The 576716-nt window shown below is 36.3% G+C and overlaps 4 protein-coding genes, 2 long non-coding RNA genes, 2 other non-coding genes and 4 pseudogenes across 14 annotated transcripts; 7 read left to right on the top strand and 5 right to left on the bottom strand.

The window, feature by feature from the left end:
* Positions 1-31546: 31546 nt before the first annotated feature.
* On the top strand, positions 31547-31665 carry LOC118607399 (annotated as a pseudogene).
* Positions 31666-37611: 5946 nt separating this feature from the next.
* Positions 37612-229325, top strand: RASGRF2 (Ras protein specific guanine nucleotide releasing factor 2). Of its 3 annotated transcripts, none has more exons than XM_016123395.2 (27): positions 37612-38395; positions 91676-91782; positions 105741-105888; positions 108228-108317; positions 112001-112254; positions 114912-114991; positions 115384-115577; positions 120504-120613; positions 121262-121380; positions 127068-127228; positions 128095-128161; positions 128732-128868; positions 135325-135407; positions 143053-143301; positions 143926-144314; positions 150496-150714; positions 153281-153370; positions 189554-189660; positions 206337-206449; positions 213024-213084; positions 213394-213497; positions 215492-215576; positions 218256-218453; positions 219775-219854; positions 221403-221520; positions 222100-222168; positions 224953-229325. In XM_016123395.2, exons 1-27 carry the CDS (start codon positions 38108-38110, stop codon positions 225043-225045), a joined length of 3813 nt encoding a protein of 1270 aa, XP_015978881.2. In that variant the 5' UTR covers positions 37612-38107; the 3' UTR covers positions 225046-229325. The 3 variants fall into 3 exon arrangements, with proteins under 3 accessions (XP_015978881.2, XP_015978901.2, XP_015978892.2); XM_016123415.2 differs by having other exon boundaries at positions 38092-38395; positions 150583-150714; XM_016123406.2 differs by having other exon boundaries at positions 38108-38395; positions 150580-150714.
* Positions 97385-97491, top strand: LOC118607162. The gene has a single exon (XR_004952708.1). It is a non-coding gene; the product is annotated as a U6 spliceosomal RNA (small nuclear RNA).
* Positions 229326-231961: 2636 nt separating the features above from the next.
* CKMT2 (creatine kinase, mitochondrial 2) lies at positions 231962-246287 on the top strand. The gene is made up of 10 exons (XM_016123430.2): positions 231962-232024; positions 235454-235625; positions 237000-237198; positions 238575-238670; positions 239164-239385; positions 241074-241159; positions 242147-242270; positions 242897-243031; positions 244215-244340; positions 246029-246287. The coding sequence occupies exons 2-10, from the start codon at positions 235474-235476 to the stop codon at positions 246146-246148; spliced, it is 1260 nt and encodes a 419-aa protein (XP_015978916.1). The 5' UTR covers positions 231962-232024; positions 235454-235473; the 3' UTR covers positions 246149-246287.
* A 14441-nt stretch (positions 246288-260728) lies between these two features.
* On the top strand, positions 260729-268914 carry ZCCHC9 (zinc finger CCHC-type containing 9). Of its 2 annotated transcripts, none has more exons than XM_036225961.1 (6): positions 260729-260852; positions 261963-262366; positions 264889-265039; positions 265279-265371; positions 267023-267091; positions 268317-268914. In XM_036225961.1, exons 2-6 carry the CDS (start codon positions 261989-261991, stop codon positions 268433-268435), a joined length of 810 nt encoding a protein of 269 aa, XP_036081854.1. In that variant the 5' UTR covers positions 260729-260852; positions 261963-261988; the 3' UTR covers positions 268436-268914. The 2 variants fall into 2 exon arrangements, with proteins under 2 accessions (XP_036081854.1, XP_015978870.2); XM_016123384.2 differs by having other exon boundaries at positions 260776-260900.
* Positions 268915-330902: 61988 nt separating this feature from the next.
* Positions 330903-575501, bottom strand: SSBP2 (single stranded DNA binding protein 2). 4 transcript variants are annotated; one of them, XM_016123352.2, is made up of 17 exons: positions 575361-575422; positions 506708-506780; positions 498338-498399; positions 489545-489629; positions 404522-404611; positions 384784-384843; positions 375877-375943; positions 375500-375570; positions 370946-371037; positions 365558-365606; positions 354973-355008; positions 353192-353246; positions 349541-349611; positions 346624-346702; positions 344527-344555; positions 338300-338398; positions 330903-331564 (listed from the first exon to the last, which is right to left on the bottom strand). In XM_016123352.2, exons 1-17 carry the CDS (start codon positions 575420-575422, stop codon positions 331535-331537), a joined length of 1110 nt encoding a protein of 369 aa, XP_015978838.1. In that variant the 3' UTR covers positions 330903-331534. The 4 variants fall into 4 exon arrangements, with proteins under 4 accessions (XP_015978838.1, XP_015978845.1, XP_015978850.1 ...); XM_016123359.2 differs by having other exon boundaries at positions 330946-331564; positions 370946-371013; positions 575361-575500; XM_016123364.2 differs by lacking the exon at positions 404522-404611 and having other exon boundaries at positions 330946-331564; positions 575361-575501.
* Positions 373052-373170, top strand: LOC118607118 (annotated as a pseudogene).
* On the bottom strand, positions 429609-442561 carry LOC118606628. The gene is made up of 2 exons (XR_004952558.1): positions 439007-442561; positions 429609-433724 (listed from the first exon to the last, which is right to left on the bottom strand). It is a non-coding gene; the product is annotated as an uncharacterized LOC118606628 (long non-coding RNA).
* Positions 451445-469379, bottom strand: LOC118606627. The gene is made up of 3 exons (XR_004952557.1): positions 469366-469379; positions 458182-458186; positions 451445-452584 (listed from the first exon to the last, which is right to left on the bottom strand). It is a non-coding gene; the product is annotated as an uncharacterized LOC118606627 (long non-coding RNA).
* LOC118606667 lies at positions 518884-520693 on the bottom strand (annotated as a pseudogene).
* TRNAM-CAU lies at positions 529091-529163 on the bottom strand. Its single transcript has one exon. It is a non-coding gene; the product is annotated as a tRNA-Met (tRNA).
* On the top strand, positions 537286-537403 carry LOC118607415 (annotated as a pseudogene).
* Positions 575502-576716: the final 1215 nt, after the last annotated feature.

Genomic DNA, 576716 nt, shown 5'->3' with positions numbered 1-576716 from the left:
TAATAACATTTAATATTGTTTGAGTGATTACTATCTGCTAAGTGCTAAGCTTATTTCTTATTTAACCATCACAATAACCTTCAGAGGTGTTGTATCCATTTTTCAAAAAGGAAATACAGGCTTAGAGGGAAGCAAGTAACTTACTCATTAGTATACACAACTGGGCTCTGAGCACTAAGTAAGTCATTATTCAAACGAAGGCATTTTGACTCCAGAGTTCTCATGTTTAACAACTACACTTGTAAGTAAATATTTTTATGGCTTTGAATTTTCCTCTAAATACAGATGTGGGTATAACCTTATTAACTGTGATATTTTTATTGGACTTAATTTCCCAGCATGATACAATTGCAATTTTAATTTATTCTTTAATCTAAAGCTGAGACCGTTTTAAAACTGTTAGGTAGCTGGGGCTGTTTTGGCCAAGTTCTTAGTTGCAGGCAGTTTAGTTATCTTTCCTTTGCTATTCACAAAGCTAATAGCTTGATAGTTCACCACAGCTGCTTCAGAGAACCAGATTACGAGATGATTCCTAACAGAGAATCCACGTAGTCTTCACCTTACAAAGTTCAGTTCTGCCTTCCAAGACTCACACAGCTATGTCTTCTTGGTGGAAGGTGGGCCCATACAGACCTGTAGCTTCAAGGGAATGGGAGAAATGCAGATTTTGGCCTTTCAGCTCTTGTCTATAAGAGAGAATGCTACCAATGAGTTGGAGTCGTGTCGATGGAGCCAGTTTACAGTATCTACCACAGAAGTTATTCAGATGGTTTTGCAAATATTTACTATTTGTTTACCTCTCTACTAAAACCTGGATAAATTGATTAGTTATATTAATAATATCCTCCATATACTATTTTATAATTATTATTTTAATCAATTCTACTTAATCAATTCACAGATTCTTTATGTAATTTTCCTCAAATTTGTTCAATTTGTCTAGAACTGAGAAGCATATTGAATCAGTTGATACTTCCTTGTTAATTTATGAAGTTTTTGTTTTATATACTTTAATGCTATGTTTCTGTCACATAAACATTTTTGATAGTTATGTATCTTCATTGTAGATTATACCCTTCATCATTCTATAGTAATTCACATTATTCCCTTTAATGCTTTTTGTTTCGAATTCATCTTTGCCTAATACTAACTTGATGAGACCTATTTCCTTTGGATTTGCATTTGCCTGCTATATCCATGCCACTCCTTTTATTTTATGAGTCCTGGCGATTTAGATATGGCTCTTGAAAACAGCATATAGTCGTTTTATTCTTAGAGCTATTTTTTTAATAATAGATGAGTTTATCTCTTATACATATGATACATATTTAATCTTACTGTCTTTTTTGTTTTTTTTTCTTTTGCTGTACAGTAATCTTTGCCTTATTCATCATCCTTTTCCCAGTGGTTTAGTTCTGTTGAGATTGTCTTTATAACTGAAAATAATGTTTAAATTTTTATTTCTCAATATAATACTATAGAAAAAAATATTTGGTGCCAGTTCTCTTATACTACCTCCCACCTCCCTTCATCTCTTTTGCTTCCTTTCCTGTTGGTGTATTTTAGAATTTTTCTCAAAGTCTATTATCATTAAACTCATATCTTTTAAAAAAATATTATTTAGCTTTTCTTCAAAAATTACAACAATTAGAGTTTGATATCTACACTTACCACATGTATTTGCATTTATTTTGGTGTTTAACTGTAAGTGATGCTTATCTCCAGCTTCTTCATACCAATATTTTCCTGTGAGTTCTGCACTATGATGCATCAGCTCAGTTGGATTATATTTTTGACAGTATTGGATACAGGACAGGGAAGGGAGACCCCCTAGGGGTGGATAGAGTTGGAGAAATCCTCTGGGCTTGTTCTCTTAGGTCTGCCTCAAGTCAAACCTCAGTCCTGCAGCTTCACTCCTGCAGTGACAGCATCATCAGCAGATGCATAGACACCTAAAACTGAGGAGAAATCCCTCCTCTCTGACCATAGAAACTTGTAAAAGAGGCCCCATGACTTTTGCCTCTTTTTATTCTCAACAGTTTGCAGCAGAGGTAGACTTCAGCACAAGAAGTACACTACAGTGCAGAAGGGATAAAACCTTGGATTTCTAGTTTTCTAGCTAGACAACCAGGAAAAGAGGCCCTTGGTACTGCAGGAGAAATCAAAGAAAAAGAGAGCTTCAGGAAAATATCCTTACAAAGCTATGTATAGAGTCTTAGGCTCAACTCCAAGCTGCTCATGTATGGAACTGGCCCAAAACAACATACTAAAGGCTTTGAGAACTAGCTACTACGTAGACCACCACCAGGTCCAAATTTGACCACCTAAATAATGCATGTGTGAGACAGATCCAAATAACACTGCAAAGGCTTTGAAAATTGAAGTGATAAAACCACAGTGCAATGATTGTAGGTCACAACACACGGCCTGAATCAACTAGGTCGATCAGTTAAACCAGCAGAATAAACACTGACTGAAGGACTTTAATGGGACCCAGTGAATTATAGTATGTAAAACATTTAGGAATAATTCAAAAGTGCTCAGTATATGAAGAACCAGGAAAGTTTCAACAACTCTCAAGAAAAACCAACCTCAAGATGGCTTAAATGTTAAGACTTATTAGACAACGACTTTTAAGTATTACTACCCAGCTTCAAGAAGTAAGAGCGAGCACTCTCAAAATGAGTGGAAAAATAAAAATTATGGTTCTACAGAAAAATATAAGAAAGAACCATTGAGGTGGTGAGGGAATGGGAGTTGTTTAGTAGGCATAGAATTTTGGTTTTGAAAGATGAAAAGAGATCTGAAGATTGGTTGCACAGAATGAATGTACTTAACACTACTGAAATGGTCAAGATGGTAAATTTTATGTGTATTTTACCACAGTGTTTTTTGTTTGTTTGTTTTTAAGAATAAAGTAGATCGACAGGTACTTTGCTGTTTCTAAGTTGGGATAGGGGAGAATCAGATGGATATGTACAAACTGAAATCTATAATAATTGCAATAAAAAATTCACTAGATAGGATCAATTGCAGAATGGAAATGATAGAGGAAAGAGTCAGTGAACTCTAGATCAGTATCGATATATATTATCCAATCTGAATATCAGAGAGGAAAAAAGACTGAAAAAAAATCAGAGCCTCATGTACCTATGGGACAATATAAAAAGTTATACACGTGTTCGGAGTCCCAGAAAGAGAGGATAAAGAGATTAGTGCAGCTAAATATTGAAAAATAAGGATGAAGGCAAAACACATGACTATAAGGATCCAAGAAGCTCACTATATCCCAAAGTAAAATAAAAAACTGTCCAGATGTATCGTAACTAAACTGCTGAAAATTAAAAATTGTTGAAAGACTAGAGAGAGCAATGGTACATTACATATAATAGAGGCAAAATGATTCAAGTGACTATGGATTTCTTAACCGAAATCGTGGAAGCCAGAAAACAGTGGAACATTTTTTAAATGTTGAAAGAAAAGGAATGTCAACTGAAAATTTTATATTATGTGAAAATATCCTTCAGGAATGCAGGCAAAGAAAAGGAATTCTCTGAGGAAGGAAAAATGAGGAATTTGTTGTGAATACATCTGCTCTAAAAAAAGCTAAAAGAAGTTCTTCAGGCAGAAGGGAAATGAAAACAGAGGGAAACTTAAAACTTCAAGAAGGAAGGAAGAGCAACAGAAATAGCAAATATATGGGTAAATACGATGCTTTTTACTCCTCTCGAGTTCTTTAAAATATGTATGATAGATGCAGGCAAACAGTATGACATTCAATGGCAGGATGTTTTAGTGTATGTAGATGTAATAGATATATATACAACACATATTCTATATTCTGTGAAAACATTCTTCAGGAATGAAGGCAAAATAGATATATCTATATATACTATACAGTATATATAGATATATATGTACTGTATAGTATATATAGATATATCTATTTATACTATACATACAGTACATATATCCATATGTATTGCATAGTATATATAGATATATCTAGTATACATAGATATATCTATTTAGAGTGCATATAGAATATAAAGGAACATATATGGTCGAAAGCTGCCTACATTACACTTGGAGTGATAAAATATTAATAAGTAGAATTCAAATTTAAATATGCATATTTTAATCAGAACACTCATAAAAAATATTATACAAAGTGTATAGTTTAAAAAGCCAAGAGATAAATTAAAATAGAAAGCTAAGAGATTTTCAAATAATTCAAAAGAAACCAGAATAGGAGAAAAAGGCGAATGAAGAAAAACAGGGGATATAAACTGAAAACAAATAACAAAATGAAGGATCCAATTATATACATTAAATGTAAATGTTCTAGAAATATCAGTTAAAAGTCAGAGTTTGTTATGTTAGTTAAAGATACATGACTCAATTATATGCTATATAATAAGTCCATTTTAAGTAATATAAGTAAAAAATAGAAAAATGGAAAAAGATATATCATGGAAAGTCTAATCCAAAGAAGTCTAAAGTGGCTGTGTTAATCAGACAAGGAAGATTTCAGAAAAAGGAAAATTAACAAGCAAAAAGAAGTAATTTCATATAATAAAATCCTGAATATGCAGGTGACAACAAAGCTTCAAAGTACATAAAGAAAGAATGGATAGAACTGAAATAAAGTGGATAAATACAAAGTTATAGATGGAAACTTCAACACAGCTGTCAGTAATCAATAGAGCAAGCAAACAGAAAATTAGTAAGAATATAGAAGTCCTGAATGACACCATCGACCTACCTGATCTAATTTTGTAGATCATTCCTTAACAGTAGAATATACATTCTTTTCAAGTGCACATGTAATATTGACCATGATAAACCATATTCTGGTCATAAAACAAACTTTAACAAATTTAAAATAATTTAAATAATGCAAAATATATTTTGTCACTAAAATGGAATTGAACTAAAAATCAGTAACAGATATTTGAAAATCCTCACAAATAAAGTTAATGGACTTAAAAATGAAGGCGATTTTGACACATGCTACAACATGAATGAATCTTGAGTACATAATGCTAAGTGAAATAAGCTAGTAACAAGAAGACAAATACTGTATGATTCCACTTATATAATAGACCTGGAGTAGTAAAATTCATAGATACTGTCAGCGCCGAGCTGATTAAGTAGGGAATGCTTCGGTGATGAGATGCCCAGTTGAAAGAACACACGAGGAGCCGACATGAGAATGAAACAGCAGGCACCAACTTTATTGCGGGGAGCACACGCTTCTGGACCACATGAGCTTTATATACATAGAAGAACAATAGTGGCATTCTGCCACACGTGTAATAAACGATAAGCTGAGTCATACTTGCAAAAGTTAGGTGCCAGCGCCTTACTGCATTAATGTAACATTTTAAATCCAGAGTTCTACCCCTAGCTGTGAGCCTGAATCACAGCCAGACCTGGGACCCATAGAGACAGAAAGTAGAATGGTAGTTTAGAGAATGGAGTAATGGAGAATTATTGTTTAATAAGTAAAGAGCTCTTTGGGATGATGAAAAAGTTCTAGAAATGGGTGTTGGTGATGGTTGCACAATATGAATGTACTCACTGCTACTGAACTGTACATTTACAAATGATTAAAATGGTAAAATTTATATTTTACACAATAAAAAATTGAGATCACATAATGTCGCTTTACATTATGTTGATTTATAAACACTGGGAGAAAATGTCTGATATATTTCTTATTCATCTTGAGTTCATCTTAAGTTCTTTAAAGAAGTTAATCTATTACCGTTCAAAAAGTCATTTATGATTTTTGTATAATATCTTGCCATAGAACTTAACTATCCACAAATAAGTTATAATATGCTCTATGTGCAAAAAGCTTGCTTTGAATGCTTCTACCAAGCCTTAGACAGCAAGAAAAGCAGTGTTTCCTCCCATAATTAATTACAGAGAAATCACAGATAGTTAAGTAATTACTTTGATTCTCCTCCTGAGGACACAGGAGCTGAACGGGAAGGAAAGAAGGCCCTGGGAGAGAGCTGCTTCGCAGGGAGTTTAATAGCCTGAGTTCTGGGAAGACTTGAATAGCGTTTTAGAAGGTGTGGGATTCACCCACAGTATAAACAGGCTTCTCAGAAATAAAATATTATGCTTTTTCCAAGGAGGCCATATCTGAACTGTGAAAGATTAGGCTGTTGTGATTGTGTCAGAGCTATGCCTTGAGCCAGCCTAAGTCTAGATAAAAAGGAGAATCTGAAGTGTTAGGAGAACAGTTAAAAATCCTTTCTGCCCTCAGAAGGACTTAAAGCTGAGGAGGAAAAAAGGAGATGGAGCTCAGGAAATGGTATTTTTTAAATGGCTGTTTATATTTTTTCAATATGGTTGCATTGTTTATTTTTAAAATTTTAATATAAGAAAAATGCTGTTTTGTGTGTACATAGTTCTTCAGGTGGCTTATCAACATAGGGTAAATGATAAGGTCCAGCTGCCATGCTTTTAATGGAACAGAAAAACTCAAGCCCATAATTTTACAAAAGGTTAATGCTGAGTCACAAATGTATATGACCATACTGAAGTGATGGCTGAATGACACATCCATCTTTTTGATAGATTGCTTTATCACTCAAAATATTTGTTGTCCCTCCTTGAGCTCAACTTCTTGCGGGAGGATTTATCTCCCTGGCTGTTGAACTCAGACATCCCAAATGATTTGCTTTGAGCAATAAATTGTAAACAGAAGTGACATGTGTCACTTTGGAGCAGAAACATGAAGAACCAGCATCTGGTTTGCCATGTCTTTTATTCCTCTGCTGCAAGACCAGCAACATCCCATAGATGCTCTGTGAGCCTGGATCTATGAGTTGAGAAGAGTTGCAGTGGACCTGTGAGAAACATATAACATAAACAGGAAATAAACCATTTACTTGGGGCTGTTTGTTCCTTCAGTATTACTTAGCCTATCCTGACTATTGCATGTTTCCATCCACAAACAGCAATATCATAAATGTTTATGTAGTGCGTATAACATTTTGCTTAGCCTTCTTTTTTACCTAGTTACCCTTTTCTGAAGGCCAGGTTTACATGGTTTCCTTTTCTTTCCTTGAAAATAGAATCACAACTTCGTTCCTAGCTGCAGTGTGCTGAACTCCAATGATGTGCCCAAGAGTTTGATTAGTCTAAGCTAATCAGAGCAACTTGGTTCCTCCTTGGAGGAATTGGTTTAAGGGTGACTCAGTTTGGAACAATGAGATTTAAGGGGAAGCTGCTGGCGGATTCTGATAAGAGCAGCATGCAGAGAGTTGTTTTTGTCTACTTCCACTTTTAGCTCTGAAAGCTGTAATGTAACAATGTGATACTTGGAACTGTGACTATGAGGATTCACACCAATGTGCTGAGAGCTGTGGAGTCAAGGGCAGAAGGAGCTAGGGTTTTTGATGACATAATTGAATCACCAAATCAACCTTAGGTCTGCCTACCTGGGCTTCTTAGTGAACTATTAATGTCCTTGTAGTTTAAGTCTTAAGTCTGATTTTTCTCTTGCTTGCTGCCAAACGTATCCTGATAGAAGAGGTGTGGACAAAGCATTGTTCACTTGGCCAGTTTCACAAGGGATTTGTCTTTATGACTGTCCTAGATAGGCCTTAGGTTTACCAGTTTAAAAAAAAAAAAGAAATCTACAATGGAGGTCAAAGGAACTTAGGAGTTTTACTTAATTTGGCTACCTTAGCACAGCTCTAATGACATCCTCTTTGGTGTATGCACTGAATACAGCTCTTGGCTCCCTGTGGCCATTTGGTGTACAGTTCTGTATTTCTAGGTAGTCCTAGAAGCTACCTGGGCCTAGTTTTTTTCCCTAATGAAAAAATAAGGTTTTTGGAGACCAAATCCCAATATGAGATTTCTTCAGCAAAAGAAAGTCAAGCCTGAAGAACTGCCGGTGCCTTTGTCTTGAGTGCTTTCTGTTATATTGTATCCTAAAGCTGCCTGAAACTTTACTGGAAACAAAAGTAACAAAACCGAAGCTGTCCTACTTGGGGCATGTCATGAGAAGGCAGGGGTCTTTGGAAATGACAATAATGCTGGGAAAAGTAGCAAGCAGCAAGAAAAGGGTCAGACCAAATATGAGACGGATTGACTCCATACAAGAAGCCATAGGCCTGAGTCTACAGGAGCTGAGCAGGGCTGCTGAGGACAGGACATTTTGGGCATCACTCATTCACAGGGTTGCCAGGAGTCGGAGCTGACTCCATGGCATGTAACACAAAGCTGCAACACGAATAGTGCAGGGGACCTCACGGCTTAAGCCTCAAGGAGTAAAGTATTCTGGGTGTTAGTCCACTGAAGCAAGGATATTCCTCTGCTCCCAGTCACAGTTATGGGAAGCAGCAGCCATCACAGAGCAAAGCATGGATGTAGGTAGGTAGGCATCTAACATAAGGCAACATATGTTTGGTCTTTTCATCATTTCTTGGAACAGCCTCCATTTTGGCTTTCTGTTATCCATTATTTCCAGATGTTCCTTGTTTTTATTCCACAAACCATGTTTTGCTATTTTTAATCTTTTTCTTATGTCTGTTTGTGGATCCTAGAAAAGTTCTCAGAAATGTGATTATTCTTTAGTTTTCTAGGTCTTTTGCTGTTATCATAGCTGAGTATGGCTTCTGGACATCATGTAAAAGTGTTACTGTAATTTCAGACTTCTGGAAACGTTAATATCTCAACTGTTTTATCTCCACTTTACATATATTTCACTTTTGCTAAAAATGTTTTGATACTTGCTTGGTCTCTCTTTTGATTGTCAGTGTAACCATGTGCTTTGTTTCAACTTGTAAATGTCTTGTACAGATATTTACATCAAACCTGATAGCTGTTTTGAAAAGTTCACTAAAAACAAATAAATTGCTGTTAAGCTAATACAATTTTTTCCTGAATGGTCCAAATTTATATTTACTTTCTATTTTTAATATGTATTATCCAATTTTAATTTGCTTAGTATAAATTAGATAGTAATTGGCTACACTTTTTATATCCTCTATTTTATAGTTAGACTGCCCATAGGCCATGTTTGTTGCCACTCAGCATCTGTGAGTTCTTAGCATCCTTTCTTAGATTTATGCCTCAAATCAGAAAAGTTTTATAAAAAAATCTGTTTCTGCACATTGTCTCATAAAATTTTCTTTGGATGGACTAACACACTGAGCTCTTAAGGAGTTTAATAGTTATTTCACCTTGTTGATTTATTGTGGTCTTTTGTTGTTGGAGCATTTCATTCTTCCATCAGCTCAGAGAAACCTTGAAACATCTGTGCTTGGGAGAAGGATGGTTGCATGGAAAAGAAAAGCACATTTAAGTGCTTGGTAACTGCATTCTGTGTGACAAATAAAAGCGATAGGCCTCTAATGGTCCAGACAGCCATTGGTGTACAAAAGGCTTGGTTTCTAACAGTCTGTGTTTTAGTTGATTATTTGAGATGCATTTCCCCATGGAAACAAGGTGAAGCGGGGCACTTAGGTTTTTAGGTTCATTCATACAAGCCTGTTTTCCCCAGAATATAACCAAAGTTCTGTACATTGTAATGAGTAACAGCAGAATATTGCTATTCTTAAGTAGCCAGGAAAGAAATGCAATTGAATAAGAAAAAAGCTTTAAAAAAATTTAAATGGGGATGTAGAGAAATATCCTATGACAATTCCAGAAGGGACAGTGGAAGGACAAATGACACTTGTTTCTTTTATTATATCTGTTTCCCTTTAAAATAAACAGCTTGATGTAGTTTCAAAATATTCTTTAATAAGATTATTATTATTATTATTTTACGCTCAGGCCAAGATGCTAAATGTTAATTTAATAAAGTTTTAAGAAGCGAAAAACAGTAGCTTTCTTCTTGCTCGAGATAGTTATATCAGAGCCACTTTTGATTTAATCAAGTCAAGAGACTTTAGTCTCTCTTGGTCCTTTCATCAGTTGAACAGATAGATGATTATTGATTGTCTAATAAGTGACAGGTGCTGCTCCAGTAGCAAACAGGGGAGACAAAGGTCTGGTTGGTTGCTTTATAGAGAGAATGAAGAACATCTGTGGGAGAGATTTTCCTGTGGAAATGGGTGGGGAAGAAAAAAGGTGAAAGAAGAAGGGAATTACTGAAGGAGTAGATGGGAGACAGAGACTTCCTGAGAAGGAATTAATTCACCTGGAGATAGGAGAAGACAAGAGGGAAAAGTTAACCCCAAAATGTTGAACTCACTGGGGAGAAGAAAAGAAACTAGAGAGGCGAGAACTTAAATCAGACAGTGATCAGCCCCAGCCAGGGGTGACCCATCCACCCCAAACAGCTTGTGCGACCTACAGTGAGGAGGCAGGGAGCAAATTTCAGTACCAGCAGAGGGAAGGGGCCATTTTGCAGGATGGATGTTAGAAACTATAAGAAGTGAAGCACAGAGAAAGAAAAGGTAGACTGATTTGTCAGAGATTTTGCTCAAATAAATTCCATAGTTTCAAAAGAGTTAAATCATAAGGGATAATCTGAGAAATGTCCAGAAGTTTTAAGAAGTGGCTCCCCATGCAGAGTGGATTGAAACAGTCTCACAAACTGACAACTTGCTCTCCCTGTTTGCAGCTTCCTATGATTGCATATATATATTTTTTTTTTTGGTTAATATATCCTCATTTTCACTTTAAGGAGTCCTTGACATTGGTTTTAAATGTATTTAAAGTAAGGCAGATTCACCCAGTTCCTGTAGCTGCAGAAAGGTGGCCCCACCACACGTAGTCCCCTAAAAGGGTCAGGGGAGAACCAGGGTTAAGAGCACAGACTCTAGATTTAGAATATCTGGATGTGACTCAAAGGACACAGCCATTTACTCTGGTGTATGACTTTGGGCAAATTGCTTAACTTCTAAGCACCCCAATTCTTCACATATAAAATGGCTTAATAATAGCACCTAGATCATTGGGTTACTTTGGGGATTGATTGGATTAATGTATGTGAAGCTCTTAGAAAAAATGCCTGCTCCAAGTAGTGTTAACTTTAAAAAGCAAAACAAAATAAAACTTAAAAAATTCCCACACCAATTACTTATATTAATGAAAATGATAGTGAATAATGTTGCATGCATATTAATTTGCCTTTAAAAACATTTTATAAATGCTTGCAATCATGTAAATGATTAGAAGCAGGCTCAGCCCACCCCTCGTTCTAAGACCATCACATTTGAACCATCACATGGTTCACTTCAGGTCCTTGATTAGGACGTATTTGTTGACTGCACTTTGCTATAGCAATGTTAGGAACAGCATACATAAGTGCTCTTGATTTTTTACTCAAAGATGGTGATGACTTTTTATCTTTGGTGGACGTAGCTGAATTTCTTTTAAGTAGATCTGTGGAGAAAAAAAAAACCCTTCAGAACTCTCCCTTTCTTTGGATGCTTTTATTCTAGCAGTTTATCTGGAACAAAAAACTGTCTTTCTGGCCAGATCTGGTCCCACACAGGCCAGTGATATAACCAAAGTTCATCCTTGGGGCATTTCCCACCTGGGCTTTAACCCCCAGTCAGAGAGCCCTGTCTCCACAACATACCCCATAACTACCCTCATCCTCAGCTTTGATCTAAGGAAATCTATATTTGAACTTATTTTAAACAGGTAAATGTTAGAAGCCAAACTTACGACTACTCCCTAGTTCTGAAAAGCCTGCCTGTTTCTTGCTCTTCTCCCATGGAAGGCCTCTCCTACTTTCTCTCTCTCTCTCTCTCTCTCTCTCTCTCTCTTTCTCTCTCTCTCTCTCTTTCTCCATTTAGATAAAATATGCCACCAATTATAAAGGGATTTTCTTAGGGTGTGGGGTGGGAGGGGGGTCACTGATAATGAAGCAAACACAAAATGAAATTTTTTTCATTAGTTGGGGAAGGAAGAAAAGGTAGAAAAAACAAGAGCAACATGGTAGTGGAGAATTAGAGCATAAAACACATTAGAGAAAGAAGGGAAGTGACTGGGAATAGAGAAGAAAGTTAGCTGCTTTTGTGGTGGTGTCATGAGTAGCAAGTTGCACGGGGTCGGATTTAGGAAAGAGGGGTCCACTGGCAGATTTAGGAAGACAGCAGGGAGGGTTACTAAAATGCCTTAGTCATCAGCACGCTGAGGTGATGGCATGCTTATTCAGATTGGGGGTGCTGTAGAGATATTAGGTCAATAGAGGGTAGGGCTCAATTGTTGGGGCAGGCTTTGGTTACTTAAGCCAACTGGGCAAAGGTCAGCACCGTGGATAGTCCCAAAGAACGATTGGATGGATTCTGGAGGGACTCAAAAGGAACAGTAGGTATTGCAAGATAGACTAAAGTTTGTCGTTGTTGTTTAGCTTTGCCCCTGAAACAAAGCCTTCTTGGTCTCTCTATATTCAAAACCAACAAGACATTTGTTGAACCCCTGCTGTGTGCCAGGCACATGTACTAGTGCCGGACAAAGACAAAGGAATAAGAAAAAGCTCTCTGCCCTCAAGAAGCTTACTACCCCCTAGATAAACTAGAAATTAAAAAACAAAAGACAGTAATGATTGCTAATATTTATTGATCAATCACTATGTGCCAAACACATAATACTGCTATAGATAAATTATTTTATTTAATTCTCACGACGACCTTATGTAAGAGGTGTTATTATATTATGAATGAGGAAGCTGAAGCACACAGAATTTAAGAAACTTTTTTTAAGTCACATGGCTTATAAGAAGTCAAGGCAGAATTTAAACCCAATGTTATGACTCCAGTGTTCATACTATCAATCACTACGTTATATTGTCTACATGTCATAACAATACCATGTAATGAATGCCGCCTATGGCAGAGATGCACATAAAGTACAGGAGGACACATGGGAGATGCACTTGAATCAAAATGGGTTGGGAAGAGGGGGAGAAATTCAGGGACGTCATCTACCTAAGGTGACATGTTACTTAAGTTTTGAAGAACAAGGAACAATCAGTCATGGAGCATGTATAGCAGGAGGCACAGTATGGCTAATCTTGCAGTGCAAGGCCTGTTAGAGGTCTGAGGAGCCAATCAACTGTCCCCTTCATTTCTCAGATTCTAAGTGGTGGATAATGGATTCAAGGAACTAAATAAGGACCAAGATGTGAGGTTTGCCTAATTACTCTCAAAGTGCAGGACTCCTTGGTGGAGGTTTGGAAAATATAGATAGAAAAGAGAATGAGAGATAGACCATATTGCCTTTTTTCTTGTACCTCAGCAAAAAAGAATGGAAATTTCAATATAGTTTCTGCAAATAAGGTCGAATATATTCAATAAGAATTAAACTTTTATGCTAAAAAGTACTCCACAAAATATTAGCAAAATAAATCCAAAAATATAAGAATACATCATGACCAAGGGTGGTAATGAAGTAATGATGCTAAGTATCTTTTCGTGTGCTGATTGGCCATATGTATAAGTTCTTTGGAAAAATGTCTAAATCCTTTGTCCATTTTTTAATTGAGCTGCCTTTTTATTGTTCAGTTGTAAGTGTTCTCTATGTCTTCTGGACACTAGACCCTTATCAGATATGTAATTTTGTATAATAAAGAATTGGGCTGCCCTTTGTCCCTAGGTCCTGGGAGGTAACCTCCAGCCCTTTGGAATTTCCCAGGGATAGCTGTGTCTTTGTTATTCATGGTGGGCCCCTCAGACCTGACAGTTTGGGCTAATGAGATGATCATGATGGAGCTCCTTAAATTAAAATAAGCTGAATCACTTTGATAGGAACCATTGGATCACAAAAGACTATTATTAGCTTGATGGGATTATGTCCCCTTTCCAGTTACACATCCAAGTTTAGAGATATTATAAATTACATTTAAATAATAATCATTTGCAATTTATAAATATGGAAAGTTTACCATAGTCCTTCCAAGTAATGTTAAATAAAGAGGCCACAGGACTAAGGTAGATCTAATTAATACCCTTGCAGCCTATGTAAGCAAACCAAAACCTAAGCCTGGAAATGCCTCAAGATTAAGAAATCAAAACCCAAGGACAACCAGTCACAAACAGCCAACTAAGTTTTCCCAAATAAGGCAGATGCTTAAGCTATAGACAATCAGATGATTACCTTGTGTTGCTTCCATCTCTTCTCCAGAAAAGTCTTTCACTTAGCTTCTGTCTGTCGAGTACTCCTAGCCACTTCCAGTTTGGCACTACAGCTTAAAATAGAGTTTTTGCTCAAAATTTTAATATGCCTCAGCTTATCTTTTAACACTTGCCCTTTATATCTCAAAGACAGTTTTAGTCACCTCAGCCTTCTCAATCCAGGCACAATAACTCAAATTCTCAAGGCTTTTTTCCATTTCTTTAATAATTCTGCTGTATTTTTTTCAATGTTTAGGTCATCATGTCCTGTTAAATTATAAAGATGGGCCCTAAATTCACGTTATGTAGCAATTCCTTAGTATAGTATGTTATCAGAGGTTAAAATGTGCCTTTTTTTCAGATAAGTAAAATGTTGGCTGGAATATAGGTGCACTCAGCGTAAATAGAAAATATGTATACTTGACTTTTTTTTTTTTTTTTTTTTTTTTTGCTTCCTAGACTTAATATTGAACAGCAATCAGCTGTCTATAAAAATAAAACCTTTGTTTACATGGAGAGCCGGATGACTTCACTGGGTTTAGAAGGACTGCATTTTCCACCTTGCACTGACATTTAGAGTCATCCTCCTTGCCCTGAAGTGTCCCGTTTCTTCTGGTTACCTGATAGACATAAACATATTGTTTTGAACATTCAGTCTTCTGGGTATAAAGGGAGAAACTATTAGTTCAGGTATATATAGCAGTTTAGACCATAGATTGCAATAGATGTGTGTGAATTTGCCAATACTTTGACTTTAATCCTTCTTTCCTCTTAAAGATCAGTGAAACTAAAGTGAAAATATAGCAACAAATTCGCCAAAAGAAAAGCATGGCATTCAAGGTTAACATTCCCCAGAGATCACTACAGATCTATGACAATGCAGAGGAATTTAAATTTGTTAAAGAACACTTTATTGACAGAGCTAGAGGCTGCTGCAGCTCTCCTGTTTTCAGAGGCCTGGAAGATGACAGATTGTGCATGCCTGCAGAAAGCTGCCAGCCTTCTTTCAAAATAAGATGAGGATTCTGTTGGGAGAAACTGACAAGGAGATGTTCCCTTGATATTACGTCAGTCCGGGCTTCGAGACACCACGGAGGCCATCAAGGGCGCCTACACTGACACGAAAAGCCCCCTAACTGGTGATGTCTCTATCAGAGGACAGATCCTGTCAGGCATGGTAACTAAGTTGAAGATGCAAGAGGGCTGTTGTCATCCCCTGAGACTACGTCCACTACATTCAAAAGTACAAATGCTTCAAAAAGCTCTGCAAGAACATGTCCACGCACCTGTCCCCTTGATTCTGGACATCCAGACTGGCAACATCATCAAGGTGGGCGAGTGCCCATCCCTGAACAGACTGTATGCTTTTCAGTGGTCACCAAGGCCACCAGCACCGAGAAGCAATTACAGAAGGTCTGAGACTTGGATGTTTGCCCACTCCCACAAACGAAGTTATTTTCTCATTAAAAAAACAACCTTTTATTAATCAGTCATTCCTAAGTAGAAAAGAATTACTAGCAATTTTTCTTCAACTCATTATATTTGTGGTACTATTTTTGTTATGAGCATCTACTTCTTTGGTGATTTTTAAAAATTGTGGTAAAATAGACTCATCTACTCTTTTTTTTTTTTTAATAATTAGAAACATTAAGCTGCTTCCATTTCAGAATTGAAACCCATGTCAATGGAAGAATCTTTGCTGTGATTCGCATTACAACAAATCATGAGGGGCATAATGGAATAAACATACACATACTAGTGATGATATGATTAAATTACTGCAGTGTTTAAAAAATGGGTTCCAAGTTCCTGCTAAATGGCCATTTACCCTGACTCCCCATTTGTGTTATCCTGAGCTAGTATCTCAGCCTCTACGGGTGTCAGATCCCTAGTCTGTAAAATGGAGCATCCTTACTTTGTTAGGAGATTTAAAACATTCGGTAGGGTGTCTGACTTATAGGAGATACTCAAAAAATGGGGATCTTTCATTCTGACTGGGAAAGACCAAAAGTTTTGTTTACTTATATAGACTAATAGAATTGCATCCAGCATTTTGGATTCTGGACACCATTTCTTTCTATACTTAATGTTTCCTAATGGTCACAGCCTTCAGGTTTCCTAGACAGTATCTTTTTTTTTTTATGAGGTTCTTGGCAAAAAAGGAGTTGATGTAACTTTGATGACACTGCAGCTGTTTATTCAACAAAGATTTAGTGACATATCTAGGTTGCGCATCAGAGTTCAGATAGAGGGAACACCGAGTTCCCAAATGGCAGCTTATCTGTCACAGGGCTGCCAGGTGCCTGGGTTTTTCCCACTCCTGACTGATGCTGGAAGGCCTGAGCATCACTGGACTGGAGCTGGAGCAGGATACTTGGGCCACCCTGCTAAATAGCAAATAAGGTGAGAAGGCTACTGACTTTCTTGGAAAGAGCCAATAAGCAGCACATGTGACAGGAAGATGAATAACAGTAAAGTGTCAGCCCACACACATTAATTGTGTGTAAGGTGTTGGCGCTCACTGCTGTGGGAACTACAAAAGAAAAATAAAGAGAATTTCCTACCCTTTAAGAAATTTAGTCAAGATGGGCATCCAGGATCAGGTACATGCATCAAATAGGAGCCAGAGTTAAATATCGACACTAAAGATCCCAGTAGTCAGCCTGCGAATATAGCTGATTAATAGAGACACTGTTAAGGTAATCCAGAGGAAAGAGAGAAATATGGGCTAGGGAGATCTGCAAAAACTTCACGGAAGGGATGGAACTGGACAGATGAGAGAATTTAAAGCCAGAGGAGAGTGATGGCGTGAGAGCAGGAGGGTCAGGGTGTGATTTGGTCAGAAGCTTTATGAGAGGAAGCAGAAGGGTATACGCTAGAGAGGCATTGGGAACACTTGGCTTGTTTGTGTAAGTCACAGGACCTCAATTTCCGCATCTTCCTGAGAGGATAGAGCATATATTCTTCATACTCCTTCCGCTTCTGACCTTCTGTGATCCTGAACACTGACCTGACAATAACAACTTGCTCAACGAAAAGGAGATCTCTTGAGAGTGGATCTAGGGAGGCTTTGTCAGGACTCTTCTGCCTCCTGTCCCTTCACCTTGAAAAGCAGGTGTGATGCGGTGGCTAAGTGACCCTCCCAGACTGCCAGGGTGCACTCTTAGATCTTCCCATTAGCAGCTGTACCTCAGTTTTATCCTCTGACAAATGAGGATTCCAATAACAATGCCCGTCTCCCAGGGTTCTTGTGTGGAAGTGCTTAGAAGAGTGTCTGCTGCATAGTGAGGATGTAATACATGTCAGCCTTTAGTCTTATCTCTGTTTGGTTGACTCCCTCAGGCTCCAACTACATACAGGCCTTTGCTGTACAGAGGAGAAAGTGGCTGCTGGTTCCACACTCCACCTTTGCGACTCTGCCTTATAGCTAGGAGATGGGGACACTATTGGCTGCCTCAGAATCATGACAGGAGCTGGACCGTAGTCTGAGGTGGGAAAAAATAGAGTGCCTGGTAGACAAGGAGAGGTCCACTAAATGCACATCTGATCTTATAACCACATCCATGGAGAAGTAAAGCACATGTTATAGTTAACGTCTTTGGGAAGAGTTTCATGGGAAAGTGACAGAGCCAGGAATTCACCCAAACCTGTCACTCCACATCCCTTTTCATTCTATTTCACTGTTACAACCAAATATCAAAATGCTTTGTTACCACGAAATAAAGCATGCCTTCTGTTTCCCCTGGGGATATTTTCACTATGAATGGAGGGTGGTTTATAGTCAACACAGCAAACACTTATTGAGCACTTACTGTACACAAAGTGCCAGACATTGTCGAGGAAATTGAAGCGCAAAGACAAGAGAGGCATGGCTTCTGTACATGCAAGGTGCTTAAATACACTGGAGAAGACAGAACATCCAAGCTTACTTGGATACAGTGTAGCATGTGAAAAGAACAGATCAGTGGATTTTTTTTTTTTTTTTTGAGAGTAGAAGACAACTTGGATTGTCAATTATTTTGCTAAGGCTATTTTTTAAAAACCTATTTACAATCACTACCATTTAGTATAAAAATGGCAATTTTAATTTCTAATATAGAAAAGGCAAGAGTTTCAGAAGAAAAGATAAGCTTTTAAATTTTAATAAGTGCAATATATTGAAAATTTACTACATTGTCCTTATTTCTCTCATAGAAGACCAGTGAAACTTTTTATAAACCACTGCTTTGAGAACCATGTCTAAATGACTCCCTAAATGTCATTCCTACAAGATGACATATGGGCACACTTTGATATTCTTAAAATAAAAACCTGCTAAAAATACAGAGGAAAGCTATTGTATTATTCAATTACCTAAGTAGGGGCCCCAGCCAACGCTTTAATGGAAATATTCCAGTAGTCCAGGCCTGAGTAGGCAAGGCTTTTCAGGATGAGCTTAGAATGGTGCCACCAATGGAACTGGACGTGGCCCAGGAGAGGTCCAGCTGCTTCCTGTGAGGACAGGCCAAAGTTAACCAGAGAAGTGCTTTTGATAAAGGAATTTGAAAAACAGGAATTTTTTTCTTTTTCTTGACCACTGCAACAATTTAGGATGGTAAATGCTCAAGAGATAATGTTATTATGTCATACAGTAAAATTAGCAATTAATAAAGCTCTAAGAGGGTCTCAATAACTGGAAATCCAAAATTCTCCATAGTCTCAACATCTGTTGAACCATGCTGATTCTAATCAGCATAATTCCGTTCCCAAACATGCTGAAGTTATGTTGGTGGTACAGTGGGGAGCATGGCTGCCTTCTAAACACACTGAAGTCCACTCCGTGAGACCCTGCACTAGTGTAGTTTCTTCCACATCTTGATTTCTAAGCTATTTCAGTATTAATTTTTTTTCTTAAAAAAAAAAGCATATTCCTTGCTATTAAGACAACTGAATATATCTTAAAAGTTCACATGATCTTTTGAGTTTATTCCTTTTAAGTTTATTTCAGTAATCTGAAAAACTACATGTTTCTGAAAAAACTACAGTAACAACACAGGAAATAAAACTAAGAGATCATGAGCTTAAAGTCAACTCTTCAAATTGTAAAAAAAAAAAAAAAAAAAAAAAAAAGCACCATCAAAATCGAGGGTGGATGTTATTATTAGAATATCAGAGTTGGGGCAATTTCTCAGAATTTCTCAGTTTTCCTCAGATGTTGTTAAAAAATAAGGTTTAAACTGTCCTCAGGACATCTTGTCTTCCATAAAGGCAATTGATAATTCAGATTCCTTATTCTTTTCTACAATTACAGTGCTTGCCAATTTGTATTTGAGATTAAAATGGCACAAACATAGATGTACTCTGTGAGTGAAAACCTGCTACAGTTACCAACAGGAGCTAATTTTGTTATAAATAATAATTACAGCAATAGATACCAGCTACTACACATAAATAAACTCATTGACAGTTAACTTCACACAACTCATGCAAATAAAAATAAATAAAAGTAAATGAAATGCATATGCAACAAAGTGTAAAAACTCCCAAGCTTGAGTCTTCTTAAGTTATTTCTCTTACCAGCCAGGGCATATGGATTTCTGAGGTTTCCTTTCTAATCTCTCTGGTTCACATTGTCTCATTAATAGAAACATCACAGTTTATGGACTGGGTCAAGACCTAGAGATTGCTGCTACATAGAGACCACAACTTAATAAAAAGAATGTGTATTGCAGACTTAATTTTCACATTTGATTTTAGCACTAAATGAGAGAACTACAATGTGAACAAAACAGAATATGAAACATAATCTTATGCCAACTGCCAGGGAATTTTCCTGGCTCCAAAAGATAGCCTGGGGCAATGCCACATGACTCTTTCCAGGAAATTAAACTTGTCCCCAGCATAGGAAATCTCAATCGCTCTATCAAACAGAATATGCTTTATTGTCCATTATTATAAACTTGTGAACAATAAAAGAATGAGGGTGGCAACGGCTAAAGATTGATCGAAGGAAAGAGGCTGTTAAGTAATTGAGACTTCTGCTGATTTCTTGGTATTTTGGCTAAGACCAGGGAATAAGAGGGTAGAATTGTTATGTGGATAGAATAATAATACCTAACTAATGAAGACATATTATGTTCCAAGTAGAGTGCTAAACATTTAAATACATGAATCCTTGCGACAACACTGTGAGGTCAGTGTCATCATCATCATCATCATCATCATTCCTACTTACAGATGTGGAAATCAATGGACACACTTTCAGTGGATTTTGAGCTGCCCAGAGTCTTACTTTGATGAATTACAGAGCCAGGATTTGAACTCTGATTTCTTTGACCTCAGAGTTGGAGATTGATATCATTCCTAACGTTATTATGACCAGCCCCAGCCTTTATATAAAACAACGCTGCCTCAGCTGTGCCATCTCTGGAGGGTTAGGAGGCTCCATTGGGCTTTACTTTGCTGAAATGACATTTGTCAGGAGCATCTCTATCTTGCTTTTTGCTCCCCAGGTCCTTACTGAGGAATCTCACCCAGGCTTACCTTCTTCGGTTCAAATTACGTGGCTTTTATTTCTGCTGACAACAGGATTATGCCCATCAATCATTTTAAAAAATGGTTTCAGAGGTGACATTGCTCCTCTGCTGGAAGAGCCTTCTAATTTTCATGCTGCTGTAGACAGGCCACAGTTAAACTTGGTAAAAATTAAAACCTAAAGTCAGCCGAACTCTACAAATTTTAATATTATTTTGACAATTGAATTCCTACATAAATTCTGAAAGGTGACAGGCAGGGTCAGATTTATAATACTGCTCAATGTGGGGCCTGGAGCCCACAGGAGAGGTGCAAACAGGGATCCTTCAAGCCACGTCTCCTCTCCTTCGAGCCTTCCGCTAGCAAAGCTCCTTCTCCCATGTCCAAAGTCAGGCTCTTCATTTTTATGTTCAGAAAACTGCAGTTCATGGGGAACCTTTGAAAGTGCTCTTTTAAAAACAAGAACGAAAAGATATCCATTAATTATACTCAACATGCACGGTGCACTTACTCTGCCAGGCTAAGCGTAAGTTATCATTAACCACCCTTTCAAGGAAGTTCTGTGATCACGAGCAGTGATCTGAGTCACAGCCAGCAAGTGGCAGAGTTCAGATTTGAATGTTGAACTTTGAACCCTGAACGGCAGCTTTTTGCCAGAATCCATGTTTCTACAAGTTACCAAACACTGTCGGCCTGGGCCACGCCCTGTGCAACGCTTTGCAGGAAACATAGATCAATCAGTTATGATTGCTTTTCAAAAAGTCCACAATCTGGTTATTAAAATAAAATATAAGTATACAAAGGTTATTGATGCAAAAAAAATTAATTCATATTTTAAGAGAGGTCGCTTGGAGTACAACATTGGTCATCAGGTAGATCTTACTAATCTTAATTGCAGGAGGAGTTCAGAGGAGGTCGAGGGGGTCTTAGAGACAGGGTTAGTGGCCTCAGGGCACAGGTAAGGTACAGTCAGCCCTGCAGAGAAGATTGGGTTCCTCAGAGTTCCCAGAAGGGGCTCTCCAGGTGAAAGCAGGGGCAACCCTAGGGTTAGGACAGGTGAGAATAGACTTGGGCTGAGGCTAGACTGACAAGACTTGTGGGACAGGTTGAGGGGCTTAGATATTCTCCAGTCTGCAAGGGACCACCGAAGGTTCTGAGCAGGAGACGGATGCAAAAAAAAATGATTCACTTGCTCAATCACTTAGGATGGCAACAGGAAAATTTGTGTTTTATCATTTATGTAGCTACCTGACATATATTTGTAAGTAAATTTTTAAGGGAAATACAGCACACACAGAAAAGTGCAAACCTCATATAAGCAGGTAGCTCTATGAATTTTTATGATGTGGAAAAACTGTGTAACCAGTGACTATATCATGATTTAGAAAATTACCAGCACCCTAGATGGCTCTCATACACCCTTCCAGTTAGTAATATCCAAAGGTTACCACCACTATTCTATCACCATATGTTAGTTTTGCTTGCTTTTTCGTTTTGTACGAGTGGAATCATATACTACACATTCTTTGGTGTTGGGCTATTTTTCTCAACATAATGAGATTTGTGAGATTTATCCAGACTTTTTCCTGTAGTGTACTTCATTCATCTCACTGTTGTGTATTATTCCACTGTATGGATATACCACCATTGATATATCTATTCTAATGTCGGTGGGCATTTGGGTTGTTTTCAGCTTGGAGCAATCATGAATAAGCCTGGTGTGAACACTGTGTGCAGCATATTTTTCAGACCCTTCCACATCAAGAATTTATAACCCAGAGCTCAACTGCCCTGCTTTCAGCATCATTGGCATGTGACCGAAGCTCTGCCTATTAGATGTAACCACGCATCACTTCAATTTGAGGAGGAAAATCCAGAGGAAGCAGTTTGTAAGAGTGGTGAGGAATGGTGGCCAAGAGACTCTGAGCTTCCAGAGGCAGAGTAGTCATGCCCTGTGAATGATGCTGGCAATGCCAATGCCAGGTGTGGCTTCATGTCTCTAGGCAGTTTTGGGAGGTCCTCAGCTCTTGTTCCTGGACTCGTGTCCCAGAATTCAAAGTATGATATGATTCTCTCACCAGGATTCTTTTGGCCCCTTTAATAAATTTTTATTCTGCTTAAAGGAACTGGGGCGGATTCTGTTATTCCTGAAGAGAAGGAACAGTTAGGGCAAGACTAGATAAGCCTCATTTGACCAGTATGGGAATAGATGTAATGTCCCTTTTAGAAATGTGCACAAGTCCCATTTAATGCTTAAAAGCATGAATTCCAGAGCTAGACTTCTGGGTTCAAATGCTTTCTCTATAACTTATGAGATGTACAGCCTTGGGCAAGTTACTCGACCTTAGTTTCTGTGCCTTAGTTTCTTCATTATAAAATAGTGATAATAATCAAATTCAGGTCAAACAGTTGTGAAGATTAAGTGAGTTAATTTATGAAACAACATGGCCCAACAACTGGCACACAGTAAGTGCTATGTGTGCTTGCTGCTGTCACTATTATTGCCTGTGACACAGGCCCCTGGGCTTTTTTAGATGAAAACTTAGTCGGCGAAAAAATGCCAACCAGGACTAAGTGACTCACTTGAGCAGTGTTATTTGCACAGTGGGAATCTTCAGTGTATTTAGTTCAAAAGAATGGAGGAAGGGAACTGTAGTGGTTAAAGCGGCTGGACAGAGATGTCTTGACCAAGGCGTGCAAGCCTCACCTCCAGGGTGCTGAAGGCTCCCTCTGGTCCTTACTATTCCCTTTATTTCTTCTCTCCACAAACGTTAATATCTGTTTTCTCTCTATGAATCAAATGTGTGTGAGTATGTGTTGGGGGGTGGGAGGGAGGGGCGGGGGTGGGCTCCAGGCCCAGGGTCTTACATTACAATCTGGGGTCTGTACTTTTCCAATAAAGTTTGATTATTTTTAAATTTAATTTTTAAAATTGTTTATTGGAGTGACATTGGATAATATAATTATATAATTTCAGGTGTACATTATAATTTGATATCAATATATTCTATTGTGTGATTACCACCCAAAGTCCAGTTTCTTTCAGCTACCATATATTTCATCTCCTTAACTCACTTCACCCTCACCCTATCTCCCTATATTTGGCCCTCTTTACCTCGCCTACTTCTCCCCTCCTCCCCTACCCCCTACCCTCTGGTAACCACTAGCCCATTGTCCATGTCCCTGAGTCTCTGTTTATCCTGTTCATTTGTTGCTTTTAGGTTTACATCTGACATATAAGTGATATCATGTGAATTTCTACTTTTTCAGTCTGGCTTATTTTGCTTAGCATGATTATCTTGAGATCCATCCATATTGTTGCAAATGACAGTATTTCATCTCTTCTTATGGCTGAGTAATATTCCATTGTATATATGTACCACAGCTTCTTTAGCCAACCATCTAGTGTAGGACACTTTGGTTGCTCCCATGTCCTGGCCACTGTGAATAATGCTATGAACATCAGTGTGCAAATATCTTTTTGGATTTGGGTTTTCAAGTCTTTGGGGCAAATACCCAGTAGTGGGATTGCTGGATCATATGGTAAATCAATTCTTAGTGTTTTGAGGAACCTCTATACTGTTTTCCATAGTGGCTGTACCAATTTGCAGTCCCACCAGCATTGTATGAGGGTTCTTTTTCCTCTGCATCCTCTCCAACATTTGTTATTACTTGTTCTGTTGATTATAGCTATTATAACAGTTGTGAGATGGTATCTCATTATGGTTTTGATTTGCAGAAGCATGATTCTTTTTTGGTAGTTTTTAAATACACAGAGAGGCAACCTCTATGGGATCCAGAGGTTGGCTCAGTAGATTTTTACCTCTGAGGCAGGATGCCCCTCATTCTGTATGGTAGGTGGGGCATGCAGCCAGAGAAAATATCAGAGACCCCTTTCTGAGAGCCAGGGCACTGCATTGCAGAGATTGAGGCCATCAGGGCAAGTCTTACGTGGCAAATTTGAGCAAGGGTCCAGGCCTGGGAGTTGGGACAAGAGTGTGTGCTTCCTTCTCTGAGCTCCTCCCTCACTCTTAGATTCAGAGTAGCAATTGAACGATGAATATGACCCTCTGATGTGACTAAGACTGTCCCTTGTCTGGCTTCTTTCTCTACTAGGAAACTCTAATTTCTTAGCCTAGGTGCCCTGATTTCCACTTCAATAAATATGGTCAGCACAGGTGTGAGTTATCAGTCTGAGAGCAGAAAGAGAAGGCGGCCCTGTGAGCTTAATCTGGGTTGTGAGGTGCACCAAATTCTGTGGAATGAAAAGGGTAGAGCACATGTTTGGAGAAGCCCAAGGATGATCCCCACTGCCAGCCACATCAGTAGGTCTTATCTCTGTAAGTCCAGATGCTCCTTCAAATCTACTGAGCCACACATTCTTGAGGCCATGAGAACAGTTGTACTGGGTTCCGGGGTGTTAAAGATGAGTGCAGCTGAGGCCTTGTTTGAGGGGAACTTATTCTCTGAGGAAAGGGTTGGGCAAGCACACAAAGAACTATAACATGAAGTAGAAAACCAAAAGAGAAATACTCATAAATGCCTGGGTTACTGATTGGTGCATCTCTTATTTATGTATAAGAATCATGTTGTTTTCTCCAACACTGCCCTTCACTATAACCTGATTTTGTGTTTAACTCTGGAGGTACTAATCTTTTCTTCGTGTATCACTCAAACCTTGTAATACTGCACAGGACAGAAAACCCAACTGAGAATACAGACTTCAATGCTGGTTTGATCCATAGGGTCAACAATGTCATACATCCCCTCCCCTACTCCCTTCCTTTTTTAAACATGCCTTTCCATTCAGTCTTCTAAAGCATGGACTTCACCCAAGCTTGGCTCTCCTTATGGTTACAGGATGATTGCTAATTGTCCAGAGATCACTTGGTTCTTCACATCCAAGTAAAGAGAAAGCCTTAATCTTTGCCCTAGAATTTCAAGCAAGGTCCTGAGATTCACTCTGATGGCACTGGCATAGATCACATGCCCACCCCTAAACTAGTCACTCTAAGTGGAAGAGATGGAATATGCTGGTTGGCTTGAGTAGATTGGAGCCCACCTTAGAAATAGTCCCTCTTTTAGGATATTGTTAGGAAAGAGAAGTAGAAAGGGATTTGGGGGTAGCAATCACTAATATTGGTGATTTGGGGTAGCAATCACTAATATTGGTGATGGCTAGGTTCAATTCAGGGAGGCTTTTATAATGCCGAGGCCTCAGACCTCTGCTGAGGTCCCGAAATGAGTAAGACAGGGTCTCCTAAATCTAGCTGGGAGTCCAGTGATGCCTCCATGGAGGAATCATAACCAAGCTAGATCTTGTAGGATAAGCATTTACTGCCAAGTGAAGACAGAAGGCTCTACTCTTACAGAAAATAATCAAATAAAGAACTAGAAGTGTGAAACTGTCGAACATAGTAAAAGCTGAGGTTTATCAGAAATCTGGAGATTAATATTTGAAGTGCCTGGAGATTAAACTTTTTGAAGTTATCAGAGATTAATATTTGAAATTAATATTTGTAGTAGTAGAAAATAAGACAAATCTGGAATCAAGACCAGATCACAGAAGACCCAATGTGCCAGGGGAAGAAATTTACTTAGTGAGAGGTGGAATTGATGTAGACCGGTACTAAAGAATTTCACTTAATCAGTTTTAGCTAGTCTCTTTTCTTCCTCAGCCTTACTGTATCTTACCAGTTTGGGAAATACAAATTATGAACTATAATTTGTCATCTACTTTCACAAATCATCCAACTCAGTCATTTTGTTGTTCCTGTGGCTGTAGGGAAAATTCGTTAGGTCCTTTTTCTTGCATTTCATTTAAACAGTTGGATATTTGCTCGCCCTCTTGTATAAAATGGGGAACTCTTGAGGCTCTTGAGTCTTATATTTGTTTCCATCATCACCACCATAACTAGTTGGAATTTATAAATGTTTAATTGGCCTCTTAATATTCACAGAGTCAGTTAAGATGGTTAAGGAATAAACTTATTTCCAGTTTGGGAAAACAGAGTTGGGAGTTTTAGAGAGCTGACTTGTAAGGCTGCAGATTTTGGAGTGTTCCAATGCTGACCGCATGCCACTGGTGAGGCACAGCCATTCCTTGTCTAAATCATGAAGCAGAGAATATATATATCTGTCTGGTGTCTGCCCGTCTTGGGCTTGCTTGCTCTTAGATCTACTTCTTGCTCCGCTCTGCATCTGTCTCCCAGACTCAGAGTGAGTTCAGCCAACGGGAGGAGGGATTGGTGAATTTGGAAAGCAGGAGAGGAAGTGAATCTAGTTCTCTCCCTCTCAACTCCTCTCAACCCCAACTCTGCCTTTTGCTGCAGCAGTGGCTGAGTCTCCTCCATGGCTTCATCTCCTGCCAAACAAGCCCACCTGATGCTAGTTTCTGCCAGGTGACTCCAGGTGTCCTCCCATTGTCTCTCCAGCCCAGAAGTTGTAGTGGCTTCCTTCAGTTCTTAATCTCTGATTTTCCACCCTGAACCCTATTTGGCTCCTTTGGTCTTCTATTTCTAAATTAAGTTCTTTCTATTTAAAACGTTGAAAATTTCCTTACTGGACCCTGAATGATATAAGATCTTCCCACGTCCCTTCCCCCAATTCTTTTAAATATATTTTGCCCAGAATTTAATATCACACTCTACTGCCCCTTCCCTTCCCTCCCTTTGATTTTTTCTCCTTTTGATCCAGGGCTTTTGTGCTGCTCCATTTCTTTTGTTGGGAAGGAATACAAGCTGATAAATCCATTCACACAAAGATGTGTACCCCTACTGGGAGCATATGAATTTTTATTAAATGCACAGGGATGCAATAATGATAAACTCAAAGTGATGACTCACAGTTCATGGAATTTCTCTTTCTTAGTGTCCTACAGAGGCTTACCCTGTCTGTGCATACTGCCACTGGTGGGTTTTGTATAAAACAATGGCATTGGTCTGTAGCATTCTTTGGTCCAGACATCTATCTTTGGTCTCAACTGGGACTTAGCGAAGGAATATGGATGGAGCACCGAAGTCCATCTCTGACACTGGAAAATCAACTCAGAGCACATGCTTTGCTAGTGGTAAGTGAGTAATGTCTTTTTCAAATTTAATATACAAACAGTGATATTCTTTGTATATTTTTTATAATTTTTACCAAATCCTGCACAAGTAATAATCCAAATTTTAAAATTATATTCCGATACCACTTGAGAACTAAGAGTAGCAGTTATAGAATCTCATTTTATTTGCCTCAGGCAAACATATGCTACTCTATGTGTGTTTTTTAACTCTGACACATTTACTGCCTCAGAACATGACGATTTTACCATTTAAAATAAACTATGAAAATTTAACTGCATAAAGATTTGATAATAAGCTCCAGCATGGTAAGTAAGCATTGGGTCATCTGGGAACTTGCTTCTTCTACCCTCACTTACTCAGATGGACTTGAACCTTGAATGGGCTTGAAAACAGCCCTTGGGAACAAAGAAGTCACGCACTGGCACCAGGGTTAGGGAGATCACCATCCCATTTGTTAGGGACTGTGGGGTTTCTCAGGACGGAGGATTTTCAATACTAAAACCAGGAAAGTCCTGGGAAACCTGGGACAAGGTAGTCACCTATGAAGTCGGGATTGCATGGAAGAGGCAAAGCTCTGAATCTCACTGCCAGTATGCTGTCATGGACCAGGCTTCAGCTAGGAGGAAAGCATCTCTCAGGTTGTGAAGGATGACACCTCTCTGACTGGCTATCAATGGCTGTGTGAAGTTAGCCTTTTAGCCTACAGGGCTGTGGGTACAGGCGAAATAACTCCATAGAAGGGACAGAGCCAGGACAAATAGGAAAAGAGAGAGTAGTCAGGAGGTATGAGGGGAGCAGTGGTTACCAGGCAGCCTTCAGTGGACCCTGGCAGAGGAGGAGAGAAAATGAAAAGGAAGAGGAAAATACATTGTATTTTGCAGGCCTAGATAGATGAATGGTTTTGTACAGCTCAGGATGATATGTCTCAGAGGGTGTTCGCTGCTTCTTCATCTTAGTTGGCCATTAGAATTACTTTAACACTTTTGAAAATGCAGATGCCTGGGCTATATCTCAGACCAATTTGAATTAGAATTTCTGAAGTTGGGCACAGTCATTGGTCTTTTTTAAAAACTCCCAGGTGAACCTAATATGCAGCTAAGGTTGAAAACCACTGGCCCTGAGTATCTGAGTATGTTTGTGTGCATGCGTACTTTGTGTATTGCTGGAGGGCATTTTGATTTTAGCCAACCTAAAGGATATCCTTGTACACTTCCGATGGTACTCAGGCCAGTTGTGTGTGTGTGTGTGTGTGACAGTATATCTAAGCATAGTCAGAGATAGTAAATAAGGAAACATGTCCACTGATATCTAGATTAATTACCATGCCCCAATCTGGTTGACTGTAGAAACTTTACCATCTCAGAGTGTTTCCTCCTATGGCTATATTACCCTCAGTGTGCCTAATCTCGTTAAAGTGCTTCTTCATTATTGCCAGGAGGCCACTGGGATGCTTCTTTATGAGGGTTTGCAAAAAGGTCTGCTCACGGTCCCCTAGTCCACCCTCTTTATTGAGTTGCCAGCTGAAGAGGCCTTTGTCTATTATCCCTTTGAATCTGGAATCGTCTCAGGCCTGTGAGATGACAAGCATGGAATAGGTCCTTTTTTAATTTCCTTCATAACTACAGAGAACTGTGGGTTCAGAGAAAACAGAATGCCGATGTCAACATGGAGACTAACTCAGGAGTTCCCTACTAAAGAGCTTCTCTCTCCCTTCAGTCCAAGCCTTTCTCTCCAGTTCTCATTTCTTGTCACAGAATCACCCTCGTCTCAGGATGATTTTATGGAAAGAATATTCTCTCTTATTAGGGGAAAACAAATGCCCTCCCCTGAGGGTTTCCTGTAAGACTCTAATGGGACCTACTAGTCCAACATGAGCCATCTGTGATCTTCAGGGTTAAATAACACACACACACACACACACACACACACACACACACACACACACACACACACTGGGGAGGTAGGACCCCAGTAATTCAGGGCACAATGAGTGCTTGTGAGTTTGATGCAGCTCCTTTTCAGTCTCTCCTACATGAAGGTTAAAGCTCCTTCAGTGGTTTACTTTGATATCCCAGCAGCATTAACTCTTAATCATCTGTACCAATTGTCAAATAAATTCTTAAGAACAAAGACAGAACTTCTACTTCTTGTCTTAAACAACAAAAAATATATGATGCAGCAGTTTTCAGACATAGGACACTAGCAATAAAGGACTGTAATCCTTGACCAAAGGAAGCAAATGAGATGAGCCCTACAAGTGCTCCAGCTCACAGCCTGTAGAGAACTGCCCGGTGGCAGTGCTGAGTGGGGGAACCCAGAGAAGGCCTAGTAGTCTCACTGAGTTGAAGAGACAGATTTAGAGTTCAGGGAAGCCAGTGGTTAGAATATATAGGACAGGGTGCCAGAGAGGGCACAACTGCATAAAGGGAGAGCTCTGAATCTACAGAAGACTTGCCCTCAATCTTTAGCTGAGTCCCGATTAGCTCATGCATGTGAGAACACAAGTAAGGCCAGAAAAAGAATCTGCAGAAAGAAGCAGGAGGAAAAATCCATTGAGCTTATACTACGTCCTAGCAGTCAGAATGGAAGGGTCTCCTAACACATGGGGTATGATATAGTTCTTAGATGGGCCATATTAACCTGATTTGGACCTGCCTTAAAAAGCTTAAAAGCGAGTCTTACATAGATCAAACCATTTTCAAGTTACCCGAGTCCCAGAACAAATTCAAAAACATTTAAAAGGATATATTACAACAAACGAGTAAACAAACAAGCAACAGACCCCAAAAGGCAAAATTCATAATATCTGGCATTTAACCAAAAATAACAAAGAAGCAGCTACTGTGACTCATCGGAAGGAGAAAATGCAATCAATAAGACCAGACCCCAAATGACACAAATGACAAAATTAGTTGAAAAGCACATTAGAACAGATATCATAAACATAACCCATATGCTCAAGAAGGTGAAAGAAAGCATGAGCATGAGGGGGAGGAAAAAGATGCGAATCAAAATTGAGAGATGAAAAATATGTTTGAGACAAAAAATACACTGAATGGGATTAACAGCAGATAATACACCATGATGATGTAGTTTATCCCAGGAAAACAGGATTTATTTAACATCGAAAAATAAACTATTACTTCACCATATTGAATTACTAAAAAAGAAAACCCATATGAATATCAGGAAAAGCATCTGTCAAAATTCGACATCCAATCATGATTTAAAGAATCAGCAAACTAGGAACAGCTGAGAACTTCATCAACTTGATTACAGGCAGTTATGAAAAACCTCCAGCTAACATTATACGTGGTGAAAAGACTGAATTCTTATCTCCTAAGATCAGGAATAGGCAAGGATGTGCACTCTCACTACTTCTATTTAACATTTTTTTCCCCTCGAAGTCCTAGCCTTAGCAAAAGACAAGAAAGAGAAACAAAAGACACACTGATATAAAAAACAAAAAAATAAAACCATCTCTCTTGAGATATAAAGTGATTGTCTTTGGAGAAAATCTGAATCTATGAAAGGTTCCAATAATTTATAAGTGAATATAGAGCAAAGTTTCAGGGTGTAAGATCAGTATATCAATTTTATTTCTCTATACTATCAATGAACAACCAGAAAATAAATTAAAATGTATCATTTACTATTTGTTATAGACTGAATGTTTGTGTCCCCTCAAAATTCATATGTTAAAATCCAACCCCCAACATGACGGTATTTAAAAGTAGGGTCTTTGCGGGTAATTTGGTCTTGGGGCAGACGCCCTCCTGAGTGAGACTGGTACCCTTATAAGGTAATGAAGGGAATCAGCGCTCACTCTCTTTCTGCCATGTGAGTATAAAACGAGAGTTTGTCTATGGCCATGCCACCCTGAACAAACCCAATCCCATCTGATCTCGTAAGTTAAGCAGGGTTGTGCTTGGTTAGCACTTGGATGGGAGACTACCTCGGAAGACCAGGTGCTGTAGACGTAAAAATTAAAAAAAAAAAAAAATAAGGGATTGTAAGCTGACAAGGTCCTTGCAATCTGTGAGGTCAACCAAGGGTCGCCTCTCCTAAAAATAAAATAATAAAATAAAATAAAATAATAAAACAAGAATTCGGCCATCTGCAATCAGGACATTTCCCACCAGAACCCAATCATGTTGGCACTATGATTGTGGACTTAGAATAGCCAAAACAATTTGGAAAAAGAACCAAGCTAAAAATCACACTCTACTTAATTTTAAGAGTATTTAGAAAGTTAAAATAATTAAGACAGTGTGATGTTGGTGTAAAGATATACATTAATGTAAATGTGTGTGTATATGTGTGTGTGTGTGTGTGTGTGTATAAAGATACACATCATAGGATCAGAATAGAGCCCAGAAATAGACTCACACATGTATAGTTAATTGATGTTTGACAAGGGTACCAAGGCAATTCCACAAGTTGAGAACCTTTCATAATAATATGAATAATAATAATAAGGACCAATAATAATCTTTTCACCAAGTGGTGCTAGACTTGTTGAACAGCCATTGCAAAAATATGAAACTCAACTCATACTTTATACTATGGAATTATAGGGCTAAATGTAAGAGCTAACATCAGAACTTATAAAAAGAGAACATAGGCAGAAATATTAAGTTCCTTTGGGTTAATCCAAAAGACAACCCAAATGTGCATTGACAGATGAAGTATAAACATATGTGGTATATTCATAGAATAGAATGCTACTCAGCAATGAAAAGAAACAAAGTATAGATACATTCATCAAAATTGATGAATCTCAAAATTATTATGCTGTACGAAAGACAGCAGACAAAAAGAGTACATAATGTATCAGTCCATTTATATAAACTTCTAGGAAATGCAAACTAACAGTGACAAAATAGACAAGTGGTTGAATTGGGGTGGAAGGGAAGGAGAGATGGATAGGAATTTCAAAGAACGAGGAGAATCTTGAGAGTGATAGAAATGTGTTATTTTGATTGTGGCTATGGCTTCACAGGTATACAAATATGTCAAAACTTATTAAATAATATTCTTTAAATATGTGCAGTTAATCGTAAGTCAATTATATGATAAGCTTGTTTTTAAAAGGAACAAAGAATAGTTTGTAGTATAGTGTACTTTAAATTCATAGAGAAATATATCAGTCAGGGCAATTAACACTAGATGTTGTAACCAGAAACTCGATATCTCAGTGGCTTAATACCACAAAATTTTATGTTTGGCTATGTCACAATTTCATGTGAACTCACAGCCAGGCAGTGACTCAGGGACCTTGGGTCCTTCCATCCTGGGGTCCTGCTGACTTCAACATGTGGTCTCCACTCTTACCAGGGATAAAAAGAAAGAGTAGAGATGATCATGACCAGACCTACAAGGAGGTATCTATCTCAACTTCCCACATCCCTTAGGCCAAAACCCAATTACAAGGCAGAAAAGTTGGGAAATATAGTCCTTTCTGTGATGGGAAAGAGTAGTGCTTTCATTTATTTACCTAGCCAGTCTCTGCCAGAAGAAAAAGAAACATCTCTTCTGAGTGTAGCTATGCACACAGTAACACACATTACAAAAGAATACTGAGCTCCTGAGCCAAAATACCTTTATTCAGATTCCTTCGCCGTTTTCTCCCAGAATGATGAGAGGGCATTTGCTTTATATAGCTGAACAGCCTATTCCAGGAGTTCTTCTCGTGAAGGTTCAGTTTCCACACCAATGGGGAATACAAGTCTCTAATTCCTAGGAGACAGAAAATTGGTTTTCAAATCACTCCCATAGCCTTCCCCACTCCTTTTCCACATCTACCTCCAAGATTTCTAGACTTGCAAAGTTTAGTCTAAGCAAAGGCATGCAACTTGTGCCCCACACCATCTGCATCTGCACCAACAGCACAGGAAAAGCTGAACCCAGCATGAAGGCACAGAGCCACCAAGAAAATTTGCTCAGGGTCTTCAATGCTATATAGCAGGAAAAAGGGATTCTTTGCCTAAGCAGCCAGATAGGCTCATTGTATGACCATTCAGATAGGCAGTGACATTGAAAAGATGTGAATTCAAGGGCATATACCTAGCTGTGAGACCTTGATAAGGTCACTCCCTCTTTTTTGGAATGCTTTCTTAACTAAGCTTCTAGGACACCGCACTTTCCAGACCCGATCTGCCTCCCTGCTTCTTCACTGTCTCATCTGCTATCCTCTGTCTCTCCCTAACCTCTGAATAGTATTTGGCCTCAGGGCCCTCTCTTGGACCAGCTTCTCAGGTATAAGTTAGAGATTTTGAAAACCTATGGATTAGGTCCTACACTCCTGGAAACAGTTCCCCTCCCCCACTTCCCAACCTTAATAGCTTTGTACAACTTAGGTAAAATTTCCCTTTCCTTCCTTACTCATTACCTCCCCCCCCTTTTTTTTTTTGGTCAAATTATCTGGATAATGTCTCCCTCTACAAGTAGTAATTAGTGTTTCTAGATATGGCAATTAGTTGCTAACTTTTTTTTCTCTTAACTTGCCTAGGAAAAGACAAAGAGGACACTTTCACCGTTATCAGTGAAAAATGCTTTGTTGTCCTAGAAAATCAGCTTAAGCTGACCCTCTTGGGAAGGGGTCCATGAAATACAAGAGGAGAAAACAATGAATTCACAGAAGAGCTTGTTCCCACCCACTTGGAACAGAGTCTCTTTTACCAACCTGTTTGATCAGCTGGAGAAAAAGCATCCTCATTTACATAACCTCCTGGCCCTTTGTGTTTCAAGATGGCACCATTCCAGGAATGCAGTTTCTGTATGAATGAAGAAGGCTAAAGGCTCACAAATGCCCACCTAGGATATAGCTTCCCTGGATTGTCCAGGATTTTGGGTTGTTTCCATCTCTTACAATCAGTGTGGAAAGAACTAATATTTGCAAATACATATGTGCTCTTTAACAATTCAATGACCAAATATTAATTTAGGAAATAGCTATGCATCATTTGTGTGCCTATTGCATATAAACTCTCCTACTGGATGCTGCAGGGGTTAGGGAGGCAGCCCTGCCTTGGAGAAGTAGTACCTAAACATTAAACCCTATTCCTAATAGACTGAGCACACCAGGAGGAGAGGTGGTCTTTTCTCTATATTTTCTATATCACCTAAATATCGTGTTGAGGACATAAAGAGATGATCAATAAATAGTTCTCACAATGAATTTCTATAATTAACACCCACAATTATCACCAGCCAAATTTGGGAAGAAATCAGAGCTACCTTATATCACTGTCAGGGATATATGATGTCAGGGATCATATGATGGCCACAATACCTTACATGGTAGGGAGTGATGACAGATAAGAGGCTGAGAAGAATACTTACCATGATTTAAATCAAAAGGACATTTAAATAGACAGAAAAAATGAATCAGCACTGAATTTAGCCTTATTGGAGAAAAGAATGTTTCACATCTGAAAAAACAAAAGTGGTTAGACGGTCGGAATACTCATTACAAAATTGTTTTTGTACTGAATTCACACCCTTAATGGTTTCCTCTCAAAAATGGAACTCATCAACTATGCAGGTATCAACTTGCTTACCATTCTCAGAACTCAGATAGGACCACAGAGAAGGAAATAAAAGGTCTCCTGAGGCAACTGCCATCTCCTCTGCATCTAGAATCTGGTTCAAAAGCTTGTCTACATTTACTTATTGTCTTTATACTTGCATTGTCTCTAAAGAACAATCCAGCTGGGTTAAATCCAGGTTAGCACAGCACTATCTCTCAGACATTCTTAGACATTTAAAAATATGTAAAGAGAAATGACCATTATTCTCACACTAATTTCAAATGGCAAATTTCCTTATTATACTGTTTTTAATAGTGAAAGGTTTTTTTTTTTTTTTTTTTTTTTTTTTTTTTTTTTTTTTTTTTTTTTTAGGTAAAATGGAAAAAACACTCAGCTGCTCAGTGAGGCAGAGTTAAAATATTCTACAAAAACAGCACTTACGAAACAGGCAGAACCCCTGGGCAACCAATTTATGAACATACAGCTAGTGGTACAAGACAGGTGTATTGTCACAGATTCATGCCCCGGAAAAGGATTTTATTATTTCTTTATTTTTAAACAATAAACACTTTATGGCAAACCATTTTTATAAGCAACTAGGGGGAATAAAAAAATGTAGATAGCAGAATCAAATACCGGTATTCCCTGCAGCTTTCACTAGCTTTCTGTCACAGCTGCTGGGCACATCATTCCTTTTCCACTTACATTTTATAGTAAGGGTCTTGGTTTCCTGGTTGTACCTTCAAGATTTGTTAATCAAATGAATTCCAGTCCTAGCAAGGGTATCTAGTGAACCTATGACAGCATGGCCTCTGGGGATAGATTCTGCCAGAGGCAGCAAGTCTCATTTGTTTGGGTTTTTTTCCTGGTTGAAAACTCCATGCTTAAAATTTTGCTTCTTTTATCTTAATCCTAAGAAATCACTGTTGGTCGATGAGGGGGTACAGGGTTTGCCACCTCAAAATATGCCCTTTTAGGATATTAATTATTTTAAGCTCATTATTTTCAAGAAACAAAAGACTCAGGAAGAACTTTTGACCATCTCCCTAACTGTCTAAGAGAATTTAGACTGAGGACCTGCTTCAGGAAGGGAGCTTTATTATAGATAACTGTAGTGTAATATTAACCAAGTGTGATAGACAGGGAAGAACCTAGCAAAGCCCCTTTGATCAACTTTCTGTGTCCCATTGTTTCAAGATGACCCAACAAACATTTGTTTACTAAATATTAACTCTTTTCATCTCCCTGTGAATTGCTGTCCTGCGTTTTTGAAGTTCCAAACAGCCCCCTGACCTCCTTTCCTTAGCTCAAGATGGTATATAAGCCTTAACTGTTGGATTTTCCTTGGTCCCATTTTCTTGTGGAATCCCCATATATACATACTTAATAAATTGGGTTATTTTCTTCCATTAATCTGTCTCATGCCAATTTGACTATTAGACCAACCAAAAGAAGGGTAGATAAGTAGAGGAAAAATTTTTCTTCCCCTACAGGACCAAGAACATCTGATACCTTCCTGGGGTGAGGTGGGGGGGGGCGGTGTCATACTCATTAACCTTCACCCTCATTTTAAATACAGTGTAAGTTCACAGGGAAAAGTCAAGGTTACCCTATGCAAAGCCACCTTGTGACTCTAGCCACTGCAATGGATACACATTCATAGCTGAGTATGAGTGCATGGATGTGACAGGTGTTGTAGGTGTGAGTTTGTGAAAGTGTATACATTTGCATGAATGTGTATTTTTGGGTTTGTTATGCTTATGTGTATTTACATTTTTGAGTGAATATGCATCCGTATGTTCATGTACATGTTTACTATTTATTTGCCTGTGTGTGTGTATGACTGAGAAAAATGTGTTGTGTATGTGTGTAATTGTGTGTAAGTTGTATGAGTGTGTATATGAATGTGTTGAGTATACATATGCGCGTGTCTGTTGTGTGTTTGGGTGAGTGTGTGTGAATGTGGCTTGTGTGCGTACACGTGTGTTTGGGTGAGTGTATCAGTGTGTGTAGTCGCCTCTGTGTGTATTTGCACGAAGGAGTACATATTGCGGGTTTATTTGTATATAAATAATTTTCTGTGTGTTTAAGTATTTCGTTGTGTGTGTGTTTGTTTGAATGTATTTGTGCGTACGAGTGTGTTTGCGTATTCTTGTTTGTAGAAGTATGTAATTGTGCAGATGCGAGCATTTGTGTTGTGACTGTGGTGTGTGAGTTTGAATCTGTGTGGATGTGAGCATATATATTTGTGTGTGTGTGTGTGAGCGCGCGTGGGAGCGGGTGTGTTGTAGCCGCGCGCCGCCACCTCCCCGCGATCCGCCCCGTCGGCGCGGGAGCGGAGGCAGCGGGCCGGCCGGCTGGCCCGGGCGGGCGAGGGAGGGACCAGCGCCGGGGTGAGCCGTTTGCGCCACCGTCGCCGCCGCCGCGCCGACTTTGCCCTTTAAATCGGTCTCCAAGCCGATTACAGCTGATCTCCCACGTGACGTTTTACCTTCTGTCTCCCGGAGCGAGTTGCCCGAGGACAGTCCTCCTCAGGCAGCCGCGCGTCGCGCCGCCCAGACCGCCGCCCGGGCTCCGGCACCCGCAACTTTGGGCGAAGCAGCAGGCGGCTCGGGCGCCCTCACGGGGCGACTCTCCGCGTGGGCTTCTGGGGCTCCCGGGGGTTCGCTCGGCCAGGAGGGCGGCGGTCGGGACGGAGAACGTGCCCTGGCCGTAGTCGGGCGCCCCTCGGACCCGCGCGGCGCCGCGCCCCGGAGGCCGGCGGGGTGCCCTGTGCGCAGCGTCAGGATAGGGGGCGCCATTCGCCAGCCGGGACCCGAGCGGGCGCGTCCCGCGGGGAGCCGGGTAGGAGATGGCTGCGAGTCAGGGGTGAGCCCCCCGCGCCCGCACCATGCAGAAGAGCGTGCGCTACAACGAGGGGCACGCCCTGTACCTGGCCTTACTGGCCCGCAAGGAGGGCACCAAGCGCGGCTTCCTGAGCAAGAAGGCAGCCGAGGCGAGCCGCTGGCATGAGAAGTGGTTCGCCCTCTACCAGAATGTGCTCTTCTACTTCGAGGGCGAGCAAAGCGGCCGCCCGGCGGGCATGTACCTCCTGGAGGGCTGCAGCTGCGAGCGGGCGCCCGCGCCGCCCAGGGCCATTGTCGGGCCGGGAGGCGCCCGGGACGCGCTAGACAAGCAGGTACCACGCGCCCTCCTTCCCCGGTCTCCCTAACTCTTCAGCCCCAGAGGTCTAGAGCGCGTCTACACGGGGTCCATACTAGAGAGCCGAGATTCTTCTGCGGCATCAGTGGCAGGACGTCTCCACGCGCCTCCCCAGTTCTATCCCCTTTCTCCCCATCCCCATGTAATCGCTGGGTAGAGGGGCTCGGCTTTCTTTCGGAACGCTGACCGCGATCAGGTCTTTCAGCTTCATTGCTAATCATCTTGTTTCTCTAGACCTTGTTCGGAAGGATTCAGTGTGGTTACGGGTGTTGACACCTGTTGGATTTAGATCGGCGAAACGGCACTAACTTATTTGGGAAAGTTTGGTTTCTCCCTCATCTGGCTAGTGCGTTTAGGTTCTTTGCCTGCAAATGTTTGGTCGCTGGTTGTGCAGGACACAAGCGGGGCTCTCAGGTCGGACAGGCAGTTTCTGTTGGCCATTTTCAACCTGTCTGTGGTTTATGTCAGCTTACCTTGCTAACATTTGACCTGGTGGACTAATTACGAGGGAAAGTGTGCATCCATTTCCCTCAGGCTTAATATTTGGTAGCTACATTCCTGCTGTGTTTAAACATGAGACATTTAAAAAGACCGCCTCTGTGTACTTTTAAATGAATGCTTTGAAAACGAATGTGACCTCTTTATTCTGGGTCATAATTTTATTAGTTTTGTCATGTACATACTCAAAGAGGAAAAAAAAACCTCTCTAGATTTAGTAACTCCCGCACCCCATTCCTGCAAACGTGAAATTTGTGTGTGTGTTTTTCAATCACCATTTGGTTATTACAGTTAAAGCAGACCAGTTTTATGTTCCCAAATTTTCCCAGTTAACTTCTAGACTTCTACCTTGAAAAAAAGAAGCCGATTGTCTTTGCTATTGCATAAAAATATTTAGCAGCTGAATTTTCTGTGCAAGTCAGGCCAAACAACTTATACTGCAAACCTGGTAAGGTAGCTGTGGGAGGTGCTAGCGATGGAATGATGAATATAAGTTGCCTACCTAACCCCGTGGGGCTCATTAAAAAATGTGTAAAATTAAGAGCAGTTAAAACTAGATTGACCAGAAATTTGATTTTTTTTCACTTTGGTTTCACTATAAATCATTAACAGACTTAACTAATTAAAGTTGTTATAACACATATAAATCTGAAATTTAAAAAATATGTCCTTTGATTTTAAGGGCATGTTAAGGGTCATTGGAAAACTGATTTCCAGTTTTATAGATATTATAGATACCAGAAAATTTTAAGTTATGAATTTTAGAAGTTAAATTGTGAGTAGAAGGGTTTTTTTTTTTTTAGGTTCTGTTTTTTTTTTTCTCCAAGGCTCCACAAAAGCCAAAACTAAAAGGTTTTTAAGTGTTATTATGTCTAATATACAGTAAGATACTTGAAATTACTCTGAATGGAGATCGTTAACTTAATTACAAATTATCTTTTCTCTTTGTATTTATACTGGTATCAGGAGATAGTCACTTTTTTTTTTTTTGAGTTTAGAGTGAGGAGTTCATACTGTTGGAACTTATGTGGTTGTCTATCAGTTAATATATGAAAACCGATATTTTTCTACTTGCAAAATATCTGAACTCTCATCTTCAGGACGATTTTCTTCACACCACACTTTCATAAAGAATTGTAATCTCCAGATAGTTTGCTTTTATGCCATTTTCTAATGGAAGTTCAAAGAAACCATCTTATTAACAAATTTCTGTTTATCATGCAAATTGTGAGTCTTTCTCAATCATTTTATACATCTTTAAGAAGTTAGAAACTAGAATCTTGGCATTTGTAGAAAGACTGAAATGTGGAGAACAAGCCTTCCAAATGGATTAGGAATTGGATTGGGATATCTCAAATTTTGTCTTCTGTTAGGCATACTTCTGTGACTTGGGTTAGTTTAACAGATTGATGCTTTACTCTGACACTTCCTATCTGGATGTGTTTGAAGAATTAAGTAAAAATTGTAAAGATAAGAAATAAGAAGAAACAATTGTACTTTAAAGTTTACGCGTTTGGTTTCCTTTCAGTTAATTTGTGTCGATAATGTGCTCACATCATCTCAAGCACCTACCTTGCTGGACCTGTGAGACTGATGAGGTGGAGGGGTGGATGTGAGGCACTGAGCAGGGACCATCTCAACGTCCCCTTCTCCAAGTATGCCTCTGGAGCTTTCCACATAAATATCTCTACCAATCCCATAAACATAGTTGAAATTTAGAGTTTGAAACAAGACTTAGGGAAGTAGTGTGGGTTTCTTCCTCCAGGTTTCTGTGTGACTTCTTTAGGCAAATCTCTTAATGTTTCCCTTTTTTTCCCCTCTGTTGATGAAATCTGTTTCATAATATGTAAAAATTAAGGGTTTGGCTAAGATGATTTCCATGTTGACTTCCAATAATGGCATTTAAGGCTTAAAGATTACCAGTCTGTAATAAATACTGCATCTGAGAAGCTAAGGACAAGCATGTGATTGATGTGGACATTCTGATAAACCAGTTAGGTCAACAGATGTGCAAACCTGTAGTAACAACATTGCCTGAGAGACATCAGACATTCACATTGGAGAGAGATATGTTATAATGTTTGCAGTTACTACAGTTGATATAATTCTTGCTATAAAATATCTCTAATCAGTCTTGCCAGTTTAAATTCTATTACTTTAAATAATTTTTTAATTCTAATTAATTGTATTTTTAGTAAGTTATATGAAGAAAACACTCATTGATTTGTTTCATCTAAATAATTCAAATGTTAAAATTTTTTTAACCACTTCATTTTGATCTGTTTCCAGTTAAGAAAAAAGAAAGATGTTTTTCAGTTTCCAAATGTGTCTAGGTTGAAGGAATATTCATTTGCATTGTTCAATTTTTTTAGTAGTGTCCCAAGATTTCACTTTGGTAGGTCCTTGAGAGATTTCAAGGCTCTCATCAATTTGTGGCAACTTCTTAGTGATAGTAATGGTGATATAATCAAAATGAGTTTCGTTAAAAAATTTTAAGTGATGTTCCCTTTCTCAAAAAGTATGTGTTGTTGGTACTTCTTTCTAGGAAAGCTACATTTATGGAAAATGAAAAACTTTCAGGAGAAGGTGTTTGAGAAAGAAGAGAATTTGTATTTAGTAAATACCTTCTATGTGCCAGGCTTGGTGTTTCACTCCATTATTTCATCTAATTTGAACCTCACTTCAGCTCTTGTAGATGAGTAATCTTTTTTTATTTTTTATTTTTACCTATGCTAACACTGAGTCTCAAAGAGTTCTCAGGATATGATCAAAGTCCTATTCAGGTATGAAAGCAGTGATCTTGAAGAGTGCCTTACTAAGGAGACCATTTAAATCCACTGAGCTTCAAGAAATTTCCAATCTGAGTGGGATGAGGTTTGGGGTTGTAAACGAGTCACTGTTTTGTTTATTCTCATTTTCCCTTTAAAAACTGTTAAAAGGGGAGTTGCGATTGTCGAGAAATACAATTGCGGATCATTACATTCTCAAAGAAAAATGGGATTTTTGCTTAAACAAATAATTTCACGTATTTTTAATTTCCTTAAAAATATTTGCCCTTTGGGTGACAGTACACATCTCAGTCAGTCTCATCTGTTTAAGTGGCTGTACCTGTCTTGCCTGCTAGCAGGAGAGACATATAGGGATACAGCCATCTTTTTTCTTATTTTTCTGGTAATGTTAAGTGTTCTGTTCAGCCTGATAGCCATTGTTTTTTGGGGAACGTATCTCCTTAGTTCTGGAGATTTAGAGTAGTAGATACTTGTCACATTTGTGCTGAATTAAACATGTTGATTTAATTTTAAAGGGATTAAAGTTTATGTGATTTTCTCTGTCAATTCATCACTAGTCAGTCATTTTAGCCTTACTAAGTTGACCTCAAGCAGGGCATTTTAATCATTTTATCGAATTAGGCAGAGCTACATGTAAGCCTTGAAATATTTGTAGAGGGTGAGGAGTATGGATGGTGGATTTTCATTCAAGTTCATGTTGTTCAATTGATGAATAAGAACCAGTTCAATATTTTCTTTTCAATCATTGCTTATTGAACACAAATCAAGGGAAAATTAATAAATGTATTTACTAAATCTTATAAATAAAAAGTTTTAAAATATAATTTAGGGAAGAGAAATGATTTATTATTTAAACGTCATAATCATTCTTCCATTTAAACTTAAATAAAGAAAAATGGCTTATGGATTAGCAAAATTTAGTTATTTTAATTTTTCTACACTAAGCCTTACTATTTATATTATTGTATTTATCATTAAGAATTCAACACAGGAAAGTCCATCTTTGATGTGACAGATGTACATAAAAATGCATTTTTTATTGTGACAAGCATTTGTCCGTGGGTTTTAGTGAGAGCTAAGTGTTGGAAAATATTTGTAGTGTGATAACATAATTTTTTTCTTCTTTGGAGAATTAAAAAATGAGATATATTCCTTTTAGTGGGTGATGATGAATCCTAAAGCAAATGTGATAACCAGGTGTTTCTGGTTTTAGCGAGCAAATGTTAATAGTTTGTTAAAACAGTTGTTGATATTGCAGTTTGTATAATGCAGATTATATTTTAAAGGTAATTCTGTACATATTTTAAAATAAATATGCATTCTACAGTCCATATAATTTTAATTTTGTGGAATTCAAAATCTTAGTCTTTAAGATTACTTTGTAATGAAATAAGCCAGATTGATAAAATGGATTTCTTCAGTTCTTAAATCCTAATTTTCAAATTTTAAAGTAGCTTTGTGTTTTTATGCCTGTTCATTTGTCCTAGAAGAAAGAGATATGTGTGTATATGTGTGTTTATTGGGTTTGTTATCTTCTATAATTAAATATTAAATATTTGTCATGCAGTTATATATGTTGGAGTTCACAGATTTTTATTTGTATCATTAGCATTTTAAGACATGAGCTGTAAATCCAATCTGTCTACAATTTTGGTAGCTTTAGTTTTCAGGACTAAGGACCTGTAATGTTTCCATGAAATTAATCACAGTATAAATTCCTTTCTGAAGTTAGTTTCCCTTAATTTAAGACTGTAGATAGTAAAATCTTAGTTACTATTTAAATGAAGCTAGAAATGATGTTATGTGTCAATGTAACATGTGGTAAATTTTCTTTTTTTATGTATAACATTTGACCATTATTCTAAAAATTAAGCATTATTCCAAAATTATTCATTATTTTTCAATTGGCATAATTTTCAAATATTGCCTGACTCATAAGTTATACATTTTAGCTCTACCAAAGAACATATTTTAATATTTTTGCCCAAGGAATTCAAATTTTTGCCCAAGGAAATTTAAGAAAAAAATATTAGCAGGTTTTTCTTTTTCTTTTTTTTATTTGAGAAAACATTGGTACTAGTAGGTGGAATGGAGATACAGAAAGCACTTGTTCGCACAGTCTTGCTTTTTACTGGTACTTGAAAAATGTATGATTTAGTGAAAAATAGTGATTCAAATTATTTTTTCTAAACCTCCTTACAGTGAACTCAAAATGCCCCAAATATACTTTGAGGGAGAAGGCAGGCAAAAAAATAAAAAACAAACAAATTTGAGTTGATTGTGTTTATTTAAATAATATTTCTTTTCTTTTCCAACTGTAAAGAAAGAAATGAGAAAGTTGGAGAGATCTGTATAAGCATAACTTACAACATCAGAGTAGAGTAAGTTAAAGAAAGTTAGCATTCTCATAAGATTTGAGAAGATACAAATAAAATGAGGGCAACACAAAGCTATACTTAACAAGAAAATGTATTGATCCTTAAGTGCTTTGTTTTTTTAAATGCAGGCCACAATTTCTTTTATTATCTCTTTCCATACTTACCAATGTAACATTGCTGAGACCTGTGATGATGGAAAACAGCAGGGATCTGAGGGACTCTGGGTACTGGTACTTGCATTCTTTTCGGGTTCCTGAAATATTTTATTTTGGCATTGTCTGACTTGATTTAGACAATGCCTGATTCGCTTCCTGAAATGTATTTATGAGCCCATGCCATTTGTGTGACTAATTTAAACACTGGGCTTAGTGCTGTCAAATAGATGGACAATTGCAAAGGAGAAGGTGCCCCGAAGTTAGCAATGCGAGAATGGGGAGGTGGCAACCTGGCCTAAGGCTCATTATTTGACATTATATCTCATTACAGAAGTCATGATGAGATAATGTCAGTGATGCATAAGAATAGGAGGCTGTTCATAGCCAATACAAATTTTCTCTCTTTTAACTTTAAGAATGTCAGTTTCCAGGTCAGATGGTAGTATTGTGTATGGTTCAGTTCAGGAGTTAAACTGTGGAGGGGGTTTCAGTACTGACTCAGCTACTTACCAGATATATGATTTTGAGCAATTTCTCTTTCTAAACCTAGACCCTTGTCTATAAGATAGGGATCATGATAGTACCTACATTATTGGGTTGTTTCTAGGCTCATAGGCAAAGTCCACGCCAAACTCTTAACATAGGGCCTGCCAACGAATAGTCAGAACATTTGTCAGTTGGTGTTTTTATTACCTCCTTCCTAATATAATTCTTCTTTGACTTTCTTCTTTTTGTTTTAATTATTAGGGTCACCCAAGTATTTTCCTTCTTTCTTCTTTAAAAAATACTTTTAATTTCACACACAAAACAGAATAAATAGTTCAGGGAGTGCCAATATACCCATCACCCGGCTTCAGCAATCAACTGCTTTCTTATTATCTGTTTCCCTCCATAAGTTTTTTTTTTAAGATTATTTAAAGGCAAGTCCCAGATATTATATTGTTTTACTCATAAAAAGGACATTTTTCCTTCTTGATATAGCCCTTGTTTGGCACTGAAGATTGTATCAGATGTAGCTCTGAAAAGAATAATCTTGGAAAGAGTTCGTAATGTGTTTGTGTTTTAATGTGTATTATTATAATAGTTGTATCCTTTTTGTTTCTTTGACATTATTATAAAGGAAAAAAGGTAAGACAGTATTTGTGAAGGTGTAAAGGTAGTGGAATTTACTTTTAAATAAGTTCTGGCGTATTAAATCCTAAAGAAAAGAAATTTGAAATTGGTTGTTTAACAATGATTATGATGCAAAGGTATTTTCATGATGTGTCCTCACTTCAAGGAAGTTATCAGTGTTTCTCATGCTAAGTGATCTTTTTTCCTTTATTGAAGTCCATTTATCAAACTCAGCTGTGCAGCTGGAAGAGTCTTGTTTAGAGTCAAGAATAGGGCTTCCCACTCCAATGCCATTAATGGTTCTTCTCACTTGGGATTTTCCATAGTTTTGCAACAGTGAGGATGTCATCCATAAACGATATTTTATCCATCATTCAAAATCAATTCTGAGATGTCACAATTAGCCAGTTATTTTAAGGCAACTACTATGGTTTCATTAATTAAGTTCATAGTTTGCTTTTTCTAGTGTTGCTGAACTTTTCTCAGGTTAGTTGTTTCTGCCATAGGACTATTTGCTTTAGGCCCCCTTTGTTTGCAAGGAGATATATAAACTCAGTTGTCCTGAATAATGACTACGTCTGTATGTGATGGAGGGATAGTGGGAATATTGTAAGGCAATTTACAGGCGAGTCTCATTCCACCTTTATTGTGGTCTAGCTATTCTTTGGATGTTGGTACTGGCTTACCTGTTTTTCAACGTGTTTATGCCTTTTTGGTTCCTCACTGCTACTGTTTTCTCATAGCTTATGCTTCCCCTAACTTCAGGCTGCCATGCCCCTCATGGTACTGATGCAACGTGTCATGGCCCCTTTCTTTCTGCTCTTTTGGGTTTTAGTTCTCATTGCAGTATGTCTTATTCAGGCTCATAGTCTTGTGAACGAATCTGATTGGCTCAGTTCACATTGTTGGGCTAGACAATACTACTGGCCTCTGACCAGTCCATGGATTGGCTGTCAAGCAGCAGGGGCCATGATGAGGGAGTTTCATGGAAAGTTTGGAGAGTGTGATAGAGATGATTACTGGCATGTCTAGTGTGTTCATCAAGCTAGTTAATATTATCTTCACCAAACTAATTGCAAGCCACATTCTCTTCCTTCAGTAGTAGTTTTATACCCTCACTTTATTAACAAGATCTTTCCAGTAATGCTATTCCTTCTGGTCCTGATTGGCCTCCTGTATTGTTTAGGGTTTATGGTCATATTTTTCCTTACTTTTTAATATCATAATATTGAAATATTATTTGAACATTGTTCTTTTCACAACAAATTAAATGTAAACCTATTTTTCAAAGCATAGCATATATACAGAAAAGTACACAAATCACGAGTACACTACTTGATGAATTTTCACTAAGTAAATATATTTTTGTAAGCAGCACCCAGCTCAAGCAATTGGTGTGATTAGGTGTCTAGAAACTAACCTCATGTCTGTTCCTCTTCACTACTCCTAACCATAGCTAGCCACCAGCCAAACTTCTAACATTAGGGTTTGTTTTGGCTTGCTTTTGGACTGCATCATGGACTCATGCAGTAAGTGCTCTTTTGTGTCAGATTTCTTTCCCTTTACATCATATTTTTCAGATTCATCCATGTTGTTGGGTGTCGCGGTTCATTCCCTTTCATTTATTTCTTTGTAGTATTCCCCTGGATGAATTTACAACAGTTACCTTATCCATTGTTTATCTATCCTTGATGGACATTTGGATTGTTTCTAATTTGAGGCTATTACACATAGTATGGCTATGGAAATTCTTGTACAAATATTTTGTGAACATATGTGTACGTGTTCCTATTGGGTATATAACTGGAAATAAAATTGTTGGTTCATAGGACATATATATATACAACTTCAATAATTACTGCTAAAGTTTTCTAAAATAGTCATATCAATTTGTGTTCCCATCAGTAGTGTATAAGAACTCCGTTTGCTCTAAGTTCTTGCCAATACTTGGTATTATCAACATTTTTAGTTTTAAGCATTCTAATGTCTGTGTAGTAGTATTTTCTTTTGGCTTTCATTTTTATTTCTCTGACAATGACGTTGATCACCTTTTCAAGTATGTATTATCCATTTGACTGTTCTCTGTTTCAAGTGCTAGTTCAAACTTTTGCCCATTTATTGAGCTGTCTTACTGATCTGTAAGAGTTTTAAAATATTAAGTTAAACTATATGAATTGCCATTTTTGTACATAAAAAATTATTGAATATCAGAATTTCATGTTATTCATCCTAATATATGTGAAGACATGAATCCTTGTCAGTTAGTTATATGTAATGCAAATATGTTTTCCTACTCTGGTTTTCCTTTCTACTCTCTTGAAGATGTCTTTTGATAAACAGAAGTTTAAAACTTTAGTGTAGTGTAAGCTGCCTTTTTCCTTCTGGCAACTGTTTGCCCATGAAGTGGATGGGGATGGGGACAACATGGAGAGCTGCTTCTCATGGAAGGTGCAGGAGCTGGGGTGCTCCCCTGCTGTCCTGTGGTCAGAGCAATCAAGTGAATCACAAAAGATGCAGCCATAAGTAAAACAGTGTATGCTTGCAGCTGTCTTGGATTGCCACATGAGGATGTTTTCCCTTTGAAGGAAGGTAACGGGGGCAGTTCTGAAAGACAAAAAATCATTATGTTCTTTTCTTCCTCATACCTTCTGGAGTCTGAGATGTTCCATCCACAGGTGCTGGGTTGTTCCGCTTCCTCTAGAAAAACTTACATGTCTATGTATCAATAGACTTGTACAAAAATTTTTATAGCAGTATTATCCTCAAAATCTGGGTGTTCCCTTCCAGTAGCTCAAGCTTTACTTTTTTTTTTTTTTTTTTTTTCAATTATCCCTGATTCACACCTGTATCTCTCATCTGGAAGAGTCAGATGCAAGAGGGGCAAGGGCACTTTCATAAAACTTAGAATTAAGTTTGAATCTTTGACATGTCCTTTCAGCTATGCTGCTGCCTGGAGGGGATGCCAACCAGGCTGGCCTGGAGGTGCTATTAGAGAGAAAAATGCATCATAGCCAGCAATGGGCAATACAGAGGCCTCAGTTTTAAAATATGTCTATGTAATGCCCTGTAACCCTCCCCCACAGTGTCCTGATCATCACCCAGGAAGTGGTCAAGAAAGGATGACCCCTTTCAGGATCCTGCATTTGATGACCACACCACTTTATTAAAGTGTGTGGACCAGATGGGAATAATGAAGAGAGAGTTGGATAGTCAGTCCATTGTTGAATTCGCAGATTAGTTTCAAGGACCACACTGGTGTGGCTGGAAACAGCTAACCGGAAACTTGGAAAAGTGTAGACAGTGCTGAGGCAGCACTGATAACCCTGAGAGGGATTTAAAGGTTTGACATAGCCAATCTGCCGGGAGTGGGATGGGGCAGCACCCCTTGTGATGTGGCCTCTCTCGTAGTGAGACAAACAGGTCAACTTTCGGCAGGAGTTACAAGTCTTCCCTGCTGTGGTAGCCTCTGCATTAGAAACAGAGGTAGGCTCAATTAGCAGCTCGGGTTCCATCAGTCATGGCAGAAAACCCCCCGTTCTCACGGGCATCCACATGAATGTTCCAGATGTCAGTCAGCAGCCATGGTTGGTCCCCACGTTCATGTTTCCAGAGAAGGGCTTTTTAATGTGCCAGTCTATAGTTTTCCAAGGGGAAGATCAAACAGCTGTGCCATTGGCAACAGCCCCTAAGTCTCAGTTCTGCCTCCTGACTCGAGCAATGACACCTGCTTTTGCTTCTGCCTACCTGACACCGAGGCCGAATAGCCACAGCACCCCAGTGTACACCACTGGGTTTTTGCTGAGCCCAACTGTCAGTGAACGGGGCCCAGACATCTAGGGAGTCTCTGTGACTTGAGGGCCCTGTTGACTTGGTTGCTTTGCTTCAGGTAGCTGAGCAAATAGAAATCCCTCCAGAAGGATGCTTACTACTTTTTTTTTTTTTTTTTTTTTAATGTAAAGCTGAAATGTTGCTGGGGCCAGACCAGCGACATTCTTGAAACTTTGATAAACAAAGTTTGACCCATTCCACCTTGTTAGTTCTTTAGTCTGAGTTGATTCATACTAAAATGGGAATTTCTGGCTGGATAGTTACGAGACCTCTGGGTCAGTTTCGACAGGGACTCAACAGTAAGCTATAGCTGCCTGTATGTCTTGTGAGTTTGTTTGAACACTGAACATTGTGTATAATTTGAGGCTCTGTATGCTGTTTTTTCCTTCCGAATTTCCTTTGCTTTCTTGTAGGCATTAGTGTAGGGTTGTATTATATTAATCCATTCTGGGATTGAGCTGGCGAAAGCTACGTTTCAGAATTCGTGAGAATTAGTCTATTTCCAATTTGCCCTAATTTCTTGAGTACAGTTTTTCCAGGGTTTTATCTGGAATTCTGGGTGTTTACCAATCCCTATACCCCTTGGTCTCCTCCCAGCTCCATAAGACTGCTAAAAACTCAATGCTAATCAGTAAAATAACTCAACACACAGTCTTTTAGTTGCTGCTTTCTGCTTGGCCTCTTAGCCTCTTGGCTTTCTACCACTGAGAAATTGGCAAATTCCTTGAGAGTAACAGCTTTCAAGACTGTCAGAACTCACTAGTTTACTTTCCTTCTGTAAGTTGTCTTTACTTCTTAGGTCCTGTCTTGTTAGCTCACTGATACTTGCAGCAAAATGGATTATTTTTTTGTATATTGTGTCCAGCTTTTCTAATTGTTCTTAGTGTGAGCATGGTGGGGTTGGGCATTGAGGGTGGGGTGTGGCAAAGGTCCATAATAAGCTACTTGGTTATTATCACTTAGCAATGAATTTTAATAATAACTCTAAAAACAAGTGACACTCCTTTCAAACAGTAGAAGGGTTATGTTATTGTTTTTATGAAAATTTATCCGTTAATTACTTCTAATTCAGTAATGATAAAATACTAATGTCAAATCACAACTAATTCTTATTTTATCATTTTAATTCTGAACATCTTTAAATATGGCGGGTTTGAACAAAATAAAACAAAAATATTATTTTGTAGTCATAAGATTTTTGCATATGTTTATCTTTATCCCACTACTGAGTGATGAGGTATATTTTGAGGGTACTAAAGTATAAGTTCCAGTTTATTCCTTATGTAGTGAATTAGTTTAAACTTTCCTTTCAGATAGTTCTCACATATCTGATGTCTGTCTGTCTTCCTGTCTGTATCTATTTATCTATCTATCTATCCATCTCTCATCTTAGTTGATAAGCATTTAATTTAAAGCAATCATCTTTCTCCAGGCATAAGTCAGCCCTCTCTTCTTAGAAAGTAAAACAAAATAAAATTGGACTATTCCACTTAGGATACAAACTTGTTAGATTTTTATGAACATAGTTTCACATTATACAATTGTAAGATCTACTGTTGATTGAGTGCTAATTTAGGGTTAAAGAGCCAAGCACTTTCCATATATTATCTCATTTAATCCTCCTGAGCACCCTGAGATGGCAGTGTCCTCTTTGTTTTGCAGATAAGGATACTGAGGCTCAGAGTGCTTTACTAATTCACTTAGGGTAAATCTTTAGTAAGTGACAAACTTTGTTAATGGAGCCTAGTTTAGTAACTCAGCATTTGTTGAGCTTGACCCTTTCCTTACCTAGGAGCTCGAAATTCATAACCAAGAGGGAAAAGCTTTTTTGTCTTCAGTATCATTTTTTTCCATCTTGGTACATTTGCCGTTCGAGTGGAAAACTTCTCAGTCTGATCTGTCTGTCTTCAGAGAGCTCATAAGAAAAATTTTTGTTTCCACCCCGGATTTATGAAAGTAAGTCAACGAAGCAAAGCTATGGGCTGATATTTATGTAAAGGAAACATTAGAATCTACTTGTGTAACCTCCATTATCTCTATGTGCTTGACCCTGTGCTGAGTGAGGGCTTTGAGAGTTGGGACATGGTGGACAGTGGGGTATTGGGGAACAGGCCAGTCTGTCTCCAAAGCACCCCATCTTTCTCCTGTGCTGCTGACTTCCAGCACAGACTTACTTCCTGGTGTCTGCCCAGCACCATGAGTGGCCCAGCACTGAAGATGTAGAAGACACAGCACTCCCTGCCATCTCAGACCTTGCCTACAATGTCACTCTTGACTCTGAGAAAATTTCTTATTTTTTGATGTCGGTCCATATTCTCAGTCACTTGATTTATGTGTCCATTTTTTGGCCACTAAGTTGTAATCTTCCCTGATCCAGAGTAGCAAATACTATTTCTTGAGACATTGGGTGAACGGGAATGATACCTGCAAGTTGTTATCAAAGTAATGGTATCAAATGAGCAGGAGCATTTACATGCATGCAGTCTTTCTGTTCTAAAACAAAGTACCTTCTTGTATTTGTTTGGTTGACAAGTTTCACCTGTTGTCCTGCAACTATGGAGTCAAACTTGAACAGTAGCATCCTGTGATTGTAGTGCCTTAGTTGTAGTTTCCTCCTGTGAGCATTATTATAAATGTTCATTTTCAGCATGCCAGTCTGAGCCGAGACCATCCCCTTCCTGCTCACCTGCCATGTCCTTGTCTCCTCACGCTGAGGATGCAGTGACATTCCATCAGATGGAATGGTACAGGATGTCCAGTATATTGAAGCGATGTTCCTGAGTTTAAGTTCTGGATCCACCTTAACAAGCTGTGGATTCTCAAGCTTAGTCGTTTCCTTATCTGGAAAATGGGCATTTTTCTCCCTTTTGGTGTAGACTGCTATATTAACAGAACATCCTTTAGAGCAGTTTATATATATATATATATATATATATATATATATATATATATATATATATATATATATATATATATATATATGTAACTTTTGGAGGATCTAATTTACCTTGCATTTTACAATACCATCCAAGAAACAAAGAAAAGTAGTAGCTTCTAGACTAAGATACTAGCATTTGTGTTTTCAAAGCTCTTTGCTGTGTGTGTATTTTCAAGAGCGTAGAGGCATATGGATGTCTCTGTTGTATCATATCCTATGGTCTTTTGACCTTTGGAAATAATTAAATATCAAGATAGGGAATATCATGATCATGTGAGAAAGAGGGAAATTCAGTGCTTGGCTTTCAAAGTGTTTACTCTGAAAATCTACTTGAAAAGATAGCAGATGTTAGTACTAGCCCATTTTCACTATGATGGATTTTTATCTTTTCCTGCAGCCCCCTTGGGCCACGATATCTTTGGTCACTAAAATTCAAGATGCTGCTTCTTCATACAACTCCAATATTATCTACTTTTTTGGCAGTTGGTTTTCATTTTCATCTTCTTCCATTGTGGTTAGAGAATGGCAAATTTGACCGTTTGGTAATTTTAGCTCATCCTTATATTTGATTAGGTTACCTTTTGTGTTTTAAAAAGACCAAAACAAAAACAATGAAACTCTCCTGGGTTAGGATACTCATTTTTTCCTCCACTAATGTTGCTAACAGCTGGTTAGCCTCTTTGGATTTACTGTCATTCTTTCCATTGAAATTTTGGCCACAGACAGAACTGAAAGAATACCACTGCACTTCTTACCCACTGTGAATTTCAATAAATGGGCTTTCTAGTTTTGACATTTAGACAAAACATTTACCCGAAGATTAGTTTAGGGGCCTGGAAGGCAGGCTTGCTTGGAGATTATCTGTCACTTTCAATAAGGGAAGGTCTGTTGGCTTTTCACCTGGCAGCTTGTTGGCCGGCGAAACGGGTTGCTTCCACAAAGTTCATTGGCCACAACCCCTGTGAGCCCAGTTCCCAAATTCCTCGGGATTGCTGCTAATGACATCACAGTAAAATCCAGGCAGGCATTTTCTAGATACTTTGCAATCTCTCTAGCACATTTGTCTAAAAGTCACTTGAAGTGTTGGAACTGTTCATTTGTATAGTGCCCTTGTTACTACAGTTCCAAAGCACTAACACTAGTTATTTACGCAGTTGCTGTTAGGAAGTGAAAACCTTTCATTTTAGGTTTTATTAAGACGTGTTGTTCTTGTTAACAGTATTTGACTTCTCGCTGCTTAATTGGTACCACAGCATGGGTTCTAAGTTTTCCAAGACAATCTTGATTTAAAATATTCTATCTCTACAGTCTCATAAGAACATTTGGGTGCTCAGGCCATGGGGTGGTGATTTGCTTTGGAATTATGTTACCTGAACTTCCTGATAATTTTGAATCAATTTACAAAATGCTGGTTAGACTCTTAAATGGTGGGCTCAGTCGTTTATGTGGTACAACTGAGATAGAAAGAGACTCTCTAACAACAAGAGTTGTTTGTTGTTGCTGAGGCGTGTGTGTGTGTGTGTGTGTGTGTGTGTGTGTGTGTATTGTGGTACTTTAGCAACTAACCTCTTTAGGAGGGATCCTTTTACATACTAAAAAGTGCTTGTTTAAAGCAAAGCATCTAGTTTCAATGGGAGAATTGCAATGTATTAAATTTGTCTTTAGAGAACAATTATGTATTAATAATTATGAGTGTTATACAAGGAAACAGAAATTTGACCACAAATTAATTCACTAGCAATGGAACACTGCAGCGATGTGGCCTGTGCCCTACAATGATAGATCAGGACGGGTATTAGTTTGGCTTTTCTGCCTCTTAAGGCTTAAATGTACAACATCACCTCTGGTGGCTTTTAGGACGTCTAAATGTGCTCATGAGTCAGATTCCCTTTATCAGAGCCAGGGACACTTCATTCCCTCGTGGATTTGCCGCAAAGCACTGTACTGAGGCCAATGAACAAAGTTTAAGGCCTAGTGTCTGCTGTCCTGAAAATACCTGTCTGTGGAAGGGATGAGGTTGTGCATTTGAAGGAGTTCTCTGATGATGTGTGAGGCTTAGTAAGGGCAGTACGTGTTCAGGGGATGAGGATCTTTCTGACTTTGTGAGCGGGGAGGGTTGTAGGAACATCTGAGGTCCTTGGTCCTTAACAGAGGAACCAAGTAAAGCTGGTAGGAAGAAGAACTAAGCTCTTTTTGGTTTAAGTTAGGGACATTTAGGTTCAAAATGGAAGTAACATTTGGGCAAGACTGGAAAGGCAGATGAGGCGGACTACATCCATTGGCGTGTGAGTCGTGGAGTGTCTTGAAGGGACACCAGTGCAGCGAGCGGGGAGGCCAGGGGTGAGGTGAAAACGTGACCTGGCATGGTGTTTGGGGAAATTGGAATAAGGAAAGAATGGAACTTGACAAGGAACCTAGGACTTTGGCTCTGTTATTAATAAGGTTTACTGTGAGGAATTTTTCCTGATGTCAAACAGGGCTTTACAAAAAAAAAAAAAAAAATCAGCTTAGAGCAGGGTTTCTCAAAGTTATGAGGAATATCCATTTGTGTGCCTTGGTGTTTGTTACTTGTTAGAACAGATTTATACCAACCGGAGTGTTGGGAAAAACTCATTTACCCAAAGTGAAGCAGATTTCCTCTTGACAGGATTTCTCAGAACCTTTATTATGCAAATTACTTCGTTAATCTTCCTTTACTTGACAGTCTATTCTAGAACTGTGAAAAGCTGCTCACCACCGTGGCTAGGCCACTCAAGCAAAGGGTGCTATTTAAATACCTACACAATATCATCGATTTCGCTTCTCCGTCTACAAAGCCTAGAATACTTTCTATGTGGCCCTTTACAGAGAAAGTTTGCATATCTGTGCTTTAGTTCTGCACCGTCCAGCCGTATGTGACTTTTGAGCACATGCATCGTGGTTAGTCTGAATTGAGATGTGCTGTGTTTACACTTACCTATATTAGAATTTAAAGACTTGGTGTTAAAAATCTCATAAATAATATTTTATATTTGATTAGATGTTGAAAGGATATTTTGGATATACTGAGTCAAATCAAATGTATTATTAAAATGAATTTCACCTGTTTCTCGTTTCTTTTTTCCATGTGGCCACTAGCAAATGTAAAATGACGTGTGGCTCGTGTTTATGGTGCTCATTACATTTCTGTTGTATACTGCTGATATAGTATATCATCTATGTTTATTGCCCAAAAGTTTCCTGAATAAGCCTCGCTGGTTTTCCCTGGGGCACATGTTTAGCAACATGACAGCCCTACACATATTCTATTTTAAAGATGTGTGTTTTGTTGACAGCTAAGCTATAGTTTAATAGGTGTAAACTCTTACCTTAAAATAATGATGCATACTTTTCTTTGTGTTTTTCAAATATAAAATATATTTATTATTTTCCATTTTATTTTAAATCAAGTATTTTAAAATTATTCTCATTATGGAGGTTTTAAAATCTACGAGCTATATATTTCCGGTGATGTAAAAAATCATTACTTTATCATGTCTACTCTGATTCAGCAAGTCCACTCCTAGGATTCTGTCATGAGGAAATAGTTGGATGAGTGAGCAGCAATGTACATAGAAGGATGCCTTTAATAACAAACAATTGGAAACATCTTTGTTGCCCAACTATAATGATTGAGTACTTAAATTATAGAAGATATACATTATTATATTGCCAATATAAATGTTGACAATGAGTTATTAAAGAGTATAGATAATCAGTGTTTTAAAGAGAAATGTTAAACTTATACTTTAAAAATTCTGAAAGAAAACAGGTTCTAACTGTTTATGCTGATTCTTTTTGACTGGGGATTTAGGTTATTTAATTTCTTCATGCCTACTTATGTGGTCTAGTTTTCTTTGATTGCTATATCTTATACAATTAATTAAAACAATTACTTAACCATAGCTCCTTGGAAACAAGATAAGTTCAAAATCCTAAGTGAACATATTTATGTGGCATGGGAATTCATAAAAATAGATTTTATTGTCATATAATAAGAGATATTAGATAAAAAGTATTTTCCCCCCAGAACAGCCACATATTGTAAACAAACTGTTCTGATACTAAGATAAGTAGTCATTGGTAGGGCGTAAAGAAGTTTGTACTATCTAACAAATAGAGTTCTTATTTGAAAATCTTCTGAGATCTACGCACCAATTGTGATTTTTCTGATAAAACAATTTCCTGAAATTTTTAAATGCTTCATGGCTAGTTATTTTTAAGTGACTAGCACAGGAAGGATGTGGAGGGGGTGGAGTACTATGGGAGCTCCTGCCAGTTAACGGGAAAATTTTTGAAAGTGAACTAAGGCCACCAAAAGTAGTCTGAAGAAATTGTTATGTACAAAAAAGCAAAGGTTTTCATTGTGTCAGGTAAAACAAGAATGTGACCCCAGTAGGTCTTTGGGTATTTTTTTTTTTTTCGGCATATTTTTTTATTCCCCTGGTGAAATTTAATGCTAAGAATCAGTTTAACAGTTAAACTTGGAAAGGTAAGAAAATGACTTTTACCATAGTAGGTAATAGGTGAGCCCCAGCTAGCAAACAGAGCTCGACAAATGGGATTTCTCTTTAATATTTACAATATTAAATATTTTATAGACTCTACTACATATTCTATGTCTGAAAAGATATATTTTAGATAATTTATGTATAGTTTCAGCTATGTTAATGGGAAATGTCACTGGAAATATATATATCATTAAAAAATGGATGATAGGTCCTTTAATTATTTTTATATTTTTATTTTTTTCAATTATAGTTAACATACAATACTATACTAGTTTCAGGTGTACAACACCCGAACTTATGAAGTGATCACGCCAATAAATCCAGTACCCATCTGACACCATACACTACAATACTACTGACTATATTCCCCATGCTATACTCTACATCCCCATGACTATTTTGTAACTACCAATTTGTACCTCTTAATCCCCTCCCCTCTTCAACCATCTCTCATGCCCCAATCTGCCAATCATCAAATGATCTCTGTTATCTATGAGCTTGTTTCTGTTTGTTTGTTTATACTGTTCTCTAGATTCCATATATAAGTAAAATTATATGACGTTTGTCTCTCTATGTCTGCCTTACTCCACTCAGTGCAATACCCTCTAAATCTATTCATGTTGCTACACATGACAAGATTTCATTCTTTTTTATGGCAGAGTAATATTCTATTGTATATATGTATCACCTCTTTACTCATTCATCCACTGATGGACACCCAGGTTGCCTCCAAATCTTGGCTATTGTAAATAATGCTGAAATGAACATATGGATGCACATGTTCCTTCAAGGTAGTGTTTTGGGTTTCTTTGGATAAATACCCAGAAATGGGATTACTGGGTTCTTTTTTGTTTTGTGTTGTAGCCCTTGTTTTAAAGTCTATTTTGTCTATTTAACATTGTTATGCCAGCCCTCCCCCCCATTTTTGTAAAATATCTTTTCTCATCCCTTACTTTCAGTCTGTGTGTGTCTTTCAATCTGAAGTGAGTCTCTTGTAGGCAGCATATGTAAGGATTTTGTTTCCTTATCTATTCAGCCACCCTATCTTTTGTTTGGAGCATGTAATCCATTTACATTTAAAGTAATTATTGATAGATATGTAGTTTTTGCCATTTTATTATTTATATTTTTGATCTTTTTTTCTTTTCTTCTTCTTAAAGAAATCTCTCCAATATTTCCTTTAATACTGGTTTGGTATTGATGAACTCCTTTAGCTTTTTCCTGTCTGAGAAGCTCTTTTTCTGTTTTTCGATGCTAAATGATAGCTTTGCTGATTAATCTTGGTTGTAGGTCCTTGGTTTTTATCATTTTGAATATTGCCTGACAATCCCTTCTAACCTGCAAATTTTCTGTTGAGAAATCAGCTGCCAGTCTTATGGAGTTCCCTTGTAGGTAACTAACTGCTTTTTCTTGCTGCTTTTAAGGTTCTCTCTTTTCTTTAATCTTTGGTATTTTAGTTTTGATGTGGCTTGGTGTGGACCTCTTTGTGTTCATTTTATTTGTGACTCTCTGTGCTTCCTAAGATTGTATGTCTGTTTCCTTTGCCAGGTTAGGGAAGTTGTCCATCATTATTTCTTCAAGTAGGTTTTCAATTCCTTGCTCACTCTCTTCTCCTTCTGGTACTCCTATGATGCGAATGTTGGTATGTTGGTTGTTGTCCTAGAGAACCCTTAAACTATCTTCATTTTTTTGGATTTTTTTTTTTATCTTTTTGCTGTTCTGATGGGGGTATTTCTGCTACTTTATCTTTTAAATCACTGATTCGATCCTCTGCTACATCTTACCTACCGCTCATTCCTTCTAAGGTATTCTTCATTGCAGTTATTGTATTCTTCATTTCTGACTGTTTTTTTGTTTTCTATCTTCATTTTTATGTTTTCTGTCCCTTTTTTAAAGTTCTCACTAAGTTCATCTGCTCTTTCCTTAAGTTTATTGAGATCCTTATAACTAGTGTTTTGAACTCTGCATCTGGTAGATAGCTTGTCTCCATTTTGTTTAGTTCTTTTTCTGGAGCTTTGTTCTGTTCATTCATTTGGGACATGTTTCTTTGTCTCCCTATTTTGTCCGACTTATTTTGTTTCTGTGTATTAGGTAGAGCTGCTATGTCTCCTGGTTTTAGTTGAGTGGTCTTATGTAGTAGGTGTCCTATGGCGACCAGTAGCACAGTCTCCCTGGTCACCTGAGCTGGGTGCTCCAGGCGTGTGTTTCTTGTGTGGGTTGTGTGTGCCCTCCTGTTGTAGTTGAGCCTTGGTTGCTATTTGTATGTCAGTGGGAGGGATTGACCTTTAGGCTAATTAGTTGTGAGGACTGACCAGTGACTACAGTGGAGGAGCTATTGTGTAGGGGCTGACCCTGTAAAGTAGGATTCACTTTAGCAGAGCTTTGGTGCCCACCAAGTCTCCTCTTTGGATGTGTCATTTGTAGAGATGGCTGGGTGGTGTTCTGGTTCCTTACAAAGTGACCACTGGGGGGTACTGGACCCGGGGCCTCCTAGGAGAGGCCCCACTGCAGACCAAATTTAGCCACTGGCTGTGCCCTGTTCAGGGCCACCTGACATGAGCCACAAAGTGATACACAGGTGTCTTACACCCATGCTGGGCTTGGTGGTGCCTGGGAGGGATTAAATGTGAACTAAGTCTGGCTGCTGCTAGTGCCAGGATTGGGGCTGCTCAGCAAGAGGTACAGGGTGCACCAAGGCCAAATGTTATTTGTTTGGGGTTTGTGAACCTTTGAGAGATTTTAGGAAAGTCTGCTGCTTGAACTAAGACAGGCCATTTGTATGGCAAAGCCGCTGGAAGCAGCTTGGGTAGTCCTGCAAGTTGGGTGGGGCGTGGTCTCAGGCAATCACCAGGGTGGGGAAAAGGTGTTGCCAGGTTGATAGAGACTCAGATATGGCACACACCTAAGTCTGCATGCAGGGAGGGAGGAAGGATCAGTAAAGGAACAATGGCCTTACTAGCATTTCTTTCTGGGAGAAAGCTGTCTGTCCAGCTCTTGCCCTGAAGCCAGACAATTCGGTTTCTCCACTTATATCCCTGGCACCTTTCAAGCTGCTGCCCCGAGTTGCTAGAGCTCAGAGCAAATGAGTTCTTCATTGAGTAGATTCATGCATGGGCCCTTTAAGAAGAATGGCTAGGACTCCCCCACCCCCAGAGCCCTCCATCTCACACAACCACAATCTTCACTGATTTTCACAGCCAGAAGTTGTGGGGAAAGTTGTGGGGACTTCTCTTGTTGGCACTGACACTCCGAGTTGGGGATTCTGGTGTGGGGTTGGGACCCCTCACTCCTCTGGGGGGACTTCCATAGCCGAGTTACCTCTCCTGATTCTCAACGCCACACCTGGGTGTGGGCCAGCTTGTTTAGTACCTTTGCCCCTCCTATCAGTCTGTGGCTTCTTCTGAAGAGCCTTTGTGACAGGACTTTTGTTCAGCTAGACTTTAGGTGATTCTCATTGATGGTTGTTCTGTAGGTTGATTGTAATTTTAATGTGGTTGTGAGGGGACCCCAGCATAGCCACCTTGGCCAGAACTCTCGATGATAGGTCTTTCAGATTATTAAGACACTAATGGAGTCTAATGTTAATTCTCTGTGAACCTACCACCTCATACATACCTCTTATGGCTTTGAGATTATTGTGATTATTATCTGTATATCCATCTTCTACTAACCTCTGAGCTTCTTGACCACCAGAACTCTGTTTTACTAGCATATCTAACTACCAGTAGAAGACATGGAGTTAGTGCTTAGTAGATGTTTATTTAAAGAAAGAAAGTAGTGGAGGAGCACCCTGAGTAGTAGAATTGTTAATTAGTCCCTGTATTCAAAAGGCTGTAGTCTGAATTGCTCCATGAGGATGCTTTTGGGACACAGGAAAGATCCAACAATCTCTAATTTAGGAGTTTAAGCTACATTTTGCAGTGAGAAATCTGTTAGTGTTTATTAAAATCCATCCTTTTATCTGGCTCCTCACTACTTGAATTCAGACCATCTTACCTTAGTTGAACTTCTGGGTGACCTCTATGCCTCCTTTCTAATCCATCTTCTACATTGCCATCACATCTGTCTCTCTAAATTAGTATAATCATATTATTCTCCTGCTTAACGTCTGTTACTGGCTCCTTGTAACCGCTTGACATATTGATTGAGTGTAGATCTTTCCATTGTCATTTAAAATAATTAAGCAAGTAGCCTGAGTCATTTGAATTAATTCAACACTCATTTTATTTTGGCTTCATGCAAAGACAATTTTTAGAAATAAGAGAGTGATGGGTGATTGTATGGTGACATCACTTATTTACTCTGCTAGCTTGTTTTTGAGCAAATCATTGTGGGAGGCAGATCAGGGTACACAGGAAGACGGTTTCTACTTAACACTCTCAGAAGGTTGCCCCATAACACTTAAGAGGAAAGGAGAATTAAGCCAGAATAGTGACAGTTGTAAGGTAAAATATAAATTCTCGGTTAAAGGAAAACCACTGTGAAATAGCTCATCGATTTCACATGACTTGAAGTACTTTATGACATACATTCTGTTCTCCAACTACCACTTCCATCTCTTCTGTTACTTTTTACCTGTTTTTGATCATGGCGTGAAATCCCCTTCTCCCATCACTCTGCCAATCTGGGCAGTGTTTTCTTAGAAGTAGCTTCGGAATGAATGTACTTTATATATATTTGTCCCTTTAATTAGTCTGTAAAGTTCCTATAGCCATGGACCATATTTTATTTTTCTTTTAAATTACCTGGTGTTCTTAATAACACTATGAAAGTTGTTATTAAATGTTAGTGTTGCTGAATGAAATCGTTATTAAGTGTTTAAAATTTTAGTAAATGTATATGTAATCCAAGCCCTGATGGGTACTGTTTGCATTTACTTTGATAGCAAACTTGAGAGAGAAACATACCACCTGCCTTTAGATACTGGCTTTGCTATTTATTAGCATTCCAACCTTTCTATGCTTCAGTTTTTCATCTCTTAATGAGGCTAAAAGTAACATCTACCTGATAGGGTCGATGCAAAGGTAATGACGTTTAGAGAAGGTATATATAAAATGCTTGACAATGTCTGGCATATAAAATGTGTAGTTTGTACATTGAAATACAGAAAAATAAAACATAACAAAATATGTGTAGTTTGTGCATATATAATATACTTTAACAATTATAAAATTGTCTTATTGCAGGCATTGAAAAAATTGAGGTGACATTAATTGTAAATTAGGAAGTTGAGCATTATCACTCTTATTTTTTAAAAGAAACTCTCTTTTTATGTGTGATACTCAAAATCAGATTAAATTACTCAAAATGTCTGCTCTATAAAGTATAGCCTAAAGATACTGGGTATTAAGAAGAATTGAGCAAAACATACTTATTGAAATGTTTTTCATGATTTTGCTCATTTCTGTGCAACCATTTTTAGTTTAGACATCTACTATAGTGGGGGTTTCATAAAGACTCCTCTGTGTAAAATTCTGTGTTGTAGCAAACTTTATCATTGGAACAACTAATAACGTTGTTGCAGTTTGGAGCTGTTACTGTAGAGTGGTGAAAAAATGTTTTCATAAATTGCCTCCCCGTGTTAGCAAATGAGAACTGGAGGATGGAGTTGGACCATGAGGATAGCAGTTTTCCCACTCCCCTCACATGGGGAAATAAACAGCTCCATTTTCGAAGAATGGGCTTTATTATATTCTTGCGTTTGGAAATGTATTCCATTACTGCCAGCATATTACAGTGTAGTTATACCGTAGTCAATCATGTCATCAGTCAATTTATAAAACTCAATATAATCGTATTGTGGTAAAATAAAATTACAATAAGAGTTGTAATGAGATGAGAGGGATGGATATGTCCTCTGGTAACTATTCCTTCACTTCTAGAATACTGTTCTTCGTCTGGATTGTTTATTGGATTCTGAGGTTCTTAGGCTATGTATTCTCCCTTCCTCTTCTCTCCCACCCTACTTTAGAGGCTGCCATGGTGGGGAGGGAAGATGGCTTTGTAGATGAACATTGCATACATGTTTATGTTGGGGGAGAAGTGGGAGCTGTGTCCTTTGGAGAGAAGAGGGCCATATAGTTTTTAGCACATAAGTGCCTTCTATTTGCTAAATCTAGTGCTCCATAACTCAGAGGAAAGGCCCTTTACTAATGTGACTGCAAGAGGGTTTTATATTTTTTTTTGCCCAGCTAGAGCCCCATTTTTCAAGTTGCACAAAGGCACGCTGTGTTGTCGAGTAGTAGCTTGATTTCTAGGTTCTGTAGGAAGTAGGTGAGCTCCCTCATGACCACAGTTTCATGCCAACTTGGAGCCGATTCTTGGAGTCCTGAGAAACAAAAGAGTTCTGAGGCTGGGGCTTCTTGTCTGCTGGAGGCATTTTCTCTTTTTCACTTGGTTTGCACTAGGAGATCTTGATAGTAGTGGCTCTGCTTTATTAAGCAGGTCTGTGGGTCTAGATGAAAGGCTGGTGGGGGCTGAGTCTAGTCAGGGTGCTGGTAGCGCAGCAGCAGTCGTAGGGCCCACAACTGTCTCATCGCCCTCCCCTGCTCCCCCCAGCCTGAGCTCTGAGCTCCCAAGCACTCTGGGCCCCTGTTTGTTGTTGGCTCTTCCCACTCGCTGGCTAGGTTTTCTCTTCTCGTGGGTTGACGCGCTGGTGTGCTGGCTGGCTGGCATGCCCCTCACTCTGCTGGTTTCTAATCTCTATTCTGTGGGAATTTCTTGGTATGGGCCTGGGAAAGATCAGAGTGCAAACTGTCGTCTTGCATTAGAAGTGTTGTCTTCTCAGTACATGAAGGTTCACACAGGGTGAACTGCATACGCTTAGGTTGGTGATAGTGCTTTTGTGGGTCAGAGGGGTTTGTAAATCAGACCAAAGCAGGTCAGGGACCTTAGAGCATAGTCTCTTAAACCTTACAAAAGTTTGTAAATCCAGGAGGCCTTCGAAAATAAAAACTGTGATTCATTATGTCTGGGGCAAGGCCTGAGATTGTGCATTTCTAACAAGCTCAGGGAGACATCAGGCTTTCTCACTCAATAGGATGTTTTCCTCCTTTTCCAATTTTACCTCAAAGTCCCACCTTCACACCCCTTTATATTTGTTTTGTTGTATGTTATTAATAGAGCTATTCCTGCTGTGCCTGTTTGCTTTTATATCTCTGAGATGTTTATTGACATACATTTGAAAAACCTTCTCAACTATTGAATGTGTTCCCAAGATAACATTCAGAAAAGAAAAATAGTTGCTCTTATTTAAAAAATGGTTTTCTTTTTAAGATATGTAAACATGTTCAAATTTCACAGAAATATTTTGAATACCTTCAGTTTACATAGATACATTACTGGGGAGGTGTCTTTTAACCTGACTAACAGCATTGATACAAATTCTGGAGGCAGAAAGCCCTTAAAAAGTAAGTGCTGCTCTCGGTAAATTTAACAGGCTGGTGGACCCTATAGCCAAGGGAATGACTCTTTAGATGGATGTCCTGGGAGGGAGTTCCCATTAGGATGGTCATAATACAGACAGTCTTTCATATCAGTATCTGCCACATAGCTTCCCAACCTCTTCTGGCTCCATCGTATCCCCTTCTCAAACTATCTTCCTGGACCAGAGAAGTCCCGTTGTCTTTAACATAGAGACTAGCAGAGCACTCTTCACACACGTGCCCGCACGCACGCACGCAGAGAGAGATTGTCTGAACTTGAGAGCACGAGTCCGTCAGTGAAGGCAGTACCATCCTCCGTAGGACCCTACTTCTTAGATCTGAATGTCCTCTTGCTGTTGAGGCTGCAGGAGGAGTTGCCTCCTCCATTCTGCTTGGGAGTGCCAGTGGTCTTCATGTGCCTAACTAGAGGCATGTTGCAGGGAACTGACTTTCTTGAGAGTTTCTGCATGTTCACCCAATGTAGTCTAGTATTTGTTTCACTTTATTTTCTGGTTAATAAAGTAAAAATTAGTATTCAAATTTGCAGAAGAGTATATGAGGGAAGTACAGCCAGCGTCTTACTTGTGAAAGAGAAGAAATGCTTCAACAAATAAGAAGGAATTGATTCTAGGATAAGCTTTGGGGTAAATTAGAAAGATTATCATTCTAATGTAGGCTTTTTTATGATTTTGATGGTGTTTTGAAATACAGATTAAACTTCATAAGGAAAGATATAGGTCACTATTTTCAGCCTTTTTTGAAAGTTTGTTCTGAATTGTCCTCATCCTGCCTCATTTTGAAAAGGATTTGATGCAGCCTCTCTTAGTCTGTTTGGCTTCTAAATCAAAAATACTATAGGCTGGGTGGCTTATAAACAACAGATTTTACTTCTCATAGCTCTGGAAGCTGTAAGTCCAAGATAAAGGCATCGGTGGATTCGGTGTCTGGTGAGACCCACTTCCTGATTCACCGATGGCCATCTTCTTGCTGTAACCTCACTGTCAAAAGAGACAAGGGAGCCATCTGGGATCTCTTTTATAAGGCACTAATTCCATTTATGATGTTCCACCTTCGGGACCTAATCACCTCCCAAATACCCCATCTTCAAGTTCCATCACATTGGGGATTAGGTTTCAATGTAGGAACTTTTAGGGGGACATAAACATTGTATCTATAGCACAGCCCACAAAGATTAAAGAATATATGAGGAGATGGGATGGAAAGGAAAGAAGCTAGGGGGTAGGATCAGCACACAACACATTTTCTATAAGATGCCATTCACTTACCATTGTACTGTATATCTGAATATATATATATATACGTGTATATATATATTTGTGTGTGTGTATGTGTATATATGTGTATGTATGTGTGTGTGTGTGTATATATATATATATATATATGCCATTCACTTGTTAGAAGTGAGCTACACAATTGGCTGAGAGCTTCCAGGTTCCTGATCAGTGATAGGATCCATAGTGGCCCAAAGATTGAGGTGAAAAAGTCCTCCCTGTGCTTGAACTTGAAAGACACACTTTATAAAGAGAATACCATATGTATAGTGAACTACACTCTCAGCAACATTCAGCAAATAAATGGTAGAGTGTTTTGCGGGGCTGTTTTTCAAAAGGTCTTTCAATAAAGGCCGATGGCATATGCATGCATAATTTAGTGAAGACCTTTTTACAAGGGCCCCAAATAATGAAATCTAAGTGTACAGCTCTCTCACTGCCTCCAGGGATAAAATTACAACATCTAGAGAAATGGATGGACCCCATATCTATTATGCAGCCTTCTATGTGTATTATTTTGCTCAATTGAGCTGTATTTTGAAATACATTGCATTAAATTGCTTAAAAAAGGAAGAAAATTTGTGACTAAAGCTCTCTTTAGTAGAAAGTTATCAACTTTAATTTTAGGGAAAGTATATACAAAATAGATTAAATCCAGTGGCTGCTGCTGATTGCTCAGTTTCTTTACTTGTATAGTGAGAGGGTTTAAATATATCATCAAGGTTCCTTTTGTTGTTAGTCTTCTGTATTAGCCAAAGTCTTGGCAAGTAAGAACTGATATTCTCAAACTGAGTAATTGAGACGCCCTCAATAAAGAGACTGTTTACAACAGCGAGGGCAGAGTTTTAGGAACCAACAGAGCATAGTATGCTGCCCAAGGCTAGCTAGAGCAGAAAGCCGTTACCACATCTAGGCCTGAAGGAATGGTGGTGGGGACGTGGTTACAGAAATTGAAGAGATAAACTTTAGGGAACTGTCTGTTTTACAAAAGCTATAGAGGGATACAACCAACCCTGGTAGGTAGTTGAGCTGGAGGGGTGGCCCCCTCAACTGCACTCTTCCCCTCCTACCTCCTAATGGTGGCTTCCATGTGCCAAACCCAGTAGAAAGCCAGAGGGTTTGTATACACCTCAGCCTCCGGGAGCACAGAGCAGACTGAGTGAGAGTGAGAGTGAGAGTGAGAGAGAGAGAGAGAGAGAGAGAGAGAGACTGACTGAGAGAGACTGAGTGTCGGCTTTGAGGGTGGCAAATGGAAAACAAGCAGCACTTTACCTAACTTCATGTTTCTAGCAAATGCTTTGATTTTTCCTCAAGGTGAAGAAATTCTGTGTTCATTTTAGCTTCACTATTCAATGAACTGTACCATGGATCTGGTCCTATGTTAAGGCAGCAAAGGACTCCTTTCAAGACAGCAAACTGCACCTTAAGAAGGGGTAGTAAGTGGCAACAATCAAACAATCAAACAGAAATGGTGAGCTGATGGCTATGTCAGGTTTCTACAAATCTTTGTTGTCCTAGTCCTAATAAAATCTATAAGAGAATAGTTTTCAGACTGCAGGACAAAAATAAAACCTTCATAAATTTTTATTTGCTGCTTTCATCTTTGTAGTGTGGGAGAAAATGCATTTTCTCATCTATAAAACTCACAGATGAATGACAAGATGGTACTGTGGCCTTGCCTATGTGACAGCGGCTATTGTGAAGAACCACCCTCTTAACTTGTATTCATTGACATGATAGCTTGAAGCAAAATCAACTGTGCCACAAAAATGTTGTGATTTGAAATCAAGTTTGGGAATATACTCTCTTGAGGGCATTATAGTGGATTTTCCCCCAGCTTCCCAAACAATTAGTACATTTTCCAAAAAGTTCAATTTTTATTAGTTTATACTAATAAAAATCATTCATTTAAATTATACATTTTCATAAGTTTGGGCACATGTATGCAATTGTGTGATTATCACCATAATCAACATATAGACTATTTTTATTGCCCCCTTTTTGGTATCTCTGGGCCCTTTGTGATATCTCCTTCCTAAAATTCTGCCCCAGGCAATCTCTAATCTGATTATTGTCACTATAGCTTTGCCCATTGTAGGATTTTACATGAATAGAATGACATAGAATATTTAAATTTTTAGAATCAGCTTTTCAATTTTATTTAAATTTTAGAATCAGCTTTTTAATTTCTACAAAATCTTCTGGGGTTTTATTGTATGTTTGTGTTTGTATGCTTATACAAGTTAACAATATTTATCCAAATATATGCACATGGTAAAAATGACTCGGGTAGTGTAAAAGGGTTTAAAACAAAAAGACAAGCCTACTACCCACTCTTTCTCATTTCTAATCCCACTTTTCAGAGCTAGAAGCATTTAACAGTCTCTCCCTTTAGTTCTTCTGGAGATTTTAATTAATATACAAACCACTGTTTCTTGACAGTGTCTGTTGACATGGTGCAGTGAGAGGTGATGATTTTGCTCATTATATTATCTCCTTTACTCTTCCACCTCCATTCCCCTTCTCCCAATAGTTATTAGTCAAATTATTATTTTTATTTCCTCTATTGCTTACCTTTGAACCTCAAGTGCTTATTCTTGACTTTATACCTTAAATTAAACTAGCACTTTGAGGAAGAAAATAATTATAATTATTGGACTCAATAGGCTATCCTGTATGTAAAATAACTACATAAATCATCAATTTCAGGGACGAACAGATTGCAAAACAGCTAAATTAGACCTCATATTAAAAACATAATTTTTGTTAACATAATAAAGAAAATTCAGAAGGAAATTGCAGGAGACTTGAAAAAAGCTGTGTTCGTTTTCCTTCTTTGGTGCATATGAGTACTAAGAATGACATTTTTTCTAGCAAGAACATGAAATTTAAAAATTTGAAGCACATGATAAAAATTAGCTACCAATAAAGATTTTGCACTAAAAAGTCCTTGTACTGCCAATTAATTGAGTTAAAATATTCTTAAGCAATGTTACAAAAAAATCTTCCAGAGTGACATTTATGAACACAAGCATGCTTTCTTTATATTTCTATAAACAATCATCTTTAAGATGTTAAAAGTGGATTCCGACTGGTTTACCTCTAGTGTGAGGAGCTGCAGTTGTAGACCAAATGATTTAATTTACTTTCTCAAAGTCTTTGGAAGCCATCAGATATGACTTCCTCATTTGGCATCTGGCGTCCAGTTTGCAGGTTAGACTTCTGCATAGACTCTGCAAACTAGAATGTCTTCACCAAGCAGTGGGTCCTTTCTGTACTCATTTGCTGTTGACTTGCAAATGCTTGACAACTCACTTAAGTTGAAGTGTGAAGAGACTTCTCAATACAAGAACAGACCCCTCTTACAGCAACCGCGATCTCAAGAAATTCATTTAGTTAAATATAACAACAACAACAACAACAACAACAACAACAACAACAACAACAACAACAAAAAGTATGCATGGCTTTAATGGAACCCAAACAACCATTTTTCTTTCTTGGTGTATTTATCCAGGCAAAATAACTGAAGTGGGGATTCACTGAAACAGCAATAGCTTCTCAGTTCATATGATGAAACTCCTTGGTTTTATCACAAAACAAAACAATTTCTGTAATTTTTACACAAATGAAGTCCAAAGCATAGAAGAAAATCAGCAAGTATTTCCCTTTAAAATTGTCAAGGCTGTGATTTCTCCACTGAAAACAGCATCTTGAAAATAGGAAGATGACAGTGGGGACGTAGCATAAGGACCAGTGCTAAAGAGGAGTTTTGAATGACCAGAACAAGAAGATATTGTGTTTGACTCACAAATATGGAGGACAGTCTGGTGATGGCCAGAGGGGAGGGGCGTTTGGGGGCTGAAAGAAAGGGGCGAAGGGTTAAAGAAGTGCAAATTAATGGTTGGTGGTCATGGGGATGGGGAGCACAGCATAGAGAATGTAGTCAGCAGTAATGTAATGGCTACATGGAGAGCCAGAGGAGAGAAATAGCCGTTAGGTGAATTGCGTTATAAATTATATAAATGTCTAACTAATATACTGTATACTTGAAACTATAGTCAGATAAAATACAAAAATAAAAAATAATAAAAGAAGACATTATGTTTGCTGAACTCTTTCTTCCAGAAGCCGAAATGCCCTCAGGGGATGATGCTCACATATTGGGCAAATAAGGCCTGAAGTAACTTTTCCACATAATGATTACCGTATTCCCGTTTTATGTAATAATATTTATAAATTTCTATTTATTGTTTCATCAACTTTAAACAGTATCTTCTGATTCTCTACTTTCAGGCCTTCTTCCTCCTCTTCTCCTCATACCTTTTCTGTGAAATTGTTATGATTAAAACTATATACTCTGAAGTTTAAATAGTCATCTGTGCTTTATATATAGGTTGATTTTTGAAAGACAAAAGCTGGAAATAGGTTTTATTGTAGAATACAGGGGTATACTGTGATTAGATTTCTTTCTCTGTGGTTCCAATGCCCCAACTTCCTTGTCTTCAAGAAATGTTTAAATAAATTCTCTTTCCATTGTACTCACCATATTTGGCCTCATTTTAATGGATTTCATATCTGCACTGTGACTTTCTTCTGCATTTTCCTCTCCCTGGAATTTCGTATCGCCTTCTGTTTTTCTCATTGAGAGATGCGTAAAATGCCTTTTACTATGCCCCACATGCACCCACTCTCTACCCTTTACCCCTATGGATTGTATCAGCAGGTTCCCATGCCTGGTGGCTTCTAGTTGGGTTCAGCCAAAGGGAGTACAACAGAAGACGAGCAGGAGTGGAGAGAATGAGGTTAGAGTATTTACTCTGTTGGATCCTACTGGGCGAGATTGCCTCAGTCTTATCTATGTGCTTCTACCGAAGGTCGCTTTTCTTCTCAGGGTAGCATTCTTGCAGACCCTCGGACTTTTTGACTTGGATAAATACTCCTTTTGTCTCTTTGGGCTTGGAACACACTGTTGCTAGACTTCGAGTTACTGCATTCTCTTTTCTTCAGTTCTATAAGTAGAGCCTAAATTACCCTAATCTGAGGGCTCCACTGGTTTCCTGTTGGGATCTCATCTTTTGCAGTCGGGTTTCAGGAAGAAGCAAGATTTATCCACAGATTGGGGTTTGTTTACCCATTCCTATTGAACATGGAAGAACCAAGAAGTCTGACTGGGCTTAGGTCAGTCTTTGCTTTTCTTTCTGGTGATCAGGCAAGGAACTCACTACCACACACCACATAGCATCTTCATAGTTCCCTCCCTCTAAAAGACAAAATAAGTTTTCATTCCGAGAGTACCTCTATAGTCATATTAGCTGCTTCAGTTCTCCTCAGCTCCGTTTCTTTAGAGAACAGCCTTCTGTGTATTTATTTATTTATTTTTATTTGGGCCTGCTAATAAACTGTCTGAGCTCTTTGCCCTGAGGTAGGAAAAGCAGGGAGGGGTTGTTTCCTAACACTCTTCCTGCCCAAATCTTAGCAGCATAAAATATCACTCATTTTATTGTGTTCACAGATTCTTTGGAATTCAGAAAGGGCATAGGGGTGGGATGGGGGGGGGTATGGCTCTTCTCTGTGCCACGATGTCTGGGGCCTCTGTTGAGACAGCTTGGTGCTGGAACATCTGGGCCTAGAATGGTTAGGATAGTAACAGCTAGGCCTGGAGGAGCCATTTCCAAGAGGGTTTCTTGATTCATTTGTCTGCTGCCTGGGCTGAGGTGGCTGCAGGAGGACTTACTTTTGGAGCCTTGAGTTCTCATGTCAGAAATCTGCCTACCCTACTGATGCCATCCTGGAGAGGCTGTGTGCCCCCACGTTGCTTGAAAGTCGCAACTTAGCCATGCCCAAAGTTTATACTCACTTTTCTCTTATGGAAAAAGCAAGATCTAGCTCTTACTTTTGAATAACTTATTGAAAAACAATAATGTTAGTAAATTAGGTTCTCATATTAAATCATTAGCAATGGTTATGATTTTTTTACTAGAGAAGTTCAAATGTCAGGGGCATATCTGATTTGTCAAATCTATGCTGACAGCACTGATAGTGTGGGACTGGTGTTTGAATACAGCAAGTTTCATAGGGTATATTGTGTTGGTTGTGTTCTGTGTACCACTACATGCTAGTGAGTAGCACAAAAGGGCTTTGTTCAATTTGGATTTCTTCAACGTGGTACCCCAAAGCAACTGGTAATGTTGTTGGCCAAATTCAAACAATTGCAACCCTAATACCGTACTATCTGAACAAACACCAAGAAGATAATGGGCGAAGCCAGGACAGCATGCATCATTGTACATCAACCTCCATAGTTCTGCATCAGCCTTCATAAATCTGGAGTTAGGTGCTTTAAAAAGGGGAATCTATCAGCTGCAAGGGTGGTGGCTTGCTGCATAGTCCAGTTGTGTACCAGTGAGTGCTATCGCAGTTATTTCATATGTTTTCATTTTTCATTTACTATTTAAATAGATTAAGCATGTCTACCAGACTCAAGAACGCGTGCAGCCTTCGTTAAGAAGCACTTTTTAAAGAGATTGTTCTAAAGAGATTAAGATGATGTTTGTGATCCAATGGGCTTTTCCCCCCTTTCTCTGTCGTTGTTAGTGTGCCTTCAGTCTTGGGAAACGCAATTGTTACCCAGACAATAGGCTTCCAGCAGTAGTCTTTTTATTGAACTTATCCCATTCCTGAGGACTCTACCCATGACCTAATCACCTCTCAAAGGCCCCACCTCCTATCTTCTCCTTGAGCATTAAAATTTAACATCCAAATTTGGGAGCAACACAAACATTTAGTCTATAGCACCCTCAGACCTCATTGCTTTTCCCTTGGAACCATGAAGGTGCTCCTTGGCACTCTGAGAGTCAAGGATTCCCTCCTTTCTCAGCACAGATGCTACTCTGGGGCAAATATAGGCTATGATGTGATTGTATGATGCCCAGAGGGCTTTCTCACGGACATACACACATACTGTTCTCCTCTTTTGAAAACCCAGAGCAACTTCCTCATGACACCTAATTTTACCCTAACTTGTATTTATTTATTTATTTTCTTGCCTCTCTTTTACTATAGAAGTATAACTTCTTTGAGGGCTGAGAAGAGGAGTTTTTCATCTTGAAAGACCAATAGTGCCCATCTTAGTTTCGGCCTTGTGGTACACACTTAAAAATCTGGGTTTTGTAGAAGGGACATCTGGGCTTTCCCTCATCCACTGTTTTGAACAAGGTCTTTGTCTTCTGTGTCCTCCTGAACAATGACAGAATTGGCCGCTTCTAGGAAGTGGAAGAAAACTGGTCAAGTATTTCAGTTGGAAATGGATCCATTTATCTATGAAAAGATCTAACTGTAGCATTAGATAATTTGGTTATCACTGTAGTGTTTTAGCAAATGACTTTGCATCAATGGTCCAGTTAGAAACTTAAATATATTCACTAGAGAGTCTATATCTTTGAAAGGCATATCAACCAATCTTTCCTTCTAGTTTTGCTTTGCTGGAGGAGGTAAAGGCATGTGTAGCATTTAACATCCATTTCCATTTATGGAGTAGGTAGTTATCTAATCTGTCTACTTCATTTTCAGGGCATTTTTTCTTCCTCGAAATACATCTAATTATTCATTTGGTTTTCTTTCCTGCATCTGCATTCTGGATACTGGTTTAATGTTATGTTTTGATCACAGTATTTGCTAAAATAGGAGGAGACAGTGATTAAAATCTATTCATTTGCTACCAGTTTTAAATGATGGATGATGGAAAAAACTGTAACTGACGAATAGTTAAGAAGCATCTGGACAATAACTTGTGGTGACCTATCCTTAATATTTTCTGTGCCCCAGAAGATGCAATTTTGTCATTGTGAATAAGTGATTATATGATATCAAGTAAAGGGCCTTTGATTATTGCTGGGCAAATTTTCATCTGTGGAAGAAGTGAAAAAGAAAAAATCTTCCTCACCGAACCTTTACTTAGTAATGATCTAGATTTTAAAATGTATTTGTACTTGCAGAATACCAAAATCATATAAATAATAGTGTATATTGTGTAGATCTGGAAATTTTGAAATTAAGCCATAATTTTTCAGGATATTGTAATATGTTATCTCTCTGGACAGAGAAATGGAATTTTTGATAATAAGATTATCATTTTCCTTGACAATGAAATGTCAACATTATATTGCACTTACGACAGGTTTGGCAACCAGAATGGTAGAACTGGCTTTGGTCATTGAGCTACTTATGGAAAAATGCTTTTTAGATGTCTACAACCAAAGAGTCTCTTGAACTCCTTTGTCTGGGAGACATGAATTTAGTCAAAGTAATGATTATTTGCCAAATGAGAGAGGCTATCATAATTTTTTTTTAATATCACAAAGAGTCAGCTATTTTTAATAAAGGAAAAGCAAGTTGATTTGGACTTGAAGGTTTATTCATAAAAACAAGTTTACAGCTTTATTGAAGTATAAATGACAAATAAAATTATATAAAAACAATTTGTTTGGATTTCAGGGATCAGAATAGAAATCTATGTAACACAGGATCAGTGCTGAGGCTCAACTATATAGACCTACAAAGACAGAATGTCTACCTTTTCTGAGTTATTTTAGGAAGAAGAAGCCTATATTTTCCTACCCCAGCTGTGGTGAGCCCGGCCTTCTGATGTGTTTATCATTGTGTTAAGTCTTTGATGAGAGTCCTAGAGATAGCAATTATGGGGCTTTGCCTAAAGAGATGCTCATTTGTCTTTATATCAATGTTACTAACAAGGGCATTCAGTCAGTCATATACAGCCCCACCCTCTTGTTTAAGATCCTGGGCTGAAAGCAGGGTATCTGCTGCAGAGCTGTTGATGAGCCTAGAGTTGGAGAGTTGACTTATGTTTCTTATATCTGTGTTAATGTTGGCAGGCAGGCCTGGTCAGAGCCTAAGAGCAGTTAAGGTACTCGGGAATGATTTGAGGCCTGTAGCCAGAATAAAGTTTTCACGTGTTTCTGAACTGGAAACACAATAAGCAGTTTCCTGTTATTAAATGGGGATGGTGGGGGTGGGGGTGGAATAATGCTCAGCTAATGAGTTTTGGATGCACTTGGATTATAGTTCTCCTCCTTGATTTGAAAGGCGATGGGGTGTGGCCCACTACTTGTTGCATGCCTTTTTGTTTCTGGGCAGAGATCCATCTACTGATTACAGAGTGGTAGTTATCTACCAGTGAATTGTGGACTGTCTGTGGGTGAGAAATGGGGCTTGCTAAGAGGCTGTTTTGGTTGTGGTGTTAGGCCACGAGGCTACATGTCCAGTAGCAGCATTCCACCAACTAGCTTATGTGTGAGAACTACCAGACATCTAATTACTTGGTCCAGTCATTTAAAGCAGATTCATTTCTTATGTCTTAATAATGTACTATTCTTTAAATCAGGTGTCTCTCTTGACCTGACTTCTTCCATGAAATGGTATACTCAACTATTTAAAACTGGTTATTTCATGAGTAGAAATGGCACTGGAAAATTTGCCATCTTAACAGACAGAGGCAGGAGTCCCAGAGTCTGGGCAACGTAACCAATAGCAGTGCAGCAAATATGGAAAAGGTATAAATACCCTGTTTGAAATCATAATCTATGTAAATGATTGTTTTCTCCTCAGCGTTGCATCATTGGTGTTGTTCGTGACTTAACACAGAAGTGCAGTGGATACTGATTTTGTTTTCAGCTGCATTTTCACTACAGTCAATTTTAGAACATTTTCATTATTTCGAAAAGGAAGCCTCTCATCCCTTAGCTATCACCACCTAATTTCCCCAACCTCCCCATCCCTAGGCAACCACTAATTTACTTTCTGTCTCTGTGGATTCGCTTGTTCTGGAAATTTTAATTATTGGAATAATATAGTAGTAGTCTTTTGTGACTGGTTTCTTTCAGTTAGTATAATGTTTTCAAGGTTTATCCATGCCATAGCATGTGTCAGTACTTCATTCCTTTTTTTGACTGAATAATGTTCCATTTAATGGCTATATGACATTTGCTTATGTATTCATCAATTGATAGATATTTGAGTCATCTCCGCTTTTTATGCCTGTTATGAATAATGCTGCTGTACACATTAATGTACAAGTTTTTATGTGACATATGTTTTTATTTCTCTTGGCTATATACCTAGGACAGAGAGACATTGTATTTTGCATCGCTTTTTTCTTTCTATTTGGAAAATGGAAGGAGTGCTTTCCTTGGTGATATAGGCTCAGTGTTGGAGAGAGCATTGATTAAAAGGCAGGAATTGTGAATTGTGGGTCAGAGTTCCAGGTCTGCTCATGGCTGGCCTTGTATTAGGAAATTCAACATTTCCTCTGCTGTAGAATGAGGTAGTTTTTATCAGACAATCTTTCAGGTCTCTTCCAAGTTAAAAAATGTTCCTAAGTGATAATAAAAGGCTTTCAAAATGTGAAGGAAAATATTTCCAGTGAGGTCTAAATAACAGACCACACCCCACTCAAGTTCCTAGATGCTGTTTTTTGTTTCCTAGTTTGAAAACAACTTGACTTTAAATATGTATATAGTAAGTTAAATGTTTGTATTTTTTTAAATGAAAATAAATACTACTTCAAAAAATGGCATAAATGTAAAAACAAAATTACTCAAATATGTATTACCAAAAGAAATCTACTTTAACATTTTGATGTATTTCTTGTCTGTTTTTTTCCACTTTAGGTTGTTTTGTTGTTTATTGAGCTGTAGTCATACTCAGTTCACAATTTTCTGTTGGGATCCTGTTTTGATTGCCCTTCAGACTCATCTTGATTTCACTTAGATGCTTCTAATTCTGATTGAAGGACCTTTGACAGTGGAAAGTCTTTTGATTTAAATGGCTTTGAGAAAGCCACAATAGTTTTGAAGGTGTAAAGGTGTTTCCAAGAGGGTGTTTCAGTTAGAAAGATTTGTACACAGTAAATAGGGATGACGAGTTAAAACCAGTAGTTTTCATACCATGGAGCAGTTAATCCATTTCCTCCTCTTGTATTTTGACTGTTTTAAATGCCATAAAAATCATGCTCCTATTCTTTTTCACCATGTAATTTGTTCAGAAAGCTTCTGATTGTGGTTTCAAATTGACCAAGCTTTCCCAGAAAACACGTTCCCAAGATTCTTTCCCGTGTTGGAAGGAAGGGTAAACTTGAGTTACATTTTGCCTACTTGCTGATTTCAATCTAAACAGCTTGAAAATTTACATTAACACTTTCTGATTTCTGACAGCCCACTCTATGCAGCCAAGCAGGCCCTTCTTCCCTGGGTGGAGATAAGGCAGGGATGAAGAGGAATGCAGAGTCCACTTCTTCCTGAGACCTTTCCCAAGGTGGACTCTGAGGCTGAAACATCCCCTCCCGGCTACCACCAAGAGCCTTCGGAGAGCTCCGGTATCGGTTCCTCAGGACACCATCCCTTCCTGTTGCTGTGGGAGTTAGCTGAGCACATATTCCTTCACTTTTTTTTCCTATTTCTTTTTAGCTCATGACACCAAACTCAACTTTCTCATGGTGTCCTTTGGTTATAGTGAATATTGTTTTGTATTTATTCAACCAACATTTTGGAACGCCTACTATGTGGCAGGCCCTTGCAGGCACTAGGATTAAAGTGATCAAAGTCACATTTTTGTTTTGATGAAATTCTATACTACATTAAGCCCTTAAAACTCTGTCTAGAAAATGTGAAAAAAATCATGAGTGCTAGTTTTTTGTTTTTTTGTTTTTGCTTTTTTTACCTTGATTTGAATGAATGCAGAGATTTCTTGCCAGGTTAATCCTTGTAAAACACAATTTTAATTAGCTTATGGTTCCAGCTCAATAAAATATAATAAATCACTATTGCCTATAAACTAAAATTTATTTTATTTTTAAATTATTTCTGTGACTGTTTAAAACCAGATATATGAATTGAGTCATCCTTATGTTCCTTCCGTTAGAGATTTGTGTTCCTTTCTCCTTGAGGGCTCTCTTCAATAAACCATGTACAGAGGAATATTTAATCAAATGAGAAACAAAGGCTAATTTCTTAATCTGGGGACACCTCACCCCTCGACTATGTGGGACATTGTGGCTTGAGCTTGACGTTGAAAAATGAGCTTCCTATTTCCCTTGAGTCTGGGGCTTTGAACCTGTGTATTCAGGCCTTGCAAACAGAGTTAGGAAAACTGAAATTTGTTTGTGAAAATGGCTCCACATACTTACACATAAGTCTTTTACTTGTAAGAATGCATGTAATGCTCACAATAACTCTGTGAGGTAGGTATGACAATTACCCACACTTTTAAATGAGAAAACTGAAGCATAGAAAAATTAAGCAACTTGCCCAAAGATGATATGTAAGTTCATAAGGAACATTAATGGGATTTGAACCCAGGTAGGCTGGCCTTAGGACCAGCATAGTCAATCGTTAGGATCATTTGCTGCTCCATGATGACTTCTAGCTTTGTTCACCTAATTGTAGGTGCACCTAAGAGATGCATCCTGGAAAACTGATGCTGGAGCTCTCTAAAGGCACTTGGTAGCAGTGGGGAAGGGATACTTCAGCATTGGGGTCCAGCTTGGTAAAGGTCTCAGGGAGGAGTGGACCTTCCGCTCCCCAGGGAAGGAGGACCTGCTTCGTTGTATAGTGATCTCTCAGGCATCAGCGTGTTGTTCTTCAAAGCAATGACACATCCACAGGGGAAACCAATTATTTCACTGAACCAAACCAGTTCACTGAGCAAGCAGATCAGATGTGGCTCCTCATTTGGGAGAGCATGAATAGGGATTGGAGATGTGAGTGAGGAGGGGAACAGAAGTGTCCGTGTCCCTTGGCAAGGGCAGTAATGAAAAAGTTCTAAAGTCCCTGAACTTCCCCGTACCATCCAGCAAGAGACCTCTGTCTCATAGTCACCAGTCTGTTCACACTTCCTCTTTCTGTATTCTGGACTGTTATCTGGATACTTCAGTCCTCTGAGATTTAGCTTTAGGGAGCAACTCAAGTGTATTTTGATTCGTTTGTGCAATAATCTCTTATAGCATGTATTGTCTTTATCTATAGTAAACATTTTCTAATAGGCCTAAATCAGGATGTGTGGTGTAATATATAGGACTAACTATTTCAAATGTGTAATAATCTGAAAAAAAGAATGATGATGGTTACTATTTTTATATAGTTTATCACTTTGACACACCTTGCATTGTTATTTAATCTTACATTGTGGTTTAATTGCTTTGTGAGTCCTTGATTTAGCTCTTTAGCTAAATTATAATGTCCTTAAGACCAGAGAGTAATCTGTCTGTGTGTCTATCTATCATCTAGCATGCCATGCATTATATACATATTACATATAAGAATAACACTTTTTAAAATAAGGTGGTTGATAAATATTTAATGGATTTTTTTCTCCCTTCTTTTTTCTCTTTTTCCCTCACTCCCTCCTTTCCTTTTGTAGCATCTCCTACCTCTTAGGCTGTTGATGTAAAGATTAGAAATGAGGATGGAAATGGTTAAGGTAGCAGATAGGAGCACTATAAAATTCAAGGGCAGAATAGAACTGTGTAGACTTGATGATTTTGGGAGCTTTATTTTCTAGATGTACTTATTATCTGTTGGTTCCAGCCCAACTGTTTCTTCCTTTCTATATGGTCCATCCTTTTCTGTTAGGTTGGCTCAGCAAGTAGACTTCTGTGTCAGAGTCCTGGGTTTTGGACTTTATAACCTGGTTATCTTTGCCACATACAAAGCTTCACAACAGAGCATAGGCTGCAGAGTATGGATGGATGAGTGCGAGTACTCCTGGGCATTCAGCTAAGGGCACATGTCCTGGGGAACTGGAGATGACTGTCATACCATTTTAAGCCCATTTCCTCATCCGTGAAATGGAGCGAAGATCCCTAAAGAAACTCTAAAAACAAGTTTAGAAAAACAAACTATTCATAACTTGTGCCCACTCTTGAGAGTTCAACCAATGGCCTAACTCAAAATTCAAAATAAAAAAATTATATGTACAAGACGTTATGAGGAATAATTGAAGACCTACAAAATGTTTCAACAATAGGCACATAAATTTAAGTAAATGGAGGTATATCCTCTCTGTGTAATGTTATACAGGCTTTATAAATGTTTAGCACATTTTAAATAATGTGAAAAAATACTTAGGTTATCATATGACTTGAAAAACACTGGAATAACACTTCATGTGCAGCATGAGGTCACCTATATTAAAATGGCTTTAGAAAATAGACTGGATTTAAATATATCAAAATTTAACTACTTATCTTTGGATGATGTTGGGATTATGGATAAATTTCCCCCTCTAATTTTGCCTCTCTGTATTTATATGATATGTATTATTTCATGGGCCAAAAAATAAATTTTTTCATAAAGAGTAATATACTTAGCTGGTGGACCAAAATGATGGCGTTTGGTTTGTGTTTTCACAATAAAAAAAACCGAATGCGTAAGTCACCAACTAAATTTTTTGTTATGTATTCCTCAAAGACAAAAAAAGAGTGTGGCATAAGCTAAATGAAAGACACACTCTTTTGGAGAGTTTGAGACAGGTTTAGCTTTTTGAGAATTTTTGGAGAAGCAGCAAAAATATAAAGCTCTAGGTAAGGCAAGTGTGCGTGTGTCAATGTTCTTTTCCAGCACTGAAGTTTGATATTCTTAGCCGTTCTGGTTGTTGAAGATTTGACTGTAATTCTCTTCGAAATGTCTGAGAGCTATAAACGTTTAGCTATCAGCAAAGGAGGTGAAAATGTATTTTTAATATTAAACATCTTTTTAGGGAAAGAGGCCCAGCAAAACCATCACTTATAGTTCACATTCAGGCAACATTTTAAGCTCCCATTTTAATCCTGCTTCTGTGGTATTTAATAGCCAGGCATGTCCACCAGATGTGCTCTAAAGTCCTTTTATTTACATAGATGTTTCCAGCAATTCATTGTATGTTTTTCTATTTATAAATAAATGCATACCAAATAGCCCTCTTTTTCACATTGCCATGCTTCAGCCTATTTGTTTATTTTAAAGCAGGAAAATAGGACCTGCGTATTTTTCACATCTTTACCACACGTAAAGATTATTTATATTTCTGTCTTTGAAATGTAAATACTCATTATGGCTAAACTGAAAAATGCATGAAATGTATGAACAAGAAGTTAATTACTCAGGTAACTACTCTTAACATTTTGGTGTGTTTCCTTCCACTTATTTTTTATTGATACTTTTTCATAAGTGTTACCAATTCTTTCAAACTACTTACTCATGATATACTGTAGTATATTTTGCAATTTTTAAAAATGATATTTAGATTTTTGTCATTTTTTTTTTTGCTATTAAAACAATATTGTAATGAACATCCTGTATGTGCTCTTTGAGTGCATGAGTGTTTTTCTAGGAAGTAGAATTACTTGATGATAGGGTTTGATTTTATATTTTCTTTACTTAGAATGTGTTTTCAGTATATTTCTTTATCCACTTACAAATATATGCATTCTATATAAATAGATGTTACATATATCTATTTTCTTTTAGGGTAAAATGTTAGTTTTATTATCCCTAATGTTCTTAAATCTTGCATTTTTGATTTACTGACATAATATTAACCTCTTTTCATGTCATATATATAAAAGTAGAACACTGTTACAGGTAATCTGAACTTTTACAGGAGATACACAGATACCTGGAGAGATGACTATGAATTTGTTTTCTGGCAACCTAACTTTTAAAAAACTTTAAATTTGTTATTATTTTAAACTTTAGTACAATTGGAAGAGTAGTGCAGAGAACTCCTGTATGTCTGTTACCCACATTCTCTAATTATGAACATTTGGCCCCATTTGCTTTCCGTCCCCCTTCCTGCCTCCCTCCCTCTTTCCCTTCTTCCCTCCCTCCCTTCTCCCTATCTCTGTTTCTTTATGTATGAAGTCATAATTTTTCTTTACCTTGTTCACTTGGTTATGTTGGTATCTACCAGAGTTCCCCACTAAAAGTTATTTTTTTTCCTGTGTAATTATTAATAATTTATGGGACAATTCATCTATGTTGATGTATGTATCTGTAGTTATTTTTTACTTGCTGAATCGTTTTCCATTATATTAATATTCTACACATTGTTTTTCTATTCATCTGTGAGTGGACATTTGGGATTTTGCTAGACATGGTGTACCAACCAAACCCCCCTTTAAAGAAGGGGTTGCTGCCCAGCTATAGAGCGTGGTCAGCAGGCCGCCGCCCTTAGCTAAGTCTACTGCAGCTGCAGAGAGCTACCTTGTCCAAGGTTATGTCCTCCCTGAGGCAGCCCCCATTCAGTGACTGGGTGAGATGGTGGTATCAAGGTCCAGCCGTTTCGGTCTAAGGCAGGACACTGACGCATAGTGTTTACCCTTTGCTTCTGTGGCATCCACCGCTGTTATACTCGTACCCCCTTATCACTCAATGTGGCTGTATGGGGCCAGCTAAAGATTTGGGCAAAGTTTTTAATGCAGATTTTGGGACATCTCTCTTGTAGTTCCTCCTTTTCCCAGTGTTTTCTCCCTTAATTTCTGTAGTTCTGGACTTCTCATTTCTATCCTCTTACTCCTCAAGCCACTAAAAATGTGGCTTTCTCCTGGACTTATAGCTGCTCTGTATCATTTAGAGTGTGGTGTGCCCTCATGCAAAAGCTATATAGATGTGAATCTCATGTAGTGTAGTTCTCTTCTTTCAAGAATAAAATCCTCTCTTAAATTTTGTCGTCGAACAATTATTTATGTTATCCCAAATATATTTATGAGATATATATGTGTGTACATTTATATTTTTTTGTGATATATTTTGTGTTATCTGTGTTATGTATGTATATAATCCCAAATATATTCATGTAGTTTATGTTATTCCAAATTTAAAATTTTTTCTATGCTGGAGGGTTAGGTTGATAAAAGCTACTCTGCCAGTACTGGAACCAGAAAAACTCATTTAAAATTGTAATAGATGTTGTTAACAATGCTCCTAAGTCGATTTTAACAATGTTCTTTCACCAGTGTGTTGTATCAGTTCCCATAGCCCCGTATGATCAACAATTTTAATTGCTCAGAATGTTTCAGTTCAAATGTCCTATAATTTATTTAACTTGTCCCCATCATTGGACATTATTGTTGGACATTATTATTGTTACAGTCGTGCATGTAAATTTTTGTATATATTTCAAATTATTTCATTGGTATAGATTCCTCTATAGAAGCGGGATTATTTTAGAGTTTGTGATACAAATTGCCAGTCATCTCTACCAAAATTGTAATTGTTTTTATTTCAGTCAGCACATTACATTTTCCAACTCTAGATTTTATTATTTTTAAAAACTGCAATTTGAAAAATGGTCTTTATGTACTAACATGCACTGCTTGTTCATATTTTCATGTGTTTGTGTCACGTTTTTTGTTTTCGTGTGTGGGCATGTGAATATTCTGTTCCTTTTCTCACATTCCTATTTGGATAATGTCTTTTTCTTATTGATTTAGAAAACTTTATTATATATTAAGTACATTAGTTAACCTTTTTATGTTATCCAGTTTTTGCTTCATGAGCATATGCCATTTTGGATAAAATATGTATGATAATTTGATCATCATTATTAAGGCTTTCGTCTTGGAGGTTAGCTCAATGAGTTTAAGTGCTAATAATTGTTGCCAAGTAGTTAGCACTTAACATGTAAAAAACGAAACAATATTTCAAAGAATTCTTTCTGTCACTTTTGTGACAGAGCACCTCAAGAATTTGCTGGTAGCAGCAGAGGAACTCTTAACACTTGCTCAAGTCTCTGTGTAAAAGTATTTTCTTTGTTAAGTAGTACTAACTACCTGGGTGTTAACAGCGTACATTTTCATTGTACAGACTTTTTGCAAAAATAATAATATGGGTGGTAAATAAATAAAACCAATGGTTAAAATTAGAAAGTGATGAAATGGCATGAAGTAAAAAGGTTTTGGAGGTTTCATCCTTTAGAACCAGTGAAGTTAGAGGTTCTGAATTAGTTCAGGAGAGGCCAGGGTAGAGTGGACATTGAAGTTGTAATAAAGTTTAGTCGCCTTGCTATAAGAGAAGGCTGTGACAGTGATAACTGAATTCATAAGTGTGCTCAATCAATGGCTCTGAGGCTGACCAGAATTAGATGTCTATTTCTAAACAACAAGTAAATGGGAGGGCTGGAGGGGAGGTGGGGTGAAGCCAATGACGTAGGTCAGACGTTATCTTCAACAACATTCATCCCTGTCTAGAGTGGTAATACAAGAGAAAGACAGGAACTTGTGTGAGAATTTAACAAAACATGGAGAGGAATTGTTGCCTTTTCCTGCAAGATAGGGGTGATGACTTGAGCCACTGTGCTTCATGCTACCCTTTTCATAAACTTCAATATGTCTGGTGATTTATGGGAGCTCAGATCCCGTGGTCAATGAAAGGTTTTCTGTTTCAGTTTTTTTTGATAACTTCTCAAAGATATGAAGAACAACCCAATATATCAAGTTCTTTTAGCCATTCTTAAAGTGACAGGTTTTCTGACCCTTGTCCTTGTCAGTCTCTAATGAACACAGTTTAATCTCAATTCTTTGTGAAATTTGGAAGCCAGATACCATATATTTTTCCTGTTGTGGAAGAAAACCACAGCAGGAGACAGTTAATATCTTACTCTGTCAGCTGGATTCTAAATTAAACTCCTGCTGAATTAAAATAAAAAAAAAAGCATGCTTAATAGAAGGATATATCTGAGCCAATTCTTAAAAGCTGATATTATAATATACTGTGGATTTTATGCATGTTAATGCATTGCTTTATTCATAGTTTCAAATATAAAGTCTATTGGATTTTGTTGGGACAAATCATTCAGCAATCTCTTGCATGTCATTGAAGCTCCAAAATGCAACTCCTCTCTAAGCCTTTCAGAGAATTAAAAATCTTTTAATCAAACAACCACAGAAAAATCTACAAGAACAAAACAATCAACAAACAACCATCACAAGAAAAAATAATATGCATCCTTCTTAATTACCAAGCTCCTAATGTACTGGTTTATAATTTTAATACATCCTGTTCTTTTCCGATACACTTTTAGCTGAGAAAAGTGGGGGTGGGCATGGGGCTGGGTGGGTGGAGAAGGAACACTCCAATTACTCAGTTTTGCAGATCTGGAATCAGTTCAAGGTCCTAGGTAGACTCGAGGTGACTGGTTCTCAGGTGAGATCTGGCAATATCACCCCTATGACAATGCTTTTCAAAGCACTTTGAAGTGTATTATTGCATTTGATCTTCACTTTCGGGGGTTAGTAGGAGAGGTGGCCTTGTCTTCAGTTGGCCAAAGAGCAAACTGAATGCAAAAAAGACCTTGCCAGAGTTCACATTGCATCCCCAGCAGCAGGAGAATCCTAATGTCCTACCTGATAGCCTGGGGTTCCATCTGCTGAACCACACTGCTTGCTCAGGTGCTGCGTATAAATCTATGACATTGGCTGGTACTGAAGCAAATATGCTCGTGGCAAGACCTTTGAATCTTGGAGTTGAAAAAGAAGTGAAGCAGTAGGGGAGGGGAAAAGCCTTCAGCATCTTAGATCTTTGTTCCCTTAGGCTTGAAGGAGATTGTTGAACGATTTAACATATGTTTTAACAACAAAAAAATGAGCTTCAACATGTAACCATGATATGAAAAATGGGGTAGTTGTAAAATGTCTCCTTTAATTTACATAGAATCTTCTTTGGAGCTAAAAGTACTTATGAGAGAGGGATGTGGTAAAGAAATGATCTCAGTATATAAAAACAGTCACTGTAGCAGGAGAGTGGAATGTTTTCTCTTCTAAAGACCAAGGGAGCTGGGTCAAGGGTATAATGCTTTAGACTTTTCTTCTTCAGCTGGTGTCCCACCAGCTGGCACAATGGTGGCCAGATGCAGTGGTCAGAGAAGTCCCTTGCAAGGAAGATTTCAATGATAGGAAGTATAAAAGAGTAAGAATGTTAGGAAGAGAAGGGGAGGGAATGATATTAAGAAACAAAGTACTTCTTCCCTCTTTAAATGCCCGCCTTACTGTTATTTTCAGTCTGTCTTCTCTCATCTCTCTTACACCCTGCCAAGACAGTGACAGCAAATCAGATTTAAAGTGATCTGTCTGTGCCTTGAGGGCTCAGAGGTGGGATACTTTTCTCTTACCGAGGGCCGACCATGTGTCAACAAAACACTAATTGACATTCCCATGAATATTAAAGATAGCTCAGTCTTTAGTTTGGGTGACACTGAACTCCTCAGAGTCAAAATTAATATAAGGGCACATAAAACAGTTTCATCAGCATATTGAATGTTTAAAACATATTTCTTTCCCATTTTACAAGCAGTTACAGAAAGAAGAACAAAGGAAAAGAAAGAAAGAGGAGGTAATGACTCGTAGGAAGAATAAATGGCTACATACTTAATATTGCTTTGGAAATGCACCTGGACTGGAGAATTGCTGTCCATGGTTTTTATCCATCTCCACATAAAAGTCTTCCTTTTAATTGAGATGGATGGTCATGGTAACCTATGTTGGGGGAGGCATATGCTCTGGGCCAGTGAAGTTTATTCACATTGCTAGGGCCTAGGAAGGCCACACCCCAAGGCCCAGGTGGGGATGGAGAGCTCCACTGTCTTTAGAGCCCTGCTAAGGCACTGCCACCCAGGCTGCTGTGTTATCGTGATCACTAGCCTTATGTATGTAAGTCACCGAGCCAGGAACAGTTTAGGAGTCGTCCGTTTCTTTATTTAGCTAGTGTCTGATACATGAAGTCAGAAATCTGTCCACCCGAGAAGACCTCAGTGGGTTCCTGGGTGACACCCACCCCTCCCCCAGAGGCTGTGCTGGAAGAGCATTCGAAGATGATTTTCTGCCTCAATGGCTGCAGAAAGGATTGGTTTTAGTTCTCTTAATCTAAAACTGAAAAATTTTAAGAACATATGTAATAATTTAAAACTCTGCCATAGAATCCAAATAATAATATGCATGACACAGTAATTTTAAAAAGCATTTTTTTTTCTGATATATACTTTAAAGAAAACCCATGGTGGTTTTTAATCTTCCTTTGAACATCACTTATTTGACCAACATCATTTACAACATCATATATAAGTAGTGTTATAAAGACCTGGACATATGTTTGAAAATGCATAAATATATTCACTGTTGATTATATGCCTATATGTGTTTATTATGAATGGTTCAAACAACTTAAAAATAGAGTGCACATATTTTTGTTGGCTATATAGTAATATGTGTTTATCGTGATGATTTAAACAAGATGGAGAAAGTGGAAGTGGTCCTGTAATACCATCCATCAGCAATTTCCATTGTTAGCTGTAAATTCATTTGTAACTTGCAGAAATTTAAGGACAGAGTTTTAAATGAGCTTGTGTTCTCATATTGGGTTACATTTGTTCTCTCACAAAAGCACGTAGCATAAACAGCAGTCAACCCATTATAATAAAAACCAGAAAACTGAAAAATGAAAATTCATGTAAAGCTTCAATAGATACAATAAGACCCTAAACATTTACAATCCTAGATCTGTTTATTGTGTTGTCTTTCTTACATTTTGTGGTCATTGTAGGTGAAAGATAAGAATCTTTGGTGAATCTGCCAACCTACAGTAACTGTTGTGGTTTTTCTAGGGATTTGTGAGATCATCATAATGTTCTGGTTTTTCATCTTAACTTAAGAATATATATTTGGTAGCTTAAGTGGTCTTTGTTTAACCCTCTTCTGAGCGCCTACCTGAATGTGATTATATAGTCATGAAACTGATCATCGTGTGGCTATTCAAAGTAAATTTATTAGGTTAATCACAACTCACATTTCTTTGCTTGTGAGGATTTATTCACCAAACATTATTGAGGGCTTTGTGTGTGCCTGGCACAGTGTTAGGATCAAGTGTGTCAAAGGACAAGGCTGGCAGGGAAGAGAGACACATGCACGCGTGCACGGACAACACTAAGACAATGTGAGAAGAGTGTGCATGGGGTTATTGAAATCCAGAAGAGAGAGTGACTCCTTTTAGCGGGGGAAGGATATTCTTGGAGGGACATAGTCATGCAAGTTTAGTAAAAATTGATAGGTGGAGAATGGGGTGGAGATGAAGAAGGAATGTCAAGACAAAGAGATACACTGAGAGTGGAATTAACTTTCGCCAAGTGCCTACAGGATGGGATGCTGGGCACTGCCTGTCAGCTGATTCAATCCCATAAGGTTCATATATCATTGTCTTCATTTTGCCCGTGAGGAAACTTGGTATCAGAAATGTAACTTGAGTTACCGCTTGGAGGAGCCAGGACTCACACCCAGGCCTGACGACTCCACAGACAGTGCTGTGGGTAACATGAGGTTGAGGGAAGAGCTTGTCTTCTTGCGGCGAGTGGTAGGTCAGTGTGCCTGGAGTGCGGCTCGCATTCAAGGAAACAGAAGGAAACAAGACTAAAAATGGAAAACGAGGCCCATTCTTGGAGGGTGTTTCCAGCCTGCATAAAATTTGCTCTTAGAGTTTGAAAATACCAGTGAGAGTGTGTAAGCAGAAGTGAAAGCTCAGATTTATCTTTTAGAAAGAACTCTGGCCACCTAGTCTGGGTTGGAGGGAGTTGGGTAAGACTGCAAGGTAGGGTCACAGATTTATCCTCACTACACTTAAATGTGCAAAGAAACTATTTTTCTAAATTTGACCTGCCTTTTCCTTAAGACCCCCCCTCTCTCCACTTGTAAGTGGAGAGAGAGAGAGAAAAAAAAAAACTGCATTTAGCTGAGAGTGGTAAACTCAGTCCGCTTCGATAATGTAAAAGGTCTCTTGGTAATTCATTCTTCCCTCTGTATTTTACTAAAATGGTGCTTCAGTAAGCAGGGCTCACATGTCCTCAGGGTGTGTGTGTGTGTGTGTGTGTGTGTGTGTGTGTGTGTGTGTGCGCGTGCGTGTGCGTGTGTGTGTGCGCGCGCACGCGCGTGCTTCAGAGGTGGGCTGTCTTTGCTGGTGCCAGCCGTGGTCTGGTGGTGTTCTGGCTATGCCTCAGGCGTCCGTTAGCATCTGCCGCTGAAGTGTGTGGCTGCTGTAACTTGTGGCCCACACTATCGTTCAGGTCAGGACCTGGTTTTCTATTGCTTACGTGGTCCCACCTTAGCCCTTGCTGGGCTGCAAAGCTCCGCCCCATGAAGTCTGATGGTGTCCTTTTCCCCAAATCCTCCACGGTACACTCGGGAATGTCCACACCACTTAGATGCTAGGGAGGCTCTGGATAGCTAAACTCAAAACTTAGGCCCTTTCTTTATCTACCTGCTGTAACACCAATTTTACTGATTTATATGATATGGTCACCACCCATTGGGTCATCATTCCATGTTGTCATGAGGGTTGGGGTGGAGCAAGAGGATATTCTGTGGGGTGACATTCTCTAGCTCCTCAAAGGGAAAGTGATACTGAAGATCCTTGGCTTTTGGCTTTGCCATAAACCCTTTTAACTCCTTACCCTTTGCCCCGAGTGGGGAGAAGCTGTATCATATGGTTCTTTGCCTCCTTCTGTTTTCTCTATCTACATAGGCCACTTCTCTGTACACTTCCTGTGTTTCCAGCTCACTGGGACTTCTTTTGGTCATCCTGTCTTCCTTCAGGAGGGACCATTAACCTCCCACTTAGGGCTATCGTAACAGCCAGGATACTGGGAGGGAGAAAGACCAGCTATAAGATAAAGGAACCTCAATTGGACAGTAAGTCAAAGTTGTCATCCTGTGAGAAAGCTGTTACAGGAGTCTAGGTGAGAGATAATAAAAACCAGAAGAGAGTCCTAGGAAGGAGCATTGGCGAAACCACATGTGGGGCTGATGGGAGGGAGATGTCAACGGTGACTTTGAGGTTCCGAGTTGGGGCAACTGTTGGATGAAGGTGCACTTGACACAGAAGAGAGGAGGAGGAAGAATAGTTGTTAGAGCAGGGGGTAGAAGGAGAGGCATTAGGGGGTGGAGGGTAGTGAATTTGGTTTTCGACATGATTGAAATACTATCTAATGGGAGAAATATGGGGCTGGCACTTTAGAACTCCTCTTCATCCCTACAGTGGGACAGGTTGGTAGACACAGAGTACCATCAAGGGTGTCCGCTGCGACTTTCGATCCCCAAGGAGACCTCTAAAGCCCCAGGTCCAACACCTAGATTCATGGTATACAGTGTTCATATCAGAATGAGGCCAGAAGATACAAAGGAAACTTTGATGAGTGGCTAAAAATAAGTAATTTTCAGGTTCATGCAGAAGCAGTGTTTAATTTTTTGTGGTTGAGCTGAATTTGTTAATTAAAATCCTGGAAACGTAACATGTACTTCTCAAAATTCTTTCCATCATTGTTATGCCTGAGACGTGGCTTAACCTTTGGATGTACTCTGCTAATATAATTGCCTTGCTGTCTTTTAAAGGTAGCTTTTCATTGGGTTCCTGAGCAGCAGCTGCTGTTAAGGTGCCGGTTGCAGTCTTTCAGTAGGTTGGGCTGGTTCATTAATTGTTTCCTCTTCCTGGAATGAGCACTTGGGCTTGGATAGTAGCAAGCAGGTGCTGAAATGCCATCACTTATAGCAGTGGTCCTCAACCTTTTTGGCACCAGGCACCAGTGTGTCTATGAAAATCTAATGCCTAATGATCTGAGGCGAAGCTGAAGTGGTGATGCTAGTGCTGGAGAGCAGCTGCAAATACAGATGAAGTTTTGCTAGCTCGCTGGTGATCACCTGCTGCTGTGCGGCCTGGTTCCTAACAGGCCATGGACCAGTACTGGTCCACGGCCCAGGGGTTGGGGACCCCTGACTTATAGGATTGCCCTTTAAGACACTGATTTGTTATTTTATTGAGTTTTGACTCTTTTCCTCTCAAATTTAAATGGACCCTTATTGAATATGGTGCTAAACTTAATTATTCCCCTTCTCAGTGGCCTTTTCATCAGGTTTTTTCCCCTTAGTCCATAGCATTTAGTCATCTGGCTGGACAAGAGGCTTAAGAACTAAAGACAGCTTGTCATTTATGGGGCTCAGGATTGCCTGTGTGGAAGTGTAGTTGATTATCACAGGCATGACCAGGGTCCACAATTGGCCGATGATTTAAGTCTCTTAACTGTTAATTTCCTTTTTTGGTAAATTTTATCTCCAGAATTATTGTCCTGAAGGTTTTTTAATTTGCTTGAGTATGTAACTGTCACACCAAATACACAGAAATTTTGGGGTGGGATGGGAAGTTGGGACAACAGAAAGAACCCCGTTTATTTGTCTTTGGTTCTACCTCTTAGGGAAGTTCTATGGGGCTCGTTACTTTCGTTCCCCAGGATGAAGTCTGGGCAGGCCCAATGAATTTTCTGATCATTCGCATCATGAAAAGTTCTCCAGTCACGTTTCCTTCCCAGGCAGTCTCAGTTTGGTAATGAATATGTTCAGTCTCAAGCAGACTTGTTTAAAGTGAGAGCTTCTCCTGCCCCTGACTCGGACTACAGATTTAGTTTGTCAAATTTACCCATCCCCTGACCCCCGTACGACCTATTCCACAACAACAGCAAACCTATTTATTGAAATACATTGAGATTATAGATTTACTTTTTAGAGGTGATAAACATATTTTCTTGGATTTATCAGTTTTTTAAAAATATTTCTTTGCTATTGCAAATGCTGTGTTTTCAAGATTAATTTTCCTGTTCATTGCTATTATATCAAAGTGCAATCATTTTTTGTCTATTGATCTTATATCCAACAATTTGGCTTGATGTTCTTATTCTAATAATTTTCAATGAATTTTTAGGTAATTATATCATCTTTGAAAATTGATATTTTTCCTTGCTCTTCATTTCTTGTACCTTTTTTTCTTTATTTTTCTGTGTTGCCCTTCAGACAGAATTGGTAAATAGAAGTGATGATAATTGCTATCTTTTTCTTACTTTTGATTTTGAAGGAGTTGCTTGTAATAGTTCATCATTAGGTAAAATGTTTGTAGTGAGGTTTTGGTAAATATCATTTATCAGGGTCAAAAATTTTACTTTCTGGCTTGCAAGGAATTTTAATCTTGTATTTGTGCAAATTTTATCAAATAACCTTTTCTGCATCTAATGAGGTGCTGTGGGTTAACTCTTACTGAGTGTTAAGATGGAACCTATGATATCTTCTACATGCAAAGTCATTGTCAACTAGACTGGAAGTGATATTTCATTTTGAAATATGATTTAAATAATGATATCATGCACTTTGTAAACATATATGCTTTGTAGGGAAATACCATGTTGTTACGATGTCGTGCTTGAAAAATAAAACTCAACCTTGTTTGTTTTTCTCTCCAGTATTACTTTACCGTTCTTTTTGGCCATGAAGGTCAGAAACCACTGGAGCTTCGCTGTGAGGAGGAACAGGACGGTAAAGAGTGGATGGAGGCCATTCATCAAGCCAGGTATGAGCTCAAATCTTCTGTGTGACACTGGATTGCGGGGGTCTTGCATTGGGCGTTTCACCGTTGGCAGTAGTTTTGGAAGAACTTGTGATTACAAGATGGATACCTCCTCCTTAGTCATGTGTGAGATGATCCTTTGAGCTTTCTATGACTGTTTTCCAGTCAAGCTGAAAGGTAATAGATATAACAATAACAAGAGTATTAGGTCACTTTTGTGTATTTGTTCTTATGTGCCAGGCACTGTTCTACGTGCTTCTCAATTGAGGAATTTGTTAAATATATTGATTCACTTATCCTTTCAACAGTCTCCAAGAAGGGCATCATAATTACCCCCTTTAAAGATTAGGAGACCGAGGCCTGGAAGGGTAGTTTGCTTGCCTGAAGTCACAGAGCTAGGAAGTGGGAGAGCTGCGATGTGGACTCAGCTGAACTCGCATTTGTAAACCCTGCCCTATGCAGCCTGGTTATCAAGAAAGGCGATGCCAGCCTCTATCTAAGGAAATAGAAAACTGTGATTTTGCTTCCTCCTGAGAAATACCAATAAGTGAAAAGGAACGCACTTGGCCTCAAAAGGCATCTGGAAATCCAAAAGAGATGCAGGCAGACCTCTCTCCCTTATTTTTCATATTTGATTCCAAAGTCCCAGCCATTATGCTTCGAATGGCTCCCATACTTTTTGCCTGCCCCTTCTGTAATGTAGGCTCTCGTCACTCTGCAACCCCGTGCTTATCTCCCCAGGGTTTCGGTGGCAAAACTCAAGCTTGGATGTGTTTTTTTCCTTCATCTGACATGCCTTTCCTTCTAAATATCCATTCATGTCTCTACTACCCTTTCCCAGAACTATCTCTCACAAGTCAGTTCTCATTGGCCTTCTTCTCCAATATTCTACGACTTAGTACAATTTAGTTTGTTTTGTTTTATTTTTTACGTATTTCATGTGCGTGATTTCTGTTTTTTGAGCTGCACCTTGAGAACGAGGAGGAAGATGAGGACGTCTTCATTTCTGAATGAAGCACAGCCTACTTATAGAGTAGGTGATCAGGAAATATTTTCAGTTGGATTATAAGAGAATGAGAATGTTCTGAGTGAGTTTAGACAGTTCTTTGAACCCTTGAGACTTTTTCTCCGAAAGTCTCCCCGTCCCTTCCTCTAGCTTCTCCAGCTTTTCTTCAGTTACTTTTTATTCACCACCTCCTCTGTGCCAGGCAGCACACTAAGTGCTTCACATACTTGGTGTTTTTCATTCCTTACAACTCCCCAGGAGGAAATTATTAACCCTTTTTTGACAGATGAGAAAACAAAGGTTCATGATCATTAAGCAGACTGGCAAAATTTAACACACATTTGTTAAGCTACAGAGTTGGGATTCAAACCCAAGTCAGTCTGACTTCAGAACCTTTAATCAATGTTCTGTATTACGCCTCTCTTTGTTATTGTCTCTTTTTCTCTTTAGTTCTTCCCTCTTTATTTCTTTTCCTCTTTCTCCCTTCAGAGATGAAAGTGGATTTTTGTGAGGTCAGTGTTGAGAGTAGAAGATGTTATTTTCAAAACATTTTAGTTCCTTTTATTTCTTTTCCTTCAAAATATTTCTCAAGAATTCCTGGGATTGGTGACCAAATGTTGCTCTCCAAGTGGGCCCTGGGGCAGCTTGCTGACATTGAGATCCAGGCACACTGTTGAGTCGCCTTTGCTCTCAGTGGCTCTGTCTTAGGATTTTGCTCCAGACTTAAGACTAATGTAGAATAACTTGCTGTAGAAAGGTCAGGCCTTCAAAGCTGAATGAAGGATCAAGTTGGCAAGATAGAGCCCTTGAGTCATTTCTAGACACAGCCTTTGTCACCACTTCTATTCCTTTTCGCCTGGGAATTAAAGTGAAATAAATAATTAAAAACCTTTATTTGCTTTTTCATTCCAGAAAAGGCAAATACCATCAGTAGCCTAAATGCCTTTGTAGTTGCCATGCAGATATTGTGGTGAGTCAAATACAAAGTATAAGTTCATTTAAAAATGGTTAGATTTCAAATAACAGATTTTTTTTTATATCCTGAAAATTTTGTCATATATGTGGAAGTGAGTCTGTAACTATTTGGTATTGATTGACATGTGAGCAAAACCAGGGCATGTGTGATCTTGTCAGGAAACATAGACTTTAGAAACTACTTTAGTGATTCAGGGGATGGAATGATAAAAATTCTCTTCTCTTTTGGATTTGAAGATTTGGTTAATAATTGATCTTTGTTCCTGATGTCATGACTTTTTGATCCATTAGATTTGTTTTTCCTTTAACTTGAGGCCCAGGACTAGGTTCTCTGATGACTTCCTTTTAATCTGACTGCTTTATATCTGAGTTCTTGTATTTGACTTTTTTTTTTTTTACATTGAGATGCTTTTTAAATTTTTGTTTTTTAAATCAGGGAAGACAGTAACTTTTTCTTTTAGTTTCATTATGTTGAGTTTTTGGTGTAAACTTGGATCTGTGAAATTCATCTTGACTTCATTTATACATGAGCAGAGCCAGAAAGTTAATGAAGCTGATTCAGAGAAAGGATTTGTGAGCCATATTTGCTTGGCATTGTGCTAATTAAAACACTGATTGGTTGACTAAACATTTCACCTTTAGAGGACAGATTGATGGCATTAATTTGATACTGCCGCCTTTTTAATAGAAAATGTTCAATATTTATGTTTTTATTGATCCCTGTTTTTCAAACTTTGAGCTTTTGATTAGCTGATGACGATTTTAGCTTGAGATGAGTTCTTTTCTGAGCTACAAACCTCCTGCAGATACTACATAGAAACAAGGACTGCTCAGAATTCCCCTGTTGGTCACTGCTATTTTCCTGGGATGGCTTCTCAGTACCAGCCTGGAGGTACTGTCTTGGTGTGCCGTGAAAGTCGCATTCTTGCTGCTGGCTTTTGTACTTTATTGCTGAATCTATGTGGCCGAATTTGCCTTTGGAGGATCTTTGAATCATTTTCTGAGATGTAGAGTTGCACTCACCCTTGGACCTAGTCCAGGGAAAAATCTTTTTTGGAAATGAAATTCTCATTTGATGCTTTGACCTGGTCCAGGAAGCTTGTTTTACAGTTTTGCTTGAAGTTGGCCAATATTACATTTCAAGAACACTGACACATTTAAAGATCATTTCATCACATATTACTGGCACCAGTTCATGGGAAGCTGCTAGCAAGACTCAGCCTTGTTTTTGTCTGGATGAGGTGAAGCCAGAGCATTTTAATAGCAATGAAGTCTATGCTTATTCCAGAAATGGTATGCTAATTGAATTTGGAACTTTGGACATTCCCAGTAACCTGATATTTTGTCTTTGATCTCTTAGCCATACCTATTCACCATGGTTAATTTAGTTGTAGACATTAAGACAATCAAAAACACTAACCCAGATGATCGTAGGTCCTTAGGGCTCATTGGTTGAAAGACAATATCCATCGCACTTTGTCTCCATGTTTCACCTACTGGAACACTGACCAAGTGAATGAAGTCTTGGCAATTAAAAGGTAATCATGATCTGAAATTGGATCCAGGTGTACCTCTTCCAAGGCTCTTCCCATTCTGACCTGGAGGACCTGGGAAGTTGGGAAGAGAGGTGGATGGTGTTCCAGAGATTTAGGGGTAGACTTAAAGGATTTTGTGACCCCCTGGAAGTGTATAGCATAGACCAGGGAGGCATCTCACACACCTCTCGGGTCCCTAGCTTGAATGTTGTCAACCTTCTCTCTGTCATCATTTCTTGCTGAGAGGAGAAATGCTGACATGATGAATGGGAGCTGGTCTATGGGGCACTGATGATGAGTGCTGGCCAGGGAGGGATTCTGCAGGGAACTGGAGGGTGTGGTCGCTTGGAAGCGATAGTAGGACCCATGCGATACTGATGGATCTCCCTGCCCCTTGGTATATAAGGTGCGAGAAAATAACTGTTGGGGGTCTCTGCAGAAGTAAGGTGTGTCCTGAGGGAAGAGATGCTTTGGGTTTCTACCAAGGTTGAGGTCAGGGGAGGGCTTGTGAAAAGTTGGAGACATAGAGAATATTGTACCTGGTACCGGGTACCATGGAATATGCATCACGTTCTTTTTCCCTGCAAAGGTATGGATTATGCTTTCAGTTTTTAAGACTGCCCCACTATCTTTCTAATTTCTCCAGCTGACACTATGTTCAAACCCCTGCCTTGATTCTCTTTCCTCCCCTCAGTGTGTACCTGTGGCAGGTGGATTTTAGTCTTGCCTTTATGGGCAGGGCATTCTCAAGGGGAAAAGGAATTGGACATATGCTTCCATTCCATAATGCTCATGTCAGATCTAGTTTGGCAAGGGCTCGACATGGCCCTTTTCTTCACGCCGCCTGTCTGGAGCTTGATGAGCAGGGAGACTTAATCCTCCAGTTAAGTCTTTCAATTAAACCTTGTCCTCTTGTCCACTAGAGAAAGCTCTAATCCAGCCTCTTGGATTTGTCTTTTTGATTACGTATGCCCAGGGCAGCCTCTTGTTCTCTCTGTCTCTCTGTCTCTCTGTCTCTGTCTCTGTCTGTCTGTCTGTCTCTTTCTCTCTCACTCACTCTCCCTAACACACACACACACACACACACACACACACACACACACACACGCACGCACCCCCATGGTAATTGTACCACTCATTCTTTTTACTTGAATATAAGCTTAATTTAGAGGCAAGTGTACAGTATAAAATTTGTCCAGCACTAAAGGCCACTGTGTATATCATATAATCTCCATCAAATCAGCACTTCATGGAAAGTACATGGAGAAATACCTTACAAATCAGAAAAGAACAATTACATAGAAAAGCTGGAAATGCCTCATATATCACGGCAAAACCACAGGACTATAAAATCAGAAATGGGTAGTGAAGTTGTAGCCTAAAGCAATCCTGCAGCCATATTTTGTATTCCTCTTGTAACAGTAAGAGTATCACTACTATCAAGTTGAAAGTTTGGATTTTGTTCACTTGAGATATTACATTGTTTTACTAAGAACTTCTGCCAGGACTTTGCCTTCAGATTTGCCACAATGAAAGAGAATTCCACATTTTCTTGCCTTAGAGCCTGCACAGTGCAATACGAAAGAAAAGGGCTGCTATGTTTTTGGACTACGAAAGATTTCATTTGATTGGATAGTAGACTTTGTTTTCTGTAGGGAAAAGTTTTGGCTTAAATTTTCTTACTTCCAGCCCTTTGTTATTACTTTTACCTATCAGTTATCTTCCTTATTCCTCAATCTTTCTGCTTCAAATGCTTGTCTACCTTTTGAAGTGTCCAGCTTACGCAGCAGTACGACCTTGTGTCCACATTCACAGAGCAGGTGCTCTGTCCTCACCTCCACACCAGCTCATCTGCCAGGGCGGGGTGGGGGGCACCCTCATGGACTCTTTGCCACCCCCAGGAGAACCACCTCTGGTTCAAAGCAAATCTCTAACCTGAGCCTCTTCTCACTGATTTTATTTGCTCCAGTAATTGTTCCATTTCTCTCTTATATTTCCAGTCTGCTTACCCTCCTTCCACAACCTTGGCTTTTTTCCCTATATTCTTTGATTCTCCTTCCATCTCTTCCACCTTAAAACAAAAAATTAAGTGCTTGCTTTGGCAGCACATATACTAAAATTGAAACAATACAGAGAAGATCACCATGGCCCTTGTGCAAGAAAGACATGCAAATCTGCGAACCGTTCCATATTTTTCTGGACATGTGGTGATCCCTTCTTTAGGTATATAAATGTTGAATAACTGTGGTGTATATTTGAAACTCATATGGTATTGTACGTTGACTATATTTTAATAAAAATCTTTAAAAGAATTAGAAATCCTCCTTTGGCTCTGAACCCTCCTCCAGCTGCTGTCCTCTCCTGGAGAAATGGTTTGGTGGTTCGCCCTCTGTTCATCGCTCCTTCTCTTTTCAGCCTTTTGCGATGGGTTTCTGTCCCTTCTCCACTGAGAGTGTTGTCACCTGGGTCAATGACTTCCAAGTTTTTTTTCCCTATACAAATTCAACTTTCTGTTTATATTTAATACTTATTTTTGAATTATACAAGTAATACATAAATGCAAGCTCTCTCTCAAAAAAAAAAAAGAGAAAATTCAAACAATATTTTATAGAGTAAAAAGTTATGGTCTCTATTCGTATCCACCCCAACCTCTCTACCCAGGGCCTTTTATTTCCTCAAAGGTATTTATAGGTAACAATCCGGTGTTTAGTTTTTCTATACATTTGAATATGGATAAATAGATAATATAATTACATGTTTTTTTTCTTTACTATTCATTTAATTCTCAACTTTCCTTTTACATTAATTTGGATGTTTTTCTTTTTAAATATCAGTATATAGAGACCTAAATCTTCTCTTAAAATTCTCTTTCCTTTCTCTTCTACATCACTCCTGGTTCTCCTACTACTTTGGTAAATTCTTCTCATGCTCTTTCACGGCCCCTTGTGTTCTGTCCTCTTCTGCAGGGTTCTGTCCTTGTGCCTCTTCTCTCCCCACTTGGCACCCACTCCCAGGGCTCTGCTGCATGGATAGAATCACCCCTTCTCCATGCTTTTGTTATGCTGGTTACTGTGCTACACGCGCCATGTACTCGGCGTTTAATAGTCACAAGAGCTCAGGAAGCAGGCGGTGCTGTCCTCATCGACTCTGAGATCTTGCAGTGGTCACACAACCCCTGAAAGCCATCAGTCTAGTAACTGGCAGAGCTGGAATTCACATCCAAGTCAGGTCTGTACACTTAACCACCAAGATATATTGCCTCCAGCATGGGGAGAAGCTGACAAATATGCAAATATGCATTTTTCTATCTTAAACTATTCATTTATCACATACATTTATCATGTGCTCAGAGTTTCTTGATACTAAGTGAGTCCAAAACCAAATTCATATTTTTCTCCAAGTGGCTACTTGTCCCCTTCTTCCAACCGAGGGAATAGTTTCCTATACACCCAGTCACTGGAGCTAGCAGATGTCATCCTGTACCCCCTGTCCTCACTGCTCACATCCAATCAGCTGCCACTTGTGGATTCATCCTTCCTTCATATGCTATCATTAGAACAGGGAGTTTTACTCTTTACATTTTATTCCTCTTGTTAATCTCTCCTAACAGAGATACTCGAGTTTTCATTCATTGTAAAGGTGACAGCTTAGGAGAGCACAACTTGGCTATAGAGAGAGAAGAGATTAATGGGGGCGATGCAGTGATACCTCACATGAATGTGATACCTGAAAAACATTGATATTATCATACCTCTGATATGAGAATGCTGATTATCAAGACTTTTCTCAATAAAATTGAGCATGGTCCTGGGGCTAGTAGCAGTTTTTCTTCAGTTACTTGTTGTATGACTTCAGTTTGAGTTTTTTTATAGTTCTTATGTATATTTCATTAGCATATGTATATCTAGCATATTATATAGAATATGTTTATCATATATGTCTTTCATATATGTATCATATATATCTATTAGTAAGTATGTCTTCAAGCAAAGTAACTAGGATGAGGTTCTGGCCCATGTAATAATTCTTTGCTTAGCTAAAAAATTTTTTACCCTTTTTAAAAAATAATTAAGGTTTATGGTTTTATATTGTGTCTTTTCTCTAGACTCTTCAGGATTTTATTTGAATGTTTCCATTTCTCCTGTATGGAATAGAGGAATAGTGGTGATTTGATTTTGATTATAAATATTATATATGTGTGTATACATATATGTTTGTGTGTGTGTGTGTGTGTGTGTGTGTGTGTGGACTTGCCATCTATTGGTGCTCAATAGAGAGCTGGTTTTCATCATGTTGATTTATATGGTTTAATGTTCTTATTTCCCTCAGCAGTGAGAAACCATTTTTTCCCCTGGTGGCCATTAAACTAAGTGAAAAACCAATAGAACAGAAATAATGAATAGATTAGGCAAAAAAATCTTAAACTTGAGCATCATCTAGCAACTGGAAAATTTCATCAGATAAAACATGTATTGGGAATACAGTAGAATAGAAACACCAGTGCTCTGAAAATTCTTCCGTTGAAGGGAAGCCATGCGTGCGTGTTCAGTCGATTTGGCACAGTCCTGGAGTAGACATTCATTTACTAGTGAGGAGGACATAAAGGAAGCTTTGTGAGATAGAGTCGAGAGGATAGCTCAGTAAGAGTAGTAATCTAAGGACACCCAATGAAATAAGTTGAAAAACTTTAAAATTGTAAGAAATGAAAACTAAGTGAAGAAAAATAAACCTTGCAGAATAAATCATAGTAGATGACTTTTTTTCATTTGACAGTGACCTTTCACTTGAATGACTGTTTTGTGCCAGGTCCCATGTCAGCTGGACCAATCTTTAACACTTTTGCTTGGATTATTGTGGAGCCTCCAATGCTTTTCCTCACTGTAACCCACACTTTTGTCTTTTTCCATAAGAGTGGCCAATGGGATCCAGATCTTGCCACACCTCTGATCACAGCTCAGCATCTTACGCAGGGTGAAAACCTGAGACTTTATATTGGTCCACAGAGCCCTTTGTGGTTTAGAATCATGTTCCCTCTTCTACCATTATTATTATTACTTTTTATTGATAAAATTTAAACATTTACATCTGTGCTCTAAGTTTAATTCAGTCTCTGATGATTCTGAAAATTACAAAACAATAAGGGGCATTTACATCACAGTTATACAAATATTATGCGTTAAAGTGTCAAGGTTGGCGTTTGGTTCCATGAAGAAAAAAAGGTAATCATGTGCAATTGAGGTTTTGCTCCTTGAAGGAGAATCTTGCCTGTTTGTTAACTTTTAATTTCTTTCTAGCTTTCTTGACTTCATCTGGCTTGTATTCTTCCATTCCAAGTTATCTCATGTCTTTGTTTTTGTTTTGTTGGTTGAAAAACCTCATAATTTTTCTCCTATATCAAGTGTGGAGGTTAGTAAACTGCTTTCACTTGGAACCGGCACTTGATCAGTTGATCAGTTGCCTGGGGTAGGAATTTTTTTTTTCCTCCTTCTTTAATTCCCCCTTTCCCACTACTTCCACCCCTGACCTATGGGTGTTGCCATTTCCCCTAAAGAACTGGATCTCTGAAGGCGGGGTCATCTCCCACAAGCTCGTGGTGTGGCGTACCTGGCTCACCTGGCGCACCTGGGATATGGTCCAGGGCTCCACCTGGGGCACGAACCCAGAACCTTCTGTGTGTAAAGCAGACATGCTAACCACTACACTATGGAGCCGACCCTGGGGTAGAAATTTAAAAATATTTTTCCTTCAACTTTCTATTGTGATCTAGCATTCCAGGTTATCGATTGGGAAGTATGTCAGCTTGATTCTCGTTTTCTTTAGATAACTATGGTTTTTCTTTGGAAGCTTTTATAATTTTTCTCTACCCTTAGAGCTCTGATATTTCACTAGGATATGTCAGGATGTGAAATGTTTTCATTTACACCGTCTGGCATGTGGATTATCTTTCCTCTTTGAACTATACCATGTTCAGTTCAGGGAAGATTTCTCCTATTTCTCGATTATTTCTTTCTTATCACAACCTAAGTTTCTCTCCCTTCAGGAATTCTCATAAGATAGATGTTAGACCTCTTGAATTTATACTCCATATTGCTCAGTTTTTCTTTCATATTTTTAATCTCTTTGTATTTTTCTTTGTATCTCTCCAACCACCCAGCTTAGTTTTTGGGCATACCTGGTTTATTGATTAGCACATTCATTGACTTGTAAAATTTTAATAATCTTTTTTTTGTTTTCAAGGGCTTTTCTTGTTATCCAATTAATTCTTTTCCAGGGAAGTCCCTTTTTGCCTCAGGGCTCCGATATAATTCCATCTCTCTCTGAAGATAATAAATCTCTGTTGCCTGAATTAGCTTTGTTTTCTCTAGTGTCTTTCTGTTTGTTCATTTGGGGCTATATTTATTATCTATTGCTGCTTAACCATTTGATTCACAATGCTTGAAACAATAAATAATTTATTATCTCCCTACAGTTTCTGTGGGTCAGGAATCCGTGGATGATTGAGCTGGGTACCTCTGCCTGAAGGTCTCTCACAAGGCAAGAATAAAAATGTCAGCTAGATCTGCAGTCTTATCTGAAGGTTAAACTGGGACAGAATACACTTCCAAGTTCATTCATGCAGTTGTTGGCCAGATTCAGTTCCTTAGCATGTTAGACTGAGACCCCAGTTCCTCATCAGCTGTTGGCCAGAGGTCTCTGTCAGTTTCTTTCTCTGTGAACCTGGCCACAGAGCAGCTCACAACATAGTACTGGCTTCTGCCAGAGCAAACCAGTAAGATAGTAGCCAGGGATGGCAAGCAAGATGGAAGCCAGAGTCTTCCTATAAACTAATCCTGGAAGTACCATTCCATCACTTCTGCCATAATTCTTCATTAGAAGTGAGTTACATAGGTCCAGCTCACACTCAAGAGGAAGGGATGGAATGAGGACATAAATATGACCAGGGATCACTAAAGACCATCCTATGTGCTGTCTACTGAAAAAAACTCTTTTTGAGGGAAAGAGGGTTGGTTTTCTCAAGTGTCTAGTGATTTTTGTTCTAATGAAGGACCTTGTGGGTTATTACAGGTAGCTGGCCTGGGTTTACTCTGTGGCTGTGAATGCAGGGTCTGTATCACATATGTAGGCTTTCTTTTTGGGTAGACAGCAGGAAGGTAGGCTGGGACTTCCCCTTGTATGATTCTGTACTTGTTAGTATGCATGGGTGAAATCTGTGACTTGTTACCAGCCACCAGTATATGGCAAACTTGCTGGGATGGTCTCTCCCTTGATTTAGTTACCTTATATAACAACGGAAAAGGGATTTTGCAGATGTAATTATGGTCCTAAACCGGTTGATTTTGAATTAATTAAAAGGCAGATTTTCCTGAGTGGGTCTGACTTCATCACATAAAAAGCCTACAGAGAGGGACTGGGGCCTTCCTAAAGTCAGAGACGTTCTCCTGCTGGCCTTGAAGAAGGAAACCACATGAGTTCTACAGCTGCAAGAAAATGATTTTTTCTAATAACCTGAATGAACTTGAAAGTGGGTTCTTCCTTATTCAAGGCTCTAGGTGAGAAGGCACCTTGGCCAAGACCTTGATCGCAGTCTTGCAAGACCCTGAGCTGAGAATTCAGGTAAACTGAGCCTGGACTCCTGACTCATGGAAACTCTGCGTAGTACATATGTGTTTTAAACCACTAAGTTTGTGCTAATTTGTAACACAGTAGAAAATTAATGCAGTGTACTTCTCTTCTAACTCTTCTCAGTACCTTTCCTTTTTTGGTTCTCCCTTGTGCCTGCAGTGGATGCCTGGAGTAAAGTCAAGCTCTGTTTTCTCCGAGTCCAGCTTCCTCAGTTAGGAGCCTTTTTTAGGAAGGTGGACCTTTCCTACAGAGAGCAGAGCTTCAGTTGTGACTTGAGGGCATATCACTGCTGCCAGTTGTATCTTTTTTCATTTTGGGTGTTGGGAAAAAGAGAAGCCTAATTTCCAGATGTACCAAAAGCACTTTAATGAAATGCCCAAATGATCAGCCCCTCACCTGCAGTCCTGTTCTTCGTATTTGTAGATTTGAACTTGAGGCTTCTCTGGCCACTCCTGGTGGGAACCATGTTTATATGCAAGGTGTCTGCTGTGTGGTTTCCTCTAATCTTCCCACCTCTCTGATGCCACTTTTTTTTTTTTCTTCATGGAACTTCATGGTCTGTTGATGGCATATTTTCCTGTTTTATAATGCCGTTATGGTTTCATTCACACAGAAAACAATTTTCACAGCATTTCGATGGGACCTTGCAATTGAGAGGCTAATGTCAGTAATGAGTCTGCATGAACTCAGCTGCACATCCTGGTTGGATTTTTTTCATTTTATAAGAGAAAATAAAATAAAAATACTGTTTTTATACCTAATGCTGATCTAATATACTTATAATAAATTTGGCATATTTCTAGTAAAATTGATGAGGAAAGGCAAAATTTATATTATAAAACTACCTTTCTCATGTTCTATTAATACTTCTTCCCTTAAAAATTCTCAAAAGCACATTTCTGTGAAGACTCAGCTCTTTTTTTCTTCTTTTCCCTTCCTCTCACTTAAACTTACACAGCTTTTCTTTCTATTCTCTTAAGATAATTTAATGACTTAAAAATATTGCTGACATAATGTTTTTTTTCCCCTAACACTAATAGCACATATGATGTAAGTGCTGAGGATGTTGAGATAATTGAACTAAAATTGTGATTTAAGAATTATCTTAAGACTCCTTTACTTCCAAGTAACAGAGGCTTATTTCAAATTTCAAATTAGGTTAAAAAGATAATTTATTAGTTGGAAACTGTAATATCTTATTGAACCTAAGGATAAAAATTATATTCAGATGTTATGAGAGTCTGGAACCAAAACTAGAAAGCCGACAGGAACCAGGTAGTCATTACTTTTCTGTCTCAGACTTTGTTTCTTTTTCTCTGCTGTTCTGAACATGTGCTATTCTTTTCTCTCTTGGCAGACTCACTTTGTTTTGGCCCAAAGGTGGCCAAATATAGCGACCCAACAGTGGCAACCTGAGTTTCCAAGTTGATATCATTCCAGTTCAAGTAAATAGATCAGAAGCACAATCCCAGATTCTAAGGAAAAAATCTAATTGGTTTAGCTTGGGCCAGTTATCTCTTTTTAGACCAGTTTAATGTGGTCACGAGGGCAGGCTTTGTGGTGCAAACATGGCTGCCAGGGCCCAAGTTCCCAAAAAAGTAAATGAGTGGAAGATGGAGCAGACATCTTAAAACATGTCTGCTGCAACATTCTCACTTATATCCAGTGTGCTATTTCTCATTAGAGATATGGTTTAGCTTGTGATTAAGAACATGGGCTTAGGGTCAGACAGACCTTGATTTGAATCCCAGCTCTGCCCCCTACTAGTTGTGTGACTTCTTTGAGGACCAAAGTCTTTCTCTACACAATTATGATGATAAAACCTACCCTCTCAGGTTGCTGGGTAGATAAGATGAGAATGTATATGATACATCTTACAAACTCAATAAATAAAAACTATTGTTAATTATCGCTATTATCATACCATTTGGGAACAGTTATGTGACTGGAGGAACATACATTTTACCACCCTGAATAGTGCAAGAAGATCTGGAGACAAAATTTTAGATGCCACAGAATGACATAATCAATAAAACTCTGAGAGAGTTTGCCTTTACTACATTTGGTAAAAAAAAAAAAAAAAAGGACATAGGTTGGATTGCTGGAGTTACAGCCCAAAGAATCTATACTTTTTTTTCCAGAATGAGAACTTTTCTTCTGTTACTTTTGGAAAGAACACATTCACAATGTCCTTTTGTTGCCTTCTAGATAATTTATTTTGCAACACATTACTGCACAGTTGTAAATAACTTATGTATTGTAACATCACTTCAGTTATGTGTAAAGAAATAAATCAATTAATTTTTTAAAAAAAGGTAGTCAGTGGTCTTGAACTGTAAAGAGAGCCAAGCAGGGCTGGTGGTTTCTGGTACAGTCATTAAAGTTGATGGTTGCTACATTTATTCTTAGTGGCAAGTCTATCCTGATTGGCTAGTGCCTTACCTTGTGAAATATTTTGAATATCATTCATGGAAACCAAGTATGTGCCATCAATTCAGAGACTTCAGTTTCTTTGTTAAAAAAAAAAAAAAAAGATGTATTATTTTCTTTATAAAACAATAGATTTCCTTGGCACTTCTCTCACTTATATGATAAAATTGTGGTGGCAGCCATCATTAAATAACCTTTAGGAAAAAATATGTAAAATGATAATCATTCAAATTCTGTATAGTTAAAGGATGCCAAATGTAAGCCAAAAGTTAATGTGTATGTAAAGTAGAGTTAGCCAAATAAACTATGTTCATGGCTTCTTTTTAAAATGTCGTGTGTGCTTTTCTATAGCTGAACAATATCTCAATGACTAACTATAATTTTCTCTCAAGTTATGCAGATATTTTGATTGAGAGGGAAGTATTAATGCAGAAGTACATTCATCTAGTCCAGATCGTAGAGACAGAAAAAATTGCAGCTAACCAACTACGGCATCAACTTGAAGATCAAGATACAGAAATTGAAAGACTTAAATCAGAGGTATTTCCCAGTTGGTGGATTCTTTCTAATTTTTTCATGTTTATTGTCATGCCTTCATGATTACTTAAGGCTGATCAGAGAAAAATTTTAATCCCAAACTTAGTTCCTCTGCCATCAACACATGTTGATGTTAGACATGATTCATGTTAGACATGAATCTAATGTCTATTTAGGATTAGGTAAGTATACTTCAATAAAATATCAAGATTATCGGCTATTTTTTTATTATTTGTGTTCCTGATGTCCTTCATTTGATCAGGTATTCAAGAATTGACTATAATATTTAATCGTTTCCAGATTGATGCTTATAGTAATAGTAATTGTGAGTCTGTCATAGATTCAATTAATTGTCATTGTCCTTGTCCCAATGACAATTAAGGAATGACCAAAAATGAATTCAGAACAACTTAACTTTTTCTAGATCTAGGGAGCCCAACTGTCTTGCCTCTAGAATTTTGAAAATCATGTTTGTGTAAAGTATAAAGCATTTAGCTTGTGATTTGCTAGGGTGCATTTTTTCCTGAAGTTCGAATCCTGCTTCCTTCCACTTCTTCCCCTACCTCTTTGAGGTATGAACTTCTCAGGCCCTGCACCACAGTTAGTGAACTTGATGCCAGGTGAGAGTAGAAGGTTGTCATGGAGTCTGTGCCATGGCATTGTGCCTGGGTCCTGCCTCTCTCTGAGGTGCCTCTGTCTGTATGCAGAAAGGTATATACATATCTTTCCTTGCTGTTCTGTTATTCCTCGTGGGAAGTGATCAAGAACTAAAGAATTGAAGAGGAATGTAGAAAACACAGTTTTCCCCTTTTTTCTAACCAGCAGTAGGGTTAGTATCCTCTTAGATTCAAAGAGAATTACAGGACAAATGAAACTACTAATTATATTCTTATTGGCAGACACAATTCAGGCTTCTCAGCCTTGGCAACTTTCTTGTCACTTTCCCAACATTCGACATTTTCTCCTTCATTTCTCATAGCTTCCACGAAGACATACACTGAATCCTGTGAGGGGTTTTCACTGCCCCCTGCCTGTGTACATGACCTCCACTGGACAGAGCATGGGTAGAAACTGGTTCCATCTGGGATGTGCTTGCTTCTCTGGTGGTGATAAGTTGCAGACCGTATTCACCATATCATTAGTGTTGTTAACTTCCCGATTCAACCCTGAAATCTGATATAGTGAAAACAACAACAGAAAACTTAACAAACCTGCATTTTGAAAGACTATATCAGGCACTGTAATTTAAAACAAAATTATTATGTTCTTTCTGTGCCACAGCTAGCTAGAGCAGATGCTTGTCTGCTAAGTGAAAGAGGTTGGTATTTACTCCGCAAGAGAAACTCAGCACCAAGCGATGCTCCCCAGTATTTATTTGTGTGTGCTTATCTGTCTTCTTTTTAGTCTAAATATAGATGGCAGCTAAAAATGGTCAGTAGCAGGTATGACTTGTATGGTCATTTGACAGGAGCCATAATTTATTTCCTCCTTTTATTTTCCCACGTCCCTGCCAGAAGATGGCAGAGATGTGTATTTGGTATTGGAGACAAAATGTAAAGACAGGTCAGAGAGGGCAGTTACGATCTCTTAACTTTGTGTTTGCTTGTTAGTAAATCTATATAGGATCTTATGGTTGTTAAGAGCCTGGAACTGAGTGGTAGTATATAGAACTTAATTACTAAGTGGAGTTGAGAGGCCATCTGGTCTTGAGTTGCCCCTCACAGGTCACAGATCTGAGCGGGAGATATAAAGAGACCTCAGAGATCTCAGGTTGTTTTAATTCTTTTTAGCTGTTTTTCCTTTTCTTAGCTGTTTGGGACCAGAGCAGAACTCTGAAGTTCCCTTTGCAGTTACTGTTTTCCAAGTTGATCTGTGAGTCTGCTATACTGTGTGAACTCAGAAGGCCATAGGCTGATTATTCCCACAGGAGAATCAAGAGCTGTGAGCTGAGCGTCACTGCATTTGGAAACCAGAGGGCGGTCAGTATAGGCAGCTGCCTTCAGATGGCTGACATGTCACTGAGCTCCTGAGAAGGCCTTGGCCTGGTCATCACTCACAATCTGGGCCAAATTTGGGCTAACATTTCTCCCAAACCAGATCTCATTTCATGCTTTCTCCAGTCTCTTCTTGTACGCACTTTTGTTGGTTGAACAAAACTAAATAAAACAGACTGGGGGTGAAGTTCATGCTTCTCCCACCTGGGCAGCAAAGGCAGAGAAAGTGCCTAAAAAGTGACTGATTTTAAGGATCTCATAATTGACCTTGTAGGCATAACTTCCTGTGGGTTATGGCTATAACCCAGTATTTTCCAAATTATGAAATAGATCTATTCTGTGTTATAGATTATCGCTCTTAATAAAACCAAGGAACGAATGAGGCCTTACCAGAGCAATCAAGAAGATGAGGATCCAGACATCAAGAAGATTAAAAAGGTAGGACATTGTGGGTTTCTGGCTTTGGAGGAGCATCGTGAGCAGTTGTCTGTTCTGTAATGATGTCTGCCACCCAGTCCCTGAGCTGAGAACAACCTTGGTGTTTTTGTTCTAATTGCTACCAGACTTGCCCTTCAGAGTGATCCAGACATGGCTACTTCTCTGAAAAAGTTTCAGAGATTTCTTTCCAGTTTTGGGAATCCCCTTTTAGACTCAGTGGGAAGGATGCCCAAACCAGACCTCAAAGTATCAGTGTTCTTCAGTTGGGTTAATTAAGTGCTATTTAGCCTCCTGATTTTGTGGTGTTTTCATATATTGGGGAAGTATTTTTTTAAATTACATTTCAAAAACATTTCTTTTAGCCATAGTCTTTAGTGCTTATTTAGAAATTTTTTTTTGAACATATGAGAAGATTGAGTAAATCACTACATCTGCTCAGATTTTTGGTTTATTATTGTTTCTTTCTTGTTTAACAGCTACGTAATCAGCAGATCTTTGTATCTTACTGTTATTTATAACTGTACAACTTTTGCAATTAACCAGACACTGGCACTCAGTCTAGTTTGCTGCGTTTGCTTTATGTCATCCAGGTTTTGAGTTTCATAATCTTAATCATTCTGTGATTACTCAGCTTTGTTAACATTGTGTGCAAAACCTCACCATTAATGAATGACCTTTTCTTGGACACACATTTTTGAATCTTTATTTGTTCTTAACTTTTAGCTTTGCTCAGTGGCAGTATTTTAGCCAGGGAGGTTTATCCAAGGCACGGTTATTGTTAATTGTTCTTAACTCTTTCTTAATCCTGTTTTTCTATGCTAAATAATTCTTCCCCTTCAGTTGTAACGAAATTTTACCAAGTATTGCTCAGAATTTGAAATGATGCAATGTTTTCAGTTTTTGAAATATGAAAAAGCAAATAATAATAATAATAGTAACAATAATAATAATAATTGCTTTCTTAGATCTTAAAACTTTTTAAATTGAATTTGGTTTATGTTATTAGATTATTATGTTACAAGATGAATACCGTTGCCTTTTTTTAAATAGTGTGCAGGTGCATACTATTAAAGATATCAGTAAAATACAATTCTCACTCCAGATGTAGAAACTGGTCTGTTAGGAAGTGAGTGAACCAGCTTTGGCTTTTGCTCAGTGGGCAACACCTGTCCAAGTAAATGGAAAAGTAGTGTTTAACATAAAATTCAATTACGTTGATTTTTGAAAATATTTCTGTTAAATAGAAGAATAATGATCAGTACTTTTACATTTTCTATCTTCCTATTAATAGAAGTAATTAAAAAGAACTATTTTAAAACTCATTAAATAGGTTTTCAAATTAATTCTTTTTCTTTCTCACCCAAACCAAACTAATGTGTGTGTGGAAAGGGGCACTTGCAGATGAATTAGTTTCTCTACTCTGATCTTGGCAAATATTAACATAATTTTTTAATTTCAAGAGATTAAAAATAAAAATTGGTTAAAATTCACAGAATTTTCCCACTAGATTTCTTCAAATAATATACATATAATTTCCCCACATGAGTCTATTAAAATATGGTTAATTTTTATTTTGGGGGGTACACCAACTGTATGAATGTCTGTATGAAAATTGACAGTATGCTGACAATATTGGTAGGTAAATGAGAAAATTTTAAACATTGCAAATGAAGAGTAGTTGTTTAAATATATGATAATTTAGACTATGTGGGTGAAATAGTATGAAAAAAAGTGTAAGAATGTGTTGAATAAATAACCATGATACTAAAAAAAGATTGGGTAGTGACTTAATGCTTTTAATTATTTAGGAATTTGCAATCTGCTTTGTTGCTGACCCTGCCACTTAAATATAACAAATCCTAATTATAATATAATTTTTTTATATTTAGAGAGGACTTCAGATTTTTTTGGTTGATTATTTTAAAGATGAGGAAATGGAGAACCAGAGTTTGAGGTCACCCACCAGTTTAATGGCAGAGCCTTTGGCTTAAGTGTTATGACATAGACCTGTCTGCTTAGCAGCAGGCATTTACCTGGGCACTGAAACAATGGTCAGTGGATATTTGTTGGCTAAAATGCACAGGCCAGTGCACTTTTTCAGTTTTGCCTATTATTTTTCAAACCATACCTAGGGAATTCAGATCAATTTACAGGCTATCATATTTTCTACAAAGTTGATTTTTATATTTCATGTTTCTTTTTACAAAATAATCACCATTGCCAATCGTTAATGTGTGTTTCGCCCATCTGGGTGTGAAAGAGAGCCCTTACGGTTAACAAAAGGCACGTAAAAGAGCACCAAGTCTGACTGTAGCCTTCCTATCTGTGTGATTTACCATGACATTTCGTTTACTCACATATAAAAGGAAGAAGTCAGATGAGCTAATCTCTAACACTTATTTTTTAAACTTAAAAAACAAAACAACAGTGAACAATAACAAAAGTTGAATGACATGATTTAAAAATGGACAAAGGAGTTGAATAGACATTTCTTCAAAGCTAATATACAATTGACCATTTGTAGATCCTCTTTGGAGATGTTATATACACATGAAAAGATGCTCAACATCACTAAGTATCAGAAATACAAGTTAAAACCACAATGTGATATCATCCCATGCCCATTAGGATGACTGTTCTCAAATAAGAAAAAAATTAATACATATTAACGAAGATGTAGAGAAATTGGAACTCTTGTGCACTGTTGCTAGGATTATAAAATGATTCAACTGCTGCTTGATTTTTTTGTGGCTCCTCAAAAAATCAAAAATAAAACTACCATGTGATCCAGCAATCCCACTTCTGGGTATATATCCAAAAGAATTGAAAGCAGGATCTTGAAGAGATATTTTCACTCCCATATTTATTGCACCATTATTCACAGTAGGCAAAAGATGGAAGCAATCCAAATTGTCCACTGAAAGATGAATGGATAAAAAATGTAGTACATATGTACAATAGAATATTATTCAACCTTAAAAAGGAAGGAAATCCTGGCAAATGTTACAACATGGAAGAACTTTGAGGATATCATACTAAGTAAAATAAGCTGGACACAAAAAGACAGACACTGTGTGATTCTATTTATATGAGGAATTTAAAGTAGTCAAATTCGCAGAAACAGAAAGTAGAATGGTGGTTATCAGAAGCCAGAGAGAAGGGGAAAATGGAGAATTGTTGTGTAATAGGTATATGGTTTCAGTTTTGCAAGATGTAAAAGTTCTTGAGATCTGTTGTACAACAATGTGAATATACTTAACACTACTGAACTGTATACTTAACATGTATATTAAATTTTATAACAATTAAAATTTTTTAAAATCTGATTTTTTATTGTTAAAGAATAAACTTTCAATTCATTCCCTTCTTGAAATGTTAATGACTAAATATGTAATATTATTATATTCTGGTGTCCATATAGGTAGGTCTAAACACCATAAGCTTATGAAAGAAACTCGTGGACCTGATAAAAAATGTTTTTTAAATCATGTTTTTTTCCTGCTCTTCAGAAAGCCTAATGTTATGTATTCATAGTCAGACTATTAGTGCACCAATGAAGAAGCAGTGTTTTATGTGGCCCAGGATGGACAGACACCCTTACTGACAGACTTTTAAGAAAGCCAGTCTCACAGCTCCTCGAGGTTCTTTTTATTTATTTTTTCTTATTTTTTTTTTTCCTGTAGGTTCAGAGCTTCATGCGAGGGTGGTTGTGTAGAAGGAAATGGAAGACCATAGTGCAGGATTATATTTGTTCTCCTCATGCTGAAAGTATGAGGAAGAGAAATCAGATTGTGTTCACCATGGTTGAGGCCGAGTCGGAGTATGTTCACCAGCTGTACATCCTGGTCAATGGCTTCCTCCGGCCCCTGCGAATGGCTGCCAGCTCCAAGAAGCCCCCCATCAGCCATGACGACGTCAGCAGTATTTTTCTCAACAGGTTTGTGTTGGCATAAATTGAAGAGTCATGTGAAAAACTCATTTGTTTTTGTTAAAAGGAATTTTACTCTACTCTTAAAAGAATAGATATCATAAATACGCTTTATGAGTTCATGATATTGAAAATAAGAAAGGTATCATTTGTGTTTCTTTATTAGTCCAAATTAGCATATTTTTACCTTGAATCTTGACATCTAGTTTTCAGTTTTTCTTTTCTATTTGGCATATTTTTCTTGGCATTGTGTGTGTGGAGGGTATGTGTGTGTACTGGGGAAACTATCTTCACAAACTGAGGGAAATGGAGTGGTTAATGGGTCTCTACATGTAATTTATACAAAAGTACTTTAGTAAGAACAAAAAGTAACAGAGGGCCCGAGACTCTCTAGTAAATTTATTCACTCAATATTTATAGTGTCCTTACTGCTGAGGATTTATTAGCGAATGAAGCAAAAAAAAAAAAAAAAAAAAAAAAAAAAAAACCAACCAAACAAAAAAAAACCCTGCCTCATGGAACTTAAATTTTGATTTGAGAATACAGACAATTAATAGTGAATAAGTTAAATATATAGTATATTATGTGGTGATGAGTGTTGTGGAAAAAATAAAGTGAAAAAGTTAAGGGGAGAAAAAGAGTGGGTGTTTTACTTAAAATTTTAGTTATTTGTTTTTGAGTAGATAATTAATTTACATGCTCAGAGGTCAAAACATTGAAACCTCAAACAATAGTTAGAAATCCCACTCTTAGCCATCTCTGCTCACCGCATTTCTTCCACTTTCTATATGTAACCATTGACATTAATTTCTTATATATTCTCCCAGTGTTTCTTGATGTAGATCCAATCAAATATGGATTTTGAGTCTTATTTTTCCCCTTCTTAGCAGAAGTGATATACTTTAATATATACTTACTTTTTTCACTTAACTATATATCTGGGACATCTTTCCATACTGATAGCTGAAGAACATTCTATTTTTTAAAATTACTACGTGACATTATATTACGTGAATGTGCCATAGTTTTTGTTTGTTTGTTTGTTTTTAATATAACTAGTCTTCAGAAAGGCCTCAAAGTTAACATGTGCGCAAAGACTTGAGCTGGTGAGGAAGTAAGCCATGTGGCTATCTGGGGAAAAGTGATAGAATCAGAGGAGACTGCCGGTGCAAAGGGCCCATGGCCGGAGCAGGCCTGGCTTGCTTATTTGAGAAACTGCCAAGGTCAGCATGGATGAAGAGGGGAAGTCAGAGCACTAACAGTAAGACATTATAAACACATTTGCTTTTACTCTAAGTGAGATGGGGAGACATTGCTGGGGTTTTGAGCAGAGAAGACATGACTTATGTTTAGAAAGGCTCACTCTGGCTTCTCTGTTGAGAATAGACATTAGGGAAATCAGTTTGGTGGCTATTTCAATAAGCTAGGTGAAAGATGATTATAGCAGAGAGGCTTGTTAGGTGGTTATTATAATAATCCAACCAAGAGATGATTGTAATGGAGAAAATAATATGTGGCTGGATTCTGGGTATATTTTTAACATAGAGCCAGTAAGATTCGTGGATGAGTTTAATGTGGATTTTGAGAGAAAAGAGAAAGCAGGTAAGAGTCCAAGATTTTTTGTGTGAACAACTAGAAGTATGGGGTTGCTTTTTACTAAATGGGGGAAGATTGAGGTACAAACAGATTTTAAGGAAAAGATGAAGAGTTTTTATCTCAGACCTGTCAAACCTGAGACTCTATTAGCCATCTAAATTGAGAAATCAAGTGATTGGGAATTGGATATTGGTCTGTAGGTCAAGGTAGGGATCTGGGTTGGAGATATAAATCTGGGAGTCCAGAAGCATGTGGATACTATTTAAAGTTCTTAGTCTGAATGAGATTTCAGGGAGTGAGTACAGATGAATGAGAGGAGAGGAACAAGGACTGAGCCCTATTCTTCTTCCAACACTTAGAGGTTAGGAAGATGAAGAGGAGCTATAATATAATAGTAAAGAGGATCAATTAAAGTTGCAGAATGAAAACTAGAAGAATGAGTGGTCCTGGAGACCAAGGTAGAGAGGGAATAAACAAATGTCACAAAAGTCAAATAGAATGATAACTGAGAAATGATTGTGGGTTTAACAACTTGGAGCTTATTGGTAGTTTTAATGAGGGGTCAATGCCAGATTAGAGGAAACTAAGAAGAGGATGAAGGAATTGGAATTGGAGAGAATGGATGTGGAAAACTCTTTCAGAGGAGGGCTGCTATAAAAAGGAGCAGAGAAACAGGGTGGTACCTGGAAGTAAATTTTTTTAAAAAGTGTGAAAGTGTGTGTGTGTGTGTGTGTGTATTGTAAGATGGGTTAAGATCTTTGGAGGAGAGAAGTTTAGAAGTCTGAGAGGCCAGGATATTAGAATATTGTTTGTGTGAATATTGGAGTCAGCAAGAATTATGATGGCAGTTTTGGAAAAAAGACAGGCAGTGAGCTGGGAGCTGAGAGTTCAAGGTGTTAGAAGAGTGTCTGGGGGTCTGTAGATGATTGCAAAAAGGGAGGTAACAAGTAGAAGTCAGATAACATGAAATTCTATCTAGTGTTTTCTGTTGTGAGGAAGGAGATTTCCCCATGTTGGGTGGCAATGGCTCCACTCAGGACTGAATTATATAATTTTTGAATTTTTTATAGTGAAACAATCATGTTTCTTCATGAAATATTTCATCAAGGACTGAAGGCAAGGATAGCAAACTGGCCTACTTTAATTTTAGGTAAGTACATGCTTTAGCGATATAAGATTTTCTCTTAATATGGCTACAGTTAGAGTAAAATAACTTCAACATTATTCAGTTAAGTCTGTTGAGTTTTCCTGTTGATCTGTCAGCTTCTTTAACTATGGAGAATATGTCTCATTGGCCTTTGGCCCTGCCATAGTGGTTGCCTTTCCCCTAGCCTGTCATAGTCATCTGGACTAGAGTCAGTCTCTACTCCGGGGAGCATTCTGTCAGATCATTCATTCAGGCATCTGGACTGAGGACCCACGCAAGCATGACATCTGGTTCTGGGAGCCACTCTCTGCCATTCCCATTGAGTGATCACCTCTGTACCTTAGATAATTTACTGAGCGCCAAAAGAAACTGCCATGTTTACTTCTTCTTTCCAGCTGATCTGTTTGATATTTTGCTCCCCATGCTGAACATTTATCAAGAATTTGTGCGTAATCATCAGTACAGCCTCCAAGTGCTTGCCAATTGTAAGCAAAACAGAGATTTTGACAAACTCTTAAAGCAGTATGAAGCCAACCCTGCCTGTGAAGGGAGGATGCTGGAAACGTTCTTGACCTATCCGATGTTTCAGGTAAGGCACCTGGGATGCATTTTCTAAGTCGCTGGTTCCAGCTTGATGTTTCTGATATCTAGTGTGACTATAGTGAGATGTGCAAGGACACCTTGTGAGGAATTACGGTACATATGCAGCATCTATCATCTTGACTTGATTCTGAGATAAAGAAATTTATACCATACATTCTGCCTCTGTCTAGTATATGTGAGGCAACCAGGCATTTTTGAGACAATTAAATCAAGAATGATTTTTTGAAAAGCAGCACAATTTTCGTGTTACAGAAAGATTCCACACAGACCTCTTCCATGAAGTCTCCTCCTCCAGCATGTTTAAAAATATTACTAGGTTTACAGAAATAGGATGCTGTGCAAAATGTTCCAGTGTATGCTAGTTGCATAAAAGGTTCCTGAGGAGTAGAGTGGACTGCTAAGAAAGCCTTTGTTTTCCTACCCATCCTCCCCACCACGTTGTGATTGATGTTGAGTCTCCTTTGGCTGGAGCTCTGGAGAGTAAAAGGAGGACCCAGCCACAGAGACCATGGAGACTTAGGAGTCAGAGGCACTGGCTGGACCTGGGGACTCTTGGCCCCCGTTGGGATGCTGCGAGGAGGCTGCGGCTTGCTCTGACATTCACTTCTTGGGAGTAGAGCAACCCAAAGGACCAAGTACACTTGTGTTCTTTCCTGTATCCAGGGCTTTACTATTTAGAGCTCTTGAGTGAGAAGTGCAAAGGCCAAAATATAAATTGAATTGTCTGTTCTTTTGAAAGTGTTGATTTTGTTCTTTTGGAAAAGCATTGAGTGTTCCCATTGTGGAATTTGTGGGGCTTCTGGCCAGCCCTGCAGATTGTCGTGTGGTAAACAAATTCCGCTAATGTGTGTTAAGGTTTCTGTGGAGAGCTTTGTGCCCCTGGACAGCCATCTCTGACCCTGGCCAGTCATTTTGTAGCTTCAGAAAGAAATGTTGCTCTGGTTTGTAATTGTTTGTCTTAAAGTTTGTCAATCCTGCTTGAAATCCTGGAAGTTACCATAGAAGATTTTTATAAACCAAAAGGATACATTTGAAACAACTTAAGTATAGTGAAACTTTATAATGTTATTGTGTTTTTTCATTGGAACTGAATTATTTGAACCCTTTGCCTCTCTGAGGAAATATTTTACAAGGAAAACTTCAAAACAAAAAACAAGTTTTATTTTTTGGTAACCTTATATAAAATTGTAACTGAAGATTCTGTTTAAAGTGAAACAAACTATTTTACATAGCGTAATGTTCTTCCGGATTCTATTTGAATCTTTGGCAGTTATCTCTAGAATATGATGAAAATACCTTAAATTGTGTCTGTTCAGCAGCCCCAACTCAGGTGAACATACAAAGATAGAGTCATGAAAGACACATGGAGCATTCAGAGAGGTTCCTAGCTCCCTTTCTGACAGCCCACAGATGTCATTCCAAGTGCTGTTTATATCTCCCTGGTGTGACTCTCTCAGTGTTTTAAACGGCAGAAGTACACTTGCACTTTAGGCAGTGTGTCCAAACACAGGTGAATGTAGGGCCTTGGAAAGGCCTTTGAATTTCTTAAAAAATGCTGAGATATTTTCCCACCACTCTGCTCTCCCTCCCTCTGGAGTTTAAACCCAATAACAAAGACTTGGAGTCTTAATTGTGTCAAAAAAGGACCGTTGGACTAGGAATCCTGAGAGAGCTAGATATATTGCTCACCCTTCAGTCATAGTATTGGGAAAACTAATTGGACCAATCTAAATCTCTTTTTCTTAATCTTGAAATTGAGGCAGCTGAGTTCTAGTTGTCTCCCAGAGTACTAACTCTCTGACTCTGTGATCCTATGCAGACTAGGCTGGTTCTAAAAGTTTGGGTTGGATAACTACGTGATGGTGCAAGGAGCCTGGCGTTAGTCTAGTGCCTACCCTGCCCTCCACCAAGACCGTGGTGGCCCTCGATTCTGGAATTGAGCTTTAGAATGGTCAGTTGTTGAGATTCTCTGGCTTCTTTCAAATCAGGGTACCCAGAAGACTCAGCTTATGAGAGCCATTGTTCTGGGAAAAGCCTCAAACTTAAAGAATTTAAGGATCGGTCCAACTGGAAGAAATTTGCAAATTGAAAGAGCACTGAATTTTGCTCTTTATTTATGTGCTTACCCATAACTTATAACTCTTTGGAATAGACCAAGAGGGGAAATCATCAGAATTTGCTGCCCAAGGGCCTCATCCTCCTTCGCGTCTCACCTCTGTCTTGCTCACTTGGTGTCTCTCCCTCCTACCCTCTCTCTGGAATGACCATATGAAACATTTGGGGGGAAACTGCCCTTTCTAGAAGTCTGTCGTTTGCTTACTGGGTCCATGTTCCCTTTATGTCCTTTCACTAATGAAATAAAATAGTCTTGAAGGCATTTGTTCCCTCAGGTGGTCCAGGTACAGCCGCTTCCCTCCGCATGCATTGAATTAGCAGTGGTCCTTGCACTTCTTCTGCCTTGCTGTAGGCCAGACACCTTGGCGAGGGGCTGGGATGCTGCACTTTTTTTTTTTTTTGCATAGCACCAATGGAAGAGAAGACCCTAGTTCATACTGCCAAGGGGCCTCTGCCCAGACTTTTTTTTTGAGCCTAGATAGGGGGCAGAGGTTGGTGTGCAGGCGGAGGGAGAAGGTGAGGTGATCAGCAGCTTTTAGCTTGTGTATGTGTAGAAGAAAAAGGTGTTATATTCCACCTGTTCCGGGCCCTTTGTCCAGTAAGTCCGTTGCTGCTGTTAATGAACTATGTCAGACTATGGAAACAGGAAGGGATTGTAGAATTTGGATGGTGCAATGAATTTATCCTTAACTAAACTGTCAGACAATTAAGTCCAAGTGTTCCCGAGAAATTTGTTATGGGAAATAATGGAGTCATTAGCATAATTTTTATTTAGCAAAGATAGTGGCTTGGCTGGTACTGTTTCAGTTGCCTTCAGCTGCTCATAAGTCGATAGGTAAGCCGATCACAAAATGCTCCTGACAAAAACAGTGCTGTTAGATGTTCTCCAGAAAGTAGCCACCTATTTACTATAATTGGAGAGCAAGCTAATTAATGTCTATAAAGTGACAAGTATTGTTCCATAATTGAAAGCAGAATTACGATTCATCTAGACAGTACTTTCTATGATTCTTGGTTTTTTTTTTTTTTTTTTTGAGAATAGATTTATAATCAGCTCTTGAATATACAGATGAGCTTTGGAGGAGCTGTCCACTTGTCTGCAGAACACCCTTTGCTTCTTGGCAGTTTCAGTCTTGTTTGTGCCTGCACTAGAAAGTAGAAAGGGCCAGTTCCTAAATTTTAAATCTAGCCTCTTGAATCTTAGCCAAGGAGCTCTCTAAAATAGCTTTAATTAATGGGGGAGGATCCTGAAGCTATTGACTAAACTTAGTTTTGTGGGTTTTCAGTGCGTTATAAGTAGCAGGCTCTCCCACTCCTGCCCTCTTCGTTACAAAAATTGAATACATTAGCTGTTGATTGCCTTAATTTTCTTGTAAAACTACTAACTTAGAGGCAAACTTTTATCAGCCATGGGATTATACAAAAGGGATATCTAAAAGCATACTTATCCCAGGAGCCTTCACCAAGTGGGATAACCTTACAGGCAGTTTTAGTGAGAAGCTTATAGGAGGGAGGGAGAGAGAAAGCATCCTGTACATGTGCTTCGGAGGGAGAGGTCTCATGTGCCCTGCCCTCCTACAGCTAAGGAATCTTTATAAACTTCCGAAACTTCAATTTGATGACATTTCCTGGAGCGATTCCAGAGCAGGAGCTGCAGATTGATTTCTGCACTGATGGTGCTGCCCTCTGTGCCTTGTGCCTAAATGTGGACACTCAGTAAATTCTAGTAAATAACCCAGCGGAGGGCACCACCTGCATGGGAGCAAAAGCGGATCTGTGGACAGCGCCTCAGGTCAGAATGGAAGGAGCTACCTACCCAAAGGGCCCTGGGAAGCTTTTGCTTTCCTCATTCTCAAGGTCCTTTTAAGTGCTGACTGAGACCTCAGTTCCATAGAAGAGACACAGAGGCGACTCATGACTGGCTCTGCCATTCTTCATGAGCCCACCTTGGATAAGTTACTGGACATCTCCATAGTTTGCTTCCCTATCTGTAAAATGGGAAATAATCCTTATGTTGCTGACAGGTTGATGTATATGCAAACCTCAAGTACCTGATGTGGCCCGTAGTGGGCAGTGTTATAGTAATTATTGTTCATGTATGTTATTACTAAAATTAAACCCACTTCCCCTGCTTTCTAAAAAATGTTAGTTTCTAAGCCAATAAAAAATAAATATATCGAATCACTATAATTTGAGTTAAATGTCTGCTGTCTATTAAAACCTTCATGGGATTTGGTAGAATTTCTGTCTTTGACAGAATTCTGATAATCTGTTAACAAACAAAAATACAAGTACGTAATCTAATTAAATAATAATTTTTACTGCTAGAAGGATGAGTTGAGGTTAAACAGGATCAGGTAAATGTATCTTTTCTCAAGTTTTAATTCTTAAGGAGAACATTGTAGTAGGATTCAATTTTTTAAAAAAATTGTAAAAAGGCAAATAAGTATAAAATACAGACTCAAATAACCTGATGATAGCTATATCTGTTTCCCTATGAACCAATTTTCAAAAATTATGATTAAGAAATGTGTGATTATATTAAAAATCTAAAGAAATAATTGTTTCTTGGTAACAATACCTTATTACCCTTTTTATGTGTTCTTGATGAAGTTTGTGTGTGTGTGTGTGTGAAGTTTGAAGCATAGTTTATTTTAAATGTATTTCTTTAAAAATATATTTGTAAAACAAAACTATAAGAGTAGAGATGAGCTTCTTGGAGGTGATGATGGCGCAGTAGAGAATGTCCCAGTGTTCCTCATCCCCACCTCTTGCTCACACTGGCCTTTGCATTTAGATCCCCAGGTATATCATCACGCTTCATGAACTCCTGGCTCATACACCCCATGAGCATGTGGAGAGGAAAAGTCTAGAGTTTGCTAAATCAAAATTGGAGGAACTGTCCAGGTATGTGGAAAATTTATAATAAAGTCTTGATATTGGAAAGAGCAGCTTAGTCTTTCATGGAAGCCTAATCTGTCTGGAGAGCAAGAAACAAGACGCAGTCTCACTTCTTAGATTTACCTGAACGTTTCCTGCTAGTTCTTGAGGTTTAAGTTAGAGAAGTTTCACATTTCTTCTAGGGTAATAGAAAAATGATTTTTTGTTGTATTTTTGTATTCATATTTGGCAAGAAGTTGGAAAATATATGTTTTGGATTTATCAGTGCCTTTTCAGTGTTTTTGGCAGTTATTTATTTCTGTGTTCCTTTACCTTATTATATAGGATACATGGTGTACAGGTCTCTATTTTGCCTCTAAGAAATAGCATCCTAATTTTAATGAAGGTAGCTGTTCATAAAAAATATGTTGCTCTCCTGTTGCATTTACAAGCATCATTCCCAGGATACTCATTTATCGCTGGCCAACTTATCATACAGAGTCATAAAGTACTTTGCTTTGGGTAATGACTTGTTGAAGCCTGCATGTTCAGGCTGCTTCCCGCATAGCCCCTGCTGCATTCATGCAAGTTCCCAGGTGGAGCACTTCTTTGCTTACCTGCAAGGGCAATAGAAAGTATCTCTTGCTGTGATCCTGTATTTGTTGTGTCTGACAGGGTAATGCATGATGAAGTGAGTGACACTGAAAACATAAGGAAGAACCTTGCCATAGAAAGAATGATTGTAGAAGGCTGTGATATTTTGCTGGACACCAGCCAAACTTTCATCCGCCAAGGTAAGTCCCCATTCAGCAGACCCACAGTCTAAATGATGTCTGCTACTGGCACATCATCACTGGCAGATCCAGGAAAGCATGTTGGAGCAGGCTTGATTGAGCTGTGCCATTAATGCTATTTGTGCAGGACATCCCCCTGGCCTTGACCAAGGCTGTGGTTGAGGCCTACCTTTGTAGTGTTTCTTTTCAGGGGCCATGAAAAACAGTAACACAATAATAGAAAAAGCACAAGTGGGACAGTAAATCACATTCTGACTGGAGTCTTGTCCTCAGTGGACAGGACATTCTCTACAGCTCCAAGGAGGACAGATCAGTCCAGCTGATAGGAATGTCAGTGCCAGGTGGTGAGGACATCCAGGCAAAAGCTCAGAGAAACTTGCAATACTCAGAGATCTTCCACCTAGTAGTGGAGACAATGTCTGAAGTGAAAACAGCTGTCTGTTGTTCCCATTTTTCATTAGCACTTCTGGAGGCCCCACATTATATGATTTGATTCAATTGATAACTCCAGTTGCCATGAACTGTCTCACTTTTGATCCTTGCCACACTTTGGTAATGGTGAAGATACCTTATATGTGGGGTGTGCTTTGGAAGTATCACCCAGTAAATTAAGCCTTTGAAGAGCTGAAAATATTTATGCCAGAAACTGTGGAGAAGCAATAGCCTAATGGTGCATGTTCCTCTATGGCTCTCATCCCAAAGTGCAGGAAGTAAACCACATCCCAAGTTCTTTTTAAGTGCTTATGCGTTCTGCAGGAGGGGAACATGCCCATGAAATTGATTTGAGACAATATATTGCACACACTTATAATTTTGAACATGGTGAGGAGTGGCACATGAATTTGGAACTAGAATTAACCTTTTATGTAGTTTCTTTTTATAAGATGCCAATATTATTTAATAAGATAATTTGCGTTTCTGTCACCTACCAAAATGTGCTGCTGAAAATATTTTTTACCTCATCAAACAAGACATTATTTGTGCTGTGCACATTAATTTTTGCATAGAATATGTTAAAAAATTAACACATGCTGTTCTATTTTGGAAGTATATTTTAGGAAATTATACTTTTCCTCGTTTTTTGGCTTTTCATATTAATTTTTCTTTAAATAATAGTGTAATATAATGCTAACAATGCCAGGCCCTCCTAATTTCCCCCCTATTGCTCCGTACTGACTCCTGCCTTCCTGGCATTTGTCTGTCTCTGTGCCTTTACATGTGCTGTTCCCAACCTGGGGACCCGAATACCCTTACCCTTCTCTTTAATGCCTCTCAAAAATTCTACTTGTACTACCAGGCTCAGGTCAGACACCTCTAAGGAGCCTTTAAAAAATTTCCCCTCAACTTCCCCTTCCCTGCCCTCCCCTCCTTTCCAGTTAGAATGAATTTACCTTCCACCTCATTTCCAAGGCCCTTTGCTTCTGGTGCATGAATTTCATCTTCTTATGTATGATATGTACATGTTTGCATGCCTGTCTCTCCCAGTAATTATAACTCTGAAGAGCAATGTTTATGAATTCCCTCTTGCCTAGTACTGTGCTTTCCATGATAGATACTTGGAAGATGTGCTTTGGATTAAATTGAATTGCAGTTTTGGTAGTAAGGTGTCTTATTTTGTATTTTTCTTGTGTTCAGAGTTTACTGAAAAATACTAATTGACTTGAGCTTTATGTGAAAATGGGAAAAAAGTTTCTATTACTAGTATTCAATTTCTGAAAGGACTTTTGATAGATAAGGATTATTACACATAAACATTTAATATATTTCTGCAAACTTATACTGTTTTGATTTAAGTTTGTAAAACCATCTATAATGAAAAATGCTGGATGTTTGAAAATCTTGAATAAGTCATATTTTTTAATTGCCCTGGAAGAAAATCGATCTCGAGCCACCTCTCCCTTTGATTCGAGTCAAGTGTTTATTTATTGCTTGTTCTGTATCACGCGTTTAAAGCACTCCTGTCAGTTATTAATATATCCGATGTTGTTTTTATATTGATGTTGATGCGATGATTTGCCTTTCAGCAGTATTCTTCTGTGTTGTTTGATTTGGTTGGTCTGTTTAGGAATTACTCAATCAAAGTGGTTTTAAAAAATCAGACCTTAATCTGAAAGCAGAAAGTTATCCAATTATGGACAGTTTGGGTGGAAAGTTTGCATTGTTTTGCTTTGATTACCCCTATTATCATTTTTACTAAATGCCCTTAATGTGCTTTAAAACCCACTGAGGTGCTTTTTTTATTCCTTTAAACTTTGAGGGATTCTATTTTCTATGAAATGGACTACAATTTATATCTAACTGAGAGCTACTATTTGTGGTATTTACTTCTAGGGCTGATATAAGGTCTGTTTCATTGCGTGTGTGTCAGCATGCACAAATGCATATGTGCACATATATTGCATGGTTTTAAATTTAAATGAAATTTTATTCTGAGGACTAGAAAAATAAGTCATTTGAAAGGCCGCCTCAGACTGGGGCATCAGCTAATCTTGAATGTTGGCCCATGGTAATTTAGTGATTCAAACAACAGAAGTTTAATTATAAATCGATTCCAATTATTAGACAGTTGATGAGTAGGATGCAAAGTACTATAACATATCGATGGTTTGATATTGTCATTTATTTCCCAAAGTATTCAAAGTTTGTCGAATAAATGTTTAAGTGTCTGGAGCAATAATAGCCATATCATTGGAGGTCAAATTCTGTCTCCTTCACGTTTTTGTTGTGTGATATTGGGCAATTTACTTAACCTCTCTTTGTCATAGTTTTCTCTTCTTAAGTTGTAGTACCTATAATTTAGGGTTCTTGTGAAGATTAAATAAGTAGTTCATGCTAACCAAAGCATCTAGACTAGGGCCCTGTGAGGTTATGACATCAACTTTAAAAACCAAGATCCAAATTTTGGAATGAGTTTCTATTTTCAATAACACAGAATATATATGAGTATTTAGTAGAAGAAAAAAGGCACTTTAAATGGACATTTTGTACAAAATCCATCATACATAGTTAACATTGTCTTATGGAAATGTGAATCAGGAAAATTAAATAAAGGTGACTGAATTCAGAGCAAAATGCACTGAAATGAGAGATGGACATCTCTGATATCTTGATCATTCCCATGCTCAAAATCATGTACTTTTTCAGTGTACTGGTGGTCTTTGAACTTGTAACATGGGGTCTAGCAATAGTTAATACCTTCTCAAAAGCCTAACCCAGTAATCTGGATATTGGTCTTCATGCTTTTTCACTACTGAGCGGAATTAAGAATAAGTGGATTACAGCATCAAGCAAACAAACAAACAAACAAATAAAAAAGAGAGAGAGATAATATATATTGACAAGGATGTGGAGAAAAGGGAACCCTTGTGCACTGCTGGTGGGATTATAAATGGGTGCATCCACTATGGAAAAAAGTATGGCTGTTCCTCAAAAAATTAAAAATAAAACTACCATATGATTCAGCAATTCGACTTCTGGGAATATATCCAAAGGAAACAAAAACACTAACTAGAAAAAACATCATAGCAGCATTATTTACAATAGCCACGACATGGAAACAACCTAAGTGCTCATTGATGGTGAATGGCTAAAGACATTGTGATATATATATTATATGATGAAATCCTATCATTTTTGACAGCGTGGATGGATCTTGAAGGCACTGTGCTAATAAGTCAGTCGGAGAAAGACAAATATTTATAGTTTTATTTATATGTGGCATCTAAAAATAGAACAGAACAAAATAAAACAAAAACATACCAAACTCATAGAAAAAGAGATCAAATTTATGCTTATCAGAGGCAGGGGTGGAGGAACGGGGAATTGGAGGAAGGTAGTCAGAAGGCACAAACTTACAGCTACTAGGGATGTAATGTATAACGTGATTACTATAATTACACTGCTGCATGATATATAGGAAAGTTGTAAAGAGAACAAATCTTGAGAGTTCTCATCAGAAGGGGAATTCTTTTTTTATTGTATCTATATGTGATGATAGATGTTAACTAACGTTATTGTGGTAATTTTACAATGTATATAAATCAAACCATCATATTATGCACCTTAACTTATACAATGATGTACATTAATTATTTCTCAATAAAACTGGGGGTAGGGGGGAAGGTAAAATTGAAAAGAAAAAAGAAAAAAGAGAATAAGGGCAGTAGCTGGTCTTGAATGCCACTCTATGGGAATTTAGTAATAGAAATAAATTGTGTTGTAATTTGCCCCAATTATTAGATAGACTAATGAAAGAGACACAGAGCACCATATCATATCAATGGTCTGATAGGAATTACTAATTTAATACTAATTATTTCTATAATTTGTAGAGAGGACTCTTTAAGTCTCATGGTTGTTAAAATGCCATGTCAAACATAAGATGAAATGTGAAAAAATACACTTAACGTGTTTTTTTCCAATATAATGTTTTTCTAAACCAAATGATTACAATTACTCATTTTTAATTCAGTGGTATGGATTTCTGTATATAGCTAAAATACAGTTTCCTGGTTGGATATGAGGGAAACAGTTATAGATTAAGCATATTAGTGTGTAGTTGCCAAGGAAACATCTATTTTTTTACCTCAAAGCTGAAATTCATAGTAATTACTAATATATGACTCAACAGTGTATTCTATAATTTCTGATTTACAAAATAATTAAGTGCTAGAAACATTTACCAATGACCATATTATTATTGAGTGTTCATAGCCTTGTTAATATTCTTTCTGAAACTGACTCCCAAACCCACTTGTACACCAAGATATCTTAAGAGGCTGATATGAGCCTTCATAAGGCTGCATTTGGGGTGGGTGGTAGGTTAAACAAATAGAAACAATACTGGCTCAGGCCTTTTCAGAAGTCAGAGGCAAGGTATTTACAAGAATCTTTCTTAGTACTCTTTGGTTTGATATTTAGCTTGTATTGGAATTTTATTTTGAAGGGAGAGGGAGGTCATTATTAGAGGGAAACTATATAAAGTCTATGCAGAGCTTCTCACATTGATTGGAAGGCAGTTTTTTTCACAGGAATGCCCTAGGTATGTACTTTATGTGGTTTCTTTTCCATTTAGAGTCCACAAAGAATTTTTATCACACATAATTTAAATGTAACTTGAAATAGCTGCCCTTTTAAAATAGCCCTTAACTAAATTGTGTTGAATTGTATAATCTGTTTATTTTTATAATATACATATATTGCACATTCTATTTTTTAAATACAAAGTAAGCTCTAATAATATACTATTTACCTTTAGTGCTGTGAGAAGAATAAATTCTACTTGCTTTTTATTATTTTATTATAATAAGTAATTATACAATATATACCTTATTGTGAAGTAAATAAATTGATTGAGATCAGATCACGAAGGACAGATGGCAGAAGTGCCTTATTCTTTGTATCCAATTTGGCTATCTTTCAAACTTATTTTCTTTCCAGCATATAGACGAGTAATCAAATCAAAAGTGTTTTACAAAAAAAAAAAAATATGTAGGAATTACCGTGACCCTTAAAATACAATGTACTGCTGCTTCTGCTTAGAGTATAGGGGATTTACTTGTCCCAATGGTGCATTCAGTAAATCCTTGGTTTATTGGGAAACAGGTCCTGGTGTTTATTGCATCAGGAACAGCTCTCACTTGACGGAACTTTAATTGCTGTTTATTCTTCACTTTTATGATCACCAGGTTCTCTTATTCAAGTACCTTCTGTTGAGAAGGGGAAACTTAGTAAAGTTCGCCTGGGTTCGTTATCTTTGAAAAAGGAAGGAGAAAGGCAATGCTTCTTATTTACAAAACACTTTTTAATTTGTACAAGAAGTTCAGGAGGAAAGCTTCATCTGCTCAAGGTACTGGTTTTACATTACTATTCCATTTATGTTTCATGAAATTAAGATGCATTGAGGTTAATTTAATTATGACTTTCCCATGCCTGATATTATAAAACATTGTCACAATTGTATGATGAGGTAATGTATAGTTACCAACCTTGGCATTTACTTTGTTTTCACTTGGATCCCAAGTAATAGATATTTAAGTGTGCATTACTATGTAGAAGTGTCATTAAAATTATAATCTGGACAAAATTATTACTAGTTGATGACTACTGAGCTATAAAAATCTTGTCAAATTACTACAGTGTACTATTGTAATATTTGCTAAATGCTCTTTTATCTTGCTCTATACCAAGTGTCAGCAAACTATGGCCCACAGACTGATTGATGTCTGTTTTTGTTAATAAAGTTTTATTGGAACACAGCCATGGTCTTTGGTTTAATTTCATCTGTGGTTGCTTTCATGCTTTTTAAAATGGCAGATTTGAGTAGATGTGATAGAAATCATATGGCTTGCAAAGCCTAAAAGATTTAACATCTAGCCCTTTACAGGAGAAGTTTGCCTGTCTATACCTTCTATTATTTTGCCTAAAAATATTGTCCAACGCCATGATGGCTTTCTATTGCTTCAGTCACTGCCTGGTTGGTAAGCTCAGCCTTTGCTGAGTGGGGTTTGCTTTCAAGGGCCTCTAAGGTACCATCTAGTCTCCCATAGACTCATTTTCAAAATTTTATTAACACTGGGAGTAAGAGTGGGCTGGAGGAGAAGAATCATGAAGTTAAATGAGTTCAATTACTTTTATACATAAGATTTATAAATCATTGCTTCCCAACCTATGCCAGATTCTCAGCTTCTTAATGAAAAATTGGTTTGTTTCCAGACAGGTGGGGTTCTCTCTCTAATAGAATGTACCTTGATTGAGGAGCCCGATGCGAGTGATGATGACTGTAAGTCACTTTCTATCACTTAGAAATATATTATAATTAAAAAATCCTGTAGTTTTTGTTTCTAGCTAAGAAAAGCTGCTTAAGGAGGCAGTAGAGATACTGAGAATAAACTCCCTGAAGTCATTTATATAGGAAAAGTTTTGTTGAACCTTTTAACCTGTGAACCTTGTTAAACCATCTTTGGGAACTCACATTTGCTGAATTTGGCTCATGATAGTAATTTTTCAGTGTCAGGAAGAGAAGAGAGAACTTGAATTAGAGCATTAGAACTCTGTAGATCATGAAAATTAAAAAAACAAAAAACAAAAAACGTGAAATGAGAAGGAGACCAGGATCCTAGTCCTGAGTCACCTACTGACTTCAGCTTCTTCATCTGCTTATGAGCTTAATAAAGCACCCTACCCACCCCCCCCCCCACCCCGACCCCCACCCTATGTGCTGGAGAAGTACCACATTGCCGAAATGAGATTCTGGGCTCGAACATCAATTGTATCTCTAGAACTACATGATAGCTGCTGTCACTCTTATTTTTGTATTCACACCTGATTATTTGATTTATGTGTATTGAAGCCAAAGGTTCTGGGCAAGTGTTTGGACACCTGGACTTTAAAATAGTGGTGGAGCCTCCAGACGCTGCCCCTTTCACTGTAGTCTTGTTAGCACCTTCACGCCAGGAGAAAGCCGCCTGGACAAGTGATATAAGTCAGGTAAGCAAATGGCTTTTACCTCAAGGTTTTTTGTTTGTTGTTTGTTTGTTTTCTCACGACATTAACTTTTGAGGAGGATTTTTGGAGTTAATTTATTTTTATTGAAAAATTACATCTGGTTGTTGTGGTCACTGTCATCATCACTGTGTATCTTGATATACTGGAATCAATTGTTGCTGTTTGTTTGTCTTTTTATGGTTAAAATTTGTGTGAAATATAGCAATTGCATATTATTTCCTTGGTATTTTTGTATAGTCTGGAAATGTAATCACTAGTTTTGAATAGTCTTAAAATTTCCCTATTAGTAATAAATCAATTGTATCTCTAGAACTACATGATAGCTGCTGTCACTCTTATTTTTGTATTCACACCTGATTATTTGATTTATGTGTATTGAAGCCATTCTCCAGTGACCTCACCATTTTGTTTTTGTTTTTGTTTTGTTTTGTTTTATGTTTTTGTTTATTGGTTTCTGAGGTAAGAAATAGTGAGAGATATACAGAAAGAGCTAACAAGGGCTATGGCAATTTAAGGCATTGCATCAGATAAGAGATACTGTCTGTAGTATGAAATTTAAAAATGAGCTCTTGTGTTTTATAGAGAAAAAAATAGGAAACAGATTTTTTTACCTTTTCCTGGTCAGCAATGTCCAATTAGGGAATTGTTGCATTTATTTGGATTTGGAAATATGTCAAAGTTAATCATAATTGGACTTGAGAGTTTTTAAATCCATGCTCCATGTTAATTTTGGCCAATATAGGAGAAAAATGTTCATGTGAGAAAAATATTAAAAGAAGGCTTGATAATTATCCTCAAAGTTGTTAAGGAAGATTGGGCAGATGGAAAAAGCATCTAATGTGGATTCTACTGACTTTTTTTTTTTTTTCTGAAAAGCTCATAGTAATTTATATATAAGACAGGTAAAAATCTGAACTATATCATTGTTCTTTAGATGCTTAATGTTTTTCTGAGTGACCGAAAACTGAGGGAAAATAGGAAGAATATGTCATAAATAATTATTTTTTGTCAAAGAAATTGTACAGAGTTAGTCTCATTTTACCCTTACAACAGTGTTCTGAAGGTAAAGAGAAATATTAGCCCCATTTCATAGGTGAAAGACCTGAGATTTGGAAGGCAAAGTGTTTGTTCAAAGTTACACAACTATGATGAGTCAGGACTCAAACCTAATCCATGTCTTTTAGCACTCTAAATGTCCTTTACAGGAATGCTAGATTTTTACTCACATACTCCGACAACTGCTTTAATGGTGAATAAATCACTTGAAGTGAAGGCACTTCTTTCCTGGCTAACAAGGGAATGAAAAGAAGGGATCTTCTATATTTGCATGATCATATCCTTGTGGTGATTTATTAATACTTTCATTAACTCAATGCTGTCTGAATTAATACTTTAGTTCTATTGGTTATGCATGTCTTACCTTATGAAACTCGAAATCATTCACTGATTCTATGAATGCTTAATGAGCAATCACCATGTGCTGCCAGGTATTGTGTAGGTACCAGCAATATGGCAATAGCCTCTGCTCTCAAGGAGACAGGCAGGCTAGTAGGGAAGAAAGGGAAGTAGACAACTTAATGCAACAGAATTTTGTAAGCATCGTGAAGCCAAGATAAGTCGAAAGAATGGGGAGACTAGGAGTAGGCAGAAGTGTTTTTCTAGCTGCTTCTAGGTTCTAGCTCATGATGTACCTGGGGCTCCTAAGATACACAGTTAAAAGCTTTAAGTGACTTTCCTTAGGGCATCTGGTGAGGTACTGCTAAGAAAGACCCTTGAGATACATCAATGATTCTATGACTGGTTCTTTAAAGAAAGGTACCAAATACTTTGCCTGTCACAAGCATTCAAGTGAGACTTTCCACTTAGACTACATTTTGCCGTAGGAACTTCTTCCTATTTCTCCAATTATGTTAAATTATATAAGGTTATATCTACAATTTAATCTGAGAAGGACACTAACAGGAAGTTATAGTTTTTTTTTGAGTGATGATGATATCATTACATGAAATTACTATGTTCAATTAAACCTTGATACTATGTGGCTTTGACATTTATGATTTTAGTCATTCAACACATATATTTATGCAGTGATAATATATGCCAGTCACTGTTTAGGCACTTGTGATATATCATGAGCAGAAGAGGCAACTATAACAAAAACTTCCCTGGCTTTGTGTAGCTTACAGTCTAGTGAAGGGAAGACTTAAAATTAACAGTAAACGTTATAAATAAGTACATATTATTTTAAGTTAGAAGGTGATTGGGCGAGAAGGGCAAGAAGGATGGGGCTACTGGAGGTAGGTATGGGTCAGTACAGTTCTTAAAAGGTGGTCATCTTATTCTGAAGGAGACATCTAAACAAAAACTGGAGCAGGTGGTGGAAATAACATGTAGATACGTGATGAAGGGAAAGTCATTTCCAACAGAGGAAACAGCCATTGCAAAGACACTAGAGCAGGAGGACACTGCGTATTTTGAAGGTCAGTAGGGCTTAAGTAGAGTGTAAGAGAGGGGGAAATAGAAAGTGAGGAAGTCATTTAAGTGGTGTTAAGTCTCCAGTGGGTGATAGAAGTTCAGCATTTAGGACAGAGGGCCAGGTGGAAGACTCTATGCTATTTATGTGGTGTTTAAGACTATAAAACTGTTGAGGCCACCCAGGGAGTTACTGTAGATAGAAATGAGAAGAGGGCCATGGCCTGAGTGAGGAGTGGGGGAGAACAGCAAAGAGGACCAAGAAGGAACCACCAGTGCAATTAGAAGATAGCCAAGAGAGCATGGTGTTCTGAAAGTCATGTGAAGAAAATGTATCACGGAGGAGGGAGTGGTCGCTCGTCAACTGCTACTAAAGGCTGAGTACCGTACTGAGTATTTGGGATACTCAGTGATTTTCCTGATGTGCGGTTTGAATGCTGAGTGGTAGGGATGGAGTGTTGAACTGTTGAGTGGGCCTAGCATACTGCCCAGCAGCCGGCATCTGAACTGGCTTTGTTTCCCCCTTAAAGCAGAGAACATTTTATGGGGAAAATTATGTGCTGAATGAACATACATTGATGGAATTTGTCAGTCTTCCAAGTATATTTCTGGACATAATTCATTTTCAATAAGATGAGCCTACCGAATGCTTAAAAATATACTGTTTAATATTTTATGATATTTTTATATGTAAAAGATGGACACTAAAAGGAACTAAAAATGCTCCTAACCCCAGCATATAAATAATTTTTTATCAAAGTGTTTTCCACAGGTAACTATAATTAGAATTACCTAAGGGTTTAAAAAATGCAGATTCCTGAACCCGTATTCCAGACACCCCCAAGTTTTAACAAGCTCCATGGATTACTTTTGTGCAATTAAATTAGAGAACCTCTGCCCTGAAAATCAGCTATTATTTTCATCTCTAAAACCCCCAGAATCCTACCATACAGAAAGAATTTTATAGTTTGGCTCTCAGTGTATGTATGCATTGTTTTTGCTTTTTACTTCATTTACATCTTTCTACATTTCTGTAAATTCTTCATATTGAGGTATGTATGTGTATGTATACATACTACCACATTAACTTACCACTTTTCTAGCTTTTTCTGAATAATTAGGTATATCAAAAAGCAATTTCCCAGGTTTAGCATTAAGATATGCTGTGGTGCTAACCATCTTCATGCAGGAATTTTTTTCCCCTTTCAAGGTCTTTGGCTAGTATATCTTCCCTACAGTGGTCAAGGTTGGTACAGAGGGCCTGATCACTTTCATGATTTCATAATTCATGACAGACTGCTAAAATGCTTCCAGAAATGTGTAACTCATCATTTCACTACATTATCAGCAAGATAGCCATGCAGCTTTCTTCAAAGTCCTGCCAGTGTTGATTTTTAGCACATTTATCACATTTTTCTATTTAATGAAAAAGTGGTATTGCTTTCTAGTGTTTTCAGTTTACACTTCTGTAATTATCAATGAGATTAACATTTTTCACTATTTCTATTTTTTGTCAGTTCATGCCGGATGGACATTTATTCATTGTAGCTATCCTTATAGACCAGTGAAATGAACATTTTCTTCAATTTTTATTACGACTACATTCTTCATTATTTTGTCTTTTTATTTCTTACCCTTTTATTTAGCTAACTATTGATATTTTTGTAATTTGATTTGAAGTCACCTTGCTAAGCCACTGTACCCTGTTGCACTAATCACATATGGCTTTTATTTAAACTGGTTTCTAGGTATTGCCACATTCTCAGTTTCTCATAAAGCATTCTGTGCAAAAATTAAAATTTTGGCCTTGCCAGGTCTCTGTCTCTAAAGCTGTAATTTTTAGAAGTAACAATTGCTTGAATGATTAATTACACTTTTAGTTATACCAGTAAGGCCATTATTAACCATTGGCGTCTCCAACAAAACATTCAAATAGGTAATGGTCTTGACCAATAATTCTTCCTTTTTTCATCTATTTATAGAAAAAAATGTGAGGCTGAAGGTTTGACCATTCATTTCAATATTGTGCATTCATTTGTGCTAGTCTTACTGTCATGCATAATGGTATATTAAACAGATTGTTCTATAATTATGGGCATTACCTTAAATGCAGAATTAAAATTCACCTCTGAGCTTCTTGGTTTGGGCAGATGTGTCAAAATATAGACCTTGTAGAGACGAAGGTGTAGCATGCTGACATGCTTTATTCTTAAAATAGCCTCTCTGGAATCAATAGGGAATTTTCTAATTTTAACATAAAAAAGTGAATTAAAAGAGAAAAATTGAATCTCATCTTCTTCCCCACTACTTAGAAGTATTAAGAAGGTAAAAAACATGGTGACACGGTAGACCACTGACCTTTGAACAGGTATTGCCTTAAATAAAACCCTTAGAAAACCCTGCTGGAGAAGTAATTCTCAACATTTGTCCAAGGACCAGCTGCATCAAAATTACCTTAGGCTTTTGTGAACATATATATTCCCAGGCCCAACCTGTCATAGTCATCACAAACCGAACTAGAATATCCATGGCTGCTTTTGTTATCCTAGTAATTTCAAGGTTTACTGTAGTTCACATAATTTTAATGTGCCCTTAAAGATGTGTAACACCTTGCTTATTTTCATGTATTTCTTCTGGAATGAATGAACTGAATTCTTTTCCCCAGGGCTCAAACCCTTCTCCTCAACACAACCAAGATACATGCTTATGTGATCATGGGTATATACCACACCTTCCAATATAAATATATTCATATACACATTCATATACAGATATTCCTGGCTTTATAAAGTTTGTGACAACTCTTGGCTTTTACAAAAAAACCTATGTTATTTTTAGATGCTGTAGTTTAAGGAAATGAATTGAAGAGGACATTAAAATATTCCATTTCATTCTCAGAGTTTGGAATTCTTTATACCTGGTCATTTAAATAATGGCATAAGACATGAGGAAACAAATTTTAAAGGAAAAACAAGTTTGAAAATAGCTAATTTTCTAAGTGGACTGATTGGTCAGGGGATGCTAACAATCTGGTTTCTGACTTGCATATTTACTCCTCCATTAGACTTTGGGGTTTAGGGTAAATCCCTGAGTTCAGTCACTTGGTAATTAGATTCTTCACACCATTTAATTGCAGTCATAAAGCACTGCATGGTATCCTAGTAACTAGAAGTAATTTCTGATTTTAAAAATTGTTTAAATCTTTTTTTTTTTAATTTTCTGTTTTGTTTAAAGAGAATGTGTATAATTCAAAATAAACCTTTCTCTAACCCAAAATAATTGCAAAGGGAAATTTTAAAATGGTATAGCATAAATATAAATTAAAAAGGCAGAGAATATTAGCAAAAGTTCTCTTGGAAGACAACAAGATGAACAGGGTTTTATGCGTGTCAGAAACAGGAAAAATTACACAATGCATCCTCACCAAACCAACATGGTACCAATAGTAACTGCTAGAGAAATTAGTAAAATGTGGGAATTTATTGGCCAAAAAAACAAAAATAAAAAACAAAAACAACAACAAACACCTTAGAAGCGGGCACAGAGCTGACTAGTGAGACAGAAGATGAACTTCATCCAGGATAACCAGCATTTCCCCTCTGCCTGCCCCATACCATCCCCTAGGGCAGAGAATGAATATAGCAGAGGCAGTCACCATCAGAAGGTCATAAACCTTTCAAGCAGCACTACATCTGCCAGAGTTGTGACAGTGACATTGTGGTCAGAATCCTTGGGAAACACATTGCAGGAAAATATAGACTTTGTATCTATCCTCAGACGTTTTTCAGGTACATGGTTTTGGTCTAGACATTGAATCTGTTCATCAATTATAATGTTTGCCTCGTGTGTGTGTATGTGTATGTGTGATGAGAAGCTACATTATTTTTGTGGCTGTAAACAATTATGGGAATATATGATCTGCCTAAGTTTTCGTGTGGGTTGTAATTGTTTTTTTTAATTTCACAGTGTGTGGACAATATACGGTGTAATGGTTTAATGACTATAGTGTTTGAAGAGAATTCCAAAGTTACTGTGCCACATATGATTAAGTAAGTGCAATAATTCTTTCTCTTATATTTTAATCAAGATCAAACTGGTAGAGAATGTAAAACCCTGGATAAAGTATTGCTTCAGTAGCATTCTGCTTCATATTGTGCATATGTTTTTTGACAGTAATATGATAATTTGATATGTCATTGTACACAAGACTATCAAAATAGTTTTCAGATTCATAGTTTATTGACTCACAGCATAGAAAAATCATTTTTCAGATTGTTATATATGCCTTTACTCAGGACAAAAAGCCTATTGAGATTTTCAAGTTCAATATAAAGAGTTGTGACAGCCAGATGTGTCCAAAGTCAGAGGGTAGATCAAGGCATGGCAGATTCTTTTGCTATTTTCCCAGTGGGTATGAATCTTATTACTCAGATTTGTCTGTAGAGATACATTTAGATTTTCAAGATACTTAATATGAATCATCTGGCTTTTCAATGGTACCATCTACCCACTGCCTATATGTGGATTTTCCCTAAAAACTATTGCTCAGGGCTGCCATCTGGCTCTCTGTATGTTTTGTTAATAAAGTAAATTTTATAATTTAAAGTCATCAATAAGGAAACTGTAGTTTAAAATGAGAAGTTATATCAACTATGTGTCATAACTCTCTGTATTAATGCTTTTGTCTCTATATACTTTTTTCTTTCCAAATTCAGAAATTATTTGGAGAGTGTTTTGAAGTTGACCAAATTGTTCCCTAGTCTCATTTTCTTGGTTATTTGCATTCCAAATTCTAATAATAAAATGTATTTTAAAAAGCAGTCTATTATATCTTTCAAAAAAAGTTCCACAAAGCTAAGAAATGTTTATCTTCTCTGCCTTTTTATGGGATTTTAAATGATCTGAGCTGTTTATGCTACGGCAATAAATAACATTAACATTTCTCTTCCGATAGGTGTTAACTACAATTAGATTATCCCAATGGTACAATTTTGAAAGTTATTATTATATCAGATGAAAGCAGAAGTACATTATACTAGCGCCATAATTGCTACAGAAAAATCCATGATAAAAGAATGATAGTATTTCAAATTGCTAGTCAGATTTAAAAATATTTTGGATAGGATCATTTCAAAACTCTAGGGGAAGGATTCCTATAGCATTCAGTTTTCTAGTTTTTTAATTTAGTATGGTTTTATTTAAAATCTGATTAGTTAAATAGATTATGCTAAGATTAGAACCAAGTATGGAATATTAAGTCAAAGGTCCAAATATGATTTAATTTTAAAATTCATATCATTTGTTTATAGTTTTCTTATAAATTTTCTACCATAGGATTCTTTTTAATACTTCACAAAAGAGTACATATCAGTTTTATTCATTTTAAAAGTACTTTCTTCAAGTTTAGATAGCCATAACAGTCTAAACTACTTTCGAATGAGAGTTTGCTAAGCTGGATATTGCAGCCAAGTGAGTTACAAGCTCCTAAACTCCTAAACCCTTGGGCAGCTGCACACTCACTGTACAGTGGTGCTTTGTATCCATGGGTTCAGCATCCATGGATTCAACTAACCACGAATCAAAAATATTTGAAAAAAAGTTATGTAGTTGCTGAGGTGTACCTTGTAGTTAGGCCTACCATGGTTGTGTCTGTATGAACATGTGTGGAATTTTTCTTGTCATTCCCTAAACAGTACAGTGTAGCAACTATTTAGATAGCATTTATGTTGTATTAGACATTACAAGTAATCTAGAGATGATTTAAAAAATATGGGTAGATGCGTGTAGAGTATATGAAAATATAACACCATTTTATATAAGAGACTTGAGCACACTCAGATTTTGGTATCAACAGGCATCTTGGATCCAATCCCCTGTGGATCCCAAGGGAGGATTGTACATACATTTTGTTGACTTTAAGAATTAATGTGGATAAAAACTTTAATTTTGTACCTTATCAGTTTTGGCTGGTGTCCAAATGCATCTTTCTCTTATGGCCATTTCCCAGTGTCCATGTCCAATTTCATTTGTGTAACTACCTCCCATACAGACCAAGACTGTCCTTCTTTAGGGCACACAGAGGTGACACTTGAGTGAGTAGGAACTGTTTTCCAATCAGGAAAGAAACCTGTATCTCAGGCTATAAAGATTTTCTATCATACATTTTGATATCTATCTATACTATACTAGATGTATTCCCAAAGAAGACTTTCATATATTTTATAGATTTCTTCCTTATATTTTTCCCTACCTCACTGAACCTGATTCTCCTTAAAGAAAAATGAATGATTTTGCAATCTCTGTTCCTATTCTATGTAAATTCTGCATTCTTGCCTCTCTGTGCATCTATCTCCCTATCTATATATCGTGAAGAAAAAAAAGATATTTTGGAGAGTTAAAAAGTTAGCTTATCTTAATTGTGTCTTATTACTAACATGGCAACACTTTTCGGGCACTCACCTCCTTTTAAAACTTACTAATTATAATAGGTAATATGGGTTTGATGTCTCAAGATTGCTTTTTAAAGTGTTTACCAAAAAGAAATTATTATCATAAGAATCTGAAATAACATATTAAATCTTTCTTGAGAGTCCCTTAAGAAATAAAGTAAGATCTTGTTCAGTGTAATAAAAGATAATTAAATAATTTTATATTTCTTTTCTTTACTTAAAATGAAAATGTAATAAAAAATTTGAAGGACAGTGGTGTAATTAGTCAATTTTATTTTTTTAAATAATTCTTTTATTTTTCAATTACAGTTGACATACACTATTATATTAGTTAGAGGTATACAACATTTATATAACTTAAGAAGTGATCACTGATAAATCTAGTAACAATCTGACACCATATGTAGTTATTACAATATTATCAATTATATTCTCTATGTTGTACTTTATAGCCCCATGACTATTTCGGAATTACCAATTTTTACTTTTTAATCCCTTCACCTTTTTTCACCCATTTCTCTCACCTCCCTCCCATCTGGCAATCATCAGTTTGGTCTCTGTATCTGTGAGTTTCTTTCTGTTTTACTTGTTCATTTATGTTTTTCTTTAGATTCCACCACTGGTGGAATCAGGTAGCATTTATCTTTCTCTGTCTGATTTGCTCCACTCAGCACAATATCCTTGAGATCTAGATGGCAAAATTTCATTTTTTAGATGGCAAGATTTCATTTTTTTTTTATGGCTGAGTAATATTCCATTGTATATATATGTATCACCTCTTCTTTATCCATTCCTTCATTGATGGACACCCAGGTTGCCTCCATATCTTGACTATTGTAAATAATGCTGAATTCCTTTTTTCTTATTGCTGTTATGATTGAGTGTTTTCTGCTAACTTATCTTCTAAATCTGATTCGGATCTCTGCTTTATTTAATGTATCTTTCATTTCTGTTATTGTATTTTTCATTTCTGACTTTTATTTTTTTTATGTTTTCTAACTCCATGTTTTGAACTCTTCATCTGGTAGATTATTGGTTTCCATTTTGTTTAGTTCTTTTTCCTGGAATTTTGGTCTGTTCTTTCATTTGGAACATGTTTCTTTGTCTCTCCGTCTTGGCTGCCTCCATGTATTAGGTAGAGCTGCTATGTCTCCTGGTCTTAGTAGTGTGGCCTTACATAGTAGGTGTCCCGTAGGGCCCAATGGCACAGTCTCCCTGGTCACTTGAGACAGGTGCTACAGGTGTGTCCCTTGTGTGGGTTTTGTTTGCCCTCCTGTTGCATTGAGCCTCGGTTGCTGTGAGAGGGTCAATGAGAGGGATTGACCCTCAGGCTGATTAGTTGTGAGGACTGGCTGTGAATACAGTGGAGTGTCTGTTGTGCACGGGCTCACTTTATGGAGTAGGATTCACTTTAGCAGGGCTATAGTGCCTCCTCAGTCAATCCTTGGGTATGTTGTCTGTGGGGGCAGCTGGGTGATGTTTAGGTGTAGTCTGAAGCTGGCCACTGGGCATGCCAGCCTGGGAGCCTCAGACAGGAGCACCACAGCATCCAAGTTCAGCTGCTGACTTTGCCCTGCCCTGGAACACCTGGCATGAGCCACAAAGTGATCCACAAGTGTCTTCTGTCCATACTGGCCTTAGAGTTGCCCGGGAGAGGCTACTCTGTGAACTGAGGCTTGCTGCTGCTAGTGTTGGGCTTGGGGAGTCTTAGCAAGAGGTGGGGGGCATGCCAAGGCCAGATGCTAGGTTTGTTTGGAGTTTGTGAACACCGAGAGATTTTAGGAAAATCGGCAGCATTAGCCAAGGCAGGCCATTTGTATGGAAAAACCACCGGAAGTGTCTTGGATGGGCCTGCAGGTTTGGTGGGTGGGTCTCAGGGAATTACCAGGTCAGGGTAAATGGTGTTAGCCAGGATGATGGAGACTCAGATTTGATGGCTGCCAGCATCTGCGGATTGTTCAACAAAGGAACGATGGATTCTGCCAGCACCTCTATTTGGGGAAGGCTGCCTCTCCAGCCTTTGCTCTGAAGCCAGACAATTCAATTTCTCCCTGTATGGCCCTGGTGCCTTTTGAGCCACTGCCCCAGGACCGGAGCTCAGAGTGAATGAGTTCCTCAGTGAGTAAGTCCATATGCAGGCCCTTTAAGAGGAATGCCTGGAACTCCCACAGCCTTCCATCTCACTCAGCCACAATCTCCACTGGTTTTCACAGCCAGAAGTTATGGAGACTTCTCTTTCTGGAACTGGACCCCTGAGCTGGGAAGCCTGGTGTAGGGCTGGGACTCCTCATTTCCTCAGGAAGAACCTCCAGAGCTGTCATATTCCTCCTGACTTATAACTGCCATGGGTGGGTATGGGGAACAGCCTGTTCTGCATCTCTATCCTTTCTTCCAGTCTCGATGTGGCTTCTTCCGTATATCCTTAGTTATAAGACTTCTGTTCAGCTAGACTTCATACTATTCTCAGTGATGGTTCTATAGTTTAGTTTTAATTTTGGTGTGGTTGTGAGAGGAGCCAAGCACAGCGTTTACCTGCTCCACCATCTTGACTTCCAATCCCAGTCAGTTTTAATCTCATGTTGGCTACAACATATTTCTTCCTCTTAAATCTTTTGATTAAAGGAATTATAGTCAAAAAATGCAAATCTCAAGCTACAATTAGAATGCAAAATTATGACATGATGTTTGACATTTTATGTATACAGGTTAAGGCTTGGTTTCTTAGAATAATAACTAACCACACCTTTCTTAGAAAATAAAGATTTTTGGTGGGAAATGGTAGAGAAAAAGTTATCTTGGTTAGCCATTTTCTAGACAAACTGATTGATTCTAAAAAGTTTTAAAGTTCTTTTTAGAAATGAGAAGATTAAGAACTAGAAAAGTAATGTTGGTTGAGGGTCATGTAGTGAGTGGAGAAAGGGCCGTGCTATTTTCAGAATCTCAAAAGACATACTTGTGTGTTTTCAAGATCAGTAATGTAACTAAAACTAGCAGGCCACCCTTAGTCAATTCCTCGGCAGGGGTTCATGGCTCATTTAAAATGCCCTTTCAGGTTCACAAATGGAATACTTCTGCTTGCACTGAGCATACTTAGGGGTGGGAAGTTTCTAAGAGCAAGCTAAGAAAGCCATTGATTTCTTCTTACCCCAAAGAAAATAAATATATAATTTAAAACTGCTCGAAGTGCTGAAAAGGATAATTAAGGGCACTCACAACAAGCCTACTGATTCTTAGCATGGAGTTGCATCACATGACTAGCCCTGTAGTATATCCATTAATCAAGTGGTGAAATCCAGGACTTCATCAATTGTGTGTTCTGAGATGCTGCAATGAAAGGGAAGAAGGGATCTCAGAAGGGAATGCAAAGGCTTTGGGCAGTCCTAGAGAAGATGTGCATTCTTGGAGCCCCACTTGGATTCAGCCGCTGCTTCCAAGCTCTTCCTCTTATAGACTTTGCCTCTACCTAGACCTTTTTTGCGCTTTTAAAAAATGCACACCAGTGGCCGAGGACTCTGAACACGGCCAAGGATCTTGAGAGCTGCTGTGTGACTTTTCCTTAGTTTGCTCATCCACCTGGAGAGGCTGCTCAGATGGGAAGGAGTAGCCAGATGGGAAGTTTTACAGAATTACAAAAAGCAGAACATTGCAGGAAGCAGTCATGGATATGTTTACAAGAATCTCTAGAAAGGTTTGCAGCCCATATTTCACCCATTACAAGTTTTTTAATTAAAGTAAAATTGGTATATAACATTATATTAGTTTCAGGTGTACATTATAATTTGATATTAGTATACACTATAAAGCGATTACCACCATAAGTCTAGTTATCATCTGTTGCCATACAATTGACCCCCTTTGCCCATTTTACTTTTTTTAAATGAAGACATTTTTAATATTGCAGGATATTGAAACACAATGAAAATGAAACATTTTATACAACTGATGGATTAAACTGTACTCATAAAATGGACAGCCTTAAATGTATTAGTAAACTAGGAAGAATGAAATGAATTAAGTATTCAATTCAAGATGCTAGAAACAGAAAGACAAAAGAAACTGTAGGAAAGTATAGGAGAGAAATGAGGTAAGAATAGGCATTAATAAATTAAAATATGGAAAAACCATAGAATTGATAAAAGGCCAGTTCTAGAGAGAAAAACACCTAATAATATAATCTATTAGTCGGTTTAGTTAAGAGAAAAGAGGGAAGCATAAATGCACAAAATTAGAAGTGAGAAAAAGAAATAACTACGGATATAGTAGTGATATCTGTGTCTCCCCCTTCCCTTATCCCTCTGTGGGGAGAATGTCACCCACTACCTTTTAAGGGCATTTTCGTTATTCTGATTTAAGGACATAAGCAACATATCTCCTAAATAGGGCTTTTGGCCTCATTTTCCTAATAAAACATGATTAGAGAAGGAAGTGAAGGGTAGCAGAATATGATACCTGAAAATATGTCACTTTGGCATATTATTTTGAGCTATGGAAACTTGAAAAACAGCAAATGTAGGAAGAGGTTTTCTCTAAACCCCCTTTCTCTACCTAAAGACAGATCCTCCAGAAGGAACTTGGTTATCAAAAATCGCTTATTCCAAGGAGTTTCATCAACCAGGGAGTTCTGACTCTTATTGCAGGAGAGGAGAGGAGAAGTCGACATGACACCTGGACAAACTGTGTCACAAATTATTCCATCTCACATCTGTTCTTCTAAGGACCCATTTATCTTCCCGAAAAATCATTTACTCTCCCCTAAGAGGCATAAATCCCACTCTCTTTCCTTGTTATGATGGTATTTAATCCTGAATTCCAGGTCACCTCACTTTTTCCTGGGTCTCTCCCATGTATGCATGAAGTATCCATGTTAATAAACTAATGTTAGTTTTTCTCTTGCTAATCTATCTTTTATTACAGGAGCCTCAGCCAAGAACTCAGAAGGGTAAAGAAAAGAGTAAGGGGTAAAGAACTACAGAAGGGTAAAGGGTAAAGGGTAGAGAACTATAGAAGGAATCCATAGAGTGAAATGAATTATTATTACCTTCTCCACGATTTTAATTCTGGCTCTTCTAAATTATAATTTTATGTTTATGTAACTCTACCTTGTTGTATGTAATGTCATATCAACAAGTTTCCTCAAATGCAATGGTAAACCTGCATGTGAATGTGTTTACCAAAACTGAAATACTCAGTGACCGAGAGGAAGCCACGCTCTGGTTTTGTTCTCATGTTCCTGCTTTGTGCGTAGGTCTGATGCCCGTCTTCATAAAGATGACACTGACATCTGCTTCAGTAAAACACTCAACTCCTGCAAAGTGCCCCAGATTCGTTATGCCAGCGTGGAGCGCCTCCTGGAGCGGCTGACAGACTTGAGGTTTCTTAGTATCGATTTCCTCAACACCTTTCTGCACACCTACCGTATTTTTACGACAGCAGCTGTGGTGCTGGCAAAGCTTTCTGACATCTACAAGAGGCCTTTTACCTCCATCCCCGTCAGGTAGGCCCAGGATTTGCCTGTTAGGAAAGTGTGGCCCTTCTGATTTTTGGGTCTTCCTGCAGAAGAGCAGCTCTGAGGATATTGCCTTGCCTTTGACCTTCCCAAGCCCCACCAGTAGAAGGGATTGAGTAGAACTCAGAGGTAGTTCCTGAGGAGAGAAATCGAGAACCCAGTTTCTGAAGTCTGCAAGTGGTCTTTGCTTGCTTTGTGATTATTTGGACACTAACTATTGTTTTAGGCTTTCTTATTTTATTTTTTTTTACAGTTATGCTTTTCAAACTTTAATGTGTATAAGAATCCCCTAAGGGTCTTGTTAAATTGCAGTCTCTGATTCAGTAAGTCTGAGTGGAGCTAGAGTTCCGCATTTCTAAGAAGCTGCCAAAAGATACCAGTGCTAGTCTTTGGACCACAGTTTAGTAGCAAGGGATTAGACATGGCTTGGAAAGCGTCTGTGTTCCTTTGGCAAGTGCGTGGAATACAAGCAGCATTGAAATGAAGAAAGTCCAGCAGCAGAAATGCGATGATATTGTGGCCTTTTAATATGGGGAGCATGTTCTTGAAGGACATCAGGGGAATCATTTTCACTTGCTACAATCTGTTAATAGCTTTTGCTCTTATTTTTAGGTCACTGGAATTGTTTTTTGCTACTAGCCAGAACAACAGAGGTGAACATTTGGTGGATGGCAAATCCCCACGCTTGTGTCGCAAATTCTCTTCCCCACCGCCACTGGCTGTGTCCAGAACGTCCTCCCCGGTGAGGGCCAGAAAGCTGTCCTTGACTTCTCCCTTGAACTCAAGGATAGGAGCGTTGGACCTGACCACCTCCCCGGGGTCCAGTGGTCCTACCGCCACCCAGAGTCCCGCTGCGTCCCCACCGCCACACACTGGTAAAGCACCGTTGGATCTTAGCAGAAGCCTTTCTTCTCCAGAACAAAGCCCGGGACCTGTAGAAGAGCATGTAGATAACCCACGCGTGGACCTGTGTAACAAGCTAAAACGAAGTATTCAGAGAGGTATCATCCAGCTGCCACACCCCATGTTTGCTGGCCACCTGCTTCCTCACCATTTCTCCTGGAACCCTAGATCCCTTTCTTTACAACTTTCCTTTTTCTGCGTAGAAAGTGGAATGAATACAATAGCTAGTTAGAAGAAAAAAAGGCCCATAGTTCCATCTAACCTTGTGGAAAAGAGCAAGTTTAGCTGTCCTAATGTCTTCTGCAGTAAAGTCTGATTGCAGTCAGTTGTCTATGGAAGAATAGCATTATCTGAACTATATTACTGGAAGGTTCTTCATGGAGTTTGATTAAGGCTGGTTGGGTTAAGAACCTGGCATGATACTCTGCATTGAGGTAGGCTGTGGGCCCCCTCATCCATGAGCCTGGGCCTCAGAGCTACCTCTTCCTCCTTCAGTGTCTGCCTTAAGCACCTATACTACTCCCAGCCTCCCCTGCTAAGGATGACCTAGCCTGTTAGCATTAACATGGCTTTTTCAGTTTAGTTGCCAAGGCAACACTTCATAATACAACAGTGATATAGGGAGAAAAAATAAAATCTGACACTGTGTTTACTGTCTATGACAGCCAAAATGATTTCTAAAAAGGTAGATTAGATAATTTGGTTTTCTGATTAAATTCTCTAATGACTTCTCATCACAGTTAAATTCTCCCTGCCAAGGTCTTCAGATCCTGGGAGGCTTAGATGCCGTCTTCCTCTCCAACCCCTGCTCCTGCCATGCTTCCTTTTTGGGTCTCAGAAACACCTCAGTCATTTCCGCCTCAGGGCTTTTGCACTTGTTCTTCCCTCTGCCTGGACAGTCTTTCTCCATATAAGCTCCATGGGCTCAGCAACCCTATCTATCTTGTTTACCTCTATACCCTCAGTGCCTTGGGCAGTGCCTGGCAGGTAGTACATTTTTGTTAGATGAATGAATCAAGGAAAACAGCAGACTAATCGAAGGTCTTGTGACATGGCACCTTACCTTCCTCAGCTTGGGACAATGTTGCTGCTTTTAGAATCCAGTGTTTCCAATCCAGTGATGAAAACAAAAAAGATTTTACAGGCAAATTAGTAAACAACTTATTTTTTCTGTATAATAATCTTGAAGCGTCTATGTACTTTCTAGCTCATATCATTTAAATAAGCTTCCTGAGCAAAATACTTAATGGAATTTTAACTGGAGTGGTTGTCATCATCAAAAGTAGTACTCTTTTAAGCAAGAAATTCTTTAAATTGACAAGTTAGCAACTAAGGAGGAGGAAAGGAGGAAGATAATTAAAAAGTCATTAGAACAACAAGCTTCCGCAGAATCGTGATGGATTCCTCTTGGGAATAATGAGGCAGCTCAGAAGCTGACAAGTGCATCTGGGGTTTGCTCCAGTACCAGTGCTTGGGCCCCTCCACAGAGGGAATGACTTAGGGAGGCTAATCTCAGATGTCCCCTCTGAGGCAGGGTACCCTGAGAAGTACAGGAGTTTCCCAGAGTATGGGGAGTCCTTTCGCCTCTTTTATTGGATTGCAGAAAATAGGAAAGGAAAAGTCTGGGGATAAGTCTGGATTCCTGTGTTATTTTGAGTCAGGAGAGCTTTAGTAATAAGCATGTTAGTGTCAGGCATTTGTAGCTCTGAGGTTTTGGTTTGGTTGCCCATGCGGCTGGAATGAGAACACAGTAAAGTCTGTTCAGGAGTCATTGCATGATCTTCTCTATGCAGGTTGCTTTGCTACAGAGTGTATAATGGTACATAAGATGGTGCCCTGGCCCCCTGTACTGTAGTTCCGTGGAGAAGATAGACACCACATATCTGTAAAGGCAGGTAGTACAAGAGGTATAGACAGAGTGCTCTGGAGGGTGACAAGCACAGGAGGTCACGTCTGGTTGAGCAAAATCAGGACGTGTCAGTGACATGAGCCTAGAAGAAGGAAGAAGTAGGTTGGAGGTAGGTGAACAAGTGAGCAAAGGGCTTGTGTTAAGCCTCAGTGGTGAAGGCCATTTCTGAGAGTAGAAGACATTATTGCTTTTAAAGGGATAGCTTTTGCTCAGTTCTAATGTCATATGCAGTCCTGCAGAGCAGACCCTGTCTGTCACTAGTCTTTCTAGGGCTTTCTAACATCGAGGAAACTTAAAAAAAAAAAAAAACTCTTGAAGAATTTCTCCTTCTCTACCTTTTTCTTCTTTATTATCTTAATTACTTTTAAGTGTACAGTTCATTAGTGTTAAGTGTTTTCACATTGCCATGCAACTGATCTCCAGAACTTTTTCATCTTGTAAAATTGAAACTCTGTACCCATTGACCCCCATTTCTCTCTTCCCCCAGCCCTTGGCAACCACCATCTGCTTTCTGTTATTATAGTTTGACTACTTTATGTACCTCATCTAAATGGAATCATGGAATCCTAGAGTATTTGTCTTTTTGTGGCAGGCTTGTTTCACTTAGCATAATAGCTCAAGGTTCCTCCCTGTTGTAGCATGTGCCAGTATTTCCCTTTATTTTAAGATCAAATAATATTTCATTATAAATATACATTCCATATATATATATATTTTTTTTTTTTTACCCATCCATCATCTGACAGACATTGGATTGCTTCCATCACTTAGCTATTGTGAATAATGCTACAATGAACAAGGGAGTGCAAATATCTATTTGAGAACCTGTTTTCAATTCTTTTGGGTATAAACCCAGAAGGGAGATTGCTGGATCATATGGTAATTCAATTTTTAATGTTTTGAGGAACCTCTATGTGTTTTCCATAGTGGCTGCACCATTTTACATTCCAATTTCTCGGCATCCTTGCCAACACTTATTATTTTCTGTTCTTTTGATAGTGTCCATTCTAATGAGTGTGCAGTGAGAATCTTTTTTTGTAATTTTTTTAGTATTCACTTTAATTTGGCTAATCCCTACTGGTATGGATATTATTTTTTTCTTTAATGAAGAAGCAAAAGAAAAACCATTTTCTTTCTGCATCGTGGTCTAAATACATGTCATAGTTCTAGAAGCCCTCTATTAAGCTACCCATTACCCGCCATAGTTAATTATGCCACTTTAATTTGTAACATACAAATTAAAGTGGCATTTAAGCACTTTGTTACTGGCCGCTTCCTTATTCCTTTCTTTTTAGTTTCTGTAGCTGTCATCTGACTACTTTTAGTGTATTTACTTCCCATTTTTTTCTTAAAAATATTTAAGGTGGCATTCAAACAGACCCCTGGTGTGACTGGATCAAAAATAAAACAGATTAAGAAATCAGGCAATGAAGAAAAGTTGTGAGAGGCTGAGGGTATGGTTAGTGAGCAAAGGAACACTGTGAGTGTGGCCCTCTGCAGTTCCCAGAGTTGCTCTGATTTTGGTCCTGAGTATAATCAATTACGTGATTTATGTTGAAACCTAAGATAGATGGTGTGTAGCCACATCTTTTCTAGCTACTGAGACTTGAGGACAAGTTGTCCTGTGGATCCTTGTCAAGGAAACACTGTGAATAGAAAGCTTAGAATTAATACTGGGGGCTAGGGAGCTGTTTGGCATATTTCTGAATAGCTGAAACAAAGGAATCATACTTCCTATTTTCTTTTATTTTGCATTGGCATACGGGCAAGTTTGGTCATGGATAGTCCTAGGAAGGTCAGGGATGAAATATTTTACTTCAGTGTCAGTCTGACAAATACAGTGTGTGTGTGTGTGTGTGTGTGTGTGTGTGTGTGTGTGCGCGCGCGCGCGCGCGCATGCACGTGCACATGCATGCACGCCTATGTGCATACATGCAATGTCTGTAGAAGCCATGAGTGCTGCTGTGTTAACTCTGCTGTCTAGTTCTTGAAAATTCCAGTTGGCAAAGAAAAGGGAGACGCTGATCTGTCTTTAATTTGAAAGATGTTTGCATGTGCTTTGCATAATGTTAACACTTAAAACAGTTGGTAAACTTGAATAAAAATCCTGTGCCAACAGTTTATACATTTTCTGCTTTTCACTTCAGGATGTAGCTCCACACAACCTCAGTGCCTAATACCAGCTTCGTCTATTAGGTGCATCCTGAGGCCAGGGCTCTCTCACTACACTCTAGCTAAACAGCTTCAGGGTAAACTCTTTGAAAAATGATCGTGACCTTTGTCCAGTTTTGTCCAGTTTTATTGTCATTGCAGTCATGATGCTGGCCTTGCAATATTTCCTGTCAAGAAAACTTCAAATGACATGAAGGGAAGGAAGAGAAATAGAAAATATCCCTCAAAAATGAGTGAGACTATGAACTTCTGAGGGAAAAAAATGCAATGTATTTCCCTTCTCCTAGTCCCTAGATGTGTTCCATTCTCACTCAGTATTCATTAGTGCCCTTCTTTCTTGCTACGAGGGAGTCCCACCTTCTAGCCTGCATTCTTCTAAAAAGCACAAATATCAGCCCACTCACATCCAGATTCCACCCAGTGGTGGATTCTTAGTAAAGTTCAAACCAATGGTGGGCAAGAAAGGAGAGGCCCAGGGCAGGAGATTCACTGTATTTGGGCCCCTTACCCAACCAGTGTTTACCTGAGCATTGGCTATGCAACCGACCCCAAGCATTGCTGCACAGCCCACATCACTAGTGTCTGTTTCTGTGTTCTTAGTTTGAACATTGCCTGCCTGTGGGCTGAAAGTGCTCCCAATTTTAGCATTTGTTTTGAGCCCACATCTGCCCACTCATCCTGTAGGCAAAGCTGTTTGCATGGAACTTGATTAAAAGTGAACAAGCCAGAAGGAAATGCTTCTTTCCCCCCACCATCTCTTTATAGGTGCCTATTTGCTTGCAGTGTTATTCTTAACTTGTTCTTTCAGTGGACATTTGGGGGCCTGTCCAGCTCTCTCACTGTGAAGTTTTTTGGGTTCAATGTAATTGCTGACTAAATGATTTTCTCATTCGCCTCAGAGGAATGAATGGATGAATCAGACCAAGGACATGTATTTGATATTCTGCTTGTTCTTGCAGAGCAGATGCCTTCCATTACTGAATTTTGAGGGAGTTATTTAGAAAATAATAAAACTAACAGCTAAGCACTGATTTTTTTTTGTCCGTATCATTGCCAGCTTTACTGTAATTATGTCATTCAAAGAAAGATTCTAACCGTTTCCCTTTCCTGGCATTTCTGTATCAAAAAGGCAAAATTGTGGCCATATTTCTAAAGGAGTAAATCACATGCAAAGTGTAAAAATGCTTTATGTAATGTCTTATGGATTTCGTAAAATTTGGGACATGAGTTGAGAGTAGTTCTGCTGACAGAGGTAATATAAAATTAGTAGAGGTGACACAGCCTTTATTGGTTAATGAAAAGTCCCAGGGAAAAGAAATGGAAGAATTGTTGGAAATTTACGAAAATTTTATAGTGCTTTTCCTTGAAAGAACGCATACAAAGTTGTAATTTTACCCAGTTAATAAGCCGGTGGAACGGGCATAGAAACATCAGTAATAACCTAGTTGTGACTGTAGAATGATGTGTCTTTTTTTCATGGGATGTTAACTACAGTGAAGAGGCTAGATTATCTTAAAGCCTCTCAACTGCTCACTGTAAGAACTTCCTCTTGCCTCCTGCTGATCTGTAGCTCTAGGTCCGGGCTATCCAATGGAACTTTCTGGGAGGATGGGAGTGTTCTATATTTGTGCCGTCCAATAGTGAGGCCCTAGGCACATGTGACTGCTGAGCACTTAAAATGTGGCTAGTTACAGTGAGGACCTGAAATATTAATTTAATTTTAGTTAATTTTCATTTAAATTTATGTAACCATATTTGGCTAGTGCTGCCATTTTGGACAGGGCAGTTCCAGGTCCTTAGGAGTCCCCAAGAGCTTCTTAGGGGTCCACATTGGTAGAGATTCAAACTTAAGTTGACTTAAGGGAGCTACCCAAGCAAAAAAATAGTGTAGTCCAAATTGTGATCCCAGGTCTGATTTACACTCTGGAAAGGTCTCTTTTTTCCCCTCTCCAAGATGGCAGAGAAATTCTCAGGGGCAGGAGACCGTCTCCACACTCCTTTTGTTTTTAACATCAGCTGTTGTGTCGGACAGATGGGGCTGCTTGGAGTAGGCCAGGCTCGCCAGGGTAAGACAGACATGGGTAGAGAAGATCCATATTTACTTTTAGTGTCATTAGCGTTCTACCAGAAGGAATGACTAGATTTCATATTAAAACCCTCCGAAATGTAAACTAATACGAAATGCTTATTATCCATAGCGAACTTTTGTGTTTGTGTGCATCATACTGACAAGAAGCTCTTCAATCCGTGGCCTGGTTGTTTAAATTCGCCATGTTTTAAAGCAGCAGTCCTGGAGTCTGTGCCGGTGGACCGGGCAGGAGCAGGAGCGGAAATCTCCTCCTCGGCGGACGCCACAGAACTCTCACCTTGCAGGTCACCCTCGACGCCTCGGCACCTCCGCTACCGCCAGCCCGGAGGTGAGCGCTTGGAAAGGGACTTAGAAATCTAAAATTAAAAGATGATTTCCAGCTTCCAAATCTTTCATTTACCTTACTGTTGCACTCCCAAAATATTTTTTGGTTTATGAAAGTTAGTGTAAAGCAAATAATGTTACTGTAGAACCAAGCAGTGAAAAAATAAATGATTAGAGAGTATGCCATTAGGATCACCAACGTTTGTTTGACCTCATTATTACATTGCACCTTGTGAGGAAAGACGTGAATCAAGAGGCCTGTGCTAATTGATTGCTAGTTGAAGAATCTCAGTGCTTGGTTTACTAAAATGTTCCCAGATTCTGATACCTTACCATGAATCTCAGTGTAGTCTGCATTAAATAGGCTTATCTGGGACACCACAATTTGGCGATAACCTTATTAAGAACATTATTTCATTTAAAGTAAGGTCCAGTTGCATGGGACCCTGGTCATTATTGCTGCTAGTGGCAAAAACTGATGTAGTTTCCATAGTTATGAAAATTATAAAGTATTACCCCATAATTTGTCCTCTAATTGGAGAAAAAGCCACCACCAGAACAAAAGGTAGAAATCTTTTATCTCCCCATTTTCCCTATTACTAATATAAATACATTCAAATAATAGTTGTTTTTTGAAATGCTTCAATTTTTTTTCCTCCTAAAGCCAATTATTTCAAGTTGGAAGGGGAAAAAAAATACAATTATAAAGCCAGATTCACTCCAAGTAACTGAAGTAGAATATAAAGACATTTTTTTGGCTAAACTACTTGTGCTTCAAGTAGGACAGTTTAGCAAAAGATAGAGTGGGTGGCCCCAAATCGTTATTTCATTTGTAGACTTAGCCACATGGTAGAAGCTGTCATCACTGCCATCAGCTCCGAGGGAAGGTAGCCTGGGTCAGGCTGTTGTCAGGTTTTCCATGATGCATGTTAATCCTTGGAGAATGCACTGATTTTAGGCTCCTGGTCAATTAATTCTGGGTCACCCTGATGTTCGGGTGTTTTTGGTAAATGAAGGAGACAAACTAGATTTTCCTGGCTTGTCATATGACTTCTGTGGAATTAGCCAAATCTCTTACTGTTCTTAGAACCTTGGTCAGTCCAGGCCTTGTCCACCTCCTTGTCCATCGCCACATGGCATGGATGCCCTTGAGTTCATTGCAAATTTTAAGAGTTTGAGGTTAAAGCACGTGGAAGCAAAACTCTCCCAAGGCATGTGTTAAATGCTTTCACTTGGTTACTATTATTAGGGATCTATTTTATAGTCTCTTTTTATATATTTATATTCATATATAAAATTTTTAATTTATATAAACATTTTTTTTTTTTTTTTGAAATCTACATCCTGTTTATGGATGAACTAAGTTCTTTGTTTCTTCTCGATATGACTAAATCATAGAGATGTAGGAAGGAAGCTGAACTCTGTGATTATATGGAAGATCCAAATGGGGACGTATCACTCATTTTCTCACTGGGTAGCTGAAATTTTGTGTGTTCATTTGTCTACTTTCTACCTTGTTCCACAGATGTTTTAAGGCTACTGCTGAAAGAGAGAGGAGAGCTGTTCTGTGTTTTCATGTGTGGGCACATTAACCAGCAATTTGCTTCCTGTCTTATTTTAATTATTACTGTGTAACTTCAGGGCAAACTAATAAAAAAAATCCTTCAGGGTCACAATCACAGTGAACTAGTTTAAGTAAAAACCTAAGTGAGGAAAAACAATGAGGTTCATATCAACACTATCAAACGCTGTGTATAAAACACCTGAGGGGTGAGAGGGATGCAAACATACGCCGAGCACACGTTTCTGATTTTGGAATGCCGCTCTACTTTCAAAGGTGTTTTGAGAAGAAAATTCTATTGGTCACATGATATAGAATGTAAAAAAAAAAAATTCATATTGAAATACAATTCATATGCCAACAAACTCACCCTTCTAAGCATATGCTTCAGTGGTTTTTAATATATTCGCAAGTTTGGGCAGCCATAACCACTATCGTATTTCAGAATATTTTCGTGGCCCCCCAAAAGAAATCCTGTACCCACTGGTCATTCCTCATTTTTATTTCCCCCCAGTCTCTGGCAACCACTAATCTATTCTCCATCTCTATGGATTTGCCTATTCTGGCTGTTTAATATAAATGGAATTATACAATATCAAACTTTTGTGACTTTCACTTAACATAAGTTTTATAGGTTCATTCATGTTGCATTATATATCTACTTCATTGCTTTTTGTGGCTAAATAATATTCTCTCGTATGGATACACTATTTTGGTTTACCCATTCATCAGTTGATGGACACTTGGTTGTTACTACTTTTTGGCTATTATGGATAATGCTGCTATGGATGGTCACATTCATGTTTTTGTGTGGATGTATGTTTTCATTTCTCTTGGGTATATATCTAGAATGGACTTACTGTCACAAAATCTTGTGAGTTGCCTATGAACAAGAAAACTAGAGCATTTAGCCCAACACTTCTAGTGCAGGAATGAAAATGAGAATTTTTATTACAGAATATTATCTATCTGCCTCACCATGCCATTTCCATTCTTTTTCAATAACCAGGACAGACGGTTGACAGCTCCCACTGCTCTGTTTCGCCTGCTTCTGCTTTTGCAATTGCCACAGCTGCAGCAGGACACGGGAGTCCACCGGGTGAGTAGGGGCCAGCGACTAAGTACAGACACATGGCAGCCTTTATTAAATCAATGGTCTTTGCCTGCCAGTGTAATGATACACACTGGGCAACTTGTTATGGATGCAGATTTCCATATTGCAATAACTATGTATGGTGCCAGATGGATATTGGACTTATTGGGGTGAAGATCACTTTGTAAGGCATACAAAGGTCTAATCCCTATGTTATATAATATAATATCGTTTGTCAACTATAATTGAAAAATACATTTAAAAAAAGAGTGCAGATTCCCAGCTGCCATTCTAAGTCAGAGTGTCTGGGATGAGACTGTCATAAATAAGCACCGTGAGGTGAGTCTCACACAAGTGGTCTGGGGGTGACACTTTTGAGAACTTCTGTATCAGAGAAGGATGTGTTGTTTCTCTCATGGTGTTTTATGGAGTTCTATAATCTTCTTAGCCATATTACGAGTATTTCCCTTTTAATTGAGTACGATTCTCAAAGCATATGCAAGGTGGGAGGGAAGGATTGTGGAGGGAGGAGGGGGGAGGGAACAATTGCTTTAACTGACTCATAATTTATTTCCAGTAGCCCCACAATGGTGTCTGAGTTGCTGTCAGTTAATTTTTAGGGTAGAGCAGAAATGCTTAAAAGCACAGTATTTTAATAGTTGAAAATCATATTCTTTATCTCTGTCTTCTTCTTCTACACGCAAAAAGGACATTAAGTTAAAATAAATCTATATGTGATTTAAATAGCCTTGTGGCTGTGAATGTCTTCACCTAAGCTAACCCTGTGGATGCAGATCATCATCCTTCGTAGAACCCGAGTGATGGTGTTTTTTGTCAATTAGCTATTGTTCACCTCCCACAAAGGAGTCCATTTCCAACAATAGTAACTGGTAGCTACTATCTGTGTGAATTCTTTGTACACTGAAGTAAGAACAGAGAGAGATGTTCTGTAATGAACATGAACTACTATGGCAATTATATACATTTCATCTGACTGGAATATATGTAGATTGATCGCATTCCACTTCTTCAGTTTTTTGCCACACTCACTGCATTGGATGTGGTCAGGCAAATTGGGGCCAGGCAGATGTTTTCTGCCCTAAATATTGCCAAAACCTTCCCCACAAAGTCCCATCAGCATAACACAAAATAGCCTGTAAAGGTAATAGTATTGATGTCTCAGTTGATTTCTATTGACTGAATTCATTAATAACAAACATTTCTTTGGTGAAAGAATAAGGATTTTTCACTATGCTTTCAGCGGAGTTGGTTATCAACTGTGATTTTCTAAGACCCTCTCTTTTCTTCCATTCTCACAACTTAGTCTGTCTCTGGAAAAAGTAAAGTATAGAGGTTCCTCACAGGTTTCATAATTTAAGTATGGTTTGTGAGGGGAAAATAGTGTTTCGGTTAGTTCAGGATGAGCCCATTTCCCCATTTGCTGGAGGGGAAGGTTCCCCCCCCTTTTTTTTTTTTTACCTGAGATTACAGCAAAGTTCTAATGAGCTTTAGAGAATGGCTTTCTGACTTTGGCTTGAATCTGGCACAATGGATGAGAAGGTAAAGTAACCTAGACAGCCAAATCTTCCACACTATCTGAACAGGCTGCGTCTGCTGCTCTGCTTCCTACTTCTCCCCTGCAGCTGAAATAGCCTTAGGAAGAAAGCTTTCTTCAGTGAGCTGGCTGAGGAAGGGCGGACTGCTGACTGACCACAGCCCATGGTGCTAGGTGCAGGGCAGCCTGATCCTGTTCTTGCACCAAAGTGCTGTTGATGTTACCTATAATGTGGTCTGGAGCCAGATCAGTCAGTTTTGGAAATAAAGGATTGGATTTGGCAGGGTCTGTGGCTCTACTGTAAAGGCAACGAGTTGCACATGGGTCAGTTTCACTGGCAGATAATGGTAAAAGGAAAGGAGGAAGGTCTCTCTTGGAGTAGGGACCAGTGCATTCCTGTGGCTTAGCCACTCAAGTGGAGTTGGCCCCTCAGGGGATTCCATTCACCCTGGAGAACTCGACAAAAGAACTTAGGTACATAGGTTGCGGAGGAAGGTGGACTTAGAGCAGAAACAGGAAAGTGCTAAGGTGATGCAGATTTATTGGCTAGTCAGGGAGAGTGTGGTGCTGCCCTGGGAACGGCTAGACCCAATGGACGGATGCTCAAAGGAAGGGAGTGCTAGATAGTGGTAAACTCCCAAACTGGACTTTGTATCCACTCTTTGATCAGAGGAGTCACTGACCTGAACTGTTGCAAAGGAGAGCAGGAAGGAAGGTTGTGTGAACACCTCATGCTTCCGTCAGTCTTTGCAGGCCTCCTGTGTGCCTGCGTGACTGCAGGTAGTGCGGCTGTGCTAAATGTCCTGGCCCATAACGGGAAGCAAGTAACCATCCAGGCAAGCTGTGTGGTCTGCAGAGTGGGTTTCTATGTTTCAGGCTTCTCTTCAGGTTCTCTCCTTCTTTAATCCTCTCCCATCTCCACCCACCTACCTGTACTCCCATCAAATACCACAGGAATCTGGCAACCCTGGGTTAGAACTGTCAGTGATTATACTTTCAAATATTCACTCCAGGCATTTATATGTTAAGCCTTTTCTCTTTAATTATTGCTTGGAAGGGTTTCTTACTGTATTAAAAGGACTTTCAAATTTAGCAAGAGTGTGGACAGAAATTTTTCTTTGCAAAGAGGCCAGACAAGATGTTCATGGTTGGCCCTGAAGGCAGAGAAAGCTAATTTTGTGTGGAAGGTGAACTGGGATTGCCACAGGATCGTCAGCCCTGCCCTGGGGGCTGTGCCTAATTTCTACACACTGGAAAAGCTGGATCTTTTTCTAGATTCTTTTAGGACCCAGAGCCTGCCCTTTCCAAAAGCAGATGAATCTCTTTCATATCATGCCACTTTTGCTTACAGACCAATAATAGTACCTCTGCTGGCAAGGAAGGAAAGCCTGATTCATTGGGTACAATTGCAACCCCAAACCAATTCTTGTTAGCTTTATATTAGAAAGATTTCAGAGTTTATTTAGTGTTTGCCTTCTGATTGGCAGCTATGTTATATTAGTCTTACTTATGGATGGATCCAGAATTTGCAGAGTCTAATTCTTATCCAATTTTCCTTAAGGAAAATAATATAAAATTACAAATCAAGCAGTTAGGGTACTTCCCAGGACTTTGGAACAGCTTCACACACATTGAGAGGCCCTGAAGCTTAAGCCTTAATGGCTTCCTGGTAAATCTGCTTATGAGTCCAGTCCAGATCATTCTCGGAATCACAGCAGCTATAGGAAAATTTTCTGATGGGCAGTGGGACAGGGGCGTGTCAGGAAACGTGTCCTTTTCTGTGGTGGGAGCTTTAGTGCAAGGCAAGATTGAGATAAAGGACAATCAACGGGACCTTGTGTGTCACCACACTGACTGCAATGTATTTTCAAGCTTCTGCTCAAATGTAAGAGATCTGCATTAAAGTAGAAATTAAAACATGTGCATTTCAGGTGGCTGCTGATATGGGGAATCTGCAGGTGCAGTTTAGGTATAGTTATTAAATGAATAGAAATGCAAATCCAGTGAATACACATATCAGGGTACATGATGCGCTTACTATATACCTGAAGTTCTAGGATTAATTATACAGTTTATGAAATGATCTAAAATGAAATATAAGGTGAGTTATTTTTATGAAAGTAGGAACAATGGCAGTGGAGGTACGACAAGTAACTCTTGATTATCTGTGAGCCCATTATATGTTTCACCATTCTGTGCAAGGCAAAGTAAATTAACGAAGTAGAGGAATGGTTGAATGCACTTATAGGAAAATTAATGGCGCAGTCACAATCGATTAGAGAAATAGTGATTTCTTTATTGCTGATTATTTGGTACTTATAGATAATTCATAATCCATGTTCTCTTTTGTTAAACCACTTAGGGCTGTGTAGTCAACAGTAGATCTGAGCTTGGAATGAATTGGGCTTGGACTTATTTTTAAAAATCCTGATACCTGGTCCCACCCCCAGAGATCGTGACTTGATTTTTCTGGGTGGATGCTGTACATCGAGATTTTTAAAAGTTCTTCAGGTGATAGTAAGGTAGAGAATGACTGGACTAGATGGAGGGGGTGTAGGTGTTCCTTCTCTGGTTGCAGCATTCCCAATTTATTTCCTTGAAGCCCTGACCCCAGTAGACTGTTATTCTCTCCTGAAGTAAGACAGGACGACTAGAGGGGGCTGGAATGGGAGGATGCCTTTATGCAAGCTGGGTAAGGCTCAGACAGTCCTCTTTCCCCCCAGTCCAGCCAGTAGATCTTTGTCATGCTGAAGGCAGCTCTGGGCGTATTTCACAATGGCGCCTTTCCCCTTCCTTGCAAGAACCTTTCCCTCTACTCTTTACTGTGTGAACCTAGAGTGGTTCCTGGAGATAAAGTTCACAAAAGTGAGTGTGGGGTCTTTCTAAGAATGCGGACCTCAGCAGTTGCTTGCTTTCACACTAGTTCGCATTCAGCCTCTAGCAATTTTTCAAAAGTGACCTGTCGCTACTAGTTTATGGCTGCAGCGACTTCTGCTCCTGGTAAGCAGATCTTAGCTGTGTCTCTCTGGTTGTGCCTCGTTCTCCAGATTGGGGCATGGTCATTTTCCCTGCAACCTCAATGCTTTGATGTATCCAAGAAAAGACGTTGATTTTTGGTTTGTCCAACTTTTTCTTATTGTAAGGACAGAGGTGCCAACTGCCAAGTTCTTTATATGTCAGAACTAAAACTGAAAGTCTCACTTAGTGGGTTTGTATAGTGATTCTATTGATTCTGCTGATTAATTTGGGGAAAATTGACCATCTTAACAATTGTCAGTCTTTCAATCCATTAACTTGCAATATCTGTTCATTTCTCAGCAGTTTTGTGCTTTCCAGCATTTGAATTTTGCATTTATTTTGTTGCAAAAATTGCTATGTATTTGACCTTTTTGTTTATTAGTTTCTTTTTCTACTGCAGGTATCCTACTTTGGGACATATTTTCTTTTGGTTTTTTCAAAATATCTAAAAACCATTTTTTTTAAATTTCATCAAAAATAGCTAGTTGAAATTTTGGGGGAAGGATATATCTAATTTAGGTTTTAAAATAAAAACATTATTATCACCGTTATTAATGAAAAATAATAGCTTTGGCAAACCAAATTTTAATTAACAATAATTTCAAATCTTGTTTTAAACACACACACTTCCTGGAGTTTGAATTTTGTAACTGGTGTGAGTCTGCAAAGCAGCTAGGGATGCTCATGTCAGGTGTTTGTTGCATTCTCTTCCTGGGAAGGTGCTCCACCTCCTTTGCTCATCAGGTCTTTGATAGAGCTTCCAATCAGACCCAGATCCTTGTTCCAGCCGGCCTGGTGTCCTCCTTCCTGCCCGTGTTACACTGCCAAGTTCTCTTTCTTTGCACTGCCCTTCCCTGGGCTCCACACAGGTTATTCTCCTCTATTATCGTCTCTCCTCAGCGCAGGTACAATACGGTTGATTGTTTCTATTCACTTCTTTGATTCATTCACATTGCTTAATTGCTGCTTGATTGCATTATAGTTTCATCCATTTCAGGGCCAGACAGGTAACTGAAGTAGGGGCTGGAGAGCTGATTCCATGGGTAAAGGGGACAACTACTGTTCAGCTCTCTCAGATTTTTGCTATGACAGAGTACAGATTACGGCTCTCCAATCTGTTTTTCTTTTCTTAAATCAAATTCAGAAATCTGGATATTTATGTGTAATCTCCTGTTTTTAAATGTTGCAAATGAATTCATACTCTTTAAAACATACTGTCCAAACCAAACAAAATACTTCCATGGGCCATATTTGGTTGAGAGCCACATGTATGTGACCTCAATTTTACTGTAATCACTTATAGTTGGAGTATAGGTTGACACAGATAAGATTTCCTGAGACATGCCTAAATCCTAGCAATGGACTCCTGAATTTTCTCAGTACCTCCCACCCCCACTATTTCTTATTCCTTTTATGGGGCTGTTTTACAAGAAGTCTGTCTTTTCCCATCCACATGGCTTGACCACTTTTACTTTCGCAGGGTATACTTATCTCGGACCTGGAGGATGCCTTATTATTAGCCCCTTGCCATGGACAGGATAGCGGGGACCATCTTTATCTTATTTTATGGATTCTGAGGCAAGTGTGAGACCCAGAGTGGTAGAGGGCCTTGCCCACATTCTCATAGTTACTGAGAATGAGGCTCAGATCTGTCTACTACCAAATTACTGCTTTCTTTGCCCTGATATTACCTCTAAATGCCACATTTACTTCAAAAAGAACAGCAGCATGGTAACTCAGAAAGAAGAGCTCCTAGTGAAATTAGTAATTTGTGCATATTTTCTTACTTGGCTAGTGTTAGCCTTAAGGGATACGTGATTTCTTTCACAGAACTGCAGAAACTAGGGCCTTGGTATAATGATATAATCTGGTCAGAGGAAACATTTACCTCTGTATTGAGAATTGGATTAAATTTTCAGTAAGATATTGATTACCATGAATTAAGTTAATGTCACATTTGTACCCTGCTGTCTGCAGTCTCTTTCAGGATTTGTGAGAACACTCAGCTCTGTTTAAATAGCTTATCTATTTATTGAATGAACTCATAAGAAAGGCACAGAATATGGGCTTTTTCCTATGTCTATCTTACAAGCTAAAATTGTAACTTCAGGCAGGAATCACAAATTGATTTTCTGTTTCAAACTCTAAAGGTTAATATCATGTAGGTATTTGATTCTCAATGGGGGATCAGTAGGGTGGAATGAGAACAGCCAGGAATTTCTTCAAAATATACATGTCCCCCTGGGGATTCTGAGCGGCCTCCTCTCAGAGGTAGGCACTCCAAAGAGAGAGATGTTGTTGATGGAAGTGAACAGTATATGTGAATGGTGTGAAAACAGAACTAAGGCTTAGAATCATTACTCTGCTATCTGCTACAGTCTTGGAAAGACTGTGCTCACTTTCTCGATTCATTCTCTATTTCCTAGTTAGTAGGGGCATAGCAGGAAACCAGATGATAATATCACCCGAATTAGCAATAACATTGAGAAGTGTAAGGCCAAAATATTGGCTGCATATAGCGTTTCTCATGTGGACCCCTACCATCTTTTCATTTTATGTGCAATCCACCCGTCTTAGTTCTTATTCGTCTCCCCTTTCCCTGTGTCCTGTTGTCTTTTTTTTTTTGGTATGTTCTCACCTTTGGATTTCAATACTTATTTCGTAGAGATATATCCTCTTGCCAGGAATGGCTGCATCCTTTGTAGGGCCCAGTGCAATAAGTAAATGCAGGTCCTCTTGTTTAAAAAATTATAAAGACTTTCAAGACAGGGACAGCTGAGCATTAAACCAAGTGTGGGCCCTTCGAAGCATGGGGCACTGTGCAACATGAGTACACACCATGAAACTCACCCTGCTTCTTGCAGTCTAGTCAGGAGTCCAATAGTTTCCAAATGCTGAGGCTGTGCCCTTCAGTGCATTTGCAAGATTTTATCCTGGCTCTGTACAAATATATGCTAATGGTGAAAAATACACTAATAGAAAACAAGCTTCTTATTTTAAAGATGAAAATCTTAGGGAGACTGATTAGAAAGAGAAAACAGTATCTAAACCCAGGATTCTTGATTTCTCTGAAGAGACTACAAATTTAAAAAAATTCACACACAATAAATTACTTTTAATGATGAGAGAACATCATCCTTGATGAGTCAGAAAGATTCTCACTATCTAATGATGACTCAGTAATCATAAAACAAAAATAATCATCATAAAGACTAAAATGGTTTCCTGGACTTTTTGGTTATTTAGACTTTTATAATAAATACAATAAGTTAGATAAACAATAGGTATGCCAACACTACGAAAACCTGAAAATCATTTTTCTGGAGTGGTTACTCCAAAATAGTGAAATAGTGGGCCGCCACAACAATGTGTAATGAAAAATGAAATATCTCAGTGAATTTTTTATTGAGAGAAACAATTCATGATTATGTTGGGATTATGTAACATTGATTCAGCTGCATGTATGAACAAGGATGAGATAAGCTTTTAGTTATAACATCTTTCAAAGGAGTCAAGTATGGCAGTATTGAGTATGGCAGTCCGAGTAACCTGCAGAAATGTACTGCTTTTGCATAGTTAGTGGTGCAAGTCAGCTCTGGTAAACTGATTCTTACACTTCTGAAGTCTATAATAAGGGAGGAATGTGCTTTTCATCTGACAGGAAATATCCCCTTAGAGTATAGGTCCTGTATATGTTACTTACTTTATATAATCAAGCAGCATTTGATATCGATTGTTTTTCTTACCTGCATTTGTAGCTTGTGGCTTCACAAATGCTAGGAAGACCTGCAGAGGCAACTTGATAACATGCAATTAGCCTGTTTTATAGATTGTAAATACATTTTAATTGCATAAATTTTCATGTAGAAGCCCTAACAAAGTCACATCCACATCTTGCAAACATCTGTCCTTTGCTGCCCTCTTGGGCATTTTTATATACAAATTGAGCGGTAGCACTTATTACCAGTATGGCAATAACAATGGTAAAGTTACATATTTCTGTAAGGTTAACTGTATACATACAGTGCACTATAGGATCTATTACCAATCCCAATTCGTGTCTTACATATATAGGGAAGAGCTGGAACTTTATTATTTGGATTTCTGCAGTGCCACCATTTTATTCAGAAAAGGACATGATCATTTCTGTTGGGCAGTCTGGCGATTTTAAAAATATGCCTATAAATTATTTCATACTCCTTTTTTCAAGAGGTGGAGCTTCATTTTCCCTTCCTTGTGTATGAGCATGACTTAGTAACTTGCTTCTAACAAATAAAATTAGGCAGAAGTGATCATGTGTGACTTTGGAGCCTAGGTCATCAAAAGGCACAGTGGCCTCTGTCTTGGTCATTCTCTCTCTTGGATCACCTGTTCTGGGGAAAGCAAGCTTGCATGTCCTGAGGAGAGGTGCAGGATGCCAGCAAGATCTAGGAAGCTGGATTTTTGCCAGCAGCTTTGAATGAGCTAGAAGTAGATCCTCCAGCCCTAGCTGAGAATTCAGATGATTGCTGCCCTGGTGGACATCTAGACTGCAGCCTCATGAGAAACCCTGAGCCAGAGGCCACCCAGCTAAGCTACTTCCAAAATCTTGTCCCAGAGAAACTGTGCAATAATAAATGTTCGTTGTTTTAAGTTGCTGTGTTTTAGGGTAATTTGTTATGCAGGAGTAAAGAACTACTATAGGTGGTATCATGGTAACCAGTAAACCTTGGCCAGATATTCATAATCAAACTGAGTTTCAGGAACATACTTTCATTTCGGAAAGAGAAGCATGTCTGAGCTGTTCCCTGTAGGGCAGAGAAAGCACCCTGGGCTTATTCCCTACCAAATATTTTGAAATCAGGGGACTATATCCTAAATTAACACGTGGCTTAAATCTACCTGATATTTCAAGATCTCTGAACAGTCTTTCTCTTTTCCCTTCACCTGTATTGCTCTGAATTGAATAGAATGATTTTCCTGCTATTTGAAAGCTGAGAGCAGTTTGATTTTAACACAACTGTTGCTTAGCAATAAGAAGGAACTTAATGGCTCTACTCTCTTCTGCAAACTGAGAAGAGCCTCCCTGTGTAGCTATTGTCTGTCTGTAATGCTGAATTTAAAATTGTAATGATCATTTTAGGATACAATTGAAGCTGGCCTATGTGACACATTATACTTATCCTAGCATCTCAGCTACCCAGGGTGTTGCACCATCCTAGCTTGAGGCCCCTTTGCAGGAAAGCTGGTCTCCTGGAATTATGAGGCATTTAGAAGTGAAGACAAAGCTCTAAGAAGTGAGGGAATTCTTTACTGTAGGTGGTTCGCACTCCCTATATACTGACTTTGTGATTCTGGGACCAAAAACTTGGCTCTTGAAATGTTATGACTAGAAACATGGCTCGTGATGTTAGAGAAGGGGCTATGAGGAGTGGGGAGTCCAAAGAAATTTGAGGGAGTCAGGGAGCTGCTGCTGACCTCAATACCCAGCTCTTTTGGAAAGGCTCTTAGAAATGTTAACTGTTCAGAATTTTTAAAGGCAAGGTCTAAATTCGATTATTCATCAGAGAGGTTGGTTTAGAGATGTAGAAATCTCTTCCTGGATTAAAAGTATTATTCTTTCCCACTCTTCAGATTAAACAATGCATGGATTTATATGATTTTGTTTAATCTTCAATCATTTGCATATGTCTTTTCCTGTGCACCCAGTGCCATACCAGATACTGTGGAAAGATAAAAATGAAATAGGAAGCATTGCCTCCACCCTCTAAGAACTGACAGTCCAGTTGAGGAGATTAGATGAACAGGCATAAAGTACACCTTAAATGATCAAGATGAAAACTCCAGGATACTGATAATGATCAGTATAATTATTGGCCATGTTGTTAAACTTTGGACTTGAAAACCAAAAGAAAATGTCATATTAGCAAAATAACAAGGCTTCAGTGTATGACCCTGAAAGAGAAGGTTAATATAGTTTCAAAGAATTTCATACACTCTTCCAATTAGTCAACTTTCTCTAGAAGCAGGTTTTTTTGTGTTTTTTTTTTTTAACTGAGAATTTTTTCCTCTGGATCTGCAAATTATTCTTTATGGGTACATACTTCCTGATGTATATAATAGTCTTTGGAATTTAGCTGGCATTAGATCTAATAGCGGTAGCATCCGTCATATTGGACTAAATTAATATTGCCAAGATTTCTATACATGCATCATAATGAGAAGTGATGCAAAATTTATACTGAAGCAAATTATATTTCAATGGCTCCAAAAATGAGGAGCCATAAAACCACAGAAAACCTAAAATAGACTACTTGAAATAGAATAAAATGATAGTATTATGATGTGTGGTTTTTAAAAAATAAATGTGACAAATAGTCATGGAGAGCCAAGCATCTCCTTTTTCAGATATTATTGGATCATCAACTGTAAAGACTCAGGCTAGATATTTAATTGTGTGTAGCATTCGAGTGACAACAGCCCAGATGTTACCTGCCCATCATCATCCTCCTCTTTATAGATTTTTCTTTACTCTTGTTTCTAATTTCCAAGATTTTGTACACAATTCAGAATTCATTCAAAACAGTAGAGCATCTTAGGATAAACCTTCTGGCAAATCAAGTCACACTACTTGTCAGTTTTCTTAATTTCAGTGGACTGTGCATAAAACAAGCCACAGTCCCCTTTAAAGTCAGGCACCCAAATGCCAATGGTTTTAGCAAAGGCTAGAGTCTCCTGCCTCCAGGTTACTTGCCTTCCTCACTGCTGTGTTAAAGATTTGTAAGTGATCTTTTCATTCACGTTCTTCTATTTTAGCATTATAGACACCTAATTCTATGCTTATGTTTATATACTGCCTTAAAAGTTCAAAGTCCTTTAAGAAGAAACAGCATGTGTGTCCATCACAACAAGTCTAGAAAGTGAGAAGGCAGATAGTATTGTCTTCTTTTAATAAGTAAAAAAAACAATCTCTGAGGTGAAGTGACTTATTCATGGGCAGTTATAAATTGCAAGAATAGAACTTGGGTCCAGTGCTCATTGTATTAAACCAGGTTACTTTGGTAAAGTGCTATTTCAGAGTCATATACCTCTGCTATTTCAAGGGACAATTGAATAATTAATTGGTATCAAATTAATTGGTCTCCAGTGATTGTAATTTTTGACCATCCTCAAACATGAATCTCAACGTCCTTCCCTCTCAGATTCAGTTACTTCCTATACATAAGGAAGCTTCAAGAACTGCCTTTTATTCCCGGTTTCCTTTTTGTGTTTTATAATTTATATTGCATTTCCTAGGTAGGCTCAGGGCTCAGCACCAAAACATTCTTTAGTAGGGTACTTGGATACTAATTGACACCCAGAAAGACATTTTTAGGGATTTGAACATTTTTCCTTATTCTCCTAAACATTTCATGGCAAGTAGAAGAAACCCCTGAACTCACCACAAAAGATTTTACTTATTTACTTTTCCATTTTAAAATCTACCCACCATGCGTTTCTTTGAAATGCATTCTGTCATTCAACTTTCTTTGATGATGACTCAGAAGCTTCTCATTTTCAAAGATTAACTTCCCTGTTTTATTTTAAAATTTTAAGTGACTTTATTGAGATGTAGTTCATGTACCATACAACTCATGCATTTAAGGCATACAATTTAATGGGTTGTAGTATTGCCCTGCCGTCTCTCATGGGCTTCCAATCTTGGTTTGGAAAACCTTTGAGCTGCCTGCTGTGGAGAAGAATTCAGTTGGGAACTATGAGTGTCTGATCTTGCTCGGCTTTATGGGGTGGATGGAGGATACAATTAAAAACCCCCTTGCCTTCTTGCAAGTGAACGATTAGTCCTGAAATTTGAACTTCTGTTCTTATTACTCTGAGAGTGGGAAGAGAGACCATGTGCCTCTTTCTGGGGAAGATGCTTGTTGAAGAAAAGGCCTCTGATTGCTGATGTCTGGTGATGTGACAGTAGTAAAAGAAATTATTCAGAAGACAGGGTCCATGAGGGCCTTAGAGAGAATAGGGTGTTGGTGAGGACTGTTAAGAATGATTCTCCAAGACAATCTGGTGACAGCTAGAGGGCAGGGCGGTGGGGGGCTGGGGCTGGGAGAAAGTGGTGAAGGGTTTAAGAAATACAAATTAGTAGTTGATAGAGGATCATGGGGATGGGGAGCATGGCATAGGCAATGCAGTTAGCAGTAATGTAGTGGCTAGGTGGAGAGCTAAAGAGTTGATAGAGTAATCAGGGGGATCATTTCATAAACTGTATAAATGTCTACCCAATGTACTATATACTTGAAACTAATAATAAAATTAAGTTAAAAAGAAAATAAGAGAAGAATCACTCTCCAAGGAGTCAAAGTTAAAAAGTGGTCAAGAATGTGGATTTGGTGTCAAATCTACATTGGAGTTCTGCTACTTGTCTAAGCTGTGTGATCTAGGGCAGCCTCTCTGAGTCTCGTTTTTCTTATCTGTAAAGGGAGAGTAATAATTATACTTCCTTCATAGAGTTATGAGGGTTAAATGTGATGATCCTTGTGCAGTTCTTAGCTCAGCATTTAAAGCCCATTAAGCACCCTGTGAATATTTCCTGCTGTTATTATTGGCTGTTTCCTTCCTATGATTTATAAGCTTCTTGAGAACAGGGATTGTTGTGTTTACCATTAGATCTCCAGCCCCTATCATCATGACAGACCAGAGTGTTGAATTGAAATGAATGTATTCCCTTGTTACCCATTTATTACCTTTATCTGGTCCTGCCTCACTTATATGCACACACGTGTGTGTGTGTGCCTACAGACGTACATACTACTCCCCTCCACTGACTGTTATATGGGCAAGAAGTAGTAAAATAATTGCAAAAGAGTATCGTGCATCATCCTAAGGTCATTTGATAAAAGGAGTGTAGTTTCTGTGTATTATCAAGAGACCTAGAAATAACTTTGTTAAGTGAATCCATGCTAACTACTAGTATTCACTACAGTAGACTCTTGTATATAATGACATATAATTTGGGAGAGAAGAGGCTAGTGACTTACCAGTGTGTTTTTATAGTAGTAATGGTATGAGATGCTTAGGACTTACACTGGACTGTTCTGGAAGGGGAAGAAGTCTGAGAAATGTTAATATAAACATTTTTGGCAGACTATATATAGGACATGGTGGAAAGGAAAGAAGTAATGCAGATGATTAAATTGCAAGTCCAAGGCCTGAAAGACTAAGTTAACAATACGATAATGATCTCAGTTCACAATTAGCTAAGTGTTAAGTGTCAGCAAGAAATCTAAGTGGGGAGAATGAAAGAGAGAGAACTAGATGCACTTCCATGATGTGCTTGTCCAGCCTCTCTCAGCCCTAGAGCAGCATCCCCCAAGCTTGTTTATTTGTGCCTCACGGTCACTTTGGAAAGGGTTTGAGGAAGAAACCTGGTTGCATTCCATTATCAGAGACATGGGTCATCTGACATGGCTTTTGCTTTTGTGCCCTGGCTATACCTTCAGTGGATCAAGGGGGTCAGTGCCCCAAATGCCTGTTGTGTACAGCCTCAAGTTACAGGTTAAGGCACTGGCTCTTATTGACATCAGTTTCCTCCTCACCAAAAAAGGAATAATCATATCTAATTTACTAAAGATTTTGAGAATTAACTTTTTTTTTTTTTTTTAGCACAGTAATAATCAGAAGGAAATGAGCACAAATTTCTAAGAGTTGCAGGATGACAAATGAATGAAACCCAATTTCTTGGTACCCAGGACTGACTTATGGTTGTTTCCTGCCCATTGGCACTTTCCTACTACCAGGTTGACTTGTTCCAGAAAGAGATGGTTCTATTGGATATGGAGCATTCAGAGACTGGAGAGGCAAGAAATCTAGGATTAAGGATAACATCTCCAATATGATTCGATATCTCCCAGTAGCTTTATTTCACCTACTGTTGTTCTGGTATTTTCTTATGCAGGGGTTTGTGACCTTGCCCCAATCATGCTAGTATATCATGGGTTCAGCCGCTGGTATTGACATTCCCATGGACGATTTTCATAGGAGCATATTTAGGGTTGAGCTTAGTCATACTGATGCTGTAGTAATGTATATGTGTGGTAAAGTTTCCAATGTGGTTTGATTCAGTTCATAATTTTTTTATTCATAATGATTTTAATACTTTATTCATTTATGTTGCAGTACTGGACACACTGTTTTGTTTTCATGGTCAGAAGGATCTTAAGAAGTAATGTTAAATTTATGGAACAAAAAGATATTTTTGTTCAAATTCAAAAACAGATTATGAGTACTAAACTCAGCCTTCTGACAATTATTGCTAACAATATGAAACTGTCACCAAAAACCTTAAAACTCTTTTGTCAACCTATAAAATGGTTTAACATATCTAAAAACAGAAAAGGATATCAAATTTAAGTTATCCTTTTTCCCTTCAAATATAGTTTTGTCTTATGGTGGTATACAACTCCCTTTCACTACAAAGCTATTAGATTCAGAAACAGGTGACTTTATCTACTACAGAAGAAGATTTTATGATGTATTATTTGCCAAAATTTATATGCTTAAAGTAATATGGGATTGGTGGAGTGAAGAGCTTGGCAAATTTTCTTCTTATAAAGCAGTGATAAAATTGGATAAAATTATTGAAAACAAGCATTGATGGACTCTTGAAATCAATCACAGGCATACAACAAACTGATAAACTTTTACTCCAGAAAAACTGTTCAACCTCAGATAAGAACAGTGGGACACTATGGCATTTTAGCCTGGAGGTGCTCTCATCCCCTCGTTTCCAGCTCCTGCAGTTTGAGGCAAGCTGTAAAAAATGAGCAGCTTCGTTGTCAGAGAATGATGACTTGATTTAGAGTAGAGAAGAATATGAAAAAAACTATGATGTTGGGTGTTGTCAGAAATATTTAGTGTTCTCGATCTTAGTGGCAAACAGGCAGGAAACACCAGCATTGCAGCCAGCCTGATCCTGGTTGGGACATAGAAGAAAAAAAAAATTAGAATCAAAATGATACATTGTAAAGTATTTATCCAACCCAAGAGAAGGCAGTAAAGTATTAACAAGGAACAAAATCAATAGACATTGTGGTAGGCAGAATAATGTCCCCCCAAGTATATCTACATCTTAATTACTATTATCAGTATGTTACCTTACATGGCAAAGGGAATTCAGATTGCAGTTGAAACTAAGATTGGTAAATCAACTGAACTTTCAGATAGGAAGATTACCTGAATTATCCAGGTAGGTCCAATTTAATCATAAGTGTCTCTGAAAGTGGAAGAATGAGGCAGAAGAATTAGTGTCAGAGAGATGCAATGTAAGAAAGTCTTAACTGACCATAGTTGGCTTTGACAATGTAAGAGAGCTGTGAACATGGAATGCAGGCAACTTCTAGAAGGAAAAAAAGGCAAGAAAATGGATTCTCCTTTAGAATCTGCAAAAAGGAACACAGCCTTGACAACACCTTGCTCTACGCCCAGTGAAACGTCCATTAAACTTTGACTTCTAGAACTGATGGATAATAAACTTTATGTTGTTGTAAGCCTCTAAGTTTGTGATAATTTGTTATAACAGCAACAGAGAACTAATATAGAATAAATGGAAAATAGACAGCAAAATGAAAGATGTAAATCCAACCATATTGAATTCCATTAAATATGAATTGATGAAACATGCAAATTAAACCATATATAATAAGATCTAGCCATATGCTATATATGAGACACATTTTATGTAAAAACCACACATAAGTTGAAAGTTAAAGAAAAGGAAAATATATTCCATGCTAATAGTAATCATGAGACTGCAGTGGTCCCACTACTATTAGGCAAAATAGAATATTAGGTAAAAAAAAATGTTACTAGAGGCAAAAAATAAAAACGTGATCAGTTTTTAGTTATACATAATACACGAAGCAAAAACTGACAGAAAGGAAAGAAGTAGACAGTTCGACAATATTAACTTCAATACTCCATTCTAATTGATGAAATAACTATACAGGAAATAAAAAGGCTATAAAACTTGAACAATACTATCAACTAACTTAACCTAATAGACATGTTAGAACACTATATCCAATGAAAGCAGAATATACATTCTTTAAAGCAGACAAATATATTTCTAGGATAGACTGTACATTAAGCTATAAAACAAGTCTTAGATTTTTAAAAGACTAAAATTACAAAAGATATGTTTTGAGAACACAATGGTATTGATTTAGAAGTCAACAACAGATAAATTTGGAAAATCTCAAATATTTGGAAATTAAGCAACATTTTACTAAGTAACTCATAAGTCAGAGAAGAAATTACAAGAGAAATTAGAAAATATTTTGAAATGAATGAAAACAAAAACACATATCAAAATTCACAGCCTGAAGATAAGCGGTCTTTAGAGGGAAATTTATAGCTTCGATACCTATATTAGAAAATAAAAATGATCTCAAATCAACAATCAAAACTTACACCTTAACAAATTCTTAAAAGAAAAGCAGACTAAACCCAAAGCAAACAGAAGAAAGAAATTAGAGCATAAATGAAAACAAAACAAAAAAATTAGAAGAAATCAATAAGGCCAAAGTTATTTTTTTGAAAATCGACAAACCTTGAAATCAATGAAAGGATATAAGACAAATGGCCAAAATAAGGGATGAAAGAAGGGGTACTGCAACCAATCCTATAGAAATTTTAAAAATTATAAGGAAATACTATGAACAACTTTATACCAAAAAAATGAGATGAGATAGATACTCTTATAAGACACAAATGACCAAAGCTTACTAAAAAAAGAAAGAATAGCTGAACAGATCCCTAACAAATGAAGAAATTGAATTAGTAATTGAAAATATTCCCCCAAAGAAAATCCTAGACTTAGATGGTTTCACAGGTAATTTCTACCAAACATTTAAAGAATAAATAATGGTAATCCTTCACACACAAAAAAAATGAGGAAACACTTTTTAACACAGTTTATGAGACCAGTATGACCATGACACCATAACCAGACAAATAAGAAGAAAACTACAAATTAATAGCCCTCATGAATATAAATGCAGAAATTCTCAATAAAACATTAGCAAACCAAATCTAGCAACTTATAAAGAGGATTAAACACTGTGACCAAGTGTATTTTCTCCCAGGAATGCAAGATTGGTTTAACATCAGAAAATTGATTAATAGAATACATACGAATATAATAAAGTATAAAATTACATGATTACCTCAAAGAAACAGATAAAACATTCTATAAAATCCAACCAAGAAAGTAGGACTAGAACGGGAATTTCTTAATCTGGCAAAAGGCATCATGAAAAATAACAGGCTAACATACTCATTGGTGAAAGACTGAATACTTTCCTTTTAATATCAAGAATGATATCAAGGATATCTTGCCACTGCTATTCAACATTGCACTGGAATACCTTTCTAGTGGAATAGGAAAAAAAAAAAAGATAATATAAAGGCATCCTGATTGGAAGAACGGAAAGAGGTAAAATTGTCATTATTCACAGATGACATGATCCTGTATATAGAAAACCATAAGGAATCCACAAAAAAACCTACTAGAACTAATAAACAAGTTCAGCAAGGTTGCTGGATATGAGATCAATATATAAAAATTAATTGTATTTTATATAATAAGAGTGAACGATCCAAAAATAAAATTAAGAAGACAGTTCTATTAAAAAGAGCACCCCCCCCAAATCAAATACTTCATAACACACTGAACAAAAGAATAAAAGACTTATATACTATAAAGTAGAAAAGATTGCTGAGAGAAATTAAATTAATAGAGAGCTATATCAAGTTAATTGACTGGAAGATTCAATATTTGTCAAGATGGTAATTTTCCCAAAAGTGGTATACAGAGACAACATAATTTCTATCAAAATACCAATAGACATGTTCACAGAAATTGACAAGCTGTCCTACATATATGTATAACTTTAAATGTATATATTAAAAATCTCAGCAAGGTTTTTGTTCTCCCTTCCCTTCCCTTCCCTTCCCTTCCCTTCCCTTCCCTTCCCTTCCGTTCCCTTCCCTCCCCTTCCCTCCCCTTCCCTCCTTCTTCCTTCTTTAGTAAGGTGCTAATGTTTCTATGAAAATGCAAAGGACTCAGAATGCCCAAGAAAATTTTGAAAATTAAGAACTAAGTTGGAGGACTTCTACATCCTGATTTCAAAACTTTATAGAAGGCCATAAAGATAGCAAGATAGTATGATACTAGCATAAGGATATTCATATATATCAATGGAACAGAAGTATGAGTCTAGAAATAAATTCTTACATTTATGGTCCATTGATTTTCTATAAAGGTAACAAAGCAATTTAATAGGAAAAGGATAATCTTTTCAACAAATGGTGCTGGAGCAATTGGCTGCCTACAAGCAAAGAGATTAATTTACTACTAAATGTAAGGGCTAAAATTATGAACTTCAGTAAGAAACAGGAGAAAACCTTAGTGCATTGGATTGGGCAAAGAATTTTTAGATACAATGAAAGCAAGATACATAAAAGAAAAAAATTGGTAAGTTGGACCATCAAAATTGAAAACCTTTGAGCTTCAAAGGATACCATCAAGAAAGTGAAAAAGACCACACATAGAGAACTGGGAGAAAATGTTTACAAATCATCATATTTCTGACAAAGGACTTCTATCCAGGTTATATAAAGAACTCCTGCAGCTTAATAATATGAAGGCAAACAATCAAAGTGAAAATAGGTGCAAGATTTGAATAGATAGCTCACCAAAGAAGATAAATAGCTAAAAAGCACATGAAAAGATGAGTCATTAAGGGAAATACAAATTAAAACCACAATGAGCTACTACTTCATACAATTAGGATAGCTATAGTTGACAGAAAATAACAAGTGGCAGTGAGAATGTGGCGAAACAGGAACCCTCATACCTTGTTGGTGGAAATGTTAAACAGTACGGCCACCTTGGAAAGCAGTATGCCACTTTCATAAAATGTTCAACATTAGCTTATCATAGGACCCAGCAATTCCACTCCTGGGTACTAAGCATCTACGTAAGAGAAATGAAGCCATATGTTCACACAGACTCATGCATAACTTTCTATAGCATCATTAGTCATATTAGCCCCAAATTAGAAACAGTCCAAATGTTCGTCAACTAGTGAATGGATGAACAAATGTGATACAACAGAATATTATTCCAAAATAAAATCGAAAGAGTGATTGACAACATGCTACAACACAATGAACCTCAAAAATATTATGCTAAGTCAGAATCCACAATTTCTTAAGAAGGTCAGATAGTAAATATTTTAGGCTTGTGGACCATATGGTTTTTGTGGCAGCTTCTCAACTTCGCCCTCATAGTGCTAAAGCAGCAATAGACAATAGGTAAATGACTAGATGTGATTGTGTTCCAATAAAACTTTATTTTTATCACACAGTATGATTTCATACATCTGAAATGTCTAGAAAAAGTAAATCTGTAAAGACGACAAACATTCATGATTGCCTGGCTTGGGGTTGGGAATAGGGATTGGCTGTAGAGCAACACTATGGATATTTGGGAGGTGATGGAAATGCTCTATAATTGGATTGTGATTATTGTGGCACAACCCTATAAATGTGCTACATATCAGTGAATTACACACTTAAAATGAGTGAATGATGGCATGTAAGTTATCTTTCAATAAACCTGTTAAAATTATTGTATTTTCATTTGTTCTAATTTCTGTTATTTTACTAGCTTAGCCATTTTATCCTCATATTTTTTCATCTTCAGTGAAAAATGTATTTTATTAGTGACAGTAGTGTGTTCAAGCTAAGAGCAGTGCTTAGAGAGTTTTAAAAGAGCGTTGTAACTTTGAACTCTCTTCTCTAGAGCAAAAGTTGATAGGAGTTATGTGAGTTCTTTTTAAACTCTCTCCCAGGGATTTTATCATAAGGAAAATCATAGTTAGAACTCTGAAGGAAGCTTTCTAGCCTCATTAATGCCAATGGAACCAAATGTCAGAGACTGGTTTTTGAAGGTGGATGAGAAAGAAGCTTTTAATTGTATGTATTGTCTTCTGCCTTCTTTAAAAGTTCTTACAATAGCTAACCTAGAGTAGAGAAGGTTAATTCATGTGATGCTTAAGGAATTGTCCATGCCTTTTGAAGATTATTTTACATTAAGAAGAGAACATTGGTGTGTGCCAGTTGTCTGGTGTGATCATTACATTCTTGTCATGAGTCTCAGATAATTTAAGGACTCAACTCAAATTCCATCCTGGGATCATCACATAATTGCCTACTGCATCTTACCAAGAGAGTGAGTTAATAAAGTATAGAACTGTTGGCATTTCTGATTCATAGGTAAGTTCTCATAGAACTAAAAATTATGTTGCTGGTGACAGAATTAATTGGTCATACTGTGAGAAAGAGGGCCATGTGCTGGCTGGTGTGGTGGCCTGCTGATTTGGTTTCATTTCTCTCATCAGAGAGCATTCCGAGCTGTTATCTTGAAAGAACACAGCCTTTTCTCTGGCCAATAGTAGAGAATAACCTCTAATGAATCACCTCATTGTATGATTGAGGTGCTCGTAAATCCTCGCCCGTAGACCTGAGTATAAGAGCTGGCTCTTAGGTTCTCCAGGAGCAAGAGGCAAAAATGCACCTCAAGGACGATGTGCTATTTACCAGTCATGGGCTCTTATAATTGGAAGAACTTACTGAACATTATATAGCTGGAAAGGAACTCTTAGACAAAATATAAATATTGTTTTGTCCCTGCTGTAGACTCTCTGCACCTTGTATACAAAGATTTCTATATATGAATTGTGCGCAAATGATTTGATGCCTTATGTAAATCCTTGTAATGAAGATCTTACTATGAACATTATTGGCACCAGTGAACTCATTGTTACTATGTTATTTCAATATGCATCATCATCTATTTAACTTCTTTCATTTTGTCAGTCAGGCTTTTTCTCTGAATCTATAGAATGATCTTTTGCAGTGGTTTGGTTTTCATTTAAATGAGAGGTCAGGTTTTGCCAGACAAACATTGACAGAGACAGGCTTTTCAAAATTTGCACCGGCACAGGCTAATTGTCTTCTAAACGTGGGCCGTGAGAGCCTAATTTACCCAGGACCGACCTCGAGTGAGAGAGAAGCTCGTGTGTGAAGTCTTCCTTACTCCTACTGGGATTCCTTCCTTCCTTCCTTTCTTTTTTTTTCTTTTGTTTTCTTCTGTTTTGTTTTGTTTTGTTTTGTTTGCTTTGCTTTTCGTTTCACTTTTTCTTTTCTTTTCTCTTTTCTTTTCTTTTCTTCTTTTCTATTCCCCTTCCCTTCCCTTCCCTCCCCTCCCCTCCCCTCCCCTTCCCTTCTCTTCCCTCTCTCTGTCCATCCATCTGCCTGTCTGTCTGTCTCTCTTAGGGGGCAGAAGTACAAAGCAATTGTGATAACATTTTATTATGCAGGTTTGTTAGAAGCAGGCTTCATCATAACAACACTAAAGAGCTTCCAGGTGTAGTGCCTCCGAATACGGAATGTGCTGTTTTAAATAAATGCCAAGATTTGCTCCACTGTACCTCTCATCTGCCTCTGTCATCTGATGGGAAAGGTAGCTCCTTGTTTCTAATTGCAAATATTGAGTGTCATGGGCTAATTCCTGGACATCTAGCATCAGGCACTTGCTATCTGTTATCCATGAAAATTTGGTTGTGGGGAACAAATTTGCTAATTTTTCTTGGGAGAGATTTATTATAGGCACCTGTGTACATGGTCTTGAGGCTGGGCTTCCAAGAATCGCTTCTGGAGCACCATCGAGAACTGACCCACCAGGGGGCTGCTGCCTCTGCTGTCCTTGGGTGGAGAGCAAGCAGGAGATGGCTGCAGAAAAGGCTGCCCTAAGAAGACATCCACTTCTGGCTTGAGATAACCATACTAAGCAAAATAAGCCAGACACAAAAAAATTGAAAGCCACATGATATCACTTATATGTGGGATACAGACCTAAAAGCAATAAATGAATAGGACAAATAGAGATTCATGGACATGCACAATAGACTAGTGGTTACCAGAAGGTAGGGGAGAGGGGGAGGGAGGAAGTAGATGGGGTAAAGGGGTCAAATATGTGGTGACATATTACAAATTAAAGAATTTAAAAATTTTAAAAAAGACATCCACTTCTGTATCAGTGATCAGGACACTGCCGCCGCCCCTGTGGAGGGTGCCTCTGTGGGCCGGGGCAATGCGATGCCATGGTCATGCCTGCCAGGCGACGTGGCTGCTGCCATGGCAGAGAGCCTCTGTCTTCCACCTTCCAGGCCCCGAGCAGCGGCGCTAATTTGTGTTGAGAACCTGACTTGCAGTAGTATCTGGGAAAGGCAAGTTTTAACTTTCGAACCTTCCAGTCCCAGAGTACAGGTAGGAACCCGCTCCATCTTAGTCTTTTACATGTAATCAGTTATGCTTAGGAAAGAAAATGTACATTTTTTAACTATCTCAATCCAAAACAGATACGAGTATATTGGAAGAACGTGCAAAACGAGATGGTCAAATAGGCACATAAAGTGCTGTCACAAACTTAAATGAATCTTTGTTGACCCCCAGACTCGCTGATTTAAAATATCTTCAGGCAAAGTAATTTTTATGCAATATGTGGTAGAGGGTTCTTGTGGGATCCCAGTTTCTGTGCCTATGAGTGAACATCAAGTCCTGTGCTTAGATTAAGTGGCACTTTTTTATTTTTTCTGACCTGGGAAAAGTACAGAGGTGATGTGTGTCCCAGCATGAGATGCTGTATAATGAGAGAGCGAGGCTGGCCGACAGTACCAGGAGGTGTTTGCTCCTTCTAGAACTCTTACGAGATGGTGGAAATGAGAGCCTATGACTGCTAGTCACATCGGGAGTTGATGCAAATGGTACCTGATGACGTTGTGCAGTGCAAAAACTCTGCTATTTTGTAAGGTTACTGTGAGGTTAAATAAGTTCATTTGTGTAAAGTACTTAGAACAGTGTCAGGTATATAATAACCACTATATAAGTGATTCTTATTAATATTGTATTATTATTAATATTTGCTATAAAATGGGGATCATTCTGACTTATAGGATTGTTGTAAATCTTCAGTGACATTAGTCTCAGGCTTAAATAAGCACTGAATGAGTCTCAGATATAATTAATGATGATAATGTTTTAATTCTTAGCATGATGCTTTCACTGTAGTATATTTCCTTAGGCCTTTTGACCCAGAGGCCTCCTACTCTGAAGAGTAAGACGGACTTGCTGGCTTGAGTTTGAGAGGCACACAAGGGCCATCTTCATTTCTCCAGGACAGGGTGTTTCCATGGCTACGTGCACAGTTATCCTAGGGGTTTACAGGGTACTTTATAGTCTTTCAGGAGAACCTCACATCCAAGGAGTTCGTTTACTTTTGGAAAACTGTTTTCCTAACCAACATGACTTCACACCACACTTATTCACTGTGTGAATTAAGTTCTCTGCCCTTAAAATTGGGCTAAGTTTGATGAAAAAAAAAAATAGGTCAACCTTCATGAAGGTTAGGAATCAATATGGTTCATTAATTCATGTTTGTATTAACCAAATGCATGTGCCTGATTTGGTAGAAAATGTTTTTCTATGAGTATCTGGTAGACTGTTGGATTATTTCTAGACCGTTGAATCATTCTTAGGAAGATAAATAGAAAATATGTTCAGAATATGTGGTTTTAAAATAAGACTTTTTCAGCCTGATAAATAGCGACAGTAACACAGACTTAGGGAGTGGAATTCTTGGGAGTTTCTGGTACCCTCTGGCGGTTGCATACCAATCGGCAAGTGTTGGCCCGATCTGCAAAGTATGGGTTCTGGAGGGAAGGATGAAATTCTTACATGGGGGGGTAAAGGCCTGTGGAGATGAGGCGAGGGTGTCTGGGTAAGGCGAAGAGCCAGTTTGCAGCTCTCAAACATGTTTTAAGTATTGTTAGTAACCTATTTGAAAATTTTCAACATTGAACACTGAGCAGCCATCTTTCATTGAAGCAATACAAATAGACTTTGTCTGAAATACACTGTGGAGACATACAAGATGGGTGGAGTTGATTTTCAGCCAAGGTGGAGGGTGCCCCAAGGACGGGGCCCAGTGTAACCCTGCCTTCCCATGTAAGACGTTCTCCTGGGGCTGCAGTTCCCACAACGGTGTACAAGCCTCTCTTCTCAGTCCTCAGCTGCTAAATTGAAAGTAGTTTAACGATACTTCAAGTCTTGTGGTTACAGACCCTGGGGAAGATGGGATGGGAGGAGAAGAGTGGTAAATTCCAAGGCAGGGAGGCTCAGGAACCTCCTGACTCAGGAAATACCAGTTTTCCAATAAACGGAACCAGTTTGGGTTGGTCTATTTATCCACAAATGATAAAATAAATAAACAATCTTGGATTTTAAAAAATAAAAACACTTGAAAAGCTTGACTGAGCCCATTGTGTGTAAGATCCTTCATATGAGTGGAGATATAAACATAACCCAGTGTTTTAGGCCTTTCACATAGAACCTCAAAGTGGGGCCCAATTTCTTCTGATACTTGAGTTACAATAATTTAAGAACTGCCTCAACCACTCTGCATCCAATATGGATCATTATTGGAATGTCCATCTTTTAAAGAATTCCTTGGGAATCTTGCCAAGAACTCCCAGTGCTGTTCTTCTCTGTTCTTGCTTGCCCACTAGTACTCCTCTGGTCCAGATGTCATGCCCTAATGACGTCAAAGCCATTTGCTGGTCCCGGGAGCCTCTGCTTCTGATACAGAAGCTTTGGCCAATCCACAGAGATTCTTTTGTGAAGCCCATTGTCTTCACAGCCACCACTGGGGCAGGTACAGATCAATAACTTGTCTAGACCACCAGCTTCCATTTTCCCTAAGCCCTAGGACTTATTCCGGGGCACCAGTTCAGCCTCCTCTTTGCTTCTGCTTCTTGACTCTTAAGAGCCCCCATCATGCTTTCCTACAGTCCTAGCTGGTTATATCTGTGCTACTCAGGTCTACCTGATGCATCTGGGTGTCATTGAACATTCAAGAAAAAAAGGTTATCTCATGGATGCAATAAGATGCATGGAATTGGTGTTGCTCAACTTTCCCAAGTCCTCCTACTGAAAGCTCTTGCCTGTTTACATATACTCTAGGGATACTTAGGATAAGCAAGAAAGACACCACCTCAATTGTCACATGTAAGGGAGTGGCAGCAGTAAGGAAAGGCCTTTGTAAGCAGAGGAGAGGGATCTTAGAGATTGGGGTGCTAGAGGAAAGATGGAAGAAGAGATGGTGGGCAAGTAACTGATGATGCCAGGGAAGCAAGGGTATCAGGTGCACGGTGGGAGAACTGAGCTTTGTTCAAGGACACACTGAGGAAGGGACGTTAGAGGCATCTAGGTAAGCACCTCTTATTACCAAAGAGAAAAACTGAGACCCCGAGAGATGAAGGGACTTTTCCAAGGTCATTCAGTAAGATAAGCCTATTAAATAATCTCAGGTCCATTATTTCCTCAATTACATCTTGCTGCTCTCTCCAGTGATGAAGGTAGAAAAGGAGGATGAGATTGCAGAGAGATTTTGAAGAAAAGGGGAGTTAAGGTGTCTCCTGATCTCCCTCATGAGGTGATGGCAATCTTAAAGTCACAGGTGTAGTAGCAAGGTGTGCTGAGAGTGAAGGAATGGGACAGTCCCCGCAGTGTGCACTTAGAGTATTGTCATATTGCGCTGCTGTCAGCATTGTGAGTTATTTGACGTTGCCTTCAGTGGATAAGGCAATGGATCCAAAGCTGTTGGCATAGGGACCGGGGGCGAATCATTGATCAGTTGGCATTGTTTAGCTAATTCAGTGAAGAATTATACAGGATGCTGCTCAGAATCTCTCTGAAATCCTGGAGAGTCTTTAAACCACACACTTCAGTATGCAATAGGACGGCTGTAATATTCTCCCCACTGCACTTTCTGTAAATTTCAAAGCAGAATTTAAAATGAAAGACTACAGAGCAGCTGGCCAGACACGAAGGCCTACATTCTGACCCTTCACCTCTCTGTGGCCACCTCCAGGGGATACAAGGAGAAGCAGAAGGCAGCCTGGCAAATTCTGATGGTGTGATCAAAGACACAGTATGGTGCAACCAACACAGTAACTGCGCATTGACAGACTTGGGCAGACTTGGCATTCAGACGGAGTGTAGCCGTTCTCTGGAGAGGCTCCCAGGGTTGTGCTGCCTGAACCCACTTTACGACTTTGGATGTCAAATCTTCTTCTGTCATCATACTTCCCTCCAAGTGTGTCAGTGTCCAGATTCCCCTCTTCTTATAAGCACATCAGTCACTGGATTTAGGACCCACTGTAATCCAATTTGTCATCTTAACGTGGTTACATTTGCAAAGACCCTTTTCTCAAACAAATAAAGTAACACTGAGAGGTTCTGAGTGGACCTGAATTTGGGGGACACTATTCAGATCAGCACAGACCTACACATCTGATCCCTCAGCAACACTTAGCCCCTGTACCTTCAATAATTCTTACCACTCCTGCCACTGCCTTTGTCCAAACCTGTCTTACCTTGATCACCTGGGTTACTGCTTCATACCCAGTCTGTCAGTCCACTTTCGCCCCATCCAGTCTACACTCCACAAAGCAGCCAGAGTAACCTTTCCAAAGTATAAATCAGATTATACGATTCCCCTGCACAAAATCCTCTGGTGACCTCCTGATACCAGAGACTAAAATCCAGCTCCTTACAGCATCCGGATTGGGGGACACACCCTTTCCCCACACACTGCTCTATACATCTCTTCTATCTGGATATTCCTTTTATAATGAACCAGTTATAACACTGAAAAAAGAAAGAAAAATAATCCAGCTCTTTAACTTGGCTTGAAAGATGCTTGTTGATCTTGCTCACTATGTAACTTCATCTGCCTTCTCCTGCCCCCTTAGTTACTGGGCTCCAGCCCTACTGGGCTGCTTTCTGTACCCAGTATTGCTGAGCTGTCTCAGGCCTTTTCATTAACTCTTCTACTGGAACACTCTGTCTCCAGATCTTCAGATAACCACCTCCTTTTCAATGCTGAAGTCCCAATTCACATGTCCTCTACTTAGAAAGGCCTTCTCCAGCCCAACCTAATGAATGTGTCTATTTACCTTCCGCATAGCTCTTTTCAGTGTCTGAATTTACCTTATTTGTGCAAAGATATTAAGAGCACTGACATTATATATTCATTGTTTGTCTCCCCCAGAAGAAGGCCAGTTTCTGTGAGCAGCTAATTAGTTTTCCTTGTCCATAACTGTACCCCAGCTCCTACAAAAATAATTGACACAAACACACTTGCTAATTAGCTTGTGTCTATTAATATGGGCTGTCTTGGTGTTTTGTGCATTCTACCCTCCCTCCAAAAGTAATGTTTAATTTTTTAATGGTAAAATCTACCATTTTTATACCTTAAAAAAAAACTTTTTGTGTAAATACTTATATGTTAATAGTTGAGAAGGAGAAAGTAACTTGTTTCTTACCCTCTTCTGAGCCATTTCTAAAATTCTTTGCTTTGATTTCTTCAGAATATCTCAAATAATTTTGTGGCCATTCCCCCACCTCCATCCCCACACCTGAATTCACAAGTGCATGCTTCTTCACAACTTTGGACACATCCTCCTTTAATATAAGAAGCTATCATTTATTTCTCACACTGCACCCCTATGGAAAAGCATTTCTGGATGTGTGTGGAGGATTCTGTAAATTATACATAGAAGGATTTTGAAAATTATTATTATTTTGGTTTATGGGGAAAATTTACTTAATGCCAAGGATGGGAATATTGTTCCACCTCAGATTGAGTCACATCTTACCCAGAGAGGTAGTGCGTGCCCATCAAGGAATTCGAACTAAAGTGCACAAAAATATTTCTCTCTTCCTTTTTCAAATAGTTGGTTATGAGGTTGGGTAGGCAAGAAAACTATCAGGAAATTTTTGTTAATTTATTTATTTATTCGTTAGTCTTCATATTAACCATTTCTAGAGGATTCTTCTGTTTTCAAAGGCCTCTTTAGGTAATACTGGTTTTGCTGTCAAGAAACTCTGACCAAGAGTAATATATCTTGATTTTTTTTGTTATAGATTGCTATATTTTAGTTTTCAAACTGGTTCAAGTTATTGTCTCCCACAAACCTTTGTCACCTTTAAGTTTCTGGCCTATCTCTTTTCTTTTTGCCTCAGCAATTTTCTTGAACAGTCATTTAAACTTGCTTACACTGTAGTTCCACTTCTCACCAACTCCTCAGATGCCCCCGTTCTGCTTTGGCAGAAGTCACCATAGCCCTCTGTACTGGCAGTATGTCCTCGTTATGTTTCTACAGCAGCACAAAACCTGATGACAGCAGTGATGAGAAGGCTGAAAATTATACAGCAATAAATTGGGGCAACTTACACTCCTTGTGAACAGCCTCTCAAGCAGTGTGTTTAGTGGGAAGAGCCTGAATTTTAGAACCAGACAGTCTGGCCATAAATTCTGGCTCTGCTTTTACTTTCTGTGATCTTTCTTAGGTGGCTATTGATTTTCTCTAAGCCTGTTTTCTCATCTGTAAAAGCAAAATCTACCTTTTATGGAATTGTGAGAATTAAAAGAAAAGAAATACACAAATGTTCTCAATAAGTTTTATTTTAAAGTCAGTATACAGTCAGTTACTCCTTTAAGAATCTAAACAGCACACATTTTAAAAAATCTGTAAGAACAATTCAGTTGGGAGTTACTGATTTCCTTGAAAGATGAAAGAAAAGATACTGATTTTGCCATTCTTTATGTATTTTTCATCACAAATAATGATAGTCATGCCGAGCTTCTTTTCCTCAGACCAGAAGGATGTTTTTTTCCCCCCATTGTGACAGTTAATTACATGTAAGGAAAATCTCAGGTTGACCTGAGTAAGGAGAAGAACTTAAAAACCGAAAGATAAGGACACCTTCATAAAAAAGTTTTTTAAAAAGCAAAGAAAACAAAAAACAAAAAAACACACACAAGAGCAATGCTTTTGTTCATTGCCTCATTAGTATTTTCCCTGCCACTGTGCAATATTTTTTCATCATATTATTTGAAGAATAAAATGAAAATGTCTCCCCTTTTTTTCTCTTAATTTTCAACTTCCCTGCCTCTCTCCACACTAGCACGTGTTCTGCTTGTGATAGATTTCATAAACGTAGTCATCATAGTAATATGGTAAAAGAATGACCTTAATTCAGTTATAGAGCATCTGCAGACATTTCCAAATAGTTTCCATTGGAAGTGATGCAATTTTTGTTAAGAAAAACACCTGCTGGGTGCCTATGTACAAAGCCGAAGGGCCTACAAAGATACTTGAGATAAATCCTTTCACCAAAGGGTGTACAGTCCAGTGAGAGAGATGGCTCATCTGCCATTTGCTATAAGGGATAGAATGACTCACAAGGTCTGGAGGTAGGACCATCAAGTCAAACCTCATTCTTAAATTCACCTGTATGATGATTTGGTTCTTATCACTTTCCCAGATGGCTTTTGTTACCCAAATTAGCCAGTTTGACCAGTATTTACAACTAAAAAAAGAATATGCATAAATTTGAAAGACAGGAATCTTGGGGTGACCTACTCCAGATATGTGATATTAGTAAAATAAACTCTCCTGGTATGTGTAGTGTTTAGTTGTGCTGTCACACTTGACAAGTGAAAGATGCTTAAAGCCAAATCAAAATTTGCTATTTGCTATTCCTAAAATGGCACAGGTACTCCTTGAGGGTAGGTCTATGATTCTAGGGCAAAATGGCTCCACTTGGATAGTGCCACCAATTAGCTGTGTAATTCGTGTTTAACTTCGGAAATAAATATTACCTAAGCAATATTTAGATGGTAGCTTACAGTTAGGAGGAAATCTGGTGAGTTGCAGAAAATTTTGGCTCTGATCACATAACTTTAAAGACCAAAAAATGAGGAGCCAGGCCTGATCAGGAGCCCGGACTTTTGTGCTACATTACCTCAGGGCCACAGCATCAGCTTAGCACCTGGGAGTCCAGGTAAGGCAACTTCAATTCAAGGGTAAGCAGCAGCCCCTTTTATAAAACTTGACCTATCAGGATTTTCTACACGTGTGCCCCTCAGATAGATGGTGTGCGTATCTGGTTAAATTGTTGGTGGTTTAAATAGAGCTGAGAGAATATTATTTTTTCCCCTAAGATCAACGGCCTCCATTTGTTGATCAAACAGTGAAAAAGGTCCTTCAGGAAGGAAATGAACAGCTTGATGTCCATCAGTTCTTTACTATTTTCACATATCCTTATAACCGTCATACTGTTGAAAGTAAGGGCTATTTGGCCAAAGGGATGGATGGTTGAAGCCAGCTATAGGTGAGAACATAATTGTAATGACTATATATTCTTATTTACAACTTTATATGGCAACAATTGTAAACACTATTTTCCTTATTCTACAAGTAAGCAAACTGACGTACAGGTGAAATAATTTACCCTGGATTTTACTTCTGGTTCATTCTGGAGCTGTATCGGGTGGCTTGCCCTGTGAAGTATGTGGTGGAAGGTGTGTCTTTGGAGCCTTCCTTCCCTGGGTCTTGGGGTTCCTACAACACTTAGAAGGCTGATCTTATCTGTGGCTGATCCTTCTACTCTGGCCGTCTTTACCAGTAGCTGTGGACTGTTGCAGCTGGGCTGACTGAATGGGCATTGTTGAAGATCACTTAAGTGAGTGCCTGGTCAGTTTCCAAGAGAATTTTTTGCATTCTGCCATTGGCAGAAGGTGATGAGCTCTGGAGAACAAAGAGATATTTCTGAACTTAACAAGCTGTGATCTACACAAAAAAGTTCAAGAACGTGATTATTAGAAGTAGTTTGGAAGAACATACAAACAGTATAATCAAATTCTAACCTAAATTGGTAATAGAGATTGGGATTTGAATTTATGTAAATATTGGATAGTTTAAAAAAAAAAAAAACCTGTTAATTGATCTTTGTGTGATACTAAATCATTTGGACAGCAGAACGAAGTTCCTTACCCTTCTTGCCTGTTTCTCAAAGTAAACTCCCCTCTCCACCTACCCCTGACACAGACACGAAGGGACCAGTGATGGTAAATGCTTTTTCTAAAATACTTTAAGGCAATGGCAGCCCTCTTGAAATGGCTTTTCTCTTTTAACATTTTGCTTTGCTTTCCATCCTTCTGTCCCTTCCTCATTCCCATTTACCCTTCCTGTTCTCGTCTTACTGACTAGCCATCTTTATACTTATACATGTGGATGGGGAGCTGCCTCGTTCCACTTTCTCTGGGTTTCAAGAGCTTTTGACTTTTATCCTCCAGCAAAATGCTGGCTCCTTGTTATTCCCCAGCTCTCAATCCAGTTGGGGCCTCTATTCTAATTCGATTAATCTGAGCCTTCTAATATACTTACCCCATTTCCCATACTAGTTCCCATCTTCTTCCTCTGCCTGTCTTATATATAGTCCCACCAATTGCTTCAAAGATATCTTTGTCTTGGAGTTCTGCCATCTAACAGTTTGTCTAGGTGTGGTTTTCATTTTATTTTTCCTGCTTGGGATTCATTGCAATTCCTGAACCTGGAGATTTATGTCTTTCGTAAAGTCTGAAAAACCCCTTTCCTACATGGCTTCTCTCTGTTTTTTTTTTTTTTTTTTCTCTTCTTCTGACACATTACTAGACGTATGTTGAGAATTCTAATTTTTCCCTGCATGTCTTTTGTTTTCCACCTGTTTAACTCTTTGTAGTACATTTGGGTAATTTTCTCAGCTCTATGTTTCAGATCTCTTTCCAGTTGTCTCTTTATTCAAGTGTGCCTAACCTGTATTTATCTATTTATTGGGTTTCAATTTCAAGTTGTCTGTTTTTCAACAGCAATTGAAATAATAATTGTATTAGCTTGAAGAAGTTTTAAATGGTTTTTGTAAAATCTGACTTTTAAAATACATTTTAATTCTTTTTCTCATGTTTGCAATTCCAGCTTTTATATTTTTAGTTTTTGTAAACATCCTAATGTTAGGAAGTGTAAACTAGAATTATCTAATAGTACTTGATAATACCAATAGTGCTAATAATTTATAGTACCCAAAATGCATGATAGTGGTATAAGGGTGGCATGAGGAGTTCCTGATCCCAGTATCTATTGATCCATGTTCATAGTGTTGTGGCGCATTCAATTCCAAGACCCATGGAGCCAACTGAGATTAATTATGAGCCTTTATTAGCTGGCCGGCGACCGACTCTCTCCACCATGCAGGGTCAGAGAATCAGCCCCGAGCTTCCAGAGGAGGCAGCTTATAAAGCCTGAAATTATGTCCTGGTGGCCTTGATCAAGCAAGCAAGCAGATTACAAAAGCAGAATTTGGCTGTTAGTGTCTAGTACAAAGATATATTGTTTCTGGGGGACTCCTAATCTTAAAGCAAATGGGGCCTGATAGACAGTTTTGTTTTCTGCACCCCGGCGGAAATGTTGTTTTTTCTTGGGAGCTGGCGCCTGAAGATATCACTCCCTGTCTTGTCCTTGAGACTAGCTTACTGGAGAATTTTTCACTTTTATAATAGCAGATGGTTTGTGTGTTTTATAATTTTCCTTTAGGGGTTTTCTCAGTAGTAATCCAGTATAAACTGAGTGGTGTGTGTGTCCCTCCAGAGAGATTTTTTTTAATGTATACTTTTGTCAGGGACCCCAGGGTTGTCACTGGCCTGGGCCACTTTCTATTTTAAGTTCTCATCTAGAGAGGCAGACCACACAAGAATGGTTCAATCTGAGCGTCAAACTGACATGAAGTGGGCAAGTGGTTATCAGTTCTCAGGGAGGATTTTTTCTACCCCCATTGAGATCAAGGCTGAAGCAGATGAGTTTTCATAACTGTTTGTTTGTGCAGATTGGAGGTTTTTTTTCTAGCCCACTCTTTTACAGAGGGGATGGTCTTTTGAGAGTTCTAGCTTTATTTGAATCTCAGCCCCGAGTCCCTTACCTGCACTTCATGAAGGCCCTGGGGCTTCTTTGCCCAAAACATGTGCATGTTACAACCCAAATCCTGTGTGCCAAAACTAGTGCCTATCCCTTTCTCAGGATAGCCAACATCAGTTCAGAGACTTGATTTTAGTTTTCTGATCTCTCTGTGTATTTGATTCTGGAAAATTCCTCTTTTTCTTGAGAACTCAGCTATGCATTTAAAAATATATTGATTATGTTTTACCCAGAATTTCTAAGTTTTTTAATAACAATGAAGAGGAATTTTCCACTCAAAAGGCTAATCTTATAATCAGCTCTTTGTTCTGCTTCTGTAGATATACTTGCCGCATAGGCCAAAGGGCAAGGTGACCTTGAAATTAATTAAAGACTCATCCTCCCTTTTGCTTGTTCTGTCTATATAACAAATGTAACTGCCTGCAACCCATAGCAAATCACGCACTTTGTAACTGCCTGAGGACAAATTAACCAATTGGCCCCTGCCAACTAAGCCCTATAAAAGTAAAATTGCCCCTGAGCTGGGGGCCCAGATTTTTAGAGTGCTAGCTCTTCTGGGATTGCTGGCATAATAAACCTGAGTTCGCCAACTCTGTGAGTGGTGCTTGGTTTCTCACCAGTCTGATTTTTGCAACATTTCTGCAACAGCAGAAGATTTTTTAAAGGTATCTAGTCTGTCAAGAGCACTAGTCATCATCCTCTGACAATATCACTAGTGGGTAGAAGATGTCAGTCTACTTTCAAACAGGAGTGTGGAAAAGAGGCCTCTGCCCTTTAGAAGCTCATAGATTTTGTCTTGCTCATTCATAAGCTCTGAGAACTGTTCATTTAGTCCTTCACTCAATCATCCTCGCATTTATATCACATTCAATAAATACTTAGTAATTTCTACTATCCAGGCTTTCATTCATTTATTTGGCAAATATATATTGTGTACAGATCTGCTACATGTCAGATATGTGCTCATGCTCAGCAAAAACATGCCTGATCTCTGTCTTTGTGGAGGACAGAAATAGTGATCAGGTAATCACATAGATAAATGTAAGATTGCAAATGTGCCAGAAAATAAATGCGCGTGGTGCTATGAGACGTGTTATGGGGCATTTGTCCAAGTCAGGCAAGTAAGGGCTTATTTGGGGAAACGAAATAAGAAGCATGAGTGGCTTTCACAGAGAACAGATTTGAGAAGGCAAGCTTTGACGAGTGACATTGGAGACCAGTTGGGAGCCTATCGCAGTAGACCAGCTGAAAGTTGCTGGTAGCTCACCTCCAGTTTTGGCTTTGTAGATAGGATGACATGGACAAATTTCAGATTTATTTAGGGGGTAAGAGTATCAGGAAGGAGCAGAGAGGTGGGCCATGAACAATTCCAAGGTCTCAGACTTATATTCTGGAAGGCTAGTGGTATATTCCTTTACTGAGGTAGGAATCGATGGAAAAGGACAAGGTTTGATAGAAAGGCCTTAAATTTTTCTTTTAGACCTTTTGAGTTTCAGGTATTTGAAATATCTAAGAGGAAAATTCCAAGAGGAAGTTGGATATGTGTATCTGGAGCTTAGACAATAGGTCTAGGGATAAAATTTGTGAGTGATTTGTTTATAGGTGATCATGAGATGAGATTTCTATGAGAGATGATAGATATCTCTTGGATGTAGGGACATGCGGGTTACTGGTGACTTTAATGTCAGCTGTTCTGGTGAGATGGGGCGAGAGGCTTGGAGTAGAAGATCAGGAAATGAAATTAGTGAGCATAGCCAACTTTCAAGAAGTTTGCCAGTGAAGTTATATAACGCTTGAATTAATTTTTAAAGGAAATGTATAATTTAATTATGATTAATTATGATTGGAAGCTTTTAATATAGTCAGCAGAAGATTGTTAAAATAGTTTCTCGATATTAAAAAGGTGGCTAATATGGAGACATAGGCTGACTCAGAGAGGAGTCAAAAGGCACCAAACCAATATTGTTTTGTAATAATAGCTAACGTTTATCGAGCTGTTACTATTGACCCAGGTGCCATTCTGAATGCTTAACATGTAATCTCCACAGTAACTTTGTGAGGTAAGCACACTTATTTCATGCAGGACATGAGGAAACTGGTCACTAGAAAGGTGATGTAACTTGCATGGTAGAAGAACAGGGATTTAATCTACATTATCTGTGGAGTTCATATTATTAACTACTATGCAATACTACTTCTCACTATATGAATGCCCATGAAGTATTTGCATCACCTACAAGCCAAAAGATGGTTTCATCCATCTACAAGTATTGAAAGTGTTATTGGTTATATAATCACATCGGGGCAAAAGTATAAACTAATGCTGATTCAAGTGCTTATTAAAACTCCTTGTTGGCTTTATATTATAAAACAAGACAGTCATAAGTGAAAGTGTCATTAAGCCAGCTTTAGCTTTAATCAGGGCCCTTTAATGATTATGTCCACATGATATATTTAATTGCACCTGTACCTATATGGCAGACTCACTGCTGAGGGTCTATAGGTAAGTAAGAAGAGTTTGTGACCTCTAAAGCCACTTGCACCTCTCTGCTAAAATGTCATTTGTGAGTTTCATTAACCAATGTCCTAAAATAAATGACTTTTTCCAGGTCCCTGGGGACTGGTTTTAACTAGAACATGCATGTTTCTTTTCCTCCTAAGGATTTAACAACACCGAGAGAATATGCGACAAAGAGTTTATTATACGTAGAACGGCCACCAATCGAGTACTGAATGTCCTCCGTCACTGGGTCTCAAAGCATGCACAGGTAATTAATTCAGTGGCCTCATTAATTATTTTCAAGGATTTTTTAAAAAATCAACATTCTAAGTCATCATACATGTAAAATGCCTCCTGATCCTTTGGAGTTAAGAGTTTGAAACTTTGAAGATAGGAAGGGTAGATATAGGATACACATATAGATCAAAGCAAACACAACGGAGATGGCCAGCGTCCACTGTTCCAGATCTACAAATGACGTGACCTGTGAGTGCTACTGCCAAGGCAAGGGCACTTGCTCTGCCACCCTGGGAGCGTGGTTCATAGAGCCTTCTCTGCAGGTAGGGTTATGTCACCTGCAGTGGTGTCCACTGGAGGTAGACAGCAAGTGCTCTCTGGAGGTAAAGAGAGGATATCCCCTGGAGGTATACAGCAGGTGCTCTCCTAAGGTAAAAAGAGGATACCCCTCGAAGTAAACAGCAGGTGTTCCCCTGAGGTAAACAGCAGGTGCTCCCCTGAGGTAAACAGTAGATACACCCTGGAGGTAAATGGCAGGTGCTCCATTGAGGTAAAGAGAGGATGTCCCCTGGAGGTAAACAGCAGATACTGCCTGAGGTAAACAGCAGGTACTCCTCTGAGATAAACAGCAGATACCCCCTGGAGGTAAACAGCAGGTGCCTTGGAAGTAAACAATACCCTAGTACCAGACACTCTGGTATCTGGTCAGGGAGTGTTTTTCTCAGCCTGATCCAGGAGATATTCTGCCTCATGCTCTTTGATGTTCTGGTTCCTAGCACTGTTTTTAAATTGGGTCACACTGACAGGATATCTATTTGGTAACTGTTTGTGTGTTTTCAGTGCAAGTTTGTAGAATTTATACCCATTTCATAAAATAAAGCACAGCCCCCTTTGCCTCATTAATTCAAGTCATGCATTGTACTTTTCTCACCCACTGCCAAAGAATGGGTGAGCCTCCTGGACACTGGCTAGCACCTACAAGGAGAGTTTTGGAGAGTGAGAAAGGAGATGGTCCTGAATAGCTCAGATCAGACCGTGTAAAACATATGAATTAGTTAATAGGAAGAGAAAAAGGCAAGGAGTTTAGGTTTCACTTCTTATGTTCTGAGGCCATTTGGTCCTTGGTAATGACGGTCCATCAGACAGGGTCACGTGAAGGCCAGGCTCCTGAAATCCCTGTAGTAGAAGAATTCACTCTTTGGGAAAAGCCCATACAAATTCTTCAATATTAATTAAAATTAAAACAAAGCGCATTAAACAAAGGATGTAAAAATTTCATCTTATACATCTTAAATAAAAATGGATCTTAGGCGACTCAAGTTCTGAGACTCATCCTCAGCTCAGTGAAAATGTCTCCTCTCTCTTCTCCATGATCTCAGTGAGCTTCTTATAAATCCCTTTTGTGCACTGCAGAGAAGACACGATAGTGAGGTTTCTACCATATCTGATCATCCATCCCATTCCTCTCTAGTTTTTTGACTCAGGGTCTTGACTTATTGGCTTCAGAAATGCAAAGTAGCTTCTCTAGACAAAGCTGAGTAATTACTGTTCGGTTCTTTTTCTCAGTCTAAACTCAGCCTGTGCAAGTTCACACCAAGACTCTCACTGTCACCGTACAAATCAAAGCCCAGGTTTTCCTCGCCCCAGTTCCCCTTCTCTGTTCCAAATCTTACCTCAAAAAACTCTAACCTGTTTCCCTATCACTTTCCTTTTCTCAATTCCCAACGCTCTTTTTCTCTAATCATCTCAAACAGGAATCCCTTGCAATTTACATATAACTCTTATAATAGCTAGAAAAGTACCACAAAACAAATTATTATATTTTGGGGCTATTATATTTTTGGTAAAGAGAATTCATAGAGGGGAAGAGATTGGTGTACTGAATGCCTCACTTGTAATAATGAGGTTTTCAGTAAGGTGTTATCCTCTGATTTGGTAGCAGCATTATATATCATATATGCATGCATACTTGCATCTAAGGCAATATTAGATGAATAGCACGAAGTTATTGGACTAGAAAACAGGAGTCCTTATATTCAGATTGTGTCCTGGTGGTCTAATCCAGAAAGCACCCTAAGTGTTAGTGCTCTGTTGGATGGTTCAGATACTTTGCAGGCTGTTAACTGCAGATGTGCTCATACATCGGGTAGCACTTCATCCTGATTTCCAGTTAGAGGGGCCACACTGGGAATCCCAGCTTCTCAGGTTCTCCTTCCATCAGGGGCACATGTGGATAGCACAAATTGCTCGGGCTTTTCTGCTGACACGATTACATATAAAATTTAGACTCTGGTGTGCTGAAGGAAGTTCTTAACATTCACTCATCTGTCTCTTCTTACCTTCCCTGCATGTGTGAGTGGATTTGGAGGCTCTGTGGATGGTTTCCGGTTGTCCTGCTGTAACGTCATCATGCGCACATTCTGTCATCTTCCTCATCCCAGTGAGTTCTCCATCACCAGCCCTGTATAACCACTCAATGTGCAGGATGTTTCTGTAACACTTCCACTTACTGGAAATTGCTTTAGGACAATTTTTTTTGCTGGCTTTAGTGTCCAGGTTTCTCCTCTTTCCTTTACTGACTTGATTTTGGCCTCTTGTGATTATTATTTGGGTTCCAGGGAGGGTAGCTTGAACAAGTCAAGGCAGACTCTTGGTAATGGACCGGTAAACAGTTTGAACCCACAATGTGGTTTCAGCTCATGGTCTTGGAGGCCACATTGTACTCTCACTGCCTCTTCTCACTGACCGTGGGCACAGACTGAGTCTGTGGCCCCTGACTGCATGGACCCTAAGCAAGCTGGCCACTGTGGTGTTTAAAGAAAGAATGACAACTCAGCGTTATCTAAGTCTACGTGAAGGTCTTTACTCTCTTAAAGGCAGTGAGTGTCTAGCCATGAGGTAAGACTGCCGATCCACAAGCTTGGCCTATAATCTGACTCTGCCAATTAACCTTGACCTTTGCCATCTTTGGTTTTCACAGCACAAAATGAAGGACTTGTTCAAGAGGATTTTTCATTATCTGAGTAACTATATTAGTTGAGCTCATTTAAGGAACAGCATTATAGTGGCAACCTGATTATTTTGAATTAGTAGCTTTTAAAAAATGAGTAGGAAGTTGTACTCATTTCAAAAATACAGCCCGACGTGGGAACAATTACATTTTTCCTCAGATGGTTAGATGAACCAGGGAGGGACACCACTTCAATTCATAAAAAACAGAAAAGCCACAGTGAAGCAACAGATATAGATTCATCCCCAAATAATCCAGAGAATCGAGTCTGCCACAAAGTATTAGATATCATGGGTTCATTTATCATTTCTCATCCGAGGTGACTAATATTGGCAGATACTACCCTGAACTCAATTTGTGAGAAATAAAAAGTTGCAGAGGTATAGGCGTTGGTTCTCCAGAGAAATAAAACATCCTTAGGATGTCACACTCAACTTCCTCCACCCAAATGTGGTGCTATAGTGCCATTTCTTTTTTGAGAACCTTCTAGCTTTTTCTTTAGTAAGTACTTGGTAAAGCTGGAATGTTCCATTTTTTTTCTGAGTTTAAACATTTTCACCTATTAATATATTCTGTCCTAGTTTCTCCTCATTTTGTATTTTTTCACTCATTTGTTACCTTTTATGTTGAAAGCGAAGCCACAAGGCCAAGCTGGGTTTCCCCCATCTGCCTTGTCTATGGATTAGCCGAAGGAACCACAGCCCAGAGTTGGGGGACCTGCGTGCTCCTTCATGCTCTGCCCCTGCAGCGTGTCTGAGGTGCTGAGCCAGTCACTTGGCCTCTCTGGGTATTAATTTCCTCTTCCGAAATTAAGAACAGTCTCCCTGTTTACCTCCCCCAAGGATGTGGTGAGAATCAAAAGCTATGTTAATTAAAAAGCATGAAAGACATAAAGTGCACTGTAGATATGTGTGACTAATCCCTTCCAGCTTCCACATTTCGTCTCCCTGTAACTAGCCCTGAAGCCCCTTGCAGACAAGGCTGACCAGGCTTGTCCCGTTGATGCTTGCATCTCCCTTCGCAGGGCTCTGAAAGGCCAGGCGCATGGTAATTGCCTGATCAGTTTTAAAAACAAATTTACATTTTAATGCTGTTGATCGGTCTCTTAGGAAGGTCATTTTCTAGGCTTTGAAGTTTCCAAGTCAGCCAAGACAGAAACACAATCACCAATGTACTAGAAACCAGGGCTGTGTGTGGAGAATCTAAGTAAAGGAAGTGTTTTCACAGTCCACATACTTCTCGGTGTCTCCTGCTGGGAGGCCTTACATGTCATTTGCATGATTCTAAGGTGTCAAGGTATCTGAGGTTCCAGAGCTGCTGAGATTGTAACCAGATCCTTCTGTGTCTACTTCTGTCCTTTATGTACAGACAAGTGGGTAAGGGATTGGAGGCCGGCTACAGACAATTCAGATCTGTGCTCGAGTCTCTGTCAAAGGCCCTGTACGTATCATCTACAGCAATTTTGTTTTTCCTAAATTGTCTTGTTGACCAAGTAATTCTGAAAAGATACTCTGTCCATTATCTAAGGAATTTTACAGACCACAGAATGGCACTTAAAGAGGAGCCTGCAGCTGCGTCCACAGGTTACTCCTGACTTCATCGGACTCTGGGTACCATCTGAATGGCAAGCGGCTGAGATCGAAACAGTCATGCATTTTCATAATTGAAGGCTAAGGGGAATATTTTAAAAGTGTGCCAATGACAAAAATGACCTACTTACATGATAAAAATCTCTTTACCAAAGAGCTTATAGAGGGAACGTTTTCTCACCTCCTTCATTCATTCACCAATAAGAACTGAGATCTGGAGTGTGCTCACTGGGTGAATGTGAGCACAAGTAAAATCCAAGCAACTTCTGACCTCATGGATCCTCCAGCCATGGGAAAAGATGCCCACTAACAGCCTTTGTACTTAGCAGAATTACTTGTATGACAGGCTCTTCAATCTGCTTCTTCCGGTGATCTCAGATTTTTAGGCAGAGGACCAAAGGTGTTAGGAGGAGGTACTGTCAGTGGTAAAAACCTGAACATCTTTACAGGGGTTGTTAGGCCACTAAGCAAGACAAGCTAAGGACCAACGAAACCAACTGTGCCAGTGGTTGTGATCACCCACCTGTAGGTGAGGCAGGAGAGCTCAACGAGAGGGCGATTTCTGGAGAGAGCTGTCAGTATAAGTTCCCAGCTACTCTGGGGAAGGGGAGGAGGTTCTTCATTCTCACTTGAAACCTTGTGAGAGAAGTTTCAAGGAAACTGTCCTCCCCTCCCCTGTGCAAAGGTCAAAGGTGCTTGCTGGGGCAAAGTGAAGAGAGATCGATCGTTGGGAGTGAGCGACATTCATTATTCATTAGTGTTTCAGTGGAACAGGTGGATCCGTGTGGAATCTGGTCTGGGTTGCCCTAGATTCTGCCCAAGATGACAGCCTGGAAGGGTGATACGACCCCAGTAGAAAGATTCTTGGCGAAGCAGACCACTGGCAGCCAAGAGCCTAAGGGGAATTGAAAGTGACCCATGGGAGATCAGACGTTGCCTGAGCCAGGGTAGCAGGCTTTAAGTCTCCAGTAGAGAGGGCTCCAAAAGTCTCACCAAGTGCTCCGTAAGAGAGAGAACTAGTCACTGTACATCTTCCACATTCAGAGAGAACCAAGGCCAATACCTGCACCAGCCCGTCAGGCTACGTTCTTTTCCTTGGACCCGAGCCTGGAAGGTCAGAAGTGATAGCAGCAGGTGGAGAAGAGGTGGTGGAGAGAGAAGGGGCTAGGCTTGATCTGTCTTATTCTGGACCATATTGGAATTTTAAGTAATATGTTGGACCGGTCATTTTGACTGAAGAAACAAGATCATTCTTGTAACTAAAAGATTCTGGAGGATTTCGGCATCTACCCCAAACTACATGCAGGGTAGGGAAGGATGTCCTACAGAACAGTTTTATGGAACCCGTGAAAAGTAGCATTGCTGCTTGATGATTTCATCATTGTTTCTGATACAGGAAGTATAGGTGAACTTGGGAGAGAATCAGGGTCAAAGGTACCTGGATTGAAATCCTGCTTTGTCATTTATTAGCGATGTGGCTGAGCAAACTATCTAGCTCCCTCCAGTCTCCATTTCTTCTGTTTAAGTGGAGATGATATCACTTATTCTGTCTAATGATTGTGAGGATTACATGAGATAATACCTATTGGAGTAACTATTATAGATGGATGCTCAAAACACTATGGATGGCTCGTTTGAGCAGAGCCCTGTAAGGGTAGAATCTGGCCTAAACCCAGGCCTCTGGCTGGCAAATGTTGTTATCCTTATTTGACCGGTGAAATAACTAAGTCTCAGGTTCAATCAGCACTGCCCGGTGAAGTTTTTGTAGTGGTGGAAACGTTGGATATCTATGGTGTTGTATAGTAGTCTATAGCCACATGTAGCTGATTGAGCACTTGAAATGTAGCTACTAGTTGAAAAACTGAAGTTTTAATAATACTTACTTTAATGTATTTAATTTAATGTATATAAAATAGCCACATATGACTAATGGCTACAGTATAACTGTACAGTGCTAGGCCACTCAGAAATACAGCAGCGAGCCAGACCCAGCTCTCTAATGTCCAGCTCAGAATCCCCTCCTCTCTCCTTCAGTGCCCCATTCCTCTGACTCAGGAACCTGACGGGGTGCTCTTCACGCTGCCCCCAGCAATAGGCCTGCTGAAGAGGGATGTACCGATGAGCATCCCTATGTGTAGGCTTTGGGCCTGCAGGCCCAGCTCAGTTGTACTGGGGGAACAGGCCCCATTGACTAATTGAGGTGGAAAAATGCGTACCGCAGTGATGGCCTGCACCAGGGTGTCCTGTATTGAGAGTTTATGAAGTCTGTCTCTTGTTTGTTATCTTGACAGATGACAGAGTCCTTATAAACTTTTTTAATGTTTTTGGCATTGCTTAGTAAAACACAAAATTCGGCATCGAATTAGAGCACTAAGTTCAGATTTATTCTTTGTTCCAAATCTGAAAAGGAAGCTGGGCCAGGATGAGCATGGTACAGATTTTTGACGTGGGTGGGAGAATAAAACGTGTAAGAAAACCAGCTACCGAACAGGCAGCTCCTGTTGCCTCTACTGACAGCTCTTGGCTCTGTCCTCAGGTTCGGCCCCCTGCTTGTCTGTACCCACTCCTACCAGTCTGCCGTGGGCACTTTCCTGTCCACACTCACTGCCCTGTCTCTGCTCTTGAGCTGTGGATTTTCTTTTCCACTTGCGAGGCTGTCTTCAGAGTATGGACGCCCGATCTTTGAGCTCTTTGCAGGAGGAAGAATGCCTGCCTGGGTGTCAGCACTCTCTGCTGTGTGCGGGTGCTTCCTGTTCTCGCTCTCCTGATGATGCCCAGGACATTACAACCCCCCACCCCACACACCACCACCCTTCCTCAAACGTTCACCACAGTCGGATGAGATTTCCCAGTGTCCACTTCCAGAGGACGTGTGTCACCGGTACTGAGCTAGGAAGAGGAGCCATTGGCTTCCATAGACATGATCTCTGAGCTAGCCTGAGGTTTGAAATTGTCTTAGTTATGATGTGGGGCACATGTGGGGTAAATTAAAGACTCAACCTCCCCACTTAGATGGCAGTTTCCTCTGTGAGGATGCATTGTGAATGACAGACTCTCCGTGTTTTCAGAAAATTCTTTAACAAATACTTTATCGCTTAGTATGTATGAGTCAGGCACTGTTCTAAGCAGTTTTCAAATATTAAGTCATTTACTTCTCACTCCAGCCTTTTGAGGGTAAGAAGGTAGATATTATTATCCCTGTTTCACAGAGAGGGAAATCGAAGCCTAGAGAGCTGACACAGAGAGCAAGTGGCAGAACCAGGTTTCACACCCAGGCTGCGAGCAGCCCAGCTCATGCCCTTAACCCCTGAGTTCACAGCCTCTCCATCTCGTCGGCCAACTCTGGGATGCAGATGACTCAAAATGCACAATATAAGAAGCCACTTCTGACTCAAAACAGTGAGAATATCATATGCTAGCACTGACAATGCTCTCTCCCTTTCCTTAGAAAAGTTACTTTCGTCCCAGGGTCTGTTTTGTGTCACTTAAACAATGGCTTTGTATTTGCTAAAGGTCGAGGTGGGGAGAGCACGCCCTGCCTTCTGAGAGCCCCCACAGGAGGGCCCCGCTGTGTTCAGAAGGTGATGAGCCGGCTCCGGTGCCAGCCTCTGTGGCCGCCGGCCGTGGCAGACATTGGAGCTAGTGCTGCCCAAAGTACAAGTTAGCTCCTGGGGCCTGTCCCATGACAGTGGGTGCTGATGGGGTGCCAGGAATGAGGAGAGAAATTACGAGGAGAGAAATTAGTTGCAGTGTAAGATGCTGGCAGCTATGAAATATTTCTTTCTAATGACAAATTAGTTGCCTACTGCTTCAGCCTTGCAAGTGGTTTTATAAAATCACCAGATGGGAAGACAATCAATAGGCCGCACACTTTGCTATGTTAGTCTCATCTGTATCATTCAGTGCCCATTTGCTTCTAGCTGTCCACACCACTCCCCGTTGATCACATATCTAAGCTAAGAAATCCCAGATATCCACTAGATAGAAACCAGTGTTTGTTCACAAACTCAGATTGCCCATGAAGGCAGCCAAAATGAAATAGAAACTGCTCCAATTTAATGAGGCCACATCTTAAGTTCCATTTGGCTCCCCTTGATTTCCTGGACACACAGACTGGTGCTTTTGTTCACACTATCATATTCGATCCTGCCTTATTATTTTACCACCGTTTGTCCTCACCTTCTCAGCTCAGAACAGAGCGCCTTGGACATCACATTTCACTTTAGTTCCTGGTGAAGACTAAGGTGAGGAGAGAAATCTGGAAGCTTGAATTCTATCTGGATCCCAATGTTAGCTTGCTGTCTTCCTCATTTGTAAAATTAGCAAAATGATCTATCTGGGGTTCTTGTGCACAAGTTCATGATGTGTCACAGTGCTATAGAAAATATAAAATGTCGGAAACTATTATCTGATAAGTATGAATTTTCTTTTGTTTCTCTTAATCCTGAAAGTAGATTTTCACTTTTTAACTCTTCTTCTCTGGCTCACGCAAACAACCAAGTAAGAAGACCTTAGTTCCTTTACTTATCCAAGTATTTTCTTAGCTTTTATACATCCCCACGGTTATCTTTTAAACTCTCCTTAAGCTTTCCGTACTTATCTTTAAAAAATGTGAAGCAAGACATTTACGACAGGATTTATTTAAGTCAGTGTGAAAGAGAATTAAGAGTTTAAGAAGCCAGTGTCTTAAATGGAACTTATTTTCAGTTTCCATTAGTTGCCATGACAGAAATTTAGCTTTCTCTGTAGAATTAGTGAGATTCCTTACCCTCTGTGGATGGATTTCGTTGAGAAACAACCACCTGGGATTTTATGTACATCGATCACTTCCTACCTCTGTTGTAAGAGCTCTCTGGTGCGAGTGCTGTGTAGAGCCCTTATTTTCCCTAATTCACATTCTGTACACTGATCATCACTCTGGGACCTCGGCAGCGTTCCTGCAGGACTGAGTCCTCAGACTGCCCTGGGCCAGTGGCCTTCCATCACTTCCGGCTACCTCAGGACTCCAGAGAGCCAGCTTCACACTGGGGCAGTGACTGCTTTGTTCAGGCGCCAAGGTTTTGCTTCATCGTGGCCTTTTCTTTGTGTTCCTCTCCTGCGCGCTCTGCTCCCAGATGTTATCAACCTCTGTCTCCTGATATCTCTGCGCAGAACTTCTCCCTGAGTGAACGTCAGATATTCTACTTCTACCCCATTCCCGTGACTCCGAGTCTCCCTTCTCCATGGGGAAAGGGATGATGTACAGTTTGCCTGTCACCTTTCTTATCTGTCTTTTTCTCTCTTGTGGATCAGGGCGTGGAGAACAAAGTATAACTTATAGACAACTTTCTAGTCATCTCCTAAGGCTTATATTTGAGTTGAACTCAAAGATGATGGTGATGATGACGACAACAACAATGATGATGATTTTGCCATATGGCATTCATTAACTAGGAAAAAAAATTGGGATTAAAAGCAAACTCTTCCAAACTTTTTTCTTTTGCCCTCCAATCTTTGTCATTGTCTTGAAAGGTATAATCCATATCAATTAACCGCCTATCTAGAAACCAATGGAAAGCACAGCATCTGGAAAAAATTATCTTTTTTTCTGAGAAATGCTTCTTAAACTGGCTTTACTCTTTTGAGGCTTAAAGATGTAAGCATGGGAGCTATCTGATTTCGTGGTTGTGGGGCAGTATTTAAAATTCTTATAAGCACAGCTGTTCAGGTCTAGAGGCTGAATTTTAGCAAGTCATTCAAATGCAGAGTCATTTGCTAGAGAAGGATCGGATAAATGATCTGCATGGTTTTTCCCTTCTTGCTGAGTTGGTGTCATTCATTGCCATTTGCCTCTTCCCAGTTATTTTTGTTCTAGCATATCTTCCACATTTTGCATTGAGCCTTCTCCTGGTAGCCTCCCACTTCACATCTGCTAAAATAATTTCCCAAACTAAGAACAGTTAGGTCGCTTATTGCCACTTGTCACAAAGTCAAGTACCCTACCCACAAACTTCTGTCCATTCAGTCAACAAATATTTGAGAGCCCACCAGGATCACCTGTGCTTACCAAATTTGAGGGTTAATTATATCTGGTACATAAGCTCTTACATGATAGTCAGGTACACATTTCCTATATACTCTGTTTCTCTTTGAAGATTCTAGAACCTTATGAATAATTAATAACTATTAAGTGTTGAACAGGTATTAGAAAGTTAAGAATTACTATCCTATTGCTTTGTAGGGTTTCATTCCAAACTTAATTCCTTTCCTTGTTTTTCAATTAGGCTGTTCTTTCAGTAGTGGCAAACAAAGAGGCTTTTAACATATTTGTGTAGTTAGGTGATGGGAAATGCTGGAAAACCCTGCCTTTCACTCTCCCAATGAGAAACCCTGATTCAGAGTCAAGGTTGTCCAGAGGTGATGAGAAGGCCGGCATTACAGGAGTGGTGGTGGGTAGACGAGGCCGAGCAGGTGCTATGCGGGGTCTCCTTTGCCAGATTTTAGCCAGCACAATCTCCCCTGTGATTGGGTTGTGCTATTAAAGTTCTGAATAAGGTTCCCCTCCTCAAAAGAGCTGAAACCCACACTGGAATTGAGGCTTGTTATCTCTATAGTTTATTAAAATGAGGATTCCAGAGGAATGTTTCCTGGAGCTGTCAGGATTGATTTGCATAGATCTTGGGAGGATCACTCAGCATCTTTGCCCAGTTTCCCAGTTGATAAAATAGCCCCAGATCTAACCTAAATCTACACCATAATTTATATTAAATTCTTCTTCTTCTGTAGTCAAAGAAGACAGAAAACAGTAGCATGCTTTTCATTTTCTTGAAAATTATTAAGTCAAATCCCAGGCTCTTATTTTTGAGCCTAAGTCCCTTCTTTATGAGCCCAGATTTTAAAATTATTTATATGGTTTTACTCTCCTCTGCAGTATCTCCGCTTTCCTTTTAAAAACTCTGGCCATTGCTAGGAATACACTGTACTGATTACACTGAGAAAATTACTTTCATAATTCTCTTTACCCTCAAACTGCATTTATTGAATCAGATTTTCCCACTGTCCTAGAATTCCCTTGGCCATACATAGTGTATTACTAATGATTACTCTGCTTTCCTGAAAGAATGAATGTAATTTCCAAGACACCTAAACTATCATCAGGGATTAGTTTTAAAGTGCTGGAGAATCTGATTTATTGCCTCACAGATTATTTTTCTGTTGCAGGATTTAGTCTTATTAATACAGACCTAAGCATCAAGATCTCTATCTCAAATGGTTGTCAGTATAGGTGAGAAATAGTTCTAGGCAGCATAGTAACCAGCTACTGTCTGATGTGTCTTTCAGTCCAAGACACCAGCACTAAATCGCTGATAGCCGTTTTTTTCTGGAGAATCTATGTGGTATAGCATCAACACTCAGGCTTCAGCCAACACCGCCCTGGTTTGAGTCCTGAGCCTGCCACTTGCTACAACTTAGGACAAGATACTTAAGATTCTTTGTACCTTGACTTCCTTGCATGTAAAATGGGAACAATGACTGTAACTATGTTGCTCTTGAGAGTTGAATTAGATAATAAAGTTATTAAAGTATCACCTAGCATGTGGCAAATTCTCAATAAATCTTAGTTATGATGATTGCCCTAGGAGTTGTTCTAACCTAGGGGAAATACTGACTTTCTAATCATTGATGAATGTGTTTGAGTAGCATCGATAAAATCTTGGTAAAATATCCTCATCTCACAATATCTTATCTCTTGAGGAGGATTCTAATATCATCACTGGGTAACTTGTTCCTAAGCATTTGCTATGTGCCACACCTCATTTTTTGGCACTTCCTTGAGTTGTCCCCTCTTGGTTAAGGGTTCCCATACCTCTATTTCCAGGCTCAGCCCCCCTCCCCCACCACTCCTCTCCCCCCCCCACCCACCCCCGCCCCGCCCCATGACTCAGTGAGGCACTACCATGCTTTTTCTTGCATTTAGATGCCTCTGTCTAAAGCTTCTCTCCCTGGATTTCATTGGTTAATCTTTCATTTCTCTACCTATCTGCTCAGACTTCCGTTTGCTGCTCTGCCTCTCCCCCCAAAGCCTTATACATTGAAGTGCTTGGTTAATTACAGAAAGAGTAAGGGTTACAGTCTCCTTTTAAAGATTGAAATGTGAAAGTCCCACATTTTCTGCACTCTCTGCCTTTGTCAGGCAAGGTGGTTTCTTTTTTCTAATCCCCGGTCTCTTTATCCCTGCTTCATAAATTGGAAAACAAAAACTAACCTAAATGAACTGCTGCTGTGATAAATTCACTGTATGCCTCAGGTCCTCTTAGTGCCACGGGGTTCGCTCCTCTGGAGCAGGAAGCTTTGTGAGATAACCTCAGCAGGCAGTTTCCCTATTCAGGGCCCTGCTCCCTCTGCACACAGCCAGAAAGGTGACGCCGGCTCCCGAATGGCCATGTGCCCCAGGAGCGCCATCTTGTGGGAGCCCTGAGTGCTGCCTCTCAGAAGGGGCCTGGCGAAGATGTACTACAGTAAAAATCTCATTTCCTATTTCAGGGCCTGGACAAATGTAGTCAAACATTAGATTCTAGATAGTTACAAAACGGCTTTCAGGCAGGCTTATTACAAATAACCTACCTCCGGATTTTAAAGGGCAAGTGACTTTTAGCTGCTTCAGATTTCATTTTATTGGGCAGTAGCTAGTATGTTTTTAACAGAGACTTTTAAATGACCAATTCTGTGTTTTACATTCATTAGTAAAAGAGAAAATTCTACATTTTAGGTACTACATCAGAGGATTCAGATGACTTAGTCAGTTTTTGAGGAGTTGTGTTTTGTATGATTTTTTTTTTTTTTTTTTTTAAAGACAAAGCCTTACTACTCCAAGTGTGATCAGCATCACTCAGGAGCTCGTTAGAAAAGTAGAATGTCAATCCCCATTCCAAACCTGCTGGCTTGGAATCCGTGGTGATTCATGGGCACCTGATGGTTTGATGAGGGCAGGTGTAAAAGACTCTTCCCGAGTCACCTGGAAGACCTGTGTTCTCATCCCCACATCACCACCCCCTTACATGTTTCCTCTCAGCCCAGTGGTCCCTGGTGAGACGAGATCATGGTTTCTGCCTGGTCTGTCCCTGGGTCAGCGGAAGAAGAACTGAAATCCTATTCAGGAAGTTACTTTGGACATGATAAAAACCTGTACATATGTAAGGGAAAGCTAGAGTGAGAATTTTTACATTTCATACTCAGCCAACATTAGGTAATCTGCTTTATATTAGATATGTCATCAGCAGAGCAAATATTCACCTGTAACCATTTATCATGCTTCAATTCTGGGCAGATTTCACCAATTTTTCAAAGATGTCTCTCAAGTTAGTCTTCCCAGAGTTCAGAATTATAAAATTATATTCTGTTTTCCTTAACCAGACCTTCCACACAACTTACCTTCCTAGGGTCTCAGAAGCAGTCCCCCTGTTGAGCCCAGGATGAGGCACTGTAAGTACTTAATAGTGCTTGTTGATTAAACCACTAATTAGCCCTCAGCAAGGTCCAAACACTGGCCCGATGTCCTTCACACTAATCCATTTATGCTAATCAGATTATTTACATCATTAGAGACTCCTAAAGGAGGACACAGGTCATCTCAGTAATAAATATAAAATATTCATTAAGAAAACAGACTCCTGGTGGCTGATATAAATCCTTTTGTAGTGCACAAAGATTGAAATATAGGTGGTATCATTAACTGTTTACAAACATTATTCCGTTCACCTCAAAATAGGGGAGAGCGTGGGACAAAGTGAAAACCAGCAAGATATTGCTATCTTCTTGCATACATTTTAAAAGAAAAGTGAACAGATAAGAAGCTGTTAGTTAATATGGGCGAAATTTTAGGAAAACATATTTTGAGGCCTAAGATTGATAAGTGATATTAATAGCTGTGTTGCCCTGGGGCCCAGTGCCTCCCATTCCCAAAGAAATGGTACCGATTTTCAAACGGTGAGAGTGAAATAGTAAGGAAAATTGATTACATAGTTCTGACAAAAATATTCAGTCCAAATTAGGTTAGACTTCTGCACTGTCTACAATTTGTGAAATTATAGGCCTTTTTGCCCCTAGCTTACTAGATATAATAAAAGCATGTTTTTTTTTTTTAAATTGGATTTGTTGCAATTAGTAATGTTCTCTCTAATCATTTAAAAGAATCGAGGATCAGTGCTTCAAGATAACTTAAAGTGAAAATGCAGGAGGAGAAACACACACTCACAACTGCACTTACTGAGTAAGATCCTTGAAAACAGCGTTTGCGGCGTTCAGTTCATCTCTGAATACCTGACAATCCCAGCTCGCTGCCTGTTGGTGTTTTATAAAAATGCATTTAATAAAGAGTGCAAGAACTACAACTTCTTAATTTTCTTTAACTTCTTACCTTAAAAATGTTCGAATCAAGAGGAAAATGCCAGGATATTAATAAAAGTACCCTGATGCACACCTGGAGTCGCTAGTAGTTAACATATTGACCACATTCGTGTTCTCCCTCCCTTTCTCGTACATTCTCGCTCTCTGTGCTCCTTCCAGCCCCAAACCCCTGCCCCCCAAAACCAAGGACCTGCTCTTAAATAGCCTCACTAAGTGATCAAATGTAGGAAAATTTTAACATCGATAGAATGCTCTCAGCTAGTACTTGGTCCACACTCGATTTTTGCCAGTCGTCCCAGTAATGCCCTGTGTGGCATTTCCCCCTTGGTCCCGGATCAAATACAGGTTCACAAGTTATGATTAGCTCTGGTCCCGCCGGTGTCCTTCAAACTGGGACAGTGCCTCAGGTTTTTATTGTCTTTCATGACATTAACATTCCTGAAGAATACAGGTCAGTGCTTCCTCAAAAGACAAATGTGAAATTATGCATTTTGGGCAAAAATACTAGGTGATGATTTTTCACAGAATATCTCATTGGTAGGTACATGGTGTTGGTTAGTTCCATGGTCGGGGATGGTAACTCTGATGACAAGGTTAAGGTGGTGCCTCCAGAGTCTCCCTTCGTAATTAATAAATAATTTCTGGGGTGTGTGTGTGGCGGGGGGGGGGGGGGGGTAGGTACTCTAACACTATTAATTGCTTCCCAATAAATTTCAGCATTTTTATTCATGACCCTTGCCTGATCAGTTAATACTGCTTTGGTTGAAAACAGTGACTTTCTAACTTTCTTATTCCTTTGCATTTACTAGTTGGAATTCCACTATACAAAACAGTTTTCTCTTCCACCGTCTTTATGTATTTACCGATTTATATGTTTGTGAGCATCAGTAGGGACTTGTAGGTAGTTTGGATTTGGTTGGCTATTATTTATTATTCTAATTTTCATTTTTATGCTGATCTTGTTCACACTTTGCCCAGTGGGTTCCACTTCAGTCTCCTTTGTTGGTTTGATACAGCCCCATCAGTTCGTGAGGTTCATTTATTTTTTTTTATTAATTAATTTACTTTTTAATTGAAGAAATGATTTAAATATTTTTTTGCCCTCGTCTACCTCCTCCCTCCCCCGTCCCTCTGGTAACTACTAATCTATTGTCCATGTCCTTGAGAGGTTCATTTATTCTTCAGTCCTTAGCATATCTATACTGAAGTTCTGCATTCAAGTCACTGCCCAAATGACAGATTTTATTTGCAACTTTTTTTTTTTTTTTTTTAGCTATTGCTATGCCCCAGTTATTGATCTTACTCATGGTCCAGTGGTCTAGATAATTAAATCAGCCCTTACAATGTGGTAAATTATGATAGAGGGCACTGTGAAGCACAAAAAAGTGTCAGCCAAAGAAGGCCTCTGAGAAAGAGTATATCACCTCCTGGACCTGAAAGACGAATACAAATAAAAGTGGAGAGAAAGCATAGTGTTCCAGGCTAAGGAAAGCACATATCTCTTTAAGGAATTCCCACTCCCTGGAAAGCCTGTCAGAAACACCAATGACAGGTTCCCATCTGAAACCAGTTAAATCAGAATCTCTGGGGGCATGTCTAGGGTCCACACATTTTATTCACCATACATAGCCTCTAGAGAATTTATCACAAGGAACGTTGTCACACATCATGGAGCCAAACACTTCAAAATTAAAATTGAAAAAGAGCCATTTTATCTTACAGGATTTTGAACTCAACAATGAACTAAAGATGAATGTCCTAAATTTGCTAGAAGAAGTTTTGCGAGACCCAGACCTCCTTCCCCAAGAAAGGAAAGCCACAGCGAATATCCTGAGGTAAAGGCAATTGCAGGTGCCTATTAATTACACTGTTTGATTTGTGCTGTGTTCATAGAAAATAAGATCCTATCAAACCCGAGGGATATATCTCAGACTCCTGTGGGTAGCAAGGGTTCCGTTCTCACTGGTAGAGTGTTTACCTGTCACCTTCGTTTTCCTGCTGCCTCAGGAAGACGTTGCGCTGGGGAGCGCAACTTGCGTGATATGCCGTTGCTCCTGTCCGTGTGCTCAGACAGTGCTTTACTGTAGAACCAAAAGCAGAAAGGGAAGAAGCCTTGAGAATCCTCCCAGGGAGACTAGCAAGCATTGGCAGATAGAGTTTTTTTCCTCACGTGGGTTCTAATTGTTTATCATAAGCTGTGTTTAATGAGCAGGGTGGTAGCGTTTTTGTGGGAGTCTTGTGCACCTGGCTTGTGGTACCCTAGACTAGTTATGCATTTTCTTTGGCTTGTTTCACTGGTCCTAGAGCAATTATTGTCACCATCCCTGGTTGGAATTTTCACATCATTGAGTGGTATAAATTTAGACTCCCCCTCCTCTGCCCCCTGCCACACACACATTTCCCGTTAGAGACTTGTTTGTGTCTGCCCACTCAACATCCAAGCAGGTAACAAGCTTTCTTGTAGCTTCTTGAACTGATGGGTGAATCTTTTTCTAGTTCACTCTACATAAGGAGGGCAGTCATCAGTGCAGACATTTTAGTGATAGCTTTCCACCTCACTCATGGCTCTGTGGTGCGTCTCTGCTTGGTGATGGGAAGCCCAGCGTCTGTCTGCTGGGACATGGTACTCCTTCACTATTTTGACTTCTAGTTCCCTCTTCATTTGCAACCTCTAGAAAGAGTCTTTCTTCTAAGCTCCACTGTATTGTTGTTTTTTTTTTTCCAGATGTTTGTGTGTGGAGGGGAGTACACTTTAGCTCAGTCTACCATCTTTTTTGGAAGTCCCTTTCTGATTCAGTAATGCCAGATGTGGATCTGTAATGTTTTAACAACTGGTCCATAAGGCATTCCTTGCAACATTGGCTCAAGATCTCATAGCTAGTCCCTTTTTTGATCTAGGAACTGTAACAGTTGAATCCTGTCCCAAACCCCCACTCCAAAAATATGTCAAAGTCCTACTACCAAGCACCTCAGAATGCGACCTAATTTGGAAATGGGGCCATCACAGATGTAATTAGTTCAGTCAAGGTCATTCTGGAGTAGGGTGGGCCCCTAATCCAACATGGCTGGTGTTCTTATGTGAAGACAGAGAGACACAGAGAGAATGCCATGTGAATATCAAGCAGAGATTGGAGTTACCTAGCTGCAAACCAAGGAATGCCAGTGATTGCAGGCAAACCACCGAAAGCTAGGAAGAGGCAAGAAGGGATTCCTCCACAGGTTTCAAGGAGCATCAATCACCCTGTTGACCTTTAGTTTTGGACATCTAGCCTCCCAAACTCTAAAACAATAAATTTCTGTTGTTTTAAGCCACCTAATTAATGGTTCTTTGTTAGTGCAACCTTGGGAAACTATGAAGGGCCTTCTTCACTTTTTCCATTCTATAAAAACATTTGAGTAAGCTCAGGGACTCTGTTACTATGTCTATTTTCAGATTTTAAAAATTACAAATACATTGTTAGGTAAAACCTGGTTTCATTGGTTTTTTACCTGTGAGCAATTACTGTTCCTTTTCTGTTCATATTAATACTTTATTATGCTCCTCATATTTAAAATACTTACATTTTAAAACTTTGTTCTAGGAGTTTGTGCCCTCAGACATTTGACTGGATAGCTGTCAGGGAAATGAGGCTGTTCAGACTGGGAAAGACTGTCAGGATTGGCAGATATAAAGCCCTCATGTTGCCCAGCCCGTCACAACACCCGTGCCAGACATTACCAATCAATCCCTAAAGCTTCCTGCCTGTGCCAATAAATGCAGAATTCAGTTGACTGACGCTATCAGTTAATTGAAATTGACACTTAAAGTGATTCCTATTTATCATCCCAGATTTTTATTATTAATCAGGCTTAAGATGTGCAAATTCTTTGTAGAAAAAAATGACCTAAGACTTAGAGGTGTCAGATCAATAAGAAATAGAAATTTCAGTAGATGACACAACCTGGTAGTATATCACTGAGAGCAGACCCAGATTCTAACTTTTGCAGAGTGTCCCAGCTTTAAGTCTTGGCTCAGCCACTTGCAGCTATCAAGTTTCTAAACCCACTCTAAACCTCAGTTTCTTTGTTATAAAATAGGGCTAATAGTACCTATGTCATTGGGTTGTTGTGAAGATTACATGATATAATACATGTAAAGAGGTTAACACAATGCCTGAAACATAATAACCACTCATATTACAGCTACACTTGTTATTACTATTACTAATTCTATTATTGTTATTGTTATTAGAAAGCACTGAGAGTAGCTCTTGGGAAAAAGTTTCTGCCATCAAGGTGATTTGGCCTAAGTAAAAGCAGACTAGATCTTAGTTGAACTCAACTTTCCTTGGGCTTCATCACCTTGTCTATACAAAAGAGATTATAGTAACATTAAAACCCAATTTAATATTGCACAACAATAAAAAAATCACTTGTGTATACTTTAAGTGGATGAATGGTTTGTTATGTGATTTATATCTCAATATAGTTGTTACAATAAAAAAATAAACCTACAGTCATAACCCACTTACTGCTTTTTGTAAAAGAAAAAAAGTCAAGAAACAAAACAAAAAAAGCAATTTCACTGATGAATTACCCCCAGCTGTGCACCCAGAATTCTAGTCCCTTGTAAAGTCTTCCTGAAGCATTCTAACTAAGAGTCCCAAGAAATCTGCTCAGTCTGCTCAGGAACAAACCCAAGCATTTTTCAAGTTCACCATCCCAGGGCACTTGAAGGAAAGACCTTTTCAGTGCCGCCATAATTTCTGTCGAGAATGCTGCCTGATGATTTTCTGAAACCACCATTTCCCTACCAAAAAGCTGAGAAAGAAGCTACTTGCCCCCATCTCTGTGCCAACTGGGCCCCCGAGCAGTCTCACTCAACCCAGAGCCTTAGTCTGTGATGAAAACAGCTCCTTCGGCTCCTGGTTCCACATCTCTCGCTATAAGAATTCAAAACCTACCCAGCAGATCCAAGCAGGCGTTGGCAGCATAGTGTTACACCACCTTATCCATTCTCACAATCTCTGACCATCTTTCCTCTTGTGAAGCCAAACCAAAACAAAAGCTTTTGTTTAGCCCTAAGCATACCAGCTAAAGCAGACATATATCAGTGAGGTCGCCAGCCCATTAGCTGAGCAGACAGCTGAATCCTGAGTCCCAGTTTGGGTCAGTTAGGTCTCTGGGGCACTAACTCACCTTCCCAACAAGACAGTAAGTACATTTGTGCAAAAAATTCCAGGTGCAAGGAAATTACTGATTCTTGATTGAATTTCCCCTGCCAGGTAATTCATTCTATCTGTGCTCTGTTTAGGGATCTCGTTCTCGGCATGTAAGATTATGATTGTAGGAGGAATAAGTGATACATTAAGTTTTTAGGGTTTTCGATAACTTGCAATATCAGATATTTATGTTTATATGTATGAAATACATATATTTATATTTTTAAAAATCATGTTAGAATGATTGGAAAGTAGAGGAGGAAGTAAGACTTAGCTATAACCAACAACTAAAGGAATGGGAAAAAAAATCATAGAGTATATGGGAAAGAAATAGAAATTGAAAGTATTATTTAACAACTCTGAAAATTATAATGATTTCCTTGTTAGTTCATTTCTTAATTTGTAAATAAACAAGAAATGATTTCCAGTCAAGGCCAGGAGATTTTAGTGTTAAAGGTTTCTATGCATTTATGGACATCTGCCTTTTTTTTTTTTTTTTTCTATGTGGCAGAGCATAGGTAGTAATGGGCTCAAGTAAGCCTAGAGAGAATAAAAGCCATGCTTGGTGGGTCCCAGAAGGTGAAGCGACAGAAGGTTAAACCATTCACAAGGCGAGAAAGAGCAGAGTCTGGGGCAGGCCACGCCACGGGCAGAGCCAGCCAGTTGCAGCAGCATGCAAGCCGCCCAGAGAGTGCCGACCAGTCCAGGGACAGAGGCTGGCTGCTCCTGGCTGCTTTGAAGACTGCCTGATTTCTATATTTAAAGGAGGTATTTTCCAGTCACAGAACTTGAATAATCCCATTTCCTTTTGAGTTTTTTTAATCTGGTGTTTGATTATAAATGCATGAATATTAAACTAATCATACTGACTGATAGATGTGCAGGAAACTCTGGATCCTGGAGTATTCATCAAAGCATTAAGGCAGTCAGAACACTAGAAGCAAATCCATCCTCTCTTGGAACTGGACCAGAGGTAGAAGAGACTTCACATCTATGGGGAACATTTCTGGATATACCTCCCAGTGAATCTGAGTTATGATTGTAAGAGATAAAAACATCATGTGATTAAACATAGTCCTGACATTAGAGATTTTTATGCATTCAAGTCATATAACAGCGAGATGCAAACATAAAATGTGTATTTAAACATATATTACATGAATATAGAAAGCTTTCTGTGATAAACCATCCCTGCCACACAGTCTCATATGGGATTACTTTAAGCTTAATTGGCATAGGTAGTTTGTTGCCTTGTTTGTGAATAAAGACCTCTGCTCAAAATTTTTATACTTCTCAAATACTAACCCCCTCTAACATTGTCTGACCAGCTGGCTTCTGAATCTATGCAGTGTAGTTTCGTTAGACAACTAACATGCCACAAAATGAAAAGAAACAGTGACTTCTTGGAATGTCAACTGGAATGATTTCAGGTTATAAAAAGAGGACCTCCCCTCAAACCTCACAAAGCTGCAAACAGCATGAGTAGGCTCTAATGAAGAGAGAAAATGTTAAATAACAGTGGGACCAGTTTGTATCTTGGAACATTAGGGTAAGATCATTGAGGAGAGGAACATTTGATAGGAGCTAACTAATTTCTTGACCATTTCTTTCCAAGGGAATGATATTGTCCAACCCCATAAAAAAAATCTCTTTTTTGTGGGTACACATAGTTTTGTGGCCACTGATCTCTCTCCAGCAATCTGGACTACAGTGGAAAGAATGACAAACACTTTAGGAAAGAGTTACTTTTATCCCGTGTGTAATCCAGAAGTGTGATTTAACAGTCTTTGGAGAAAGAGTTGTGTTTACGTAGTTTTTCCTCACCTTACTCTGCCTTGCAACCATATGAAGACAATTTCTTTCTGCTCACAAATTATAGGGCTAATTGTTGACAAGAGGGCTGCCCCTCCTATAATCTAAAAGGACTCTGTTTCCTGTTAAACAGCAGAGAGCCTTTGTAACAGAGGAGGAAGATAGAGGAAAAGGAATTGACTTGTGTTCTATGCTGGACCCTTGAAAAGCTGCCTCCCATAAGTCTGCTTAAGACAAACAGGAGTAACAGGAGAGTACAGTCGGGTCAAACTCTGGGCAAGTTAGTCGATTTCTTTGAGCTTTTGTTTCCTTGTCTGTAATACAGAGATGATAATGCTAACTTCGAAGGGACTTTTTATGATCGAAGAGCTAACGTATGTCAGATGTGTAATACATGCCTAGCATGTCATGGGCATACAGTAACCCATCTCTGTTGATTTTGTGTTTTGGATGGTGGTAGTTTTGTTTTAATCCATTCAAAACACAACAGAACATCACATCATTATTTCTTTTAAACCCAGCTTCCTCCAGCAAACAGGCTACATGGTTTGGAACCGTTTAAATATTTTAACATTTTAATATGTGGTTGTGCTTTCATTTTGGAAAACTTAAAATGCTTGCCTCAGATGGCAAGTTATATAATCGGTATAATTCTGGATTCTGGACTTCTGTTGGACATGACGTATCACTCCCACTCTGAAACCAGTACCCACTTCAGTATTAATTATCTTATGTATTCATTCATCCATCACTTACCAAAAAAAAATTTACTGAGAGCTGAATAATGCCATACGTGGGGATGCAGCACCAAATCTCAGGAAAATCCATCTGGGAAGCAAGGGGGAAGAGTTTACCTGCTGTGTCTTCTGCCTCATGTTGTTCAAATTCTTGCCACCTAGGAGTTCCCCTGAGCTTCTGGCCTACGTATGAATGGGGGAAGGGGTGACTCTGCATCTTCTATTTCAGCATCAGCAAGGGAGGGCCAGGGTAGGAAACAGAGGAGCACGGATGGGGCACTCAGGCCTGCCAGAATCTCTGATTGACAATACCGCAGGATGCCCGAATTCATGGCACCTTTCCTCTTGGTAACATGGAGCGCACCAGATCACCCTCAGGTTCACTTCAGTGATATGTGTTTTGTTTACAACCTGTACATAACAAATTGGCTCCTTGTTATAAGTCAGCTCTCTTGATGATCCTCCTGTGCCTTTACCATATGTGATTTTGTTTCCTTGACCACCTGTCTGCAGCCCATGGCTCCACAGCCTCCAGCACAGCCTCACAGACCCAAACCCTCTGACTTTTCACCCAGGGAACACTAAATTGCATTTTGTCATTTTATTCTTGGCATATCTTTTTTTTTTTTTTTCATGGACAATATTTTGATTTTTTTTAGGGCTCTTTCACAAGATGATCAAGATGACATCCACCTAAAATTAGAGGATATAATTCAATTGGTAAGTTCAGCCATGGTCTTACCCAGCACAGTTATGTGCAAACTACCTCTCAAAGGCAAGCAACATGCCCACGACTGATAACTGGGTGCTTGGCCATATGTTCGTTCTATCAACGAAGCTCTGTAGGATGAACCAAATTTGGCATGGGGTTTGACAGTTGGGCCATGATATTAATGTTGGCCAATAGTCCTGAGCTTTCCACCATTTTCTTCATAACTAGAATCTTTGATGGACTTTGCACCTCAGCAGCTGCAGTGAGCAGACAGGAGCCTCCCTCCCATGTTTCATTTCCCCCCTCATCTCTTGCAGATGGACTGTTCGAAGGCCGAGTGCTTCGAGACCTTGTCAGCCATGGAGCTGGCTGAGCAGATCACCCTCCTGGATCACATCATTTTCAGAAGCATTCCCTACGAGTGAGTGCTACCCTCACAGCTGTAGACCCCTCTCAGGCAGGAATAGCCGGCTTAGAGTTGACATTATTCCTAAGGCAGATGTGTGTGCAGAGGTGTGAGTCTTAATCTTAAAATGATTTTCTTCCACTGAATGTCTTTTGGTTCCAGTTTATGCTGGAAATATTGATTTGGGAGTATTGAGGGCTCTCAAGATGGTCACTCTTGTTTTTCTATATGTACCACGATTACCAGAGGTAGGAAATTTCTCTTTACTTTCATATATTTGCATTACAGAAACCTCAGTACAGCTGTAACTGGGGCCCTCAAATTTCATTGTGCCTAAAACCATTTGGGAAATGTGTTAAAATTTTTCATTCTCAGATACCTCCCTCAAAGATTCTGATTCCAACAGGTTTGAGGCCCAGGAAACTGTATTTTCAGTGAGGTAATTCAGGTGGTCCAAAACTTCAAGAAAAGCTGATCTTCAGTAAATTCTGTAAATTCTCCTCTGCACTTGCATAAATCAAGTATTGCTGAGCTTCGAGATGACAGACTCCTCATACAGCCTTTTAATTTTCTCTGCATAGAGTAAGGGAAGGCTCTTTAAGGCCCTGCCCAGCTGTCATATTTGGAAGCCCACAAACAAGGCCTTTGTTTGGACAAATGGCAACTGTTGGCATATGTCCTCTATGAACTAAAAACTCAATTGAAGATAAGGGAGGGGCTGGGCAAGGGACATGAACATGTCATCTATAGAGAAGAGGACATCCATGGGGATGGAGGCTCAGGCATGGAAGGATGCCCCTGCAGACTTTTATGTATTTTATCTTCTCTCCCTTCTCCTCTTTCAGCACTCATAGACTAATCCATGAACATGAAAGAAATGAAATAAAATAGGAATGTGGCCCATTGGCCATATATCAGCAAACCCAGTGACTGTTCAGAGTCTTGAGTTAGGAAGCACAGCACCTCTTCCCCCCACCTCCTAACTACCCTTCAGTGCAGTGAGGATTTGGGAGGGGGATGAGTGTGACCTCTGTGGAGGAGGAGAAAGAGCAAAGCCTGAACCTTCGTGGTGGCCTTTGGTGTGGTCTCTTCCTGGGACCCTCCCCACCTCTCCTCCCTGCCCCCTTTGTGCTGGTGTGAACATCTACCAATCGTTTTCACCCATGGAACTGGCGCGCCTTTATGTCCAACAGCCTCGCAGGATGGGAGCAGTACCGCCAACAGTAAGGGACAAAGAAACTTGCACAGGGACTCAGTCAACATTTCTGGATTAAGAATAGTCAGAGTAATTTTATTTCAAGTCATTTTTTGTAATGGCTACATAAAATAATTCCTGTATGCTCCGTCTTGATTGTCCATCACTTGCTGTTATCTGGTGATCTGCTCATGGATGAGGTGAAGGAGCAGAGGGATGTTATTTGGAAGACAGACTTTCAGCCAGGCAGAGGTCTCACCACTGGAACCGCCTTCGTTGCGTGCTGGTCTGTAAAGTGCTAACAAGGAGTGTGCGTTTATTCAGCCCTTACCACAGTGCACTGTTCTGGGCTCTGGGGTGAATAAAGGAGAGCCACGGCCCACGGACATTTGCCCAGAGAACGTCAGAACATAGAAGGGGAAAACAACGCTGCTCTTGGTAGTGATGGATTTTTTGCACCTTCTGCTAAGGCTTATATTTTTTAAAAAAAGCTGCTCCAGGGAAAATCATCTTGGTTTCTGAGTTAGTGTTTAACCTCTTTATTCCTCTCGTGTTGGTCATTGTTTTTCAACTTCAGAGAAGCTTTTATAACGATCCTAACAGGGACAAAGTTGGAAACTGAAAAATCTTTTAATCTTTTGTATGAAGTGGTGAATTGCTAGAGTTGAGCTAAAATTCATTTGAGATTATCAGCAGCAGCAAGTGTTGGGCAATGTTAAGTTTAATGTATGTGATATTAATAATAATTATTCACACCAATAGTTGACCATTTAAAATAATTTAAGTGGATTTATATTTTGCTTTGTACTTTCAGAGAGTTTCTTGGGCAGGGGTGGATGAAGTTGGATAAAAATGAAAGAACACCTTACATTATGAAAACCAGCCAACACTTCAATGATGTGAGTAACTATAAAAACCTCGGGTGTGCTATGGGAAGATGAATATCAGGGTCTCAAGACTCCTACTCTAAAGTAAAGCTACTCACATTTAAGACAGAACTGATGGAATGTTAAAGACATGTTTAAATCTCCTCTAAGAGCTCACAGTGATGTCATAATTTCCAGTTAACTTCCAGATGCAGGAGGTTCACTTTTGATGGTACTCAGGTCTGGTAAGTGCTCAGTAACGCATAGGTTCTGTAATTATTTTCATCGAAAGCATCGTTACTTTGTGGTCATAGATTGTCTAATTCTAACAGAATAAATAGCACCTGTGTCGCTGGCCCCAGGTGGTGCTGGTGACTGTAACGTTGGGTTGATGCAGCTCCTCCTTGTCATTACTGAACGTTCAGCTCAAATTACATCCCAGGGTTGGAAGGGACCTCTTTGAACATAGTTACAGTGCTGCTGTGTGCAGTGGTGACCGGCTGTCAGTCCATCTCTCCACTCTACTTTTCTTCAGCAGTGAGATGGAGCTGCTTTATACCCACCACCTCCTACTTTGTTCTATTCTGATGGTCTTCGTCTTGTAATAGATCCACGGATGTGGGAGTGTCTTCAGGCCTTTTCAGGCAACAGGAAGGCTTCCTTTGCAGTTCCACTAAACTACAATAAAAGGAATAATGATTTAAAAAAAAAAAAAAAGACTACCAGGAATCCCTAAGGTAAATTAATAAGTCATTTAGAATTAAAATACAAAACAGCGTAGATTCCCTAGACGGTGCTTTTGTACAGGGTACCTGCAGAGTTCTTATGTGCTGACTGAATGTTATCACATAGTGATCATCAATGCCACTGCTGCCGAAAAGACAGGACACATGACCCGCGTAGGCCACTCTCTGAGAAGCAGAGCCCCTGCTGTGGAAAACAAACCTGTGTTGCCCGCACCGTACATACACTTGGGGTGTAATGGACACTCAAATCAGAGGTTCAGTCCCAGGCTCCAGACCCACATGTCTCCACTTGGATGGCCACGTGCATTGTGCCCTGAACAGGCTGCAGATGAACTGTCATCAGCACCCCAGCCCTGCCCAGCCTGCTTCCTCATCTTATTCTCTGTTCTGAGTCTCAGGTCATAGCCTCCCCACACACTCACCCAAGCACAGAATCCCTGACCTCCCTTTGCCCCACCAGCATATGAGTGAACTCTAAATCTACGTCTGTCTCCCTCCACTCCCACCCCCACCCCACTGCCATAACTTGGACTTGGCTGTCCAACCTTTCCCTCCAGGAACTCCTAACTCGCCAGCCCCTGCCCTCTCATGCCCTCCAACCTACTCCTGCAGGGGCACAGGAATAGCTTCTCTGAAAGGCTAATCTAATTATATCACTTTCTTTGACAAAAATCTGTCAGAGTGGCTTTTTCTCACCTTCTACATACAGTTCCAACTGCTCAACCCAGCCTCGTCATTCACGACCCCCTGGGCTTCTCAGATGGCTGCCAGTTCCTCCATTATGCCGTGCCTTCCACCTCTGCCCCTGTGAAAATGCTCTTCTATCTTGATGGAAAGCTGTAGCTAACTCTGACTCATTCTTTAGAACTTGGTGCAGCCACAACCTCATTCCAGAAGCCTTCTTTGTACTAGGCCAGATGCTGCATGCTGCTTGCATGGTCTCAGCTCCCCTCCTCCATGCAAACTTTGCATTTCACTGTGTGGTATTTACTTTTTTATGTTTTCCCGCCCCCCCACCCCACACACACACCACACCTTCCCACCTAGCTAGGCTCAGTGCCTTGAGGTCAGGGATGCTGATTTCTCTTTCTGTTCCCAACATCTAAAAGAATGCCTAGTTTATAGTAGATGCACAATACAGAATTTTTAAAACAAATATGCAGAATGATAATTCTGAGGCACTGGCAAGTTTTAAGTACCTAAGGAATCATCAAAGAATGCTTATACCCATCAGATTTAGTGTACAGATATAAGATTAGGCCCCATATTCCCTTTGTCAGCAATCAATCCTATTTACCCTTTTCCTTTCCATAATCTAAATATTAAGCTTCTTAAGCCGCCTTTTTTTTCCTCAACTTTAACTAGTAGAATTACGGTACTTAGCCTCGAAACTATAGGTCCTTTTAACTACTGGTAGAAAAAAAAATCAGCAAGATAAAAAGGGGAAAATACTCTCTTCCCCTGTGCCAAAGTGTTTCCGGGTCGAGAGTTGATCAGGTTAGAAATGATTTGATTGAGGGAAATAGAGTGTTTTCTTTCTCTGTGGTCAGTGAGGCTCCTCTGAGCAAATATCCCACACAGTTAGGGGGCGAGGGGCAAGGGGCATGTGGAAAGGCCCCCAGAAGTGAAACCCATTATCTGCAAAGACTTCCGTTCCTCCAGAGTTACCTCATTCTATTCCATTTCCTCAGTAATTGTTGGAAATAACCCCATCAAAATGAATGATTAATGAAGTCACTTCTTCCCCCAAAAAGCTGATTCGAAACAATGCGTCTCTTCACTCTGAGGATAAACGAGTGCTCATTAGTTTATTATTGTTACAGACTTTAGTCTCTTCAGAAAGTTGTCTAAATATGGACCATGCCATCCACATCCCTTCACAGCCTACTTTCTTGACATCGTGTAGGTAACTCAGGTGTTCGGCCTTGTATCTTAGCTGCCTGTCTTGGCTTTCTCGTTGTCTCAGATGAGTAACCTGGTGGCTTCCCAGATAATGAATTATGCCGATGTCACCTCCCGTGCCAATGCAATTGAGAAGTGGGTGGCGGTGGCGGACATTTGCCGATGCCTGCACAACTACAACGGGGTGCTGGAGATCACCTCGGCCTTAAACAGAAGTGCCATCTACAGGCTGAAGAAAACCTGGGCCAAGGTGTCCAAGCAGGTGAGCATCAGTGTGCAGCCCACCCCACTGCAGAGAGGAGGAGAAGCTGGGAGACATGAGCCAAGATAAATATTACTAATTAGGAAATAATTAACTGAAATGAGCAGCTCGGTTGCCAAAGAAAGGTGCCAACGTAAGTGATTACTGTGTTCTTATCACTTAATTGATTCTACTCATGTGCATTTCTAAATAGTTAATTTAGAAGAGAAAATACAACCCAAAACATTGATTATAGCATATATGAGGACAACCTCAAACAATGTGGTTGACAGTCAGGAGTTGTTTTCCGAATTAGAGCACAGTGATTCCAAATGGACACAGTGATGTCTAGTGAATCCATTCTTTCTCCCACAAAGTAAAGGTGCAAATGCCTTAGGGCTAAACCCTAGGGACAAATGGCCTCAATATTGACCCCTTTCTTTGTCATTTATGTAGTAGATTTAAAGTTTTGGCATGATAACTTAGATGTGCAGAAATAGAACTTTCTTCATTTTCTTTTCATTAGATTCAGCTTGCTCATGACTATCATTTTCATTCGGATAACTTCAAGATTCAAATTAAATCACAATTTTTTCCATGCTTTTTCTCCTGGCTTTCTCCATGGGTGTCAGTGGGTATTGGGGAGGGCCCCTCCATACTTGTGGTACAAGATAGTCTGAAGCATTTGAAGTGCTTCTCCTGGCCATACTGCCTGGGTTGGGTGTTACCAAGAATGGGTCATCATCATCCCATTCTCCCATGCCCATGGAAGAAAGTCCAGACCAATGTCAACAATTTTATTTCTCGGTAAGTATCAGTTATACCTTTTTCACAAGTCGATAAAGATGATCACAAAAGAAAGGAGTTGGAGTAGAGGAATTAGGTGGTCAATAGCCAAACAATTAAATGTGTGCTTTGATAATCTGGAAATTAACGCTCAAAAATATTGATCATGAAACTGTCCTGACGGGAGACTTCTCTTTCAAGAATGTGCCCTTATTTAAAACACGCTTTTCAGTTATTTAAAAGTCTGAGTTTCTCATGCTTTGCAATTTTTCTTTTCTACACATTTTCCTATCTTTTTGGCTAAATGAGTAAGCGTAGTCACTTTCTCTTATCCACGTATTCTTCTTTCTTCTCCTCCTCCTCCTATTTAAACATAATGCCCCATCTCTGTACTTGGAAACTCATATATCACACAAATCATATCACATCACAACAGTCTGGCAAAGGTACCAACACCTCCACTATGGAAGAGAATTGAGCATTTTTTGGTAGCTCATTGATTTATCAAACCATAGGAGTATTTTCATGGCATACTCAGTCATTTGTTTCTTCCTAGACAAAAGCTCTAATGGATAAGCTTCAGAAGACTGTTTCATCTGAAGGAAGATTTAAAAATCTCAGAGAAACCCTCAAAAAGTATGTCTGTCTTAATTATTAAATTAGCTATAATTCAGAAATATAATTAAATAATTTATATAGTATATAAATAATGGCCTACCTCCTACTTTAATTTGAAAAGAAACAAATGGGAAACAACTTTCGAAATCTAGGTATTTTTTTATTTTCCTTTTCATTTGGAATACTGTGCTTATAGTAAATGTCTTATGGAGATACTCATGGTATGCAGAGTTTTCCAAATAACAAGAAAACATCACCATAGTAAATCATAGTAAATCAAGCCATCTTTTATTAATCTAAGCACAATATTATTCTGTGATTTCTAAAATGTGAATATTACAGTACCTATTTATTATTGTTATCTATTTTTTGTCTTTATTTGCTTAATCATTCTCTGCATGTGTGAGAAAGAGAGAATAGAATAGAATAGAATAGAATAGAATAGAATAGAATAGAATAGAATAGAATAGAATAATATATTCTCCTGCTGCTGGTTTTCTTATGATCTACTACACATACTTGACTTACTCTGGGAAAAATGTTAGTCCTGTGATGCCATGAGTGAAAGACAGACTCATAGCGATAACAACAATAGTACAGTTAACTATTCACTGAATACTTATTAAATGACAGACTCTATGCTAAGTACTTGATGTGTTTTATTAAACCTCACAACTAACTAGAGGGATAAATTTTACTGTCTCCGTTTCACACATGAGGAAACTGCAGTTAAGAGAATTGGCTCAGCATCACTTAGTATGTGGTCAAGCTGGGACTCAAACCCAGTTCTCTCTGGATGAAAGGTCTGTGTTTTTAGCTCTGGACTCTGAGAAGACCCAGAGTACCCCACCTCAAAAAATCAAAAATGTAAAGAAGGTCTCACTTTATTGTGCAGTTGTGATACTAATTAGAATAAAAAACACTTAAATGCTAATTAAAACAGAAAACAAGTTTTACAAGCTCTAATCACATTGATTTTCCCACCCAGTTCTTTAAGGTTAAATGTTTGCACTTTAATGAGGTGAGGGCATAGGGATTTCTACATGGTTTGACCCTTCTCTGGCCCACAAGCCCTGCTAGGAAATATTTTGTATACAGCGGCCCCCAACCTTTTTAGCACCAGAGACCGGTGCTCCTCTGAGAATCTAATGCCTGAGGATCTGAGGTGGAGCTGAGGCAGTAATGCTAAACTGGGGAGCCGTTGCAAATACGGATGAAGGTTCCCTTGCTTATCTGCTGCTCACCTGCTGTGTGGCCTGGTTCCTAACATGCCATGAACTAGTACTGGTCCACAGCCTGGAGGGATGGAGCCCTCTTGTCTATAAGATATCCTGTTGTTTGAACATATATTGTCTTAAACAGATATAAAGCACGAGTGTAATTTTATATTAAATTCTATTGTGAGATGTATTTAAAACTCTGCATATTATAAGTATGCTTTTGAAAATGAAATTTAAAAACTTTATTATTTAAGACTGAAACAGCATAATTGCTTTCTATTAAACTGGGAAGGGAAGTGAACATTTGCATAAACAAGCATGAAAACAGTACCTCTTGGTCTTGCAGCTGTAACCCCCCAGCTGTTCCTTATCTGGGAATGTACCTGACAGACTTGGCATTTATTGAAGAAGGAACACCGAACTTTACTGAGGAAGGCCTTGTCAATTTCTCCAAAATGAGAATGGTAGGTCATAATTTCATAATCAGCCTGTTTCAATGACTTCACTGGCTTACAGAGAAGAGGCGAAGTTATAAAAGTCACTCTTTGCTTTTTAATCTTGAGGTGGGAAAGATGGTGGACACTAGGTCTAATACCTGCCGTTGGCTGATTGAGATTTTCGGTGGAGCCATTTCAGCTGGGCAAATGGTGGGGGGAATAAAGCTCTAGAGATGACAGTCTAAGACTGACCACTGATAGATGCTGAAGGCTTCTCGCTGGACCCCTGGGTTCTGAGCACCAAGTTAGAAGCAAGGAGTCCATGGACAATAACAGCATCCAGAGCTTGACACTCCCTGCCTGAGGCCACCCAGTACCAGCTGTTCCCCTGACTGTGAATTCAGTGTTTTCTTGCTGTTAGCATTTTGTATGGCTCACTGAATGGCTAGAAAGGCCTCGGCATAAAGAATGATCAGGCAGGGCTCCAGACCCCTCACTGAAGGAAGTAATTGTCTACTCTGGCACAGCCCCCTGGAAGAATGTGCTGCAATAAAGGGAAATACTTTTGCTTTGTTTTTCTTTTTGTTGTCGTCCTTTCTCTGTTAGATATCACACATCGTCAGAGAAATACGCCAGTTCCAGCAGACTTCTTATCGAATAGACCATCAACCAAAGGTAATATTGTGCAGTTGTAAGGAAATATAAGAAATAAGAAATTAATGCATTAAAAACAGTAGTAGAGTTGACCAGTTGTACCAAAAGCTGACTCACAGCAAAGACCAATAAAATAGACAAATCTTTGGCAACTCTGATTGAGAAAAAAAAAAAAAAGCAAAAACATTCATTCATCATCAAGTTGTCTTAATTTTACATCCTACATTCCTCTTGCATCTGTCTACACCACCACCGCCCTTGGTCTAAGCTACTTATACCTATTACCTGGTCTACTTGCATTCACTCTAGAATACAAAATACATTTTACAAATTATAGCCAGATGGAACTCTTTGAAGCACAAAGGAGAATATGTCTGCAACTTGCATAAAACATTTTATTGGTTTTCCATTGCTCTTAGAACAAAGAAAAAAAAAATCTTGTCATGTCCAACAAGTCTTACATTCTGTGGCCTCTGCTCATCTTTTGAGATTTATCTCACATCACATGCCCCCTTCCTCCTCCTCCCTCCATCCCGGCCGCAAGTGGTTTCCCTCCCTCCCTCCCTCCCTCCCTCCCTCCCTTCTTCCTTCCTTCCTTCCTTCCTTCCTTCCTTCCTTCCTTCCTTCCTTCCTTCCTTCCTTCCTTCTTCTCATTTTTAAATAGATGTTATTAGAGTCATTTCAGCTTTACAGAAAATTTGAGAAGGTAATGCAGAAAAGTCCCATATAACTTACACCCAGTTTTCCCTACTATTTCATGGAACTTGACAACTTATCCTAAAACTCATAAGGAAGCTTAGGTAGGCAAAAAACAGACAAGAACATTGTAAAAATAAGAAGAGTAAGGGAGGGCTCTCCCTACTAGATACAGACATATATCCTAAACTATAATGAATAAAACAGGACCGTTCAGATGCAGGAATACGAGTTAAATGGTGCAGAATAAAGTCCAGATGCAGATTTTACCTATTTGAAAATCTAATATGGGATAAAGGAGGAATTTTTAAAAAGTGCCAGAAAGAAATTGATTATTCAGTAAATGAAATAGGAATTTTGGCTCTCCGTCTTATACCATTCATGAAAATAAATTCCAGATGAATTCATTACCTAAATATAAAAAAAAGTTAATTTGAATAAAATATTGGACAAAATAGTCATGATCTTTAGATTTAAAAGATCTTCTTAAGCATAGAATGCAAAGCTGCAAAAGACAAGTCTGATAAGTCAAAACTTCTGCATGACAAATGACAATTGTTTAAAAAGTCAAAATATAAGCAATAGACTAGGAGACAATATTTGTAGCATGTGGAACAAAGAGATGGAATAAGAGTATTCCTAGAAATCTACAAGTAAGTATAAACAGCTCAATAGAAAAATGGGCAAAGCAATGAACATTTAACTCACAGTAGAAGAAACAAAAATGTCCAATATATATTTTAAAAATGTTCAATTTCACTAGTAAGAAGAAAAAGTGCAAATTTAATGAGGCATTATTTTTACCTGTCAGACAAGATTTTTAAACATTGGTAATATCAAACATTAGTTGTGTAACAGGTGCGCTCATATACTATAGGTATGACAGTCTTGAAGGTCATTTTATACCTTTTAAAATTAAAAATTGATACACACAGTAACCAAAACTCTTAACATATTGCTGGTGAGCATTACATGGTACAACTGCTTTGGAAAACTGTACATTTGTGTATTTCTGAAAAGGTTAAATGTGCATCTGCTTAATGGGCCAGCAACATGTAAGGGGGAAGTGAAAACATACCCAATAAAAGTGTAGTATAAAATGTTCACGACATTTCTTAATGACAGCCAGAAGTGGGAAACAATCAGGTGTCTATAAATAGGTCGATGGAAAAACAGATGTGGTGTGTCCAGACAACGGAATGCCATTCGGGAATGAAGGAGGACAGACTACTGATACACGCCACAAATAAAGGAATCTCAAAACATCACGCTGAGTGAAAGAAGCTAGACACAGAGGAGCACATACTGTGTGCTTCCATTTACATGAAGTTCTAGAGCAGACAAAACCAATACGTGGTGATAGAAATCAGAGCAGCAGTTGCTTCCGGGGGCAGCCTGACTGGGAAGCTGCGTACAGGAACTTTCGAGGTGGTAGAACTGTTCTGTATCATGACAGGCACGGAAGTCACAGAGTGTGGCCATTTGTTAAAGCTGATCAAACTATTAATTTTGCTTCTCTAAGTTATATCTCAACAGAAACAGAGTACCACTTTCATGGAAATACCTCATGCTCCCACATTGTCGTTTCAGCGTCTTTTTGTTTCGTTTCATTTCATTTCTAGTCTCTGCCTGAGAGGAACACTCACATTCACCACGAAGCATGCTGACGAGGACTTCACTGTAACTTTGTGTACTAGTGAAATAATCACAGCAACTAAACATGTATCAACATGAGATTATTAAACTCTAATATATCACACTATTAATACTATACAGCAGGTAGAGCTCTATATACTGGCATGTACAGTATGATACCACTTATGATTACAAGAGGGAAATAGATTTCTATAAGTACATGTAATATCTAGAAACATGGCAAAACATTTGGAAGAATACAAACCAAATGATAACACTCTGCCTCTCGAGGAAAGTGCCCGGAGAGTTGGGAGAGGACTAGAGGTGTTTGATTTTATTTTCACACTGAGAATATATTCATAAATATTTTTAGTTATATAAAATTTTTAAAATTTTTAAATATTTAAGAGAAAATGTTGAATTGTGTCAGATTCCATTCAGAAACTGAAAGCTAGGACTTCTCTCTTTCTCCAGGTCACTCAGTACTTGCTTGACAAAGCCCTCATCATAGATGAAGATACGCTGTATGAGCTATCGCTAAAAATTGAACCTCGGCTCCCTGCTTGAAGATTTGGCCTTGCCCCTGAGTCTGTGGAATTTTCATGGAAAGCAGGATGGACAGAACTGTGCATGTCATGCCTCCCACGGTGCAGTGAGAACAGTGGGGAGGGAGACAAAGCCAGGTCTCCTTTGTCCATGGAAAAAGATGGAACAAATTGGAATTCTGTCTCCAGCCAGGGAAACTCAGCTGTTTGAGGGTCAAAGACAGGTGCTTCGGACGTGGGTGGGAAGGTGAAAAGAATGGTATTTGGCAAAGCTGATGATGGCACATTTTGCATAAGAGAATGTAAGATGGGAGATGTGGTAGCCATTTTAATGAAGCAGGGAAGGTCAATTTCAGGCTCCACCCCATGTTCTAAACTTGGGGACGAGGATTCATGAAAAAGGCCTGTGGTGTTTCCTTGGCACTTTATTGGTCCGGGTATACCTAGCAGTCTTCTCCTAGGATTTAACTGCTTCCGTTACATTTATTTTGTTACAAGCTTCCAGCAAAGCCGAGGCTTCCTTCTTAGGGATGTGCCAACACATAAGCAATTTCAGTCTAGAGCATGTGCATGGTTTTCGGTGCATGGAGAAGTAATGGCATGTTCTGAAACTGCTTTTTCAGTCTTTAGGCAACAGGATAAAAAAGACATAATGAAAGTCAAGTGGATTTGTACATGAGATTTCTTTAATTAAAAACTCAGTAGGCTGTGCCCCAAAGGATTCCAGCCAGTGGCTGCACGAGGTAAGGTGCGGGCTTCTTCCTGAAGCCAGTACCCTCAGAGGGGTGGGTACTGAGTTTGCAAAAAGGTGCTCATGCACCTCACAGACAAAACTGTGGAATAAGACTGAAGGCCACAAAGTGCTATGGGAAAGAGTGGGTTTCAATAAGTGGAAAGATGCAGTATTTATAAATCATCTCTGTACTTTGCTGTATTTATTTTTATTTTTTTACCCCTCAAAGCAATGTGGGAATCTATTCTGATTTACACAAACCATTTTTAGGCTCACTATGACCATTGGCTGTATTTTTTTAAAAAGTTGTTTAGTGTGTTTTTCCTTATGAAACCCACACTTTTGTGTGCTATTGGTAGGCAGTTCTTCCCCAACCACTTTTGTTTTTAATTTTGAGATATTTCTGTGTGAAAATATTGTACATGTATGAGAAACGGGTCCAACAACTCAACAGCTCTTATATCAGAAAATCAAATGCAGGGGTTAGTCCCGCTACCCTAGATGGGGGAAGTGACTTTGCTTTTTTCACGATTGTCGGTTGTTGAAGAAATGGGGCTCTCTTGTCTTTACCTCCCTCTTCTCTTCTCAGGGAGAGCTCTACTTTAAAAGAAGGAAGAGAAAACATACAGTTATTGTTGCCTGAGCCTATTGCACCTGACATTTTCACTTAGAGGCATGAATATGTTGATGCTGACAGTGAAAAAAATTGATCCATCTGGCTGTTTCCCCTCTTTCTTTGCACTTTAATTATGTTGTTAGAGCTAACAGCTGACTAATAAACTCAACTTGCTGGCTCATAAGACCAAGTAGAAGCACCAGCTTTGTAACATATTATAGAGATGGAGAATGTACATTTTTTCTGCATGGTAAAGGCCATCTCTGTATATAACTATATAGTGAAATATCAAATAAGTAAAAGAAAATATTTGTAATATTTGAAGCATTCCAAAAATATTTTCAATAGTTCATATTGGCCAACTTTTATACACAAAGTTGCTTGTTTGTTCTCTTTAGTTTCAAATAAGAGGCTGATACATCTTGATGCATGATAAGAAGCATGGGTTTTCTGAGGTTCTGACAATGCATAACTTGCAATTTATTTCTGTGTTCAGAAACTGAGGGCTTGAAGTAATACACGTCAGTTGCACCAAGCACCTCAACATCTTGCAGAAGCAAAGGAGGGTAAAGGTTAACTTTCTTGGTTCAAAACCAGCCTTGGAAGATGAGTTAAAACCAGGACAAATCAGTAAAAGGACCATACACATAGTATTTCCAGGCAAAACAACACGTGGAAAGGTCAATGCATTGGATCTGCCTTGGAATCCCCAAAGCCTTACAGAGAGGAGGGGATGGTTCTGCGTGAGCTTTACTTGGAAGTTCGGACCCTTATTTCTGTGGCCCAAATGTTCTAGAGCCATTCCTATTAAAGAAAAATAGGAGGTAGACTAATTTCCAGCAGCTTCTTCCCTTTTGGAATGCAGGTTTTCCTCAAGCAATGACAAAGCATTCACATGTATGTCCCACAGAGTGATAGAAGCGCCCCCCCAGTGGTCAGCTTTGGACACTGTCAATTGCTATGAGAACCTTTAACGTTTTATTGAGCTTTACAAGACCCTCCTACTTCCTAGAGTCTGAAACCTTGCTGGAACTGCCAGAGGGAGAACTCCACCTCCAAGGGAGTTCCTTTTGATGAACTGCACCATTTCTGGGCCAGCAAGCATAGGAACACGCATTTTAAAAACCTAAATTTGGTCACATTTAAAATCCCCAAAAGCAATTGTGATGTCCTCTTGTTAAAGCACCTGTCCTCTTCTGCTTTGCAAGCTTGTATGTATTATTGGAGCATGCTGTGTCTACCTATATTCCATTATATGAGACCTATTTCTAAGAGTAGATAAGAGGTCAGCCTCTAACAGCCAAATAGCAAACACTTAATTATTGCAAAATTAACCTAGAAAATCAGAAGTAAAATCCAATTTCATGCTTGCAGATGAATATCCACATTTCGTACTGTTGTTGAAATTATCCTGGGGCTTTTAGGGGATGCCACTGGTTATTAACTAAGACATCTAGTTTTGCTACAGGGACAGATCTCTCACTTAGGCCAATATCTTATGTGACAGATACAGGCATGAAGAAGAATATTGTCACTTTTTCTTAGTGTTTCTCTGAAGGACTTTAAAGAGGGAATTTTAAACTACTGTTGTGATATTGTCAAGTGGCTCTCACATAAAGTCTCCACTACTGTTTGTTAAATTTCAGTACATCTTAAGGTATTACATAAAAACAAATGAAACTCATAGATATTAAATAACTTGAAAGAGAAAATTCCATTATGTTCCAATTTGGAGTGTGGCGATGGACCAGCACGTCTTCTTCTCTCACGGTATTATACAAGATAAGACCTCGGGTCAGCAGTGATTGGGCCATTTTAAATTGTTAAGTAAAAAGAGTAATGCAATAAGACGGGTTATTCTCAATAAAATTAATTTTTATTTTAAAACAAAGGATTTTATTTAGCTTTTCTTTTGAAAGTTTGATTTCATTCTTCCTGAAAAATCTTCCCTTTTGCTTTAAAGTATAAAATTTTTTTCAAAAAAAAATACAACCTATAAAGTTTGTCAGTTTTACTACTATTGATCTGGTATAAAATGATCACTATTATTTATGGCTAAAGAATAGAGGCAGGCCACAGCCAGAAGGAATAAATGAATAAGATTCATTTATGTTTCAGTAAGACAAGAGATTGTAAGTTTAAATAATGACGTGATTATTGATGCCACTCTCTGAATCCTGGTAATAAGACTTGAGTTGATGAAATCTAATCAGAGCGTCATTTCTTCATTTTTGTTAGCGACTTAAAATTAAGGCAGGACAGAGCTAAACAGAAAACAGTGGAAAACAACCATTTTGTTGTAGGTATAAACATGAATGATTCAGAAAATTCTTCTTCTTGTCTGCCTCACAGCATGACCTCAACATGAGGGTTGATTGTGCTTGATCTCATCTACTCAAGAAAAATAATAGTTCTGCTTAATGATGCTGAGCCACTATATTTTACACAACCCTCTTCATTTTCCCCTAGAAAAGCAGTTATGAAGGAGCACCGGCATAGGTTTCCTAGCCCTGAGTTCTAGGCCCAGTTCTATACCAACAAGCTGGGAAACCTTAGGCCAGTGCTGAAACCTCTCTGAGCTTCAGTTTCCTCACCCGCAAAATGAATAGTAATTTCTGTGCTGCCTACCTCACTCTGCTGTCATGAGGACAAGATGGGTTAGACTGTAAAGTTCAAATGTGAGGTAAAGTAATTTGCCATCCTCGTCTCTCTTTTGCAGAGGATTTAAATGTATTTCTTTGTTATTTGTGTGTGTGTGTGTGTGTGCGCGCGCACGCGTGCGCATGCACGTGCGTGTATGTCTGTAATGGACAAGCCTATGTGTTACTTGAGAAATCTACTGTTTATGTCCAGTCGCTTTGCAAATCTAACAGAGGGGTTTGTGCTGTTTGCAGGGTGAGGTGTGGGCTGTGCCTATATGCAAATTAAACTTCACCTTTCTTGACTTCTCAAACATCTCGGTCTCTTCATTGAATTCTTTTCATATTTTCCTACATTGTCTTCTTCAAAGCAATGAGTTCCTTTGGACATTTTTTTACTTGTGCAGTTCAGGGGGAAAAAATGTTTAGATGTCCATGTTGCAAGCACTCAAATCTCAGAGAATTTGAGGGACCTCAAAAGAGACGTTAAGGGCCATCTAGTCCTCCTGTCTTTCTAGTGCTTAAGTCTTTCCTGTGACATCCTCGGCCCTTGTTTGACTATCTCCAGGCACACAGAACTCAGTTTCTTGAACAGCTTTGTTCATCTAATGACAACTCAACACTTGGGAAGAGGCTGTAAAGAGAAGCAGAGCTGCCGAGGTGGAGCCCCAGCGTGCACCAGCTCTGATTGTGGACGGGCTCTCGAGCCTTCCAAGGCCAAGTTCTTCATCTATAAGATAAGACTCATATCTGCCCCTAGAATTCCTGCAGCTTTTACATGAAATAATACATATGAATATACTTTAAGTTCTTTCAAGGAGATGAAGTTGCCCTAACATTTAGAGCTGAAGAGATCGTGAGGCAGCTGTTGAGCATACAAAAGCATGAAGAAAGGAAGAATGTGGCTCCTTCCTATCCCACTGGCTTTTTTTCCCAGTTCTGAAATGAGCAATCAGGCTGATGGGGATTCAGGAAGCCCGGTTCCTTTCACCTTATTCCTTGGCTACCCCAGAAGACTTGCCCTCGCCTGTCAGTCGAGTCCGGGTCGTCATGCTACATCCAGGTGCCAGCTGAATTCAGGGACAGAAAAGAGAACAAGCCCAGAGCAGATTTCCTTTAAAGCAAGTGATATGGCAGTTGTGCGCCTCATGTCTGTTCCTGTCCCTATGGCAAGAGTCAGCCACATGGCCACACTGGCTGCTAGGGATGGGTAGAGCCCCCAAACTCTGAAGGAAGTTGTCAACAATGAGAGAGAAATAAATGGCATATGACTGGGATCGCGTTTGAAGGATTGTTGGAAATCTAGAATCTCTGCTATGAGTCATGTGTAGCGGCTGCCCCGCCATTAACCACCTTTGTGATATGCTTGGCGGTGACCAAACCCCCAATGGGTGGCACCCCCTTTTCTCAACCAAGCTCCCAACTTTTCTTCTTCTGACCTTACTCACTTGTATAAAATCACACTGTAAGATGAAGTGCTGAGGCGTATGGATGGGCACCCTAAATGAGCCCGGTCTACTCAGCAGCTCATCAGCCCCACAGACCTCCAGTTCACTGCTTGTTCTGCCAGGGGAGGCCCCCAGGGGCCAGAGGGACCTGGTCTGTTACAACAGAGCGCGCAGACTGGAAACTGACTTTTTAGGGGAACATGCAATCAATTTGGTTGGTCCTAATTTACAATTGTTTTAATGAAATAGAAGAGCCTAGAAAATATCTCAGTATGTCATAAGTAGAAAAAGTAAGTATCAGTTTGTAAAATTTTTGATGCAATGTGAGCTAGGTCATTATGATAACATATGTATTCACCGAGGTTATGACTAATACACAGCAAAGTGCTTAAAATTTAAGTGTACAGTTTAAGGACTTTTCACACCTGTATACACCCATACAATACTCCCAAAGCAGGAAACTTTCCACCCCCAGAAGCTCCCTTCATATGCTCTCCCAGTCAGTTCCCCACTGTAAAGGGGAAAAAATACATTTTTACTATGGGTTATATTTAAAAGAATTGGAAACTCTGAAAGAGGGTCAGTCTAGGTGGAAGGTTATTCCTGGGCTCCGCCCCCTGCTCCATCATCCCCTCTGATCATGGGTTGGGCCCTGAGAAGGAAGGGAAAGGAACCAGCTAGTGGTGTGCACGTGGCTGCAAAAGCTGGGTACGTGACAGTCACCAGGGGCCTAGGCAGCTTCCTCTGCAGGGGCAGGGCTGCTGTCCAAAGTCCTGGTGGGTCATTGCTATTTACAGTCAACCTTTCCGGTGTGTGGTGGATGTCCCAAGGAGGACTATTTTTAAGCAGGAATATGGCCTGCTGGGTTTTCTGGGGAGCATATTAAGCTGGTGTGGACAGCAAGTGAGATTGTCTAGCAATCTGGTTCAGAAGAGAAACGAGATTGTTGTTGTTCCAGTATCTGAGCCCCAGAGAGGTTGGAAGACGGTCCCTGGTCCCTGGCTCAGAGCCCATTCGCAGCATGACAGAGGGAGCTTCAGACACCTTCTCTCTCTCAGGCCTTGGATGGGGTGGGGGGTGGGGGAGAGTGGGCAGTCATCCTCCAGAGCTTACTTAAGCCTCAGGAAATAGTGCTCCTGAGGGAAGCTAGAAACAAGTCCCCCAACAGACGTGACAGTTTCCCCAGCATGTCCTTGTACCCTGATGCACAGGCCTGCAGGACTGGACAGCCAGTGAGCCAGGCTGCAGGCGTGAGAACCCCCAGCAAAGCCCTGGGACAGGCAGCTTCCAGGACCCAACTTGGCGGAGGGCAGGGTAGGAGGGGGACATTTCAGAGAAAGGGCAGGTGCTAGAAAGATCCCAGGGATGGGTGGCAGAGAAGTCAGTGGCCGGCCTTCAAGGGCACAGCTGCAGGATCAAGTGTGTCCTAGAGGTCCTAAACGGGATTGGCCGGTGGGGCCCCAGCCCCGCCCAGCCTGGGAGCCTTTTCCAGGCTGGTCGACCAGCTCGCATTACACTTCTTGGCTGTGTGCTTGCAGCAGGACGCGGGCGACTCCGGCTCCAAGGTCAGTGAGACCATGAAACTTGGTTTTATTCTTCCCAAGTGGGGGCATTGCTGAATTAAGTGTGAGGGGCATTGTGAACAGTGGACCGAGGCTCTGGGCCCGGACCACAAGTAGGACAGTTCTCTGGGGCACTGCTCCTGTGTGTGGCATGCGTGGTAACTAAAGGGCAGCCTGCAGAGTGCTGCCCTGACTGAAGCCTGTCCCTGTCCCCTGCACGCAGGCACAGGTGACCAGTCCATGGGTCAGCTGCGCACGCGGTGCGAGAACCGTATCAGCACCCTGCTGCAATGTCTGATTTTGGAAGAGAATCAGGATATTTCCTTTGGAAAACAATCTAAGTGCCACTAAGTTTGAGACTTTGACCTTCGACTTTCTTTCCCTTGTAATTTCGAGACCAATCGATTTGTTTCTTGAAATACTTTCCCTCAGCAAATCAGTGACATACGATACACCAACTAAAATATTAACATTTTGAGGTCCTCAAAAGGTAGCTAATTACTAATAGGGTCAATAGCTGGATCCAGGTTAACCTGATTCATGTTATTACTAAAGATTCATTTTTGAAATTATTAACACATTAATAAGGAGCCAAGTAACTGTTTTCTCCGCACCCGAGGTAAAAATGCTGCAACATTGGCTTAAATGTGTTCATCTCCAACAAAAGCCTCTTCTTTGCTTGTTTGGTTGGTTGGCTCTCAGTGAGTTACGGTTAGCCCTGTTCTCGTTTCTCGAGTGGGTGACATCTCTGCGTTCGAAAGCTCTGGTGGGTGTGGAGAGTGGCATTTGCCAGGAGAAGCTGAAACCCTCTGGCTCTTCAAACGCTGCACTTTAGACCTTCCTGCTCTTCGACGCCCCCAGAGAGTCACCTGGAAGCACGTGAGGTGGCAGTTAAAGCCCTCACAAGGCCACGCTATTTTGACCATTGTGCTGTTTCCAGCAGTGCCTCTTTCCCTGTCCGCAGCTCTCACACTCTCCATTTCTGGCGTCTTTGGTATGTTCTCTCTGTTTTCACAGAGAAGAACTCCCCTGCCACCACCAGAACTTGACGAGGGAGCTTCCTGACCAAGCAGGCTCTTAGAGGAGATCAGGGCATTATCAGGATGTGTGTGCACTCCGCTTCCTCCTCTGCATGTAGAGGTGCCTTTTCAAAAGGCCCCAGCCTGTAGACTGAAGCCTTCTTGTGGGTTAAGGCACCAGTCCATCAAAGCACATGAGTGCCACATGCTCCTACAGACTCTGCCAGCTTCATGATCACATCACATCCTTAGAGAATGGGCCAGGTCAGCTTTCCTACAGAGGTGGCTGAGGAAGGCCCAGGAAACTGGGTCGGGGGGAAGAATAAAGAATGGGGTGTCCTGGGTGTTTAAAGGCAGGGGAAAGATTGGTTCTGCGACAGATTTTGCCATGGCTCAGAGGCCCTGGGTCTCTATCTCTGCCACAGCTTAGAGAAGATCCATTTGCCTTCTCAGAAGAAACCAGCCACACAGAACCTTGTGTCAAGCATTCTTGGAGTTCCTGCCCACTGAGTCAGGAATCCCACAGGGAGCCAGTCATGAAGGTGACCGTTGGCGGTCACGTCACTCCTGCCTGAGAAGCTGCAGAGACTCTTTACTATGGGTAGGGAAGGAGGCACCCACTCCTTTCCAGCATTTCAAAGGACTAGATGGTTCCAACTTCCTTTTTTCTTGAAAACAATTTACTCTCAGAGATGAGTCTGGTAATGGTTCTATGTTTTCATCGCAAGGAGTCCTAGGAAACACCTGTGTTACAGGGAAAGACTGTAAACATCTCCTGCCTATGACTTTCTACCTGCTGAATAAAACAGAGATGCCCGCGGGTGCCCAATTAGGGTGACAGTATATCCAGTGGTAATGAAGTAACTTGAACCCTTTGCTCTTTTAGAACTGGGAGGAGACAGCCATTTTCTGCTGGCCTAGGAGACTAACATCAGGGGAATTTGTTCAGAGTGTTCTGTGGAGCTGGTTCAACCCCAGATGTCCACTGTTTTGGGGTGACTCTCTCTGGATGGAAAGCTGACATGCGGTCCTCCCTCTGGCTTGCCACTGTCCTCTGGCCCCAAGGAGCTCAGACACATGGGCACTGTGTACAGCTGGAACTGAAATAACACTGAGTCAGCAGGAAGGCACCTGTGGCGTCTCCATCCAGGATATTCAGGACGACCTGGAGGCTCAGAATTGAGGCAGTGACAGAACCAAAGGCCTCCACACTTCAGGATATTACAAAACCAGACAAAACCCTTTCACCAGGACTCAGACTCCCAGTACACTTGCCTGGGACAGATACACACACACACACACACACACACACACACATCTTGGGCACTCTGACGAAAGGGTTTAATGTGGTGGTTCTTATTTTTCAATGGAGAGAACAAGGACAGGAATAAAACAAATATTGCCTTTGGCCGTGATCTTGCACCCCATATAGAAATCTCCCTGGCTTGGAGGCCAGGAATGCTGTCAGATATTAGCCCCGCTGCTGTAAACAATGACTTTCCTCCTCCCCTCTGCAATCACGACTTCTGTATAAAGGAGGAGAAAGAAAGAAAGGAGAGAGAAGACAAGCCCCATCTCCGCAGCATGGCTGGTGGCACATTGGGAACCTGGCATCAGAGTGGAGTAGGCAGAGGTGCCCTTGGCATCTAGGCAACTTCAGCAGAAGTCTAAGGACAAGGAAAAAGAACAGGCTTATAATATTCTGGGACTCTGGGGGAGCCACATGCTCTGAGGGGACAATCCTGTGACCAGGGGCTACTGTGTTTTTGGGGGTCAAACTGAGCAAGAGGTTCCCCTCCAGTTGCTGGTCAGCGTGGGGCTGTCTGTGAGGTGCTGGGGTCTGCAAGAGGCCTGTATCCAGGGACAAAGAGAAGCCTGGGTTCAAATCCAAGGACAATCCTGAGTTCGGTGTGTTGGCCCTGAGATCTGGAGCTGGTCGCTTAACCTCTCTTGAGCCTCAGTTTCCCCATCTGCAAAATAATGCCTACTTGGCAGGATTGTTCCAAAGACTGAAGACAATGTTCATAAGGCCCCTTGCATGGTACATAACTCACGGTAGGAGCTCAATAAATATTAGTTTAAAAAAATAAAAAAGACAATAAGGTTTGGCTGGGCACTCAGGGATGGAAAGGACCTTCCAGGTAGCCAGAAAGTAGAAATCCTGTTTTTGTTTATTTTTCTTATAACAGATAAGTGGACAAAAAGGTCATGGACCTCAGGCAGCTTGATATTCACAATGTCTAAACCTACCCAGATTTCCCCAAGCAGTGTGGGGATAAAGGGAAAAAGAGAAAAACAACAAACCCAAAGAGGGGCTGTGGCGTTCGCGGTTCTTTCTCTTGCTCGTTGAACTCTGCGCTGTGGTTCAGGGCCATCCTCTGAGGCTGTCTAATCTAGTTTCCCTGCTTTCCAGACACTCATCCAAGAGGAAGGATGGCCAGCATCTTCTCCAAGTTGCTAACTGGCCGCAATGCTTCTCTGTTATTTGCCACCATGGGCACCAGTGCCCTGACCACTGGATACCTGCTGAACCGGCAGAAGGTGAATGCGGAGGCCCGGGACCAGCACAGGCTATTCCCTGCAAGGTAAGTCCTCTAAGCTTTAAAGTAACTCCAAGTGCCAGGCAGAAATATGCTGTCCTCTGCTGGAAACTGTCAGCAAGTGTCCCTCTTTTTGCCTTAGAGGATGACGAAGTCAGACTGACAATCATTTTTGAGACTCATTAAACACAGTGACCTGTAGTGAATACAAGGAAGTGTAGTGTCATCATTCCTGCCTGGAGCTTGCCATCTAGTTGGATAGTAATAATAGTAATAGTTAACGTTTATCGAGCACTTTTATGTGTGTTAAGTACTTTATACGGAGTATCTATTTCATTCATCTTAGCATCCCTTTGTGATGAAATGGGGATTCAGAAAAATTAGATAGTGTCCAAGTTCACACAACTAGTCCAGCCAAACGCAAATCCAAGGACTCTGATTATAGACACATGCCTTACTCGCTGCTATAACGCCTTCTGGAAAATGCGATGTTATCATGCTGATTTTAAGTATAAGCTTTAAAGGACACTGCGGATTGGAAGTGGAGGCATGGCATAAGATGCATATGTTTTCTCAGCCCTCGGGACCTGGCCATGGATGAGACAGCACACACACTGAATAGAGTTGGCCGGCAGTGCTGACTTTAAGGGATTCTACATAGGCAGATGTGGGTGGGAGAGACAAGGAAAACTCGAAGTGTTTCTCGGAGGCATTCACTGGCTCTTGTGGAAATCGGGGTCCCTGAGGGAATTACTGGCTCCCACCATATACCTCAGGAGCTCCTGGGGTGAGTCTGCCTGTGTTTGAGCCCGTGGTGATCCTAAATTCTCTATTCTGCAACCAATTCTTATCCCAGAGTAAGATAGCACCCCATTTCATTCCTTTCCATGTATTATTCCAACAAATATTTACTGAACGCCTGTTTCAACAGCCAGACACTGTTCCCAACAAAGCAGATAGTCATGAAGCTTGCATCATACACAAAGGACAGAAAAATAACTGAATTCCTATATTGTCCCACTTGCAGAATTTCTAGCCTCTTCACCACAAGACTTAAGGGACCAAAATGTGGCTGTTGTATTTTTACCAAAACTTCTAGGTTAAAAAAAAAATCTGCATATGATTTTAATTTAATTTCTAATTCTTGTCATTCTATCTCCTCTTCACATGAACATGAGCCACAGTCTGTGGGCTGCTGCAGCCAGCATCATGGAATACAGGCCCCTTTCTCTGGCACTTCAGGGGACTTTTTTTTCCTTTTTCTTTTAATCTGTCTTACTTCAGTCATGACTCCAAGTCAAATGTCCCTGTGCCAACTGGCTAACGAGAGCCTGGTGGAAGGATGGGCAGAAACGAAGCCCAGTCCTAGGCCCCTTCCTTCAGGGGCTGTCGCTGAAAGCCTCTCCTCTCCGCACGCAGTGCAGACTACCCTGACCTGCGCAAGCACAACAACTGCATGGCCGAGTGCCTCACGCCTGCCATCTACGCCAAGCTCCGCAACAAGGTGACCCCCAATGGCTACACCCTGGACCAGTGTATCCAGACTGGAGTGGACAACCCTGGCCACCCCTTCATAAAGACTGTGGGCATGGTGGCTGGTGACGAGGAGTCCTATCAGGTAAAACCATCAGCTGCTCATTCCAGAGTGGAGGGAAGGGGGTGCCCTGGGACCCAGAGGCCTTCCCTTCTCTATGGGGCCAGCTTTCTGCCTTCTCGGGCACAGCTCCCTTAAAGGGAAACCAGCTTCAGCAGAACATCTGGAACGCTTTCTGGAACAATGAGGTCTACAGCTTCCCAGGGATGGGGTTTCCTTTGCTGCTGCTCTAGTATCCCTCCCCACGGAGGAATGAGTTGCATGACAGAGCTCTCTGGGCTTGTCAAGGAAATGAATAGGTACAGAAAAAAATAAAATAAAACCTTTCAATTTATTTTATTGGTGATGTGTATCCACCAATAAGACAGTAGGAGATGATGTGTTTGTGGCTGGGCTTTAGTGCGGGGAGAGGATGGTTCGATGTGTCTTTAACTTTAAGAATTATTAATAGTAGCCCAGAATACTGAGTTCAAATCTCTCAGAAAAATCTTATGATTTTCACATCCTCATCCATGGTGTAGAAGCACAGGATGGTCTTCTGTTAGGGGAGCTCAGCCACCACGTGGCCTTCTCCACGGAGCAGCCTCTGGTCATGGCAAATGCCTCCAGCCTGCGCCCTGAGGTCCATTCATTCTGCACCTTCTGTTGCAGGGAGCTGAAAACAGTTCCCTGGGAAGGCAACCATCAAGAGCATGGCAGGATCCATCTTGAATAAACAAGACTGCTTCCTTCATGCACAGGAGTGCACGACTATGGGCTCCCTGAGTCTCCAAGTAGAGCTAGCCCCCTGCGCCTACACATAGCCCCACGCTTTCCCACAGCGCCCGAAGCCTGCAGGGTGCTCTCTTATGTCTTCTCTTAATGTTCTTTTTACCTAAAAGATGTTCCTGAAGGTTTCGTTTTTAAAAAATAGTTTTCCCTGAGATATTTTGGGCTGGAAAGGTCCTCAAGGGGTGAAAGGTCCCTGCTTTTCCCTAACTACTGCTGTGTACTGTTATTCTAGTGCAGCTGGGTGTCTGCAATTTTATTATGTTGCTTACATTCTAGAACCTCACCTTTGCTTTTGACCACAAAACTACTTAGAGTTTGATTTGGCAGCTTCTTTAGTTCTACAAAGGCAAGAACTTCTGGGGAAAACATTTGAATTCTTAAATGCAAGATTTTCTTGTTCAGTCTGGTGGCAGTGAGCTTGGCATAATCACTTGGGTGAAGGCTACCATGATGTTCTGCAGCCCTGCCCCCTCCTGAGGGGCAAGGTACCTCGAAGAATTTTTTTTCTGATATAAGCCCATCATCATCATCAACCACCAATCCACTCTCACACCCATTTCCTGCATGGTAGTCTTTTAATAGTAGACAAACCAATTAAAGAGGAGACAGGAGCCTCTTTCCTCCTGCAGGTGTTTGCCGACCTTTTTGACCCTGTCATCAAACTCAGGCACAATGGCTATGACCCCAGGGTGATGAAGCATCCCACGGATCTGGATGCATCCAAGGTAGGCTCGCCCTCTATGCTCCCACCTATGAAGCTGGCACTCCAGAGCCCAAAGTCAGGAGCACCTGAGAGAAGGGTCCCTGGGACAGATGCCCCTTAAAAGCTCTGTGGCCACCTTAGCCTTAGCACTGCATGCTTCCTGGAGGGCTGCCAAGCGGGTCAGGAAGATCCCAAAGTCTTCGTTTTCCTTAATAAGTACCATTGGGGTGGTGTGGTCACTCAGAACTTTAAGCTTTTTCTAAAGCAATTCCTTATTTCATCCACCACGTAGGGGCCAAGGCCTTCAGGCGTCGCTGTACAAAGTAGCCCTGCCTTATTGTTCTTACTTCTAAAGCCCCTGTCCCCCAGTTCCAGAATGTGTCCAACATGGTGGTTGTGCAGTGTCTGAGGGTCCCCTGCAGGGAATATTGCCAGTCAGCAGGCTGGAACCTACTGTGGTTGTGGCAGGACTGTGGTGTGAGATGGTCGTAGTGACCCCAAGCTCTGCTCGTCAGGTCACCCATGGGCAGTTTGACGAGCGCTACGTGCTGTCATCTCGGGTGCGCACAGGCCGCAGCATCCGCGGGCTGAGCCTGCCGCCTGCCTGCAGCCGGGCGGAGCGGAGAGAGGTGGAGAACGTGGCCATCACGGCCCTGGAGGGCCTCAAGGGGGACCTGGCTGGTCGCTACTACAAGCTGTCTGAGATGACGGAGCAAGACCAGCAACGGCTCATTGACGTGAGTGGCCCTTAAACCATTCGGAGCTGCCTGGGGTGGGGCTGAGCCAAGAGCTCTGACCCGCGCAGTGCGGCCTCTCCCCGAGCTCAGGGCCCTGCCCTTGCTGAGAGGGCTTCTGCCTGTTTACAATAGTGAAGAAGATGAGGCCTTAAAACCTTAGGCCAAGCCACGGAAATACTCTAAGGATAAAAACCTGCAGAGGAATCTCCTATATGGAATTGGTGGTTTGGACATCCATGTGTGGGGGTGAATGGAGGATTCCTTTGCTGGTCTGTTAGATAGGAACAACTGGGTGTGGAAATCCTGTCTGTGCCCTGAGGATGGTCCCTGTTACCACACCCGCATTTAGTCCTGGAAACTAGGGAAATCTGGAAAGTAAATTATCCAGGTGGAAGGCCTGCCCTGGCTGGCGCCCTGGCCAGCCTCTGGGATTCCTGCTGCCTCCACATCCTCCACAGCTTCACTCCAACAGTAGGGTGGGCGACACTCCAGTCTTATTTATTTCCCCTGTAACACAGCTAAAATAAGATGGCAGTTTCAAAAGTAACCTTTACCTAAACTCCAAGAAGCAGCAGAAACAACTTTCTGTCATTTCAGAGGATGCAATGCCACAAAATATAGCCCATTTCCAAACCTGACAGGCCAGCTTTATGGTCTGTGGGCCTCAGTCTCCTGCAGCTATCAGGCCAATCTTCTCTGTCCTGTTACAGAACAAGCCCTCTTCTGCCTCAAGTAGCCTCTTCTGGTTTCCAGCTTAAAGGACAGGCTGTTTCCTGGGCAGTGACAGTCCACAAGCCTGTCCTGGCTCAAGTCTCTGACCTCTTCCACTTCTCAGAGATTGTAGAAAGACTTCGCTCCCCATATCTCCTTGATTTCTTATTTCAGTGTAATATTCTTACTGTGTACATACAGAAAGAAAAATGTCAGTCACTTGACATTGACTTTGATATGTAGAGTAGTATCATGTAGTTAAAGACATAAGCTTGGGAATCATACAGGTCTAGGTTTGAACTGAGGCTCTGCCACTTCCTAGCTGTGTGATATTGGTTTGGTTGTTTTCTCTTTCTGAATCTCAGTTTTCTTCCCCTATAAAATAGAATGATTACACTTCCTCATAGTATCGCTCTGGGGATTAAAGGAAATAAAAGCACATAGCATAGAACCTGACACATACTGAACATTAAATTAATGGTGGCTATTTTTATTTATAGATCATTATTTTACATCTCTAATATTTTTTAATGAAAGGAATGATGACAAATGAATCAATAATGTTAGAAACATAGAGAGTGGTGGCTGTATAGAACCAACTTTTCAGGATAGCTTCCCTCACTCACTGGCCATTCAACCATCGCATAGGGTTGGAGCGATGAAGTATTTTCATCTGGGCTAAGCCAGTGGTTCTCAACCTTAGTCGTACACTAGAATCACCTGAAGAGCTTTTAAAATTCCCCATGACCAGGCCATACTCCAAAACAATTACATCAGACTCTCTGGGGGATGGAAACTGGGTATTAGTATTTTTTTTTTTAAGTTCCCAGGTCATTCCAGTGGGCAGCCAAGGCCGAGAACTACTGCCTGAGAGACTTGAGCCACTATTAATGAGTCGAAACTTGAACACCTGGCACTTGCAGTCATGTCTGATCTCATTAGTTTCTCTTTTCTGCTTTGTCCCTTTTGACCTGCAGGACCACTTTCTGTTTGATAAACCAGTATCCCCTTTACTAACATGTGCTGGGATGGCCCGTGACTGGCCAGATGCCAGGGGAATCTGGTATGGACATAGCATTTCACATTTGCAGTGTGTGCGGAGGATTTCCTTCAGATCACCTGCTTGTCCTAACCTGAAGTTGCTGTGACTTGCACTTGACAGCATGACAGCCTGAGCTAAATGGTGAAGATAGTACTTAGAAATTGTGTGTGTGTGTGTGTGTGTGTGTGTGAGAGAGAGAGAGAGAGAGAGAGAGAGAGAGAGAGAGACCTAAGTATTGAGATGTTGCTAAGATGTACAGGAATGTTCGCTGGTTTGCATGAATTATGCATGAGAAAAAGACTATATTTTTAAGAAAAAATTAGCTTCATATTATTTGACCTCACAGAGAATCTGTTTCATGACATTAAAACAAAAGAGCAGAAAATGAAAAATAAATATTGAGGATTTAAGCAAAACCCTACAAGGAAGAATGGATATCGAGTGTATATATATTTTATCTTGGCCAACAGTCCTCAGTCCACTTTGATTCCTGTACCTTGGTAGGTTATTATGACACAACCCAAAAGAGCTGAGATAAAAGTGTTCACGAGCAGCTGCTCAGTGGGGGTGCATAGGCAGGCTCTGTCTATTCAGCAAACATAGGTGAAATCTTCTGCACCCCAAACACCTGGGCTGCAGGTAAAATCTTTTTTTCTCTTTTAAGCACCACAGATTTTGGTTGAATATATTAGGATACAAAATACTCTTGTAAGTGTCAAAGCCGAATGTTACTATAGTTGAATTATTGTCATCTGAGTCTGAGGAATGAGGGCGATTATGTTCTTGTTGGGCAAAAACATGACATCTTTAAGGGTGGAGTTGGTCTTATTCTTCATTCTGTCATGTAACATTATTTTGTAGTACTTGTTCAGGCACAATTAAGAGATTAGGGCTATCTAGGAAATAAGAAAGGTAAAATGAAGCAATCAAGTTACCGAGGTAATGAGAATTTTCATGTGTTGAAACAAATGTAATTAACACTCGACACCATATTTCTCTCTTCATTAGGCATAATTATGATAAGACATTTCTCATCTGGATTAATGAGGAAGACCACACCAGGGTAATCTCTATGGAAAAAGGAGGCAATATGAAAAGAGTATTTGAGCGATTCTGTCGTGGACTAAAAGAAGTAAGATGTTATCAGAGATTTCTTTACAAAATAAAGTATCTTTACCTTTGATTTTTGAAAGAAGAAACTACGGTGAATTCCAAGATAGGGCTAATTTTCTTTTAGAGATCATGGCACTTTGGGGGGTGGGTCTTCAGGGCAGTGCTTCAACAAGTGAATGATTTTCTTTCGTCATTAGCAAGCTGCCATGCTTCCCTCAAAGCCGGAATGGTTTGGGAGAAGTGTGTGGGTCGTTAGTTATTTTCCGATTTCTTTAACAGTGTTCTTGGCTGAATTTTAAGCAGAGAGACAATATAGGATATAACTATGTTCATAAGTAACCTGACCATGGTCTTACTTGCTGAGAAGTCTTACATTCTCCTACTATCCTCACATGAAAAATGTCAGCAGTTGACATTTATTGAGTGGTTGGTATGTGCTGGGTACTGTGTTCAGTGCTTTACGTCTAATTTAATTCAACCATTTTAATATTCTGATAGGAGAGAGATCATTTTCTATTGAGGAAATACTATGTTTACGTACATTTCATTCATGATAAACATATAATACACACATTTCTCCCTAATGTTTGGGGTTTGCTGAATGAATAGATATTTGAGAACTCTATCATTTGTTCACTATTGTAGGTAGAACGCTTAATCCAAGAACGAGGCTGGGAATTCATGTGGAATGAACGCCTAGGATACATTCTGACCTGCCCTTCGAACCTGGGCACCGGATTACGGGCCGGTGTCCATGTTAGGATTCCAAAGCTCAGCAAGGTAATATAATGTACCTGTTGGGTTCCACCAGGTTCAGCTTAGATGGGACTGCTTCATGAAGAGAGAAAATGTCACTGCCCATTCCTTTACCCTTACTTTCTGCACCTACAACCGAAAATGACAAGAAAGTGTTAAGTTTATCTCAAAAGACATTTGTATCAGCAGCACAGATGGTTACGGGGCTATGAGAAAGGACTGCAGCTTCTAGAACAAGAAGTTTAAATTCTCCCTCATCTAACAAGCCCGGATAGGTAGGCAGGCTGCTCTGCTCTGCTCCTGCGGCCCCTTCCCTCTCTTTCTCCATCTCTGTGAGTGCAGAGGTTCTCAGACTTGAGCCTGCATCAGAATCACCTGGAGGCTGGTAAAAACACAGATTCCCAGGCCCACCTGCAGAATTTGCATTTCTAACAAGGTTCCAGGTAATGCTGCTGGGCAGGGAACTACCCTTGGAAGCCCACTGTCTCAAGGCATTGTCCCCATGCGGAGTTACTATAAGGCCTCTCATTCTAGCTCATGGGGAGAGAGCATGCAGGTGTTTTCATGCAAAAATTTATGGTCTAGGCCTAGAAGTGGCACACGTCATTCTGCTAAAACTCAGCAAGAACTTAGCCGGTGGTCACTTTCTTAGGTCCGCTTATGGAAGAAATGGAAAAAGGATCCTAGCGGACAACTAGTCATTTCTGCCACAGCACACCAAGTGAATCAAATACTTTACCACAATTTTAGAACATGTGCTTCCTGCCAAAAAAAATATGGAATTTTTCTTATTCAGAATTTCAGTGCTAAAAAGTTATTTGATGATTTAGCTTCATCATTTTAATTATATCAGTGATCACTGTTATATAGATAAATAATAAAAATTTGCCAATGCTGGCATCCAGATGCCAAAAAAGCAGTTTAGAAGGCAATAACGGTTCTGCAACCTTCTAGATATGTGACCTTGGGCAAGTTAATTCCTTTGAGCCTTAGTTTCCTCATCTGTGAAGTAGGGATGAAAGCAATACCTACTTCATGGGGTTGTTGTAAGGTTTAAAAGATTTAGCCGAGGGGACTGGTATATAGTAAATACATGCTCAATATTAACTGTTATTATCTCCCATTGTACATCTTTTCTAAGTGAATGTGGCAATGACAGCAAATGGATTTTGCCTCATGCAACACTAAGTATTATCCCTTGTCCCAGGATCCCCGTTTTTCGAAGATCCTGGAGAACCTAAGACTGCAGAAGCGTGGCACAGGCGGGGTGGACACTGCGGCAGTGGCAGATGTGTACGACATTTCTAACATCGATCGGATTGGTCGGTCAGAGGTAACGACTCTTTCGGTTTCTGAACGTGCACTACCACAACCAACCTGCGGAAAAGAGAAGTAGCCTAAAAGCCTTACCTTATTCACAAAATGTGAGGCCGCCGCTTTCCCCATTGAGTCCCGAGTCATGTTAGCGTTTCATTCTGTAGCGTTCTTCTTCCACAGGGAATAACAGCGTAAAGGTAAACACAGTGTAAGCTGAGGATGTTCAGGCGAGTAAAGGAAGTCACAGGGGGTACTGTTGTCACCAGCTTGCCCCCGGGAGCAATTCCAGCGATTTTCAGCGGCAGGAGCTTAGTGTGTGGAAGGACAGCAGTACTTTATCCCCGTGGAGTCAGAGAACATGCGTGCTATCTCTCTGAGGGTGGTAAAATAGTGGGATTTTCTCTCGATTCTGAATTTCCTTTGGTGAAGGCCACACTCTGTCATCTTCGCTTTGGTCTTTTTAGGTACTCGATACTTTCTAAAATTATATTTTCAGAGCTAAAGAAGGCAAATAATGTATGCACTAGGTATACATGATTGTGCTCATAAAAGAATCCTTAGGATTCTGTGAATACACTGGATGAAAAGGATTCATAAATTATATGTAGGCCTGAAGCGATGTGTGAGGCCAAGCATAAAGAATGCACTTAAGGAACATGCAGCTGAATCCTAAGCGAATACTGATCTCAGTAAGTTGTACCAACTTATGTGGATGCGGTCCCATTGAACATATTATGCCCATCATTAATTTAAAAGTATCTTTTTATTATTACGTGAAACTCCTAATAACTCAGTGGCTGGTTATTAAATCTGTGGATTATTGATGCCCTTTCTTCTTTCTTGCCAACTTTTGAATATTTCATTGCCTACTGGTATCCCTACTAGTAAACTGAGGGGGAAAAAACGAGAAAATACTCAAACACTTAAATCAGCCTATGTGCTGCCAGCTCTAGTAAAGTACTTAAGGAAGAAGTAGTATAAATACTACAACTTCTGAAACTTGCTGAATAATGTGTGGTGTACTTACTAAAGAAAATCTGGGGCCCAGCCCTGCATGCTTCTAATAATAACTAGATTTTTATTACTGGAAAGCAAAGTAGCATTACTTTTAAAAAAAAATTTTACATCTAACTATAAGTTAATAGATGATTATTATAGAAGTTAGAAAAATGTCAAAAAGTATTAGAAAACAAAGCCACTTACTTATTTAACCTAACAACCCTGAGAAAACTATTGTGAACATTATTCTAAATCGCTTTCCATTTTTACAATTATTCAAAAGGTTGTTTAAACAAAATTTAGTATTATAACATATATTTGATAACACAACTTTTTCCCAATGTATTATATCATGAATATTTTCCTATTATATTAAGTAGTCTTAAAAAACATGTTTAATGATAGCACAGTAAAGATAGTCCATTATCTAATACCTCGATGATTATTTAGTGTTTTGTTTCACCATCTCTATATATAACCCTAATAAAATTCTGATTATTTGGGATATATTTCTGCTTCCTATTTCTGACAGTGACCATCAGACACCTCTCCCCCTACAACCCTATAGAGAAATAATAAGGAAGAAGTGTCTATAAAGCCCATCTAACGCAGCAAGTTCTCATTGTTCCAGTGTTGTTCCTGCCGACCAAAGCCTTGCTTGTGTCTTCTGTGCAAATTAATCATTCATCTTTTTCACTATCAAAGGTTGAGCTTGTTCAGATAGTCATCGATGGAGTCAATTACCTGGTGGATTGTGAAAAGAAGTTGGAGAGAGGTCAAGATATTAAAGTGCCACCACCTTTGCCTCAGTTTGGCAGGAAGTGAACTTTCTCTTTACTAATTTATAAATAATCTGTCTGCTGGTATGACAGATCTAAAGAAATTTCTACTCTGAGAGTTTTTGTAGACTTGGAAAATGTAAAACTGTATAACCTATCTTTACAATAAAACTCTCCTTAACTTCTTTGGTTTCTCTGATTTTTTAAAATGCTGCTAACAAGGGCAAACATCCAATTATACATAGCAGGAAACAAAAATATTTTAAGGCAATGATTAAATGAATATTTGTAAGACTACTTACATGCAAATCTAGAAACTCTCCAACTATCTAGATGCTACTGTAGTCAACCCTTTAACAAATTCCTATGGACACACACCATTGGAAAACAGTGAACTAATATAATAATTTTCTGGCAAATAGAGAAAAAGGAGATTCATTTCTCTTTAAAGTGTAGAAATAACAGAGGCTATTTATTCAGGGCTTGCTAAAGCAAGGGAATTAGCAACCATTTTTGAATTTGGCAGAAACTCGAAGGCAGGCAATAGGAAAGCTTACTGTGAAAAAAAAGGAAAGGCTTCAGATATGCTGAGTGGGATTGTAGGCATGGAAAAATTAGAGGTAAGCTAACTAGAAGCAAGTTACAAAGCAATCCTATGTAATTGCTTTGGGGAGCATATTTGGTGTTCTCCGGTTGGTCCTGAGTTGGAAGCAGGATCAAAAATTAGGGAAGCTGAAAGTCACCCACCAAGCCCAATCTCTGCAGAGATTGTGGTTTGGCTTCCTGAAGTGGTTGCTGCAGAACTTGAGGGTCAGAGTTCTAGTGTCATATATGATCTGACCATTGTCTGTTTGTACATTCGGTCTCCAAAAGCAATCCAAATTTTGATGCCTTAAAAACTGAAAATGTATTATAGTATAATTGGAAGGCAAACTCTTCCCTCAGTATGCAGACTCTTATCTCAATCTTTTTATTCTTTTCTATTCATCCTATGATGTCTGTAACCTGAAGGGGCATGAAAGAAGAGGTGAGAGCAACTAATTCTGTAACAAGCTATGAAATTGCTTCACATACAAAAGAAAAACCTTGTTAGCTTGGATAACAGGAATGAGATCAAGTTCTGAATTCTGTAGGTGTTCCAGTTAAAATAAATCTCTGCTATAATGTAAGCATTTGTCTTCCCTCCTGCCATATTGAGAAAAATAAAGTATAAAAAAAAGTGCTTGTGCTGGTGCTAATAGGCAGTACACTAACTTTTGAGTGACAAATTGATGTGTGGTAGAAATTTAGAAGTGGAAACCACACCCACTATAATTCAGGACTTGTGGAAATGCCCTGAATGGGGTGAGGTGGAGGGCTATTCTACAAACAATGCCTATAGACAAAAGAGGGATCATAACTTCAGGCAGAAGACTGATGTCCTGGCTAGCCAGGTTGACTCTACAGCCACATTGCTTGGATACAAGTCTCAAGTCTCCCACTATATAACATTAAATGATTTTCTTAGTCTCCTCTAGGTTCTTCAGTTGCCTCTGTATAAAATGGGAACAATGATAATGCTTGTCCTATAGGGTTGTTGGGAGGATGAAAGTAATTAATATTCATAAAGTTCACTTAGAAGTGTTCAGCACATTATAAGTACTATGTAAGGGTTTGCTGAGTAATAAAAACAAAGGTATATTATAATCTATCTCTGAACATCCATTAAAAACGTCTTTTAGGGCAAACCAACAGGCCTGTGGTCCCTATTCTAAAAGGTCTTACTCATTAGAGTAAGTGGTAAAGGAAGGCAAATTCATAAAGCTAAAGTAACAAGCATAAATAAGTTGAAGAGACTAGATAGAGGCATATACCAATATTTTATTTTTTTAGAAGCTGAAAAACAAGCACTGGCTTAAAAATATATGGCTACTGATATAGAAAGAAAGCAAGCCTTGTCCTCTATATCAGTGGCCCCCAACCCCTTGGGCTGTGGACCAGGCTGCACAGCAGAAGGTGAGCAACAGGTGAGCAAGTGAAGCTTCATCTGTATTTGCAGCACTAGCATCGCCGCCTCAGCTCCACTTCAGATCATTAGGCACTGGATTCTCATAGGAGCACCAGTACCTGGTGCCAAAAAGCTTGGGGACTGCTGCTCTATATCATAATATCCCAAGGAACAGTATCAACATCATTAACAAGAATTAACTGAATATCCAAGCTACAGAGTACAGCTAATGTCTATCTCCTTTTTTGTTGCATTTTTATCTAATTCTTTCTCATCTTTAATCATTAAATTCACTCATCAATAACTATACTAGCTTTTGCATTCAATTTTGGCTTGCATATGGACTGTTAGTACTTAATCTTTAAATTATCTTACCTACATTTGAAACTCTTGAGTTGTGGGGCTGTTTGACCTTTATTTTATCACCAGAAATGTACTCATGTGTGACTTTACTCTTTCAGACAATATATTCATAACTAAAGACAGTCATTTAAACCAAGTCTAAAATGGATTCCTAAACACTCAATCTGGCACCTCACTTTTTGTTGAAATCTTCCATATTCATCAAATATCTTTCCCTGACAGCTCGTTAGACAATTTTCAGATCATATAATAGCACTTAAATTGGATACTAAAATATCGTTTCTCCTCAAGCATTGCCAAGCATTTGAATATGATCCTGTTTGCAGAAGTTGTGATAAGTTATACTTTGCCACAAGAAACAAGCACATTGGCAGTGTTACAGTGAAAATAAAAGATTTTGTTTTATGTGAAAGATGAGTCAATTAGGTAGAGACTTTTAATTATTAATTAAAATTCTAATCAAATGCCATATCTTTCAGCCAAGGTAGTCATAGCATGCAAATAGTTCCTGTTTACTAAGGTCTAGTTCAATCAATATTCAAGAAGCAATGATGTGAACAGAGCATAGTTCTGAGTCCCGAGACCTTTTTAATTTGCTGTATTCCTTGCATTGGAGGCAGATTGTAGCTAGAGTAGGTTTTGACAACTGGGAAATCATCCCAGCTCTCTCCCATGGGGGAACAGAAACATGGTCCTTCTCCTTGACTTCTGCACTTATAAAGAACTGGCCAAAATTCATAAAAAGCATGGTTTGAGAGCAGCCAAAGAAACTGTTTTGAAGTCAAAAGATTTGCCTAAAATTCAGGTTCGGCCACTAAACACCTATAAGACCAAGGGAAGGTTATTCAGTGAAATCTTGGTTACATTGGAAAAAGGGAAATAATTCCTGCCTTACAAAGTTTTATGGTGATTAAATAATATAAGGCAGTGACTCACATTTTTTTCTTTTATCGTAACCTCGGGGAAGAAATATATTTTATAATAGAACCCAATACGCACATAGGATTGTGGGAGTGTGCACGTGATGTACGTAAAACTCAAATTTCACATAGTGATATTTATCCTTATTATTTGAGATTCGCTCTGATATTTTTCTATTATGTACTATTTTATTCTCTTTCAGTTTTAAAAAATGCTGATAATGACCCAATAAATTGATTTCACAACACATTAATAGGATGAAATTCACATTTTGGGAGACACGAATTTATTTACCTGGCTTGATAAACATCAAATACTCTTTCTTCTTTTTTCCCTTCTTTCAACTCTTCAAATATTTTTACTGTCATCTGATTTCTGTAGTTTTTGATGAAAAGTCCATAGTCATGCAAATATTTGTTCTTCTATATATAATGTGTCATTTTTCTCTGACTTAGATGATTTTTTAGCAGTTTGCCTATGATCTGCCTAAGCGGTTTTCTTCATATTTATCCAATTCAGAGGCATCATCATGTAGGCATGATTAATCATTAACTCAATCTATAGCCTCTTTCCCCTTCCTAGAGGATGGAGTGTGGGTGGAAAGTTCCAAGCTTCTAATCATGGCTTGGTCTTCTGACGACCAGCTCCCATCCTGAAACTATCTAGGAGCCCACTAAAAGTCTCATTAGAACAAAAGACACTCCTATCACCTAGAACATTCTAAGGAATTTAGGAGCTGTGTCAGGAACTGAAGTCAAAGACCAAATATTAGAACAAAAGATGCTCCTAGTACTCTTGTCACTTAGAAAATTACAAAGATTTTAGGAGTTCTGTGCCAGGAACTAGGGGTAGCGATATAGATAGATACTTATGTTTTCCCTATTATTTCTCAGGCTTTATTCAATTATTAAAGTTGATTTCAGGGATAAAAAGAACAAAGAAGGACATCTCATATGTAGGTACATATAAATTCATTAAGAAGACATACGAGTTTATCTAATAACAAGTTTCAAAATACATGAAGCCCAAACTGACAGAACTGAACAAGGAAACAGACAAATACCCAAATTCCTCCTTCAGTATTCCATAAAACAAGTAGAAAATGTATCAGGAAGAATTCAAAGGACTTAAGAGTATCAACTGTGTTTGAATGTACCAAGAAGCAGATACCAAGACAGGATTCAACATGAAAGTGATTTTTGTGGAAAGGGAACAGGAGAAGGCTGATGCATTCAAACCATGGTGCCAGACTAAGAGAGAAGAAAAGAAGGTTGGGGAGGAAATGTCCCTGACTACAAAACAGTTCCAAGAGAGTTTCATCTAGACTAGTGGGGAGCCTTTTGGAAGAGTCTTGTATCTCCTAAGGCAAGAATGGGCCTTGCTCATTTATAAGCTGAAAGCAAACTACAGGAAGCCTGGCCTTAGTATGAACATGAGGTTAATGCATTGGGACAGTAACTGAAGTTGTCAGCTCAGTTATGCAAGAAGAAATCTCAATGATTCATTTTCATGGCCACTAGAGTCCACTCTTTGCATCGCAGACTCACTTCTGTGAGAAGCTTCCTTATGGCTCTCATGAATCTCACTTCCTAAGGGAGATCTTAGAAAAGAGAGGTTAGTGAGATGAACTAAAATTCCATTGCTACAACTGGTACTCCTCCTCAACCTTCTCCATTCTGAATTTCCCTTATCTTCATCTATCACTTTGACAGACTTGGGTGGCTTACTTTGTCGTATTAGCCAAACCTTTAGTCCTGACCTTGTTGGGCCTGGGTTGTTTGACATCTGGTTATAATAGTACGAATGAGTACTAGGAGATGTCCAAGTGTGTCACTTGGTTTTCACACCTATTCCTCTCAGTCCCACTGTGTAAAAGCAGCTTTCTCTCCTCTGTTGTCAGGATTGATCACCCTTTTCACAATGATGAGTCCTTTTCTCACCTGCTGTTCCCCAGACATCAGAAGTCTATTATTCCTTTTTGAATGTCAAAAGTATTTCATAACAACTTTTTATAATTTAAAATGGAATCAAGCCTAATTTTTCAATGTGAAGCGATACATAGCTGCTGTTAATCTTAATGGAGGAAAACTTTGGCAGAAATCATAGCATATCTACTGTATTTAGTCCTATAATCAAGGTAGAAATGATTGCTATCTTTCTACATTAGAAATACTTATTCTTTTTTCTCGTATATGTAGGGAGCTATACAGTGGCTTAAAATTTTATTGGGAAACAGAAAATATATGACGGAGCCTCAAAATCCTCAAAAAAAAAAAAGGTAAATAAAACTGCCATCTGAGATTTAAACTAGAAAAATCTGCACATTTGGAGATTAGCCAAAAAACTAAATCAAAGAAATGCCTTGAGTCTCAGACTAAACTCAGACAAGACTGGAACCAAATGATTTAAAAAAGGAAGCCAAATAAACTACATTTAACCCTTTTTGTAAAAAACCCATATGAAGAGAAGGTGAATGGTTATCACAGAACCTAGAAAAAGAAAATGGAGAGATCACATGTGGTGGATGGGCCTTTGGCATCATTGGAGAGAGCTCTGCCCAGCTGCTATCAAGAACCACTCGTTTGTTCCTATGGTAGGGATGGGGTTAGATAGTTTGACCTTCTTGCTTTGGGCCCATATGTTCAACGAGTTACTTAACCTAGTGTTGTGAAATTACCCACGCCAGATCAAGGGTTAAAGTGGTATACAATAATTAATCATGCATTCATGCTGTAAGCATTACCTATATTTGATAATGAGTAAATCTAGTTTGAGAGATGTAATTATGGACTTATAAAAGCAGGATTTAAGAAGAGTTTTTTTTTAAATATTAGTTTTATGAAACATAGAGTCATGGTGGAAATGCAATGAACTGATACTGTCACTTACTTTTTAACATATACATCAGACTCTCTACTTTTCAAAAATTCATTTGATTCATATAGGCTATATCTATAGTCAATCTTAAGGTTCAAGGAAGAAATGTCATATTTTTGCATCTCCACAAACTCTTTTGTTTGCATAAAACTCAGTTGTTAGTATGAAGGCATTTCTGAAAATAGAAACGTCTTTTAAATAATATAGGTGAGGCTTCAAAAAAGACACTGGGCTCCTGGAATGTAAAAGCTGTGCTGCTGAAGACATGGGCAAACATGCATAGAGTAGATGTAAATAGAGACATGTAATTGGTGATCACTCTGCAGTTATGGCCTGAATTACTTGGAACTCATCAGTACTGATGAGGCACTAACTGCATTCAGGTGCACTTCAATCAGAACTAGATTATACCATTAAAATTAATGAAGCACTAGAAGACTCTAATGAGTAAAAGAGGGTTGGTTTTAAAGTCTGTTATGCATTTTATTCATTTGACAACAATTTGGTTGACAGTGCAATTACACCTTTCTCTAACAGGTAGGTAAAAAGTTTTGGTTATTATAGGTTTTAAGTAACATATTATATTCAACACACTCCATGGCACATCTCTTTAACACTTAAATGGCCAAATGGTTTAGCTTAGTTCAAACAAAGATCCATTTATCTGTCTTTTGTCATCCTGTTTTTTATTTTAAATAAAAATTAAACAATTGTTCTCTCTCAGATCCAAAGTTTTCTCATTGTACTGTTGAGATGTTTTCCTCTTTTAAGCTGCTAGCACTTTCAAAGCCAAATAGGGCCCTGTTTTTCATCTTTTCTGGTATATATATTCATCATGAATACGTGTGGGGAGGAGTCTAACCACCTCCAAATAAGGCTTTCCTATGAGATTCAGTAGAATATGAAATTGGGAAGGAAAAATAAATATTTGCCAGGTATCAATGTGTATTTTAATATTAGCCTAGCAAATAATAGAATGAAATATGGTAGTCCCCCTTAACCATGGGGAATACATTCTAAGACCCCCCAGTGGATGCCTGAAACCTATATATACTGTTTTTTCCTATACATACATATTTATGATAAAGTCTAATTTATAAATTAGGCACAGTAAGAGGATAACAACAATAACTAATAATAAAATTGAACAATTACAATATACTTGAATGAAAGTTATGTGAATGCGGTCACTCGTTTTGGGTGTCCGTTGCTGAAGTCTTCATACAGGCTTTTTGTTAATGTCTTCCACCCACAAATTTAATGACTTATGCACTGTGGCCAACAGCAAAACTAGCTTGAATTTCTTTTTCTTTCTTCGCAATTTCAAAGACAGAAGATTCATTCTTAATGTAGATCTTAGAAATTTCATCATACAATTTTTTTTTCTGTGCTTATTAAATTGAGAACTTTCACCCTTTCACTTAAAGGAAGCACTTCATGGCTTTTCTTTGGCATGTCCGAATTGCCAGCAGCCCTGCTCTTACAGTTGGTCTGATAACCAAGACAGCTCCTAAGTGACTAGCTGCTGGGAAACATCTACAGAGTGGATACGCTGCATGAAAGGAGGATTCCCGCACCGGGTGGGATGGTGAGAGATTTCATCATGATGCTCAGAAGGCTGTGCAATTTAAAACTTATAAATTCTTTAATAAATTTATTTCTGGAATTTTCCATTTAATACTTTCAGACCAAGGTTGACTGTAGGTAATTGAAACTTCAGAGAGCAAAACCACAGATAAAGGGGGACTACAGTATTATATAACCACAGGAAGATAATGTGACCAATAATCTGAGCACAGCAAAGGGATCAGACATTTTAAGTTCTCCAGTTTTGATTAATTTAATGTCCGTTAAGCTCTCTGTATCTTAGTTTTCTCTAATTGTAAATGAGTATTACTGTTCACAGTTAACAAATAGTGGTTATTATTATTATTTTAAATGCTTCATATTCCACAAATAGCACTTTCTAAACTTAAACTGATAAATGACATTGTGAAAAGACAAATTATATATAGATAACTTGTTTCTTATATTTCAGGACAGCTTCTTAAATAGTAAATAAAGACGTGAAAAGTGAGCTTCAAGAGAATCAAGATGAAAATGCTACTGGTGAAAAAGTTAATTATCAGTTTGTCTATTTTTAAAATTGTGGTAAACAAATAAAATTTACCATTTCAATAATTTTTAAATGTACAGGTCAGTGGCACTAAGCATCCTTATATTATTGTGTAACCATCACCACCATCCTAAATGTTTTTAAACAAATAGCCAGTACAGGAAGAGCAACAATGCATATAGACTGAAGATTACATTCAGATTAGCTCTTAAAAGAAGTTCCTCTATCTGGTTTGGTCACCTGCTTCACAATACAGTTTAAATATCTAAAGCATCATACACCCAATATAGTTAATGTACTATTTGAAAACTTGCTAGTGATTCCTATATTGAGCTGCCTCGTGCACAACCAGTCACAATTCCAAATTTGCCCTCCTTCATTTATTCTTTGGGGTATTATTGGCATAACTGTCTATCTCTGCCTCTGGATTACTGATTATTCTGGGGTATAGATTGTGTGCAATTCATCTTCATAGGGCTCACCATCATATATATTCCAGAATACATACAATATGGCTTTGTATATTTTCCTGGTCCATTAATGTTTCTTAAAATATTTGTGGAACCTGTTTGCCAAGATCATTTAATTTCTATACCTTATTTTTTGGAGGGTTTTTTTTCCCTACTATGTGGTGCTCTTAAATTAGTTCATCCTAAGTCATTAATTATATATTTTTTCCCCCAGAGACTTATAGGTAGATTATTTCTTACAGTTACTAAATCTGTACTAAAAATTTTAGCCACTTGATTATGTGTATTTTCAGCTCTTATTAAGTATTAGCTTACATTCTCTCTCAATCTCTCTCTCTCCTCTCTCTCAATCTCTCTCTCTCCTCTCTCTCTCTCTCTCTCTCTCTCTCTCTCTCTCTCTCTCTCTCTCTCTCCTTTCTCTCTCTCTCTATGCACGCCTGCACCTCATTTACACAAAGTATTTTAGCTTATTGGATGCTTATATAGTTAGATTCTTTCCTTTTTATTGACTCCTTCCCACCACCTTCCTTATTGTCTGTAACAGTCTATTGTGAGGTTTTCCAAAATCTCCCAGAAGAAATGAGTTTATCTGTAATTTGTATATCACTGTAATTCCTTTACTTAGTACCTTACTAGTCATTTACCAGTCTGCATGTCTCATCCTCACAGGCTGTTGGCTGGTTGCTTAAAGGCAAGGACTCTGTCATTTTTATATAGCTAGCATTTAACAAGGTACTGGCAAGTAGTAGATATCAAAAAAATGCTTTTTCCTCACCTATTCTATTTCACAGAATTCTATTTGTAACTACAGACTTCCTATTATTCCCTTTGAAGAGACAGTCTAAGGCCCGTATCAGATAGCATTTCCTCAGACATGAGGAGGGAAAGAAGTACTCGTTTCAGAGAAGAAAGCTTGCAAATCTTACCACTTACATGTAATTTGGGTGTAGGTACTCATTTGAAGCACTTGACACTCTAACCACTAAAAAGCATGATTAGAAATTTGAACTCATGAGACAAACCAGAAGTGGGTGAGATGAGAGTAAGAAGGCCACATCATTTTTGTCAGGAGTCCCTAACCCCTGGGGCCACAAACCAGTACCGCTCCATGGTCTGTTAGGAACGGGTCTGCAGAGGAGAAAGTGAGTGGCAGGCACGCAAGAGAAGCTTCACCTGTATTTGCAGTCACTCCTCAGCAATAGCATTACTGCCTCAGCTCCACCTCAGATCATCAGGCATTAGATTCTCATCGGAGCACCAGTCCATGGTGCCAAAATGTTAGGGGTCACTGATTTTTATGATTAATATTTCCAATGCTATTGTTTCTCATGTTTAAGAGAAGAACATGAAAAAAGATTCAAGCTTTTCCAGGAGGGAACACAAACTTCTTCTTATTCCTATTTCTTACTGCTTAGCAACCTCAAACAACTTCCACTAATAGGATTCTCCTGTTAGAGACTTTGGATGCCATTTTCTTTCACTCCTGAAATAAAGTAATTCAGGCATACCTCAAAGATATTGTGGGTACAATTTCAGACCACCGTAATAAAGCAAGTATTGCAATAAAGCAAGTCATAATCTTTTGCTGGTGGAGGGTCTTGCCTTCGGTTTGTAAAAGATGCAATACCTGTGAAGCACAATAAAGTGAAGCACAATAAAACGAAGTATCCTGCACTGCTTATAATTTTGTTACTGAGAAAACCAACAATACAAATGAAAAAATAAAAATACGAGGCCATCTCTATGTGCATGACAGTTAATAAAACTGTCACTAGCAGTGTGTCCTATGGTAATCGCTTCTCTGACACTTTGTTTACTGACCTGTAAAATGATAACATAGGATTTTAAAGGTATGTATTTCTGTGATTCTATATGTAATTGGAAATTCTCATGGATTAAAAAATTCTTTAATAATAATGATTCTAAATGTAACACATACTCATTAAATATTTATAAAAATGATGTTTAAAGGAGAAAAAAGGAACTCAGTATTCTATTACCCATGGTCTTATTGTAAGGGTTCATATAAAACAGCTAAACAAAACAAAACAAAACAAAACAAAAAAATGCTGCCAGATTTTTAAGAAAGAAGCTGTTAGAATGTAACTGGTCTGGATCTCATTTTTATTTCCAACAGTAGAGTCTCTCTCCTGCTTTATTTTTCCGTATATGTAAATGAAGTTCAGTAGGTGTCCAGATGGTTCTGAGTACCGCATTAGGTACATTTTTCTATACATGACCTCTTCTCTAGATCTATTTCATGAACCCTATTGTATGTTCTAAAAACCTATGTATAGTTCTTCATTGCTCAAGCTCTTAAGGATAAAATGCACTTTCATTTGGCATTAAAAATAACACTTTAATTTGGCAAAATCTGGTCCTAGCCTTCCTTTCTAGATTCACTGTCCTCCCTCCCAAATAACTCTACAGCTAAATAAGTTGTTTTGAAGCACATGCTAGTGTGAAACTTAGCTTGGGGGCTGGCTCACCCAGGCCTGGCCTTGGACACTTCTAGTTCTGCAGCACCTACTACTGGTCTCTTTAGTCAGGTCAAGCACATCTTACTCTGAGAATCTAGGCAAGAATAATTTAAATTCTAACAGTGGTGGTTCTAGTTCCAGATAAGATGGAATGAGCACACTCCCCTATGTGTCCCACTGAATGCAGCTATAACACATAATGCATAGATCAACTATTTTAAGGACTCTGAAAAATAGTAGCAGGCAAATTAGGGAGGAATGCAAGAATAATTCTTGAAGACCCGAATTCAAAATATCACTGAACCATTGGTAAGTTTACAGTCTGAATTTTATCCTGGACATTATGAACATTATTCTGAATATACTCTGAGTTTTGTTCCTGGAAAAAAAAAGTTAGGCAGGCAGTTAAGTTTAGACTTGTTATAGGTTTTGTCTTTTTGTGTCAGCAATTCAAATCTCATGTCAATTCTTTAAGCCTCTGTTTGTCTTATGCATGTAGGTTCAGGGACCAGCTCAAGACAAGTAAGGGATTCATATACATAAATAGAGGAATACTTTTTGTGGCTCTCTTCCGTCCCTCACTATTCAGGGATGGCTGTCAACATGCTTTTTTCCTCTGATTTCTTTAGCCAGAAAAATGGCGGTGGGTTTTCTAATGCCGTTTTAGTGACTTATGTACTTTGTGACTGTGGCCCACTCCCAGGGCAAAGACACACACACACACACACACACACACACACACACACACACACACTCGCCCATGTGCTAGTTGCTTCTTCAAATTTTGACTCCCTTTCTCAAGTGTGCTTTTATTACTCTTCAGACTGCTCAGGTAGCAGTTATTATTTTGTCTAAAATTTACAGTTACCAGAATAAGAGATGGTTTGTAGAAATATCATCATAACAAACTATTTTTGTTTTAAACATAAAAATGTATTGCCCATGCAAAAAAATTACATTAATAACTCAAAACACTATCTGGCATTGGTCAGCTTCTTAAACTGGGTAGTATTTATGTTAACATTTGTTTTATTATTACTTCATGTTTTATATTCTTTTCTGTATGCATAATACACTTCATAATTTTCTAAAAATGAGGTACCTCAGTGGTTCATAACCAAAACTTTAGTTCCTCACTAAACATTTAACCCATGGATAATATTGTTATGAAATTGTTTTTTACAGTTATGAAATAGATTTATAGTATTTCAATGACATCCGAATGGAAAAATTTAATAAAAAATAATCTTTTTAATTGTAAAAGTGCATAAATTCTAAAAAAAATAAAGTCTCACATGGGCAAGGATAACTTAGTAAAGTCCCTTTTAAGTCAAGAAGGCAAACAATCCCCTGTACTATTTCAAGGTAGTAAAGCCCACACCTTTGCTGAGATCTTGGTTCAAATCCTGACTCTGCCTCCTATTAGATGTATAACCTCGGATAAGTTACTTCAACTCTTTAAGCTTGTTTCCTAATTGTAAAATGGAGAAAATAATAGTACCTACCTCTCAGGATATTGGATAGATTAATGAGTTAATGAATGCAAAGCATTCAGCACACAGTGCTAGGTACCCACAAAATGTTCAAAATTAGGTATGCTTAGTTGTAACAGTAGTATTTTCTTCTGATTGGTCAAGAATTTCTATGACTTATTTAGTCAACTACTAATCTTTACTTGATGTAATTCCACAAAAACAAATTGAAATCATGTTCCTTCACTTCCAGAAATGAATGATCTTCTACAGTTTAGCATAACACAGAAAGACAAGTTTTAGTTAAATGCACCCTCTAGTGGTGTACATTATGTGCAAGTACTTGGCTTCTATGAAGAAAATTCCTTTATGGAAATAACAGTAGGTTAGTGCTTAGAACTTGAAGCCAGCTAGTTGAGAATAATATGGTATGAATAGCACTATCCTACATCTTTTAGAAAGCTCTCTCTCTTTAGGAGCTGGCAGATTTATCTTTTACAAAATTTCCTCATCTTAAGATCTAGGATATTTATGATACTTACCATAGCAAACCCCAATATTTCCACAGTATTAACTTTAATCTTTCCTTTTAAAGAAAATCAGTTCACTTTCTAGTTTTCTTTAACAAACATGCAAAGTGCCTATTCTTCATTTAGTTAACAAAAATGAACTGAGCACCAACTATATACCAGCTAATGGGGATACAATAAACAACTTATTACATAATTCCTTTTTGCCATTACAAATTCAAAATGCTGTAAGAAAGTACAGACTACCATGAGCCACCATAGGAGATTGACCTAGTTGGGGGATTGGGAGGGGTATTGGAAGGTTTATTAGTGAATAAAACATTAAAAGCCTTGAAGGGTGAGTAGAAACAAAAAAAGAAGTACCATACAAAGAGTGTGTATAAAGGCCTGGAGATGAGGTACATGTGCCATTTGAGAAACTAAGGGAAGGTTCCTATGCAAGGAGCTCAAAGAAGGGAGAGATTGTACAAGGCGAAGCTAGTGAAATAAGCAGGGACTTAATACTATGTTAAGGAGTTAGAACTTCATCCTAAGAACAACAAAAAACTATGGTTCAAATCCTGACTCTGCCTCCTACTAGATGGATGGTATTAAAGCAGAAGCAATAATATGATTTGTTTTCAAAAGTTCACTTGACTAAGGTATAGGAAACAAATTTGAGGTAGTAGAGCAAGAACGAATGCCCAGACTAGCTGCCAGAAATCCAGGTGAGACATGGTGAAACTTGGGTCAAGGAAGGCAGCAGTAGAGACAGAGTGGACGGATATTTAAGCGGGAAAATGAATAGAACATAGTGATGGGGGTGTGAGTTGCAGTCCTGGTGAACTGAGTGTATGTCGATAATGCCATTTTTCCTGTTGGGTACAACTGGTGGTGGTAATAATGGCTTGGGAGTGCTTGGTGGTTGGGAGTTGTTTCAGAGACTACGGTTTCCTTTTTAAAAAGAGGACTTCTTTGGCTACCAAGTGTAATATTTCAATTGAATGCTTAACTAGCATTGGGTAGGTCAATGAGGCACCGCCTTCTACCCACTAGTGCCCCCAATATTTTTTAAATAGATTCCTATCACAGAGATCTACTCCCACAGCGCTAATGCTTTGACCATACATCTGCCTGGAAAGTCCTTAATTCCTTCCCGCAGCCAAGTTGACCAGATTCGACGTCCAGTTCAAAGGTCACCTTCTCAAGGAAACCTTTCCGGTGTCTACCACCCCACCGATCCGTCCCTCCCGGCCACTAAACAGTGAGTTCCAGACAGCACAGACGAGGCGCTCTTCAGCTTTGTGTCCCTGGCGTCCAGCGCAGCACCCTTCAAACACTGGGTGCTCCGCAAACATTTACTCAGCCACATTTATACTCCCGGGTTGAGTCCCTCGCGTGACTAGGAGACAGGTCGCGCCTGCAGGGTTTGGACCGCCGGAAATGACGCGCTCTTAAGGACGACGTGATTCCGGTCCGTGAGCCGCCGCCGCCGCCGCCGGGGGGTCGGGCTCCGCTGGCCGCCAACTCCGCTGCTCTGGAGGATTCACGCGTGGTAAGGAGCTACGCGCGGCAGAGCCAGACGGTGCCCCGGGACCCCCAGGTGCCGTGGAGTGCCCTCCTTCGTTTCCTGGGACCTCAGAGGGACTGGCTGCTAGGTCCCCGAGAGCCTCCAGCGCCAGGGGGCGTGTGGGGGGGCGCGGAGTGCCGAGCCACCGGCCTGCAGAGGACGCCGGCTCAGGAACCGGCCTCAGCTGTAGAGCGCTGGCTACTCGGGCGGGCGCGTCGGGTCCCACATGCGAGTGGCCCTGGCCGACCGGAGCTTGACACCCAGAGCTTCCCACTTTCCACTTCTCGCGTGCTCAGGGGAAGGGTAATCCAAATCCTCTTGAAGAGCTCCGGTCCTCACTATGATAGCCACAGGGTCTGCAGTGATGAGTGTGCGCGTGTGGTGTAAAGTGGTGTGCAACGTCTCTCACTTATATATTGACTCCTCTCCTCACCTTGTGTCGAAGGGATGTTTCCGACGTCGGGAGCTGGGGTTTTAACACTGGTTGGTGCACGGGGCCCTGCCTTGCGAGGGGTGCGGTTTAATAATTGATATTCGAAACCACTTGGGCAGGAATTACCTTATCTCTTATTAGTATCATTACATGACTGTAAACATTTTTATATATTTTACTAGTCATTCCGCGGGAAAGAGTTGTAATGACAAACTTCACGCCAAAGGACAGAATTTCTGTATACAATTTGCTATGCAAATTGCTTTAAAAGGGCAGACTAAGCAAGAAGATTGGGAGAATAAACCCCCCAAAAATAAACCTCTAGGAAAACTGTAGAATTTGGGAAAGATAACTGCATTCACTGTATTACTATGTGATTTAGATTTGGTGAAATAACTTGGTTTCTTGTTTTCCAGTTTTAAGCAAATACGTGTGTGTGTGTGTGTGTTGTTTTTTTACTTGTGTGTAGCTTCTCTGGTAAGAGCTAGATTTACTCACAACCATATCTATGCAGATTATAAAATTATATAGATATATAAATGAAGTAAAAAATGTTTTAACAAAACTTATAACATGGGCATATGTGATATAATGATATAGCCTGTATCTTTAGTTTTTTTCTTCCTTTTAAATGATGACTAACCACCATGCTTATCTTAAAGATTGATACAGCATCTCTGATGAAACCATGACCAGGTGGGCACGAGTTACTACCACACATAACAAAAGACCCTTGCAGGCAACTTCATGGGAGGATATGAAGAAGGAGTCTTTTGAGGAAAAAAGCCAAAACCGACCAAAGAGTAAACAACTTGAAGCCAATAGGCTGTCCCTTAAAAATGATGCACCCCAAGCAAAACACAAAAAGAACAAAAAGAAAAAGGAATACTTAAATGAAGATGTGAATGGATTCATGGAGTATCTAAGACAAAACTCACAGATGGTTCACAATGGGGACATGACAGACAGTCAGGAAATAAGGGAAGAAATTGCAGATGCTTTGAAGAAAGATAGTCGTAGGGAAGGAAGACGATTAAAACGACAAGCAGCAAAGAAAAATGCAATGGTAAGATTATCACTTCTACCACAATATTACTTTATATGGCTAGAAAATATTATACACACATATATTTTAGCAATCTGATTACTGCTACGTACTAAATTTATAAAGTATTTTGAGGGCTAGTAATAACATTAAGACTTTTTTTTTTTTTTTTTTAGCACTTCCTATATGCAAGGCTCTTAAGGTACTGTTGTAATTTTTACAATAACACTACAAATGTGACGGCATTGTTCCTGTATCATAGGTAGAAATTACTGACATGCAGACAAATTATCTTGCTGAAAACCACTTAGCTAGTAGAAGAGGCGAAATTCAAACACAGAAAAAGGTGTTAATATTTGATTACTTAGAATAGTGCCTGCAACTATGTGAGTATATGTGTTATTAAACGTGTACCTAAATGGACTGCTAACTATGCAGTCCAACCCAAAATTATTTTTTTTCAACTCCACAGTTTGACTTCAAAACCTATGGTCTCACTTCTGCCTGCCATTTTAAAAAGAGATCAAAATAAGGAGGAAGGTTAAATATGTGTGGTTCCTATTACTTAAAAAGATGTTCTTTTGTCTTTATGAAAAAGACGCAAGAAGGAGCTCTAATAAGAATCACACTAGTTAGTAACAGAGCAGAGTGATAGAGTTAACACTCCTTGAGACTCTCCCTAGGCATTGCTCCTCACATCCCCATATTACTTACACTCAGCAGAATGCTGGCGGTTAAAAGTTTATTTCTATGGTGCTTAGCCCTAGATTTTAATTGATGTCAGACATTTAAAATGAAATATTTTGGTATAACTTTTTCCCATCTCTAAGTGGATTTACTGTTTTCTAGCAGTATACTACATAAGAATCAGGATTTGTTATCAAATTTACACTTTCATTTTTTTATTAGAATTACTAAGTGTAGAACACTGTACCAATGTGGGCTTGAAATGTCATAGGCGCCATAAATGTAGCTTCTGACTATTGGTTCTATATAGTGTCATATTTAAAGATAATTATTTAGAGAATGATGAAGCATTTCTTATGGATAAATTGGGATAGAAAGATAATCATTTATGTTTAGATCAGGATAGTTTTGTTTAAATTGTACAATTATTTAAAAATATTTTTAAGTCGAGTTAATTTAACTCAAAGATAATTTCATTGACATAAGCATTATGGTGAATTGCATACTATTTGAAAAAGTTTACTACTGTGATCTTTTAAAAGTAGTTTTGTTTGTAATTATGGGGAAACATTCTTTTTCAGAAATAAAAGGAATGCTTTAAAGTACATACTTTAAATAGTATTGCTTATTTTGACCTACTTTCAACTCGTTTTCATAGAACTTTTTTAATACCTCATATTAAGCATCAGTTCTTAATTGCTAATAAATTAAGATATGGAAATTTATTAGTCCACTCTCCATAATCCCATCTACATTAAATTTAAGGATCATTCAAAAAACTTGTATTTGGTGAAGTTTAAGTAAAAACCTGTCAGGTTATATTAGTGACCACCTTGACTTCACCAAGAATCCAATACTTATTTATGTTGGTGATTCATTTTTTAGCATTAGCTTTTCCTCCAATTGTAGAATAAATGCATTTTCTTTGTTTGGAACTAGCTTATTCTAAATGTAAAAGTCACTGAAGAGTAAAGGACCTCATTCTTTTCCAGTGTTATAAAACAGGAAAAAAAGAGTAAAGACAATTGCAAAATGTTATGTTTTATTTTGGATTTGCTTGTTGAATTTGCTTTTTAAAAACACCTATGCTTCTTTGGGAAAAAGACTTATTAAATGATGAATGATTTGTTATCCAAATACTATACATACATTTTTCTAGTTTAAATAAAATAATTTAAATATCTAGCATCTTTGATTATGACTGATATTCTCATTCACTGCAGCAAAAAATATCCTCCAAATTGTGAAGTAGTATATAAAGCAACCAAACCATTGTTCAGTGTTATGTTGGAGCGAAATAATTTATCTTAGAATTATTCCTTTAAAATAAATTGTGTATACATCTATTTTTTGAATATTAAAGAATATGTATTGAGTACACAAAAACTGTAAGTTATAATTTTAGGTATGAAATATATTTTATGACTTGAATCATAATTTAAATGGAATCATTCGACCCCTATTCATTCAAGTATGTAAACTTTAAAAGTGCAAGTATTAATTTTGAGTGATAATTTTTATGGCCATTCTCTACTCCAGAAAACTCAGTTTTTGTAGTGCAGACATCCCCATTAATGAAATGTATAGTCCATATTTGCTTAACTCATTTAAGCAGTTATCTCCTACAAAGCCATTTATAACTTTGTGTTTTGAGATTGATGGATTGGTTTTCAAAAACACTGAGACACCAATGGATATGAAATTTCTTATTGTTTAGGATTGTGTGAACCACTTTTTTCCTACAGAAAAATGTTGAGATATCAAAAAAAGAGCTAGAAAACCTTAAAATGAGAAATACTTTAAAGATACTTTTGATAGCAAGAATTGATAAAGTAAACTCACATTTTGTTTTCTAGGTCTGTTTCCATTGCAGACAACCTGGCCATGGGGTTGCAGATTGCCTGGCTGCTCTTGAGAATCAAGATATGGGCACTGGAATATGTTACCGGTGTGGATCCACAGAGCACGAAATAACCAAGTGCAAAGCTAAAGTAGACCCAGCTCTTGGTGTGTATGTGTGTGTGTGTATGTGTATGTTTTCTATCAGTTGTTGATTTGGGGAAAGTAGCCAGTAAGTTGCCAACTGGGTATTTTTGGTGACTAGGTTTGTTATGAGTATGCCATTTTTTGAAATCATGAGATAAAATTTTAAATTATGTAAAAACATATGTTTTCTCAGAGCGCTTTAAAATAATATGAATGATGTAACTTATACACAACCATCTTAAACTGTTTGATCTTTACAGGTGAATTTCCTTTTGCGAAATGTTTTGTTTGTGGGGAAATGGGGCACCTGTCCAGAGCTTGTCCTGATAATCCCAAAGGACTCTATGCTGATGGTAAGTACTATTACCCTTATGTGTCAGAAATGGTGAGTCATCATGCAGAGTGGTGATTTAATTTAAACTCTTACAGTTCTTTTATAGTATAGTAGCAAAACCTTGAGAATTTCATTATTTTTATCTAGTGCTATTCTATATACTGGACTTTTTGTATACTATGATTTGATATATTAATAAACCAAATCAGAAATAACTAGGGTATATATTTCAAACTGTGCTTGCTTCAACATAATTTATGAGAATATGGTATAACTATCTACTTTAAACATAACAGAAGCAAAAGGATTATATCAAACTAATGTAAGATTTTAAATATAATATTTTAAAAATAGTTGTGAATTTAATCTCAGCCTAGCATATCATTTTGTGAAGAGCTGGTACACACTATTCATATTTGGAGTAATTTTTGTTTCTGAACGTTTTCCTTAATTGTCTGGCATAGGATCACGTAACTTTCTTGTCTTTAGCTCAGCTAACGTCTAAAGGTCCCCATAATAAAATCTGTGGTGTCTAAAGCATTAAGGAGATTATCATTTGGTAATGTGATAGCTGGTACCATCAGGGTCTAGACACCTCTTATGACATGTGGTGGGTTCCACTGGAGAACTTCAGTGAAAAAGCATAGCTTTTGGAGTTAATCAGATCAATTATAGCCTCGGCACTACATATAAAATGAAGATGAACAAACTGAACATATTTCATTTATTCTAAGATACACTTCTTTTTTACATTTTAATATCTCTGAACTCAGGATGTATCTGAACCATTGGTGGATCCCACATAATTGTCAGGTTTTCTTTTTTCTGTGAGGTATGTTAAAGAATGACACATCATATCATGGGATCTTAGATTTGATTAATTATGATATTTATCTTGAGTTATGAGGATTAAAATATATTATTTTACTATGTTTTTCAAACAGTAAAGAGTCCTGGGCCTAGAAAATGCTCAGGAGTGCCTTTCAATTTTGAACTTATGAAACAGGTCTTATAACATGACTCATGAGCAAAGATGGCTTTGGATGGGCAACCAGAATGACTAGATGTAAAAAAAGCATGCCGCAAGGGGAGTATATTAATAGAAGTGAGAGTTGAACCAGATTTATAGCCTGTAGGGTCATTTTCTGAGCAAGTCACTTAACATTATGAGCGTGATCATGATGATGCTTGACCATTACACAAAAGACTAATTTTAGAAACCATATGTGTCTTTATTCACAATCCTGGAATGTTGCTTAAACTAGGCAAATGGGCATTTTCAATAGGTTAGGGTCCCTGGCAGAAGGCACTGAAACAAACATTAATTTTCATTTCTTACATTTCCTATTTAACCACAGTTAAGATCTAGTCTTCTGTACAGTGACTCTTGCATACTCCAGAGGACAAGTGCCTTCCATTATATCTTTTTTCTCTTTCTCACTCTCTCTCCTCCCTCTTCACCCTCAAAGGCAGGAAATGGTTAGTAGTACAGTTTAGAGCTCTATGAGGTCAAGAGGAATAGGAGTGGTGGTACCTACCTACGTTCTTGCCTCTAACTACCTTGACAACTGAGAAGGTTGTAAAGGCCAAATAAGAGATGAAAGTGCTTTGAGACATTAAGAGCCTTGTGTAAGTATAAGAGGTTTTCGTTGACTTTGTTCTTTTAACAGGTGGTTCCTGTAGACTTTGTGGTTCTGTGGAACATTTTAAGAAAGATTGTCCTCAGAGTCTGAGTTCAGGTGAGATCTCTGGGCTTCCATTTGGAAGGGGTGAGATTAATATTCCTCTATGTTTTTGCTGCATTTTGTTATTGGTAATTCATTGAGGTACTAATTTTAAGGCAACCTGGTTTCCTGCTGCAGTGATAATCATGCTTCTGTCAGCAATAGACACAGTAATAACTGAGCATTAGCTGCTGTTCTCAGGTGAAAACAAAAAAGTGACCAGTAAGCCCTAAAGGACCCCGATTGATCAAATATCTTACTGATAAACATTTATATTTGCTAATTTAATAACAGAGCCAGTTCTTTTACTTAAAGTATGGATTCACTAAGTGAAGATAAGAAAGATGAAAATTTCTTTCATGAGTATCCTCATACATGCTTTGCTTTGTGTGTATTTGACGGATAAAGAGTTGGTTGCAAAAACTGCTGGAAATGTCAAAATTATGTTATCCACACAGCATCTGATTAGTAGTATATTCTGCTTAATGAAGTACTACATTTGGTCATCAAAAGTTTCATAAATCTTCACTATGTTTATGGCAGTTTGGGGGGATGCGAAGACCATTAGTACATTAGTTTACCTACATTAGAATGATAATCCTGTGTGAAAGAAAGCAAGACAGTAGGATAGCCCAGTAGTGCTTCTTAGGGAAAAGGCACATTTCTTTTTATTTCAGATAGTCACAGTACTACACAAATAAGTCTGTCCATTCTTGCTTCTTAACCCTAACATTTAAATTTGAAAACCAAGAGTTCTTGTCTTTATTACATTGTAGTCAGTGAGATTGAAATGATGAAGTAGAATTTGAATTCTCCCTCCTGGGAGGATTGCCACTTCCCAAATGACAAGACTGACAAGCAGATGTTGTATAATTTCACAGGTGGAATCGTGTGCATTTAAAACTGATGCTTCATAAGTCTTGCTGTTTACAGACTCTTGGAATTCATTGACTCTATAATGATGAACTCTGGGAAAGAATGAAAGTGCTTTCTCATCAATTTGTGCATTGCAAAGCAGTCGCTGCGTTTCCCTAATTGGGATGAGAAATTGCCTGTGGTACTCCGAAATCAAGGGTTATAATCAATTACAGAATTGCTCACTTTCCTTTAGTGATGGAGAGTATTTCCTCCTTATGATTATTCATGTCAAAACTAGTTCCTTTGCTAAACCAGTACCTATCTAGGTGGATGTATTTGATTACTGTTTTTCTTATATTCTGACTTTTCTGTTCGTTTACAGATCGAATGGTTACAGTTGGTCGCTGGGCAAAGGGAATGAGTGCGGACTATGAAGAAATTTTGGATGTGCCTAAACCACAGCAACCCAAAACAAAGATACCTAAAGTTGTTAATTTTTGATAATGATTAGTATGATCATAAGTTACCACCTCATTGTTAAATTCTGAACTGGACATTCTTCACAAGTTGGAGCTGGTCTCCCTTGGAGAAGCCTAGATTGTAGATATCTGTGTGATCTGGGTGTGGTCAGTTTCCTGAGTACTGTCCATCAAAGAGTACTTCTTCCACAGAGAAAATCACTAAAGAAAAGCATAAGATATTTAAACTGAATTCTTTAAAAGAACCTATTTTTAACAGATAGAACAGGTGTAAGTGGTTATATACCTAATTGAAACACTCATCTTTTTCTTAAAAACAAAATTATGCATTAATCTGAACACTTCTAAATGAAGAGTAAACTGCTTTGCTTTTGGAAATGAGTTTTTGGTTGTATTTTTTCTAGATTCAAGGTATCAATTTATTATTATAGTAGAAATGTATAAGTTGCCACAAAACCTGCTGTATTTTTAAAATATTTAATAAAAACTCATTTGCTATTATTTTTCTGAATATTTAATTTTGTATTGAATTAGCCATTGTCCATTAATGTAACAATCCCATTGAAATCACAATCTCTTATGAGTTCTAAATGAGGTTAATTTTGGTTAATTTGTTTTAGTTTTGACATAAAGAATTACATATTGAAGTAAAAATTGAAAAGTACCTCATGTTGATCGCAGCTCGCTCTTTGCCCTTGATTTTCAGGAAAGAAATTCTAGCCAAAATTCAGTTTGGAGCATTTAACCAGAATGATGGCACATAACAGATTGTATGTCAAATTTAATAACATTTTGTTCACATGTTTTAGAGGAGTGAGGGTGGGATGCCAGTATCACCATAATAGAGTTAGAACACTAATCAGAGGCCCATTAGCTTCTTTGTTTGATTTGCTGAATACATGCATACTTAATACATATATTTCATGAGGCTTAAGGCTCCCATTGTACTGTGTAATGGAATGACTCTGGTGGATTGTGTTTCATTTGGAATGTTACCTGATTGGATCCATTTGTAACTAAAGGAAACAGCTGTGATTAGTTAGGGATGATTCAAAAGCAAAATATTTACCAAATAAGAAAAGAAACACTTTTCTCTTTTAATGTCTGCACAACTCAACACTTTTAGTCTTAATAGGAACTGTCTTTTATTTTCAGTGAGAGAGGAAAACATGACATAGTAGGGCTCAGAAAATGGGTGTCCTTTAACAGGAATTGTGTAAGTCATGCAGCTGGACAAGGACAGCAATGCTGCCTTAGTCATTTAGTCCAAACGCACCAGATTTTTTTCACTTGCTCGATTGGGAGCCAAAGAAAACCTTCAGCTGTAAGTTAAGTCTGTTTTTTATACTTTCCAATGCAGATATCTTAATGTACATTTTGTCTTCCTTGGTTTACTGTTTACATTGTAATTATCTATAAATTAGATCATTAGAAATAAATTGCAGGTACTGAATATAACATTTAAGAAAGTGCATGGATACTTTTTCAAAGAAATTCACCAGAAACGGAAATTCTGACATCCCGAGAGATTGTTTCTTCAGAGGAATAATGTTCATTTTCTTAGCTAAAAATGCCTAAAGAGGAAGGCAAACTTTTATGTATTCATTATGTTTCCTGAGCACCTGCTATGTTCCTCATACTCAGGCACTTGGGATTGTGGCAGTGATTAAGATGGACAAAGCCACTTGCATTCTAATGGGACTGAAGAATGAAGAGGTGACAGGAAAAAAAATATGTCAGAAATGTCGTAATATAAGAAAGGAATATTTTATTACATTTAAAAAAAGTGTCGAATCCCCTAAAACTTAGTTGTTAGCATTCTTTTCTTCCTTGAGTCCTTTGAAAATGTCATCCCTTGTTAAAAGCTTATCTTTTACTTTTTTATGGCTGGTAAAATCCAGCCCTAATATCCTGGTTCAATCCCATCTTCTCACCTGCCTGCTGGACATTCCTATTTGGATGTCACACTTACAAATTCATTGTGGCTTTAAACAATCTTATCTCCATGGGGGGGTGGGGGGGGAACACTCAGGCTAATTTCCCTTCTTGTCTTCGTTTTTTTGTTTGTTTGTTTTTTGTTTTTGTTTTTTTTTCCACTACAATTATATTCCAAGCCACTAGGCTTGAATCTCAGATTGCTCTTTTCTCGAGGGTCCCTCCTCCCAACCCCATGTCCAACCTTCCCTTACTTCCCTCAGGCTTCTGCTTTACAGTCAGTTCAGTAGTCTTTCTATAACCAGCCTTATAGGAGATAACTCCTTCCTGTCCCAATAACTTTTCATTCTCTTACTCTCTAAATTTTCTCCATAATATATACCCTTACTTAACACTATTTGTCCCCTCACCACCAGATTATAGGTTACATGAGGGCAGGAATTTTGACACTTGCTCATTACTCTTTCCCAAGAAGTACTCAGCATATAAGAAGCATTCACTTTTGTTGAGTAAATGAGTAAACTAAGTGATATAAAGGGAATTATCAGAAATGATACAAATGACTATCTACTTTAGATTGGTAATCAAGGGAAGGCCTCTGAGGGGCAGATTTTTTAGCTGAAATCTAAATGACAAGAAGGAATCAGTTGTAAAGATAGTGGGAAAAAGCATTTAGGGAGAGAGAATAGTCAAAGCTCCTAAAGAGGGAACAGTCTTGCCATAATTGAAGGGCAAAAAAAGGTGGTCTTTTGCAACTGGCTTCCTTTACTTAGTATCGTGTTTTCAAAGTTCATCCTTAATATTCCACTGTATAGGTATACAGGGAGTAAGCCTTGGATATCCTGACATGAGATAAATGCAATTATACTGAGGGAGGACTATGCCCAGGTAGTTGAAAAACAGCAAAGGGCCAATGTGACGAAAAGAGTGAGGGATAAACTAGTAGAAGAAGATCAGATAGTTAATAGGGTCACAGTTTATAGGTTCTACCAGTTAGTTTCTGTTGCATAACCACAAAATCTCAGAAGAATACAAAAATAATCATTTACGTAGCTCATGCCTGTGAGTCAGATCTAGGCTAGGCTTACCAGGGCAGCTCTGCTGATACCAGCTGGGCTTGCTCACATCTATATGAAGTTTGCTTTTGGGTCAGCTGATCTAAGCCAGGCTCAGATGAAGCGTCTCTGTTCCACATGTCTCTCTTGCTTTTCCTGGAACCAGCAGGCCAGCCCTGACATGTTTTTCTCATGACAGTGACAGAGATGGGAGAGGGCAAGTCCATGCACAAAAACACTTGTCAAGCCTTTGGTTATATTATGTCTGTTAATGGTCCATTGACGAGTCACATACCAAGCTCAGAAACAATAGGTAGAATAGTGCACTCCATTCATGGAGGTGGGGATGATGGTAATGGAGTGAACATTTCTGAAAAATAATCTAATATACTATAAAGGGCCTTATAGACCATTATTGGGTGTTGGCTTTTACTCTCTGATATGCAGAATTGTTCATGAGTTTTGAGAAGAAATCCGACTGCTGAGTTGAGAGCTCAGTGAAGGGAGAAGCAATAACTGAAACAAAAAGGTGTAGATTCGGTTGTAGTGGTGTTGATTAGAAGGGCTCAGGTACTAGTTACATTTTTCACATAGAGCTGTAAGATTTGCTGTGCAGAGGTAGAGATTTGACAAACAGTAGGATGTATCTAACCTCTTAAGTGCTCTAAACTCTAATGGAGAAGTCCTTCAGCTTTTAAAAGTTATCCTGTAGAGCAGGCTAACTTGACATACGCTGGTTTGTCTTATGGGTTAAGACAAATCACAGAGTAGAATAATGAATGTTGGAAGTCTAGGGAATAAAGTGCTAATGTAATAGTTATGAAAGAAGAGCTCGGTTAATATTCTCTTTCTCTGCAATATCACATTTTGCAGGTACTTTCTGTGTGTATATATAGCAATAGATACGAAATTGGTTAGCCACCTTGAATATATGTTAAATGACACTAGTAAAGTAGTTCCTATTACTAAAATTGATCGGATTCTATTACGTTTTAATGTCTTCCTAATTTAAAGCTCTAAAACATGTAATATATCTTGTCAGATGCTCCTGACATACAGATACCTGCTGTAATGGAACAATTCCACACTATTAATCAACTCGCCAATTTATCATTTTTGACTATATAAAATTTCATAAAATCGCAAACAGAATATATTTCACCTCTGTAGTCTAAAACTGTTTGTGATCATTTAAACCAAATATGTACCATTTTACAGAACACACAATATTGCATATGGGCAGTTTTCTATAGCTTGTGCCCCTGGAAGGGAGCTGAGCTGCAGATCATCTAAAACACTTTTAAGGCTCTTTAAATGCTAATCCAAATCAATGGTATTTGACCTGATTATTTATTTTGACCTGATTATTTATATGTGTGTGTGTGTGTATGTATGTGTGTATGTATATATATATATACATACACACATACATACACACACACATATATATATTAACATATATATATTAAAATATATATATATATTTTTTAATTTCTTCCTAACTGCATTTTTCTTAGGCTGATATTAAATTATTTTGTGGCCCAAAATCTGGTCAAGTGTCAGGGCTAAGGGTGCTTGGAATTAAAAGTGGGAAATCAAATTACAGATAATTGAAAGTTTGCTGTTTAACATGCTTACCAGCCCATCCTAAGTAGCATTCTCTATGAATTACATAGAGAAGGCTGCTGTCTCCTTCAGTGGATTTTGACAGCCATCGAGATTTCCAGCAAAGTATGGCAAGATGCTAGTGGAAATCTGGTTAAAAGAAGATACCTGTTTCAAAAAGAAAATATAATATTTTAATTTCTGATTGACTTGGAGCTTTTTCAAGCAGAGAACTGAATCTTGTTGACACAGGGGAAGCTATATCCCTACTCTCCTGGGGACCTTCTGAAACAGATCTGAAAGGACGACCTTATTTTCCAAGTGTGGACACACAATGTAGAATTACAGTCAATTAGGAAATATGAGTAAACAATTTCTCATATCTGTAGGAGCAAAATAATCCACAGATGTTTCATCAAACTTAACGATGCACGAACTGCCGTCAATAGCATGGATGAGAAAATCCAGCACATACGATTTCACTTCTAACATACTGTGGAGAAGGTGGGTCTGATGGCAGAATAACCGACTTCACTGCCACTGCGTAAGTGTTACAGAAAGACCACTTGTGAGAAACAAAGAATAGTTGTTAGAAAATAAATTCATATAGTTAATTTAATTTATTTATATAGGTAGAAGTGAAATTATGAAGAGACCCAGATCTTCTAGAAAACATTCTCTAATGGCTACGTTCAAGCACAGGAAATAGTATAAGGGCCACAGGTATTTTCTGCCTAAGAATTATATATTCTTTGTATAACTCTACAAAGCTGGAATCAACCTCCAAACTTATTTTATTGTGCCCTAATGGGTTGTAATTTCAGTCTCTTTCTTTTTAAGGAAAAAGCAATACCCATTGTTTTAAAGAGCCCTCAAACAATAGGGAACCCTATAGGCTAGAATATAGAAGTTTTACTTCAGTCTACCCTAGTCACAATGCACTTCCATCCTAGAAAAGATCCCTTTTAACATTTTGCATATCTCTCTAGACCTTTTTATAAATATATAACATTTATAAGCAAATATACGTATATATTTTTACATAAGTATAATAATTTTACAAAAATTGGTCTATAATTTGATTTTTCATTTAACAATAAGTCTTTGGAGATTTTTTTCTGAATAAGTACCACTATAATTACTTCATCCTTTTTAATGCTAGCACAGTACTCTGTAGATGGAGCTTCAGTTAATTTCTAATATCTTTTGTCATAAAAAATGATACTACACTGAACATCCATGTGCATTAATATTTATCCATGTGTGGGATTATTTCTATAGACCAACTTTGACTTTAGAAATGATGCTAGCCAGTCCAGGGGTAGACCTTAACTGTACTGGCAGCTTCTACTTCCTGTCTCTGAACACTTGCTCTTGGGACCCTTCCTCTTAGAACCTATACAGTATGCTCTGAGAAGTTCAATACCCATGGAGAACCCATGGAGAGACACTGATTGACAGCCTTAACTGGCAGCTGCCATTTTGGATGTATAGCACAATCAAGCCTTTGTAAATTCTAAACCAATTCCAGGTATTTTATTTGATTTTTACTGATAGTGGAATGTTCCAAAGTTTTGCTAAATATCAGTTTTTTGCAAAGAGCAAAAGGAAAGGGAACTGCTTTAGAAATCTTTCATGGTGCTTTGCACATGTCTAGCACTTAATAGAAGATTGGTTTTTTGTTGTTGTGTTTGTTTGTTTTAGTGATAACTAAAGGTACATCTAGAAAAAATTCAGATGAACATCATTTGAGACCAGAAATGCTTACACTGACTTCCTTATTTTCATATCAATTTTTTCTTTCTACTCCATACTATAAAACATTGGCATAACACTTGAATTTCATATACTCACCCATCTTTGTGAGACCTTCTTCATGATAAAAGTACTACCAAGTCTTTGAGTTTGTCACCATTCACTACAGGATCATCTTTATCCACCCAGTCGGTGACTTCACAAGTCCTTTATAAATAGAACAATAAAAGAGAGGTTGTACTTTTCTATCTGATAGAATAAGGCATTCAATTCTTTTGTTTGCTTGAATAAATTCATTACTGATGTCTATAATCCCCCTTCTACTCACATAATCATCCTTCCAAAGCCAGGACCATTTCTCAAAGTCTGTCATTAGAAAGCTGTTTAGTCAGCAGGAATAATTCTGCATGTGGTAGAGAGACCGGTGGCCATCTGATTCTAAGGTCACTACCTTTAGTACTTAGAAAAGGCATTTAGCTATTTTCCACAAAATTATTTTTCTCTAGGGTCAAACAATATGTTAAAGACTAGCGAATTATATGGGCAGTCCGAGAAGGACTCTTAGGTAAAGGAATATGGTATAGTGAAAAAGCACTAAGTTTGTAAGCAAATAACTTGCCTTTGAATCCCAGATTGCCACTTAGTAGCTATGTTATATCAGAAAAATCACTTTATTTTCTCATCTGTAAAATACTTATGGGGTTATTGTGAAAATTAAATGAAAATACCTGGCACTATACACGAATCTTAGTAAGTGCATAAAAAAAGTAAGTTGAATTAGAATTCTTTCATTCATTCCTTCATTCATTCAAGTTCAATTTGGCTAAGATTTCAGGTGGCATAGAAAATAATGGGAGAAACAACTGAAAAGACCACCAAGGATTAGGCATTGTTTTGCTAAATCTCTGTACTTACAGAAGAGTATCTACAAATTTTCATGTAAGAAAATTGTGTGAAGTGTTTCTTCTTCTCTCAGAGTGTTTCATTATGAGAGTGTTAACCATGATGTATCATTCTGGTATTTATGCAAATGTAACATATGACCCCAGAGATATTTCACTTTAGTAGTATTAAATTGTCCATTACATGGTATTAATCATAGTGAGGTTTAACCATTTTAAAGATGAACTTCTAGCTCATCAAGATTAAGATGTAAAGTGTAACATTAAATATAATAGGAAGCCCTTCTCACTATTCCTTTCTTTTCAGCCAGGTGTCTGTGAGGGTCTGGGTGCTGTAGCCCAAGAGCTGGAACTCCTTGGAGAAGGGATGCGGCCTCAGTGCAACCAGTCCCTGTCAGTGCAGTGGACAAAGTGCACAGCTCCATGTTCCAGAAAAGGAAGGAGAGTAGAGGAGACTGAATTAGGGATGCAGGAAACAGGAAAGTAACAGAAGAGATGCAGACTGGCAGGAGTGAGCCCTGATCAGACAGGGAGAGCGGGAAGGAATGCCTTTCACCTCAGTTCTCACACAATTTACTTTCAGTTTCTCACCAGGGAGTGCTGGATCACAGAAAGAAGAAAAAAAGGAAGCACCAATTAAATATCAAGAGTGGTAAGTGAGAAGAACAATTTGATAATCACTTCCTCAAAAGCAATGAGGTTGTGTATTCAAGTACAGGAGTGTAGATTTCAGAGCCTGACAGACCTGGATTCCAATTTGGATTCTGTCATGTTATTGCTTGTTAAATGGAAATAATATCAAACTTGAAGAGTTATTGGTAGGATTACAATAGATGTGGGTAAAGGATGTCAACTCAATATAGATGATTAATAAGTGATTATAATAATTTTGGTTTTGTGTCTCTCGACAGCACTTGATGCAGTTTTCTCTGCACAGCAAGCTTTAAAAAATACACTTTAATTAATAAAACAATAGGTCACATGTCAGGCAACAGAGATGTACTACAATATAGAGGTCATCTTTTCCATGATGTCAGGGTTGATAAAATATTTTAAATTTATTCTTACACAGAATGGAAGTCCCACAAAGTGCTTAGTAAAGTTGGACAAGAGCTGATAAGCCATGAGTGCCGGTATTTCCACATGCTTTTCAACCCAAACAGATAAAATATCATGCTCTTTTAGAGTATATATTTTTATCTAAAAGATAAGATAAATTACAAAAGAAATATGGATGTTTTTATTTTAAAAACTACAAACGTATGTAGTCATAGGTTGATGGTACTAGCTTAGGCATCTTGGACCCAGATAACAATGAAGTCAAATGATGGCACGCTCACTTCAAATACTCAGATGTCTAGAGCCCTGACCAGGATACTACACTCTGCATCCTCCAAACAATAAATAACTTGAGGGTGGGTTATTTAATTTTGTGCAACAAGTTTTCTCATGTACACCTTTCTCTGTTTATCTTTTTGCGATGTTTCCCTGCCTCTGCTCAGGAACAACAGGAAATATCAGACTGCTAGGCAAGTCAGTGCCTCATCTCCCCACTAAGACTCTGGAGCCAAGGCTGCAGCCTCGGCCACTTTGCCAGGATGTCGGGTGTGCCTCCAAGTAGGCCAAGGCAACCCAAGGAGGGAAGCCGAGCACCCCTGGAGCCAACTCCATCTCTCGGCGGCGCCGTGGAAGCACCATGCTTCTTCAGCGTGAAGCATTCTTCCCCTTGTGAATCACAAGGGCACATCCTGCTGGCGGGCCGATTCCCGGGTTTCCGTCTATGCTTAGTATTCCTTAGATAAGAAGAGGCCTGTCTTGGAGAGCCATTTGACATATGTATCCCTTGCTATTCTGAACTTTCCTTCCATTGTGCTTTTGCCAATAATCAGATATATGTGTTCAACTAAGAGCACATTTCTATTCTGTCCATTTTTTCTGTCTCTTTCAGGATGCTTTAAAGTTAGTGTTGAAATTTGCCATCTTATAACAATTCCCATGGCAACAAGCTGTGAGAAGACAGACAAACATAGGGTTAAGACTTCACTGCAGGAATCAAGCAGATGGAAAAATCAGGCTGTGAGGGAGAAAAAAAAAAAACCTTTATTTAAATATAAATATCTTCAAAAAGAGAATGGAAAAATGAGAAACCAACTGAAAGCAGCTTAGAAAGGAAAGAAGTGACTATTTGCTTATGTCATTTTACCTTTCCAATTGACCTCAGTGCCAAGCTTGCCTTTAAATAGAGTCCACAAAGGAGGACATGACATCAGCTCTGAGCACTTATCAAACAGAAAGATTATGGATGGGGCTCCAGTTGGCGGCTAAAGCTCACCCACCACAGACATGCCAAACTTTGCCTCCTGTATAGTAGGAGTAGAAGGAGGCTCATTGGTGTAAATTCAGAGAAAAGTCACCTTGTCAAAGCTGGGTGGCTATGTGGCTCTAAGCCAGGCTGATGGGTGCTTTACGATATTAATTGAGGTGATGACAGGTGGCCGGGGTGCATTCCACAACCTCGGTTAGATTCTGGCCTTGGGGCAGACATGGTCCACCCCGGTGGACTCAGGGTGGAGTGGGATGTAATACTGAGCTGAGCACTGGTTAAGGGTTGAATGGCACCCCCATCCTCTCCAATTCATATGTTAAAGTCCTCACTCCCATTACCCCAGAATGTCACCTTATTTGGAAATAGGGTCACTGTAGACATAATTAGTTAATATGAGGTCGCACTGCAGTAGGATGCGCCCCTAACTCAATATAGCCAGCATCCTTATAAAAAGGAGAAACTTGGACACAGGCATGCACTGTGGGAGAATGCCACATGAAGATGAAGGCAGAGATCAGGTAATACATCTATAAGCCAAGGAACAACAAAGATTGCCAGCAAACCACCAGAATCTAGGGGAGAGGCCTGGAAAAGATTTACCTCACTCCCTCAGAAGGAATCAACCCTGCCACTGCCTTGATCAGACATCCAGCTTCCACAACTGTGAGACAATACATTTCTGTTGATTAAGCCACTCAGTTTGTGGTACCGTTATGGCAGTTCTAGGAAAACGTCAGAACAGTTTTCCAGGAAACTGCTCCACACGTTGCAGACACAGGCTGCTGCTTCCTATCCTGGACCCAGAGCAAACATCAGGCTAAATAGCCACCACTGAATTCTGCACTTATAGATATCCCTAGACTTATCTGGTGCAAAGTACAGCACTGGATGTGTAAATGATATCTTGATCCTTTCCCAGAAGGTGAAGGTAGCGGAAAGTCCTTCTCATGGCTCTGCTATCAGGATCAGTGACATTGATGCGGACAAAGCAGACAAAGAAAGGCAGCTCTCTTTAAACCCTGCTATTTTAGAAAACCTAACTTTTGTCTAGTGAAAAAATTCTCCAAGACCAAGTCTTCAAGAAAATGAATTCCCTTTCATGTTCAGAAGAACACAGGTTAAATTCCATTTATAACCAATTCAAACATTGTACCAGTTGGTACGTGGAGAATTTTATTCTATGAAATGAAGCTAAAAGTAAGTAGGCTCAAAATCTGCCAGAGTTTGCTAACATTTTATGAATATGTATATATATTTTTCATACTAATATGATTATGTTTAATGGGTTTAGATGTCATATAAGTATTATAAAAAGAAATAACTCAAAATTATAGAATTTTATGCTATCTGTTGACAAATATATTATTGAGACTAAATTATGAGGAACACAAAACTGGTTTTTACAGGGGTCTGGGAGGGGGGTAGCTAACTTTCCTTGGAGGTGCCTGGGGGTTAAGGGAAGGAGATTTGGTCAGAGAGAGCTCTGGGACCAACTCCTCCCGAGCTTTAACGAGAATAACTCCCTTTGGTCTCTTTCCTGTATTGGGTTCTGTCCGATATAAAAGTTTTCAAGTGGTCCCTGCCATTCTGACTTTCACCATAACTTTTACACCATACCCTCAGCTACTCCCTAAATAAAAAGCTACCCTTGTCAGGCCAGTCTCCTACCCATGTTAATGTCCACCATGAGGATTTGGCTCAAGCTACTCCCTGCCTAGAAAGCTCTCTTTACCCCTCCAGCAATTTACTTCTTATACTACCTTCAAAGTGAAAAGAATCACTCCCTCCCCCCCATAGTTCTAAGTAAATGTCCTCCCTTACTTTAAATCGTCTAAGAGCTGATCTTTATGGTTTAAACACTATAAACAGTTTATAAACTCACTTGTTTATAAACTACCTTAAAATTATTCTTCAGTTGTTTCACGTATATGTGTGATTTTTCCAAAATAAACTATAAGCTCCTTTAAGATGAGAGTATACCTTTTGCTCCTTGTATTACAACTATTATTAATTCCATCGTTATACACTGAAAATGAAATAAAGGTTAAAATAGCAAGTACTGCCCAATTTCATTACAAATACCAGAAACCTTAAACTTTTGCCATCTAATTTATATCAAAAATAAGTATAAATTTAAAAAATAACTTAAATATAGATTTTAAACTGTGAAATATGATTCTTGACAGTTATCCTGTAAGAATTACTCAACTAAAAGGTAACAGAAATAAGAGAACTGTATTCTCAAATTAAAAGAATATAAAAGCATTAAAAAGTAGAGAAAAGAAAATTCAGAAAAAGTCATATTTTTATCATAATATAATCTTCAAGTTAAAAAGAGATAACATAAGAATGTTCCTTTAATTATACAATATCCTTTAGTAAGTATCTCTACAAAAATTAAAAATTAAGTATTGATGGCTCTCCTTAGACACTAGTAAATATACCATTTATTTGTTTAGGTTTGTTTCTGGCCCCAACTCCCAAAGAACTGAAGTTTTAATGTTTTTTGACTTCAGTAAATATGCTCTCTTCCTCCATTCTAGACAAGTTAGTGTGTCCTTCCCCGGGCTGCTCATGTGTGACACAAGAAGCATATTTCATTTTACTAAAAGAGAACAGCCTTCTAGCATTTTTCATGACAGATAAAGAGAAAGAAAGAACTGTCGTGTTAAACCTGTGTTTTTGCATCACTTAACCAAGCATAGCCAGAAACCTAATAGGATCCAAAGAGGGTAGAGAAGACCCTGAAAGGATTCGGAAGCAAGTACAAAGACATAATAAGAACCAACACAGAGAGGAGGTCAGAGTCAGAGTTGAAAAGAATCAATGAAGTAACATCTGAGTTTGCTTCAATTTCAGGGTAAGTGACCATATAATTTATTACCCAAAATGGAACACTGACGCGCTTTAATTATGATAGGACAACCCAGGAACTGTCCTAGGAAAATCAGAAAATATGGTTACCCTATTTTAGAGGCTACTGCTTCCTTGACGATGTAAAACAGTACACACTGAAACGGGAGCACAAGAAGCCAGCATCTCCTGAGTGCCAGCCACTGCTACGTCCTGGGACTGTAAGTGGGGAGCAAAGCGGTCCTCGGAGAGCTTACACTCTAGTTGGTGTGGGCAACAACTTCAAAGGGTCTCCTAATTTGCCTCTGAAATTCAAAGGGTCTCCTAATTTGCCTCTGAAATTAGATACATTTAAAACTCAAATGATATATATTTATTCAAATTTGATGACACACAAAACATTGTAAAAGGTGCTAAAAGAGATACAAAGAATTCAAGACAAGTCTTCTTTCTTAAGAAGTTTATAATCTAGTATATAACTGCAACCATGTATAAAAAGTTAAATTATTATGTAAGACTTTTTTTTTTTATCAATTCAATGTAGCTGTAGAAGAAATGTCACAAGATAGTGCATAATTAATTGACAAATTAATTTTAGAGGAGTAATTGCTAACGGAATTCCTAGAGGGAGAAGTTCCTTCAGTCAGTGGTGATAGGAGTAGCACTTATGGAGTAGCATTTGTCCTGGGTCTTGAAGATCAGGTAGGATTTGGGCAGGTGGAGTGGAAATGAGAGGTGGAATACGAGAACTAATCTCAGAGGTTGGAATGTGGAGGGTGTACTTGAAGGACCATAAATCGGCCAGCACGGAGTAGCAGACAGAGCTGGAAAGGTGTGTGACGTTTTAAAATAGTTTTCTAGAAGATTTTTACCTTCTTAAAAGCAGTGGTACAAGCAGAATAACCACTGCCACCATGACAACTTTCATTTGTGATGGACAATGAGTTGTGCATCTACCTGGATGCCTCCTACCTTTTCCACAGCACTGGTGACCTCCCAACCACCAGCTTTTTGAGAGCCTCCTTATTGCCATCACTCAGGGATACCTAAAATGCAAATATTTTGAAAGCACAGATATGTGACCAAATATTTTCTACTTAGAAAATGGGCACTGTTAGAGCCAACGTAATTATGTTGAGCTTAGAATCATGTTATAAGTAACATAATTTGTCTCGAATCTTAATTCGGAATTCAGATAAGGTAACAGTAGACCTGTAAGCTTAGCAAAGTAGTATCATCTTAATTGGTGTTGCAAAAAAAGACAAGATTACCCTTTAGTATGACTTATAAATTTGGATTTCCCTTTACATTTGATGGTCAAAAACATTAAAACAACTAATACTTTACTGTTGTGTTATAACAATGCAAGCTGGTGGGCATGTCATTCAGCAGAAATCATGTTAAGACACCAGACCTCAATGACCTGTGCTACGTGAATGCATTTGACGGCAGAGCATCTTGAGTCTGTAATTTTGGAACCGTAAGTATAATTCAAACCAGGCAATGAAGCAACTGGTTGGTAACCAGTTATTGATAGCTGGGTTTTGTTTCATTTTGACATGACTGGTTGCTATAATTCATCTTTTCATGTAACCTGTGTAGGTGCAACCTGAATCACTTAAACAAGGATGTTTGCATTTTTGTAAGGATGTGATTTTTACATGAAGAGCTCCAAATCATAACTGTCACCTGGTTGCTAATATCCCAGTGTACACGAAGTAGAATCTCTTCTTTGTGAGAAATAACATTTTCTGGAAAAAAATTAAAAAGTTAAATAACAGTTTTCTTCTTGCATTTAGCATACAACAGTAACTATGACATTTTCTTGAACTGAAAATCAGCACTTTTAAAAAGCTCCTTTTCCTGGTAGAACAATCAGGAAGAACAAGTTCCATCACAGTAGCCTTCACAGTCAGAAAGCATTAGACCTTCTCTTTTTATATTATGTGGGAGCAGAGACCCAGGGAAGGGCACCTGGTTACATATGAAAACTATTCCATATAATCTTTACACCTATATCCCTCACCTGCCTAGGTGAATTCTCTTGGGTGCACTATCTCCATGATATTGTCTAAAATCACCCTTTAATAAAAAACAAATATGATCAATATATTTCTAATATTTTATTGCCAGAATCCTTAAGTGTCTCTCTCCTAAGTCAGTTGAAGAGGCTAACTGGGACACGGTGTCTCTGTGTGAACTCTCCCTGGGTGAGAGTTGGCAATGAGGCAACTGTAGGCTGACAGAAAGACATAGTTCCGATGAACGTGAAGCAGCACCGAGACTGGATGCAAGGGGAGAGAAGAGTCAGAAATGGGACACATAAGACCACACGCTTCCAGCAGTAGCACGTGGTCAACTAGAGGTGAGGTCTTTAGAGCCCCACCATTTCCATGAATGATTAGAGTGACTTGGGAAAAAGTCCATTTTACTTCGTGATGCAGAAAAGAAAGAAAACCAAAGGAAAACAGTCAACGGAGGTTGTTGCTGGTGAGAGGAGAGATTCTCGGCAGAGCTCTGTACCCATAGCACCCCCCGGAAAAGTAGTCTAATTACTGAACCTCATGAGCTAATAATTGACCTCTGATATGGGTTCGATTCTTGGAAATGTGATCGGTTCTTCCTTATCATCAACAGTATTATAAATGAGAAAAGCACTGTTGATATGATGCCCCAGCCCTACCATCACTCCTGGCAGTCAGAGGCCTCCTCACGCACTCCCAATTTGACACTGCAGAAGGGCAGTGGGCAGAGGGCCAGAGCATGCTAGGCCTCCTCTGCCCACTGCCGCCACCACCTCCTCCTCCAAGCAAGGAAGAGAAAGAGGATCCTGGGTTTTTTTCTTTGTTGTCTGCAAATTTATGCAACTGTTAAAATCCATTTTCCCAGGTTGATGGGTCTAATATACAAGCTCCTGTGAGCATTTCCACTTTACTTTCCCACTTTTAAGTAGGAAAAAGGCCAGCTGGAACTCTGTATACACTCGTAAATATGTTTCGGTAATGGGGGGGGCATTAAATTGTGCCTAAGTCAATTTTTCTCCCCTAAAAAACAATAGTTCAATAATTAAAAAGCATCAAACACTAAAATTGGACATAAAATATATTTTTTTTTTACATTTAAAAAGAAAAAAATACTAAATTAAGTCTTTTCATTGTATATTAAGAATAAAAATAATTGGGAAGTGGTTTGGATAAATGACAGATCCATTATGAATTTGTTGACTATACAATCACTGGGATTCTTCTGAGAGTGAAAGGAAGAGTTAATAATTATGACAGGTATAAACCAGGACTGTCCTGGATCAACAGAGACATACAGTCACCGTATTATGAGAGATAAAAACCAACCTATCACAATTACTAAGTGTAAGGGGGCCTCAAGCAGAACATAGGGTTAAAATGTGTGTCTACAAATTTTGAAGATTGAATGAAGTTTCAAAAAAAAATAGAAAGAACTTGATTATTTTAAAGTAGTCCATATACTTACCTCCAAATTGAAATAAAAATTTTTAAAAATATTTATGTGCAAGTTTGAATTCATTTATAGCAGCCTAGACACACTTTACCAGGTCTGAAATGTATTGTTGACAGTGATATTGAAGACAAGATAATCTCCAACTGTAGATGGTCCCCAGAACTTAAACATGTCCATGGACTTCAGAAATGGGTGAACTTCACACAGGTAGCTGATGAAACAAAGGGAAGGGGAGAGAGAAGAAATCCATCATTTTCCAAAATATTTTCAGGAACTGTTGATTAGCTTAATGGGTTCAAAAGGCCAGGGTTCAGTGTGCTTTTTAAATAAACATCTCTTTTAACTCTAGTAATATAACTGGATTGTGTGTGTTGAGAGTGGTTCTGTATACTACCTGCAAATATTTTTGGAAATACCATGTTCCTAAGCTGTGGGATCTTTGCCAAGATGCTGGTGCTTCTGCTCTTGTGGTGAGAATCGTGATCTTGTTTCTTCCCCCATGGAAGTTTCTACAAAAAACAAACCTATGTCTTTTGTTCTAATCTGAGGGTTTTGTTCACTCTAACAGATCATGATTACAATCACCAGAAGCTGTGGCTTGAATTGCCAGCTGGTGCCATTCACACCAGTTCCTTAGCTTTACAGTTAGCTGATTCACCCACAAATCAACAGACTAACTTTTCCCACCCACAGAAAAATTACCCGGATTGCTGCACAAATCCTGAAAGGCTATGAGTTACACATTTTATAATACTTGTGTGTGCAAAATTTTGAAATATCTACAAAGAATATTTAATCTCAGAAAGTTACTTCTATAATTTTCTACATTTTAGATTCCTACTGCAGTCATTCAATGGCTCTAAAGAATTGTACAAACACTAAGTGAACAGACTCTGCCACAGTTAATTATATTGTAAGCTTTACAATAAAATAGGTTTGAATGCTTTATTGTCATTAAGAATGACAATCTCATTTTAAAAACAAGCTGTCTTATATTTGTGTATAATTTATAGGAAGGATAACTACAGGTTTCTAAGTACAGTCATAACTACAGACATATTAATAATAAATTTAGTTTTCAGAAAATAAAACTTTAATTTTCAGTGGTTACAAAAGTTGTCAGAAGGACAGATCTTGTTTAAATGTATTTTCAGAGTACACATGTCCTTTATAGCTGCCCAATTACCTATGTAGTTCTACTAAGAATAAAATAACCTTTTTAAAACTGAGGAACATTTAAAAAGGTATACTTCCAAGCTCTTCCCTCTTCTTATTTTTCAGTTAATTCTTTGGCCATAATGATTCTAACTAGCACCTTCAAAGGTCAGACATAATTGTAAATTGCCTTTGAAAAAAGTTTATAACAACTATTTTTAAGTATAAAGGCTCTCTTCTACTTCTATTCTATTAAAAGGAGTTGCGGTGTCACAAGATCAACAGTTATAATTCAGAATAAAGTATTAAAACTATCATTTCATTTTTATTTTTGAACCAAGAATTTAAACATTCACCTTCAAACAAAAGGACAGATTAACCCTAAGGTAAATAGTAAATGACTTACTGTTTTCCCATTTTGATAAATGCAACATTGTCCTCTTCTTGTCTCCTTGACTTGCCTAATAACTGGGTCTCAGACCCTTTCTATTCTCTCCTCACTGGTCCCAACATCACACACTGAAGGTCAAAACTAAGAACCTTGCAGAAACAGTAACCACCATCTCCATCCAAGCCATAATCTGGCCATCAAATGTATTTCCATGATGGTTTGCATGGGGTGGGAAGACAAGTTCAATGCTCTAAACAGAGGTGCCCCTCGAGGAAACTATTCCTTCCTCCGCATTACAAATGTAGACCTGAAAGGTGGATGTAAACGTTAATGATGGTGGAGTTAACCACAGGACTTGAGGCTACAGCCCTTCCTTCCCAGAAGCACCCGCAACTCAGGATTTTTAGAAAAATTTAATTACTCCTAACGACTTAAAACTCCTGAGGAAATAAATAGGTTTTATTCTACAGAGTGACTTTAATCTGCATGGTGGATATGTACAGTGAATTGGATAACAGATCTGAAAGAGCCTTTTAGAGATTGTGTTCCAATCGATCTTACAAATTTACTGCAATTTTGATTAAAAAAATGATTATTTTAAACTTGAGTTGCTTGAGGTAGAGGAGGGACAGGACAAGGTAGGAAGAGGCAAAAAGAAATTTGGGAATTAATGGATATGTCATTATCTTGATCGTGGTGATGATTTCATAGGTGTATACATGTCTCGAAACTTATCTAATTGTATTGGGGTGATCACTTTGTAAGGTATATAAATGTGTAATCGCTATGTTATACACCTAAAACTAATATATGTCAACTGTAACTGAAAAATAAATTTAAAACAATAACAAAAAACACTTACATTGTACTTTAAATATGGACCATTTATGGTATGTCAATAAAGTTGTTAAAACGAAAGGAGTTGGAGCTGTCAAGGGCCATAGGCATTGAGAATCTGGAATAGTTTGCTGTAGTGTAAACTTCAGAATGGGAATGTGGCCTCCAATGGTTGCTGTTTTGTAACGAACAGAATCATGAACAAAAAAGACACAATACATTTTACTTCTCAGTGTCCTTCTGCTGCTTTTGAATCATATCTGTTTCATTTACTGACGAATTGATTTTTACTCTCAACAATGGAGAAATCATTTACTTTGGCTGCAAAGCAGTAAATGTGTTCAGTTACGCTTCCTGCATGATTAAGTGCATCTCCAGCTAGGCTTAAATTTCACGTGCTATTGCTGAGGAAGTCGGGGAAGACTTACCAATCAGGGGTACCATCCCGATTGTAGTGTCACAGGCAGAGCTTAGCTTGTAGTGTGAGAGCACAGAAGTACCTAGCTGCTATTGGTAACTGGGAATGGGGCCATTCTTGGCACTATCACATACAAGAGAGCAGAGAAGCGTGGTTACAGAGACTTTTAACTCTATTTCCTAACGGAGATTTTAGATTTATAATTAATTGATGGTCTTTTTATTTTACTTTTACCCCCTTTGTTCCACTGATCATTTCAGCCACCTGCTTAAAAACAGGTCAGTAACTTCTCATTGTCTTAGTATAAAAGCCCAAATCCTCCCCATGGCACCAAGTCCTTCCTTGCTTCTCTAGCCTATGCCTACTCTACTTCTGCAGCCCCAGCTGGTCTGACCGCCACTAGCACTCCCTCCTTCCCCATTGTATTCTCCATCAATCTCTCCTTCCCCTTTTTCCAGCCAAAATGGCCTTTTTTTCAGTTCATGCAACTAAATGTTGTCTTCAACATCAGGGCATCTGCATATGTTTTCTCTTTCAGCAGCAATTCCCCTAGCCACCACCGGCACCTTCTTCCACTTACCCTCTATTCTCTCTTGGCTCATCCCAGTCATCATTCTCTTTGAAACGCTTTCCTCGACCTTTGTACAGGGGTCTTATGCATCCCTGCCCCTTTTTTTTTTCACAGTTGTAGTTTTACCTTTATTTGTGTGATCTTTGATTATCTGACCCACTACAATAATAAAGAAAAGGAAGCTCCTTTGGGCAAAGACTGATTTTTTAATTCTAATTCCTGAATATGGGTGCTCAGTAAATATTAATCGACTAAATGAAGAGATGAATAAACTTAATTTGGCTGATTTATTCCACATTCACAGCCATTATTATCAACAGAATATTTTTAGGTAACAAAACGACTGTCCTGTTTATACTTTCCGCTGCTATTTATTAGCATTTCACTGCTCCCCATTTTCATTTAAACAGTATTGTAGACTATTTTGTGGGTATGAAATAGTGTTTCATGTTGGTTATAATTTGCATTTCCCTGATCAATAATGAAGTCCAACATTTTCCATATGTATATTAAACATTCTTGTTACTTCTTAATGAAATGTTTATGGTATTTGCTTCAAGTGTTACTTCTCTGGCATTCTTTTTACCCTTTCCTTCTGGAACTTTGACTATGCTTATTAGGTTTCTTACTCCATTCTCTATGTCTTCTAATCTCTCTTATACAGTTGCCATTCCTTTGCCTATCCATATGCATTCTTGGTAACTCCCCCAGATCTATATTTCATTTCACTGTCTCATTTGCTGTTTAATTTATTCATTGTTTTAAATTTTAAATTAATTATATTTTCTTTTTGTTTAGAAATTCTTTGTCAAATTTCTTGGTCAGATCTTCGAGGTCATTTTCTTGTTCCTGCAAAATACTTTTGATACTATTAATAAATTTATCTCTTAAAATGTATTAACATTCTTACTTCATATTCTTTATATAATAAATCCAATTTCTGTAGTCTTCGTGGACCTCATCCTATTGCTTGGTGCTTCTTCTGGATTTTGGTGACTGATTAATTTTTATCTTTTGTAATTTTTGACTAGGAGCTCATATTCCTTGGTTCTTCGTGGGAATTCTTGAGGCTGGGTTTAAAGTCATCTGTGCACAGAAGATGTGCGTTTGTAGCTGTAGATCATGGTGGGGGGTGGGTACTAAAACAGAACACCATTTCATACTTGTTCTACTTCAGGCCAAACAAGTAATGTGAATTCTGACACCAAATCTGCATGAGAATGTGCTTCTGACTGAATTCTCAAAGGGAACTAGTTTTTTTTTTTTCATTTCACCTACTGTGAAGGCTAAGACAGAAAAGCATCCCTTCCGATGCTTTTCAAGGGTTGGCATTTCCCCAGTTGACTCACTTTGTGTATCATCTTTGGGAGGTTGCTCCTCCAGGTAAGGTTCTCTGGTCCAGCTTTCTAGTTAACATGGGCTTGGCCTCCTGAGGCACATTTTTGCAGGCGCATTAAAACATAAGCTGAAGGTCTTTTAAGCGCTAACAGGGGTCTCCCAAGCAAATGCCAGCTCTTGTGTCTCCTTGCACTGCTACACTTGTATTTTCTAATTATTTCTAGACTTCAAAATTTTCTCTTATTTTTCTGCCTGCTGAGATGTGTTTGCAAAGATGTTTGTCAATATTTTATCTAGAAAGTTAGTTTAATCCAGACACTGAGTCCACCATATTGCTGTAATCAGAACTGGATTGTTTCCTAAAGTGATCTTTAAAAAGCATATGAAATTGTAAATTCCTTCTAACTTCTCTCTTTTTAATCATAGATTTTGTTAGCTGATGTTCTATAAACATCCAAAACTAGTATTGATTGAGGTATTTTTAGGTGAATTTTTCTTATTCAAATGGTACTTTTTTTGTTCCAAATAAATTAATATAAACTACCTTTAAAATATATTGTTAAGTGAAAAAAAAGAAAGCTGAGTAATTGTTTAAATGTTGTGCTACCAGTATGAGCAATGTGTGTGTGTGCGCGTGTGTATGTAACAGTGGTTGTCTCTGAGAATGGGAACTGGGTAACTGGAAGACACAGATGGAAAGACTTACCTTTTAACTTAGTGCTCTCTTATACCATTTGAAATTTTCGCCCTGAATTTTTCACACTATTTATTTTTAAATCATTTTTTAAAAACTATAAAATAAAAAATTAAGAGAGGGCCTTATAACATTAGAGACATTGTAAACACTCATATGCCTTGTTTGTGAGGGATAACTTAAAAGAAAAATCTATTCAATTCCTATGAAAACATACATTGCATACACCAGGACACATAGAGATGGGTGCTAGGGCAGGTCATGTGTATGTAAGCATTAGCCATGACATGTATGCAGAAATATACTGATTATAGGGGACTCTGGTGTAGAAGCCTGCCCATTTGCAGGGAACTGTCAGTCAGTGGAGAAAGAGGGCTCTCCCACATTCAGAGACCAATTCAGGCTCACCATTTTGGCTATGAATACAAGCTAGGTAGAATAAACAGGCCTCGTCCTCTCTTCAGGCTTCCAAATGAGGCCATACCCATCTAGTGGTCAATTTCAATCCTGTACTTTGGATGTTCATTAAGTATTGTGTCATCATTCTGCTCAGACAATTTTATATTCATTCTACATTTTCAGGTCATTCTCGCCCTAGTTGTTGTTGTTGTTGCTGTTTTTTTTCTCATAACAAAAAAGGATCAACACAAGATCAATAATGCTTATAATATTTGATTTCTAAATTAAAAAATATAATTAAAATGCTCCATATCTTAAGAAAGAAGTTTTTCCCTACATGCCAAGTTTTCACATAATAAGAACACATTCCAAAAAAGTCTTGCTTTTTCATAATCGAATCTCATCTTCCTTTTTCTTCTGAAATAGCATCATTTGGATTCAACTTTCTCACTGTTCTAATGATATGGCTTTCAATCATATACCGTCTTGAAAAAGATTCCAATCTTTTATGTCTGATACTACAACCAATATAGAACCCTTTATTTTTTTCTAAAAACACAGTTCAATAATAAAGATGATCTAGCTGTCTTCCTTTAGAACATACTATCCCATCCAAAACAAATTCCATCAGATCCATGGGTGGACAAACCACCTACTCTACAGCAACTTCAAGTTTCAGCACCTTGCTCTTACATGCTTAAGAAAAATTGTTTTTATGTTCTGTAGTACCTTTGGTAGCATGAAAGCTACTAAAATTTCTAAAAAGGAGATCAAATCAATAAAGTTAGGTTGAAAAGCTGTTTTGTGCAAAGGAATGTAGAATAATTTATTTTAGAGCAGACTAGATCAAACATGATAAAAACAGACCTAAAAAAATCTACAATTCTAAACTGAAACAGACATATGTATCTGATCTGCCCAACTTCCTAACAAACTGAAACTGAAGTCAATAGCAATCATTCTACCTCTGTATTTGAATGACTGTAGCATGTGCCTGTTACTAATTAATTCAGAATACCTCCAGTATGCAAAGTACTATGTGTTGTGAAGATGAGTACAGCTAATTATTTGCTACTTTCACAACACCAAAAAAAAAAAGCCAATGCAGCCAAGTTCACCTGGCTCACGTGGGGAGTGAAGGAGGCTTAGATAACCAGGCCTAGCGACACTTCCCAGTGGACTGACACTCGTGAGAAAGGCTAGAGTTAACAGAGAACACTGTAAATTTCCTCCTAGACAAAGAAATAACAATTTTTTTCTTAAGTACAAGTTTAATACCAATTATCTCTTTCTCTTTTAATCAACCTCTCCCTCTAATGATTTTTATTGCTCAAACTTGATCAGCCTGCAACCATGACCAATATTTTCTATCCTGAAAAATATGCCCCCTTGGATCTTGAGGGTCCCTTCTAGCTCCAGACTTCCTTCTCCCCTTCACAGCCAAGTTCCTTCAAAGGACGTCTTCACTGTTGCTCTAATCCTTCTTATGAATGGGAACCTCTCAAATAACAATAGCACTTTCTGCATGCCCGACACTGTTCTCAGTGATCTATGTTAACTCATTTAATCTTCACAAAAACCTATCAAATAAGTACCTTTATTAGTCCCATTTAATAGTTTGTTTTGTTTGTTTTTAACCTTGCCTTAGGGATCTGAGAAAAACAGAGCAAGGTCAGTGGTTTGAGTATGAGAAACAAGAACTAGGATAAAAAGATAAAAGGAGCAACTTTCTGCTGGCCAGGGACCACAGGGACAAGAGAAAGTAGATGACCCAATGAGTAGGCCAACCTCTAGCGATCCAGCCTTAGGTGTAAGTAAGCAGCTATAGAAGGTATAGAAGGAGGCAGCTATCTTGCTATGGGCACCCTAGGGGTGAGTGGAAAGACAGAAAGGCCCCTGCTTCCCATGAAAAGAGGCAGGCCCCACCTGTGATGGCTCATGTGCAGAAAAACACTCCTGTGTCAAATGCCAGTGCTATGTGGGACATTGCCCATTGGTTTGAATGACACTTAGAGATATAATTTGATGCCTTAGTTCCCCCCCAAAAGAAAAGGTTTCGAAATAGCCAAGTTGTTCTGAGAGCTTTGATGTCCATCACCATCTGCATCTACTGCAAAGGATGACATTCAGACTGCCAGGGACTAGGAGGCTGGTGGCTCTGCTTCATTCATCATCCACTGCATCCTAATAAACATGCTTTAACAAAGCCTAGTGTCAAAAGTGTTTAATTTAGTAGGTAAATATAACACAGAGATGATAGTAAGCTCTTGCCTATCCCATTATTCCTCTAATATGGAGTCATCAGAATCTCTTTCTATACCCTATTTATTGCACTCATGCTTCCACTAACCACACTCTTGCCAAAGTCACCAGTGACTTCCCTATTCCCAATTCAGTGGACAGTTTTTATTCCTCATGTCCTGGAACATAGCTGACAACTCATTTCTTCGTGTAACTCTACTCCCTTGACTTATGACACCACTCTTTCCGGTTCTCCCTTACTCCTCTGACCAGTGCCTCCAGGTCTCCTTTGTAGATTCATCCTCCTCCCCTGATTATCTCTTAGACAGCCAAGTTCTGCAGGTTCTGTCCTTGACCTACCACCTTTGTGTCCCCAAGAGCCCTCCCTGGGTGACTGCAGGTACTATGTGCATTTGAATTACCATATGTAAACTGTTGTCTCTCAAACTTAATCTCCCCAGCCCTGGTCTCATTCTTTTGGTTGCTCCACAGGCTGGTCAGATGAAACTGAACTCATCATCTACCTCACCAAAAGTGCCCCACCCCGCCCTTCATACTCTATATGTAAGTGCATAATACAACCATTAATTAATTGCTCAAACCAGAAACCTGAGCGGTATCCTAGACTCCTTCCTCACCCATCTCCCCATGTCAGTGACCCTATTCTGATGATTTTAACTCTTATAGATATATTTTTTACTCTTTCCCTCCTCTCTCTCCCCACTATCATTGCCTGGTGCAGCTAACCCTCATCTCTTGCCTGGTCTCTGTCCCTCTAGTCTCACCCAGGGTGACCATATTAAATACAAGCCTAATCATGCATGGACCCTGCTCAAAATCCTTCACTAGCTCTCATCAAGAACAGAAAAAGTCAAGTTTCTTAGCATGGCCTAAGGGAGCCTCCATGATACAGTTCTATCTTTTCATGTCTTGCCTCCTTCTACCTTGAATTTTCTCTCTAGTAACACTCTAGTTCTCATGGGCTAACTATTTGATTACTTTAGCAAAAAGCATCTAAAATATATTTTAGTACTCAGACCATCGTTATCTGTTTATTTTTTTTTAAATTCTTACAAGATATTATTTGAGCCAAACTAATGACATATGCCAGGGAGCAAGATCTCAAATGTTCCCTAGGCCATCTTTACAAAAGGAGACTCACTCTTCTTAGCATAGTGAATAAATAATAAAGTCTTCATTTCCTTAAAAATAACTTGGTAATGAGTATTGTCTTTAAAGGTCAGCAATGAGTAGAAGCCTTTGAGAAACTCTTTTCCAACCCAGAGGTTGTCTGTGGGGTGGTCCCAGGGCTGTGATGATGCCACATGGACAGGATAACAAAGCCCACAGGTGTTAGTCACCCCTGCCTCTGCCTTTCCTCTTGCCTCTGGCGTTTGCATACACTCTTCCTCCTCCTCCTCTTTTCTCTTTCTTATCCTGAACCTATGTCTTCTCCTTTCCTTCCTCTTTTTCCTGTGTCTGCCTTGGAGCCACGGGCAGGGGCTGGATTTTCTGTGAGCCTCCTTGTCCTCCTGTCAGTGGTGAGCGGGATAGGCTGGGGCTGGATGGCTCTATCTCCTCCCCTCGCCCACTTTGCTCTCCACCACAGGTCATCTCTGCTGGGGCTGCAGGAGGTGGAGTCAAACAGGAAGTGAGGGTCAAGGTGGGCCTCCTTTGCCTGCCCTTATGGCCACAAGAGGCCATAAGGAGCCCTCTGGAATTTTCTGCCAGAGAATCAAGAAACTTTGGCTCATCAAAACACACTATTACTGTGGAAAAGCTTGGAAACAGGAATAGAAACTTATTGCTTCCATTCACATCCTCTGTGATCTTTAGCAAGGCTCTTCACTATTCAGTTTCAGTTTCCTCTGCTGTAGAGATTATATGCAGCTCATATGAAATAACAGACAAGCAAGTGCTTAGTAAACTAACTGTGAAGCACCAGATCTATGTACGGCATTGTCATTCCTTCGTTCGTCTATTATCATTGAGGGCACACTTACTAGAAGTGTGGTCCCTGTCGCCCTTCTTTCACATCTCCTCCCCTGGAGATCCTCCGATTTAAAGAGGTCTCAGGTGTCAGCAGTTATATTCTGAATGGCTGGCCCCCTCCTTCTCCGGCCAGTGGGTTTATTGGAAAAGATATCTAGTGTCACCAGGACCGAACTATAATAAGGTAAAAATAAGGAGCATTCCTTCACTTATCACAGTCATATAATTAAAGTTCCTGTAAGTAGATTTACTGACCATCAAACTTGCTACTTTCCTTCATCAGGTTTTTAATGGTATCTTCATGTTGTAATCGAACTTTTTTCTTTCAGAAGCCAGACTAAGTTCCACATGATCTCGTTCAGTTAGAAGTGTGACTGGTTTTAAATGAACCTAGAGAACCTATCTTTCATTGTCTTCTTAAAATATAAAAGCACACATGAGTTTTGCAAAAACAAATGATATGCTACATTGTTTTCTAACTCAAATAAATAAAATATTTATGGTAAATTTTTTTCTTAAAATATTTTTAAACTAAAAAAATCAATACAGACAATTGTTTCTGCAAAAAACAAAATATGTCCTTTAATAATGTTCCAACTATTAATTTTCTCTGATTTTTAAAATTTTCAAAAGAACTACAAAATAAGATTTTCTTCAAATTAATGAGTGCAGAGATAGATTTTGATGCCACTGAATTCTTATCAAGAAATGTTTTTTACCGTTTGCAAAATTAAGACGCCAAAGAAAGGGAATAGAGTTGTTCTGGAGAAAGCTAGCAAGTACTAAAAGATAGTCCCAATTTGAAACTTTCATTATATGGTGAAAATATCTAATAAGCGAACAGAAAGAATCAACATGTCAGAATTAAGCTTTTTTTTTTTTTTTTTTTTTTTTTTTTGAGTCTACCGCTTTCTTTTATTATCCTAGCTATGGTTTTAGCTTGTTTTTTTTTTTTTATTATTATTTCATTATTATTTTCTCAAATTTTATTTTATTCGTTTCAAGTATATAGTACATTGCTTAGACATTTATATAGTTTATAAAATGATCCCCCTAATTGCTTTTTCTCTCCTCTGGCTCTCCATCTAGCCATTACATTAATGCTGACTGCATTCCCTGTCCTGTGACCATCTATCAACTACTAATTTGTACTTCTTTAACCTGTCACCCCATTCTCCCAGCCCTCCAACACCCTTCCCCTCTGGCCACCACCAGATTACCCTGGCCACCACCAGATTGTCCTCTATATTTGTGAGTCTGCTTTTGATTAGTGTGTTCTTTTTGCTGCACTTCTGGATATTTATCCAAAGAAAATCAAAACAATAATTCGTAAAGATCTATGCACCCTATGTTCAAGGCAGCACAATTCACAATAGCCAAGCTATGGAAGCAACCTAAGTATCCATCAACAAACAATTGGATAAAGAAGTTGTGGTTCATATATACAATGGAATATTACTCAGCCATTAAAAAAAATGAAATCCTACCATTTGTAATGGCATGGATGGATCTAGAGGTTATGATGCTGAGTGAAATAAGTCAGACAGAGAAAGATAAATACAATGTTATTTTACTTATATGTGGAATCTAAGGAACAAAATGAACAAACTAATCAGAATCAAGCTTTAACTGACCTCCAGAAACTTGGAAATATGATGCAATAGAACCAAGGGCTCAAGCTCCTCCAGAAATGCCTACCTGCTAACCTGTGTGGATAAGGAAGATACACCTTGCAGCTGCAGTGGAGTAGTTCCATGCTTTCTTCCAGGACACCTAAAGACTGGTGCTAACCCTTGGCAAAGATAAGGATGAGATAGCGAATGCTTTATAATATGCTTGCTGGTCATGGCACATACGAAGGACAAAATATCAAGGACCTTTTCGGCATGGACCAAATGTTTCAGTGGACATTTTGGAAAGGACCAAATGTCCTGCAAGATGTTTTTCCAGCTGTACCATTCCCTTTAGCTTGATCGGGCTTTGCAGAAGCATACTCTATGGAGTCTTGTGAGTCCTTCAGTGATCTGGCCTGCGCCACGACTGAACTAAAGCCTAGTTAATCATTGTTTGTCTTGTCCTGGAACAAATTCACTTTGGACCTGGAGATTCAGGTAGACCTGTCGCTTCAAACCAAACCACAGATATTTTATGGTTCCCTTCATGATGTGTTGAACAAGCATGTTCAGCTGAATGAGCTTGTTCAACTGAACAAGAATGTTACCAACTGGAAAATAAATTAGTCTGGGAAACATGCTTTACAACAAAGGTTACCTAAGCCGAGCAATTATAGCAGCACAGTAAGGCCCCTGGCTTCCTAGAAGTGCTTTCAGGAAAACATTCTTCAGTCTCAGCAGAGACTGAAGTGTGACTATGATATTCTTACAGGAGTGAGAAGTCTAACGCTGGAGGCGGAAAATGATGGCCCTCATTTTCCCCTTTAAGTGAAGGAACAGGATGGTGAGGTGAACCCCTTTCTGTCACTTGCTCTCAGATACGGAAACTCTGTATCTACCCCTACATTTTCTCATTCCCAAAAGCTTGGAGATTTCTGAGGACTCCAGGAAAAACAGAATAGTTGACAAACCTCTCAACGTCTTAAATTTCAGTGAACATAGGATCTCTGGGATGCTTTATCAGAGGACAGATTCCAAGTTCTTATACTAGCATTGCTAATGTAGTAAGTCTGGGCTACAGCCCAGAAACCAGCATCTTAAATAATAAAATAGTTTATGTGTATTTTGGCTTGAAAAACAATGCCTTTGGGCAATGTAATTTGCCTGTGGCCTGTTTAATCTTGGGCAGAAAGTGGGAGAAATGTCTCAGTATACAAAACTCTGCAGGGACACCTGCCACCAGACACCATGGTCGGTGAACTTAGCCCATCTCTGTGTCTCCTTACCCAAGTAAGGCATAGCTAGTGAGTGGCACTGTTGTCATCTCTGTTGGATACAGTGAACACATTGCTTTGTCCTGCCTCCAAAGTTTGAGGCCGTCTCAGGAAGAACATTTCGCAGAGTGAGAAGCACTTCTTGTTGCTTCAAAGTGGAGCTAGAAGAAGTCACTGTGCCCATCTCTGGAGCAATCTTTCCAGTGAAAGATTTAAATTCTAAATTGAATTATTACACTAAAAAATACTTAGACTAAATGGGGACCCTCCCTCTCTCAGGCAACCTGACTCTAAAAAGGAAAGCCAAGAAATTATAATAAATAAATCTCCAGAAGACTACAAAGAAGCTGCCCTGGGCCAAGGGTCAGGCAACCCCACAGGGCATGCACATTGAGCCCACACATTTCTTTTAAGGGTGTTTTTACCTTATATGCCCTGAAGCTCATTGTCAAACTTCAATAGCTCAGCGACTTTGACATTCTTCTTCAGGTATAAAATAATAATTGAACCATAACATGAAACTGTTTAACTGCTCTTGCTTTTAAAAAAATTAACTCAATTTGGAGTTATATAACCACAAAAGAACTAACTCAGTAAGCAATATATTTTTCAAAAGTGATATGACCTTCAGATCATTTAAAACACTATTTTTTCCTTTTTCACAAACTGGCTACATCTCCTTTTCTCTAAAATACTTAATGTTATGATATTATCAGAATTGTAACTTTTATGACAAATATTGGTAAAAAACAAATCTTGGGAAAGCATAACTCATGGTAAGATTAATGTCCTTTTTTCAATAATAATTCTGATGCAGTTATTAATATGTCCTTGAATTACATGCTAGATGCCTTGTCACACAGACAATTTACCTTTTCTTCTCCAACAGGTTTGGCTACAAATGTAGAGAAGGCCACACTAACAAGTTTCCCAATGCCAGTGAATATGTCGTGTCCTATGACTTTGATGCTGATCTAAAATGAAAAGAAAATAAACTTTCAACCTCAGATAACATAAGATTGAAGCATTCAAAATTCAGTTATGCATTTCACCATTCTTTGCGTTTTGAATGAAACTAGCATTTTAAATTTATTTTAAATACTGTTAATACTGTTCTTTTAATAATGTTCTATAAAATTGGAAAAATAACTTTTTCTGATTATAAAAAATATACACTTAGGATGGAAAAGTTGGTAAGTATAAAAATAAATAATAAAAATGGAATCTCACTATGCAGAGTATATATTATCAGTTATCCCACAACCCAGATTAATAATTACTAACATTCAGTGAATTTTTTCTAGTTATGTGTATATCATATATAAATATGAAATCTATATTATTTATTCATATATAAAATATGAAACATGTACATGTGTACATGCACATAAAATTGTACTGTATTTACAGTTTTATAATTTTTTTAAAATTTGGCATTATGTCATAAGCATTTTCTAATTTCATTATGAGCACCAAGAGGCAGAAGTAAGGAAACGGGCCTCTTACCTCCATGTTTATGTTGAATGCTCTAGTAACTTTCATTTTGATGGTTATAACTCATCCAACTCTAGTAAAAAAAAAAAAAAAACTTGGTAATCCTAGAACATCTCATTTTATACTTGAAGATTTAAACACGTGTACAATAGCACACTTTCACCTTATCGTGTTGATAACATTTGTGTGTGAAAAATTCAGGTTGATGATAACAGGAAAAGACAGCACTAAAAACAGATGCCAATCATTGTGAACCACACATATGTTAACTGACAACCTCTATTTAAACAGAAAAGAGCCTTGGCAAACACTGCATGCAAAACGACTTCCAAATCTGCAACAGATACTTTGACTGTCGCAAATGCTTCCTTAAGGAATGTTAAAACAAACCTATACAATTGGTATTTATTTTTAAATGTTAGTTAACAAATAAATGAATAGATATACAAACAATCAAGTCCTAAAATCGATCAGCTTCACCAGATTTACACAGGCTCTCAGTGCTGCTTGATGATCCATTACTGAGTCATGACCAGTCTGGCATTAAGCTAAGACTTGAGGTTACAATGATGAACAAGACATGGTTGATGATATCTAGGAGTTTTCACTTGGGACACCAAGATGTCAACAGATGAAGTGCAACATTATACAATTTTCTGAAAAGAAGGATCAAATATTGTAAAGGCACCCAGAAGAAATGACTAATTGGAAAAGTCAAGAAAGGGGTCACAGAAGAAATGATATTTGACATGGGTCTTCAAGGATTAGAATTTTGCGAGCCATAGAAGTTTGGGGGTTTCATCCCTCATTTGCTTCGCAGCCACTCCCATCTAGCTGTTGCCTCCACATTTTACTCTGATCTCTCCCGTCACTTCCTCATAACCAAATCCAACATCTCATTTCTTTAACAGCACCAACCTCTTTCTTCAGGAAAATTTCTCTCCCTTTGGTTTCCAAACTACTGTTCTCCCTTCATTCTCAGTTTCCTTCACTGATTTCTCTTCTTTAATCTATTCCTTAAATGTAGACAACTCCTAAATTTATGCCCTTTGTCCTATTCTTTTCTCATTTTACCCTCTTCCTGGAAAACTTAGTTTTCTTCCACGATTCTATCATCTTTAGAGAGATGACTCTCAAATCTACTAGGCTCTATTAGCTGCTTCTACATACATTACTTAATTTAACTTAATCCCCAAGTTTAGCACATGCAAGCCCAAACTAATTTTTTTCCCTTATATTTGCTCCTCCTAGACTTCTTAAGTCTGCTTAGTAAGGTTTCTAGCCAAGATTTACAGTAACAACACTAGCCAGAGATAGTACTTTGTACTCCGATACTACCAAAAGTTTCTGCTTCTCTGCCTGTCAGAGGAGGGGAAGCCTCTGTCACTTTTCTTTGTCTCTTTGTGAACCCTGCCATGCCTTTAAAAGTAGGGGAATTCTCTACCAAACCAAACTCCTGCCACTGAATTGTCAAATGAATGAAATGACCAATCCCGATTAAATAAAACCAATTTCACAGCATGACAATAAAGCCCTATCGTTACTCAACCAAAGTCTCCAGATGGGGCATCATCTCTCTGCAAACCAGGTTTTTCCTGAGCACTCTCTGCTCCTTCCCACCTTGTTACTGAGGCTCTTACCTGCATCTTGTCTTGTGAAGTCCTTTTCCTATTCACCAGATGAAAATCTATATCTCATTTAAGGCCCACATTAAATGCTACCTCTATCATAAAACTATCACTGATTCTCCAGTTGAAATGTACATTTTAACTACCTCATAGAACTAAGTTTAATATCTCATCCTAAGCATGCATGCTATCATACTTTCTATTCTGATGATTGTGTATTTGTTTGACTTCTCATCAGATTGAGCAACTGTCACACTCTGGAAGTGTGCCATAATCATTCACATATCTTATTAAACCTAGAAGACTGCCTTTTGTGTAAGCAATAAATATTTGTAAAGTAAAAAATATCTAATATGGTTTATAATCAAATTATATGGCTTTCTATATGTAACTTTCATTTTTTTTTTCATGGTACAGGTTGCATACAAAAAAATACAAAGGACAAGTGAACATGCTAAATAGGGATACAATGAACAAATACATATGTGGTAAATTCTGTAGGGTAAATGACCACGTTTGTTTAAAAAATAAATTGTAAGAGAAAAGGAAGGGAAAATTATGTTAAAAGACATTTCAATCACACTGGATCCAGATTCAATAAAACAATTGTTTAAATGAAAAAAACATATTTTGAGACATTGGGAATGATAATTTCTGTTAATGGTATTGAGATTAAGTTTTATGTTTTCTAAAAGAGCCCTTATCTTTTAGAAGTACATGCTGAAATAGTCACAGATAATGGCTGAGATTGGCATCAAAATACTCCAGGTGTCTGTGGGAGTCTAGAGGGGTATTGCTAAAACAAAAGTGTCCATGAGTTAATTGTTGTCATAGGTGATAGGTCCTTGGGGATACACAGTACCATTCTCTCATCTTCTGTGTATGTTTGAAATATTTGTGTATCTTGAAATTTTCTACAATAAGAGTGGTAAAGCACATGCACACTCCTATACATAAAAAGTTTTTAATAATTTAACATCTCTCCTCAGATGAATTAATGTTTACCCAACAACCTAATGATGAAATTCAACATCACAGAGATACTTATTATTATTAATTATTCTACTAATAGAGGAAGAAACCATTAAGAATTAGCTTTAAGAAATCCTGCTATGCCTTACACATCTAAGAATGCATCTAATGCTCAGAGCCATTTCTCAACAAAATCAGGACTGAATTTACAGTTAACAACATTTACTAGAAGTAGGTCTTGGCAAATTATTTTTATTACTGATTTATATTGGGTGAAATGTTATTTATTTTATTAATGAATTGGTTACTGACTTTAAATGAATAAGCCTACATGTTGCAAATGAACCTATACACCTAGGAGAAAGGCATGATAGATCAATGCCACTTACTTAGCTGTCTCCTCAAATTGTATGTCATCCACTGAGGCTACAATACAGGAAATCCCAGTATGTTTTCAGCTTCAAAAAATAGATAAAAATGTGCTGCATTAGTAATGTTTAAATATTTTGATATATGGGAGAAGGAATGAAACTTAAGTGGATTTATTTTAATAACTCATCCTCTCATTCACTGTTAAGACCACTGTACTCACACTTCTGGATAATTTGAATCATAACAGTTCCTTGGCTCTATAAGTTATAGTTCTGCTGCATGGGAATTACAGTACCTTCTTCTAAGTTTTAATTTACATTATCCTTGATTTGAAGTTCAATACCAATACCCAGCATATCTTGTTATTTAAATAGCAATTTTAGTAAGTTAATAACAACTTTAAATTTTTGTCAGGTACTGCCTTCCTTTTGCTTTAAAAACAAAGCATCACAGCTGTATCCATTATCTCACATAACTAGTAGCTGAATGTTTGTAAACCAATTAACCAATGTAAGCACTGAACGGTGTGTGACGCCCTGAGATCACACATCAAATCAGAGAGGAACTTCTCTGGACATCAGAGAAACAGAGATGAGCACATAGTAGGTATTTGGTCAATGTCTATTATTTATTATTACCAAATTCACTATGCATTAATTATGTTGGAGGGGGAGAGTATTACTTGAGTATAGTAGGGAGAGATTAGGGAGGAGTTCCAGCTATTTCCATGTTCTATGTCTACATTTAATTTGTTGAGACATTTATTTTGATTGTTTATATAAAAATATCAGAATTTACTCTTTTTCGGAAACATTTTTATATGTGCTTCTGCCAGAAATTGCTTTTGGGGAACAGCCAATTGATTTTGGGGAATCACAAATAGATTTCATTGATTTTTAAAGAACTTTAAACATCATTTTAATTTTTGAGACTTCACTACTGGTTCCGCATTATGAAAAAAAGAGAAATAGTGAATTATACTGAATTTGTATTCTTTGTGTGTAGTGGATTACTTTAACTGCAACAGGTACTGATAGTTCCAGGTAAAGAGATGTAAGAAAATATTCCAGAGAACATTTAAAACACTCCTATGATCTAATTCTGTAGAAAATTGGACATTCTGGTTTTATTAGTTGGAAGTAACTATTCTTCCAAACATGCATATATTTTAAACTGAGTTACCAGAAAGCTAACTATAGCAGAACTCTGTGTGTGAATGGAGTGGGAAGGATGCCCTTCCCAGCGATAAAGTTCAGCAAGAGGATGGGTATGTAAAGGTATCAGATTCTAGAAATACTCAAAGTGGGCTCAATTTAATTTAGTATATCAGACATATGTTAAGTTCTCACTGATTTCCAGTGATTGTGCTGAATCGGTCCTATCTTTTAACACTAACATCTTTTAACAAGTCTACTCAATGGTAGAGACCCAGACATAATCAGTGCCTTTTTGGAGCTTAAGATTGCCGGAGAACTACTGGACCTTGCAGATATATCCTGTTGAACACTTACTAAAGGGTACCTAAATGAACATTCATTCCAGTTACCTGACATGAGGGAATGGGCTATTGAGCTTATTGAATTACTCTTGTTAATAAAGTGTTAAATCATGTACACCAACACGAGTTACCAATTTTAAGATTTAAATGATAACTAAATTGCAATAACCAATAAAAGACTAAGTTTTTATTGTATATATCTGGTATCTATTATGTATATATAGCACTATAGTAGATTGCATTTGGGATCAAGGAGAAAATAATCATAATAACAGTTACCATTTATTAAGCATTTATTATTGGCTAGGCGCTGAGCTAAGTATTTATGTATGTCCATTACATGAGGTTGGTACTATTATTAGTTCCATTTTTCAAATGAGGAAATTTAGTCTTAGAAAGATTAAATACATTGTTCTAAATAGTGATTTTGATTATGGAAGCAATAGGAGCTCTCAGAGAAGACTACCCAAGGAATGCTCTCTAAAGAAGTCCTTGACTACATACGGGCTTCAGAGGCTCAACAGCCACAGTTTACATTAGAGATTTTCAAGGGCTATTAAATTGAAAAGAAAAAAATAAAAAATACAGGGTATCAACATAGGGCCACAATTTTAACATGTGATTATGCTTTTATTTTTACAAGTATGTCTGATATGAATTCAATAGGACCAACTTGTCCTGGCTCTTGATTTTGATTATTGTTCATGCAGTATGGTAATAAAAGTGGATAAACCCTAAAGCTATTTCTGATTCCCTGGGAAAAACGAGAGAAGCTGAGAAATAGTAGCAGACTAGCTAAGTGATTGTGATCTTCCGTTCACTCATTCCTTTAATTAACCTTGATTGAACAGCTGTGCTATACTAGCTTCTATGTAAGGTGCTGAAAATATAAACTGCTACGATCTCCATTCTCATGAAGTCTAGTGGAGAAGCCGGGGTTAAATGAATAAATAACAAAATGAATTAAATGCTCTAAAGAAAATATGGATTTTATGAGGGTAACTAAGGCACCAGATCTAGGTGGCTTGGCCTAGATAATGGCAGTGGAGGCACAACAAAGTGGCTGCGTTTGAGAGATTTCTTTGGGGTCACATTGTAGGCCTTGGTCCATAGATTGAATCAGTGGAGGGGGAGGCAAGGTAGAGAGCAGTATCAAAGATGGAAGATTCCTAGATTTCTAACTTGTAGAATAGGATGGACTGGGCACCATTCCTGAGAGAGTAAACCCTGGAAAAGATTCATGACTAGAGAGGGAAATGTGAATCTGGGATATTTTAAAATAAAAAATGGATACAGAGGATGGAGAATGACTCAGGAATGGCTTCAAGCCCTTAGGCTTAAGGGGCTAAAAGTACAGTGGGGGTACTGGAAGAATGAGGTCTAATGCCAAAACGATAGTGAATCTATTTAACTTTTTTTAAATGTTGAGAAGACATTTTGGAATTTAGCAGTGCCTGGGAGTCATGGAAGTGCCTTAAGGCTATGACTGTGATCACTATTTATCATAGTAATGTGGCTGTAAAGAAGTGCTGGTCAATAGGAACTTTGGCAAAATGCCAGAAAACCCAGTTTTTGTATTATTTTTATTATATAAACTAAAGTACTATATTGGAGCATTTCTCTGCAGAAGATTTAGTTACACCTTGGCTAAATAATGTCCCTTTGCTTATGAGGTGCCTTTTCTTACCATGGAGTGCTTATTACAGGCATTATCCATTATTCCAAGCCAACTTCATCATAAAGCTTTAATATTGCATTACTAGTAATATAAGTATTCGGGTCCAGGGTAATTGGTTATCAATTGAATCATTGTATGGATTGAGTTTCCAAAATGTAAAACCATAGAAATTTTTATGACAATTGCAGGAGGGCAATTATTTCTCCATTACAGGAAAGAGGCACTAAGTGAGGTAACTGTAAAAGTCATTTCAAAATTCATGTAATGTGTTCAACTGCCTTGGCAATAGGCATCATTATTATTAATGACCTCAGTGATTTCTGTACTTGTTCTCCTACATGTGGATTAATTTTGTATTTATGTTACCATTATCATGGTATAATAACCTACCTCAAATCCTCATAAAACCTATTAAAACAGAAACCAAACAGACCTGACAACAAACAGAAAACAAACAAACAGACTGGCGTCTGATATATGACTGAATTTTGCATGTGGTTAACACACAGGGGATTAGAAACTCTATCAAAACTCATAGAGAAAAGCAGGGTTCTGCAATCATCTGAGCTTAACTTTTGTCCTCTGTAAAGAGTCCTGGGATACATGATCTTTAAAGCTCCTTCCAGCTCTAATGTTCTTATCTTAACATATTTTACTTTAAATGTATATTTGCAGAATCTATGAAGTGTCTTATGCAAAACCTAGCTTTTTAGAAATGAGATTTCAAGTTTGGGATCCATACATCTACCCATCCATCTTATCAGGAGGTTTTTATTTAGTGCTTACTAAACTTTAGTTTACATGCGAATTAGCCAGGCAAGAAATAAAGATGTGAGAACAAATTAATATACAGAGTAATTAGCGATTGTGCTAAGTAGTATCAAGGAAATTGAAAAGGTATGGTGATGAAGGTGATGATGAAAGGCTGCAAATGTAAACAGGTGGTTGGAAAACATTTCTTTGAGGAAACCATATTTAAGCTGAGTTGTGATGCATCGAAAAGGCCAAGAGAAGGTATAACGGCTAAAAGCATGTGCAAATATCCTGAGCAGAGACTAAATAAGTGTGCGGTAGGCAACAAACTGAATGCAGAAGCAGATATGAGCAGTGAGTAAGCTTCTGTTAAACCAGATATTAAAGAGATTTGCAGAAATGTAAACCAATACCACTCCTCTAAGTACGGTTTTGTTATGTAGTGGGTTCATTCTTGTTCTTTTTAAATGAATTGAAAAAAAATTTTTTTGAATATGGTAAATATGGATAAAAATAATCCACATAACAAGAAGCTCCAGGGGATTCTCATTTATTTAATGAAGTAAAGGAACCTCCAAGATTAAAACGTTTGAGAACCACTGGACTAGGTCATCCCCAGTGCTGGATGAACTAGTTCAGTAATTACGGTCCTGGCTGCATAGGGCTCACAATTCTAAATAGTCTCCTCGCCTCACTCACTCCAAGTCCAGGTCCTGGAGTGGCGCGAGGTGGAGAGCCAGGCGTCGGCTTCCGCACTGGGTGGGTCATCCCGGACGCTCCCAAGTCCCGCCATCCGGAACCCTCACCGTCCCTCATCCTCACATCCCAACCCACCTCCTAGTTCCCAGACACCCCTGCCATCCCGGACACCCTCTTCCTCCAGTCTGGACCCCCACATTCCAGACCCCAGGCACCCGACCTACCCTATTCTGTGCCCTCTTCGGGGCCCCACAGTGCCCCTCCCCGGCCACCCCGGCCCGCGTCACTTTTACCCGCAAGGCAGGCGGTGGTGTCAATCCACAAGAGCAGCAGCCCCGCGCCCAGCTCGCCGCGGGAGTTGTTGTGCACCGGCTGGACGGCCTGACTCACCTGCGTCCGCCGCTCCGCGGCTGGGCTGTGAGAAGGCCGCCCGGCTCTAAAGGGCACCTGCGGCGCCGCGGTCCCGGCCCGGAATCCCGCCCCTGCCGGCCGTCCGGGCCGCCGGGTGCACCTGGGGATGAGATTCAGGTACCGGGAATATCGCGAGGAGAGCGGAGGCGCTCTCGCCTTTGTTTCAGAAGTCAAATCTGGGGTGACCGAAAAGGGAGGATAGCAGTCAGTACTCATCTTAGAGGACTGTACAGATATTAAAAGAGATAATGTATGAAACTCATAGCATGTCCCTGGCTAAGATGACATAGGTGTTTAGTAAGTAAGTAGTGAAGGCTGAAGAACTTTACAGGTGATGGGGAGTCAAGAACTAGTTAGTTAAATGCTGTCCAGAGAATGGTGAACTTTTGCTTTAGAAAACGATTTTAGAGTATTTGATTATTTTCTTTTTCCTGACTGTTGACTGCAAATAGAACCAAAAAAAAAAAAAAAAAAAAAAAGTGCTGATGTTTGCAGGCACATCAGAGTCATCTAACAAAGGAAGGGAACCTTTTAGTTTTATTGTAGAGAATTTAAGATTAGAAACTGTCAGCTCATTACTAATGAGCCCAGCAGATCCCAAGGGAATCTCTTTTTTATGGGAGACAAAATCTAGAACATTAAATGAGAGTTTTCATTCTCAGCCTTTAACACATAAAAGCTGCTACACTTTCTAGAGCTGAAATCAGTGACTTTACAAAGTAGTTCTCATGAAGGAAAGGGTGACACCAGAAAACCTCCAGCATATAATAGATTCACAGATATTGTATTGTTAGGGCTCGCTGCACCTGGGAGAGCTTTTAAGGGTGAAGAAATGGAAGCCTGGAGAGCCCAAGCACAGTGCCAGGCATGCAGCTGACTTAATACGGAGCTAAGGTAGCAGAGCACCTGGCTTACCTCAGATTCCAGACTGTCCAAAGCAGCAACCACAAAACCTAACTGACTACAACAAATTGGTGATGCTTTTTCATCCCTGTGCAGATGGCTTTGATGCATCAGAATAGAGATTCTGATAATTTTGCTTCTCCTTTCAAAGATTTTTTTTTTTTTCATGAAAGAAAAGAACTAAGAAAATATGGACTTGATAACCTTCAGGATCCTCTCTAGGTAGGTTTTCATCCCATATAAGCGTAAATAAAAATTGAATGCATTCAGTTAGGCAAGTATAAAGTTTGACTTTTATAAAAAGCAGAAAAATAACCTTTTAGACAATCAAATTAAAATACCTCCAAGATGATCCTCTTATGTATTTATATACTTATTCCAATGACAATGTTATTATTATTATCACTTTTAGTACTCCTCTTTGGAAAATGCCTCTAGAGTTCTTAGCCCCATTCTGGAAGATTAGATGATTGTTCATCAGATATCACTCCATCTGCTAACTCCATGGGAGGGACTTCTTGATGCTGTGCATGGGCATGTGACTTGCTTTAGAGTGTAGCAGTTCCAAGCCTAGACCTTCATATCTGACCCCTGCCATGAGAAGATTATATGGCTGAATAAGCTGCCACATCAGCATCTGGGAGCCAGACTGAATTCGCATATTGCAGAGCAATTCTAGGCAACCTGCAGACTTGGAACTTGAAGCTGAGCCACCCAGTAGATATACAGACTCGTAAATGAGATATGATTACTTAATGTTGTATGTCACTGTGATTTGGGGATTGATTGTTATTCAGCAATAACTGATGGTTACATGCATGAATTCATTTAGTAATATTTTAGGAAATTTAAGTTATTGGAAATAGAGTTTGCGTTTGGGTTGGGTTGTATTATTTTGGGCAAAAATGGTGACTAAAGTGGTAATATTATGTATATGCTCATATACATGGTTTCTTGTAAACCTGAGGAATTTTGAAAATGTTTTAAGCATAGGTGTGAGAGGTTAGATTTCCAAAGTGATTATCTGGAAGCGGATAGCTTATATCTGTATATGTATGTCTAGGGATGTTTGATCAAAAAGCAGACACAGTACACAAACTTACTACTGTGTTTTCTCTTATGTATTACCTCCTGTTTAGATATCTTTTGATTATGGTTTCCTATCGTTTGTTGGTTTCACACTGATTTTCATTTTAATAGCCTCAGCCTAAAACTACTATTCTTATGTTTTTCTGAATGGTCTCTTTTTCTTTTGCACAATGAAAATGTCATCTGCATGTGTGAACATGTGCTATATCTTTTATTTGTCAAGGATTTTCGTTATGTTTGAAGAAAAGGCTTTCATTTTTCATTTCTGTTTAGAGACATCTTTTGAAGAGCAGAATGTGAAGCCAGCTTGATTTCAAAAGGTCATGCACAAAAGCAGGAAAGCTGATTGGGAAGAGTGTGGAAAGTATGATAATGAGAAAATCTTTAGAATGTTAAAGTGGGAAGGAAACTAGACAGTCTAACCCTCTCATTCTGGAGATGAGGAAAAAAGTGTTTGCCCTGGGTCACATTGCAAGGTAGTGGTCAAACTCTGAGAAAACTGAAAACAAGAAGCATGAAATATAAGAAGAGAGAAAAAGTACTTCCCCTAGAAACAGACCCTCCAACGTGAATTTGAGAACAAGCAGTTTATTTGGGAGGAAACTGCAGAAAGCGCTTGTATGGGAGTTAAAGTATAATCCTCAGATCAGTACAATAGGCTTCACCTGGGAGCTCGTCAGAAATGCAGAATCTCAGGCCCCAGCTAGACTTGCTGCATGAGAATCTGAGTTTCATTAAGATTCCCAGGTGAGTCAGATAAGCACATTAAAGTTTGTGAAAAATGGCCTAAGTTATCCCTCTCAGTGACATGGAAGCTGGTGTTTTTATTCTCTAATTCCCATCCTTCATTGACTAAAGGCTGCTTCCGGGTGTATTAACTCCCAGCATAAGTGAGAGCAGGCTCTCAGGTAGAACTTCACCCTAGTGGGAGCTCAAGAAGGAAGCCAGAATGACGAGTGCCGAGGGAATGTAGGCAAGGTAGAGAGCCTTGATACTTCATTATTCTGAATATCAGAGGCAGCTGGGAGCCTTTCCATTTTAGGAGATGAATCCCAGGAACAGTGTTTGGCAATTCAAAGTATTTCATACACAGATGAACTTTATCAGCTATCAGACTCTATCTCAAATTTTGGTGTAGGTGTCAGGTCAATGTCTTTAAATTCAAAATTTTAAGCCTCAAGGTTTAAATACAGAGTTACTAGGCAAATACTCCAGAATGGGCTTTTTTATATTTTGGTTGCCAACTTCTTGCCAGGGTCTCTTGCTCTTCTTTTATTTTTTTTTTCTATTTTTTTAAATTAAATTTATTCGGGGTAATATCGGTTAATACAATTATATACTTTTAAGGTGTGCATTATATTTTGACATTATATATATATAATGTATATATATGTGTGTATATATATATATACATATATATATATATATATAGAAAGAGAGAGAGAGAGTGTGTCTATTATGTGATTACCACCCAAAATCCGGTTTCCTTCAGCTACTATATATTTGACTCCCTTTACCCACTTCACCCTCCGCCTACCCACCTATATTTAACCCCCTTTACCCCACGTACCTCTCCTCTCCTCCCCCACCCCCTACTCTCTGGTAACCACTAGTCCATTTTCTATGTCCCTGAGTCTCTGTCTTGTTCATTTGTTGTTTTTAGGTTTATATCCCACATATAAGTGATATCATGTGGTTTTCTACTTTTTCTGTCTGGCTTATTTCGCTTAGCATGATTATGTTGAGGTCCATCCATGTTGTCACAGATGACAGTATTTCATCTCTTCTTATGGCTGAGTAATATTCCATTGTATATATGTACCACAGCTTCTTTAGCCAATTGTCTATCGTAGGACACTTCAGTTGCTTCCATGCCCTGGCCACCATGAATAATGCTGCTATGAACATCGGTGTGCAAATATCTTTTTGGATATGGGTTTTCAAGTCTTTGGGGTAAATATTGAGTAGTGGGATTGCTGGATCATATGGTAGATCAATTCTTAGTTTTTTGAGGAACCTCCATATTGTTTTCCATCTTGCTCTCCTTTGTTCCTGGACCCTACTCGCAAGATCACTCTGATCTTGGGGAATTGGACACTTGGCACCTGGAGCCTCAAGCCAATCTTCCTCCTCTTTCCCCCATGCTTCCAGTGGCCCCAGCACTCAGACAACAAGTATTAGGTGTATAACCTAGGAGTCATCTAATGTGTATGGAGTGCAGCACTTTATTTTGTTTGAACAAAAGCCGTGTGTATAGAGTCCAACTTTTTCACTTCCCCAGCTTTGCTTGGCCCCAACTTCATGCCAGGCACTGCTCAATGGAGTCCCCTGGCTGCCACCACCACTATTTGTCAATATGCTGAAGTACACTGACTGTTTTCAAATGTTGAACCAGACTTGCATTCCCTAGAATAAACCCCTCTTGGTCATGGTATATAATCCTTTTTTTATATTGCTGAATTCTATTTGCTAATATTTTGTTAAGGATTTTTACATCTTCATGTTTGAGAGACACTTCATTTTTGAGAGAAACTTTTGAAGGAAGTTTCCTTCCTTCTTTCCTTCCTTCCTTCCTTCCTTCCTTCCTTCCTTCCTTCCTTCCTTCCTTCCTTCTTTTGTTTCTTTCTTCCCTCCCTACTTCTCTCCTTCCTTCTCTTCTTTCTTTCTTACTTTCTTCTGTCTTCGTAAGTCTGGAACAAGACTTCACTTTCATGACCTTGCCAGTTTTGAAGGTTATAGGCCAGTTATTTTTTTGTAATGACCCTCAATTTGGGTTTGCCTGCTGTCTCTTCATAACTAGATTGAGTTCATGCATCTTCAGCAAGGATGTGAAGGAGCGATGCTATATTCTTCGTGCGTCTTATCAGGTGGTGCACGAATTTAATCTGTCCATTTTTGATGATGTTCATCTTGGTCAGTTGATAATACAGTGTCCCCAGGCTTTTCTCCTCAAAATTTCTTCTCTGTAATTAATAAGCATTTTGCGTGACAGTACTTTGAAACTATGTAAATATCTTATTCCTCATTAAACTTTTGATTTATTTGTTAATTTATTTTTATCTCTACGGAGTCATATTTTATTTAATGGACTATTCTGTTATTACCATTATTCATTTTGATGTTCGAATTGTCCTCAGTTGGGTGAGAGAGCCCTCTCAAGCTGACTTGCTGTTCTTTTGACATGTCTTTATCATTCTTTTGTGAATCCTCATTTTCCAGTGCAACCAGATGTTTCAACCAGATGTTTCAGGCTCACCTTGTATTTTTTGTTTCTCCTTCCTTGGAACCAAACATTCTAATCACCAGAATGTATGAATGAATATTACCTTAAGTGGCAAAATAATGTGATTTAGGGTCTGAGAGGAGCTTATCCTGGATTATCCAGGTGTACCCTAAACACAATCACATGTATCCTTATAGACACACAGAGGAGAAAACACACAAGAGATTGGAGGGATGTGGTTACAGGCTAAGGAACACATGGAACCCCTAGAAGGTGGAAGGGGTCAAGGAAAGGATCTCCCCCAGAGCCTCTGGACGGGATGTGTCTCTCCCCCCACCTTGATTTAAGACTTCGGGCCTCTAGAATTGTGAGAGGATAAATATCTGTTGTTTTAAGCTACCTAGTTTGTAGTAATTTGTTATATCAGCCCTGGAAATCTAATACACTATGTATAAAACCACAAGTTCGTGCTGATGCATCGATCCCCATTTACTACTGCAGGGTTCATTCTGTTTCTCTTTCACCGTATTTCTAATTCCATTTTCTGACAGAAGCCTGGCTCACATCGTGCCTAATAGATTGCCTTATTTAATCAGTCTCCCTGTCTGTACCGAATCTTCTACCTCTTCGGCACCCTTGCACCTAAGGGGCACCCCCCTCACAGGCTCAAGCTTTGGCACCCAGCAGGGCTGGGTCCTGGAGCCCACCTCCCCACTCAGTGGTGCCTCCCGCTGGGGTACTCCCACATACACATACCTTGCTTCACCTCCACTAGTGGTCTTAGGCCTGCATGGCTCAAAAAGACAGGGAGAGGGAAGGGCAAGGGGGAGAGGAACAGCGAGGCCTTGCCTGGTTATGTGTTCCCCTCTTCTCCCCTTCCTAAGTGCCCTGATGCCCACCAAACTGCCCTGCCCTCCCTGAGAAATGTGTGTGATCACTCAAGGCTGTGCTGGACTTGGCTGTGACCCCACAGCGAGGCCAAGCCTATGACTTATGTGAAAGGCACAGACCTAACGTGGGCGAGCAGCAAGAGCGGGTACCCACAGAGCAGTGCAGCACCCCAGTAGGCCTTTTCACACACATGGAGTCCTCAGCCAGGGTATGGTTCCTGGGAGGGCTGTTGGGAGGCTAAAACCAACTTGGGGAGTAGATTATAGGGGAAAAGGTAGAAGGAACAAAGTTGGGAGACCATTGCAGATCATAATATGTGTCCCTGTACTGTGTCCTTAATAGAACACAAAGGGCTAGGAAGTAAGGGATGGAAGTAGAAATGAACCCACTTATTATCATTTCCGGTGACCCACTTTGGAAATGTGTGATTCTAGTTTTTGTAACTTCAGTTTTTGTGAATCTAGAGCTCCCAATGCCCAAAGGGGAAACACCTGCTGGGGTTCCAGCAAGAGTCCTAGTCACTTCAGGCTCCTTGGGCCAAGAGACTAGCAGAAAAAAGGTGTCACCATCCTGGCAAGGGTAACTGACCCTGAACTCCAGGAGGAGGTTGCTCTTCTGAGGAAAGGCAAAAATACTTTGGCATGCTGTGATTCTTGGATCATCTCTTCATTCTCCCTTGCCCAGTTTTGGTGATAAAAGACCAATGCAGCAGCCATGGCCTGGGAATGGCAAGGTGATCAAGGATAAACCAGATCCTTCCGGGATGAGGGTCTGGTTTTCTCACGTAAACCAGTAGTGATGCTAGCCAAAGGTAATCTGGAATAGGTAGTTGAGGAGGTGATTATTAGTATCATTCACAGTTCCGAAACCAGCTGCAGAAGTGAGAGCTATAGTTTGTCCCACTTAGCTTCCTCTTATAAATTTTCTCTAGGGAAAGAGACCAGCCAGAGTTGGGGAGCAGCTATTCCAAAATGGTACAACTTACTACTGTACAAAGCAGGTGGATCTGAGCAGTGCAAAGGGTGGACTTTAGTGGATTTTGTGGTATGCTGCACAGATACTATCTTTAGGACCCAAAGATTCATTTTATTCAACTGCCAAGAGGATCGTTACTCTTGGGTTATATCTGGGCATGTCCCCCACGCCAAGAATTGCCTCAAGTGGAAGAGAACTTTAGCTTTTGTTCCCTCTCTGGGGCAGCAGTATTCATTGACAGCTTAATTTGGGGAGTACAAAGACCTAGACTCTTGCCTCGATCTGGTACATCTCTGAAGAACATGCCTGGTTTAGACTCTCCATGGGATTGTATGAGGTCTCTGTTCCATCTACATCACAGTTTAGCTTCTCTCTCTGCCCAGTCCTGCTCTTTTCTCTTCTGTGATCAGTAGAATAATGGCCCCTCAGAGATGTGTACATCTACTCCCTAAACCTGTAAATATGTTACCTTACATGGCAAAAGGAACTTTGCAGATGCGATTAAGTTAAATATCTGGAGATAATCTTTGGTGGGTCAAATGTAATCACAAGGGTCCTTACAGAGAAAATTAGAGGTCAGAGAAAAGAGAAGATGTTATGTTGCTGGTTTTGAAAATGAAGGAAGGAATGTAGGTGACCTCTAGAAGATGCAAGTCAAGAAAACAGATTATCCTTAAGAACCCCAGAAGGAATGCAACCCTGCCAACCCATTTTGAACTTCTGATGTCTAGAACTGTAAAATGACAAACTATGCTGTTATGCCACTAAGTTTGTGTAATTTGTTACATCAACAATAGAAAACTAATACCTTCTCTTAGAGATATTGTTTGGGAATGTACTCCCTAAATAACTTCCAGCATGTAAATCTTTGTTCTGAATCTGTTCCCCAAAGAATACCCCATTTGTAGACAGATTTGATTAGGGTAGAGTCTTGTGGGGGATCAAATCAACTTTGTGGACAAGAGTCTTAAAACTGGACAATAACCCAAACATGACCGTCCCCACTGAGTTTGAGGGTAATCTGTTATGCAGTAATAGTAACCCGTACAGCCCAGGACACATTCTCTTCATCACAAGCCTGTCCCTGAAAACTGTGGATCTTAGAGCAAGAGTCCAAATAATGGCCCACACACCATATGTCTAAATATTTAAGATTATAAGTAAGTGAGCAAATTGTTAAATGAAATATATCCTATCCTTCTATCCTAAAAATATATTCATGATGAAAAATTAGAAAGTTCGCAAAATAGAAGACAACTGAATTTTTGTTACACACATCTGTTGACTGGCTGGTGATGTTTGCATGAATAACTTTCAAATTGTAGAAAGTCACACAGCTGCTGTGTGCCACTGTTGCAAATACTGCCCTAATTCCGAAGCATCTCCTGTATCGGTAATTGGAACATGAAAAAAAGAAAAAAAAAAGAAGAAAGAAGATAGCAATCCAGAATGTCTCGGCATGCAATAGAATCTATTTTATACAAGATTATCCTACAGTAAAGTTTTGTTAAGTGAATTAATTTTTCTTTTCACCTGAGAAATTCTCCCATTCAGATTCTCCAGCACTCTAAAGCAGTGTTCCTCATGGACAATGGAACATCACAAACCTATACTGAATTCAGACATGCTTCCCCTTGATTGAGAACATAGGGCAAGCAAGATGGGGAGGCATTTCCCTTGGGCCTGGAAAGTGTTACCTGTCAGAGTAGATAGATACTTAGGGTTAGGGATGGTGTCATGTCAGTGCTGAGTGCCAGATTTCTTATCTTATGTATGGTTTAATAAAAATTTGGGTGACTGTGCTTATGACACTCAGAGCCCTTTAAAGTACGGGACAAGGGTGAGGGTCTCGTTTGCTGTAAAAGCATTGCCTCTTCATTTTTCCATGATGTAGAGGCAGGTGCCTGTGAAACAATGGTAGGAATCTAACTATGCAGTTTTGCCACCTCCAACCCCCACACCCTCAACAGAGAACAGTGATGAGGCTGCAAACCTACTGTTTAGTGATTCACATTCAGCCATTGTATACATTCCTTCATTGATGTGTCAGATGCTGTTCCAGGCACAGCAATGAGTGAAGCAGAGTTCTTACTCTCACAGAGCTCACATTCTAATGGGAAAAGGCCAAAGATCAACACATAAACTAATAAGTAAGATAATTTAGCATAGAAATAAGTTCTATGAAGAAAATAATGCACGAAATGGGGTGGGGGCAGGCAACTTTAGCTAAGGGGTCAGGGAAGAACTCTGTAGGGGTGACATCTGGGCTGAGATCCAGAATGAGAGTAGCAAGCAATAATGCAAACATCAGGCAGATTAGCTAACTGGATTTCCTGATATCAGAGGGTTATGAAGAACCACTTTTTAAAATGGCTATTTAATTTCAATTTTTTTTATTAAAGTATAGTTGGTATACAATATAGTATTAGTTTCAGATATACAAACTAGTAATTCGATATTTGTATACCTAATGGTGTGATTACCACACTAAGTCTGTCACTGTGCAGTTATCACGGTATTACTGACTGTATTTCCCTTCACCTTTTTCATCCATCCTCCTAATCCCGACTGTGAATGGTGCAGCCATTATGAAAACCAGTATGGAGATTCCTGAAAAAAACTAAAAATTGAACTGCCATATGACCCAGCAATTCTACTTCTGGGTATTTAACTGAAGAAAACAAAACACTAATTTAAAAAGATATATGCACCCCTATGTTCATTGCGGCATTATTGACAATAGCCAAAATATGAAAGCAAACTAGGCGTCCATCGATAGATGAATGGATGAAAAATATGTGGTACATATATACATTAGACTATTACTCATCAATAAAAAACACTTTTTAAACTTCAATACTTGATGAACATTTTTCTCAAGTACTGTGGGCCACATTCTCGATGCAGGCTATAATGTAACAAAATCTTCCTTATTTCTGGATCTTCCCTCGCATCTGTTTAGTGCACAGAATACAGATGTTGAATATATTGTGATTAGATCAAATCTAACCTGAATCCAGAATATACCCAACAAAACATGTCATTTTAATACACTTTTTATATCAGCTACTTTTCTGCTTTCTCGAATTGCAGTAAAGTAATAAAAAAATTAAAAATCTTTCATATTTCTATAACTGACGTTAACAGATTTTAAAAGACTTAATTTATTATCTAGGTAAGTTTTTTAAAAGCTAAATCAACCAAGAATGTGATTTTCGGAAAATTTAGTCTTATATACGTCATGAGATTTTTAATGAATGAATACTTAAAATTGTAAATTCTTAGTCAATGTACATCATTGACTGAAACAGAGCAATACTTTAACTGTTTTCAGTTTAAAAAAGGCAATTTACCAGTTTGCTTTAAGAGAAATATGATAACTAATTTTGGATTTTTATTCATAAATAGAAGAAATCTAAGAATTGTTTTTGCTTCCACTATTTTCTAATTATAATAATCATTAGATTTTATTAGTAGTAATTATAGCAACATTTATTGTTATGTGTGCTAGACAATATACAAAGTGATTTATATGCATCATTTCATGTAATTGTCAGAAAACCCTGCATGGATTGGTAGAGGGTATTATTAATAATATCTCTTTTATATTTGAAAACATAAGCACAAATTAAGCACCTGTCCAAAGTAACATAGTGGGAAATGGTGGAACCAGGAATTGAACCTGAGAATTCTAACTTGAGAGTCAATTTAATACTTGAGATTATGACAATACTTTTCTGGATATTTTGGACTGTTTTGTTATGTTTTATAATGTCATAATTACATTCTTATTTTCATAATTAATCTGAAATTAATTTAATTCTTAGAGTTTTAAAATAATTTTAACTTCAGAAATTCAGCATAATCAAAATCTTTTTTGTAAAATGAAACTTTATTCTAAAATGTATCTCAAATTGCAAGATATGGTACCATTGAAACAGGTAAATGTATATGTATAGAGAACAGTGAAATGTAAAGAATATAATTTCAGCCTTTTTAAGAAGTCTTCATCAATAAAACCCAACCTAAAGATATTTTTGTTTCAAAACAATTTAAATTATATACATGAACTATAGCATAATTCTAAAAACATAGTCAAAGTAAAATACAAAACCACACAAAACTGAATTCAAGTACAAAAACAACACATATATGTACATTTGTTGATTCTGTGCAGATGTAGAGTGTATCAGATTAATTGCAGTCTAATCCAGGACAAATTGTACAACCAAGTAAAAAAAAATGTTCACAACAAATCATAGAGCGATGAATGAAGATTTTATAAAATGACTGTCAAAGGATTTATTTCCAAAATCTCCTGTATGATCTGGCAACTGTCTCCTTTTCTTCTTTCCCTTCCTCCAAAGTATATCAGGTTCTGTCAAGTCTGATGTCGACCACTGCATGGCTTCTTAAGACTTTGGGTGTTTTAATTAAGACATTTTCATTAAATTTGCTTTCCTGTGACATTTTTTTCATCAGTATGTCTTCTAAATTCATGTTCTAAACAAATATTTCAGTCACCATAATCTCATTACTAATCAACAAAATATTATAGTAACTTCCTCCCCTCAAATGGATATTTAGAGTTCTCTTCAAATGAATGGAAAAATGTAATACACAATCTCCACAAGAACAAGATGACTTCATAAAAATATATTTTTATGCTTGATAATACTTCAGTTCTTGAAATATTATTACTTAATCACCAGGTCAGATTTTTAGAGCTTGGACATAATAAAAGTTCAGAATGTAGTTGAGGGGACAGAGTTAGTCCTATGGAGATGTAGGCATATTTTTAAAATTCTTGTTAAATATGTGAATGGGCTTAATGCTTGGGCAGAGCACATATTTAGTCATTTCACTTCTGACTCTTGACATCTCTTACTTGCTTCTTTCTTTAGGAACCTGAAGTTATCTAAGAAGATTAATATTAATTATTAGACTTTTCCTGGAATTTTTTTTCTTTCCTTTTCCTTCCTTCCTTCCTTCCTTCCTTCCTTCCTTCCTTCCTTCCTTCCTTCCTTCCTTCCTTCCTTCCTTCCTTCCTTCTTTTCCTTCCTTCTTTCCTTTTTCCTTCCTTCTCATTCTTTGTTTCTTTTTTTGTTTCTTCTTTTTCTTCTCTCTTTTTTGAATTTTTATAGTAGTTTATTTAAGCCAAACTGACAACATATGCAAGGGAGCAAGATCTCAAATGCTCTTGCTGGCATTTCAATGAGAATTGACTGTTAACATAGGAAAGCGAACTCGAAAATAGAGGTAAATTTTCAGAAAAATCAGGTCCCCAAACTTGTTCTATTAGAAAAAAAAAGATTTAAAAACTATTTTTCAGGTTGTTTCTTTACATCACGATTCACGTTATTTCTCTATATTACCTTATATCAGTATAACTTTATATTTATAGTATATCACCTTGACATTAATCATGTTAGATATTGCATTATTATTACTATCATCAAAATGTAATAACATTAAGAAGAGATATTTTGTCATTGTTACTTCCTTGAGAAGTTTATGGCATTTAGACATTTTTCAAATCAATATTCTTATTTTAGAGCTGAACAAACAGGTTCAGAGAGAACATAAATCAACTGTTTAAAGTCATATAGTGACAGCCAGATTATAACCCACATTTTCTGTCTGCCAATATTGTGGTCTGTCACTCTGTGACATGATTTAAACTGTTTCTAATAAAGTTTTTTGTTTCTTAATTTTTTAATATTAAAAAATACCATAATAAGCAAAAATAACAAAACTTTGAAAGTCGCTATCTGAGGTACTTTTTTTTGTTTTTGCTAGAGGTTATATATGTTCCTTATTAAAAATATATCTCCATTTTTCTGTTTGGGGTGAGTCAAATTTTAATGTTTTGTTTCACTTAAATGTAAAACCTGAAACCATAACACTCCTGGAAGAAGATATAAGAGAAAAAGGTCCTTGACATTGGTCTTGGTAATGATTTTTTATTATGACACTGGTAACAAAAGCAAAATAACTGAGCTTATATCAAACTAAAGAGCTTCTGCACAGCAAAAGAAATAATCAACAAAATTATAAAGCATCCTATAGAATGGGAAACATTATTTTTCAAACCATATATCTGATAGGGGTTAATATCTAAAATATAAAAGGAACTCCTACAACTCAATAGCAAACAAACAAAAACCTGATAACCTGTTTAAAAAAGGGGCAAAAGATCTGAATAAACATGTTTCCAAAGAGAAGTGGGCAATAGGTATATGAAAAGGTGCTCAACATTACTGATCATCAGGGAAATACAAATCAAAACTACAATGAGATAGTAAGATCAGTTAGGATGTCACCCATGAAAAAATAAAAGTTAAGTTTTGAAAAGGATGTGGAGAGAAGGGAACCCTTGTACACTGTTGGTGGGAATGTAAATTGGAAGAGCCATTATGGAAAGCAGTAATTAAGTTCCTTAAAAAATTAATAGTAGAACTACCGCATGGTCCAGATATCCCACTTCTGAGTTTTTATCCAAAGGAATTAAAATCAGGATCTCAAAGAGATACTCGCATTCTCCTGTTCACTCCAGCATTATTCACAACAGCCAAGCTATGGAAACAGCCTACGTGTCTATCTACCAGAAGAATAGATAGGAAAATGTGGTATTTACATATAATGGACCATAATTTGGTCTGAAAAAAGAAGGAAATCCTACTATTTGCAACAACATGGATGGACATGGAGGACATTACATTAAGTGAAATTAGCTAGACACTGAAAGACAAATATTTATCATTTTAATTATGTGTAGAATCTAAAATAGTCAAACCCATAGAAACAGAGAATAGAATGTTGATTACCAGGGGTAGGGGAAGGGAAAATGAGAAGATGATGTTTGAAGAGTAGAAAGTTTTGGTGACCAAAGATAAAATTCTGGAGATCTAATTACAATATGGTGTCTATAGCTAATGATACTGTATTATATGTTAAAAATTTTCTAAAAGGGTAGATCTTATGTTAAGTGCTCTTAACACCAATAACATTACACATTTAAAATACTGGAGTAAAGCTCATATATAAAATATTAATAGACATTTGTTTCAGTGTTATAACATGCTTCGTAACATAAAAAAGTAGAGCAAACAGGATCTTTAAGCATCATATGCCTACTTAATATGACACGCTTAACATTTATAAGTAGAACCCAGTAATCGTGTTTTATAAAAACAAAATACAATCAGCTCATTGCTGAGTTCTCTTTTTCTACCAGTCATGAAACATTTTTTTTTACTCCTTAAAAACAGCTAAAACACAGATAGTGAAGTTAAAAAAAAAATCCCCTAAACAAAACCAAGCTGATACAATGCAAACTATACATTCCTAAATATATCTTAATAAAGAATTAGAAGTTGGAAATAAAATTTACAATAGCTAAAAGTTTTGTGGTTCTCTATGGGAAATGATGGGGTGGGAGGAAGAAAGGGGGTATGGTGCAAGGGACACCGTGATGTCATTCATTCTAAGGAGCTGCTAAGTGTACCGTATTGACTGGAGAGATCTCCTGCTGATACTAACATCGCTCATATAATAGGACTCTAGGGACTGCTGAGGAGGGATACAAGTAGGAACCAACTGAGAAAGATTATTGTCGACAGGTTTGAATGTAACAATGGATCTTGTGGTAGAGATGACCAGCACAGTTAGCCCCAAAGCAAAACACCTTGAAAGACTGCTTAATGAATAAATGAATTTTTTTTTATCAAAATGTAATGATTCACTACGGGGTGAAGGGGGGGAGGGATTACAGAAATTGTGATATGTCATTACCACTTGTCACAGAAGCTTAAGATCTGTATCGACTTGAGTTTTAGTTGACTATGTTTTCCTGGAGGTTTTTTTTTGGTCTTAATAATGTTCCAAAGAAGGTTGGACTCTGTTTTTCCCAGTGCCTAAGCCACTCCTTGAGAAATAAAGTAGATGTTTCAAAAGCCACATTAATCTTTCTGTGCTACTTATAAAGGCACATTAACTTTTTAATAACTCTAAGTAGTACCTTAACTACAAAGACTAACTGTAAGTACTAGAGATAACAGGACTCCCAAATTCTCTCTAGAGAAGGGGGGAGGGTGTGGGAAGAGAGCGGAAATTTAATGCAATTCAACTTACAGAAATTGTGTATTTCTTGTTAAGCAAGTTAGTTTTTAATTGATCAAGACAATGTATGATTAGAAAACTAATTTCTTCATAGACCTGTAAGAGTGTTTTTTCTACGTACTCTCCTATTGTAAAAGGAAAATAGGCTTTTTTTTAAAGCCCCTTTTTGAAGTTTCCATCCCATCTCCCCACCTTAATTCACGCTTGCCTTAAATATGGTTTGAGAAATAAGGGTGCCTGTGATGCGGGCAGAAGCTGTCAAACTTTCAGCCACAGGAAAAAGAGTGTTGTGCTCAGGTCAGGTAAGCAAATGGAATTCATTCAAAGGAAGACAGAGGAACCAATCCTGCAAATAAATGTCCAAGTTCTTTGGAATAAGACTCCTCCTGTGGCCACATCTCTTCTGGAATGTAAACATCACAGGAAACTTCCCACATCCACCTTCACATCTCAGTGCACTAGCTAAATATTTCAGGATAATAAAGATTTCCTAATGGGAAACTAATCTTATAATTCTGTGTTTGCATTCTGCAATTTTGCAGACTATACTTCCCAGTTGAAATAGTTCTACGTACAAACATTCTCAGAAACCAATTCTTTTACATCTGATTGATGTCTTATAATTGAGTCTGAAAAAAATTTCCATATAATGTTTTAACATAATCACTGAAAATAAAAATTAGTAGGCAAGTAACTAAATAAGGAATGTCTTAAACTCTAAGCATATTCTAAATATTTAAGTTGATTTTCATCTTTTAAACAAATGGTAAAATAAAAATTCAATTAATGAAATAAGAAAGCATTTACTCTGAAGAATTTGAAAGTTAAAATATATTAATAAATCACTATTTGCACATATATACTCTCTCCCCCCATGGCCAAAATTACTTATATTTTTCACAACTCTCTTTTGGTTAAGTCCATAGTTTCCCAGTTCTATAGATCTTCTGTTAAGGTTTTTATGCTAAAAATAGATCTGAAGTTTTTTAGATGTTGGCATTTACATCTGAAAACAGTTGGAATCATGTAGCTTATTTTTGGCAAGCAGAATAAAGATCACCACAAAGAGATGTATGATATTAAGCCTATCATATATATTTTCATCTTCAGCAGGAAGAAACTCCTCCCACAATAGGTTAGGAAATAACTGTATGTTTTTAATTTCTGAACTGAAGTTTATGTGGCAGTTCAGTGGTCAAATGGAAGATGATTTAATCATTTGCCAGCTCCCAAAGTCCTCTTCAGTTGGATAAACTTATACATTTCCAGTGCCACTTCTTGCATAAATGAGATTAACAGAATTTTTTTTTTTTGAGGCCCAATGCAAGAGCTCAAGTCATGACAAATTGGATGAGAAGCAATACTGCCAAGTAAACCAGAAAGATATTTTTATTTTAAAAAGATTTCAAATGAACATCAAAATTTTCTGGAACATATTTTTTTCCCATCCGTATTTTATGTTTTCTAAAGTGCCTACTGCCAGAGCAAAACAAAATATTTCTAGTTACTTGAAAGAAAAAAATTTTGATATTAATTACTCATTTTTTGCAAATCACAGTTAAGTAACTCTCTTTTACACAGAAACATTATGCCAGTCTTTCTAGAACTTGAAAATAAAGTAATGAATACCTCCCCAAACAAGGTTTTAAGTCATCTGGGAAATGAAGTAACCAAAGACGACTTGCCAGACCATTTCCCCCCTGAGGTGATTTAAGAGGCTCATTTTAGAGATAGTCACATCATACAAATGCCACAGAGATTTGGTCTTGAATGCTTTACATTCTAACGAGAGCTTCACTGAGCCATGTAATTTTGCACCCAGAAATCTTTCAGCAAGATTACTATTTTTGAGAAATGCCTGAGGTTATCGTGCTTCCCGTTTCACATGGTACTTTTTGCTAAATATCCTGAATTTTAAAATCAGATGACTCACATTGAGAATTTGGTTATTGTCTGATTTTCTTTCTCTGAAATAATGTTTACATAAATAAGCAATATTGAATTCTTTTATACAACCTATACTAATTTGTCCTATATGATAACTGGGATTATATTATAGCACATTTAAAAGCGAATTTTTTCTTGTGACACGACTAGATATCAAGAGTTTCCTCCCTATGACCATTAAGAATTATGAGTTGTAAGATTCAAAGACACAATCTTGTGAGAAAAATTTGAGATGGTTGGATACTGAGAAATGCAGCTATAGCCAAGCAGAGTCCAACATATACTTTAAGGGAAGCTTTGTGAACTGAGAAAGAAGCTAAATATTTATACGTACAGTGTGTACTGGCACTAGCTCTTTCCAAAAAGTGACACCATATTTCTCATTAGACAATTTGTGCAGGGAATAAAACTTCTGGAATTTCTTTTAATTTTTATGCCTCTTTTGACATAAAGCAGAGGTCCCCAAACCCCAGGCAGTGGACCGATACCGGTCCAAGGCCTGTTAGGAAGCTGGCTGCATAGCAGGAGATGAGTGGTGGGCGAGTGAGTGAAACTGCATCTGTATCTGCAGCCACTCCCAGCGCCAGCATCACCGCCTCAGCTCCACCTCAGATCATCAGGCATTAGATTCTCACGGGAGCACTGATCCCTGGTGCCAAAAAGGTTGGGGAAAGGGTTTCTTTACTTTTAAAAATACACTGAGCTATGAGAACAGACACTTGATTGTTTAGGGCTAGGTATGCAGACAAATGAATCTCTTTCCCCTCATTTTTGACTCCTTCCCTGTTATCTCATTCGCCAAGAGGAGCTAGGGATAATTCGACTAATTCTGCTGGTTTTTATTCATCTATACCACTCTTATCCCAAATCTATGTAATGCTACTACCACTAATAACCATTTTTGCACAGTTAGAAATAGTTCTAGAAAAGTTCTCAGTTATATGACTTCTTGTTTTAAATTCAGGGACCCTTCAGTTGCCCTGCTGGTACCCACCTTCATTTCCCATAAATCCAGACACCTTGCTAAAATTGCCTGAAAAGCTACTTGAGGTAATCTTTGGCTCAGTAAGGTATCTAGTTATTGGGATTTGTAACATTTTTCTTTCTAATCACTATGTATAAATGTGCTGCATCACTGAACTAGAATGCTTTACATTTGGATCAAAACCATAATACTAGAAATAATACTTAAATACTCTTAAATACTATGGAATCAGCATTTAATAATTCATTGAAAAAATGATTTATATATTAATGTCTAGGATGAATTCTTAAATTATTGTAGACTGTTCTCCTTCTTTATTCATTAACTTTTTCAATTTATTTAAACAACAAAAAAAGTTTACCCATTTCTCTCACCCCTGCCCCTTACTTCTTGAAACCACCAATCTGTTCTCTGTATCTATGAGTTTTTTAAAGGTTCTACATATAAGAGAGATCATATGGTATTTACTTTTCTCTGTCTGACTTATTTTACTTATATTCTTATTTATCCATAGAGTAGTGTGCAGAACTTACTTCAGAATCTTTATTTGGGCAACCATCTGTACAAATCATCAGAAAGATGAATGTACTTGAGGAAAAGCAGAGTTTTGCATGAATTACCTGCATAATTGCTTTAGTTTTCCACATTATATGTAATCCTATTTGTAATAAAATACCAGACTTCTATCCATTAACAGATACCTATTGATAATATTAGTTATTTCTTGGTATTCAACGTATAGTTATCTGACCGCACAGAGCCAATCATTCATTATAGCCTTTTCTTAAACGCATACAATTTTTTTTGATATTACAGACTCCTGCTTTTTCTATAAGGCATAATGTCTAATGCAATTATATATACAGATGCCATATTAGTAATATTTTGATTTACCATTCAGAAAACATTTATGCTAGCTTCATATGAACAATTTCCTCTTCTTTTTCAATAACAAAGCAGAGGCTAGAAATGAAAAGGTAGACACTAAATGAAAAGTTGTATTTTAAAAATTAAATGTGAAAATGTGCCAAATTAAGGGACATTTATGTACATATTTCTGGCAACTTTTCCCATCATATGAATAGCTCAGATATTTGTACAAAAACATTAAGTTATAAATCCATTTGAGAATAAACGTAATCATGACATGTAGTACAAGTGCACATGCACACACACACATACTAAATTTACAAAATGTGTCAGGTCGCTGGTGGCCATGGTTGAATTAAGAATAGTAGATTACTAATGGTCATCTCAGATTCCAATTACATTTGTGCATACATTGTGCATTTATAAAAAACTGACAATTCTATTTTCCCAGGAAGACATTATAGGTAACAATCTAACACATATAGAAAGAAAACATCTTAAGTTCTTAAACTCACAATGAGATAAATTAAACAATTCAATAAGCTGATGGCTATTATGGATAAAGGATTCTTTAATAAAGACTTTTCCATTTTTCATATTTGAAATAATAGCATGTCCTTTATTCATTCATGTAGTTTCTGTTGTTTTTAATTGTCTTAATATAAGGAAAGTTAAAACATTTTGAAATATGAGCTAATAGAAAACCATATACGCATTTTAATCAGTAGTTTATATTAAGAAAATGTTGCTAAATTTAAAGTAGATTTGTTTTCAAATTATGTAAACTGGACAGATTATTTGAATTGTTGTTTCCTAATAAATGAATGGTTAATCACATTTTACTGAGCAATTTTACCAGGACATGATGAAAATTTAGCTGACAACATATTGTGTTGTTCTAAGACACTGTGAAGAATCCAAATTTCACTTTTTTGGCAATGTATTGAGGTCATTTGGTGCAAAAGAAAAGGATAAAGTTTTAAAGTTAACTGGGAACAAACAGCTTACATCATTTTTTTCTAGGAATATACTCACCTTTGTTGCGTTAAGTGCATATTGCATTTTAAAAATAAAATGCTAAATATTCCTAGGAACAGATCATTACATTTCAATAACCACCAAAATGAGTCCAGTTTATCTTGAGGATAGTAAATCCACAAAAAAGGAAGACACAAACCGTAATTCTATACATGAAAACAGTCCCACTTTAATATTTACATATCTATAGATAGTGCTGTATTTCATTTTTAAAGATGTAGACAGTGAATATATTCACATTAAACTACCTACAGAAATTATTTTTCTTCTGTTCAGGAAGACCAATTGTAGTCAGTTAACAGGGGAAACTTAACAGAAGGAATTCTCCTTAGGTGATTTATTCAACTGAAAATTTCTCTTTAGAATATAGTTTAGAAGAGTAATTAAAGAGGTCTCAGGTGTTTTTCATCTGTAGATTATCTCTTTCAATTTGAATTGCAGTTCCAGGGGTAATGGTGAAATAAATCAATAATGTCAATTCTATTTATTATAAACAAATGTCAACATCACAAAACTACATGTAATTATTGCACAAGGCTTGGCAGTGAAGTGACCAATGATTAATTGATTACTTATGTTCTTACCTTTAGATGCAGTGCTTTCATAAGAAGGCCTAATGTGATGAGCTAACATGGGTATGTTAAAGGTGAGCATAGGAGATACATCAGCTTATGTCTTATACTACTCTCTTTTCACCTCAAATCACTTTCAACACCTACTTTACCAATGAAATAAAAAGCAATGAAAGGAAAGGATTATGTTTCATAGTAACCAGCTGTGCTATCACATAATATAAATCATAGTGGGAGTGTTTTGTGAGCAAACTTCATACTACCACCCCCAACACGTGTGCGCGTGCGCGCGCGCGCACACACACGTTTCATATGCAAAAAAAAGTTTCATATGGTTTGCTATTCTTTCTTTTACTTTTCCAGTATTTCTCAAGGTTCACAGACTGGGAGAGCCTCTTACACGTGCTTAGGACTCGGTACCATTCTTTTAAGCAAACACAGGCTCCTGCTCCTCATAGCAAGTAAGAAACTTATTCCACATAGAGGGGGTTAAAAAAAAAAAAAGGACTTATTTACTTGTTAGTGTTTTCAAAGAAAGAGGATTACAGTACACGGGACGTAAAGATGATGGAAAAACCAGAGTCAACATAGTATAATGCCTTCTAAAGTCAAGTATCTATGATTTGTGCCACAGTTTCTAATTAACAATGACAATCAAGAAATGGAAATTGCAATGATTTCTTTCCCCTAGGAAAACTATATACTATATGAAACAAAAAACTGTAAGGATTGGGGATGTAAAAATGTTCAGTCTGTGTGTTATTTCTCCTGCAGGATGCAGGGATTGAGAGGAAGGTATAGAGAAAGCCACGGAAGAAGCCAATGAAGACATCAGAGTATTAAGGACTGTGGCAAACTTTCTACCAAGGGAGCAGTTTTGGACGCTTTGTTGCATCTTCCCAGAATGACAATGTAAAGAAGTGCTGTGGACAGATGTAGGGCTTCCTCATGTCCCAAACTGAACTCATTTATTTCATTGGCTGTCTTTTAAACTACAGGAAGAATGGTAATTGTGTGATCCTATGAAATGCAACAGAGTGCAGATATCTTGGAGAATCGTAAAAATAGAAATGGAAGTTTTCTTTATTCCTAGAAGGAAATAGGTATTTTGGGCACTCTCTGTGGCTCAGGGAGCAGAATTAATTTGTTAATCTTTGGCAAGAGAAAAACCTTGATTTCAGATTCTTGGCTGTATACCGTAATCATCAGCAACTGAGTCCAAACTGGAACACTTGTAAAGCAGCTCTAAGATTTGCCTATTGACTATATGGTGTATTACCAGATCGATGGCCCTCCACAGCCTTTGTTCCCATGGGCGACTTTGCTGAAAGATAGCTGGTTAAGATTATACATACCTTAGAAAGAATTTAACGTGTATTTTCAACTGTAGTGAGTTAGGCAGAATGCAAAGCAGAGTAATGAGAATTAATGTTTTCATCTGCTACTTATTTTTACATTTCATATGTGTATATGTTTCATGTAAGGAAGAACTGTTGATATTATTACTGTGAGGTGAATGTGTAAAAATAACTCAGGAACAGGAAGTATATATAAAGACCAACACAAATGCATGAATGGAGATAGAAAGCATGAGAGAAAAAGGTTAAGTGGTCTTATTACAAAGGGATAAGGTTTAAATGATTCAAACCTCAATAAAAATTAATACACAGACATACTATCTTCCACTTGGTACATGAAAAAAATATTTGACATAAAAGTGTCCTTATTTTCTGATTTTCTTGAATATAATTTTTGCCTCAAAAATAAATTTTCAACTATTTCAGGTATTAAAATAATTAAAGTAGCTATTGTTAATCTGGGTTCCAAAAGAGAAAAATAAATAAATACTTATGATGAGTTGACTATTATACCTTGAAAAAAATCCGATTTTTATTTTTTTGACCAAATAGGCTAGAAATAACAGGGCCTATGTTGCCATTCACATTCTAATATTACCCCTAAAATAAGGGTGAATAAAGTCAGGTTCATGATTCTTTGTGATAATAAGAAACAATGCCTTCTTAGAAGGAAAACAAAAGAAATTCAAAATCAGGAACAATGGAGAAAAGAGTCAACAAAATGTTTAAAAATGGTAGAGTAAGCTTAATCACAGGACTGTCATTGTTCACACAATTATCACAAATAATGAAAGTTAAATTTTTTTTTGGTAAATTTATGTGTCTGTACAAAGTGTCGTCTTCAGGTTACCTTGGCTTGAATTAAAGACTTTTTCATGAAAAATCCAAACAGCTTGAAAGCTTGAAGCTGTTCTTCAGTATGCAGTCCTAGGTTCCCACACATTGTGATTAATGGCAATTCATTTCATTAGAGTTTAGATCCACAACATAAATTTAATTCAGCTTCTTTTTTTTCTCCTCAACAGTTCTGCCCAGCATCCCTGTGATGCACAGGCAAAACCTTTATTTTCTGGAGGAATAAATCATTATGTATTTGAGAAAAATAAGTCATCTGGGACCAGGAACCAGCAAATATACTGCCAAATTTTCAATTAGAGACCATAAGCCTAAAGAAAGAAGGATTCCTCTTACCTGAAATTAAACAACGCTTTTCCAAGTCTCTGGAATTTGGAAATATAGTTGATGTTTATCAATGGTTATTTGTATCACAATTTTAACAGAAATGATCACCAACTTATCATTTAGAGTCTACAACTGAAACCTTCACTCATTTCTACTAAATGATTTTCGCATTTGTACATATGATTAAACACAGAAAAGCTTAAAGATTGGGAAAGTGCCACAGAGCAAGGTGCTTTCATAAGAAAAGTGTTTTTTTCTTTTTAAATTTTCTAACATTTACTCATTTTTTCCCCAAACAGTTAGTTACACAAGGTAGATTTAGCCTGCTGAAGTCAATAGCCAGATGAAATATAGTTACTATAAATGATTTCCCTCTAAATAAAAGTCCTATATCCTGGGATGAGAGCAGAAAGGTGAGAACGTATGTACAGGAGGGACTATTAGCAGTCAATTCTGCTGCTCATAAGCAAGATATCTGGATAGAAAAGCAGCCCTTTCGAGCCCCATGGGTACAGTAAAAACTCTTTTCCCCTTGTGTTCAAAGTCTCAGTCATTTGAATGCATCTTCTTTGCAATGTCTATGTGGAAATGTTTACAAGAAGGCAGAATGAAAATCAGATAGCATTTCACGTTACAATGTTATTAAAAATTTAGCTCTGGTATTTTTGGTGAGAAGTGACGAATTCAAACAAATATTTTTGTTATCATTTCTGGGCTTTATAATGTTAAAAAGAAAATATGTGGTTAAAATTATGACAGCCCCGGTCACTTTACTGCTATGTTCTAAGCAACTGGGGCTAATGAATGATTTTCTGTATCATCTAAGATAAATAAATCAAGAATTCCATCTAAAGTAGTTATTGCAGAAATATACTGTGCCAGGCCCTGGTTAAGCTTTCACTGATTTGAAGGACTTTCCCTAAAAAAAAAGGTACAAAAATACTTTTTACTGAAAGTAACTGAGAAATTGTTTGATATGACATAAAGATAATGACACACTTTTTTTTTTTTTTTGAGACAGTACACTTTGTGATTCACAGGATAACTTGCATCGGACGCAATTTAATGAAAGCTCTCAAATAAGCGATTTTATTCCTATCCATGATTGCAGACATTTACAAAACCATAACATCTGAGTTCACCTTAAAAAATAACTTATATAAAGCAGTGATATACACAGCACAAAATTGTTCGGGGAGGGGCAGGAGCAACTTTTAATAATTAAAATGTAAACGTGAAAAAAAGGATGGAATAAAAGTCCCTACTTATTTCTACTTAAGATGTCATGTGATAATATTTTACAATGTCCTGTGGGTCAATGTATGTTTGTGTATATGTCCATACAACATACACATATACAATACATTCTCTTTCCCACACATATACATACACAGATAATTATTTGAAGTTCATTTTAGGGCAATTCTAATATGCCACTCCGTACAGTTGTTTGAATCGTGTTTGAACCCGCTTTCTTCACAAAATAGGGGAGAAGCAGGAAATAAAAAGGTTGGTTTGGTGTGACTGAGATTCTTTTGTTTAACTGTACACTGTGATGAATAATTTTCTTCCGTAGTAGTTCTGTGAAGGGCTGACTCACTGTGGTTTTCATGAGGAGACTTGGTAATGGATCACACACTCATTGTCATGCTAGGGGAATACTAGAAAGAAAGAAGAATCCATATTTTAACAATTGTTTCACAGACTACTAATGTTCTTCTTGGTAAACAACAGTAACTGAATTTTAATGTCTTATAATGCTTTATGTGCAAGCTTTTAACCTCATACAACATAAAAGAATCTATAAATAGAGTAAGTTTATATAGAATTGAAATTTTTAACACTTCCTCTGGAAAGCAACCAATCACATTCTCTCCCTGGACTTAAGTGGTTGATAATTACCCAGTCTTTTAGCCTTCTCCTGCTGTCCAGATTCTTGTTTTGTGGGCACTTGTAACAATTTGGGTAAATTCAGTCCATGGCTGAATCATAAGAGGGACAGCCTTGCTATTTACTAGCTATGTAAACGTAAGAGGTTACCTATCTCCCTGTACTTCAGTTCCCTTACCTGTAAAATGGGTTTAATAATAGCATCTACCTTAAAGTAGAGGATTAAATATATAACTCTTAAAGCCATTTATTTAATAATCAGAAAGTGCTCGGTAAATATTTGATTAACAGTGTAAGAGAAACGAAATAAAAAACAACTCCCAACTACCCTAAGAAGTCCTCATTACAGCATTTAGAATACTTAGGAATCTGATTTATACTTTAGCATGTAAACCTCTCCCCCTAATCCAGTCTCAATCCACAATCATCCTGGGTACAAGTAGGGGCATTACTATTACATGTTACTTGTCAGTTTGATGAGAGTGACAATTGGAAAGAGGTGAAGCTTTCAGAAATTTGGAAAAATGGTCTCAAAAATGATTGAGAGAGAAACCAAGAAGAATTATTTTGATAATTATGCCAATCTACTCTCATATTCTTGAGAAACAGATGGTGATAGAAAGTTCCAGGGCTGCACTGTCCAATAGAACTTTCTTCAATGATGGACATGTTTTACGGACTGTGCTGTTCAACACAAAAGCTACTAGTCACAAGTGGTTTCTGAGCACATGATACGTTGCTAGTGCCACTGAGAAACTAAAATTTTAATGTTATTTGATTTATTTAAGTTTAAATATCCCCATGTTGCTAGTGGTCACCATTTTGGACATGTGGTGAGGGGCATCTACTCCTAAAGAGTAATGGTCTCCAGATGAAGAGGGTTTCCAGACTAAAATATAAATGTGGACCCTTAAAATACTATAAATGTTTTATTAGAAACCTATGAAGAGCAGGGCAAAGGGGAATTACTTTTAACATGCTAACAACGATCGTGCCTCACAGAAGGAGGCAGATAGAAGGGGATTGGTCTTAGGCTGGATCAGTGATGACTCTAGAGAGGGAGCAGGAACTTTATAAAAACAGAGCAGGCAGGGCAGAAAGAAGTAAGTTCCATGTAAGATGAGGTACTACAGGAACCAGAAATGAGGTAAGAGGTGTGTACTAAGATGTGGATTTATTAATATAGAGAAAGCAAGGTTCCCCATGGAAGAGCACAGGACGACAACGGTTCAGGGGGCAGAAGTCTGGAAAGTCACGAGGAGTAAATCCAGGGCTCAGATAAAAAAATCACGTTGATTCTGAGTAATGGTGGATGACTAGGCCTAAAAAAGGGTTGCTGGACCTCAGGGGAGGATTGTTAACCCTTGAAACACAGGTCAAAATCAAGAAAAATCTACTTGTTAATCACTTACCAGCTTCGCATTTCCTTTCAGTTATAAGAAAGTTAAATTACATATGTTACTGAATTGTAGTACTCTGAGTAAGGTGATTAAAAAAAAAAAAGAAAGAAAGAAAGAAAGAAAAATAGGAGACTGCCAGAGAAGAGAAAGGGGATTTAGTATGACAGAAAAACCTCTCCTTCTTCACCCTTGATAGTTACGACAAAAAAGCGAAGCAAAACAAATTAAAAACTCAAAACAACCATGGACAAGGACAGATGAAATGGAGCCCACCCCAACTCTGTGCTGGAAGGGATATATATTTACATTTCATCAGAAGATACCGTCCAAATCGCCCATTACAAATAATGACTGCAATCTTCAATGAACTAGTCACAACTTTTGATGATTCAGAATTACGTTGTGGTATTTGACTTTTGGGGTTACAAATAAAAAACAGGAAAATAAATGGATACTGAGGTTTTATTTAAAGTAGAAAAATTTAGAGAATAAGGCCAAGTGGGCAAGGAAAAATTTAATTTATGTTTTCTATAGCTACTGTTATTTACAGTAAGAATCAGTGATCCAGCCAGTGCTGTCCAATAGAACTTTCTGTGATGATGGATACATTCTATTCCGTGCTGTCCAATGCAATAAGCATTAGCCACACATGGCTACTGAACTTTTACAGTGTAGCTAGTACAATTCAGGAACTGAAAATTTAACTGTATTTAATTACAATTAATTTAAATTTAAATAGCACAGCTAGATCATCAATCATTATTTCAAGGCAAAGATTTTATTGAGTATATTGTGCCAATATCTAAAAACAGTAAAATATACTAAAGGGTTTCAGAAAGAATGTCAAAGGAAATGTCTGAAAAAAATTTTATAGGTAAGTCAGAATTAATTCTAGAGAACATTTCATTTAATGCAGATCCTGAATAATCGGGATTTTAAAATTTCTTAAATCCTTTTTTCATAAGGATTATTCCAGTTCATTTGCATGTAATGTATGCCATGTAACATTAGGCAATACAGTTAAAATTACATGACAGACTTCATTCTAATATATATTGTTAAAAATATGGGCATATATAAACAAATATATATGTCTATTCTCTGCTATCAAGCACATTGCTTGCTACTATCTCTTTATGCTGGTGATTGTTAAAATTTTTAATCAGTGATATTTCAAACGTCTTAAACAAATCTTACAGAAAAATAAAAACGTGTTACAGATTCATTGGGAAGTTAAGAGAGCTAGGCTTGTCCAGAGAGGAAACTAAGTGGAAAAATAAGGTACAACAAGAGAAAATAAGGGCTAGATTCAGTCAAAAAAGACGAGAACAGCAGTTCCTAGCAATACAACTCAGAAATATTAGCAAGCATCTAATAAAATTTAATTTTTGAATGGTATAAGTAACTGTAAAATTATGTCTGAAGTGTATTTGGTACAGTAAAATAGATTGTATTGACGTGTGTCTACATAAGTGATATGCTATCTACACTGCTAAGGTTGTAAACTGCTTATCTACTGCTGTCTTCATTGAAACCGCTTGCTTTAACTAAGTAAAATTAAGGGACATCACAAAATTTCTAGAAAAACTCACAGAATGGGCAAGTAAAAAGAAATTTTACAACTGTTCACTACTCTTAAGTAAAAGAGTTTTCCAGAAGGAAGAGTAGGTGTTAAATAGGCTATCCGATTTAGAGACGTAAAATAGTCATTTGTACTCTCCTGAGACCTCACTGCAATGTTTCTAGCGTACTGCTGCATCAATATGTGATGACATATTGGAATGCTTGTGCCAGGATGCTGCAATACCAGGTTGCCCTGTTTTGAGACTATTCTGTGAGTCTGCTTCTCCTCAAGCAGATGATAAAATAGGTCTTATAAAGCTGTTGACAGCATTAGTGTTTAGCTTGGGGGTGGGAGGAACAACCTAAAGGTATAATCTTAAACATATACTAGCTTACTTTATCTTTTTATGTAAAATATATTTTAAAACAACATGCCTTGGTATGAACTAGAGAATTTGTGATTTTCCTTTTATTATGCCCAGTTCATGTAGCATGGAATCCATCAGACATATTCATTAAATCTTTGAACAATGTGCATAAGTTCCCGTTTATACATTTTGAGAATACTTCAGATCTCACTACATTTCTACTTTGAAGTATCTATGTAAAATTTTATTTTCTTAAAGAGATAAGTAAAGAATAGTGCAGCTACCTTGAGCTAAGCTAAAGTGAAATAAATTTAGTGTGTATGTGACCATTTAAAAAGAATTTGGACATATGTGATTTCTTTACAACAGCAGAAATGACAGAGGGCAGGAAGGGTCATAGGAGATGATCTATCACCTTGTTTATAATTCCTATTTGATACTATGATTTCAATATCACGTTTGCTCAGTTGGTTATAGTTCAATGCCATAGAGAAAATATTTTGCTAAATTAATTCAAGAAATAAGACTAATTGATCTCCTTGAGAAACATGAAGTATCATTTTTTGATGTAAGTCTTTTTGTATTCTGTACTTTCAAAACCAAACATTTTATAGAATTTACACTAGGGGGCATCTTTGTTTATTGAAATAAAGGTCTTGTTTATCGTCCTCCCCTTCCCAAAAGAGGCTGATTAGTGGAACATTTTTTGATTCACATTTTTATGTGTAAAGCATGTTAAAATTGCAAGGTTTCTGACTTTGGGTTGGGCATTTTTGTTTCTATATTAATTAAATGAAGCAGCAGGGGTGAAGTGACTAGGATAGTGCCTACACAGTAAGCCTCCCTTCCCCCACCTCGTTTTATGGTTTAATTTCAAGATAATGACTGACAAATCCTCGAAAGGCAGACTGCTCAACAATATGTGCTTTTCTGAGTTATGTGCATTAAGAAATACTAGAATTTTCCATGTTTATTCATTGGAAAATGTTTTCTTTTGGAATTCATTAAATAGGTCTGCATCGCAGTCTGGCAGTTTACCTTCTTCTTGGCCTCAAAGGTAGTGAGGCTGGGCCTGGAGTCAGGGCCGGGAGAAGCCCTGCTCAAGCGGCTGTTTTCTATGCACAAATTCACAAAAGGATCTGCTGTTTGACGTGTGCATACTCCAGCTGGGGTTAAAGGGTAAGGCTGGTATTTACTCTGCACAAAGAAGTTTTTAAAGTCCTGTTATATGTGATTCTCTGATCCCCATGAAGAGCTTACTGATGATGCCAACTCTGAAATGGCTCTCCTCTTCCGACTGTTAAACAAGGCAGCAGTTGGTAATGACAAATTTGGGGAGGAAGGAGAGTGGAGAGTTCCTCTGAAGTTAAAGTCATGTGGAACCTTTTTAAAAGTTTTCTTCTCCAAGCCAAAATTAATAATTTCCTGTGCTTTTAAAACACCTGGTTTATACCTATTGTAATACTTATTATCTGAAATATGGTTTAGTTAGTTGTATAAACTTGTTCTCCCCATCTGACTTTACTCTTTGAGGTCAGGGATGTGTTATATTTATCTCCTTATACTCTGTCTTTAACCTAGTGCTTTGCATAAAGCAGGCTCAATAAATGTTGACTTGAACTGAATTAATTTTCACATACCTCACCAAACTATACCATTTTATTGCTGAATTAGCAGAAAAGGGAATAAGTCTATCTAATTAGATAATGTGAACATTTACTAATTTATTAAAAGTAACTAATTTGTCCATAGTCTTGCAGGAAACTAGTGAAAGAACCAATATCTAAAAAATAATTTTCATAATCATAAGCATTTTGACCGATTATATAGTTTCTCATGTTTTTCTTATTTCCATATCACTGATGGGCTAAACTTTTGATTTTTTTTTTTTTTGCATGATTTTTTATGTATACCTTTTCTTTGGTCCTCACTAATCATATACATCCTGTAAATAAAATGGACACACTAAAGATCAGCATAATTTTATTTCTAGTTTTAACACGAGAAAACTCTAAACTCAGGGGAAGTCTGATCCTATGCAGGGGTGTGAGGCCAATACCGAGAAGTAAAAGAATCCACAGAACACTCAAGTCTTGGGTTCCATTTTGGAAAGTAGCTATTTTGTGCAAAATGAGATATGTTAGTAGCCACTACTTCACATTCTGATGGTATCATGCCTCTGGTACAGGTTGAGTTAGGGCAAAATGAGGGTAGTTTTCTCTTCTGAATCTGTTTATAGTTTGGTAGGTCCTCTATAATCAATTTTAATGATGACAATGAATGTGTAGAGGCCCTGATCCTATTAGTAAGAAATCAGTTTGGGTTTTGAAACTCTTTATGCTGTATTACAATGAGTGCTTCTTAGCAAACAATGTGCATCAGCATCACTGACAAAGCTTTTCCACATTCAAGTTTGCCAGGCTCCGCTCCTAGAAATGCTGATTCGCTTGGTCTAGGGAGTGTTCTTGGAAATTCTATTTAAAAAAATTCTATAGAAATATTAGCTTAAAAATCATTGTCCCATATAATAACTCATTGAGAAAAGACACCACATTGTCTTTTGGGTCTCCTCAGTTCTTAGCATATTGCTTTGGTCCACGGTTAAGTGCTCAGTAATTGTTAAATGAATGAATGAATTTTATTGCTTTTTTTTTCTTTCTATTTCTCTGGAGATACGGAATAATACCATCTTTGCTTAACGCTATAATCAGACTCAAAAATGACTTGGGTATCCAGTTCAGGTTAAATGTAAATAGCAGGTTAACAGAGCAGGCAGTGAGATCTAGTGGAAGTAAAGACACCTTATGGATAATTTTCAAAGCCTTAAGTATATCACTGAAAAAAGGCCTGGTTTCGCAGTGATCCAAGATGTTTTAGTAATGTGAAAACTTATAAAAACTACCGAATATGCAATATGTGTCTAGTGTGTTCTTTAAAGTGGATGTTCTCTATAAGAAAATTAGTGTTGTAGTTTTTGTTTTTGTAACGATGTATATAGGATTACAAAGAAAAAGTTTTTCATTTTTTTCAAAGAAATTCCACTTAATTTCTAACTTTTAAAAGATCAATCGATTGAACTTTAAACAGTTATAATAATGTCTTTATGCATTTATTCTAGTAGAAAAGCTTCAGAAGTGAACTCTGGATATAATAATGTGGTCAAGGGAATACTTACACTCTCACTCTGAAAAGGATTTAAGAAATTTCCCCCCATTTCGCCATCATCCCTTGGAGTGCCCGGTTGATTACTGAGGCTCATATTATTGGGAGAATTCTGTAAACAAGATTTAGAAAACAAGGCATTGTTGAAGATTTTAATTTCCCTCTTGCATTGTACTATTTCAAAAATGGAATCCATAGCAGTATCTCTAAGGACAAAGTAGACTTATGAGTCTAATCTTAGACAGCTACCATGTATTCTAGTTTATTCTTTGAACCTTGACAAGTACTAATGCTTTCCCAAATGAAAATGAAAAAACAAACAGAAAACCCCAAATTACCCACCACAACTCTTTTTCTTAGCCTCAGAATCAATATTTATTCAATTTCCCACCCTCAGCATGTAGAGTTCCTAGAACACTGGAGAGTTTAAAAAACATTCCCAGCAGGGGTATGATGAAGAGAGCCCACCCGCTGATCAGGCATGATGGAACAACAACTTCCTCTGGTCTTTGTACTAATCAAACTTCAAAAGGTCACCATTTTCATAAACATTTCCCTTTATTTCTACATGCGGTTTACATAGTAACATTACTTTAACCATTATTTTTTCATGAACCATAAGGAAAAAAGGGAGATAGTGAATGACTATAGTTAAGAACAAGAGAAATAGCACAGGGCTTGAGAATTCAACATGCATTTTTAGAGGAAAAGAAGGCTCAAAGGTAAACCTGCTTTAGAACCTTTTTCCATCATTAGTTGAAAAGTAGGTTTACTTTGAAACTTTCCTTTAAGATAAAAGGACTGATAATAGCAATCTAAGAATACATAAGTTAACTATATATTGCTTCATATTCTATTGAAATTTACTAGTCTCATTATTATTGTGCAATATTGTCTGATGCTCCACATCTATGTGTCTGAAGAACTCTTTTGAGGTCCAATTTATTCACTTGTAAAAACAAACTTTGAGGTTAAAAGTTTCTGTTTGTTATTTCAAGTGGAAGAAAGATTTTAGATTTTTTTCCCTGAGCCATTGTCACTGTATGTTGTTTCTGAATACGTTTTTAGCTTTTTGAAAGACAATTGCTCTGAGGATTTGACTGAACTAAAACAAAGTTACATCATAAAAATTAAAATTTCATAAATAAGAATGTACTTTTTGAGAATATGGTTCAATTGTAAAGCAGAGACAGGTAGATGAACTAGAGGAAATGTGATCTGTATGTTGTCCCACTATGTGCCCCACAGGGAGGATCTGAGAACAAGGATCCTCTGTAGTCCACAGGGGTTCAATTTATCAATGAACCCCACAGGCTGGGGAACCATAGTTTAATAGCATAAAAAAGACTTTTGTTTTGGATAATTTTTTCTCTGAAAATGTTAGTTTCTCAAGTATATAGAAAAGCAAATGTACTTTGAAATGAACATGGATAACTGGATTTCCTGAAAAAAAAAACTGTAAATAAAATTTAGCTAAGTGCAACTAAGCTATAGCTCATTCATCATTAAAGTCATTAATTCAACACCTATGTTTTAAAAATAGGAATGATAATGCTGACATAGCTAAAAAGTAAAAAATTTTTACAAATATTATAAGATTTACCCCAAATCTGTATGTCTTTTTGGTGAAGGCAGATTTCTGTCATTTCATATATAATGGAGAAATATTTACCAGACACTTCCAGTGTTAGCATTTTTGTTTTGCATACATTCTTTTCATAGCATGGTGGCTCAGCATCATATTCTTTTTTTTTTTTTTTTTTTTTTGGAGGGGGGAGGTGGTATATAAGAACGGTGAGAGGAAGATTGAAGGTCACGTTCAACACACAAAATTGAACTAATATCAGATCTCTGTAACCTATTCCTATTCAGTTCATGGGGCACATTTGAAAACCTTGAAATGACAGGATAGTTTTTTAAAAATCTGGAGTAATTGCTGCAAAACGTTGTGAAAAACAACAAAAGTTTCTCGATGGGCAGACTTACAGTGGTTGTGCTTCCCATGATCACTGAGTGACGTGATGAAGATGTGAGCTAAAGTTACACTAACATTGGCATTTGAGAAACAACTAAGACAGTGGTTCCAAACACCAGCCCAAAGCCGGTTATGAGGGTCGGCGGCCATGAACCACGTGTATATTGCCTTTAACTGTAGGTATGTTTGTGTTCAGTGTCTCCGGGAGATTTCACCATCAAGGCAAGAATAAAATACACACAAAGGGCTTAAGTTGGTCAGAAAGGCACTCCAATTGCTTGAGAACATGATTAGGGAGTAGGGAGCTCAAAAGAATACAAGATTACTTTTAGCTACATTAGGCATTTTGGTTGCATTTTTTACTTCAGTTAATGTGTACTTTATTCCTTACTTATACTGTAAGAATGTAAGAATTTAGCTTGGAAAAGTATAGTAGGATTATACTGATCCCATTTTCAAGGGATTTTATTACATTCTCATTCACCCTTTCTTCAAACTGCAATGCTTCCCTTACATAAGCTAGGATATCACCTACAAATATGCATCCACATGTGCCCACATACACATACATGCACACATGTACACAACTTCTTTTGGCTAACATATTTAATTCTCTTAGGTGGTCTACTCTCTGATTTAATTTTGCAAGTATTCTTTCATATCATCTCTTAATTAGTAAGTTATTGTCCCTTCTTCTATCCATCCCCACAAATTTTTCCAAACCTTTTCAAACTGTGATTAAAAAAGTGAACACTTGTAGAAATTTTGGCTCCGCCTATAACTGGAAAAAAATTATACTGACATTATTCTAAGCTCTTTGGAAGAAAATTTTGAGTTGATTTTTCACAGGCTGCCAATAACAAGTTTTACAGAGTGTTGTTTTGACACTGTCATTACCTAAAAAAACAAACTGCCACTTCTGGTTCTCCCAAGGGGTAAAGGAGCTAGAACTTAGGCTCATAACAGAGATGATGGCAGAGATCTGTAGTTGTCAGATCAGCTCCCTTGTGAATGATGTGGAATATTTAACTGGAACTAAAGTTCATGAGGTTAGAAAGCTTCAGGTTGAAAGAACTGCTTTGATAATGTATTAAGCATGGCATGATCAGAACTTGCTTGCTCTGATATGGTTCTTTTCAAACTCAAAAATATAAATGTTAAGTACCTTAATGTGAACTGCAGAATTTTTTTAAGTGAGCTCCTTCTAAGAAAACAAACCATATGCTACTCTCTACCTCAAAGTCCTAAAACAACTCCAAGGCAAAACATTTTTGTTCCACTGATTAAATGGATGACTTATTAGTTATAAAAGGGACGGCAAGAACTTCACATTTCATTAAAAAAAAAAAAGCTGCTAAAGTAAAGGTCAATTCTGCATATGAGATTTACTAGGTTATACTCAACTGAGCAAGGAATAATTTTAAAACTCTTCATTTGGAGCTTTGAGCTCACTTTGTCACGGAAATAGTACTATCTAAGTGTAGCTGATGGTGTGAGTTCCTTGCCTTGCCCCCAAAATATAGTATAATGCAAAGGAAGATCTTTAGTATCTGTGCAGCACTTCATAGCTCTTTGCATATATTCACACTTGAATCTCAACAATTTTATGAACTAGGTAATGAATGAACTACAAGCTCCAGTAATATGTTGCCTCGGCTTGTAAGTAGTAGAACCAGGCTTTCTGATTCTCAATGTGGCACTCTATCTTACATATAAAATGCATAAGATAAGTATGTATTTACAACAACAAAAACAAAAGAAGAATTTAAGTAGTACTAATACATAATATTTAAAAATGGAGTAAGAAATGTAAAACTATGTAATACTGATGCTTGACAAAGTACAGGTGTAATTGGTGAACTAGGGAGATGTAGCTAGAGACCAAAGAGGGATTTTGAACAAAATTTCTGAGCAGTAGTGGTCAAGATTATCTTTTGAGTCACAAACAAGGATAACTAGAAAAAGAATAGGATGGAAAGAAATAAACCCAAGAAACAAGATAAAAAGGAGGAGGGAATTTCTTTAGATAGCTGGGCATGTGTTGGAAAAGGAGGCGGGGAAATGGGATTAGTGACAATGTGCATAGCTTGGAGTAAAAGACTGAAATAATGTTGCTGTGATTAGAAAGAGGGAGGGAGAAAAATAATCGGGGAAGGGGGAAAGACAATAACACACATGATGCTGCTGATTAGAGAAAAAGCAACTATAGTACAGTGGAGATGCCACAGACACTAGTGGGTACCATCACCCAGGCAGACCGTTTAGAGGGCGAAGCCAATGAACCCGTGGTGGGGGCAGTGCAGACACAAGCTGTTTAGCTCATTTGAAGGCTGATGCAACTAGTTATTTCTAGTACATTGTTGAGTAGCATGTTTATTACTTGAGGGTAATTCTTATGTTAGTTGAAATGTATTTAAACTTCTCTGTAAAAGTTTTTCCTTACTGTTTTTGTTGGGTCTCCTTAGTTACACTGAGTTTCTTGAGGGCAGAGGCCATATCTCGTTTAACTTGGAATTTTCGGAGCCCAGAGCCATGCTTTGGTACATTAATATTTACTGAACGATCGAACTCCTGCCTAAGTATAAACCACTTGAGGGTAAAGATTATGTCTGTATTTTAAGAAGTTTTCTGTATCTTCCCATAGTATATGAGGCAATACCCAGTACACAAAAGTACACAATAGGTGGTCGATTAATGCTTAAAAAGAATAAGCAACATATCATTAGGCAAGAGAATGTTATCAGCAGTAGGCACGGTATAGTGGAAAAACTTGTCCCTGGGAATAGAAATGGAAAAATAAGCATAGAAGGAATAGCAATAGACCTGATATGAAAGCAGATTAGAAGATGGTATTTAATTTGTCCTTATGACACTATTTAAAAATTTTAAAGTGCTTTATAAACTACCAAGTACTCTCCCATATAAAATTGTGTTTACATCTACCTAATGTACCAGGTTACTGGCTGTTAGAAGAAATTTAAAGGATGATGGCCTCAACCAATCTGGATGATCCACCTTTGTTTGTGTAATGAAAAATCTTTAGATACTAGACCATGCTACTCAAATATAACATTCAAAATTTTACTGGGGACTACAAAGCATGATTCAGCTAATATCAATTGTCAGAAACCTAAGATAGCTGATACAATCACAGCCATCTGCCTTGCAAAGGCGTTTCCTAGAGAAAAGGCTCTAATGGTATTATACAGTGAATTTGATTGTGAAAACAGGCTTTTTGAGGGGGTAGCTAATACTATTTCTCACAGAGGTAAGCTAGTGTCTTATAAATTTATTTAATTTATATAATTTATAAAATTATAAATTGTAAAAAAAGAAAAAGACCTTCCTGACTGTTCCTAGACATAGATATCCGAAGTACATGTAAAACTTGTGAGGCTAGGGAGCCAGGTGATATAGATTTAAGGTCAGAATGCCAATTATATTGCTTCCCTCTTTATTTTTTAGCTTGCAGTCTTAATTTAAAAGGTTTTGTATCTCAATCTTGTTTTCTTTGGATCAGGAATTTTACATGACTATACATGAATATAAAATAGAAGTAGAATTAAAAATAAAGTAATCTTTTAATGAATTTCTGTATTTATTGATATAAAGCAGATTTCTAAGAGAGTCATTCCAGTGGGAGTTAATAATTAGTTCTTATCAGCCATTCTAAATATATTTTTGACCCACAGAAAACTATTTTAAGTTCATGATGATCTAAAAAGTATTTAGGTACACTTCTTCAAAAAATAAAAGCTGTCTTGGCAAAGGATTAATTTTAGATGCTCAAACTATTGAAACCTCAGACACATGCTATTGGAAAGCCTACTTTCCTACTTATATTAATATAATTTTCTTCTAATTATTTTCTTACTCTATTTTGGGGAACTAAAGATTGAGGATATCAGCATTGCCAGATGAAGGTTTGAAAGACAAATGGGCTCTATAAATGCAATGCCATTATAACATACAACAATCACTTTTTAAAATTTATCTCTTCTCATGTTGCTCTAAACTTCTTTACTTCTTTAAAAGATTATCTAAATTATGTGAGTTTGCTTTACAAATATGTAACATAACATGATTAATTGGTTATCACATGGGTATCAATCAATTATGTACAGTACATCCTGTAAATGAAGCTAGCATGTTTAGGAAAATTCTTAAAAGATGCATTTTACCCTTTCTCACTCTAATAATCTTAATGAGCATTTTTTGTGTCATAAAATATAAACAAAAAAACATAGAAAATACAAAGTACTTACCTTGGAAATACTGTCCATATCTCCTGAGCCTGAAATAAAACATGAAAAGAAAGCCTATATTAGGTAATGACTTCATTTATAAAATAAGTATTTCTTTAACATCAATGCAGTATACTGTACATATTTTCCAGTGCACATCTCCTGAATTTGTTTGTTTATAGTTATTTTTTATTAAATTTATTGGAGTGACATTGGTTAATTAAATTACATAGGTTTCAAGTATACAATTCAATATACTTCATTTGTATATTACATCCTGAATTCTTTAATCTTAAAAGATTCCCTTTCTTTTACACTGTATGGTAAATAAGTATTATACAATGGCAAATGCAGTGAAGAGTTGTACCTCTAGTTTCCAATCATCCACATTTTTTTGTAATGGCAAAATGAAGAAAACCTGTTATCAAAAATTCCTGAGAGTAAAATATTAGAGATATTTATCCTACTCAGTTCAAATTTTTAAAGTGTATGCATATGTGTGTAACTAGAGAGCAAGAAAGAGATCTCGCTATATGTTTTCTGAAATGATGCTTTTAAATCTGATAAAATATAAAATGGACATTTGCAACAATACCTGACCATATGCTGAACTACATCTTTGCCCCAATATTAGCTTTATTTTGAATTATTTTGACAATTAATTTTCCTAGTATAAAAATATTATAATGTTTTAATGACATGACATTCAGTCAACAGTCAAAAATAAAGTTTGGGCTTATTAACATAATTAATTTTAAACAAGCAGGCATAAAATTCTTAAATACTGAATGTATATGTATACTTATGGACAGTATAGAAAAAAATAAGCTACATGCTAAGCGTATGTTAACTCTTCTGCAAGTTCTATTCTAGGGCATAATATAATGAGAATCTTCTATAACCAAATGTCACCTTTTTATGAATAATTTTACAAAGTAAAAAGTTGGAAAGTATATTATTCTTTAATACTTGAAAAATAAAATTCTAGGATGATGCTGTCCAGTAGAACCTTCTGTGAGGATAGAAGTAGTTCTCTGTGTTGTCCATCATGGTAGCCATTAGCTACATGTGGTTCTGTGCATTTGATATGCAGCAGTGCAACTGAGGAACTGAACTTTAAACTGCAAATTAAGACCTTGCAATTTAGGCAAAATAACTATAGATCCTTAAAAGGACAAAGTCTATTAATGTGTTGCAAATCGTTTCTTGATATGGAGGTTACATAGCTTTTCAGAGTTTCAGAGGATAGCATTTCCTTCGGTGGGGTTGTGAAATCTGTTCATAAGCTGTGACTCATGGGCATAATTCTTCCTACCTAAATAAAAGGTGGTCCCTTTCCAAAAGAAAGAAATTATCACAAACCTCAACCCCATTTTCAACTCTTAAATTAGTTTTGGATAAGGTTACTTAAACATATATAAATATAAAATAAATGTCTTTTTTTTGGGGGGGGGGGACAAGGGGGAAGGGAGTTGCATTTGGCCTGACCTAGTCAGTTTTGTCTGTTTCTCACTATTGTGAAACCTTTTGTTCACTTTGTAGATACCTGGCTTCATTTGGCAAGAGGGTGTCATTTATGAAGTATGTTTTCAACCATTAGTCACAGTATTTGAAATCAGCTTTATCATAAACACGATGTGGTCAGTGTTCTCTCTTAAGAGAATCATTTAGATTGCCCAGAATGTAATATCAATTTTATTTAAAATAGAAACAAATATTAAAATACAGAAAAAAATTAAATTTGTGCCGAGAACTAAAGTTCCTCTGAGACTCTTCCTATAGTCCTTCGGAGACAAAGAAACCGTAGTCCTCCAGGCAAGGCATGTATACAAAGCAGCAATGTCTCCTTTTATCATAAAACACCCGATTTTGATAGGTTAAGGTAATACCTGTGAATAGGAGCTAGGTTAGAATAAATCTCATGTTTCTGATTTTCACATGATCTCCAGTCATCATAACCAATACACTGTAGATTAAGCTATCGATGGGAAGTAGAAGTTGAAGCATTTCAAAATTAGTTCCTATATATGGAAGAACTTTGCAAACCATAATATCCTCTATGTAGAATTAAGGTTTTGTTTTGAATTTATTTCTAAACATCAAATTTAATATCCTTACCTAAAGAGCCATTCATGTGATGTGACTCCATTCCTCCTAATCCACCCATGGGTCCATCTGACCCAGGGCCCATGGGAAACTATTTAAAAAATGAAGAAAAGGACTATGATCACAATGAAAATAATTGTTTATATCACTGTTACAATATCTGTCTTTAACATTATAAGACCATTCCACAAATTATTTTCATTTTCAAGTTATGAAGATTATTTTCCTGGATTTTGTTCAGCCTAATAGATTCCCTATATGGACTGCCCTACCTCCCTCATCCCATACTCTACATGTTTTGGATCTTCAGGCTAATTTTCATTCATAACCAAATTTTCCTTCTTCAGATATCCTCAACTAGAAAGCACATACATTCCAGGGCAAATGAGAAGATAAGCATTTTCTTTTATGCTACTGACAAGTTGTTATATTATAAACAAGAGGTGATTCTTAAGAAGCTGCTAAAGTTGCTGGCTAATTAATAAGAATGATTAAACACTATTATGCCAACATTAACTTTTTTTTTAGCAGACGATCTATCATTGTTCAAATGGATATACATAATTTCATTTTACAGGTTAAATACATTTAGTTCCTTGAGAATAGCTGAATACAGCTAACTCTTCTGGCAGTCTCAACTATGTCAGTTCAACAATAATCAGTCATTCTATAGCACTTATACTTAAATTTTTTAAAATTAGTGGTATTTTATTTTCAAGTGCAGTCTTACATTAGAAGCCTGGTACAAAATAGCTGTAAACAGATGTGCTATGGTAGAGTTGGTGAAGAGTTCATGGCCTCCCACTCTGTCTTTTGCTCATCTCCCTGGAACACGTCCAAGGAAACCCAGACCCCAGTTTGAAGACAAGTTATCCATAATTATCTTATGTTTACAGTTAAGACAGCTATGGAAATCACTTGCTCTTATAATTTCCCAGGTCCAAAGTATTATTTCAATGTAGTATGGTACAGAATATTGAATGAGGTATGTGTATGTGTACATGTATTTATGTTTATAGACAAGGTGGTGGTGATAACTAATCACGTAGGCTTTTGGGGGAAAAACAGTTGCCCTCATCAGACAACCTATACACCAACCGACTCAGTGTGGAATTAAGATGGCTTTCCATCAACTACGATCATGCAAACCACAGGCTTATATTATACTACATCTTCCTAGAATAATACCAATTCTGCTGCCTAAAATTTTATTGTCTAAAAGCATGTGGATTGATTTACAGTAAATAACTTGGAATAAATGATAGGTTAGAGAAATAAACTGTGAACTTAATGCTGTTATTCAGCTTTTGCCAAAAGTATAGCTTAGATCTGGGCTGAGAAACTGGTGCCTGTGGAGGCAACAGCCTGTGAACTTTTTTAGTTTGTTCCTTTTATCTGACCCCCCAGAGTGTTTTTAAAAGATCCTAAGACTATAGGTATATATGCCTGAAGCACAGAAAATTCCAGTTCTAGCCCTCAGCAGGCATTTGCTTTTATTACCTCTGGTTGAGATGAGAGACTTTTGAAAAAGTGACATGTTCACCTACTTTTCTTGGGTCTCTTATCTTTGTATCAAGTTAGAGAACCAGAGTGGAACAGGCTTGTATGATGTCAGCTCAGTTGCCCACAGAAGTACCTTCAGTTCCATAATCTCTTGGTTTCCTCCCTTGCTCCCTCCCTTTCAAATATCAAGTTTTAAGATATGAAATTGCAGTATGAAGAGCTTTTCTATTTTTTTGCTGAATTTCTAAAATAAACATGGTTCATTATCATACTCAATGTTCTTTAAGATTTCTGTGAAGACACCATTTAGACCTCATTGATAGAAAATTGTTTCTTTTTCCTGAAAAGCAATTTATTTGCTTATCTAAAGAGAATAGTAATAACTGAAGGCAGTGCTCTTAACAGAAATAATATGCAAGCCACAAATGCGAACTTATATATATAAGTTTAGATTTACTAGCAGCCATGTTTAAAAAGTAAAAAGAAAAAGGTAAAGTTAATTTTAATAATATATTTTATTTATCCAACACAAATTGTTATTTCAATGTCAGTATAAAAATTTTAATGAGATATTTTACATTATTTTTTCATACTGAATTCTCAAAATCCACGGTGTATTTTATACTTATAGCACATCTCAATTTGGACAAGCTATATATTTCAAGTACCATACCATATTGGACAGATTTAGTTTCCCTTTATTGTCTTTACTGCTCAGAAACTTAATTATAATAATTATTTCATTCTCAGTTTTCATGAAAATTCTTTTACGTCTTCTGATTTTTCTTTAATTTGAACTAGCCTGTATTTAGATATAGCTATGTATTAACGATACTCTGTTACAAATATTTGTTGTTAACACATAGGTCTTATGTCATAGACAAATAAAATATTTTTCTGTAAGCTTTTGTGAAAAAATCATAGTCATATGCTTTATTTAAACACTCAAATTATTTCTGTAGAACTGTCTCAGTTCTATATTTAAACTCCAGATTTCAAAAATCTCAATAAAAATAAGCATATCCAACTTCTTAATTTATTTTCAAGTTTATCAGGATAAAAAAAAAAAAAAACCACGATGAGGAAATTAGTGATGGTAAAATGAGGTGAACACAAATGATTATATACTACCTGTCATTTTCAAATAATATTAGTTTTAAGCTTTTGGGATAAAATAAGACTACACACCAACATTTTATAATTGATAAGGTTCAGTTTTACATTTAATTTATGTTGATATAAAATCCTTTGTTATATTTGTTATATATTATGTTTTTTAACCGAGAGCATAGAAATAATTTGAGTTTTTTTTTTATATCTAATAAGCTCCTGGATTATAAAATATAAAACTTCAACAGTCTGAAATGCACTTAAGAGTCTGTGTCTTCAAATACATTCCAAAAAATTTTTTAAAAGTCATATTTACATTCGGTCTGTTAGGTCCAGGAGGTACTGCATTCATTAAAGTATACATGTTGTCTCCAGAGTTGGTTGAATCTGAAACAAAATATTACTTAATTAACATATTTTTATTATTTTATATTAGTTTTAGGTATTCAGTACCATGGTTAGACATTTATATAATTTATGAAGTGATATCCCCGACTACTTTAGCTCCTATGTGGCACTACACACAACCATTACAATATTAATTATATATCCTATGCTCTACTATAAATCCCAGTGACTAATTAACATCTTTTTTATAATCTACACCTAAGTCATCACAAAGCAATAATTAAAGAGGATCTGGACACACACAGACACATGAATAGCTGCTGCACTTGAAAGAGTCATTACTAATGTTCAGAAATGAATAAATATCTGTAAGTCACTCTCTCACCCAGAATAATCATTCTGAGTGTAAAACAGAAATATTTACTGAATATGTGAGGCGCAATCACTTGTATGATTCAGGTCAAAAGAAATTACCTTAGAAATCTAACAGGTTAAAGTTTTTCTTTTTAAAAAATCATGTATATTTTTTGACTTCTCTACGCAATTCATATGTATACATATTTAAAAATCTCTCAAAAATTCAGATTCAGTAGGTTTTCAGTTTTCATTGTTTTCTTAGACATGTCAATACCAATTTAAAAATATTTTATTTAGCTAATAATTAGTAAAAACTGGTGGGATATCCTGGCATATTCCAACAGAAAGAGATTAGAATAAAACTATGAAATCGGAATGAAAAATTCTCTTAACTGAATTCAGCTTCCTCAGCTTCCTACAGTACAACTTTTGATAATTTTTTTACTCGTTATATTCTTGATTCATTATAACAAAAGTAACTGTAGTGTATATTGATATAAATATATGTAACATTTTATAGTATTTAAAAAAATTTACATTTCACATCTATTACTTAACTCTAATTAAGTCTCTAAATACATGGGTTTTTAAAATGTATAACCTAAACAGCTAAATAGTTTATATTTAGGAAACATTAATTATGAAATGTTTTTCTATTTTTCCACAATTGCACAGTTGTCTTAAATAAGCAGGCCTCTCTTAAATAGGCCTCTCTATTTTGAAAAGGATGTGTTTCAAATTTTTTGTACTGATTCCAGGCAGAAGATAAAAATCAATGGTTTTCTCGCGGCAATAACCAGAGTGGGAAATGGGCAATGACATTTCCTCTGATTTTGTGATTACTTATTAGATATTAATAAGTTTATCATTTTAGTGTGCACCACTTACACTCTAGGTTAGATATCATTTATTGGTTGTTTGTAAACAATAACTGATAAATCTAAATATTATTGTTCACTTCTAGATTAATACATAGCGCTGTTGGAAAAGTTGAAATGCACACCTCAGGTTGATCTATGGTGTTAACTATTTTGACATACTTATGTATGCTATACTCCTATCTACCCACGGTACTTGTTTTTTCTGGCATATGATCCAACTTTTCCATCTCCACATTTTTGCTTTCCTCCTCCAAACATATTCTACCCAATCCCCACCTACTGAAATTCTATTCACCATTCAAACACATTGAAAATGCTATAAAGTTTTTTTTCTGATACTTCTAAGTCCTTGAATTCTGCTTTGCATTATAGTTAATATTTTATTTGTTTTATTCTTCCCTCTTGCTTCCAACTAGGTCATAAGTTCATTGAGAGAAGGAAAGGGACCATGTCTAACTCATGTTGTGTGCTAAAGGCAATAAATATCTGCTAATTTAACTAACAGAATAAATTCTATACCATAAAGACTTATCTTTCAGAAAATCTTATTTTTAAATATAGAAAAACTTCGGATGGTTTTTCATCTTTATTAGCCTTCCTAATTTTACTAATTTTAGTAATTAGTTTGAAAGGAAAATAGGCTGTATATTTTAAATATGCAGAAAGAAGAAGAAATTTATTGTTTTTAAGACCAATCAAGAATATAATTTCATTTGAAAAAGAAAAATACTAAGAGGAATAAAATTGGTATTTTCTAGGAAATGTCTGACTTTTTATATACAGAAACACTTTACAATGAAGTTGACCTTCTGGCATTTATTTTTTGCAGAAGTGGGTGTTGGCTTCATATTAGAAGAATGACTATGATAAAGGACAAGTGCACAGAAGAGTATGCAAAAGGGACAGAAAGATACACTGGTGGCAATTTCTAGCTTGAAAGGAAAGAGCGATCAGATTATTTATCACCATAAAGTTTAGTGTTTCTCCAAAAAATTTCTTTTAGTCTTGTAGTAAAGTGTTATTAATCACATGCTACCTTCATAAATAAAATTCACCATAGAGAAATGGCAAATGTGGGCAATATATTCAATTCACATAATTCTGTTTTCACTTCAATAAAGATGCTTTGAAGACAGAGATCTATGAAATATTTATGATCTATTACAAAGGATTAGTGGAGCAAAGTAAAATTTTGCATTGATTATCAAATTTATGCCTTTTCTAAAGATTCAAAACTTAAAAATTATTATTTATTGGTATAATTAATGATATTTAATATCAAGCTTCCATATATCTTAGATTTTAACCAGTTAAGAACATATGAATTTAACAGAATGATATAATTAAAACCTTTTTCTAATTATAAAAATTTCCCATCTAGTTCATTACCCAGAGGTTATCACTGATAAAGTCTTAGCCTAGTTGTTTGTCTTCTACTTTCTAGATTTCTGTACCATGTATATTTAAAATAAAATTGTAATCATATTGTATTGAATCATGAACAATTTATTCTCCATGTCATTAAAAATTCTTTGATAATAATTTTAATGTCCACATTATACTGCACTAAAATTTATTGATTTTACTAACTTAGATGTGATATGAAGGGTGTGTCCTATCTCACTATTGACTATAACAAATGAGTATCCTTTTACACAACTCTTGGATTGTATCTCTAATCATTTGCAGTAGTAGAAATATAGAGGCAAGTGGTATGAACTTTTTCATGGCTCTTGATACATGTTGCCAGGGCGCTATCTAGAAGGGCTGTGCCACAGTTAGAGGCCTCAAGACATAGCACATTTAATAGTCTGTATTAAAGTCTCAAAAAGAAAGGATAAAGCTATTTAAAGTAATTATATTAAGTAATTATAAAAATATTGAGGTACTTTAATTTAGAAGATGAAAAAACCTTTCCACACTATATAGCGTATTTATTAGCTAACTAATAAATACCTATAGATATGTAGGGTAAATAATATTGTAGGTACATCTACATCTATCTTACCAAGATAATAGATTTGCTATATTAAAGCTGTATTTCATGCGTTACTTATGCAAAATTTTTCTAAGTTATAAGATCTGGATCTTCTCTAAAGGCTCAAAAAATCTTTTAGTGAGATAAATTATTGGGCAACTCATACAGATCAACACAATTTACATCTTAATTATATGTTACCTGCACAACAGGAATTTTCTAAATGCTTAAGGTAATTAGACAATAGTTATTTAAGAACACTTTTTCCTCCTACTTGCTATCTTTACTCTACTTCCGTATGCATTAGTGAGACAATGAATACTACTAACTTTCAGAACAATTTCTCTATTTGTGACTTTATTCTAATAATCAAATGCCAATGTGGCTAGTTTGATTACAATACCTGCTGGACTAGGCATGATGGGTGTTCCTGGTGGCCCTCCACCTCCTGGAGGACCCTAAATAATTATACAAAATTTCAGTAAAAATAAAGCATTTCATTAAACAATATAAGGAAAAACAGAAGAAAAATTAGACTTATCTCTCTAATAATCCAATTTGAAAATAACAGAGGAAATGCATTTTCTCCATAATTTCTTTTCTTTAAATGTATAATTATTTCATTCTTATGCAAAATATAATTTAGCTTAAATATGTTAAAATTGTTTTGACAAATTTCTCAAAACAATGAGCCTGTAACACTGATTTATTATTTATGACAATCACATCAGGTATAAAGAGGTTAATGAGAAACCTTTAATACTGCTGTTACAAATCTATAAGATAGAAATAATTCATGTGTATATTTTCTTGTATTTTGAATCAGTGGATTTTATAGGAAGCTAAATACCAAAACATACTTTTATGTTTAAAAACACATTGATTCTATTTCTTTCTTCTAGCAGTATTAATTAGAAATGAGAGGCAAGACTGCCTAATGCTGTGGGTTACTAAGGCTGCAGCTACACATTCGCCCTGAAATGAAGATTAGGTTTTTCTAACTTTAATTCAGTAATTTCAGGCAACCAAAATGGGTAATTCTGACAATGGGTTTTAGAATTTTTCAGATGTACACTGAAATAAATATTATCTAAATTTTCACTTCATTTTGAGTGTGTAGTCATAGCCCATAAATCACTCCAAATGACATATGTTTTCTATTTAAAAGCAACTTACATTTCCATTCACATAAATGTCTACAATGTCATAAAATTATATTTGGGTTTATTCTTAAATGACTTTAAGAAAAAATTGGTTTTACCAAAATTTTCTTATTTTTGTTTCATAGGAAATGTATAAAAAAAAGTGACTTTTTTAGTTTGTATACCTTAAGGTGAATCAAATACTAAGTTTACAGGTCCAAAGCAGTGTGTGCTTTTCACTGTTAATAAAACACTGTTTCTATGGAGGTAAAAATGCTTAATGATATCTTTTTTTCTACTTCAGTTAGTCACCACTTCTGAAAATTTCTTTAGAAAAGATTTTTCCTTTTACCATTTTATTCTTGCTTCTCTGTTAGGCATTTCCCTTTAAATATTGTAATAAATTATCCTCTATGATGGCCTTGAGGTGTAGCAAGAATTATAATGTCATAATGGTTAAAAGGTCATTTATAAATTCAAGAGCTCTTGTAAAACCTGCTAATTGGACTTCAGGTGTGTATGAATTCTTGAAAAATTTTAATATGTACTAAATAATAATAAGTAGAAAAAATAAGTGTTTGCTATTTCTAAGAATGAAAACATAACTAAAAAATCCCCCTAAATTACTAGGCATTATTCTGTTCTCTGATTCCCTTTGTGACTGGGAGAATTTAATGTGTGCAGTGAATGGGGAAATGAGTGTATAGATTATTCTCCTGGAGAACTGCAAATTCAAACATATCATTGTGTAAGTCCGGATGGCTTTCTTCATGATTGGACAGAGTGTACTGTACCAGTTTACAGGAACATATGCTGAAGTAAGACACAGTACTCAGGGTGATCTTGGCCAGATTGATAATTGTTTCACTAATGAACATCAACATATGTACTGAGGTTGGCAGACAAAACAACTCAATACAAATCAGATGTTCACTTCTTGGCCAATATACAAAGGCTCTTCTTAACATCTGGACAACTATTTCATTGCCCAAATAAAATGTAACATCAATTCTTATGAGCAAACAAACCCAAAAGTACTTACTACATAATTCCCAGGAGATGCTGAGGAGTATGGTATCTGGAATATGAACAGGACAAAAATAAATAAATATTTTGATTCATGTGGCAGTATGGAAAATGACCTAAAATGATTCTATTTTCTAACTTTTTCAAGTTTTAAAATGTAACACAAAGGATAGTAAAGGATAAATCCTTTATAACTGTCTGAGGGCTAGAAAACTGAATAAATGCAATGTCATCTTGAATTTACAAAAAGAGTAGACTTTAGTCAAGAGGAATTTAGAATTACAGCTTCAAGTTACATTGGTTTCGGGTCAGTTGTACTCACTGCTTGATACTAATGACACTTATTCTGTAATTAGAAAGATATATTTGTGCAGCTAAAATCCAGAAACCAGGGTTTTTCAAATTAGCAGTCTTTATAGAGGCAACTTCTAATTTATGTGTATTCTGGGATGCATTAGTATTTTTGTTTAAAGACAGCTTTCAGCCTAGTACGGTATGGGTCAATACTTGATATATAGACCTCACCTTTCCCCTTTCCCTTTCTAATTAGCTATAAAAAGAAAAATAATACAATAAATGCAAAAGATTTTATTAATGTAAGTCTCCAAAGACTACTAATTTGTGGGGATCGGATATAGGTAACAAATTTCCTCTTTTCCTTCAAATCAAGCTCTTAACCAAGCTCTTTTCTAGTGATTAGAAAGTATAAATACAACTTTGCTATGGTAATTCAAAATCTAAAAAATAGAAAACAGATAAAAAAAATTAAGCCTTTGAGTGTGAATATTAATAGAAAAAATTAAACCCAAACATTTCTTTCTTCACACAAGCTCACTAGCTCACTTCATGAAGATTCTGTACATCCAGAAGAAGTGTTTTTGGCTTATTCTGAAAAAAGCCAACAAATTACTATCTTCTTGGAGTCAGACTGCCAGGGCCAGAAGAAGACCTGGGAAGTACTGAAAAGATTATAATGCTTGTACCTGAAACTCTCCTTCCTCCCCAATACCTTCCATATAATTAAACATAAGAATAATATGAAAACATAAAGTAGAAGGAAGTAGAACAAAATCATGATTTTCCATTGGTGAATAATTCTTTGATTGATTTAGGGGGAAAAAATTAATATTAAGTTATCTGAAAATTCTCTCATTATTTGGTGTTCTTTGTCTTAAGCACAGACCATATGTCTCTGAGGCCCTTGGCTGGTCTGCCTATGAGTGACTCAGCACTGCAGATGGCCATTAGCAGAGTGCCCAACATCACTAGTGATGAGGATAACTTCTACTATGAGCACTAGCCAGAAAACATTTACTCAATTCGGTGAATGAATACAACATTGCTCTCTTGGTCCCCTTCGAATTCACTGATCCTTTATGTCTTATTTTAAACGTGCACTCCAAATGACCAACTTATCTATTGGTGCCAATTTTTATCTCTCTTTAACTTTAGCACCTGGCTCATCGTCTTCCATTCTCTCTACTACCTACAATCATTCTTAAGCAACTTCAAGATACGCTCTAACCACCTTTTAGATTTTTGGAGTATATACTTCAGTATCTTCGTTTAATTTATAATATACTCTCCTCTCTTCCATTTATGAAAATGACCACAACTTGAAATCTTAATACAGAGATCTAAATAGCTTCCTTGCCTGATCTCTTTCTCATTCTTCATGATGCTCACAAAAATGATTCTGTATCTCACCCAGAATCTTTTCCCATCACAGTTCTTCCATGTTTACTAAGGCCATTATTTACCTATTGTTTTCCTACTAAATTGTCTCTTCCCCTTCCCATGCCATTGTCAGCATTTTATTTCTCTATTATCTTAAATTTATTATCCTAAAGCTTACTTTGTTAATTTCCACCTCTTTGGTCACTTCCTAGGTAACTTTTCTGTTTTACAGTAAAGATTTCCTGGAGAGAAACACAAAACAAGCTTGACAAGGTCCAAAATATAATGTTCTCCAACTTCAACCTGGTCTTCACTAATATGTGGCAGCATTTGGGCTCAGTCTTTATGGAATCCTGGACGCATTCTTTTAGTGTGCCAGTAAATTCAGCAAAGTCAGGGGAAAGAAGCCCCAGTGTGTAGCCAGTTTCTGTGGTGTGTTCTCATGTGGCAGATTTAAGCTACCAATGATTTAATGATCAGCTCACAAAATTCTTCAATATTTTCCAACTGACACTTGTGAGCTGATTTTCATGATGGTTATACGATCCTGAGTCAGTATTTTGCCCTCCTGTCATACATTAAAAGCATCAAATTGTTGCTACGCTTTCATATTTACCTCAATATTCCATTATTTATAGGAAAAAAAAAATCTTTGTTTCTAAAGCTAGCCCTTCCTGATGATTCCATTTCTCCTAAGTTTTTGATCTTTTTATATTTTTAATTTCTTCCTCTTCATGGCTCCTTCACAGTTAGATAATACAAACATTTAAAAAATTTATCTCATCTAGTTCATTTTCTTTCCATTTTGCCCTGTCAAGCTCTTTAATTTTGTCTTATATTCACTGTTTCCACTTCATATTCTTTGATGCCCTCTTTAAAAGAAAAGAAGCATTTGGACTTCCTACCCAGCACTTTACTGAATATGCACTCTTGAAAGTTACCAGCAATATCTGATAGCCTAGTGTGAGAGACATAAAATATAACAATGTAAGTGGAAGTGTTAAGTATATACAGAAGATATATTTGAGCTGGGACTTACAGACAGTGGGTACCCACTAAAAAACAAAAAGAAGGAACAGCATTTGCAAGAGAAAGAGAGAAAGAGAGGAAAAGAGGAGGAGGAAAAGAAGGAGGAGGAAGGAAGGAAGGAAAGAAATGTCAAAGTTTATTAGGAAAATGGTTATGTAATTTTATACAGCTGCTACAGTATGAAACTTATGTGGCTGCAATAAATGATAAGGCTATATGATCAGGCTGTGAATGAATTTATGCTGTAGGAAATAGGGAGTCACGGGCTTTAAAGAAACATGTTTCAATTTATGTTTTAGTCAGATAGCTCTAGAGGCATCATGTAATATAAATACGAGTTAGGAGACTACTGTAAAAAGTTAGGCAGGAGATGATAAAGAGGCATTTAGGCAGTGCTGATTAAGAAAAGTAGGAGTATGAAAATTTGAGAGACTTCTCCCAAATGTACACAGCAGGACTTGGTGCCTACTGGGTGAGGTGAACAAGAGAAGGAAGAAGTTAAGGTAATTCCTAGGTTTCCAACTTGGTAACTAGGTGGATGATAGTCCTTCTAATTTATTATATACAGGGAATTCAGGAAGGGGGAGAAGTCTGGGGAAGTGTCTGGCATGTTGAACTCGAAGGCACTAGTAGACATTGAGGCAGAGTTGATCAACAGATATTTAGAAATATAGGTCTAAAACTTATTAGAGATCAGCTTCATTTGAATACATTTCGATTTTGTGCTGGGCACAGTACTTGACCCGGGATGTCAGTAGATTTTGTAATAGTTGAAACCACATGAAAACATTAAAAAAAAAAAGTCCAGGATTGGAATTAGAGAACATTATCACCGAGAAGGGTGAATAATGTGACTGGAGGAAAATCAAGAGAAAATATCTTACAAAAGCCAAGCAAATTAGACTTTTAAGGCACAGGAAGTAAGTGTAGCTTAGCTAGAAATATCTAAACTGGGCTTATTTTTGAGCACTGTCGGGTTCAAGCCTTTCAATCTTTTTGCGACACATATAAGAATAAACAATAGGAAGACATATATTAACGCAAACATGGAAAAATAAAGAAACATTATTAAAATGAAGAAAAAATAAACTAAGACAAAACCAAGGTGTCAAATATTTCAGAAGACAGGTATGATAAGGACGGAAAATAAGTCATTGTATTTGGGTGGTAACCTTCAGAATAGAACTTTCACAGGAAATGACACTTAGGCATTTCCTGCTACGTTTTAGGCACTGTGTCACTCACTACATATAATGAAAAAGACAACAAGGTCAAGGGATTCATTGTCCAGTAGAATGCTGGTGAGGGAGTGAAAGTGTGAGAGACATGGGATGGTGTTTTGAGACTCAGGAAAGGCTGAGAGTAGTTTTTTGTTGTTGTTTTTTTGTTTTTGTTTTTTGTTTGTTTGTTTTTTAAAAATCACCTACCACCTCCCAACTCTGGAGGAATGAAAAGTTAGAGGTTTAAGGTTGTTTTGGGATTTTGTTTATTGGCATAGCATACGAGGAACGTGCCAGTCAATGGAAAGGTATAGACTTAAGACTGCTTTGGAAGCAAGATATGGAAAGCAACAAGAGGTGGAATAAAGACAATAAAAGGATTAGCATTGAAAAAAAAAGAACATTTTTTTTTTTTCTGAGATAAGAGAAAAAAAGATGACTGAAGGTCTGATAACATTGGAGGTGAAGGATAGAATCTGAAGAAATTTGAGTCTGATGGTCTTTTTTTCTTTTTTCTCTGTAAAGTTGAAAACGATTTTAGCTGAGAGAGAAGGGGCTAAAGATAGTGAGAACAGAAAAGGTAGCTGACTAAGGAAGAGTAAGAAACTGCAGGCCAAGCATCTGTGAGGATCAGCAGAGGTTGAATGTTATAGATCTAAATCATAACATAACGTGTTAAGTACCATTACAGAAATATGCTTTTAGGCACTGTGGAAGAATTGGAGGTGGTATTCTACAAATACTTCAAATTTAACATTCCATAAACAAAGCTCACTGTTCACCCTCTAAACATGTTTCTTCTATGTTCCTACTCAGTTTTCATTATTCCTAGTTTCCTTGAGACCTGGATTCAGACATTTGAAATTACTTTCAACCTTTCCTTCTCTTCATCCCCAAATCTAACAGGTCACCAAGTGTTTTGGATTCTGTTTGTGAAATGTATCTGCACTATTCCTTTCACCACCACTTTACCTGAGGCTCCAATAACATTTTATAAAGCCTATCACTATAATCTTCTAATTTTTTTCCCTACTGTATCCATGTTATATACTATCTTCCTAAACTATAGTTCTCTTCTGCATAGAAGATAAATTCCAGATTTCTCAACATTCAAAGCCCTGTATATGTCGTGGTCCCCTTTTACTTTTTTCAGCTTTATAACACTTTAATAATCCCAAATAATTCACATATACTCTATCCTCCCTAATACTCTGATAATTTTTCTTCTAGTGTTTTTTTGCATCTCCCCTTCTCTTTATTTTTGTCCAAGCTTTTCTCTAACTCTAGTGTCCAGATTCTTCCCAATGTAATTAATCTCCTCCCTCTACTCCTCCCCCAAATTCCATATAAAATAGCTATTAACATAAAATAAAAGATAAAAATGCAGATGTAGAAGCTAAACAAAATCAGAGAGCTGGAGATCAGAATCACGGAACTAAAAGAATCCTTTATTTAACTTATGAGAAAATTAAGGGCTATATATATTGTCTGGTTAAGATAGACAGATAATTCGAGTTTTGATGAGAATCCAAATATTCTGAAATATTATGACTTCTAATCTATAAGACTGTGTTGCTGTGATAGGGGGAAGAGGAGAGTCACTAGAAGTTTTTGGTCTTGTTTTTATAAAATGATTACTAATATTTTACCTAAGTAGCTTTCTTCAAGAGTGATGTTTAAAACTACTTTATAAGCATAGATTTACTAGAAATCAGGATGGGAACATCAAGACATTAGCTGTGTCGGTGCAAAGTTGAAAATATTCTATTATCTTTCAGTGCTTTTTTAATTTTTAATGAGCATTATTTGTATAGAACAGAGCTTATGTGGAGTAAGGTATTTGTATTTATTTGCTTAGGCTCGATCACTATAATAGATGCTCATTTTTTTTTTCCTTAAATGAGTTTCCTCTTTTCCTGTCAAGCTAGTGAGTTGATGAATATAATGCTATGTTGAATATGTGCTAATCCTATGTTGTTTTTGCTTATTCTTTCTTTTGACAACAATTCTTAGATTTTTTATTTTTTTGTAAACCACACCTCCCTTATTTTCTCATGTAGCTTGGGTAGGGCTCAAGGAGAGGGCATGTGATCTTGGTCTGGCCAAAAGAGCATGTATCCTCTGGTCATAACTGCTCCATGAATGAGCATATGATTGAGCTAAGCAAATCCAGTTCAGTTAGTTACTCCCACTACTGGTGCTTAACCGATAAAGAGTTGTGCTCTTTTGTGCCCATCTGGGAGCTGTGAGGAGATAAATCTGGAGCTTTATGCAGCCTTCTTGCCTTGATGAGGGGAACAAAGGTAAGCAGTGAATAGGGTTCTGACGATATTATTTGAATTCTGAGAACCAAATGTGCCAACAAGCAAATGATAATCTGGACTTTTCATATACATGATCCAGTAATATTCTCTTTTAATATGAGCTTAGTTTGGTTGTTTTCTGTACCTTCTAATTAAAAGTGGCTCCAAACAAAGAAAATAGGATTTTTTCAACAAAAGTGTTTATTACTTAATGATCAGAACTTGCTGTAAACTCAAGTGCACAGTTTCCTGTGAAAAATATTAAACAAAATAGCTGGTAGATTTGTAAATAAACTTCCAAATAAGAATAAGGCCAATATCATAATGCTCAGGTTGAAGGAAATTAAAAAGTAAACATCATACTTCTATTTTAAATAAAAAATATGAGTTTGTCCTTAAAATGCTTCCCCTACTGCCATGTAAAAGGGTAGTTTTTTGATAATTTTTGATCAAAAACACTTTTATATGACAAAACTCTGGATAAAGAGTAAGCAAATAAATAACTTCAGATAATGGTAGGCAGATTTCTCACTTTCAAAGGAGTTGCAAACAGAAAAAACAGAAAGCAGAAAGACTAGAATAAACTCTATTGTGTTGGATTGAAATTGAGGCATTCATATGTAGTCATGATTTTAATATACATAGATAGATATAGAAAGATATAGATGTGTGGGGGTGTGTATATATACATACATCTATATTCTACTTCTATTGGTTTAGAAGGTCTACAAGTTATATTACTTTGATAGGTTCTAAATATCACTCTCCACTAAAAGGAACCAAGACTCCTCAAAGAATGGCTGTTTCTAAGGCTAAGTAAGCTTCAAAGTCCTCAAAGAATAATGGAGACAGGTCAAAAGGATAAGTGATGCAGACTGAAGGAGTTCCTATTGGCCAAATCTGGAATGATTTTAGCATCAAAAAACATATTGAATAAAATATGAATCGACAAGTACATCTGATATCCATGAATGAATGATGAATGAATGAATAGAGAAGAAAGAAAAACTTATTAATGTAGTAGAAAGTGAACTAATAAATGGTGAAGAAAATGCAGAATTAGAAAACAGCCATTTGGCAACTATATAGTAAAAAAATAATTTGAGCAAGAATCATCACTGGATACAAAAGGTAGCAGATGAAAAGTATGAGGAGAAAGAGGATACCTGTAGTTTGAAAGCATGTGTCTACGATCTAATAATTACAAAAGAAAAACAGTAATTTTACCATAGAGAAACCTGACAAGCACCACCTGAACTAAGTAATCAAAATTAAAATTACAAGTAATGGCACAGATCACCATCATATGCCTCCTGAAATGAGGCATTGAGAAAAACACAAAATTACTTCTGTGCTATCCCTGCCAAATATGCATAACCTGACTCAAATTATGAGGAGACATCAGACGAAATCAAATTATGGGACATTCTACAAAATGACTGTCTTGCATTCAACAAAACTGCAAGGTCAAGAAAGACAAAGAAAATTTGAGGAACTGTTCCAGATTAAAGGAGACAAAGAGACATGACAGATGGATGCAAGAGAACACTAAGTTACAAAAGACGTTGCTGGGACACTTGGTGAGATCTGAATAAGGTCTGCAGATTAGAAGGTAGCATTACATCTAAACTAATTTTATTTTGATCCTTACACTATGGTTATGAAAGATAATGTCTTTGGTTTTAGGAAACAAACGCTGAAGAGTATGGGGATAAAGGCCCACGATTTAAATAAAACTTAAATAATTTAGGAAAAAAATATATATGTATATGAAGAAAGAGGAAATCCTAAAACAAACGTGGAAGGAGGTTAACACTTGAGAATCTAGGTGAAGGCTGTATGAGAATTCTTTGTACTATTCTTGCAACTTTTCTGTAAATCTGAAGTCAAATCAATACAAACATTTAAAGGAAAAAAATTGGTATATAAAAGATATTTGAAAACAGCAAAAACAGAACAACCACTTAATACACTGCCCTGAGGAGCCAGAGACTTACAGTATTGATACAAAATGAAACGTGTTTCTAATTTTAAGGAACTTGGAATTCAAACTATTACAGATGATTTGTCACTACAATGTAATCAATGGTATTTAGGGAAAAAATGCTCTTTAATACTTTTTGCTTGGTTTCATGAAAACCCTATGTTTTTGATAAGAAGTCATCAGTTTTCTATTATTTTTTTCTTGTTCTCATAATAAATCTTTTTCAGAGGAATGCTTTTCCTTTCTGTGCTCAGGATAATGACTGCTTTCTGTTTCTGAAGAGAAAATTATAGGCCTTCCCCCACTTCTTTTTTATTCATATTCTTTAAGCTAGGGGAGATGTACCCATATGTAGTATATATTACAGATGGGACTGCTTTCAACTCCATTACTTGCCCACATGTGTACTGGTCAAACGCCCATTTTCAGATTGACCACTGGACAAGAGTTTGATGTGCACAGCTCCTATTGTATTTCCTCATGTTTTTCCAAAATAAAGCAGAGCTGCTGACCTGACACAGTGCATTCTCCTATCCACGGTGTTTGGCTCTATAAAATCCTGAAGAGATGGAGTGCCCAAAACTAAAAATCATCAGAATGCAAAACTCTCCTGTCATCTCTGCCTCTATCTAATGTTCCTAGTTGGATAGTATACCCACTAGGTACACAATGCACCAACCTCAGTAGCAAATTCTGCCCATACCCCTAAGTGGTTTCTGGGGGAGAGTCTCCAGGTGAGTGTATAAAAAGAGGTACTGCAGGAGGTGGGCAGTGGCAGGTGTGAATTGCACTCCGGTTGCCTGCAATAGGCCGCTGGCTGAACAACAGGGAGAAAAGAGAATCTTCATGCTCCTACATGGGAAGGCTTACATAGGTAAGGTGAGCAATCAATTGTGCTTTTTAAATTGTTTCATCAATCATGCAGATAATAGAAATTCTTTCCAGATTCTGGTAATAGATTGTCAGAATTTTCAGTGTTATAAAAACATTTTTTTCCTGTATCTTTACGGATACTTTAATAGGGAGTTGAAAGAAATGTATTTTGAGCTTAGGCAGATGACTTTTTAAAATGAAATCCTGAATGAATTTGAAAGGCATATAGCAAAAAGCAAATAGAAATGCAATAAGCAATAAACAAACTAAAAAAATTTTAGAGGAATGAATATATTCACATTATAACATAATCTGACAAAACAGTATTTCAGAAAGATTTGCTGAGATTAAATAGTACATTGAAGACCCAAAGAGAAACAACATCCTCAATTTCTCCACGCCATATAATTTAATCAGCCAGTGTCATAGCTATTGAAACTAAGAGAGAGGTGGGAAATATAAACTAATTTTTTCCCCTAGAAATATGACTATTGCTTGATTGAGAAGAAAGTAAATTTCTGCTTTATAATAGATGTATTTAGGATGATTCTTCCTATATCACACATAAACTCACTTTAAATCATGAAGCTTAAATTAACCCTAAACACTGGGTAATTTCATGTTTATTTAGCATTAAGGTCACTACTAGCCAATGAAAGTATCTTTGTGTATATTAGGAAAAGGCATCCCTTCTGGGCAGATATTCATACACCTCACAAGTGGAACACAAGCTGTATTTCAACTCCCTACTGTCTCCCTTGACGAAGGCACCTTTGTGCATGCATACACTACACATATGTACACAGCAGACCTCTCCCACACATTGAAGAATTCGAGATTTCAAAGTCAAGAAGAAAAAACATCTCCAAGACCATCAAATGAAAATACTATTAATTTTAAGATTGTAAGCTTAATTTTTAACCTGTGCATATATTTATGTGACACTAGTGAAGAATAAAAATATTTGTGCAGTCAAATCACTGTCACAAGACACGTAAGAAAACTTCTCAGGATGTCAAATACATAGATAGATGTGTTAAGACTGGCAATTCAGCCCACAGGCACAAGGCAAATATATACTTGCTTCTTGCGGCAAAGAGAGAGGAAATCTAGGTGTAGCTAGTACAGAAAAATAATAACCCTGACTGAGATTGATCTTATCTGGCAATTTAGCAATTATTATAGCTATTTTAGAAAATCAAATCTTTTTTTAAATAAATACATTTTATGAAAAATATAGGTTACTGTATTCTTAAATCATATTCTTAAATCATTTTTTATTTTCAAAGTCTGTTAATCTATACAGAATGCATGTTTACATTAAACATTGATATGAAAAGAATTACATAATTTCAAAAATTATGCATGTTTAAAATATATATACAAAATACATTTGTGAATGATTACTTTTTATAAAGGTTAATATAACTAACTGCAGGGCTTTCAAAAGCAACAGATTTTTGTTGTTAAATGCTCAAAAGTACTAAGAAAATTTTAAAAAATACATATACTCACAGAATTGGCATTTGTTGGATTTGGCCAAGGTCTACCACCACCTGGACCCCTACAAGAAATACAGTAAATGAAATTTTAACCTATGCTTTTAATATTTCACAATAAGTAATAACAAATCATAAAATAGTAACATAATTAAGTTACCACGCAGTTCTAGTTCAACAATAGAATTATACTCTTTATAATTTTTTATAGCTTTGTATTTCTTAAACCAAAAAATTTTATCATTTCGTGAAGTAGTTTTCTTTCCAAATTAAACTAGTTTTAGTAAGCCTAGTTTTATTTTAATATTAAGTTCAATTATTGTAATAAACACTAAAAGTAGTAAGCACTTTTAGCAGTAAATATATATATACCTAAATTATTATGAAAACAATTTTAGAATAAAAATTAATTACAAAATAAGTACTCTAAACCATAATCTTGAGGCATCAATATAAGTGCCACCTGTATCTAATTCAAAATGAAAATATATTATTTATAAAATATCAATATACAAAAAAGTGATTGCTCTTTTTAAGACACAAACAAATGTACATAGAATGTACCTAACTTTGCCCCTTTTCAAAAAATCACAGATGATCACACATTACATTATACATTTATATATCAATCTGTCTTTTAGTGCTATTGACAGCTTAGTTACTGTTAAACAAGGAAGTCATAATTTGTTTTCATAATTGTAGTTCAATACAGTAGCCTTAGTAAATCTTGGAAAAAATAGCAGGTAACCCAATGCCAATGTATGTCAATACATTACTTCATTTTAGGGCGGAGGAGAATCATTTGTGTTCCACAGCTTAAAAAGACATAAAGCTTTTAAAACAAAATCAATACCTAATTAATTAAGTCAAAAAGGTCTCTTGTCCTCATGCTAGTATACTCGAATAAATACTGCCTGATAAAACGTAGACTACTGTCAGCTAGTCCTCTGTAATTAAAGCCACTCAAATTTGAGCAGGGACTCATGGACACAGACTGTGGATTAGTGGTTACCAGAGGGAAGCGGGGAAGGGAGGAGTGGATAGGGGTAAAAGGGATCAAATATTTGGTGATGGAAGGAAATCTAACTTTGAGTGGTAAACACACAATGCAAAATATATATGGCATACTGTGGAATTGTACACTTGAAACTTAATTGATTTTATTAATCAATGTTGCCCCAATAATATTTAATAAAATAAATAAATAAAATGAAAAATATTCTCTTTTCCCTTTAATCACAGTGAAAAAAATTGATCATTTTAAATTAAAAAAAATAAACAAAAACAAGAACAACAACAAAAAAAACATGTCCCATGATTTTTATTCTAGGAAAACCTTAAACCTTAGGTTCTAAATGTTAAGTAGAGGCTGTCCAAATTATCTGTATTACCCATGTTTGCTTGAAATATTTAGAACTGTTTTTAATTTTATTTTAGGATATCCCAGGAATGTAAACAGCAGGGAAGAGCATGGAAATTCTGTCCTTGGGCTCTATTAGAATACACAAGTACAAGTTTTCCCAGTTATGCTTAAGGAAAGAAAGGGGGAAATAAGATGTCAGAGGGAACCTGGCTGAAATATTGTGCATAGGCAAAAAGGTGAAGGAGCACTTGTATAGTCTGGAAATTATTGCTTCTCTAAGACGATGATAGTGATGATGATGATGATTTTACAATTAATTACTGTAACACTTTAGAAAGATGATTTTACATAGAGGAATCAATGTCCTAATGAACAGACACTGAGGTAAAACAGGATACTTGTTGATCAGGTAAAACATTTGACTCGTTTTATGTTAATCCACATGACTTGTTTGATGTCAAATAAAACACGGTAAAGAAATTGAGAAACATTTATCTTAAAACAACATAAAAATATACTATATTCAAATCAGGCAAAAATTTGTATACAATGATGTTATATAATAATTGCATAATTTACAAATATTCTGTTTAAATAAAAACTGTATTAATAAGATATATTAAAATATTTTGTCATTTTAAAATTTGTTCGGTGTTAAATTAACATGCTAAATTAAATTAAACACTTCTTGAATTAAATAAGTAAATAACAATTAAATAACATTAAATTAAATGTTGAATTTATAAGTAACATAAATTCCCTTTTATGCATTTCAATTATTTGACAAATTGCCATATTTCACATTAAATTACATTGTAATATAATAAGTTTAGTATTCATATGGATAAGTTAAATTTTCCCCAATATAACCACTGTGTTTTAAAACATTTTATGTTCCAGAATAAATGCTAAATAAAGTGGAGGTTATAGTACTGAGTAGTTCTATTAGAACTACTTAAGCTCAGTAATTCCTACTACATTTGAGGTTTATTAGTATTATCAAAAAAATTATCTACAAACTATAACACAGGCATTAGCTTGAGTGAAAATTTCTATACTAGATTAGTTTGAAATAGAATAAGGTTAGTCTCATTTAAAAATAAAGAGGAAAATGGAATTTAAGAGAAGTCTGTATTTCTTTGTAAGGGTATGTGGATGTGATGAAATCAAGGCAACCATAATTACCACAGAGAAAAATTATCTTTTCTTCTGTAATTTATGGTCATTTTATTTCAAGATAATAAATATACAAACTTTAAAATTATAAGATATAATCTAAAATAAAAAAGTCTTGATCCTTTGAAATCCTTTGTCCTCTTAGTTTCTATAAAATACCAATGTATACAATGTTGCATTAGAAGTGCTTTAATTTTAAATTCTAAATTCTTTGGAAATGTGTAAAAATGTAGTTAATTTAAAAATACAGTTTCCTTTAAAAAATAATCTATAATGCACTTGAAAATATTTATTTTGTAACTGTTGTTGTAAATTCTACTTTAAATTACTAAACTTGATATTAAGTTTTTACTTCTAAAGATATACTAATTATAGAAACAATAAAAGTAACCTATTATTTAACTTTAGATGACACTAAGTATAATTTATCTTGAGTTTACAGCATGAAAATGTAAAATTATATCAAATAACCAGTGTTTTGGAGGTGACCAATGTTTTTTAACAACAAAATTATTAAAATTTTGTTCCAAATGGTTTATTCTTCAATAAAGAGATACAGTTGCTAGTTAGAATTCAGTATTTAATTACTTTAGTGACCAGGGTTTGGTATTTTTCCTTGTCATTATGCTTTCATTGAAAACAAACAAAAAAAAAGTGATAAGCTAAAAAAATACTCATCCAGATAATGATTCTTTGGCAGGTCCCTCCTGATCCAATACGTAAGTATCTTAGACTGTTAAAAACATAGCTTAAGATACCACTACTATAATGCCTTTTCCTTTCATTTTTAAGTTACCTAACACATACAAAAGTGACATGAAGAAAATGACAAATACCAGTTAGAAATAATTGCCACAACACAGTAATATTTACTTTGTTTTAAAGATAAATTTTGAAATGAATTTCAATAAAGCTTAGTCTATTGAGTTATACTTATGCCTCTTTAAATTATGTCACTTTTGCTTTGTTCAGGCCAATATCAATACAAGAATGATTCTCTCTAATTGGATTATCCATAGATCAGAGGGAAATATTTAAAATGTAAATAAGTAAATATTTACAGTTTCAATGTCCTTGAAGGAATCCAAATTTATAGAAACTGAAAATGATTTATAACCCCAAATAAAAGTCAATAGTAACAAATAATGGAAATCTGAGTCTGTAAGGCTTAAAGGTTCCTTAGAAACCAGAAACTACATAAGTAGAAAAATATTATATAATAAAAACATTTTAAAGTATCTGTATATATTTAAATGAGAAACCCAAATTCAAATAAAAATGATCATATTAAAATTTCAGCCATATTTTTAGTTTCCATAGATTACGGAATTAAATATATCCGCATTTAATTCTAATTAAGTGTATGTAAAAAAAAAAGTAGATAATTTAAAGCAGCTGAGTCTCATGATTTTACATAGACTCTAATTATAATTATAAGTGATAATACAAAATGATATTAGATACAGTCTTAACATTTAATGATAATTCTGGGCTGTTCATAGTATTCAAAATGTACACTCCTTACACGTATACGCAGTATTCAAAATTATATTTCTTAAAAACTACTGCATTTTAAAGCCAGAATCTAAGGTAGGCAAATTTTATATATATCTAAATCCTATTGGTAAGATTTCCAGCTTTTGATATAAGCACAAAATGTCACTCACTTTTTTTTGTAGTAACCATTAATAAAGGTAAGCCTTTGAGGAATTTAAGAAAAGTCAGATTTCATGTCTATCCATTTTTACTTTAAAAGTGCAAAGACGTGATAGGAAAATTTGACCTACTTTTTCCCCGTGTTCTGTTAGTTTTGAGTCTGGCTGATACCCACCTATTAACCTATTTTCTATTTCAGACAAAATTGCTTTCCATGAAAATGGTTTTAGAAACTTAAAAAAAAATCCCTGTGTACATCAAATGAGCTTATCTCACAGTATTAAATGCCATTATGTGATGGCAGAGTTGTTTAACTTGATATGTAAGTGACCAAAACATGGACTGATGGGAAATACATTAGAGGAGACTACCCACAACCCTATATTAAACATTTTCATCATTTCTGGTAAGCTTTCTTTAAGCCACATCATGGAACTGATTCTCTAGTGAATTAATCACTATAAGCACCTGGTATATATGAAACTTTGAGGGCAAGTTTTATTAAATAATGAAAACAAATAAAAATTTCTTAACAAACTGTAGTATATTGGCTAAAAGAAACAACCTACTTTCTATGGGCTTGAAAGGCCTTTTCAGAAAAATAAAACAAAACTGTTACTTTACACCTTATCTAAACACATCTTGAATTTTCAAAAGGAAATTCATCCTCTACCACAGAAAGTTCTTTAATATAGATGATACTACCACAGTGAATTCTTCCTGTGTTGACAGTAGCCCCCAAAAGGAAAAACAAAGACACACATATATTTATAATTTAGAAAAATTCCACTCTTAGGAATCACTGTGTATCTGTTAAAATGCAGTTACCAATGTTCATTCGTTCACTTCTATAGAGTTAAATCATGGTGCTGATGTCAGCCACCTCTTCATACTTTTGTATAGGCTATATGGAGACTAGTTGTTTATTTACAAAAGGCTCATTTTTATGATAAATAAAACATGAAAATAAAAAAGAAAGAGGCTAAAAGTTGGCATTTATGGCACCTGAAAATGGAAAAAAAGTTTGCAAGGGAAGGAAAAACATAATGTGTTCTGAAAATGAAGAAAACACTACAGCTCATGTTTAGTCCATTTTTAGAACATTTATACAGACATCGAGGAGCATAAATTGTTTTACAAATTAGTGTGACTTTCGAAGACCAAAAATAGGACACTTTACTAAACAGGATAATATAGCATTTTGCTTACATGTTCATTCCAGGCATTCCAGGGCCACCTAAAGCATTCAGTGGGGGTCTCATTGCACCTCCATAGTTCTGTAATGATAACCAAGGGTCAGACTACCACAAAACAAAAAAACAAAACCAAAGAGGAGGGGGGAAAGAAAGGAGAGCAGGTTAATGATTTCCCTACATAACTCCAGATTGGATAAGGCCTGTGCAATTCATTCTCTGAAGGGTCCACTCTTGTACTTTTGTTTCTATTTTAACAATTACTTTCCTTTGTGTCTTTTAAAAACTATGTGAATATGTAAGATCACTGGACATGTTAAAAGATTAAGGTATATAGTTGCAATAATATTTAATTTATTTTTATTAATTTCCTAAAATCTATACAACAGTGAGCTTTTAAAAATAAAACATTGCACAAATTTAAAGAAAAAACAGTCAACATGTTTGAAACATGTTTGAACAATTACAATCTGAAAAAAAAAAACACCAACTCAGGTGAACCCAATATAAGAAAGTTTAATGCAAACTTCTGTTTCTAAAATAATATACCAAACAAAGAAATGCACTTATAGAAATGTAGAAAAATATATGAAAACTAAAGTATACTCAGAATATGTATGAATGAATTATATGGTTTAATAGGTTTCTGTCAATATCTATTACATGCATTAAAATGATAAAAAACATTTTAATGTTTTAACATACATATCATATTAGCTTACTTTAGTTTTCATAAGGGCCAAAAGATTAAATTTAACATTATCATGTTGATATATTGTGTCGTTATGAACTACTTGAATACTTGACTTTCTTGCACCGGTATTCCTTTAACTTTTCTGACTACTCATTTTCAGTTCCCTTTGCTGGCTCCTTTTACTTTGCTAACTCTGTAATGTTGCTTTCTCCCATGTTCTAGCCACAGCATTCTTTAAATAGTCTAATAATAATAATTCTTATTATTTCAATAAATGCACATTTGTGGGTCATTTTAGCTGCTACCATTAGTTCAACAACTATTTATATGTTAGGACTCCCAAATCTTTTATATTTTGTCATGATAGATCTCCTAAGCTCCTAGATAACTTATATGCTGAACTTCGCATGAGTTATTTCCACCTGGATACTACTTCGTGCTCAACATAACTAAAAGTAAACTGAATGTTATCTTCTCATGAGTGTACTTTATACTGCCTTCCTCAGTCAGTTCTGTGGCATCAGCTTCACATACCAGTCCAGGCTAAGAACCTCCAGGAGCTTTGATATCTCTTCCTTTTCTTTTGGTTTCCATATCCAGTCAGTTATCTTAAAGGCTATTGATTCTATCTGTGAAATAGCTCTGGAAATATGCTCCCTTTCATATTACTACTCTTTGTCATTTACTAAGACTAGTGTACTGTCTTAACTGGTCTCTCTGACGCAGCCTCTCCCGGTCCCAATCTATTCTCCAAACTGCCTCCAGAACTACATACACTAACAGTCCTCTTTATGACACTTAAAAGCCATGACAACACACACTGCCTATCCAATGAAGACTAGACTCCCCAGCATGGCTCAATGAGGTTAGTCACAGATCAGCTCAGCCTACATTTCCTTCCCTTATTTCCTATAATTTTTTTAGCTTCTTCCCTTTCTCCCAAATACAGCCTACCGCCTACTGAATTTATTGTGGTTCAAAAACAAGCAATACACATTTACACTCATGTTAACTCATTTGCTGTGGCTTCTGTGTAGTAGGTGCTAAGATGACAAGGGGGATATTCAGAGTGAAAAAGTCTTTTACAGAGAATAAGCCACAGTTCATAAATAAATTACCTAGTTACATGCTATATATTGTTTATTTCTTTTACTTTAAGGAAATCTTATTTGAACATCCAAATTTGGTTTGCTATGAAGAGAGTGGAATGGTTTAGCCACACTTGACTCACTAGTTAAAGCAATCGCCATTACCCTTAACCTCTGGGTCAAGCACGGTGGGGACAGCAGTAGCATTAGCAGGGAATCTCTGAGAGGAAAGTCATTGGGAAGAAAGTCTGAACGGTATAGCATAACAGAAACGCTTCATAAAGAAGCTGCTCCTCAGTATTGGTCTTAGAAAATCTGTGTTTTATTTTATCAAGGAATGGTCTATAGCCATGCCATCCTAAACAAGCCTGATCCCGTCCGATCTCAGAAGCTAAGCAGGGTTGGGGCTGGTCAGTACTTGGATGGGAGACCACCTAGGAAGACCAGGTGCTGTAGGCATAAAAAATAAAAAATAAAAAAATAAGGGACTGTAAGCTGATAAGGTCCTTGCAATCTGTGAGGTCAACCAAGGGTTGCCTCACCTAAAAAGAAAAAAAAAAAAGGAGGAAAGCAATTATCCAATACATAGTTTAACAGATTTACAAAATATTTTCATTTTGTGAATAATCTGAAGCAAAAAGAAAACAGAAAGGTAAGAAAGAACAACAACTGGCTTTCCAAGTGGTATCAACAAAGGCAGAAGAGCAAGAGCTAATTTAGAATCACTGAATTTTAAAGCTGATGGCAGCTATACAATTCCATCTGGTTTAATCTCTCTCCCAATGCAATGTTCCTGACAAAATGGTTGTTCAGACTCTGTTTGGAAAGTTTATAAAGAGTTTTTCCATGATTGGGTAGTTTAATTTCTGGAAAGTTCTTGAACTAAATTTTACCTCTCATCTTAGATTTGAAAATACAGAAATCATTTTATTCTCTCTTCCCAGAGAGCCTGTCACATCTCATCATTTCTCTCCCTCACGTATTTGATCTGGAAATATTGGTATGTTTTTACTTGTAAATAACTCATTTGTCCTTTAGATTGCTAGAGGAACCAGAATTAGTTGGGTGGTATTGGTGAATTTTCCTGTTAGTCATATGACACCCACTAAGCCTAAGAACACAGGCAAGCTAAGCATATCTTAGCACAAAAGCAAGTAGAAAAATGAATTCAAATCTAGTATTAGTGAAGATATTTTTCTTGACTAAATAGACAATTTTGCTTTTCTATTAAAAGGATACTGATATATATGTAAAAAATCATGTATTACCACTGAAGTTAAAATTAAAAGAGATTAAGGGGTGGGAAAAATGGCTGAGATTTGGAGCAAACTTTTATTTCTTCATCCATGAAGTAAGCACTAATCACATGTTTACCAGGTTCTAGGTGTACTTTGCCTAAACTGGCATTATCTAAGAACCATTAGGTAATATATATATTTTTTGTTTTTCAATTGTTCAATAGATAACTTCAGTAATTCAATTGTTCCAAAAGATAGCTAATGTCTCTCTTTACTACAATGATATTAAACTAAAAAAAAAATGGAAATAATATCTATGATAAGAAAGAGATGTGTATTTCATTTGTGCACAAAGCTAAAGACAATATTCCAGAGACTGTTTCTATAATCCTACTACAAAAACATGGATGCAATCTGCTCTTGGGTGGCATCTGTATGATTTATTTTCTTCTGACTTTAATAATCTCACATATATTTATACAGTAGATTTTTTCCATGTAATATTCCAAAAATTTGGTGTTCTAAAAATTTGGTTATATGCACTTTGTGTTTCAATATAGTTGATATATATATTATTGTGCATTGGTTAGAAACTCCTAACTCTAAGTTATATTATCTGGGGGTTAGATTCTTAATTCTCTAACTCCTTTGGGAACACAATAAAATATTAACTTATTTTTTTTAAGTAGATACATGAAACAGACTCCAAAAATGGTCATTTATAATGCTGTTCTTGGAAAGGATAAAGAAAATGAATTAATTCATTCTTTTAACCAGTGTTATGACATGCTAACCTCTGACCTATGAGGTGGAAATTTTAAATTCTGGATTTTGGATTAGTTTCTTTGAAGTATGACATTATATAATAATTTCTACCCCGCACAGCTTTCTCAAGAGAGACAAAAGGATGTTTTAGCTAAAATAAGTGACATCCTGGAGCAGAATACTTAAAAAAAGATGTCACTGACCTCGGTATATACTTCTGGGAAATAGTCATAGAGAAGTAGGCTAACATAAGAAGTATATCTATAGCATTATGCTTGCCCAATATGACCTATTTAATGTTTATTTCTAAATGGTTCTCTATTGTTTTCATATTTTATAAAGAAATATGGTTGTATAAAATAAATTGTCAATGGCATTTTCTAAAAGACTTACAGAAATATATTTTATGTTGCTTATTCTATTTAATATTTTCAATGAACTAAGTTTCATCTAACTTATTTAAGTGGTTATCTTTTAAAATAATTTTATTTGTTTCCTCAATATAACTAAAAGGGTAACAGTTTTTTTAAAATAATAATTACTATAATGTATTTCTATGCAATGTATTTTTTCAAATGTACTGAATGCATGTGTGATAGCTTGTGTTAAAATATGGTTTGTTGTTATATCAATTTGGACATGTCACAGATGTTATGTTCGTAAGAGCCTAACAATCCTTATATCAAGACTTTAATATATATAACAAAAACTAATAGATAACATAGTTTGTTTACATAAAATAAAGACAAAAAACCCAGCCTCTACTTTCTGCATTGTTTATTTACCTGTGGTCCTAAGGGCACCATTCCTCTTGGAGGAGTCATTCTCTGCATTGGTCCACCCATATTTGGATGTCCTAAAACAAAAAAGCATGAAGATAATCAGCAATATAATAAATATGAGTGCTAGCCCAGAGGCTAGTAGTCTCCTCTATGCTTGGTGTTTATTCCATTTTTTTTGTTGTTGTTGTTGTTATCACCTGCCCTCACTATCATGTATAATTAAGAGTTAACTGAAAATATAAATCACTTGGCATCGTTATCTGCAAAAATGCAATTGCTATAATTATGGAAGACTTATTCCAATAAAAACTTCCTTAAAAAATAAAGGAATTTCTTTGTGATTCTGCATATCCATTTCACTTTTACTTTAAAGTAGTCACCTTGTTGTCGAGTTGGGTCCATTCCACTGGGAAGTAATGGCTGACTTCCTGGGACACCTCCAAGTGCCTAGCATATTTAGTAAAACAAAATTAAAAGCAATATTATAAATATTTATAAAATAAGTGCTTTAACAATTCTCTTTTAAAATTCTTATAATTACAGAACGGATTTGAGTATTTCACAAGATTTCTTATATTTGACATTCATTTACAAATTTTATAGCTCTATATACCTACTATGAGTTCTTAGTTCTAAGAAGATTCTATTTTGCCCATTTTGTGTCAAGCAAAATATGTACTTTGGTGAGGAAATCTAGCCAAAAATTGTTCTATATTTTTCCGAGAAGTATAATGCCTGCCTCTTAAATTAATTTACTAAGGGTACTAAAATAACTAATTTTGCTTCTTAAATGTAAGCTTTCTGTTTCTACAGATTATTTTACTCATTTGGGACTGCAAGAGCAGCAGGGCTAAAATGCCAAGGGACCAATGAATATTTTTTGTAGTCACATTTTCCCTAAGAAACTATTTGGAAAAATAATACTCCAATTAAGTTCAAACAATTGGGCTATATAAAAAAAGAAAATTAGGACTGAAAAAGATGGAGATTAACAGAGTTTATATATGTAGGGTGTAATACTGGAGACATACTGAATTGTAACTTCTTATAGTTGTCTGAGCAGCACTTAGAGCTGAACAAAGCTGTAAGCAATTTCAATCTGTTCATCCTATGAAGTACATAGGTACGCAATATACACATAATCCTGACAATAGGCAAAATTTCTATAAAGAATCACTAATTTAAGGATAAATCTTGTTTAGTTAAAAATTTTGACTATTAAAAAAATAATATTAAAGAATTTATATACCCAGATCAGACATGTTTCCTTGTTACTTGGGATACAGTAGAGAGCTGCCATTTTTCATGTCCCTTTTATAATTATTTGAATTTTTTTTTTTTTTGCTTACAAACACACTCAATACATATTTATTGAGTTCCTACTATATAATCTGTTCCTTGCTTACCTTTCCAACCTCATTTCTTGCCACTGCCACAGTGACATTCTAATGTTCAGCCATACCAAACTTCTTTCAGTTTTTTTCAATTCATGTAATCAATCCACAATATCTAAATGTCAACCATTAAAAACAAAATAAAATAAAACCTGAAACTAAATGATCTCTCCTCTTAAGGAGCTCACAGACCCTGAAGTACCTATGGCTGGCATATTTTAGATCTCAGTTTAGAAATCACTTCCTTAAAAATTCTTCCCAGCAACGTTTGTCTGGGACAAGTTTTCCTTTTATTTATTTTAAAATATGTATAATTTTTTTAAGTTATGGAAAAATTGCACAAACAGTACAAAGAATTCCCATATACCCTGACACAGACTGCCCAACTGTTAACATTCTACCACATTTGCCTCATCACTTTCTCCTGCTCTCTATGTACTTTTATCCTGCCTTTTTCAGAACCATGTGACAGCAAGTTGCAGACATTATGCCTCCATCACCCCTAAGTACTGCAGAATATAAAGTATTCTCCTACATAATCGCAGCACAACTTTCATGTCAGGAAATGAGCAAAGATACAATACTACCACCCAAGCCACAGACATCATTCAAAATATAACATTTGTCTCAATTAGTTTATTTTTCTTTCTGGGACTAGGACCTCATGGAACACGTTTCACCTAGTTGCCATGTTTCCTCATGCTCTTCCAAGCAATAAAAATAATTCCTTAGCCTTTCCCTATCATGTCCTCAACAGTTTTAAAGAGAATGAGTGTTAACTTCTGCAGATGATATTCTGATGTCTTTTTACGGCCCAGACTCATGTCATATTTTCTTAGCAGGAATACCACAGAAATGATGTTGTGCTATTCTCAGTGATCACATTAGAGGGCACATCATTTTGATTCATACCACTATTGGTGATGTTAACTTTTATCATCTGATCATGTTTGCGTATGCCAGGTTTCTACACCATAAAATCATTATGTTTCCCATTTGTAACTGATTACTTTCAGTATTAGAGCTATTCCCAGAATGTCACTATCTCATTCCTCATCAATCCTTTATCAACCCACCCATTGGATGTTGTTAGCATCTACTGATAACTCTTAAGCACTATGGTCATTGCCAAATGGACATATCCCATGTCCATCACGCTTTCTATGTTTATTAGCTAGCGTTCCACTATAAGAAAGAGCTTATTTATTTATTATTTAATTATGTAAGTATAAACTATGGATTCCTATTATATTTAATGGGTTGTAATCTACTACTATTGTCTGAGATTTGGCCAGTGGGAAGCTCTTCAAGCTGGCTCTTGTGTTCTTACTAGCAAAACATGTTCCAGGTTCATCCCATACTTTTTCTGGCCTAGCAGTGGAATCAGTCTTTTCTCTAAATGGCTCTGATTTTTTCCAGTGGAGAAAAGTATTTAGGCATCAAGATATGGTTTCTCACAGTGTTCACTATTAGGTGAATATATTGCTTCTACGCCCTCTCAGAAGATTCTGAGCTTGAAACACTATGTATGTGTTTATGCACACACACATATGACTAATTAATATTCTCTCTCTCCCTTCCTCCCCCTCTGCCACACACATAAACATACCATAAATTCATACTCTCTAAACTCTCCAACACCACCTTAGCATCTCCAGTTTCAATCCAAAATCTCAGGGTTATTTTTATCCTTCTCCCTTTCAATGTTTGTATTTTCTCCAACACGGAGAAACCTTTTATTACCTTCAATATCTTTTACTTACTTGTTCAATCAATGTATTTATTTGCTCAATATTGCCAATCTTCCAACCACAAAGGCCATTGCTTCTTTTGTTATCTCTGTGTGACTCCTCCCTGCCTCCTTGAATGTCTTAGCATGCAAGGAAGGTAAGGGCATTTTATGTGTTTTTATAGGATCTTGTAATCCACTTTCATAAAACTTAAATATGATTATGGCTTGCTTTTTTCTCTGTATTCCTGACAGACTATAAGTTCTGAGAGAGAGTATGGACCTTATTTATGTCTATTGGCTCAGAATAATAAATATTTCTTGAAGGAATAAAAGAAATAGGGTTTATATTAGACAATTTTAGGAATCATCAGTGTTAAATTCATAAAAATGGAATAGACTTCAGAGAGTACAAAGAAAACAGATCAAATATATAATTATTTAGAAATATCAAGAATAGGTAGGAAAGAAAACAAACTAAGTAAATGTGAAATCAAGGCATGGGGGGAACTTAGACCAACAGTACAGAAAGTACAAGGAGAGTTTCAAAAAGGAAGTGTCAAAGTTACAAAGAAAAAGATTAGAAAGAAAACTAAAAATATGTGACTAATCAATATTATCTTCAATTGCAAGTTTGCTTAAAAAGTTCTTATTTTTAAAGTCTCCAAGTGGTTAGTTTTATACTCTAGACTTTGATTCCAAATTTCTATATCTAACTGGAGAAATAATATTTTATCACTGAAAATCATTTTCAAAATTTTCAAAACCACTTTCAAAACCAGATTCAAAATTTTGCTTTTTCTTGTTTATCCTGGAATATAAGTATAATTGATATATTTCTGTTTTTAGTCATCATTTTAAAGTATAGCAAAATCCTACAGAAATCTTGGTCAATGCCAAGTTGTCTTTCAAAATAAGTGTCTTTATCTAAATTTAACTTTTTAGTCACCAGCAGTTTTCTTTTAGAAGTCAACTCTCTAACTCTTAAAAATTTTTGTCAGTTCTGAGATGACCACATTATGGTTTTGAGCATTAACAAGAGCATCACCACTGCATTCTTTAAACCTTCAATGTCAAGGGGAAAAATTTATATATTTTATAGTTGATATTATTTTCACATTTTTAACATGTTACAGGTGTTCTATTCAGACTTATATTACTGGTCAAAATTTCAGCACACATTTTTTGTTCTATAAGAAATCTTCACTTCGACAGAAAATAAGTAATGATGAAGGTACTTAATAATAACAAACATAATAACAATAATATATACTTGAGAACAAGTATATTTGTGCTAGGGCTTGTGCAAAGCTCTTTATATTTATTATTTCACTCAATGCTTACAACAATTAGGTTACTATTGATCCTTTTTGCTAATGAGAAACTGAGATTTAATACATAAGTAATTTGTTCATTCATCCATGGTTATACTTTCAGCATGTAGCAAAGCCAGGGCTTCAAATCATACTCTAAAAGTTCTAAAAGATAAGTTTTACATTCTAGAATTTAAAATAGATGAGATACAAAATTTTATTAAAATAGAAATAATTAAATGGAGAAATGTCTTGCTTCATAAAAGAATTACTTAGTTTACAAAGGATTCATCATATGATTCCAATGCTAAGCCCCTCTGGCAACTAAAGATTCTGATGTATATTTCCTTGAATACCATAATATATATTTATAGAGACCAAATGTTCATTGATGATGAAAAACTAGTGAATTTACCAATGTTTTCATGATATAATTCAGTTAATCATTTTGATCTATCCAAATTTTTAATGGGCCTCTTCAATTATATGAAGTGAAGTAGAATAATATAATCAATAAAATTTAAAACTAGAAAACATTTTAGAAATATCTGGGTACATTCTAATTTCACTTGTTAAAAAAAAATAGATGCCCAGAAAGGTTAAGTAACTTGCTCAGTCACCCATTACTTGGCATTGCTGGCATTTGAACCTTAGATGCTTTGAGATCCTTTTAACAATATCGCTTTCATTTTTTTTTTCTGTGAAAAGGCAGTATTAACAGAAAATTTATTAAAACACAGAAATGTTACCTTCAGTGTAGGAAAACTTGGTTCCAAAGCACAACTCACTATTTGTTATATAAATTTACTTATTTATTATATGTATTGTATGTCATATATATTTACTTATCATTACTTATTTAATACATGTGGCTATTTAAATTTGGATTAACAAAGTAAAATTTTGGTTCCTCAGTCACCCTAGCCACATTTCAGGTACTGAAAGGTGTTTCAAGTACCAGAAAGCTACTGCACATAACAGTGCAATAAGAGAATATTTCTACCATTCCAGAAAGTTCTCCTGGGCAGTGCTGAGTTGCAATGCCAGATCCTCAAGGTTTTCTTTAGTTTGTTTATTGATGCAGCTCCACATTTAGAATGGGGTTTGGTACTTAGTAAACCTCAACACATACTTTTTGAATAGTTTAAAAAGAGATTTTGTATAGTTCTATGACATTTCCAGTCAAGCAGATGTAAATGCATTTTTTTTGTATTAGCTTATTTCCCCAAACGGTATATCTGTGACAAAATGGCTGTAATGATAATGAGATGCTTTGGCAAAAGTAGTAAATATTATACCAAAAAGGTTTGTGTAACTATAACTTAAATTGCGTGAGAGTGCGCAGAATTCACTACGGAACCTTTCTCTAGTTGGAGAGGAGAATGAATTTCTTTTTTGTCAGACATTGAATTGTTAATTTCCTTTCTACAATTGTAGAAAATAATTTAAAAAGATATATATTCCAGGATACACTTATAATTCAAATTCATAAAGAAATACATTTTAATTGTTTCATCAGATATCAAATAGTAATTTAAATACATTAATAGAGAAATTATCAATAAGAAACAAAGAAATAGGGAGATCCCAGTTGATAGAAAGGAATATTTTGAACTGGCAAAAAAAGCTACTTTATGCTTTCATCATTACCCACTAATTTACATTAACCAAGGGCAAAATATCTAGTTTTTAAAGCTAGAGATTTGGATATAGTCATTCTCCTTACAATTTTAGTGAAGATTCCTACTATTTACTTAATGTAAAACATATTTCTCTTTATGCAGCTGAAGTCTTTCTTTTGTTTTCATATTGATATCATTAAATAAGTCAATCTCTACATTTGAAAATTTTTACAAAGACAGAAAATATTGGTAAAAGACATGCTAAACAGCATTTATCCTGAATAAGAGAACATGGAAAAAAGAGTTAAGCATGGGGTTTGTTTAAAGTACCTTGGTTATTTGAGGATATAGTAAGTTTATTTCAGTATACAACATTTTTTTTCCTGCTCAAAAGTCTATTGATTTTTTTCCTATCTGAAAAGTGATGAAGAAAAATCTTTTTAAGATTTTCCTGTCCTCAGTATCCATTGTTTTCCTTCTATCATGTAAAAACTATAGTCAATATGCATAAAGGAAAACTTTCTATATTAAATAACTAGAGAATAAAATATTTATACTTTTTTTCTCTATATATATAACTAATAATACTATTTTCTAATCACAAATGAAATCACTGCTCAGTGCAAACTTTAGAAATACAGAATAAAAAAAAATTCACTCATAATCCTACCACCCAGAAAAAAAGGCCGTGGTCCTGACAGTGTTCCTGACGAGTGTGTGTCATGGAGGTGGGGCACGCGAGAGGGGGAAATCCTCTGAGTATGTACAGTGACATAGCATAGATGATGCACTAAATATGTTTTGTGCCTTCTTTTTTCACATTTGGTAATATAACGTAAACATTTTATCATATCAATACATTTAATTCTATAACATGACTTTTAATAGCTGCGTACCATCTCACCATTTAGATATGTCATAATTTATTTAGCCACTCATCTGTTATTGGACAAATATCTTTGAGAGTTTCAGTAAAATAGTTAGGTGTAATGTCCTTTTAGAATACCAAAATCAGCTTTAGAATACAAAATGGTACTATGTATTATCTCAGTTCATATACCTGTTGACAAAGTTTTAAGAATGGTCAGAAATAGAGTATAAATTCTCAAAATTCTATAGGATTGATAAATCAATAGTTTATTCTTGGTGTTAGTTAACAGTCTGTATTTCTGGCTGTATTGGTTTCCTTACCATAGTGTTGAATGATTATTATGAATTTTTCTGATTAGACATTTTATTTAGGAGAAAGATAAAGATCTGTTACACTGCAAGTTATTATGGATGCTTCAACACCAATGACCCATTTCAACAGTTAAACAAATTCCAATATAAAACTGTAGTCAAAAATATTTTCTAGACTTCACTTTTGTGTCATATGTTCTTTCATATATATTTATTCTTCGCCATATTGTATAGTTTTGTAATTTGACTTTTCTTTCATCATTTAGAAGCTATTACTATTTCATATATTTCTTGGCATAGTGATATTATATCATATACTAAACATCCAATCTTATGAACAAACAGTATAAACCATGGTGAATTTAGCCCAGAACCATGAAAACAAGTTCAGGAGAACTACAGATATGAAACGTATAGTATCTTATACACAGCAGGGATGCCAACAATGTCAAATGGATGTAGCTCCAATAATTCCACCAGTCAGTCATCACTAATATGGAATATATGAAGTCATAAAAATTCTAAAAACACACTTATACAAGAAATTCACATTTCCCTAATTGATATTTTCGGGAATCTCTTAGATCTGAGTAATACACAAAACTCTGAATGGGATATCTGAAACATCAAGAAGACTCCAATAAAAGATGTAACTTTCTGTCCTTTGAAAAGAAATGTAAAAGACTCAGACACCTATGTAAGTAGATCTTGCTTAATATATACAGGTTTACCCACAGAGAAAATAAAATTCCCAAATGTTCAAACGCTTGGCATCTGTGTTCTTCCCTTTCCTATTTCATGCAATGTTCCCATGGCCCTATGTACTGAATGCAGATTCAGTCTGCAGGAGAAAACTCCTCCAGCTGCTAATACAGGGCTTCCAACACTGCTTCTTGCTTGAAGTCCTCCCCTGGGGGTGAATGTGGGGGTGCTGGCACTCCTTGCTGAGCACTTGAACAAGAGAACACTAGCAAACTGGGACACTTCGAGGACACTGCATAATTTCAGCAAGAGTTGTAAAGGAGAAGGAGACTCTACTGCTATCAAATTTATTAGTAAGCCCAACTTTCTTGCATTTTTGGTCAGGAAAAGAGTGGAAATAAAGAAAGGAAAAGAATTTATTGTGATGACAGGTTTACTTTAGATATGGGAAAATGCTGAGGTATATAAATGACAGAATTAAAGTGACAAAAGAATGATTTTGATATAAATATTCCATCAATTAAGCATTTAACTTCTTTTTGTTATATACGTGCATGTTGTCTGTACCCTAAAACTAAACTGTAAACTCCTTGAAAACAAAAATTGTTCTTTCTTCACTTTAGCAATAAATATTTATGATATTGCTTAAAAAATATCTGAGGGCAAAAGTTTATGAAATCTTAGAGCTCTTGTAGGTAAAAAATGTTGGAAGATCTATTGTTAATAATTGTTATTGTTAATAATTTGTTATTTATTAATAGATTTAAACCTTTTAGAAGCAGCTAATTATATCCTTAAAATGTCAATACAATTGGGCAAAATTGATATGTTACAGCCATGATATTGAAAATATATAAAACTAAAAAACTATGTTCATAGAAAATTTTATTGCCATCTTTTAAATGAGGGTATAATTAACCAAAATTATGCATATTTAAAACTTAGTTTCAAAGTACATGGTAGACTTCAAGGGTCAGCAGACTTATTTCTATAAAGATCCAGATAGTAAATACTTTAGGGTTGCAGGCCATATATAGTCTCTATCATGACTGCTCAAATCTTCTATTGCAGTATAAAAAAAGCCAAAGACAATACATAGATGAATTGAGTGTGGCTGTGTTCCAATAAAACTTTATTTACAAAAACAGTCAGCCAACCTATGGGACATAGTTTGCCAACACCTGAAGTAGATTATATATTACTAGAAGCAGCATTAACTGGAATAGAAAAGGATAACTTCATATTTTTATAGGTAAATATTTGTGACATTTTCAAGACCTTTATTGATTCTTTAAAAAGCACAACAACAACAACAACAACAACAACTTTAGCACATAAATCTTACCTGGTTAGGTATCCTCAATGGGGGCCTTGGACCTCCAGGGTACCGAGGTGACATAAAAGGCTAGTAAAATAAAACAAACAAATAAACAAAACATAACAAAACAAAAACGGCACAATGTAAAATACACTGAAAATAAACTGCTTTAAAATTTTTTAGAATTATAGAAAACATAAATCAATTTACTGTCTGTTTTCAAATGACTAATTGCTTTTAAGAAGAGTCACCACTAAATTTTATTTTTTGTAGACTATCTGGAAAATTTTCCAAAGAAAATGTATAAACATCAAAGATGACTAAAGTAATTATAGTAATTTCTTTAAAATGTTGAATTATTTTTAAGAGAATAATGCCTAATTGGCAAAAAGGAGTAAGAAATTTAGGCAGTTGAATCTCAGGACTAAGACTTCAGGAAAAGCCTTACTGGCTATATCATTACACAAATTGTGTCCTGAGTATATACTTTTGGCCAACTTATCAGCTTTGGCTATCAATTTCCTTCAATAATTTTAAAGTTCCCAAATTTCTTCACCTTTTCTTTCATAGCTCTGTTTAAAATGGTAAAGAAAATTTTTTGCCAAGAGTCACTGTGGCTAAAGAGGTTTGGTTTTCCTTGAATGAGGGTTTGGTGTGATTCAAAACTGATTATAAATTTTAAAGATGAAATTTCTTTGCATAGTTTGAGCCTAACAGTTTATGATGTATGTACTTTTAACGAAAGAAAAAATGGTCTTATATTAAAACTCAATTCAATTTATCTTATTAAATGAATCAGAAGCTAAGATACGTTGACTCAAAAGATAACTATTTGAAGAATATCCTAAAAATATCATTTTAGTGATAGTCCAAGTTTGAATAGAAGAAGAATATTTTTGATCACTCAGATTTAGGCATCAAATTTTTTGAAGTTATTCCTAAAATCATTCAAAATTTCATTTTTATATTTTACTATAAACTATATTAAAATAATATAATTTTGTTTAATTACCTCACGATACATAATTTACTTAAATACAAGATTATTCCTTTCATGAAACATAAGCGAATTATTAACTCAAAAGAGCTGAATGTTATAAAGTAAAATATTAAGAATAAATATAAATGAAGAATCAATTTAACTAAGGTTTGGGCAAGCCAAATCTATAATACTTTACATAATTAAATTCCACATTTATAATGTATTTTTTACAAATATTTTTTAGAAATTAGGCCTGCAGCATCTGAAACATAAAATCCTAACAAATTTAAGACATTTCCCATAATACCTTTTGGAAGGTCTGGACCAACTAAAAAGAACTTTAGTATTAAGCAAGCAATACGGCCTTCTGCTCACTGTGGTCTTATATGTTAATGTATTCCCAGGAGATCATTTTAAATGAACAGAAACAGCGGATCATTCAGGTAATATTGTCACCTCCAGCTGATATAACTTAAGTGGATTTTCCAAGCTTAACATTTAAATAATGCTTAGTTTACACAAAACTGATCAAAGTCATCTCTCTTTTATCATGTCTGAAACGCCAAACTGGATTAATTAGTTTAATATACTATCAACTAGTATATCCCAATATTCACACTCCCTCTGCTATTTTCCTAATCACCTAATTTTATTTCTGCAACTGTCTATTTAAATTCTGGACTCATTTAAAAATGTTTAATAATTAAATATTGTGTCATTGGTTTTAGAATGGTTGCCTTTCTTTCACAAAGTGATGTTTTATGACATATTCACTAATCTGAAGTATAATTTCAATTTAGTTTTTGAAACATGGGGGAAAAAAGAGGTTACTAATAATTCTTGTCTATAATAAATTCATTTTGAAATGAAATACAAGGTAGAAATTATGTTAAAAATATTACTAAATAGCAAATACTGAGATAAACATTGAGATGTGCCTTATTTGAAACAGAGTATTTGAGCTTTGCATGTTCATCTGAATGTAAAGTGATGCTATAGAATTAATTTAATGAACTATTTGAAAAGAGAAGAATTTTTCTGCAATCAATGGCATTGTGAGTAAATACGTTTTAATGAGATTGTCATCATACTCTCTTATTTGACTGTGAGGCTTCATCAAGGGAATGCTGAGAGGAAGAAGCAGTGTGCGTAGCAGCTGGGACCCTGCAGGTCCTGACAGAATAAGATTGGGAGAGAGACAGAATCTCTCTTTAGCTATCTCCTCTTGTATGTCCTCCTCTAAGAAGTTCGAATTTGTGTTTTTTTGGCAAAAAAGAAAAGAAAAATCACTTACTAATAAGTAAAGCAAAAAGTGACAAAAATCTGGTTAATTTAGACAAAAATCTACTACTTTTACCTAAAATATAAAGATTGCTATGAGTAAAGTATTTTCAATATCAAATTTGTGCTGTTATAACATAAGCTCATAATATCCAGGTTGATCCTTACCTTACTCCATGTGGTTAACCACACGGGTCCTCAACTACCTACTTGTTGAGGTACAGGTACAGCAACAAAACCCAAAAGTTTGTAATACTAGCGAATGAAAATATTCTGTACAAATGTTTGTACTTCACTATTCAGAAGTCGATTTGTTCTCAAATGTAATTTAAGACATTAAAACAAATTTAAATTCTTTTATGGCAAATTACTAATCTAAGAGATTACCTACTAATACTATAAAGTACTTCTATTGACAGACAGACGTGTGAGTACTCTGCATTAATAACATCAGAAGAACAGGTTCTCCAACAGTCCTTGACTATGAAATGTTCTTATACATTATATTTGGGGCAAAAAGTATATTTTTTTAATAGTTTGGGCATCACAATATTCGCCTGAAGGTGTCACGATGGTGAATCAATATATTAACTGGAAAAACCCTTTCCTGGAAAAAATTTTTTATAAGAGTGTGCAGAAAAACATTTGACTAGGAGTCAAAGGCCTAGATTCTATAGGCCTTTTGTACCACCAATAATCAGCAAATGGGCCCTGAGCAAATATCCTTTCAGGGATTTAGTTTTCTTAACCTTAAAATGAGGAAGTTAGACTAGATGTTCTCTAAAGTCCCCCAGGAAAATCAATGAAATAAAAACCCATGATTCTGTGTTAATTATTCCCAGCATTACCATTAAGTATAAATATTAGTATATTATAAATATCTATAAATATTTGAAATGTGTGAGGTTGGGGATGGTGACATGAGCACATGCTCCTAAGGCACACACCATCTTTATCAAAGAGTTGGAGAAACTTATTTCCATGCGTTCCAGAGAAAAAAAAGAAAAACTAATTAAAGAAAAAAAATACTCCAACAATTATGCTCTGTTCAGATCAAAGGGCAATTGGGAGAATAAAAAAGCTGCACTTACTGATTAAAAGTATGCTAGAGTCAGTCCTTCATTCAACAACTATTTATTAAACACCTACAATGGCATTGTTCTAGTGGTTGGACATATCAGTGAATAAGACCAATAAAGATCACTGTCCTCTGCTTAGGATTTTTCAAGGACTGCAGTCTGGTAATAAATAGGAGAAACAATTTTCTAGAAAAAACTGTTTTCTACTATCAGTCCACTGATCTGGAACAAATATAATGTTCTCTTCACCAAATGGCAAGTATCAATGAAAACCCGAAGAAAATAATATTTCAATCTGGTGCCTTCCATCAAAAGTCATATTACATATCCTTATTTGTTAGAGCATGTAGTGTTATGAATGACTGAAAATCAAAGTTATGTTATTTAAAAAAGTTTTCAAAATTAGACAAAACTCAAGGAGGAAGATTCTTTATAAGTTGAGTAGCACAGTTGGCACTGTTACATATGGAAAATAGATTTATCGACATAAATTCTTGTTTCTATATGTTTCAGTTGTCTGCCCAGAATGAATGGGATAACCCAAAGTGAAAGGAATAAAAATACATACAAAGCCAGAATATCAATAAATATTTGCTCACTAAATGAAAGAAAAAAAAAACTCACAGAAATACAAATCAAGTATCCAGCTCATTTCCTCCAAGTAGTCTTTTAGAGAAATTATTATACCATTTAGAATCATAATTTATTTCAGTATAAATTTCATTCAATTTTAAAAGATTGCTATTTTCCATTATATCAAGAATTATTCATGGAATTTTAAACTTCTGCTTTGGTTAATTTCTCTTTTCTAAAGAGAGATTTCCTTTTTTTCTTTGCCCTTTCTGCTAGTGGAAAGTAGTAGTTTCCCTCTTCTTATTTGGTCTTTCATAAACCCCTTATCGATTTATCTCAATTCCCGAAGAATTAAAAGCAACCAGCTCTCTTTCTTCACTCTAATTGAAGGTGGATTGCTCAGTCCAATTCTTTCTCTCTGAAGATTTCAACTCCTTCCCTCCTATGGTAAATTTTAGATACTGGTAAATTGTTTTAGAAATAATTTATCAGTACTGAAATTATAGGTGATTAAACCCATTTTAAGCACTAACTTCTTCTAATATCTACAAGATCAAAGTGTGCATCATAAATGATTTTGCTCAAATTTTTTTTTGCTTAAAACATTGCTCAAATGTTATTAGCTCTGTTAATATTTTCTAACAATAATAGTTTCTTAAAAACCTACAAATATGACTTATCATCATCAGAATATTTTCTACTTGAGATTACTCTGTATTCTCTTTCAGCCAAATAAGTTTCTATCAATCCTCCAAGAGCCAGTTTAAGTGTCATTTCCTCTTTAAAGAACCCCTCTAGGCTCCTTTCCTTCTACTTTCTTAGTACTCGCTCAAACTATTATCATAGAAGATTTACTGCACTACAGTATAATGTGTGCCTTGATAGGTAGAAAACTCACTTCAGAAGAAAGAACACAAAACTGTCCTAGAGCAAGCAATTACCTTCCTGTGAGGCTTCAAAATGTAATAAATCCATAAAGTAAAATTGGTATTGATTGATTAGAATCATTTAAATTGATGTAGCAATGTATAAATCAGCTTATATCTTATGTTAAATATTTCAACGTGGCTTTAGAAACTCTTTAAATTTAATCTTTAAGAACAAATTGATAAGAAAATTTTAAATCATTAAAAATAAAAGTTTCTTTAAAATGCCAAACATCTAAGCATTTTCTGTATACTATATTTTATTTTGTGAGCATAATTTAGAGTGGATCAATAATGAAGAGAAGGATAACACCAACTTCTTTAGAGCAGGCAATTATAGCAATTAGTTTATACTTCTAATTGAGAAGTCTGAGGTATATTCTGGAATATATAATTATACAGGACTTATGTAATTCAAAGTAACTTTGAACTTTTTTGAGGACAAAATTATTCATGTGAAATCTGCTTCTATTTAAAAAAAAATATTTCTAAGTGACTGAAATACTACACAATTACCAAGTCTAAGTAAACATGAACTTACAAAAACAATTTAGCAAGTGAACACTCTCTTAAAAAATGACTTACTTCCAAAAATCATTTGAAGTTTTATAAGTTCTATATTGTACAATTATAGTAAAATCTGACTTCTAAAATTTTATTTGAATATATTTTTGACATATTTTTAAAGTAGAAAGTTTACCTTTTTAGAGTTTATTATTTCAATCTCATTTTATGTAAAAAAAAAACAAACCAAATTTCTTAATTACCACTTTACTTTTCTTACTGCTGTAATGTCCTACTACAGTAATAGATTTATAGAATAAAGGCAGGCATGCACATTTCATTCTCATGACCAACTGACCATAAATAAACTGCCTGCCTAGGCACTTCCTCCTATGCCACCCAACGGCTGGGCAACCATTCACTTAAAGAATTCTTTACCCTTCCTACCGCTCAACCATGAAAAGCTGAAAAGGCAGTAGTATTTCATGTAAGCAAGTTAATTTGCTTAAAAAGCACTAATTAGCATGTTATCTTGATTCGCTGGAATAAAAGAAATGTGACAACTGAAATAAAAATAAATTTAATAAGCTTTATCTCTCTTTTCTTGCATTTTTGGTGGAGTTTTGATAATACATGTAGTCATTAGTCTATTTACTTGTGGTTTTAATGTCAGATGCCAACAGGGAATTATAGAAGTGTGGGGAATGGTGGTAAATAGATGTGGTATTATTAGAAGAGAACCTTCATTATAATTAAACTGTTCATTATAACGTGATAACTTTATAATGAGGTTCATGAGAAAGTGAAAGAAGCATATCTGAGAGAGAGTACACAGAGTAGCATTCGATAAATATTTGGTTGGTTCTGTAGCTGGCTCAGTGACTGAGTGAATGAACAATAATGATGAAAAACTCTCAGAACCAGCAAAAGATATAATAAAGCTTGGTTCTCTCGTATAAAATCTCACCTGACCAATTTATTGTTGAAATACTGTTTTGGTAAAATTAGGTTGTATCTATTGATACTGTGAAGACTAAGCCACAGTATTGGCATAGTATATCTGGTTTTCTAATGGGAAAATGGTGATAAAATATGTATAGAGGGGGAAATTCTACTTGGTTAAATAGGATAAATGATACCTTCCAGAGGACCTAATAAAACTAGGCAATGAACAAAGTGTTGGAGACCCCAAGAAGATACTAAATTATGATTAAAATATCCATATCAACAACATATAAGAGAACTTACAATTCAGATGATAATAAGGCCTTTTATCCTCTTCTACTGCTTTCAGGTTTCTCTTACTATTCCTGGGGTGTCAGAGTTAAAAATAATAATTCTTAGGCAGCTTTACAGAGTAGTAGTATTTAGTAACCACTCTTTGTTATAAAAGAATGTCAAGTTAATTTATGCATGATTTGGCAAAGAAACTGTGGTAACTTACTGATCTTTTTCTGAAGCACAGACCAGCCATGAGAAATGCTAACAATTCCATACAGTGTCTCATCTCTCAGTTGTTTGTTTCATAAAGTGCCATGTTTATACATGGGACACTAGTTGTTTTGGATTGAAATATATTCAAAAAGCTATAATTCTTAGGTTTCATAGATAACATATAGCTGAAGGTGAGCGAATTTTGCCATCCCAAAATATGCCTCTTTGAGCATGATTATTTGAAGCTGGTTATTTATAAGAAACCAAAGACTCAGGAAGAACCTTTGACCTTCTCCCTAACTACCTAAAAAAATTAGAGGATCTCCTCCAGGAAGGAAATTATCATAGGTAACCATAGTTTAACATGAACTAGTGTGTGGCAGACAGAGAAGAACTTAGCAAGGCCCCTTTGATCAAAGTTCTATCTGTGTTAGTGTTAAAGATGGCCCAGCAAACATTTGTTACCAAATATTTGCTTTTGTATCTCTATGTGAATTGCCTTCCTCCACTTTGAAGTCTCAAACCTCTACCTACCCCACCCTTTATCCTTAGCTCAAGATGACATATAAGCTTCAAGGTCCTGATTTGTCTCTGGGTTGCATATTCTTATGGAAATTCCCCATATGTACATATGTAGTAAATTTGGTTATTTTTACCTGTTAATCTGTCTTATGTCAATTTGATTATTAGACCAGCCAGAACTAACAGGAAAAAGAGGGGACATTTTCCCTTCCCCCACAAAACTTACATATTTTCTTTCCATTAATAAAAAGTTCACCATTTGAGTAAGAACATGAAACATTCTTTCTTAATCAAATTGTCTTTAGCACATAACCATCTTCAGTCCAAAAATCTGTTACAAAATGATTATTTGCCAAAAAATAATCTGCTTCCACCAACATTTAGGCAAAAACACAAAGTAAAAAGTGATGTACAGCCTGAAAAAAATGTGGATTATCTTTAGTAATTATATTAATTACATAAAAATCAAATATCTACCTTATTTGGTCTTATACAGGCATAGCTTTAGGTAGACTTAATCTTTGTTTCGATATTTTCAATATACTGTTTTAAGCAGACAAAGGGAAGACACACTCTCTGACAAAAAATAAAATAATTATTCTAGACTCTTTCAAAGGAAAAACTTCTCCCAAACATAATTTTAGAAAATGACAAATACGGCAGGTTACGATTATTTATTTATAGTCCTAGAAAGATAACAGACATATTCATTGTAAGATTTAACCAAAAGCATAAACATTCTTTTAAAAACTAAATATTACTTTTTTACTTATTCTGCATCCAGTTTTTAGTTAATTTATTCACTTTACTGTACATCACTTTCCTATATAGATTTCTAGTCTCAATTTTGCTATTCTATATTTCACTTAGAAAAACTATCTTTTTTTCTTAAATGTGTTGAGTTTCTTATAGTCACATGCTACTGAGAATATTACTTTGAAAAATCATTACAAAATATTGTGACTTCAGCATTTCATTTTAGCCATGTTATATATAATAACATTTACATATATTTATATTTATAATTCTATGAAATGCTTCATGAGTTTTCTTCATGAGGTTTTTTTTTTTGTAGAAAAGTAATGAAGCATAAATTATACATCAAATGGATTTCGCCAAAGTTACTTTACAATTCATATATTTTAATTGGTTTAGTTTCTTTTCTGTTTTTCATGAAAATCTCCATCAGACATTACTGACACCCCAGTGGATAAGACACTCTTGATTAACACATTTTAATTCCAACTAGTATTAAACTAATTTAGCTCACAAAATGACATACTTGTGCTGGCATATTTTGCTAATAAGCATAAATATGGCATTTATCTCTCATACATCTTAGCTATTCCATCATCATCAACACTTAATTAAAATAACTTATAAAAAAAAACTGTAAAGTATTAACAGACCCAGTTTCCTAGATGTTATTTTGGCAAGGCTAATCCAATCCAGCACACAGCTATAAGCAGGTTGATTCTTTTAACATGAATTTAGTCTAAGCATCAAAATTGCTCACTTACATTGTGGGCCTTTTCAAGAAGATTCTATTTCTCAAGTCTTCATTACTATATATTAAAAATAGGTGAGTGGCAATGGACTTGTAGATTGTGAATGGGGACTATCTGGCTGCTGGTCTAATAGAAAATAAAAGTTTGAATAACATAAAAAGACTTTAATAATTTTACTTCGATCAATTTATATTCACAAATACAAACAAACAGATTTTTTTTTTGTTTATTTGTTTTTTTGGTGTCTGTAAGACACATAGCTGGAATCCTACATAAGCTGACTCTGGCTCTGAGCTGCCTCCTGCCTCTTACTGAAGTTACAAGGACAAACTAACCTACATTAAGTTATTAAAACACAATGAGTATGAAAATATTGAAATTTATGTTAAGATATATTATCAGCTGACTCAACCAAAAAAGAAGCTAAAACAATAATTTTTATAAGCCACTCTTAATTTTTCATTAAAGATTGTAAAAGTATTCCCTTCTTTGTTTCTCCTATTTTATATTCATACTTCCATATAAAATGGTTCCAAATTAGAGTGTGTGAGACAGGTACTTAAATTTACCTAAATGTACCATTGCAAAAAAAAAGAAAAAAGAAAAGAAAAAAGAAAAAAAAAAGCTATTGTTTTCTGATGCTTCAAATATCTTTATGTGCTAGGAAAGTTTCTACTGGCAGATTATATACATTTTTACTTTCTTTAGAAATGAAATGATACTCTCATATTTACTTGGTCACTTACCTGTAACCATTAAGTCTATACTTAAAATTACTAAACTTCATTTCTAAAGTGTATAAAAGTGATTCTACAAAACGAATTTTTACATAAATTATTAATGCACCAAAGTCTTTTGAAACTAGAGCTTACTAATTTGACTGATGCTAAAAAGTATAAAAATAAGAAAGATAAGAGAAATCAAACTGCATAAACTGAGGTTATTTCTCTATCTCTAATTTAAAATATGTATTTTGGAAAAACATGCCTCTAATAGACACACGTATAAAGTAAAATTTATGAGAAATTCAAGTGGAAAAATACTTATAGATGTCTAAGGTATTTGTAATCTCGGAGATCATTTATAGAATATAAAAATGACAAAACAGGTAGTATTTACATTTGCAGGCATTCTAAGGAATTAATTCTATTCTGTTCTCTTGATAAACATCCTATTGTGCACAAAGGCTATCTGATTACTCTATTCCCTGGCATTATAACTTCTACTCAAGATTATACCTGATTACCGGGTAGAATGGAGGATACCTGGCAATAGCCTACATACATACTCTCTTCCCACAGGTGCCTGCAGAGCTGTTTTCTGAATTGTCCCTTGGCAGGGATGGACAGTTTATAATAGCCAACGTTTCACTCCCAGAAGCATTTCTTTGATCTCCTTCCCTTTTCCCTCCAGCTACTGATTCATTTTTCTTTCTCTTTAAAGCAGGGGTCCCCAAACCCCTGGCCACAGACCAGTACCAGTCCTGGCCTGTTAGGAACAGGCCTGCACAGCAGGTGAGTGGCAGGCTAGCGAAAGAAGTTTCACCTATATTTGCAGCCATTCCCCAGGGCTAACGTCACCACCTCAGCTCCACATCAATCATCAGGCACGATATTCTCATAAGAGCACCAGCGCCAAAAAGGTTGGGGATTGCTGCTTCAGAGCAAAACTCTGAAAGAGTTGCACATACTCATTAACTTCAATTTTTTTTCTTCCTGGGTTAACCCGAATCCACTTTTATGAGCTTTTCTCTCCCAGTGCTCCACTGAAGCTGCTTTATCAAAGCTGCCAATGACTTTCTCATTAGATCCAATGGTCAGTTGTCAGTCCTCAACCAATTTGAAACAGCTGATCATTTCTCTCCTCAAGATATTTTCTTCATTTGGTTTCTAGGATACCACATTGCCTGTTTTTTTTCCCCCTATCTTGTGGGCTGCTCCTTCTCATTCTTCTTTGTTGGTTTCTCCTCATCTCCCTGACTTTTTAACATTAGAGTCCCCTTACAGAGATTCTCATCTCTATACTATCTTGGTGACATCGTCCAGGCTCATAGCTTTAAGTATTATCAACAAGCTAATGACTTCCAAAATCATAGCTTTAGGAGCCCAAGCCATAACCATAAAACTCCAGATTCTGAAAACTTGTTCTCTATTCAACATCTTGTGAATATCTAATAACCATTTTAATCTTAAGTTTAAAATTATGCTTCTGATATTTCCCCTCATACTGCCTCTTAAAGTTTTACCTAATTCAGTAAATGTCAACTCCATTCTTCCAGTTGAATAGGCCAAAAGCCTTGCAGTCACTCCTGATTTATCTTTTTCTCCTACAACACATATCCAAACCACCACCAAAATCTGTTGGCTCCAGCTTCATAATATAGCTAGAACCGAATCATTCCTTACCACTTCTACTACCACCTTAGTCCAGGCCATAATAATCTCTGGTCAAAATTTCGCAATGACATCCAAACTGTTCTCAGTTTCCACCTTTCCCTTCTACAGACACAGCAGCCAGAATGACCCTGTTAAAACCCTCTATTCAGAGTAAAAGTCCAAATCCCAATAATGATGTACAAAGTTCTACTTTATATGGCTTCCTGTTACCTATGACTTGATATTTAACTCTTGTCCCCAGGTGACACTCCATTTGAGCTACCCAGACCTTCTCGTCCCTTGAAAAACTCAATCATGCTTTGAACATTATGCTTTCTTGTCCCAGATGTGAGTGTTTCCTCATTTCTTTCAGTCTTTACTCAAATGACATCTTGTTGAGTCCTTCTCTGGACACTCTACCCAAAACTTCTGCAATGCTACCTACTTTCCTTTTCTGTTTCATTTTTTTTCTCAGCCCTTAGCACTATCTAACATATCATATGCTTTAAAATAATTATTTATTTTGTTTGTTGACTGTCTCCCTTAGTAAACTCTAAGTTCCATACAAGCAAGGATTTCTATTTAGCTTGTTTACTGCAGTACTAACTCTAGCATGTGGCGGTGGGGATGGCATTCAATACATATTTGTTGCTGATTGTTGTCAGCAATCTTAGCCAGAGGTTCTCAAATTTTAGTTTGTAAATTTCATCTGTTAAAAAGAAAACATGCAACAAAACACAAAGAATTTCTAGCCCCACACCCCCAACTCCTGAGAATTTGGATACACTAGCAGTGGGTGATTCCCAGGACTCTCATGTCAGTAATGCACAGAACACACGTGGAGAAACATTGCCCTTGGTCTACCCTTTAGATCTCTTACAGGCTACCTAGTGGTAACCTTGTTCATATAGAACAGGAGGAGGCAAATAACGGCTCATGGGCTAAATCTGGCCCACTAATTGTTTTTATAAATAAAGTTTTACTGGAATAGCCATGTCCATTAGTTTATACAGTGGCTGCTTTTACACTGCAGCAACAAATGTGAGGAGTTGTGACTTCAAAACCTTCAAAGCCTAAAATGTTTACTCTCTGGCTTTTCACAGGAAAAGTCTGTCAATTTCTGATACAGACTATAAGATAAATTATTCCTGAATACCACCTAGTGATAAGCCATTTAAAAAATGTTCTTTATTAAATTTATTGGAGCGATATTGGCTAATAAAATTATATATAGGTTTCAAGTGTACAGTTCTGTAATACATCATCTATATATTGCACTGTGTGTTCACCACTCAAAATCAAATCTCCTTCCATCATCACATGTTTGACTCCTTTTCCCCTTTGCTGAAGGCATCCTAACATATACTTAAGACAAATTTATCCCTTCTGTATGAGGAATTTGTAATATTTCTTATCTTTAATTTCCCAAAGAATGGTGATCATTTTTATTTCTGTAATCGACATTAAATAAAAAATTAAAACTGTGTTATAAATAGCCTTTGCATAGTTGCAATTTGCTATACATATTTTTCCCCAAGGGGCTTTAATAAAAACTGCAGCCCTCTGAAAAGAATTTTCAATAAGATTTTTTCAAATGAAAACTGTAATTCAAAATTATTTTAAAAAATAGATAAGCTCTTATCACCAATATAATTTTAAAATATAGTATTTTATTAAATATCTTGACACCTTTAGTTTATAGAAACAACATGAAAGTAAAAGGAAAACCAACACTGGTCTACGATGGCCAAGCTAACTTTTTTCTAAATACTCATTATAACAAACAAATAAACAAAAACAAAGAGAGAGAGAGAGAGAGAGAGAGAGAGAGAGAGAGAGAGAGAGAGAGAGAAAGTTTCTAAGAGGAAACTATTTCATTCCATTTTAACTAGAAAACCCACGTAAAGACTCTGAAGCCCTGACACTACCTTCTTTGCGCTCTGTCCATCTCGTTGCCGCTGTAAGGTTTTTAGTGTTTGAAACTGCAATTTTTAAAAAAGCTCACTTACTCAAGCTGAGCAGTTTTAATTTGTTCTAATAGTTGAGGCCAGAAAAACTATTACCATGACTGCAGGAAAGCATTATCAAAGCCAGCAGCTGTCAGGCACCTTTATTTTTTTAGGCTGCTTTTATCTTATACTAGAGGAAGGCTTGTTCTATTCTTAATATTTAGAATCTGTTTTTAAAGATTAAAAATCACATTTTTAAGAAAATTAAACTGAATTTTCATTTCTTGAACTTTGATAAATAAGCAGCCTTTCCTACTTCCATTCTCTAAACTTTGGTATATTTAGTTGAGAAATACTATTTTAATGCTTGAGTTTTTAAACTACATTATTGATAATGTTAGATGCGGTAGTCCAGTAAGTTAATTCTACTTGAGATTTTTAGTACCTACTTAGTCAAACTAAGAAAGGTATACTAACGAATCTTTTAGTTCATCATCAAAGATTAAAGACGGCATCTGCAACTTCTGGAGAGAGGGAAAGAGAGTTTCTTCTGGTTTAGAGTATTTCCTACAACTAATTTCTGAAATAGCCATGGTTAGAAAGGATATAAAGAAAGGAAACCATCAGGAGTTAAGACAATATAAAGATTAATAACAGAAGGGATGAGAAGACATGTAAACTATATGTATGTATAAATAATAGGGTAAAACAGGTAATACTGATAATAAAAGTTGCTCTCTGAAAGTCTGAATAACAGCAGAGCAGAGTATACTGATTAGGAAGTTATGTCAAAATGTAGGATTTATTTCCAGATAAATAAGTTAAATAAATATCTACCTCCAGAAATATTTAACCTGGGCTTGCAAAACATTTCTTCTTGTTCTTTTTCAGTTTCAAGTGTTAAATTAAATAACTATTTTTCTCATTTTTGATTCATTTTGATTCTTTTTCTTTCAAAATATCAAGAATATTTAATACCCTGAGATTTGTTTTCATCTTCATTTCTTTATGAAAGTCATTTCTATTGAGCTTTTTCTAGTCAAAAATAACACCATGAAGAAAAGTGGACATTTCTTTTTCTTTCCCTTCCCTCCCCTCCCCTCCCCTCCCCTCCCCTCCCCTCCCCTCCCTTCCTTTCCCTTCCTTCTTTCCTTCTTTCCTTCTTTCCTTTTGTCCTTATTGTGTTATTACTATGTCAAAGCATTAGGTCAGCTTGCTACAGTGCAGTCTTACTAAAAATAGATCCTCTGGAAAATACACCCTGAACAAGTAGAGACATCCACAAACCACCACTAGATGGCAAAGCAGCTTTAGCATTACCAACACTAAGCCTGGAAACAAAGTGCAGCTTGTAAACCTGCTGCAACATATTTTCTTCCACACCAGAGTCATGATCAATTTCAGATTTTAAAATATAAATGACCACCTTAGTCTGAAACTAAATTACTTGGTATACTTTGTCTTCAACAAGTATTTATAATCTTATTCATGTCAAAGCCTTAAATTTACAACTTAACATCAATATATTTTTAGTTTTCAACAGTTTCAGTTAAGAAAACAAAAAGATCCAGTAATTAGAATAGTAACTGTATCAAGATAAAAATAAAAACAAAATATAAGGTCATAAAGATAAACAAAAGTCTATATAGAGTTCAAAATGATATATTTACAAGTATATTCTATATTATACACTCAAAGATATCAATATTCGCATGTATTAAAAGATATTGTTTTTATATAAAAGATATGTGTATATTTAGTAGAGTGATAAAAATAAAACTTTTTTTCTTCTTAAAGATTTTCTTGTGATAAAGGAGGAACAAATAAAGTATTTTCACACTCCACTCAGATTTGTTTTTGATTAAAATAAAAAAATGTCCATTTCTTTAATGTGGTATCTTATAGTAAATTCACAAGAGAAGCTTTCTTGTTACTACTCGAATCTACAAAATTATAGAACTTGCTAAGGTAAGACACTTAATAGTCTTAATTTTTTAAAAACACAAAAGAATGAGAACTTTGTTTTATTTTATGCATTTTACTAAACTATTGGATTATTATGCATAAGTAAGAAGAAAATCTAATTGGTTCAAGGAACACTGCCTGCTGCCTATTCAATTAAATTACACGAATCAAACTTTGCTTGTCTTTTAGTAAGAATGCTATGAGAATGAATAAACTCCAGATTTTAAGGCTTTTACTATAGTATTTAATTTTTTTAGTATACAGTGAAAGTTTTGAATAAGACCAGCACAGGGACAGGAAAGTCAAAGTATAGACTCAGTTCTGAGTGTACCGGGTCTACTCTGTATTCTCGCACCACACAACACTGTATTTTCTTCCACTAAAACCGCCAAATGAGCATACAGGCCAATCAACACACAGGTTTGAAGCTGAGCAGCAAGTCCTCAAACTGAGGACAGTAGCAAGACCTCCTCATTTAAGAAAGCTGCTCTAAAGTCATTCACCAGTTTCATGGTAGGTCATTTTGTGAATTTATAGAGTTTCATATATGAATTACTCCTTTGATAAAAGACTTCTAGTAAATAAACATATGTGGCTTACTTTAGACAAGTTTACTAAATTTTGCATGTCCAACTGTTCCCGTGGATTTTACTTAATTGGGCTCCTTACTCAACGACAGAAGCTCTCCCATTTCAATGAAAACGTCAAAGTGTATGACCAATGTTAGCATCTGTCACAAATAGAAAGACACTAATCTAAACCTGCCTTCCAGAACGGACTTGTTAAATGTATAAGGTATTAATCATAATTATTTATTTTAGAGTTTAAATTAAATGCTATTATTTAAATGCAGTTGTTATGAATTTACAAATTTAGTTTGTGATAATTCTATTTGGTAATGTATTTAAATCTATACTTATAATGGAAAAAGGGTGCTTTTCCTGCAATGTAAACAGAAATAAAAAGAGTATGTTTATTTAGGAGAATTAATATACTTCTTATCGTATGATCACATAATGAGTAGAGCACAGAACTACTGAAGCCAGTGTTTTATGTGCTAATTACAAATTTTTTCTTTACGTTCATTTATTCATTAGATTCTAATAGGCTCAGTCCTTTCCTGGCCTAATCCCATTCAGACTAGCTCCAAATAAGCTTTGCATTTCCTCACTAAGAACGGGGATTCAAAACTGTTCTTATACTCTAGATAATTCTTGGAGGTCAGTATCTCTTTGGAACTGGATTAGAAACTGGGGTTAAAACTTGAATTATGATTTTCTGCTGCTTTCCTACTTATAAAAGACAACTACTCTTTAATAACCACTGTTATTATGGACAGAATTACTATAGGAAACCAATGCTGGTTTTTAGGAAATACTTGAGTAGCCTGATCCCATATTAACCAAAAGATAATAACATCCTATTTCTCTTTTAAAAATTTGATAGTTTTGAGTTTTTCAATATTTCAGAGAGGCATTTCTAGGGAAACTGGGCATATTTCAGCCTGTTGAAGAGGCGAAAAGAGTACTTGGGATTAGCTGGAATTGTCTCCCTGAATAAAGAGGAATGATGTGTCTAAAAGTAAAATTTATATCTAAAACTTTTTCTATCTCCTATCTTCTCAAAGGCAGATGACGACATTAAAATTTCCCAGAGGTCCAAAGTAAGAACCTCAGATTCATTCTCAATTCCACCAAATCCTTCTCTTCTACTCCTTATTTGATTAATCAACTGTCTATCAAACATAACTATGAATTGCTTCTTGCTTTCGAATCCTATACTGCCACTGCTCTTAAACATGTCCACAAACTCTGTTCCTTGAGCTACTGTAACAGCCAACAAACTGATATCTATCCATGCATCCAGTTTCTTTAATGGGTTCTATTGCCCATGTTCATCTTTTATCAGAGTTTTTGGAGTTGTATTGTATACCCGCTTACTCTCTCATTCTATACTTTCTCCCTGGACAATTAACCTACCCCTGTGGATTCAAGTGCCTTTAATGTGATTATGATCTCAAAATTTTTATCTCTGGTCTAGATTACTGTCTTAGGTGTCAAACCTGTAAGTTCACTGGCCTAACAGATATCTCTAATTGGAGATCCTACGGGAACCTCATCTGTCCCACCTCAAATCTACCTCTCATTTGTGGTCCCCATAGCAGAAAATGAAATCTCCATCTCAACCCATCTAGCCTCAGTGAGAGCTAGAAACCAGAATATTATTGTTGAATTCTTTTATTTGTAACTGCCCCCACCCTTGCCTCCGGCATTTATTTGTCTCTCAAATCTGGTCATCTCTTTCCATACCCACCACCACTGTCTTATTTCAGGCCATCATCAAGTCTCCTCTGAATTACTGTAACGGCCTTCTAAATAGTCTCCCTACGTTGAGACTTGTCCCTCTATAATCCTGGCTACACAATATAACTGGAATAATTTTTCTAAAAATGCAAACATGAACATGTCTCTCTCCTGCTTAAAATTCCTCAATAGCTTATCACTGCCCTTAAGATCAAGTTCAAACTCTTAACTAACCTATGGGGCTCTTCAAGTTTCCTTTGGAACCTCAACACCACTGTCCCTTTAGCTAATAAAGCTCTGGTTTTATATTTGGTCTCTTTGCTTTCCCTCTGGGTCTTAATACAATACATCTTTTCCCCTCTTTCTGGAATATTCTTTCCCTCTCTCCCTGCCTCCCTTGCCTAACTCATCTTTAGAGGCTGATTTGTATTTCCTTTACTACTTTAACAATATTTCCCTGAAATGCCCCTCCCAAGATTGGGTTTGGTGGCCTTCTGGTTTGCTCTAAGAGTATATTCTACTCATTTAATATAGCCATTTTCTTTCTGTACTCTAATTGCATTTTCTCTTATTAACGATAGCTTGAGTTTTTTGAGGGCATGAGTCTTGTACCCAATTGTGTCATAGGTGCCTAACAAAGCCTGGATCCACTCTATAGTTTGAATTCAGGTCACCGCCCATTTAAAAGATCTGACAGCTCTGGTATGCCTACTGAATAAAGACTTACGTTCTTAACATGGCATATAAAGCCCTTCTCAATATGCTAGAGCATACCTTCCCAATTTCATGTCCAGGAATTTCTGTCAACTTCCTCTCTACTTTCTGTATGTATTACTCTGAATACCTCTGCACAGGGTCATTCTGATGCTTCCTCACTTGACATTCAATATTTTAGTAGTTTTAAGTGTACAGCATACTTATTTTTAGATGCCTACCACAGTGCCTGGCACCTAGTAGTATTCAACTACTTATCACATTAGAATAAATAAAATAAATTTAACTCTGTTTCAACTACTTTTACCAACATTCAAACAGAAGACAGGTAAGGGGAGAATGGTTCATTCTACAAAAAGTAAAAATGAAAATGTATAAGTTTATACAGCTTTGCTTAACCCTAGAAAGAATATGGCTTCCTTCCAAAACCAACCCCTTTTTAAAAAGTGTCACTAAGAGAGGTTCTACTAACTCGTAAATAGATAAACTCTTCTGATTTATTCCCTAATCCCAATGTATCCTTGGCAAGAGAAATAAAAGCATGAGGGAAAAAATAAAATGAGCTAGAAATATTTTATGAATAATGATCAACTATGAGCTTTAAAAGGTGAATTCAATGACACAGGTCCAGAAAGCCTTGATTTGAATCCCAGCCCTGTAAGTTTCTGGCTGTGAAAACTGCTCTCTATCAAGCTGTGGTTTTTTTCATCTGTGCAATGGGAATGATAATAATAATATGTACTTCACAACTAGGGTTATTGTGAGGATTAAGAGTTTATATGTGTAAAACATTTAGAACAAAGCATGGTATACAGTAAGCAGTTATTAATTGTTAACTTATTATCATTATTATTATAGCACATTACATTAATTTCTGTAATGTCTTCCAACTCTAGTTTTTAACTTCTAAATTCTTTCTAATTTTCTCAAAGGGTGTTACAAAATTAACCATGTAGTAAGAAAAGTAAGCTTCAGAATCTATTGTAGGTTTGGGTTAGGAAACTGTCAGATTTAAGATGTGGATAGCACTAAGGTTAAAAAAGGGATATACTGTAATTTTAAAATCATCATCATCATTGCTAAAATAAATGGTTTTGTTGAAATTTTAAAATACTAACATGTATTTTTAAACCTGATTTTAAAACATTATGTAATGATATTAATAAAAATTCCAGCTTAAAAGCCACAAAGATGATTCTCAAATATTTTGATATAGCCTATAATCTGGATAAGTGAATAGGTTATGATTTAGCCATATTTTGAAAGTACAGCCAAATCTTGATTATCTTTAGTCTCTGGAGATATGGATAGCTTAGATGCTATTATTCCAGAACCTTATCTTTAGCCTCTTCTCCCACCAAATCTTTACCACAATTAACTTAATGGCCTAATTTGCATTTCAATTGTTTCTTTTTTACATGAACAATAAAACAGCAAAATAAAAACACAAATAAAAACTGGACAATAATACAGGAAGAAAGGGCTAATCTATGTACTATATAACCAGGCTCTGAATAATCAAGAGTTGGCTGCACAGCATTTATATTTAACTTAAGAATAAAAATAGCCTCATTCCCCTGCATAACTTTAAGTAAAATTGAAAAGGAGTTCCTACGCCTTAACATTCCTAGTCGGAGTTTCTCTGAGTACCTGAAAGAACCCTGGTGGTACAGGACCTACTGGCATGCCATCTCCTGGGGGAATGTTTCCTAGCACTGGACTGGGAGCTGCTGCAGCACTCTGAAAAGAATAAAGGAGAAACAAACCTATATCATTACAGAGAAGGCACAAAACCAAAGACGGATGATATTAGATTGTAGGAAGGGAAGCTTTTCATTCCCAAGAACAAATATTGGTAACTTCCCCCACTACAGAGGTAAACTAAGATACAACAGTTCGTTTAATATATGATTAAGTTATTTGGTTTAAAAAGGTCTCTTTAAACTCTTTGAAGGCATAGAACTTTAGTTAAATGGTATATTTGAATGATATATAAAAGGCAACTAATAATATGACAAAATGATAAAAGTTTAAGTAAATGATTTTAGGCACAGACATCTGAAATGGCAACATCAATAACAATAAGTAAATATGTAGGTAATAAGTTTGAAAATGGTGGTTGTAGGAGTTGGAAAAATAACCTTTTTTTTTAGATTATGCTTTTCTATGTGTCATAAACAAGTGATTTATTTTCTGCCTATATGTGGCAACACACATTATTTATTCACTTTGTGATAGGCAGTAACTGTAGCTAAAATATAACTGATAGCAAAAATAGGGTGGTGAGGGTGAAAAAGTAATTAGGAGATTGAATAAGAGAAAGGAATTAGATTTGGAGAGATGAGTCTCATGTAAACAGATTATGAAAAAAAATCAGATTGAAAAATTCAAACTCTACTTCACTCGTAAATTATTTCATGGAAACCTAGGGCTTCATGACAAAGGAATATAAAAAACTTTGGATTACACTCTTTGTAATCAAATCAAAGTTTTAGATGTAATTCTTATAGAGCAATAATATATACAACTCTTCTACAACCATGGATTTCAGCCCTCGACCTGATTAGACATATTACAAACACTAAGAACAGTCAAGAAGGAACCAGAAATACACAAAGACAGATCAGTATAAGTAAAACAGTTCTGCTGTGAAAAGAACTCGACTCAAATTCCAGCTCTATTGTATCTCGTGCTGTCCTCGCCTATATATCTGTATTCATTCATGTACTATAATATTCTATTAGATGAAATATCTCAACATAGTCATAGCAAGTATTTTTCAGTATATAAACCGATAAAAATAATAATGTTTATTCTATAGCACTGGCGGTTATTAATAATGAGGCCAATGATTTTCGTACTTCCTGAGGACATCTAGATTTCAATGAGGCCATCTAAAATATTGCTTACCTATGAATGCTAAAATTCTAAACTTCTGATAAAGCATAATGTATAAAAGGAGAAATAATTTTTTTTAGCTATTAAGATGAAACATTAATCTATTATTCTAGTTTGAGCAAAACATGCATTTTCATTTAGGGTACATTAATTGAATATCTACCATTTGCCAGATATTGTTCTATTTCACTTTATATGTCAACACTCATGTTTTTGAAAAATGAAAGGAAAATTGCTTCTTTTTTCCATTTTAACTAAATGCATAAAAATTGAATATAGAGTGTTGGAGTCTCTAAGAGGAAAATTTACCACCAAACATTTATTCTCTTTTAGTTTAAATATATATGATTAAGCCAGATCTAGAAAGAAAGATTTGATCTATATCCTTTGACAATTACTGTCATTAGCTCTTAGAACTAAAAGCTAGACAAAAGATATCACTATTCTAATTGATTACAGAATAGAAACTTGTTTTTACAATACAAGGACATAAAAAGAGACAAGTTTGTGAACCACACTCACCCATACTTTTATAGAAATGTATACAACACTATAATATTGAGCAGGTTTATTAAAACAAAACAATTCAGTGAATTGCAGCAATTTCTTAGCGCAATTCAAAGATGCTATTTCTACTTCCATTCTAATTGCCTAGAAAGTACATAAAAGAAGATTTTGCCTACCTGAAGGAAAAAAAAAATTTGTTTACATCTAAAATAAAATTTAACAAGTAATGATGCTGGGTCACCATTGGTTCCATTACTTTTTTTATTTGGAGGGACTACATTGTTTAAAGTTATATAATGTGCTAGGGTTTTTTCTTCTAAGTTCTTTATATATGTTTCCTATTTTTCAGCTATTATTTAAAAGTAAAACAATAAATTATTCAGATGAAGATTTAAGGAAGTTAAATCTTTGAAGTGTCTTTGAATTTTAATTTTATACTTCAAAATTATTTAATAAATTTAATCAAAATGTATTGTCAAGTACTCTTTTAAGCTGTACAATATAGCAGTTAATATAATAATAATAATAATAAAATCCTTGCTCTTTTGAAGTTAACATTCTAGGTAGGGAAGAGAGACAGAAATAAGTGCTATGGAGGAAAAAAAGAGCAGGGAATAGAGAGTTCCCAGTAAAAGGGGTAGGATTATAATTTTAAATAGCATAGTCATGAATGAATGAATGAATGAATGAACGAATCAATCAATCAATCAAATAAACTAATGGATCAGGTTGCAGTGACTAAATACGCCCTTTACTCTGTTGTTGAGACTGTCTATCTTCATTTCAAGATGTACTAAAATTCTTATAGTTTGCACCTATTCCTTCACAATGGCACAAGAATTTTATTGAAAATTTTCTTTCTTAATAATCATACTTTGGGCATAATGATAAAGATGTCTCTGGTACAATAGTAATTTCTAGCCTTGGCCTAAGAACACAAAGTGAACAGAATACCAGTAATCATCTTGTTTGTATACCCAGTATAGAACACTAGTTTAGAGTATTTCAGCCCAAACTACACTTTGTGGGCCACATATTTGAGCTAAATTATCCATGCAACCCCAATCATCCACCGGGATTTATTGGCAAAGGATAATTCTCCCTTGTACTGTACTGTGTGGACTCAGCTTAGAGTACCATTTGGTACACCACGATCATTAATAAATACTAGTCTGATAATAAACTAATAAACATTATAGAGGTACGCTAAATGGTACTTTAAGCATTATAAAAGAGTGTATTTCTCAAACTGCCTAACTTGTTCATTTATATACAGTAGCAATAGAAATAATACATGCTTTGAAACTGTAAGCTAAATAAGAATCGAATTTTGGGGATCAGAGTTTTGGGTAGAAGAAATACCGAATTTCTTTTTCATTGCTGGAATTTCTGACACTTGTCTCAATTTTCTACTTATAAGACAAAGTTTGTCATGACCTGTGAATCCACAGGAAGTTGTTGTTGGCTCTAACTCATAAAGTATGAGTTATAAACTCATAAAATTTAATTATATGAAGAACTGTTACAAAGCATTAGTTGCACTTGATTTGAGTGAATTACACTAGAATACCACAGAAAATCCTGTATTATGTAATATATCTATGATTATTTAGGGTTGACTCTTAATCTCTCTTACAAAAAAAAAAAGACATACAAATGATATGGCTTTAAAGTATTTCTTCTAAGTAAACTGAATATACAGAATTTCAGGGCAAATGTAAAAATATTAATTATCATTAAAAGTGTTTTGTCTCTTTAGTGAATTACTTTGTGTGCTTTTAATATATACTTTCAGATATACATTTTCTAACTGCTCTTAAATCATTTACTTTGTCATGTGAACTAATTCAAGGTTTTTTTGAGTGACTTTTTCATTTCTTTTGTATTTTCCCAAATCACTAATATAACTTTACTGACTTTTTATAAATTCAATGTATTAAATTTGGTGTTTTCAAATGAACTAAATCAGGGAATAATCATTTGCTTTTCCAAGGATATATTAAAATATATTTAAGAGTCACCATGAACTCTTTCTTCGTATTGCTGTATATTTATCTTTGTTTAAATCTGTGTGGTCATTTTCCTCTCTTGGACTTTCTGTGCTTATATTATTCTACCCTCTAAGAAGGCATACGTCAACCGTGCGCCTTCCTCTTTTTGTGCTATTTATTTTTTCCCTTGCATATATGTCTAGCATCATTTCCCATTTTCCCCTTTCTTCTGTTATTATATAATTAATTTAATTTTTTTTTATTTTCTAACTTCCTACTTTAAGAGGAGGAAGTATTAGAATAGAGAAGTATACTGTTATTTTATATTTTCTCTTAAATAAAAATCTGAAAAGCTAAAAGAGTTCTTGTTTTAACCTTATTTATTATCATTAGTGGCCTCTGGTAGCAAAAAGAAAAGTTGTGCATACATTTGTATGGAGGCTTCAAACCAACAGGCATATAATAAAATTTTGCTCAAAATAAAATTAGGATACAATTAATTACTAAACAAAATTAGCATTTATCAAGATTTTATACATTAAATAACTACCTGTTTTACTTATTAAGAATTTTAGAGAACTGGTTGCCTTATTATACACTGGAGAATCAAGATATAAAGTGTATATTGGTGGAATAGGAAAAATATTTTAAGTATATGTAAAATTGTGAAGGTAATAATAGAGGAACTAAAATAGTGGCCCAATTATTAGAAATCAAAAGGTTGATTAAAGGGAGGGTTGAGCAAGGAGAGACTGAGCATAGAATTATTGATTTTTATTTTTAAGCTATCTGTACTATTTTAAAGGCATACACGGGCTCTTTTTTTTTTTTTTTTTGAGAAACATTCAAAATAATGATAGTAGGTGTCTCGTCTTCACAATTTTAATGCAAAGGACAGTTAAACATTTTGGCTGTTGATTGAAAACATTCTTTATCATACTAAGAAATCTTTCTCTGCCTAGTATTCTAAAAACAATTTTCAAAGAAGAGTCAGGAACAAAAAAGGATGTTTTTGCCTTTTCATATTTGATTAGTATTATTTGGTTTTTCTTTTGGAAAGCATGATATAAGTAATCATATACTGATAGTGTTCTTAAATCTAAACCGTCATTGTATTTCTGAGATAAGCCATGCTTGATCATCATGGGTGATTCTTTTAATAAGTTAATAAATTATATTTGCCAATATTTTATTTAGGACCTCTACAGCTATATTCTAAATGAGAATGTTCCTTACTACACTCTATTTTTCAAGCTTGAACATCAGGATTATTCTATCTTCTCAAAATGAATTGGATGCCAAACTCTTTTATAATGCTCTGAAGAAGTTTACATAATATGGCATTTATCTGTTTTTGAAAGTTAAAAAGCATACAGCAGTAATACTGCCTGAATACAAAGGCAATTTTGGAAATAATTATGATCATTATTTACATTTTTCCCTGAGGACTCCATTTCATTGACATATTTAGTTTTAATCATATACATACTACTTTCACATACTTTCAAAGGGTTGTCTGTAGCAGCTATGAGAGAATCTGCTAGCAGATCTCAAACATCTGTTTTTCCCTTCTTCCTTCCTGGCTACAGAAGTGTAGCCAGGCACACAGCTGTCCAGCTATATTATACTTCAGTCTTGCTTGTTCTCACCAAAAATTATGTTCTTATTAATAAAATATGAGCAGAAGAGGTATGCACCACTTCCAGGCCTTGTTTGTAAGTATGAAATTCCTCCTACTTATTTCTGTCAGGCCAACACAACAATGTCCTGTACTATGTACAGCAAAGCACCCATTAACCTGAGTCTCTGGATGGCTTTGTGGAGCAGAACCTACCCACCTGCCCTGGACTGCCTTACTGAGCTGTTGGCCCTAACACAGGTGATAATTTGTTTCCTCTATGCTAAATCGAATTAGCATTCTTATCATTATCCTTGCCAGGAATTGTTCTATTAGTTACTTTTTCTTTCTGCTTTATTAACGTTTATTCCTTTAAAAAAAGTATTTCTATTCTCCTGTTTTTAGGTTTTATTGTTTATTTTCAAACTTCTTAATTAAATTAGTAACTATTTTTTTTGTCTTAAATACAAAGAATATAAAATTATAAATTTGGTTCTAAATTTGCCTTTGTGTATGCAAGGTTCGATGTTAGTGTTCACAATATTTTTCCTAACTCATATTCGGTATAATTTTGATTTCTCAAAGTTATTGGACGTAACTGGAAGTCAAAATTATGCTGATTAGATGACAGAAAAAATGGGAACATCAATATCAAACCTTAGAGATGTAACCAAAGATATATTTTAATTTACAAATGGTAACCAAAGATATACTTTAATTTACAAATGGTTAGAAGTTTTAATTTCTAGTTTTCCCATTTGTGTTTAGGTAAAATGCACTATACAGTTTTTGTATTCAGGAATTTATAGAGCAATTATTTTTTGTTGTCTAAACAATGATCAGTTTTCATAATTTCTCATGGATATTTAATAAAATATCCACATTCTTATTCTACTTTTTTATCCATTTGCCTAATATCTTCATATTATCTCTAATTTTTATTCTCTTGCTCTTTCAAACATATATATTACCCTATACTGTTATATGTCCATTTCTCCTCTCTTTTATATGTTTAATAATCACGGCTTAGAATCTATTTTGTCTGAAATTAATATTATAAGCTTAGCTTTCCTTTTGTGTTTGTATATTAAATCACCACACATCTATTTATTTTTAAACTTTGTGCCATATTTAATTGTTTAACTTGTTAGCAGAAATGTCATCTAATATATATCTAACAAGATATCCTTTAAAACTAAAAAAGCAAAATAAGTTTTCTTTATCCTAACTTTTAAAGGTAGTAAGTTATGACAAACAATATTGTTTACCTCTCTCTATAAAAAATGCAGCAGTTAGTTTACTTTTCTTATTCTACATCTCCTTCTTCCACTTCCTAGTCCTTGCTATAAACATCTGGTGTTTTAGGCATAAACATTTTGTTTTCATCATCTCTTCTTTCAGAAATAATTTTTGACCTCTACTTTCAGTATCAAAAATAAAATACTCCAAATTTTATCTAGCTTTATTTTCCCTCAGTTTTTTAAAAAGTAACATAATTTTGCTACTCATGAATTTCAGTTTTAATACATTTCTCAGTTGGCTAGAGGATATGTAAACTTCATGTTCAAAATCCTTATATATGCAAATGTTTTTGTTGACTCTCATCAAAACTATAGATACCACTGGTTTTGGGCATTTAATGTTGTAGGAAAGTCTTGATTTTGTCCTGATTTTTGTTTCTTGGGATGTAATTTGCTTTTTTCTTCTAAAGATCTGAGGGATGCTTTTTTGATATTTATCATTCCCAAATGTTTCAGTTCCATATCTAGGTATTGATCTCTAAATTACTTGCCTAGAATGATGTGAACCTTTTCAATTTTCACAGTTGGATTATTTTTCTTTTTCATGCTACAGAGTTAGGGGGAAATCTTTTCAGTTAGGTATGAAGATCTGGCAAAAACCTCAAAAGATCATTCTTTGCAAATGTTATTAACAACGAAGAAAACAGTTACAATATTATTGATAACTAGGGAAATATGCTTAGAAATCTTGCCAGGACAGGATTTTCATAGGTTATTGGTGGCAAAGGAAACTGGTACATCTATAGAAAGCACTTTACTTGTATATATGATGTGCTATAAAAATTAATCAATTTTGAATAAGTGATCCTTCTTTCAGATACCATCCAAATGTAAATTATGAGCTATGAGAAAAATAGTATGCATAAAATATGTTCACTGTCATATATTTATAGTTAGAAATATTCTAAGTAACCCAAAAATTCAGCCATAATGTAATGCTTCAATAAACTGTAGTACATCTAAGTGACAGAATATGATTTAACTATTAAAAATAATGTTTACAAATGGAATTATTTATGAAACAATTCATTAACGATATAATGTTGTGTGAAACATGCCAAATAGAGAATTTAATTTAACATAATTATAATTGTGTTAAGGGTAAAATTAATCTAAAAAAGAAGGTAAATATATGAAACAATTGTTAAATAGTTTTTAAATAAAATGTTTATAAACTCTGTGAAATATACTATTTCTACATATAAATACAAATTATTATAGGTTAAACATACACAACAGCAGTTTTGTTAATAGCTACAAAATTTGACCAAATGCTAACTTCAGACAAATGTAATGCTATATCTTAAGGTTAAATAAAATGCAGATATTATTAACTTTAAAAATGAATCTTATTTCAATGAAAAATAATATGAAACATTTTAATTTTTAGACTTTGAAAAACCAGTTTTTCTTTTCAGAAAGTTAGATCCTAGAAATAATCTAAAAAACCACTTACTTTATTCCTGGTCATTCGTTTGCATTGACTACACGAGTTCATTTTTTAGCATCACATACTCTACCCCCAGGCCACTCCTCAGTCACTCTCTTAGAGTCTGGAGAAGCAGCAACATTGAACGTTGTGCTACTTTTTAGGCCTCTTTTTAGGTCATAAAAATATTTTATATGTTGCTTTCATAAAGTCTTAATTATTCAGAGAATAGTATTCAAGTCCTTAGGCTTCCAAAAGAGGAACAGACCCAGAAATAGAATTAAAAACAAAATCAAATACGCAGAAACAAAATATCAGTGAAGAGAAAGCCTACAAGCACCTAGAAACATAAAGAGTGGCGTAGACTTGGTGATCTAAATATTACAGCTGATGTTTGCCATAAAAATTTTAAGAAGTGCTTTGATTGGCTGGTAATTTCTACAAAATGCTAACTTTTTCATATGAAAGCCAAGAAGCAAAGGAAATATTATAGGCAACAGAAGGGAAGCAGTTACTGGTGCTAAAAAATGTTTTAAGTGCAAGAAAAATGCAAAAAGACCCTGATAAATGCAATGATGATTTCATTCCTAAGAATATTTTAGGAAGCAGCCTTTGATTTAGTTATTTGTCAGAACAGCAACCATATTTCTTGGTTCAGAATTCAGATTCCTTGAAGTCTGCATTCAGCTTTAATCAGAAAAGGTAGATTATAAGAAAAAGGGCTATCATAAGGGATTTGCTTTGAGACTATTAACTTTTAAGTGATATCTTTGCATTTGTATATGCATCCCAAATAATAGGTGCTTTCTATGTGCTTGGGGCTATTCTTAGTTGCATAGATTAATTTTGATCACACAAAATTTTGAACTTAGTAGGAATTCTTAAAATGATGATTATGAATTATTAAGAAAATTTATATAGCATATAAAATTTTCTGTTTAAAAATGACAAAATGGGGATATTTACATCATTTTTAGCATTCATATATTTTACTAATAAGTTCAGCCCTCAAGAAGCAAATTGTTATTAGAGCAATAAGCCTGCATTATGGCCACACGACCAAACTATAGACTTATCTGTGAAAGCTTTTCCATTAAACACCCCAGCCTCCTACCCACAAACTAACATCGTAGTCAAACACTTAGTAAAATAACCTTCAACAGTATTTCAAAATTCCATAATTTAAATAGAAGCACAAGGAAGGTGTGTTAGGAACATGAATGCTGTAACCTCTTTCACAAGTTTTTAAGTGTGACAGGTTCTGGTCATTGGTCTACTTTTTTATTTTTGAACTCAAAGATGGGACTCTTGTCTCTTTTCTATACCACTGAGTGAATTTAAAAATTCCTGGGCTTCTACTTGTTTAAAGTCTAGGTATTTTAATTACTCCTATTGGCACCTTGTAAGAGAAATAGAACAATTGGAGTCATCCTTTTGGGAAAAATAATTTCCCTTTATGGTAAACAGAATGACATCCAAAGATATCCATGCCTTACCCCGGGGCCTGTAAATGTGGTGGCCTCTAAAAGCTGAGAGCAACCCCTGGCTGACACCTATAACCATAGAGAACTGAATTCTACCAACAACCTACATAAAGGTGAAAGTGGATTGCTTGAGGGTCTCCTGAAAAAAACCTGACCCACTCACACACTTTGATTTCAGACTTGTCAGACCAGGAGTAGAGAAACCAGCCCAGTCAAACCAGACTCTGACCTATAGAACTGTGAGATAATAATCTAATGTTGTTTTAAGCTGCTAAATTTGTGGCAATTCGTTATGTCAGCAGTGGAAAACTAATACACCTTTTCCCCAAAGAGACTATTTCATTTTGAAGAATATTTTTCATGAGGTATCTAGAAACTAAGAAACTCTATGGATCCTTAGAGGTAATTGTACTTGCTAATATGTATTTGCTAATAATATCATTTTGATTAAATCAAACTGTCCTGATTAAAAATAAATATCTCTCAGGTTTAACAAACCTTAATTTTGTAGTCTCCTAGTCTCAGAGTTCTTTCAGTGGCTTTGAATCATGCTTCATACAAATCAATTTCTTCCCTTCCACAGTGAAGTGGGGAAGCTTGGCAAGAATGGCACATGCAGCATCTCTCTTTCAGTTATAATTGCCTTCTAGGTCTCTAACTCTGCTTTCCTCTTACCCACAAAGGAATGGCTCCTTGGCTGTTAACTGAAGGTTTCACCAATCTCATCCAGACTCTAGCCAAGCTAGCTCCTAGGGTAGGTAAAAGATAAAGCTTTGCTAATGTTCTGACTCCGCACACTGATTCAAAGTAACTAGGGTGCAGCCTCAACCCTTGTGCCCAAAGAAAGCCTATTTTTTACTTCCATTTGCTGGGCTTCCAGCCTCAGTTCTATCTAAGTAGCATCTCAATGTCTCAGAAACTAGAGCAAAACATTCTACTGAGTTCCTTCCTCATATTAATTCTGAGAGTACGTTCTGCCAATGGACTTCTATTTCTGCAGCTGAGTCTTCATTACTTGCATTTGGGTTCCCTTTATGCCATTAGTTTCCCTGCATTGATCTCCACCCATTACACCTTGCCATGTCTCCTCGGTGCACAGCATTTTCCTACTGCAGAGCGTTTCCATTACTCATTGTGTACTATCCTAATGATGACCATTCACACACATTCTGCTTGTTGCCTGCTACAGTCTCCAAGATCTCCACGGCACATCTACTAAACCTGTCTTGCCTTCCTCTCAACGGTCTGCTATGGGACCTCTCTCAATTGCTTACTCTGTCATCCTAGAATGGCTTTGTCTTAGAATCCAAGGCACACACATTTGGATTGCACAATCACAGAACTTCTATTTAAGTTGTTTTTTAAACCTTTGTCACAGAACAGGTTACAGTCATGAAGGTACAGTTCCATATCAATAGCATGAATCATTGCAATTTTTGTTTGTGACTTTGATTTTTCCAGGAAGAAGGTAATGATTATATACTAATTTTTTAAAAAGTCATATCCTTCAAGTATAGTGCTCTATAGTTATCACTGATATTCACTGCTATAAATCTGCAAGAGATTTAGTGATCAGAGAAAGATAGGTAACTACAATTTTAATATAGAAAGGTAGCGTGACTGTTTTTTTTTTAAAAAAAAAAACAAAAAAACAAAAAACAAATGTACCAAATCTTGTATTACAAAGGGGTACGGGGCTCTAAAGCATACTGTCACTCCTCAAAACTCCTGAAATTCCTCTTCTGCAACTATCTACCTTCAGATGCTATATCACATTCTTTTGGATATTCTCAAGATAAGAAATCCTTAAACAGTTTTTCAGAAGAAGGCAAATTTCATTTTGCATAGGGTCTTGTAGATAGTGGTAACAGGAAGGATAAAAAGATTCTGAATTCAAAATTTTTAAAAATATAACATATTTTTCATATAAAATGGCATTGATTTAATTGCAAAAATTTAAAGTCATTTATTTATAATTAGAGTTGACATACAATATTAGTTTCAAGTGTACAACATTATGATTGGACATTTATATGCCTTAAGAAGTGATTACCACAATAAAACTAGTAATCATCTGCCACCATACAAAGCTGTTAAAATATTATTAACTATATTCCCTATACTGTACATTATATCTCTGTGACTTATTTTGTACCTCTTAATCCCCTTCACCTTTTTTGCCCAATCCCCAAACCTCTCCCCTCAGGCAACCATCAGTTTGTTCTCTGTACCTGTGGTCTATTTCTGTTTTGCTTTGTCTGTTCATTTGTTTTGTTTTTTAGATTTCACATATAAGTGAAATCATATGTCATTTGTCTTTCTCTGTCCAAATTATTTCATTTAGGTCCATCCATGTTGTTGAAGTGTTTAAAGTGACCACATGATTGAGATAGTTTAGGTGTTTATATTTTTTAAATCAATCTTTGACTTCACAATTTTCATTCAATAGTACACTTTTTATCTAACAAGGATTTGTACCTACTATATATCTGATATAATAAGCAGACCTTATTCTTGTTCTTAGGAGTGATAATCATAGAAGGGGAAACCAACAATGACACCATATTTATTTACCACTGTGATACATGCTAACTAAAGAAAGGGAAGATGGACTTTGGAGGGTTATGGAATGTTTCCTAGAAGTAACGTTTAAGCTGAAAGCTGAAGAAAGAGTTGGTGATAAAGGGGCAAAAAATAATTAAAGAGTAAGGTAACAAAATTAAATTGTACAAATTAAAAGTATTAACAAGTAAAGATCCTAGGATGGGTAGCATAGTGGCAAAGTATAAGCAATATTAAGAAAAGTCAGTGTGGCATCACAGTGATTCCAATTTGTGGCATGAGAGATGATTTTAACTTTATCGTAGGATCAATATGAAGTCATCAAAGCGTTTTGAGGAAGCAGCGCATGGTCATCAAATCTATTGTTTTAAATAACTAATTCTGATAGCTCCCTTGAGAAAATGAAAAAGAGGGGGCAAGAGAAGCCTCCTTCAGAAGTAGCACAGTGATAGGTTCAGCTGCTTGGCCAAATGTGGAGAAGAAATGTAGGTGGATTCAAAACATGCTTCAAAGTTAAAAACTTTGAAAGTAAAACAAAAAAAGGTAAAGCAAAAGATATATCAAGGATGATTCCTAGACTTCTGGCATACGCACTGCTACGATGCAAGGAGACCGGTAACATTGGATGTGCCAATTTGGAGGGAAGAGTGCAAGACAGGCAGGGCAGAAGCATAGTTCTATGTATGTATGTGTGTGTGTATGCATGTATGTGTATGTATGTATGTGTATATATGTATGCACATATGTATGTAATCAAGGTGACACTGGCTAATAAAATTATATAGGTTTCAAGTGTACAATTCGATGATACATCATCCATATACTGCATTGTGTGTTCACCACCTGAAGTCAAATCTCCTTTTGTCACCCACCATATATTTGATTTCCTTTTGCCCTTATCTACCTCTCCCTCCCCCTTTTCCCTCTGGTAATCACAAGTTGTCTGTGTCTATGAGGTTTTGTTGTCTCGTTCATTTGTTGCTTTGTTTTCTATCCCACATATAAGTGAAATTCATATGGTTCTCAACTTTTTTTGTCTGGCTTCAATTTAAAATGTGTAAAACATTCAGCAAGAACGTTTACTTACTAAACTCTGTTCTTAGAGAGTATATTAAGTCCTTCTATTATATTTTTCCTATATTACAAAGAAAACAATTGACCACTACATTAAATATAATCAATTATAGCAATATATACCTTCATCAGCAAACAAATAAAAATGTATGGTTTCTGAAATTCTTGCATAAATTCTATTACAGCACTAACCATAGTATGTTGATATTTTCTCTGTTCATTCTAAAAATACTCAGCCCTAAAGGGCTAGGTCTGTTTTCCTCCTTTGGATATGTAGTGCTTAGCCATGTGCCTGCTGTGTGGTCAATAAAATTGAATGAAATGAACCCATGCTATTATGATAACATATTTTGTCTCTGGGTAAAATAAATGTTAGGTCACTTATAGAATTTATAAGTATCTTAAATCTAAAGTGGACTGTGCTATTTTATGTCAAATAAGAATATCAAGTTCCTGGAAGACAAACTGACAGAAATCAATGTAGCTGATATTTGCTTCGCTATTATCTAAATAGTCTTGGATAGTTTTAAAGCATACCACAGTGGAATAAATTATACAATCTTCATGTTAGTATTCACTGTAAGTGATGGGCATAAATCAATGGTGCTATTACATAGGAAATGTCAACTTATTTTTAGTATCATTTCATCCACACAGTAATTTGACTACTGTAAGATGACCACATAATTCATGTTCAAGATCAAGTTCTAATATATGATTGCCAATCACATATAGCCATTAAGTTAACTTCATTTTAAACATCATTTTGAAAATGGAGCCATAAAATAATCATTTCTTTTATTGTGAAATCACTATTGGTTATAACTCAACAACAAAAAAAAAACTAAATGTTTTATCCAACAAAATAAAATTTAAGGCAAAAAGCATCAGTGGATACAAAGAGGGCCATTACTTAAAATAAAAGGAACAATTTATAAGCAAGAAAGGAAACTTCCCTTTTTGGCCAGCAGGAGAAAACAAGAGTTATATACATGAGATGAGATCAGTTGATGGGAATTCTTAAATATGAAGATATATTTGATTCAGTGAGTAATAAAGTTATTATATGTTTCTAAGATATGAAGCAACTTAACATGATGATAGTAATAATGAGCTTCAAGGTACTCACTTATAACATGTTATCTGACTATAATAAAATTAGTAAATAAAAATCTTGATACATTTGGAAATTAAACAATATTCTAATAATATGTGCATAAAAGAAAACATTGCATGCGAAGTTAAAAAATGTTTTATACCAAATAATGAAAATACAATATATCAAAATTTGTAGGATGTAGCTAAAGCAGTGCTATAGAGAAAATGTATAGCATTAAATCTTACATAAGAAAGGAAGGTTTAAAATTAATGACCAAAACTTCCACATTAAAAAGCAAGAAAAAGAAGAGCAGTTAATGACAAAGTGAGCAGAAGAAAGGAAACTGTAAAGATAAAAGCAGAAATCAATAAAGTAGAAAAAGAACAAAAGAAAATTAATGTAATGAAAAAAGCAGGGTCTTAGAAAATTCAATAAAATTGACAAACCAAACCCCCAAAAAGAGAGAATACATAATTTATCTTTATCAGGAGATAGCAATAGTTATCCTACTGACATGAAAAGGGAATATTGTGAACAACTGCACAGCAATAAATTTTATTACATAGAAGAAATAAAGATATACCATGAGAGAAAAAACAATGACAATAGCTGGCCTTAAAAAAATTTTTTAAAAATCTAAATATCTCTACATTTAATAAATTAATTGAATTCTTAATAGAAATTTTCCTACCAACAAAATTCCAAGCCTGAATAAAAATCTGCAATTCATTTTGAGGCCAATATTACTTTGACACCAAAACCAGAAAAAGAAAATATCATGAAACACAGATCAAAAGCTTTCAAAAATGTACACAAATTATTTCTAACATGTTAGAAAATTTAGAACACACTAACATATAAAAAGGATAATCATCACCATATCACATCATGACTATGTGAGATTATTTTCTAGAAGCGCAAGTTAAATATTTAAAAATTAATATTAACAAATGTATAAAACCACATGATTAATTTGATAGGCATAGAAAAAGTATTTGCATTTGACAAAATCCAAGACCTATCCATGATTTAAAAAAAGAAAAAACTCTCTCAGCAAAATAAAGACAGAAAGGAGCTTTCTAGATCTGATGAAGTCATATTTAGCGATGAAAGACTGGATGTTTTCCTCTTAAGGTCAAGAATAAAACAAAGATATCCATCGTTACTGTTTCTATTTAACATTTTATTGGTGTGCTTACTCAGCGCAATAATTCAAGAAATAAAAGGCATAGAGATTGGAAAAAATTAAATAAGCTGTCTTTATTCACAAACAACATGATTACGTATATGGGACGCTTCAAAAAAGCGCCTAGAAATAATAAGTGAATTTAGCGTGATCAAAGGATACAAGGTCAATATACAGAAATTTATTAAACTTCACTATGTTATGAACAAATAATTGCAATACAAAATTAAAAAATGCATTAATAATCACATCAAAAATTATATACTTAGGATAAACTTAACAAAATACTGCTCAGAGAAACTGAAGATGACTTAAGTTAAAGGAGAGATATAACATGTTCATGGAAGAGAAGATTCAATATTTTCAAGATATCGATTCGCTCCAATTCAGCTACAGATGCATACAATCACAATTAAAACCCCAGCAGATTTTTACATAGAAATTGATGGGTTAATTCTAAAACTTGTATGGAAATGTAAAGAACACAGAATAGTTAACACAATCTTAAAAAAAAATGTTGAAGACTCATACTAACTGATTTCAAGTCTTTCTATATAGCAATGGTAATTAAGATGGTGTGGCATTGGCTTAAGAACTGATATTTAGATCAATGAAACAAAACAGAGTCTAGAAATAGCTTCATACTTGCATGGTCATTTGAGTTTTGGCAAAAGTGCCAAAGTAACTCAACAGAGAAAGGACAGGCTTTGACAAATTTTGAATAATTAATGTTAAACTTTCCTTGCCTGTTTCTTCTTGAAAAATGTGAATGACCAAGATTATCTACCTCAATCAGGCTGACTGCTATGAAAATTAAATGAGTTAATACATGGAAAGTACTTGGAATATTGGGCCTGGCATATATTAAATACTCAGCTTTTCAATAACTTTATACTTTTAAGTGAAAAGTAGGTCAGAAAACTAGAGAAATTATCTAGAAAAAAAGATTCTAAGACAACAGATTTATATGAAATAAAAATTAAGACAAAAGTGTTTCCTTGTATGCTTTAGAAAATAATCCTATTTTTAAAACTTCACCTTATGTGCTTAATTCTAACAGGACAGAATAAAACTACCTTAGTTTTAGAATTGTGGTTCATTGTAGCACTTGTATCTATTCTAGGAAATATTAGATTCATTTTCTGAAAGAAATTTTGAAATATGTTAAAATTTCATTTGTCACTTTTCCCTAAATAAACGATGGGTTTTGATTAATATCCTTAACATGTTTCAGTCTCACTGGGCTTTTCTGGCTTGTTGTTTAATAAATGTAACAAAACAATATTATGATATTTCTATGATTAACACCTAAAAGTTAATTTATCTAAAAAATTTCTTAACTATCAATGTATTTCTCCTTTCACTGGGGGTTTATTATTGGGTAGAAGATATTGCTGATGAGGTCTAATAGCCAAATATGAATCAGTCTCTTTTGTAACTAGGCCACAAATGACATGATTAACTCTAGATAGACATCTTAAAATGTCAGTGACCACTACGAGAATCTGTAGGCAGTCTACTTAAAGATTAAAAAAACATAATTACTGCTTTTATGACTCAAAAAGCAAGTCATTGATTGAGTCCTTTCAATATCGAGGGTTATATGTGACAGTTCTCTTCACAGTGATTATGCATAGTCATATATAGCTTCAATTAAACATGCTCTATCCTGAAAATAGGCATTCAATAACTATTTGTTGGATAAAATAATGAATGAATTGGTTTTGTGACCTATCATATGATCTGTCCTTCAGAATAATAATGTGTGTGCATGCTTGAGAAGAACACATAGTCTGTTTTTGTTGGATGGAATGTCCTAAATATGTACGTTAGGTCCATTTGGCCAAAAGTCTAGTGTTTCCTTGTTAATTTTTCCATCTGGATCATCTATCTATTGCTGAACGTGGGGAACTGAAATTCCCTACTATTGTTGTATTAGTGTCTATTTCTCTCTTTAGATCACTTCGTATTTGCTTAATATATTTAGGTGCTCCAATGTAGAGTGTATATATACTTATAATTCTTATGGTTATCATTAGGTTTAAAAAGTTCTCAGCCATTATTTCTTTAAATAAGCTATCTGCCCTCTTCTCCCTCTCTTCTTCTAAACTCCAGTGATTGAATGTTCGTTCGTTTGATGGTGTCCTATAAATTACGAAGGCTTTCTTCACTTTTTTCATTCTTTTTCCTCTTCAGACTGGGTTATTTCAAAGTTCCTATCCTCTTGCTCACTGATTCTTTCTTCTTCTTGTTCTGCTCTGATATTGTGGCTCTGTATTGCATATTTCATTGCATTCACTCTTCTGCTCCAGAATGTTTTCTTTTTTATTTTTTTAATGATTTCTATGTCTGTTAAATTTCTCATTTTGATTGTGTATTGTTTTCTTGATTTTGTTAAATTGTTTTCTTGTAGTTAAGTTTCCTTAAAATGGCTATTTTGAATGCTTTATCAGGTAAATTGTAGATCTCCATGTCTTTATATTTGGTTACTGGAAGATTATTGTGGTTTTTTGGTGACACCATGTTTGCTTGATTTTTCATGTTCCTTGGAGTTTTGTGTTGCTGTTTTTGCATTTGAAGGAGCAGTTGTCTTCTCCAATTTGTACTAACTGCCTTCAGAGTAAAAATCCCTTATGTCAGTTCTCTGAGGTGTTCTCTGACCTTATATGAATGAATACAATTGTTCCAGAATTCTTAAGCTTTTGTGTCTTCTCTTGATCCTACAATGTACCAGGCTAGCTGCTGATAGCCTTTTATTTTTCTGATAGTGGCACTACAGCTCAAGTTTGTGGTTTCTTCGTAGAGCATAGCCCCTGGTCTGTTTTCTGTAGCTACTCCTTGCTTACCAAAGTTTGCTCTCCCTGCATCCCTGGGAGCCACACAAGAAGCTGGCTGCAGAGTGGTGGAAGGTGTGGGGTTGGCATTCGGTGCACTGAGTGTGCCCATGGGTCCTCTAGGAGATCCATGGGTGAAGTTTTCCGCTTGGCTCACAGTGGGCTTCCTGATGGAGCCCAGAACACAGTCAGCAGGAAACTTGTCCTTTCAATGACCCCCTCCCAGAATCTTATTTGCTGCCCTCCTCATTTGCTCCTTTCACTAGCCATGAAGCTCCCTCTTTGATGCTCTGGATGCTGTGAGAGAGTGTTGAGTCTCTTCGGCGGTGTCCTACACAGCTGGGAAACCCACACGTTCACTCACTGACTCTCCCACAGAAGAAATCGTGGGCTATTTAGGTCAGCCCTAAACTGTGCCACCTTAAGAGAGGGATGATGCTGACAAAGGTAAGATGTTCCTCTTACCCATTTCAATGTGTCCAAACTCTTATTATTTCCTCCCTCCAACAGGGTGTTGGAACTTTTCCTCTAGAAACCTGGACTTCCACAAAAGCTCTCTCACCTGTTCTGCAGGTGCTTCCAGACTGCAGCCCAGAGGGGCCAGAGTCATTCTCAGTCTCTTGTAGGTTCCACTGCTGGTACATACATACCTTGGAGAAATTGCAGGTTTGATTCCACACCACCACAATAAAACAAATATTGCAATAAAGCATATCACAGAAATATTTTGGTTTCTCAGTGCATATAAAAGTTATGTTCATACTATGCCATAGTCTATAAGTATACAATAGCTGTAAACTAAAAAACAGAATATCCGTGAAGCACTATAAAACAAATTACAATAAAATGAGGCATGCCTATACTAAAGTCTGTCTTCCTATTACCCCATGTACCAGTTGGCTGCTCCTGGGTTCCTTGGTGTATGGTCCTTGTTCCCACAATTCCCGCAAAGGCATTTCTGTTCATGAATGGATGCCAAATATTTGTTGTTGAAGCAGGGGACAAAAATGAGAGTCATTTTATGCTGCCATTATACTAACATCACTACCGTTTGGTATCCTATGTTTTATCTGACAATCCTATCCACACTAGACCATCATAAGCAAGAAATAAACTTGCATTGTATTAAGGCACTGAGATTTGTGATTGTTTTTACAAACACTTGACTACTTTGACTAACAAAATATTAAAATATTTTAAGGATAGTAATAGAAATAATTAATAGTAAAAATAACAATAAGTGACAGAAATAATTAGATTTCTGAAAGAAGTGTGAAAATCTCACCACATAGTTTATAGTGGTTAAGCTGACAAAAACCAAGTACCTCTAACTCAGGCACAGTATATGAAATAACTGAGATTCAGAGAATTCATTTATGGTACTTGTTAAGTATTTATTAGGTGTGATGTACTCTGGGATATATAACAATGAATAAGACACATCTTATGCTTTCAGGGGCACAGCAGGGCAGCTTATACAATGTTAAAAGAACTTTTGTATACAGTCATGCTCTGCATAATGACATTTTAGTCAACTGTGGACTGTATGTATGATGGTGGTCCCATGAGATTATTTATAATGGAGCTGAAAAATTCCTGTTGCCTATTGATGTCATAGCTATTGTAGTGCAATGCATTACTCACATATTTGTGGTGACACTGGTGTAAACAAACTTACTATGCTGCCAGTCATATAAAAGTATAGCACATACAATTACAGTAGTAAGCTACACCATCTAGGTTCATGTAAGTACACTCTATGATGTTCGCACATGACAAAATCACCTAACGACATGTCTCAGAATGTATCCTCATCATTAAGCAGTGCGTGACTGTAAAGCAAAAAGTAATCCATGCTGAATTAGGAGGAGAAACAGTGTTAATGAAAATTTTTAATTCTGACACTATAAAAGATATCACAGAAGAGGCAGGACAAGAAAAACTGACTTGTAAAAAGGCAGAGAGTGTTTTATTCTTGACTTCTTAGTCATGAACCTATACTCCCAAATCTAATGTCCATTTTATTCTTGGTGAGATAGACAAATGAAATTCCCTTACCTTCCTTCTGTCTTTAATAGTTTTAGGGGAGATGTTTAAGTATAAGCCTAGTTGATCTTATTACAAAGCAGAACAATTGTCACCATTTATTTAGCTCCTACTGGGTGTTACAAATTGTACCAAGTGCTTGATATGATCTCATTTAATCATTTTAGTAGCCATGAATAGCATTATATTTTCCATTTCACAAATAAAGCAGCTATGGCACAAATTTACTTTCTAGCTTATCCAGGTCACAATTTTAAATTTAGTTTTGATTTCAAAGCTTGTGTTCATCATCACTAAGCTACCCTCCAGAATGATCCCTCTCAGATTGATCATTCTATACCTCAATCCAATCTTTAATTCATGCTATACAGTTTGAGTTAGTTCCTGGTATAAAAAATCAATATTTAGGTGAAATTTAAAATGTCTTTTTTTTCCTCTTTGTAAGAGCACTATCTAGAAAAAGACTGCTACTATCACAAGATGTCTGAATCCTTTCTCAGTGTCTGAACCTTTCAAGAGTTTTAGACCTTTTTAGGCTTAAGTTTTACATTTATAATAACAGATCTTTGAGGTCTAAAGGATAAATTCTTTATTAGCAGAATTCTTCATTTATGCCCAAAGATAAAACTGCTAGTCTTTGCTAAAAAGGCCTCAATTTTCTTAGAACAAGTGTCATTTTCATTTCTGCTCTCCACTAATTTTAGTAAAATAATATAAATTCATGGTAACTGTTGGGCAGACTACTGGAAAATAGGAAAAATCAGCAGATTTATTAATCATCTATTTTTATAAAAAATGACTTTTCAAAAGAAGGTTGCCTGCTAACACAATGCCACCTAATGAACATAAAAGTTAAAATGTCATGATATATTTTATAGAATCAGAAAATATACATTTTCTCAAAAATCTCTCACAAGAATTCTCAGCAGAGTCAGGGATAGGTCCATCATATATATCCATGAACCAGAACCTCTTGCTGTTCCAGCGACCACTGCTCAAGGAGCCAAAGAAATGGAAGCTGGAGGGCTACCTGTCGGCCTCAAGCTTTACATGACTGTCCTCATTTGCTAACATCTTTTTAATGACATTATTATGTTGCCTTCTTGTTTCCCACTTTGATATTTAAAAGATGTTTAAAATACACTGTTTGAATGTGCTGGTTGGTGACTGCTTTGCTTCTGGAGCAGAGACAGCAGCACCACAGCCCACCCAGACCAGTGAGTGCTCTTGGGGCTGCAGCCTCTGCTGAGTGTGACCCCAGAAACCACAGTGAGCTCTGTATCTGACACAACACACTTGGCAGATGGAGGAAGCCTCTGAGTATAAAGACCATGGCTGTTACAGGGATTGTGTAAACTTGCCGTTTTGTTTTTTCCTGCCAGGTGTTGTATGTATGGCCATCTATGCTACCATGCATTGGAAACTTTTCATTTTATTCGAGAAATCTTTTTCATGTTAAAAGTCTTGATTAAAGAGGAGGTTTTTATAATTTAAAGAAATTATTAGAATTTATTGGAATAATAATTGGTAGGAGTTTTCAGCTAGATGAATCATCACTCATACTTCTGGCTGTTACAGTGAAGGGCAAATCTTGACCAAAAAATAAAAATAAATGAAGTCTTAAAAAATATGTGTTCAGACAGCACTATATCAGGCTTGCAGTTCTTAAGAAATGTTTTAACTATGGATCTAACGTATAGTACTTCTGCCCAAACAGTACTTCATGACATTTATACGAATAAAGGGAAATGAGTAAAATAAGGTCTTCCTGTCTCCTCCTCCTTTGGATTTATCATTGCAGGCCAAGAAATGTTTTAAAATGTACTTATTTTAAAATTTATTTTTATTTAAGAAAGAGCAGACTAAATATTTAATAAGGAAGGCACATTACATTTTTTAAATTATCAGAGTAAACTAAATGATGGGCTACTATCTGGCTTCGAGTCTTGAAAATTTTAAATTTCCAAATTTTTCAAAACCATCCTTTTCTTTTTCACCTATAATGTTGAAGTACTAGTTCATTCATTACCATACCTTACCTGTACCATTGAAATAAAATAGCTTTTGATCTATCTTTCTGTCTTTCTTTTTCTTCATCAATCAATCCTGTATTTTGCTCCGACAATGTTAGATCACACAGCAAACCTCTGCTTTAATCATGTCACTGATAAAGTCAAATACCTTCCATTGAGTCCCATATATGTAAATTAATTCTATATTTCTTAATCTTATAATAAGGCCCTCCATGCTCTGAGTCTGAACTGGGTTTCCAGGCCTTATTTTTTACTATCTTCCTAACTGTATCCTACATCTTGTTATAGTTTTGAGCCTCTTGGAAAAAAGGACAGTGCCTACCTCACTATTTTCCATACACGATGGGGTTTGTAAGTGTCTTTTGAAAGAATAAATGAAAAATCTGTGTGAAAATTATTTTAATTAAAGAGTTCTTATATTATTGTGACAGTGATTTTACTAAAGATTTATTGACTGGCTGCCTGTTAATATAGCATTAGGATTTTTTAAAGTATCACAAGAAGTCATAATCTTGGGGTCGATGGGTTTTTGTGTATCCATCCTCTCCTTTTGTGCCCTCTTTTCCTAGATTGCAATCTTCTCTGGAGAGGATACCATACCTTCTCTCTCTCTCTCTTTTTTTTTTAATATTATACTTCTGCATACTCTCCTCTCCTCATCTCCCATCTTCAAGATACATGTCCACATATACAGCTCAAAGAAATAAGAGTATCTCTGACATATTTACTTCTGCTTTCTAATGGACTGATTAAACTTCAGTATAAATCAATTTTAGTCTGTTACTGTACTTATATTAATTAGTACTTACCTAGATTTTATACTCTAAATTCACTTTCTCACATAGGAAAAGCATAAATATGCTTCTGATACTATTTTTATCTCTGATATTGTCTAACAATTATTTGTTTAACTTTTCATGTATTTGGGTCTTGACTAAATTGAAAATTTAGACTTAATAGCTAGGTGTTCAATAAATTATATTATAAAAACATCATATTAAATTACTCATTTTTTTTACCAAACTAAATTTATTAATGAGAAAATGAAAAACAACAATTTAAAGGTTTTAAAAACAAGGAGATGAAAAAAACCACAATGATCCATTATTTAACCTTTATTTTGAATTTGTACAAATGGTCTAAACTTCAAAATAATCCTTAGTTGATTTTAACTGAGCTGCATGGCACAATTTGAATCTCTACATAAATCTAACATGATCGACAAATCTTGACTTGACCACGTAGATGTAATTTTCAGGATTTGGCCTTTTGTTTATATTTGATGGAATCATGGATTAGAATTTATCAAGCTAGTTCTGAATTCCCAAAACACGGGCATCATATTTTACTATAAGCACAGTATAGTAGAAAAAAGAACTCATGTTATTTTAATTAACTAGGAATTAATTTCTTTTTACTATTAAAACAGCTAACTAGCCTCTAAGATTTTTCTCTTATATTACCTCATTACATTATAAAATATTTGATTTCAGGAATTAGAAAAAACAAGACTTTATTTTTATTAAGTATACATATATCTAGCTACATAACAGTAAATTTGATGGTTCTATATTCAGAACATATTTAACACATGTGTGAGCACAAGATTTCTAATTATTGGAATTTCAAGTGAAACATCTTAGGTATCCATTTCTGAAGTTTTTATTATACTCATAATTTAAAAACTTTTAGAAATGCAAATGTTGGTTTTATACAAAATTATATCAAATTCTGGAAGTCTAAAATCAGTCTTTCTCAATGGGAAAGCTTGAACAACAAATGAGTCTCTAAGGGAAACTTTCTACTTATAGTGTATTATTTATTAAAAGCATTTTTTGGGTTTTGGGTTTTTTTTTTTTTTTTTTTACCTAACTGAATTTCCTCTGGTAAAGCTGTCAACTTCAACTTCAACATCAACATTTTTTGATGGTCGCTTGTCAAGTAAAAGTTTAGTAACTGTATTTTAGTGCTGAAAAGAGTATAAATTAGGTTTTCCAGAATTTAAAAATGTATATTATGTCAAATTTAGGAACAATTAGAATTTATGCTGATTTTTCTGTCATTGTCCTTTTGATGTCATATGTTCTTTAAAAAATACCTTCAATTCTTTTAAAATGTTGATACCTATTAAGTATTTCTAAAGTAATTATACTTCTTATGCTAGTTACACATTTCAGGGAATTTCTAAGAACCTAGAGCAGGCTATTTTAAGAAAACAATTAACTGAATATTAAAAGATATGTGTGTCAACTCACATTTCACTATAAATATTTGTGATTGCTCTCACATTCCTTTTCCAGTTATACTTGTTTGGGATTAGAGAAAAAATGGATACAGACTTATTCTGTGTTGTAACATGAAGCTAATAACATTAGCTGAGTAAATCCTTGAATGTTTGAATATCTGTGTTGATTCTACTCTTGAGAGACACACAAGTAAACAAGGGTCTATAAAGTATGCTTAGCACTAGTCACAATCATATGACTCAGTTGGTTTCACAAGTATATATTTAGAATAAATATCCACATTTAAGAAGCAGAATAAACCACATATTTAATTATAAGCAGAAATTATATGAAGAAACCAGAGATTTACACAGTAAAAATAAAGTAAATGAAGATTTACAGAAAATAACGTAAAGGTGTGCATGTGGGGGAAGAGGTAGCAGAGCAAAATGTAGTTTGAATGGTTTAATTTTTTAGTTCACGTATGACTCAAATGGTGACAGACTTTTAGTAATTATAAAGAGCAGGAAAATGCCAAGTAAGTTCAGAATTTATAGATTTTTCTTTATCCGTTTTTCACAGCAATGTATAAAACACAGCATGTAATATTATCTCTTCATTTGAAAAGGCAACATTAAAAATAGGTCACAGCTTCTTTTGGAAGATACAAACTGCCAGGAGGAGGACTACGGGCACAGCAGGGTTCAAGAAATGATGATAATAATGAGAATGCATTACTGCTGAGAATCAGAATCACACAGGAAGGCTTGAATTCTTACTCCAGCCCTATCACCTATCCAAGGCCATATTTTCTATGTGGCCTTGGGTGAGCCACTTAAACTCTGTGATTTGATTAACAGCAATACTGAGTTTATTTCCCTTACAAATATATTGTAAGGTCAAATACAGTCATGATGAAATGTATATGTACTACATATTCCTTTACTCGTGACCCTAGTCTTTGCAACTACTTTTTAATGTTTTATTTTCTCCAAGACAACTTTCAGACTTACGTAAGTCACAAAGGCTGAGAGATTAATTCTAAGAATATGACACTCTTTTAGGAAAAGGATTTACTTGGGAAAGAGGGGGGGAAAATCCTTTAAAATATTGGTTTTACTTTTTCCTCACTTCGTGTGGAACAAAACTTAAAAGCAAAGTCATTAAAATGGATGAGACAACTTGATTTTGACAGAGTGGAATGCAACCTAATACTTGTAGAAGCATTGTAATAATTTGGAAAGACTACTAAAATAGTTCCCTTTGAAAACTCTACGAGTGATTTAGAAAGTGTCACTTCAATACCTCAGTGCACTGTTTGTCAGCCTTTTAAAATCCATCTCTGTACAGGCCCTTTCCACTCTACCCCCTGTATACCTCTATCAGCCAAGATTTTGTTAAATTTCACCTTCTATATAGCTTTTAACATAAAAATAGTTATATCAAATATGTATTTTCAATTCCCTAAACTCCTTCCCCAGCAAGCTTTTGATGCATGTCCTCCTACACCTTTTCATTTGCTACCCTACTAGCCACCCCCCAAACCCTAGACTTGGGCAAGATATTTTTTACTCATAACATTAGTATTATTACTGAAATAAACTTGGAAAAATATGAGTTGGCTACCTATTTTTCAGTAGTCATATGAAAATTCAGAGAAGAGTATAACCAGAACAACTCTCCTTTATGTTTCACTTACTTAGAAATTCAGTAACAGCAACATCATCACCAAAAATATACAAATTGCTTCATTTATTTATATATGAATAAAATGACATCATCAGGGAAGCAGGGAGTAGAATGAGACAATGACAGGATCTTGCTGTTTTTGCAGAATGTTTACAGTTTTGTATTTGTTTTTATATACATCAACTAAATGTTTGTATAGTTAACTTTCTTGTTTTCTTTTTGTTTTTTCTTATTTTCTTTCTATTCCTTCCTCACTTCATTCCATTTTCCCTCCCATCTTTCTTTCCTTACTCCTTTCTGTCCAACATTGGTCTTTCGCTGAGACCACAATTTCAACAAGAAATAAAAAGTGCATTACTCAGGAAGGAAGCTAATAAGTTTCCCCAACCTCAAATGCCATTAGAGACTTCCTGAATAAATGAGAAACACATTAATTAGGAAAAAAAAAAAGTGCTTGCTTAAGCAACAAAACAGATTCCAGTCTACATTATGATTAAAATCAACTTGAATAATAAGTGTCAGATATGAGTAAGATCTAGTAGGATATCTTGCACATCTATGGCCAATGAATTTTGCTCCCAATGATGTGTGGGTTTTATCAGTGCATTGTTAAACAGGATTGGGGCTTTCACCATGTCCCTTTAAGATAATTCCATAACATAATGAGCTTCATTAAAAGTAAATTTCTTTAAATATAATTATTATTGATATTTTTCATTCAGAATCATTCCCTTATTGTCATACTAATCAGTGGAATGCATGGATATAATTATAACACATACACATTCATATATGTGTGTGTTTACTTATAAATAAGTGAATTTAATATTATATAATTGTTTAATTGACAGCTGCTCAAATTTTACGTAAAAATGCTATATATACCCACATTTATTCTTGTTTTGGGGTTCATTCTCTTGATTTAATTCTTTTTTTTTTTTACAGTACATAAAAATTCCTCCTACGAGTCATATTTTATAGTTAATGAATTATCAGTCTCAAATTTATTTGATTCCTATTTAAAGGGCAAATAGAATGAGGGTTTTTTGGCCTGTTTTTTGCTGTGGTTTTCTGTTTGTTTTTCATGGCAATTTTATTGGGAGTCCGCAGTTTATATTCTAAGCTGCAGTCTTGAGGAGATTGCTCTCAACAATCCGTTCGGTCATTATAGAGATAATAAATACTATTCAGAGTGAAAATTTAAATAAATATGTTGACTTAAGAGATGAGATTTGGTAAAAAACCGGTTTCTCTTCTGTTTCAATGACTCCTAATATAGTACAGCCACTGAAGTCAACTTAATGCTTGTCAAGATCCATTTAACTTTATAGTGAGCATCTGGATAGTGCTACCATGCAGATGTTGGAATAGAATATCACAGTAAAACTACTTCAAGTCTCATCTGGTTAATAACAGCATTTCATTGAAAAGATTACTTTTTGTAATTTCTGACTGATTTTTACCCCAATAAAAGCTGTTCACCTCTTTTTAAAGGCATAATTGTGACTTCTTATAAAAGAAAGCCTTCTTAACTTCTATAATATATCAAAGTGTAGGTTTTATTTATAGCTAGTTAACTGAATTTAATTTTTGAATTAAAAATAAATCGTTAATATAAAGTATTATCTACAAGTCACAAAAATTAAGAAAAAATCCATTAACTAAACTTTAAAAATCTATCTTTGGAAATGAGGCTAACTGTAATTTAGAAAAGGCTAACTGTAATTAATAACTTATATAACTATCTTTTCTCTCCTGTAGTCTTGTAGGAAATTTTGTTCTTATATCAGCCTCTGGCCAATATAAAGAATTAAATGACCTGAAAGTGTTCTTAGCACATCATTGAAAAATTTCTCCAAGCATTTGAGTAGTCACCAAAAAGCACTTTTTTAAGGCATCTTCCAGGGTACCTCATCTTTGCTTGACCCTGTCAAATTCTCTATGCTTCCCATTCTAATTTGCTTTCACTTTATGTTCTCATGCTAGTCTATAGTAGTTTTACTAATAATACAGTAACACATGGTTCATTGTAAAAAAGAAATCAGAAAACACATAAGAAGCAGCAAGAAAACAAGAATCAAGTGTAATCTCACCATTCAGAAAAAACTATTAACTTCTTAATATAAATTTTTAAAATAAAAAGCAGATTAAGGTATAATCTATATAGGTTTGTAAAGTGTTGTTTTCATTTAGCAATATGTCCTAAATATCTTCTACTTTTTAAATTCCCTTTACACTTTCAGTATCTTAATTTCTCTTTTTCTCAAAAATATTTCCCAAGTCTTTACTGCTTTATTATTCCAGACAAGAGGTAAGTAAATGTTTTCTGAAAAGGGCCAAACAGTAAATATTTTAGGCTTTTCAGATCATTTTCTCTCTGCTGCAACCATTTAACTCTGATATTGTAGTTCAAAAGCATCACAGACATACCTCAAGATGGCTGGCTATGTTCCGAATAAAACTTTATTAAAAAAAAAAAAAAAACAGGCACTGGGATAGTTTTCTGACCCCATATCTAGAAAACTGCATATAAAAAATATTGTGTATCATAATTACCACAACTTCTAATTGAATATTTTACAGATTATCTTTGTATTAGATCTTTTTCTATTAATATAGATTTACCCCAGTAAACGATACAAAGGAGTATGTTCATTTCCTGTGGTAATTGCAAATGTGATTCTTCAAAAGTGGTAGGAAATCCTCCATGCTGCAACGGTACCAGAAGGACTTCCCCAGCTCAGTCTGTGTCTTAGAAACCTGAATTTCAATAGCAAAGTAGAAGGATGCTCTTCCCTCTCCCCTTTAGCCAAGAGTAGTCCAAGTTAAAGGGGTAGTAACTTGCTGACACAGAGAATTTTCATCCCTGTTTCAAATCTATGAAAGAGAGAGAAATTGAGATTGAAGAAGTTGGAATAGCAGGAAACCTTTAATATGCACCCATATCTATGTTTTCCTTCTTCCCGACTGTGACAATAAAAGAAGTCTTGCTCCTATTAAGGCCCCTCTACTCATATTTGCTATGGATTCTATTTCTTACTGTTTTTTCATCATGGTTCAGAAGTTTTCTCTTTTTATTCCCCCACCCCCACCATGTCTCTTCAACCTCTTTCTCTACTTGCTTGCTCTCATTTAAACTTAAGACTTGCCTATCTTAAGAACACCCTTCATAAATCTTAAACAGTGGTTTCCTACTGCCCCTACTCTTCCTTTTCACACCCAAGTTTCAGCAAAGAATTGTTCATTTACACTTCCCTTTTCTCATGTATTCCTCATTAAGCTCCAATCAGGTTTTTGCCCACATTGATCCACCAAGACTGACTAAAGTTTATCAGTAAAACCCTTATTGTTAAATCTATTTGTCACTTCCACCTCTTATCTCTCTGGTTAAGAGCACAAATTATATAGTCAAATTGGATGAGTTTAAATCTTGATTCTGTAACTTAATAGCTATGCATTTTTCTTGGGCAAGTCACTTAACATCTCTATACCTCACTTTTCTCATCTGCATAACTAGAATATAATAATAATACCGAGGTCAAAGGATTGTTGTGAAAATTAGGTTAATTAATACATGCAAAACTTTATAATTGTGCTTGGTCCATAGTAACCACTATATACATATGCTAGTTATGACTGACTTGTCAGCAACATTTGACGATATCACTTTCTCCTTGCTGAAAGCATCTCTTTCCATAATACATTCTCCAGGTGTCTTTCCTTACCCTTTGATTCATCCTTCCTAATCTCACTTTCATGTTCCTCTTCCTTTTTAAGCTTGTTTTTCTTCCAAGTCCACTTCTCTACTCATATTACTCATATTCTCAATTCATCCTCTCCCTAGGCAACCTTTTAAAATTCCCATGGCTTCAATTATCATTTCATATCTTCCAATCTATTATCTTACATCAAAACTTTTTTCTTATCCAGACACCTATATAAACTAGCTCCAGTACATCATAACTTGGCCATCGAAAACATCTAAAGCTACATATATTTAAAACGCATCTCATCTTCCTACCTCTTGCCCCTAACCTATTTTTTCTATTTCAGTGAATAGTACCACTATCCATCCAGTTTGCCAAGCGTGAAACATGTCAGTTGCCCTGGATTCCTCATTATACATCACCTCCCACATGCAGTAAAGGTTCTGTCAATTCCATTTTTTTAATAGTTACTAATTTTTTTACATGTCTCCACCCCTACTGTTACTACATTAGTCCAAGCAACAATTATCTTTAATCTATATTATTTCTATAGACTTCTATCTGAAGTTTCTGCTGTGAGTGTTTAGGCCTCCTTCAATATATGCACTATGATGCAATCAAACTCTATAATTGCAAATCTGATCAATACGAAAAGCATCGCCTTTATGAAACACTGGCTCTCCTTAATGTGGACTTACAAAGCCTTCATGGCCTGGCCCCTATTCATATATGGAGCTTCGTGCCATATCACTCCTTCCCCTCCCCCCCTTAGATTTTCTACATAGATGATCATGTCTTCTGCAAATAAAGATAATTGTACTTTTTCCTTTCTGTTTGCCTTTCCCCCTTTTTCTTGCTTGAGTGCACTGACTCCAACAGCATGATGTTTAACAGAAGTTTTAACAGTTGACATCCCTGCTTTATTGTTGATCGTAGGGGAAAAACATTCAGTATTTTACCATGAAATAGTATATTAGCGGTAGGATTTCATTAAATTGAGGCAATTCTCTTTTATTCTCAATCTTCTGTGAGTTATAAAGAATGAATGCTGAAGTTTGTCAAATGCTTTTCTTGTTTTTACTGAGATGATACATTGCACTGACTGATTTTCAAATGTTAAACCTTTACATTCCTGGGACAAACCTCATTTGCTCATAGTGTATATCTTCTTTAAAATACTTTTGGATTCTGTTTGCTTAATTTTTGTTAAGTATTTTTGCATCTATAGTCATATGGTATTACTGGTCCTTAGTTTTCTTTATTGGAACAATGTCTGTCTCATTTTGTTGCAGGATAATGCTGGCCTCATAGAATGAGTTAGGACATATTCTCTCTTCTTTAATTTTCTGGAAGAGTTCTAGTAAAATTGGTGTTATTTCTTCCCGAAGTATCTGACAGACTTCAAAATAAGCTACCTGGGTCTGAATTTTGATTTGTGGGAAAGTTCTTAAAGAAAAATTCAATTTCTTTGACAAGTAAAGAGCTATTCGGATTATCAATTTCTTTTTGAGTAGACTTTGATAATCTGTGGCTTTCAAGGAATTTGTCCATTTTATCTAAGCTATAGAATTTATTGGCATGAAGTTGTTATCCTCTTAGCGTATATATAATCTGTGATCATGTAATCCCTGATATTGGTTATTGTGTCCTTTTTTTTTTTTTTTTTTTCTGATCAGTCTTGGTAGAGATTTATCAATTTCCCTGACAGTCTCAAAGAATCAACTTTTGGTTTCCTTGATGTTCTCTATTGCTTTCATTTTTTATTTTATCAATTTTCACTTTGATCCTTTTTCTTTCTTACTTAGGCTTTATGTCTCTTTTTTTCTCCTACTTGCTTGAGGCTGAAGCTGAGGTAATTGATTTGAAATCTCTCTTTCCCTCTAATATAGGTTTTTACTACTGTAAATTTCCCTTCATGTATTGCTTTAGTGGCAACGCACAAATTTTTATGTCATTTTTTATTTTCATGCAGTTCAAAATACTGCCAAATATTTAGGAATTTTCTAAATATCTTCCTGTTACTGGTTTCCAAATTAACTCCATTTGGTTTACAGAACACAATTTATATAACTAGAATCCTTTTAAATTTATTGAGACTTGTTTTATCGACACAAGTACTGCTTATCTTGGTAAATATTTAATATGCACTCAAAAAGAATGTATATTGTTATGAGTGGTATGTTCTATAAATGTCCATTAGGCTAAAACTAAGTTAACAGTGTTGTTTCCACATTCTATATCCTTACAGATTTTCTATGTTTCTTATCAATTATTGATTGTGGGATATTTCCAACTACAATTGTAGATTTCTCTATTTCTTTTACAGTTCTATTAGTTTTTACTTTCTGTATTTTGAAGTTATGTGTATAACTGTTTAAAATTACTATATCCTCTTGAGGAATTGACCCCTTTACTATTTTCTTTTAATTTAAAATAGAAATTACATACAGTTAAGGTAAACAACATGATGATTTGATATATACATAGTGAAATGATTACTACAGTCAAGCTAATTAACACATCATTTCACATAGTTACCGTATTTTTTGGTGATAAGAACACCTGAAATCTACTCTCAACAAATTTCCAGTACTCAACACAGTATTATTAACATCAAGCTGTACATCAGATCTCTAGAACTATTCATCTTACACAAATACAACTTTGTATCCTCTGACCAACATCTCTCTGTTTCCCCCACCTCTTCACCGCTGGTAACCACTGCTCTACTTTTTGCTTCTATGCATTCAGCGTTATAAGTTTCCACATAAAAATGAGATCATGAAGTTTTTTCTTTCTGTGTCTAGCTTATTTCGCTTAGCATAATGTCCTCCAGGTACATCCACATTGCTGCAAATGGTGGCTCTCCTTTTATAAGGATGAATCATACATGTTCCACTGCATACATGTCTGTTGACAGACAGACAGATACCCAAATTTCTTTGACTCCTTTATTATTATAAAATGGCCTTCCATTCCCTGGTTATATTTCTTTGCTCTGAAATCTTTTTCTGACATGATAAACCCACTTTTGTTGACATTTTCCTTCCGCCTCAAGGACTTCCTTTAACATTTCTTTTAGACAAGTCTGCTAGTAATAAATATTTTCAGATTTTATATGTCTCTATTTTACCTTTATTTTCGAGAGATATTTTCTTCAGTATAGAATTCTAAATTGGTTTCCCATCTCCAGTACTTTGAAGGTATTGTTCCATTACCTTCTCACATGCATTGCTTTTGACAAGAAACTTAGTAGAATCCTTATCTTTCTTCCTCTGTATAAATATAACTTTTTCACCAGCTTGTTTTGTTTTCTTTGTCACTAGTTTTGAGCAATTTGATTAACATGTGCTTTGGTGTATTTTCCTTCGTGTGTGTGTGTGTGTGTGTATGTGTGTGTGCACACATACATGCATGCATGCACTCAGAGTTCTTAGAAATTCTTCAATCTTTAAATTTGTACTTTTCATCAAATCTGTAAAACTTTTGGCAATGATTTCTGTAGATATTTTTTTTCTATCTTTCCATCTCTCTCCTTTGGTGACTCCAGTTCCAAGTATATTAGGCTGCTTAACATTGTCTCACAGCTCACTGTTCTCTATTCTTTTTTAGTATTTTTTCCTGTGTTTCATTGTCTATAATTTCTATTGCTATGCCTCCAACTTACTAATCTTTCCTTCTTCAGTGTCTAATCTCCCATTAATTCCATCCAGTGTACTTTTTTCAATCTTTAGAATTTTGATATTTAACATCCATGTCAGTTCTGGATTGGTTTTCACTGCTTTTCCTCATCCTTTTGGGTCAGATATTTCCTACTTCTTTATCTTGCCTGATCATATTTAACTGAAAACAGATATTATAAATTTTACTTTGTTGAGTACTGGATATTTTTATATTCCTTTAAATATTCCTGAGTTTTGTTCTGAGATAAAAATTAAGTTACTTAGACACGGTTTGATCCTTTTGTTTTTTAGTTTTAAGATATCATAGGTAGGACTGAAGTAGCATATAGTCTAGGAATAATTATACTCTATTAGTGTAGCAAGGGCCTTCTGTGTAGGCTACCTAGTGGCCCGTGAATTCTGAGGTTTTGTATTCTTTCTGCCATGTACTTGTATAGCACCCTATACTTTCCCAAAATAAAGCACCTCTTATACTTCATTAAAATTAAAGTATCTGGTTGTCTTCTCATTATGCAGTTTTTCCTCCATACTATTGCTTTATTAATTTCATATGTAAACAATACATATTTTATATTTCTAAAAGCTGGCAAGTAGATACTAGCTGAATAAATAAGTTCATATGTGTATATTGACAAAACACAAAATTTTAGATGTTTAAATCAAATTTGCATTAGAAATCCATGGTTTAAAATTGAACTATACTTTTTCTAACTTCCATGACATTGTAAAGATAGTGGTACACTTTTACTCTTTAGGAAATCATAATCACCTTCATATTTCAATATAAAATCTTGGCCCAGCTCGTATTTTACTTTCCATCTCTTCCGAGATAACTTGTATTTCCTTTTCTGTCTCTTTGACATTAGGCTCCAGACCAAACTAACAGTCAAAAAAGAAAGATTTATTCTACAAAGCAGCAGTATTATTTAATTTACTGTGGCTTCTCAGAACTGGACACTGGTCTCTTAAGCAGTGTAATGATGTCTAGAATTATCAGAGCAACATCCAAGAAACTCAGCATGCTTAGGAAAATGTTTGAAAATGTAATTACAGCATTATAAAGATGGAAATTAACAATACATTTCTAAAACAGACCCTTCATTTTAACAGCAAAAATTGATAATAATAGCAAGAATATATCCAAATCTGTACATGAATAAAAATGCCTTTAAATAAAGCAACTATTGAAATCTTAAGATTTCCTCAAACAAAAAACTGTAAAAACACTTGATATCACAAAGAATAAGCAATTTATTCTGATAAGAGTATTGTATAAGATATCAAAAGTCTAGTTTCATTTGTCCTTAACTAACCTAAAATTTTTAAATAAGCTTTTATTTTGCTTACTAAAGAAAGCAAAATTACCCTCAATATTCAATTTCTTTCAATTATTTTGTGATTTCAACATATACACTAAAATGTACATAATAAGCAACAAAAAAATTGTTTTCCCTGAAAACTTTATTAAACAATACTAAATAACAAGATACAATAGTACATCCAATGAACCTTTTACTATGTGCAATGGTTAATTGTACAACAATTCCTATTAGAAAAAAAGTCATGCTGCTACTAGATTTTTACGTCATTTAACTTTTTAAAAAATGTCACCAAAGGAGAAAGATAGATAATTTTATTGAGATTTAAAGCACCAAGGCCCCAGATGAACAGTCAGAAAACCTTTATATTTCACTGACCTGCTTTCTGTTAGGGTAGAAACATAGATGTGACTATAAACTCATATAGCTAAAAGGTTACAGTGGGAAAAAGAGCTTAAGCTTATCTGACCAAAACATAGGAAAATAGTTCTTTGGGAGAACTTCAGAATTGACTTATAGGGAAAACGGGTATTATGGCAATACAGGTAGCAGAAGTATTATTCTGTGAGATTTGGATAGAAAGCTACCACAGTGCATATTTTTCCACCCTTATACTCCCCTACCTCTTTTTCTTTTCACATTCTATCAAAAGAGAAGCAGCATTGGAAAGCCTAAGAATTCTTAGATATATATTATACCTTATATATTATAGATATATTTTAATAAACGGCTATAAAATTATGCTTCAAAAATTAGGTCTAATTTAATTAAGTATTCCAACAGAAAACAATATTTAAATTTGATGAACGTGTTTAAAAAGTTTTAGGATTTTTAAGAACCACTATATATTGCTACATAACTCAAAAACAACCTTCCAATCTCCCACTCCTCAGACTTCACTGTCCTCTTATCAAATGAATTTCTCCTATTCCCAGAAATATTGTTCTACAAATAATATTTTCAGAAATTATTTTTCTCATTTACTTGAATATATGTTTAAAATGATAAGTAAAATATCACATAAATAATATAATCCTCTGATATTATTGCCTCAAGAATGTTTTTACTGCTTTATTATGAGAACATCCTATGACACTGAAAAATAACAGGTGAAGAGATTGAGAATAGAAAAAGGAAGCAGAAATTTTGTTAATAGTCTCTTAAAACTTAGAAAACATTGAGTGTTAAAAGTGTCTAAAACTATCTTCAAAAATCTTATCTTTCTATACATAGAAGAGATGGAAACTCAATGTCTGAAAAATACAGTCCATGCTTTTCCATTTAGCAATTCTAAAACAATAATTCTACTTAATTTTTAGTCCAAACCTGTAGCCATAGGATATATGCCCACAAAAAAAAAAAATAATGTCTCATAAATAAATAGGCAAGCAAGATTATTAGATTAAAACTTTTCTACTTAATACCAAATATTAAACACTTTTTGTATTGAAGGGGGAAAAATACTAGCTAGAATCAACTGAGTTTTGTTTTCAATGACCCTATATTACTGAGAAGAAATCCTGAGTTTTGGCAATGCAGAAGGAAAGAAATCAATAAAGCACTACAGAGTAGAATTGCATCTAGATAGCAATTGTACACTGTAAATGCCTCTCATTCATCATAATCTGCTCGAATTAAAGATCCATTTTTAAGTTCTTGAGAACTCACTAAAGCAATGTCATGACTCCTTTTTTAAATCACATGAAATATGAAGGCAGTCTTGAACATGATTAAAATCCTTAGACCTGTTTATACTTATATAACAGAGATGGCTAAGCAGTGCAAAAAGAAGTACAATTCTAGAAAGAAGGTATTTTCTACTTTTATTACTTAGTTGCCTGCAGCAAGTGAGATACACATTCTTTCAAATCCCATTAACAGAGAGGACTATAAGAAACATTCACTTCTCTATGTTATTTTTCATGTAAACACATATTCTAACTATACAAGAATATAACATTTTAATTATTGACACTAAAAACAACTAAACAAACAAAAAAAGCAAAACAAACCATAAAAACCATCTAGCCATATGGTACATATGTAAGAACAACCACTCTATGTCCTAAGGATCTCATGAATAAAACAAAACAAAATGTACCCTTTTTTAGAATCCTAAATAGATATCATTGCTTATACAAATTCCAAAAGAAAGGTACTAAAACTGAAATTCTGTAGTTTAACAAGTTTGAAAATCCATATTCTAATATGAACTATGGACAATTAGATATAGAAATTTTAAAGGTACCATTTATTATACTATAAAAACCATAAAAATATTTCACTATAAACCTAACAAATATCTGTACACTAAAAACTACAAATCACTAATAAAAGAAATTAAAGAAGACATAAATAAAGGAAGAGATATGTAGTGTTCAAGAATGGGAAGACTCAATATTGTTATTATTTTAATTCTCTTCAAAAAATGTATAGACTCAACACAATTCCAATCAATATCCCAACAGGATTGCTGTACAGAAATAAAAATCTGATTCTAAAATTTATAGAGCAGTGGAAAAGACTGGAATAGTCAAAACAATTTTGAAAAAGTAGAGCAAACTTGGAGGTCTCATATTACCTAATTTAAGACTTATATAACTATAAAGCACCGGAACAAGACAGCATGGTTGTAGAAAAAAGAATAAAGGATCCACACATACATGGTGATTTTGACCAAGATGCAAATGTAATTCAATGAAAAGTCTTTTCAACGAATGGTGCTGGAATAATTGGAGAGCTATACCAAGAAGTAAAAATTAAAAAATTAAAAAAATTAAATTAAAAGAACCTTAATATCTAAACCATATATAAAAATTAACTCAAAATGGATCATAGAACAAAATGTAAAACCTAAAGCTATGAAACTTCTAGTAGAAAACAGGAAAAATTATCTGTGGAAACTTGGTCTAGACAAAGATTCCTTAGATATATCATTGAAAGAAAAAAATCAATAAACTGAACTTCATCAAAAGTAAAAACTTCTGCTCTTTGAAGGACACTATTAAGACAATAAAAAGACAAGCGATGGCAGAGAGAAAATACAGACAAATCACATTTCTGATATAAAATTTTTGTAACCCAAATATGTAAAGAACTCTCAAAACAAGAAAACAAACAACTTTGCTTTAAAAATGAATAAAAGATGTTAACAGATACCTCACCAAAGATATAGGGATGGCACATAAGCATATGAAAAGATACTTAAAAACACATATCCAAAAAGATATTTGTACATTGATGTTCATAGCAGCATTATTCACCTGGACATGGAAACAACTGAAGTGTCCTACAACAGATGATTGGCTAAAGAAGCTGTGGTACATATATACTGTGGAATATTACTCAGCCATAAGAAGAGATGAAATACTGCCATTTGTGACAACATGGATGGACCTCGAGATAATCATGTTAAAAGAAATAAACCAGACAGAAAAAGTTGAAATCACATGATATCACTCACATGTGGGATATTAACCTAGAAGCAACAAACAAACAGGACAAACAGAGATTCATGGACATAGACAATAAACTAGTGGTCACCAGAGGGTAGGGGTGAGGAGGGAGGTAAATGGGATAAAAGGAGTCAAATATGTGGTGACAAAAAGAAATCTAACTATGGGTGGTGAACACACAATGCAATATATATATGCCTTGCTGTTTGAATTGTACACCTGAAACTTACTGGATTTCGTTAACCAATGTCACCATAATAAAAATAAATTTTTTAAAAAAATCACTCAGTATCATTAGTCAATAGGGAAATGCAAACAAAACCACAGTGAGAAATAACTACATACCTAAAGGAAAGGTCAATGACAAGTGCTGATGAGGATACAGAGCAACTAGAACTCATACACTAGTGGTAGAAATGTAAAACTGTACAGACACTTTAGAAAGCAGTTCGGTAGTTTCTTCTAAAGTTAAACATAGCACCATATGACACAACAATCCCACTCCTAGGTGTTCGGCCAGATGAAAACAAACAAACAAAAATAACCCACTACAATATTTCTATGTTTACATGAAAGCTTTTAATAATGTTTATATTAGCTTAATTCACAATTTCCCCAAACTAAAACAACTCAAATGTCTCTTGAGTGAGGAATGGATATAGAAATTGTGGAATACTCATATAAAAGAATACTATTCGGCAATATAAAGAACTACTAATACATGCAACATCACGGTTTAATCTCAAAAACATTACGCTAAGTGATTAAAGTCCGACTCAAAAGGCTATACACTGTATGATTCCATTAATATGACATTTCAGAAGGGCAAAAGCAAAAAGACAGAAAATAGGTCAGTGGTTACCAGTGGCTGGGGATGAGGGGAGGAAATGACAACAAAGGGCTAGGAAGAAATTTTCTTAGGTGATGGAATTGTTCTACATTTTCATTGTGGTGGCAGTTAGGTTACTTAATGTGTTAAAACTCAGAACTGTACACCTAAACCAGTAAATTTTTCTGTATCTAAATTATTCATTAACATAAAAAGTGGTTAAAAGACATCATAACCAAACAATAATGTTTAATACTAAGTTGTCTGATTACGAATATAGGTTGAAAAACATGACCTTCTCATATTTCGACTCGTCCTGAATACTGTTCAAGATTTTACTATTGTAAGGCATTATTCTATTATTTAATAGGTGAGTTAACATTTAAGATTAAGTTAAATTAAAAACTGGGAAACTACTGTGTACACAGGTAATGTGCAAAAATAGGGCATGCTTATCTTCTATTCTCAAGATCTCATCTCATGAGCTGAATACACATCTACCTAAAGTAAAAACATGAGGCAAGATGTATCACCAATGTATAATCAAAATAATAAGACACTATTGTGTGTTTAAGGAAAAAAATATCATGGACTTTGGGAACAGACAAACGGGCCTAACTTCAAATCCCATTGATGTTACTTACTTAAATTAGAAATGTCACTTAAATTACCTTGGTTGATCACACAAGAAGTAAGAGAAAAACACCTAGCTCCTTGTCTGGCTTCTAAATAGTTCCCTCCTTCTTCCCTCTCCTCTTTCCTGAAAGCCCAAGTTTTTCTCAAAATGCCAGAATATAAGGTACTGCTTTTCAAAAGAATAGTGTTCTTATTAAGAAAATCCACATGAATTAGTCCTACCAGCTTCCCTGTCTCATTTATATTGCCACAACACTCAATTGGGGATGCACCATTGATCTATTATTATCAATGAGTAGCTACTATCTCAGAGGCAGCCAATCTCTAGGCTAATCAGTGATCTGTGAGGCAGGCAGGCTTGAAGAGCTCTGATTAGAAAAAGTGATGGTAATTTGTTTAGCCAGTCAGACTGAATATTCTGAAATAAATAAGAGAAAACTGGCTAATCAGCAGTAAAAAAGAGCCTATACACAGAGACAAGTTGAGTGTGAATAATTGTGGGCATGCAAAGTGCGTGTGTATGTGTGTGTGTGTGTGTGTGTGTCTTAGACATTTGCCTTGAGAGTGCCTGTAGGAAATGAAATGGCTGGATAATGAGAGATAAAGAAGCTAGAACCTAAAGCTGCTCTGGTACCTAATAGTTTGTGAGTCCTTGTAATAAAATTTCTTTTTCTTCAAATAGTATATTGAACATGTTTCATTGCCTATCCTATCCTTAAGCACTTTCAGAATAACTTTCCCCTGGAATTATCATCCCTAAAGATGATATACAGAGAGCTGATTGACCAAAGGAAGTATCTGATCCAGAGCAGCCCACCCCCTATCACATTCTCTCAAGACTATGACCCAAGCTATCCATACTCATATAGACAGGAGTTGATTCTCTAGCAAAAAGTCATGCAGAGCTAGGGATGTACTCAGCATCTTAGAAAGACAAAGTCCCATGCAAAATAAGATTATGAATTATCAGAAGTCAAGAGAAAGGTGTAATAAAGAATGGGCTAGTCATTTACAAGCTTTGGTAATCAAAAGCTCTCTCCCTGTATCTGCTCCTTCTAATGCCACACATCGCTATACCAGATCCTTTCATTTCAAACAAATTAGTTCTAGAAATATCTTACTAGTTGCTGCGAAAGAACATACTTCAAGTTTGTGTTCTCTATAAAATTTCAAAATAAATACCATGGCACCTGAAAAAAAACCAATTCCTATGGTTTCCACCCCTACTCCAAAGTAAATTCTGCAATATTATAAAGTACTATGTACAGTTTTTTGTGTATCTGTTCCTCTCAATACTGTTTTCTATATGTGATGCTTCATGATTCTTCACTGTATTACAGGAGCAACTTATTAACTTCTTCATTTCTTCTAAGAAAATGTTTCTAAATAAATAAGTTGAGACTTTTTTCAAGCAGTCCAATAAGGGAGCAAAATATGTGAAATAAGCCACTCTTTAAAAAATCTAGACCAAGTCACTTAACTAGAAGTTAATGTCTATCAATTATCATCCTGTGACAGCAACTATTTCAAAATTTTTTACATAGAGCACAGCAAAAGTTAATTTTAAAAAGCTGTAATAAACTCATTTCCTCACATCACTATAACAGAAGTCCACTAATTTAAAAATTTTTAGGAGGAGAGGGGGGAGGTAGATGGGATAAAGGGGGTCAAGTATGTAGTGACAGAAAGAAATCTAACCATGGGAGGTGAACACATGGTATAAATATATATGTGCCTTATTGTTAAAGTGGACAGCTGAAACTTATTGGATTTCATTAACCAATGTCAACATAAAAAAATAATTAATTTTTTTTTTTTAATCAAAAGACAATTTTTCAAAGGTCCTACAAGGATTTTCTAAAGTGTCAAAATATATGATACAGGTGTGGTTTTTAGGTACTGTAAAAATTGTTCCCCGTTCTATAATAATGTGAATCTATACTGAATTACAATTTTGTCTAACTGTTGTTACCATGGCATTGTGTGCTTACTTCTGTTATAGATTTATCAAATCATGAGGAACCATATACTTCATCATCATGGAGTCTTTGGCACCCTAAAATAGTGCTTATCTCAGAGCAGACACATTAAAAGGATTTGATGAATGAAATAAATACCTATTTCATTGGACATCTTAGTAAAATAAGTAAGCAAATTTGGGCTACTGAGCCTTAAATTTATAGCATTTCACACATTTAGAAAAAAATGTTTCCAGCCAATATACTCAACTTCATTCTTAATCTAGCTAAAAGGAAGATTATATATTCATATTTCTCGACTTTCTTTCTTAAAAAAAAAAAAACGATTCAGAATAAAACTTTTATTTCATCAATCACTTAGTAGTAAGAACTCAAGGAAAAAATACCAGGCTCAAGGAGGCCAACAATAAAGGAAAATTTCCTGGTTACTGAATACATGTGGACAACTGAAAATAATAATACGAGGGTAAAATTTGGGATTATTTATTTGTTAAAGACAGGCTGTGAGTAATATATCTTCATTTAGTTTATTAATCTGTTTAGAGTCTGATAAATAACTGCATTGTTTTGATAATATTAATGCAGTGTGCATATGAGGATCAGATTATAAACTGAATCCTTATGATAACAAGGTAACTTGACTCTGAAATTGTGTGCTGTTATTCAGAAGAAAGAATAAATGAAATAATGTAGCTGTCTATGTACAAATATCACTTCTATTATTAAATTAATACAAAGCAAGATTTTATAAACAGTGAATTATTAGGGTATGTATATTTTTATATTTTTAAAAATGCAATCATTTAAAAATTTCCCTTTGTACATATGTGACAAATAAAACTTTTCTCTATAAATACCAAACCAATATTTGAAATTAGGGATTTTTCCTGTGTAAATGGTCTTTAGAGATTTAGTTTATAGAACAGTCTATGCTAGAAATATAAACATATATCTGAAAATGCCATAAACAAAAGTATATAGGAAAATGGAGAAGGAAGGGAAGAAAAGAGGGAGGAAAAGAAGGAGAAAGGGAATAAAGGGGGAAAGGAAGATCTTCTCAAGTCTTGCCTGAATATCAAAGACTTCTGAAGCTCTTCGGAATCCGAGAAGACTGTCTTAGGATTCCAGTCAGATGTTATTAATCTGGGTCTTAGAACAAAAGAAAACCAGAAGGTACAAGTATCTTTACACCTCAAATAAATTTCTGAAGGAAAAACGGATGACTGTATTTTTTTAAATTTTTATTTAAAATTATATGTAGTAAAATTCAACTTTTTGGTTTAAATTTCTGAGTTCTGACAAAAGCATAACACAACCACCACCACAATCAAGATATAGAACAGTTCTATCACCCCCAAATTTTCTTCTGCTGTCTCTTCATAACTTGAGTTTTACTCTAACCATTACCTTTATTTTTTATTAAAATTATTGGGATGATATTGGTTAACTAAATCATATAGGTTTTAAGCATACAATTCAATAGTATGTCATGTATTGCATTGTGTATTCATTACTCAAAGTTCAATTTCCTTCGGTCACAATGTATTTGATCCTCTTTCATCCTATCTAACCATTACCTTTAAATATAGCTGTTACTTAGTGAAGAAATTTTAACAAAAGTAGGCTGGTGAGTTGGGGGATAACTACTTTAAGATAAATTCTTGAAAGTATTTTACAAAGGAGATACATTTATATTCTGGAAGTAATCCTGCATGCCTCCATGACTTTACAAAGCAAAATAAAATACAGAATCAGACTGTTGATTTTCTTACACATCACATGGTTCTGCAATACTTGGGAGACTTTGCTGCTGGTACAGTCATGCCAAACCTACCTGGTCCCACAGAATTAAACCAGTAGTATCCTGAAAAAACTCCACAACTAAAGTCAATCTCTACTTATATAAGCAGCAACTAATACGGTAATAATTTAAAAGGCATATTGGACTACTTTGGGCTGGCAGTTTTTTTAATCCTCTCACAGGTAGAGCAACAGCTGTTAATGAATAGATCTAGTCACTAGAGAATTTCCTTTAGCACAATTTAACATCATGGCCTAAATTCAAAATGACAACAAATTATAGCTTGTTATGATAATAATCATGGTCTTGTAAAGTGGTTTACGAAAACCTAAAGTCTGAGACTTCAGATATAATTTCAATTATATCACTGTTGACTCTGGCTAGTTTCTAATCTTACTTTAAGATAAAGCTATAATGACTTAAAAATGTTTAAAACTGTTGATTAAAAAAAGACATCCCATAAATAGTCAATAAATTAACAATAAATCTTTCCATTTAAATGATATACTACTTGTCTAACAGAGAAATGGGATGGGGTAAATGTCTTTTCAGAGGCTAGGTACCTAACTTTATAGTTTTCTCAAGTTTCCAACAGTTGAAAAATAATACACAGAGTAACATTAGTAAGATGGAGAAATAGGAAATCCCAGCCCTCATTCTCACACAGATATACTGATTTAACAACTATATACAGACCAGAATACGTTTGTAAGAACTCTAGAATCCACTTAAGACGCAGCATTCAGGACGAGTACAAAACCAAGAACAACTGCACTGAATCAGGTAAGAAGTGCACTTTCACTTTACTTGTGTCTCACCTCTCCAATTAGCACAGGTCAGTGTGGAAAAGATCCCATTGGCATATGATTTCTGTTATGGGGAAAAGAGAGAGCTGGAGGTAAATTCAATGTCCCCAGCCCTTTAAGGTCCTGCCCAAGAGAATTGCTCCTGTTTCACCTCACTCAAAATATTTAAACATCAAGCATAACTGAAACCCCTCAGGGTATCTAGGGACAAGGAAGAGGGGTAGGTGGCTCTCCAGAGTCAGGGGCTCTGCAGTGACCGGTGTGGATTGCAGATGCTGGCATGGATCTCAGCAGCCAGTCAGGTTCTCAGCAGACAACATGGATCACACCAGCTGGTGCAGATCTTAGCAGCCAGAGAGGGTCTTAGCAGCTGACAAGGTTCTGAGCAGCAGACATGGCTATCAGCAGCCAAGCCAGTTCTGTGGGGTTGGAAGAAAGCTCGCGATACTGACACTTCTTCAAAAGGGAGAGAGAAGAGAGAAAGGTGGGGTTTGCACCTAAGATCCCAGCATCTCAGTACACTGTACTAGGGAAAAGGAGTAGGTGGCTCTTAGTACAGAGAATGGCTCTGTGGGACAGGAAGAAGGTGTACAATCCTGAGAATTATCCCCTAGGAGGGAGGGAGAAGAGTACAACATGCACATCTATTAAAAAAAGTTTGAAAGATGAATTTCCAGCTAGGCTAATTGCTGAAGGTCTTTCCCTGCCAAAGCCAATTAACGAAGGCAGAGGTGACTATTTCTTTAAATGTTCAGACACCAATGTAAAGCTCATAAGAAACACAAAGAATCAGGGACATATGACTCTACCAAAGGAACAAAATAAATCTCCAGTAACATTCCCTAAAGAAATGAAGATTTATGAATTGTATGAAAAGAAAACAAAATAATCATCTCAAAAAAGGCAATGAGCTATAAAAATCACAGACAAATAAATGAAATTAGGCAGATACAGATGAGCAAAATGAAAATATAAACAGAGAAACTATTAAAAAAAAACAAACAAAAATTCTGGAGCTAAAGTACAAAATAACTGAGCTGAAAATCTACAAATAAACCTTAGTAAACATAAAAGATAAAGGAATCAAAATATGACACTGCAAAAAAAAAAAATCAAATCACAAAGACAGAGGAAGAAAAGAACAAAAGAGAGACAAAACAACTAGAAATAATTAACAAAATGGCACAAATAAGTTTTTCTATCAATAATCACTTTAAATGTAAATGGATCAAATTCTTCGTTCAAAAGATGCAGAGTGGTAGAATAGATAAAACAAATGGGAACAATATGCTACCTATAAGAGACTCATTTTAATTTTAATAACACACACAGGCTGAAAGTGAGGGAATAGTAAAAGACATTTTGCTAATGGTAACCAAAATAGAGAAGTGGTAATACTTATATTAGACAAAATAAGACTTTTAGTCATAATCACTCACAAAAAACAAAGTCACTATATAATAAAAAATGGGTCAATTCATTAATAAGATACAACTGCAAAGAAAGGCACAACAAATGCAACCAACACTGAAGAAAAAATATAAAGCAAATATTAATGGAACTGAAGAGAGAAACGGACAATAAAATGGGACTTCAATACTCCACTTCCATCAATGGATAGATTGTTCAGACAAAAAATCAATAAATAGTAGACACAAATACACAATGTATCAAATGAATCTAACAATACATGGAATGATCCATGTAAAAGCATCAGCATATATATATATTCTTTTCAAGAAATGAAACATTCTCTAGGACAGATTATATGTTGGGCCACAAAACAAGTCTCAACAAATTTAAAAAGATAGAAATCATATCAAGTATCGTTTCTATCCACAACAGTATGAAACTAGAAATCAGTGACAGGAGAAAAATTGGAAGATTCACAAACACGTAGAAAATTAAACAACATACTCATGAACAACCAAAGATTTCAAAAGGAAAATAAAAAACTATCCTGAGACAAATAAAAATTAAAATGAAACATACCAAAACTTAGTGGATAGAAGAAAAGCAGTTCGAATAGTGAATTTTATAGCAATAAATGCCTACATTAAGAAAAAGTAAAGATCTCAAACAACCTAACATAACACCTCAAAGAAATTTTAAAAAAAGAACAAACTAAGCCGAATTTAGCAGAAAAAAGTAAATTATAAAGATGAGGGCAGAAATAAGTGAAGTAGACATTAAAAAGAAAAGAAAGAAGATGAACAAAAGTAAGTATTGGGGTATTTTTTCTTTAAGATAAACAAAACTGACAAACCTTTACAAAGACTGACAAAAAGACTCAAATAAATAAAATTAGAAATGAAAGAGGAGACTTTACAAGAGGTGCCACAGAAATAAAAAGAGACAACTATGAACAATTACATGGCAACAAATTGGATAACCTAGAATAAATTCCTAGAAAGATACAAACCACCAAGACTGAATCATAAAGAAACAGAAAATTTGAACAGACCAATAATGAGTGAGGAGATTGAATCACAGTAATTAAAAACCCTCTCAACTCGCGAAAGTCCAGAACCAGATGGCTTCACTGGTGAATTCTACCAAACATTTAAAGAAGAATTAACACTAATCCTTCTCAAATTCTTCCCAAAAATAGAAGAGGAGGGAACATTTCCAAACTCATTTTACAAAGGCCAGCATTACCCTGTTACCAAAGCCACACACGAACACCACAAGGAAAGAAAATTACAGGCCAAAATCCCTGATAAACAGAGATGCAAAAATTCTCAACAAAACAGTAACAAACCAAAATCAAGAGCACACTAAAAGAACCATACACCATGATCAAGTGGGATTATTCCATGGGATACAAGGATGGTTTAACATGGGCAAATCAATAAGTGATATACAATATTAATATAATGAAGAATAAAAATCACATGGTCATCTCAATAGATGCAGAAAAACATTTAACAAAATTCAAGGCTCGTTCAGAATTAAAATACGTAATAAACTGTGTAGAAAAGGAATTGATTCAACGTAATAAAGGACATATACGAGTCCGCAGCTAATATCATACTCAATGGTAAAAAACTAAAAACTTTCCCTTTAAAGTTAGGAACAAGATAAAGATATTCTCGCCACTTTCATTTAAAATAGTACTGAAAGTCCAATCTAGAGCAAGTAGGTAAGAAAAAGAAATAAAGTCATACAAATTGGAAAGTAACAAGTAAAATGATCCGTTTCCAAGTAACATGATCTTATATACAGCAAACCCCAAGAACTCCACCAAAAATCTGTTAAAAATAATCAATGAATTCAGTAAAGTTGAGGATACAAACTCAACACATAAAAATCACTTACAGTTCTATACACTAAAAATGAGCTATCCAAAAAGGAAATTAAGATAACAATTCCATTTACAATAGCTTCATAAAGAATAAACTATTTAGAAATGAACTTAACCGAGGAAGTGAGAGACTTGTACAATGAAATTACAGTACACAGATGAAAAAAATTAAAGAAGACTTGAAACTGTAAAACTCCTAAAAAAACATAGGGGGAAATCTTCATAACATTGGTCTTTATAATGATTTCATGGATATGACATCACAGCAAAAATAGGTATGTGGGAATACATCAAACTGAAAAGCTTCCACACAGCAAAGGAAATAAAGTGTTTGCCACCTATTGAATGGGAGAAAATATCTGCAAGCCATTTGTCTGATAAGGTGTTAAATTCCAAAATATACAAGAAACTTTTACAGTTGAATAGCAAAAGAAAAAAAAAATAAAGCAAATACACTGATTTAAAAATGGGCAAAGGGCTTCAACAGCCATTTCTTCAAAGAAGACATGCAAATGATCTACTGGAACATGAAAACATGCTCAATATTACTAATCATTAGGGAAATACATGTCAAAACTACAATTGAAATATCACCTCACATCTCTTAGAATGGCTACTATAAAAAAAAATAAAACAATAAGTGTTGGCAATATGGTAGAGAAATTGGAGGCATTTCACACTGTTGGTAGGAATGTAAAATGGTGCAGCTGCTATAGAAAACAGTTTGGCAGTTCTTAAGACAAGTAAAGAAAGAACTAATAAATGATGTAGCAATTCCACTTCTGAAATTAGGACATCAAAGAAATATCTGCACTCCCATGTTCACTGCCGCATTATTCAAAACAGCCAACATAAGGAAATCCGTATGTCCACTGACAGGTGAAGAGATAAAGAAAATGTGGTATATATGTACATTTGAATGTTAATCATCTTTAAAAAAAGAAGTAAAATCTACCATTTGCAACAAAATGGATGGAGCTTAAGGACACTGTGCTAAGTGTACTAAGTCAGTCACAGAAGGACAAATACTGAGTAATTCCCAAACTTATAAAAGCAGAAAGTAGAATGGTGATTGCCATACAATGAGAGGAGGGTGAAGTGGGGAGCTATTCTTCTATCAAGTTACCATCACGTAAGATGAGTAAGTTCTTGAGATTTGCTTTACAATGTAGTGCCTAGAGATATTGATAAGGGATTGTGCACTTAAGAGAGTAAGCAGATTTCATGTTAAGTGTTCTTATCAGTAGAGGGATACTAAATTCATCGAATTTTGTATATTAAATATGTACAGTTTTTGTATATCACTTTTACCTCAATGAACCTGTAGATACTAGAAAATACATATATTCATACACACATACCCCCCACATATATGGAAAGGCGATAAGTCCCTGAAGCTACCTCTAACATTAATACCAAAACTGATGTCTGAAATATAATAATCAAACAGTGGCTCACTTAATATTTTCTGGTTGATCAGAAATGTGAATAGTGCTAGAGTTTTTAAAAATTAAATATTTCAGTTATTTGAAATCAGGCAAATTATAAAGCTCTTGATAAAAGAAACTATTTCATTCAGAGGAAACAAGGCTTTGAGTTAAAATACTTAAATTACTCCAGCAATAAGATGAGCAGAGATGTATAACGAGATCACATTATACTTGAAATCAGTCCAGAGAAAAATGCCCTAAATACGCTGACCACCAATCAGAAATGCTGTGTGTGGTTGGTTGTACAGGGTGCATACATTGTTCCTTGAACAAGGGCATCTGGCTGAGGAAGCAGAGGAGTCTGGAAGTGAACCCACTTCACTAGTTTGCCGTATTTCTGCACAGAGACTTACAGCAAATATTAAAGTAAAATATTATAGAAAATTTCTAAAATAAACACACAGCCCATCATTAAAGCACCTCAATGTAGTATTATCAAAGGAAGCTCTCAGAATCTTAAAGTCAGAATTAATCTTAGGTCACTGACTCTGCACTTCCTCTTAATAAAATCCATCATACACCATTCTAATCCATATCTGAGTACTTCCATGGACAGACATGACCATTATGTTACAAAACCTTTATTATAAGGTTATAAGCCAAATTGTGCCTCCCTAAAACTTCTGCCCATTAAAGTTATTATTGCTCTTACACATGATAGCCCTAAAGGATTTTTGAAGACAATATTACATTTCTTTTTTTCTCCTTTACTGCAAATAAGTTCAGTTCCTTTAATTTATTATTAATTGACATTTCTAGACAGTGACTATTCTGGATTTTCTGTATAGGACAGGCAAAGGGACTTGTCTTGTTTCCGTGCCTCTCCACCCCCCGCCACCCCCAAGGCAAACACACAGTTTCTATTTAGCTTTTATATGACACTATTTTTTTTCTCCCTAATAGTTGTCCAATTATGTCAAAGACATATGATAGCATTTACTTGGTTTCTGCCACAAATCAAGCTTTGACATACTGGCTTGCAGGTTTTAAACGAACTGTTGGCTTTCTTTTTTCTTTTTTTCCCTGGGGTAATGCTTTATCTAGGCTTTAAGGGTGGGAGTGCAAAGAGCAAAAACATGTTTTATAGCCTTATAATAGCATCTAGGTTAGTCAAGGTTCTCCTTAAAACTGTGTCCAGGAGGAAATCAAAACAAACAAAAACAAAGTAGTATGGAACCATTCTTTCTTATAATACTGAAGCATTATATTTAATTTATAACTATCAAAAAAACTCGGTTATATTTTCCCTAATGTACTGTTATCTGATCAGGTCTCTAGATATATATTTATTTTTCAACTTAAATATAAATTTGGCTTTATTCATGTAACTGGCTAATGTTGGATTATATATATTTTTAAAGATTCAAATACATTAGTTCAATTAGGTACTTAAACGATTCAGTTGCTGTGTTATTAGAATAAAGATTCTAAGAGTAAGTAAAATAAAGTATTTAATAGTATTAATTGTCAGAAAGTCCTATAGGCAGAATGTTTTCTACTCTTCTGGATGCCTTTCTTTTTAGAATTCTAACAAACTAAGAGAAACTTAAATTGTGAGCTTAGTTTATAAATAATCATGGTAATCTATATAACTCAACACAAACACATATATTTCTAATTATTCTACCTCAATGAATTTACTAGTTACATAATAAAAAAATAGTAAAAGTTTTTAATTTAAAAAGTTCTAAGAAATAGAAAAATCATCAATTTGAGAAAATCAGTTACTATGGATTATATCACAGAGAACATTTAACAAAAAGGGCATTCTACTCATATTATTCTGATGGTCTAGTACATACATACTTTCTAAAGAATATGAATTAATGGGTTTCCGGGAAAATATTGAATAACCAATGAACCTGAAAATAAATCTGGTTAAATGTAGGAATGTTCTGAGTTTATAGTAACATTTTAGAGCCTTGGGGAAAGTATTGAGAAATAAATATGTCTTGGTTTCTAATGCCAGTGAATTCCTTTGTGGTAACTTTTAAACCGCAGGAATTATCCCACTTGGAGACTATAATTCTTATAAGATGTACCTCCCAATTAAGGACAACATCATAGGAAAGCATGTCAGTAAACATTATGGCCCCATGGATAAGTCCAGAGAGATTTAAATGGTCATTAAGAAAGCAGTTCATTTACATTAGATTTACAAATTTACATATAAACTCTAGCAGTAAAGGAATGGCCTATTGACGTAAAGAATATAGCAAAGGCTTCAGGTGAACCATGGGACTGATGTATTTTGGAGCTAAAATGGAACTTTAGAGATCATATAAGAGGTACATAGGAAAAATCTTTATTTTATAGAGATAAAGCGACACATCCAGAGCACAGCCAAAAGTGGAAATCTGACTTCTGCCCTTCTCTTTTAACTTGCCTTTTCCTAACCAGATAATCCATCCCCATAGACTGTGTCAAATAACTGCCTTCAGGATAAGAACGTAGCATGTGCACTGTTTATCTATGCCCCCAACAAATCTTCAGTGCCACAAAAGGTCAATCAATTAATTATTACGGTTTTTAAAAAGTATTGTCTTGTACTTCACGGACATCTACCTGACATACACACAACTGGTTACTCTATCTGAGCATCAAAAGAAACACTCTTGCTCTTCATTCCTAGATGCATATAAACTGTATTGGAGACGCTTAAGAAAACCAAGAGTGGTTTCAAAAGTATTCTTTTAAATGCTTTAACATTTAATTGCCTTTACCAAAAAAAAAAAAAAAAAACACACACACAAACAAACAAAAAACAAAAAAACAAACACACGAACAAACAAAAACCACCTATTTAGACTAAACATTTTATCAATTTCTCTAATGCTTAGATTCTCATCTGGGAGGTGAAGGAATATTGCCTGAGAGACCTGGAATCAGGAAGCAAAGGGACTTTTTCAATTACAGCTTCTAAAGAGAGATATTATGTTAATCCCACATTCCATAAACTTACACCATGTTATATCTTAAATTTTCAAGGGAAATATAGGAATACTCAACATATGTTGAATATTTTGTGAATGACTAGTTCATGCTAGTTCGTAGTTTTTACATTAGATCACATGAAATTCAATGTGAAACAGAAAACAAAGGTGGTAGTGCCCAATCTAATTCCAAGATCTGAGAAGCTGTGGAGTACCTAACAGGTGCTCGGATCCTATCATTGTGATTATTTTTCAAAGAAATTAAAATATCTTTTCTTTCAGTTTATGTGTATTTTTAAATGGCTATTAAACTTTTAGGTTATGGATACTTACTTAACAGAATTGTTGGGGTTTTGTTTGTTTTTGCCAAGGGGCCCACAAAAAATAACTAAGATACTAAGGGCTCTGTACTAATGTAAAAGTGAGGTACATATACACTGAATAACTTAAAGGTTATATAAAAACTCAGTAATAAAATGAAAAGACTAGCATCCCTAATCATAAACACAGATATGTCTGAAATTATAAATCACTATTATCATGGATTTAGTTAGTTGTCATATGTACTTTATATTAATAGAGTATAACTGGTTAAGACTGTGGTTTCCAGAGTTTAAGTCTTAGTTTCAAAACTTAATTTTGCAGTTTATTAACTCTGTACCTTGACCTCTTTAAATCTGTTTCCTAATCTGTAGTAATGGGAATAATAAAAATACTTACATTATAGTAAGTACTGTAATAATTAAATGAAATAATGCATGAAAACTATACCTGGAACATATTTTATAAAGTACTAGTTACCATTATCACATTCATCGCCATTGTTAAAATATACTCTTTGGAGGGTTCCACTTCCAGAATAACAAAGTAGGTATTTTAGACCAATCCTACTCAAAGTATGTCTTAAAATGTTGGGTAGAATTTAAAATAAAAAATAAGGCACCAGAAGCTACCGAGGTAGTAAAGAACTCTGGAGTTAATATTAGGAAAGGAAGTCAGCTCAGACAGGTGATCCTGATATTTAATGACAACTTTGTGCTCAAGGCTAATGTCAAAAGCATGACTGAGAGGCTGAGAAGAAAAGCAGAGGTGTTAATAAACTTATAGTGCTGGGGCATAAAAATTAGCATTCAGAGCCCACCAAGGAGAATATAAAGTTTGTATGGGTTGGGACCTCAAAGGGTTATATTCTTGGAGTAAGTATGAATACAGAAACAGACCGTCACACATAGGAAACCAGGCCTATTTTAAATCATCTCACTCCCTTGTTTGGTTCACAATGATCAGGAAGTGCTGCTAGTGCCTCCAAACTTGCTGAATGCCAGAAGCAAAGATAATCCTCTTTGGAATATGACTGAGATTCTCAAGTTATCGGCACTAATTTTCACATACAACATCTAGGACACAATAAAAAGTATGCGAAGACAATAATAACAAACATCTGGAGACCAAAAGAAACAAAAAAAATAGAAATCAGACCCACTGTAGATTCAGATAGTGGGGATATCAGAGATGGGCTTAAAAACCATTATACTTATTATGACCACTAAATTAAGCCACAATGTTGACAACATCAGCAAAAATGTAGAATAATAGCATCTAAATGGAAATTCTAGAACTAAAAAATATAATTATCGAAATTAAAAATTTAGTTGATGGATTTCATAGCAAATTATTCACAGATGAAAAAAAATGGTGAAGTAGAAGATAGGTGAGAAGAAAATATCCAAACTATAATATGAAAAAAGAAAAGACGGAAAAATACAGAAAAGAGCATAAATGATACATAAGGTATGGTAAAATATCTAGCATACATATTCCCAGAATGAGAGGATTTATTTTAAAAAGTAGAGGCAGAGGGAGTATTTGAAGATACAATGGCTGAAAACTTTCCAAAACTGATTGAAAAGACATTAAACTCCAAATTTAAAAAGCACTATAAACACCAATCATGATAAGTACAAAAACAATAATACCTAGTCATATAATAGTAAAAACTGATGAAAATCAAAGGCAAAAAATATCTTAAGAGTAGCCAGAAACAAAACATGAAAAGGTCAAATGTACTGACAGCTGAAATCTCAAGTGAAACAATGGAAGCCATGTTAGTGGTTCAGTCTCACACACATCCCAGTCAGCCAAACGGAGGAAAGAAGGGGAAGGAGAGGCGTGCCACGGCAACTTTAACACACTGAAAGAAAATAAACCTAGAATTGTATATCCAGCAAAAATGTCCTTCAAAAAACAAAAGGTAAAATAAAGACATTTTTCAAACAAACGAAACCTGAGAGAATTTATTACTAGCAGATCTACACAAAGTATGATATACTAACTAAAGCGTATTCTTTGGGTAAAAAGAGAATGCTTCAAGAAGAAAGCTCAGAGATGTAACAAGAATATTTTCTGTAAATGAAAAAAAAAAAGGTGATAATAATGATCTTTTTGGAGTTTAAAATACATATAAAATTAAAACGCATGATGATAGCATTTAAGTTGAGGGTGGGGGTCATTAAATGTACTAAAGTGGAAGGTTCTTTCACAGGCCAGAAAGTGGTAATAATAATACTTTTTATTATATTGTAATATGACAAACACAAATAGTGTAGCCTCTTGGGTAACCATGAAAAGAACAATAAAGACATAAATATAACACACTAATGATGGGAAGTAGGACAAGGATGCCATAAGAAAAAATAATCAAACCAAAACAAAAACAAAAAAAAAAGAAACAAGTAACAAAATCAGCAGGATAAATAGAAAATAGTAAAATAATAGACTTAAAACTCAAATCTCAGTAATTATATTGAATACAAACAGAATAAATACTCATTAAAAACAAAAGATTGTCAGACTAGATTTTTGAAAACAATTATATGCCAATAGCGGGAAACAAGCCATAAAAATTAAAATGTAGAAATGCGGAAAATCTTAAAAGGACAGAAAAAAAGCTATACTGTACAGCTATCAACCAAAAGAAATCTGGTATAATAGCAGACAAAACAGACTTCGAGGCAAAATGTAATTGCTGGACTCTGGGACTGTGTTCTATAAAAGTGATGGGAGACAAGGTGTATAGTTAAAAGAGGAGTTTGTGCAAGAATTCTATTTCTTTGCATTTTTGTCAATTCAATGCACATACCACATGCCTGAACATCAGACCTAACATGTTAGAGATTCTTTAGCTCAATTTTCCATGTGTAAAAAAAGAGGAAACTGAGATTGCTTTTTATAATCTCTCCAGAGAGATTATACTATGCCTAGTTTCAGGTTAAACTAGAAGGGAGTTTAGTTCATATTAGCATACAGACTCCCCAATGCTGTTACATGGTCTCTGACACTTCATATTTCTACAGCTCCTTCCTAATACACAGAAATGAAGAATTTTACCAAATATTATCTAGTGTATTTTAATTTTTGGAACTTGATTTTCAATAGTAAAGTTTTATTATGTAATTGTATCCTTAATCCTAGATAAGTTAAAAGAATACTAGGCCTCTCTAGACAGTTGAATTATGATATGTTTCTGACTGCCGAACAACATAACTCAAACACAGGCATATTTTTCTTCAAAATTTTTCTGGACAACTATTATAAAGGCTTTTGTATTTTCCATTAAAAAGGCAGTTCTTGGGTTCGGCGTCAATATATTTCTAACAGTGATTTATAGCTTTCTCCCCAAATCCCGCCTTCTCTTACAAAATTACAGAAATTTTCAATTGAACACTTGCTCATGTAACGAAAGACCACATTTCACAGCCTCTACTATAGCTAGATATGGCATATGACTAAGTTATGGCCAGTGGGAACTGAGCATAAGAGCTTTGCAAACTTCCAGGTCATTCTGTTCAAAGGAAGGGGTGCCTTCTCTTTTCCCTTCTTTCCTCTTTCTAGCTGACTGGGATGTGAGTGAAACTGAACCAATAGATGGAAACTGTGTGCTGAAGCTGGCACAGCAACAAAAAAAAGAAGTCTGATTCTCTGATATTTGTGAGGCCATTATATCAGCCCAGACACGTACAGGAGTGAAAAATAAATTTCTATCTTGTTTGGGGAGATGGGGAGGAGTCTCTTAATTTCAGCCCCTGACATTGAATCTTAACTAATTTAGAACTAGAAAGCAAATCATCATAAAGTAGATTATGTTTTCACACAAAAACTATTATTAAAGAGTTCCTATCCTAGTTTTAACTTCAAAATAAATATAATACAATACAAATAAAAAGACAAAATAAAAATATCATTAAACTCCCTTACAATATAAAATAATGTTACTAAAAAAGATATATAAATACACTCTCCACATTGATTATACAAAGCTTATATAATCTATGCAGTAAACATAAAAATATATGTATCATGATTATATATGGTATATAATAAATGTGACCTAAAATTAACATACCAGCTATAATCTGATTAAATATTTAATTAATAAGTTTGCTTGCCCTCTTGGACTTCATTGAAGAGGTTTTGCTTGTACTCTATTCTTGTAATGATGCCAATTCCGTTGTTTTCCTAAAAAAATATTCCAGTGAAGGTTAAACAATAAAACATCTCCCAAGTAGTTTCCTAAGTACAATCATTTTATTGACTAGACAGCTGCACTTTGTAAAAGCACCCTGAAATTCTTTATTACCCTTTAGTTTGACAATATCATGATGACAAACTTGATATATGCTATGGGTGATTAATGCAGGATACTAAACAAAGTTCTAAGTAAAACTGCCTTAAATCTAAGTAGCTGGGCCCACCTGGATTCATGGGTTTCTAATGAACACATGAAAGAGGTTTTAAAAGAATTAACTGAGAGGGACCAAAAGGACTCTGTGAATGGTGTGTGTACAGAATTATTTGCCATCTTTCTCAGAGTTGTGGCTTCACCACCAACCACAGAACTTTACACTACACTGGAAAAACAAAATCTTTAAGGCACAGAGGCAAAGTCCTACACATGACGTTGCATGAATCCCTTCTTGAGCGGTGCACAGTGAGTTCCATCCTGGTCTAGATACCTAGATGCACACTGACTGTAGGAATTTCTTACCTCAAACTTTCCCATATATGAAGTCTACTTTGCAATGTTTTTTTTTTTATTTTTTTATTTTTTTATTTATTTTTATTTTTATTTTTTTTTGCATTTGCTCTAAGTCTGGAGGTTCTCACATCTTTTGTCTATCTCTGATTCAATTGTGCAGGAGAAACTTCTGTCTCTGCTGAGGAAGGAAAAACATCACTCTTCTACTGGAGCTACATTAATCAGTTTCATGTTCAGGTTCCCAGTATTGCACTATCATCCGAAACTAATCAGAGCTCGCTTCTTGCATTGCTTAAGGTTGTATATTCTCATTGACTCGCTGGCCCTAAGGAGGCTATTTTTCTTTTTTGCCATAAATCTTTTATTTTTATAAATATTTATCAAATCAGTTATGATATGTTCATATGCCTTCAAGTGAAAAATTTCCCAACATTTAAAGATTACTTGAAAGTTGTAAATTATTTATAGAGAAAATAAAATACAATTTGTTCAAAAGAAAAATAATCTTTCATAGCAAAACATTATTTATTTATTTTTAATTAGCTTTGAAATCACCTAACGGTGATCATCTATGACTAGTTACAGATAAAATAAGAATTGAGAACAATAAACTTAAAATACCCTATGTTGTGGCTTGCAAACAGAATAAAGAAAGCATAAGAACAAAATTAGAAAAAGGGCAAAGTCATTTGTCTTGAAAAACCAATGAAACTCATTGATATTTTCCCATATAAAAATTATAATTTCCATATAATTTGTCAAGCCCGAAAAATTTAATAGTAACTCCACATAAATTTTTACGTCCTTTTTCTCTTCTTTTGTCTCATGTTCAGATTAACTTTTAAATGCAGTACAAGAACTTAACGGAAATAGAAGTATTACAATAGCAATAGCAGAAGTAGCGGTTAATGTTATTAAGTGCTTACAATATACCAGAGTGTGCTAAAAACATCATATAAATTACCACAATTACACATGTATAGACTAAATAACAGGTCAAAGATCCCATATTGGTGACTACTTCCAATCCTCCTTTATAACAATATTCGCAAATCCACTGAATCACAACTGAATGAATATATTTATACGTTAACTTCTGAGTAGTTTGAAAATACATCCAAGGAACCTAACTGGAAAAAGACAGACATAAAATATAACTCCATTTGGAAAAAACTTCAATTTTATACATGTTTAAGAATAGCCACCCATTCTGTCAAACTAACAACCAAAAATGCTTCATTATTTTCCTAAGTCATCAGGATTTGTTGTAACACAAATCAAAATGGTAAAGACCTTCCTGCCACTGCAACTTGCTCTGGATACAACTTAAGCTTTGGAAAATGAGAGGAAATTTTAACGTACCAAAGAAGGTACTACACAATGAAAATGGAAATTATTTAAATAATATGCTATGTAACTTGTCAAAAGATTTCTAAATTAAAAAACAAAAACAAAAAACAAAAATAAAAAACTCTAGTCATTAAAAGCACTGATACCCAGGAATAGAATCTATCAGGTAAAAATCAATTCACAACTATCTAATACCCCATCTCAGAACACAACCATCTTGTATTTCCCATGCACGATCCACTCACCTAGTCTGGGAAGGATGATGAAAACACAAAGGGGCAGTCAAGGAATAATACTATGACTTAGGATGAACTCTTGCCACCACTTTTTAACAAGGAATAGACCCCCGAAGCAATGAAATTGCCTATCATATCATGCTCTCCTCAGCATGTATCTCAATGGAAAATGGGACCAATCAGTCAATTTTTAATGAATCTGCTCCAGACTCTAATATATATATATATATATAAAATATATATATATAAACAATCTTTTAAAATACCAATGTATCAGCACAAAATAAATGAAAGACAGGTTGAACAAATTAAAAAATCTCTACATGTTTATACATTTGTGTGTGTACTTGAATAGCTCACTTTTTAAAGATCAGGAAATGAGCCTCAGAGAGGTTCATTAATATATTGCCATGTTTACATGGCATACAGTAGAACATGGATATAAACCTAGATCTATCTATCTGTCTAACTCCAAAAACACTATCTACTTTTGGTGATTATACTACACTATTTTCCATTTCACAAATGTACAGCAAAATAATCATTCCATATTTATGATATGATTACATGAAATGCACTGGGCACTGGAAGCTTATAATTACATAGTGGTAAAGAATTATGCCAATAATTAAAATTTGTTATAGTCATTGCTATCTATGAGGAAGTACAAGATAAGCCCTATATAGAAGTACATTTATCAACAGGATCAAGAAAGGCTTTATGACGAAAATGATACCTTGGTTAGGATCTCAAATGATGAATTAAGTTTAACAGATGGAGAGAGGGGTTGACCATCAAAAAATCTCAGGGAAATATTTCTAAAGCCATGTGACTGAGAAAGAGCTGGATTGGTTTAAAAAGTCACTTGGTTTGAGCTTTAATGCATATTAAAAAGGACAACATGCAGGCAACCCTGGCTGAAGTAGATGGGAGCAGAAACTTAATGAAGACAGAGAATAAAAGCAGATAATCATGAAACTGAATGCTAGGTAATGTAATCTGGATTTCATCCTAAAAGTACTAAGAAATCATTAAACATTTTTGAGTTGAGGAATATTTGATAAAAGCAGTTTCAGGAATTATGAGTCTGGGAGCAGGGAAGGTGGCAAGAGGCAAAAAAAAATACAAATAAAAATCGAAGGTGGCAGACAGAAAGGGAAGAGTCAATCATTAAGATCTCAAATCATGGAAGAATAAAACAAAAATGATGTAAGAAATAGAATTGTAAAAGCTAGAAGAGGAAAACAAGTTTCCTACTGTTTTCTCATAAAGTCTTTTGTTTGTTTAGGTTTGGCTGGGGGCAGGGTGATTTTAATGATTTTTAAAACATTGAATTTAAAGTGGCAGAGTGACATCCAACTACTATTGTCCAATGGTCCTGGGGAAGTAAAGCTAAAGCTTGAGAGGAATTGGGGAATCATTCGAATAAGGATGATAAAATGAATTATGAGGGCGAAAGAGAAAATTAGCATCTGAGCAGTTATGAATGCTCAGGTATAAGAAGAGGACTGACAAAGGCACTACGTTAAAATGTATAGACCTCATCAATGATAATTTAAAGATGACTTACTTCATTATGTTTTCAATTTTAATCTTAGCTTCTTCTGTTGCCAGCCATTGTAGAAACAGGAATGGAAATATTCTGGTCATAAAAGCTATGGTTTCTACTATATAGTTTCAAGTAGCTGACAGTAAAAGCAGCACCTGGCTCCTCAGCACTCATACACACGTCCTGGAATCAGGTAAAGATTTCACAGTAAGAAAAAGCGGCTGTCAAACAGCCCCTAGACACTACCTGGCGAACAGTTCACCAGTTCCTGTCCTGACCAACTGCCAGCAGCAGTTTTCAAATTAATTAAAACACACAGTCATTAAATTCATAACAAGAATTCATTACAAATAGACTTTTTCTGCACTACAGATGTATTCATAAGAAGTTGCCAGTAAATATAATTTTTTTTTTAATTTAAGAGATGCTTTATCTAAGTTTCTGATTTAATGTGGCAGAGATTCTTAAACAATTCAGTTTTTAGTTTATCTGCCCTCTAGCCCCCTAGTTACAGGGTAAATGTTCTATAAATAATACATAGTGTATGAAGAAAAGCTTACTATTTCAATAGGCCTTGCCGAAAGGTCTTGTAAAACAAACAAAAATTACTACCTCTTGGTTTCCACTATGAAAATTTAAAACGTGGGGGAAGGAGTAGTATGAATTTGGTTAAGGAGCCTTCTCTACAGAATAAAAACTGTACTGCTATTAAATTACAGTCTCTATACTGAAAGATATTAAAGCAGAATTATAGAAATCATTTAGTACTGTCAAAAAATTTTTTCAGAGAAATCCATCTAACTGCAGAGCAATTCAACATGATTCACCTGTTTGAAGAAAAAAAGAAGCTGTACTAGTAGGTGAGAGAAACAGAATCATAGTGTTATATCCGAAACAGTAGAGAGCCTAGACTAGGTCACACTGTTGGTATTGCTCTGGTGAGGAGTAAAAGACATTGAACACGTTAACTCCAAATTCAACTCAAGCTCATAAACATGGTTACTGAGCACCTACTGCACCAGGCCTACAGATAAATAAGTGGGCAACTCAACCAAAAGATGTGAAACGCAAAATCAAAATGCATACTGGTTTTCTATGTTAGTTCCAAGACTATAAATCTTTTTAGTTGAGAAAAGAGTATCAATGTGTCTAGTCTCCAATCCTGTATGTTCATATCTCCATGTTTTATTGTTTTTTTCTGCCTTATATTAGAATTATTATATAACCCTGGAATATGGGTTTTGGATGGAAGAGACTGATATCTAATTACAGATAATAATACTACAGGTGTCTTAGCACAGTCTCAGGCCTAGTAAACTACGTCAAGTATATCCGCCCAATGTCAAGGTATTCATGAGGCAAAAAACATTTTAACTGGAAGTCATTTCCTAAAAGAATCTCACATATAGGTAAGGAAAAACATGTTTTGTGAATAGAAGGCAAGGATATCACTGACACTGTGTCATTGATTTTATAGTGTTCAGCTCTTATACCATTATCCAGTACACTATTTAATGCTTAAATGATTAAATATAATCTTCAATGTAATTATATTTATAACAAAGGTCTTTAGACCACTTAGTATCTTAGATCTAAAAGTGAGGAAAAAAATATAGACCAAATACAAAATATTCTGTTATTCTACCTAGAACACCATTCTAGGAGAAAGTTAAGTGAAAGCAGAGATTTTATAGGTCAAACATACAGTTAGTTCACTACTCTATTTCCAGTAAGTATATTAATGGTTTAAAACCTGATGGCACCAGCTGAATGCAAGTCAATCACAGCATTTATTGGCTAGGTCTCTAAGAAACAGAGAGAAAAGGATTAGTGGGCAAGGTTACTACAGGGGAAAAAAGAGTCCCCAAGGGTCAGAAATTTGAAGCTGGAAATAACCATGAGCATATGATCCCTGAGGATATACAGCAACGCTAAAGAGGCCACAGGTTGGATAGAAGGCTTGAGCTGACATCTGAGTTCAATGTAAAATGAAGGTGTTTGACTAGATGATCCAAAAAGTCACACTTTAGCTCTAAAAATCTGTTACTTTATACCTTACAATTTTGTGAAGGCTGTAGGCATGTTATCGGGAACCTTCAGAGCCTAGAGAAAAGATCCAGTAAGAACAAGAGTAATTCTCCTAAACTGAAAAATTCAATTTTAGCCTTTTAAAAATATTACAAAGGAAAAAAACTTTCCCCACAGAAAACAGAGGAAAATGTTTCTTCTGGGAGAATCTATCACTTAAGGCTACTTGTCTAAAACTGAGCACAATACAATGATTTTTAAAAAGTATATGAGTATAGGAGATAAAGTATATTTTATATTGTGCAGAAAAAGCTAAGAAGAGTAGTCTTGTTATCATAATGGAGTTTCTGTGTCCCATCTCCTCAATATTTTCCATTTGATTGGCTCCTTTTTAAGTAATATGTACAGAAAATGTAATCAAAATCATGAGATCACATAATTGCTTCAAAAAAACAATACCTTGATTAATTTACACTTTATTCTAGCTATAAATCCATTTTTTTTAATTCCAAAATTTAAATTTAAACCTTACTAGATAAAAAAAAATATATAGAAACATCCTTATCAGTAATAATCAAATACTATCTCAGCTGAGGACTTTTGCTTTCACCCAGTTTTATTGAAGGCCTTCTTTCCAAACCGAGTCTCAAAGTAAATAGCTTTTCCCTTGGGATATAAACTGAGTTTGTTTAAGGATTAGGTTAAAGCTCTGGTTGTTTTGTCTAAGAAAAACCATCTTCACAAAAGTATTCCTCTTTGTTTGGGGTTGAGGCCTATGAGCTGCTATTATTTTTCCCTCTATAAACTTTAAAAAAATACCAAAATAAAATAAAATAGTTTAAAAAATATTTTCTTTATTTTGATGAAATCATACTTTAAAACTTTCTGGTACAAAGGATGAAACTTTTTTCATTTTAATCATTTTTAAAAATTTAACTATTTCAATATGTGGTCTCAAAATCTCACAAAAAGCATTCTTCTGAAAAGTTTATATTACACCTAATGTATATATACTCAATTTTTGTTTTAGACTTCTATTATACAGTATGCTTCCTTTTCTAACATGCATTTCTCACATATAGAAGATACATAAATGACACAAATAAGGGTGAAGAAAAAATTTATAAAGATTATTGAAATTTGATATTGAAAACTTCAAATTTAAAATTTGAAATCAAATACATGAGATTAGATACTCTTTTAACAGATATTTTGAAATATAAATAACAAGTGAACTATTCTTACAACTATATCAAACACACAAATATGTGCTACCTATGTAAATATTTCTCCTTTATTTTAAAAAACAGATATTTTGTTGTATTTCCCATCTAAAATGTAGCTTCACATCACTGCCCTACTAGTTTTAGAATATATTAGATTATTGTTTATAGACATAAAAACTATTACTGAGAAAGAGCTTCTTGGCTTTTAAACAGAATGTGACATTTCTGCTTATATTACCTACTAAATGCCCATGTCATTGGGAAATTTCCACCCAGAGTTATTTTTTGCTTTTCTTATTTCAAATCCTGCTTCACTGAATGCAGGTTTCCATTTAACTAGTATTAATACACCAGATGTTAAACATAATATTTGCTATTTTTTTAATTTTAAATATACTAAATTATAGCACTCTCTGTGCTAAAAAATTGATTTGAAATAGCTGAATTATAGTTCGTCAGTATAGCACTGATATGTGTTATTTAATATGCTTTAAGGATGATTCTACACATATCATAAATCTGAAGACACTAAGCCAGTCAATTAATAGCTAGGTGGTTTTAGATCAGTGATATATTCAAATATTTGGTCTAAAAATTTTAATATTTCATCTAAATGTTTACCAAGAATTTTGTTGTATTAGTAGACAGTGATTATTTAGCTGAATTTCTAATAGTTCTTGCAATATTTGAAAGAACGAGAATATACTCAATTTTTACATTAAGATATATTTAAACATAATTATAATGTGCTCGGCAGCTTTAGGCTAAATATAAGGCACTCGTGAAATATTTTCTACCTCTTATTAGTACAAAGAAAGAACTTTTTTTGTTATAAAGCTTTGTTATCCTGGAATTGATAACCCTTTACAATTCTATTTTAACCTTAGAAAATACAGTGAAGGAACAAAGTACAGAAGAGTATTTCTTATAAAAGTTGTTCTCCCAATAGTTGAGTGTGTGACAGAGGAAAACACAGGAAACTGAGGCCAAATAAGGAGCCCATATAATATAAAGAAGCAGGAAAACCAAAACGAGCACATAAACAATTGTTAAAAGTCTACCCTATGCAAAAGGAGAGCTATAATGTTTAGAAGCCAGAGGACCTTCTGGTATGAACATTCAGTGAAGCGGTAGAACAGGTTAAGAGCAAACTGGGGAAAATAGCTAATATTGCTGTGTGGAAATTCCATACATAAAACTTATACATTAAGTATATGCCTAATCTTACTCATTAAGATTACACAGTTATTCTATTTTAAATGATGGCCATAAATACTTTTGCATAGCTTTTTCACATGTTATCTTACTTAATCCTCGAAACAACCCTGTGAGTTAAGTACTTTAAGATGAGCAAATATAACAAAAGAGAAATATAAAGTACTTGTATTATACCTCACATAAACTATTAAATAAGAAAAGTAGATCCTCCTAGAAATAGTTCTAGAATCCACAAAAACAGAAAATATAAAGATCAAGCATCTGTGTCTCAGCAGCACTGATGTAAAAAGTGACTGAGTTTACATTTGCTTCAAAGTATTAATATACAATTCTCTCTCTCCTCAAACCTACCCCATCTGGTATCCTCCCTCAGTCATGCTACTCTGTGTCCCTGATATGATCCTTTGCCTTTTTTTCCCTCTTCTTCTTATAATACCCACCTTTAGTTCAACTCCAGTTTCTTCCTTAAAGGTTTCCCCAGTGAACCTGATCTACTCTAATTTCTTCCTTCTCCACACCCTGCGTGTAAGAAAATCCTAAATCTACATTTTACTCTAAAATTTCATTTGCAAACCAGTTGTTTGAAACTTGGAATGGAATTTTATGTAAAAAACTTGTTATAAAATTTCTAGGTTTCTCCCAAAAGCATTTTAAACTCATAATAGAAACACTCTTTGAGGTGAAAACTAAAAAATTATTTCATAATATTATAATAGCTTATAACGAACACTAGTGTTTGTCAATTACCAGAACATGAAGAACCATAACAGAGTTCTGTTGATTCTGAATAGTTTTCAATGCTTTCTGGAAGGACCTTCAAAGCTTAACTACAGTGTGCAAAAAAGATTTAACAACACAGGCTTGAGGTTGCTATCCTTAGAAAGGCCTGCGGGCAAGGCTGGTCTCTGGCTGTCATCTGGGAACTTTGATTTCTGTAGGGTTCTCATCATACACAAAATGATGCCTAGACTGTTTTTACAAACAATATGGTTTATAGTGAACACCTGCTTTCCTCCTAGGAGTCTGGAATTTGGATGTGTACTAGGCAGAGTGTGTCTACGTGACCAGCTCCCAGTAAAAACCTCTGGTGCTGCGTCTCACACGAGCTTCCCTGGTGGATGTTTCACATTTGTTATCACGAGTCCTTGCTGGAGGAATTTAACGCATCCTGTATGGCTCTGCTGGGAGGAGACTCTTGGAAGCTTGCATCTGGTTTCCTCCAGCCACTCCCTCACCCCGTAACCTTCTCCTTTTTCCTCCAGATTTTCCTCATCTTTTTCTTTCTTTATAAGCTTTTGCTATAATAAATCATAGCAGTGAATATGACTATATGCTGACTTTTGTGAGTTCTGTCAAATCACTAAAGTTTCAGGTGAATATTTCATCTTTAATACAAGAAAACTAACAGTATTCTGATTCTTCTCATTTATGATGAGGGCTGTTTAAGGTTCTTTGTATACAAAGGATGAGCAAAAGAGGAAGATTTTACCGTAATAACTAAGCCACATTTAGAAAAGGAGAAAAGTGAAACGGTATGTCAGTATGTACATGTAAGGGGAAAAATGCTGTTTGAAATAAAATAAACTGATATGTGAGTTGGGAAAAAGGTTCAAGGTAAAGGAGGGAAAGAAAGGAAAACTGGAGCACAATCTGTCCGTGGAGAAGGCGATAGATGGAGACACTGAATCTGAGCATCCTCTGCTGCCGTCATCTTGGTTGCGAAGGCCTGATGAAGGGCAATGATCAACATCCAGAGTAAAAGTAGATAAAAGCTTAGTAAATACCTGTTGATTAAGCTCAATTTTCTCATAAAATTATGTAAAGTCTCCAAAAAAATTTAAAATACTAATAAATGAGATATTCTTCTCAGAGAAAACTTTTTTAAAAACACTTAATGACAAAAGGCTTGAGAACTTTACAACAAACTTATTAGGGGAAAAAAAAGAAATGATTCCATAACAAATCAGAACTTCAAAAAATATCAAATGGTAGCAAATAAACTCTTACATGGGCAATTAATAAAGTAAAAAAAGATATTTAAAGGTAAAAAGACACATTTTGAGATAAGTAAATTTCTAACCACAAAAGAAAAACAGGGAATTCTTTGAAGTAAAGCATGAGAGATTCAAATTAAAAGTTAGATAAATCAAAAAATAATTAAAGCCCTTACCAAGATTCTTTAAACTAATAACAAAAAGGGTTTTAAATAAATCAAAAATAGTATAGATTATAGCTGCTCCACTTAATTTTGGTAAAATAAATTTATTCATGGAAGAAAAGTACATAGGGAAAGGTAATAATAAAATAACAATTTCTATAGAGTTTTACATTTTTCAGAGATTATTTATACACAATATCTTATTTGAGTCTGGCAACAACTATATAAGAGCGATTAAGTCTTAAAATCCTCTTTTAAATGTGACAAAAAAGATGTTCAGTTAGATAAGTGATTGATTATAGATGAATCAACTAATATGAAATCTCACCAAGACCCATATTTTTCTAATTCTTAAAAATTGCTAACAAATTGCTAAAGGCTGCATGTGAATCCCTGAGAGTCAGAAACACCAGAGGAATGCTCATCCACTCACAGAGTCGGAAAGGAACAGGAAAATGTCCTCCGTCCATGGAGGTGACTGGGGAGGAAAACATCCAGAACCAAGGCTACCCGTGATCCCCTACCACTGATGGGACAGGATTACTCAGAATGCAACACTCTTGAGACACAGAGAACTGACCCGTGGCTAACACTGAGGCTGAAACAGAACAACAGAGAATGTTACTTCTTGTCCTGTACTACCAGACTGGTAAGAATCAAGCAACAAATACGGTAGTCTACTTCTAAGGAAGTGCTCAGAAGCAAATGAAGACTTGGAGCTGAAGGCAAACAAGATATTGAGTAAAACCCTTGAGTAAACCAGCCCCCTTCCTAAAACAAAGAAATGCTAGAGAAATTTGAAGCCTGTGGTGCACTGATACCACAGCAACAATAAAAGCCAAGCCCAGTTCAACCCCTGACTAGATTTACTTCACTGCACTCCCCAAACATTAAAAGACTAGAACAAAGAAGAGGCATGTTTGTTTCTAGGCATAAATAAAATTTACCTAGTTTCTATTGACCTATACAAGATGTTTAGCTTTCAACCAAAGAGTACAAGATACATCAAAAAGTAGGGGGGGAAAAGGCACACTGTTAATCAACAAAGATATAAACATTGATATGAGAGGTTTATTGGTGTTATCAGGTAGAATTTAAAATATCTATGATTTCTATGCTAAAGGCTCTAGTGGAAAAGGTGGACCACAAGTGGGGACAAATGGGAAATTTCAGTAGAGAGATAAAAACTCTGAAAGAGAAGTAAATTGAAAGGCTAGAAATAAAAAACAAAACTATAGTAACAGAGATGAAGACTGCCTTTGACAAACTCATAAGTAAATTCAGCAGAGTAAGGAAAGCATCAGTGAACCTGAAGATAGTCAATAAAAAGTTCTCCAACTGAAACACAAAGGAAAAAAAAGTAAGACTTAAAAAAAGAGAACAATCATTCAAGAGCTATGGAACAATAGCAAAGAGTCTAACATATCTGTAAGAAGAGAGAAAAAAAATGTGAAGATATAATAACTGAGAATTTTAAAAAATAAAAGACAACGAAACACAGATCCAACATGCTCAGAAAATACCAAACAGAATAAAAAACATACCTAGACATATCATATTCAAATCCAAAGATAAAAAGAAAAACTTGAAGGCACCCAGGAAAAAAAGTAAAAGACATATTACATACAGAGAAACAATGATAGAAATTACAATTTCTCATCATAATTTGCCATATGAAAGTCCCTGGAATGATAATTTTTACAAAAGCCTCAAATATCATGGAGCAGAGACAAGCCATCCCCACTACACTCTGTCCCAATCCCTCAACCAAGTTACCCATGAGTTTAATAACTGATTGCTTTACAGCATTTATTTTTTGAGATAAATTTGTTCATAATATGATCACACATCTGATCATATTATTCTCTCTGTAAAGTCAAAGCCCCTATCAGCTCCAATGTGCTCTCAGGGAAAATCAAAACCTCAAAATCCTCTCTGATCTGGTCCCTGCCATGGATCCAGTCTCTCCCCTCAGCATGTAACCCTCAGACCTTTTGTTCTAGCCATATCCAGCTACAATAAATCTCTTAAATATCATACTTATCCTTATTTCTATATTGGTTTATGACTTACCAAAATAAAAGAAGCTTCCCTCTGGGCCAAACCCTACTTTGATTCTTAATCACAAAAATTGTAACCCCTCCCCCACCAAAAATGCAAAGCAATCTAACTCTGCCTTCATTCCCCAGACATGTGTGGTGCCAAGCAACAACCTGATGTTACCACCACCGCTCTTAATCTTCTTAGGAGAGTTAACAGTCTTAGATCATCTGAAAAGTCCAGAACCCCACAGTGGGATTGGCATTTGCGAATGTACAGCAAAGGGTGTGCCTGATACCTGATACCTGGAGTTGAGCCTCTGCCAGTGGACCACTCTAAGGATGGAGGAAAGAATGAAGAATGCCCAATCTATTTTTTTCCCCAGGCTAGAAATCATAGGCCAATCATGTTAGCTAATCGCAAGTCCCTTACATCATTAGTTAAAAGTTAGATGGTGAATCTCATTACATTTTTATTTTCTTCAGGACACAAAGGTACAAATTTCTATTCCTCCCTCCCCCCATTCTTCAATAAAAATATCTTTAACAAAAAACAATCAAGTATAATTTTTAGACCAAAAGGGCCTTTACACTTGATAAAAATATCACATTTTATTGTCTAACTTCTGGGAAAAGTCACAGAACTCCTCACAGCAATTTGCTTAGAAACAATAGACAGCAGTCACAGTCTGTTGATACAATGGTGGAGGGTGTTGGGGTGGGGGAAAGAGCACGGGGAGAGGGAGAGGGAGAGGGAGAGGGAAGGGAGGAGGGAGAGAAAGGAGAGGCAGTGAAGGTGGGGGAGAGGGAGAGATTGATTTTGACCTTGGTAAAGTCTAAGGATCTCCGGCTCAGGAGAGGCATTATCAAGGGCAATAACCCTGGCACATGCTGCTCCCTCTGTCTGGAACAATCTCACAATTATTAACTCAACTCATTTCAAAACCCTTTGTCAAAATTCAGCTGGACATCTCTGCTTTTCAACAAACGTCAAACATGCATCAAGGGCCCACTAAATTCTAGGCACAACAGTAAGTAGTGGGGATACAGAGGGGGGATATGACCTCAATTTTTCTGTATTCATGAAGCTTAACAAATTTTAATCTCCTCTTCCTCCTGGAAGCCTTCTCTCACCTGTGCATACTAAGTTAAAAGCCTACCTCCTAAATGCTTTCATAATATGCTGTTTATTTTGCTTTCAGAGCACATTTTATTGTACTCAGCGGTTGACTTGTCTTCCCTACTAGACAGAAGCTCCTTATGGTCTGAGACCATTGTTTTATTTCTATCTTTTAAGGACCTATACTTGTGTCTAGCAAGGTCAATAAATATAATTTTAAAGAGAGAACAAAATAAAAAAGAGAGGGGTTGAGATGGTCTAACTGCCTTTTTAAAAATACAAGATGTAGATCAGATGCTAGAAATATGATAAATTGCACATAATAACTTTTTAGATATTTCTAGGTGGTCACAAATAATGCATGTCATATGCTAAAGTGCTACAAAACTACAGATTCTATGTGTATCTTAGAAAATAAAATTCACATCAATGTCCCATAATACTCCTGGCATTGTTATAAATAATTCAGAATCATAGGAAAAGATTATAAGAAACAGCTGAGTACATGAGAGAAACAGGAAAAAAAAGGAGAAACCAGAAATAATTTGGTAATCAATATTTTAGAAAGGAAAAACACAAAATTTCATATAAATTATTTTGCCCTTTTTTTCTTACCATAGCAACAAAATAATACAGTAAAATAGATATGAAAGTAGCATAGAAAGGCAGTTCTTTCCTTTAGGAATGCTTTCCTTATGACATTTTATACATAGTTACCCTTGACTGAATATGCTGAACAATAGTGAATAAAAACACCACTATTTAGATATACATTTTTTAAATACAAAAACAAAGAAATTACACTATTACCCAATCTATCTATACACTGACCACATGCAAACGAGGTACTTTATATTAGAGTTTTAAACCACCTCTGGGCAGCAGTGAAAAACAGTAAGCTAAATTACTCTTTATTAATATATAAAGTGGTTTACTTTTTTTAACAGATAAATTTAAATTTGGAGATGTCAACCATTAGTATCTCTCTCTAAATTGAAGCTTTTGTTGGTCATTTTTATAGACTCAATTTAATAAAATGATCCTATATATAATATATATTCATTTTTTTTTTCAAAGTATATCTTACATTTCTATAACATGAGCTAATGCTGCAATTGAAATCAATCTGGCAAAATGAGGAGCAGGGAGAGGAGGCAGGTGTGTGGCTGTGCTTTGATGATGGTGGTCAGTACGTGAACCTACACATCATGAAAATCACACAAAACTAAATACACACACAAAGATACAAGTAAAACTGGGAAATATGAATTAAGTCATAAACCATATCAAGGTGTTAAAACCAAGAGGCTAGAGGACAGCACCTAGAACACACAGAGAAGTATCCCCAGTGAGCAGGGCTGGGCCCTGACCAAGGTACTGGTTACATGTGCTCTGTACTTTTTGAGTATCTGAGTCTATGAGGGCTGCCTCGACTCTTTCTGAGGTCTTGAAAAGATTTTATAGTCACATCTTAGCTTCATTTTTTACCATAAGACCACATTTTCCTAACTGCTCTGGATCTGATCTTTTTTCTGAGGCCCTTACTTTGAGAACCCTTTGCAGGCTTGAAAAACTGTCCTCGGCCCTTTACATTTCCACCAAATTTTGCTTGAAATCTAGAATTCTTTCTTTTAGCCCATCTCCTTTGCCAGATCCATCAGTTTATTAAGTACCACTTTCTATTTTCCATGTTACCCTGGGTGTGTTTTGCTAAACTTTCTACCACTAGACAATAAAGGTCTTCTTATTTTCAGCTTCAAATAATATTGTGATCACTTTCTTTCAAGTCCTCACCAACACTGTCCATGAATCTCTTCCAGGTTTCTTGAACATTCTTCTCCACAAACCAGCTGGTCCTGTGAACTTTTAGTCTTTGTTACGGTAGCACCCCACTTCCAGACATTAAATTGTGTTGTCATTAACTACTGCTGTATAACAAACCACTCTAAACTTAGCAAAAAGCGTAATAACCTTTTTATTATGATCCTAAGTTCTGAAGTTCAGAACTTTGGACAGTAGTGAACAATTGGAAATGGCTGTCTCTTCAGACTCCACGATATCTGGACCTCAGCTGTGAAAACTCAGACAGCTTGAGGCTCCTTCACTACATGGCTAGCGCCTGGGCTCCAATGACTGGAAAGATGAGCAACTGTTGATGTTGGGACTGGACTTCTCATGGGATGGTGACCAGGTTTTAAGAAAAAGCATCCTGAGAAGAAACAGCCAGAAAGCAAGCATTACAAGATACTAAGGCAGAAGCTGTAAGGCTTCTTCTGACCTCGTCTCAGAAGTCACATAGCATCACTTCCACCACATTTTACTGATTACAAGCAAGGCATTAAGGTCAGCCTAGGTTCAAGGGAAAGGAAACTGGACTCCATGTCTTGATGAGAGAGTGAGTGGCAAGGTCACACTGCAGAAGAGCAGGTGAGATGGGAGATATTGTTGTTGCCATTTTGGAAAATGTAAAAAGCCACAATGGATGTGAAAAAACTGACCAGGCTCAAGAGGAAAATAGTTGAGGCTTCAACTAATGACAACTCTACTGAAGTGATAATAACAACTCTACTGAAGTGACAATAAAGAAACATACAATGAAAACAATACTAGAATCGTTTCTCAAAAAGCTTAAAAACCAAAAAATTATGACAATTATTTGTTATTAGGTTCACCATTATGATGACAAAAACTATCTGAGCCCTTTTTGTGTTTGTATTAAATGTTAATACATGTTAAATGTTATAAATACAACCCAATGGTCTCTACTACATTATACTATCATTTAGGAAAAAATATAATGAGCATATACATAAGTGCCTGAATCTCTTCCCGAATAGCTTAATACTACCAAACAATTTACGTGAAAAAAATTTGAACCTGTAATGAAAATATCATTATACCATCATTAAAAATAATTTACCAAATTGTACATGAGAAAAATGTTATATTGAATTCTATACTACTGACATTGCAAAAGTATAACAGATGAGCAGACTACTTCAAAAAACATAGTTTACTATTTTCTAAGTCCAGAGAAAACTACATATCTACCATAACCATAATTTATCTATAAGATGCCACTTCTCTCAAAATACAGAATTATTTTATGTATCATTAAAAAGAGAATAATGCTGCAAAATCATTACACCACGGCATGAAATTTTCTATTAAGTGATTACAAGATGTATACCAATTTCATAAATGTGTAAGTATACATGTATTTTTAAAAAATGCTTCCTAGAACTTATGAAATATTGTGCTCATTGATTTAACAGGGAGGAACTATTATGCAAAATCTTCATCATTTCTTCAATTAGTAAAGAGTATAAATGTTGTGATGTCTCTATTTGTTTTTACAGTGTTTATACAGCAAAACATAGGATTATTTCTTAGTAAATTATTTGATTCATAACCTAAGAAAAAATTCTTAAATTATTACTGTTTAATAGAATTTAAATTTGGAAAAGGAAGCTGAGAGTTGATTCAGAGAGTATCTGGAAAACTGATCTGAGCATGTAGGTCCCTGAGCAAGGGCACCAAACATTTTTGTTCTGAGCATCTCTCAGTTAAAATAGAGGAAATCGGTGGATGATTCCAACGGATGCACAACTTTCACAGAGAAAAATACAGGAGTTGGCTAAGAGCAACTGAAAGGAGCTAGTAATAAAAGGCAGAGAGCTTCCCTTAGTAACACCTGTCATTAAGCCTCATTGGCACTGAGGAAACAAAGCCCAGTCATTAAAAACACAATCACCTAGTTTTTCTCAAAGGTAGAATTAGCTTGAAAGTCTCATCAAGTAAACAAGCTGATGGAAAACTAAACAGTAAAAGGCAGCTGAAGAGCGGGAGAACCTCTGAGGGTTAGCTAGGAAAGTGCCCTCCTCATTCATTGTGTCCTCCCAGAAAGACCGTTTAGAAAATGCAAGGTTTCCAAGGACACCACAAGTTCCAAAGGACTTAGCAGTGGTGCCAGCTTAATCCTACCTTGGTCTGAATCTGAAGAAACTTGAAGTCTCATCCAATCAAGAGAGGAGTTAGGTGAGAATGATTCTCAAATAGGAGAATTACAATGCTTAACCCAGTGCATTCTCTCCTAAACCCCTCAAACAAATAAATATAAAAATAAATAAATAATCAGGACTGTGGCTGTGGAGATAAAACAAGGTAAATTCCATTTATGTTTCAAACATAAAATTTTGTTGAGATTCCCAGTTTCTGCAAACTTCCCGGTGTTTGTTTTGTTACCTCTTTTATGTCTCTGTAGTGAATGAAATTAAATTCCTAGACATAAAGAAAAGAGTGGGCCACGTGGGAGGAAATACTGACAAAGGAAAATAGAAAGAAATGATCAAAGGTTATAGTCATTGTCTGGAAAAGATAAATCGATTAAGTGGCTTGCGACGGAAGAGGTCCACAGATTTAACTTACAGCAAGCTCCCAATGTTCTTTCACAAAGATATTCTCAGTTAAAGCAGGTTAGTCTGGTGAATGTGGCTATGTGTTGATGAGATGTGCACATGAAAAACATCCCCATTTGTTCTAATACGCATTAAATTAAGGTGTACTATTCTAAACAATACAGAAGTCATTTTGTAATGGCTAAACATTTTCCATTTCCTTTACGTATTTCAGCTTTTGTCCACAATAAAAACCATAATATGACTTCAGCTCTTAAATGTTTTCCTTTATTTTCTCCTTTCATGTCTGTCTTAGGGCCAACAGAGGAAGGATAATGATGAAGAAGAGGGATAAGATAAGGTGATAAGCAAGATAAGGTAATTATCAAAGGAAAGCAAGAAGGAGAAATATGGGGGGCACTTCATTTAGAAATAGCATGTTCAAAATATTTACATTCTTTCATCAAATATTGAGTACCAATTAAGTATAAACCACTAGACTACCAAATTGAACATGACATATTTTTACAGTCTTTTACATATGCTTACCTTCCTAAGGTTTGAGAATTTTAACATTGCTCTTTAGCTAAAAGACAATTCGATACATTCTTGCTAAAACAAAATTGCAATGAAGACAGAGGGCTAATATATTCAGATTTCCCTACCTATTAATATAAGTTTCAAAAACTTCTGGAATAAACCATGGATCATTTAAGTCCATTTAGATTTCCTCCTAAATTTGAATCTACTTTCCCCCCTATACAATACATGACTGATTTCTAAAATGAAATTGTAGCCTATAAAAATCATTCAGGCATTGACATAGTGTGAGTCTCAAGTCTTGCTTCAAAAACCATAAACAGCTTTTGAACATCTTAGGAGCTCAAGTTAATACATTTATACCAAACAGATTTTATTAGTTGCCCTGGGATGTAGAATTCAACTTGGAAGTATCCTGAAAGAGTGAACAGATTTAGTAAATCTGAGAGAACACACCAGTCATGCTAAGTCAGTCTAGTTAGTGTGATAAGTATTCACCTCCTCCTTATTTCCTCTTTCTAATTATATGGCATCACCATTTAGCCATACCACAAATGAACCTTCTTTTTATCTCCTTTATCTTCGAGTGGTCATCAAAACCAGTTATTTCCACTGCCTAAACATTTCTTACACGTCTGGAATAACCCATGTTGTATTTCCCCTGTCTTAATGATAGCCCCTTCTTCCTACTGCCCCTAAATGTGAGCATTTTTTCTAAACCTGTATCCCCAAGCCTCAATTCTTATTTTACCCTTGTTCCCTAATTAATTTAACCCTCTTCTATAGCCAAACCTACTTTCTCTATGTCCTTCCTTCCAAATTTCAGATTTCTGCTAATGGTATCACAAGTCTCAGTTCCTCAGTCATGTTAACTACAAATTATTTTTAATTTTTCTCTCTTCCTCAATTCTTAAAACTAGACAATCTCATTCTTTTCATTTCATTTTCATTCTTTATTTTCAATTTTGTTTGCTTTTTAACAAGACAATTAGGAGAGCCTTCTCATACTCTGTCTTTAGTTTTTTTCCTTATTCAGTTCTTCTGACACAATTCCCTCAGATTAATCGTGCTAATATGTAATTTATTATTTTTTGAATATGCTCAAAAAATAACTTTCCACTGAAGACAGAACAAAAGTTTCATCTAGTATACTTGAAAAAGTACTCAATGAAAATTTGGAAAACCTGAGTTTTCTTGGCCAAACCTTACTTGATTATTAAACAATGACATACCTCTTACTTCTCTGGATACCAAGGTCCTTATCTAGTAAAATAACTAGGTTGGACCAAATAAGTAGTTTTCAAACTTTTATTTAAAGTTTTTGGATTGTTTTGGATTCTGATGCTGTAAATATAACAAAAAAAATAGATTTTTTTTAAAGTTGCTTATTTAAGAGTTTTACCAAGAAACCTTGAAAGAGGGCTCTTGAATTCTGAGGAAGTAGATGGGAGCTAGACACAGAAACAGCTGTTGTAATGCTGTTGGAACACTGAAGAAGACTTAAACTAGCACATCTGCAGTGGATTAGAGAGAAGACGTGTAAGAAATGTTTAGGCAGTGGAAATAACTGGTTTTGATGACCACCTGAAGATAAAGGAGATAAAAAGAAGGTTCATTTGTGGTATGGCTAAATGGTGATGCCATATAATTAGAAGGAAGAAATAAAAAGAATTCAGAAACGGTGAGAACTGATCTGCTTTGTTTAAAACAGAAGGAGGCCAAGAGCCTCTCTTTAGGGTGTTCTCTCCCTTCTCACTACTAGGCACCCTCTATGGCCCTTCCAATAAACCCCAAAAGTCAGAGGACTCAGCATGAAACCACTGAAAAGGAAAATTTCATAGTTTCCTTACAGTTTGAAAATTCTACGATGTTAGCTAAGTATTGATCCTGTCTTTGATTTTTCTGAACTGGTCACAAAGCTCTGCTTACTATTCTTTAAATATACCTTACATTGTTCCGACATCAGCCAGTTTCTCTGATATACCTTCCCCCACATATCTTTTCTTGTTCAAATCATACAAAGGCTAGTGCATATTCATAGTGTCTAAACTCACACAATTTAGCAGTTATTATCTATATTATACTCATAGCAATTAACACATCATATATAGCTCATTTACTTTTCCAAATATTTATAAATCTTTGCCCTTCCCATAGCCTCAATCAAAGTAACTTGTACATAAATGAGTTCTCAAGAGTTAATAAAGAAATGATATTTCTATCAAAATGACTTCCAAAAAATCACATCCATGATAATCCTGCACAAAATTGTTAGTAGTTGTAATCTACTCTTTAAAAATCTAGATATCTTAATGTAATATACCATAAAGATTTTAAATTTAACCTTGATTTTGATAAGAAAAAGCTTAAATCTACCTGAAAAATATTGGTACCTTTATTTTCAAGAGATTCTGAGGCTTTCCTTCTAGAGAATTCCAAAATTAAGAAGTTAGCACCTGATCTTTGAGAACTGATTAAATCTAGCTACTGTGGCTGGCTGTAAAATAATTCCTTATATTATAATAGTAGTTGTTTGTAGTTGTAAACCCAGAAGGTAAAAGAATACATGTGACCAATATATATGAAAAAAAAACAAACAATATTCAAAATAAATGAAATCAAATTTATAAACATTTCATGAACTATGAAAACAAATAACCCACTCTTATTAGTACAAAAGAGTGTCACATCATTATAGCTCCATTCATTATCTTGGATAAATAATTGTTAAACTCCTAGCGTACATCCTGTCAAAGCATACTATTTAAAATTGTGAAGTGCTTGCTTTTTTTTAAAAAAAAAAAAAAAAGAGATATGAACCTCTAACCTCAGTACCAATGCCCACCAAAACCAAAAACCACAAAAATAATTCAAAATTATGGATTGGGATAAGTGGAACATGAGTTTTACCACTATTTTTAGTTTTTTTCCTTAAATCAAAGGGAAAAGGAATAAAAACAAGACAGAAACTTTCACTTTTCTAAGTTGTCCAAAACAAAATCATAATAAATGAAGGCTATAAAGTATAAAAAGTAAACAAAATTGCCACAGAAATAATTCTATGGATCTAAGGTATTTAGATATATTTCACTTTTTCTTTTAAAAATACCCAAAATAACTTATTTTATTTGACATGTTTATAAATTTCATATCTCTAATAGTAAGCTAGAAATGTGTGCTATTTTTGAAAGAGTATCATATTTCTGGGGTTTTTTTAATGTTATGATGCTAATGGTAACGTAATCATAAGGCAGTGTAACATCAGCATTAAAAATAGTAAAGGTTTTTTTTCATATTCATCTTTTCACATTTACCAGAAATGAGCTTTTAATAAAAAATGAATATTTTAGTGGTAGAAAGAGGCTTAAAATATCCTTTCTTTAAAATACACAATTTGGAACAGTATATTATTTTTCACAATGAAACTAATTGTAAATAAAGTCATCCCTGTTTTGTTTCTTTATCTCTTTTCCATATAGTTTCTTTACTTATTTTTTATGGATTTCACAATGTCTATATAATTCTGTAAATTTCAGTATAAAAGAGTTTTAACTGAAGAATTCTTCCACAATGCTTTACATTTTCCTTGAGTGTCTCCCTTTATTAATGTTGCCCATCAAATGACTGAAATAACATATTGCCCTACAGGAAACCTCAGGATAAATAGAAATAGGAAAAATAGCTGATACAGTTATTAGCAGTACCTACATGCCACCTAGAACCAATCCCAGCAAATCAGTGACAAGCTGGAAATAGAGACACACACACCTCACAAGTAAAGTGGTGAATGTACTTCTTCAAACCAGCACAGCTCCCACAAAAATGAAACAAAGGAAGTAAACAACTTACCTTATGCTAGAAAGAATATAAGGAGGTTTATAATATTTATATATGGCAAAAGAAATTAAGTTGGATCCTACAGAAATGAAAACAAGGCAGTAATAATGTGGCAGATAAGAATAAGGCAAAAAATTATATATCTCATTATATTTCTACCCATTGAGGTGAACAACACCCTTTATATTGACTGATAAACATTATTATATACCTACAACAGTTCTGATCACCTTAACGAATTTTATATGTAACTTTATTGTTCCTAGCCTATAAAAACTCTAGTTTACATGGATTGTTTAGGAGAATTATGGCCCAATTTGACACTATTTATTCACTCAAGCATTTACTAATTATGCCCACTACATGCCAAAATCTAAATACACATCAAAAGTTATGTGTACTTATTCTTTTCATATTCTTATATTTCTATAAATTTGGATCCAGAATTATAATACTATATTGTATCTTTCTACATGTATTTTAGTATTTGATATTTAAACATTTTGAGAAAGGTCTCTTTTGCTAGATGGTAAACCCATGAGATTAGGGACTATATTTCGTTCACAGCTACATTCCCTAGTGCCATGCTTCCCAAGAGATAAAGTCTCTACTACCTGCTTTAATTCACTTGTTATGTCTTTACAAGTTACTGCCTTATCTTTATTTGTTTTGAAATACAAAGTGAATAAAAATACCATTAAATGGCCTCCTGCAACTACATATTCAGTTATATTAAGATAAAAAATGACAAATACTTACTAGATAATATTTTATTTAATCATAAATTTATGTAAACATCAAATGCGACTTGAACATCTCATGTCAGGCACCATGCCAGGAATCAGGAATGAAAAAGACAAATGAAACAAAGCTTTTCCCTGAGGAAGTTCACAGATTATTAGAGAAAATATCCTACTACAAACGTCTAACATACAGGGACATTAAAGAGGGACACAGAGAATGTTACGGATCATAGCAAAGAATGTACCTCATTCCCTGCAGTAGCTTCTACGAAAGTACCTTCTGAAAATATGACTATTTGTAAAAAAAATCATCATGAGGTCTAAATAAAACTTTCTTCTATTACTTTATATACATAATATCACATGTTTTATATCATCTTTAAACTACACCATCATCTTTCTAGATGTTATAAATACTCTCTTAGGCAAGAATGTAAAAAGCAGCAACATGTTATTAACAATTTTGACTCAAGAATCTCATTTTACCTGAGCATTTGAATTATTTCTCATTTCCCAGACTACTACATTATGTTAATATTTATTGAACGCCTATTATTTGATAGACTCCAAAGAAGAATGAATTTAACTCTCTGCTCTCAAAGAGGTCATTGTAATTACATGATTTCATTACCATCACACTAAAGCAATAATATATTTTGGCTCTATCTTTGCTTTAGGACAATTAAGAAATATTCCATTCATACCAGGAAACTAAAATTATAATCGCTGTATGTTTTTCATTAAAAATGTAGTGGTATATTTTGATACTTTTCCTAAATCTTTTTGAAATGGATGAAATCAGATATAAGTTTTTTAAATAAAACAATTCTATGTTAAGTTGTAGAAGAAAAAAGATCTAGTTAACATTAATTAACTCCATATAAAAGCATTTCCTGTGATTTCAGAGTAAAATAAAAACATGCTAATGGGGAGAAAATAAAAGCTAGTACAATAAACTTTACAAGTTATTTTTAGGTATTTTTAATCACTTGAGATGATGGTTTACTTTTTTATGATAATATTCAATATATAATAATAATTTTACAGCTCAGATGATTTTGGTTTACACTCAGGATAAAAATAACGGACAAAGCTAGATATGTCCCAGCCATGTGGCAAAATAATTGTTCTACAGTGAAACCTCTATATTCTCCTATAAGATAAATTCCTAATTATTAAATTTTCCTCCAATATTTCTGATCTTATTTCCTACTTCCCTGTGGAAAATCAACAGGTAGACATCGTCATACAGAGAAGAAACAGATTTGTTTGGAGATCATCCCTACATTTTCTGCCATCAGTTCTCAAGGGTGAACCACAACAGTGCCTGGAAACACATTAGAAACTACTGTGCATATTCTTTTTCTAAAGTTAATCATCTTGACTGTGTTTAAAAATCCTATTATTTAAAAAGAATTTTAAATATATAGAAAACCACACAAAATTAATTTATGGCACTATGAAATGTTATAAAGCACACACATGGCTATTATAAAGTAACCACTATGGTGGTCAGGAAAAATAGAACTTTGCCAACCACTCCAGAAGCCTTTTCCATGAGCTGCATCCCAGTCACAACTTCTTTCCACCTCCCATAAGTAACCGTTATCCTGATTTGTAATCATTTCCTTGTGTTTTTTATAGCTTTGCCATCTAAAAGTGTATCCTTACACACTATTAACTACTGATTTCTACATGTGTTATTATTTTACATTTAGCATAGCATACAATGGCTAAATATTTAAGTTAATGTATTTTAAATATAAATGCAAGACGATCAAAGTTTTACACATTTGAAATGTTTTCTTCTTTTTTTTTTTTTAAAGCCTACAGCACCCAGTATTCTTAGGTGGTCTCCCATCCAGGTACTAACAAGGCCAGACCTTGCTTAGCTTCCAAGATCAGATGAGATCAGACACATTCAGGGTGACATAGACTGTTTTTTCTCTTTTTTTCTCTTTTTTCTCATGCGTATGCATGGGTGATTTTTCAAGGAAAAAGATATTAACGGTACATCTATAATCATCTGGCAAATAAGATAATAAAAGTGACAAAAATCCACACTCTAAAGTGGCAATGGTCAGAAAATAAAACTCAAATTTTTAAAGACAAAAAGCCAAAAAGATTTCTGGGATAATTACCAAACAAAAATAGTTATTAAAAATTATAGCATGGCTCAAAATTACATCTATTCAGTTTATAGGTATCTCTTTTAACATCCGTCCAGTCTTTCATGAAAAATGCTAAATACCTTAGTGTATAACATAATGGTATGAAAACATTTGACCACCTCAAATTTAACTTTTATTTTACTAAATTTCTTATTTTTTAATTTCAGAAGAGAGATTGGAGCTCCCTGAAAGGTAAAATTTAATTGCTTTTAAGTAACTTTCTTGAATATGAAATTAATATTAACTACAGATATTTGGAAAATACAGAAATATAGACAAAAATAAAAATCAGGCAAAATCCCAATATCTAAAAGTAATCACTTTTAACATTTTAGCCTATTTTTAAATCAAAAGATTATTCATTTTTTACCTCATTATGCCTCCACTATTTCTTCAAAAAAAGTAGTCTATCTTTTATTACCCATTTTATCTTACAGATAAGCAGAGACTATAAAATAACAAGACTACTCTTTAAACATATCAGAATGTATACATGAGTATTTTTTTTTCTACTTTAAAGATGCAACTAATGATGAAAAATTTTTTCAGTATGCTTCCTTGAGAAGGACCTTGAAATTCAGTGGGTATACATAGTCATTACCATAACAGAAACGGTTCCAGGTCAATCCTAGTACAGGAATATAGCATTCTAGAATTTTAGCAAAATCTTATTGTGTTCCTATCTCCCATTTTCTTCCCTGAATCTTTCAAACTCTTGTGTTTACACACTTAAACATGAGTTATTTTGATCATTTCCAGAAATTGTATAGTATTAAGAATTCAGGAAATGCAACTCATGAAAATTACCATAAAGGTATGCTAAGGAAGACAAATGTATTCCTAAAAAATCAATTGTAATAAAAAGTATGTGAGCCAAATTCTATCTTTTACCAACCTCCATTTAAAAAAATTTGGAGATGTATTACCACTGAAAATAATTTGGCTCAAAGGAATAATAAAAATGCTATCTAAGAATAAATTATATCTCTTAAAATTAATATTTAAAATAAAAATATGAAACAACTGATAAAATGTGCTAATATTCATAATGAATTAAAAAACAAATATTGATCTTTTTTAAAACTATAGTTTCTTAGGACCAGATTATATCGTAAGGTGTTGTTCTTCCTTTAAAATCTACTGTACTCATGAGCAATAATAAATATTGCTTTAAACCATAAAAAAAATCTACTGTAATTTCACTCCTACCTCTTGTCAATGCTCATTTTCAAAAACCTTGAAATATTCAAGTGCATTTCAGATTATTCAAACTAGTAAATCTGAATAATCTGAAATATTGGTTCATAAGGCACTTCCAATATTTCAGATTATTCAAAGTGATGATGATGATGACAACGATAATGGCTATGACAACAATGATGATTTATCTAATACTTTAAGATAGAGATGCTAAATTAATTCGGTGTTACTTATAAGATTTCCATGGTGAACAGTAGCATCCATCTTTCTACACAATGGAATTTGGAAAAGTAATTATATAATTTTTTTAAATGTAGATATACAAATATTATATGTCCCTTAGAGTAGAACACTAGTGTAACTAATGCCATCTAGTTGTCAAAATTAGTACCTATTTCAAAAACTTTTCTCATGTCTGGCAGGCCAAACCTAGGCATGTCTTTCTTGTTATAAGAGAGAAATGAGATGGAATAGTGTTCTCTAGTCAGATTTCTTATACTCTTCATGGTTGGCTCTCTGTTTTACTTTCTGCCATTACCCAAGGGTAAAAAAGGAAAATGAGATTGTTCAGATAAATACTGTGCCCTGAATCCTGCCTTACCTGCCTTTTCTCTACTTTTTCTTTATATTCAGTAGCACCCATTTCTCTCACTTTGTCCCCAAGAGCTACTGTTTAGTACATAACACGGTTTATGAGTACAATCAATATCTGATAAGGTAATCATGAGCAATCTTACTTTAATCAGTTTAATACACATTTCAAATGTTACATAGTCCCTGCCAGATGCTCAAGATTTTCGCTTCTCTTAAAACATACTCTTCCTTGTGCTACTTTTGGCATTATAATTCTTCCAGCTATTTTTATTCTTCAGTCTAACACTGAAGTATTTTCATTGGAAGAACAAGGTCTTTTTCCCTTTTGAGCCCTGATTCTGGTTTTTAAGGCAATTTACAGAGAATGATGCCTCTCTTCTATCAAGTTAACCAGTATCCCTCTGGTTAAGTTTTAGCTACAGATATTTCCTCCAAACCAATGAAACTGGATTTCCTCAATCCAAACCTCAATCTGTTCTTCTTTTATGGTCAGTTCTGCAAACACAGTATTTTCCAAGCCCCTTCACAATACCACCTCCTCATTCTTAAAGGCAATTCCCCTCTCCCAATTTTTTTTGTTTCCCAACTCCTTTTTTTCTTTTTTCTATCATTCTACTCCCTGATACCATCAACTCCCTAAAATCACATTTGTGGTTCTTCTAAAAAATGAAATTCCATATATATCACCTATATATCCTAGCTAACAGTCCACTACCCTTCTTTAAGAATAATAAAAAAAAAAAATCACATTTTCATTTTTGCATAAAATCAGTTTCACTCTCATCTTGTATTTTCTTTAATTTACAATAAATTTTACTTTAACACTGAATTCAGTGAAGGGGATATCTGACCTTATGATTGCAATTCTTATTTTTATGTTCTTAAGGAACTTCAAAGTCTTATGATACATAACCAAAAGTTCCAAAAAAAGAATACAGTATTTCTGTATATATTCAAAATCTCATGTGCAAAAGAGAAGCTTATCATTTATAGAATTCTTACAATGACTCTTTTTGTGAAGTAAATAATTACCAATTAATTTTTATAAACCTAAAATTTCACAAATCAGACATGCTTAAAGATAAGAAATATTTTTAATAGCTTCGAATTAGGACTACTCTTTTATCCTAAGTTTCTTCAACAAGACTCAAACACCCATTTGTAATTCACTTTTAAAGTTATAAGCCTATTTTTCAAGATAAAAAGATCAATTTCTTAAGTACCAAAAGAAAATAGATACTCCAATGCATTTTGCAAGAGCAGTGGTTAAAAAGAAAACTGACAATATAACAGCAAAATTATACATTAACTTACATAATCATGGAAGGCTTTTGCTTCACTTGAATGTTCACATGTTTCCCGTCTTTCCGGAGCTGCACAGTATAGATCCCAAAATACACTAAAAAAGTAATTATAGTAACATTAGGAAAATCATATGATGTCAAATGAGAGGTCACAATTCTAAAAATAGAAAACATAAATTATTCTTTATATAAAATATATTTCCTTAAGGACAAATATTTCCTTGAAAGTCTTAAATTCAGGTAAGGCTCTTCATGTAATACTAGGGTATAATCTAGCCATCATGCAGAAATGTTAATAAGATTTTTCAAAGAGGATAAAATAATTTTAAAAAAATATTTAAAACTATCACTCTTAATTATTTATTTTCATGACTTAAACACATGATTGAAATAATAATACTTTTCACAACTTTCCCATGATAAAAACAATAAAAAAAATCATAATCTAGTCATTAAAGAATAAAGTAGTTCATTAATTTTTTCACGATAACTTTGTTGTGCAAAGCCAATACTCTGACCATTAAATCACATTGGTCAAACAAATATATTTCCTTAAAATTTCCTTCTTTTCCCTTGAATTTACCAAAATAGGTTAATGATTTTGAAAATCAAAAAATCCATGCGAGCTTTTTTCCCTCCTATTCAAGGAAAAAGTAAGATGAAACTGGTTGAGAATAATTATATTGTTTACAAGACATGTGGCTCTAGTCATTCTTCCATCTATAAAATAAACTATGTGCATGAGCAAGTAATTCAAAAATCAGGAAAGCAAATGTCTAAAAATACTAGTGATAAGCCAGCCCCACTAATTATTAGCTCAAGTTGCTTAAATAGATTAAAAACACAATTTCCTTCTCTCTGAAATGAGGTTTTGAGAAAATTAAGTTATATAACGAAAAGTGTTTGACAGATAGTAAGCATATTACTAATAATATTATTAAAATTAGTTTGCATAAAAACTCAAAATTCATATGTATTGTTAAGACAGGTCATTGTGCCAAGGGCAATATTAACAGTAAAACATTAAACCTGGTCTCTTTGTTTTGACCCTTGACGTTTCATTTAGCCTGGATCTCTCTCTCTCCTCAGCTAGGTGAAACCATTCTGTAGTCTGTATGGCACAATTAACTCAGTAAAATAAGATAACCAACCATCTGAGGTGAAAAATATAAAAGGTCGAGTAGTGGCATTTGTTTCCTTTCAAATTTTTACAGTAAGCAAGAAATACAAAGAAAACGATTATAAAGGTCAAAATAATTTAAGTAAATGCCAATTTTTTAGGAGAGCGATAGCAGTTAAAAGTTATATTTGGTCTTTTGGAATAAAAGGTATAAGAATTATAGACATAAAAGAATACGGCTAAAAGTTTTACATTTGGATCAGGTGTGTTATGAACTACAGTATGTTGCAACTATTCCTATATTCATGCTCTTAAAGAATGTCAAAGATCTTAAAAACAAAATTTTATAATGGTACTCTTCCAATTACATTGAAACATACAATATTATATGCAATATTATGACAAACATCTTAATATCTCTTTTCGTTTCCTAATTTCCTAGCAAATACCATAAGATTTCTCTTAAGAAATTATTCCAATATTACTTTAAAAAGTTTGTCTTATAAAATTTACTGAAAGAAAAAAAATAATTATTGGAGTATGCTCTAGAAGTTATTAAATATTATAAGTAATTATTTACATACATATAATTAATATTTATCTTAGAACAGCAACATTGGTCCACTTCTATTTTTAAGTTTCCTCTTTATGGATTTAATGGGAGGTCAAAGGTTTACAAGATGGAGATAAGGATAATAAAACAAGTTAGTAAAATAGGATTACTTTATATGTAGCATCTCTAACCATCCTATATTATCTATACATTATTTCCTTGAATAAAAGTAAAGGACTATATCCTTTTAAAGACATTTACCCAAGGGAAAATACACAGTTCTACAATGATAGTTACAGACATAATACTCCATTCTCATAATGGATAGAACAACCAAGCAGAAGATAAGCAAGGAAATAGAGGGCTTAAACAGCACAATAAATCAACTGCATCTAATGGATACATACAGAACACTCTACCCAACAACAATAAAATACACATTCTCAAGTGCACATGGAACATTTTCCAGGACAGACCATATGTTAGGGCACAAATTAAGTCTCAATAGATTTTAAAAGACAGATATTATACAAAGTATCTTCTCCAGCTACATGGGATGAAGTTAGAAATCAATAAGAAGGAAAACTGAAAAATTCACAAATTTGCAGAAATTAACATAATCTCAATGGATCTAAGAAAAAAATCACAGAGGAAATTAGAAAATACTTAGAGATAAAATAAAAACACAACATATTAAAACATATGGGTAGCAGCAAAAACAGTGCTAAGGGAAATTTAAAGCTATAAACACTTACATTAAAAAACAAGGAACATCTTAAATCAACAACCTAACTTTAAAATTTAAGAAATTGGAAAAGAAAAACAAATTAAACCCAAAGCTAGCAGAAGGAAGTAATAAAGATGAGTAGAGATAAATAAAATAGAGAATTAAAAAACAACAGAAAAATATTAATGAAAACAAGTTGGTTCTTTGAAAAGATCAAAAACTTCAAACCTTTAGCTAGATGGACTAAAAACAAAAAAGAAAAACAGCCTCAAATTACTAAAGACTCCACCAAAAAAATTATTAGAACTAATAAATGAATTCAGTAAAGTTGCAGAATACAGATTCTTTATACAAAAATTTGCTTGGTTTCTACACACTAACAACAAACTACCAGAAAGAGAAATTAAAAAACAATTCCATTTATAATTGCATCAAAAAGAATAAAATATCCAGGCATAAATTTAACATGGAGGTGAAAGATCTATACACTGAAAACTAGAAGACACTGATGAAAGAAACTGAAGAAGACACAAACAGAAAGATATCTCATGCCACGGGTTAGAAGAATTAATGTTGTTCAAATGTCCATAATACTCAAAGCAATATACAGATTCGACGCAATCTCTATCAAAATTCCAATGGTATTTTTTTTTTTTTTACAGGAAAAACAACCCTAAAATTTGCATGGAACCACAGAAGACCCTGAATAGCCAAAGCAATCTTTAGAAAAAAGAACAAAGCTGGAGGCGTCACAAGTCCTGATTTCAAACTGGTTACAAAGTCTACAGTGATTAATTAAGACAGAAACTTTTTTATCTCTACGACCTGAGATGCTGGTGGTTAAGAACCTTTTCAATTCTTTAATCCCTACATCTACTAAGGTTGAAACCAAAATATTATCCTTGATATGTGGTGAATTCATCATCATGAATAATGCTTTAGATTTACACAGTCTTTTTATTCTTAAGCAGAAACAAGTGAAAATTTGGTATTTTACAAATGAAAATGACAGAGAAACAAAACTGGCAAAGTATTACAATCTTTGTTCTTGTATTATTTCTTATTAAAATTTCCCCCACATAGATCAAAGGAAAACACAGGATTCCCAAATTGAGGATTCTCATCCAAATACTGTTTTCCTTCTGTCCTAAAGATGTGAGTTGAAATGACTAAGCTAGCTTCAATAACTCTAGGGAACCTAGAAAGCAAAATGGTTGTCAGAGTAGTCTACAAGAGTGAACGAACAGGCCAGATGTGTCCCAGAAGATGGGATGCGAACATAACTATATAACCTTTATGACACTGGCCAGGTCTAGGACTATCTGAAAATAAAAATTAAAAGAAGGAGAAAAACAACCTTTGAGGAAAACATCTTTTTCTGAAGAGTAAGCCCTGTTATTAAAAGAACAAGTCTGAATAACTAAAGAAGTTATCTCTCTTTGGCTCCAAATTACATTATCGATGAACATTAGTTATTCACAAACCATACTGAAGAATATTATCAATTCAGAAGACTAAGGAGGGTTTTACATGAGATGTACATGTACCTGCGTATCAGCTTTGAACCTCCATATATACATACCTGGCTTATTCCTTAGTATTACTTATACTTTTTAAAATGCAAGCATTAACCTTCATCTGTTACAAAATTTTCACAATACTCCTGGATTAATGATAAATTTATATTTCAAGTATCGAAATAGCTTACATTTAATAAATACGTACTAAATTCAAGTATCATATACTAAACATTACATATTTAGCATTTAATCCTATTATTGTTCCCGTTTTATGGATAAGGGAACTGAGGCTTAGGAAGGTTAAATAATTTACCTATGGGTCACACAGTTAAGTTAGTAGCAGAGCTGGACTTGAACTTTTTAATTCTTCCATTATTATGCCTCTAATGTGAGTATGGTATTGAGTACTTATTCAAGATGTTTTATGCTGGTTATGACAGGTTTATACAGCTCTGTTAGTCTGAGCAGCATCGGTTATTATAAGAATGTGGTACATACCTGGCCCAGATAAGACAGCAAACACTTTGTTATCCTGCCTTTGACCTTTGTACTCCATCTCATTTCCTGAGTATCCTATGGCAACTACCCCTTCACACTACCAGCAGCTGCCAGTGATCCATGTATGCCTCAATATAGACTGGACTCAATATAGACTGGACTCAAGTAAGTATCAAAAAGCACAAATCCAAGAGTTGTCTCTTTTGATTCCCATTTATATCTACTTAATCTGGAATTAGCCACTCATGATGCTCAAAAGAGGAACTGTAATTAATGGTCTTATTAATAGTTGGCCACTAAATTCTGCTCTGTGTTTAAGAAATAATATCTGTTGGAGACAAGTGCTGGTCACGATTCAGGAAACTACAGTTGTAATTCTAAATTTGACTCTGAGCAAATAGTTTTGTTTCTTAGTTTCTTTATGTAATAAGAGAAATATCTGCTATGTATTTTACAGGCTTTTGTACAGGTATATGCAAAAGTATTTTTAGAAGAAGTGTCAAAATACTAAAAAATATTCTAGGAAAGTCTCATATAGGTAGTTTGTCTAGAAAAAACATTTTCTTATTAACTGAGTAAAATTTGCTTCAATTTCCTTTTTAATTATTTGCATTTAGTGAAAGATTCCATCGGTTTTTTACAATGTCTTCTCCCCAACAGATTTTCCCCTGTACCCCACATTCCTTCCCTGTTCTGCCATACACATTTTACTTTTTCTCTATGTCTGACCATCTCTGCTCTTTGCTTTCTCTCTTGCTAACACTTTTTATTCTCTTCTCACCATGGTTAAATTCTTATCTTAGTTGTTGCCTACACCGTCTTATATTGTTGTTTAGTTTAACTTAATGCAAATAATTAGCTACAAAATGCCTATTACAGTCAACATATACAAGATGAGTAAGAAACATCCTGCCAAATATAAATATTATACCATTCTAGTGAGCCAGTTGACTAATTTCAATGCTGTTATTTTCACATGCAATATTTGACCTTCTACTCCCAGGTAAAAGAAACTGGTTTCTCATAATAATCTTAGTTATTGATTTATTTTTCTCTATAATGTTATATATATATATTTAATTTCAGGATATAGATACATTGGCCCACAGTTTTACCAAAAGGTATTTTATATATATAATATTAAATAAAAATAAGATATAGTTTCTGCCATTAAAACTTTAAATATAAAGTTTTTAAAAGTGTATATTTTTAAATTACACAAATTGAAAAGAACATTAATTTCAGAGGAAAGAATTTTCTTGGCATTTCTATTTCTGAAATTCATGGACGAGTTGAGAACTTTTATTAAAGTGCACAAATAAGAAATAAGTTTTCAAAGGAGATTTGATTAAGGTCAAGGCAATGAACACAGAAGGCTTGGGAAAGCCTATAGCAATAGGCATCGTGCAAACAGAAAGGAAAAAAAAAATTATGATAATGGAGGTCACAGCAGAAGCAAGGAAAAACAGTTCCAGAAAGTGAAATCACAAACCCTTCTTCCTTTCCAAGGCCTTTGCCTCTCACCTCTCCTGTGCTTTACTGCATTTTTGTGCATCTGTATTTCTCTTCATACATCTTTAACCCCTCCCACTCTGTCCACCTAAGTCTATATACATGATCAAATCTATTCTATTTTAAAAACATGAATGTTATGGCCTGTTCTTTTGTTAATCCTAAAACTACTACATATGCCACCACACATTTCAACTACTCTCAGTAACCGTCTAGCTGTACAAATGAATTATAACGGCATTCTAAATTTCACTTTCACAACTTCACTAAAATTATTCTCAAAACCACTAAAGTTCACCTTCCCAATTCAGAAAAATCTTTGGGTCTTTTTATTTACACTTGCTGCAGAAGGTAATCTCTCCTTTAAATGCCTTTCCTGGTTCCCATACATTATTCTCTCCTGATTATTCTCCTCTAATTATTTTCCTTTGAGGCTTCTTTTCATCCACCCACACTTAAATGGTGACTTTCCCCAGAGTTCCAACCCCAGGCCCTGCTCTTAGGTTTTACGCTGGGCAGTTTTGTTTATAAACACTCTTGACCAACAGTATGGTCAATGCTGACAACTCTTAAGTCATAGGGACCTGTCTCAGAGATACAGACCTGGATCTCTGACTTTGTATAGGGCATTTCTACCTGAATGTCACATAGGAATCCCAAAATTTAGCCTATCCAAGCTAAATCATGGTCTTTTCTCCAAAGCCTGTTGCTCTTTTTATATTCTCTCACTCAGTCAATGGCATCATTGTTCATCCCACCATCCAAATATAAAACCTGATAACTATTCACCTCCCAAACTCCTTCACTTCCGAACTATTCTACCCAGTGCTCATTATCTGGGATCCATCACCTAATCACCTTTCAATGGAAAATTACAATTGCCATGTAAACATGCTTCTATTCTCAACTCTCTTTAATCCATATCTGTGTTGATACCAAGCGAGTATTTAAAAGCACAAATCTAATCATGTTATGTACCCTGTCTAAAATCTTTGAGTTTTAGTCCAAATCCTTGATGTACTCCTAGACTTCATAATCTGGTCTCTGCCTTTGTCTCTAGCCTTATATTCTATTACTTCACAGTACTGCACCTACAATTCAACTGGTCCAAGCTATCTGTCATTCCTTAAATGCATGATCATCCCTTTCAAGACTTCATATTCCTCCTTCCCCAAATACCCTTCCCTCACTCAACTTTCGGCTCAACTCAGATTCACTTTCTCTATGCAGGCTTTCGTAATTCTCCCAAGATGATGTGATTATTCCTCCTGTAGTGCTATTATAACCAGTATATAGCTCGTTTATAATACTATTAATTGTGTTTAAGAGCTGCACATTCTGATAGCTAAGACCAAAAAATCTAAAGTCTGACAAGAAAAAATCTGAAGTATTCACTGAGTTATTACCAACCATCTATAGTATAAACATAGGTTAAATTCATGGGAAAGGGAGTAGAAGGCAAATAGGTAAAAAAAAAAAATAGAATTCTATAATGAAAAACTTAAAATCCTCACTTGGTTAGCTCACTAATCCAATAGAAAGAGACTGCTAAAATGGTTTCTTATGCTGCTTTGTAGACCTAATTGGAAACATAGAAAATAAAAGGGTGTCGACAGGCAAGAAGACTCAATTACATTCAACAAACAGTTAAGTATTTGCAGTCTAAATCTAGATACCATAGGTATATACTGTAGAAAATGAAAAACTGACTTTTATAATATTATACATTACAAGAGATTGATCTCAAACCCCAGGAAAACAGCACAATGATAGTGCTTAACTGCAATAAACCGTTGTTCCAAATACAGGAACAACCCTGAACCAAAGGACTGCACCTGCTCCTGCCAGACATATGTGAGACAAACAAGGGAAACCCACAACCACAACTGACCAAATGCGGTTCCATTCACCATGGAGCTTCTAGTAAGGCATGGTTTCAGGAGAGAGATTTAAAAAGATAATGGCATTAAATAACGTACCAAGGAAACCACATGCATGGCGCTAGAAGGGAGCTTTTGCTTCTTATATATAAGATGCTGAGAGATGAGTATAAGAGACTGAACAGGAAATGCTTCTAATTAAAGAAATGAAAAGCAGGGTTTAGCTTGTCATGCAAATACATGGACTACCAATTGCTGCTGCAGAAAAGCCGCATACCTAGGCATACAGATGCCACAATGAAATTTGTAAGTTTATCAACTAGGCCTTCGACACTACTGACGATCTTTTTGTGTGTTTCTAGTCAGTTCTATCTCTTCATCTACATAGAATTACTTCAAACTTTTTTGGACTATTCTTCACTAAAAGTTCACCACCACTACCACCTTCAGAATTCTTAGGTTTAGATGAGAGGTCATGAGAATAGGACCCTCATGATGAATTAATGCCCTTTTAAAAAGAGATACCAAAGAGCTAGTCAGCTAGTGCACACCTGCGCCCCACCCGTCTCTCTGCTATATAAATAAGGGCACAGTAAAAAGGCAGCCATCTACAAGGCAGGAAGAGAGTTCTCATCAGAAACAGACCACACTGGCAGCTTGATCTTGGATTTCAGCCTCCAGAACTGTGAGAAAATAAATTCCTATTGTTGAAGCCATCCAGTCTATGGTATTTTATTATGGCAGCCCAAGTTGACTAATACGGAATCCTACTTACAGTGGGAGAGTCCATGTACTGGTCCTAATTCCTACTTGATTCATTAGTAATATCTTTAGGTTAAAGAACACTAATGCTGGTTTTGAGTTTTTTTGTTAAGTGCTGCCTTTAAAAAAATAATTGTAGAAAATGAAAAAGAATAAAAGAGAAGTATGAAATCATAAACAGATAAGTCTACTGAAATCTACTGAAATCTAGTAAAAATAAAAGATACTTACCACCACCAAGAATGTAAGAATCCTGGTGGTTCCCCCAATGTGATGTTTTTTTCCCATCTTATCTAAAAAATGAATAAAAGAGATATTAAATACTTGCCTAATAACATTTTCTCTATACATATTACAAAGCAGTATTTTTCCATTTAAAATATTAAGGTAATATATTTTATTTTAATCATTTTCATATTATGTTTTACTCGTTTTACAAGTACTCATTTCACATAGTGATTTGTTGACTGGATAGTCTATGAGAAAAGATGCCACCATTATTTTACTGAATTTGCTTCCCACTATGCCAGAATTTCAAAAGGTATTTCAGAATCTTTAGATATTTCAGGATCTTAAGGCACATCAAAATCACTATTAAAATAAGTTATCATCACTAACCTAGAAATTTGCAAGAGATTGGGCTTAAGATGTACAGATCTAAACTATGTCTTAAAGATTGACTTTTTGAAAAAGTTCCTGATTTGAGGAGGTGAGAGTAAGAAAGTATATGTCTTCCATAAAATAAGAGTTTAAAAAGTTGGTAATATTAACTTTCCAATTGTTTACATGTCAGATGAGTTGGAGTTCACTGTACTAAAAACCTAACATGAGGTCAATATCTCCCCCAAATTAAAAGTCCTGACTAAATACTATTTACAAATTAAATTTAGAAATTGGAAAGCTGGGTGGGTATTTATACAGCGGGGCTTTTTAAAGCACTGGGTAGCAGTAAACACAAAAGATAAAAATCTTTGCCTTCAGAGATTACACTTTAGTGGGGAAGATGGACCATAAACAAACAAACAAAAAACAAGGAGCTTGTATTTGTATTAGAAGTAGGAGGTGACAAATGCTATGCAGGAAAACAAAGCAGTGAAGTAGGATAAAGACAGCAGGAAAACAATAAGAAGTCAGTTATAATTTTAACTATGGTGATCCAGATTCAAAAACAATCTTTATGTATAAGTATATGCCTTAGTTTTTTAGTTTAAATAATTAGAAATGATTTAATACCCAATCAACAAAATATGCCCATAGGCGCTTAACACTATTAGAAAGTAAGTAACTATAATTATAGATTTCAAAATAATTGAAGGACTCCTTTCACTACTATGGAAGAAGTTAGGACTTTTTATGCCAAAAGGATTTTTTTTAAGTTTTATACTAAAAAGTCAGATAATGGCCCTAAATTTAAAGGGGCGGGGGGGACTCTTTAAGGAAGAGAAGGAAAAACTCAACTGCAATTAAAATCACTGAAACTAGCTGCATTTTTTTTTAGAATTCTTAAGAACACAAAATGTAAACCAATGGGAACCTAGAAGCAGACAAGGAATTTGCTCTCAAAAAAACAAAGAGAAATTCTTTAAAGATCAGAACATGATATATGTGATAGCCATTTTTAAAAAGAGCTAAAAGGAGAAGTTCTAGGAATTCATGAACTTGAATTTATAGACTAAATATGAACAACAAAATAGAACATGTTCCATATATGTAAGCCAGATCCTATCTTTCATTCTCCTATGCAGTAACACAGATGATTTTTATATCTATCCTACCTTTTATCTGATAATTTCAGTTGACTGATATTGTATTTTCTTAGTTCATGAAAAAATAAGAAATAGTACTTAATGAATCTTAGGAGGAATAAAAACTTTTATGTCCTACTAAAATTATAATTTAATCAAAAATCTGTCTCATTTTTCATTTTTTTCTCTTATCATTTTTTTCACTAATTGATGTCTTCTTGAAAAGGCATAGTAGAGGACCTCACAGATGTGCCCCAGACACACTAGTATTCCTAATCCCTGGAATCATCTTAATCACATTAACAGCAAGTTTTTTCAAAGTAGAGTCTTTTTACATTTCATCTTAGTTAATCTTGTTTTTACATACTACGACTGTCAAAGCAAGTAGTACTATTCTCAGTTATAAGGAGAATGTGAAATGACTTATGGAAACGTTAAAGTAGCATGACTAGGTCTTAATGCCATATGTCTGGAGGTAGGATTAGATTCACAGTCTAATGTAAGTCCCACTACATCACACCTCCTTCCTGCACTTACGCAATATCCACAACCAGTCATCAGCGCTTCAGGAGATAAAGTACACTAGGTAAATACCTATATAACTTATATTTGATATGGTCTTTTATCAGAGAAAGTCTGAAGGTAACACGTTTGTGTTTTAAACAGTAGTATTATTTATTACTCCTCAGAGAAACTCAAAACACTTCACATAACATCATCTTTTTCATCGTCATAATATTCTTTACTATATAGCGAGTGAAGCTCATGTTTTTCATTTTAAATTGCAAGTCTGTGGTAGCAGTAGCTGAAACTTTGGTCCATTGTACTTAAGTTAACATAAAAGTCATCCTTTTATAGTAAATGAACAAACAATTAAATCCTTTAAGTGTTTCCAAAGATGAGGAGATTTGACAGCAATATGCTTCCATAGTGAAGGGCTTTTTTTGTCTCCAAACTCATTACTACTCTAGACATTGCTTGTTTAAAGAAAGCATGAAATGGTCAGGAAAACAGAACCCTGGTCTACAGAAAACTAAGGCATATTCACTGAACGCTGTTAGAAACAATCTAAGAGTATTCACCAATAGTGAATGTAGAATAAATTTGATATATACCATAGAATAGTATTCAATCATTAAAAAGAATAAGTTGTATCTACATAGAAAAAGGACCATACTATATTGTTTTTTCAAGTTGGAGATTTGGAAGGCTAGAGAAGAGTATCATGAATATAAAAACTTTTCTATTTTTTTTAAAAAACGTGCGTACATATGCATACATATGGGCATATTCATGTTGATGAAATCACCCTGAACTTATAACTATGATCTCTAGAAAAGGATAACAGAGAAATTTCATTTTAAAATCATATTCATTTACATAGTTTAATTTTTTTAGCTAACATACATTAATGATGGATGGGGTTGAGGAATGGCCAGAAAATGTCTCTAAATGTCAACAGTCATTTTAGAAACAATTCTGCTACTTATGAAGAGGCAATTTCTCTTGTACTGAGTTTCATGGGCTTTGGGCTTGTTAAGGTGTGTTAGTGGCATCTATGAAAACAATTTATCTCACATTCCAGCCCCAATGTGTCCTGGGGCTTTTTGCTGTTTAATCATCCACCTTCCTTCCATCATTTGCCCACTAAAAGCTGTATTCTCCTGTAACTTCCACGTAAGTCTCAAGGCCCATTCCCACTGCCTTTTTTGCATTTGAGGGTCTTATTCGTGATTATGCTGTGTCTCTATCATATGTTCTGGTGTTTTCAGCATTTCTATATAAGTGCAGAACCAAACACTGAATCATGAACAAGAGATATACCATAAGGGGTAAGACATGGCATATGCTTTATGAATGATAATCACAAATTACAAATACATATACTATCTGATATAGTAATTTCTCTAGGAATCAGTCATGTGTCTAAAGTGTGTGTGTGTGTGTGTGTGTGTGTGTGTGTGTGTGTGTAAAACAATTTACATTGAAGTATTGTTTGTAATTGCAAAAGACTGGAAATGTTCAGCAGTAGGGGGCTGGGCAAAATATGTTATGGCACATTTCATAGAATAAAATACCCTATAACCATAAACAGGCAATTATAAAGTTTCATAAACTAATATGAAAGGATTGAAATCAAACAAGTGAAACAAAAAATCAAAGCACAGAACAATGTGTATAATAAACTAACATTAGTGTAAACAAAGAAAAAAGTGATAAACATATGGACGTGCACACATGAACATATACACACACATCTGCTTAACTTTTCATCATTATTTGCTTCTGGCAAGGTATACTGGTCATTATCTCTCAGCCCCACACCCATCCTTCTATACTCCATTACACTTAGTGCTGGGATTCTGAAAATTACATTTCCTGGGCTTCTTGCCAACTGGTTTCCTGTTAAGTCCTGCCATCAGGAGACACTAGCAGATCAAAAGGCAGGAGGGAGAAGAGAAGCTTCCTGCCCCTAGTTCCAAAAGTGAGGCAGTTGCTCGCCTCTGCAGCAGCATCAGCAACAGCAAGGGTGGGACAATTCTGGATGTCAGCAGCACCTTTTTGGAGGTGCTGGCCCTGTCAATATGGGACCTCTTTGGATGATTCAGACCCCCTTTAACAGCATCTCCAACAGCACAGCAGCAGGTTTGAAGCTCATAAGCTCCAAACTTTTCAGAGTATTCCTAAATCGTTTCATACTTTTCGAGAATTAAAAAAAATAATAACATCATAAAAGGATAAAGCTACTTCCCTTTTGTTGAAAAAAGAACTTGTATACCTATGTGTATGTTTGTTCTTAGGCAAAATTCCTGAGACTTCTAGTTTAGATATAACCTACTGTGCCCACAATTTTTAAAAAATCTTCCACGTATAGAAATATGGGTGCATCTACACACTAAACTAAATGTAAAAAAAAAAAAAAAAAAGTAAAAATTTTTACACTTTAATTCAAAAAATTAAAGAAAATAGATGTATAACTAGAAGAAAAATCTGACTGCACTTTGAAGAGAGTAACCCAAAACTTGTGCTATTCAACATGGTACCCACTAAACACATGTGGCTCTTTAAATTTAATGGAATGTTCCTTAACTGCAATAGCCAATTTTCAAGCACTCAAGAGTCACATGTGACTAGTGGAGAACTTATTAGACAGAACAGATTAAAGATCATTTCCATACTCACAGAAAGTTTTATTATTGAATACTACTGCTTTACTTTAGAAGGAAGGCAGACGTCCTCTTAAAGAGGAATATCTTTTATTAGAAAAGCTCGTTGATGAATCCTTTCTATTTTTGTTTTTATTTTTTTGGCCCAGAAAGGCATAGGCCCCCTAAGAATGGTTAGAAACTAGAGAACAAATACTTAATATTTTACATAATAAAATGATAAGAATTTAGGAGGTTGCTGACTGTCTCGCAGGAAGAAGTACTTTCTTTTTTTTTTGGGGGGGGGGCGTGGAGGGGTGTTGGGTTTCAGAAAGGGAGATAATGGGAGAGGTTGTGAGGAACCAACAAGATGGAATGCAAACAGAGCCCCCAAGCAAACACCCATCGAGAAATTCCCTGTGGCAGGGAGACCAAAGAACTTAAGGATGGTTGTGTCTAACATTCGCGTTAATGTTGCTGTTTGTACTGTGCAACACTTATATTCTTTAGTTTTCTCCCAACCTTCAGTAAGAACCTTTTATACACAAGAGACATGAGTTAGTGGAGCTGTGGGGCTATAAACAAAACAGAAAACTTCAGGCAAAGAAAAGGAATCAGGAGAAGCAGTGGGGCTACAATACTTACTAGGAGCAAAAAATTATAGCAAAAGAATCCCAAGCCTCTCTCCCCCTAGGAAGGTCCAGAAATGTTACAGAGGACTTGAGACAACCTATCACCTTAGGGATTGGAGCTAGAGCCATTTTGATAGAAAAACTAACCCCAGAGGGTAGGAAGAATGTAGCCATCGAAGTGACAGGCCCTAGGAGCACACACATACAATTAGGATATGTATTTATACTTGTAACTCTAAAGAAAAAAAAAACTGCATAAGATAGAAAAGAATTGACTAAGAATGTTAAAATTAACTTTGAACACTTACTACACACCAGGCCCCTCTAAGCACTTTGTATCTATGAACTCATTTAAACCTTAGAACAACTTTAAAGTGTTATGATTATCTTTTTTTTATAATTAAGAAAACTGAGTAAGTAAATAAGATGGAGAACATAACCCAAATCCAGAAGTCTGACCCCAAAGCCTATGCTCTCTTCCACTACACTATATTGCCTCCAAATTAAAGTTCAAAAAACTGGCTAGAAAATTATTATTTTCTCTCTTCATATAGGTGAACTATAAACAGAGAGAACAGAATTTTGGCATCTATCGTGCTCAATAATTTAGCATTCCTAATAAAATCCGAAGAAGCAATCTGTTAGATGTTTTTAAGCTTCTATTTCTAGCTAATCTATTGACTAATTTATAGCAAATAGGAGCCAGTAATATTTTATAAACAATGTAAAAATTTTTAAGATGGGAAAAAAAATTCAGATCTCTGAGATACTCTAATTCTTAATTAATTTGTTAAAGACATCAAGCCATTCCCTATAGTCAACCCCACATTTGTTAGGTAACGAGAATGTATTTTCACAGTGCCACTCAGAGTCTGACAAGTTACAAAGAATAGTTCTGGGAATCACATACACTCATCTCCAGAGCCCAGAAAAGCTGTTTCTTCTTGGTAACAATAGTTTGTTCTCGGCGTAACAAATTCCTTTCATAAAATTGAACCAGACTGATAATTCAGAGAAATCCTGTTTTGTATCCCAAATTCAGAGTAGAAAAAAAAAAACCATGGTAAATATTTGTAAATCTCTTCTGAAATTAATTTCATTTCTACCAAATAGCCCTAGAAATTTTGTATATCCAGTTCCACTGAGCTCAAGTCATATTAGTACGGTACATAGTTATCTGCTAAATACACACAATCCACTTCAGTCCAACTATCTGAACTTCCTTATATAAGCTAGCGACAGTTTTCTTTTTTGATAGGTTAATAATCACTGTGTCTGATATCTCACAATGTTGGCAAGAAAATACAGTCTTGGGAACCTCTGAGGATTCAGCAAATTAAGCCAATTCAGAATGGTCCTCAATCTAAGGAAGAGATCAGTAAATCCTTTCATCGTTTTATCAAGTTTTCAGCTGCATTAAAATAAAATTAGAAAGTCTCCAAAGCTGGCTTTAGTTTCTTTTAAATACACTATACGTTGCCAGTGATTAATAATACAAATATTAAGAACATCCTTGCGATCTCAATAACTTCCTCTGTAATATCACAATGAATGTGACTTAGAAGGGTCACAGACTGTCTTCTAATTAATAATTTAATGAGATATAGATACACGAAACTTGTTTTGATTTGAATTAACTTTGAAATTTTTATTATACTGAATACATTACATCTACGGTAAAACAACTGACATGTGTTTTAAGCAAATCTCTCAACTCTTGATTGAAAATAGGGCCTAATAGTTCACATACACTAATTAATTGATACAAGATTGAGGGGCTATGTGTGTTTGTTTATTTGTGTGTTTGTTTGGGGAGCAAGTGACTCTCAAGAAGGCTATACCTCAGGTGGGGCACTTTGACCAAGAAGTTGTCTATTGTGTCCCAGGTCAGGGAGGGGCCAAACTAGTGAGATCACTCCAGACAACATGATTTTGAGCAGCACTGTCCCATAGAAACATAAACATGAGCCACAAATGAGAGCTGCACATATAATTTAAAATTTTCTAGTAGCCACATTAAAAAATAAAAAAGGGTAAAATTAATTTTAGCAATAAATTTTTATTTTACCCAATATATCCAAAATATTACCATTTCAATGGATGATCAAAAAATTTAAATTATTGATATTTTATATTATTTTGTTCACACTACAGCTTCAAAATTAAGTATGTACTTCATACTTATAGCACTTCTCATTTGGATTAGTCATATTTCAAGGCTCAAATAGTCAAATAGTAATATGGCAAATGGCTATTGTCACAGACAGCAGAGATATAGAGAGAAAAGTAGGAGCTTTGAAATTAACATAGACCTAAATTTGAATTCTAATTCCATAATTCACTAAGCTTTGCGACCATGAGCCAATTATAGAACCTCTCTGAGTCCTGTTGTTCTCATCAGTATAACAGAAATACCATCTACCTTGCTAATTTCTTATAAGAATCAGAGATAATACATGTAAAATGCCTTGGCACATTAAATGCCTGGCATACAACAGAACTAAATAAAATCTTCCTCAATCTCATTATTTAAATTGGAAAAGAAAAAGTACCAATGTGAGAAAGTTCAAATTTAAAGTTTAAATATACATGAAGGAGAAAAACAGGAAGACAAACAAGAACTTAAAGTAAGATTATTAAAATGTTTTCTAACTGAAATCAAGTCATCAATCCACTATTATCCATACAAAATAAAAATAAACAAAAAGCATATTTCCCAAAATTGTGAATAATGCCCAAATAAGATATTGAAACTAGAGACATGGTAGTGTTTGTCTTTTTTTAAAAGCAAATTTGCTTTCTTGATTACTGTTGTCAAGGCTAATATTGGTTTCCATCTCTAAGGAGGAAAAATGGCTGGAAAGTTCAATAGGAGGTTAGTGGCACAGAAGAGGCATTCTGGAATACTAAAAATGCTTACAAATAATTTACAAAAAGATACATTATGGATACTGATAACTGAGCATTTGCTATATAATATATAAAAAATTCAATTTCTTTTAAATAATTGTTATAGTATTTTTTTCATTTGCTTATATAAGATATCAAAATATAATGCAGAAAATACATAAAACATACCTCTGATAAAAATGTTTGGGCCGATTTCTGAGCTCCTACATGGAGCAGATATTCATATACGTAGAGTGCTAACCTGGAAAATGAATAAAATATTTATTGAGAAGAGGAATATTTAAAGTTAATTCTTTAAATAATATACATACCTTTACATTACAAAAATATTTTATTCACTTAACAGTGACAGAATATCAACTCTTCCCATATCCTTTCAAATGTGAATGTGTGTGTGTGTGTGTGTGTGTGCGCGCGCGCGCGTACACACAGTGCATATATATGGCTCATCCCCATACTACTACCTATATATCTATCTATATCTATATAGATATAGATATATCTAGCAAGAATTTAAACTAATTAAAATAGCACACAAAGAAAAAGACAAATACATATTTTCTTGGTAAGAAACATCTAAATACAGATTTTGTCTTGGATCATCTCACCATAACCTTGTTTCCTTTGTTACATATAATATAATTAATAATTTATAACCAAACAATAATCCTCTTAACCTAGTTTAAGGTATAATTATTACCTTTCATTAATAGTAAAATAAGTTATTGGACCTTTCCAACAACTTTATGTCCTTCAATCTCTCTGGTGAATGTTAATGTCAACTTTAGCTGTTTGCATATCCATATGTTAAAACAGATGTTGAATGTCCATTTTAATATCTCTCCTTATTATTTAGGTTTGATTGTTAAACCAACAATATTTTACTGTATAAGGCATTCAAATTAATAGCAAATTACAATATTAAGTAAACTATAAAGACATCAGATCATATCAAGCATTCGAGTGCTTACAGTTTAAAGGTTGACACAAAATACCAAATTTATCAGTCATATACAGAATATTAAGTACCCAGTATATACTTATACCACACTCATTATTTTATGGATTCAGAATTTTTAAGCTACACCATGTGGCTCAATTTCAGTTGAGCTGTTAACAAATAGTATTCATAAACTCAAATTAGTCTGAGGCAGTATTTTTAATGATATCTTGGACCAATGCCCAGATAGCTCACAACAGTTCAATTTCTGCTACACTATATTTACCAATATTGAGCCAGGTTTACAGTAAACAAAACAATGTAACAATAACCACATTTCGGTATAGCTACACTGCTTCTCTTGCCAAGTGAATTTTTGATTGTTAAAGATTGATGGTATTTGCAAAAATGAATATTTTCTTCATTTTCATGAAAACATACGCATTTATCATGTAAAAGAGAAAGTCTGCACAAATCTAGTTACTCCGTTCATTTGATTCTTTCCCCATTCCTAAAGTGCCAAACACTTAAAATGAGAATTATTCTGAGAATGATATTAAACAGCATGGGAAAGAAGACATTTGTTGAAGTCTCTCGTAGATGAAAAGCATGTTATTGACAGTGAGTCTATGGATGTAATTTAGAAATATCTCCTAACCTCAAGTTGAATGGCACTTCCTAGATTTGTGCTTTTCAACTCTTTTCCTACCCTAATGCATGTGAGGCATATGAAATGCTCCTTTTGGTAGCAGGATGTCCATGTGGAAGTGTGGCTCATCCCCATACTACCACACAAGGGAATCAGGAATTGGAATACTCCTGTAATTTCAAACAAAAAAATAAATCCTACTGGTGATTCTAATCACACATTCTTCCAACACACATATCCCATACACCCTGTCTCTCCACTAACCACTCCCAATCCTTTCACATGATTGATTCACTGACCATGAGGGCAAATTTCATCTTGAAAATGCAGAATATTCATATATTTTTCCTGGAGAGACTGTGAAGCTTCAAAACTGCCTGCCAGTGGCAGTGGCGCCCTACTTCCTACCTCAGAAGAAACAGCCTCAGGTACTTCCTTGTAGTTTGTAAAATCTTGGGCCTAGCACCAAATCAGTGGTGCAGGCTAGATAAGAATTCCAGGCCTAACTCAAAGGCTGAACAATAAAGATGTCCACCAAGCGTGGGGAAGTTGGAAGTGAGAGGCAGAGGGTAGCGGAGGCACAGTGGAGGGCCTGCCAGGAGGAAAACAGACTCCAGTGCAGTGAAGGCCAGAACACAACTGTTGCTATGTTCTTGCAATAAACATCATTCCTTAAAGTTAAGCAAATCACTTCCTTGTAATCTCTTCTTTACAACTATTAAAGGGGCTCATATATTTCTTCTATGTTTTCCCCAATTAATTAGGTAACAAAAAGGGTATCTCTTTAATAGTAAGAATTAAAAGCAACAATCTCCATTCTTTCTGTGGGCCTAAGACAATGATTCTAAAAAAATGTATTGAAAGGGACACAAAATCATTTGAAGGAAAGGATTTCAAACTACACAACCAGAGATTCTGAAGCATCTTCCAAAGGATGTGCCTGTCCCCCTACCCTTAGAATCTGTAACAGCGTATCATTACCCACAGTGTGATCAAGTGGGATAGGGATAAGAAAAATCTAGCTATAATGCCACCTTATATATCCACATTCTGTAACCTTCCTTAAACAAAATCAGTGCTTCCCAGGCAGTCAGGATCTGTGCTCTAGACAGAGTGGGAGCACTGCATGGGTGAACAGTTAATTAACTTTACTGCCATGATGACTCCGTAACACATCACCAGCAAATCTCCAATATTTTAACAACGACCTGTGTACGTAGGATTCTCTGAACCTATCTCTTCAGCCCTATCCTCTCTATCAAGCTTTAAACTTGCTTCTCCAAATTACTGTTTGAAGTTTCTAACAAGATAGTTCTCTCTTAAATCGACCATACCCAAAGTTAAATGCACCTCCTCCATCTGCTTACAGTACCTGTGCTCACCTTGAATAAAACACTATTTGAGTCTCAGTTTCCTCATTTGTAAAATGGGAAGAATGCTACTTTCCTTGAGTGATGTTGGGAGTCTTAAGAGTATACTAAATACTAACAACTCTTATAATTTTAGCTAATTCTCTCACAGCCAGTAATATGTTACCAAGTCATATACTAGATTCTAATGCCACAATCTCTCCTGCATTTGCCATTCCTTTCGTATCTTCCTTCCTGCTCCTGAGAAACCAAGAGGAGCCAAAGCAATAACAAAAGTATTTGCTCTACCTTCTGTTACAGACATTGTATATTTCCCATTAGCTCCCCACAATAGAGGCATTAGGGCCAGAATAAGATCTCCAGAAGGTTCTGGGATGGTGGTGGTGGCGGTGGGGGGAACCCTGCAATAAAAGGTACTGTTTTAACACAAATGGTTTCTAGGGAAGTGGGGGATGAAATTTGTCCATCCATGCAGGTAAATAAATCATAGCATGATCCCTTTACCCAGTGATATGAGATCATTAAACACATGATGACAACATTTTATTTGGGTCTGATTTCTACCAAATGGTGAAAATTTAAAGATAAATATTAAATACACAAATATTTAACCTGTATATATTTTCATATTAACATTTTCTTTTCCTTTTTAGGATCCTAAAAGAAATATAACTTTTTGATGAAATACACTGTATCTATTCAACTGGTAGAAACATTAATAATAATAATCAGTGACAGATGAAGTCCAACAAGTAATGATGGGGCAGAAAAACTAAATAAAGCAATAGAACCAGTATGGCTGAGTTAGAGTTGGGGCAAACATCCTGTGCCTCCTGCAGGAGCCTAAGGGCAGCTCTTGTTATAGCACTGTCCTCTGATTACCCATCATAATGGTAGCTTTGTGTCTCCAGTAGAAGATGAAACTTTGTCATGCATACTATGCAAAATCTAAGATATTTGGCAATATTAAACCTCTGATACATTTTCTGCAAACATTTTTTCCCAGTTTATTATCTGACTTAATTTTGGTCAGGTTTTGTTTTGTTTTGTTTTGTTTTGCTTTGCTGGGGGGCGGTGAGGGAGAGACATTTGACACTTTTGATGTTTAAATATAGAAATAACTAATATGAAAAGAAAAATACTAAACCCTTATAGATAAATGGGAAGAGATAAAAACAAAATCACAACTAATTTTAAAAACAAGGAAAATGTTAAACATCACTAGGAATTAAAGAATTAAAGAAACACATTAAAGAAAATGCAATTTCGATTCTCACCTAAAAATACATAATGTATAAGGAAATGGATATGCAAACACTGCTAATGGCAATAAATGGTATAAGTCTTTTCAAAAGTAATTTGGCAATTAGTATACATCAAGAAGTTTGAAAAAATTTTTCACCCATCTTTATCCAATAATTCTATTACTGGGAATCTAATCTAAAAAAATTATCCTAAATATAGAAATGCTTAATGCACAAAGATTTTTAACCAAAGAATGTGAACAATTACAAAATAACTAAAAGAAAACTGGCTCTTTTAGTAAAATATTTTATGTTAATTTCATGCTTAAAAAATATAATTCAGAATTTAGCTATCCTATACTCATTCAATAAGCACTTAAATGATTTCTTTCTGCCTAATTCTTGAACTTTAATGTGAAGAAATGTCATTAACTATACCACCAACTAAAGTTATATAAAATTATCTGGTGAAAATGACAAAATTACAAAAACATAAATATTATCATTCACATTTACAAGCTTGTGAATAGGTGTCATCTAACAGTACTAGGATAGATTAAGTATTTAACTAATAAGGCATCTACAACAGATATTGTCACTTAAGAGGCTAATAACCATAAATTCTCAACTATCCTTGTAAATTAAGGGACTTCACATTCTGGGAAAAGGGTAAAGAGCTTACTTCACTCAATTCTTTCTATATTCTAGCTATCCTTCCTCTGAAAGAAATGGCAGCAAATAAGGAACTGTGGGCAAGATATTAAAATAGAAGTTTTCTAAGACAGTACTGTTAATTTGCATAGAAGTTTTCCAAGATACACATAAATAAAGGGTGAATACTACCTATAGTTCACAGCTAATTCCTAACTCTATTTCTACACACATATATATGTACATGTCAGTATCTATGTGTGTGTATATTTATATAAAACAAGTCTTATTTCACAAGAATCAGCAAATAAAAATGGCCTAAATTTTAAAATCGGAATCTACAGAATATTTACAGAAGATATGACTATTAATATCATATGATGGGTTTTTCAATCTTGTGAACAGGGTTCATTGAGTTTCCTTTACATTACACATGCTAGTTATAATAACATATGATTTAATATTTCTAAAACTATTCAAGAATATGTACTACAATGTGTGCTACTTGTGAATAAGATGTAATTATGCCTCACAATATTCCTGTGAGGTAGACAGAGTCAGGAACTATGCATAAATATCCTTAGGTATGTATCTACGTAATAAAAGTCCAACTACCAATAAATGGCCATGTCTGTCAGCCTGACCATAATACCCTGGATCTAGTTTTCACACTTAGATCTGTCTATCACCTATTAAAGAATCTGTCTTTGGCAAGCTATCTCTTTTTTAAATTGTGGTATAATTGACGTACAACATTATATTATTTTCAAGTGGACCACATGATTCAGTATTCATATATATTGTGAAATGATCACTACAATAAATCTAGTTAACATCCATAATCATATATGGTTACAGAATATTTTTATTCTTGTAATGAGAGCTTAAGATGTACTTTCTTAGCAACTTTCAAATATGCAATACAGTGTTAACTACAGTCACCATGCTGTACATCATATCCCTGTGACTTATTTATTTCGTAACTGGAAGTTTTTAACTTTTGATTCCCTTCACTATCTCACTCCCACCACCCCCTCCACACACACACCCCTCCACCTCCACCTCTGGCAGCCACCAGTCTGTTCTCTGTATCTATGAGGTAAGCTATCTTTTAAATATTACAAAGAGACGTAGTATTGAAATTGAAAAGAAAGAGAAAGTAGCTATTCAATATGAGAAAAAATACATCCATCCTAAACTGATTTTGTGAGCATTTTGCCATCTTCTTATATGTATCAAGGAAAAAGAAAAAAATATTCAAATAAACGTAAAGCCTTCCAATTAATAGACTCCCATTTGCAATTTTAAAATTCTTTTTTGTTAAATCACTATATGTGCAAAGGTGGAGGGAAGACAAGGTACGATAATAAAAAACAGCTGTTTCTAATTTCTCTTGAAATTAAACTATTATAATGCACTTTATTGCTCTTGTTTATATCTCCAGCACCTGAAATACTAAGTACCCAATAGATATTTTTTAATAAATGAATGACTCTCTTAGATCAGGTATAAAGCACTTATAGAATCCTTTTGTTTCTTCTAATCTAGGCATTCAAAGGACAAGTGTAAGATATCCCTTATTTTAGATAACCATTAGTATCCTCTCACTACCCTTAAGATTCGGCCTTTCAATCTAAAACTATACTGTTTAACATAGACATTGCCAAAACAGTTCCTTCACAAGGACTCCTAATCCCTACATAAAAAGGGCAATTTAAAAAAAATAAATTAGTCCATTTAGTTGTGGGTGGTAGATTTTTGTTGTTTTAGCTGTTATCTTAAACAACACAAATCCTCAAAAGACACTGACCTCTCTTTCTCTCCTTAACTCAAGATTAGGGAATGAACAATAAAAAGATGGTAGAGGGCCAGAAGATTTTTAAAAAGAATGGTCTGTCTAGTCCTTTCCATTTAGTACTGGTGAGTAGTACATACCTAAAATCCTGCATCCAAAAACCGTTCCCCACTTTTTGTCCTTAAATCCTAATGTCAGTGACCAGAGAAGCCTCAGATATAGAGAATTTAGAACAGATTAAGTTATCTTAATAGTCTTTTAAGAGTCACTGTTGGATCTAAGAAAGAGATCTCTCTTATTCCTGAGCCACTGTGTAACTTCAGTGTTGACTCCTCAGTATCCAAATCTAACTCCTTGGTGATAAAACGCCAATAGTTAGCTGGATCACAGCTAGCTAACAAGTACCAAGGAGATTTTGGCAGCCACTGAGAGGCTGCTTATAAGACTGTAAGTACTTAGCAGTGAAACTAGATCAGCTTGATCAAATTTTCAACAGAGCTTATAACCTGGTGCTAAGGGGGTGTAAAAAATTACAAATCTGCTTCTGACACTGTCTTTAAAGTTCTTCATGAAAAGTAAAGCTAAAAACCAGATACAGAGTGTCAAAACTGTGTCTCTGCAACAGCATAATAATACTAATAACCAGCCTGTGTTCTAAACACACTGAAAACATTTAATGTTAGTATATTCTCAATATTAGTTTTAGAGAAATAGATACCTGATATACTCACAATATTGAAGATACTAAACTGGACATTAAATATTCTAGGGCAGGGATAATTACATCAGTTAAGACAGACAGGGATAGGAATGAAAATTTTTTTAACAGTTAGATGAACAACTGGTCATGAAACAATACTACTTTGCTAACGTTTCACTGGTGTCCTAAATATTATAGACGAATAATGATATAGGTATGAAACAATTAAATGATTTGATATGCCTAGAAATAGAAGTATTTGCCTTATACTGACAGACAAGTTCACAATTAAAATGACTACTATCAATTTTGGGGAGATAAAAAGGACTAAGATATAAAATAAATGAGAATTAATTAAAAAAAACTAATCAACAGTTTGTAGAAATCTAGTTATTCATAGAATTTAGTAAAATTTTCTATCCAATCTTCTAGCTAAGCTGTATACACTGGAAATATAGTACTGGGTACACTGGACAATAGCACTTACCCAATTTAATCCACGTCAAAGACTATACTTCATACTCAGACTCCCATTTGCCCATGGAATCATGATATACACAGTTAAAGTCATAGTCTTTACTTTCTATCTGTTTGTATTAACCTTACAGAGAGTAGATTTGCCTTTATATCCATCCACCCAGAATAGCAGTATCTTCTTAATACTTAACCGATTAACCTTGGAGGTCTTCTCATACTTTATTTCAATGTTTTAACATCAACATTAACAGCAAACAACAGACTTCCGCTTATGCTATGCCAGAGGTGGAGGAGTAAGTGGGCCAAACTTGCCATCTAGCTATGAACAACAAGAAAACTGGATATAACATATGAAACAACTGTTTTAGACGCTGGGCAACAGGCAGTGCAGGCCTGTAATACCTGAGAAAGGGGAAACAAATTATATTGAGTACTAGTATCATCCTAGCTTTCTGCCTCAAGGCACATTCTGGAACACTGTGTGGTGAGGGAGAAACGTAAGTACAGGACAATGGTCTCAAGAGTTAAGGAGATCAAGAGACCAAACTCAGGGAATGTTAAGGCAGCTGGAATTTGTGGGTGGAGGAAGCTACACAAGAAAAAAAACCTCCAACTATCTGCATAGGAGTCCCTTTTGTACGTGTATAGGGTGAAACTCCACCAGGTCAGGCAAAGGGCTCACACAGGGCTGGGAAGACACAGTGGGTATCAAGATTTAACTAAAATATAATTACCATTGATAGAAATTTCCTAAGAGTTAAATGCAAATCAAAAACACAACACATCAATTCCCCATTACCCTACAGATTCAGACTAAAGACAGAAGTTACACAGAAGTTAAAAACTTTTTTCCAACAAATTTTCTATCAGTTTTATAACAGAATTAATATTTCTTGCATTCACATATGAATAGCAAAAGTACAATAACTGACAAAATATTCTTAAGGCGCTTAAAAATGATTAGGATATGAAATTTTATCCAGCCTAATTATCTTCAACTAAAGTCAATTTTTCTTCTTTAAAAAAAGGAGGAAAACTAAGCATAATGGTTAAGTATCATTTTTACTTTTGGAATTAACCATGTTGAATTTATGTTCTAGTTCATGAACAATTAATATCACATATCTTGTTATTCAATTTCAGTTATTTTTAATCAGTTCATTACTTAAATATCCTTTCCTCCACTTAATTGCATAAAAGCACTTCCACCAGAAAACAGGCAAATAAAGCATAGGGTTTAAGAAACTAATAAGTCAAATGACATTAAATCTTTTTACAGGAGAATCTTGGCATGTCCATTTGAAATTAGTGTCTTTAATGAAAGTCTTGTTAACCTTTATGTTATATTTATTTAAGGTTCTCAACATTTGTACAGAAAATTTAAAGGTAGAAAAGAAAATTATAATTGCAAATTATTTCCCAAAGGAGTAACAGGAGTAATTTTAGCTAAATAAAAAGTGATCTTAAATACGAATTTTGAAGCTTTAAAAATACATATATATACCATTGATAGTACAACCTTACCTCAAATATAGTCTGAAGATAAAATATACAAAGAGATTTATATGTGGATTTTCATGACACAGTTTTCTAATAGCAAAAAAATATATATATATGAAAATAACCTATACATCCAAGTCTATGGAATTCATTATTGTACACCATTTGCATATGTGTGTACACAAAAAAAAAAAAAACATAAAATAATGGAAGTACATAGAACACAATGTTAAATAATTATGACGAACACTGACAACACCAAATGCTAGTGAGGATGTGGAGCAACAGGAACTCTCATTGCTGGTGAGAATGCAAAAGGGTACATACAGCCACTTTGGAAGACACTTTGGCAGTGTTTTACAAAGCTAAACATACTCTTACTATAAAATCCAGAAATCATGTATGCTGGTATTTACCCAAAGGAACTGAAAACTATGTCCACACAAAACCCTGCACATGGATGCTTATAACAGTTTTATCTATAATGGCCAAAACTTAGAAGCAATGAAGATGTCCTTCAGCAGGTAAATGGATAAAATGGTATATATTCAGATAATGGAATATTATTCCGCATTAAAACCAAAGAGCTATCAACCCATGAAAAGACATGGAGCATCCTTAAATGCATATTACTAAGAGAAGCTAATCTGACAAGACTGTATGAGTCTAACTATATGACAGACAGGAAAAGGCAAGACATACAGTAAAGGATTAGTGGTGGCCAGGAGTGAGGTGGTGGTGAGGAGTTGGGAGGGATGAATAGCAATAAAATTACTCTGATATTACAATGGTGAATACGTGTCATATATTTACCTAAATTCATAGAATGTACAACAGTGAACCCTAATGTAAACAATGAACTTTGGGTGATAATGTGTCAATGTAGGTTCATCAATTGTAATAACTGTACCACTCTGGTACGGTATGTGGATAATGGAGGGGTCTATGCATGAGTGGGGTAGGGAGTATCTGGGAACTCTGTACCTACCACTCAATTTTGCTATGAACCTAAAACTGTTCTTTAAATACATATGTGTGTGTGTGTGTATACTATACTGTAGTCTATTAAGTGTGCAATAGCATTATATCTAAAAAAACATATATATGAATATATAAATATATGAATGGTGATTACAATGAATAATGGAGCTTCTTCCTTCTCTATATTGTTCTGTACTTTGCAAATTTTCTATGAGAAAAGTTATTTTTAAACTTAGTCATGAGTTTGTAGCTTTTTTCCCAAGCTTATTGTAAATTATCTTTTTTCCCAAGCTTATGTAACATTTTCCTCAAGTACAGATGAACAGTAATAGTTTACTCTAATAATAAAGTATTTCAATATACTATAACCAAGAAAACATCTTTCTAAATAATGCAAACTACATAGTATCCCCGAAAATTAAGATGAGTGGAAAATGCTTAAAAGTAGTCTAATGTAGTTCTTCTAACTACTAAGCACAAAAATAACTTATTCAGAACTTCTTCCTGGCTTTATCACTCTTATTTTTCTTAATTCTTCCCATTTTCTTTCCCTATCTTTGCACATGCCATTTTGGCATTTAGACTTATTCTGCTTTACTTCTGCTTTCCTCTCCCATTCACGTTACATTCCCTACTACTTCTTGCAACTTCTTTTTTAATGTTTCCCCTGTTCCATTTCTTTAACCACAGCCAAATTTCTATGCTCATCTAGCATAATAACTTCTCATGACGTCTTTAGCTGGGCCTATCTCATTATTGTCATATTTAAAGTGTCCACATTAATATGCACCATTAAGTGAGGCTAGTGCTCATAATCCATTTTCCACTTTCCCTAGAGCAATTCTAGAAGAGTTTTTCCTCATAACAAATTCTAGCAATGTCTCTAATCTATACTCCTCAGGGAACGGGCAGAACAGAAAAGAAATGCTTCAGAAGAACACACCTATAAATGCAAGGACCCAGAACTCTTAATACCACTGAAGGAGCACAGGCAGGTATTACAAGGAAAACTCCAACTCAGGAAAGGCATCGGATAATTGTTTGCCTCTGATTTTCAGAGGGTATAAATGCATGGTCATTATTTGTTAAATCATTATTTGTAGCTATTTTTTTTAAGTTCCATATAAAATAATCGGAATCACAGGGTTTCCCCTGCCCCGCCCGGGCTTAATGTCTTTCCTAGTGTTAGTTTAAAATTTCTAAACGATTACAGTATTTGCTCTTTCAGACCATTTATTCATGTCTTTATTAGACAACTCTTAAGCATCTATTTTGTGTAAAGTACTGAAAACCAATGAAACATCATTAACTTAGGATCCACTAAAGTAAAATTTGCAGCAATATGGTCAGAAAATATATATCTTAACACCAAGAAAACATTTAACAAATTAGTAGCATAAAGTTAATTCTAAATATATAATGTTAGAAACAAAAACTATTTTTTAACATCCTAAGAGACTTTACAAATAAAGTTATGCTCATCATCATCAACAGTTAATAAGTTCCTATTATTTTTCTGAGTCTTAGACCAAAACAAAACAAAGATACAAATCTTGCCCTCAGGTAATTTTCAGACTTGTTAATGGCATGAAATGTAATTAAAAATAAGCTCAGTAACAAAAAGTAGTATATGATGGGTGCACAGACAATAAAAACATCAAGAATTCAGAATAGGAAGAGACAATTCTAAGAGACTCTTGACAAAAGCACTTTAACAGAGGAAATGGCATTTAAGCTAGGTATGAAGGGAAATATAAGATAAGCAGGAAAAAAAGGGGAGTTTTAAGGAAAGGATAATAGCATGAAAGGATTATCTACGGGCATACCTCAAGATATCATGGGTTTGATTCTGGACCACAGCAATAAAGTGAGTCACATGAATTGTTTGGTTTCCCAGTGCACATAAAAGTATGTTCATGCTATTCAGTAGTCTATTAAGTGGGCAATAGCATGATATCTAAAAAAAATCACAATATGCATATCTTAATTTGTTACTTAATTTGTTATTGCTAAAAAAATACTACTATCATCTGAGCTTTAAGTGAGTCATAATCATTTTGCTTTTACAGGGTCTTGCCTTGATGCTGATGGCTGCTGACTAATCGGGGTGGTGACTGCTGAAGGCTGGGGTGACTAGCAAGTTCTTAACATAAGACAGCAGTGAAGTTTGGCACAGTTAGTAACTTGTCCTTTCATGAATGATTCCTCTGTAGTATTCAATGCTGTTTAACAGTGTTTAACCAATAGCAGAACTTCTTTCAAAATTGGAGTCCATCCTCTCAAACTGTTATTGCTTTACCAAATCAGTTTATGTGATATTCTAATCCTTTGCTGTCATTTCAACAGAAGTAGATTCCATCTAAAGAAGTCACTTTCCTTGCTCATCCATAAGAAGTAATTCCTTGTCCGTTAAAGTTTTATCATGAAATTGTAGCAATTCAGTCACATCATCAGGCTCCACTTATAATTCTAGTTCTCTCATTATTTCTACCACATCTGCAGTTACTTCCTCCACTGACGTCTTGAACCTCTCAAAGTCATCCATGAGAGTTGGAATCAACTTCTTTCTAACTCCTATTACTGTTGACATTTTGACCTCTTCTCATGAATCACAAACATTCTTAATGGCATCTAGAATGGTGAATCCTTTCCAAAAGGTTTTCAATTTACTTTACGTGGATCCATCAGAAGAATCACTATCTATGGCAACTCTAGCCTTACAAAACGTATTTCTTAAATAATAAGATGTGAAATTTGAAATTACTCCTTGATCCAAGGGCTACACGAAAGAATAGATGTGTTAGTAGGCAGGAAAATAGCATTTCCTTGTTGTACATCTCCATTCACGCTCTTAGGTGACCAAGTACACTGTCAATGAGCAGTAATATTTTGAAAGGAATATTTTTTCTGAGCAGTACGTCTCAACAGTGGGCTTAACATTTCAGTAAATCATGTTGTACACAGATGTCCTGTTATCCAGCCTTTGTTTTTCCACTTAAAGAGCACAAGTAGAGTAGATTTAGGATAATTCTTAAGGGTCCTAAAACTTTCTGAATGGAAATGAGCATTGGCTTCAACTTAAAGGGACCAGCTGCATTAGCCTCTAACAAGGGTCAGCCTGTCCTCTGAAGCTTTGAAGCCAGGCACTGATTTCTCCTCTCTAGCTATGAAAATCCTACATGGCATCTTCTAACACAAGGCTGTTTCGTCTACATCGAAAATGCTGTTAAGTGTAGCCACCTTCTTTAATTAACTTACCTAGATCTTCCTAATAATTAGCCATAGCTTCGACATCAGTACTTTCTGCTCCACCTTGCACTTCTATGTTATGGATTCAACTTCTTTCCTTAAACTTCATGATCCTCTGCTAGCTTCAAACTTTTCTTCTACAAATTCTTCACCTCTCTCAGCCTTCATAACATTGAAGAGAATTAGGGCCTTTCTCTAGATTAGGCTTTGTCTTAAGGCAATGTTGTGGTTAATTTGATCTTCTATCCAGACCATTAAGGCTTTCTCCAGATCAGCAATATGGCTATTTCATTTTTTACCTTTTGTGTGTTCATTGGAGTAGTACTTTTAATTTCCTTCAATAACTTTTCTTTTGCATTCACTACTTGAGTGTTTGGCATAAGAGGCCTACCTTTCAGCTTATCTTGGCTTTTGACATGCCTTCCTCAATAAACTTAATCATTTCTAACTTTTGATTTAAAATGAGAAACATGCTAGTCTTTTTATTTGAACACTTAGAGGCCACTGTAGAGTTATTAAGTGACCTAATTTCAATATTGTTGTGTCTCAGGGAATAGAGAGGCCCAAGGAAAGGAAGAGAGATGGGGGGAATGGCCAGTCAGTGGAGCAGTCAGAACATACACAACATTTATCTGTTAAATTGGCTGTCATAGGTCAGTATGGTACATTGTTTCCCAAAACGGCTATAATAACAACATCAAAGATCACTGATCACATATCACCATAACAAATTAATAATGATAATAACAAATAATAATAATAAAGTTTAAAATATTGTGAAAATTACCAAAAGATGACACAGACGTGATGTGAACAAATGCTATTGGAAAAATGGTGCCAATGGACTTGCTCTATGTAGGGTTGCCATAAACTTTCAATTTGTAAAAAACGCAATATTTGCAAAGCACGATAAAGCAAAGCACAATGAAACAAGGTATGCCTGTATATTATATGGACATTGGTAGACAAAATAAAATCTATGTACTTGAAAATAAAATGGTTTCAAAAAATGTGTTATATATCAATATGCAATAGAAAACTTTCACTCTATTATGGAATACAATATAGTAATAATAGCAACTTATATGTATAGTATTTTATAGCTTATAAAATGTTTTCACTTATGACAGTCTTTTATTAATTAGTAGCAGCTTCTAGTTATTTTATTTTATTAAAAATTTCTTCACACTGGTCTTAATTTTTTTCAGCTCATATTAAATGAGCTTCACTATGTGCATTTGTAATTGGAAAAAATGTTCATTTAGATGGCATTTCCTATGGCACTTCCTAATTATAATTTAGGTTACCATGAAAAACTTCAAAATACAGAAATTTATTTTGTATTCAAAAATGCAAGCAAAACTCCACAATTTTTTAAAATATCATAAAATGGAATCAGTATTTTTCAAATTTAAAGTTAACCTGATTCTTCAGTTATATTTTTATCTAAAATAATTTTTTAAAATATATCTCTAAATAAGAAGCCAAAATAATCAACAGATAAAAGAGAAAAACAGAGGAGAGGAAAAAAAGGGATTAAACACAACATGAACCTCTTCTATATTAATCTCTGGATAACTAATTTCCAATCGATTGCAATAAGAAGTGTTTAACACCCATGAGTCCCTAAATTAATGAAAATAGAGTGAACTAAAAGATCTTGACTTCCTTAAGTCCAGATGGAAATAATCAAATTAACTCCTTGATTGTAGATAAGCAATCACAGCATAATCATCAAATCCGAAAATAAAACTAAGGCGATAACTAACATACTAGTATCCCCAAAGAACAGGTACTCAGAAACACTGCAGTAAATCCGATAAGGTTAACTTAATAAAAATAAATATAAAATCCTGTGCTTAAATCAAAAACCTTAGACAGGATAAATATTACTTAATAACAGCCCATGTGAAAAGACAGGCTTTGGTTGATTGAGAGTTTACTGTGAATTAATAGTGTATTTGACTACCCTGCCAAAAGAGCTAATTTTATCTTTAAATAAATTAATACACTATAGAACTTGAAAAGGAGATGTGATAAGCCTAAAAAGATGAGGAAAAAAAGATAAATCATGAGCAGTAATTGAGAGTATCAGTGATGCATAGCCTGCAAAAAGAAAAGGCTCACATACTTACAGGTTTTCAGCTATTTCAAGGATTGGTCTTAGTTCACATGGCAAGAGAAGGTGGAACTAAAACCAATGAGTTAAAGTGATAAGAAGGTAAATTGGAACTCTATATACCAAAGACTTTTTTTTTTTTTTTTTTTTTTTTTGGTAACCATTACAGCTATCCAAAAATGTTATGGGCTGGGACCATTTGGGGGCTGGGAAATGTGAGTGTCCAAACTCTGAAAAAGTAAAGGTTGAAGCTGGGGATACTGTAGGGGCTTTATTCATTAAATAAAAGTTTGGGCCAAATGAACTTTAAAATACCTCCTAAGTATAAGATTAAATAATCCTATTATTATTAAGACATAGCCCAGACAGAGCAACTGGGTGACTCCAGATCAATAGAACTATGTGGAAGAAGAGTTGCAATTAGGATGTATGGCTCTGAAAACTCAGTCCACTACGTCTAGAAAAATACTGCAAAACATCACGGTTCAATATGTTCCTGGAAGAAATATACCACTCAGGAAGTACCACTCTATGACCAAGTAAAAGACAGAGAAATGGCAAGCTCATCTGTCAAAGTTGAACCTAAGGCAGTTGCCGGCACAACCACCTCTCCTACCATCCTGCTCCTCCACTCAAACATTAAGAAAACAAACTGTCTCTCAAGAATATGTGTGTGGTTCCTATAGATCAGTGTGGACCAATGTTCCAAAATTTCCAAACCAAAAATGTGAGATAAAAGCATGCTAACTATACCGATGGGAAAAATCTGGGGTTACCAGTCAAAGATTATTCAACTGACTCCAGAGAAGTTGGTTTGATGGGTAAAATCAGACAAGCAGAGTTCCAGTCAATAAATGGAAAGAGATACTGTATATTACTATAAAACTATATCTGAAAGAATATGTAGTTTCTAAACACATTTACTCTTTCCAAATTCCCCCAGATATTATGTTTTCAAAGAGTAGAGAAGTGTTACATCCTGTATTAGTTTAATCCTGTTAACCTAATCTACCTTATAATTAGAAACCATATTTTTTATTCAAAAACAGTTGAAGGGGATAAACTACACTAATATTGACAATTACAACATCAGCTAAATATAAAATGTGTTCTAATAGGTTCATGATACTAAATCAGATTACTATGCCATTTCAGTATTTTCTTGGCATATCAAAATTTAATTTATAGAATTTAAGCATAATATTTTAGCAGCGGTCTACCTTCCTTAATTGATTTCCTTAAATACCTGCAAAATTAAATGTGTTTGAAAGTAGAATGGTTTGTAGACCAAAACACTGTTAGGTGCATAATCTATTCTTCTATCTTTTAAAAGATCCTTTTGATTATCCACAGTAATGTCCAGGAGAAATAGCATGTTCCAAAACAGCAGATTAGCTCAGTTTACAGAACTTTAAATGTTTCAATTCTTGTCCCCCCAATCCCACCTAAACAAACACACAATTTTAACCTCTTTTATAGCAGAGACGATTAGTTGCTTCCAAGGTCCCTCACCCGAGTAGTAAGAAACCAAACTTTAAGCTGGACATATTGTTCCCCAGCTAAAAGATAATATTCTATTTCCTTCAAGTTGGGTGTGTTCACTTGCCTTAACTTTGGCCAAAGATATAGATTGAAGTTGTAAGACTTACACAAGGGGGTACATTTCTTCTACATCCCCTCATCCTGTGACCAGTCTGTAAGGTGGGTGTGATGGCTAGAGTTTCAGTTTCCATCTTGGACCATGAAAATGAGATCACTTTAGGAATGCCAGATGCAATGGATTAAATTTTTATATTCCCATCCCTCTATGAACTCATATGTTAAAACCCTAATTCCAAAGTGATGGTATCTGGAGGTAGAGCCTTCAGGAGGTGAGTAGTAGGTCATGACCATGACAGTGAAGTCTTCATAAATAAGTTCCCTGTCAAGAAAAGCTCAGACCTCACTGAGGATACAAGGGAAGCTGGCAGTCTACCACCTGAAAGAGGGTCCTCACCAGAACCAGAGCGTGCTGGCACTCTGATCTCAAACTCACAGCCTCCAAAACTGTGAGAAATAAATTTCTGTTCTTTGGAAACCACGCAGTCTGTGGTGCTTTGTTACAGCATTCCACGCTGCCTAAAACACCAGAATAAAAAGGTAGAAGGGATATAGATCCCTGACAACTTCACGGAACTGCCATTTCAGCTCTAGACTCTCAACCTTCAGACTTCTTTCATTTAAGAGAAAATAAATTTTAATCTTATTACTATTTAGGGTTTTCAGTTACATAACCTAATCAACTCCTAATGAATACTTCCCCACCACTCTCTACAAACTGTTCCTGCTGCAGTGTCAAAAGTGGTCACTGTGCACTACTCCTCTTGGTTAACTTCTTCAATGTATTAGATTAAAACATAAAATCACCCTCTCCTCATTCTCCTCCATATCTTAAACCATTGCTTTGTATTTCCCACAAGATTTTCTTCCTCCACCTATCCTAAAATGTTGACATGCTCTAAGATTACTTCATAGTCTTCTCGTACAACATGTTTTCCTCAGACCTATTATGCCAGTCAATAGAAAACAGTCAATGTTTACATGGCCAAACCTCTATCTCCAACTCAGAATTTGCTAAATGCTCCCGATCAATTTATTCAACTGTTAACTGAAGACATCCACCTGAATACCCACCATGCAAATTAAATGCCACATTCCTCTCTGTTTCTCCTCTTAGTTAAGGACACATATCCAGTTAGCTGTCCAAACTGAAAACCTGATAGTCATCCTCAATTCCTTACTCTCGCCTGATACACAATCAGTCACTCAGTATTCTAGAATCTATCATCTATGACTCATCTCTATCTTCTTTGGCAATGTCCTCACTGTCACTTTCCAAGATCACTATAGTAGTGTTTAAATTGGTCTTCCTTTCTCTCATTGTCACTCCTCTCCACAGGTCATTCTAAAGATCATTACAAAGCAGCAATCCCTTAAAGTTGCTTCCCTGGTCACTGGTGGGTCGCACCTACGGGGTAAGCGCCAGATACCCAAACATGGCAAATGTGGCCTGCCCAGATTGGGCAATGGCCTCTTTCTACAAGTTCATCTATCTGAACCTACACAGCACACCCATGTGGAAACCTAACTGAACAGTTTCCTTAATGGGTAGTATTGTTGCACCTGCCTTTGCACAGTTCTACTGTGTGGAATTCTCCCCTCCTATTAAACCAGGAAAGTGGTTCCTCCTCCCCGAAGAGTCTAATCAAATGTTTCTTAATTATGTAACCTTTCCTGACCACCATCTTCTCTCTCATGTCCTTCCCCTTTCTCTGTACCACCGCTATACCATTGTTACAGGAATTATGCAAATGCATAATTACCACAGAGTATTTTATCTAGTTTTTCTTTTAGAATTTGAGACTGGGAAAAATTATAAATTATCTTTGCACTCCTAGCACACCTCTGACATCTGGCAGGTGTTAACAGAAAAAAAGAAAGGAAGGAAAGAAGGAAGGGAGGGAGGAAGGAAACAGGGAAAGAGAAAAAGGGAAAGAACAAAAAGGAAAGGAGGAAAGTCTATCTGATTAATCCTCTCAAGAACTCAATGAGAAAAATTAAGAACCAGGACAATTTTAAAATGTATTTAAGGTCATTCAGTAATTAATATGTAGATTAATTACTACAAAGTAAAAAGTATGATCATCCACTTTTCTCTCAAGTTTCCTTTAGTCTCAGTATAACACTGTTCCTTTCAAGTCTACTCTCATTTTCCCCAACATTCCAATACTCTCCATTTCTCCAAATGCAGCAGGTAATTTGTTTATAAAATTAATGTGCCCACAAAGCACAAAAAGTTGCCCAAGTTTCTAGTTCTCAGTCTGGCAAGTAAGGAGCTTAGAAGTCTCCACTCCATCTTAACAAGTAAAAACTGAAAAATCAACAACTTTTCATAGATCTTAAGACGTAAAGTCACAGAGAAAACTACTGCCCCCAAAACTAGAGTGATTGACAGGAAGGTAGAAAGAAACACAACTAACCAGAACAGAAATCCCATACTAGGAACCTACCCAGGAATCAGTGACTAGGTAGGGAAATCTGAACTGTAATTGACAAATTGCTAGGAGCTCAGTGTGAACAAGTCTGAGATATAAAAACTCCAGGGGAACCTCGACATACAGGGACCCTACACTATCATAAATTTTACCTACAGGAGCCTAACCTAGTTCTCCCAGTTGAGTACCAGAGAAAAATCCCCCCATGTTTCTAGCAGAGGTAAGGGAAAAGCAACCATTTTGAAATACACTAGAGCATTCCGTCCTCAGGAGAAACTATTTTGCTAGAGCCTAAACTGCTGGGGTTTCATCAAAGTCCAACCTTCCTGGAGTAAATAATATACCCAACTTCGGCTGGCTCTAGCCTTCCACATGGGGAAAGGGAATACACAACTCCACCTTTCCACTACATTACTATGCACCTTTTTTTTACTGCAGTTTCTTTTACCCAGCACATTGTCTATCATTCAACAGAGATACAAGGCACACCAAAGACAAAAAAAAAAACACATTTTAAAGAGACCGAACAAGCATCAGAACCAGAGTCTGAAATGACAAGAGTGTTGGAATTATTAGACCAGAAATGGAAAACATAGACAACATGCAAAAACAGATGGCTGATGTTAGCTAATCAGATTATTGCTAGAAATTCCTCTCTTTACCTTGACTAAATGAGATTTAGTTGGCGTATTTTCTTATTTAATAATGCTTTCTTCTTTTAATGGACTTTATTTTACACTGTTTTTAGTTATGCTACATGGTATAAACTATTTTTGGTATAATGGTATAATATTTATCTTTGAAAAGATTCCAGAAGATTATGTAACTTAAAGGAAAATTCAATATAGAATTGCAAATGCATAAAAGTAACATTTTAAAAACTGATTCATGTGCTCTATGGGCATTTAAATATTTTCTAATGATATTACAGATAAAAAAGAAGCATCAATAAAAGGAAATAGTGTGCAGGCAGAACCTGACTTGCAAATGTCGATCCTACAAATCTGCTGCATCTAAGGAATTCAAGCCCCTGTCGAGGCTGACCACCAAGATCCCTGTTTCCTTTCATGCAGCTACTGTTAAACATTCCCTTCCAATTCCTTGTTGCACCAAATTCAACTAACTGTACCCCACTCCTTCAATGCCAGCATGACCCCGTCCCAATATTATTCCCTCTCTCCTGAACTCCCAATTCCTCCTTTTCTAGATGCCAAAGATTCTCCATCTCCAGAATGATCTTTCATATATCTGTCTCCAGGTAATATTTCACCCATTTCTCTAACTCCCAGAAGTCCATATCTCCTTCCTGTCGCAGCTGAAGATACTCATTCTCGTTGTGCCACTGCCACTAACCACAGTAGGTGAAGTAACCTCCTCTCACTGCCAATGGTCTGGGAGAAGACGTGACAATACCCCCTGTTAATTAGGAGGTATGGAAGTCAGGAAGAAAGAAAAGGAACATTCTTTTGGTTTTTAACTGCTTGTAAAGCCAAACAGGTTCTTTAAAATTTTAGACTTACAGTTATAACTCGTATTCCCAAAAACAATGAGAAACCATAATATTATTAGTTCTGGCATTATTATAGTACCATCTGGGAATGAAATTACATGTATAATATTTTCTATTTAAGGATATGTTCTTTACACCAAACAAGCCAATTTACAAACCACCTTTTGAAAGACAACCTACTTAAATACTGGGAGCATTTTATAGAGTTTCATTCATATTTTCCTATTCTAAGAAATCGAAATTATGGAAAAATAAAATTAAGCTGCTGAAGAGCAGGAGCCTTGCATGTCTTGTTCAGCATTTTATTCTGCACACAGCATTTGATACACTTTAAACACACAAAAATATGAGAAAAGAAGATGGTTAAAGGTTCGGGTGGCCCAACATCCCCAATAGTCCCCCATCCATTATGAACTTATGCTGATGAATGGCTAAGGAAGAATACAGGGAATTTCAGAGATCTAGAAGAAAAGATTCTTCGTACCTTCAGGTCACATGAGATAAGTAAGGATTCCTTTTTAAATTATCTTAACATATCCATGGCCAAAATCATATCTAACCAGGACAGGCCATCAAAAATTAGGTCTGTCCAGTTGAAACTTGAAGATTAAGTCATTTTTCACTGGTAATGCTACAAGATAATATGATGAGGGCTTTCGATTTTAACCAGCCAGAAAAATAAAATGGAGAGAAGAAAACATTTTTCTGTGTAAAACTGAGGAGCACGGGAAAGGCTAGCTACAGTAGAAAACTCTTTCAAACTAAATTATCCAGATTCGTTTTTAGTTCCACCGATTTCATTCACTCAAACGGTTGTGCTCATAGGTATGTTTTTATTACAACAACCTATGACAGCTTCTACTAGAATTTACAACCTAGTGTTTTTACTTAGAATGTGTCATTAATATCACTTGCCTGATCATCTATTTCAACTAGATTAACATCATTCAAAATAAAACCAAAGAAATAAATCACAGAAAGCTAAAAATAATAGTTAACTACTATAATGACTGGCTCAAATATTTTTCATTTTGTTTTTTGAACTACTCAGAAGATTTTGAAAAATAAAGTAAAGCAGCACCTGAGGGTTTTAGACCACTAAAAATGCTTGCAGAAGGAATAAAGTTCTCAAAATAGGCAAGTTAAAACATTCAGTTATATATATTGTTATAAATATATATCTTTTTTTTTTTTTAATGCCTACAACACCTGGTCTTCTTAGGTGGTCTCCCATCCAAATACAAACCAGGCCCGATGCTGCTTAGCTTCCAAGATTATCCAAGATTAGACATCGGGTTTGTTCAGGGTGGCATGGCTGTAAACCATGGACCATGGCTCCACTGGGGTGTGAACCCAGGACCTTCTGTGTATGAAACAGACACGCTCACCGCTACATTATGGAACCAAGTCCTGTGTATATATCCTTTAAGCTAGTAATAAATACTCAAATATCCAAATGATACTCAATCATGGAAAAAATGTACTGAATAAACAAATACTGACATTTAAAAATGTAACCATAATTATTTGTCCTTCAGGTAAAATTATTTATCTAAATCTATTCTCCTGAAAACTAAGTTCTTCAGACCGTGTTTTACATCCCAACTACTTTTTAAATTCAATTTCTTTTTCAAGGTATTATGTCTCCTCAAAATTTTAAAGAAGATATTAGGAAATTTATTTGACCATTTAAAATAATCAGACTATGACTAACATGGAATATGAGTAAACTGCAAAGAAGATACACATAAAGTAAAAAAAAAAATTAATATAAAATACCAACCATAAAAAATCGATTTTAAAACTTTTTAGCATATTAAGCTTAATTCTTCCACATTATATGCAAGTAATAAAACAGGTGGCCTAATACAGCATGTAATGCTATGTACACTGTAGGTGTTTAATAAATACTTTTTGTCTGGATGTTCACGTATTTCTGTATTTCTTATATATCAGTTTCTTTAAATGGCACGATCTAGCTCAAAACAAACAAGTTAAGACAGTAAACACCAAAAGTTATCCTATTTTTAATAAATAACTTACTTTCAGCAATAAGGAAGGGCTGATGGGTAGCAAAGGAAGTGGGAAGAGAAACGGCATTTAAACTGTGCATGCTTAAACTGTGCATGCTTAAACTGTGCGTAGTTAAACTGTGTGCATTTTTCCAAGTCCTAATAAAATAATAAATGCAAAATTCCATAGTTCAGTGGTTGAGAGTACAGTCTAACAAACTTTTACACCTTTAATCTGCCGGCAGTAAGTTTAAGGAATAATAAAGCAAAAGGAGCACTGGCACATAATTTAAGCTTCTAGAATTTGGCAAAAGAATTCTGCTTTAATAGGTTTAGGGCATCCATTGGTTTAACTAACTGAACCACCATTAATATTTTGTTAGTTACAATGTCCTTATTCATGACACACTGTAAAATATTAGACTGAGAAATGTTCAAGGTCAAAACAGAAAAAATATATTACAAGAATCCAAACAAATAATGGCCAAGTGTAACTTAAAATGGAGTGTCAGTCTTTGCTACTGAATGCCCAATGCAATATTTTAGATAGCCAGTCTTCAATTCCCACATCATGAAAAATAAATAAATAGGAACTCCAGACAGCTCTCTGGTGCCACTAGTTTTGCTCATGATAGCAGGAGAACAGGGAGTTAAAATGATTATCCCTCCATCACAGTCTTACATGCCCTCTTTAATCCCAGTCTCTGCAACAAGTGCCATGGCCCCGTCTATGCCTAACTCACTCATGGGAATGAAAAGTGGGGGAAAGTGGAAGTAAAGCAGACTAATTCCTTGGTCTCAGCAAGCATTCTTCTGTTCCATTGGGTTACTTCTAAGCAGGATACACATAAAACAGGAAGCCAAAAACGATTAATCCAATGGGTCAGTAAAAAACAAGAATATATAAATATGTAAAAGGAAGGATAAGTTTAAAAAGAAGAGAAATAAGTGGTTTTCCCCCACTCTCTAAAAAAAGATATAGTATGCACTGTTCCATAAAAATAGATTAATCTATTCGATTCTTACTAAAGGCTTTAAAAACAAGCTTAGAAAAATAAATTACAGACAATAATATGGGAAGAACTGCAACAAAACAATATAAATCCCCTACAGACACAGTATCTTGTCTGAAAAATTCAACTATCTGGTAACTACTTCTTGGGGTTGTTATGACCATTACAAATCATCTATATAAAGTGTCCAGCACAATGCCAGGCACACTGTGGTTAAAATAGTAACTGTTACTATTGTGGTAAATACTTTGGATATGTTAATAAAGAGATAAACCTGACCACATTATGAAAGCATAGTTCATTCTCTTTTAAAGTAGAACTTAAGGAGCCAGAAATATAACCCTCTAAGTGGTAAATGATCAAGATTTCTAAAGTAAAATAGAATAGTATGGTGGTAAGTAAATACAATGGTCTTATTATTTCCAATCCAGAAACACCTTCAGCTGTAACCCTATGTAAGGACACAGACAACATACCCCATGCATAAGGATAACTCAGCCCTACACACAAAGTTTTATTCCATTCCCTGGGGTAGCTGGGCTCAGAATTCTGGGGTTCCTGGGATCCTGGGTCTCCTGGCTCTTACATTTACCCACCCCTCCACCTCTTAACCCCAAACGTGAAGCCAGACAAAGCCATAGAAATAATGTAGAGAACATATTTCTTGGAGCAACTGAGGAAGAAAAATTCTACTGCAGTGCTAAACACTACAAGAGGACAATCAAATTCTAAAGTCTTTGTATTTCACTGCCTATCCTTAATCAACCTGAACAAAAATTCTTTTCTTTATTAAGTATCTGCTTTGTGCCAATCACTGTGCTTAATGATTCCACTGAAGATGTCTCAAATAAAAAAGAATTTTTGACTAAGCTAATCTCATGAGGACTTTAACTTTAGTCATATCAACACAAGCCTACCAAAATATAAAAGCATCAAAGCAACAGACATCCTGGTCACTTCATTCTACCATTGGCCTCCAAAGAAACTCTGGATTAAACTTAATTATTTACTTTAGCATCTCTCAGTCTATAGCATTCTAATGTACAATCTGAATCTCTAAAAAAAGATATAGTATGCACTGTTCCATAAACCTATCTGACCTCTGAGCCCTTTTATCCTAGAATGCCAATTTACAGAGTAATTAATGTTTTCACAAAAGATTAAAATTTAACTGTATCATTAATAGAGATGATTAGCAACAAAGCTATACAAGATTAATAAGGCACACATTGAAATAAATATCATTTATTTTTAATAGCAAAAAAATTTTTATAGTATTTAGAGGAGGGTAAAACCTATATAGAGTCTTCTTATGAGATTATCCCAGTTATTTACAGGACTTTCAGGCAAAGCAGCTGAAGCAAAGCAATGGAAGTTCCAAAATAGGTATCTGAAAATACAAAGTATATGAAACAAATGCCAGAATTCTATTTTTTTAGGTAAAGTCATCATTTTACATTTTCATCCAGACATTTGGAGCATAAGTTCCCTCCCAGTGCTTAATCCCAGTAGAGAGAATCCCTATGTCACATGACCCAAATGACAATTCAAACTGGGTCACGACATTTTTGTTGTTTTATTATAGAAGGATAGCTCCATTTATTGTTTGCCTCTTTCCACTACGCTCCCTTAAACAGGTACATAATATCTTCATAGTCTTTAGCCAGCTAAGAGATCTGTGAGCTACTCCAAGCTGCCATTGAAGTCCCATATTAAACTACCAGACAGTAAAAGACCTCTGATTTCTCATGTATGGCTAAACCTTAACGTACCCAAGCTTCAGTAACTGGGAATAATTGCAGATATTTACACAGGCCCCACTATTTACTACAACAGACAAGCTGGTCATTTTAATGAGGGAGTTTTGTCTCTGCCCCACCCCCTTTTCCCCAAATATCTTATTTGGTATTCTTTGTATGGTAGCTACTTTATTAAAGCGGTTCAATATTTAATTAAGGATTAAATGGTAAAACAAGTTTGCCCATTAAATTATAAAAAACCTTCATTGTTTACAGAGCTTTTTTAAATTAATTAAACAATTTAATAGAAATTTAAAAATTAGATTTCAAAGTGAGCTTTGAAAACACGTAAGCTATTTTGAAGATCTTAAACCGTGACAAAACATGTGCAGCAGTAATGACAGAACACACACGCAATGCCAGCAACCTACGAGGAGTCCCAAGGCTCAGGCATCCTCGAACCATCATCTGCAGTGTCCATCAGATGAACACACAAAATTTAGCATTGATATAGTGGTTCTCTGGCACAGAAGTATATCGGGTTATCCAAGCAGTCCCAGAAGGAAATACAATACATATTTCCTGGAAAATAAGTCAAAATAAGTATCATTAAATTCGATTGTTCAAATTTAATTCCTCTTTCACGTAACTGTTTAATATTGAGTCTAAGTCTTTGTCTTTATTTTCCTAGTAATAGAAAACACTAGATTTATTAATGTTTATTAATGTTTTCACTTAAAAGAGAAAAACCAAAAGGAGCTTAATAAAGTCAGTTCATTTTGTAGTAGCTTTTAGTTTATTTTAAATAAGTTTTTTTTTTTAATTTACAGATCAAAAATTTGGTACCAAGGTTTTCCTTGTACCCACTGACAAATTCTACATTTTGTTTCCTTATTTATTATGTTTTCCTATATAACTCTACTGAGGTAGAGTTAAAAATATTTGCTACCTAAAATAAGTAAATGCCAAGAGTACCTGGCTATGGTGCTTTCCTGATACTTCAGTTCCCACAGCATGTGAACAGAAAATTGAGCTAAATACCTACACCAGGCAAAAAGCCAGGCAATCTGAACCATGTGGAATGTCCCAGAATCACTGCTGTCAGAGTGGCTCTGGTATTTGTGCTACATAAGCATAAAGTGGAGGACTAGGGATTCTCCTTAATCATCTGCTGCTCTTCTCTTCTCCTTTCTTAATCCTTACACGATAGCATAGAATTAATGACAGTACGATTACAATTTGTGAAGGGTATGGTAGGTTTTCACTACCTTTAGTTCACTAACTTTTACGGAAACTGTAATCTCGCGTATGCCTTCCCGGTTACCTACAAGTGTTACGAAATACCATCACCAGCTCCCATTTCCCTGCCATATCACCATCTGGTCAGTTCTACCACTTATGTTAAAAGCCCACTGTTATCCAAATTTTGCACATATATACACATACACATATGCACGCACAAACGTCTCCCTACACACACACAAAATTTAGGATTTAAAAAGCTTTCCAGCTTCATTTTGGAAACGCTAGGTCATATTTGAACAAGTTTTTTTTTTTTTTTTACTGCTGGACCACTCAAAACCTTTAATGTGGTAATCTACATTAAGAATTTCTTGACATAAACATAACATGCCACATTTCCAAATCTATTAGTCTACAAAAGCCTTTTTAATGAAATATTTCCACAGCTTACTCCCTGGAAAACTCTAAACTATCAAAACTATTCAAAACAGAGTATTTTATCTTATAATTTTATTTTATGAAATATGTATATTTGTATAAATATGTACACAATATGTATAGAAAAAAATTGATTATGTTAATTTGTTCACTCATCCATTTACACACCAATCCCACCAGCTATCCAGTAAATAGTATATACACATATATAATGCCTATATATGAGAATGGTCTTATGCCTGGTGCTATAAGATAAAGAAATCTGGAAATATGTTTAACATACTTTCTATCATTTTCTTATTAATCTCTATATAAAATATTGGAGTTTTTGAAAGCCACTTGATATGTTAGAATTCTTAAAGACTCTATTAACAGAAAACATAATATGATTGATCCTCCTTAAGAAATTATAAGTAGCAAACCAAGAAAACTTTACTTCACAAAAGTACTTTAATACTAAATGCTACAATTATTCTACACATTTTTCCAGAAGCTACTGAAATGAAAAATGATCAACTGATCCTTTTAAGTCCAAAAATTTTAATGTAATTAAAATAAATATATACTTTAGGCTTTAAAAACCATAAATATATTAAGATGATTAAAGTCATCTTAATAATTAGAGTCAACTAATCAGGAATCACACAAAATCAATTATTTAAAACTTTTGCCTTTTACTTCAGAATTTCTGTAAGTCAAGTCCTTCTTTCGGCTCTCTCATTTTATTCATGACTTTTCTGCAGTAAAACTACTGGAAAACTCGTAAAACATTCTAAATTAGATGTATTGGGAACCAACTATACCTATGATGAGTCTTGGCTGTAATTTAGAAACAAACTTTCTTGTTTTAAACAAATATTATAGCCTCAGCCTCTATACCTTTGCTGGAGATGCTCCTATCCTCTTCCCTTTATCCACACCTGGTCAACACAGCTTCCTGGAATTAGTTCAATGCCAAATTCTGTGCAGTTATTTTCAGATGATTCTACCTTATAGATACCTACGTCACCAACCTCAGAATGCAGAGTACTTACAGTCCATATCACTTATAGCATGTATTATGTTCATCATATATTATTATTACGTAATTATATCACTGCTTAACTTTTCACATATTACAGCTTTCCATCTACACTGTAAGCTTTCTGAAGGCAAGAAACATTTTATTTGACTCCTGCACTATACTTTCAATAGAGTAACCACACAAATTATTTCAAAGAATAATAGTTTCACTGCTGAATCTGCACATCTGTCATTTTGCAGATAAAAAGAAAGCCTAAAAAAGTGAAATAACTTACCCAAGGTTATTCAATTAGCTGGAAACTGAATCAAGGAAAGAACCCAAGGGTGTAAATCTAATCTAGTGTTGTTTGTTTTAGCCTATGTTAAAAGAAAAATATTATGCTAAAATATACCAGCTCACTTTCTGGTTTTAATAAATACAAAAAGCTATGCTGTGTACACAACTAAGAATTTTGCATTGCCTCAAAATTACCATTTTCTTCAACATTAATCATTGGCCCAACCTGAGAATGATGATTATTATTATACATATCATAATACATATAATATGTAGGTGATCTGGTCAAATGTCTATTGACCCAGAACAGCATTTATTTTGTGTAACTTCTTCCTTTTAAACCATGATATGGGGTTTGGTGGAAGGAGGAGGAGTTCAATTAAAGTAAATAGGCCAGTGATACAAGTTCTAGTTAAGCAGGATTTTATCTAAATAACAGTAAAGAGTTCCTTGTCTCCCTCTGAATCTTACTGTTCAAGAAGTCTTCTCACCATCTGTTTATGAAATATTTTTTTAAAAAGCTACTTGATAGTGTGATTAACCTAGACTTTCCTTCAGAGACTCTTCCATCATCTGACTAAGTCCTCGAGGGAAGTGGGACCCTTTAGATGCACCAGAGAACAGCTGGAGCATGAGGTGACAGATAGATTTACTACAGGAGATTAGTCCCAAGAGAAGTGCTAAGTTCTCAATTAACGTTGTATATTCTAACTTTTAAAAAAAACTCCAGGGAAATAAAATTATAAATATGGGTATTTCCACAAACTAATCATTAGACAACTTTATGGCTCTAAAAATAGAACAAGGATGGTTCTGTCAAAAATGCCCTCCATTGTTATTAATCTCATCTGAGAGATAATAGAGCAGTGAGAATCAAACGAGGCGTTTCCATTAAGAGACTGGAAAGAAAAGCTACCTTTTCCACATCTCCCGTGAAACTTCTTTCACTAAAAAGTAAATGTTATGGGTTAAATATTCCCCCTAAAAAGGCATGTTGGAACCCCAGTCCTTAATACTTTAGAATGGAACCTTATTTGGAAACAGTGTTTGCAGATGTAATTCATTAAGATGAGGTCACAATAAAGTAAGGTGGGCCTCTCTCTAATCCAATAGAACTGGGTATCCCTATGAGAAGAAATTTGGATAAAAGACACATGCAGAGGAAAGATGATGTGATGAGGGAGAAGACAAAGAGAGACCTGGAGAGATCCTTCCCTCGCAGCCCTCAGAAGGAACCAATGCCGCCAACACTATGATCTTGAACTCCTAGCCTCCAGAATGATGAGTCGATATATGTCTGCTGTTTAAGCCACCCAATTTGTGATGCTTTGTTACAGCAGTCCTAGTAGACTAATACATTATACCATGAGAAATAATTTTTAAAGTATTTGTTGAAACAGAAATTCACGAGTCCTAGAACCTAGGTTTTAAATTTGAAACCTTTGACATAAATCTCTGCCGCAGTTTCCTTACCTACACCTTTTCAGGTTGTTATGAAGACAGGACTTAATATTGTGTGTGTGAAAGTTCCTGGAAAAGTACAAAGTAGTAAATCAATAAAAGATGTCATCATCCAACATTTAAAATTTACTTGACACATTTGGCTTGTAGGTAAGAAAAACAGCAAAGTTGTAAATGACACTAAATTTCTTTACTCATAAATGAGAGACTAATGACTTCAGGTGTTTAACCAAAAAATAAATCAAATATATAGCACAAGTTAAAGCACATCATGGTCAACATTTCCTTATCTGTAAATTGTTAAATTAAAATTATTGGGGTGGTCTACAGCCATGCTACCCTGAACAAGCCCGATCCCGTCTGATCTCAGAAGCTAAGCAGGGTCGGGCCTGCTTAGTACTGGATGGGAGACTACCTAGGAAGACCAGGTGCTGTAGTGTAAAAAAATTAAAAAATAAGAGATTGTAAGCTGACAACGTCCTTGCAATCTGTGAGGTGAACTAAAGGTTGCCTCACCTAAAAAATGAAAATTATTGAGGTGATATTGGCGAATAAATCAAATCAGTTTCAAGTATACAATTTAATAATATATCATATGTATACTGCATTGTGTTCCATCATCCAAAATTAAACTTATTGTTAATTTTTATTGTAAATTTTATAAACATACATGTTAATTTTTAAAACTGCAATCCCTCCTAAAAAAACAAAGAAACGAAAACACCCAGAAACATTCATCTAACACTTGTTTAGTATCTAATATATTCTAGAAACTGGGTCAGATCTTCAAGATACAGAGTTCAAGACATGGGCCCTGACTTCAATGAGCTCCCTCTACAGGAAAGGAAACAAGAAATAATTAAATAAAGATCAATATAAACTATAACAGAGTATGTACAAAGTACAATAGAGCAGATACATATACTCATACCAACATTTTAATAGAATAATATTTTAACTTTCTAGAATTGACAGTACTTTATATAGCAACATTTTAATGAATTAATTATAAAGTTGTTCAATTGTCCTTCCTACCTCTTTTCTGATCATTGCTTCATGTTAGAGAAAATTTCATCTCTCAGATTTTTTTTTTAAAGCAGGCTTACACAAAAACTGCTTTTCTTTAAATCTACTGCATTTGTATTATCATCTTTTTGTGCTCAGGAAGAGAATTATAGTTAACACTAGGTAATAGGACATTTATTTTCATAAGAAAATTAGTATTTCAACTCTTATTGAAAATCCTTCTAAAATGTATCCTTTCTTCTCTAGTTTGTATGCATGGACAGTGAATCCCAATTAAAACTGTTTTTGACGGCTAAAGATTTTCCAAATCCTTAGGAGTCAGCTGAAGACCAGGGATCCAGGCATGGTCCTGTAACTTTAAATACAAAAGTCAACTAATAAGACAATTAAATACACTAGAAAAACACATTTTTTGTAAATTGCTTTTATTTTTTTAAAAAAGTATGTGAGATAACATCCATTTCAAATCTAAGTTAAAAGCTGATGAGGAATAGTTTGATCTAAAAGCCAAGCTACACAGGAGTATAAAAATAAGCATGAAATAGTGAAATGACAAAAAATCTTTATCAACCTCATTGTTTACTTATGTCAGTAAGAACTTGAAAGCTATATTTGCAAAGTAAAACACACAGCAGGGGTAGGGTTAGGGTTAGAGTTAGGGTTAGGGTATCTCTCCATGGATGACTGAGTTATAACACTATTAGGATCCAGGAGTTGCAAAGCAGCAGAAGTAATTGCCCACATTTTCTGGAAGTTTAAAATTAAATGAGAAAAGGACAAGTAAAATAAATAAATTGAAACAGAGGCAAATACATAATTGTCTATAGCTATACAGGTCATTCTCTTCCCATTTTTTCCTCCTGATCTCCTTCACCTTTCTTTTCATATTTTACTTCCTTCCCCTTTCCTGCTTTCTTTTTTATAAGGTAGTTAAGCAAACATCTTTCAAATACCTTTCATTTTCTCCACCACTACATGCACAATTCTTACTAATTCCTTAATATCTTAATCGCAACTCATATCAAAAAGCTTAATTAGCTCATGTCTCATAGAAAATAGACATATTGAAGTGTGAAAAAGAAGGAATAAGAGACACCCTAGAAACTCTATATATTTATGTCTAATTTGATGTCTAAAAATTTAAGGAATTCAATCATGAATGTAGAGAGGCAAAAACAGAGACTTTTAAATGACTTGTGATTTCCAAGAATTTAACATAGATTTTCTTCCCCTTCTGAACACTTAAAATATATCCATTTTTGCTATTAGTTTCTTTATAAATCTTTTTTTGAAAGTAAAAAAGTTATAAAAAGTCATCAAATAAAAAGAAATATATACAAGCCGTCATAGCCAGATGTGTAACACTGACAGAGTTATTCTTTTGAATGCACTTGGAGTCTGTTTGGAATGCAGAGTTTGCCCTCAATTCAGTATTTTAATTTAGAAAATTTAAATCTATCAGAAGAAACTAAGCAGACATAAATTCTTACCAATACTTTTTGTTTGAGCTTTTAATTTTACACTATCAATTCAAATATTCAACTAAATAGATGGTTCTTACACACTGTGTTCAAACTCAGCGAACTTATTTTTTTATTAAATTAGAAGAGAAAAAATCAGGAGGATGAACCCTATTAAAAGAATTGAGGCTGAGAACACTCTGTTGATTAAAAACAAACAAATATCTCCTTGATCTCAACTGCCATGAATTTATAAGATTGTGATACGATGGTAACTATGGCCCAACTATAATGAGATATAAAAAGTAAATTAAGTAATGGAAGTGGGTGAACGAGGATTGTCAAGTAGACACCTTGGGAGAAAAATGTGGCTTCATCACAAAAGCAATGCTTTCTGACATTCTACTCTCCTTTGAATATGACTTTGCAGCTTACAACAGTTTTGCCTTCTAAATGAATCTCAAACAAGGAACTGTGTGATCAAGGCTAGCATTGTCTAGTGTTACTCTTAATCAGAAAGGGACAGATGATGATGAGTTTTTAAATGATACGATAAAGACCTATATAATTATGAGATTTAGTCAAATTTTTCTATGGAATTGCTATATCAACAATTACTGATCATCTTCTAGAAGCCAAAGTATATAATATGAGGGGCTGATGTATGGAAAAAGAACTAGAGGACCTGAATTAGAAAACAACCCCTCATTCTTAGATTTGAAGAATGTAAACCTAACACCAGGAAACTAAAAAGTACATTTCCAGAGAAAACATCGCCTCAAATACAGGTTGAATACATAAGCTCTGAGGGGATCCCAAGCATCACTCTTTCAAGAGTGAGTTGGAATAAGTGATAGACAAATTCGGAAAAAAAAAAAAAAATGAGAGCACAATCTTTTAATATAGAGAGCAGGCAAAAATTGGCAAGGAAGAAAGAACATTACAGTCATGGGAACAAGGATAAAAATCTATAAATCCAGTAAAAAAATAAATCTGATTCTATGATTTGTTTACATAAGTAATTATTTTTAATATCTTTAACATGTCACAATAAATAAATCCTAAAGAACCAGGCAAAGATACATGTTTTTGTAGGTATATTTGAATATGACTACATCTAATGCTCTTAAAATTCATTTAATAACAATAAAAGTAAAGAAATTGAGTCTTCTTTCTTTTAGGCATAAACTGAAATAGTTAAGAGGGTGCAAAAACCTAAAGCACAGCGAGTTTAATTCTATAAATTCATTCATTCACGTCTTGATGTAGGAAGAGAATTAAATAATGAGATGCTTGTCTTTAAGTGAAAATTCTCCTCTCACTAAAATAAAGGAAACAAAAAGCCTATTTGTGTTTTTAAAGGACTAAATTCAGCCAATTAATCGATTCTACTCAATAAGTTCTCAATGAACTATCTGTTCTAAATATATTAAAATATGGATAATTCCTCTTCAAGATAATTAATATTTGAAATCTGAAAAGGAAACATTTTCCTTTTTGCTCACTTTTTTTGCCAGAAATTTACCATATGCTTGAACAACAGTATAATGAAGCAAGAGGTAGTCTTTGAAAAGTTATTGTAGATGAAAGTTCAATAAAAAAAAGGGTAATCAGAACTATATCCATTATACAGGATGGGAAAAGTCGAAGGACATGCCAAAAAATCTAACGTAACAAATATCTCCAGATAAATCACCAAAAGGAAAATTATATTTTTACATCTGTAGACTATTTGTGATAAATAATACCTAAAGAGATATATAAATTGTGGGAGACAAATAAAATGGTTCATTCTGCCTGACAAGAAAAAATTAAAATCTTAATCTCAGCTAAAGAGATAATCCCAACAGCATATGGAGGGAGTGTGGGTTCTGGAGCCAGACTGCCCAGATTCACATTCTTATGCTTCCCCTTCCTAGTTTGGCTGTTTTCATTTTAAGTTTTTCTATCTGTTTTTTTTTTTTTAAGCATTTTTACTTCTTCAATTTGTTTGTCCCCAACCAAATAAACTTCATAATTCTATTTATATTTTAATTTTGCTCTTTTATTCTATATATTCCATAAAATGGAAGAGTTTTTCAGTGTATTGTCTTTTTAACCATAGATATAAAACCCGCACCCAAACAGTTCAGAAAGCCTACTACCTAAAAGGTACCAGAACCAATCGATGGAGCACATGAGTTATGGTCTCTCCACATCAAAAAGGCTGTCAACAAACAGCTGAAGCATATTGGTACTTCTTCCGATGTGAGCTCTCATCTCATAAGCCCCTAAGGACTCTTGTACCACTCTTTCAGATAACAGACCTTCATACCCTCCCAGATATTAAGCAAATAACTATGAAATTATATTTCTGAAAAAGGCAGGTAAAGGAGACAAGGTAAACACACAGTGACATATTATCAACAGGAAATTTTTTTTTTTTTTTTTTTTTTTAGGAATAAGAAGGGGTGGATGGAGGAAGAAACTCTCAGGGTTTTTCAATGTGGCTAAAATATAAATACTATGCAACCTATAGATAGGTTCAGAGAGCTAACTGAAATGAGTAGATCCACAGTGGCTGACTGGCAAAGAAAAATCGACACACACACTGAGAAAAATAAAAGACAACAGTGATAAGAAAAAGAAAACAGAGAAATCGATGAGGTTTGAAAGTAGGCTAGCTCATACCAGAGGTGTCCAGAGACCACACATCAGCCTCCTACCGGAAGAAGAGCTCAGGCTCTGGAGGGAAACCTAAGTAAAAAAATTCCTCACAATGAATGGAAAGCAACCGAGACTTAAGAGATCAGGAAGGTAGTAAAGGCCATGGGTTTCACCAGCTTCACTGAGCAAGCTCTGAGCTGATGTTCTACATTAGTTAAATGTATTAACATAATGATGATAAGAATATAAATTTTGCATTTCAGATTGTCCCAGGAGTGCCACACACGAAAAGAGAATTGTGTCAACTTGTCAATATTCAATGAGACTAAATCCACAGGGGAATCTATGTAAGAAATGCACTGACTAGGGTCTTCCCTAATATGTAGCTACAAGTAATACCATAGCAAAAAAATCTGTAGCTTCCTGAACACAAAAAAAGCACTTTGGGCCACAGCGACTGTAATGTAAACTTCAAAGCCATTTCAAATCCAGACATTGCTATAAACAGATCTCTTACTTAAAATATAATTAATATTTAATAAACATGAAATTTGTGATTTTCTTCATTTTCCCTCCATTTCCATTTTTTATAAGACTTGAGTATAGTTTTCCCAAATAATATATCATCTTTTCTTCAGTAAACATTATCATGTTTATTCCTACAGTGTTTCTATTAAAGCATCCTTGTTTATACATTAGGATCCAGATGAAGTCACCACAGGTTTCAAAACAAAATATGATAAAACCTCCTGCTACAGAAATTCCCAGGTTATTTTGGGTCACAAACAACAGTAGTATGGGGATCTGGCTCTGTGCATTCTGCAGCAGTCAGTACTGCTGGTGGACATCTGAGGTTACCCAGCTCCTCTCCTTCCGGACTTATAGCCACCACTGCTCCTCCTCTTCCCCACATCTTCCCATCCTCCCAGAAGAGCTAAAGCCAATCGCAAAGGAGGAGGGGACAGATCAGAATCCTCACCCAGCCTAGCCTCTTACTTTTCAAAAGAGATGTCCTCCACGGACTTCTCAATATCCACAACAAGGGGTGGAGCAGAGGGAAAACACGTACAACTTGGCTCCTCACAATAACAGTGGAAACACCATTAGGTACCCGAGATCTTTCTACCCACTTTAATTAGGAACTTGAATTGCGACTTGGCCAGAGGTAGCTAAAGGAGCTCCAGAGAGCTGAGCCCGTGCTTTAAAATGTTCTCAGAATTTGTTTTCATCAGGTATCTATCATAAGATGACAGGCACGGAGACAACTGTCTTTGAAAGAAGAGTTTATTACTTACAGTTTCCGAGAGGAGGGGGCATGCCACACCATTCAGAGCCACATGGGAAAGCACTGGGTTGTTCAGGAGGCAGAAGGAGAAAGGGGAAACGTGGGCACGAGCCTTTACTGTGGTTTTTCTCAGGAAAGGCAAGGCAGGGCAGGGTAAGTACTTCAGGACTGGCTAGTTGGAAAAATTTCAGCAGGCTCTGCTGGGGTATAGGGACTTCTGCTACCCACTCCAGGTGTGCCATTAGGGCAGGAGGAGGATAATTCAACCCCTGAGAGCTCAAAATAGGTATTAAGAGCTCTGGATTGGTTGGTTTACATATGAAAGGCATAGGGGATATAACACTCATAGGGGGAGTGTTACTACATCTCTAGGAATCCTATCTATCTGAAGGAAATAGCTAGCACTGGGAACTGCAACCTGTTCCCAGCCAGCAAGGCCCCAAGATGTCCAAGCGTCGTAAAATACAGACAATAAAAATTATGATTAATACAGCCCAGATTGTAGTTCTGGGCTCAGAACTCATCTAGATGGCAACTTTTTCAAAAATTGCTGTTCTGAGATCCAGCATTTCCCTAAACTAAAAGCTCCCCTTGAAGCACTACCACCCCATCTCTGCATGTGCACTGCCAGAAAATGCATCAGAGTAGTCACTTCACAGTCTTCCCCTGGTTTCATACCGACTGTTTATACACAAGTTGAAATCTATATCACAACCCATCAAGATAACAGCATGGCCTTTGCCACAACTAAGGAAGAAGTCACACTACTACCACTGTCAGAAATCATTCAGAACACTAAATCTTCAGGTGCTAAAAAGACATATGTGCTAATAAGCTTTTTAAATGAGACTGTTAACTACCGGTTAGATGCTGGCATAAAATTTCAACAAAAAAAATGCAAAATAATGCCTCAAGATTTCAAAGACTTCACTAGTGTTTATCTTCTGGAAGAAAGGCAAGAAAGCTGACTAGATAAACATTAAGGCATCTAACCCTATCTTCTGCGAAGCCTCTGAACAAAATTTTTGTTCTACTTTAAAATGCCATCAGTCATTCACTCTTAAAATTCACCACTTGGCTTTAACCATTGTTCAGTACAGTAGATGTTTAGCCACAGGAATAACTTAAATCTCTGTATCGATTTTTTTTTTAACTGGTAAAATGCATTTCACTGTTGAACCGTTATATATGCTGCCTGATTATTCCACATAAAAGTAAAACTAGTTCTGTTTAACACACACACACGAATAACATTAATAACCTGGGGTTTTCTTTTTCTATATTGTTTTGATAATCACGAGCATGCTTGCTAGGTAAAATATTAGGTAGAATACTGGTTTAAAAACAAAACTAAGCAGGGAAAAAAAGGCAACAAGATACACAGACTTGGTTCCACATTTTCTAGTACATCAAACACCTATCTTAATAACATTTTCACAGATTTTACAAAATTGTCACAATAGCAGGAGACCTAAAATCTGCCAGTGACTAAATCAAGTTTGGATGAATACCACAAAAATATTTAAACTACTACTTGATGGAATGGATAGGCACAGCAACAAAACTTGGTGATCCAATCCCTATGCTTCAAATAAGTCAGCAATTTAATCCTAGATCAGGCGTGAGAATCATAGGATCTAAAAATATTCCCAAATGTCTTCCTTAACTTCTGAAGAACTCTTCCAACTCAGACAATAAGCAAACAATGGAACTCTCTAATAGACTGTGAGATCACAGATATGACATGTTGGTTTCCTGAATCATTTCATCAATGTCATTGTAACAAATACCTCAGTAAAAATGAAACGAGAAATTGCTAAGGTTCACTGATGAAAACATGGACAGTTGGTCCAACACAATCTGACTCCATGCCCGTGGATATCACTTTCTTTTAAGGGTTTTCATGTAGTCCTTGCGGCTGCAGCTCCACCCAATATACTGGTCCATTGGGACACCCTGATCCTCATATAAAGTTATGGTCTGAACACAGAAAATAACTTTCCTTCCCTCAGTTTTCAGTATTGCTCACACATTCCAGAATTCATTCAACAAACATGTACTACACAAATAGTGTAGTAGTATATTACTACTTGGATTTTTAAAAAAATATTTTACCAAATATTAATAGAAAATAAAAGAGAGATTAAAAAAGGATATTAAATATTCCAGCTTACATTCCAACTAAGCACTGGGATCTTACTAGAGTTAGTAGGTATCCATGGCACCTTGTCAGAAACGTGGCTCAGATAACTACACTACAGCCCTCTAAAGCTGGAACAGAACTATACAGACACATTGTGAGGGTTCCTCACTCTCCAGCTGAAAGTCAGTCTTCTTACTCTCCTTGGCATGATTTCACTCTCTCCACATCAAAGCCAAGAGAATAATTCTAGTTCTGCCACTTAATTCTCATTTCTGAACTAGAAGACCTACCTTTCTCCTATTTAACAACTATAATGCTCTTTCACGAGAATGGCACACCCTGCTGAAGAGAGGCAGTGGAGAAATGAGCAGGGGCAGGGCGGGGCAGAGGGCAGAGACAATGGGCTTCCATCAGTCATTGGCAAACCCTTTTAAACATTCAACGTGAGAAGAGGCTTAACAATAGTTGTATTCAGGCAGTCTGTGTATATTCTTGAAGTAGTAATCATCATAACTATTCTGGAAACATTCAGATAACAGCTAGAAAAAGGATAGCCTCAGATTATTTTAATAAAAAACCGACTCTAGGCACTAGCTACATGACCTTGAGCTGGTATTTTATTTCTATAAACTTCTGTTTCTTCATATAAAGTTAACGAGATATACCTCATATGGTTGTATAAGTGTAAAGTATACAAATGTAAACAAAGGACCTGGCACAATGTGTGCTACATAGTAGAAGCACATAGTAGGTCTCTTCCTTTTAAGTTTGCATAAAAGTCCTACATCATAGAATGGACAAACACTGTGACTATCCTATCTTCTCATGTGTTTCCATAATCACAATATTCTATATTCTTTTAAATGTTCAGCACAGATGAATCATTCCCTGATGTCTGTAGCAAAAGTGCTTTCTTCTGCCTTTGAAACCTCATAACACTTTGCTAGTATCTCTGATAACATTGTAATTAGTTGTATACGTATTGTATCTCTTCTATGTGAAAAATGAACTTTAAAGCCAAAAACTGTTTTTCTTTATGTTTGCTAATTAAAGTTTTTCAAAATAAATTAAAATTAATCTGTTTTAATGCTTACCCATTTAAGAAAAAAGGGACTACCCTGGATAATAGAAAGAAGCTTCTATACTAGTTACAAATGAGTAGTTAGTATTTTGTTTGAGATTATCTAACTCCTTCCCAAGTCGTTATACATTGTTTTACACACACACACACACACACACACACACACACACACATATACATACACACACACAGAGGAAGGAAAATAAATTTGTCCTTTGAGAGGGTTCTTGGTTTTCTGGAAAAGGCAAGATTCATAGTAACCAGTTAATATAATGTCAGAGTGGTTGATTACTATTGGTAGGAGAGAATGGAAGCTCATTTCCCTCAATGCCATTCTTCTTCAACCTGCAGTTCCCATAAACACATGAAGTGGTTTCATTCTATGTTCAGATTGTGAGTATATTCAATTGCATGTGCACAAGATACAAAGTAAAAGTCTCACTGCATAAAAACTGAGAGAATGTATAGCTCTGGATGCCCTTGTTTTCCAAATGGAAGAGCGTTAACCCAAGTGCTGGTATCATTTTTACTTTAACTAGTTGCTACTGAAATGCTTCCAGACTCATTTCCCTGCCACTTTAAACATGACATGAAGAATATATTTAAAGCTTCCTGATTACTCAGGATCACCATGACGTATAAGCATCAATTATTGAGTTACATCTCAGAGATACCTGCTATAGATGCTATACTCTAGAGAGGTTAAGTATTCTGTTTAGACTGTTGGACCAGACATGGTATATGTCATTAGCATAGCATAGAAAAGGCATTATATTAAGAAACATTATTGGTGGCTGTTTGTCCTCTGTTCTTACCATTTTCCCAGAGTTGAGGAAGAAGTATGTATGTACCTGACAATCTCTCACTTTTTTGTCTTCTATCTTTTCTATGTTTCTCTGCTGAGAGTGCTAATTGCTGCCTCCACCACAATTTCTATCACTGCGAATCAAAACTCTTATCTCTTCTGCTGTCTTCCCTCTTCTCTGCTGTCTCTAATCAACTTCCCATCCATGAGAATACAGAAACTAGTCACTAAAAAACACAGTACACATAATAATATGAAAGTATACATTTATTTTAAAAATTGACATATGTTTGCAAAAAAATCCACATAAATTTTAGAATAAATGTGTTGAGGTCTGCAAAAATCTTACTGAAATTTTGATTTGCAGTTGTTTTGAATTTGTAGATTAACTCGGAGAGAACTGATATCTTTATAACATTAAGTCATCCCAGGGTATTTCTCTCTTACTAGTTATGTCTTCTTTTACATCTTTTAATCAAGTTTTAAAATTCCTCTGTAATAGTCACATGCATTATTTTGGGGGTTAGTTATTATGATTGTATTTGTTGCTACTGTGTATGCTGCTAAGTCAATTTTTAAGAAGAGGGAGGCCTTGCCCGATCAGACTTTAGGGCATAGTGCAAAGAGCCGCTGTCATAAAAACTTCATGATACTAGACAGAAACAGACGACTAATCAATGAAAAATATAAGAAAGAACTCATATGTGGTAAGGGTGTACTATAAATCAGTAGGACAAGTCAAAGTGCTTGTACTCTACAAGAAGGAAAATAAAACCAAACACTTCATTTCACATCCTATACAAAGGTAAACCTGGAGATCAAAATGTAAAATACAAAACTGTAACGCAGATAAAAGAAAATGTAGGAGGATTGTGATATCGGGGTAGAAAAAGATTTCTTCGGACCACAACACCACCAAATGCAATGTATTGATTTATGTGTTATGATGTGATGATTTAACCACTTGAAAATTAAAGATTCCTTATCAAATGAAGATACCATAGACAAAATAAAAAGATTATATTATAGCGTCTAAAATCAAGAAGGATAAATGTCTAGAATATTCAAGAAATGGCTGCTGAGCAGAAAAAATGAGCAAAAATATGAAGAGCAAATTTTCATTTTTTGACTGAGCAACTATTTATTGAGTGCTTACTTTTCTAAGTACTAGGTTTACAGGTAATTACAACACAGATAAGACCCTGACTTCAAGAAAATTGAGCAGGGGCAACAAACATACAGAATAAAATTAATGTACTATGTTCTATTATAATAAATACTATAAAGAAAGATAAAGCAAAACAAAGATAGAGGTGATGAAAAGAACTCTTTTAAAAAGAACTCTTTTAGATAAGATGTGAATGAAGTGAGTGAGCCAAAGGACTAAGGGGAAAGAGATTTTTAGGCAGAAGGAACAGCAAGAATAGGAGACTGTCGGGATAATAAAAAATCATACATGAATGGATAACCGACCTCACTAATAATCATAGAAATAAAAATTTAAGTAATAATATACCACTTTGCATATGTCAGATCAGCAAAAATATAATGTGAGATAATACCAAGTATTAGTGGAAATGGAGGGAAAGGGAACTTCCACGTACTGCCAGTGAGAGTGTAAACTAGTACAGCCATTCTGGAAAGCGAGCTGGCAGCACTTGGTGAAACGAAGTACGTGTATATCTTGCAATGCAGAGATCCTACTCTGAAAAATCAGAATGCTCCCAAAAGTCCTTAAGAGGGCATGTACAAAAATGGAAAGCACAGAGTTGTCTGTGGCAATAGGAAGCTACAGGCTCTGTATATAGGTCACCATCGCCAGAGGACCAGGTAAGTAAGATGTGGTAGATACATACTCTGAAATGCCTTCAGCAATTACAAGTTATGACATATACACACAGAGATTCAAATGGACAGATTTTTTTTTTTAAGTATTGAGCACTGAAATGCAGAAAAAAAAAAACCTCAGACTTGCTTTGGAAAAATATAGTTTGTAGAGGTGAAGTTGTGCGGAGGGGACCCCAAGAGCACTTAGAAATATTTACTAAGCAAGATTACCTATGAGTTAATAACTGTTGATGCAGGATAATGAAAACATGGGGTTTTGTTGTACTATTCTCTCCACATTTATATGGTCGAAGTTTTCCACCATCAAAGGTACTTTTTTAGAGTGCTGAGTGAAAAAAAAAAAAAAAAAATCTATAGCAGAATACCACTTATATAAATTAAAAACACATATGTGCATAAAACACCACTATGTTTTTTAAGGATACAGACACATCCAAAAACATTAGAATGGATGTCTATGGAGGAAGAGAATAAAAATGGAAATGGTTCATAAATGAGAACCATTTTAAATAAACTAAAACAAGAGAGGAGCCTTATACTTGCCAAAGCTGACAATGTGCCATTACCTGAGAAGTCTGGTTAATTCCATTTTTTTCACCTTAGGTCAAGAAAGAAAACACTAAGCAAATACAAAACACTATAGGATTACAGAGGAGGGGTAAGTAAATCTGACTTGGGAGGAGTGGGTATTGCTGCCCCATACCTTAGACCCACTAAATCAGAATCTCTGGGGTTGGGGAAAAGGTACTACTGTTCAGTTCCACTTTACAGAGGGGAAACTAAAGGACAGTAAGTGAAATAACATCCCAAGCTCATAAGTCAGCAGGTAGAGGAGGTGGGATTCAAGCCCAGGGCCAGAAGTGCCACCCATTCACTGTGCTACCACTGCAACATCATTCTAATTTAAAATCGGCATGCTACTCCCATATTGAACTTCCTAAAATATTACTTTATCCCACAGTGCCACTGTTCTTGGCAACTACAGAAAAAAAATTATGTTTTGTATAGATTATATACCACATCCAATCATCCTCATCCACTTTTTCGAGAAATATTCTACTCTTCTCCAATATAAACCCTCTCTTCAAGCCACTCTGGTCCTGCTTTCAGGATACGCATAACACCTCCAAGCCTCTAAACACTTTCTCCAAACTGAAATACCTCTACTCTCCTCTATGCTTATTTGTATCCCATATATCCTACAAGGTCCAGTATTCCACACTTTCACATCATTAACTGAATGAACTAAAGTCCCACAGCTACTCCAAGAAGCTTCCCTAATGACTTCAGCACACACCTTTCCTTCTTTAATTTCTTTTGCACTTACTCTCTGTGCCATTCAATTAGCACCTATTACAGTAACACCTCATTTATCCAGCATCATTGGGAAAGGAAAGTGTTCATCAGAACAAATTTTCCAGACAACTTAAGCATTAATTTAGGAAGCAATAAAGTGGAGTGAAATTAATTTAGGAAGCAGCTAAGTACACTAGTGCTGACTTTTACTTTAGTTATAGACTTAGGCTCAAATCTCAGTTCTGCCACTTACTAGCTAGGAGGATTTAAGCAAATTATTAACTGTTTCATTATCTAAAGTGAAGCTATATTATTAACTTCACGAAGTTGCTGTGCATATTAAAGAAATCACATGCAAAGAATGTGACATAACACCTTTAAATCATGGATACAATGGTACTCCAACTACTATCATGCACTAAAACAAAATCATTGTTTATGGAAATATTCATCAAATGTACTATATATTTTGAGATTTTTCTCAGAGGACAGTGAATGTAAATTAATCATCTCTTGATAATTCATTCAACATTCACACATTCAGTAAATATTCATCAATTCAGTAAAGCTGCAGGACACAAAATCAATATAAAAATTCATTTCTATACACTAAAAATGAACTATTATAAAGAGAAATTTAAAAAACAACCTCATTTATAATAGCAATAAAAAGAATAAAATACTTAGGAATAAATTTAACCAAGGAAGTGAAAGATCTGTTTGCTAAAAACTATCAGACACTGATGAAAAAAAATAACACAAATAAATGGAAAGATATTCCATGCTCATGGATTGGATGAATTAATATTGTTAAAATGTCCATTTAACTCAAAGTGATCTACAGATTCTATGCAATTCCTACCAAAATTCCAATGGTATTTTTCACAGAAATAGAAAAAAAAAATCCTAAAATTTGTACAGAACCACAAAAGACTCCAAAGAGCTAAAGCGATCTTAAGAAATAACAAAGCTGGAGGCATCTCATTTCCTAATTTCAAACTATATTACAAAGCTATAGTAGTCAGAACAATATGGTATTGGCATAAAAACAGACATATAAATCAATGCAAGAGAATAAAGAACCCAGAAATAAACCCATTTACATATTGTCAATTAATTTATAACAAAAGAAACAAGAATATACAATGGGGAAAGGATAGTCTCTTCAACAAACAGTGTTGGGAAAACTAGATGCCCACATGCAAACGAATGAAACTGGGCTCCTATTTTACACCATATACAAAAATTAACTCAAAATGGATGAAAGACCTGAATGTAAAACCTGAAATCATGACACTCCTAGAAATAAACACAGATGAAAAGCCCCTTGACATCAGTTTAGCAATATATGTTTATTTGAATTCAGCAACAAAAGCAATGGCAACAAAGGCAAAAATAAACAAGTAGGACATCAAATTAAAAAAGCTTCTGCACAGCAAAGGAAACAGTAAAAATGCAACCTGCAGAATGGGAGAAAATATTTGCAAGCCATATTTATTAGGGGTTAACTTCCAAAATATATAAGAAACATATATAATTTAATAGCAAAAGGAGAAAATAAACAGATTTTTTTTAATGGGCAAAGGACTTGAATAGAGATTTCTCCAAAGAAGGCATACAAATGGTTAAGGGGTATATGAAAAGATGCTCAACATCACCAAAACTCAGAAAAATGCAAATCAAAACCACAATGAAATATCACCACACACATGTTACAATGGCTAGCATCAAAAAGACAAGAGATAAAAAATGTTGGTGAGGATGTACAGAAAAGGGAACACTTGTATATTGTCGGTGAAAACGTAAACTGGTGCAACCACTATGAAAAACAGTATAGAAGTTCCTCAAAAAATTAAAAATAGATTAAATTTTGAATTTTTTTAAGACATATGTAATTGTAAAAAAAAAAATTAAAACTAGAACTATAATCCAGAAATCCCACTTCTAAGTACTGTATATATCGAAAGGAAATGAAAACAAGATCTCAAAAAGATATATGCACTCCCAAATTCACTGGTGTTATTTACAATAGTCAAGATATAAAAACAACCTAAGTGTCCAGCAATGAATGAAAGGATAAAGAAGATATGATATCAACATAATGGAATATTATTCAGCCACGAGAAAGGTCATTCTGCAGTTTGCGACGACATGGACTGATCTTGAGGGCATTATGCTAAATAAGTCAGACAGGGACAGGCAAAGACAAAGACTGTATGATGTCATATGTGGATCTAAAAATTGAAAAAAAAAAATCTCATAGATACAGAAAACAGACTGGTGGTTACCAGAGGCAAAGGGGGAGAGGAGGGAATTACATTACTAATACTGGGAATACAATACATGTAAAAACAAATAAATAAATATTTATCAAGAGCCAACTATGCAAAGGAACAAAGGATTCAATAGTGAATGAAACAAACATGGTCTTTGCATTCATGGAGTTTAGAATCTGCTAGTCATTAAGTAATTTCCCTTTGTGTTACAGAATAGAGAAGTAGGCAAGGACCAGATCATTCAGGGTTCTGCAGGCCACAGTAGGGAGTTTGCGTTTTATTCTAATTATAATGGGGGTGACATGGCAGGATGGGTAACATAAATGCACCAAGTGTTTCATGAACTGTGTAGACTTCCTCATTTTTTTACGGAGTTAATATTGGCTAATTTGACTTAGAGCATCTATCCCAGAACAAAAGCAGCAACAACGATACAGATTTTTGGTTTTTAAAAAAGGAGCAGTACTTTAAAAAAAAAAAAAGAGTAACATCTCTTGTACCTTATTATATAAAAATATTAATAATGGAGCTAATCTAAGATGGTCTCATTTCATACTACGATATGGTCCTTAAATCAAACTATCACCTCTTTCTGTTCTCTCTAGAAAAAAAGTTTGAAAGCATGGATACAGAATTAAGAACTCTGGCCTAGGAATCAGCAGTTTCCAGTCCTAGTCCTGACTCTGACCTCACAGCACAGTGACCTTGTGCGAGTCATTCAATGTCTTCAGCTGCAACCTCGGTTTTATTAAAGTGGAGATGATACCTGACATGCTTACGACACACAATAGTAGTGTAGATCAAAAATGATAATGTTCAAGGGAGAGGGTAATCACCAACTAGGTTATAAACTAGAAACTACATTTTTTATTGCTTTTGTAATAAATTGTTTCCTTGACTGATGTCCAAATAATACTGAAATATTAATGTACCAAAACATGAACTAACAGTTACAAATGGCCAAGCCAATTTGCAAATTGGTAGGTGTGGCATCTAATGGAATCAACACTTACTGAAACCGTAATACATGTGAAGTCCTATATGAGGCAATGCTATAGACAATTGCAAAGAATAAGCAAATTTGGTGCTTAATGGAAAATTAAGTTTATCTTTTAATTACTTACTGAGTGAAAAAAAGTCAATGAGTAAAAGAATAAATAATATACTTAGTTTTCTCAATAATTTCAACATATTAAACTTATTTACTTTTTATAAATCACTGAATTAGGTTATTTTTTCCTTAACTAGCTCATCCAAATTAGTCAATCTTCAAATCAGTTGGATTTGTTCTTTAAAAAAAAAATGGAAAATAACTTCCAACAGTTAGACAATGTAAATCTCAAATGCAGTAGTTAGAAACAGACTTTATACATATACAAGAAGATGGATAGACCTAAACCATTTCCTATGGAGCTGGAGGTTGTAGAAATGAGGAATGAAAGCAGATAAGAATAAACGAGTGAGTGAATGAACAAATGTGAATTAAACAACAGAAAGCCCTGCCCAACATGAACCAAAGATTCTGTACCATGAACTGAGGAGCATTACAACCTCCACCCTCCATACTTACGGGAGGCGGAAAAAATAGATGGGTAGATAGTTATTTAAAAACAGTAAATTTTATCATTTAAAATACGTAATTCTAAATGGCTGATATTATCTTTTTTAATCCAAAAGAGAAAATAAATGGTGAAATTTTAGAAAATATATATGTATAAACAAATCTTGACAGACATGAAAGAGACACAGAAAAAACACTAGCTTTTTCCAGTGGTTGGTTGTTTTTTAAGTGAGAGGTTGTACTTCTATCCTGGTACATGAAAAGACATCACAGATAATGTGGCATCACCAAAATATGTAACTCTTGTCAAAAACATACGTTTTACTCTATTTTTAAAGCAAATGCTTTATCCTTAATACTACGGAAAAAAAAGCTACAAAATAACTGTATTTTTCAAAGAAATTTTACGTAGTCAAAAATATATATGTAATTCTAAAAATCTGCAGGCTTACTTGAATTTCACCTCTGCTAAAAAGTGAACTTCTTATTCAGAGTGACAAACTGAAATGCACTTATTGTTACCACAATTCCAATTTATATCTTATATTTTGAGTTTACATCATTGATGAGATTTTTTTAAAAAAAACAATCTTCTCATTGTAAGGAAAGAAAGCTCAGTCCAAATCTAAACAGAAACTCAGGTTTCTCTTAAGTGGTAAAATTTCAGCAGTTTCATTTTGGATTACAAATGAACCAAAATAATGAACATTTTACTTCCTGTTATTCTTCTCTAAAAATTTATTTAATAAGTAAACAAAATCATTTCTAATAGAATTTTTATTGTGGCAAACAACACATAAAAGTTACCATCTTAACTATTTTCAAATATATAGTTCAGTAGTGTTAAGTATATTCGCATTGTTGTGAAACGTCTCTAGAGCTTTTTCACCTGAAAAAACTGAAACCCTATACCCATTAAAAAATAAATATTCAATGGGTTCAAAGATGGATTCTATAAATACTGAAATGTGTGACCTTAAATTTCTAACTGGTTTTAACCTCAGAGTATTTGTCTGTAAAACAGAGTATAACATCTGCCTCACTGGAACTGCAAAATGATGAATGAAGTCACTAATTTAATATCCTATGTTCCTTAAGTCATTCAAATATGTTAATAGTTTATTAAAAAATTATACATTAACCCTTTATCTTTTTTAGATGACCACAGCTTTAAAGAATAATGACTAATATTTTCATAGAGAAGTAGTGCCCTTAAGAAGTAATCACAAAATAGTCTCTGTGATTGCCAAGCCAATGAATCTTTGGCAATATCCTATGGAAAAGTATCTTTACTTATGCCAAATAAGGGAGAAAGATTTCTTGGCTGTCTTAATAAGCTTCGGGCTAAAATGCTTATTCATTTCAAGTATTCCAGTAACCATTCCAGTAAAGAACTGTAAAAAATAGAAAGTCAATTACCTTGTCCAAATAGTGTTCAATTAATATAATTTTTTTCAATTTCCAGGTTTCTATATATCTATAGAAGAGATCATCATGCAAGTCAGAAGAGATCCTTTCCTTTCCTTGAGAAAAATAAACCATTTTTCATAGATTACTTGGGAGGGATAATAGCCAAAAATTGCTTCTTCCCTGTTGGTTCTGTATAACTTGGGAAGGTTATACAAAACCCAAATGTAATTTTCTCATAACATTAACTTGAATGAAGAAATGACCAGGTATACCTTCATTTCAATTACCATGTCAGGAGAACAAACAATGTTGCTGTTTTAACACTGTAGTGCATTGGAGCATTGGATTTCAAAGCCTTAAAATTGACTCCAAAAGGTGGTTCTTTGATTTGACATCAAATTAAGGTTATCTCTCATATTATCCACTTATGTGAATTAGAAAATCTTAACAGTAATCCTTAAAACATTACATCAAAAGTAGAAAAACATAATCAGAATCACAGTACAAATTTATTTCAGAAACTAAAATATGCAAAAATTAATGGTATATGATATTAAACCATCTGGCTCTTCAATTTTTTTCTTAATTCTTTTTTCTCAATTTCTAAATATGAAAACTATAATTCCCTTTTTTCAAAGTAAAGTGGCAATCCATGGCCTGCAGTATAAATAAAGACTGCGACATAAACATATATTTAAAACTAGTAGTCTTTATAGAATAAAGTAATAATAATTTGGAGCCTAGAATCCAACACCTGCAATAAATAGTAACATGAATGCACTCTGTAAATTTACTCTTAGTATCTAGTAAATGTTTTTAATGTTTTAAATAAGAGTTTTGCTTTTACATGTTCAATCTCCTATCAAAATTCTAAGATTAAATGGAATCCGTCAAACTTAATTTTTAACTAATCTCTGAATCATAATTTACTAGAAGAAATGACGATTTGCTTATTTTTCCTGTTTTGCTATTTTTTACAAGCACTTGCCTTTTTACAAGGACAATAAATTACATATGCAAATAAATAAAAGCAAAACAATCAATCAGTGTGCTGCTTTTATATGGGTATTTTGCATGCCCTGGTTACTCTGACTGGTTCATATAGAAAAAACCCTAACTAGAGGTAAAATTAAGTTTTGTGCAAATGCACCTATTACTAAGAGTATCTTATGCCCTTTCTAGTAAATATAAAAAAGATGCTCCCTCTCCTCAGCTATTTTAGTAGCTTGGTACGTTGCTGGGTAAGTAAACTCTTGTCATTCTAGAGAATTAGAAAACAGCACATTCAAGAAACATTCAATTTTTGCCTTTAAAAAAGTTAAACAAATAATTCTTTCATCACTGGAAGGAAAGAAGTCTTAGAAAGAAATTCTAAATTATAAGACTCCAACTTGGATAATTTCAAAATATTTAAATTTCTAAAATATTCTAATGGACTTGTTAATATTGTAGCCTTCTTTTTCAGGTAGAATAAAAATGTCCAGAATTCTACAATAATAGAAACAGGTCTTATTAAGCTCATTTTAATGTCAATCAGCAACATAAAATACTTTCGGTCAACAATAGAAAAAAAATATATGAAAGTCCCAACAATCTCAGAATTCCACTAAATGGAAAATATAACTTGGAAGTCAGCCAGAGAACGAGTCATATAAGTAATAAACAAACAGTTGGAATAGAGAGGCCTTCCATGACTTTCAAACATCAGATTCCCATCAATACATCAATGGTTGGAAGAAAAGGGTCAGAAACACCATTACAGCCACATAAGTGGAAACTCGTTAGAAAAAATACTGAAGTACTCTCACTGATAAGCTACGTATTTCACATAATGTGAATTTATTATAATCTGCCTAAATCTACCTGGACTATTTAATATCAAACAGGCCCAAGAACTGTCCCTTATAGTCCTCCAATTTACTGACAGATCATGTCTATTAGGAAATCTAAGAAATTATTAAATCTAGATTTCATTGATTCCTTCATTTTCTACATAACTCACCTTGATTTGACCAAATGTCACAATTAGACAGCATTTGCCTGTAGCAATATAACTTAGGAAACCAAAAGATCTCCCATAAGCCTGTCATAGTGGCTATTTTTGTCTGAATAGAGCCCTGAACACTAATTAGTACTTATCTCAACTTGTTAAATTTCCATGCATTGAAAAAGGTATGAAACTATTCTCTGCCCTGAAAAAGGACATCTGAAAAATTTAAAAACATAATCAGTATTGCAATTACCTGAAAAAAAATCAAATTTTAACTACAGAGATGATCAGAAATGTGCACATACCTATTTCTTTGCCTGTTATAATTTCTTAAATATATACATTTAAAAAGATCATTGTTAATTTGTCTTATTATTTCCATATTGATAACTGAGAGAAATGTTATAAAATAGACAACATAACAAAGTATCTGTAAGCAATCTTTAATATTTTAAAGGCCTGATAAACCTAAAATAAGATATTTTTCATTTTGGTTTTTGTATGCAGTTTGACACAAATATCTCCCTCCCTCAACTTTATTCTAAATGATGGCAGGATACTGTAAAACATACACAATTCTTATACATGCTAAAGCTCCTAACCTTGCCAAGTCGATCAAAATAGATAATGAAAAATATACTCATAACATAAACAAATTCTCAGTACACACCATAGAGACAATCATCCAGCAAAGAAAAATGGATCTGTTAAGTAGAAATATTTTTCTATATTTAAGAAGTATTTATAAGGAAAACATTTAAAGATAGTACAATACACTCTTAAGCCAGTATCATCAATGCCTCCCCAATCAATAACTAGTTATTTTACAATTGATATCAAAACCACTGCCCTTACTGGAAAATTTTTCAAATAAATGCCACTTTATTCAAGTTCCCAAGAGAAAAATCAAATTGACCTGCATATGCTCCTCATTGTTGATTTTAAATGAATATAGTACACTAAATTAATGACCAAATGAAAGTACTTAAAGAATTTTACTTAGAACAGCAATGGTTGTAAACTTTAGTTAATTCATCTCATGTTAGATATTGCAAATTACTAAATATATATAGAAAAACTTAACCTATTGTATCTATTATAACTATATAACAAAAAAATAAATAACAACCCTAATCCCGTCAGTTACATTTCAAAGTTCTAATAAAAATTGTCATGAGTTTATGTAAAGGGTAAACATGCTATTAATGATATGTTACATAGGACTTATTCTAACATACTTTTAAATGTTTTAATTAAAATGTACTTTTTAATAAATAAGGCATGTGTGTTTTATAAATGATAATTCAAACGTAAAATGTCAACTTCCCCATTGACAGGGCAAAAATTTTATCATAAAATATTATATAAAAATAGAATATCAATAATAAACCATACTCTATATCATTTTTGTCTGTTTGCCTTCCTCTGAGATTACGTTTATCCTGTTACAAATAATTATCAGTCCATCTGTGCTTTATTACATCGGGTAAATAGAACTGACACTTTTTAACACTTCAGATGACTTGTTTCCTGTTTTCAAGATGATAGAACATAAACTCTGACCAAGTCACTTTCCTGCTAAAAACCTTATAGTGAACCCTAAGTAGCCTCAAGATGATTTCAGAATTATTAGACTGGCTTTCAGAAACTAGTCTTTGCTTATCTATGTAGTCTCTACCACCTTCCAAAATCACCCCTCCCTCAAACACACATACAACTAAAGTACTACTGAACTTTCTGTTTCTAGAAAGGATGAAAATCTCACTTTTCAACTTCTCCCAAGTGCCAAAAGCCCTGTTTACATCTCTGGTAGGGCTTATCTTGCTCACTGCTGTATCCCCACTGCCTTAGACAGTGCCTGGCACAGAGCAGAATTGTATTTCATGAGTGAATTAAACAAGAGATTTTAAAAGTTCTTTTTTTTTAACTTTTGTTTTTAAAGGGAAGGATTTACTGGGAACTCGAAAAATAATAAATGCTCATGAATGTTTTCCTTTGTTGCCTTTCCCCCTCGTTTTCAAAAAGGTACTTTTTAGTCAAGTGGAGTTGATGTTTCCCTTAGGAAATAATATCAAAAGTTTTACATGCAGGTATGGATATAGAAAAAAATCAGGAACATTATATGATTATTTTTATTTTTTTCAATTTGCTTATGTGTTTAAAAAGTTTTTACTTTATTACTTAAATAATAAAAAGTATTTTAAAGAGTACTACTGTATTACTATACAAGGGGGTTTTACTCGAGTACTCTCATTTTTCCCCTTCTACCAATTTAAAAAGTAAAAAATGAAATTTAAAGATACATTATAGAGAGGAAGGAGTAAGAGTATGCTAACTAGGAGAGATATTTAAAAATATTTTCCCATCAAACTTTTGCTTTAAAATCTAACACCCTGATTGATAGCCATGGCAGGCAGCTAAGTTTTTAAACTATTCCAAAGCCATCACTTGAATATGTTCTTTTTGTTCCAATCTCCTAAGACTGATAAAAGCTTTTAAAAAATATGTTGACAAAAGCTAGCAATGTAACCCCACAGAAGTATCTCACCCCAAACTAAAAATTATTTTTAAAAATTCACACTTTCTAAGCCCACCTACTGAAGCAAAAAATCACTTTACCTACTGCCTTCTTTCCCTTCTATATCCCAGAGCATTCTAGTATTGTTATCCTTTAAAAGAAGAAAAACGTGGTTTAAATCAGGGGTCCCAAACCCCTAGGCTGTGGACTGGTACTGTGGCCTGTTAGGAACTGGGCCACACAGAAGGAGGTAAGTGGTGGGCAAGCCCGTGAAGTTTCATCTATACTTGCCACCACTCCCCAACACTAGCATCACAGCCTCAGCTCCCCCTCAGATCATCAGGCATTATATTTTCATAGGAGCATTGCTCCCGGGTGCCACAAAGGTTAGGAACCACTGGTTTAAAGCAACTGACAAAACCTCTTTACAAGATAATAAACCAAGAAGTGTTTCCCAACTAATGCCTCCCCACACAAAATTACCCGAGTAAAAAAATTTATATTCTCTTCTAGTTAGTCTTCTCCCATGCTTTCTTTCTCAAATGGAGGCTGTCCACATCTGATGTCTTCACTTCCATGCCTTATAACAAGCACTTAGAACACTGCATTTTAGCCTGGGTTCACTCCACTGACACTGTTCTTACCTAACGTCACAGATGATCTCTTATTCTAAGAAGTCCCCTTCCTGACTTCTGTGATGTCAATCCCTTATGAATTTCCCTCTTATCTCCCTAGCGATTTCGTTTTTGTTTTTTGTTTTTTTTGTTTGTTTGTTTTTGTCTCTCAAATTCTTCTTCCCTTCAGTTCTCCAAGGTTCCATCTTTGATCTCTTCACTCTTTCTCTCTGGACATTCCCATGAAGATGACTTCATTCCCATGTCACGACTTCAAATGATAGATAAGCAAAGAAAAATTGGCCATATATAAGGAGTAAAACAGAAAAAAACTAATCTACACTGTTAGAAGTTAGGGTAGTAGGGATGCATAGTGTGTGTAGCTTCTGAAGTGTTGGTAATGTTTTTTTTCTTGATGTGGGTGCTTGGTCACACTGGTGTCCTCAGTTATCAAAAAATTCATCAAACTATACACTTATAGTATGTACACTTTTCTGTATAAATGTCACACTTTGATAAAGTTATTTTTTAAAGAGAGAAAGAATGAACTAAACCTGAGTTCAGATTCCAAACCTGACATGTGTTTATTACCTGTCCAAATTACTTATCCTAATAAAGCCTTCATTTCTTCATTTCTTAAAAAGGAGATAATACCTACTTCACAGCACTATAAAGACTTAAGTGCCTAGGACAATGCTTGAAACACAGGTACCTTATGTTTACAAATGTTACTTCTCCTCCCTACTCCTTTCTCAATTCTGTATCTCCAGCCTAGCCACACTTCCTCCACACCCCAGCTCCAAACCACTTATCAGGTTTCCTCCCAAAGTGCTCCCTCTCTAATGGCACCTGAAGAGCAGCTCCACCTGGACTCGTCATCTTCTTCCTTGCACCTGTTCTTCCACCAGCAGTCCCTCTAAGTCTATGACTAAAACTTCTACCCACAATTACAGCCTAATTTCCACATTTAGGCCAAGTCCTATGAATTCTACATTCTAAGACATCCACTAGACTGCCCGTACTGTAGAAAAATGATTTATTGCTGTGGCAGCTTACATATTACAATAGCTTCTTAACATATGTCTCCTCCTTTACCTCACCCTCTGTATTACTTCCAGAATGATTCTTCTAAAATGTGTCTCAGATGATGTCACTTTCTTACAATTACTTGCCTCCCAGGTCAAGCTGTCGCTCAAGGTCATTCTTGAAATAGTTTCTGTTTAACTTCCCAGATTTATCCCCTATAGCACATCCAGTCACATCAGCTTTCTTGCAGTTCACCAAACATACCATACTCTTTAATGCCTCCATGTTTCTGCAAGTTTCTCTCACTAGAATACTTCTTACTCCCTCTCCGCACCCCCCCCCCCCACACACACACATACAAACACAGTTTGGCTAATTTTTATTATTTAATAAATATTCTCTTAGAAATATCTCCTAAGACTATTACAGACGTAGGCTGCGTTCAATGTCCTTTTTCAGAAATCCCATAGCGCTTCCTACATACCATTATAATGCTTGTTATCCAGTGTGATAATCACTGACAGTGGGCCCCTTCTGGATAGTGAGCTCCTGGTGGGCAGAGACTGCTGTGTTATTCATTTCTGGCTCAAGAGGGTTCAACAGAGGCTGACATATGAGAGACAGTTTACATTTCTTAAATGAATAAAGGAATGTGGAAACGGCAGAAGGAATATTATCCCCACCTCATTAAATGTATACAAATTTATACTATCATAATATAAATGAATTTTTATTTTAAATGCTATTTTGACAAAATTCAACTTTTTAAAAAACTCTATTTTCTCAAGCCATTCTATACAAGGAACTAAAAGATTTGTTTCAAATGTTAAAAAAATTAAAACTTCCGTATTGCCCTGGATCTTCTCAATTGGCCCTGCCAAATCTACTCTATACCCTTTTAGCCCTGTGAGACTTAGGGGCTGATCTATATTATACAGTATGTCACCAGGGCTTCCTCGCCCTCTGGCTCCCAGTTGGCTTCTACAGAAAGGAGGCATCAGCTGATGAGAAGATACCCTCCCTGCTAGGCCTCCAGTCTCTATTCACAGAGGGTTTCACAGTGGCTGTGGTCCTCTTTACAAAACCAGAGTTCCAAGAGGGGGTGACCTTTCTTCAATGGCCACAGTGCTCAACCAGATTCTGGTAACTGCCCTCTCCCTTTTTCCTTTCAAGACCTAAGACCAGTAACGCTTCCCTTGTTGCTAATTCCTGAGTGATCCTCCATCCCTGGCTGGTTTTAATCTTGCATATGCTTTCATTAAACTCTCTTCGATTACCCTTTCAAGAGAGCTCTCCTGCTAGGGATCTGGCCAGTACAAACACAGAAACATTTTGTTAACTAGCAGCATTTTTGCCAGTGCTTGATATATTACGAGTTCTCTTGTTAATGATATCCCTCTACCTTATAGAAAGGCATCAACAGCCTTTAATGTTTTAGTTAAAACATACCTATACCCTAATCTTTCTGGTTCTGAATTTAGAAGTCCAACTCACTTAAATAATTGACCCAATACTAATTTCAATTCAAAGTGCATTAGCAAGTTATTTCCAAACATAAGCTCCTACCTAAAAAATATTCCCACTGTATACACACATACACATATGTGTGTGTACATATATGTAATGTCTACTTTATGGTAAGAAACCTCATTCAAGTTTTTCCATTACAGTATTTCTCAATGAAAGAATTGCAATATTAGTCTCTCAGTTTAATTCAGGGTTTAAGAAATGCTTATTGAAACACCTTTAATAACATCCTAATAATAAGTGTTGCTTAAATGCACTGATAAAGTGCAATCATCACATAATTTTAATCCAATTATAAACAACAAATGGCACAGGATGCTGTGAAAAATGAGACGAAGGAACTGTTTCTATTTTTTCTAATAGTACTACAGAAATGACTATGTAATAGACTCAATTTGGTTGTACTATTGCTCGTGGACCACATGGAACTTTCCAGATGTCCTAGTCTAAAAACAAACAAAAAACCAACAGGCCATATGTCGGTTGGATGAGACAATAAGTAGTGGAGACTCATAATTAAAGGAGAAAGGTTTTTTTTCTAGATATTACATATTCCTTTCCTATGTATTTCTGACTCTCAAATTTCCTAAGTAATGTATGCCAGATTACTTTGCCTCTAGATACAGAAAGGAGAAACGGCTTCACCTGAAATTATAACCTCAGCTTGTAAGTGGCATTTTATACTCTCTGACAAGCATTACATCAAAGTTGTTAAATCTCAGATACCACCTAAAGTATTTGTAGATACTCGAAGAGAGCTTTTGGTAGCTATAATTCTACCTACCTTTTTAACAGTTATAAATGCTCTCCCTAACCTTCTTGCTTAACCTCTCTCTTCTCTATTGGCTCCCATCCCAATTAAAAATGGAACTATCCAAACATTCCCATTGCACTCCCCATTCTCGCAACTCACATTTTTACATAAACCACACTGAGGCAAAAATAGTTAAAATGGGCAGTACAGTCAGAAATCAGAGTTTGAATCCAGACTACTCAACTTACCATGTGGCCTTGGACAAGGTATATGATTTCAGAGAGACTCATTTTCTCCGTATGTAAAATGAGGATTCTATTTTATGAAATTACTAGAGGGATTAAGCAAGAAAAGAAGCCAAATACAAAAAGACAAATGTTGTATGATTCCGTTTATACAAGGTACCTAGAAAAGTCAAATTCACTGTGACAGAAAATAGAATGGTGGTTGTCAAGGGCTCGAAGAAAGGGGAAATGGGGGGGTTATTATTCGATGGGTACAGAGTTTCAATTCGGGAAGATGAAAAGTTCTAGAGATAGATAGTGATGGTTGATGTGAATGTACTTAATGCCACTAAAATGTACTCCTAAAAATGGTTAAAACAATCAATTTTATGTTATATATATTTTACCAAAATAAAAACAAAAACAAGAAAAAAGTATTCTACCAATAATCTATATCGAAACTTTCTCTTCCATAGTGGAAAGAGACACAGGAGCAAAAAAAAGCTTCCCTTTCCTACCACCAACCCAACTCTCCAAATTGACGCTGATTGGCATAGGAATACAGAAGAGTTCACTGATCAAAATTAGTCTGAGCTTTCACAAATAAGAAATCCAAACTACCCCAAATCTTGAACCAATCAACTTAGATAACAAATTTCAAACAAAAATCAGGTTTTATTATCATATAGCACTTTTGGAATTCAGTAATTGTCATACTATAATAGTATTTTTCATTTAATCAAAGTACTAACATGAACTTTTAACTATCACCTAAACCGTAATTCTCTGTTGAATCAAATCCATGACTAAACCTTCTTAAAACATATACATTAATTTCTTATTTTAAAAGAGGCACCAAACTCATGGACCCTGGCCTTAGAATTTTATGAATTTGACCACAAAGGCAAAGGATGTAAAAACAAAAATAAATGAATGGGACTATATCAAACTAAATAGCTCCTGCACAGCAAAAGGAACCATCAACAAAACAAAGAGGCAACCAACCGAATGGGAGAGATTTGCAAACACCTCCAATAAGGGGCTAATAGCCAAACTATATAAAGAACTCATACAATTCTACAAAAAAGCAAACAATTCAATTGAAAAATGGGCAGAGGATTGAACAGATACTTCTCTCAAGCAGACATAGATATAGCCAACAGATAAATGAAAAAATTCTCATCTTCACTAGCCATTAGGGAAATGCAAATCAAAATCACAATGAGATACCATCTCATACCTGTTAGAATGGCTTTTATCAACAAGATAAGTAATAACAAGTGTTGGAGAGCCTTTGGGGAAAAAGGAACCCTCATATACTGCTGGTGGGGATGTAAATGGGTACAGCCACTATGACAAACAGTATGAAGTTTCCTCTGAAAATTAAGACTAGATTTAGAGTATGACCCAACAATCCCTCTTCTGGGACTCTCCCCCCAAATTTTGAAAACATTTATCTATAAAGATATATGTATCCCCATGTTTACTGCAGCATTCTTCATGGTGGCCAAGACATGGAAACAACCAGCGCCTTTTGATAGATGACTGGATAAAGATCGAATGGTACATATATGCAATTAAATACTACTACTCAGTCATAAGAAAAGATGAAACACTGCCATTTGTGACAACATGGATGGATCTTGAGAATATCATGCTAAACGAATTAAGTCAGATGGAAAAAGTTGAGAACCATACAATTTCACTCACATGAAAGCAACAAACCAACAAGACAAAATCTCATAGACACAGACAACGGTTTAGTGGTTACCAGAGGGAAAGGGGAGAGGAAGAGAGGTTGAAAAGGGTAAAGGGGCTCAAATATATGGTGACAGAAGCAGATTTCACTCTGGGGAGTGAACACACAATGTAACATAATAAGATAATGTATAATAGAATTGTATACTTGAAACCTATGTAATTTTATTAACTGTCGCCCCAATATATTTAATTAAAAAATAAAAATATACGTACATTTTGAAGATCTTTTCGTTATTGAGTAAATGAACAAATGAGGCAGCTGTAGTGTAATACACAAAATACTGACCTTGGAACCAAAAATGGCTCAGCTCTGCCACATAGTGTCTGTATTACCCTAGCTAGGTGGGTCAAATACCACTTATACTCTGGTCAATAGGAATTATCATCTACCTCCCAGCATTATTGAGATTTAAATAAAATAAAGCACATTAAAATACCTTGAAACTATAAAGTACAATCCCATTTACATCATTAAATTTGTTAAAACACATTTTATCCTATCAAAAATTCATATTAAAAATATATACATTTCATAGTAATACAACTAGGTAATCTCCTGTAGTCCTAAAATTCACAGAAAGACTACTAAATTATAACAAACACTTCTTTAGAAATTACATATTAATTCTGGTACCAAATATTAGAAAAACTTGGGAGAAAATGAGCTAGCTATAGTGATAACCTGTTGTGGTATATAATAGGTTACATTTATCCCACAAATATCTAATCAGAATTCCAAGCATTGTGCTAATTGATGGGAATACATTGGAGATGACACCATGGTTCTTGTCCTCAGGGAGTTTCTAATCTAACTGGGAGATGAGACCTTAAGCTAAAGATCACCCAAATAATTCATTAATTTATGATGTGAAAAAGGAAGAGCAGAGGTTGCTGTGTAAGCACAGAGTAAAGGGGTCTAAACCAATTTGGGATATTTCATGCTAGTTAGACTATTCTATGTCAACCCAACAGGCTTTAAGTATTCAATAAATCTTCACTATTTCTATCATCATTATTATAAAAGCCATTATCTTCACCTGTCCTCATTAGGAATAACTGTACCCCTGGGGTTTAGGAGATAAAAGACAGTCAACCTTACTACCTAGGAAAACCCAAATAAACAAGACCCATCACCCAGTTCCCTCAATAAAAAACAAAACCAGGCCCCAGGAAGCATAGCTTCTCATCCCAAATTTGACTCATATTATACATATCCTTGAGTAATTATGCTGATGCTGAGAGGTTTCTTCAATGGTGCTTTAAACCTGCCTGAAATGCTCTACCCCAAATATTCTCACAATAAATTCTTTCACTATTACTCAGGTTTCTGCTTAAATGTCTTTCTCCAAGAACCTTTCCTTGACTACCCACTCTAATGTAGCCTGTCAGTGACTTTAAATTACATCACCCTGCCTCATTACTTTACAGCACGGATGACTATCCAAAATTGCCTACTACATTTGTTTACTTTATTGTTATTATGTTTCTCCTTCAAACTTGAAAGTAAGTTTCATGAAAGCAGGGACCCATTTTGTTCTCTATATCCTCGAGATACATCTTCCTTGACAAATATCCCAGCTTTGTTTAGGTAGTTCAGGTACAAGGGAGCAATGTTTCCAGCCCAGAGGATGAAGGATGACTGATTTAAACCAATTATGGTAATCCCATTACCTCTGCCGGTAATTGGTTTAGGAGAGAGAATTTGACAGTTCTCTTCAATAAGGCATAAGAAGCTATCCGCTAAGCAACTTCAAGAAAAGGTTTTCCTCCCTGATTAGGAGACATGAAGAAGGAAAAACCTTACCCTTCTCCCTGCCTTTATACTTGGTTGTATGAGGAAGTGATACTGGGAATTTGACGCAGAGATGCTGCATTTCTGAGAGGGAAAGCTGAGGATAGCAGAGAAGCTCATCTTGAACCCTGATGTTCTTGATTCACTGACTCCACTCTAAAACTACCTCTTCCAGACATCCTTTATATGAGATTTGTTTTGAAATTCTGATCAGTTAAGCCATTTTATATCTCCTGTTTTGATATCTGCAGCCAAAGCATGATAAACTCTTAAGCCTCTGTTTCTTCTGTAACATTAACAGAAAATAGTACCTACAGTCTAGTGGATCCTTGAGGGAATTAAATGAAACAATGCAAGTAAAGGCCAAATATAAACAAAACACTCAAATGATAACATTGTTATTGTTACTATTAAAAAATAACTTTCTATGACAAAACTCTACAAGCTTTTTTTGTAGTAGTTATGATTTTGTTATTTTACAGAAAACATTCATTTTAATCCTGTTTAAATAAAATAATTTTTAATAGAATTCATTTACCTAGCTTTCTTCTATCAGTTGCTCTTGGCGATTTCTCAAGTAGCTTTCTCAAGTAGGTAAATAAAGGAGAATCAAAGTAAATATCAGTTCACTAATAAAAATAACCATATTAATTTTAGGGGAGAGCCTGTTTTTTGCATTAGCTCATCTCTTAACTTACAAGGACAGTCTCATATAGATTTTCACCTACTATTCTTGTCTTCATAAATATTTCATCAGTATTTTAATATGGCTTAGACTATATTAATCAAAAATTAAAACTATATTAGTAATTAAAACTATATTAATACAATTACAAAAAAATATTTAAAAATAGAAAAAAAGAACGAAGTGTTATACTTCAGTCTCTCCATTTTTTCTATATCAATCTGCTTGTTTTATATGTCACTGAAGCAAAGTTAATAAAGAAGATCAGAAGCAGGAGACCTCTAGGTCGCTGGTTCAAGCTCACCCAGCTGAATTATGATTTAAAAGGTTATGATGGTTCATTACTGTCAGAAAGCTGTTTTAGAGTCCTACATGAAATAACCAAAATTCTTAAAGTAAAATGTGATGGCAGTTTTGTCATTATTAAAGAAGTGACATCAACTGAAGTTTCTCTTTAAAGATGAATAAGGAACAAATATTAAATCCTCCATTGCACCAGAGCTGTCCAACCTCCTCTAAGTCCAGTTAAATTTTGGTCCTGTCACTATTACAAAAACATTATTAGCTCCCCTTTTCAAAAATATTTTACTATTAAACCATTCCAAAAAAAAATGACTAGTTATCTATTATGACCAACCTTAAATTTGGCAGCTGCAGGACTATGAAAAGTTACCTGGAAAAACTCTATTCTTCCCTGGGTGGACAATTTTCCATCCGTTTTTCAATGTCCTCACACAATGAATAAGACATACAGTTTGAGGACAAAAAAAATAGCTTCTATTATTTTTCTAACATTACTGAAAAACAGTAGGACATAATTCTTGGCAGATCACTCTTCAGATCACTTTTGGTAGAATACATGGGGTTTTGATATAATAGTCAAATAACTCTCATAGTCCCAGTTGCGTTATTACATACAAAATGTTACATGTGTACTTATAAAATCTGATAAGCAAAGTTTAAAATCTAAATATAACCACTTATTTTTTATTCTAAACTCTCTTCAGGTATTAACAAATACATCTTATTCTACTGTTCCAATGATACTTTAAGTCTTTCATTGGGGAAACAATGTTATTAATAAAAGTAATATTCTAGCATTTGTTTACAAAGGCTCATATATTACTAACAAATATGACTCTAGCATGCAAATATTTCATATCATTTCCATGCCAATGTCGAAGTAATAATGTACACATTATAGAAAATATTCTTGTATACTCCAAAATTATACTCTTCAATAAATATTTTTAAATTATATATTCCCAGCATCATGTCTTTTAAATCCAGTACAGTAATCCTCAATGCTACGTACCAATATTAAGGTAATAGTTGTGATCTCCAAGGAAGAAAACTCTAAATTCAAATTTTTTTTCCCAAAATTTTACTTCCAACTCTAAACTGCTGGAGTGAAATGTTAATAAACTGCAATCTATGTATTCCAGCCCCTACACATAGTGGATGTTTTAATTTTAAAACAAAATAATTCTATTTCCTAGTAGTAATTAAACATAGAAGACACATTTGGTCCACTAATGCAGAGTAACAAAAACTTAATGATTTTTTTCATCCAGAATTGGTTTTCTATGGCAAACTGGCTTTAAAGTATGGGAATACACCTTTCTTTTTTTTCTTTCACAGCTCTTAAAAAAGAGTCAAGATAAATCATTTGATAAACAATGCTAAAATTTAACTCTCAACATCTTACATATTTTCTTTAGGTTTATTCCTTCAAAAAACTCATTTTTTGGACACTTCTTAAATAGAAAGGAGAACAATCAAAAGAAAAACTCTCACAAACAAGACGACATATTAGGTACAAATTCTTTAGCATTTTGGAGGAAACATCTTCTGAATTGGGAAGGGGAGAGTCAATTTAATATCTTACTGAAAATTTCATTCCCTTAGAATGGTATTCTTTCATTAGTTTTAGAAATCTTGAATTCCGTTAACGGTGTTAACTGCTCATCAATCAAGTTTCTAAAGAGATCTGTATTATTTCACTTGTCTTAACTTTATTTCCTTCAGAAAGGAAGAAAAGGCAAATTCAAAACTTTTAGGGGGTGACTAAATAATAAAAAATAGAGAGATAAGGTGATACTGGCAGATACTAATCCATTAAACTTTCTTTCATATAGGGTAGGATTTTAATGTTCATTTCTATGACCATGTAAAAATGTGATATTTGTTGCTTGGTATTCACAATTTAAAAACCAAAGTTACTTTTCAGGGCCTCAGGTTAAATTTGATTTCTGTAGTTTCTTATCAGTTTACTTTATTAGTAAACTAGGTACCGTTTGGTATGTGTACAAAATATTCTACTTTCCTTTACAGCTGATTCGTCTTTCTGCACTGTTTTATTTTTTTATTTTTTTCTGCACTATTACATACTTTTAGAAGTTCAAATTAGTTTAATAAAAAAGTAATATCACTACTTATCAATTTGCAGGTGGCAGTTGTCTTTCTGTGGCAGTATGGCTTAAAGTTCAGCAACATTTCATATAGGAATTGTTGACAACTACAATGTCTACTTTTAAAACTTAAGTGATCAAACAAAATTTCTCGAAGAAAAAAATCTGAATAAACAAAAACTCTTTATTATTTAGGCTTCTAACTAGCACTCCTAAAATTTCTGTGTCTTCCCCATACCACACACATATCTGCAGTCTACCAATATGGAGGGTATAAGCATCAGGGTCAATCAATGGTTAAGATTACATATCTGATCAAATCTTTAAAGTCTTTAATATCTGATTATGCAATGCTGTTCCCTAAATCTGTAGCATTCTACCCTAGATTAGGAAGGCAATCTGGTATACTGAAAAAGTATCTTTCAGTTTCAACCACAGGTTCTAAAGTTAGAGAAATTTGTGTTAGAAACCCAGCTAGCAGTGTATCCCTGAGCAAGTTACTTATTTTCTCTTATTTATTTAGTGGAGAAAAAAAATCACTACTTTGCAGAATTGTTAGGAAATTAGAAAATATATATATAAAGTGCTGAACACAGCCTCTGGCACACAGAATGACAAATAATAATTACTGTCTTGGGCTATTTTTGAAATACAACTAAGCCATAGAATGTGGAACTCAAAATTCCAAAGTCCTTATTTTGGAGGTCATTTTGAAAAAGATTTTTTTCACATTGAAAAAAATTCCTTTGAGTCCAACATCTTCACTTATTTAAATATGTTATTTGGTGCTTTCAAAATATGAAGGCACTACCCTTAATGTCAAGGATACCTCAGAAATTAGAAGTGTCATCCCTTGCCCTCAAGAAACTTACATTTAAGAGGAAGCTAGACATGAAACAACCAATTGCATAGTTACTTAATTACATTTGTGATCTTTGCTACAAAGAAAGCCTGCTAAAGGGAAAAATGACCCAATAGGATCAGAATTTAAATTTCTATACAAATGTCCCACCTCCCTCCAAGGGTTTTCAATCATTTCCTGTATATAATTAAAGCTAAACCCAACCTATCCATAGACGATACATTTAGTTTTTAAAACAATAAAGTAATTCACCTGATTGGCAATTTCTTAAATTTTATTTTTAAATAATAGTTGATTTATATAACATAGTGATTAGATACATACCTTATACAGTGATCCCTCAGTAAATCTAGTAACTATCTGTTCCTACACACAGTTATGATATTATTGGCTATTTTTAAGTTCAGAATTCTGTACTAAAATTATAGAAACTGCATAAAACTTACAAATTAATTTCAAGTATTCCAATGGTGAGTTCTTAATGAAAAAGCAAAGATATAATTTGGTAAAAACTTGTTAGCTACCCACTATGAACTCATGTTAGAAAACATTTCTTGATAGATTATAAAATGCAATATTTTTATTTTACGTACATGACATATTCATGACTCATTTTTCAGAATGTTTTATTAAAGTAAAATACTGAAAAACATTACAAAAAAATTAATTACTTTTGTGATTTTTAAGATCGGAACAATTCTAATTTATTTTCTAAAAGAGAATTCTTCACTCAGGTAACTTTTTAATCTGCCACCTTAAGAAATTTTTGTTTACATCTAGTGACATCCATTTTAAAGATAAATTCAAGATTCCTATTTTTAGAAGTTGGTATACTGTTGTAGAATAGTGCCATAAAAGTCCTAGATAAACATAAAGGAAAAAAACTGAGCGATCAAATCAACGCTCCTACCAAAATGAAACTAAGTTCATTCTATAAAATATAATCTACCTTAAAGTTTGTCTTTGATTCAAACAACATTTACCTAGAAATTAATATAACAACAATTAACCCAGAACAGTCATTGTCAATTCTCCAAAAGTGGCCTCTTCACCTTTATTTAGTTCATAAGGCAAGTCAGTCCAGGATTCCTGATGCCAATTATAATGAATGGAAGAAATATATTTAAATCAAATAGCACCATCTAGCAGAACTCTCACCACTTTGCTTACAAGAGTAGATGTTACTTGGTGTTCAGTTTGGTAGATCTAACAGCAAAAGTGGCAACTATTTGTTTTCATGACAGAATCACAAAATTAGAGCTTAGAAAAGACCACAGACACACCAGGTTCAACGTTCTTATTAGTTATCTCAGATATTTTTTTTTCTAATTTTTTTACAGTTTTATCAGGATACAGATTAGATTCAGCCACTTCTGGGAGTCCACCTAAATTTTAAAATTACTTTGATTCTCAAAGTAAACCACCCCCAAATAAATAGGATTATGCCTCTATACATTTCAATTCCTTCATTCCCAGTAACATGAAATCCAAATGTTCTGTAATCATTAAAACATATTCCTCTAAATGCTTCTATTTTATCATATATATTACAACCAAATAATTAATGCACACAAATTAAGTTATTTCAAAACTTCAATTCCAGTAACTGCTGTTTCTTAACCAGGCTATGATGCTAAGTCTTTTATACATTCCTTGTCACAGTAATAAGATCCTAAATGTAGCTCCTCAGAAAATACCTCTGGGAAAAAGAAAACAAAAAACAAAAACAGCATCTCTCCCTTAATTTTTGTTTTTGTTTTGCTACATCAAGGCCTGCCACCCCTAAATCCCATGGGGATATGTGTGTTGCTGCCAACCCAAAGATTAGGAAATGCTCCCATCCCTAGGGCACAAGAAACTTTCAGAAGACTACTAACTGCTTAAAGCATGGAGGGAAACTCGCGAAATTAGTTTCTATTTACGCAGCTATTTCCGTGCGCAAGGTAACCAAAGTAGCTTTGGGGAGATGCTCTCAGACTTTTTCCCAGTCTGAAACCCCTCGGAAAAGCAGAGCGTATTCAATGACACGGATAAACCTCACCCTTGGAGCGGAGGTGGTTACTGGGAATCAGATCTGCTGCAAAGAAAAGAGGGGTTCTTCCTCAGTGGTCACAGGCACTGTTCGCTCTCGTTTTTAGTAACAACCAAATCACCGTTACAAGTACATAAGAATAGCAACAAACAGCCCCGCTTCGCAGTGTGCCGTGACGGTGGCATCCCGAGCACAGAGGGGCTCTTTTTTTTTTTTCTTTTTCAGCCTCTTCTGGGCTCCCACTGAAGTTAACACCTGTATCTCCCCCATAACCCCGAGTAAACAACTTCTTTCCACCTCTACACTTCTCTTCTTCCCGCAAAACCCTTTTCGGACCACTGCCCACTGCCCACCACACACAAGCCTCCTCGCGCGGGCCGCTGCGGCTCACACAACTCCCCTCCGCGCACCCCACGACCACCACCCTGCCCGCCGCCGGTGTAGCTGCGGCCCCCAGATATTTGGGAAGCAGCAAGTCTCCCAAAAAAGTTCGCCAGCCGCCGCCGCAGAGTTGGGTCGGCTGCGAAAGGCAGAAACGCCAGCCGGCTCCAGCAGATCCCGCTTCTCGCCAGCACACTTTTCCTCCCCGGGAACTCGGTCCTTTTCAGACTCCCAAACTTCAGCGGCGCCTCTGGTGCCCACTGCCCAGCGCCCCATCTCCGCGAGGCGCTGGGGGCTGGGAGCGCCGCGTCCCTTTTCGGGACGAGTCCCCCACGCCCGCACACGCCCTCCGCGCCCCGCGCGCGTCTCCGCGCCCCGCGGGGCCCCGCTCGGCCGCTCCGCGCCGGGCTTCCGCCCGCCGCGCGCCCTGCACCGCCGCCCTCGCCTTGCCCGGCACTCCCCGCCCCAAGCCCCAGCTCCTGAGCCCCGGTAGTGGAGCCCCTAGTGCAGTCCACCGCGACCCTAGCCCACCCCTCCAAACACCCACGTTCCCACCGTGCGCCCTCCTCCACGCAGCTGCCCTCTCCCGTCCTCCCCGCGACCCCCGGCGGCTCTCCGGGTCCCCGCAGCTCCAGACCCCATCTCTAAAGTTACTTTGTAAGGAGGTTAACCCGCGGGTTATTTCCCTCAATCACCCAAACAAGTTTCCATCCTCGCCACCAGCACCGCCGCCGCCCCCCAGCACATTCGCTCCCTCCCGCCGACAGACCCCCACGGCCGCCCACCCCGCGCGAGCACCCTCTGGGAGACAGCCGCTCCCCGCACCGCATGCCCCCAGCTCGTGTACCCCTCCCCCTGCCAGCCCACCCCCGGATCTCCCCGGGCGGAGTGTCTGTGTATCTGTGTGTCTCCGAGAGAGTGTGCGAGTGCGTGCGTGTGCGCGCGTGTGCAGGCGGAGGTGGGTGAGAAACGGAGACACTTACTTCTCCCGGGCCTGGCTGTCGGACGGGACGGCGCTGCTGTTACTCTTGCCTTTGCCGTACATGCTTGTGCCGAGAGCAGCTCCCACTGTCACGCACCTGTCAACCCATCACAGCCTCCCCGGGAACAGCCCCGTCCCCATGGCGACCCACGCAGCCACCCCCACTATTGGCCGCCCCACGCCAAAGCTCCGCCCCTTTTGCCCAGGCAACGCGCGAGACTGACAGGCCCCCCTCCCTCCGGCCTTCCCAAGCGCGCGGCGGCGGCTACAGCCTAAGCGGCAGTCTCCTCCCTCCTTCCCTCCCTCCCTGGTTCCCTCCTTCCTTCCCTCTCCGCTCTCCTCCCTCCTCCCGCTCTCCTTCCCCCTCCCCCCTCCGAACCCGGGCGCTAGGGGGGAATTAGAAACTGCTCTAGAAGGATTTTAAACAACTGGCTGTTCTCTCCGCTGCTGCCCCTCCCCCCGCGCCGCCCGCGCTCGGCTCCTCACTGGAGAGAAGGCGCCGGGAGGAGGGGAAAGTGCGGCCTGGAGTCTCTGGCAGGAGCCGGCAGAGCTGGAGCCTTGACGGCCCCAGACTTCTGGGCGCCGCCGAGTACACGGGCAGACCTACTGTCCCAGCCGCCCTGGGGGCCCCCAGCCACCCTCCTCTCTCGCTTCTTGCCTCCTTGTGACCCCTCGTGGGTACCCACGATTGACCTCTGCTGCCCTCAGTCCTCCTCCCTGGGGTGTCGCCCCCGCCCTGTTCTCCTGAGGGCCGGCTAGCGAGGGCAATACTCGCGCTGTTCCCTCGACCTTAGGGCAAAGCGACCAAGAGCAACTTGCCTTCCCTCCTGGGGAGTGACTGCGCCTCAGGCCTTTGGCGCCGCTAGGATGGCATCGCCTGACCCCTGGGGCTGCGCCCAAGGGGAGCACCCGGCCTCTGGCCTGCCTCCTCTCTTTAGAATTGAGCCTGCTTCCCACAGTTGGCTCTGTGACTCCAAGGGCCTCAGCATTCCCCTGCCTCTGCCTCTCCATGCCCAGAGCCCCTTAGTGCACCATGTACCAGCCAGATCTGCTTTAGAAAAGGGCCCCAGTCATCCACACCTGCCCTGGTTTTCCAGCCTTGGTCAGTGATGTCTGCACATCCTGACCTCTGTGTGGGAAAGGTCATAAAAGGTTTTTAAAGAGCCCTCGTCTCTCAGAATAGGCCCCAGTTGCGCTCCAAGGTGTGCAATACTGGGCCAGAGCTGAAAGGCTGCTGAATATCTCTAGATGGATCCAAGCCCCTAAACCCATTTTGGTGAGTGTGCAAAAGTTTATGAAATGCACACAACCTGGTTCCAGATAGAACTTCATCCTTTATCTTGTAGAGGTCCTTGGA

Source organism: Rousettus aegyptiacus, unplaced genomic scaffold, assembly GCF_014176215.1.
Source record: "Rousettus aegyptiacus isolate mRouAeg1 unplaced genomic scaffold, mRouAeg1.p scaffold_m13_p_8, whole genome shotgun sequence".
NCBI classification, from domain to species: domain Eukaryota; kingdom Metazoa; phylum Chordata; class Mammalia; order Chiroptera; family Pteropodidae; genus Rousettus; species Rousettus aegyptiacus.
Note: the sequence above shows the minus strand (reverse complement) of the source record. Positions and strands in the feature narration are given on the sequence as shown.

Excerpts from the sequence above, each read along its gene's own strand:
- RASGRF2 (XM_016123395.2), top strand. The coding sequence starts at position 38,108 with ATGCAGAAGAGCGTGCGCTACAACGAGGGGCACGCCCTGTACCTGGCC. Across the intron at positions 120,614-121,261 it reads AAATTGGAGGAACTGTCCAG|GGTAATGCATGATGAAGTGA; the intron begins GTATGTGGAAAA and ends TGTGTCTGACAG. Across the intron at positions 128,869-135,324 it reads GGACAAGTGATATAAGTCAG|TGTGTGGACAATATACGGTG; the intron begins GTAAGCAAATGG and ends TTAATTTCACAG.
- CKMT2 (XM_016123430.2), top strand. The coding sequence starts at position 235,474 with ATGGCCAGCATCTTCTCCAAGTTGCTAACTGGCCGCAATGCTTCTCTG. Across the intron at positions 241,160-242,146 it reads CCAGATGCCAGGGGAATCTG|GCATAATTATGATAAGACAT; the intron begins GTATGGACATAG and ends TCTCTTCATTAG. Across the intron at positions 243,032-244,214 it reads GGATTCCAAAGCTCAGCAAG|GATCCCCGTTTTTCGAAGAT; the intron begins GTAATATAATGT and ends CCCTTGTCCCAG.
- ZCCHC9 (XM_036225961.1), top strand. The coding sequence starts at position 261,989 with ATGACCAGGTGGGCACGAGTTACTACCACACATAACAAAAGACCCTTG. Across the intron at positions 262,367-264,888 it reads CAGCAAAGAAAAATGCAATG|GTCTGTTTCCATTGCAGACA; the intron begins GTAAGATTATCA and ends TTTGTTTTCTAG. Across the intron at positions 265,040-265,278 it reads TAAAGTAGACCCAGCTCTTG|GTGAATTTCCTTTTGCGAAA; the intron begins GTGTGTATGTGT and ends TGATCTTTACAG.
- SSBP2 (XM_016123352.2), bottom strand. The coding sequence starts at position 575,422 with ATGTACGGCAAAGGCAAGAGTAACAGCAGCGCCGTCCCGTCCGACAGC. Across the intron at positions 371,038-375,499 it reads TGGTGCCCTTAGGACCACAG|TCTGACCCTTGGTTATCATT; the intron begins GTAAATAAACAA and ends GTTTTGTGGTAG. Across the intron at positions 355,009-365,557 it reads ATCCAACAAATGCCAATTCT|ATACCATACTCCTCAGCATC; the intron begins GTGAGTATATGT and ends TTCATATTCCAG.